The sequence below is a fragment of the Sparus aurata genome, chromosome 16, assembly GCF_900880675.1.
Source record: "Sparus aurata chromosome 16, fSpaAur1.1, whole genome shotgun sequence".
NCBI classification, from domain to species: Eukaryota; Metazoa; Chordata; class Actinopteri; order Spariformes; family Sparidae; genus Sparus; species Sparus aurata.
In genome coordinates, this window is record NC_044202.1 from 5,590,372 (window position 1) to 6,146,761 (window position 556,390).

Below are 556,390 nucleotides of genomic sequence, written 5' to 3' on the forward strand. Positions count from 1 at the left end.
TAAGACAGAGGAGTTGTGCTGTTTTTACACCTCTGCTTCAGTTCTGCTTTTACCTGGGTTGTCCATCCGTTTGTCCCGGTTTTGTGAAGGTCTCAGGATGGAAGTTCTGTCCACGATGACTTAAGGATGAACTGATTCAAATTCAGAAGCCAAAAGTCAAATTCACCGTGACCTCACACCTAAAACACCCCGCAAGGTGACGTATTATTTTTAAAGGCCAAATCTAAACTAAAACAAATGTGTTTTAAAGTGATACACTATGTTTATGAGAAACATTTTACTGGCACTGCTACCAGCCAGGAGAAGTTTATAGCCTTAAATATAAAATGTTATGCTTTCAATGTTGCGTATGTTTTTTTAAGATGATTCCAGCTTCATGAATGTGATTTTTTTTTCTGGTTTCTTTTCTCTAATTTCTTTTACCTCTTTGACAGTAACCTGAATATCTCTGAGTTGTGGACAAAATAAGACATTTAAGTCATCTGACATTTTTCACTTTTTTTCTGGTCTTCTGCAGACCAAACACCTAGTCTATAATTGGGAAAAATAAAAAAAATTTAAAACAGGTTAATTGACAATTAAAATTATTGTCAGTTGTCGACCTAAGATTCCAGTCTGCCCGATCGATCAGTGCATCTATAGTTATGGGGTTTATTTAAACTGTTTGTCCTGTTAGAGCAGGGATAGAAAACTACAGCAGCTTCTGTGTGAAAAACACTCACGTTCTCAAATACAATCATCACTACGTCTTCAGATTTGATGCAGGTGCATGTTTGATACTGGGCCAGCAGGTTTTTGTAAAGGAGCCAGAGGACTTGAAGCACTGTGCTCCTAGCTGCACAGAAGTACTTTGCACTGTCTGTTGAGGTAATGTTGGAGATAACAAGCTGAGCTTGGCGCTGTGCGTGTCCCGTTATTTTGAAGCGGGCTTCAAAGTTCTTCTCCATGGTTGGTTTGTCATATTGAAGCAGTCCGATCAGCTCCATGCTCCCTCGGCCTCCTGCTGCCGACTTGTGCTGGTACCAAAGCATGAAGGGATAGCTGGAGTCTCCATGGTGACAATCGAGACGGGCTTCTGTTTCTTCAGGCTTTATCAGAAGATTTAGAGGTTGTTTGATCAGGAGCGATGATACCACTACATCTAGAAGATAAACAGACTGAAGGTGAACACAGATTTATATCAGTCTCATGACAGATCACACATACAGCATGTAATGACTCTTACCTGTGAGCAGAGACAGAGAAAAAAAACAAATGGCAAACATTTTAAAGCAAAGTTTTCACTGGATATAAAGAAAATCTTCACGCAGGCACAAGGTCATGTTGCTTCAAGTCTGACGTGTGACTGAAACAGACGTGCAGAGTCATTAATATAACTACATTTATAATGAGGTAGGAGGAGCTTACAACAAGTGTTTTCACTGCTCTCTGCTGTTCACTGTTTGTATTCTGATTCAAAGATCTTCTGAGGGATTTTTTTTATTACTATGACTGTAAAATATATAAATGTATATGTGACTTTATAGAGTAGAGAGCTGAGCAGCAGGAGATAACAGAAGATAAGACAGAGGAGTTGTGCTGTTTTTACACCTCTGCTTCAGTTCTGCTTTTACCTGGGCTGTCCATCCATTTGTCCCGGTTTTGTGAAGGTCTCAGGATGGAAGTTCTGTCCACGATGACTTAAGGATGAACTGATTCAAATTCAGAGTTCAGAAGCCAAAAGTCAAATTCCCCGTGACCTCACACCTAAAACACCCAGCAAGTTGACACATTATTTTCAAAGGCCAAATAAATATAAATATAAAAAATTGAAAAACTACTACATTTACAAAATATACTTTGATCAAATTCTCAGGATTTGTTTCCCCCTCTTTCTCAGACTTCTCTGAACACTTTAATCACTTTCTTGATTTTTCACATTAATCTCTTCATTTATTTTACTTTCCAAATGGAGGTCAAAGAAACAAACACTTTCTAATGAACCAACAGCAATAATGCAGAGTCTCAGAGTTTTGTGTCACATGGTGTCAGTGGTTTCCTGGTGGTGTGCTGTTATCTGCTGGGTTATTATGGAGGTTTTTGTACGAGACTGTCGCTGACTTTATTACTGTGCATACTTGCTGCTGCGAAATATTCTCCACTGTCTTCAGGGTGTCTCGCTTTCAGGATGTGAAGATAAGCTGTATTCTGTCCATTTCCACTCACTTTAAAGTGGCTCTGAAATGATGGCTCAAGCAAAGGACTTGTATAACCTATATATCCAATCAGCTTCAGTGCAGTGTCTCCTGGTGAGCGCAGGTACCAGAGAATGGTGTCATATCTCGAGATCTGATGTGAACAGTTCAGCTTGAATTCACCATCTGGATTCATGAACAGTTCAGGTGGAGACTGAAATACTTGTTTTGCTTCATCGAGGTAAACTCCTGTAAAGAGATGAAGACACAATGTTAAGAAGTGCAAAACCAGAAAGTGTCGACTCCAAAAAAGTGTCCTCATGAATGTACAATACCTTTAATCCAGAACAAAGTAAGGATGGAGACGATGAGATGAGACGACTTCATGTTGAATGTGGAGAACCAGTCAGAGTCTCTGCTGTGCTTTGTGGATCAGAAGGAGGGGCAGGAAGTGATGTAGAGAAATCAGAGCACATGTCGACTTTCCATCAATCAGTCTGATTGATAGTCGCAGCGGCTCGACGCGCTCCAGCGAGCATTATCTAATGTGCAATACCTGGAATTCCTCAGCTGCTTGTTTACCTTGTTCATATTTTTCATTCTTGACTTTTTTTATGCTTCTTTGTTTCATACTCGTCTTTTTCTTTAACTCTTGTCACTTTATTTGTTGTGTGAGTGCACCGTCAGGAGGACTGCCGACTCAATTTAGTTGTACTTGTGTGCGATGACAATAAAGGAATTGTTATTGATTATTTTCACCATCAACCATTTAACGATTTCCCAGAGCTCAAAGGGACGTGTTCATCATACTTCTTTTGTCCAACCAACAGTCCAAAACTCAAAGAATCTTCATTTATTGGCATTATTGACAAATAAAAGAGGCAAATCCTCACATTTAGGAGGCTGGAAACAACAAGTGTTTGATATTTTAGCTTGAAAAATGACTGAAATTATTAATTGATCATGAATATACTTGGCGATAAATTTTTTTATCAGCTTATCCATCAATCAACTAATTTATGCAGCTCTTTTTGAAGAAAAGTCTCTTAAACTGAAAAGATGAACTTTTACTGGGTTACGCTCTTCAAGACTAAACTTTAATTTGATGATTATTTGTGGTATTTAAGCTATTTCCACATCAAGTTCTGCAGTTTTCTGTTGTTGATTGTAAAGGGGTTTTTTGTGACAACAAGCTGTTAATATGTTGACACCAAATCAGCCCCAAACACTCTCTAATTCGCTCTCTGACCCACTTTCAGAGGGGAAGAGGTTTCTGTCAGGAGCAGGTGGGTGTTCGACACACTGTGGTCTTCTGGCAGCACAGAAGTACGTCGCCGTGTGTTCAGCTGCTTTCAGATCGATTATGGAAAGTGAGCCGTTTTTTGTTTCCCCCAGGTCTCCAGTTAATCTGAAGTGTTCTCTAAACGGCCCTTCAACGCTGTCATCCTTGAACTCTGAATATCCATATCCGACGAGTTTCATGGCCGTGTCCCCGGGCGACCTCTGGTACCACAGCATCACTCTGAAGTCACTTTGTCCGTGAGTACAGAAAAGCTGCACGTTATCTCCGGCGTTTCTGTAGACGGCAGAGGGATGCTGATGGATCTGAACCCCGAGAGAAATGCCTGCAGTGAGCAGAGATGGACCGATTATTAACTTTAGATGTGATAATAGAGTATGGCTTATGTAAGACTGGAGTTTTACCTGTTAAGAAATAGTAAAAGAGAAGCCGAATCATCATGACACAGAGCACAGAGTTATCTGAAGTCATGGATACAATGCAGAGTTAGTTAAGAGAAGACAGGGTGTCTGCTGCTTGAGCTTCCTCTCTTAACTGAGCCACATTATAGTAGGAAACAGACGTGATGCAGAAAAGGAGGAGTGGCTTCATGTAGCTGCATATCAATCATATCTATATGCACTCCTCCTTCCACCTGATTCACCCACAAATGTGTTTTGCTTTTGGCACATTTCATTATATTTCAGTCTTGGTTTAATTAGAATAAACCAGTGAGATGGAGACATTTACTGATGATGTGACTGCGACAAACCAGAATACAACCACAGCAGCAGGTGTCTGGGATTCTGTCTCATTCAGAAAACATGATAAGATAGTAGAGAGGTTTTTGTACAGTTCAGAAGGGAAGTTAGTCAGCGTGCTTCTCGAGCTGCACAGTAGTAAACTGCACTGTCCTCCTGTCCTACAGGTTTGATTATAAGAGAGCCGTTCTTTGCTGTAGTCCCACTCAGATCTCCAGATATATTAAAATTCCCTTTATATGGATTTTCCATTGTGACAGCTTTGCTGTACAAATATCCAATGAGCTTCATAGCTGTGTCTCCAGGTGGCCGCTGGTACCAGAGCATCACCCTGTAGTCAGTTTTGTCATGGCTGCAGAAAATCTGCACTGTGTCACCAGGTTTTGTGACGAGATCAGAGTGAGACTGACGGACCTCCAGACCCAGACAGACACCTGGACAGGGAGAGAAACAGAGATTCTTTACATTGTAACAGAGGATAGATTGAAATAAAAATATCCCCTCATTCAAAGTTATTACCTGACAGGCAGCAGAAAACTAGGAGGAAGATGATACAGGCTTTGTCACACATTGTAGAACAAATGAAAAAGTCTTCAGATGACACATGAAACTGTTTTGAACAATTCTGTGGACGTCAGTTTCTGGAGTCTCACGTCGCTATCCGTGTGGAGAATCAACTGAAGACACCACTGAGAGGACTGAGGTTGAGGAGGAAAAGGAAGTGATGAAGAAACACCGTCACTGTTCACCAGTCGGTGAAGATGAAAACTTCAACTCGCAGCTTGCTAACAGTGTTTTAATCCACACATATTCAATATGCAATGCAAAATATGTTTATTCAGTAGGCTACAAAACAAACATGTGACAACGACGTTTACCTAATGTTGGTGTTGTTCCTGGAACATTAGAATTAATGTTGCACCAGGAGTCTTTTCATACCCAAACCATGTTTTCCTAAACGTCACCCGACAGCAACAGAAAACTCTAGAAGCCCAAGAATAAATGTTTTGATATGTGAGTTTCAAACTACGAAATTATCATGACACAGAAACAGAGCTACTCTGAAATCATGGATAAAGTGCAGAGTTAGTTAAGAGAAGACAGGGTGTCTGCTGCTTGAGCTTCCTCTCTAAACTGAGCCACATCATAGTAGGAAGCAGACATGATGCAGAAAAGGAGGAGTGGCTTCATGTAGCTGCATATCAATTATATCTATACGCACTCCTCCTTCCACCTGATTCACCCACAAGAATGTTTTGCTTTTGACATATTTCATTATATTTTAGTCTTGTCTGGTTTAATTAGAATAAACCAGTGAGATGGAGACATTTACTGAAGATGTGACTGCAACAAACCATAATACAACCACAGCAGCAGGTGTCTGGGAGCCTTTTTTTCCATCTCATTCAGAAACCACGATAAGATAGTAGAGAGGTTTTTGTACAGTTCAGAGGGGATTTTTTATCAGCGTGCTTCTCTGGCTGCACAGTAGTAAACTGCACTGTCCTCCTGTCCTACAGGTTTGATTATAAGAGAGCCGTTCTTTGCTGTAGTCCCACTCAGATTTCCAGATATATTAAAATTCTCTTTATATGGATCTTCCATGTTCACAATATGGCTGAACAAATGTCCGATGAGCTTCATAGCTGTGTCTCCAGGTGGCCGCTGGTACCAGAGCATCACCAAGTATTCAGTTTTGTCATGGCTGCAGAAAATCTGCACTGTGTCACCAGGTTTTGTGACGAGATCAGAGTGAGACTGACGGACCTCCAGACCCAGACAGACACCTGGACAGAGAGAGAAACAGAGATTCTTTACATTGTAACAGAGGATAGATTGAAATAAAAATATCCCCTCATTCAAAGTTATTACCTGACAGGCAGCAGAAAACTAGGAGGAAGATGATACAGGCTTTGTCACACATTGTAGAACAAATGAAAAAGTCTTCAGATGACACATGAAACTGTTTTGAACAATTCTGTGGACGTCAGTTTCTGGAGTCTCACGTCGCTATCCGTGTGGAGAATCAACTGAAGACACCACTGAGAGGACTGAGGTTGAGGAGGAAAAGGAAGTGATGAAGAAACACCGTCACTGTTCACCAGTCGGTGAAGATGAAAACTTCAACTCGCAGCTTGCTAACAGTGTTTTAATCCACACATATTCAATATGCAATGCAAAATATGTTTATTCAGTAGGCTACAAAACAAACATGTGACAACGACGTTTACCTAATGTTGGTGTTGTTCCTGGAACATTAGAATTAATGTTGCACCAGGAGTCTTTTCATACCCAAACCATGTTTTCCTAAACGTCACCCGACAGCAACAGAAAACTCTAGAAGCCCAAGAATAAATGTTTTGATATGTGAGTTTCAAACTACGAAATTATCATGACACAGAAACAGAGCTACTCTGAAATCATGGATAAAGTGCAGAGTTAGTTAAGAGAAGACAGGGTGTCTGCTGCTTGAGCTTCCTCTCTAAACTGAGCCACATCATAGTAGGAAGCAGACATGATGCAGAAAAGGAGGAGTGGCTTCATGTAGCTGCATATCAATCATATCTATACGCACTCCTCCTTCCACCTGATTCACCCACAAGAATGTTTTGCTTTTGACATATTTCATAATATTTTAGTCTTGTCTGGTTTAATTAGAATAAACCAATGAGATGGAGACATTTACTGAAGATGTGACTGCGACAAACCAGAATACAACCACAGCAGCAGGTGTCTGGGAGCCTTTTTTTCCATCTCATTCAGAAACCAAGATAAGATAGTAGAGAGGTTTTTGTACAGTTCAGAGGGGATTTTTTATCAGCGTGCTTCTCGAGCTGCACAGTAGTAAACTGCACTGTCCTCCTGTCCTACAGGTTTGATTATAAGAGAGCCGTTCTTTGCTGTAGTCCCACTCAGATTTCCAGATATATTAAAATTCTCTTTATATGGATCTTCCATGTTCACAATATGGCTGAACAAATGTCCGATGAGCTTCATGGCTGTGTCTCCAGGTGGCCGCTGGTACCAGAGCATCACCAAGTATTCAGTTTTGTCATGGCTGCAGAAAATCTGCACTGTGTCACCAGGTTTTGTGACGAGATCCGAGTGAGACTGACGGACCTCGACACCCAGACAGACACCTGGACAGGGAGAGAAACAGAGATTCTTTACATTGTGACAGAGGATAGATTAGAATAAAAATATCCCCTCATTCAAAGTTATTACCTGACAGGCAGCAGAAAACTAGAAGGAAGATGATACAGGCTTTGTCACACATTGTAGAACAAATGAAAAAGTCTTCAGATGACACATGAAACTGTTTTGAACAATTCTGCGGACGTCAGTTTCTGGAGTCTCACGTCGCTATCCGTGTGGAGAATCAACTGAAGACACCACTGAGAGGACTGAGGTTGAGGAGGAAAAGGAAGTGATGAAGAAACACCGTCACTGTTCACCAGTCGGTGAAGATGAAAACTTCAACTCGCAGCTTGCTGGGAGGAGTTTCATTTCTGTTTCATGTGTTTATTTGACAGACCACGAAACAAACAGGTGACAGATAAACTGAATATTGGTGTTGTTCCTGGAACATTAGAATTAATGTCGTTCCAGGAGTTTATTCACACCTAAACCATATTTTCCTAAACCTAATGAAGTAAAGTTCTTCCGTAAACGTCACCAAACAGCAACAGAAAACTCTAGAACCCCGAGAATAAATGTTGGATATGTAAAATTCTGCAAACTACTGATATGTTGCAACTTCCCATTTCTTTTAGATTCAGTTTTGAATTTCACGTTGTAACTGTTTTCACGTGAAACACCTGGTTCTGTCATTGCTGACACGGCTGCAATGTCTTGTTAAAACTATCCAGTGGATTCACGCTTACAAATGTTGAAACACTGTTACTTTTTGACGAAACAGTTGCTATGGAAGCGAGAAGTGGCTTCATTCATTTTTTCCCCCAGTTTTTTCCTCGTACTTAAATAACTCTCCTAGTTCAATTTGACTGAAAAAGACAGTCTCATAACATTAGTTATTGCTGATATGATTGCATCAAACCAAAATACAACCACGGCCGCAGGTGTTTGGGAGCTCGTCTCTCGCGATTCAGAGTTTTTGTTCGGATGAGAGGGGTTTTCAGTCAGCGTGCTCTGCTGGCTGCACAGTAGTAAACTGCACTCTGCTTCAGTCCCGCGACTTGGATGACTAGAGAACCATTCTTTGCATCTCCGCTCAGATCTCCGGACATAGTGAAATTATCTTTGTATGTCTCTTCCATGTTGACGGCTTTGTAGTGCAAGTATCCCACGAGGTTCATAGCTGTGTCTCCAGGTGACCGCTGGTACCAGAGCATCACCCTGTGGTCAGTTTTGTCATGGCTGCAGGAAATCTGCGCTGTGTCACCAGGTTTTGTGACGAACTCAGAGGGAGACTGACGGACCTCGACACCCAGACAAACACCTGGACAGAGAATATAACGCACATATTAACATCGCGATAGATGATGAATTGAAACTAGTATAATCTAGAAATTATTACCTGCCAGGCAGCAGAAAAAGAAAAAAAAGATCATTTTGACGGCTTAAAAATAAAACTGTTACTCAAAAGCATTTAGATAACAAACTTTGTATCACAGAGTTTTAGGGTTTTAGGTCACTGACTGTCACTTTGGGTGACGGAGATCCAAATGATGCCTCTCCTGAGCTGAACGAGGTTTGAAAAAGAAGTGAAGATATCACATAGAGCAGCTGTCTGGGAGGGGCCTGTTCAGGCTCTGATTCAAAACCAGAAGTGCTGATAAAGGTTGGTTGAGAGTTTTTGTATTAAGGAGAGGGGATCTGCAGTCACTGTGCATAGCTGGCTGCACAGTAATACACTGCACTGTGCTCAGGGGCCTTCAGGTCGTGTATGAACAGAGAGCCGTTCTTCGCTGTCGTTCCACTCATATCACCAGTGATGTTAAAATGTTCTCTGAAAGACTGCTCGTAGTCTATAGTGGCATAATAAACGTGTCCGATGCGTTTCAGAGCCCGGTCTCCGGGCGATTTCTGGTACCAGTACATTTGCGTGTAGTCTGTATTTTCATGGCTGCAGACGAGCTGGACTTTGTCTCCGGGTCTTCTGAGGAGAGCTGGAGGAGTTTGGTGGACTTCAACGCCCAGACAAACACCTGGAAAGACAGAAAAATGAATGAACTGTGTAAAGAATGTGGATGAAGTGGTGTTCTTGAATGAATAAAGTGATTACCAATGAGCCAGGAAAGAAAGAATAGCGCTGGCATGTTGACCTCCTCTTCTGAATGAACACTGAGAACACACTGCGTTTTCAACCTGCTCCTATCAAATCTATACATGATTCACTTAGTGTCATGTGCTGCATGGGTAGATCCAAACAGCATTTCTGGAGCTCCAGCTCCACCTACTGGAAATATATGGAAGTCAAAACCTCTAAAACGATCATCAAATGTATTGTGGAGCAGTTTTTGTCAAGCTCCTCAGCCTCTCACATCACTGTGCTTGCTGACGGCACAGAAGTACACACCGCTGTCCTCAAGCTTCAAGTCTTTCACAGTAAGAGCCCCGTTATATATGCTGTCTTTGAGGGCTGAATATTTGGTTTTAGAGAGCTCCCCGTAGTCTGGATCTCCATTGTAGACTGTGAACACAATGAGGGTCATGGTCTCCCCTGGACGCTGCCTGTACCAGTACATCTGGCTATGAGCCGCATCTCTGGTGTGGCTGCAGTTCATCTCTGCAGATTGGGACACATGACTCCAGCTGATGACGGGGTGTTGGATCACATGCTGGCAGTGAACTGTGAGAGGAAAATACAACACTTAATCAATAATATCTCTAAAACTACACATCTATTTCATTGTCTAGTTCTTTTACCTTGAAGCCAAAGTGATGAGACTACAAGCGTGATGAGAAATTGAGTCATCATAGAGATCGTCCTGAAGTGAGACGCAGACATACCGAAGCTCTGATGCTGCTTTATATGATGGGAGGAGGGACATTCAAGACAATTCTCCCCATACAGAACCTCCCATTAAGAGTTGCAAATATATACTGGTTTCAAAGTATGAAACTGACTATCATCACACTGTATTTGCTTGTATACGAGTTAAATTTTTTCAATATATTAAGAAAAATATTATTTCAGGTTTATGTTTCAGGTCTGTCAGGACATAATGTTAATTGAAATAATAACAAATAAATTAAATGTTTATTCAACCAAAAAAAGCTTGTTTTTTATTTTATCACATTTCATCAAAAATGGACCCAAAGTTGAACAATCCAAAATGAAAGTCCAAGGAAAAAAAAAGAGAGAAATCACAGGTGCAATTTAAAATCTGTCAAAGTGACTTTACTTTACTTTTACTAACAATATAAGTTGTTAAAACATTTTATCTCGTACAACTTAAATGTAATAGTCTACTTGTTTGTTCTGAGGTCATTGAGGGACGAAAACAGGAAGTCGAAGTAAAACATGACACGTGAGGATAACCTTTCAACATAAAACAGGAAGTCAACCGAACCAGAACCCGAGGCCCATTACACTATCACTGATGATAATAATGATAATTGTGTTGGACCATAAACCCTAATACAATGAACTGTGATCATTTCTGCGATGGTAATCGTACCATCAAAGTCTCATCCGGCTCTAACCGTAACCCTATAATAATATCTGATATCAGTAAAGCCAAACACCAACATGGTTAGAGTGGTTTATTACAGGTGCACGGCTCTGCGCTGTGTGACGAGGAGGTTTTTGTACAGACGAGCAGAGAGATGAAGCACTGTGGAAAGCAGCACAGAAGTAAACTGCACTGCTGCTCGGCGCGAGTCTTTCAGTTGTTAATGTGCAGGTCTGGCCTTTGTCCGCACTTCCCTCCATCTTTATATCCAGTCCTTTCTCTGCGGTTGGAATGCCTGCTAACATGTATCCCAAGAACTCGAATTCTCCGTTTGTCTGCTTGTACCAGAGGATTCGGTTATAGCTGTCAATACTGTGTGAACAGTTGATTTTGGCTCTTTCGTCTGGATTGACGAACATGACACGTGGCTTCTGGTGGACTTTGTCGCTGAGAGAGGCGCCTGTCGAAAAGATCAACAAAGCATCCGACAATTAACAACATAAAGACTTTTAAAGAAATCTAATAAACCAGCTGAAATGTCACAGCAGTGTAGCAACCGGGCCGTACGTTACCTGAAACCAGAACTGTGTTAAAAGCGATGTTTAGGAATAAGATGATCATGTTGTGCTCTGTGAGTGTTTGGTTTTATTGAATACGAGATCATGACCTTGTTGCTCCTCTTTGAGTAAACCCTCCCATAGCCTGCTATAAGTACGTAGGTGGTGCCATAGTGTTTCCTCCTCCTCTTGACATCATATAGTCTGACTCAGCCATTGGGCGCGACTCTCAGGAAGCATTCTCCTCCTTATTCTGCTATGATTTTCAAATCTGTTGCTACAGGAAATGACAACAACCTCTGAGCTAGCAACCTACACCCCCTAAAAATGGCAGGTTACCCTAGAGTTAGAGGTATGTTTGCTTTTAAGAACGTGTTTGTTTGCATGACGGCTGCCTTGTTCATCTTGTGTCCGTTTTTGAGTTCTGGTTGTGCACATCCTCAGAAATTAATGCTACACATGATCTGCAGGGACAGTGTAGGATTTTAAGATTAAATTGTTGTTGCTTTAACATTATTTCCACCATTGCAACTCCCACTACAGAGCTCCGGCTCAGTATAAAGGCTGGATTACAGATATACTAGGTACAGGTGCACGAGGCTGTGAGCTGTTAGTGAAGAGATAACAGTGTGATGAGGAGGTTTTTGTACTGAGGAGCAGTGATGTGTAGCACTGTGGAGTCTAGCAGCACAGAAGTAAACTGCACTGCTGCTCAGTGTGAGTCCTCCGATTGTCAACGTGCAGTTTTGGCCTCTGTCTGCCCCGCCGTCCATCTTCACACCCGCTCCATCCTCTGGATACGCGTCGCTATAATACATCTGTCCCAGGAACTGAAGCCGTGTGTCTGTTTGCTTGTACCAGAGGATTCGGTCGTAGTTTTGAATATCGTGCGAACACGTCACTTTGGCTTCCTCTCGCTCGTTTTGGAAGATTTCAGCTGGAGTCTGGTGGACTTTGGAGGAACCTGTTGAAAAATAGATTGAAAAAAAAGTGACGACATTCAAATGCAAGAGAATCACAGTAGTTTTAGTTGTAGTTTTTTCTCGGTGTACGACACAGAAACAGACTTGCAGCTAGAGACGAGGAAACCAACAAACTTAACAAATAACGTATGATAATGATGATATTGAATGTCCAGAACAATACTGTACAATAGTATGCGGAAAGGAAGATGTGTGTACAGTAGATTGAAAAGACCAAAGCTTGCATGATACAAAATAGCAAATAGAAAACACAAGCTTTGAAGAGATTACCTGACACCAGAATAGAATTTAAAGTCAGGCAAACGACCAAAATGATCATTTTGTTCCTCACTAAATCGATAAAGATCATCACCAGCAGCTTGTCGTTGCAATGAATGAAACAGGCATGTAGAGCATTTCCTCTTTTTTTTGAGTAAACCCTTCAAAGTCATGAGGTGGGCGGTGCCATTAACCATCTCTGACACACTCCTAGTTCAGTACAAAGATCTGACTAATGATATCCTGATGAAGGAGCACAGGTGCGAGGGGCCTCCTCATCGAAAACGTTTTCATCTCCATCGAGAAGCACACAGATGGAGATTAAAAAATGTTTTCGATGAGGAGGTTTTTGTACGGAGGATCAGTGATATGTAGCACTGTGCAATCGAGCAGCGCAGAAGTAAACTGCACTGCTGTTCAGTTTCTCGGTGGTCAGTGTGCAGGTCTGGCCTTTGTTTGCACTTCCTTCCATCTTCACACCAAGTCCGGGCTCCGGGTTGGGAGAGTTTGTAAACACGTATCCCAGAAACTGCAGTTTTCCATCGTCCGCCTGCTTGTACCAGATGATTCGATAGCTGTTAATACTGTGTGAACAGCTTATCGTTGTTGTTTCTCCTCGATTTTTGATGTATATATCAGGTGGAGTCTGGTGGACTTGGTCGCTGAGAGAGGCACCTGTTGGAAATTCATCAAAAACACACAATATACAGTCGTGACGTACGAGGAGTGTGTGACAAGAATTGTTCAAACTTGCATTACCTGAAACCAGCATGATATTAAGCGCCGCACAGAGGACAATGATCATCCTGTCGTGCTTCATGATCACATCCAAGAACATCTTTCTTACTGGTTCTGTGTATTCATCTCTGTATGTGGTCTGTATGCTGGTAACCCTCCTATCAGGAACCTTTTTATCTTACTTGGGTGGTTTCATCGTGAACTCTCCTCCTCGTGAACTGTCAGTACACGCCACAGACGTGCTGCGCTACCACCTTACGTCAGGAGACAAAACGACAAAGACCTGACATGAACCCTCAAAACTGATCCAAAGTGAATGTTTGTCTGAATACAGAATCGGAATACTGCCATGTGGCTTTAATGGCAGACAGCCCAGTCGCCGGCTGACTTTCACATCCACGGCGTGACTACAAACCACAAAAAAGTCTGACGATGTACATATAAAGTTCATAATGCAATAATCATTTTAATAAAAGCTCCTGTCACTCAGTGAATCACAGCATTAAGGGGAGTACTTGTGGTCCTTGAGGTCCCCCTACTGTACACGAGATAAGTAGTTTAGGAGCATCTAGGTTTTTGTTCAGCGCTCTCATGTGTCTGTATCACTGTGTTGGCTCACAGCGCAGAAATACAAGCCTTCATCTCCTGGCTCCAGATTCTTCACTGTGAATGATCCTCAGAAATTAATCCTACACTTGATATGCAGGGACAGTGTAGGATTTTAAGATTAAACTGTTGTTGCTTTAACATTATTTCCACCATTGCAACTCCCGCTACAGAGCTCTGGCTCAGTATAAAGGCTGGATTAGAGAATAGAGTTTAAAGTCAGGCAAATGACTAAAATGATCATTTTGTTCCTCGTTCAATCGATTAAGATCATCACCAGCAGCTTGTCGTTGCAATGAATGAAACAGACATATAGAGTATTTCCTTTTTTCTTTTTAGTAAACCCTCCCAGGTCACGAGGTGAGCGGTGCCATTAACCATCTCTGACACACTCCTGGTTCAGAACAAAGATCTGACTGATGATATCCTGATGAAGGAGCACAGGTGTGACGGCTGTGTGCTGCTGGATGGAGTTCAAAACGTTTTCGATGAGGAGGTTTTTGTACGGAGGATCAGTGATATGTAGCACTGTGCAAACTAGCAGCGCAGAAGAAAACTGCACTGCTGTTCAGTTTCTCGGTGGTCAGTGTGCAGGTCTGGCCTTTGCTTGCACTTCCTTCCATCTTCACACCAAGTCCGGGCTCCGGGTTCGGAGACTTTGCATACATGTATCCCAGAAACTGCAGTTGTCCATCGTCCGCCTGCTTGTACCAGAGGATTCGATCATAGCTGTCAATACTGTGTGAACAGCTTATCGTGGTTGTTTCTCCTCGATTTTTGATGTATATATCAGGTGGAGTCTGGTGGACTTGGTCGCTGAGAGAGGCACCTGTTGGAAATTCATCGAAAACACACAATATACAGTCGTGAAGTACGAGGAGTGTGTGACAAGAATTGTTAAAACTTGAATTACCTGAAACCAGCATGACATTAAGCGCCGCACAGAGGACAATGATCATCCTGTCGTGCTTCATGATCACATCCAAGAACATCTTTCTTACTGGTTCTGTGTATTCATCTCTGTATGTGGTCTGTATGCTGGTAACCCTCCTATCAGGAACCTTTTTATTCTAGTTGGGTGGTTTCATCGTGAACTCTCCTCCTCGTGAACTGTCACTACACGCCACAGACGTGCTGCGCTGCCACCTTACGTCAGGAAACAAAACGACAAAGACCTGACATGAACCCTCAAAACTGATCCAAAGTGAATGTTTGTCTGAATACAGAATCGAAATACTGCCATGTGGCTTTAATGGCAGACAGCCCAGTCGCTGGCTGACTTTCACATCCACGGCGTGACTACAAACCACAAAAAAGTCTGACGATATGCATATATAGTTCATAATGCAATAATCATTTTAATAAAAGCTCCTGTCAGTCAGTGAATCACAGCGTTACTGGGAGTACTTGTGGTCCTTGAGGTCCCCCTACTGTACACGAGATAAGTAGTTTAGGAGCATCTAGGTTTTTGTTCAGCGCTCTCATGTGTCTGTATCACTGTGTTGGCTCACAGCGCAGAAATACAAGCCTTCATCTCCTGGCTCCAGATTCTTCACTGTGAATGATCCGGTGTTGGCGTCAGGTTTGTCGGCCTTGAATTTCTCTTTGCTGAAATTTCCAAAGTCGCTATCTATGCCGAGCGATGTGAACACTATTAGTGTCATTGTTTCTCCCAGCAGCTGTCTGTACCAGTACATCTGGTAATGGTTCTGATCCTTCGTGTGTCTGCAGGTTATTGTTGCATCTCCACCCCTGTTTTTTAACAACGCGGGCGTCTGGGTGACATCGCCTCCATCAGTCAGACCTGTGTGCGTAACGGTAAATGTTGGATCCATTCAGTTACAATGAGAGCGAAAACATGAAACAATAATGCAGAAGTATAACATTTAATTTTATCGTAAATTACCTGTAGTCCACAGCAGGAACGCTGACAGTATGAGGAGGTCTTGTTTGACGATGACAGCCATGTTCTGCCAGAGTCGCAGGTGTGTCGCTGCATGTAAGTTGTTGGTCTAAGGGTGTATGAGTGGTTCTGGAGGTCCGCCTACACTTCAGATCATCACTCTCATGATGCTACCTGTTTATTCAGACGAGTACGAGGTTGACAGATTTCATGACGTGATGCATTTTGTGCTAATCTTTTAAAGAGAATATGGGACAGACAATAGAAATCTGAACTAGAGATGCAACTAATGCAAAAGGTATTGTTGATTAATGTGTCGATTGGTTTCTCAGTTAATTAGCTAATTGTTTGGTCTACGAAATACTAAAAAGTGGTGGAAAATGTTACGATATTATGTTTGTTTGTTCACAGAAGAGTGAAGAAACCAGAAAATACTCACATTCAAGAAGCTGGAATCTGAGAATTTTGACTTTATTTCTTGAAAAATTACCCAAAAATGATTTATTGATTATCAGAAAAGTTCGCAATTAAAGGCGCAGTGTATGAGAATTAGGCTACTTGTTGAATTTATACTCAAAGAAAATACGAGGCAGCTTACGACTGGAGGAATAGCTGCTGTCAGCCGTGGCTGCCATTAGCTAGTTAGCTCAGTTAGCCGCGCAGCTAGCTGGGGTGTGTTGGTGTTTACACTGCTGCCACAGGAGCTTTAGATTAGACCATTAATCCCAAATATTACACTCTGCACATCCAAGTATTACAGGCGCTATGTGTTGCTGAACTGTGGGCCTACAGCTCGACCTCAGACGGGGTCAAAGCTGAGTTGAAACGGTTGATAAAATCTCCAAAGCTGCAGGTGCTCAAGAGTCTGAACGTCTCGTTCGTATGGCTGGCAGATAAAGGAGAGTTTTTGTACTGACGTGAGGGGAGTCTGCAGCACTGTGTCTACTGGCAGCGCAGAAATACACAGCACTGTCGTTCAACGCCAGATCAGAAATGGAGAGGCTCGACTTCTCACTGCCAAGTCCGTCGAAGTTGAATTTCCCTTTCGCGTCATCCTCGAGATTCACAAATTTGACATTCAGAAACCCCAGGAGCTTCAGATTTCTGTGTTCGTCTTGTTTGTACCAGAAGATGCGATCGTAATTCGTTATTTTGTGTGAACATTTGATCCCACTGACAACAGATTCACCGTTTCTTTTAATGATGTCAGGAGGTGTTTGGAGGACACTTTTGGTGTCGGAGGCACCTGTGGAAAAGAACAGATGCTTTTTACATACAAAAAAAAAGAAAACTTTGAGTTGCACATTGTCCCACGCTGTCATAAATACTCACAGTTATTCCCCGGCAGATGAAGGCAACAGAATATAAAGACCAGAAGCATCATTGTAAAGAAGTTTAAACGTTAAAGTCTATCAGCTCCTTTCAGCTCGAGGACATCACTGTTACAGCACAACAAACAGGGGAGGGGTCAGTTATCTTCATCACAGCTTTATAATACCTGTAAATCAAGGAAGTGGAAGGATTCAACTGTTTCATTTGCTGAGGTTTGTCTCCCCCTGCAGGAGTCAGTAGGTGAAGGTTAAGTGAAGTTGGACCTATAAATAATTCCTCTACGTATTATGCATCTAAAACATAAAACAGTGGTTGCTTCCTGCTGAGTAGATAACCACAGTCAACTGATGATAAAACAACAGCTGTCATTTCCGTATGTGCCACAAACACAAATCGGGAACTTAATGAATGAACAAATCGATCAATAATCTTTATTTACAGTGCACTTTTTAAAGCAGAGCCATCTTTTAAGATGCATTGCAAATGCCACACTGAAACAGGCCGTGTTGACAAAGTAACAGACCTGAGTCCTGTTGCAACGTCTAATTTGGTTTTAATGTGGCCCGGTCGATCGACAGAAGTTCATCTGCAGCTATTTCGATAATTAATTAATCATTTTTCAAGCATGAATACCAAACATATCTGTCATTCTTTCATTCAGTCTTTCGGGAATATAACTAGGTTAAGTGATATACAAAATAACTGTAGTTGAAGCCCTATTAATATCACATTGACATAGATCCATACATGCCTCTTTTTCATCAGCAATAGTGTTTTTTCAGTTATAATGGTCCATACATTTTAGTCAAAAGAAGAGATACATATCAAAAATGTAAATGTTAAGATGCTTACAAAAGATGTCAACCATTTCATTTCTAGTTTTCAAACAATCATAATATATTGGCACTGAGAAGTTTTTAAATCAGTAACTATTATAGATATAATACAGTATGTGTAGACGCTTTAGCACGGAGGTTTTGGAGCCGTGTTTAGAGTGAAATGTTCTACTGTGGTTCCTAAAACACGGAACAGAAATACAAGCCTTTATCCTCTGGCACCAGATTCTTGACTGTGAGCGTCAGCTGTGGTAGCCGAGAATTTCTCTTTGCTGAAATCTCCAAAGTTGTGATGTTCGGTCCCGAGTATTGTGAACACTACTAGTGTCATCGTTTCTCCTGGCAGCTGTCTGTACCAGTACATCTCGTAGATGAGCTCGCCCTTCGTGTGGCTGCAGTGTGTTGTTGCATTGTCACCTTTGTGTTTCCACAGTATGGATGTCTGGGTGACATCACTCCCATCAGTCCAACCTGTGTACATGAGACATGCACAGACTCTTATAAAGCTTCTGCTGTCCTTCCTGGAATAATAATAGATTGCGATGAAGAGATGCAGGTGGGAGTGTCAGTATGTTCTGTGACGCTCTCTGACTCTCTCAGCTGCTGTATGAAAACCCTCATGATGAATCAAAGTGTAACCAGGAGTATGTGAGATAGCAGTTTTTGTACAGCTACTGAGTGCATCTGCATCACTGTGTCCTGTGGCAACACAGAAATACAAGCCTTTATCTGCCAGCTCCAGATTCTTCACTGTGAATGTCCCAGTGCTATAGTGAGGTTTGGTGGCCGAGAATTTCTCCTCGCTGAAATTTCCAAAGTCGTGATTTTTTCTGGCAGTTGATGTGAACACTATTAGTTCCATTGTTTTTCCTGGCAGCTGTCTGTACCAGGACATCCGGAATACATTTGCGCCCTTGGTCTGGTTGCAGTATAAAGTTGCATTTTCCCCCTTGTTTTTCCACAGTATGTCAGTCTGGGTCACGTATCCATCCGTTAGACCTGTGTGTAAAGCAGTAAAGGTTACCACAGAACAACCTGAACCCAAACTGAAATATAAACATCATTCCTTTTTTTCCACAGTTGATTTTATTGTAATTACCTGTAGTCAAGAACAAAACGACTGATAATCTGAAGAGGCCTCGTGTTGTGATGAAGACATCCATGTTCTCTCAGTCAGAAACTGCCAGACTCTCGTCAAGTTACAGCGACATGAAGATCTGCAGGTGGGAGTGTCTCTGCATTACGTCACGTGATCTTGCAAACTGCGATGTACAAATACAGGCGGTGCTGGAGGTCCCTCTGCAGTTCATCACTACCCTGTACATTATCTGTACCTTTAAGATCAGTAGACATTTTCTGAGGGGCAGATTTGGAAATTTGTTGACCGGGATGTTTCTTTCTAGGAGCCAGAAGTAAACGTATGTGGAAGAAAAAGGTGGTCCTGGAGTGGATGTCCTAATTCTAATATATATCGTTGACTGCTCTTTACAGAATCCTCATTAATGATGTCATTTTTATTAAAACATTGTCAATTTTACTTCTTGTGGGTGTCCGTGGCTTTCCAAATATAAATAATATAACATCCATTACAACCATGTTCAAACTCAAACACTCCACAATATCATAACAGCATACATTATCTGAGTCTGTGGTTGCAACTTGTCAGTCACCAGGTAGCCGTGCCTGAAAGCATACTTTACTTTATCGTTTATTTTACTCTAAATTGGACTTTTTTTTTCTAAGTGAACATAATGCTTCATTGAAGATAAATCAAAAATAAATATTAGGATGCTAACAGAAGATGTCAACCATTTCATTTTTAGTTTTCAAACAATCATGAGATATTGGCACTCTGAAGTTGTTAAATCAGTTACTATTAGAACTGTTCCACTGTGGTACCAGGAGCACGGAACAGAAATACAAGCCTTTATCCTCTGGCACCAGATTCTTGACTGTGAGCGTCAGCTGTGGTGGCCGAGAATTTCTCTTTGCTGAAATCTCCAAAGTCGTGATGTTCAATCCTGAGTATTGTGAACACTACTAGTGTCATCGTTTCCCCTGGCAGCTGTCTGTACCAGTACATCTCATACTGGAGCTCGCCCTTCGTGTGGCTGCAGTGTGTTGTTGCATTGTCACCTTTGTGTTTCCACAGTATGGATGTCTGGGTGACATCACTCCCATCAGTTGAACCTGTGTACATGAGACATGCACAGACTCTTATAAAGCTTCTGCTGTCCTTCCTGGAATAATAATAGATTGTGATGAAGAGATGCAGGTGGGAGTGTCAGCATCTTCTGTGACGTTCTCTGATTCTCTCAGCTGCTGTATGAAAACCCACATGATGAATCAAAGTGTAACCAGGAGTATGTGAGAGAGCAGTTTTTGTACAGCTACTGAGTACATCTGCATCACTGTGTCCTGTGGCAAGACAGAAATACAAGCCTTTATCTGCCAGCTCCAGATTCTTCACTGTGAATGTCCCAGTGCTATAGTGAGGTTTGGTGGCCGAGAATTTCTCCTCGCTGAAATTTCCAAAGTCGTGATTTTTTCTGATAGTTGATGTGAACACTATTAGTTCCATTGTTTTTCCTGGCAGCTGTCTGTACCAGTACATCCAGATAAATTGAGCACCCCTGGTCTGGTTGCAGTATAAAGTCGCATTTTCCCCCTTGTTTTTCCACAGTATGTCAGTCTGGGTCACGTATCCATCCGTTAGACCTGTGTGTAAAGCAGTCAAGGTTACCGCAGAACAACCTGAACCCAAACTGAAATATAAACATCATTCCTTTTTTTCCACAGTTGATTTTATTGATATTACCTGAAGTCAAGAACAAAACGACTGATAATCTGAAGAGGCCTCGTGTCATGATGAAGACATCCATGTTCTCTCAGTCAGAAACTGCCAGAGTCTCGTCAAGTTACAGCGACATGAAGATCTGCAGGTGGGAGTGTCTCTGCATTATGTGACGTGATCTTGCAAACTGCGATGTCCAAATATAGGCAGTGCTGTAGGTCCCTATACAGTTCATCACTACCCTGTAGATTATCTGTACCATTAAGATCAGTAGACATTTTCTGAGGGGCAGAGTTTGAAATTGTTGACCGGGATGTTTTTGTCGGGTCATTTTCTCATAAGCTTACATACAGCTGGCCATTAGCCACAAGAATGCAGGTTTAAAGCACTTAAGCATTTGCTTTACTTTTTCAGAACTGAAGTGGCTGCAGCTCTCCTCAGTGCAATCAACTCTTGAATTCTATTACCCTGCTGTTAATGAGAAAAACTTCACGACATCATGAGGCGGCAGTTAACCAATCTTTATTTCACACAGCGCCGTGTCAGATGAGGTCAAAACAGTCTTCAAAGGCTCCTTTAGATGGAGTCTGGCTGCAGGTGCTCAGCAGCCTGAACATATAGAGAGTTTTTGTACTGACTTGTGGGGAGTCTGCAGCACTGTGCCTACTAGCAGCACAGAAATACACACCGCTGTCGCTTAATGCCAGATCAGAAATGGAGAAGCTGGATTGTTTGCTGCCTTCTCCATCGAAGCTGATCTTTCCCTTCACGTCCTCCTCGGGGTACGGGGTCTTCACGTTCAGCAGTCCCAGCAGCTTCAGAGCTTTGTGCTCATCTTGCTTGTACCAGAGAATGCCGTCATAGTTTTGTATTTTGTGCGAACAGTTGATCCCACGGACAACAGATTCGCCAGTTCTCTTGATGATGAAAGGAGGATTTTGGGAGACACTTTTGTCGTCGGAGGCACCTGTGGAAGAAGCAGACAGGATTTTAAACACAGGAATCGTTAACATTGAGTTTTACTCTTTCTGGAATATTATGTGTTCTCACCTTTACCCCCTGGAAGATGAAGAATACTAAATATAAAGACGGCGAGGATCATGTTTACAGCATTTAGATTTTCTTCCTGGCGCCTATGTTGCATCGCTACAATGAAGAGGGAGGTGTCAGAGAGCGGTCTTCATCATCACTGCATCTTCATCAGCAGGGAGGGAGGAGTGCTATCTTCATGCTGTAGTCAGTGGATGTGAAGGTCTTCATACTCATTTCATTTGCTGAGTTGAAAAATACTGTACTCACAAACAGAGCTGGACTCTTACAGTAGCTTTTCCATTTTGCCGTTTTGCCATTTTGTGTCTTATAGTTAGTTCAGTGCTGCAGTTTGTGGGAGTGTCACTTTATTCTGCGCACTGATCTCCTCCCGAGTAACATGTCTTTCTCGAGCTTGTGCGGTATTTAATTCATTCTCACAGCCATTTATTTTCACAATTAATCGTTTAATCATCAAAAAAAAAAAACAGTGAAAAGTGCTCATCACAATTTCCCAAAAGCCGCATTTGTTCAACCATCAGTCCGAAACCCGAGGACTCTTCATCTGTGGTCAAACATGACAAAAAAGAGCATCAAAACCTCACATTTAGGAATATGAAACATGTGAATGTTTGGCATTTTAGCTAAAAATTAAATGATTAGATGAGTTCATATGTTCACTCTACTCATGTCGTATAATCTACTCCTGAGCACTGAGGTTTTTGTTCAGCGCTCTCATGTGTCTGTATCACTGTGTCTGCTCACAGCGCAGAAATACAAGCCTTTATCTCCTGGCTCCACATTCTTCACTGTGAATGTCCCAGTGTAAGAGTCAGGTTTGGTCGCTGAGAATTTCTCTTCGCTGAAATTTCCAAAGTCGTGATTTTGATTGCCGAGTAGTGTGAACACTGTGAATTCCATTGTTTCCCCTGGAAGCTGTCTGTACCAGTAAATCTCGAAAAAGTTATAAGCCTTGGTGTGACTGCAGTTCATTGTTGCGCTGCCACCCTTCTCTTTCCACAGTATGTCAGTCTGTTTGACGTCACTTCCATCAGTCAGACCTGTGTGAAAAAACAGTTAACAATACATGATGTGAACCTTTCGATTTGCATGCAGCAGAACATTTACTGTTTTTGTAGTCTTTGCTTATTATATCTCTAAGCGATATAATGCATTGTACAAGTCTTTTTGTACTTCACCATTTGTCCAGAGCAGAAATAACAACAAGCTGGAGAGACCTTGTTTTGTGATGTCCATGTTCAGAAAGTCAGAGTTGAACACATTCCCTTGAGGGAAGTTACAGAGACAAAGGGATGCAGGTGGGAGTGTCAGATAGTGTGATATGTGGCGTTTAATCACAGTAACTGGGTACATTTGTGCTCCTCGGGGTCCCTCTACAGTGCATGAGATGATATGACAGTCATGCCAGCAGTGCACTGAGGTTTTTGTTCAGCGCTCTCATGTGTCTGTATTACTGTGTTCACTCACAGAGCAGAAATACAAGCCTTTATCTCCTGGCTCCACATTCTTCACTGTGAATGACCCAGTGAAAGCGTCAGGTTTGGTGGCTGAGAATTTCTCTTTGCTGAAATTTTCCAAGACAATTTTGCCGATCATTGTGAACACTATGAGTTCCATTGATTCCCCTGGAAGCTGTCTGTACCAGTACATCTGGTAATACTGGACAGTCTTGTTGTGACTGCAGTTCATTGTTGCGCTGTCACCCTTGTCTGTCCACAGTATGTCAGTCTGGTGGACGTCACTTCCATCAGTCAGACCTGTGTGAAAAACAGTTAACAATACCTGAGGTAAACATTTTGATTTGCATGCAGCAGAACTCTAACAGACGTTCTAATCGATGCTGCACAGCACTGCTGATAATTCTGTACTTCACCTTTTATCGGGAGCAGAAACAGTACCAAGCTGCAGAGACCGTGTTTTGTGATGTCCATGTTGAGAAAGTCAGAGTCAAACACATAACTGCCAGTGAAGTTACAGAGACAAAGAGATGCAGGTGGGAGTGTCAGATAGTCTGATATGTGGCGTTTGATCACAGTAACTGGGTACATTTGTGCTCCTCGGGGTCCCCCTACAGTGCCATGAGATGATGTGACAGTCATGCCAGCAGTGCACTGAGGTTTTTGTTCAGCGCTCTCATGTGTCTGTATCACTGTGTTCACTCACAGAGCAGAAATACAAGCCTTTATCTCCTGGCTCCAGATTCTTCACTGTGAATGTCCCAGTGTAAGTGTCAGGTTTGGTGACTGAGAATTTCTCCTCGCTGAACTCTGGTTCAAAGTTAGGTTTTGTGTTTTCCGTAGTGAACACTATCTGTTTCATCGTCTGTCCTGGGAGCTGTCTGTACCAGTACATCTGGAAATAGCTGGCAGTCTTGGTGTGACTGCAGTTCATTGTTGCGCTGTCACCCTTCTCTTTCCACAGTATGTCAATCTGCTTGACATCACTTCCATCAGTCAGACCTGTGTGAAAAACAGTTAACAATACCTGAGGTCAACATTTTAATTTGCATAAAGAAGAACGTTTGTTTTTTGACTTTTTGTTCATTATCCCTTGAATATGCTAGTCAATACTGCAGAGTACTGGTGCATTTGTACTTCACCTTTCATCAAGAGCAGAAGTAGTAGCACACTGCAGAGACCGTGTTTTGTGATGTCCATGTTGAGAAAGTCAGAGTCGAACACATAACTGCCAGTGAAGTTACAGAGACAAAGAGATGCAGGTGGGAGTGTCTTATAGTGTGATATGTGGCGTTTGATCAGAGTAACTTGGTACTTTTGTGCTCCTCGAGGTCCCCCTACAGTGCATGAGATGATGTGACAGTTATGCCAGCAGTGCACTGAGGTTTTTGTGCAGCGCTCTCATGTGTCTGTATCACTGTGTTTGCTCACAGAGCAGAAATACAAGCCTTTATCTCCTGGCTCCAGATTCTTCACTGTGAATGTCCCAGTGTAAGTGTCCGGTTTGGTGGCTGAGAATTTCCCTTCGCCGAAATTTCCAAAGTCGGGATTGTCTTTGCCGAATGCTGTGAACACTATAAGTTCCATTGTTTCCCCTGGAAGCTGTCTGTACCAGTACATCTGGGTAAAGCCCGCACTCTTGGTGTGACTGCAGTTCATTGTTGCGCTGTCACCCTTGTCTTTCCACAGTATGTCAGTCTGGTTGACATCACTTCCATCAGTCAGACCTGTGTGAAAAAACAGTTAACAATACCTGAGTTGAACATTTCAAATTGCATGCAGCAGAACATTTACTGTTTTTGCAGTCTTTGCTTTTTATATCTCTAAGTGCCATTCATGTCAATAATGCAGTGGACAGATCTTCTTGTAACTCACCATTTGTCCAGAGCAGAAATAACAACAAGCTGAAGAGACCGTGTTTTGTGATGTCCATGTTGAGAAAGTCAGAGTCGAACACATAACTGCCAGTGAACTTACAGAGACAAAGAGATGCAGGTGGGAGTGTCTGATAGTGTGATATGTGGCGTTTGATCACAGTAACTCGGTACATTTGTGCTCCTCGAGGTCCCCCTACAGTAGAGCTGCTACACACACTCACTGATAGATATGCCAGCAGTGCACTGAGGTTTTTGTGCAGCGCTCTCATGTGTCTGTATCACTGTGTTTGCTCACAGAGCAGAAATACAAGCCTTCATCTCCTGGCTCCAGATTCTTCACTGTGAATGTCCCAGTGTAAGTGTCCGGTTTGGTGGCTGAGAATTTCTCTTCGCTGAAACTTCCAAAGTCGGGATTTTCTTGGCCGATTGCTGTGAACACTATCAGTTCCATTGTTTCCCCTGGAAGCTGTCTGTACCAGTACATCTGGGAATAGTCGACAGTCTTGGTGTGACTGCAGTTCATTGTTGCGCTGTCACCCTTCTCTTTCCACAGTATGTCAGTCTGGTTGACATCACTTCCATCAGTCAGACCTGTGTGAAAAACAGTTAACCACACCTGAGGTCAACATTTTAATCTGCATGCAGCAGAACATTTACCGTTTTTTGCAGTCTTTGCTTATTCTATCTCTAAGTGCCATTCATGTCAATAATGCAGTGGACAGATCTTCTTGTAACTCACCATTTGTCCATAGCAGAAATAACAACAAGCTGAAGAGACCGTGTTTTGTGATGTCCATGTTCAGAAAGTCAGAGTCGAACACATAACTGCCAGTGAACTTACAGAGACAAAGAGATGCAGGTGGGAGTGTCTTATAGTCTGATATGTGGCATTTGATCAGAGTAACGCGGTACATTTGTGGTCCTCGAGGTCCCCCTACAGTGCATGAGATAACTGTCACAGTCATGCCAGCAGTGCACTGAGGTTTTTGTTCAGCGCTCTCATGTGTCTGTATCACTGTGTTGGCTCACAGAGCAGAAATACAAGCCTTTATCTCCTGGCTCCACTTTCTTCACTGTGAATGATCCAGTTTCAGCGTCAGGTTTGGTGACTGAGAATTTCTCCTCGCTGAAGGTGGGTTCAAAAACAGGATTGGAGTTTGTCATAGTGAACACTATTTGTTCCATTGTTTCTCCTGGCAGCTGTCTGTACCAGTACATCTGGTAATAGCCATTACCCTTCGTGTGGCTGCAGTTCATTGTTGCACTCTCACCCTGGACTTTCCACAGTATGTCAGTCTGGTTGACATCATTCCCATATATTAGACCTGTGTGATTAACAATGAAGTATTAAACAAACAGATCTTTATAATCAACCAATTTTTGGATGTTATTTTCTGACATAACTTCCATTTAACAAGTGAAAAACATGATCAAAAATAAGTGTATCAACAGTTGATTTAATTGCAAATTACCTGTAGTCCACAGCACAATGATTGATAATCTGAGGAGGCCGTAATGAATGGTGATAATATCCATGTTGTGTGAGAAATAAACTGCCAGAGTCTCTAATAGATACACAGATATAAAGAGCTGCAGGTGGGAGTGTCACTGGATTGTATGATGTGAGCTTCTGAATGCAAGTCCTTAAATGGGAGTAAAAGTGGTGCAAGAGGTCCCCCTACAGTCCATCACAGTAGAAAACAGAGAAAAAGGTTGACTGACTGTTCACCACAACTTGAACTTAACCTTACTCCTCTAATCCTTTAGGGGACAAGAGAAGTTCATAATCATGAAAATAACCTAGACTATTAATATTATTACGTGATATATGAAGATGTGAAAGGTTCAGCAGCATATATATATATATATATATATATATATATATATATATATATATATATATATATATATATATATATATATATATATATATATATATATATAATGAATAACTTTACTTTTTACAGAGTGCTATTACAGGATCTGAAAACTTCTCCCACCACTCAGTTTTTGTTATTATTTTTTTTATCTAAAAAACAAACAAAACTACTTGGATTTTCATCAAACTACATGAAATCTAAAGATTCCGTGTAGTACGTGAAGGGATCACTAGTGTCGTCATGCCACTGGCGACACAACGACTGATGATTGGTTGACATTGTTCTTTTAAGAACACATCAACCAATGAGGAGTCGCTTAATGCAACAAGCCCCGCCCTCATGCTAGAGCTTGTTGTGGTTGACTTGGAAACCGTTTCAGCGTCGTTGGTGTGGTTGGAGGATAACATAATCACTGCAGGGATACACACGCAGTTAGCTTACCCGTAGCTTAGCCCTACCCGGGATTATAAACAAATGTATGTAAAATTGTTTTTTTATCGAAGCTCAGACTGTTTGCTGAGGAAGCTAAATATGTCTGGACCAAGTAAACAATGCCGCTTAGGTTAGCTAACGCTAGCAAGCTAACGTAGCTAACACTTATCAGCCTAGCTTCTCACAAAGGTTTGCTTTTCCGCTTGTTTTAGCTTCAACTGAACAGATATCATCTTATATACGACGCAGTTTGTTGCAGTGTTTTAGACTAAATGTGTAACTTATATGAAACACATAGTAGTTTGCTAGACCAACTGTTGACGGCAGAATAAAGCAAAGTATGAGCCAGTAGTAGTAGTTTTATGGTGCAACGTTAACCTAAACAATGTTTGGTATTTTCAGAATGAAAGCCTTCCTCCCTGGATTACTCTCCTTTTGCACTCAGAATAAAAGACATTACGGTGTCTGACAATGCAGGCAGGTGAGTGTCAGAAAGTAGCTAGTGATAACATATTGTTAAAATGACCCAGTGCAAGTAAAAGTCCTACAATAATGAAACTGTACAGGAGTATAATCAGCAAGTGCTGTTTAGTGGTTTAATCTACAAAACAGCCCCTTCTTTTACTTGTCAATCATGTTTTGTATGCATGTAACTAAATGTGGTAGGGTAGAAATCAAATGCAAAAAAAAGTGTCTCAGGATTGTACTCGAGTAAAGCAAATTTAGCCTTCACCACAGCAGCACGGATCGGTTGATCAGTGTTTTGCCCATTAATGACAGTCTAACCTGTTTACAGGTGAGAGTGATGACCGGGCAAAGACCCGGGAAAGATTCAATGAAGTGTTCAAGAAATACACTGAGCCAGAGAAGAAAAAGGTGAAGAAGAAGAAAAAGGCTGAAACTCGGGAGACGATTATAGTATGTGTTCTAATATCTGCAAACAACATATCAAACTTTAATGGTCTTACAGTTTAAGGTTGAATCACCCACACATATTGTATATTGACATTTCTTCGCTTCCCCCTTCCCTCGCTTCATTTAGCTTCAGGATCTAAAGAAAAATCTCGAGAAGGACACAGAAGATGATGAGACCATCCTCCAGAACACATATAACCCCGAAGATGGCAGCCCTCGCTACACCAAAAATAAACGACGAGAGAGGGAAACGGTGGAAAAGGTTAATGCCAACAACAGTAAAAATCAAGAGGAGATTCAGACTTCAAAAAGCAAGAAGAAGAGTAAGAGGGAGCTTCCCTCTCTCCCTGTACCTGAGGACATATCGAGTTACATCCAGGAGGATGTGGATACTTCCAAGTCTAAGATCGCTTTGAAGCCAGATGATGTAGATGGTGGAAAGGAACCAAAGCGAAAAAGTAAGAGGGATTTATTGTTGCACTGTCACCCATCTCTTTTTACAGTGTGTCAGTCTAGCTGTCATGCAAACAGTGTACTGGGGTTTTTGTTCCGCTTTCACATATGTCTGGAAATGTGTTGGTAAAGGCAAAGGAGCTACAGCGGCCAAGGCAGAGCGGCAAGTGGAGGACGCAGAGGACAAGCTGCTGCATGATTACCAGCAGCAGATCGTACAGGAAGAGGAGAGGAACTTAAAGAAGACAAAGGTCAAGGCTGAGGAAGAGAGTATTGTCTCCCAGAAAATTACGCTAAATAATGACGGTGGGAAGAAGAAAAAGAAAAAGCTGAAATCTGTAAACGCAGAGCTGGAAATTGGGTGTGTATAACTGCTAATATGATTTTTAAATTGGTGATAAAGATACAGGCTATAGTTTTGAGCAGCATTTTGACGATTCTATACATTTTGGTCCACTAGGGATCATGATGAAGGTGCTGACCAGGACGCTGATGTGGAAAACGAAACTGAATCCAAGGGAAAGAAGAAAAAGACGAAGAAAAAGCATGGTAACGGGATGTTTGTTGTCAGCAAAGCTCCCTTTCAGAGTCAATATAATGTACGTTGATTGATGTTGATTTCAATTTCCCATTTTTCAGTTGTCGAAGAAAAGAGTGAAACTGACGGAGAAGCTCCACAGAGGCCAACGTTTGACGACAGCCTCGTGCTGGGAGTGTACGTCCACAGATCAGATCGCCTCAAGAACAACCTGCTCATCTCACACCCCATGGTGAAGATCCATGTTGTGGATGATATCACTGGACAGTATGTGAAGAAAGAAGACTGGTGAGAATGGACTCCTTAGCATCTACATTAGTTCACTGTTTAATTACAAATTTATATTATGTTTACACATTGGTATTGGTGTTGTGTTTCAATTTCTGGGTACTTTTCTTTTGATGCTTGATTGTGACATCGGCACCTCAGTTATTCATGTTAGATAAATCAAGGCGTGGTTTACAGTTATTGTAACGTCAGATTTCCAAGGAAGAAGAAGGTAATAACACCTTTGAATGAACACAATACATACTAGTAACCCTACCCTCCAACTGTGTGCATTCAGTTTCAGTATTTTTATACTTTTGCTTAACAAAATGTCTGCCTTTGTTTTTCATAGCCATCGGCATGTCTCCTCGTTTTATGAGAAAGAGAACGTGGACCACATTCTTCCCATCATGACTCAACCTTTCGACTTCAAGAAGAACAAATCGATCATCCCAGAGTGGCAGGAACAGATCATCTTTAATGAACGCTTTGGGTATTTTGTTGAACAAAACGATGAAAGCCCCAGAGTTCTGCTCTTCTTCGAAGTAAGAGACACGTCAGTGAGTCACATTGGGCCAATTTTTATGTAGATGTGAGTAACAGTTTATTTAAATGTTTCTGTAAGATCCTGGACTTCATGACCATGGAAGAAGCAAAAGCCAAAGTTGATGTTGACAAGCACGAGCGAGGATTCAGGAAGATTGCATGGGCATTCCTCAAGGTACTATATTTGGTTTGGCCAATCAGAAAAGAAAGTCTGAATTTGTTTAATTTGCACTTTTTAATACTTATTTCCTTCATCTTTTAGCTTGTTGGCACGAATGGTGTGCTGAACATCGACACGAAAGTTCGCCTCCAGCTCTTCTGCCCTCCACCTCGGGCAAAAAGACAGCCTAAAACGATTGAGGTGGTCGAGTGGTGGAGGAAGTTCCCCCGAAACAAATACGCATCCACCCTTTATGTCACGGTGAAAGGAATTAAACTCCCTGAGCATGTGAGTAAATTGCTGCTTTATAGCTGTAACACTTTATGTATCTTTGCAATGGATACTTCAGTCTAACATTTCCACCAGACTCAGTAATATGTTGAAGGTGAAACGTTTTTGGTTCTGCAGGTGGACCCCAGTATACGGTCCATGATGGCTTTACAGGAGGAGAGGGGAAGCACGTCCTACAGTGAACTGCAGAATGAAGTCGCCAAGAGAAGCCTGACGCAGCCGCTAGACAGCAAGCCGCCAGTGTTGAGATGGAGCAGGCTGCCTGGACAGGTTGGTCGAATTGTATTTCCTCAGTAAAGTTATTCTTCTTCTTCTCTCATCTTTCTGTAAGATTAAACACTTCACTGTGGGTTCACTTCACTTATACATGCCGAAAAATAAAACTCTATTTGGCATCGATGGAGCTAGAAATACCTCAGTAACATTTAAGAAAATGTTGTATGTAACCACAGCTGTTGTCCGTATTTTTGGGACCCGGACTGAAACATGATTGCATGAGCATCACCAGACTCTTTCCGTTAAAGGCCTGTCAGATTCCAAACAAGCCCATGCTGTCATTCCGCGGCGGTCAGATGGGATGCTTCACAGTGCTCTTCTCTCATGCCGGGACAATACTGGCTGCTGCTTGTGCTGACAGAGACACTTTCCCCGTTGTAGGTAAGCAACACCTCATCTGTGTAAAACTGCCCCTCTGCTGATGTCCCTCTGTGACACCTCAGCAGAAATATACAGCTCATTAACTCGCTGTTTATACGATGTAGTCAGTAACGGCTCACAGGATGACATCAGGAGGAGACATCAGGCATATATAAATAAATATATAAATGAATTGCTGAATTGTAAAAAATAATCTATTGTGTTATTGTTTCAGTGTATGAGATTCCCTCTGGCAAAGCTCTGGCTGCCTTTCGTGGCCATCTGAAAATAGTCTACGATCTCTGCTGGTCCAGAGACGATCGGAGACTTTTGTCTGCCTCTTCTGATGGCACTGTCAGGTAACTTTCTGTTCGTCATATTTAAAAAGGATAGCGGGCGAGTGGACGACTGCCTTTTGTCACTGCTGGTGAATGAGCTGCTGTTTTTTGCAGCGCCTCTCGGGGGAGCAAGTCCTCCTCGTAGTAAAAAGGCTCACCATGTCTTTACGTCAGCAGTGACACAGCGTGTTTGGGGCTAAGTGGTGACACACTGACTCAAAGGAATTATTTAAAGAACATTCCTCGAATGCACAAAAGAGTGTTTGCATTATTCAGTTGTTATTGCTCTCGTCCCGCAGAGAGTGGAATGTGGAGAGGCTTCTCGCAACGGCCCAGAAGGTGCTCCCTCATCCGTCCTTTGTGTACTGTGCTCAGTACCACCCCACAGCCCAGAACCTGGTGGTGAGCGGGGGCTATGACTCCGTGATACGAGTGTGGAGGCTTGATGTCGACGACGTGAACGGCCAGCTGCTGCAGGAGTTCGAGGGTCACAGCAGTTTCATCAACACCATTTGTTTTGACTCTGAAGGTAGAAATTATATTCATTATTTATGCCTTTACCATCCGTGATTTAACAAACTGTGGTGCACTGTTTATGAAATGTGAGGCTTGACTTCTTTTGTAACATGATGGAAGAGTGCTGAACTTATCTCGCATTGAAGTTTATGTTCCTCTTGATGTAATTAGGGAGAAGAATGTTCTCCGCCGACTACACAGGCCTCATCATTGTGTGGAAAACTAAAACTAATGACGGCAGGCAGCGTCAGCCGTCTCAGCGCTGGAGCATAGAGAAGGTACAGGAGAAATCATTTTCTAATGTTTGATGTGCATGAACACGTAACGTTGAATTTGAAACATGTTCTCTCTCTGCAGAAAATCGAGGAGAGTGACCTCAGAGGTGTCTCCATCAACATGCTGCAGCTCCATCCGAACGGGCGGTGCCTGCTCATCCATGCCAAAGGCAGCGTCCTGAGGATGATGGACCTGAGAATGTAAATGGGTTCCTTCTCTTTAATACAATACAACTAGATGTTTCTCAGCTCGTGGTGCTCCACATAATAAAACATGTAAATATGTACGCTATATAAAACCATGTAACTCATCTGCTCCTTTCAGTCTAGCTGTGAAGAAGTACAGCGGAGCCATAAACTACAGAGAGCGGATCTACAGCACTTTCACACCATGTGGGAACTTCCTCTTCTCTGGCAGCGAGGACGGGATGGCGTACGTCTGGAACACATACACAGGTGTGAATCATGTTTATTTTTTCTGTAACAAAGAAGCCGGGCGGCTCTTCACAGTACTCTGCGTTGGCTCCAGCTGTCAGTCTTGTTGTCCTCCCAGGTGACCAAGTTGCAGTCTACTCGGAGCTCTGTTACCGCACCGCTCTCCACGGCGTGGCGTTCCACCCTCACGAAAACATGGTAGCTTTCTGCGCCTACGGTCAGACCCAGCCCATCCACGTGTACCTGTACGACCGCAAAGGTTTGTGAAAACATCCGAATCGTCCGTCGATGTGCTCACGACCCTTGCGGTGTTTGCTCAGACTGTGTCATGCTGTATCACGCAGTGTCCCAGCTGGAGATGCACAACGTAAAAGCAATGTCGACTGTCAGCAGAGCAGCTTCTGTGGACGCCAAAACCACCAGAAACACACCTGACCCGCCCGCGTTACAGGACACAGCTAGTGCTTTGGCCCTGGATCAGTTCGCCCAAGCAACAAGACTTTCACTGAAAATGCAGTATGTGAAGGAGCAGCTGGACTCGGCACTTGTAAGTACTCATCCTTTATAGCTTTATCATAATTAAACATAGAAATAAAGAAATCTAATATTCTTTCCTTTCCTTTTTAGGAACCTCATCCAAGGTTTACAACGTCTGGATACATGAATGAGCAGGGTACTGTATATTTTTATCTTTTGTACAGTTAATATAACAAACATAATGTGCTGCCTTACATCTCGACCAACCCACGTTAATCCTACACTGTCTCTTTATTTACACACTGAATAATCTGTCTGTTGTGTGTTTGGTTTGCAGACAAAATGGGCATTACTCACACAGGGAGGAGTCTGACATTAGATTCTGGCCCAGTGAGTGTTTGATCAGTCTTCCTTAAACACACCTTTGCATACTCAAGTCTTTATTCAGGTCATAGATGGTGATGTGACCTGTCGGGCTCCTCATGCCAACATTGATTTTGTTCTCTAATCTCTTAACCAGCTTGTTTTTGAGTTTCCTCGAGTGCTGGGGAAGGGAATGCCACGAAAATAAGTCTGTAGACTGTGTTTCAATACTTAATTGGTCACTACAGCGTTAAAAAAGTGCTATTGGTTTTTCAGATTATCCTTGTCTTGACTTTTAATTGACCACTGCACTGTACTTCATGCACTTACTAGAAAATTGCATCAGGAACCCCTGAAGGTCTTCACCAAACAGAAAGCAGTCATTAATTCACTGCCGTTTTTTAAAATGAACCAAAGTAGTATGCAACTCACGTCCAGCTTTTTTTCGTTTAAGACGGGATTAAACGCTTCGTTACCTCCTCCGTCTTTCCTGTCGCCGCACTCCAAGCTGCAGATGTCTGGTTCCCTGGCGGAGCAGCTTATCCCCCAGGCGGCTCTTAGCACCCAAAACCGTGAGTGGCTTGTTCAGTTAATCACACTGTTACGTGTCTTTGACCAGCGAATGGTTTAACTGCAGCTCCCTGATGCTGTGAGGTCAAATATTTTCTAAGATTATTGCCGCACAACGTATAGCATGTGGTTACCAAATGCTCCCAGCATTTCGGTGTAGAGTCTCTCAGGGCATGTACACCATACACAGAGAGAGAGATGGACCGCTTGTGATGTTCACATGTGTCCGTAAGTGATCTCTGTAAACAAAAGTCGATGTCTCGTGATGAAATATTCATTGTGATCTTCTTCCTGTTTCAGGCGGGTTCAGTCCAGTCGGTCAGCGTCTGAGAGGAGCTTTATCTTACAAGCAATCGGTGAGTCTGTTAAAGGCACAGCTGGAGGATATATGATGTTCTGACCCTGTGCTTTAGGAGTTGTTCTCCAGCTGGATCTCTTGAGCATGAGCATGATACACTGATTAGTCAACTGCTAATAGGGTCTGCAACAAAGCATGCATCCATTCATATTGCTGCTCCAGGATTAAAGGAAAGTTCTTTTTCTCCCTCAGACTCTGCCTGACTCCCTTCCCTCAGGCCTCCGCGTGGAAACAGACTCTCCTCCTGTTCAACAAGTCGTGAGTATCCACTGCGGCCGTGAGCTCCGTCACATGCAGTCTCCCTCCTCCTCTCGTTCAACCCCTCCACCTCTGTGTTCCTCCTCTAGGTCGTCTCGCTCGGTAACTACAAAGCGAATCGAGCGGACGAACTGACCGTACGCCGCGGCGATGTCATCCAAGTGCTGTACAAAGACAACGAGTGGTGGTGGTTCGGCCGTCTGGCCAATGGGCAGCAGGGATACTTCCTCGCTTCTCACGTATCAGATCAGAGTAAGTGGATTATATTTTTCCTTGGATGGTTTTCATTCATGTATACAATGTAATTAATGTATACAACTATTTTTTATTGCAGTAGATTTTAATGAAGAGGCGACTCAGTCAAACACAGCCTTGTCTGAGGGGACTGTGGAGAGGTCAACACCAACCAGGGTAAGAAGGCTGAGTGAAACTGTGGCATCTGTCTTGTGAATCGTAACATCATAACGTTCTCAGTTTCATTACGGGCTAAAAGGAGTCGAAGGGTGTTTTCTGTTCCTGCTTGGTGGAAGTGATTTTACCTTTCTTTTCCCCCTAAAACTCCCTCTGAAGGTCTGAATGGTGGCTTTTAAAGGCTTGATGGTACCAGCTGGAATTAATGTCAGCGACACATTAAATGCCCAAAAAAAGAAATGCCTGCAGACTGCTGTCTTGCTTCCAATTATTTTTTTTATTGTACATAATACACAGCATCTTTTGTGCATGCATGCATTACCTCAAGTCACCCCAGGAAGATCATCTGCGGTTGAGACTTTGTCATGTCCTGAATAAAAGAAGGATTGTGAAGGAGATAGCAGTGTGTCAGTATTTATAGCGCTGTAAGTGCTCAGTATGTTCCAGACTGCTGACATTCTGACGAATGAGACTTCCATCCCCTTATTATTTTCTGGTAAAACGAAGATAAGTCATGAGCCACTACTTAGCCTTCAGTGTGGGAGAATTAATTCATTATTAAAAAATGCATGATGGTTGTGGTCCGTCGTACAATATCTGTAAGGTTCGATTCCTCTCCTGTCTGCTCATAGAGAAGTTCTGTCCTCATTTTTTTCTCCTTCCCGACTTCTACAAGGTGTCTGCTGCCGTCAGTTCTTCGGGGGAGCTTATGTTTCTTTCTGAGCCGAACCTCTCTGACACCGAACCTGAGTTGACTGATGCCAGGTAAAAGTGGAAACGGACAACTTTTCATCTTTCTCTCATCCTTGTGATTTCCTGTGGTATTACTGTTGCAAATATGACAATAGCAACATGACTACAGCAAGTATTCTGGCTAACTGTCCAGTCCAAAAAACAATCCCAATTCGACCTAGAAACCCTGATCTCTGTGCTTTGAAAAGGCAGAATTAAACATCCAGTTGTAATAATAAGTAAGCAGGTTTTATGAATTACTGATCGAGCAGAAGGAATGCTGGTTTTGAACCGTCTCAAGTCCTGCTGGTAAGAAGAAACGGCGAGGGAGCAGGCTTTGACACAACACCAGAGCGCTCGCCATCCAGTGAATTCCCGTCCATTCACTCCTGTTTAACCTCAGTTCCTATCACTCTCGCTCTTCACCTCCTTCGCCTCCTCCATCAGCTGGGTTCTTTTTCTTTTGCAGTTTAGATTTTCAAGTTCCACCCTTACCTGGGGATATGAATAAACCCCTCTGTAAAAAGCTTCAGAATATAGAGAGGAATACAACTGGACAGTTTAGAATCCTCCTTATCACTTCTCGAGGCTCCATGTGTTGTGTTTCATTAATAATAGCAAGATTACACAGGTTTATGACTGACTCTTCTATGGTTTGGGACTAATGAGTACTGACGGTGAACTATGGTTTCCCCCCGCAGATCGAGAAGGAAAAAGAAGGTGAAGAAGTCGGAAGGGGCTTCATTTTCAGATGCGTCAGAGTCGAGCAGGAGGAGAGGCAAGTCAACAGACAGACCTCTCCCGAAGAGACCGACAGGCCGGACTAACGGTGCCTTTGAGCCTGAAACATAAACCCATCCACACATGATTTGTTTCAAGTCGTGTGCTCTTTCTTCTATTTATATAACACACATTTTTCTAACAGCAATAAACTTTTTATATTTAACAGTCGTTATGTTTATATTATGTATTGTATTTAATACAGACTGACTAATGAAATGTTGTAATTTGTAAATGAAAAATTGTCTTCTCTAGTTTATTTTGTATGTTTTTAAATATTTAATATTATGCATATTTTTACAGATGATATAGAAAGCAACATTTCTGTAATATCACAGTTATATTTTATAAGCCTGTGAGAGATTGAAGTTTGTATGTGACACATCTTCACAACTGTTCAAAAATAAAATGTGTTAATTTCTAAATGTTTTTTGTTTTTTTTATCTTTCTATGAATCACATGTAAAGTCTCACTTTCCATATCTAAAAATCTGCTTCATATTTCTGGAACAAAATACACATCTTAATAAAAGTGAACAATATAGTTGTACTAAGAGTGAAGTCAAACATACACAAATCATTAATGATAGAAGTTATTGGTTAATATACAACTACAGTGTAAAGATAATTCACGACATCTCTCATTTTAGGGGAAAAAAGGAAAGAAAGAAAAAAATATTTTACACAAAGTCCCAAACTACTTCAGTTGTTGAGGAGAATGCTGCAACTCTGTTTTGCTGTGAAGCTCCAGAGATCAGCATGAGGGTGAGTAGATAAAGACTTTTTTTTTTGAGTGAACTGTTCCTTTAATCATCATGCCATTTGTGTGCACTGCACATGAATGGCGTTGATAGAGTGAATAAATAGAAAGGTCTGACATTGATATATTTACTGTTTTTATTCAAATCAGTTTAACACATAAATAACACATAAAATCAGTGACCACAGTGAAGATGCACGTGGACCACGAGAGGTTCACTGTCACCTGTCTAACACTTAACATGCTCCCATCTGTCATGTTACTACGACTGTGGTCGGTATTCATCGGCATAAAATCCACCTCATGTGACGTAGAAAAATAAGACCATTAATGCGGCGGAACAAAAGGCACATTTAGTTTGTGATCTGGACTTAAAATGTCCTGTGATTTCCAGTGGTTAACCTCATGTTACAGTCATCATCTATAGTACAACTATACATCAGTGCACATATGAAATAATCTATATAAATCTAAATGTACCAACTTTAAAATCAGTGACACTGTCGTACCGCTGTTACTCGGCAATGAGGTTGTCACAATACCAGAATTGTAAGTTTCAGGCACACGGAACAGGGTAACTTTCTTCTTTTCCTGTGCGGAGTATGCAGCATATCTGTTCATCAGTGGACATCAGTACGTTCAATACTGTTAAACACGACGTATCAAAAAAGTATTTATGCAGAACTGACTACAAACGATTTTTCAGGCACTTGATAAAAAAAAATGTTTTTTACTGTAAAACCTACGTATTGTAAAATCACTATCCTCTCTCCAACACCAACAATGATTTATCAAAAATATTAAAATGGAATTAATAAACTTGAGTAGCTCGGAGGCTAATTCCCACGAGCAGCTGACACTTCTTGTTCTTTACGGCGTCCTCCCACACGCTGCGAGCGCCTCATTCAGCCAGGAGAGGAGTGCTTTCATCTTTTCGCCGACTTTCTTCCCGAGCGCTGGAATTCAAACACAGAGTCAGTGTTAACGAGCAATACAGAATTGAGATAGCACTGCCATGTGTTTTAATCTGAGGGTTAATGATTACCTTTGCCGCCGTGGGCCTTCGTAGAGATAACACAGAGCGAGGAGAAAGGCCTGAGGACAGAGTTGTTCTTTGAGTTTCATGTGTGTGACCGCTCAGAAACCAGAATGACACGCTTCTTTTTCCATCAATTTTCGCAGTTTGTTTAACCTCTGGACGACTTACAGGCCTGGAATCCCTTTTCACCGCTTAAACAAATGGCGTGCGACTAAAGAGAGCAACTTTCGCGACCTTGTGCTGTCTCTGTCACACTGGCATCTGAAAACCACCGTCTAACCACCGTATGGTCTCAAAGTGTGAATGGGATCTTTCAAATCACAAGAAGACAATAAAAATGCTCATGACGTCCGAACAAACCGATACTTACCGCTAGAAACGCCAACCCTCCTTGGACTACAGCTGCCCACTTAAAGCTCAGATGCTGTGTGATAAGGCCTCCCACCACTGGGCCGTAAAACATCCTGAAAAAACACACGTTTCCACTTTAAAACCCAGAAGAAAACATAAAAAAATCAAATCACAGGAAACCAGCGCAACAATTCATTTCATAGTTCGTGTATAATCAACCGGCTCGAACTCACCCTGTGGACCAAACTGCCCCAAATAGCCCAGAGACCATTCCAAGAGTGCTCAGTCCCTCTTCGTATCCGAGGTCACTACAGAGAGGAAAGAATGTGCAGCGTGTGTTTCACCTTATACTCAGGTCATGAATGTAAGGGCGCAACATGTGAAGCCACTCACTATGCACATCCGATGATCTCAGGGAACGTCGGGATTGCAGTCATGCCCAGAGAAAACCCGATTACGCCGAGCATGAGGACCAGCAACCACAGCCGGCTGCACACACGAACAAACAAAAAACAGAAATAAAGCAGATAATAAGTGCAGTTCCAGAAATGTGGTAGTGTTCCTTTAACGTAAAAGGGTCTCGAAAGTTTCACCTCGGGAGGTAAAAGAAGGGAGCGGGGCCGAGGAAACAGAAGCCAGTCGCAGTTGCGACACCTCCGATCACCATGAACCAGCTCCTGGTGGCCTGATGAACACAAACACACACAAGGGATTAACTTTACAGTCTAAATAACAAGCCTGCAACGAAGAGAGAGCTATCCATGGCTGCTTCAGCACTCACAGGATATTTATCGGTGAAATAGCCCATCAGCGGTGACGCCAGACAGTACGGCAGGGACAGACCCAGCATGATCAGTCCCACGTAGCCTGCTGAGAGCCCGAACTAGACACAACAGAGACGAACAATACGCTTTAGATTCGGGAACACATATTAACCAATAACTCCTTGAGGTGTAGCAAATATGTAAAGTGCTTTTACTTCTTCGTAAAACATTTGCTAAAACTGAGTTTTTCAAGTGCATTAAATCCAGCTTTATTTGCATCTAATGTAAAGATCCTAATTCATGTACAGCAACTTCCTTACAGCAGTTATTGGGAGTTTATTGAGGTAAAACGATACTCTGCATACTGATAAGCAACTAGTTAGAGCGTCATTTAATTTCTACATTTTTGTTTCGGCTTAATTTAAAAAACAAAAAAATGTACCGTCTCCATAGCAAACAAGGACAACGTGGCATCCAGGAAGCCCAGACCCGCGCTTAGAGTGAATATGGCGTAGCAGATGAGGACGACTTTCACTTTGGTGAGAAGTCGAAAGAACGAATCCTTCGAGGGATCGGACTCTGAGTGGACAGAAGCACAAGAAGCCGTTCAAAGTCCAAATATTTAGAAATGACTCAAAACAAACAATTAATATGCTGAAATCTCAAACTATTACCAATAGTTGGCAAGACGTATATGTTGAAAGGAACCATAATCAACAGGAAACATCCGAGAAGCAGAAAAGGGACTTCATATCCGAAAGACTGATAGAACCACCCTCCAACTGGAGGCCCCATGATGAGCCCGAGTCCTGTGAAAATCTCCAAACTACCCTGAAGAGAGAGAATAGCAGCAATATAAAGTATGCATTTGTATTAACAGTGCATAGAAGAAGAAGAATCAGATCATTTCCACAGACTGTAAACCAGAGGTTATTTATTATTTTTCATGGCGCTGGGAGAAACGGGGGAAAACAACACGAACTATAATGCTTTTCTTGTCTGCTCCTGATTCTAATGGCCAAACAACATGCCTGTCGCACACAAGACTCGTCTGCACTCACCAGCACAGTCGCCACATTGTTTGGGAATATTTTTGCTGTCATGGCGAAAGTGGAGGTCATCGCAGCGGCAAAGCCCAGCGCGTCGATCGACCTCACGACAAAACACAGAGCAATGAAAGGGGGCCCTGACGGCACCCGATCTAGTAATCTGCAAGAAGAGACAAACAATAAATTCATGTTAAAGGAGGTCTAAAACAAACTCGGACTGACTGTGTGGGCTGTCAATTTGGTCTTAAATAGTCTGACAGATTAAATCACAGCTCCTCACTTATCTACATTCAAATAAAGAATTATAAAAAACACCTTGCCAATAGAATACTGTGCTATATATGGCAGGCTCCGTCATTTTGTTTCCTTGCAGTCTGACGATTAATTAAATTACACGTTTCCACGATTATCTAAATGGTGAGGCTTGTGTGATTGTGTATTTTTTCTTACTGTCAACAAACCCCAGCAAACAATGTCTGCATTAATCCGCCTCTAAATACTTTCCATCTTTCCCACCCTGCCTGCAGCTCTCAGCCTCGGCTCCATTCAGTCCTACTGAATTTGTAAATGTTTAAGTAATGTGTCACATATATATCGTTTCGCATTTTTTTAAAGTTGCAATATTAAAGATGCAAACGTCAGAAAATGCTGAAAAGCGCTAGACGACATCTTCAAATGCTCGTTTTGTCCACAGCCCACAGATATTCAGTTAAACGTCACAGAGAAGCAACAAAACATATAAATAATAACATTTAAAAAGCTGTAATTTGGACCAACGCTTACCCGAATATGATGGTGCAGACTGACGACACAAAAAGCCCGGCCACGAGCATGAATTTTGCACCAATTTGCACGATCTGAAACAACAACAGAGAGGAGAGTAGATCACTGTGCTGCAAATCACTCTTCACATAGCAAGAAACTAATGATTAATCCCATATACTTACATATTTTCCCATTATCAATGAGCCAATTAAATTGCATACGGCGTAGCAGCCAAATATGAGGCCGATGACAGTTTGACTGGCTCCCTTATTCTCCGCCTGTGGAGAAAAATTCATGTAATCCATTACAGACCTTAGGAGAAATAACTGAGACGTCTAGTCAAAACACCACCAAGTAACAGACTCATTAACACCAAGGGTCAAAAAGGTGATAACATATAGAGATAACAGAGCCGGGCCCCTATTTTCATCATCATTTATTTACTGCTGCACTTTGCCCTGACCGTTGTCTGGCAGTGAAGACACATGACGTCTGCTGATGGTACCTGCCACCATCAGTCAGACGAGGTTAACAGAGCCAGTCATTCACTGGCCTCCAGGACGGCTTTCTGATGTCCAGCACATGATCGCTCATTCATTCCACTGAGGAGCCACGACTGGTTGTCTAATCTATGAGCTTCACAGTGACGTTGGTGCACAAACGAGCATTACAAATGACGTGCTTTATCCACAGCTGTTCCCCTCAACTTTAAATGCATGCCCTTTGATTGAAACAGAGGTTTTCACTTCCCTAATTGCAGACAACAGCTGTTGTTTAAGATTTTACCAGTTTCAATGATCTGTCTCTGTAAATATGGAGAAAAATATGTCAGTGTTGCCGTATTTTATACTGTTATTTTTAACTTGATTTGAGTCTCTACAACTTCCCAAAGGTTACATCCTGTGTTTCAGACTAGGTGGCACCTGACAACGAGGGGAAAGGGTACCAATTGTAAATGGGACTGAGCCCAAACATACCCCTTCATAGCAACAGCTCCCTGATGGCAGGACAGTGCGTCCTGTCACACTGCCAAAACTGCTCAAGAGTGACCTGAGTAATGCTCAAACTGATCCCAGTCCCATCAAACAGGTCGTGCCTGTTTGTGTTTGGCACCAGGGTGGCGATGGCGTTTCCTTTGAGTCCTGTTGATGCAAGATGGGGCCTATTTGGATTGGACTTCCAGCGTAACGCATGGATGCTCGGTCGGATTGAGATATGTGGAATTTGGAAACCAGTTTGAATTGTGGCGGTTTGAATCAGATAGAACTACTGCTTGCATCTTGAAAGCTGTTGACCTGAGGTTGATGCGATGGCATAAACTCATACTCGACTGCATAGACAAGTAAAGCCGTTGTGTCCTTCCCCGTGGCCTCGGGCATCAGACTCGTATCTTTTGTACTGTGCAGTTTATCTGAGATGAGCATCTTGATATCCTCTCCCTCTGCTGTCTTTACCTCTCAGCCTCCTCCTCCATTTAGATGCTTCTGCTTGGGTAACACCACATGTCAGGTGGTTTTTATGTTGTGTGCGTACTCTTTAATCAGAGAAAGCACATTATATGTTTTTTACTACTGATTTAAGACACAATGCGTTGCTGTTTTGCTGCTGTACGATGTCTCGACTGTGTGCGGTGTTTGATTTTATCTTGCTTCTTGTTGTTTGATGTCAGACATCACTTCGGTCATTTGCACTTTCTCAGAGCTTCCGCAGACTTGAGTTCACATTTAACAAGACAACAACGAACTACTAATGCCAGTTACCATCGCACAGTTTATGATATTGGGTCAGTATCATATTATTTTAATTATAATAAGCTCACATTTAGAGGTGTCAGTTTATGAGTCAGTTTGAAGCTAGATTATTACCCAATAGAAAAGGTTAAACATCAGCCAGTGGGACAACATTGGGTAAACAATGAGTAAACAACCTGACAATGAAAAATTATTTTATATCGGCACATACCAGGTAACAAAATTGGTATAACAGTATATTGGTCGGGCTTAATTGTTACTTACAGGGTTCGTACACATTTTTCAAGGTCAAATTCAAGCACTTTTCAAGCACTTTTAAGGGTAATTTTTAAGATTTTCCAGCACCTTATTGCTGGGGTAAAATACGTATCTAAAGGAATACATATACTTGTGATTTTTTTCTTCACTTTTTATCACAATTATGTACATTGTATTATGTTGTAAACAGCTAAAATCATATTTTATAAAAGCAAAAACTTCAGAAATTAATTATCCAGTCTGATCCCAATTTTGTGAAAGACACAGAGTTATAATGTCAAGCACTTTCAAGTACTTAAACTAAAATCCAAGCGCTTTTCAGACCTTGAAAACACAACATTGAAATTCAAGCACTTTCAAGGATTTCAAGCACCCGTACGAACCCTGTACTTACCAGACGGTTTTTCTTGTTCTACTGATAATTATTTATCATAAATTTCATTGCGTTCGTATTTTGTGCCAAGAGTTAATCCTTCCAACATTGTTGCATTGATTCAATATTGATGGGTTAGAGCGATATTCATTCTGTCATCCAACTATAAGGAGATTTCAAAATATTGAGATACATATTTTGTATCGCGATATAACTTAGAAATAAAACTTTTATATCTATTAGTAGTAGAAATTTAAATCCGAAATTGTATTAATTACTACATTAATGAGATAGTAACATAAAGCTATCCATACAAGCTGTTCTCAGATGAAAACAAGGTCCCTAGAACACTGTTTGGAGCTAAAAAGGTGGCAGGGTCCGCCACATATAAAAAAAAAAAAGAGAAACAGTAAGAAATTGTGTTCTCCTCTAAGGTCAGTTTGTTTATTCAGTTTAGGCATTAAATATCAGTCAATGTAGAGCTTTTCTCTTCTTCAATGTACATAGTTCACCTTCAAGCTCTTTGTACCAGGTCATGTCATGTGTCCCCTGTGATGTGGACTTCTTTAACTCACCTCATGGGGGAAAAAAGGTCCTAATATTGAGTAGCAGATCATTGAACTGAAGTTGACAGACGCTAATGATATTAAGGTGAGGATCTGGTGTCTTGTCATCCTCGGGGGAGGATCGGTTGACTCAGCAGGAGCAGGGCTGTTATCTGGAAAGAAGAAGAAAAACGGGAAATGAGGGAAAGTGAAGGAACAGAAATGAAGATAATGACGCATGACTGTTAGTCATACATACCTGACAAAAAGTTAAATGTTAATGTGGCTTCTGACGTTGACTCAAATAAGTTAATTCAGCGCCATTAATTGAGGTTATCGGACTTTTATTAAACAACCTATTAAAGTGACCAACCTGCTTGTTGAATTTCAGCGTGCGGGTCCATTTTTAATGCCCAGGCTTTTGTATCCAGTTACCGGAGTTCAGGACGGACATTCACACGGTGACACACACACGGAGGACAGGACGAGTCCCGAAGACACCAGCAGGAGACAGTCGTCCAGCTCCTCAGCGACAACAAACCTCCTCTCTCTTCACACAGACTGGGTCCTCGAGTGTTTCCTCAACGACTTGTCGCGTCTGCCATCAAAACGCTTACTGCTTCCTGAGCGTCTTTCAAAATAAAAGCACATGCACGCGGCTTCCGGTGGGTGCAGCGATTAAACCTCCCCCCCGCGAACACAAAAATACAGAAGCTAGGTACACAAAATGTAAGTTTTTTTTATAGCGTTTATAAATGTGTGTGTGTGTGTTAGAACTTACGTTTTTTATTGTTATATTCTTATTTCAAATATATGGTGGCCCTCAGGGTCAAAACACAACAACTTCTCATAAAAGACAAAACTTTAAACATAAAACAACTTGGCACCATGTTAAAGCAAAGGTGAAGAACACCGACATTAGCAACAACTCAGCAAACTTTTCTGAGCATAAATTGATTTTTATAGGGGTAATTTTGTTGTGTTTTATTGTGTTTTGTGAAGTTATGTCGCGATTCATGACATGTAGTGTTTAGTGACATATTGTTCTGTTTTCTGACACATTTGTGTTTAGTGACATGTCGCGTTTCCTGAAACCATGTCATTTCATAATTATTATATTTTTACATATCAAATATAAAAAGACACAAACTGTAACAAAGTTATTTTCAAAATCTTACCGACACAAACAAATTGTAAGTGCTCATAAAATGATAATGCAGTTGTTCAACTCCACACCTTTAATTACAAAGAAAATGTGGTTTTATTTTGGGCCTTTACCTCCAATGACACTGATGATCCTTAAATTCCTCTTTTCCTTTCATATTTGCAGTCAATAGAAAATGTGGAAACCAAAGCTCACACCACTCTCTCCTTAGGCTATTGCCGGTCCCGCCCATGTGACATTGTACAATGACACACATACATGACATGAAAAATAAACAAGATACAAGATAAACATAACTCCAACACAAACAGACTAAAGAGGAAACTGGTGTGGGCCCCACGGATCACTAGCTTTTGCGTCAGAGCCGAACTGGAAATGAAACAAAACAACAAACGCAGTTGGAACAATGTATTTTTTATTAGATTTTGGCCAGCCTATAGGTCCGTGTAAACCTATGGTCGTATCATATTTGTTTCCTTCACAAAATAAGAGAAAAAAAAAATTATAATCAGGCAACCAACTATTCATTAGGCAGTATTGCTGATAACTGACGTCTCTGAAGCTGCATTAACTGAAAAGCTGTTAAATGAAAAACTCTCTGCACTAAATGTCCTGTATCCTCTCTCAAAATACTTTCCTCATATACTTTGAAATAACCTTCTGTTATGTCCGGACATTTCCACATTTGTTTTCTTTATACATTAGCACCAAATCTACATGAATCTCACTCTTACTAACAGTTAAATCTGAATATGTTGTATTTTATACCTTTGCGACTTTTATTGTTCTCATTCTTTTTTCTTTTTTTTTTCTACAAGTGTAACATCAAAAAACTCTTGGTACCATGTTAAAGCAAAGGTGATGTACAAAACGTACTGAAATTAGCAACAAATAAGCACATTTTTCTAAGCATATAATGATGTTCGGTCATTTTTTACTAATACACAAGCAGCTTTGTATTTTCTTTTTTGCAAGTACAACATCAGTTCTACGTAGGAGCATTATTGCACACAAGCTCTATCTATCTAAAGCAGCACTGATTTCCAACAAGGCAAACTACCGATGTAGTAGCATCATAAATACCCACTGAAACAAACACAGAGCCAACCAAGTTTGAGATTCACTGAGAGGAAAATTTGTCTGTGGGGATCGGACCATTCTCAACCATCTTCCCCCTCTTACTTTGAGCCAAACGCATTTGACTTTAATAGGGGAATTTTTTAACAAAATGGAAAAGAATATGTAAATTTACATGTGAAAAAAAATCAACAATACATCGTGAGATCACAGCGGCTCTGACCGAACAAATGATTTGCAGTATTGTGGCCAAAATAATTCATGTTTACGTTCGTTGCACCACTTCATAGAAGTATCATGAATAGAAAATATACAAACTATGTTAAACTGTACTCAACTCCTCACGTTGCAGTTACAGAATCAATATATTCTTCTATTGCATGTTCAGCAATTTGCACATAACGTAGAGGACATGTTACAAAAGTAAACAGACCAAAAATCAAATCATGGCCGTGAACAAATGAGGTTTGAATGATGAATAAAGATACAAATAAAGCTATTGAAAAAAAAACCTACTCAGAACTTAATTACAACAGTGTTTGTGTCGGTATGGTATGGCTTCGTCAAAATGCATTTTTGCAATTTTGAATGCCACCGCACGCCACAAAGCAGGCAACCCTGACATTACAAACGTTTATGAAATATTTATTCATTTTAAACACATTAAATTAGCCGTCATTTGACTCCACACGTGTTACTAAACTTCCAAACTGTTTTTAAAATCCATTCAAACATGTACTTAATTAACCTTTTGTTTATCCAGGGAAGGTTGACTTTTTTTTTTTTTTCTTTTACTTCACTAAATAACATTTAAATAATAAATAAAATTAGCTTGAGTACATTCAACATGTGAACTAGAAATGATGGAGTTTACTCGTCGAGACTCCGTGACCACCGACCTCGACTGCGTTCACAGGCTGACAGCTAAAGATCTGCACGTCCAAGACCTACTTAATCTCATCTTTCGACAAAAGAACCACCACAACACTGACATTTCCTCAGCTTTAGCCCCACGCTTTGGGGGGGGTAAGACCAGTGTGGCTCCTTTTGAGTTAGTCTACAACAACGCAAAGTAAGCTTTTTCACTTCAGCCTTTGAGTCACGTTGGCCAAGGCGACAGCAAATGCCTGCACTGCTGAGAAAGGATACTGGAAATCCAGGATATAGGCATTCCCATCAATTCGCCCGAACTGCATCACCTATAAAAAAGACAGATATGACGTAGAAATTTCAGAAAGCACGTATTAACCAACATATTAGCAACTTTTTGTGGGCTGTGTAAATTGTGTAAACTGACTGGCTGACTGGATTTTTGGGTCTGATGTCATTGCCAATATTAGGGGGTGAAACAAAAGTCAGATATCTGTGATATATCAGTCGAGCCCTAATAAAAAAACGCTGCATGTGTATTATTGTGAGTTAACTAAATCAGCTCTACATTCTTTAGGATTTCTTCTCACGTTACCTGTCTACCATCCAGCTCAATTTGAAAGTTCTTTGCTGACTCCTGCGTGACTCGTCCTCCAAAGTCCAGCTGGTAGACCTGGGTGGCTTCGTTCCACAGTGGCTGTTTATTGGCCATGACATAGACAAACCCTTGGCTTCCCAAACTACGGTCCTCTCTTTCGTTCGCCTTGCGGCACTTGATCTCCTCCAGTTCACTCGCCATGCGCATGCTGCGCTTGTTCTTCCAGCTCTTTTTACTGCTCTGGTTCTGGTTCATGAGCTCATCACCGCTGATGAACAGCTCCGGCTCGCTCTCTGAGCTGTCCTGGAACTCGTTTGTGGTCCGGCCCATCTTCTTGGTTTTATTGAGCTGCTCTCTCTGGCCCTTGGGCTTCTTCTTCTCTCTGCTGCCGAGCCTTGGGCTGGAAATGAGAGTGTTGAAGTCAGACAGCGCGCGCCCTTCCTTTCTGGACTTGCTCTCAGAGACGTTGGGCATGTTGGCCTCCTCGGCCCTGCTGTCCAGTCTTTTGCGGCTCTTCTTGTTGAAGCGCTCCGACTCCTGTGGCACAGGGCTTTCATTCAGGGAAGATGGCTCTGGAAAGTTGTTGGCAGACTCTGCGAGATCCTCTGTGGCACTTTTGGATGGCGGTAGCTCAGTGGGCGGAGGAGGGGGAGGGAGAGGGGGTGGAGGAGGCGGCCCAGTAGGAGGAGGTGGAGACAGAATTGGCTTCTCTAAAATCTGATGCGTTTTGGTTGGGAGGGGAGGTGCTGGAGGGTCTTGCATGGGAGGTGGGCAGGGGTAAGGGTTCCAGGGGTGAAGGTTGACGGGGTGCAGCTGGAGACCGGCACATGAGCTGGCTCCTGGGTACATTGGAGGCAGAGGGCAGCACGCCAAGTTAGCTAGATTGGGAGGATATCCCGGTGGCAAGACCAAGTTGGGGTCCTGCTGAGCATAAGGGACGGAAGTTACCACGTCATTTGGGGAGCACTGAGGTGGGGGGTTCTGTAAGGTCTGAAGCGAAGGACCACTGTGACCCACACCCGGAGGAAAAGGCGAGAGGGATATCTGGTAACCTGACGGGAAAGTAAGAGTGCTTGTGCTTGGACTGCTTGGAGGTTTAGTCGTGAGGACAAATGGTAGCCGGGTCACATCCAAGTGCTGAGCCTGACTGATGAGGATAGGAGGCGGTTTATGAGGTCCCGGTGGAGGAGCTAACATCGTTTGCTCTGGGGTGAGCCAGAACTCCTCTGTGGTGGAGGTGTCCCACTGATAAGGCGGAGGGCGTTTTACTGTCAAGCTGACATCGCCGAGAGTCAGCTGACGTACAGATTTTTCAAGGTGACACTGCTGATTTAAAGTCTCATCCTCGGTGAAGGCGGAGTTAACGTACACTGTCCTGTCCCTGCTGTTATCAACAGCACCCAGCAGACTGTACGAGGACTGAGAGGCCAGTGGTGACGCACCTTTAGAGTGCACGATGATGGTGCTGTGATGAGCTCCTTTCCCCGGTGGGAAGTCCTGCCTCACCACCGTCCCGCCCGCAATCCCACTACTTGTAGTGCCGCCGCCACTGACACTGACGCTGGTGCTGCTGTTGTTACTGCTGCACTGAGTGCATGTGTACAATGCAGTGGGCACCCTCTGCTGGTAGCTCAGCGCTAGTGCACTGTTTATTTTAGCCTTGGAGGGAAGGGTTCTTGAGCTCTCCATCATCTGTGGCACTTTAAGTCCCACGTCTCTGCGGTCACGACGTAGAGTGGCATGAATCAGGCTGCTATCAATTCTCTGCGGAGGAGGGAGTGTAGCACTCACTTGATTGGCCGGATCTGGGTAAGGAGGAGGGTCACCACTAGGTATTGAGTAGCGAGGGACAGAGAGGCGGCTCAGTGTTGCAGAGCTGTAGGGAAGCTGAATCTTTTTATTCTCCGATGACGTGACTTTGAGTGTGGCCGAGCCGTGGACAGCATATGCATTCTGGTTGCGAACGAGACGCCTGCGTGGCCTACAAACCTCTTCCACGTTGCCACTGCTGTCAAAGGTTGTGATCCTTTCGTATCCCAGAGGTGTTGGGTACTGCAAAGTGACAGGGTGAAGCAAAAATTCATCCTTCTTGAGGCAGGGGTCAGGCGCCAGGACACTTGGGCTGTCACAGTTTGTGACAAGAGTTTGAGGCGTGGTGACGGCTGTAGCAGCCGCTGCAGACGCTACGGTGCCCGGGTATGGAGGAGGGGGATTAGCCTTCCTCATCTGCATCTCCATAGAGCCATCCATGTCAGTGAAGGGGGGTAAAGTCCGTGGCAGACTTGGTTTCAGAGTCAGAGTGTGTCCGTGCTCCCCTCTGTTGATTGTAGGCTCAGTGGTGGGAGGAGGCATCTGAGGCAGAAGATGAATCTGTTGTAAAGTAATGGAAGGATAGCCGGTCGGAGGAGGGGGCAGCGACATCTGCATCTTCAGCTGCTGCTGCATTTGTTGGTGCTGCCTCTGCATCTGCTGATGCTGCTGCTGGATCTGCTGGTGCTGCTGCTGGAGCTGCTGCTGCTGCTGCCTCATCTCCTGGATCTGTTGCCGGATCTGCTGCTGCTGCTGCTGCATCTGCTGCTGCTGCTGCTGCATCTGCTCGTGCTGCAGCTGCATCTGCTGCTGCTGCTGCTGGAGCTGATGCTGCTGCTGAAGTTGTTGGGGTGTCACCGGCTGATTCTGGTGCATCTGTTGGTGTTGCTGGACCTGTTGTTGATGCTGTTGCTGCTGTTGATGTAGCGCCTGCTGGTGGTGCAGTTGCTGAATCTGTTGCTGCTGTAATTGCTGTTGCTGCTGCTGCAATTGCTGCTGTTGCTGCTGCAATTGCTGATGCTGCAGCTGCTGCGATGTGGACTGCAGATGGTGCTGCTGCTGCTGCTGCTGCTGTTGTTGATGATGATGCATTTTCTGCTGCTGCTGCTGCTGTTGCTGCTGCTGCTGCTGTTGGTGCTGCTGCTGCTGCTGCTGCTGCTGCGTTTGCATTTGTTGAGACTGTTTGGACTGCTGCTGGCGGGGCTGCGTTGCATGAGATCGCTGCGGGTGAGGCTGTGGCGGGAGATGGTGAGGTGGTGGTGGAGGAGGAAGAGTACCAGGAAGAAGAGGACCCATTTCCAGCCCATTGAAGATCACCTGACCAGGGTTCGAGTACCTAGTTGGCACTGGGTACGGTGATGCGACTGCATCCTGCCCATGATCGGTCACAGGGACAGAAGCGGCTGCCGCTGCAGCTGCAGCTGCTGCCGTGGCTGTAGGGTTCGTCAGGACGTCGAGCTGAATATTCTGATTGGCCAGAAGTGACTGAACCAAGCCGATGCTCTGAGTTGGAGACATGGCCTGAGCCGGGCTGTGGATGGGAGCGATGGGAATGTTGACAGTACATGGAGGGTTGTCACCTGCCACTCCAGACGGCCCCATCACTTAAAAAAAATAAAAAGATAATTTAGTCAGTGCTTTGAAACTAAATTAACTGAAATACTGTCAAAATATTGTTCTTTAATACCTGGTAAATCATCCTCATCCTCACTGAACACATTGGGGTTAAACACAGGCAGGCTCATGAAGTCATGAGAAATCTTCCGCACTTCTGGAAGGTAGATTGTCATCTGTCTGGGTTGCAGATGAAGCAAACTCGTCTTATAGATGACTGAAACACAGAAGAAAGTCACGGTGACTGTTTCATCTGTCAAATTCGGCAGAATGGTCCTCACGACGCGTATGTGCGACATTTACCTGCACCAAGATTGGCGGGGAGAAAGGAGGCGAGTCCAACAATTTTGAATTTGGTCCCCCAAATGTTGGACGTGACTTGAGCAAGGTAGTTGTGCTGTGAGGCAGGAGATATGGAAATGAAGACGAGAGTTATCAAGGAAATGAATCAGCCGCCTACAGGTGTGATGTATCAGGTAGTGAGAAATAGAAAAATGTTATTAAGATGCTATAATTTGCTTGTTGCTTGACAGAGGAACATGCACTTTACAGGAACAGTTATTCATTAGAACATCTACATTAAAATCAGTTGAATCTATTTGGACATATGTGACAAAGAACCAATTCAGGTACGACAGTATCGCTAGCAGGTTTTTACCTCTGTGATGCCATCCATTGAAAACTCTCGACGAGTCAGACTCGGAGACCGAGCTGGAGGCTTCTTCGTCGGCAACCGCGGCGATCGTTGGCCTTCCTGATTGGCGCGTGAAAGTTTGGGGGATTTTCTCAATTCCATGTTCATCCTTTGACACAAAGATTCAAACATTCAATCATCTTTTTTTTCTCCTTTTGGATACATGGCAATTTTTCCGTTGATGTAGTTCAGGCCTGTTTGAAGTTCATTTATATAACTCCTGACATGCAGAGTTTGGGGTGACCTGTTTCCTCGGGATAACTTCGGTGACTTCTTCCCAACCCACTCATCGCTCAGCTCAATGTCACTGGAGTCAGAGCAGTTGCAGCTGTCAGTGTACGAGATCATGGGATTCACACACACCTCCTCTGGAAACAAATATTCACAAAACAGAAGAGGTGAGTTTGAGCCCGGTCCTCATTATGGCATCAAAGCAGCCCTGCGTAAAGACCATTATTAAAAAGCAAGGTAGTGTTCGGTCGGACCACAGGCTAAAGGCAAACCTAGTGCAGTCAGGACACCGTGCAGGCTATTTCTGTGTCAAGCCTCAGACTGTTACATCAGACAACAGTAGTCATCACCAGAGTCTGTATTCGTTTTTAGTTACTCAAGGTGAATGTGATTATCTGGTTGTTTTAAAAATGGAGCACAAGGGAGCCAGGTGCAGATTTTTATTTGAGACAACAAGAAAAAGAGTGCTTGGTTTTTTTGCTTCTGTATATTCAGCGGGATTTCACTTCACCTCTTTTTGTGTAATAGTCGCTTTTTGGCCAATATTTAGACGAGAAGATCGATACTACTCTCATGTCTGTCCCAGCTAGCAGCCGATAAGCAACACCTAGCAATAAGAGTGGAAGAACAGATGAGCAGCTAGCCTACTGCAGTCTGAAATCAAATACACAGCAAAGCAAAATGACGAGAACAAAGAAGGTACGACATGTTAATTAGTCAGTTTTATGGGTGTTTTTTTTTTTTTATTCAGACCACATCCGCACGGCGGCCATTTTCCTCTGACATCGCACATGTTGGGTTAACGGCTTCCTGCTGCTTTCCAGGATACCAGTTGTGTAAACATAGAGAATCTCACACATTGTTATAATTTCACAACAATTTGTCAGATTCCCAACATTTATACAACATGCAACCGTTTGAGCTTCCTCCCCCTGAGTTGGATGTCAAAGGAAAATGGCTGCCACAGGAGCCTATGTGGTTGATGAAACTACTTTCTACCAAAGAAATAGTTCCTATGAAACGTAAAAGACACTGTACGGTGTAGTCCCACCTGCTTTGCTGTCTGTTTTTGGATCCATTATGACAAACTCGGGCCGCAGTTTACTGATGCGCCTTCCTTTAAGAATCGGCACCAGTCCTCCTAAATATTCTAGGTAGAGAGTGTAGCAGGGTCCGCCCGCTTCGGGGCTGTCCTCCGCACGCTTCATGGTGCAGTGGAGCCTCTCATTCCCAGCTGTGGGATAGCTGACAAAGTCACGGATGTTGTTGGGGTCAGGGATTGGGGGCTGGAACAAAGAGAGGAAAGAGCTGTAGAATTGCTGGATGCTCAAACGAAAACACGCCTCTGTCAGCGGTTTTGCATCACAACAGTGAAAGAAAAGTTGGTGAGCAGCCGCCTGTGGCTGCTGCCGCACGGAGATTGACGGAAGATCAACGCACCTTGATGGTGGGTATGAAAGCGGTGGTGACGTAGGAGCAGAGCAGCGAGGGCATGTTCAGTTTGCCCACGTCTTTCTCCTCTCGCAGGGCGCTGGCGATGCCCTGCTGGCAGAGGAGCTGGAGGCTGGCGACCCTGTGCTCCACGCGCACCACGTACAGCGCCGGCCCGCACGCAAGGAACAGACGAGAGTCTCGGTGACCCCAACAGATGGTGGTGATGGGTCTCTGGAAAACAATCAATCACGATCAAGCGTAGCCTTCACTCACTCATATAACGTCAGCCCATCTCTCTCTCACATAACGAAATCGCTATTGTTGCACAGTCTGATTATACTGCATCCCTCAGGCTGTGCAGCACCAACCTGTGCCGGTGTTTCCAAAGTGTAGATGTGTTCTCCTTGGACATTATAGAACTTAACGAGGGCGTTCCTCATTATGGACGCGCAGGCGGACTCTGCAGGGAGCCCGTGTCTCTCCATGCCGGCCACAGCCAGGAGGTCTCCCTGGGAGCACCACTGGGCCTCAACATCTGTGCAAAGAAGGGAGTACAAGAAATGTGCGTGTTATGGGTCACATGAGCAACACAATTCAAAGGCATACTTGAAAAAAAACATGGGTTTTTTCTACCCTTCAGCCCTGAGCGAATTACGGCAGGAGAGAGGTCGTCGTAGTTGTTCATCAGACTGATGTCTCCTGATAGGAAGGTGACCGTCAGCAGGGGCTTGACTCTGCGCACTTGGAGGAACAACACAAAAGTAAGTACACTAGAAGACAGAAGGTAGCAGGCAGTTTTTTATGAGCAGGGGGACCGCGTTTGTACCTAAAGGCAGAATATTGTCGTCCGAGTCAGTGTCGCTCTCCGTGCTGTCCTCCACCAGGAAATCGGGGCAGTTCCAGGACATGCTCACGATCCCATCAGACTCGTGTAACAGAACGTGGGCAAGCATTCGCCCGTGACAGTCCATCACTATCACCTGACCATCTGCTGTACCAAACAAGACCTGAGGGAGCAGCGCACATTACACTTTAATGATGAAAATGCTCTGGAGCATTAAACACTTGGCATACAGTGCTGCAAAGAAGCCCATTACTTAAGTCGTTTCAGCTTCTACCGAGGGAGGGATTTAAAGCGAGAGGAAATCCCTCACCCCAGATGTAATTTCCCTTTACATTTTACAACATAAAGAATGTTCATCCACACAATGCGTACCTGCTGATCATCGGGCGTCCAGATGCCACAGGTGATTTGACTCTCCAGGTTGATCTCGGAGGACCAGTGTCTTTGCCCGCTGACCGAGCCAACCAGCACAAAGCCGTCCCGGTACGCGATGAGGGCTTGAGTTCCATCGTGTGACCAAGTGAAGTCACTCACCTGCAGGAAAGAAATGTTTCCCCATCAAGATCGTTTGTATATTTACAAAGACTCTTTTCAAGACACAGGGAAAAAAAAAAGTGTCTACCTGGGCTCCTCTGTCGTTCACCAGCTCCACGGACCATCTTCCTTCATACTGGATCCACACAAATATACCTCCTTCCATATCGCAGGTGGCGAGCTTCTGAAAGGGTTCATTCCAACGCACCAAGACAACCTGCAAAAATGTGCAAAAACACTTTTACTGGTTTTTTTTGGTTTTTTTTGCAAACACAGGTGCCTCTCTGCACAGAGGGACATTCATGATTAATACACAGCAGGAGCACAATGCTAAAAAAAAGCTCTTTTTTTTTTTTTTGTCTGAATGTGATTTCAAAGTCCGCTGCAGTTGGAAGGAGAGTCACACGCAGAGAAAATAGAGAGATGACGTTGTTTTATCTGAAACTGCAGTTTGGATTTGATGAGCTAAACAATATGCAAGTGGTACACTCTGATTTTATCCCTCTTCTTTTCACACATCGTCCTAATAAACAGCGTTCACTGCACATATTAAACGACATTTCAATATCAGATTGATTAACCTTTATCTATACTCCGTAGATATTTAAGGAGACCCTCCTTTACAATTAGTTCTGTCAGAGAGGGTTCAGAGAAGGAAGGAGATTACTTTAAAAGGGGAAATGAGATGTATTTTTTTTCAATTAAAAAAATACAGAAAATAGAAAAGAGAGCGACATCGCTAGAGTCAAGACCACACCTCGCTGTTGTGTCCTCGCAGGTTAAAATTGATTCTCTGAGGTGTAGTCCTGTCCCTCCTGCAGTGACTCGATGTGAACGTCACCCCAACAACTCCTCTCCCGTTCCCTGTGGCGAGCCAGCCCTCCTCATAGTACCGTCTCCGGCACACCGGCTTGTCCTTTTCGCTCTTGGGGACCCGGCCTTTCCACGAAAGGCAGAGGATGTTGGAGTCGCTGCAGAGGATGGGACCATGTTCCACGGCAGCCAACATCCCTACTGAGTGACCAGGCTGGAAGGTAAAAGCGAGAGGGAGAGTTCAAGCTACAATATACAACTTTTTTGACCTTTTCATAAAACCAGATTCAATGCATGTTCGTGTCTGTCTGTGAGCCTAAGACATTTTGGGAACTGTGGAAGACTACAGCGAAACAAAACATCCTGTGGTGAGATTTGTTTTTTCACCAAGGCTTAAAAAAAATGTAATTTCACATCTACAGTTCGGTTCTACAGTAAAACTGTGATGTGATCTAAACACCCACTAAATAGACCTTGTGGTGAGAAAATCCTGTCAATAATAACACAGACAGCTTTGCCTGGTTACCAAGACGGGGCTCGTCAAGCTGAATGAGCGGTGTGATCAAGTGAAGAGCACGAGATTGGATTCATAATTAAAAGTACCCAGCAGTTAGTCATAACGTAAAGGCGACACCTCCAGCACACACAGATGCAGATGGACATTCCCTCACTGAGCTAGTTTACAGACATCATTAGAAACCGAAACAAGGGGCTCGTGTGCTCTTTCATGTAAATGAGCTTCCTGAACAGAGCTCAGCGGTGAATCACTAGATGTGCCCTTATAGCAGCAGAATCACCATGGCTGCCGCTCATAGTGTTCTGGCTGTTGTTCTATTATTCACTGTCTATGGCGCCGCTCCAGATGACATCATCACTTCTCAGTCTGTCTTTTATTTGTACTGATTCCCAAAACAAACAAAAAAAACTGAAAGTATTGCTGAAACATCACGTGCGTGCGCTCTATTTCAGGACCTGTAGGCACCGACTTCGTGCACTTTGGTAAGTTATATCTCAGACTGAGTGCATCCATTTCCAACCTTGTCTGAATCTGCTGAGACTTAACTGGGCGGACTCTGCCTGGAAACAAAATGTCCTGCAGGGCTCACATGTATATTTTGAAGTAGAAAAAAAAAAAAAAAAAAAAAAGCTGCATTTATCAGCAAAAATGTCTACTGTAAGCAGTCTGTGACTTTCTAGGGATGGCCCACCCTCTCTCCACACCGCCGACCAACACACACCCACACACACACACACCCATGTACGCCTCCCAGAGGACACCACTGCAGGGCGCCTTACATATTCAGTTGCAGATGTGGCGTATTTTCAGCAGAACAGATGCTACTGAATGTTCATAGGAGTATTAAAGGAACATACTAGGAGTACTACAAGCAGCAGGGCGTCTCTATGACCCTCACACCCCTCCATGACTAAGCGTTCGTACTTTTGATGTTGATAGGAAGATTATGGGAGCACTACAGGCAGTAGAGTGTCTCGATCATCCTCTTGTTCTTCCGCGACTATACGTTGCTACTTTTGACTTTGATCATGAAGACGGCACGACTGTATATGCAATATAGTATGACACAAATAGCTTGGAGAGTGTTATAGATTTGAGATAAAAGACGGAGAAGGGAAGGTACCGAGAGTAAAAGGCCCAATTACGAATCCACGGGCAGCGTTGTGGGTTTATCAATACACAGCACAGTTTTTACTTGCACAAACCTCAGTCAGATAAAGGATCAATGAGTCAGACTTACATATTCACCTCAACAACTCTTCTGCCTCTGCACACTCTCTGCCACGGGAAGGACGAGGGGGATGCATTTGAGTTATTTTTGCTAACATCGGGACTCAAATCCCCTCTTATCCCCTCCTCAAATCTCCGACTGCCTGTCAGGGTTTACCGTGTCTCACATCAAACCTTTAAAACTTTTAACAAGAGCTCGAAGGACACTCAATTTTGGGGGCCGATGCTGATAGCAATATCGATATATCGGCTGATATACACAGATTTTTTGTAATGATCCCTCAAAGACTTTTTGCGGTTTTACAGGAAACTTCACCGTGAACGTACTTATTATAAATTACCCCAAGCATCTTTTTTCTGCATCATCATCTGTAATAAGAAAGTTTTCAAATCGGCATACGACATATAAACCAAAAACGATATATCTGTGATAGGACAATATGTGCGGATTATATATCGGCCAAGCGATATATCTGTCACGCTCTACTTCTGTCAAACAGCTTTGCATTTTCATTCCCCCTTAAGTGGCTTTACGTCGAGGAAATCATCTCATCAGCTGCCTGACAGCACTGCCTGGTCTCCATCCAATCTTCTTCTTCCATCTCCTCTTCGCAGCAGCATTATGTTTATGGGTAAAACAGTAAAAAACCGAAGACTCGGTGTCCTCGGCTGCACAGTGCAAATACACATGTTCTCCATGTCCTGTGCATCATGTTCTGACATGCTCTGTGTCTTTAAAAAGCTCCAGATCTCATCATCAATTTCAAATCTGCGAAATCTGGGTACATTGTTCATGCAGAATTGCTGATATGAAAACAGTCCAGCATACCTCATAGTTCCTGGGCATGTTGAGTTAAAATCCCTCCATTGAAGGTGTCCATATTTCCATTCAGGTGAAGCACTGAAGGGGTGATGGCTGCTCTGCTCTCGGCGCTTACAACAAAACCTAAGGGGAGGTGAAATGCATCATACAGCCAGATGTTGTCCAGGCTCTACATCCACTTAATAAATCAAGCGGCTCTGCACTTCAGAGTTTCGCCTCGAAACGCTGTGAGGCTTCGGTGGCCCACTCCCATGTCTTTTTTCTTGATGTGGCTCTGGAGAGTTGTGTAATCCTGTTCCAATGAAAAAAAAAAAAGAAAGAAAGAAGGAGAAAAAAAAATTAAATCAACAAGTAAGGTAATCTGAGAGACAGGCAGAGAGAGCGAGAGAGGGAGAGAGAGAGAGAGAAAAAAAAGGTGGCTCTTGCTTAAAATAGCCGTGTTGTCATTCAGTGCATCAACCTTGAAATTCAGTTTTTCTCAGTCTCTATGCAACAGCATCACTGCATTGGAGATCAGTGCACTTCACTGTCTCCATGGGTACTGATACTGTCCGTGCTTCCTATTTTACGTCAAACAGCAGAGCGTCCAGGGAAAGGATGTGATGTGAACTCCTCTGTGCAATCTCTACGTGGACAAAAAGAAAAAAAAAAATGACTGTGGATGGGGTTTTTTTTTCTCCTGACGCGTATAACAGGGATACAATTGTCGCATTCTAATCAAACAGAGGGGTTAAAAATCACAATAATCAGCCTCCGAGGGTGAAAACTGAAGAATGCAGATGAACAGCATCCATTAAAACTCCGAGCCCTCCTCTCATCTCCTCTGTGAAGGTCTCTCACTACATCACATCAATTAGATTTCTCATTCAGAGGCGTCTTTGCAGCCCGTCGGACCGCATGCAGCAGTCTGGATGAGGCGATGCTCACCAGACCAGTGAGCCGCCGTCATAAAATACATATGTTGTTCTCATTAAAGAGGATGTACGGACAAACATAATGCAGATGCACGTACCTGACTCCGCTATAGCAACGATGATCCAGAGGCAGGCGGCGCACAGTGCGGTCGTGTTGCCGAGCACTCCTCAGCTGGCGCACTTTGGGGTTGTGGCTTTAAAAACGGGTTGCCATGAGGCAGGTAGCACGGAGAACGGACCCCGAACTTCAAATCCAGTGAATACGAAAGCACCAATACACCTAATGAGCCAGTTAAGGGTCAGTGAAGATAAATATGTACAGTTTTGCCTTAAAATGATAGATTCTCATATGGAGTCTGGTCCACCAGGTGCCACAATCAAAAAGAGATTCATTTCTGCACCTGAAAAGGGGGTTTCTTCTATAATGGCAACCTGACACGGCGCACCCCGTCTTTGTAATGTAAGTTGAAGTGACATTTTTGACACAAGACCTTGATGTGATGAATGTCCTGTAATTATTATTATTAATTAGGTAACTGTCTCACTATAACCTTCCTCCATTTCACATGACACCAGATTCACTCATTTCAGGCCAATAAACTCAGTTTTGTTCTTTTGCACAAAAAAGACTAGAAGCACTGGATAAAATCTTCATTAAATCTTTATTGCTGGTTAGATAATATAACTCTACGACACACAGTGTTTCCCTCATCCTCGTGTGATCGTTCAAATCCACCCTCGAGCTCTCTTCACTGCCAGTGTCTCTACATCGTGGGTCATGAGATGCTCTGCACCTGCAATGATCAGTTGATTAATCATCAGGCAGTCATTCTCTTGCTTGGTACTTCTCGTCCAGTAGAATGATTCGCTGCTTGTCAGTATTTTATATCATTTAAAATGGAATATTTTTGAGTTTTGCGCAAAAACAATCTGAAGGAGTCCCCTTAATTTGTAACACTGTTGTTTTAATGGAAAAACTAACATGCAAATGAATCGATTACTTGCACCGCTGATGCATATCTTGCAATATAACACTGAGCTCAGACTTGATGGCTGTGGAAACATCTTTTTGCTGCAAAGGACACAATGCTTTAGACTGAAAAGCGTAAGAGAAGGTCTGAGAGTCTGTCCCTTATAGAGATTAGAAAAATCCAGTGTAATCCTACAATGTTCTCCCTTCTCAGTTCTTGTTGTATTCAAGATTCAAGTGCAAGTCTCCTCAAAGGCGTGGATGACACTGTCATACGCAGGAGGGGGAGTCTGTGAGGGGAGGAAACCTTTAAGTCCATTACCGCCCAACCAGAATGAGTGCCTCTTGTTTGGCACCAGGGATGCTGAATCCAGTGAGGTTGAAGCTGCCGTGTCCTCAGGCATGTCGACCTGAGTGTCCTCTCCCATGTCCAGGCCGGCCCTGCTCCTCTTTGGCACTGGGCGGAAGGTGGAGGTCTCTAAGCCTGGCTTGCTCCCCAGAGGGCCCACTGGCTCCAGAGAGGGCTGTCTGTACACGCTCAGGAAAGTGCTTCTGTAGAGCCCCATCTGGCTGCTCGCAGGGCCGTTTGTTTGTGAAGTGCCAGATCTCTTTTTGGAGCGCTGGGTGATCCTGGCGGTGGCCCTGCGCCTGGACGCCCAGGTCAACAGCACGTAGACCAGAGCACCCAGCAGCAGGCCAACGAGCACAGATAAACAGAAGGCGAGAATCATATCGCCTGGAAAAAAGGAGGAAATCAATGCAGAGTGTCAGAAAAGGGGAAGTACTCAGGGATTCAAAATAATGGCTGGAAATGTTTGGTGGAACGTGAGGCAGGATGCGTCGCGTTGTTCTAAAAAAGCGGATGATTATTTCCCCAGATGGATGTTTCCCGCTGCCTTTCGGGTTAGAAATGAAAAATCTTATTAGCATAGACGAAGGAGCAGCCGCACCAGCCTAAGAAAGTACATCCCATATGTGCCAGATTTGTTCCGGAAAGTTCTGCTCTGCGTATTGATTTTTTTTATTGCTGCTATACTGGGCTCAACGTTATATAAAATCTTACATCACACCTGCATGTGGGTTCACCGTCTATGTATCATGGCACTGAAGAACAGACTGACCGTAGCATTGGTGTGAGGCATCAAAAAATAACTTTATCGTTCTATTTGTCACGTTGCTCCTGAAACGAGGCCGTACAGGATGCGTGTCGACTACAAAAGTTTACTGAATTCGAACTAAAACTTGGGTAAGGTAGGCTACATGCCAAAAAGGCAATACAAAAAAAAAATGTTGTTAATAAAAATGTTTCATTAACCTCAGTATTTTAAGATTTTTTTTTAAATGTTTAAATAATCATGTGTCAACACTGTTTTCTGAAGTGGCCATCAGGCGTCAGAGCGACCACAGAGTGACAACACGAGCATCCACTTGTGGTGATTGTCTCATCCCACTACGCAAGACTTCTTTAGGCCAGTCTGCTCTCTCTGTAAAGGGGGCCAAACTCTGGAACTCTCTGCCCACTGAGTTAAAACTAGAGACCAATAGTAAAGCTTTTAACAAAGGAATCAAACAGTGGCTAAAATCTAATCAACAGTGCACACATGAATAGTTCTTATCTGGTTTACTGCTTGCTCATATTGCCTCTGCTCTGTTGCCTTTTATGTCCCTTATTTGAAACTTGCTTGTATTTCTTTGATTTCTTTTTTCTCTTGTTTTGTTGCTGTTTTTTTTTTTTTTTTTTCTCCTATCTTTGCCTGTTTTTTTCTTTTTCCATTCTTATTATTTTAATTGCCCTATTTTCTAACTGCTCTATCTTTTCAAAAGCTGCCTATGGACAAGTGTTGTGAATTAGCACTCGTGCTAAAACACTTAAACAATGCATATGGTTTGTCCAATGTAATTGCTATGTCCATTTCAAATAAACATTTAAAAAAAAAGAAAAAGTTTAATACGCAAGATTAAGATAAGGTATTAAAGTAAATTGAAGATTTTAAAAGGATAATATAGAGGTGCAGTATGTAAGAAATGGCCACCTTTTAACTTATTCATTCACATTCTGAGAATAATGTCGGTTTTTCACATTTCAACTAATATTCTGACATGTTTACTAAATATAAGATAAATTGAGTAAAACTGAAAACACAGAGGGGAAAATGTGACAGTGCAGCTGAAAGTGAAAAGACAGATATAAATAGCCTCAAAGTTAACTTAATAAAAGGTAGTGGCAAACAGGAAGGCTTTAAAGAACCGACGATTTGATGCGTGCTTACACGTTTTTTTGACGCTGCAGACAATAATAGTCTTCCAGAGTGTTCTGGGTGGTGTATTTTTACATTTTAATTTAATACATTTTGGCCCTTAACTTATTGAGGGGCTATTCAGAGCTTATTTGTCAATTTTCCCACTGCAGAGACGTCAGTGTGTGTTTCAGCTGCACTTGGAGATGAACAGATTTCTACACTATAAATAATTTTGGGCTGTTGAACTCAAAGGGGCTCCGTGGAAGTCGGTCGTTGGTTTGTGTGAGCAGACTCCATTTCTACACTAACTACTCTGTCAGTGGAGTGGAGAGAGGCACTGAGACGAGGCACTCGAGAACGTGCATAACGTCACAACCAACACGAGTCCTTCGCAAAGACATCCACAGCCCAGCGGCATTTAATACCCTCAAACAAACTTTGTTCACGGGCTTGTGCAGGCAACCAAACGAGATGGGAAGGTTTCATTTGTGACACCGTGTTACAATCTGCTCACATATGATGATTAATACATAAAAATTGTTACATGGAGCCCCTTTTTGTAAGAACTGAGAGTTTTGTTCCCTGATTTGTTTTCCTAAAACATAAAAGCCCACATAAGAAATGAACTAAAAGCAAAGCATTTCAGGTTTGTCATTCTGTCTTATGTTTTAAAATCACACATCTAGTCATTTGATTTATTCACACGTTGGCTCAACATGAAAGAAACGTATAACTTTAACTTAAAAGACTCAAGTCACCGTTTTAGGCTAATTATTTCTAAGTGTAAGCCAGTTACAGAGATTAAACAGACAGTCGTGTGATGATGTCATTTGTTGTATCAGTTCAGCACCCGAATTTCACAATAAAACATGCCACTCTTACATCTTAGTTTTCACAGGAAACAACTAGGGATACACTCACCATGATTAAATGACTTAAGTATCTCCAACATGGGATGTGTTTCATTATGTGCCATTATTCCACCGACTGATTCCACACAGACTCCGAGCAGCCAGACGAACACTGAGCTGACAGGCTTTTTTTTTTTTTCTCCCAGCAGTGTTTGGTGTGGCGGAAACTTTGCTGTCATGCTTCCTTCCCTCTCTGGCTTTAAAATTAGCAATTGCATTGCTTATCTGTGTGGGACATAACACTGGGAAACAGGGTTGTTTCCTTTTGCATCATTTCCTCAGGATCAATACTTTCCAACAATGGCTTTATTGGCTTCGGAAAAGGCATGTAGTTTGTGTTTTTCTCGCAGCTTTGCCACGCTGAGTTCGTGATACACGGTTAAGTAATGTCATTTAATCAGAACCATCAAAAACTCAACCAAACGTCTGACGTAAAAGGTGTTGCCAATGTTTCCGAGTGTCTTGACAAGGTTCTGGAGAATCTAAAGTGAAAATGAAAATCCAATGATCCACTAGAGAGTCTGCAGTCTATCATGCTCACAGTCTCTATGGGGATTTCCTTCAATTGTTGCACTGTTCCCAACTCACTTCTGCCCTCAGAGTCTTCAGGCTGACCTTCCCACAAACCAGCCTCCTGCAGCTCAGCAGCCGATACATACACATGTACAATTATTCCCTCTGAAATATTTATACATCTTAATTAGCAGAAAGACTTTTCCAGGATTGGACTTCCCAAAAAAAAAAACACAGAACAGGCCAAAGATACAGTTTCATGAGAGGAAAAAAGTCCCATGAAGTTGAATTAGGGCAGTCGTTGCTGGACAATGTCCAGCAGATGGCGCCAAAGCACTTTGAATGAAGAGTCTCTTGGGGAGCTGCAGCTTTGAGCACTGTCACTGTGATCTGCATAGTAAAACAGCCTGGAGGTTCCCCAGAAACATCATACAAGAACTGTATTAATCCAGCTGCAGGCTTATAAGGGTTTCATCAAAATGTAGTTATCTAAGTTTTCTAATTGACCATTTAAGTGTGGGGCAGCAGGTTTAACACTGAGAGTTACTCACAAAGAGGTTTTAAAGTGGAGGATTAAGTGCTGGACCAGTGGACTGCTTCTTAAAACCTGGTGCCTACATTACCCACAATGCAACTAAACCAGTACTTCACAATCATTTTCCTTAACAGCTTAAGTATGTGGGTAAAAAAACTAAAATGAGTCCATACAACAACCTAACCCAAGTCTCTGTAAGGTCCAAGATCCAAAATTGATTCGAAAAGATGTTACTGACACCCTTTAAAAGAAACCTTCACTGTCAGGTGCTGATTAGCTCAGTTGGTAGAGCAGGTGTCCCATGTACAGAGGCTTTGTCCTCACGGTAGCGGCCCTGCGTTTAAGTCCTAGCCTGGGGCCCTTTGCTGCGTGTCTCACCCCCTCTCTCTCATCCCATTTCCCGTCATCTCTGAAGCTGTCCGATCAATAAAAGCCATACAAAGGCCACCCAAATAAATCTTCACTGTCGCTGCAGCTGAACTTAAAGCATTACCATGCACTCTGTCTGAATCAGGAGTAGGTGTTGCATCAAGGGTGTAAATAATGCTTTTTCAAATCATTATGGGATCCTGGGGCTTTTCATCACACCTGAAGTCCCCATCTACTTCACTTGTTTAGTAAAATGCTGCATTACTGTTTTGCCGCGAACTTCGCAAGGGTTTCCATCGGCACGGGGGTGAGTAGATAATGACTGAATTTTCATTTCGGGGTGATCTGTTCCTTCATGACTGCAAAATTGGTGGAGTCGCCCTTTCACAAAGGGTCCAGATGGTGGGCAGCCCTTCCTGATTAATTAACGACCAAAGCTAAAAAGACAAAGACTGTTACGCCGGAATAGGTTTCCACACAAACTGACAACCCAAAACCTCCTCTTATTTATGGCTTACACTTGACCAATAAAGTATTTGGAATATTAGCATTCACTGTGAAGGGCCACAAATGAACTTTGGTAATGAGATGAAGGGGTGGGGGGGGATACCCAGAATTCCCCTCTCTTCAGCCAAAGAATGAACCCCATTGTCCCAAAAAGTGAGGAGGACAGGAACTAGACCACACATTTCCCCTTCCTCCTCTAGTTTGTGAGGTTTGCTGCCAGAAGCCCCTATTTATCATCATCACCATTATCATCTTCATTATCTTCTTCTTCTTCTTCTTCTTCTTCTTCTTGTTCCTTTTTCCTATTTCTTCTTCTTTTTTATCTTTATCCTTTTTCTCGTGCTTCTTCTTCTTCTTCTTTTCACCTTATGCTTCTTCTTTTCACCTTATGCTTCTTCTTCTTCTTCTTCTTCTTCTTCTTCTTCTTATCTTTATGCTTCTTCTTCTTCATCATCCTTCTTCTTCTTCTTCTTCTTCTGCTCCTCCACCACCACCGTGCTTCACTCTCACCGTTACCATTGGCAACAGGGGAACACACACAGACACTTCCTGTGTCAACTTCTCAGTCCCCGCTGTCCCGAAAGTGGTAAGACAAAATGTCGCTGTAGATGTCATTGATAGCCTATTGTTTGTCTGTTGGTTGTCAGGCTCATGTTTACTGGAGCGCTAACTGTTTCTGACGCTATTAAGCTAGTTTGTGCAGAGTTTGTGGTGTTTCAGTAACTTCCTCTCGCGTTCAGCTGGCGCTAGTGATAACGGCACACCGCCACCACACCATTCATCTATAAGTTTGATAAGTTCGTTAAGTGTTGAATAACGTGTGTTGATGGTTATGTAATATGTGCACTACATGCGTGAATGAGATGAAACCGTTTGAGGGGGAAATGCTGTGCAAAGCTAGCTAACTAACCTTTACACTTGTTTGGGCTAATTCAGACATTTTCACACTTCCTTTTTGACTGTCATTCAAGTGCAAATATGGTTGTAAGGCAGTGTGCACTCAGAGGAAATGCAGTTTGACTCGCATTTTCATGTAGCTATTTACTGAACATTTCACACTTTATCAGTTTTTGCCAGCAAATGATGACTTTGTGATTATGGTCTCCTATCTTCTGTCATCTTTGTGTAGCTGCATGTCTCTATATTTGTGTCTTCCTGTTCATTTCTTTCTTGGCGCTCATTGACAGATGATGACAGCTAGGGTATTGCAGTTATTTTGACAGGCATTGCAATGGTGGTATGAGTCATGATTAGCTGGAATGATTCTTCTGATTATGCAATATTTGTTGTACCAAACAAATATGTTTTCTTATCTCTGGAGAGTAAGATTTCTCAGGCCAGGGCATCTCTGCAGCACTGCATTACTTCATTATGAGGCTGTTTTGTCACACACGAGTGGATATTGCGCTTGGACATTGTGCAATTTTGATAATGTTGCCATTGATTGTGCAGCCCTAATGACAATCAAATCAGTCAAGTCCCTGTCAGTATACTTGATCAAGCCAGTGAAGCTGATATAAAGTACTTGCCATGTAAGCAATCAATTGATTTATATGGGACATTTGATCATTTGTCGTCTTAAATTCTGTAATTTGCCAGCACTGGTAGTTTTATAGATTTGGATGATGACATTTTGTCAACCTATGGTTATTAAACTTTATTTTTACATAGTAACCTTACTGAAAGCAGACTTACTTTAGCATGATTGCCCAGTCCACAGGGATATGCAAATCATTTTGAGAGTGAGATGTAAAATGAAGATAAAAATTTAAAAACATTACAGTCAAATGCAGATGATTGGCAATCTTTCAACGATTGTCATAAACTGTGAGAAAGTTGTGCGTGCGAAGTCCTTGAATTTGTGAAGGCTGTTCCATCTGCAAGGTACATAGCCACTAAAAGTTGAACAGTTAAACAGTTAAGTAAGTTCTTGACAGGTAGGTGTGGCCTCATTTGAAATCCTCTTGACATACGCTTCTCTTCTGCAGGCAATGAATGGAAGAAGTGCTTCCATTGGACAGTAAACCTGCTTGTCCCTGCAAGAAACCTGAGATTCAATTGGACCTGGTCCTGCAGTGAAACTAGAAAGAGAGAGAGGAGCAGAGAGAGAGAGGGAGGAGCAGAGGGGATGTCCCACTCAGGACAGTTGTGAAGGTTCTTCTGCTCCCAACATCAGTGACACACCTTGTCATTACAGCTGCGGCGAGACAACATGGCCTCTCCAAGGCACTTTGGCCGCACGTCTGTGGACATCGCTAATGTGATGCAAAAACTGCAGGGTAAGTGTCACTCTTTAGCCCAGCTGGCTTACGGGCAAAACATTCTCTCCTCCTGCGCTGCTGCACCGTAACATTGTGCTGATTCAATGCCTGGGCTGCATGCCCATCTGAAGTTTGCCAGCTTTTGCAAGGCAGGAGGCTCACATGCTTACACACACACACGCCCACATGCCCACACGCACACTTACTCACACAGCCGCATTAAGGCACACAATTGGGAAATGTATCATTTAAATTAGGTATTGGCCTCAGTGTGATTACGATCATGGGTGCCTCATTTTATCATCTCTCTGCAGCGTTTGGCAGTTTAAAACTTAATGCACAAAATTAGCAACATAAAGGATGGTTTGTTTTCATAACTGGCTTGTCTTTTACAACATAGTCGAATCAAACATTGTGGTAATTTGATTTAAACATTCACATGGTCTCTTCTGTTTTTTCCAAGAAAGCCCATAATCTCATTCAGAATAATGAATCAAATTCTTATGATATCTTGTGACCAAACCCAAAAAAGATGCACTATATTGTTTGGTGGCCTGGATGGTGTAATTAAGAAGGCATTTAGAGAAAAAGGAATTATTTTTATTGAGTGATATACTGTGTAACTCCTGATCTCAAGACATGGATCAGGGCTCCGGTTTGACTTCATATTTGTAAATCTGATTTTCCTTTCGAAAATAGTAAGCCAAATTTTGTTGTTTTTCTTTAGCCAGTAACTTTATTATTTAATAACTTTGCGCACATATAATTTTTTTCCAAGAAAACAACTCATCTTTGCCCTTTTGTTTAATCACTTCTGAGAAAGAGACGTTTTCACCCGAGTCGTTGGATAAAAGGTAGCTCCCTCATTTCATTACATTTCTAAGGTGGGCCAGGGATCACAAGAAACGTTTAATCTGGTCTTGACACGGGATACTGAGTCAAAACAACCGCGGCTTCATGAATGCACAGACAATGCACTGAACAAGACTAAAACCTGACACCCTGTCTGCCCTTGGTGAAGAGCAGATCGATAGCGGGAGTCTCTTTTTGTTGGTGTCCCCCCCCCTTTGTTGCAAGGGCATTGGGCCACTACCATCACTCACAAGTCTGCTCGATTCTGGCAGCCACTTTGGCTCCATTCACATGTATTTCTGGAGGTACAGTATACCAGGAAATTTAACACGTTACGGCTTGTAACCATAGCGACTGTTATGAAAAATGTTCTGTGGTTGTGCCAACGCTGCCCGGTTCCTGCTCTAGAGAGACCAAGTTTCGTGTGAGCTGCAAAGCTATTTCCATTCACTTCCTATTAATGCATATTATCACCGCAATGAGATTGAAATGTGTCATGGCAAAAGCACCTGCCATGAGCGTGTTATCTTGTTGTTTTAAACACCCCCATACCGGCTCAGACATGCTCCAATACAAAGTAAATGAATGCATGTTTAGGTCTCTCTATGTAGATATTTTGTGTTGTTTTTGACATATAATGTAAGCCATAAACACATACTGAACTTAATAATTCAATAGGGATGGGCGATATGGCATTAAACTCATATCACAATATTCTTATGCTATATCGTGATACACAATGTATATCATGATTTTTTGCTGTAAGTAAAACTTGATGAAAGCTTCATTGCACATATTTATTATCAGTTAACAACAAACTCATTGACATTTAACTCTGCTTTTTGCAGCTAGCGAACGTAAACCGAGAATGACGCCTTATTATAAGCGTAGATGGATGCCTATTGCAAGGACCTTCCTATAAAGCATTAACCAGTCTCAACATTGTGACAATATTGTAGCGACCGTGATTGTTATTTTGATAAATAATCTCTGGTAAGTTGGATATAATGACTAAGTGGGTAAAGGCAAGTATTAAAACGAGTCATGAGTCAGGAAAAGACATCGCTTGCGCCTTATCATGATTAACAATCTCTCAAATTTAGTATGATATACAGTTTCATGTTATGAAAACGATGAGTCACATAAACCCAGAAAAGACTGTTATCTTTATTACTGTCTTGAGGACATTTCCCTGAACGGTGCACAAATGGCATGGTCGGCAATGCAAAGCGCCAGCCTGTTGCGTGTTTCATGTCAGGAAGTGGATTTTGGTGTCAGCTCACATCTGGAAGACATAATAGTACCAGTGGTTATAGGTGCTCTGTAGATGGCTGGCAGCAACGTGGTTTGGGTTTTTTTTTTCCGCTGGTGATCAAACGCCGCTTCCTGTCGTTAAAGGCGTCCTGCAGAGACTCACTTTGACTTGAGCAATGGTCCGTCTGGGTGGATGAAATCGTGACACCAGAAAATATGTAGTCTTGTGAATGCACACTGATTATCTTGCTGGTATTTAGTATCAAAGCTCAACTTGTGGCTGCCGTCATACTCTACTAGTGTTTGCTCTGTTTGATTTCAGTGCCATACAATCGTAGTATACCAACATCTCATGGCCTTAAAATCCCTCAGGGTACCGTAAGCCTTCAAGTTCGTGGGGGAGTGTGCATGACAAGGGTGCCGCTCTGTTTATGCCTAGGCTCGTCTTGTGGGTTTCATGTGGGTTTCGCTCTGGTGGAGACTGTGTGTCAAACAGGATATGATGAAATACAGTTGGTGAAGAGTTTTTTGGTGACGTCTAATAGTGTGACGAGTCCTCCTTCTAGGTGCATACTGACAGATATAATCCTGTTAAAATATCTCTTTTTTTAAATGCACAATTACTATTTCAAGTTTGTCTCAGATTTTTGGTTATTAAATGTAAAAGGTTACATGTTTTTTTTTTCTCTTTGCTTCCTGTTATAAATAGTCAAGTGTCATAATATTTAGGTGGAACTCATTAGAGAGAACGTCTCATTTTCATGTCACATTACAATTTGCTCACATATGGGCAATAAAAAGTGATAAATACATGAATATTGATACAAATTGTATCAATTACAATTGATCCAAAACTGAGACACAGGCAATCCTTATATTCAAGAGTGATGAGGCATTTTTTTCAATAATCATAAAAGTTCAATTAAGGAATTTAGTTGTTAATTTTCAGTCAATAAATCAATTGATTAGGGGTTAATGTTGTACAAAGTAAAATTTCCTGTCTTATCTTTTATTATAAAGCTAGTGTAGATGCTATATAGTTACTGTGAAAGTATCAAAACATGTAAAGCGACACTATATGCACAGAACCATCAATGTTCAGAAAATGCTCCCACAAACAGGACTTCCATTCGGTTGTGATGTCACTAACATACAATCATCGTTCCTCGCCAGAGTGGCCTTGGTTGCAAAAACACTGGCAGAGCTGATAAGTTGGACGATGCCTGCTCAGGCCTGTGAGAGCTTACCAATAAGGTGAGACAGGGCGTTTCGAGAGGGGGGATCCTTAAAGAGACAGAGGGTGAACGAGGGTGGACAGTATGAGAATAATAATGTGTTTTTTGCACATTAAAGCAGGTTTTTCTTGCAAATATCAAAGATAAAATAAAGAATCTAAAAATGAGCGTAATATGGGACCTTTACTCGATTGTTTCAGCTCGTAAGGTCATGCTTTTTAGTGAAAAACGCCTGCCCACTCTGCACATGCAGCCAGTAAAAACTAGATCGCGGCATTGTTATGAAAGGTCACAAACTAGAAACACTGAAAACCACTTTGGCAGAGCTCACTTATCATTAGAAGTCCGTGTTCTCCTAGAGGGGGTGGACTAGTTACATCACTGTTGGAGTAAAAGCAAAGTACAAGAAAGACAAGTGTGCATGTTGTCAGCTGTAAGCGATGCTTCTACTCTACAGTGTCAGTAACAGCTGCCAGGGACACACAGCCATGATCACACTGATGTAATCTCATGAACAGAGGAGGTAATTCCTGCTCTCCACTGAGCCGGGCTGCCTCAGACTGACTGAATAATTGTGATGAAGACAGTCTTATTGTTTGGGGGCATACTGCTTTCATTTGCTATCCCTTCTAATACATTAAATTATAGTACCTGCATGTTGTGAACCATTCAGTTGGTAATAAATCCTCAGTCTCAAGCATCTCTGCATGGACAGAATCCTTTCTTGTCCTGCCTGATTATTGTTTGCCTGGCGGAGCTAAAGTAGGCCTGCTCTTGACTAAGTGGAACAACAGCAGAGTGCGTGGGCTTTTACAGTGCTCCCAGGTGACCAACACGGGCCAATGAAGCCAAGCACCTACAGCACAGTATTGCCAAAGGTATCATCTGTCCTAAGATCACCTTAAGTACTCCATCGCTCATGAGAATTGCAGATGCTTTAGTGGTTGGATGCTGTGCTGTGGTGTTTGTTGCTGGGGATATCCACTTTTAATTGGCACTTAGCTGCTAGTACTGCATCAGGCATAATTAAATCAGTTGACTTGGACGTAATGACTCAATGATGTGGAGCTGTTTCAGGTAAGGATTTCATGCTTGTCAGAGTTAGTATATCCAAACCTGACCTACATACGTACGTCTTATTACACAAAGTGGGCCGTCTAGCTGAGTTCAGGACTCTAGACAGCTCCTTGATAGCTAGCTGGACTTGAGACTGAGCAGCTGGAATATCATAAAAAAAACTTTAATATTTACTCATTTGTGCTGGGTTTTGAAGGTCAGTACTTTTGTGTCTGTATTACAGAGAACAGATCAAAATCTGCCCAAACGTTGGCAGGAAACACTTTGTCGAGATTTGAAGTCTTGTTTCCTTATTTTTCAATCACATAGTTGACATGTTACTTGTTTCTGAGGCTTTCAGTCAGTAGGTGGAGTTGCTCAGCTTTAGAAGCAAAGAAGTTGGACCTTGTGTTGTTGCTGCTAGTTTTTAGACAACATTCAACATTTCAAACTCAAAGCAAGGTGTCACAAATATATTTATTACACCATATTATCTTGTCACCATGACCAAAATGCAGCTATTGTGACCAGTAATGAAAACATTGCAGATAATATCTAGCCCTAGATGCCCTTGGTGGGAGCAAAAACACATGACTTCCTTTGCAGCAGAGGATTTTTCCTGGGTTGGACCCATTTGGCTTCAGAATAGAAAAAGGATAACCTTTAGTTGATATTTTACCGTAACCTTTACCATCCACTGTTTTGCTTGTGTGCAGCACTATTTTTAGGACTTTCATGGACTGATAGAATCCATATATTGGCTGATATGCTTATAAATATTGTATATGTATACGTACTACTGCTGAAACTTAAACTCTCACCCCCAGTTCTTGCTTTAGAATAGAAAACCTGTGTTGACCACATCGCCCCACTCTTCCAGACTTGTTTAGCCTTCTGCTTCTGCTTTTGTACTTTTCTCTCTGCGACGTGTTGCCACAGCAAGTTGTTGCACCGAGCCAATCTCCATTTTGTCTATTACATCTTGTAAAAGGGGTCACATGTGAACCTAGCACCAGCCCAGCAGCACAGGTGTTCGCTTTTTATTAAAAATGTATTAGGCTGAACATGTTGTGTGTCCAAATCACAGACAGACAGACACACAGACAGCTAGAGATCCCTTGTTTGCTAGTTAGATAAACTGCCCCAAGCAATTTGATAGAGTAAAAATGAAAATATTCTCATATCTGTGCATATCAACATACAGTATGTAGATGAATTAAGATCATGTAATATGTGTTATATTAGACAGATTAGACTCTCGTCTTCATTTTCAAAAAAGTATGCAGGCACAGTTAACAGTGTCGTGTACTACTGAAAACCTCAAAATACAGTGGAGGGTTTAAAACATGCTCAGAAAATATTCGAATGATGCGATTACGGTTAATTACAATGCTAATGTTTTTGGTTTTAATTTGTCCTTGTTGACATACAAGCTTGAGTGCCTTGTTTTGTTTGAGACTAGTCATTAATAATTATGAACATTAATTGTAGCATTTCTAAAAGCTCATTGCTTTCTGTGCACGCAGCTGTCAACATCAGTTTAACGGTCCTACTTGTAACCTTTTACTGTTTTGACGTAAAAGGGAAAAAAAAATAAAAAATTCAATTTTCACCCAAATAGCTTTTCTGGGCCAGTTCCACCAGCAGTGTGTGGAGCAGTAATAATAGAATCACAAGCTCAGGACTATTTTTAGTCTATCAGAAAAGCTTTTAGTTTGCCGGTGGTCTTGAAAGAATAAAGGGACTTTTCTGCAGGAGATGATAAGCTATCAAGTACCAGACTCATTCACTACTGTGTGTTATATTGAGAGGAGTGGAGTAGAGGTCCAATAGAAAAACAGAGTGGTCGAAGCTGAAGTGGTTCATGCAGGACACAAACGGGTATGCTTTAGAGCTTTTACATGATACTGTGTGTGCAGCGGGAATCCCTGGGTGGGTGTGTCTGCTTTGTCGTCACAAAAGCACTGACACAGGGAGCGAGAGAGAGCAGGTGGTAGATGTCACCGGCCTCGGCATTAATTATTAAGATTTGTTGCACCATGGTGAGCTTTGTGTGGCAGGCTTTTATTCTGGTCGTGTTTAATGAATGGGCCTGTGGGGACTCCGTTTGATTTCAATGCCAACATTTTTCAGAATTCAAAAACAAAAAAAATGTAAAGGGATTTGTTTCATGATTGTCTTGGACACTGTTCTGTAATCACTTTCATAGAAGATTAGACAAATCTTATTGACAAACGCAGGCCCACAAACACACACACACACACACACACACACATAGGATAATGCAGCCAGAGCTGTGACATCACCGCCCCCCTCGTGCTGATTGGTGGAGCCATGCTTCTAGCTGATCTCTCTCCAGCCTCAGACGGCACGATGATACAGCGAGCGGGCAGTGCAGCGGGGGGCTGTGCACATCCACACAGGCATGGCTCCTCTGGATGGGAAAAACACAGGAAGATGGAAGGACAGGATTGTAAATGACCCTTTCTGCTAGAGTTCTCTCCTCTGCCGCCTGTGTGCGCGTGTGTCTGTGCGTGCGTGTGTGTCAGTGTGTCTGTGTGTGAGAGTGTCAGGGAGGAGGGGACGTTTTCATCACAGCCTCCAGCAGCTTTTGCTTTCACCAGGGAAACCAGGCAGCCAGATCTGTTTTTTTTTTTGCTTCCTGCTGGAAAGAAAAAGGAAAAAGGACGGCTGTGATTTTCTTTTTTCTTTTTTTTTTACCATTTTGTTTTTTCCACTGTGGATGTTATCTTCACACATACATATATGTGCGGTGGAACTCATGACAGGCGAAGGGAGCGAGCAGGAGAGTGGGTTGTAGAATGGCTCACTATAAGGATGTATCTGTCAGGAAGACTTCTTTAAATCTGGTGACAGGATTTTTTCAGTATCTCCGCGGTAAGTAGGGCAGCAGCAGCCTTCAATCCCTCATCTGTGTGCACATACACTGCTAATCTGGGATGTAAATGGAAATATAACATATGCTAATGGTTTGTAGGTGAATCCCTGCTACATGCACTAGTTACAGTGTAATGCTACACGAACAGCTGTAAGTGTACCGCATCTGCGTGTGTGTTTATGTGTGCTATGCTTCAGTGGGCATCCCCTGTGCATCAGTGATGAAGCATTTGCCTGTGGGTCAACACAACGTCTTTGCTCCCTGTATAGTGTTCGCAGTGCTTCCTTCAACACGTGACCGCTGTCTATATCTCTAAGGGTGGATGTTTAAAAATGGCCACTCAGTGCAGTGTGCAGCACTAGCCTACCGGCATGCGTGACAGGGTGTTAGAAATCAGTCCTCGACGCAACAACAGCATCCACTAAGGCAAAGAAATCAGTTGTTTTGTTGTCCGTGCTGCATAATGCATGAGGCAGCGTGGCTGAATATATTAATAGACCACAAAAGAGGCTGGGGGTGACCTAAACAATCATGCATGTCATTACTGAACACAGAGGTGGCATGGGAGTTGTGCTGGCGGTGATTTTTCTATCCACACTCATTCTCTAATCTCCTCATATGACCTCTTTTTGAGAGCTCTTCTCAGGAGTGTCTATCATACTCGCACTAGCTTAGTTCTTCACTTTGCACACATCTACGCAGGAGTCGTACTTTGTAACATGCTTGTTTCAGGGCTGCTGTAATGCTACTTGTGTCCCATTGGAAAAATATGTAGTATAAGGTCGGGTAAAGTAGGATTCTGGCTGTGGCGACGAAGTTATAGCTGAAAGGAAAATTTGGTCATTATATACGATTTGTTCTCGCAGTGGCTGTTCAATGAGACAGATATAGTTATAGCTACCACAGAAACATAAATGGCACAGAAATATTAACGGATGATTTTAGCCAGAAATGAAAATTCAGTCACTGTCTTCTCACCCTCATGCAGATGGAAGGTCAGGTGAAGTTTCACAGTTAACAGAACATATCTTGAACTTCACATTGAAACAATGGTGCATGGTTCTCCTAAATAACTGAGGTAGATTGTAGTATAGGCATGTCTGCATGTCTGCATGCCGCTAAATCAGGCCGGTTAACCTATAGTGACCTCTGCCAGCCCGGTCTTATTCCACACCTTGTCAATTACTGACATGCAAATATTGTGATATATGATAATATCTAATATTTGCCCAAACCTAGTGGATCGGGTCTTGTTTTAAAACATAATAAAGCATACTAAAAACAAGATAAGATGTGTTTAGCTCAGTAAGACTTCAGCTTTGAAAGGGTGTAATCAATGTCTTTTCAAATCAGTTTGATCTTGGAGCCTCTGAAGGCTTGGATTAGCTCAGACGAACAGTTTGGATCCATTTGAATGTGTTTTTGGTTTCAGATGGTTTTTTTACATCTTGGTTAGGGCAATGCTTCAACTTTTTTGCTGCAAGAAATATTTTGTGAACTGTGAAAGTTCAACCGCCTTTCCATCTATGAGTAGATATGACTGAATTTTTCAATTATGGGTGAACATATCCTTTAATATTTTATGCATTTTATGTTTCTTTGGTAGCCATAAATCCGACCATATCCATATCTAGAATCACTTAACAGCCAGCAAATCTTTAATGTTCTCCCCCATTTGGTTTTGTTTCCTCTATGAATATCACCAGCTCCTCGAGCCTCAAGTATGGTTAAGCCATCAGAAGAGCATGTGGCGTCTATCATGTGTTGACATGTGACATGTGTTTGTGCCTTTTCAATTTCAGATGAGCAAGAGGCGGTGCAGAAGAGAACCTTCACAAAATGGATCAATTCTCATTTAGCAAAGGTAAGTGTCCATTTTCATTCATATACCATATTTTCATCCATGCTCTCTGCTGCGTACATGGCTCCCAGAAATGACTTGACAGTGGGCATATTGTTGAATTATGTAAACTCATCACGCTCATGTGAAACATGTCGTCGTGGCATTTAAATCAGTTGGAAGTTGGATGTTAAGCTACGCCGACCTTTATCGCCAGAGACTCGTGATGTGTTATTGCTCGTCATGATTGTTTAGCTTCTCTTCGTTCATTGGTGTTTCAGGCGACTGCCCCGTTGTGCCTGTGGAGGGAACTTGCTGCAACAGTGATGGCCCCTAATAGGGGAAGATAATTTAATTCATCCGGTTAGCTGTGAAAAATGACGTCATTTCTCTTGCATTTAAAAACAAATCATGTTTAATAGGACAGAGTTGGTTTACAATGACAATTACAATCTGCTGGATGTAATAGTGGGGAAGGAACATATGCCCGCTGTACAATAACACTGTAAGTCGTCTGTTTTTCCTGAGAGGCAAACCATTGAAAAAGTCATGCTGCTTGTTGCTTTGCAGGAAAGATGAGAGACATGACAGAGCTCAGAGGCATCTTTGCAGTCGAGAGCGTTTTAAAGACGCTTACTATTTGGATGAGCTTCTGTACCACTAGTGAAGTGTGTTATGTGGGGTTGTCGTGTATGAGGTGTTGTGCTTTCTGTGTGTGTGTGTGCGTGTGTGTGTGTGTGTGTAGGTGTGTAAGTGTGTAGGTGTGCGCGTGGGTGTTTGGTGCTTTATGCTAGTGTGTGTATTTGTGGACAGGATTGGCAGGGACAGTGACGAGGTGTGCAGATGGAGAGCAAGAGGGTGAGGACAGTTCCCTGCAGGCAGTCGTCTGCTTCTAAGGCTCATGCATGTAAATAACAAGGAGGGCACAACAATAACACATGCTGAATTACATCACGCTGTGAGCCTTAAATAACACAATATCTTAGATTATGCGCGCTGAATTAAAATGACCCTGAGACGATGAAATATAAGACGTTTTTGCGTTTGTGTTTGTGAAGTGTTTGGAATTCAGAATAAGTCTGGAAAGGTTTGTGGTTACATGGACAATATTTTTTCTGTCTGATCGAAATCATTCAGATTTGAAATCTCAGCTTTAAGAATCGACTGTTTACATGAGGGTTAGAACTCTTTGGACATACTTGAAGTAGTTCTGCCTGCCGTGAAGCTCCAAATCTGCCAGAATATATCAGAAGTGGAAGAATAAGAAAATCCAACTTATTTATTCACAAAATGTTGATACAGATTTTGAGATTGTCCTACATTTTCTCTTCCGGACGATATTTACGTTTCTGGTTCACTCGACTCCAGCTTTCTTAATCTTTTCCAACACTTGAACAAATCCTTGTTTCGAGCCTTTCAACCATGGAGGTATTAAACAATCCTAAAATCTTTTATGTCACTGTTGCATAGATCAAATGTTTTGGTGGATTAGATGCTTCACAGCAGGTGGAAACACTTTGCACAGGTCAAAAAAAGATTTTTTTCTGATTAAATTCTTTGTTAATGCACAGCTTGTCAAATCATTTTATTTAGTCTGCATGTAAACAGTTAAGGTGGAGTCTCTGATCAGAATAGTTTTAATCAGGTTGAAGAAGTATTGTCGTAATGATGACACGGCATATTCAGATGCTATCAGGTTTAAGTCTGGACGGAGACATTTAGGTCTTTTGTTGAGCCCGATATGCCCACATTCGATCAAATCTTGGTTTCTAAAACTTTAGAAGAATCTCAGTTATGTGGTGGGCCAACGCAGAGACACTCTGTTGTTCCATTCTTCATTATTCATGCACTGCACCCAAGCTCACTCAGTGTGCATACCAATAGGACTAATGTAGCATAAGCCATCATGAAAGAGCTCTCAAACTGTGATATTTACGCTGTGGCCCCGCTGCTGTCTGAGCACGCTTCAGAAGAGTTTTACGGTGACTTCTTTCATCAGTGCACAAACAGTGTCTTTCAGTAATTTGCAACAGTTTGTGTGTGTGAATAAATGATGAGTATCGGCCTGAATGGGATCTGCTTTTTGTGGGTGAAAGTGTGATTATCTGAGTTTGAACTTCCTCCAGTTATCACTCTTTCCCTTCAGCCTTTCCTGTCGGTTTCCTCTGATATTGTGTCACTAAGCAGTTTTCCAGTGATTTTCTCAGTTTCCCACTGTGAGGTCTCATGTGACTCTGTCGGTCAGCAAATTTTCCAGGGTGGGAATGATTTCCAAATTACAGAAGCTGTTTTTGCTTGATTGTACATATCAGTCGTTTTATTGGGAAATTATTTTTTGTTTTAATCTGGACAAGAGGAATAGAATGAAAAATGCTGATCGTGGTAAAGTGCATTTAACTGAAAACTCTCAACACATTCTGTGGCATACAATACTAATGGACCTCTAGCTTCAGTGGTAATTGAGCAGTTTTCTCTCTAGAGTACTTTAATTACAGGAAGAAGAGAGGTGTCCATGTGCAGAATAACAGGACAGACGCTCGCCTCTTCACACTGCTTTGCCCCAAATAGGCAGCCAACTGCATCCTGTCATGGAATATGTTGAGTTGTGAAATGACCTGTATATGGTGCCAAATAAAGAATTCCCATGCTGAGCTTTTCCTTTTAATTAAAGCGTCTCTCGGCCGAATAAATACACATCTGTTTAGTTAACTTGCGCAGTGATGCTTCCGTACACGGAAGGTTACACCACTGTCATTCATCTTGACGATCGCACCGCTCTGTAAATGTGTGGATATGATATCAGGAGACAGAACCCCATTAGGGTTAAATGAGTAGCATCGCCTCAGGACTGGGCACCAAGCCACTGCTGAGAAAAAGGCACCATCTTTTCAGCTGCAGGGAGGCTCTGTGGTTGTTGCTAACAAGCCTGTTTCTCACAACCAGCATTTGGTTTCTCTTCATCCCTGCTAATGGCTGAGAATACCAATACCCTTTCACAGTATGCAAATTAACAAAGTGACATTAATGGTTCCATTAATGTGGTAGTCATTTCTAATTTCAACAGGTTTGATTTGTTGCGGTGTTTCCATGTCGATGAATCTGTGCTTTCTCTGCTTTAGTATAAACCACCACTCGAGGTTAACGACCTTTTTGAGGACATCAAAGATGGGGTGAAGCTGTTGGCTCTGTTGGAGGTGCTGTCTGGACAAAGACTAGTAAGTAGTACATGTGGTTTTGTTTTTTGCACCAAGTGTGGATTTTCTAAAGGGGAAGAGTCTCCTTTTTTTAATATGCACTAGAAATAATGAGTATGTAAATCGAGGCATGCCTTTACACCTTGTGCTTTTATGTGTGGATTCCCTTATGTAACATCATGTGGGTTAATTTATTTCATTATTTAAGTTAAAAATCTGCAATCTGAATCACGCTTGAAATCTTGTTTAACAATTTACACAATTCTGAGCTGTGCTGTTAATCAATTAAATACTTTGCAAAGCCTTTTCTTTTCAGTTAACCAGTAAAGATTTTGCCAGATAGTTAACAGCAGACATGACAATGAATGCAAACAGTTGATGTCACATAAGTATTCAGTCCTAAAGCTACAACATGGAACTTTCTATTTTGTCCTTCTCTGGTGGTGATGAAGATGGTGTAGTGTTGTCAAAGATATCGAATATCAATTCTGATAATCGACGTGAATTCTGTATTTGACTCAGTTTCCAGACTACACAGCAGCTTCTTTCCTTGTTGCTTATGTAGGTCAAATATCAGTTTTTAATTAAGACTGTTTTTTAAAAACAAGTTAAAAGTTTGTTTACCTCGATACCTTTAAATGTTCATGTGTAAGTTGACAAAATATATGTCTACGAAAGTCAAAATCTTATTGGTCTGTATATATCTTGTATGTCCTTCTCCATTTATCTTAAAAATTAAGATAAACTACTTACTCAACTTTGACAACACAAGTGAGTCAGGATGCACACAAACCTAAATAAAGACCGTATATATCTGTTCTGTCTTAAGAAATCCCAAGTTAATATAAAATTATTGTTGTTCGCATTAAGTGTTGGATCACTGCACAGGAATCGCAGCGCCCTAATTTAGATCTGATCCTCCCCACCGCGAGATGCTGCTGGCTCACACACAAGCATATGAACTGGCCCAGACAGCGATAGGGATTTAGTAAACAGACCTGTCTTGAAACAAACTGCCATGTCATCTGTAAAGCTGTTACTTGGCAGATGAGTCCTTTGCACGTCACGATGAGCGCCGCCTGCACAGCTTACTGCTTTCAGGAGTGCTCCCCTGATGCTTTATACCAGCCAAAAGAATTAACATACGCACATCTCATTGAAGTCGGTTCTGTCTCATGTTTACGAGCACAGGATTATACGTATTTCTTAAAGCAGCCTACTTTTAAGGAAAGTATCCTCAGCTTATTGATTCTTTGCAAGCCTGATTTTCAGTTTACGCCCTCTCTGTCTTCAGCCACGTGAGCAAGGCCGCCAGCTGAAGAGGATCCACTGGGTCTCCAACATTGGTACTGCGCTCAAATTCCTCGAAGGCAGAAAGGTAAGCATGCAGTCATAACGGTTTCCCCTTGAATGTTCATGCATTTCCGTGCTAAATATCATACTAGAAACAAAAAGTGGCATGTTTTAAAGGGGAAATTCTCCTGAAAACGAAAATCCATTACCCTCATGCAAATGGAAAGTCGGGTGAAGTAACGCGGTAGCTTCACAGCAGAAAAGTGTTGCAGCATTCTCTTAAACAGTTGAAGTAGATGGGGACCAAGCTCATGGATCCAAACTCGATTAAAAACTGAAATCTTCACTGAAGCCGCTTAGCTGAAAGAGTCGGGAAGCACCCTGTTTGAAGTGCATGCACAAGCTCGACTGCGTCTCGAGGGTGTTAATAATGTCTTTTCAAATCAATTTGGGGTCTCGGGGCCTCTGAAGACTTCAAGAGCAAGAGCTTCAGATGTTTAAGAGAACGCTGCAACTCTGTTTGGCTGTGAAGCTCCAGAAATGGTTTAGGGACTACAAAACCTCACCTGACTTTCCATCGAGGGAGAGTGACTAAATAACGACTGAACTTAATTTTGGGGTGAAGTCATCCTTTAGGAAGTCAAGGCTATGATTAAGAACTGGATAATAAAAAGCTATTGATTTTATATGTTTTAGTGCACATCAGGTGTCCGTGGCCGTACAACATGCACAATTTTCAGATGAGCAGCATATAAAAACTGGACTTCTTGATTACATAACGCATCTCTAAATCCTTGGCTTCATGAAGCCTGCGTTCCACTTTCATCTGGGTTCCCTGAGGACTGAGACTTACATTGTTGTGATCTCTCTCCCATCATGTGTGCCCTCAGTCTGTGTATCGAGGATCTCCGGTCAGTCGCCATTAAACGCCCTGTGTGATCCTATACTGTATGCATTCTTTTCATTTGATGCACGATAAGCAACGCTTGGATACAGTTATTCTGTTTCTATTAATGTAGCCATTACGCTTTTCTACTGACGTGCATTTTGATGCATTTTGACTCAAACACTAGTCAATGAGGTGTTTGGCTCTCTATAGCTACGAGGTGCTCAAATGTAGAGATGTAAACGTGGAAAAATGTGGCAGTTTTCTTATGCAAGTTCTGCAGTGCTGTGATATCGCTGCTTTTCCTTTAAAGCCTAGTTAAACACAATTATCTTCTCTTTTCTTTTATTCCTTCTGGTTCACTGTGGCTGTCTCTGCCTGGTTTGGCTATTTTACAGTTCCTACCTTCATCAAAGTCCTGACTTTGATGACTGAGCAAACAAAAGCTTGCCTTCTTTTGGAGAGAATTAACTTGAGGGGTTATTTGGGTAGTCTCCCCTCCAGACTGTCTGCATGTGACATATTTCTCTGAATAATCCTTTGCCGTGCTTTGTTTCAGATCAAACTTGTCAACATTCATGCCACTGACATCGCAGATGGTCGACCATCAATTGTCCTTGGGTTGATATGGACCGTTATCCTCTATTTCCAGGTAATACTTCATCTGATCCCTGAGCGTTTAATAACTGTGTTCACTCAATGCTCTTATGAATAAATCCATTCTCAAACTGGACCAAATGTTTTTTTGCTTAACATTTTGACCCACTGTTGTCCCCTTTAAAATTTTTCATTAATCTTATAAAAAATGTAATCTATACAAATAAAATCAAGCTGGTACAGGGGCTTTATGCAACATGTCATTTTTTGCAATTCAGCTGCAGTGAAAAAGTTGAATTATTTCATGTGCAAGAAAATAAACATAAACAGAGGGACCTGACAGGTAGCAGCTGCGTAGCAATTTGGCTGCTAATGCACAGTTTTAGCAGCTGCTTCAGTGAAAACAAGAGAATATGGACCCATATAGCCGACAGTACATCATGTTTTTACATGCGACTGATGGACCACAGCCTGCCCTCTCTGCTCTGGCATCTTGCTAGCTGAGTTGCACCTGCCAGTGACACAACACAGTCGCACTAACACATCTGAAGGTGGCTGCATACTGCCCGCCAATAAGCAGGGACAGGAACAGGGAACTACAGTGAAATTCTTACAGTAAAGGCTAACCTTTTTGAAAACATAACTAAATAATGGATTACTTGGATTAAAGCAAATGAGTAAATTTCAAATGAGTCATCCCCAATATTGGTCACAATGCAACCTCTCCTTCTCCTCTCCTTCTTGTTCCTCACGTAGATTGAGGAGTTAACAAGTAACCTGCCAGCCCTCCAGGCTCTGTCCAACAGCAACTCCTCTGTGGAGAGTATAGCCAGCTCTGAAGCAGGAAGCCCCCCCATGAAGAGAAAGGTGGTCAACAAATTTCAGGGCAATGCCAAGAAGGCTCTGCTCAGATGGGTGCAGTGCACAGCTGCCAAGTGAGTCACTTTCAAATACCCTTTTTGGCCAGGTGTTACAGCATGTTTATGGATGCATTTTCCATGCACTGTTTAAGATGCAGTTTATAGTAACATTTGTGCTTTTCAGGTATCATGGAATTGAGGTGAAGGACTTTGGTCCCAGCTGGCGCGATGGTGTCGCCTTCCAGTCGGTGGTGCACGCCATCAGGCCAGACCTGGTGGACATGGAGGCGGTGCGGAGGAGGAGCAACAGGGAGAATTTGGAGGAAGCCTTTGCACTAGCAGAGAATGAGCTGGGTATCCCCCGTCTGCTGGACCCAGAAGGTGCCAATGACCTTTTCCTGCTGCCTTCATTAAATAGTCCAGTGTAGTAGACAATTCAGACCAGCTAGCATTGTGTGACATGGTTAAGTATGTGGAAGTTTTTGCCAGTGTTTAAGACATGAATCAGCAAATATACAGTGTTAGTGTTTGATGGAATTGTGTAATATATCAATATTATATCCTCACAGTGATATAAGAATTTATGCTCCTTAGATTTTGGACACTGTTAAAGATACCATGACATCTGATACTGCCACCCAGTCCCACCATGTATGAATTCCTTTTTATGAGATTTCACAATATATGGATACATTCTCTATTGTGATATAGCCAAAAGATATTGCAATATCATTTCACTTTCAATGGTTTTTTTGGACAAATTGGTGCTGAAAAGATCATTGAAATCCAGCAGAGGATTCAAATTCCGTGTCGCGGCTCTGTAGAAGTGAAGCAGTCCGCAGCAGCTCTGCAGTCCTGTCTTCACTGGCAGAGTCGTGATGCTTTATTGCGAGAAGAGCTGCACTCAAACGTCTCTGCTTTTACAGGAGCTTGACCCTGATTTCTAGAAACATCAGGCCGAGGTTGTAGATGAAAGTAGACATGTATAATTAGCTGTCAAGCCTGAGGAGATTTATCCTTTTGAGGTCGCAAAATGCTTTTTCTTTTTTTTTTTTTATGTCATATTGACTTCCTCCCCATCCCCCCTCAGCACTACAGGAATACAAGAATGAGATCATATTTTAAGTTTAGCAGGGGCATGATTTTGCTATCGCTGTCTTTATTTAGATGTTTCATTTCATCAGAAGTCTGTCAGATAATGTTTGTGTCGCTCTGTAGATGTGGATGTTGACAAGCCGGACGAGAAATCCATCATGACGTATGTGGCTCAGTTTCTCAAGCACTACCCAAACCCCCACCACTCCGAGACTGATGGACAGCAGGATGAGGTACTTTTGTTTTGGAAAAATGTATGATTTTATATATGAAGTGATACATGAAGCCAGAGAAGAAATGTTGCGTCTTGTTTGTTTCATTTTTTTTTATGTTGTATATATTGTGACCATACATACAAATCACCTAGTGTATCATCATACATAGAGAATGAGGACATGCAGAGATCACGACAGAATATGCTTGAAAAAACATGCTTTAAAGGTGCAATTTGTATGATATGGCCAGAATTTTTGTTTAAAACAAATCCGATAGCCCTCGTAATTTCAGCACTCACGTTGTGCAACCCAGTCTGAGGTCCAGCTCCGGCTAACTGAACCTATTAGCTTAGCTTAGCAGCAGTTGTTGGATACTGCCCCTTTCAGTTTTGTAGCTACCTTTGAATACTGGCCGTAGTTGACAGATTACACCGTTAGCTTCTGCTGAGCTTAATCATTTTTAATTGTTAATTCCTTTGCATGCAATTTTTCACATTTGTCATTTTGTCACATGAAGATCTCATGAATCCAAATAATCATCGCATGAACACAGTTATAATGAAATCATCACAGTTCTGTTTTCCATCATCAGACTCATTTAATTCATCCATCTACATATTTTTTTTGTGCACATTAAGCTGCTTCTTGGCTCAATTCCAACTTTTGCACTGTCAGTGCCGGTACTCCAGGTGAGAGATCAGGTCCTGATGCTGCATGCTTTCTGTTTGGAGTACACTCCCATCTCACCCTCGTCCCATTTCCCACCCTCTTTGCTTCTTTTTAATAATGCACCTAATGCATTCTTTGGTGTGTTTGCATCTCTTTCTGTGCCTTGCTGCTTTCCTGGATAGTTTGGTCCCCAAGATATAGAGCAAATGCTTGAGGTATGTTTCTCTAAATTAACAGACTGAATCGGAGGTTTGAACTACTGTCTATACCCCTTTCCTTCTAATATGACTCGCCAAACTTTGTGTGGAATCTTATTAGCTTAAGTCTTTTTTTTCTAGTTTTTAACTCTGTTTTTTTCCTCTTTAAACTGAATTAATGAGGTTTTTCTGGAATGTCAGTTTGGTATGAGTTTCTCAACACATTTGAATGCTGACTACGAACTAAAAGCAAAATTTGAACCGGTTTGTCCCTGTGATTCTGAGCTGAATGTCCTCTGATTGTGACAGAGAGAGGAGCGAAAGATGCTGAGAGAGCTGAAGGTGTTTTTAGATCAGCTGGAGAGAGATGTGCTGCGGGCTCAGGGAGCAGAGGGAAACCTCACTGACAAATATCAGGTGAGTCAGGCCTGGGAAGACAGAGTGCCCTGTTACATAACAGACATTTAACAACTCTCACCACTCGTCTTTCTCATTTTATCCTTTTGTTTCTGCAGGCATTCAAGAGCTTCCGTGTACAGTATGAAATGAAGAAAAAGCAGACAGATCCGCTGCTTCAGCCGGTGAATAGAGACGGAAAGCTGTCAGTGGATCAAGCTCTGGTCAAACAGGCGTGGGACCGTGTGTCTGCCAGGGTGAGTCTACTGCATACTTCTGCACAACATGAATACTTTATAACCGAGCCGACCATAATTAATTATGATAATTAATCATACCCACGTTAAACATAACCTGATAATGAATAATAGATTGTCCGTTTGCTATTTGCTATCATTTTAGCATCAAGTTATCATAATGTGAGAGAAACACAACTGAGGGCTCCTCTCTTCTTTTCTGGCTGCCAGTGAAAGTTCAGCGGGGTGCAAGCACTTGAATCAAGAGTTTGTTCAAAGGGGAGGAGATGAGAACAGAGGGGGTTTTGTTCATTGGCCAGTCGGCTCTTCTGGACGTCCAGCGCTTGTCTAGACTCGCATAAAACTCTTTTTGTAGCCCGAAAGCTTGTGAACATGTGGAGATGTTTCAATCAGCATCGCCTCCTCTATGGTGGGATCTTGCTATAGTCGAGTGGGTTTTTTTAATGGATGTTAATTGCAGCTGCTGGACTGGCACATCCATCTGGACAAGTCCCTGCCTGGTCCTCTGGGTGTGATTGGAGCCTGGCTTCACAGGGCAGAGATGGCTCTGAGAGAGGACATTCCCATCCAGCATGCACATGAGGAGACAGCCAATGTACTGCACAGAAAACTAGAGCAGCATAAGGTAACACAGCGAATCTTTGCCTTTTCGAGTATTTTGATACCTACCCAGCTGTTTTTATATGCTTAATTACATTTGACATTTTGCAGGAGGTATTAAAAAACCTGGAATCGCACAGACAAACCTTCCATCAGATCCACAGAGACAGATCAGTGAATGGGGTACCTGTCCCACCCGAGCAGCTACAAGATATGGCTGAACGGTATGATCTTGGCCCGAATAACTATAGTGATACCAGTGTGTCTTCTTATAGTGTCTTCTATTAATAGACCATTTTCATTTGGCAGCCCCTTTGCCGGGCAGCTCAGATGCTTTTGAATACAACCCTGAATAATTCACCTCTAGCATAAACTTGTGTAAATCTGCGGCATAAAGTAATGTTTGTGATTTTTCCTTTAAAATGTTCTGTTCTGCTTTTAATTGAGTAAAATAAAATTGCGGTCCCTAATTAAATACATATTTGACACTTCGCAGGTTCAATTTTGTGTCCACATCATCATACGCTCACTTGATTAAATTGGAGTTCTGGGAGATGAAGTATCGACTGATGGCATTTCTTATGCTGGCTGAGTCAAAGCTCAAGTCCTGGATCATCAAGTACGGCAGACGGGACTCTGTTGAACTCCTGTTGCAAACCTACCTTGTAAGTTAAAATCCTCCTTGTAGTTGCAGGATTTGAATGTGTCTGTCACGCCGTTTCATTTTATTTTCATGTTTCTATTTCAGACTTTTGTTGAGGGCCACAGGTTCTTTGAGCAGTATGAGATCATCTTCACGGGCCTCAAGCAAGCTGCAGAAGTTTATGTCAAATCGGACAGTTCAAGTAAGACGCCTTTCTGTTTAATTACCAATTTGTTTGCTATTTATACATGTATGTTATATGTATAGTTTTAAAATCCCTCCATTGGCTACCTGCCTGCTTCAGAATTGATTTTAAGATAATTCTATTGGTTTATGAAGCTCTCTGTCTCGTTTATCAGATTTGCTTTTAACCAATAAACTCTCCAGAACCCTCAGGTCTTCTTTTAGCCTTATAATTTAATTAAATTCAGAACAGAAACTCATGGTGAGGCATTGTTTTATTACTATGGACCACATCTCTGGAACATGCTTCTGGAAAAGACTTGAGGGCTGCGGAGAATGTTATATTTTTAAAAGCAAACTCAAGACATTGCAGTTATTCTGGCTTTTTCTTTTTGTCTGTTTATTTATGTATTTTGTTGTTTTTGTGTATTTTGATAATTATGGTTACATGTAAGTATTTGACCTTCCAGTGTTTTATTTATTTATGTATTGTTTGATGGGGTGGGGGGTGTATCGTTCACTCTGTGAAGCATTTTATTTGACTGTTGTGTTCGTCTGGGCTCAAACAGTCTTATTATTGATTTCATGTTACAGGGTCTAAGACCTGTAACAAAGGTAAGTCTAAAAACAGTCCAACAACCTTTAAAACCTTAATTTTGCCTGTCTCCTGAGCTGTTTCTTTCTGTAAACTTGGGGCTGCACTTTTCTTTCCTAACATTCTGTTAACCCACAGGACAATCATGACATTGCATTATGCATGGAAACGTAACAATAACTGCATTACACGGAATGCTATTTTAGCACGATCTCTCTGACCTAACATCATGTTGCTTCCACCAATGAGCCAAATGATCAGCAGACATAATCAACGCTGTTTTTTTTTTTTATAGCTGTGCAGTTGATATCGATATTGGTTTCTGCACTAATTATATATTTTGCTTCCAGTTGATGAAGCAGAGGGGGTAAGTAAATTCCTGAGCGATGCCACAGCTCAGTGGAAGAACCTGGCTTTGGAGGTGCGGAGTGTTCGCAGCATGCTGGAGGAAGTGATCTCTAACTGGGAGAAGTACAGTAGCACCGTGGCAGGTCTGCAGGCCTGGCTCGAGGACGCCGAGCAGATGCTCAATCAGTCAGAGAATGCCAAACGTGTAAGTACAACAGATACAAGTAATGATAAATATGTATTTATTATTTGTCTCATACAGATTGTATTTCTGCTGCTAAGATGTTTGAGGAATAATTTTAGATGTACACAAAGCATTTGAGATTGTGTAACCTCCTTTTTTCTTTCAGGATTTTTTCCGAAACCTCTCTCACTGGATGCAGCAGCACATGGACATGAACGACGCCGGGAACTTCCTCATTGAGACCTGCGATGAAACAGTTTCACGAGATCTGAAGCAGCAGCTCCTCCTTCTGAACGGGAGATGGAGGGAACTGTTTGTCAAAGTCAAACATGTAAATACAATGCAGTGTTCGAAATAATATAATGATACTTTATGACTCGTCAGCTTGAGTTAAAAATGATTAATTTGCTGTCTTCCTCGGTGTCGTTGGCAGTATGCAAGAGCAGACGAGGTAGATAAATTGAGGCAAGACTACCAGGATGGCATTAATACTTTGAAAATGTTCATGGATGCAACAAATGAGAAGATGACTGCTCCTGTCCAAGTATCTTTCCTGAACGTCAGAGCCTTCACACAGGATGTTGAGGTAAACACCTGATATGCTCAACCTGATTTTTTTGTCCCTATTCTGCATAAGGAAAATCACTATACTGTGTATCCTTTACTGTAGGAGATCAAGCACAAAGTGCCAGCGATGGAAGCCGCCTGTAAGGCAGCGAGCCGTACCGCTCAGCTGTTGACCAAAGACACTCCACAGGAGGAGGTCTCACAGATGACAGCTGTGATGGCCTCAATCAAAGAGCAGCTGAGCAAGGTGTGTGTGTGTCATTATACAGTGTGTCATCCACTTGTCCCCAGTGATGTCACATACTAGCATAGTTGCATTGTGGGTAATGTAGGCACCAGGTTTTGAAAAGGGAAGAAAAACGCAGATAATGAAAAAGCTGATATTTCTGGTTCTGTTGTATTAGTATTGATCTTTTTTTTTTATCTTATTAAGATAACACATATCAGTCACCACTGAATCAGTTTAATCAACATGTTTTCCACCATTCAGGTAAGGGAGAGATGTTTGCCTCTGCTGAGGGAGTCCCAGTCTCTTTTACCTCAACTGGAAGAAATGGAGAAAAACATCACAGGCTTCTACCAGGCTCTGGAGAAGGCCAGTCATATCACCAGCACTCCCGACTCTGAGGGACCAGTAGACTTTAAACAGAAATGCCAGGTAACTAATAAACTTTTTATATATTTTGACATTTGCAATTTTTTGAAGAACCACATTTTTGACTGAAATGCATAACCTCAAGATATGAATGAATGACTAATGGCTAACCCTGCTTGTCATTGAATACTGCAGGAACTGGCGACCTTCACACATAGCTGTAAGAAGTGTTTGACAGTGATAGAGAGAAACCACCAGACCATCCAGAAAATAATGAACAGCAGTAAAACCCTGGAGCACATGGACATGAGCCTCCTGCAGAAGAGAGTGGCAGACCTGCAGGCTTCCTCTCAGGTAAAGTAAACCTCAAGGCCTATTTCTGTTCTGTTTGGCTTTTAGATTTGTGTTAGCTTTTATAAAATGTATTTTTGTTTCGTTTGCGTGTATAGGCTATGATTAAGGAGTCTACAGAGTGGCGGAAGCATGTGGAGGCAAACAGCAGCCTCATGAAGAGGTTTGATGAGTCACGGATGGAGCTGGAGAAGGTTCTTAAAATGGCACAGAACTGTCTGACAGAAAGAGGCAACCCAGAGGAGCTGCTCAAAAAACACACAGTAAGAACACTTCTGTACAAGTGCCTCTGAAATTTGTGCAAGACGCAAAACAGTACAGTTTAACGTCGTCATTGTGACCTCGCAGTCTTTTTTTGATTATGCTCAAACATCCTCATTTCTCGGTTGACGAGATGTTGTTGTAAAAATGGGACACATGATGATGAGGCCTTCATTTTTTTTGCAGGAGTTCTTTGGTCAGCTGGACCAGCGGGTTTTGAATTCCTTCCTGAAAGCTTGTGATGAGCTGACGGACATTTTACCGGAGCAGGAGCAGCAGTCGCTACAGGAAACTGTCAGGAAGCTGCACAAACACTGGAAGGTCAGAGGCTGGAATCATAAATAACGGATGTAAACGGTGTAATAATCATGAATTATCGCACCAACATAAACCTTGAAAACAGTGAACAGTGAAATAAATTAACGTACAAACCTCAAGTCATGATTATCAATAATCAACATTGCTTGAAAGAAACTCACAAATTGCTCTGAATCTGGCCTCACGGTTGTCACATTTCTCATTTATCAGGACATACAGACAGATGCCCCCTTTCACCTTCTGCATCTTAAAGTGGAGGTGGAGAGGAGCAAGCTGACGGTGTTGCTGCAGGAGTGCCAGGCGGAGGTGACCAGGGAGAACCGCCACCTGGCTAACATGGGGAGCGAGAGGCTCATCAAGGAGCACAGGGTGAGGACAGAGTGGCTGGCCGGCTGGCTGAGTTTCATGTATTGATTCACACAGTTTGAAATAATTCAATGCAAATTCACTGCTGTGTCGAGGCGTGGGAAGATTAACTCGGTCCAAAAGAACTGAGGCTCTTCCAGTGTCAAGAAACTGTATTTAAAGGACTAGCACAGAAGTAAAACCCCTGCTATCCTTTGTGGATGATGTTGACTTTTCACACAAGTACTTATGTTTTTCTTTACTTTAGGCCTTCTTTAGGGAAAAGGGCCCCCAGTCCATCTGTGAAAAAAGGTTGCAGCTGATGGACGAACTTTGTCAAAAGCTCCCTGAGGGTGACCCCGTCCACCAGACCCTTGAAACAGCAAGAAAAGACTTTGCGGAGGTCCAGGAGGAGATCGATAACACCCATCAGAAGCTAATGCAGCACCCAGATAAATGGAAGGACTACAACACAAGGTGCAGTAACTTCTTATTTTTGAAGGATGTGTTCTTCATTAACCAGGCAGCATCCTGCATTCATTACATACCTAAAGAAATCATGTTTGAATTCTCTCACATGAGTTGAGGTGAGAGAGGATTTGCAAAGTGTATTGTTCCGATAGCTTACAAAATATAAAGTTTATTCCGCGTTACTGAAAAGTCGCAGTTTCTTTATTCTGCTCCGTGCTGTCTTCATTGTCAACAGACACATCCAGAACAGAAATGTTCTCGTACAAGCACTTATTCATAAAATCCTAAAGTTAAAATTAGATTTTCCTTTATTTGTTGTGAAACAGGTATGCTGAGCTCTCCTGCTGGCTTATATCTAAAGAAAGCCAACTGAGGCTGCTGAGGAACCGAGCCAATGACCCCAGAAAATATGGCCAGGTGAAGACTACCATCACGGTGAGTCCAAACACCCCACAGCCTCCTTGCCTTCTCTGGGATGTGTCACTTGCGATGTGCTAATGACTCTTCAGTGTCACTGCTGAGAAGACAAGTCTGTAAAAAATACTTTGTGTCAGGTGACTCTTCTCACCACATGTGCTGTATCACTGTCTTTTGTTGTGTGCAGGAGCTGAGAAATGATGCGGAGCTACAGGAGGGGAATCTCGGCTGGCTGAAAGCCCGAATGGCCGCACTTATCGAGATCTGTGCCGACAGCGATGGCCAAAGGCAAGGAAGTGCATTGAGCAAGCTCTCCACTGATTTTAAAGGTCTTCTTGCTTCTCTCTCAGAGGTAGGTGAAGCTTTCAATGTTTTAGGTGCCAGACACAAATCAGACATCATATCTCTTCTGGGAATCGACAGTGTACTGCTTATAAATGCTGACGTTATCAAAGGGATCTACATTTTCATTTCAAGGTGAGATATAAGATTTATTATTTGTATTTTTCTCTGTTATATCTTTCAGGCTGAGAAGATGGTACTGGCTGTGGGGGACTGTGTGCAGTTCAGAGAAGAGGTACAGACCACGTTGGAGGATCTCGTCCAGGGGCAGAAAGAGGCTCAGGCTGAAGTCACCAAAATACTGGACTGTCCAACTGTTAGAGAAGCCCAGCAACTGCTTCTCATTCACCAGGTACTGTTGGACATTCACAGAAAATGAATATGATAGAGAAACGAATTACTTGACTTTTCAGATTAACTCTCTGAATGTGTCCTGTTTCCCATAGCAACTGCTAAAACGCCTGAAGCTGAAGAGAAAGGATGTCCAGCAGCTGATCACCAGAGGTCAGCAGCTCCAGGCTGAGGAGGGTCTTGGAGAGACTCTGCAGCAGGACCTGCAGAGTTTAGAGAACACAGTCAGCAAAATGGAGCAGAATATGGATTCACAGGAGCAAAGCCTTGAGGTGAGCAGTGGTACTAGCACAGTGAGTCAGGAAACGTTTGGTCGGCAGCGTTGGTGGATAACATATCACAGTCTCTGTCTGAAGAGACTGAAGTGGATAACCGGTTTCTTTTTGCAGCTGCCTTCGCAGATGGAAAAAAAAATGCTTTGATAAAAGACCTTGGCAAAACTTTCTTTTTCACCTGCAAAAACATTGTATTCCTCCACATGTTTCAGGGATGAAAAACAAATTGCGGAATTTAGAAAAATTAATCTTGGCAAAACCTCTTTTTTCACCTGTTATTCGATCATAAATACAGACCAGACGACAATTAAGATCAGACTTAGAAAATGGATCATCAGAATTATTTTCTTGCTTGCCTCTTAGGGCTTTTGTACTTCGAATTGACTGACTGACTTGTTTGTCTTCTCTTTTTCTATCCTCTAAAATCTTCTCTGTGTAATTAGTGTGAAACGAAGATATTGTGTCTGTCAATCACTGTCAGCTACTAAGCTGAATCCTGACAGCATGAAGACTGTCCTCACCCACTTAATATAGAAACAGCGCCTCTGTCCCTTTCTTCTGAAGGCTGATATTATGTCAGTTGAGTGTAATAAATTGATACTGACGATAGACACTATTTCACTTCTGCTATGATATGCATCTGTAGTTGTGGAGTTGTTTGTGATGGTTAGTAATGCATTTTTGTTGTAAAGTTCTGATGCCACGTAAGGTAAATAATAGTTAGTAAGTAAAGTAAACCCTGATGGATGTTCCTAATGTTCTGTGGACGGAAAAGAGTTCCACCAAGGGAAGGAGGAGAGTGATTCCTGTTAATGCAGTAGGCGTTGGAGCTGCAGCATTTGTGGAACATCGTCCTGAATGGAGGGTAGAGAGGTCTGATTGATGTTTTCTGTTGGAAGGACTTTTGCCCTCTGAGGCTTTACTGTTCCTTTTTCGAAGATAGCGAGGCAGCGAGTCAGTCATCACACCCTTGATGGTGCTTTTATAGAACACATGCAGGGATGGAGGAAGGAGCCTTGAAATGGAAACTTTGCTGTGCTGTGCTCTGATGCTCTATGGATCACAGTGAAAGATTCTCAGCGGGGCGCACATCAATAAATCTGATGTTTCTGACGCTGCGGCAGAACCTCTGCTGCAGCACCAGTGGGGCGAGGTGCCTGCAGACTGTACGCTGTGCTACCTCTGTCATTATGCTGACTCATCACAACTGCTGATAGAGCCAAACATGGTGGTGTCGTCTGCATACTTAATGAAGTGGCTGGAGCTGGATTGACAGCACATGTATCATGTGTCAGTGTGTGCTTTTAGGAGCGAACTTGATCCGTGATCAGTAAGTCATTATTTTTGTGACATTTTACTATTTTTGTTTTGCAAAAGCATTCATTGTCACATTTATCACTTTGCATAGTATTGATATTAGTGCAGATTAATTCACATAGCATCGTGCAGACTTAAAACAGTCCATTTTATAATCGGTTTTAAGGTCTGAATCGAATATTACGCTAAGATGTCTGGCCGAGGGCTTTAATTTGGCGGCCAGCGGACCAAGTAGGAGGTTGTTATCAAACTGTGCCATATGAAGTTGATTGGATATCAATGATTTCTTGGCATTGTCATCCTCAGGTCACACTGGCAGCCTGGCAGGAGTTTGACAGCCAGCAGGAGGCAGTGCACGAGTTTGTTAACAAGGCACGCTCATCGATGGAGAGAGACTTGAACTTCAGCAGCCCAGAGAGCCTCGCTGTTGAACTCGACCAGGCCAGAGTGAGTGAAGTATTCTTTGGTTTTATTCTTGACATTTTTACTGTTGGATGTATGTCAGCTAAACGGAGAATTAAACCAATATTGTTTACTTTGTAAATAGGTGTTGCTGAAGCAGTGTGAAGCAGAGGCCTCACACATGAACACTTTGCTGAAGAGAGCAACAGAAATCCAGCTCGGTCCGAAGAACAAGACTCTGCTTTTAAAACAAGCTCGTTCCCTCAGTGAGCAAGTGGACAAAGTCGAGACTGGACTAAAGAAAGAGTAAGAGGATGTACTCAGAATACATAATGATGCCAGATGAGTGAGGTCAATTAAACACACTCTCAATGACCCTGTAGTAAAACCAGTTATCTGGTACTCTGGATCTTACATGATTGTCAAGGATTATTTACTATTCCTGGGCCAATTTATAATTCATGCTCTTGTGTTTCAGTGTTAAGACTTTGGAAGACATGACAAGTCAGTGGGATAAGTTTGGAGCTGGATTCGAAGCCTTTTCCTTGTGGATATCTGACAAGGAAAAGCAGCTAGATGCACTCAAATCCTCTACTTTGCCTCTTGAGCAACAGATCAACACAGTAAAGGTACAGTATGGTGTATGATAAAGCAGCAATCTTAGCAGTCAGCAAAGCTGTCTTAAGATGTTAGAATGCACCAATACAGGCCTCCTTTTCCTGAAGTGCTGACAGACTGTCTCTGTTTTGCCTCCGTCCTCTGTCTTCATCACAAATGGAAAGCAGTAACTGTTCAGGCAGTCTGTGGTTTGTGTTTGACTAAGCGGTTTCAGTACTGACAACCTCAAGCTGTCACGATATGCAAGTGAAACAAAACATATGAAGGACAACAACATTTACAGTGAACAGTAACCAATACAGGCTACGTCTTTGCCACCAGTGGAGAAAGTCCCCAGACTTTCGTAAGAAAATCACAACATTTTGTGAGTTGTTGAACTAAGATAGACTTTAGAATTTATATTTATTCTTTTAAATTCAGCAAATGTTATAAGTATAAAGTTCTTTATTTTTGCAATAAACATTTTGTTAGTTTGTTCCATCCATGTATCTGCATATAGAGAAGGGAAGTAAGATTCAATTTAAGACTAAATTTGTCACTTGAGTTGCTTGTCAAGAGACATGTTAATGGCAAGTGTGAGGTGACAGACTTAAACATTTCCACTTGTGATCGGATCATCAGCCTTGATAAGTGATTATCTCAGTCTTGCTGTTTTGTTTTTTTTATTGTTTTGCATCCAGGTTGTTGGTGCAGAGCTTCAGGAGCGGTCTGAGGTTCCTTCTCAGCTGGAGGCAGATTCCCAGGCGCTGGCCCAGTTCGTATCCTCAGGGGAAGCAGCTCGCATTAAGGCCCGTCTGACCCAAATCGGCAGGTACTGGGAGGAGCTGAAGGAGAGCGTACAGCAGCTTGATGGACAGCTGGAGGAAAGCTCCTCTCACCAGCAGAAGTTCAAAAGTAGCCTCGATGAGGTAAATAGAGTTGTTACTTAAGATATCAGGACAGCTTACAGAGTAGAGAATTCAGTTTTGATCTGTTTTCTCTCCTAGCTACAATCATCTCTTAGTGAGCTGCACACAAAACTGGAGCATCCTATCAAATCCTGCACCTGCTCATCAGAGACCTACAAAGCTCTTCAAAACCACATGGTGTGTTCACTTTTGATGAAAAAAAAAAATACCTGAAAGGAAACAATTGTTTTCATTCACTTTGCATCTCTAATTTAAAAAAAATATATACATGCCAACAGTATTTGAAAATGAGCTACAAAGCTTAACACAGTGACAGCTGTTTGTTACTGTGCGTGTCTTCGAGCTGACAGGTAATGCTGTGTGAGTCACCGTCTTGTGTTGATGTCCCCCAGGATGTCTGTCAGCATCTGGAAAAGCTGAAGGGAACCTTGCTGTCTCTGTCAGCTGGTGCCCGAAGGCTCAGTGACAAAGAGCAAGCTGAGAGGACTGTGACAGCGCTAAACACCAGCTATGAGCAATACACACAGGAGGCAAAGGACAAACAGAGCTCTCTGGAAAACCTGCTTTCTCTTTGGCAAAAGTAAGAGCTATTAAACAGACCATTCATTTCATAATTGAAAGCAAAGTTAATAGGACCTCTGGCTGATACAATGAGAAGTGTTGTTAGTTAATACAATTCTCCATATGCAGCCAACATTGTGAACTGTGTATTATATCCATTTTTTTCTCATTGAGACAAGAGTCTTTCTATCGGTGTGTTTCAGGTACGAGAAACAGCGTTCAAACTTTGTTTCCTGCTTGGAGAGGAGTGAATCTGCCTCCAAACCAGAGAGTCAGTTTCTGTCGGCTGATAAATCCAAGCTCCGCACAGAGATACAAGATTTGCAGGTACAATACATATGCACATAGTTCTCCATAACACATCAAAAATCAAGTTTTACCTCAACAATTGATTTGGAAATATTTAAATAACTCCATGAGTAAATGGAAAAAATGTATTGACCTTGGTGGAGAGCAGACAGCGGACTTTTGCCCCCACAACATGATGAACAAAAGGCAGACACACAAATACATATTTTCACCACTCTGACTTTAAAAGAGAACATATTTTAAGATTGTAAGAAAAGTATGTGTTCCTCGCAGGCCTCACACTCTGAGGTCCATTCCCTGGAGCCTGCTCATGCTGAATTGGCATCTTTGGTGACATCCCTGTGCCCGACTGCACCAGAAGACAGGGTGAGGCAGCTGAAAGACGAGCTGGAGACCCTGCGACAGAGACTGCATGTTCAAAATGAAGCCATTCCTCACAGGTAAGATAATCTCAGTCAAATTTAAACATACAGATGCCATGCTGTGTCTGAGGAAGGAAGATCAGCGTGATTATGCCAGTTTCACAAACCTAAATATTTGCAGGTGTCCCAAAGGTGGTTAGCAGTCATAAGTGTATGCACATGAAAGATATGAATTTATTCATCAGTGTGTAAAGAGCAGGATTTTAAATATAGGATATGAATGTTCATCACAGGTGGAAATGGTTCCGACACCTGCAAAATACTATTAGACTAAAGCAGGTCCCTTCTTTACTGATTTTACTCATCATGCTGCCGTTTTGTCCCCCAGAATCAACGAGCTTCAGAACCACCTCTCGCTGGTGGAGCAGTTTGACCAAGCGCTGCTCAAATTCTCCCAGTGGAGTGAGACCATGCTCTCAAATCTGCACTCGGCCTCTCAAGTCAACATTAGCAACCTGCAGCCTGCCACCGCACAAGTAAAGGTAAGAACCACGCAGCCCACAATGTTACTCCTTTCAGAGCCACTTGGTCAGTTTGCAAACAAATAGAATCATGCTTCAGAGCAACACCTGATCCTCTATCAACTGCTTTTGACAGGAGACCCAGGTGGCCTTACAGAAGCAGTCCAGTGTGAGACAGAGCTTGGAGCAGCAGACTGAGAAGCTCTGTCAGTTCTGTGAGCCCAGTGATGCACATCTCCTCCGCAGCAGAGCAGACGGCTGTTTGCAGCCCCACCTGGAGGCCCAGCACATAGCAGAGCTCCAGTTAGAGTGCCTTGAAAGGCTCGAGGCTTTCCTACAGACCCACAGTGTGGCTGCAGGGGTGTTGCGGGGTCTGAAGCAGACTGTGGAGAGTGCTGGGAGCTGGGACCGCGGAAAAGTAGAGGAGCTGCAGCAGGAACTGGCCACAATTATCCCAGACATCAATCAGCTCGAGACTCTGGCTGTCAATCTAGACAGCAGTCTTTGCAAAAGCCATCTACACATTGGTGCGGATGAGGGTTCCCGTAAGTCATGCCGCATGCTGGCTGATTCGCTGAGTGCTGAGCTGGATGCTGTGAGGAACTTGCTTGGTACCAAGCAGAGTGAAGCAGAAGCCCTGGGGGCTCTCTGGACCTCATTTAGACAGCGTAAAGAGCAGCTGCTCAAAGCTGTGGAGGACATTGAAGAAAAAGCCGACCACCAGAGCTTCAAAGAGCCCAGCCTGCATGCACTACAGCAGAGGTAAATAGTGTAATCAGAGCAATATCTATTTTTAGAGAAATGTTATGATTCAAAACATGAATAAATGGGGCTATTTATACTTTGAGAAACATGTGCAGCAATAACATATGAACTCCTCTGTTTGTCAGGCTTAGGTTCTTTAATCAGATGGAGGATGAGCTACAGTCACACCAGCATGAGGAGCAGTGGCTGAGGGACAAGGGCAACCAGCTGGCCCAGAGAGATGCTGAGCTGGCTGGAGAGGTACTGAGGGAAATCAGTCTGCTGGAGACTACATGGGAGGACACCAAGAAGCTCATTACAGAGAGGTACTAAAGGAGCGGAAAGGTTTTTTCATGCTACTGAGTCAGGGAATGGTGCATGGTAAAAGCTAAAGACAATACTGAAAACAATAGCTGCTCTTCAGTAATGAGATACAGTATAACACTCCACAAAAACAGGGAGAAAGAGCTGATGTGGAGGTGGTATTTTTCTTTTTTTTATAATTTTTGCCTTTGTTGCAGATGTAGATGAGTCAAGGACCAGCTTTCAAAGATTTTAACTCCCTGCTGTCACTTACAATAATTAAAGGATAATGAAACAGTCTTTTTGGCAGAAAAACATTTACACACTGACCTCTTACCAACGACTGTCCACATTAACATATGAAAAAATGTGTATTTACTTGAGTTATTGTGAAGTGTGTTGCACTTGTGACTCCGTGGAAAGAATCGTGTCAATCTGAAATCCCTCAGCACTAAATGGAAGTGACATGTAATCTGCAAATGGCTGAAAAAATGACTTTTCTGCTAGTTCGTATTTTATGTTTCCACCTTTATATCCTCTATTATGGAATTTATATGTTTTTTTTGTGTTATTCTCATTTACATTAATGATCTCTGTTTCTTTGACAGACAGGAGCAGTGCAATGTCCTTGTTGAGCTTATGAGAGAATACCAAACCCTGAAAACGTCCATCAGCAGCATTATTGAGAGCACCGAGCCTCTGGTGGACATCAGCTCTGTTTTGAAGGACCACGAGGAAACAAGGAGGTCACTGACAAAGGTCAGCTAAATCTTTTATGTAATCTTTTTTGGAATTAGATGTTATTAAACTGTTTCACAAATCCATAAAAATGTATCTCAGTTCTGGGTTTTGCTTGTATCCCCGTTCATTGGAATGCTTCACATTTTTGCCGTCTTTACTCCATTTGTAGCACGAGGCAGTGAAGATCGAGATGGCCAGCAAGCAACATGAATTGGACCAGTTTTCCATTAAAGGGAAGCAACTGGTTATTGAGCTGAAGAAGATCCCCGACTGTGATGCTCAACTGCTGAAAAATGACATGGAGTCACTTGTTGATCAGTGGCTGGATGTAAGTTCAACTGAGCTGATGTGTCAGTAATGTACTTTTAACAGTTCTGAAAAACAACGGAGGCAGAGAGTAGTAAGCTGAGTTAGGCTTCTGCAGTTGCCAGATAAAAGTGCCAGAAACACAACAGATACTTAATCTTTCTGTCCGATTTGATCCACTTCCCAGGTGTCTGAGAAGATTGATGACAACATCGATCGCCTGAACCAGAGTTTGACACTGTGGGAAGACGTGCGAAAAATCAACGAGGACATTGAGAGTTGGACAAGCAGCTGTGTGATCGAACTAAATGAGAGCCTGAACAACCTCAATGACAGTCAGAAGGTGTCGGGAAGGCTCTCTAAGCTACAGGTAAGATGCTATGATGATGTCATAGTAAATAGCACTGTAATTGTATCTCAAAACAAAACAAAGCAACTGAGAATGTGTGTACTATATGCGCTTCTCATTTTATACATCCACAGGCAGAAATGGTCGAGAAGGAGCAGAAACTTGAGACTCTGCAGGGCAAAGTATCAGAACTGAAAAAATGCAGTCAAAGTCAAGAGACACCTGCTAAACTACAGGTACAAAAGATGATTATCATCTGTGTGTTGTGTTTTTCTGTTATGATACTGTATTTCACAATGCATTCTACTCTCGTCAGGTGCTGGAGAATGACCTTCGTAAAAAGATCAGCACAGTACAGAAGCTCCAGGAGCAGGCCAGGGGAAACCTCATGGACTTCACTTTCCAGAGGAAACAGCTGGAAGACTACATCTCACAAATGTCTGCATGGCTCAAAAGTATGGAGGATTCCCTTGTTTCCTCTCCTACGGGATCGGATCCCGAGGACATCTGCAGAGTAAAGGTGCAGCCCCAACAACAATAACAGATATACATTTTTTTTGAGTTGTTGAAGTTATAGATGGGGAACCTTACTTTTCTTATAGAAGACAGAGATGAGAATGTTAGCAAGCTGATTAACTAATAACCATTGTTGAACATGTTTTGAAGGACCTCCAGAAAGAGCTGCAAAATCAGCAGGGGAGTATTGACTCCACCAGGGAGAGCCTCAACACCTTGTGTAGAAAATATCCGTCGGAGGAGCTGGCTGGTTTGGGTTCAGCTCTCACTGACCTCATCAAGACTTACGAGTCTGTGAACCAGCTTTCTGCCAAGACGCTGGTGTCACTGCAGAACTGTCTTCAGCAGCAGTTCAATGGTGAGAAATTAGAGAAAAAAAATCAGTTTGAAATGTGTAATTTTGAGTTGTCCCTCAATGTGGTAATTAATTCTCTTTTTTTCTCCTGCCTCCTCAGATCTGGTTCAGGAGTTTCATCGTTGGCTTTCAGAGCAGAGGGAGATAGTGAAAGAATGCTCTGACAGATCTGGAGACACTCAAATTGTGGAACGAAAACTACAGAAACTGAAGGTAAAACTGAATCATTGTCTTTGATCAGGATGAAGGTAGAATTTGGAACATGCTCCTATCTCAAACTGGTGAGATGAAAGAATAAGCAAAACTGTGTGTTTGTCAGGGTGCCATGGATCGTGTGGAGGAGGGTGAGGTACGTCTCACTCAAGTCTGTGAGGAGGGAGAGAAGCTCCTGCTTCATCTTCCCAAAGCCAGCGCTGGGCAAGTCCAGCAGCACCTGTCCTCCATCCAGCAGGACTGGGACAGCTTTGTGGAGCAGTGCAGACAGAACCAACAGATCCTGGAAGACAGTGCATCTCTCATGAAGGGGTAAGAGACACATACAAACAAATTAGATCTGTAAAGGACTTTGTAAGTTGGCAATTTAGTAATTGGTGCATTGTAAATCCCTTGTAGCTTTGAGGGCCGCCTTAAGAAGCTCAGATGGTGGTTGGAACACATGGAAAAGCGGATGACCACAGATCTGCTGGAAGCTAATCAGCGCGGTCCTAAGAAAGCTGTCCTCGAGCAAGTGGAGGAATATCAGCAGGAAGTGCTCAAAGAAAGGTTTGTGTATTTACTATAAGAAAGTAAATGTTTTTTAATCGTCTCCAAATTTCCTCAATGTTCTGATGTTTTTTTTGCAATTTTAAATGTCTTTCTTCCATCCATGCAGAGATTCATTTGAGCGCTTAGGTCAAGAGGGCCAGGCGTTGAATGAAGGTGGACGAGGTGATGGAAGTGAGACGAGAGTGTCAGCTCAGCTGCAGTCGCAGCACCAGGCCTTGCTGAGACGTGTGAGAGAGAGACTGCGCAGCTGCCAGCTCACTTTACAGGAGCAACAGGCCTTTGAAGAGACTCTGCAGACTACCTGGACTTGGCTTAACGGAGTCCAGGAGCGCCTGGCGTCACTCAACAGTACAGTCGGCAATAAAGAGACTCTGGAGAAAAGACTCGGTCTCGTACAGGTCAGGGAATGTTTTATGGACACATTTTAAATCATAGAAATTACCTTATAGTTTTACCAGAGTTCATTCATGCCGTTTTGTATTTATACAGGATATACTGCTCATGAAGGGAGAAGGTGAGGTGAAGCTCAACATGACTGTGGGGAAAGGAGAACAGGTCCTTAAGCACAACAGAATGGAGGGGCAGGAGGTTATTTGTTCACAGCTACAGAGCCTGAAGGATGCCTGGGCAAATATGTTGATGACTTCCATGAGCTGCCACAGGTAAACTTCCCACTGACACCATAGCTCATATCAAGGCTAAATGCACTTCTTCATTTCTTATTGCGTGTTATTGTTGGCCACAGTCGTCTGGAGTGGACAGTGGCCCAGTGGACCAGCTTCCAAGAAACTAAAAGCCAGCTGCAGCAGTGGATGGAGTCCGTGGAGCAGGAGTTGGGGATGACTCTGCCTACGCAGCCAGGCCTCAAAGAGAAGTCCGCTTTGCTGGAGCGCCTCAGGGCCATTCAGGCTGATGTGGACGCTCATGCAGCTGCGCTTTCACGCTTGACGGACAAAGCAGTGGAGATGCACGAAAAAACTGGGGACCAGACCTTTGGACCAGAGTCGAGGGCGGAGCTCAATGCACACTTTGCTGATATCTCAGCTGTTGTCAAGGTGATCTAAACACATGCTAGTTTAAACAGCACTTCCAAATAATTGCTGTATATTAGATGATTCATTACAAAGAAACAGGGTCTGCCACAGAGATTGGTTCAAACAAGTTGATGCATATCTGGTAGTTGGTGTTTACATTGTCTTTTTTTACCTCAAAGGGTAAAGTACAGTCCATGCAAAGCATTGTGTCTGAGCATGAGCAGTACCTCGATGCTCTGAGAGACTTCAATGACTGGCTGATTTCAGCAAAAGAAGAACTCCAGCGCTGGTCGGACCTGTCAGGAGACTCAGTCTCCATTAAAAGAAAGCTCTCCAAGGTCCAGGTGAGTGATAAAATGCTGTTTTTGTGACACCAACTGGCCTAATTTAAGATTTGTCAAAAGAGTTACCTGACAAGTAGTCAATATATATATTTTTTTACTTAAGAGAGGTGACAATTGTGATTTCTTTTGCCTCTTCCAGGAATTGCTTGACTCTAAGCAGCGAGGCAGAGAGAGGCTGAGCCGGGTTCAAAGAAGTGGGGCAGTGGCGAGAGATCACACTGGCTCAGGGGGCTACGAGTCTATGGAGCGAGAGGAGGCAGCCCTCCTGTCATCATGGGAACAGTGGGAACGTGGAGCACTGCAGACTCGGGCTAGTCTTGAGACCACGCTATCCCAGATAGCCAGCTCTGAACAAGAGTTTAGTAGCCGGTCAACACAGCTGGAGCAAGACCTGCGGGACTTCAACCGTCAGCTACAGGACTGGCATCAGCGGTTGTCTCAAGCTGGGGGGAAAAACGATGGAGAGGAGGCTGTCAAAGGCTGGCAGATAGCAAAGGTAGGTCTCAGCTTAGGTTAGCTCCAATCATAAGCCACTGTCAATGGGAAACAAGCAATATGAGATGCCGTTGGTAATGAATTTTGTGGCTGTTTTCCACACAGGACACTTTGGAGGAGCTTGTCAAAGCCGAGCCGATGTCTGATAGTCTGAAGACCCAACTCAACGATCTGTGCCGATTCTCCAGAGACATGGGCACTCAGTCTGAGAGAGTGTCTGCTCTCATTAAAGATTACAATAGGTGAGGAACAAAGTCAAATTCTCTGATTCTAGCATGTTAAATGTGTACATCTTTGGGATTTTGGACAAAAAAAAAATCCACCATTTCCTAGACCGAAGAAAACATTTTAGAAACACTTGACAATTTATTTATTTTTTTTTTTATGTTGTTTGTTTCGGACATGTCAATTCATAAGCATCACATTTCATCATTGTTCAAATAATACAACACACATGGCCGAAAGGGAAAAGCGGGAGAAGCCAAAGCTTATCAAGTCCCGCCCCCATTACCCACAGTATAAAATCTTCATTCTGATCTTTTCTTGTCTTTTGCAAATTACTTTTTTCTTTTCTTCTCTTTTTTTCTATTGTTATGACCTTTGACAAAACATATTACAGCAGTAGCATATAGAGCTGAATTCAAGCTCTAGACAGTACATACAGATTACATGTGTGTCTGCACATGTGTCCATATTAGTCCATCATGAGTGAACAACAGTCTTAATACAATATGATACAGCTTAGTAGAACAAAACATACACATACACAAGATAAAATGCTTCCTTATTGGTCAAACAAACAAGTCAGAGACAAAACAACTTACAAAAGTCTGTGGATATACAAATTGATTAAACTGTTGATTTTGTCTTCCTGACTCGTCTCTAGTCTGAGTCTCCAAGCATCCAGGGAGTGCCAGAGCAAAGAGAAGCTGCTTGAGCAAGGCTTTCGTTCAGCCTTCAGAGAGTTCCAGCAGTGGTTGGTCAACACCAAGATCAACACGGCCAAGTGCTTTGACGCTCCTCAAAATCTCAGTGAGGCCTCGTCTAGCTTGCAGAAGATTCAGGTACAGCGCAGAAAATCAACTATCATGGAACATTCAGGCACGTACACTACAGGCTCGAGTTATCGTCTCATCTCTTCTTCTCTCGCCAGGAGTTTCTTAGTGATAGAGAGCTAGGACAGTCAAAGGTGAGCGGTGTGGTCATGAATGGTGAGCTCATCTCCAGTATCGCAGCTAAAGACAAAGTTGATGCAGTTCGGGTGAAAATGAACACTGCCAGAGAGGACTGGAAGAATATGATGGCCAGCCTGCACAACAGAGAGACAAGTCTACAAGTAAGCACCTGAACATCTGTTGTCACTGATCAGAGCCGGTTTGACACCTTTCAAGTCATGATGCCACAGGAAGGGGCTACTTGACAACTTAATAATTTCCTGTCTAGGGGACATCTAATCAGTGTCCCTATTTCATATATAATAATGTCGTCATATATTGTGTGTTTTAGAACCTTTTGTCCCAGATGAAAGATTTTGAGGCGAGTGCTGAGCCTCTCCAGGAGTGTCTGAATGTCACAGAGCTGGCTGTTCAAGAGAGCAGCACGCGGCTTCATGATCTCACAGCCAAGAAGCAAGAGCTTCACAAGCTGCAGGTACTAACATCCATCCGTGATGTTCAACACAACCCATGCTCAACTGCAACCACCGCTCAGTGCTCAAGGCTATTCTTGTCGTCTGCAGACACTCACCATTGTAGCTATGTTACCGTGTTTTAGCATTGCTATTAATCTTTCTGCTTGTGCTAACTGCCAGTCGCCTACTTTTTGGAATACTGCCATGTTTCTGCTCTTCTTTGCTACTCTCACATGTCCTCATAACTGTGTCTATCATAAAGATTAATACTTGGCTCATTTACAGAGGAAATGCTTTGAGAATCTATTCATTGTTTAAAAGCGTCTATCAGCCATTGTCAGACGCCTTGGTTGCACGTCATGACCACCAAGAGCTTTACCACCAGTAACATCGGCCAAATATCTCATCTGCTTTTCTTTTTGCCATGTTGCCATCTCTAACCGCTCAGCCTGTCTGAATTTAACTGTCTTTTATCCGTGTGTCAGCTTGCATGCCTCTTTGATAACCTGCTTGTGCTCTTCCAGTCTGTGCTTGAAGAATTAGCCTCTCACAAGATTCAGCTGAACAGGCTGAAAGAGAAGGCCCAGCTGCTGTGGGATGAACACGCGGCCGGCAAGGGTTTTGTGCACCGTGTCTCGCAGCTCTCTGCTCAGTACCTAGCTTTAACCAACCTGACCAAGGTACAGTAATGCCTACCAAACTGCCTGTGCACTGGGGCTTTTCTGGGGGTAGAGCTGGAGAGGAGGCAGAGGCACTAGACTGGATCGAGCTCAGACTTAACGTTATTTTACAGATGTTAAACAGTGAAGGTACTAACTCACCATGATTAAACACTAAATTCTTTCTTTTGTTACTGTAAGTCTTATACTTTTGGTATACAAGCTTGTTTACTGTATGTCCCATGTACCAAACTTTTTAAGAATCTGCATGAAATTATCAGTTTAAGCCTACTTTAAATTAACTTCACAAAAACCTTGAATGGTAACATCCCGGTTGGTGGTTCTGCAGGAGAAGGCATCACGGATTGACCGGATAGTCACTGAGCACCAGCTTTTCTCCCAAGGGTTGAAGGAGCTGCAGAACTGGGTGGTTGACACCAGCCACATGCTGCAGACTTACTGCGCCCCAACTGCTGACAAAAACGTTCTTGATAGCAGGATGATCAAGCTGGAGGTATAAAAAGTCGCTGGTGTTTTCCAGAATTAGTTTGAATACCAGTTATCGTAGTCTAATAAATGCACGTGTGATTTCTCCATCAGGCCTTGCTGACAGCTCGTCAGGAGAAGGAGATCCAGCTGAAGATGCTGATCACGAGAGGAGAGTCAGTTCAGAGAAACACCTCAGCTGAGGGAGTGCCTGCAGTCCAGAAACAAATTCAGGACCTAAAAGATTCCTGGGATGCCCTCCTCTCTGCCTCAATCCAATGCAAAAGGTGTGTGGGAAAAAAATGGAAAACACCTAGTCATGTTTTTCAAACAGCATTTTGGTAACTTCCACAAAAAGAGGAAAGTGGACACACTATCTACCTGCCGCTGCGACAGTTTTTGCCATATCATGTGCTGCACTGTCTGACTTTACTGTACTCTTTAAAATCATTAGTCAACTGGAGGGCTCCCTGTCTCAGTGGACCAGTTACCAGGAGGATGTGCGCCAGTTTGTGGCATGGATGGAGCGTGTGGAGGAGAGTCTTGACCCTACTGATAAACAGTGCCCAGAGATGAGAGACAAGACTGCGAATCTGAGCAAAGCCAAGGTTCTGCCATTTTCTCAGTCATACTGCATACTATCATGAATATTCTAATTCTACATATAAAACATTTAATTAAGTTCATATAGACTTAAATTCAGAATACTCAGAAATCAACGCCCCTTCTCTGTTGTTGCAGTTGCTGTATGAGGAAGTGCTCAGCCACAACGCCCTGTTGGACACCATCACTGCAAAGAGTGTCAGTATCTCTGAGAACTTTGTCACTCAGCTGGAGCTCCAGGATCTGCAAGAGCGCTATAACAATATCAAAGACAACGCCATGGTAATAAAAGAAGAATGTGCAGTTTGTCAAAGAGTGAATGTATATAGTTTACATTTGTGTAGCTATTTGAAAAGAGATACAAAAGTGAACTGTAGTTTCACAAATGTTGCCCCTTTTTATGATGATGATCCACTGTACCTGTCATAAGCTTCATTGCCATTTTTTAAATGTTTGAGAGTAAAAAAGTGTGAAATCAAATAGCTCTCACATTAGATTATAACTCAGAATCCATGCCGTCATTGCATCCTTAGAGGGCAGTAGGCAAAGCAGAGGAGCTGGTGAAATCGCACCAGGAGTATCAGAGGGGCCTCCATGCATTTGAGGACTGGCTGGAACAAGAACAAGAGAAGCTCGGCTGCTACACCCAACTGGAGGGAGATGTTGATATGCTGGAGGAAACTCTGCAAAAGTTGCAGGTGTGAAAATTATCAGGGGGAAATTTTAAAAATAAATATAACATGAAATGTTTAATGCTGTTACTACTAGGGGTGTGCCAAAATATCGATACTACGATATATCGCGATATTTTGTCTTGAGGTACATTATCGATACACTGGTGCCAAATATCGATATTTAAAAATGTGGCCCACCACCACCACCCCTTTTCGGAGGACAGCTTTATCTTTATTCAAACATAGGTATACAACCAAATACAATTTTAAAAATGGTTTAAGTAGCTCTGAAACCCACACATATAGATATTTAATGATAGTTGTAGTCAGTGTGTGTGTTAAGAAGAGACACTGTGCAATATACTCTTTGTTTACTTGGCTGTCATTCATGTGAAATTGATTGATAATGTTTCCTGTGAAATGGATTCAGTGCAGTCAATAAATTCTGAATTTCTTCAGTGACAGAGATATCGTGATGTATCGTGGATGAAATTTCTTGCAATATATCGATTATCGCAGAATCGCTGTATCGTGATATTATCGTTATCGTGGGCAAAATATCGTGATAGTATTGTATCGCGAGGTACCTGGTGATACCCAGCCCTAGTTACTACAACTGCTATTGTATTCAGTATTTTTTTGCGCACAACCACATCTGTGTTACTACAGGAACTGCAGCTGCACTGCACAGAGGGTCAGGCTTTGCTCAACACCCTGTTGGTCAGTCGGGAGCTGGTCATTCCCTGGGGCCTGCCTCAGATCGAAGACCGAGCACTGGAGACCATGCAGCAGGAGTGGAGGTTGTACCAGGCCCGGCTTGCCGACACTCGCGCTCAACTGAACAGTGCGCTGGCCAAACTCCGCCAGATGGAGCAGAAGTTTCAGCGTCTTGACAGCTGGCTAAAGGGCATGGAGACCAAAGCACAACTGCGTAGCAACCGGCGGTCTGACCGTGCCACCAAAGATGCTCAACTCCAGCTGATAAAGGTTAGTGTTACATGCCCAGAAGCTCTGCCCAAACATGCATCAGTGCGTGTCGTTTCAATGCTCTGTCAGTTGCTGTATCTGCATTTCAAATCCATGTGGGTCCCTTCAGTTTCATCAAAATCCAAAGAAGAATCTTGCAACAGTTAGTTTCACTATCTGTAATTTTAATACATTTAGAATGTCAGTCTAATGAATATGTTGGAATATAATTAGGTTTATTCAGACATCTCTAATCATCCTTGTATATTTAGAGTTGGCAGGAGGAAGTGCTGGTTTATCAAGAGGAGATGGAGGGCCTCAGTCTCTTGGCTCAGCAGGTTCTGGATGAGACTCACATTAGCAGCCAGATCAGTTCCAGAGCCACCAAGATTACGGCCCGCTACCACGTGCTGCTACTACATTTACTGGTAAGACAAATCTTTTCTGTAAATCTGTATTTTGACAGATATTTGTCAAGGTGTCAAACATTCTAGCGTTCTTCTCCCTCTTCCTTTATGTTGCAGGAGACGATAAAACAGCTCCAGGAGGAGGTGTCTTGTATTGAAGAGGCTCAGTGTGTCTTTGGCACCTTCTCAGACTGGCTTAGCACAGCTCAGAATAATTTCAGCACTGTGGCCATCAGTGTTGATGCAGTGGACCGCTTTGCTATGGAGAGAAAAATGAAAAAACTAGAGGTACACTCTCTAATATTCCCTTTGTAAATGATTGTTTGCTTGTCTATTTGCAATAATAAAATTACCAACATGTTCTGTACCTTCCAGGCTCTTCAGGCAGACATGGAACAAGGTCACACTTATCTGAAGACAATGAGGGAGAAGACAAAGCGAGCCATGGCATTCTTGGAGGAACCTGAAGCCAAGCAGCTGGAGGAGGAAGTGGATGCACGTCTCCTCCAATTAAAGGAGTTGATGGAAGCTCTGCGCACAGAGCACAGCTCCCTTGAGAAATGTATCTCCCTCTCTAAAGACTTCATGGACAAATACAAGGGCCAGGCCCAGTGGCTGACGGAGACCAAGAACCTTTTAGCATCAAGCGTAGAGCCCAAAGCTGAACTCTACCAGAAGAAGGCTCAGCTGGCCAAGTACAAGGTAATTTAACACCAGTTAATCTCTTTTACGAAGCAGTGAAAATAGAGATAGGAAACTAAAAGATTTTATCTGTGATGTTTTCCTCACTTCCCATATGTGCAGACCATCCAGCAGACAGTGCAGTCGCATGAGTCAGCAGTGAAATCTGTCTTTGAGAAAGGAGAGGCCCTGCTCGACATCGTCCACGACGCCACGATAAGTGACAACATGAAAAAGATGCAGGCTGACTACCAAGATCTCTGCTTGGCAGCTAAGGTATGAGCACTTCTCTGCTGTTTTTCTACTGAGGTGTTATATGGGGAGGAAGTGTTTTTTGTACTTAATTGCTTAATCTCCAGTCCAATACAATCAGAAAACACCCTTATCATCTTCTTTACTGATGAAGCATCCATACTCACCCGGACTCAAAGAAGTTCAATGTCCAGAAGTGTAGTTGTGTGCTGATGTTAGTAGAATATATTACAAGGAGACTTTTTCACATTTTATAACATCATTATAGCAGGGTTCGTACGGGTGCTTGAAATCCTTGAAAGTGCTTGAATTTCAATGTTGTGTTTTCAAGGCCTGAAAAGTGCTTGGATTTTAGTTTAAGTGCTTGAAAGTGCTTGACATTATAACTCTGTGTCTTTTACAAAATTGGGATCAGACTGGATAATTAATTTCTGAAGTTTTTGCTATCATAGAATAAAATTTTAGATGTTTACAGCATAATACAATGTACATAATTGTGATAAAAAGTGAAGAAAAAAATCACAAGTATATATATTCCTTTAGATACATATTTTACCCCAGCAGTAAGGTGCTGGAAAATCTTAAAAATGACCCTTAAAAGTGCTTGAAAAGTGCTTGAATTTGACCTTGAAAAATGTGTACGAACCCTGTTATAGACATTCCCACAGAGAGTGAAGAGCGCCTTTCTCATCCAAACCTTAAGAACAAACATCTGGAATATTAGCAAAAAAGTGATAGAGCAACATGTCGCACAGCTACTTGAATCTCTGTGTTTGGCTGTGTGTTGTGCTTCAGATTCAGGTCCAGAACCTTGTGGAGTGGGTGAAGGAGCACGAGAATTACAACAGTGAATTGCAGGAAGCTGAGAAGTGGCTCTTACAGATGTCCAGCAGACTGGTCACCTCAGACTCCATGCAGACCAGCGGGATGGAGATGGCCACTCAGCAACTTGCCAGACACAAGGTGACCTGGACCATTAGACATCTATTACTTAAGAAAATCTCTGAATTCAGGATGAGTTGTCATGGAAGTTCCCATTTTGTATTTTTAACACTTCACCCGTCTTTTGAAGGCAATCATGGAGGAGATAGCCAGTTTTGAGGAGCGTCTCACCAGCTTGAAGCAGAAAGGAGAAGATCTCGTCGCCAGCTGTACGGACCAAGTTCAAGCTAAGATCAGTCAGCAAGTCCAAGCTCACCAACAGGGAACCAGAGACAGTTACTCTGCCATTTGCAGCACTGCCCAGCGTGTGAGTAATACAAGTCTACATCCACAGATCTCTCATCGTCTTATTTTTCTTTAACCACGAGACCCCTACATTTGATCATTTTTGGAAAAAGGCTCCTTATGGTATGATATAAAGTTAATTATGGTCTTACATCACCTTGTTGAACAGGTGTACCAGAGTCTGGACCGGGAGCTGCAGAAACACGTTAACCATCAGGACACTCTTCAGCAGTGCCAAACGTGGCTCACCGCAGTGCAGGAGGAGCTTCAGCTCAACGATCAGGGACCATCTGGTCTGCAGGAAGCACTGAAGCAGGTAACTGACTCTGCTCACAGCTCTTGGAATGCAGTGATGGTGATAAAGTATTTTTCTAACATTTATTTTGCTTCATTACTTTCTCAGGTGAAGCATTACAGGGCCCTTCAGGAGCAGGCCAGCACTTACCTGGACCTGGTGTGTTCTGTATGTGACCTGTCTGATGATGCTGTAAGAGTGGCAGCTGCTCAGGTCCAGCAGATCAAACTCACGGTCAGTAATTGTTACCTCCTTGTCCACTGTACAAAATGTGCCACTGATTTTAATGTGCCAATGTCCTTTGGTTGCCCTTTTGCTTGCTACTGTGAGAATTCTGGTTCTTTTTTTGTTTTATTTCCAACAAAAGTTTCCCCAACTTTGTGAATTCATAGTTGTTCCTTCAGAGATATTTTATCATCAAGTTTTTTTTTGCCAGTTTTGAGTGTTTTTATGTAGTCTGTTGAAGGCCTCCTCATCAAAAACATCCTTAGATACGAATCCCCAATAATCTGTCTGGTGGGTTCTGAAGTGAAGAGAGTTCTTCCTTGCCCACTCTCTTCACCCCCTTTACGTAATATGGCTGCATTTGCAAGAAGAAAATCTTATCTCTCTCGACCATATTTTTATCCTTAGTCATGAATAATATAATCTGATACCATGTCTTGTCTGTGTCTCAAACCTTGAGGCGCTGGTTTCAGATTTGGATCATATGCTTTTTACGTCTTTCTGAATCTTAAACTTTTGCACAAAGTCTGACCATATACATACAAAAAACAAACATATTGTTTCTGTTTCCACCCAGCAAAGACTGACCTGCACAATCTTTACTGATTAGATTTTTTTTTTTTTTTTTTTTAAATATAAAATTCTGCAAATATTGACTGTACGAAGGCGAACATGTGTTTGCAGATAGAGGAAAGGATGTCCAGTGCCCAGGAGCTTTCAGAGGGTTGGAGGGAGATCAAGGACCAGAAGCAAGATCTGAGCAGCCTGTTCCAGGACATGGAGCAGCAGCTCCTCAGCTTCTCCAGACGGCCGGCAGAGCTGGAGACTAAGATAGCTCAAAACATGCTGTCACAAGCCAAGGTGGGGAACAGTATCATAACCATTAATATCTGGACAAGGCACACATCAAAATACACTACATGTTTATCTAGTCTTAACTATCCGTTGCAGTCTCATCATGGTTCTGTTGGTGATTTTGTTATTATTATCTAATCCAACATTTTGGCCCTGGTTTGAGGGATTAAAGAGGGATCTGCTTACTGTTTGTATTTATTTTGGGTGACCATCCAGTATATTGCTTTTCACACAGGAATGCAGCCAGCAACTGCAGTCTAAACAGAGTGTCCTGACCAAGATGACAGAGACTGTGAGCAGATTGACTGGCGGCCAGGACTCTCCGGAACACGCAGAGCTCGACCGTCTGAGCCATTCCTGGCTGGAGCTCTGTCACCAGGCGAACAAGCTGCAGAGCCAGAGAGAGGAGGACCTGCAGAGGGCGAAAGAATACCACGACTGTATCACTGCAGTGGAGGCGCTGTTTGAACAGGTGTCCAAAGAGTGGGACAATCTGGCCAGGTGTGTTTGTACATCAAGTATACATTAAGATTAGTTATCACATACTGCTGTGCTGTGATTCTAATAATCACTTGACAGGAACAAAACCGAAAAGTTTGATTCAGGCTGCGCGACGAGCAGTTGTGATGATATCTTTCAGTTTCTTCTGCAGCTCAGAGTTTCTGATGTCATTACATAAATCTGAGCTTAATGCCATCATTGTAATCAACTTGAGAGCTAATTATTACATCAAAATGGATTCTTTTTATTCTTTATTTCAGGCCTCTAGATTAAAATATATAATCTTCACATGTAATTCCTTTTCTTTTTTCTTTTTGTGTCACAGAACGGATGCTGAAAGTTCATCTCAGCATTTGGAGGCGTTACGGAAGCTTGCCGTAACTCTGGAGGAACAAAAGGGCACTCTTGAAGACCTCAAGGAACAGAAGCAAAAAGTCATCCATCATTTGAACTTGGATGACAAGGAGCTAGTGAAAGAGCAGATCAGCCACTTTGAGCAGCGATGGTCTCAGATGCAAAACCTCATTGAGAAGAAAATCCAGGACTCGGTGGTGACCCTTGAAGACATGGGCCAAGTGGAGGCCCGTCTGAGAGAGGCTCGCGATTGGGCGGAGGAGCAGCAGCCTGCCCTGTCTGAGGCCATGAAGATGAGTCCTCCTCCAGAGCTGGCTCAAAGCTTCCTGTTTGACCACCTTAGCATCTGCAGCGAGTTGGAAGCCAAGCAGCTCTTGTTATCACAGGCCATGGCCGACGCTGACAGGGTGCTGGCCCGGCTGGGCCTCAGTGAACGGCAACGTCTGCAACAGCTTATTACAGACACTCAATGTGAAGTGGAATCTCTGAGTGAGAAGGTTGTGCAGCGCAGGAAACATCTCAGCAAGGCCTTCACAGAGAGGACACAGTTCCTGATGGCCGTGAACCAGTCTATCTCCTGGGTCCAGCAGAATGAGAAGAAGGCTCAGTCAGAGGAGTACATCGCTTTGTTACCTGATGACCTGGCCAAGCAGGTCAGAACATGTCGAAACATCCAAAGCAGTCTGAAAGCCTATCAGAGCGAGCTGACCTCGTTGTGGTCTCAGGGAAGGGACCTGATGAGGGACGCCAGCGAGGAGGAGAGGAACGAGATTCTCACAAAGTTGCAGGAGCTACAAAACATCTTTGACAAAACATTACATAGATGTGGCCAGAAGCTTCAGGAGCTGGAAAAAGTATTTGTCTCTAGAAAGTATTTCAAGACTGATTTGGAGAAAATCTGCCTGTGGTTAAAACAAGCTGACATCGTCACCTTCCCTGAAATCAATCTGATGGTTGGAGATGCTGAATTGGAAGCACAGCTGCTAAAGTATCAACATATAGTCGAGCAGGCAATTGAATACGAGAATCTCCTCCTCATTGTACAAAGAGCTGGCCAAGAAATCTTGCCCAGTTTGAATGAGGTAGACCACTGCTATTTGGATGAGAAACTCAACACCCTCCCCCAGCAGTATAATAGCATATTAGCACTAGCAAAAGAAAAACAGGAGAAAATCCAGCAGGCCATTCTCACGAGGAATGAGTACACCTCCTTCATAGATGTAACTCACAAAGCACTGAAAGAGCTCGAAGAACAGTTCAATAATCTGGGCACACAGCCTGTCGGGCTGCAAACAGAAGAGGTACTCAGGTTGCAGAGTGATTACAAAGCAATCCAAGCAGACCTGAGCAACCTGGGTCTAGCTGTGAGTGAGCTGAACCAGAAGAAAGAGGGATTTCGTAGCACCGGTCAACCATGGCGCCCAGAGGAAATGACCCAGCTTGTGAGCCTGTACAACGGCCTGAAGAGGTTAACTGAACAGAAAGTAGAACATCTGGATGAAACCTTGGAGTCATTCGAAGACCACAAGGCAATGGCTTTGCAGGTTGACTCTCAGTTAAAGGCCACAAAAGAGCAGCTGGTAAAAGTGAATGCGGAGACGCAGTCAGCTGAGGAGAGGCTGAAGAACTACCACGCTCTGGCGGGGAGTCTGCAGAGTGCCAACTCTCACTTGTCAAGGCTCATGGAGCAGATGGACACTCTTGCACCCCGCGTGGACCAAGCAGCCCATGATGCCTCTAAAGAACAAGTGGTTCTGTGGCAGGATGAGCTGCGATCTCTGCAGGCTGCAGTTGGGGAACTGATTGAAGAGTGTGAGGTCAGATTTGTCCAAAGTAAAGACTTTGAGACAGAGATGAAAAGGACACTGGACTGGCTGCAGCAGGTCAGGGACGAACTGGGCTGTGCTGTGATTGTTGATGTGAGGGTGGAGAAAGTGCAGGAGGAGATCAGAAAGCAGCAAATCATGCAGGAGGAAGTACAGTCGCGACTGAGGATAGTGGCTGCTCTGAGCAGCAGGGAAAAACAGGAGCACATCAGCGCGAATGAGCTCGTCCCAGAGCACGTAGATACAAGCTTAGAAGAAATGGCAAAGCTGCAGGCGGATGTTCAGAAAGCACTCAGCTCCAAACAGGTGGGATACTGCTACGTTCAACAATCTAAAAACTTAATAATCATTCATACATTTTAGTGAATTCACAATCTTTAGAATTCAGAAGTTCTTAAAGTTTATTGTCTTTGTTGCTTTTGTGTAAAGATCACTCTGGAGGACGCCCTGGTGTTGTGCCAGAAGTACCACTTCAGGATGCAGTCAGCCTGTGAATGGCTGGAGGATGCCGTGTCCTTCCTGCAGCAGGCAAGCCAGGGTGTGGACGTGGAGAACTACGAGGAGTGTCTCCGGCAGCAGGTGGACATCATGACCACGGAGCAAGAGTTCCTCATCCACTTGGAGGAGCTGCAGGCTCTGTTGCCTCAGCTGGAGAACCTGGTCAACCCCACAGCTAAAGAGCAGCTCCGTGTGAGCATTGAGTCGGCGAAGCAGAGAGGCATGGAGGTCCGAGATCAGCTGCAGTGTCATCAGGATGTCCTTCACAGGTTGTAAAATAACTGAATGAGTAATGGGGCACAGTGACAATATGGACATTTTGTCAATAATGGCATTTCATCCTCTAATGTTTTTTTTTTGTTTGTTTTTCGTAGCTGTGTGGCTCAGTGGAAATCCTATCAGGAGGCGAGGCAGACTGTCATTGAGCTCATGAATGAGGCTGAAAAGAAGCTGACTGAATTCTCAACTGCAAAGGCAGCCACAAGCCAAGAGGCTGAAGATAAGCTCTGCAGTCATCGGGTACGAGGAACCAAAACAAAGTCATTTTCCATACAACAAACAGGTGGTGCCCCTTTGAATGTTATGCACTTAATTTGTTTATTGTCTCTTGATTTGCCAGTCGCTTGTGTCACTGGTGAACGGCTTCCAAGAGAAGCTGAGTGGTTTGGAGGAGCAAGCTGCTCAGCTTGAGCTGGTGGGGAGTGATGCCAGCAAGGCCACCATCAGTCGCTCGATGACCACTGTGTGGCAGCGCTGGACACGCCTGCGAAGCGTAGCGAGAGGACAGGAGAGAGTACTAGAGGACACGGCACAGGAATGGAGGACTTTTAGAGAAAAGGTAAACAGACTGATTTCATAAATGAATAAAGATATAGCTTTTTACCTGCATCTGAACCTTCATAATCATTTCATTACAGATGGTGAAGGTGAGAGCAGTCTGTGATGAGCTCCAGAGTCGTTTCCCTGACAGTGCCGTGGAGAAGGCCTCCAAAGCCACCCTGCAGTCTCTGTTGGACCAACACGACTTGCTGAGCCAAGACTTGGAGAGAGAGCTCTCCTCCCTCATGCTGCTGCGCCAGTATGCTCTCAGCTTGCTGCATGACGTGGAAGTGCCGTCACCAACAAGTGAGCAGGACGAACTGCCCAGTCTGAAGGAGATCAGAGTTGTGCAAGACCACATGGAAAGGTAGAAGACAAACCTACAAAGCTGATGCCATCAGTTGTCTAGTTTAATTGAATTGTTTTTAAATAAACTGAGTAATTTTTCTTTTTGCCTCCAGCCTCCTGACACAGTCCAGGACTAAGCGAGCTCAAGCAGCTCAGGAACTGAGAGACAGAGAGGAAGTGGAGAAGGAACTCAGTGTTGTAAAAGCCTGGATTCAGGAGACCAGGGAGCTTCTTCTCAATCCCACACCAGACATTGATTCTCTGCTGCAAGAGCTTGAGGTATATCTCCCATTAAAGGTCCAGTATGTACAATTTAGGGGGTTTTAGGTGCAAAATTACAATGGAAATTTCATAATTGTTCTGCTCTTGTTACCTCAGAATGAGCCTTTCATATCTGAAGAGGCGTTTAGAAGACATTTCTGCTTAATGCCGCTAAAACCTAAAGAAACATCTTTCCGACTTTACAGGCAACCCCCAAGAGCATCATTATTTCTTAGAAAAGTTACATGTGTCATCCATTTGTTGCGTTTAGGTTGTACATGGAGAAGTGATCACGTATCGTCAGAATGTGGATAAATTAGCAGAGCAGCAACAGAGCAAGTACCTGGACCTCTACACCATACTGCCCTCTGAAATCTCCATGCAGCTGGCTGAGGTCTCACTTGCGTTGGGTGCCATTGAGGATCAGGTACTGTATCATCTAAAATATGTTAAGATCCCGCAAGGGAACACTGTACGGAATGTAGTCATGTGGCATTTGATGTCATTTCCACTTCTGGCGTTTTTGTAGGTTCTTTCGAAAGAGAGAGAAATTCAGAAAACCAGAGAAATTAAAGAGGACTTCAGCTCAAGACTCCATGACATCTCTGAGAAACTCAAAGCAATCTCGGCTAAATTCAAGGAAAAATCTCCAGATGTTGATCACGCCAAAGAGGAGGTCAAGGTGGGTCAACTGTCCTGGTCTCACTGTTAAAGAGATGTTAATACTTTTGGTTTGAAATGCTAAGTTAAAGTACAATTCAGGATGTGAAATTAGACTGGTTTTCATTTCTTTTTCTCAGTGCCTGGCTGAGGACTTGGACAGTTGTGGTCGCACCCTTTCTGAACTGGATGCTGCTGTTCAAGAATTTGGCCGCAGAAACCCCCTGCTGGCCAAACAGCTCGGTGACGCCATCAGCAAGCTATCAGAAATGCATCATCACACAACGCGCCTCGCAGACTGCAGGAACAACTGGCTAAAAAAGGTTTACTTTCAGCTCTACTTTACATAGTACAGCTGTTGTGCTGTTTTTTTTTTTTTTGCTATAACATTCTTATATTGGCTCCTCAGGCTGTCTGCTATTTGGATGAGTATAATGAGATGCTGGACTTCATTGTGAGATGGTCGGAGAAAGCCAGGAGCCTGTTGAGGGCAAACATCATCTGGAACTCCTCCGTTCATCTGCAGGAGCAGATACGGATGTATCAGGTGGGTTTGGGGTCCAGAAGGGTATCCTCAGAGGTTCTATTGTGATATTCAAATACAGATATTTGCTTTGTTTTCAGCTATACATATGCTTATCCATGCACACTTCACAGGCACATCAGGATTTGTCCCCATGCACGCATTTAATTCTGGCACAGGTTGTAGGGAATCATCCAGGAGACCATCCTACACTGCCTTTCATTCACTCTCTCGTTGTCCTGTGTTTAGGCTGTCCTTCGTGAGTCTCGAGAGCTCCATGGAGACCTGGAGTCAATGGCAGAGAAAGTGGAGCTTCTGTCTGAGGTGCTGCAGGTCGAGACTTTGAGCCAGCAGGTTTGTGAACTCAGTCGACACACTGAGGAGCTTCAGCAAAGCATCAAGATTCGGCTGCAGAGCTTGGAGGATGCAAATAAGGTACAATTTGTTTGGGTTGTACCATTCTTGAATTCCCTTTTTCCTGTCTTTATTATATTTGACTTTTAGAATTTGCCTGAAGGGGTAGGAGTACTTGTAGCTCATACCTTGTGCTTTATGTCCTCAGAGTATGGAAGCCCTGGAGTATGAAGTTAAGGCCCTGCATGTTGCTCTGGAGCAGGTCCAAGCCACACTGACCTCACCAGAGTTGGCTCGCCAGAGCCTCAAAGAACAGCTGGCTCAGAGACAAGTAACCACAGCATATATAAAATAATCCATGATATGACTGACTTGTCTTAAAGCACCTTGGCTGCTTACTTTGCCAATTGTAGTTTGTTAATAATTCCACACATTGTGAACTTTCCCTGTTTTTACAGCGGCTGTTGGCAGATATGGAGAGCTTCAAGCAGCAGGTGCAGGCAGTGCAGCTGTGTCAGAGTGCTCTGCAGGTCCCAGAGGAGGTGATGCCGAACCTTGCCATCTGCCGCACAGCGCTGCGTCTGCAGCAAGAGGCCAGTCACTTGCAGCACGTGGCCATCCAGCAATGCAACATCCTGCAGGTACAGTAGGGGGCACTATTTCTGCAACACAGTGAAATCATATTGCTGTCAATTCTTTCAAGTGACATTTATAAGACACCAGTTTCTTTCTAATTAAACCAAATAACTTACATGATTCTCTGCATATTTTAGTAGAGTACTCAACATTTTGGAGAACTATTAATCTAACACTAACAAATCATTTTTATTTATTTTTTTATCCAGGAGGCAGTGGTGCAGTACGAGCAGTATGAACAGGAAGTGAGAGACCTCCAGGGGCTGATAGAGGAAGCACACCGTGTCATTCAGGACCGAGAGATCCCCACAAACAACATCCAGGAGCTGCAGGCCCAGATCCTCCACCATGAAGTACAATACATTCATTTACTTACTTAGCCCACCTTTCCTGTAAAGGAAAGGAAGATATTGAGGGGAAGGAGCACTGGACAAGTCATCAGTGTTTGCATCATTCTCCTAAATAACTGATCTGTACATTTTTAAATGTAAAAAAAAAAACCAACCAAACAAACCCATAAATGGCTCCATAAAGTTTTTGTATTTTAAATCAAGATCCCTTTTGCTCAGTCAGTAGTACAGAAAGCAGATCCACCGCTCTGCAACATGTGTATTTAGTCAACTGATTCAGACATTCTCTGTACTGCAGGGTAGATTTTCCTCACAATCGCATATTAAGTTCCAAATTTATTTATTTTTTTTAATAGGAACTGGCCCAGAAGATCAAAGGTTACCAGGAGCAGATCGCCTCTCTAAACTCAAAATGCAAGATGCTGGCTGTGAAGGCCAAACACGCCACCATGCTGCTGACAGTGAGTGATGTGGAGGGGCTGCCTGAGGGGCTGCAGGAGATGGAGGAGGAGAAATCCAAGAAATCTTCAGCGCAAGCTGTCATGGTGAGACAGAGAACTTCATATAACAAAGCTAACAAAGGACTCTGCATCATCAGTAATTGCTTTGCCTAACTGATAAACCTCTTGACTCATTTTGCTATTTCTGGCTTTGGTTTAAAGTGTGCGCTGTGCCACTTTATCTAACACATCGTCTCTGATTAATCTCTCCCGATCCACCTCGCATGTCTGCTCTTCTGTTAATGTGTCTTGCATGGCGTGTCAGATGACGGCTGGCCGCTGTCACACCCTCCTGTCTCCTGTAACTGAGGAGTCTGGGGAGGAGGGCACTAACAGCGAGGTATCTTCTCCTCCTGTCTGTCGCTCTCCTTCTCCCATCACTCACACTGAAGTCACTATAAGCAAGGTATCTACCTTCTCTCTTCCTCTTGATAACTTTTTTCCCAGTCACTCTGGTTTTTCAGCAAAATAACCTTTCTCTAAATTTTTGTCTTAGTGTATAGTTAAACAAACTCAATCATTAAATACAATCGGTAAATTAAAAAAGGTAAAAACAAATCAAGGGAAGCATTAATCCATAGCGCTGCCTGCACCTGCAATTCATCATGACTAACTTGAATTTGATGAATTTGGGGGCTTTACAGTCTTTCTCTCTGTTTACCATCTGTTCCATAACTAATTTGTCTGATGCTGACGCTGTTCGAATGTGTTTTTTAGATGGGAAGAGGAACACTCACTAGAGCTCCAATCCAAGAGTTATACGACCCGACATTTGAGTCTGTGGCCAACTTAGATGACTTGCAGCGCTCGTGGGAGACATTAAAGAATGTGGTATGTGAATAATACAAGGCGTCAGCTTGGTGGTTTATTGATTCTCAGTGACCGTTATCATGTTTTCAGCCTTGGCACATTTACATCCTCCAATTTGTCTTCCAACAGATCAGCGAGAAGCAGAGGTCTCTCTATGAAGCCCTGGAAAAGCAACAGCATTACCAGAGTTCGCTCCAGTCGATCTCTTCTAAAATGGAGGCTCTGGAGGCCAAATTGAGCGAGCCTCTGGAGGCAGATAAAAGCCCAGATAGCCACTTCAGGGCACATGAGGTGAGTTATTATAACGGAAATAAAGTTTTTGAATAGTTTGATGGAGAGAGAGCTTTCACATTGACAGGAAAGGAAGTTGCCATACTTACAGAATTAAGAATAATAATATTGAATATATAGAATAATATATTGAACAGTATTTAAAGTTATATTTTACCAGTGATTGAGGTCTGTCAAAAATATGTTTTGGGTTTCTCACGCCACCTTGATTTGCATTTATGTTATCGTAATATACAGTAAAACATTATTTTTTAACATCATTGTTTCTATAGCTTCAAGAAAATGTGGGATTGAATTGGGAATGGCTGCTCTATATCTATAAAATCTGAAGTCGGTCAATCTCCAGTATTCAACTTCTCTACAACTGTTTTCCTCCTCAGGGTCTGATAGAAGAGATTCAGAGTGTGCAGGAGGAAATAACCAGGCTGCAGACAAGCTTCACAGAGGATCTGGCCTCCAATGCTGTGGACTCAGATATGGCTGACCAGCTGGCCATGCAGTCCTCCCTCGCTGTGTTAGCTGAGAGGATGGCCACCATCCACATGAAGGCGTCAGGCAAACAGCAACTATTGGAGGTGAAGATTGTAAAAATATATTACTACTAATAGTATAGTAGTCATAGTAATTGTGGACCAAAGGGATCAATATTCCAGCCCACACCAGGGTGCGATTGACACTAATTTACTAACAACAACAACATAAAAGCAAACTTAATGTTTTGCATGTTCTTCATCAGTTCGCTTAGGTGGTTTAATAATCGTTGCTGATGAATCCAGTCACATTACCCAATACAAATTCAATGCACAAAACTATAACTTAAGATAATAAGATATGAAAGTTGTTGTGAATTGTGTTACTGTGTTACTTAACTCATAAATGTGTTCTGTCCCAGGAGCGTGTGAGTGACCGTCTGGAGGGTCAGCGTCAGGAACAGGCCATACAGCTCTATCACAACCAGGCAGATGAACTGGACCAGTGGCTGATCAGAATGCGCAGTGCTGTAACCTTCATCCTTGAACCGAAACCTCTCGAGGAGGCAGATATGGAGGATCAGCTGGCTGAATGTCAGGTAAGAGCTCCCCCTGCTGTCCATTCAGAGCAATGCGTATAAACGTGTTAATTTCAGTTATTACTTAAGACTATGAATGAAGTTATGCACATGAGGTTACAACTAACATATATGTCATAGCAAGTTGTGAGTAATGTGACCTAGGGTAGTGTTTTCTAGTTGTTCAGCCGTTGTCCCTGATGAGGACATTAATGCAAATTCACAGATGGATTATTTACATCCATCTTACACTCCAGTATTTTGTTTCCTTATCACATGTGGATCATCCCAGAGGGGCAGGAACCTTTCAGTTGGTAAACAAGAGCATTAGAGGAGATAGAGGGGCATTCAGGAGGCTGGGCTCCTAAGCGACTGTAGCACTAGTCTTAAGCAGATTATGCAGATGGCTCTGTGTGAGAGGGGCCTGTTAGCAGCGTAGGGCGGAGCAGTCAGGGGTTGTGGCTTTCAGACGATTAATAGATCTCGCTGCTGGGATTGGTGTTGGTGACAAAGCTGCTCGGATATCCAAGTAGGGGAATCCTAGAGCACGGCGAGGGTTAGGCAGGAGGGAGGGACGGAGAGTGACTCTCAGCCTCAGAATAACCTGCCAAAGCTGACCGCAGAGTCGTGGCGATGCCAATGGTGGACAAATGCTTCCTCCAACACGGGAACAGCACTCACTGACCGGCAGCGGTAACCAGTCTGGACTGAGAATGTGGTTCTGCACAGGAGAATTACTTTTGAATTTAAGCGTGAGCACATATGCTGCAGAGCGTGGAGCATGGAGGATTAGTGGTTATATGTTGCACAGGAGGCGAGGCGGGAAAGGTGGGCCAATGATGACAGCAGAGGGAGAGCGCTCCCTGTCCTGTGGCTCGGAAAAGCTGCAGGTGTAGGGGGTTCAGCACGGGCCTGGCCCCCCTGATTGTCTGGAGGATCTGTTGCTGTCACAATGTTTGAGATGGCCTCTCTCCTCCTGGTACTGCAGAACATGCTGCTGGAGATCGAAGAGAAGGTGACGGCCCTGTCAGAGCTGTCCATGCACAGCGAGAACTTGCTGCTGGAGACAGACCGGACAGAAACGAGACAGGAAGCAGAGCAGTTGGCAAGAAAGTTACGCACGTTGAAGGGCAGCCTGCTGGAGCTGCAGAGGATGCTACAAGACAAGCAGACTGACATCCAGGTGAGGGGCTACATGCTTTGAAAGCTGACATATGTAATCATGAGCTTTTTAAATGTTTAAGATAGCACCTGATGTTGGGTTCAGTCCACACTGTGGGTACTTAAATATAGAGAGAAACATTTTTCAACTTCACTTATGCATTTTCTTGCTAATAGCATAATAACAGGACTTGCACCACTCTGTTCAATAGAGCATCATTAGTGTGTTGTTCATTATGTTATCTATTGACAGGCCAAGCATAACAACAAACTGAAAGGTCAGCTAAAGCTATAGTGAATATGTGTCCTGAATCTCCTACCTCTGTGCTTTAGCATTCTTGCTACACTTTGTAAAACATATGAATCAAAATTGGATTACTACCTTTGTCCCACACCCTTGTTTAAGAATGTTTTATTGAATGTTTTCTGATACATTGTCTGCTTTTTTAGGGCTCTCTGCAGGAGCAGGAGGACAGTGAGTCAGACTCAAGCCTCTCTCAGAGTCCCAGTGTGCAGGACTGGCTGGCCCAGGCCCGGACCACGCGATCCCAGCAACACCAGGACAGCCTACAGAGACAAAGGGTATATTTTTTTGTTTCCTCTCTTTAGTACTTTTTTTTTCCTTTGAGATATTGCAGCACATGTGCATTTGGTAGTGATATTTTCACTGTAGTAGAAAAAGTCCACAATAACATACTTTAATAAAATCTGGTGAAGATTTCTGCAACGAAAACGATATCATAAAAAGTTGAGTCCAACTGTTTGGCATGTTTGTTTTTCAGGAACTGGAGGAGCAGCTGGCCGAACAGAAAAAGTTGCTCCAGTCGGTTGCTAGCAGAGGAGAGGAGATCCTCATCCAGCAGGCCTCGCCCAGCAGTGCCAGGTATTTTACATACATACAAATCAAATACTGAAATCTTAAGTTAAGGTTTGCATTGATTGCTGTGGCAGGTTATAAATCATACCTATCGACATTTAGGTTCCAAAATACAGGAGTTTTCGTTGTGTCATGCTCTGACACTTGGTCAACAGCTAAAACCCTTGAACCAGGTTGCGGGTTGCCAGATTGTGGTGACAGATGGGTTAAACATTTTTCTATTGTGTAGTTTGTTATTCAGGGACAATCTGTTGGTGCCGTAATTATAATATAGTTTGAGTGCTATGCGAATTATGGGAGTTTCCCAGCAGAAGAAGAAAAAATAGCAGATTGAAATTGAAATACAGGAGAAACGCAGGAAGGCTGTGAGTGTAAGCAGTTTCATTATAAATGAAACACTAACTGATTCGTGTTTCTGTCACTGCGCAGTACAATGGAGCCATTTTCACCAGCAGCTTTGGTTGAGAGGGAATCTCAGGCTGCTCAAGAGCAGATGAGGCAGAGATGGGAGAGCCTGAGACTGGAGCTCAAAACTAAACTGCAGCTCCTGCAGAAAACCCTGGAGCAGGACCACAAACAGCCGGTACGAACCTTATTATATTGTGAGTAAAGTGCGCTAATAAAATCCGGGACTGTTGTTGACTTTCTGTTTTTTGTCTTTGTTTTTTTGCAGGTATACTCGAGAGCTTCTCGTGTCACTACAGCTGGATCACTGTTCAAAGGAGAAACACAGGCTGACAAATCCTCCCTGAAGACTCTGTATGACAGCTTCAGACAAACAATAGAGGACATGACCACTCAGGTTTTACAATTTCTATAACATCCCTGCACATTTGAGTTCATTACTTTACAACATGTGTCAAAGGAAATTTGCAAATGTCTTGAATAATCCACAGCCCGGCGGTGGTGAAACACAGGTGCCGCAGATGGAACAGCAGCTCTACGCAGCTGTGTCATCCACCTCCTCCTGGCTGGATGGTGTGGAGAACAACGTCTTCTCTGGCTCAGTGTTGCTGGCTGAAAACACAGAGACCCAGCTACAAGAGCAAGAGGTACAGTCAGGCCTTTTTGTACAGTTTCTTTAATCATTGTAGAGGGATTCAGACAGCAAATCATAGGGCTTGGTTCGTCAGCTGAAGTGAATGATAAGATAATACATTCAGGATATAATCTGGTCATTTTTCAGTTGAGAGTTAAATTAATCCATTCAAACTATCCTGAACTTTCCTCCAGACCTTAGAGAACGACGTGAGGCGTGTCACAGAGGACGTGAAGCTCAGCCAGGCTCTGCTTGCCGGGTCTTCAGTGTTGAAACAAGAGGACCGAGCGCTGCTAGAGGACAACCTCGACTGCCTGAAAGAGAGATTAGGTGCTCTGGGTTGTGCTCTGGGGCAACGCTGTGACAACATGAGGACCAGAGCACATGAGCTCACAGCCTACCAGGTTTGCTTGATATTTTGCATTTCAAGTATACTTTATCTTTCTTGATGACTTGCAAGTCTCTTGATGTATAGTCAGATTCAGGAAATGTTTCCTCCTTTTATGTTCAATAATGTTTGTTATTTTTTTTAACCTAATCACAGTTGTACAACACACAATGTGAACATTTCTGTATCCATATATCATAAACCCACATACCTTGATGTAAATGTTCTACGAATTATCTTTTGTCTAATGCAGACTGAGTTGCAACTTCTCCAAACCGCTTTAATCGAGACCAAGTGCCAGATCCTGCAGGCCTTAGCTGGAGCCATGGACAGACCAGCCTCAAAACAACTGGAGGTAATGCACACTTTGGCAAAGGCATTCATGCACGCACACCCATCAAAGCTTATAGAGAACAATAAATGATTGTGAATGTTGTTCATTAGCACTGTCTATTCTCTCAGGTTATTGCCAGCGCAGAAGAGAGCCTGAAAGACTTTGAACAGAGGATTACGGAACTCAAAAGCAGAGGAGCAACACTGCAGGCGGATCAAATATCAACCAACAAAATACTAAAGCTCCAGGTAACATCACTGATTGCTCTTTAACTTAAATTAGTTATCGTTGCCACGTATTGTTCAGTTTAATACTTATTCATTCCTAGAAGTTCGAGTACTCTTAGGCAAATTCCGCCATTGTCAAAAAACAATACACAACATGAAATTGTTGGAGTAAATTAGGCAAACCAAAATGAAAACACAATCTTCTTTGTGTCTGTTTTCAGGATTCCTATGAGGAGCTGGTGATGACGGTGGGCTCCCGGCGCACCGGGCTGAACCAGAACATGGCTCTGAAGGAGCAGTACGAGCGAGCTCTGCAGGACCTGACTGACCTGGTGGACACGGCTAAAGACAAGATGGCTGCCGATCAGAGGATCATTGCCAGCTCTGTGGATGAGGTCCAGAATCACCTGGACAAACACAAGGTTCGGACCTCTTTGAGCTCTGTAAAGCTGGAAAGGCTGAAGCAATGTGAAAAAAATTGGCTCAGCGATTCGATTGTGTGTCTGGTTGTGTTTTCCAGGAGTTCTTCCAGGGTCTGGAGTCCCATATGATCCTAACAGAAACGTACTTCAGAAAAATTAGTGCTCTGATGCTGCCTAAAGAGAGTCAGGCCCTGGAGGAGACGCTGGCTGAGGCTCAGAGCGTCCTCAAACAGGCTCACAGTAAAGGAGTGGAGCTGGAGTGTATTCTGGAGGTGAGAGAGGAAATACTACTTGTGTTAACCATTATTTTTCTAATGAAAGCAGACTGATACATACCTTTTTTCTTTTTCATCAGACTTGGTGCCGCTTGGTGCAGGATTACCAGAGTCTGAACCGGCAATTGGAGGCAGTTGAAGGAAGTATCCCGACTGTCGGCCTGGTGGAGGAGACTGAAGAAAGGCTCATGGACAGAATCTCATTGTATCAGGTACAAAGAGACATCAATGCAGATTTTAGTATGTATAATAAAAGCAAAAAGGAAAGGACATTCAAAGTCCAGCACACATGCCCACTACCTGTCCAACCCTCAGATTTTGTTGTCCATCTGCTCCTCTTCCACTCTGTGTAAAGGGTCTAAAGGGGAGACTGACAGAACACCAGCACAAGTTATACCAGGTGCTGGATGAGGGCAAACACCTCCTGCTGTCAGTGTGCTGTCCTGCTCTGGAGAACCAGCTCGCACTGCTGGGGGAACACTGGCTCAACAACACCAGCAAGGTCAACAAGGAGCTGCAGCGCCTGGAGGCCATCCTGAAACACTGGACCAGGTCAGAAACACATTCAAACACATTCAAAACACATATGCCTAAAAAAACAATTTCCTTTAGTAAAGGTCTATAAGATGGAGAGCTTAGCAATAATTAGTAATTGCACAGATCTCAGTTTAACCAAATGAAGGATTAAGATTCATAAGCAAGTAGATTGTACCTGTGATTTCTGAACTCATGAATGAATCGTGGTTGTCCCTGCAGGTATCAGAGGGAGTGTGTAGAGCTCAGCCAGTGGCTGCAGTCGGCTCTGGAGCGTCTGGAGTTTTGGAATACGCAGGCGGTTCTAGTCCCACAGGAGCTGGAGACTGTCAGAGACCATCTCTCTGCTTTCCTTGTAAGGGCACTGATTATTTATTTTTCTTTTATCTTTTTTTTTTTCTTTTTTCACCTATATATATAGAGAGAGAGAGATAAAGAGATTTAGGCTGTTCGCCAGTAGAATTTAATTTAAAAGTAAGATTTTCTTTTCAGATCTATCTTCACTGAACAATGCAATGTCGATTTAGAAAATCTTTTTTCGTTTGTCTAAATAATCTACATCTGTCATTTCTTTCTTATTCGTTTGTGGACAAAACAAGATATTTGAGGACTTCATCTTGGGCTTTTAGAACACTGACTGACATTTTTCTCAATTAACTGACATTTTGTAGACCAAACCACTAATTAACTAATTTAGACAATAATCGATAGATTGATTAAATTAGAATAATTATTAGTTAGTTGCAGCCCTAATGCACAGTATTCATTTGTTTGGTGAAGAAGATAGTAAATCACTTTTTTGAAAATGATACACATTTTTAATAAAATTCAAATTCTAAAAGTGTAATATGATCATCAAACACAGCTGATGATTCCTGTCACTGTCCGCCTCAGGAGTTTTCAAAGGAAGTCGAAGGAAAGTCCAGCCTGAAGAGCTCAGTGATAACTGAGGGCAACCAGCTGCTGCGTCTAAAGAAAGTGGACACAGTGGTGCTGCGGACCGACTTGGCACGCATAGACAGCCAGTGGACTGAGCTGCTCACACGCATCCCAGTGGTCCAGGAGAAGCTGCATCAGGTATCGTCACATGCAGCCTGACTGAACAGGCTTAGCTGCTCTGGGGCAAATAGGATTACCCCTCTTTCTGCTGCTTCACTCGTATACACAAGTTTTCACACAGGGCTGCCCTCAAACTGGGAGTTTCCTGAATGTATAATAAGCTGATCCGATGGGTGTTATGTGTGTTCAGATCCAAATGGAGAAGTTGGCCTCCCGTCACGCCATTTCTGAGCTGTTTAACTGGATATCATTGATGGAGAATGTCACCGAGGAGGATGAAGAAAACCTGAAGAGTGCAGTGGGGTCAAATGTGATTCAAGACTACCTGCAAAAATACAAGGTAATGGTCTTTCATTGCATGTTTGACTTTGTTTACAAGTGAGTTTTTGGTAGAAGAACAATATTTGTCAGCTACATACAATTTTTTTGCATATTAGCATGTATGCTAAGGATGTCAAAGGTTTGTGGCTGCCATTTTTAATTGTAAGTCTACTGCTGTTTCCTTCTCAGGGCTTCAGAGTAGATTTAAGCTGTAAGCAGCTGACTGTGGACTTTGTCAACCAGTCAGTGCTGCAGATCAGCGGTCAGGATGTGGAGAGCAAGCGCAGCGATAAGACAGACTTTGCTGAGAGACTGGGAGCCATGAATCGACGCTGGCAGATCCTACAAGGCCGCATCAATGAGAGGGTGAGGCCACTGATACTGTCAATGAAACTGTAGCTACTGGAGTCGTTTAAAGGTGCAAAAACAGGATGTCATAGTTTAATTTGTATAAACTCCTGTGCAGATCCAATTCCTGGAGAGCCTTCTGGAGATGTGGTTGGAGTATGAGAGCAGCGTTCAGGCCCTGAAGTCCTGGATGGCGACTCAAGAAGAACGATTAAAGAGGAAAAATCGAATAGAGGATCTGACATCTGTGCAGAATGCTCTCAAAGACTGCCAGGTTTGCTGCTCATACTGTGACAACACTCATTTACCAAAACAAGATTGCTATTCCTGTCACACTTTTCTGGGTCCATGTTTCAATATCATGTCAAAACTTTTAGGAAATGGAAGAGTTGGTGAAGGAAAAAGAGAAAGAACTAGAGAGAGTTGAGGAGCAGGGCTGCGCCCTCGTCCAGAACAAGACCGATGAGGCCTGTGCTATCGTCATGGAGACGCTCCAGGGTGTCAATCACACCTGGGCTAACCTCGACCACTTGGTAAGCTCCCCTATTCTCTTTGCACTCTGTTTTTAATGTGCTTCTTCGGTTACACCTTTACAATTCACAGAATGTCTGAACTGTGAGTTTTTACTCCACCTTGAACAGATTGGGCAACTAAAGATCAGCCTGAAGTCGGTGTTGGATCAGTGGAGTCTATACAAGAAGGCTTCAGAGGAGATCAATGGCTACCTGATGGAGGGAAGGTACTCTGTATCCCGTTTCCGCCTCCTCACCGGCTCCCTGGAGGCTGTTCAGCTGCAGGTGCAAAGTCTGCAGGTATGTCAGGACAAAGAGGCGATTGCATTAACATGTGTCTCTGAAATCTTATTGTGTTGAAGTTGATATTTATATTTTTACCGAGGGGAATAATTCTTAATATGGTCTTTTACACTGTTGATCTTGCTACTGTATTAAGCGCTGTGCTTTTTTTGCCATCTGTGAAGGATTTGCAAGAGGAACTGGAGAAACAGGAGAGCAGTCTGAGGAAGTTTGGAGCCGTGACCCACCAACTGCTGAGGGAGTGTCACCCGTCAGTCTCAGATTCTCTCAACAACGCCCTGAAGGACGTCAATGCAAGGTGATCTTTATTAACTGTAATAGGTATACAATGTATTTAATCTGAAAACTTTAGCTGTCAGGGCACGACACCTGCCTGATGTGCAGCCATTTTCTATGATTAGTTTCAATATCTTTTCATTTATTGCACTCAAGATGGGCTGGCTTACTGGAGGAGATTGCGGAGCGTCTGAGAAGCAGCAAAGCCCTTCTGCAGCTGTGGCAGCGCTACAAAGAGCTGTATGAGCAGGGCTGCAGCAGCATCCAGCGGCAGGAGGAAAAGGCAGACCAGCTCCTCAAACTCGCCTGCAGCAAGGACATCGCTGATGAAGAGGTGTCCGATTGGATCCAAAAATGCAGCGTGAGTGATGCCCCAGCTGTAACTTTTATGTCTAAATGCTGAATATTTCTGTTCAGTAGAGTTCAGCAGATTTTTTTTTTTATGTTATGGTTGCTCTGTCCCAGGAGGTGCTCCGGTCCCAAGCTCCGGTGCAGGCCTCCCTGCAGGTTCTCCATGAACTGGGAGATCAGCTGAAACAGCAGGTGGACACATCAGCAGCTTCTGCCATCCAGTCAGATCACCTCTCTCTCACCCAGCGGCTTTCCGCTGTGGAACAAGCGCTTACTAGACAGCTCACCACTCTGCAGGTAGAGAAGAAGAAATTAATGCTAAATAAGACTCCTAGTTGTCCAGCCTGTTGAAATTTATTTTACACTTATTCACATTTCTTTTCCTCACCAGACCGGAGTTCAAGACTATGAAACCTTTAATGATCAGCTGGATTCACTGGGCTGCTGGATAGTTGAAGCTGAGGAGGCTCTGAAGATGCAAGATCCCAACGGCTCCACAGACCTGCTAGTCATCCAAGACCGCATGGAGGAGCTCAAGGTTTTTATCAGAGAGTTAAAATGATCCATTTTAGTGGTTGTCCTGAAATTGAGATTTGTAAAATGTTTCTCTGGTACTCCTACAGAGGCTCATGCTCAAATTCAGCAGTATGGCTCCTGAGCTGGAGCGACTTAATGAGCTCGGTTACCGGCTCCCTCTCAACGATTCAGAGATCAAGCGCATGCAGAACCTCAACAGGAGCTGGTCAACAGCCTCAGCTCAGACCACAGAGAGATTCAGGTATGACTCATAAGATATATGGTACAGGGTAGAAGTCATTTGCACACCTTTCCCCATCGGGATTAGTGCTGAATATCCATTTCTGAAAATAGAAAAAGAGATTCTGCAGAATCTTTCATCTGAGAACGGATTAATGATGAACAGGCACAAATAGTATCAAAAACTCCACAGATGTTTCTTATTATTTTCAGTTGGCACAGATTTCGTTTGCTCACTGGCTTTTTTGGTTCCCTGCAGCAAACTCCAGTCCTTCCTGCTGCAGCAGCAGACCTTCCTGGAGAAGTGTGAAACGTGGATGGAGTTCTTGGTCCAAACAGAAGAGAACCTGGCAGTGGAAATCTCTGGGAACTACCAGAGTTTGATGGAGCAGCAAAAAGCTCATGAGGTTAGAGTCCCTTTAGAATAAAAGATCCTGCAACAGCGTCCTTTTGTATTTCTTAATCATTAATCATAAATATGTTGTCTTCCAGTTATTCCAGGCTGAGATGTTTAGTCGTCAGCAGATCCTGCACTCCATTATCAGTGATGGACAGAGGATGTTAGAGCAGGGTCAGGTGGACGACAGGTAAACACTGTTTCTAACCTCATAACACCAAGTACATAAACATTACTAGACTGGTAAATCCATTGGTCTTTGTTGAAATAAATGTCTTTCTGAAAATGACATCACCTCTCCCTTCTGCAGAGACGAGTTCAACCTGAAGTTGGCTCTGCTGAGTAACCAGTGGCAGGGCGTAGTGCGGCGTGCTCAGCAGAGGCGGGGCATCATCGACGGTCTGATTCGCCAGTGGCAGCGCTACAGAGAAATGGTGGAGAAGCTGCGCAGGTGGCTGGTGGAGGTCTCCCACCCTGCAGAAGCCCTTCAGACAGGGACTACAGTGCCTCTGCAACAAGCCCGCTCGATGTTGGATGCTGTCCAGGTACATAATGTAAAAGCTTACAGAGTACACAGCTCAGATTTATTAAGATGGTGCTGGACAGAGAGACACACATTTTGTGTTTAGTCGACACACAGATCTCTTCCGAACAGCCATATATTCTCCCAAATTGATTAATGTTTTAGTCCTAATGGATCTCTGGCAGGATGATTAAAATGCATACAGTGGATCAATGAAGACAGAAGAAATTACTTGTAAAACAAAGTAAAACAGTTACAGCAGGGAATGACGCAGAGAAGGTGCAGAAGGATCTTTAAAACAGATACTCAAAATTAGGTGACTGTACATTTACATGTGTTGTTTTGGCAGGAGACTAACAGGTCAGTGGCTTGATAATTAAGACTGATTTTATCTGAGTGATTATGCTTTCTGGCTCAGCTGAAGGAAAAGGTGCTGCAGCGTCAGCAGGGCAGCTACATCCTGACGGTGGAGGCTGGCAGACAACTGCTCCTGTCAGCTGATAGTCGGGCCGAGGTGGCCCTGCAGGCAGAACTTACTGAGATCCAGGAGCGCTGGAAGCATGCCAGCATCTGCCTGGACGAACAGAAGAAGGAGCTTGCCACCTTGTTAAAGGTAAACCAGGCGAATTGCCAGCAGCTTGTAGAGTGCAGGAAACCTCAGGAGACATTAAACGGATACAGTAATGTTTTGGTTTGTAGGTGGAAATTTGAATGCTTTTCTTTTTTCTTTTGTTTTCAAATTTTTCACCAAACGGCACAATCACTTTATACTTGTAGCTAAAATTGTGGAATACTAGAAAAGTCATAATAGAGAAATACAAAAATTACCATTATTTTGTTGTTTATATGAGTGATGCAGCTGCAACCATTGTTTTTGTCATGGACAGGACTGGGAGAGGTGTGAGAGAGGAATCGGTGGATCGCTGGAGAAACTTCGAGCCTTCAAACGGCAGCTCTCCCAGCCTCTTCCTGATCATCACGAGGACCTGCAGGCTGAGCAGATGCGCTGCAAGGTGACAGCCTGGAGGCATTTATTTTATAATATCATTAAGTGGAAATGAACTTAGCACAAAGGAAACTTCACATATAACACAGGTCTGAAATTCAACATTGCTTTGGGGACCCTGACCTAAAAACTATAGAATAAGTGGAGTTTAACTAAATTAACAAATGTATTGACATTGTTGTTCATGTATTAATACATGAATATTTTGACAACATTGCTTTTGTTTCAGGACCTGGAGAATACATTTGATGGCTGGACCGGGGATCTGGCCCATCTGACTGTGCTGCGAGAGTCCCTGTCCTGCTACATCAGTGCTGAGGATCTGTCCGTCCTGCAGGAGCGAATCGAGCTGCTGCATCGACAGTGGGATGAAATCTGCCACCAGGTACAGAGCACTAGTATACAGTGCTTGTGGAAAGCTGCTGACTTACTGAATGTTCTGTATACTGTGAATTTGACCAGTTGCTGTTGCTCTTGGCACTTGAAGGTGTCACAATCTGACGCACTGGTTTTGTCTCTGCAGTTCCTTGAGATACCAAACGGTGGTGCTGGTGTCAAACAAAATTATCAGACTATTACACTTTGGTCTGGATGTGCCAGTTAGCCAGCTTCATGTGCTACGGAATATTTGCATGAAAAATGATTGTTGAATACAACTGAATGTTAAAGAAGGAGAGTGTTGAGACTTTCAATACAAGAAGACAAAACAGTTGTTCAAACAAAAGCATTTCCTCTTTTTTTCTTCTCGTGTTGACTTCAAATACGTGTAACTTATGAACACGCTGTGCACTGTTCCTCAGATTCCTGAAATATAACCCATAATGGCATTTCACTATAGAGTTTAAAAAGGAACTTCTACAGCCGTTGCTTTGGCGTGCAAGTGAAACCTCAAGGTCAATTTTTTTTTCAGCGTTGCATCCTGTTGAGAGCAGATAAAACATGCACACAGGAAACACACAGAGACACACAGTCGCTGCTTGATGCAAATGAGTCAGACGTGGTGCAGTGATCTCTGTGATCTCTGCTTCCTTTACAGACTTTCTGACATAAATCAACAGATGTTAAACATTTGCTTAGGCAGTGTGCACAGTGATGCATTTAACCCAATATAAATATTGTCATTGCTCTGCAGCTGTCACTGCGCAGGCAGCAGGTAAGCGAGAAGCTAAATGAGTGGACCGTCTTCAACGAAAAGTACAAGGAGCTCTGCGAGTGGCTCACCAACATGGAGAGCAAGGTGTCCCAAAACGGAGACATCAGCATCGAAGAGATGATCGAGAAGCTTCGCAAGGTAAACGGAAAAGCAAATTCTGACTTGTTGATTTCTGATTTTCTTTTTGCCATTTTCAAACATTCGGGTGCACAGCAGCCAGTGATGCACCTTTCATTCATTCTCTTTATACATCGCCTCAGTTAAAGTCACACTCTGCTGCTGAGATTGACTGGGTGAGAATTTTGAGGTGGATATGTTGCCGCTGAGGTAGTAGAAGTTGCACATTTTAACAAAAGTATTTTTAGATAACCTGATTGTGCTGTAGCTGTTTAAATTAGCTTTTTATTGTTTTTTTTTTGCCTTTCCATTGGCCACAGAACCAGTCTGACAAATTCATGGTTACTTTGTTTTATTTTCATTATATGCACCAACTAACCATGGCAAAATCAAATGACATTATCATTAACAACAATTTCTCCTTTAAGTACAGCATTTAAACTTTTGATTGCTTTGCATTGTGTCTCAGGACTACCAGGAGGAGATCACTGTGGCTGAGGAAAACAAGCTGCACCTGCACCAGCTGGGAGAGCGCCTGGCCAGAGCCAGCCACAAGAGCAAGGCAGCTGAAATCGAACAAAAGCTCACCAAAGTCAGCGACCGCTGGCAGCACCTCCTCGATCTCATCGGAGCCAGGTGATAAGACATAAAAAAAATCCTGTACTTTGTTCCAACACATGCAAAATAACACACAAAATATTCCTTGCTTTTTCCATTGCTTGTGAGTTTCTTACATCACATTTTACTGACAGAGTATTATGACTTATGTTCATAGAGTGAAGAAGTTGAGAGAGACTCTGGTGGCCGTGCAGCAGCTGGATAAGAACATGAGCAGCCTTCGCTCCTGGTTGGCCCACATCGAGACGGAGCTGTCCAAACCCATCGCCTACGACTCTTGTGACTTCCAGGAGATTCAGAGGAAGCTCGATCTGCAGCAGGTAACATAGTGTACAGTGCTACATTTGACATTTTATTCCCTTCTCTCTTTCTTTCCCTCCCTGTGTATTATCACACAAACTCATACACACCCACTCTCTGTTTCTCTTCTCCCACCACTCAGGAGCTTCAGCGTGACATAGAGAAGCACAGTACAGGAGTGGCGTCTGTACTGAACCTGTGTGAGGTGCTTCTGCACGACTGTGACGCCTGTGCCACCGATGCAGAGTGCGACTCCATCCAGCAGGCAACTCGGAGCCTTGACCGCCGCTGGAGGAGCATCTGTGCCTTGTCTATGGAGAGGAGACTCAAGTAAGTTGTCCGATGAAAACAGAATTGTAAGTATGGAAGCCGGATGGATGGGAAACTACATTTTCACCAACATTTCCCTCTCTAAGGATTGAGGAGACGTGGCGTTTATGGCAGAAATTCCTAGATGATTTTGCACGATTTGAGGAGTGGCTGGCCACTTCGGAAAAGACTGCTGCTCTGCCCAACTCTTCTGGTGTCCTGTACACCGTAGCCAAGGAGGAACTTAAGAAATTTGAGGTATTTCAAAACTACTGCGTCATTTCTCTTGACTCAAAAGGACTGTGCTGTTGATTATCATCATTTTAATGGAATTATGTGTTTCTGTAGGCCTTCCAGAGGCAAGTCCATGAAAGCCTCACCCAGCTGGAGCTAATCAACAAGCAATACCGCCGCCTGGCCCGAGAAAATCGCACTGACTCTTCCTGTCGTCTGAGGGAGATGGCTCATGATGCCAATCAGCGATGGGACAACCTGCAGAAGAGGGTGGCATCAATCCTCCGCAGACTCAAGGTATGTCCATCATTACGTTCACGGTATCTTAATTCATGCAAATCTGCATTATCCTTATGTAAGATGATAGAATCTGTGTGTTCTGCCTGTTTGACTGAATGTTAAATCAGTAAGGTCACAGACATCTTCCTAACAGCAGCAACCCTGTTTCAAATGCGCAGCACTTTATTAGTCAGAGAGAGGAGTTTGAGACGGCCAGAGACGGCATCTTGGTGTGGCTGACAGAGATGGACCTGCAGCTGACCAACATCGAGCACTTCTCTGAGTGCGACATTCAGGCCAAGATCAAACAACTCAGGGTAGGTTTGTTCAAGAGTGGTCCAACCCCGCAGTATCGTCACAATATTTCAGACCCTTTCAATCTCCTTTTTTTTTCACTGGTATTCTTACTATGGCCTATAAAATTAAGTGTTACTCATTTATCTATCTATATCTGGCTCCTGACATGTTCAGAAATCTGTGGAAAGATATATTGCACCTTAATTATCTACACATTTTTGAAGGTTTAACATAGTCGTCTCCTTTATTTGCTCTTGTGAGGAGCAGCCAGACTGACCATGAATAGATAATATTGCGAGATGATTCTCATACAAGTTAACTGATGAAAATTGTTTAATGAAATCAGGAAATGATCATCTTGAAAAGGTCATGCATTTTGACATTGTGAAAGAGGCTTTGTGTTTGGCATTAAAAACATAATGAATGAGGACCTGTTCGTCTGTTCCCACAGTCGTTTCAGCAGGAAATCTCCCTCACCACGGCCAAGATCGAGCACATCTTCCACCAGGGGGAGGCGCTGATAGAGAAGAGCGAGCCTATGGATGCTGCTGTCATCGAGGAGGAGCTGGAGGAGCTGCAGCGCTACTGTCAGGAAGTGTTTGGTCGAGTGGAGCGCTACTACAAAAAGCTCATTCGACTTCCTGTAAGACCTGAGAACCTTTTTTATTCCTCTATAATGTATCTGAAGGCACTAAATTCCGTCATCTTTGTATCACTCACATCCTCAGTATAAACTGTCAATGTCATAAACGTTCTCCTCAGCTCGCAGACGATGACACTGAGGTGTCATTCTCTGACCGGGAGCTGGAGCTGGACGAGCCTGGCGATCTGTCCAGCCTTCCATGGAACGAGCGTTTGGGAGACGGCTTCCTGTCACCTCTGCCCTCCTCCGGACGCTCAGCCTCCCTGGCGGCGCAGCTCAGGACCGAGCGTTCAGGCAGAGACACCCCAGCCAGCGTGGACTCCATCCCACTGGAGTGGGATCACGACTACGACCTGAGCCGCGGGCTGGAGAGCGCCAGCAGGGCCCTGAGAGAGCAGCAGAGTGAGGAGGGAGACTTCCTCCAGCGGCCTGCCTCAGCCTTGTCAGGTACGTTATCAAACACACACCCTTGTGCTTCAAGTATAATTTGAAGAAGAGAATGACAGTGTATCAAGAAATTATGTTATGTTATATTATGGTTTGAGATGTTGCAAACAAAGAAGCAAGAAGGGAGAGCATCATTTAATCGAATGCTTTCCAAACCTTTTCCCTCATTACCCCAGAGGCAGTATCATGTTACCACCCCTTTTCACAGGTTGCACAAGTCTTCAAGTTGTGAGCAGTTTCACTGATTCTCTTTTTACGTTACAATATCTGTTAGAAAAAATGACTGCAAATGTATAGCAGGAAGTATTTTAGGACTTACTTTAAAGACTTACTGTTATGGATATCAGAAAGGGACCCAAGCGAAGACACAGAGGCAGGAAGGTAAAGAACACAAAGAACAAAAGTCCATAAATTCAAAATCCAAAATATAACAAAAGGCTGGCAAAGACTGACGTGAGGACAAAGATTGAGGGAAAGACACAGACATAAATACACAAGGGAGGGAAAACCTTTAAGACACAGGTGAAACTGCAGTGATAGGGCAATAAAAAAAAACTGAAGGACAAGAAAAGACAGTGGAAAGCAAAACAGGAAATCACTAACCAAATACCCAAACCCTGAAACTTAGTAGCTCTAGGTTGGTAAAATGTGTCTCTTTTGACTTTAAATATGAATTATCTCCTGTGCACAATTACATTACCTCGACTCTTGCGTATGGAGCCTTCATGCAAAACAGTCAAATCAGCCAAACCAATCCATCAGTTTGACCTCTGTTGTTAATACAGTGTATTTTATGGGAAAACTCCATCAGCCGCTGCATCAGACAGCAGGCGAATTCCAGCTTAATCAGTTCATGGAGTCAACGAGTGAAATGCCCGCTGCTGAATGTGTCTACTGTACAATGTTTCTTCCAGATGTAGTGATTCCAGAGAGCCCTGAGGCCTTTGTTAAACTTACAGAACAAACACTGAGGTCCTCCACTGGTAGGCAACAGCAGACCCCAGCATGCCACAAGTGTTCGGGGGGCCAGATTAACAGCTGCACTCTTGAGTGATATCACACTTGTAGCCTATTCACCAGCTTTGACTTTGATTTGTGTTGATTTCCTCACCTTGGGCGCACACTGTGACAGACGGCGGCACTTTCTAACACCGGGGGGAATAGGGTCAATTCCATTTTGATTTCTTCAACACTTGGTTCTGCGTCGGTGTCCAATTCACCAGAACCGAAATGGAATTCAGCCTAACCCTTCTTTTTTCTAACTTGGCTTTCTTACTTTTGTTTGCAGTGTGCTGTGTAGCTAACCTCTATGGATTTGTTTTCATGTGCATTTTATGTTCCAGAAAAGCATGTTGTTTTATTGTCACAGTGAACAAGTCTGAACTTCTTGGTGAAGGGATTGCAGATTTGTTTTTAAGTAGACGTTTCACGGGCTCAGTTCAGACAGAGACACGTCATGATTCAAATCTGGATTTCAAATGATAGATGTGACGCCCAAGACGCGCAGGACAGGAGGGCTCTTTGACACGGCTGTTTTTTTTTTAGTGGCTGCGGTGGGAAATATATCGGCGATCTTTTGTCAAACCCCGACAAGCAAATCACTTTTTGCTCTCCACGTCTCTGTCTGAACGGGGCCCTTATTCTTCTGTTATCATTAAGATCGAATATTTGATCATAATCTGCAAACTTGACAAGTTGATGTCATGTCTACAGGGGAGGTTGCCTCGTCAGACTCGCACGCTCACCCTCTGGATGCCAGCCGCTTCCACCTGCAACAACTGGACAGCAGCCGCAGTCGCACGCCCATGAGCACAGAACTGGACACCTCATACATGGGATATGTATGTTACATGATTCTGAATTTAAAAAATCTTTGTTTCATCCTTTCCTGGAATATCTGATATAATCTGAATAAATGTATTCTGTAGATGCGGCTGCTGGGAGAGTGTCGCGGCAGTATTGACACAGTGAAGAGGATGGGCTATGAGCTGAAGGAGGAGGAAGACACCGTGTCTGGACTGGCAGATCCCAGCAGCTCTGAGTCCCAGACGTCAGGTAACGTCACACCACAACCTGTCCTGCATGCATGTAAGGTTGATTTATTGTATATGTAACGGCGTATGCTGCTTGTTCTCTTACTCTCTGCAATCTAGGAGTGATTGAGCGCTGGGAGCTCCTGCAAGCCCAGGACCTCAGCAAAGAGATACGCACAAAGCAGAACCAGCAGCAGTGGCAGCAGCTGAACTCTGACCTGAACAAGGTTTGGACTTGGCTGGGAGAGACGGAGGAGGAGCTGGAGCAGCAGCGGAGGCTGGACCTCAGCACGGACATCCAGACGATTGAGCAGCGCATCAAAAAGCTCAAGGTTTTTATTTTGTCTCGTTTTCTGTTTTAAGTACACACTTTTGTACGTGACAGTTTTCCTTCTTTATATGGTTTAATTTCTTTTTCCTCTTACAACAAAAATATATATAAAAATTCCAAGTAGGTAGTTTTGTGTTAGTGCTAATTGAGAGATCGTTGCACTCAATATGCACTCTGATAATCAGAGATGTTGTGGCCTCTTGCAATAAATGAAAATAAAAAAACTCCCTGGATGATTGCATTAATTAACTGTAAAATGTGAATCTTTGTCCACAGGAGCTGCAGAAGGCGTATGACAAGCGCAAGGCCATCGTGCTGTCCATCAACCTGTGCAGCGCTGAGTTCATGCAGACGGACTCAGAGGAGTCCCGAGAGCTACAGGCCAAACTGAAAGACATGAACAACCACTGGGACAAACTGGGCAGCTCGCTGGAGGAGTGGAGGTCTTCACTACAGGAGGCTCTCATGCAGTGTCAAGTAGGTGCCAGTCAATGTACTGTAATGTAATGTTTTATAGAGCTGTAATTACGCACACACAGTTGAATTTCTACTTTCCTGCTCCACATCTGACCAACAGGACTTCCATGAGATGAGCCACGGTCTGCTGCTCTGGTTGGAAAACATCGACCGCAGGAGGAACGAGGTGGTTCCCATTGACCCCATCCAGGACAGTGACACTCTCCACGAGCATCATAAAACACTCACGGTACAGAGCTGTAAATTATACGTAAATGTTAGTAGGCTTATAATCGGTTCTTAGAATTAACATCTAAAATTCACGATTCCCACAGCAAATCCGTCAGGAGCTGCTTGACTCCCAGCTCAAAGTGGCCTCGCTCCAGGACATGTCCCTGCAGTTGCTGGTCAACTCTCAGGGCAGCGACTGCCTGGAGGCCAAGGAGAAGGTTCATGTTATTGGGAACCGCCTCAAGCTGCTGCTAAAAGAAGTGACCCGAGACCTCAGAGAGCTGGCCAAGATCCTGGACATCACGAGCAGTCAGCAGGTAGATCTTCACTCAGTATAGATCTGTGCTTTGTTACCTGTGCGGCGCCGATATGTGGAACCTTGTAAATGTGGTTTTTAGTTATTTGAGTTGATACAGTAAATGGTTCCCTCATGCCAGAGGTCAGCGTTTGCGTCAAACTAAGAACTTTTTTCCTAGAATTGAAGTTTTACAGGCGCAGAACAACAGAACTGTTCTCACAACACATGTACGGGGCTAACAGAATTACAGCAACTTATTTTTACAATAGTTTTGATGTCAGAATTAATAGCATGCTGCACTACGAGACAAGAGATGTAATTGAATTGACGTCTTGAATGAAAGTACTGTTTGATTGTTCTGTTCGACACAAATGTTAAAGCTCTAATCCTTCAAGGAATTCTTATTTCATTTAAAATTGAGTGGATTCTATTATTTGTCCAGGTTATTCTGCAGAATAGTAGCCACTGCTCCAAGTTTCACTTTGCTTGGAAGCAGTATTAGAAGCTGCAAAGTCTGTTGTTTTTGCGGATTTATATGAGTGTTACCTTGTTTTATAAAGTAGATTCACTGTGGCAATGAGCGCTATTTACCTGTCTCAGTCTCTCACCATCGCTCTCTCTCTCTCTGTAAATGTTTCCTCCGTCAGGATCTTTCATCTTGGTCGTCTGCCGATGAGCTGGACACGTCCGGTTCCCTCAGTCCTGTATCAGGAAGGAGCACACCGAGCCGGCGACGATCGGTAACGTATACACCTCCCCGTACACGCTGCTCTATGAGATGCCTGGTGTTCAGTGACCCCTCTGAACGCATAGAGTAACTTGTGCCCCAAATTGCCCCCCCTGTTGAAGGCCATACTCACCCCTGTCATCCCAAGATCTCTCCTCACAGTCACACCTTTCTACACCTCCACAACCTGCTTTACACTCCCTCCCTCTGGACTCTGAACACTCTGAACTGTTTTCCCTCCTTTTTTTCTCTTCTCGCATGTTATTCCCAGAGCGAGCCCTGCCAGAAACTAGGGAATCCTTTTCTTTTTCTAACTTTATATCCCCTCCTCCTTTTTTCTCGGATGAATTTTTCAGTTCTCTTCCAGCATTTCCACTCTAAAAAAAAAACTTCTGTCCTACAAAACTTTTCTCCCTCTAGACTTCCCTCTAATATCTTCTCACTCTAGTTTGACCCCAATAGTGTTATTCTAAGCAATACTGGCTATTATAACCTGCTAAAAGAAGTGTAGAAAATGTGATTTTATGACTTCGAAAGCATGACGTCGTATTTGTTTTATATTGTGGGCTTTTAGAATGAGAACAAAGTATTTTTTTGATTGATTATTAATCTGAATATCAGTCCAAATAAGCATGTCGCTGCTTATATTATGTGTTTATGTTATTAAATGTGGGATTCATGCATCACATTGTGGCTTCCTATTTGCAGTCACAAGCCGAAGCACTTCAAAGTAGTCGTCTGAAAAACTTTGAAAAGCCAGAATCCTTGTTACCAGGGGTTACAAAATCTATCGCCTCCACGTATGATTTTGTCGCTGCTCTTCTTTCATTTTTGGGGATTTTCTTTTTCATCGGTAGCTTTGTCTTGATTTGCCTGGACTTAAACACAACTTTCTTTCTTTTACCCCCCCCCCTCCCCCCCTGTTCATTGCAAACAGCAACGGGGCAAATGTAGTCTGTCACAGCCTGGAGCCTCTGTGAGCAGTCCACACCGCAGGTACCTTTCTGTTGGTTTCTAGCACACCCAGAAGATAATGGAACTCATCAGCCCATGATGCACTTCTTGGAGGCCCATTCATGCTTTCTAATCCCCTTTTAACAACAGCTGTGTTTGAAGGAATGAACAAAAAAATCCCAGTTTTTAACCCTAGTGGCAGATTAGCAGCTCATGATAGTGAATTCCATCATCTTCTGTACGTCTAGACGCTCTGTGTAGGCTAGGCGATGAGGTGAGATGCAGCCCCACACAATCCTTGATAAAAGAGTTTCACAAGGAATGGTGCAAGGCCTCTTCTTCCGCCGGCGCCCTCGGCCGCTTAATATCGCTAACCAGAGGGCCTTTTCCTCCGTTTCAACGCAAACACTTCTCTTTATCTAACACCGAGCACTACACACCCTTTTTCTCTCAAAGCGCCGAGCCAGTAATTGTCTGCAATGAACAATGCAAAGGCTGCAGTTTCTCTTTTCTCTCTCTCGCTCTCGCTGTCTTTCTCTACCTCGTGTCACATTTTTCTTCTTCTGCTGCTGCTATCTCACCGACTATCCACCATCTCCTCCCCCCCCCCTCAGTCTGTCATCTGTGAGTCTTGCCTCTCAGGTCTCCATTTCTTTAAGGGGTAAGGGGGCACATTTGGTGACAGCACAGGGCAACCAGAGTGTAGATAAACTGTACATCACTAACGTTCATTCCTGGAGTCATTTTAATGATCACAGCTAGAGAGTACGGTAAACCTTTTTGCTCCTAATTCAAAGACTTCACAGTAGCTTCTTTGTAGTAACATCGTCTAGCATTTGAGGCCAAAGAAGACAGTTACTACTGAGGATGATGGTGACTAAACTATGCAGTTACATTAATAGTGTTAGATTTTAGGAAACATTTGTTTTCTTCCTGAGAGCTTTATTTTTTAAAGCCCTTGTTGAACTAGGCTAACTGCTTCATATTTAACACTCAGGCTGTCAGAGTGGTATCCGATCTCATCTAACTCTCAGAAAGAAAGCAAACTAAAGGGACAATTCATCCTCAAATCAAAAATACATATTTTCCCTTCTACCTTTAGTGCTTTTTATCCATCCAAATATTTTTCTCGCCGAGTTTTGGAGATGTCTTCCGTAGAGAGATGTCTGTAAGTGTTATCTTTAACACCCACTCCATCTTGTTATTTTCTATTTGAGAGAAGACAGACGTCTCCAAAACTCGGCAACTCACACCAAAACATCCCAGATGGATAAACAGCACTACAGATAAGAGGACAAATATGTATTTTTCATTTTGGATTGAACTGACTTAACGTATTTCACAGAATATTCCCTTAACTTAGCTTAACGAAAGTCAAAGAGGCTGTTCCTAATTGCTACGCTCTTCTTGCCTCGGCATGCTTTGCATTTTTCAACAGGACACAACCTTTCCGAGAGTCCTTTTTAAAAAAAAAACCTGACTATTCAGCTGACACTTGCAGCATGCCTTTTGTCTTTTATCCTAACATCCTCTGCAAAGAATGCAAGCTTACGTCTTAAATGTATTTGTCGGTGCAGGATTGTACGTATGCCTTGAAAACTGTTTTGTGACTGTCTTTGTAACTGTGTCGATCCACCCAGTCTCAGTCAGCATGTAGATCACGATGTGAAACGCCGTCCCAACATTGCTTTGTGTTGGCGATTGTCCCTCAGCATGGTGCTTCAAGTCAAGCACAGTCATGCAGTTCCCCCGTCACTGAACTGAGATCTTATTTGGATTGAAAACTGGTCGTCAAGATCAAAGTGTCAAGAGATAACCATCAGAGTTCAAAACAGTTCAAGTGAAGTTTGTTTACCGAGTTAGACTAATTTGATTTGTCGGTTATTCTTGCAGAGTTTATTTTTGTGAACGGCAAAGAAATGAAACGATGCACGTATACAGCCGCAGTTTTAATCCAATTAGGGATTCAGATGATAGAACAGAGAGCAGGATTGTGTATGTTGGCAGCGATCGCTGTGAGTGACTAAACGTCAGCCTGTGCTGCGTTGTGAATGTGTGTGTGAGCAGGTCTCGCGGCGCTGGATCCGCTTCCTCCCCTTCTGATGCAGAAACGACGTCAGGTCAAAGGTCGTCTTCGTTCCTGCGGCGCGTCCTCTGGGTCGCGCTGCCTCTCCAGTTCTTCCTGCTCCTGTTAGTGATCCTCGCCTTCCTGCTGCCAATGTCTGAGGAGGACTACTGCTCCCAGTCCAACAACTTCGCTCATTCCTTCTACCCGATGCTCAGCTACATGAACGGACCGCCTCCCGTGTAGGGCCGACTGTCGGAGCATTTCAGCGTTCTCGCACCACAGAAACTGATCTTCATCCATCTGTACTGCAGAAAAAAAAAAAAACAGCTGCCATCTACAGTTAATATCTTTGTGTGTAGCACATAGGAAACAAGCATTTCACTATGTTACTCTGTGTGATGCTGTGTCGATTACGGAGCGCCTTTGGTGCGACAAAACTGAAGGAGCGGTTTCTGCCCACTGTGGACTTGAGATGAACTGGAGATCAACTCAGCGGCTCAGTATACACGTTGTATTTCCCTGAGGAGATCTGTCAGTGGATAGCACCAAAGTTAAATGCTGAAATTTAGCCTGTGAAATTGCTCGTAACAAAAAAAAGAATTTGTAAGCAAAGGAAACATTAATATATCTGACATTGCATTTATTTTTTTACCCGTATTTTGGCATGCCGTTCTGATCATTGCTTTTATTTACCGACGTCCTTCATTGTGTCTGTGAGAAACTTTTCTTTTTTTTTAACTTTGAATTACATCGATTCGTGTGAGACTCATTTAAGCCAAGTCGTATTATTTTAATATCGGAGTCGGACACAGTTCAAGAGTTTAACCTTTAACATGACACATCCATGGTCTTTGTACATTTTGCTGTTTTATTTTTTAAACAAAACACGAGATACGACTTTATGATGGAGGCGTACGACATATAGAACTATTGTATATTTTGTATGACCGTCAGTTCAGTATCAAATGTATAACAGTCCGAGATTATGTAACATGTGTATATAATGGTAAAGAAATTAAGTTGAAAAATGTATGTATATGCGACTATCAAAAACAATGAATGCCAAATCCTAATTTCTATATTTGTCTTTTTATTTCCTTTTTCACGTGACTTTACATTTGTGATCACTTCATACTGTGTAAGATCTGTTCTCATATACCTTAAGACAACAGTATTACCATCACATTTTAAGTGCACTTTGGCGTTTGTATAATGTTTAAATTATTTAGGCTTCTTTAAAGGAAACTGCATCATCTGGGTAAGCGGATCTGGAGGTGGAGAGGCGGAACGAGGAGCTGTCAGGGAGGTCCTGGATTTGGTGGGGATGAGGCCTCTGGTGAGACGGGCAGTGCCAGGCTGCATCAGCATGATGAAGGTGGTGGTGATGGTGATGGTGATTGTGAAGAAGGTTCTCCAGTAATTTGATGATCTCATAATTAGGTAGAGCCAAAGCTGTGGCGTCCAGCCCCAACATCTGGGAGACAACCATCCGGAAATCCAGCAACTGAACAAGAGAGAAAAAAAGAAATAATTAAATATGATTGACAGTCTTGTTTTTATCACTAATTGTTGCATCAGTAGCTAAATTACCATTTTTAGGTCTATCAAATCCAGTCAAACAGTTACGTGGCAAACTTGTTAACATATTTTGAAGTAATGTTTCTGGCCACGTGATGAATATAAGTCCAGTATTCACTATCTCTATTATGCCGGTTGAACCACAAGCCAAAAGACCCAAATGCAAGACACCCAGCGAGCTTCATTAACGTAAAGCTGAAGCCCAGACGTCAACACATTCAAAGCAAGCTGAGGAAAATCCAAAAATGCTGAAGATAAATACAAAAACACAGGGAGGGGGAGACACAGACTGACTAAATCAGAGTGACTAAATAACTCGGGAAAAGCAGGTGAGCACAGAAAACAGGCAGGAGAAGATAAAGACAGGAAGTGTAAGGCACCCTCTGGTTAGACACGAGGACAGATAAGCCAATCGAAGGCAGAGTAGGGCGGGTCTTGGCAGGTGTGATCCATACGGAGCCCTCCCTCACCTCTCTCTCCCTGTCAGACAGCTGATCCAGGCTCTGTCTGAGGGCGCCGAGTTGTTGTTGGTCCTCTCTGCTCTTCGTCTCTTGGCTCTGGAGGTCTGAGCTCACTGTGTTCAGCTTCTTCTCCACCTTTGCCTTCACCTCCAGCAGCTGATCCAGCCTCTTTTTCTGCTCCTGCACGGTCTGACTCTGTTCCATCACTTTCAACTTGGCACGTCAGACAGACAATGGCTTATTCAAGTGTGCTTATTGCTCTCAAATACTCAGATTTTTAAAAATGTATACATTTATTTTCAGAACTAAGGTTCTTTACATACTTGGTGCACAATTCATCCACTCATACACAGATTTAAACATACATGCATGATAGATTAAGCAGAGAAAATGCCTCTGGAATGACCTCTGGACTGAATCCCTCTCCCCTCTACCTTGAGCTCATTGGTGTGGGACAGCTGGGCCTTGAGCTCAGTGTTTGACAGCTTGGTGGCCTTCAGCTCGCCTTGGAGACGCTCCAGCTTCTTGTGCAGCTTCCTGACCTCCAGATGAGCATCATCTCGCTCAACAGCCAGCGCCGATCGGCTCCTCCTCTCCTCCTCCAGCTCGGACACCTTCTTCCTGAGCAGCTGGATGTGGAGTCCTTTGCTCTCGAGTTGGTCTTTCTGTGACTTTAACTGGTGTGAACAGAAAAGGCACACTGTTTTGCATTTTCACATTCAGAAGACGTAATATCTAAAGATTGTAAATCTGAGAAGCACTCCGCTCCAAATGTCCCTAGTATGACTACTTTTTATTCATGTTGCCCACCTTTCTCTGTAGACTGTAGGTCAGACTTTTGCTCTCCACCAAAGCAGTTGCCTCTTGTTTCACCAGCTGCTCCACGCGTGACAGGATGAGTTTCAGCCTCATGTCGAAGCCGAGATCCACGGCAATACTGTCGACTCTCATCGTCTCCGACAGCTGCTCCAGGAACTCTTCATACTGTTTAAAACAGATACAGAGTAACATCATTTCTGCCAGTTAAAGGCAAAAAAATAAGATATTCCCATGGTTATTTATCAAAAAGTTGAAATGCTGCGATAAAAAGTAATTTATCAAGTTTAAAAAGTCAAAATCGCGAAATAAAAAGTAAAAGTTCCAAGATAAAAAGTGGGATTTTCAAAATAAAAGTGAATAATGGGATAGAGAAGAAAACTTTATGAGATAATAACTCGATTAAATTATGACTTTTTCTATCCATTATTTATGTCATGTTACAGACACGTGTTCCTGGACTCACATGCTGTTTGTTGTGTCTCAGCCCGTCTCGATGCATGTCTGCTGTTAACAGCTCAGTCTCCAGACCCTGCAGTCTCTCCCTCAGGTCCTGGACCTGCTGCTCTGCGAGCTGAGCCCTCTGCAGAGCACTGAGCTGCAGCTCCGTCTGCTCGCTCAGCTCCTCAGAGACGTGACACAACTGCAATAAGGATGTTTATTTAGGGGAAGGAGTGCCTCTTCAACTTTTATTGTAAAAGTGAAAGTGGATAGAAGTGTTGGAAGCTACATACATCATCTTTCTCTATACATTATTGCAAACAACACAAGAGGTCAAAGGTCAAGGATCTCATTCCTCACCTTACTACAGAGATCATCCACTTGGTGTAAAATATCTTCCTGTGTGGGCAGGACGACGTTCACAGACTTCCCCTGCAGCAGGCCGGCCATCTTTTTCAGGAACACCTGTAGTCTCTGCTCAGCTGCCTCCGTCTCCCTTTGGCTGGACCGTAAGTTCCTCTCGAGCTCCTCCACCTGTTTCTCCAAACAGCTCGACTCCCTCCGAGCTGCCTCGATGACTCTCTTGCCGGCCTCAAGCCTCTCTGTCAGAGTGTCTTTCTCAATCTCAACACTCCTTCTTCCCACCACCAGGCCGTCTAACTCCTGACAGAGATTAAGAAAACAAAATGAAAATCAAAGTAAAACAACGTTGCAGCATCCTCCTAAAAGAATGATGGAGATGGGGAGCAAATTGATTTTTGAAAAATGTATTTACACCCTTTTTTAAGATGAAACCTTCACTGTAACTGCTAAAAGTGTTAGCATGCACCCCGTCTGAAGTGGGAACATTAACTTGAAGCAAGGGTTTGTTTTCAAATCAGTTTGGGATCTCAGGGATTACAGACATGTGGATTACCTCAGACAAGATGTATTGAGCCCTTATTTCCGCCCAGTTACTTCATATGTTGAGGAGAATACTGCAATGCTGTTTTGCTATGAAGCTCCAGAAAAGTTTTGTCGACTAGGAAACTTTGCCTGAATTTTCATCGGCATGAGGGTAGATAATGACCGAATTTTCATTTTTTGGTGAATTTATCATTTATTACAATACCAGATCTTGGAGAAAACCTTGGAGAACTCCAACCTGGGCCATTAATTGGTGATCAAAACAGATTATTGATACACGTCTTAAATGTAAATAGATTATTAAAAATTCAGTTCTGTATATTTGCTTTTTTAATACAGTCTGGCCACAGAGGCCTTGTTGTCTGCACTTGGGGGGGATTTCATTGGAACAGGAAATAATACATGGAAAATCCAACGTTTTATGGTTGTACTGTCAACTATAGATTGTGTTTTTAAGTACCACTTTGACTGAATCGAGAGCTGCCGCACTGCTGGCTGCCTTCCTCCTCTCTCGGTCCAGCTCTGCCACCAGCCTGAGCACCGTCTCTCTGCTGGCTTTACACTCCAGCTCGCAGGACTTCACACTCTCCTCCAACACAACAATCCTCATCTTCAGCCTCTCCTTCTCATGAGACTGGTCCACCTGATCATCAAACACAGCAGTAAAGATCTTATTATGGATCCTATTGTAGAACATTTTTACTTTTTTGTCTGGCTGACAACATTTAGTTTATGTCCAATAGCAAAGATGTATCATACAGAGAGGTAAAATTGATATCATACCTCATCAGAGTTTTCCATGACTTCCATAATGAAAAGTGTTGCAGGGGGACTTGTTTCTGTTTTAGGAAGTGTCCTGGCAACACCAAACACAGGCAATACCAAGCTCCACCAGAGGGGGGACTGAAGGGACATCTGTCGTCTAGAGACTTTATCAGTTACAAAAAATAAATCCTTGAAATGAAGTGTAATTTTTAATTTACAATTAATTTAATTAGGTTCGAAATATGTGAAATTACAGAAAAGATCAATAGAAAGAAGCTGGTGAAGATGAATGTGAAGGTCAAATCAGGTATACGCCTTTAAATGTGTGCCCCTGAGTTCAGACTTTCAGGTTGCGATCGTTCCAAGGCACCAATGTGATGAAAAATTCAGGGATTTCATGTACACTTTATAGCATGTTACGGTCAGTCTTCCTTCAGATCGTGGTTTGTCGTCACTTAATCATCATTACTTTTTGCACTACGTTGCAGAATAATGTAATTAGACCATACAGGAAACGATCAATCTTGCTTTATCACTGAGGAAACACACAGACAAAGTTAATAGTGGAGTATGATCAGGAGCCCTAGTGATTTTGATTGGCACCTGGACCTCCTTGAAATGAGGCTCCTGCTTTTGGCCCCTATCACAGATTATTCTTGTGTCAGTGTGGACTCTCATTTGAGGGTTTTATAAAGTTTGTGGAGGTGAAAATGTCCATAACACCTGAAAAAAATAAAAAAAATAAAAATAAAACACTTCCAAAAAGGATCCCCTTGGCCACAGGGAATCATGAAATTTGACATGTACCAAGGTGCTGAAAATCTGTGTCGCAGCATTTTTTAATTATTTTTAAAATATATATATATATTGGGGGGGGGGGGGGGGGGGGGGGGGGGGGCCTTGAAAAATGACTATTCTTAAACTCTTTAAAAACAGTACTGATTAGATCCCCTTCAATTTTTTGTTAGTGTGTGTCTACTTGTTCAAAGTATGCTGTTTAGGATTGTCATTAAGTGCATTTAACAGTGATAACAGGATTGTTATTTAAAGATTAAAGATAAAAAAATAACTTAAATGACAGTCTTACTTTAAGGACACACAACTGGAGATGACTTAGCCCCACAAAAAGCCTGGCAGAATTATTTTATTTCATGTTTTTAGAGCAGAATTCCTGTCTGCGGCCCCCTTCAATGTTTTTCAAGCCCGGCAGTCAAAGATCGGGGCAACAACAAACCACGTAAATCGTCATTACGTCACCTCAAACCGGAAATAAGCGGCGAGAAAACTTTATTAACAAAAACAAACACGCCTCCCAGCGCTGTCATTCAAGCTGCCGTGTAGCTACGTGTGTTCACTTCACTATTATATTTCAACACAACACTTGTTGAAACTTCATTTTCCTGTCGCGCTGAAGAAGATTTAAAATAGACTCGTTTTGAATGACTTCTCTTTCATTTAGTGGTAAGCTAACCACTGGCTAGCCACCAAACATTAGCTAACAGACACACTGACGCACAGTAGCATGTTACCACTTCTATGGACTTGTGCTGTACTGTAGGTAGAGAACTGTTTTTTATTTTTCATGTATTTATCACACTGTTTATTGATTATTTGCAAGTCCTAACCACACTCTCAGTGAGGATATCGAAAGCTAATGTAGTCAAGGTCAGACTTGCTCGTTTCTGGCACCTACTTTTGTGTTTACATTGAGTTTAAGATGCTATGAATGGAAGTTTTAAGTGGATATCCACCTGATAATAGCCCAAGCTGGATTTAAAGAGTGCTGTGATGATTGAAATGGTAAATCAGAGCGTGACATATCATATAGTTACACCATCAGCTGTTTCCTGTCTTGTAGCTCACCTGTGCAGCTGTCCAAGGAAAGATGCTTCTCCGGACCTTGTGGTCCAGACTGGGCGCTCAGCGGCCTGTGGAGAGGAACCCAGTCTTCATGTGTGCCTCAGCCAGTTTCTCCCAGTCTGTCCAACCACACAAGTATGAATCCAAACCCAGGGCTCACTCAAGCTGCTCTGGCTCAGGGATCTTCTCAAGGACCTGTTATTTAAACACTTTTCGCCAACAGCAGAAGCATGTGAGACATGCTCTTCCTGCTTTAGGTCTCAGCAGCGCTTTGTTAACTGACCCTGGGATGTTGTCTAAATGTAGAAGCGAACAGAAGCGTCTTTACTCGCCCGACATTGTGAAGACGATCTTAAAGCCAAGTGTAAAACCTGCAGCAGTGCCTGGAAAAAGGGTTCCCAAAGGGCCGAGAACAAAACAGCCTTCGAGAGCCAATCAGCCTGCCCTGAATGAGGACAAGGTGATTCATCAGATGAGTGACTGATCTCATTTTATGCGCTCCACGTTTTTGTTTTGGTGATCATTTAAATTAAACCCTGTGTCCCTCTGTAGGATATGATGCAGTGTATTGCCTTCGCAACAGCAGATCAGTATCATTTACCGACACTTTGCCACGACTTGATGCGCCACGGATTCCAGGAGATGGATTTACCAAGAGGTACGACTTTAACGTCTTCATATATTACAACTCCCCAGGGACTTGCATGTGTTGGGAACATGTTTTGTGACATTCATATTTTAATTTCAGATGCATCAAATGCGCTGGTGATAAGCACAGACAAGGCTGCGAAACCAGATGATGATGCTGTTATGTTCTTCTTCAGGTACAAATAAAGTACATGTTTTTAAAGTACTTTGTTTATGCTTTCTCTTAGATATATATTCATAGATGCTCCATTTAAGGTTGCACAATATAGATCTTGTTGTTACCTGCTTCTCACATTTTGGTATTTTGATAAGAAGGTCATAATCTGTAGGGTGTTTTTGCGCACATTTTGGAAACTAAGACGTCTGTCTTGGTGCAGCAGTATTAACTTCATGAGCATGACAACAGCGTGCTGCGCTTGTTATTCTCCTCCTGAAATGATGGAATAACTTTCCTAATCTGATATTTCAGGGAAGGCTCAGTAGTTTTCTGGAACGTTGAGGAGAAAACGGTAAATAGAATTATATTTAACAATGTTTTAATGTACAATATTAGATTCATTCTTGTTTACTTCTCTCATGTTTAATCCATCTTCAATCATTTAATTTTTATAGTTGAAAAGAGTGATGAGAATACTGGAGCATCATGAGATCCAGCCCTATGAAGTCGCTTTAGTCCACTGGGAAAATGAAGAGATTAGCTACACAGTCGGCGAGTATGTCGATCTTCACACTCGTGCTGTTTTTGTTTAATTGTATGTTCAGACTCTCTTTTTTTAAGTAAAATCTTTTTTATTCTTCAGGGGAAATACAAAGCTCGAGCGTGGCAACTTTATTCTTAACGACCAGATGAATCAAGATGAGGCAGTTCTGGAGAAATTCGCGTTTTCGAACGCACTGTGTTTGTCAGGTGAGAACCCGTTAATCAAGAAGAAGTGTCTTGTTGTGTAGTAACCCTGTGTAGCCTCTCATTACAGTCTTACCTCTTGCTTTCTTTTCCAGTGAAGCTGGCGATATGGGAGGTGTCGTTAGATAACTTTGTAGAGTCAATTCAATCAATTCCAGAGGTACAGTGGACACTTAACAGCAGGCAGCAAGAAAGTCTGAATAATTGATTATCTGTAATGGTTGTTTGCTTGTCTGTCTGTAAGGCAGGTTAAGCCTCGGTGCTCCCCTTCAGCCTAATGTCTTAATCTGTTTTTTTTCTCCTCAGACGCTGAAGTCTGGTAAAAGAGTTAAGTTGTCCTCTGCAGAGGTTATGAAGAAGATAGGCGAGCTTTTCACTCTGAGGTAAATTCAGTTTTCTCTAAATAGAAGTTCATTCAGGGGCAATTGTGACCCTTCTATTTGTGTCTTCAAGTGTCACAGGAAAGGCCAAACTTTCTTGTTGTTTCAGACGGCATGGAATTTCTGATTTCAGCTCGTGTTACCATGTTATCGGTAACCAAGATCAACTGATATCATATCCACGTTTTTTTGCTTTCTTGACTGCCATTATTGTTAGTTTGTTCGCTCAATTTTTCTATATCTAACAGCCCAGTCTTAAAGTAATTCTACTGGGCAGTTGCAACAACTCTTGCAGATCTGCTGTTGTGTCATTAAACTCTGGGATAACACAATCTGTTTAAAACCTTTGTTTTTATATGTTTGTCCGATAGACACTGTATAAACCTGAGGTCTGACCTCCTCATCACACCAGATTTCTACTGGGACCGAGAAAACCTGGAAAAGCTCTATGATAAGACCTGCCAGTTCCTCAGCATCAACCGCAGAGTCAACGTAAATAAAGTGTTTTTGTTTTAGTTTTTTTCAAAAAGGTATGTGACATCTTAGGTCACTGCTTTGTTTTTGATCTGAGCTACAAACATTGTGTATGTTTTCTAGGTTGTGAACGAGAAGCTGGAACATTGCACACAGCTAACAGATCTGATGAGAAGCCACCTGAGTGAGAAGCACAGCTTGAGGTTGGAGTGGATGATAGTCATCCTCATTACGATCGAGGTAAGGATTTAAAAGAGAATCTGTAGAGAGACGCTACGTTTTTGTGTTCTCTGGTGGGGCGCCTTTTTAAAATCAAGATGCTATGATGATGAAGGGCTCAGTAGTGGATAACTGTCAGTCATCAACATCATCCGGCAGCCTAAACTAATGCCTGGTGGCAGGCCAGATTGCATAGTGTAAGCATAGTGAAAAGGGAACTAATGTAAACACTGATAGGGTCATTATTATTATTATTATTAACATTCACTTCATAACGACAGGATTAAAGCAAAACACGTGTCTCTAAATTACATCTATCGCTTGTTTCTCTTGTAGGTTTTGTTTGAACTTGCAAAAATGATCTTCTAACCTGCTGCTCAAACGATGCACAAATCAAAAAATGGTACTAGAAGCTCCAAAGGAGGAATGCTGCTCTACACAAAGGTACTTCGTATGTGAAGACGTTTTCTGGAAGCGACTAAAATCATAAAGTGGACCTAAATATGTTTGAATGTTTTACTGTCCCTCTCATACAGTATCTACATTTCAACAACACACAATAAATCTGTCTTTTTTTTTTTTTGTTACCATTTATTTACTGTTTTGCTGAATATACTGACTCGGGGGTGGTGGAGGTCTTTTATATACATTTGAGTTTTGTTTTCTGAATTTATGCTTTACAATGTAATACAATTGTACCTTTCTATCATTTTTACATGGTGTGTAAAAGTCTGAATCCTTTTCAGTGTGAAGAATGCAGGTTTTAAACCTCGTGTCACCTCGACATGTGACATTATTCCTGTGACTGAAACACGACCGCAGTAAACAAGATGGGGGAAAATATAAATAATGGTATTTAATTTACTCCAGCTGTGAGTGCTAATTATAGAAGATGCAATAAAATACATGTTTTAAATGTTTGTCAGTTATGTTTCAGTGTTTGCATGTAAAATATCAACGTATTGATTGATTATTGGTTCAGTAGAGTGTCTAAAGATGGCATATGATCACCAGAAGTGTCAATACAAAAGATTCAGCAAAACAAGATGTACATACAAGTATGAATTTATTCAAATAAAATTATATTTTATCAATAAAACATTGGTAAATATATATATATATATATATGTAAATATATAAACACAGGTAACTCAGGTTTATATTATGCATGTTGTCATCAGTGGACATAGACACAGATCCAGAAGAATTCTTCATAAAATTCAGTATATGTGAAAATAATTCGAAGAGGACAAACAGCAGCACAGCAGCCTGTCATAACCTTATTTTTTCCTCTCACCCTACACACACACTTGCTTACTGAGTCTATTGTATCAGTGATAGTGCCAGCTCATTGAGGCTTAAGGCTTGGAAATAAATGCACGAGTAAAGCTGCCATGATTGCTGAAGTTTAAGGCTTTGCTGATTATAATTATATATGTAAAGATTAATTTAACACAAAATAAGTGAATTCTTACTTTAAAAACAAAAAAACAAAGACGTGCCATGCGATCGTCATGCACTTATTTGAAAACCTGTCCGAGTAGAAATGATTGTTGGCTCAAAATGAGAACTTTTTCTTGCCTGTATAAGCATTAAAACTGTCATTATGTACAAGATAATATACAGTAATAATAGCATGCTTAATTCTGCCTATTATTTTTATCTGCATAGATCCCGTGAGAGCATGTATGTAAGTGAAATGATAAAACAAGTACAGGATGACAGAAGAGTTTATGAACACAGATGATGCATTGTAACGGCTGTTAAATATCTACATAAACTGATATACTAGAAACATCCTCGTGGGCCAAGACGAATGAATGTTGCTTCTGAAAAAGCAAGAGAAGTCATCCAGAAATGTGTTTTAAGGATAATACTTAACAAAACTGCCATCTTCCTCTCTCAGAAATCTGCAGTCTTTTAAAACAGATCGGGTTAGATCTTTGCAAAAAACATCACTTATGATACACAAGACCTGGCAGGATTACTAATAAAAATTGCACAATATAGCAAAACACTCAGATGTATGAAAAGTAGTCATTGCCTAATGGATGTAGTTCACTCGTAGTTCAAACACGGCGTTCCCCTGAGAAGATTATCACTTTTCCAGTTGATGCTTCTCTTGCCAGATCACTCTCAATAATCACACACACACACTAATGGCTTTGCTTCGGAAAAACTTGAGTGACTTCCGTTTTGATTGTCCAAACCTTGAAAGAAAGAAAGAAAGAAAGAAAGAAAGAAAGCGAAAATGTAGCATGACATTAGTTACTTTTTGGATATTGCAATGAATGTGATGCATGATTTAACCGAAAGAACAAATTGACAAGCGGTCAAAAAAAAAAAAAGATTTATCTGATATCTCCATGTTGGTGTCGTCCCTGCCACATCATAGTAAATGTTTCTAGAGTATCATCATTGCAGGTCACAAAAAAGCAAACAAAACCCACCGAGGGAGCAGGTCGTCTTGTATGAATAGGTAGCTTTCATAGTGGAAGGTGGAGAAGAGTGTCAGTGGCGTTACAGGCAAGAAGGCTGCCAAGCCAATGACCCCAGTTCGAGACTGTGTTTCAACATTTGTAAGTGTGGCATCACTGGATATTTGCACCAATTTGCCGTCTTGTTTTGGGCGACAAAAAAACATGGTTTGTAAAAAGACCTTGCGACACCCAAAGCCATATTTGTGGTGACCAATTTATTTACTATTTACTCTGGTGATTGGGTTGGAAATGATCATGATTCGGGTTGAAATGGATCCATTCACAACGATCATCACATGTTAGACGGCCATGATTGTTCAGTTGCAATGATGGGTCGTATTATGTTGTAGGAACGACACCAACACAGCAATATCAGTTCATGCTAAGAATGACAAGAGTGAAGAGAAAGGCTTACCAGTTAGTGACACTGAAGTTGAGATTGAAATTAATCAAAGTCCATCGTAGTGACGCTCACAGCCGCAGGTTCCAGGTCTTCAAGTGCAACAGCAAAATCCTCACCTTCGCTCTCGATTTCACAATTTCCTTCTGTTTTGTGCATTTCCTGTACACTCTCTTCCTCTGCAGTTTTGGAATCAGGACTCATTTCAGCTTCACGTCCACGTCCTGTCTCTTCCTCTTGGTCACTTCCCGTTTGAGGTTCTAGAGGTTCGTTCACTTCAAGGGACACCTCTGTTTTCTCTTGAGTGTAGATGACTTCCTCAGCGTCCATCCACACATCCTGGTCATTTTCCTCCTCTATTTTTTTGACTGGCTCTTCTTCCTCTGTTTCTTGGTCATGATCTTTACAGAGTATTTCCTGACTGACAAAAACTTCTCTTTGCTCTGTTGGTCTTATTGGATGAATTGTTTCTGTGGCCCGAACACTGCAGGTTACTGTCTCTGTTGACACAATTTGTTCTACTGGTTGTACTGTTTCCATCACTTGGATGCCGACATCCTGCAGTACGGGTTGAGGCGTAATCACGCCATTTTCTCTTGAATCTAACTTTGCCGTTGCTTCTGTGATTTCTACTGCCTGAACACCAACGCTTGATAACTCGGTCTGTGTCTGGCTCTCCGGTCTTTGTGTTGGATTTATTGGTTTTACGGGTTCTTCTGCATTAACTGCCTGAACGCCGACCTCAGGCACGGCTGTCTGTTTCACAGGTGCAATTATCTCTGTTGCAGGTGGTGGGGAAAATGGTGGCCTTGGTTGCCCGAACTGTATGTTAAGTTTGAATTCTAAAGAAAGACTTGACGGGGACTCCACATTACCTACTGAGGAGATGATTCCTGTGTTTTGGGGGATGACCAATCCAGTGTTGCTAGGCGTAACAATCGTACTTTGAGTAATTTGTGTAATCTGTGTTTCCTCTGTTGATGATTTGGCCTCTTCGGCTGTGATACCTACTTGCAATTTTTCCTGTTCAGCTTTAGTTTGCTCCAAATCCTCTCTGTGATCATGGATAGAAGCATCTAAACTCTCTGGAAGATCAGAGGTTTGCATGAGATCCTCGGACACTTGCGGCTCCGTTGCAGACTCGTCACTGATTACAGCAGTTGCTTCATCCTGTTTTTCCCTGGATGATTCTGAACTTTCCTCCACTGCCATTTGATCCTCCACGTCATTTGATTCACTTTCAACCATCTCACTTATTTTCGTCACAGCAACCGGCTGTTCAATCACTTCTTGTTCAAAGTTTACAACCACTGATTCAGGTTCTGTCTCTGGTAAATCCTCTTCAGCATGTTGAGTAACTTCTTGACTTATTTCCTCTTCAATCTCTGGAGTTGCGGAGAGATTGTCTACACTTTTACCCATTTCATTACAAACATCTGTGACTTCTTTGGTGTCAGTTACCACTCCCTCTGGCACCGAGTCCATTGTCTCTGCCGATTTTGTATCAGCATCGACCACCTGAACTTGACTTCTGTGATCCTCCTCAAGCGTTACTGACGGCACATGCATCATTTCAATCTCCCCTGTTGTCTCGGCCATATCTTCTTTCCCCAATGGTACGGCAGCCTCAACTTCCTCCTTAAGCACTACCTCACTTGCAGCTGTCTCTTTCAAGGGTTCAGTCACTTCTGAAGTTTTCTCTATCAAAACATCAGGTACTGCAACCGAGACACCTTTTTGATCACATATAACTACTGGAGCCACTAAGGCATTTTCAACCTCTGCTGTCTTTATCTCCCCGTCTGGGATTTTACTTTCTTTTTCTTGCTCAACACTGTCTTGCACTTCACTAAGCTGCATTTCATGTTTTGGGTCCTCTGTAACACAGAGTGCTGCGGTTTCTCCAGAAAATACTGTCTTTCCTAGGTCTTGAACATTACTTGCCTCCTCATTGACAGAGGATACGCGAACTGCTGTATGTGTTTGTAATTCATCTACAGCCTCAGGGATGCTGTCCTCCTGCTCCACCTGAACATCTTTCAAAATACTTTCCTGATCCTCTTTTTTCTCTAAAGCCTGACCCAGTTGTGGCGAAACCTTGCTCTCGATTTCATCTGCTACAGAAGCAATTAAATTGTCAGTGTCTGGTTTGGGAATGTCCTCTAACAACGTTTCTTTCTCTGTGACTGTATGCGACTGTAATACCACTTTCTTAGTTTTGGTCTCAGTGACAATATCTTTTACATTAGATGGTAATACTTCTTGTTCTTCCTCTTCAGTTTTGGCAGCTTCCAATGTTAGTTTTTCTTCTGGCTCAACTTTGACTTTAGCTTCCTGTTTCGGTTCATCCGTAACCGTTTCCTCTGGCTCTGTGAGAGGTATTTTTTCTTCTTTGGGTTCATCTGTTACTGTTTCAGCTTCTGGAACATCCGCTGATATTACCTCTGTTTCAAGCGATTTAACACTGCTATCATCTGCATCTAATGTGGAGGCCTGGACAGCTTCTAATGCTTGTGGTTCCTGAATATGTTCAGATTTGGCAACTTCCACTGGTAGGTTTTCTTCTGGCTCAACCTCGACTTTGGATTCCAGTTTCGGTTCATCTGTAACTGTTTCCTCTGCTGGAATATCCTCCAATGTTTCTTCCTTTTCAAGTGATAGAAGGCTACCAGCGTCAGATGTGGGTGTTTGTACAGCTTGTAATACTTCTGGTTCTTGAACATCTTCAGTTTTGGAAACATCCTCTGGCTCTGTGAGAGGTATTTTTTCTTCTTTGGGTTCATCTGTTACTGTTTCAGCCTCTGGAACTTCCGCTGATATTACCTCTTTTTCATGTGACTCAACACTGCTATCCTCTGAATCTAATGTGGTGGCTTGGACAGCTTCTAATACTTGTGGTTCCTGAATAGGTTCAGATTTGGCAACTTCTACTGGTAGGTTTTCTTCTGGCTCAACCTCGACTTTGGCTTCCAGTTTCGGTTCATCTGTAACTGTTTCCTCTGCTGGAATATCCTCCAATGTTTCTTCCTTTTCAAGTGATAGAAGGCTACCAGCGTCAGATGTGGGTGTTTGTACAGCTTGTAATACTTCTGGTTCTTGAACATCTTCAGTTTTGGAAACATCCTCTGGCTCTGTGAGAGGTATTTTTTCTTCTTTGGGTTCATCTGTTACTGTTTCAGCTTCTGGAACATCAGCTGATATTGCCTCTGTTTCAAGCGATTTAACACTGCTATCCTCTGAATCTAATGTGGAGGCTTGGACAGCTTCTAATACTTGTTGTTCTTGAACATGTTCAGATTGGGCAACTTCCACTGGTAGTTTTTCTTCTGGCTCAACCTCCACATCAGTTTCCTGTTTGGATTCATCTGCAAGTGTTTCCTCTCCTGGAATCTCCTCTGATGTTACTTCCTTTCCAAGTGATACACGGCTACCCGCCTCTGATATTGGGGCTTGTACAGCTTGTAATACTTCCGTTTCTTGAACATCATCAGTTTTGGAAGCATCCACTGGCTCATTGAGAGGTATTGTTTTGTGTTTGGGTTCACATGTCACTGTTTCTGCATCGGGAAGGTCCACTATTGCTTCTTTTTCATGTGACTCAACACTGCCATCCACTGAATCTACTATGGGTTCTTCAGCAGCTTCTAATACTTGTGGTTCTTCAACATGTTCAGTTCTGACAGCTTCCACTGGTAGTTCTTGGTTTTCTGGCTCGACACTGACCTCAGTTAGATGCTCTGCTGTCTGTTTGGGTTCATCTGTGACTGTTTCTGCAGGTGGACTGTCCTCTGATTTTACTTCCTCCTCTGGTGATTGAACAGTAGTCTCCTCTGAATCTAATGTGGAGGCTTGCACAGCTTCCAATTCTTCGGGTACTTGAACTTGTTCCATTTTGGCAGCGTCCTGTACTTGTTCATCTTCCTTTCCTGGCTCTGTTTCCTCTTTGAGTTCATCGGTAACGGTTTCTGCTGCCAGTATACTCTCTGAGATTACTTCTTGTGATGGAGCAATACCCTCCTCTGAATCTAATATGTCACCTTGTACAGCTGATGACTCATTTAATTTCATTAATTTATCTGTAGGTACAGCAGCATCTATCTCAGATAGGCCTTCCACTCGATGATGGCTCTCATCAATCTGTTCAAATTCTTTCACGCTTTCTTCTGGATGTGCAACACTGACCCCTTGTTTTTCATCTACAGGAATTTCGGCAGTGTTAAACTCCTCAGTAGTAACTTCAGACACAACTTCAGATGTGCTCTCTGTTCGGGAGGTAGCTGCAAGTTCATTAATTGCATCCAGTTCCTCAACATTTAGACGTGCGTCTGTTGCATCTAACCTCCTGTGTATTTCCAGAATTGCTGGCTCTCCTATTTCAAATTTTTCCAGTATTTGATTTGAGGCAGAACCAACCATTCGTTCAGAGCTTGGCTCATCTGAATATACTGGGACTGACTTTGGGCTTATTGAGATGGTTTCAACAACCTGATACAGGAGTGTATCGGTTTCCTCAACCTCATATTCTGCCGGGACTGGTGTTGTGTTTCCAGATGTTTTTGAAGACTCTGAAGATAACTGGGAAACGGCAGAGATCATTTCAGTTTCATCTGCCTGAGTAGTGCCCGAGGCAGGTTCTGGTGCAGTAATGGCCTCGGATGTGATCTCTATCAGGTCCTCTGCTAAAGTGTCATCCCTAGCTGCCTCCTCAGCGACTGAAGCTGGAGTGACCATGGTTTCTGTAATTATGCCCTCCTCTGGAATGTCACTGAGTTGTTGATGACTACTGGTTGATTCTGTTTCATCATCTAGTGCTGCGTTTGCAGCAGGGGTTGTAGGTACCTGTTTTTCTAAAGCAGCATAATTGTCTGGGACTGCGTTTGCTTCAGTTTTCAGACTTTCACAAGGTACGACTGGTTCTGCCATCTGATCAGGAAGGTCTTTCTGGGGTTCATAGTTTGCTTCCTCAGGTATGTGACTTTCTACGTCTGCCTGTGTTTGTATTTTAACCTCTGTCTCAACGATATCAAACTCAGACAGTGGAACAACAGCTGGTGTCTCAGAGTCCTCATCACCTGAAGCTACATCCCTATCCGCCTCATCTGAAGATGCTCGGTCTTGCTTTTCGGCAGACTTCCTCTTTTTTCGTCCTGGTAGAAGTTTCTTTAACGAAAACGAGGACTCGTCCTGAGTAACTTCACTATCAGACTGTATGATTTCTTTGCTTTCATCCTCATCCTTGGCTTTCCTCTTCGGGGTGACAAGTCTTTTCAAAGAGTTCCATGTTGACCCTCCATCACTCTCTGAAGGACTTCCCGCTTGTTTGGGTGAAGAGGCAACAATATCATGCTCATTTGAACCTTCTAGGGGAGATTCTGCACCGTGTTTAGATCCACCGCCTTGTTTCTGATCAGTGTTATCAATTTGAGGTGTTTCATCCTCGGAGTCAGATGTTTTACGGCTTCTTCTTCTTCCGGATCCACACAAAACAGCTTCCCATGAAACTGACGAGTCCTTCCTTTTTTTGCCTTCCTCTGTGCTGTGATCTGATATTTGCTCTCCTTCACTTGGTTTAGGTTCCACTGGAACTGAGATTTGTGGCTCTTCATTGGTCAAGGAGGATCTCTTCACGCGTTTTTTTGGCGTCATAAGTTTTTTGAAGGAAGCCCATGCACTATCCTCCTCCCCTGCCTCTGCAGAGGGTTGTTCAGGACCTTCTTGCTTCCGATTGTCAGCCGACTCAGTAGATGACAGGAGCTGATCTGAAACATGTCCTTCAGAGTCGGACAGCTTTGTATCACTTGACCTCCTGCTTCTTTGCTTTTTGGGGAGTTTCTTGAAACTAGACCCTGACAGGAGCCTTTTTAGAGGACTTGATTGAACTTTTTCCTTCTCTTGAGGACTCATTTCTGATAGATCCCTGGAAGGTGATTTTCCTGCCACCTGGGCTGATGCGATCTCCTCTTTAAGTTCATTTTCTTCAGGCTCTGCCTCAACTCCAGCTGCCTCAACTCCTACAGTAAACTCCTCTTTATCCTGTTGTTGGTCTTCTACAGTTTGTTCTGTTGTCTCTATGACTTCCTTTTTTCCCATGTCTACGAGTTCTTTCTCAGTTGCCTCATCTTCTGCGGGTCTCTTTTTCTTTTTTCCCAGTCCGGAAAATATTCCAGTCGTAAAAAATCTCTTAATTGGAGATACCGCATCTACATCAGCACCAGACGGAGATGTTTCATGTGGCTCTTCTTCAGGTGTGGCTTCCTGGTGTGCGTCTTCACCTACAGTTGACGTTGCTGCATCTGCATCATGAGATTCAACTTCTTCTTTGGTTTCCGTTGTTTTCTCCTCTGCATTTTCCACAACGTCTTCCGATGTGGCGTCTGTCATAGTAGGACATGTTGTTGAATCATTGTCGTAAGTCTCCTGCGCTATGTTCACATCAGTATTCTGTTCAGCATTCTCACTTTTGGACTCCTTTGCAGCATCCTCGACCTCTTCTGGTATGCTTGGTTCTTCCTTGTTTGTCTTATCGGGCACGTCTGTTCCTGGATCAACGGAGCCCCTCTTTACCGTTAATTTCAAACCAATGTTACTGAAAAATTTTCTAAAACCATCGTTGATGTCATTCTGCTTTGCATCCATTTCAGTCATTTCCAGGGGCACGTCTTCATTAGCATCAGCTTCATCAGGTGATGCCTTTTCATTAATTTCATCATTTTCTAATGGTTTTACTTCTTCTTGGAGAGGCTTTTCTGTTTCTGAAACATCTTCGCCTGGCGTAAGGATTGCTAAACCAGGAAAGAAATTAAATATTAAAACACTTCGATTGCAACAACTGTACAAGACTGATGAAAGATGACACTATATCAGCTGAAGTCCAACAGGTTCTGCGGCTGTTCAATTATGCTGACATTGTCTGCCCATGAGCAGTAAAACAAATGTTGAGTACCTACCCTCAGCAGCAATCTCATCCTTACAGTGACCATTAACTTCTGCTATAGAGCCGTCTGCTTTCCCATTGATCTCAGGGATCTGCCCAGTGTTTTTGAGAGGCTGAAACAAAACAAAACACATAGAATGTACAAAAACATAATATGTACAATAAAGGCAAGGCAAGTCAATCAAACTAGTTCCCATCTTTAAACATTTCCAACACATTTTTCAGCTAAAAGAAATGCACAGCAACCATTTCCTTATATGCTCATATCATCGGAAGGTGTACTTCCATTAAAGCCAGCAAAGAATTTCAATCTTTGATCAACTGGAGATCAAAAGTCCCATTTTGTTTGCAAACCACACAGTCCATCCACTGTTGGGCAGGAGCGATGGCAGTCTTACAGTTAAACAACTCTAATTGTCCCAATCTCAAATCCGTGAGTCAGATTAGCCGGGGAAATATCTGAGAAGTGGAATCAGAACAAGAAACTCATGTCCTTAAACCAGAGCGGAGTAACACATTTAATAATCAACTATACAAATAGCTCAAAGGGTCATATTCCATCTGCTTATTGCGACTAAGACATTCTTAGATTAATTTACAGGCAGCGCTGCCGTTTCTTCATACACACAGAGCAGTGTTGCACACTTTTTACATATTACATATTACATATTATTGAAGTAAACTTTTTTTTTAATGTGTTATTTATTAAGTAGAATAACTTGATGACTTATTAAAAGTTGATATGATAATGAGTGACCCAAGAACCAGCTTTCACTCCCCTGGATGTTGAGATAAAAGCAACATAGACGGTGAATTGAAAGGAGAGTGTATGCCTGCAAGATCAGAGGGTGTAATGTGATTATGGATGGGTGTGAGCTGAATTTCCCCAGTCGCAAAGGTTATTCATTTCACATGCAACACACCTATGAACAGGCATCGCTTTGTTTTCAGTCATCCTGAACTAAAATGCTTGATTCTGTTTTACAAAGTCTGCTGGATCCCATGCAGTAAAATCTTTCCTACAATCATATGTTTCACAGGGAAACCTCGCCCCATCCTTGCTCGTGAACAGCTGAGCCTTTCATGGATGCCCCCTTTCATACCAGAACATGACACTGTCACCTGTTAGAAATTAACCTGTTTACTTGTAGACTGTGCCGGGTGTTTCATTAGCATTCAACAGCTTTCCCTGTCGCTGGAGTCAAATTTAGAGTAAGGACATATTTACAAAAAATCGATAAAGCTGGCGATGTTTCTAGAAATGAAGGCCTTTTAAATATATTAAAGCACCTTTAGTGCTCGGAGCTGGATCATTTCTGCCATTTTTTTCTTCTGGTCTCTCTTTTTTCTCCCCCTTCAATGAGCACTGGTGGCTTGCGTGACACCAGTAGCGCTCCTGCTACCTCTTTCTCTCTATTAAATATATCGTCTTTGTACTGTTTTCGACTGAGTGCATGTCAGAAAGGATTAACAAAACATTACATCCTGTTTTAAATTTCATCAAGGAGGTTACTTTTTCAACCATGGCTGGTGGTTTGTCAGCAGGATGTATTATTGTATTATTGATTATTGGACTGATTTCCTCGAGACTTAAATTGAGGATGAGTCTCGGCCCAGAATAGACCCTGTAAAGTTTTGGTGTGGATCCAGATACAGGGACAAATCCTGGAATTCTCTCTCACTTTCTTTAACACTGTGAGCTGCATCTTGGTACAAAAGAGTGATTCCAAAAGAGGACTGCACGTTACTCTCAGCCATTCTTGTGATTTATGATTTAAACAGCGTTCCAACTTTGTTTAGAATTGGGTTTGCAAAAAAACTGTTACTTAGTGCGATGCAGAATGTAGTTCGCCAATTATATTTGCTACTTAATTGGAAAAGAAAAGATTATTCTACTTATTTAGATTGAAAGAAACACATATTTTTTGCTTTTACCTTGAAAATCTCAGACATTAGACTCAAAATGGAGAATACTTTGGCCCTTATCGCATCCAAATCACGCACTGACCCGAGCCACAAAGTTCAACGGTGCCAATAAATCAACATCATGAGATAATTATCACTTACAAGACATTAATCACTATTTTTATACCTCACGTCTAATGGACTTCCTGCTCTGCGTGAACCAGTGATGATGTTGTACACAAATAATCGATGTTGCCTGCTGCTGAGTGCAGCAAAGGGGAAATTCCATCCCTCCCCTGGGCTTCACTTAGGTTCCTCCAAGAATGAAAGGTCATTATTCCTCCATGCAGTTTACTTTTCATCTACAGTAAATGCAGACCATCGCAACAGAGAAAACAAGGTCCTCAGAAGGGCAAAACAGCTTCTATTACTGGGCGTCTACACCTCCTAATATTCAGTCAGGATTAAAACACATTTTCAACCATTTCAACAAGGAAGGAAGCTTAATTCTGCACTTGGATGGAGTGATCATGATGAGCTGATGCGGCTCTAAATGAGACGGGGGCTGTTTTTAATCTGGATGCATGTGTTGGCAAGCAAACGAGGAAATCCAGCATCAGCACTTTCTCCCCTCACACACAACAAACACCGACAGGGTTTCATATCACAGAATGTGTGTGTAAAGATCCTTAATGCAGAATTGGCGTGGATAAGTTTGCCTGCACACGGGACAGGAGTTATCTGCAGTATGTCGACCATGTGGATGTGCGGAGGGGAAACGAGACGGTACCTTGTCTTCAACAGCCTGCTCGGTCAGAGCATCATCCACTTTTCCGCTCTCCTCCTCAGCTGCTGCATCCTTCTTCACCTCCCTCTGCGCAGACTGAGCGTCTCCCATCGTTCCGATCTGCAGCGCGTCACTGTCCGGAATGAGCCGCACAAGTGATGTTTAAAATCCCAAATGTGCAGCGAGAGAAGAGAAGAGAAGAAGCGAGGCTTCGTGAGAGGCGCTCAGCTCTGGGAATGCTGCAGCCCGGTGTTGGGAAAAAGTCCTTTTAGCCAAACACCTCCCTGCAGGATCACATGAAGCCTATGAGTCGTTCCTGGTCCGGCCCGGCCCGACCCGGCTCGGCACGCCTCTCGCTGCATCAAAAAAAAAAAAAAAAAAAAAAAAAGACCTGCAGAGAAAAACACAGCCTGTCCTCAGATGACTGAAATCTGAGCAACAAGCGCAGATACACAAGTCACCACTGGTAAATATTAAGTAGATTAAATGCAAATTACATAATAAACAAACACTAAAGAAAGAATCTTCGTTTCAGATTAAATGAAGTTGTTCTCTCTCTGGTCTAAAATGAAAAAAAAAAAGGGTTTTAAACAAGATCTTGTGTAAAAATATCACTTTAGTAAAGTGGAAATAGCATCAGTAAGCATTAAGTATTAAAAGTACAAGTAAAAGTATATTCTGCATATTAACATGAATGTACACAATGTTTATAAATGGGTCGACAGATATATACGTCAATTATCTGATCTGATATTCAGCATTATTGTCATTTTTGGAATCAGTGTTTGTTAATCTCATGTAATGAATTCAGGAATGTGCTGCTTTGGCTCTGCATAGAAATGAAAGAGCGTTTCCACCAGTTAAAGGAAAAAAAGATGAATACTAAGCTCGGTGAAAACAATACTACGAAGGTAAAGCATGAATATGTGAATAAAAGGTCTTAGTTATGATTTTAAAAAGTCAGAATTATGAATAAAGACGAAATCAGGAGATAAAAGTTCTTTATTATGAGATCAGGAGTCAAAATTAAGATAAAAGTTGAACATATGATATAAGAAGTCACGAATATTATATAAGAAGTCGTAAATATGATATAAGAAGTCACGAATATTATATAAGAAGTCGTAAATATGATATAAGAAGTTGAAATTGAGTTAAGTCAAATTTGCTCTAATTATATTGATTTTTAAAAATGGGAATATTAAATTTTTCTTAAAAAAACCTCCATGTTCAGGTCATATCGTGTGGTTTGAACTTTCCTTCTTACAGGGAGGCTGGAGCTGCACATTTAGTCCGACTAATGAGTGAGTAAATGTCATTATACGGTCTGCCGTGTCTGCTCATGACAGTGAAAACTGGATGTTGATGATGCTGCTGGATCCTGGTCCATCAGTCTCATGGGAAGAAGTCACCACCCTCATGGACTAATGTGTGTTATGCAACTGCTGCCTGGACATCCGATGTCCCCTCTGTGAACAAGGTGCACATGTTGTCCAGTTTGTGGACTGTGCTGTGGTCCGGATGTGCAACATTACAGCGGGAAGAACAGTTTGATTTCTGTTTTGTAAAAATAACGGCACCTGGATGTGAGCGAATAAGAGACAACTGAGCATCTTTTAGCTGATATTTCACTGCAATTTTCGATTAAGACACCTTTCATAAAGGGATAACACGGTGAAACTATTAGCTTTATTCATGCTTAATACATCATTTACTAAATGCACTTCTAAAAGGAACAGGTCACTTAAAATTTCATAATCCAGCAAACATTACTGGCGCTTCACAGCAAAAAACTGTTGCAGCATCGTCCTGAACACCTGAAGCAGATGGGGACTTGTTTTAAAACGTTAAAAATGCAGCTCGTCCAGCGTGATCACAGTTTTTTGAACCTCAAATTGATTTGAACACTTTTTACACACTTTTTAAGCTGCAATCCTCACAGCATACTTGTGTGGAGGGTGTAAATCTTTTTAAAGTAATGTTGGAGCTTTAGTTATAGAGCCATTTTATGTTTTTTGTTAAGTCCCCATCTAAAATGCCTTGATGCTGTTGCGCTGCACCTGATTTTCCATCGGCATGAGGGTGTGTAAATAATGACCGAATTTCTGTTTTTGGGGTTAAATGATCCTTTAACACTTAAAGCTGTAGACCTGATGGATGAAACCTTTAATTGTCCCCTTATTGATATTTAAAACAACAGACTTGGTGCCTCATTTGAAGCACATGAGCATTTAATAATGGATTACAAAGCAATATGATGGCAGTATTACCAAATATTTTTAAAAAACGACAGAAAACATCTCCCTGTGGATAACCAGCTAAACTAAAAAAAATTCTAATTAATGGTTCATAAAGCGCTTTGATTTTTGACATTCAAAGGCACATTTGCATAATTGAATCATCTTCAGATGGAATGAAATGGTGGAAATGGTGTCTCAGAAGAGAGAAACATCAGGACGGGACACTTGAGCGCGATCCGGCTGTAAATCATACCGACATTTCTGGCTCTTCGTCCGTGAACTTGACAGATCTGCTGAGCAATGTAACTGAAGCAGAATTATATCATAACAGTATGAAAGCTTATGGAAATTCTCAAAGACGAGAAATAAATAAAATGTCTTTTCAAATGGAAATCAGCTGATTTAATGGCAGTCTGGAGCGAAACGCATTTAATGTGATTTGTAGATTAAATTGAGACATGTGGACGGCGGCATTTGAAACCGTCCGACTTGAGGTGGACGTTGAGGCAGCAGGAGAAGCCTGATCTTTGAATAAAGTTAGGTTGTGTTTCGTTGACAGATTAACTATTCTTCTTCTAACTATTAATCTGATCTGTGGTTCTTAGAAAACTTCCACCGATTCTAATTCCGGGTACTCAAGTGAAGAAAGACATTTTGAGAATCCCACGTATTTGCTTTCTTGCAAAGAGTTCGACAAGATGACGGAAAGCACGCTCATATCTGTAAAGCTGAATGCAATGCTACAGCCAGTTAGCTTAGCTTAGCTTAGCTTAGCTTAGCTTAGCATAGAGACAGTAAGTCTTGGTCTGTCAAAAATCCTTCAGCCAGCAACTCTAAAGCTCATTAAGAGTTTGTATATGTGTTTCTTTAATCTAAATGATAACCAAAGTATAATAACGACAGGTTGTAGTTTTGCGGGGGGTTATGTTTTGGACTATTTCTCGGCCGGGTGCAGTGACTTCCTGTCGTCTTGAGTTTCCAGGTTTTGGTCAAGAAATAGTCTGATGTTCGCTGGGTTTTTGTTACCTCAGACAGAACCAGCTGTTTCCGCTTCGTTTCAGTTTGTATGCTAAGCTAAGCTACATGCTTGTGGCAGCTTTGTATGTATGACTATAGATCTACTCAACTAACTCTCAAAAAGAAAGCTCATTCCCAAAAATATCAAACCGTTAAACTGAGATCGTCATTTTCAAACTCTGTCATGTTTTCACAACTCATTGTGTGGTGATGACCAGCACAGGTTCTCAGTGCTGATGATTCCCAGAAACCTAAAACTGTTCCACCTCATCTCCACAGATGTAGACGGGGGTTTGTTTCTTCTCCTCCTTGTTTCTAAACTCGACAATCAGCTCCTTGTTTTTGCTGATGTTGGGCACTAGATTGTTCTCTGATTTCCTCAAACTATCGATTAAGACTTTCGAAAACAAGTCTGGCGTCTTCTGGATGCAGTCTGATGAGGTATATGATCTGCCGCTTTCTACTGCGGCAAACTGGTCCACTGGCGATGCGAGGAGAGATAATTCAGCTCCTTAAAATCTGCTCCAATTTTTGTGTCTTTTCCACATTCTCCATTTTACTGGCAACAAGGCAAAAAAACAAAACGCTGTTAGTGGTGCAAAACCTCATCACAGCGACACCTACGTAGCCTGCTCCGCTTTTTAAAATCTGCATTGCCTGAGATAAACTCTGTGAAGAATTTCGACACGTGATGTTTTTCTAATTACGTCCACCAGTTGAGTTTTTGGCTCCCGGACAGCCTCAGAGCAAAGGCAATTAAATGAAACCTGCTGTTTCCAACTCATCTTAAAATAAATTATGGCATTTGACGGGGGCTGCTTGCTAATAAAAAGTTAGCTCGTAGATTTGAACAATACTCCATCATCTCTTCGTCTTCATGTCACTGATTAATAATAACAGCAGATGACAAACACAGTGTTTCTGTCTGACTTTATACCTGGATACACACAGATATCCTGTGTCCAGTCCAGAATAAGAAGCCTATGTGTTGCAGTCTACATGCCGTGTCTACCTTATTACCTCACTGCTGAGCCGAGCACAGTCTTGCATAAAACCAGACTGATGTGTCACCAAAGCTGAACAAAGTCGGAACCTTGGGAAATCTCAGAGCAGGGAGAAACCTCCAAACCCATGACAGACATTCATGTTAATTTGATCAGATGCTCGCGGACACTGGCGCTGTTATGCGAAACTCAGTTTGAAGCCAATAAGTTGAATCAATTAGAGTCACAACTTTGGGTAACTGGAAACAGCTGATGTTTTCCACACTGATTACAGCAAACCTACCTTCCTGAGACCTGATGCACCATAATGTTTCAAGGTGCAGGGGGTCTCATGTGTGGGCATGTTCGGTTATTTTCGTGCCCGGTGGTTTCAGGGTATCAAATATCGGGGCTGCAGCTGAAATTCAGTCCCTTTTTTAATGCTTCGCCGCGGGGTCTTGCTTTGCTTTTCACGGCGGCAGAGAAAACACAAAGGTCAGCAGAGTGTTGATATCTTCTTTCTGTTTCTCTTTGTGTGTTTCTGCAGCTTTGTGCCACTGTTGGGGAAAAAAAATCGTAAGAGTTGTCGAACAGTTCCCATAAAATCACAGTAAAATACATCATTTAACAATAAATGACTGTTAAATTACAGTCTTTTCGTGTATGTCTTGTCTGTACACATTTTCTCTACATACAAACATTTAAAATCCACAATCCGAAGGTTTCTATCTTTAAAGTCGCAGCGTAATTATGTTGTTTTAAAGAATTATTCAATCAGTCTACTAAACGACTGCCCAAATTGCGGCCTGTGCGCCGAAAGCTGGCCCGCCATAAGGTTAAATTTGGCTTGCCAGATGTTTCTCATAAAAAAACACAATTTAAAATATTGAAAATGATTATAATTGAATTGCTGTTAGTGGTTCAAATTTTGGTTAAAAATGCAGAATCCCACAATCATCAATTATCTTTTATAATCCGAGAGATGTCAGTGAAAAATCATAATAAAATATCAAGAGTTACTTCTGAAAAATGATCCGTGCAAAAAAATGTTTCTCACGTCATAAACACGAGAGAGAGAACAATTTTAAAAAAAAATGGATCACCAGATATTTGTTTACTTATTTTACTCTATAACAAACCACTCAGCACATTGCATGATGGGAAAAGAAGGGCCCACTTTGTCTACAGTATCTTTGATCTGTGTTTATGTAGCGATAACCAGGTTTGTGCAGGAGACACTGTTTGTGTACTGATAACTGTGTTTGTACAGTGGTAGTCATGTTTTCATAGTGATAACCAGGTTTGTGCAGTGGACGCTGTGTTCTTATTCTGACTACTGCTAAACAAACTCTTGAAACCATGAAAAATTTGATAAGCTGTAGTTAAAAATAACTAGAAAATAAAGTCTTATTTAAAGTTACATACTTGGAGCGTACTTTCACAGCAGCGTTATTTGAAAAAAAACATTTTCTTAAGATTTATTCACAGTAAATGTCTGTAAAGTATATTTGTTTACAGTGTATAGTAATGTAGAACAATTTTACATTTACCCAAAATTGTACATCATAATAATGTGACTGTTCCAGCTTCAATCAGAGGGTTCTGGAGACATTAAGTCACTTTAAAACTGACGTTGAGATAAAAAAAACTTTATTTCAAATTTCTCCAACAACAAGTAATGCTTCATGTTTTCAGACAGTCTGAATAAGAGAATCAGTTGACTTTTGATGAGAATAAACGTGTAAACCTTCAAATTTCCTCCAAAAGATGAGGAGCTGTAAACAATCTTTCTCGGTGACAAGGTGGAGGGATGTCAAATGTGCTACTTTAGATTTCTCCGAGGGCACAAATTAGACCTTTGTCCTCAAATTTAGCAGATTTTTTTCTATAATCCTTAATCAAGAAAACCTTCTTGGCACATTCACAATGATTTGTTTCTGTACTTCGGCCTCGCTCCGAGTCTCAGATAATCACTGGGGAGAGAAAAACAAGGCCAAGTTAGATTTCACCTGATCACATGCTCAGTCTCCGACCGGTGAACTGGCAGTCGCACATGTGAAACTCATGTTTCATGGTTTATTAATAAAAAACAAACATGCAGCTCAAATCAGAGCCAGCTGACTGCAGAGATAATTTGATTTCAAGTACAACCTGTAACATGGAGTGTTTTTTGGGGTTGTGCTTGTTGATTTCTTTAAATAAAAGAAGGAGGCGTTTTATTGCAAAAGCAGATACGTTCGTCTTCTTTTATACTCAGAATGTGTCAAACTGACTTGAGAAGTTAAGAGACCTGTAAAGTAACGTATGTAAGTACATCAGTGTCTTTACATCAACACCAGTGAAAGAAACACAACCAGAGTTTTGTGTCTTGGTTGCATGTTGACAAGACATTTCCTCCTTAATAAGCTTGTAACCTTGTTCATGGTTTGTTAAGGGAAACTAATGCATAGGACAGAAGCTGTCTAGAAGATGATCATCCTTAGAAAAGTTCATGAACTGCGTGTTAGACGGGTCCTGTTGTACCACTGACATCTGCTGGGCAAAGTGAATACTCCACCAATTCATATGGATCTCAGTTTTAAAGGGGGACTTCACCAATTTTACACATTAATGTCCAAAAAAGTAGTGTAAAGCCTTTTTGTGGCTCTAGAGGAAGCTGCAGATCATCTGATAAGGTTCCTGCAACGATGTCACTCAGTGTCAGTGGCTGAGTTGCATTATGGGTAATGTAGGCAACAGGGTTGGGAAAGGAAAAAGAATGTGTGGAATAAAAAAGGTGATATCTCTGATTCTGCTGTGATGATTTTGACCGTCTACAATGAGTCCAACAGTGTTAAAGACTACATTACCCATAATGCAACTAATGACTGATCAGACTTGGTATTTTTTTATATTTGTGTCCTCTTGTCAGTTCACATCTGGCTAGAGTGATCATTTGACTTCCCCACAGGATTAAACACACAAGACGTTTTTCTAAACGCAGAAAGTTTAACACTTGCAGAATTCAGAAGAAATTTTTCATTGACGGCATTTCACAAAGTTCTTAAGTTCAGTAAGTGTCTCCTTACTCAACAACTCTCAAAATTGCGTCATTTGTTGAGGGAGTCTTGGGATGTTGTAACAGACAGAGTCTTCACTGTCATCTGCTGCTAACACTGGCAGGATTAGAGAGGCCAGACACTGAATTTGCTTTACAGTGAACCAAATCAGACAGCGTGAAATCCATTCTGCCTGCTGTTGTGGCCTTGTGGCCCTTGTTGTGGAGTATGTGGTCCTTGTGGCGTGTGTGTGTGTGTGTGTGTGTGTGTGTGCGTGTGTGCGTGTTAACTCAAAATTAACAGGAATTCTTTGTTTTTTTAATTTTAATTAGCTTTACTGGATTGTTTGCTGCTTACTGTATATTGTGTTTTTTTTTTTGTTGTTGGGGATTTTTCAGCCTCAGTCACGCTGCTGTCTTTTTCTCCAGAATCGGCTGTCCGTCCCACACTGGAGGAGGGTTCATCTACAGCTCAGTCACACATCAGCTTTCCAAATAAGAAGAAAAACACTTGTGACTCAAACTCATGGAGGCTGGTGGAAATTACTTATCAAATACAAAACCCACCGCTGGCTGTGGAAATGACTGTGAGTGTTGCACATCTTCCCACGCTGAAACATCCATTTTCCTGGTTCAAATGTGCTCGAGCTTCTCTTCCTCTCAGCGTGACGGATCATCACCTGACAGCTGGTGGCCTCGCTGCACGCCGCCGTGAAATACAGTAAAGTACAGTTAAAGGTGCATACTTGAAATACACCTTTAACTGTACTTTGAGTAGAGAATCCACATTTGAGTGTAAGTTTGTCAGGTTTCTCTCCGATAAGTACATAAAAAGTCAACTGAAAGCTGTTATTTTTAGCTTTAAAGAAACACGCCAAGTTATTTTTCATAAAGCTTCTGCAAGACTTATCATATGAAGACTTCAGTCCCGCCCCTTTGACAGATAACATATCTGAAATACTTCCTCGTTATTTTTGACTTGCTCTTGCTCTACACTGACTCTCTGTCCTTGATATTATCATACATGTTTTCTTATATGTTCTCTACTGAAGTCCCAGCTCAGCACAAATCTGTCCCCACAACCTTTCATCACATTATGTGTTGCTAAACGTGAAAAAGACTTAAATATATATATGAACATTTAAGAAACACTTAGATGGGAGCTGAGCAAATAGTACAGAAACATGTAGACAGATGCATCAGTTGTCATTTTACGATGAGGCCTGGCGTCATCTTACTGCGCGTCACGCCGCGCCTCCATGTGACACAACAGGAATGTTGACAGTTTTGTTTCTGTAAACCTTTTCCTCCTCAGCAGATGTGATGATGGGCAACGTTTTCCAAAAAGCCTTCACTCTTTCACGCTGCCTGTTGGACTGAACCACCAACTCTATGATCGGCCTGTGCTTCAGAGGGAGACGAGACTTCAAACCTTCTGCTGATTACAGACTGACAGACAAGTAAGGAACATTTATATCCTCATTATAGGTTTAATTTCACATATGTTTTGTCAGAGATTTTACAAATTCTGAGATGAAAACCCAGCAGGTAAGAAAACCTGGAATCGAGGCCTCTTTTCTTTGCTCTCTTGTTGAAAAGTGTGACGAAAATCATGAGAAATGTATATTTTGTAAAAGTAAATTGTTTTCTGTCAGGCTGTTTGGGGATTATTGATTCTGTCCTATACTGCTTTTGTTGAGCTCCACTTAAAAAACCTCAAGTAAAACAAATGACATACATGCTGCAGCACTTTTATACTATAGTTTTTCAGCTTTAAAACTAGTTTGGCAGGTCCTGAAGGGAGATTATATGTCCTGGCAGATCGAGAGCATTCATCTTAGATTATAAGATACTGAAGAGGTAGACAATCCTCACACCTGTTCCACATCTCGATGACAAATGTGTCTGATTGTTCTGTGCTTGCTGAGCTCTGGCATGTGTGAGGTCCTTTGTCGTGTTCAGGAAGTATTTCACACAAGCACAAGCTTGTTTGTTGCAGCCGATCATTATTTTTTGTTGGTGTCTTTCTTCATCTGGGTTGTTTAAGGCCTCAGAAAGTGGTGTGTATATGACCAAAATGCTAGCTGGTGAATGTATTGGAGCATTAAGCAGCTAAAGAGGCAGATATTTGCCTCAGGAGGCCTTGCAAAGGTGAGGTGTGTTATGGGAAATGTTCGGTTTCCTGGTTTTGATTACCTCAAAAACAGGATGGAAACGTCCCCAGGTGCATGTGATATGCCACGTTTGCTTATATAATATATCTTTGAAGCTGCAGTTTGCACCGCTGCAGCCTAAACACACTGTAATAATGATGATGTTGTGTGGCCAGTATTGTGCTCACATCTTGTTTGCTCTGGCCCCTAAGTGGATCAGCTAATAAGGTTTAATCATCTTGTGATCTATCAAATTGAACTTGTGACCTCAAGGTCCTGGATTGCTCTGTTTTATAAGCATGACGGATAGATTCTCACGCATGGATGAATGAATGTTTTCTTTACTTTCTCTCTTCCAGACATGAGAGACAGGCTGACACACCTCCACCAGGTGGAGACGGACCCTGAGGGTCTCAGCCCGGTGGAGCTGGACAACCTCTCAGAGGCAGAGGCAGAGGCAGCGGCAGCGTCACATCCCGACCTGGATGGAGTCCTGCAGGAGGCCCAAAAGATCCGTCTGGAGATCCAGCAGATCCAGAACGACATCAGTGAGCTGAAAGATGTGAACTACCAGACGTTGAACAAAACCTCGGACCCCGTTGCCACGAAACGGGACTCGAATGCAATCGGGGCGGATATTAAACGGAGAGCTGAAGCTGTGCTGCAGCAGCTGCACATGATGAACAACCTCAGAGGGGAGCTGGAGGCCGAGCGTGGCAGCTCTGACCCCACAGCTCGCATTGCTCGAACGCAGTACCAGTGTCTCACCGGCGCTCTGCGGGAGGTGATGTTCAGCTACAACGACGCGGAGCTGAGCCACAGGGAGGCTTGCAAACGGCAGATCCAGAGGCAGATGGAGGTGGTGGGCAGGGAGGTCAGCACGGAGGAGCTGGAGGAGGTGATGGAGGGCGGGAGGTTCAATGTGTTCTGCCCTCAGGTGGAGGGGAAAACCGCTCGCTCAGCGTTAGTGCAGATCGAAAGCCGGCACAGGGAGCTGGTGGAGCTGGAGAAGAGGATCGAGGGGATCCAGGAGCTGTTTCTGGATGTGGCGGTGCTCACGGGGGAGCAGGGGGCAGCCATCAATAACATCCAGAAAAACGTCCAGAACACTGAGGTGATCACTCAGGAGGCCATAGCCCAGCTGGAGAGAGCCAAGACATCAGATAAAAACAACCCCTTCAAGAAGATGTTCTGTGGCTGCTTCCCATGTTTCTACAATTAGATCCGATGAGGTTTTGGTCCCCGATAAAAACTGCACTACAGAGTAAATGAACAAGTCTGAAGGAGGAGCTTGAAAATGATAAATGAAGATGAATATTCAGTCATTATTAACCCATCATGTCGATTAAAAGTCGGAAGACGTTTCGTAATCTATAATGGAGCTTCACAACAAAACAGTAAAACAACCAAAGAGTAACTATGAATTGGCCCCAACCACAGGGGGCGCTAACGCTTTTAGCTTGGCAGCTTCAGTGAAGATTTCAGCTTTGAAAAGGATATAAATAAAGTCTCTTCTGACCAGTTTGGGATCTAGGGGCTTCTAAAGACTTGGACGAGCTGTATGGAGCTATTTTCTTTTTTTTTTCTGGTGTTTCTTTAAACAAGTCCCCATCTACTAAAGTAGTTTAGGAGAATGCTGCAATGCCGTTTTGCTGTGAGGCTCCACAAATGTTTAGTGGACTACGAAACTTTACCCGACTTTCCATCGTGGAGGGAGTGAGTAGCTGGATAAGGACAGAATTTTCATTTTTGGGTGAAGTGTTCCTTTAAAGAGATCGCCGTCTCTTCACTAGAACTGTTTTGATTTTGACAAAACGATCTTACCACAAGGTTCATTTATCAGCTTTCAGTCGTCGTTAAATAGGGAAGCTTTAACTTAACTGCCCCCGACCTGACCCCCAACCTTAACCGTGCAATTTAAATATAATGTGAGGTTGATAATGTCTAATGTTTTATGTTTTGTCAAATGTTTTCAATGTTTTGTATCCGCTTTAAGTTGTTTGGTGATTCTAAACAAGTATTAATAACTTTGTGTCTCTCGTACTTCGTGCTGACAATAAAGGGCTTGACCCCACACAAATCTGAACAACGTCTGATCTCTTTATTAAACACTTTTGTGTGCAAATAAAAAAAAAAAGGCGTGCTTGCTGTGATATTCACCGTACAGCCCTCGGATGAGTGTGACGGGCCCCCTCCTTCCTGAAGCGGTGAAGTGTGGGGGGGGGGGAGAAGAAGAAGGCGTGATCTTCCGTGTTGCTACCTGCAGCTGTGTGAGTGTGTGTCAGTGTGATGTAGAGTGCGTGTGTGTGTGTGTGTATGTGTGACTGCAGCGAGACCTCCTTCATGACACTCAGCCATACTTCTGTGCATGTTGAAATTTGGTGATACAACGGAGAGAAAAAGAGGAAATGAGTGTGCTCGAGGTTGCTTCCTCTGCTTCAGCGACTTTGACGGTGTAGAAGCTGCGGAGGAGAGCGCGGTGAGGTATGTGCACTCTGTGTTTTAACATGCGTTTCAGACGGATGGGATCAAATACAGGCTCACTTCTGTACCAGCGTGTTGTCGTTGCCAGCATCTCTTTCCTCCTGATTTTTTCATCTGTGAGCGAAATGATGCTTTGAGGTCTGTTAATGTGACTTATTTCCTTCTACAAACATCATTTGTTTAACGTACCATCTCCAGGTTAAAGCTGTGTTACAGCTTTTTCTCGATAGGAAATAACTGAATCTTAAGTCGACGCCCTGTGATTAATGACCTTCTGCGCTGGAAACGTCACAGCTGAGGAAATAGCCCAGCAGTTTCCTCTCGAGGAGTTCAAACATGTACTGATCTATCTGTTCTCAAAGTTGACAAACTACTAATGAAGTTTAATGAGAATAGACAGTTTGCTAAAGTATTAAAAGTGGAGGAAGTGTTCAGATCTTTTGCTGTCGTACATGTAGCTGATAATACTTCTGTGCTTCTGCTTTGGTTTCAAATTCAGGATATTTACTTGTAATGGAGTATTTTTTTTGTGTTGCTGCTCTCATGAGGTTCTCTCGTGTGTGTCTGATATGTTTCTCTGAAGGGAACAAAAGTGTAGTTTTCCCATTAAAGTCCTTAAAATAGCACATCTTTCTTCTCTTTTATTGAAAAATACCTTAGGAGATCATTTCGTCCCTCCAACAGGTCACAAAATAAATCTAAGGTTCCGAGAGATGATGTAGGAAAAGAAGATCACGCTCTGCTATACTAGTTTTTTTCGGAACTTTTTGGACAATTGGGACCATTTCCTGGTGTCTCCACTGGTTGTCTAGAAATTGCTCCGAGCCGAGAAATATGTCAGCTCAGTCGCTAATAAAATGTTGGCAGCTAACTTTTCTGCAAACCACTGATAAATTCGACTGCATGATATTTCAATCAAAACGTGTCGGATCATGTTTGGGGGATGGTGGTGAAGTTAAGCTAAGTGACACCGCTGAATATATTTAAGGAGACCTCGGGACAATTCCCAACCCTGTTTGTGGCAGCAATAAACTGATATCTTTGAAGTGCAGACAACTCCAGTCGTAAAAAACAGGTATTTTAAACCAAAACATGAATTCTCCTAACCCTAACCAAGTGGTTTGTCCACCTCAGCCTAACCAGACCGTAAGTACAGCGTCGTCACAACATAAAATGCTAAATTTAACCCCAAAAAGTTGAATCATGAAGAAATGTTAAAGGTTTCAAAATATTTTTGCAGAAATGCACCAAGTGCGATGTTTGTAAAAGCTCCTGACTCTCCTCTTGCAGGTGAGATGAAGGACCGACTGTTTGAGCTGCAAACCTCCAAACCTGCAGGGGAAGAGCGCAGGCCTGCGGAGAACCACGACCAAATCAGTGAGGATGGTGAGGACCCTCTGGAGCAACAAGCCATCGTGTTTGAGGGCGAGGACGTGATGGACGGCCTCTACAGAGAGGCGCAGGCGTTGAGGAAGGAGATGCTGCTGCTCAGAATGGACGTGAAGCGCCTCGGGAAGCAGAACACCAGGTTCCTCACGTCCGTCAGGAGGATCAGCAGCATCAAGCGGGACTCCAACGCGCTCGGGCGAGACATCAAGGCCAGAGGGGAGGCCGTTTACGCCCGGCTGGAGAAGCTGGCGAAGCTGAGCAAAGAGCTGGAGGAGGAGCACGGGCCGACATCGGCTGTGGCTCGCATGGTGCGTTCACAGTACGTTTCTCTGACCGCCACCTTCCACGACGCCATGTCTGAGTACAACGAGGCCGAGATGGTCCAGAGGGAGAACTGCAAGACCCGCATCCAGAGGCAGGCCGAGATCATGGGCAAGGAGGTGACCAGGGAGCAGATCGACGAGATGATCGAGACGGGCCGGTGGAACGTGTTCTCGGATAATCTCCTCCTGGAGGGGAGGACTGCCAAGATGGCTCTCAACGAGATCGAGAACCGGCACAAGGAGCTTCTGGAGCTGGAGAGCCGCATCAGGGACATCCACGAGCTTTTCTTCCAGATGGCTCATCTGGTGGAGGAGCAGGGCTGCATGGTGGATAACATAGAGGCGCATGTGTGTGCGAGTCAGGACTATGTTGCCAAGGCCACACTTCAGATCAAGAAAGCTGTGAAATACAAGAAGAACAATCCGTGCAAGAAACTGTTCTGCTGCTGCTTCCCTTGCTGCAACTGAGGCGGCATAAGTGTTAATTTTTTTGCTCAATGTCACGATTACATTGAGATAAGCTTCCTGTGCGAGGACGCCTGTAACATGTCTGCTTTAGTTTGAGTATTTATTTAGATCGTATTAAGAGCTGCTCCATTTCTAAAGGAACAGATTCACCAAATTATGAAAATTCAGTCACCCTCTGAGCCGATGAAAAGTCGGGTGAAGTTTCGATGTCCTCGAAACACTTCTGGAGCCCGCACAGCAAAACAGAGTTGCAGCATTCTCCTGAACTCCTGAAACAGATGTAAAAAAACACAACTGAAAAAAAACTCTGGGAACCCTGAAATCCAGAAATAGGTGGAAAAGATAATATTCACACCATTTTTTTAAACCTGGAATCATCACTTTAGATGCTAAGCTAAAAGTGTTAGCATGTACCCTGTCTGAAATTAGTTCAGGGGCTCCACCGCGCGTCGAGATTGTGAAGAAACAATCTTTCCCGGTGATCCATCCTCTGATCTAAATTGTTTCCTATCCTGTGTTTGGCGAGTTGAGAACTGGCTGGGGGAAGAACGTTTTGCCAGGATAATCCATCTGTGAAAACGTTTTCCATATTTCTATATTTCCGGAAAAACATGTTTTTGCAGGGACACAGACAACGTCATGTGGTGATCGGGCACCTTGGCCTCTTGAGGTCAAAATGCGCTAAAACAAAAAATCCTGATAAAACGTATTTTTTCACTTGGTTTTGCAGATGGAAAAACTAAACAATGACAAATGATCATCCTGGCAAAGTTTCCCACCCCCCTCCAGTTCTCAAGTCATAAATACAGGACGGAAAAAAAACTTAGATCAGACTCCCCTCGGGGTTTTTCTGTCGTGTGGAGCCATTTTATTTTTCACTTCAGTTGTTTTTTCACGTCTTAAAACAAGTCCCCATCCATCTTCTTCAGTTATTTAGGAGAATGCTGCTACGCTGTTTTGCCGGGAAGCTGTGAAATGTTTTTTGCAGGCTACAAAACTTCCCCCTTTGAATCTGTGATTGTAGTGAGTACATGACTTCTTTTTTATTTCAGGGCGAGCTGTAACTTTGAGCAGCAGTCGTGTCCACATTTCACACTCTTCACTTAGCCGGCCTGAGAAGAGGCCAACATATGAAACCACACATCCATATGCAAATGTGTAAATTCAGATATGGGTGTTGCGCTTCCTGATTGCGACTGAGAACTGTGTTTTGCATGATAACTGTGAAGACGGCTGGGCTGTAATTTAATGCCCTACGCTCGGCTTTGTCCTTCATATTTCAGCTTTAAATGTTATAGTGTTGTTTGAGATATTTAAGTAATGTAAATACATGCAAATGAGAGTGGCTTTATAATATATACAGACTAACTTTCGCAGCCTGAACGTAGGCGTCTTTCTGATTGCAGCCATTTTCTTAAGAAGTGCTACGAAACACACTGAGCCCAGCGCAGTCAGATTGTGGTCGGCTGGGGAAACAGATAGATTAGAGTGGATTGTGCAACTATACCTCAGCCTCCCCCGTGTTTAGCCAGGGATTAATTAAGACTCCACTTTTCAGAGACGAATCAGTGTCTTCACAGTCCCAATGTTTCACTGGGTCACTGGCACACAGCCAGAGTCGATCAGATTTGAATCGTAGGGCAGGTTGACTCAGATTGCTCCATACAGAACAGCCCACAAATCAGTGTACACATGGCTGCTCGCTCGGGCAGCGTGACAACAATAGTGAATGAGAAGCTAATCAGGTCAGAGTGCGTTGTGTTTGCACAGCCGGCCCTGTCTGCTTGTCCTTTAAGTGCACTGATAGTTAAGTTAAACAGAGCTGCATTTCCCTGTGAGTGTGTCAGTCCATCACCTACTGGGGGATTCCCAGTGATCACCAGATCATCCGCAGCTGACACAATCGTGGCTGCTCTCACAGTCCGCGAGAGAAACCAGTGGGTGTTCACAGCAGAGCTGCTGTGTTGAAAGTATGCAGGGCTCTGATGATGGCACTTCCTCAGCAGCGCCGTGTGGTCTGTGGTGGGCATTTACTGGAAGCCTGACTTAGCGCGGTGACGTCATGAGGGCGCGCAGGTAGACCCACCTGGAGTCCTGACATTGTTGTGCGGGTCCTGCTTTTGTTTGATCGAAAGGATGACGTATTCTCCACTGGATACACACCAGGATGGCCGAGTGGTTAAGGCGTTGGACTTAAGATCCAATGGACGTATGTCCACGTGGGTTCGAACCCCACTCCTGGTAGACCGGATATTTTAATTGGACACGTGTTATGATAAATTAATAACAACATCACGGTGATGAGTATATTCGGGTAATCAATATAGGCATACACGCCCTTATGCAACGTTCCCCCTCTACTTGAGTGGTGTCAACTACACTGATCGTAAACTGGAATAAATACATTTACCCAGATATTAATATGTTTTCTTGTCGTTTCTTGTGACTGAAAACGAAATCTGTCTACTCCAGTTGACGTGACGCGTAAAATGAGAATTTACCCTTTTTACGCGTCACGTCCACTGGAGTAGAGAACATGTAAAATATGTCAACATGACCCAAAACTGATCATTTAACCTTCCTTTGACTGTAGTTAAGCTGTCGATCACTCTTGTCTTCCTCTGTTAAGAATATCCACACAACATTCAGGTTCCTAAAATACTACTTTTTGTTCCTTATTGATTCCATGACAAATCCAGGAGGCTGATTCTGGAGTAACTGTCAAATCCTCATATTCTCCAAAAAAAACAAAACAATACTCTTTTCGACTTGATAAGGTATAATTAAAACGTCTTTCCACATTTTAATAACATTCTTTTATTTTCTGTGAATGAGAACACATCAGTCCACTCGTTACGCGTAAAAGGAGGATTTACTGTTTTACGCGTAACGTCCAGAGGCGTGAACAGATGTTTTTTCTGTTTTAATTCCGACTTTTTCATTATTATTCTTTTATTATTTAAAATCCAAGTGAGGTTACATATGAACAGTTTTATTAGCCACCATTATAAAGTAGTCTTTAGATTATAACGACACATATTTGTATCTAAATTTACACAATATAGCCACTGTTTGGCGCATATCGTCCCTGGTGAGGAGGGGACAGATGTTTCACTCACCAAAGAAGTCGCAGCCAGGCTTATCTGACTCTAAAACTTGCGCAGTAATTGCTATATGCTCAGTTCAAAGCCAAATAGAACCACAAACCGAGATGGGGAAACGCTGTGACTCAGCTGATGAGCTGCAGGCGGTGACTGTATGTTTCCCCTTTTGTCACGGGGATTTTGGGGTAAATATAGACAGCACGCTGCAAAAATCAAGATGTGAATACACAATCTGGTCCAAAACGGTAGTCGAACCACAGACATTCAACCATCATCCAACTGATAAAAAAAGTTACCAGACATTTAGTACAAACTATTTAGTATCAAAAACTGCCTTAGAAATACAATATATTAATATTATTTTCAACTTTTACTGGGTTACATTTTTTAACCAACATCAGTCCTGATAGTAACTCCAAAATATTCATTCATTTTCAGGATTTGAACCATTTAAATACCAGTTTGTTTACATTATGCCACTGTTTATTTAATTATGTTACAAATATTTTAACATTTACTTGATAAATAGTATTTTTGTGGCAGTTTTTGACATTTTCTTTTCTAAATGTGGTCTTTTATTGGTTGCATGACGGCGTTGTGACGTTTCCTTATGAGGCAAAGCTTCTATAGGACGCGAGGGAAATAGCATGTATTTGGATTCCAGCTGTCTGTCTTTACTATACACAGTGTTTCACAGACACATTATATGAGCTGAGGTTGAAATCTAATAGAGACAAAAAAAAAACAACAAACACTTTTGCAAAAATGTATGCAGTATGTATTACCACAGCCAAAATGACCCACAAATGAAAGATAATATAACATAAAATGTATCAACAGTTGCATGAGGGTGCACACATTCATCAGGAGACAAAACTAGGTCACACTGTTGTGAAGAGCAGGTCTGGGGGAGGAGCAGGACTTGATTAGGGCCTGTATTTAAAGGATCGGGTTCAGGTGTGGGCCCTTTCACCACCTGCAGCAGATCCCGGGCCTCCCTGCTCACAGCAACCGTTTGTCTGAGTGAAAATGTGAGTTGTGTGTTCCTTGTTCATTTGTGTGATGTTTGAAATATTTAACTTGAAGCAGAATAGTTTGTTCAACAAGCAGAGCAGCCTGATGTTTGCTGCCTATGTATTTAGTTTGTCGCACGGTGATGTTGAATGTTTCCATGGTACCTGTTTAGATTAAACCAGCTTCAACACATCACCTGGAAATCAGCCCAACCTCCCATATGATCCTTCAAGTATTTCACACAGATACTGATTCATCACACTAGAGGAAACTTCTGTGACTTCTGATAAATTGAATTGTGTGGATCTGGCGCCATCTAGCAGTAAAATGTCACAAAACATGTCACAAAAATGACCTTTCAACTTTTCTGGTTGTTGTCTTCCCCTGTTAAGAGTACCACATCACATTTAAGTTCCTAAAACTCTTGTAAGCCTGGGGAAAAAAAATGAGCATGTGTACTTTTTGCTCCTTTTTAGATTAGCCTGTTGAAGACCCAGAAGGATTAAATGGTTGCATTTTTTTCTGGGAACTCTATTCCAGTATGCAGATAATACCACTTTTCCTTTGAATGTATTATCCTGTATCTGAACTAAATACAGATGTGACAGTGCACACAACTAGAAAGTCAACTTTTTTTTTTTTCTTGAACAGGAAGCACTGCTTACTATCTCAAGCATCTCCAAAAAGAAAACCAAACATGCTGATTATATCAAGATTTCTGACTTTTAGTCACATCGAGAACGGTTGCAATAATAGGACAAATGATCCACATTTAAAAACTGAGCCTCTTTATTAAAATGCTTCAAAAGTCAAACAAATGAAGCTGGCATATTGTGGTGAAAAATACACTTCAGCACGAGTGAAAACAAAACTTAAAATGCTGATGAAAGTGTTTACACACTCCAGGTGCCTGCAAAGACCGCATTACTAAAAAAAAAAAAAAAAAGGTGTGCTGAAAATAAAATGTCTCACTTTTATATGAAGACCGATTTTAATGCTCGGGTCATCCTTTAAACCTGAAGAATGACGGCATGTGATCAGAGTAAAAAAAAAATTGTAACAGTTGATATGAAAATGCTCCGTGCCTGAGAGATAAACCGAGTACATGAGTTTGGAAAACAGACTGACACTTTTTTTTTTTTTCTTTTTCAAATACATCAAACTCACATGCAAAACATGAGGGAGGAAAAGATTCCCGCTACGTGAGCAAAGACGATCCCTCAGCACAATGATTACAAATTTTACAGTACATGCCTTCATGTGCAAATCAATTCAAATACAAATCTAGACATTAGAGGCAGATTCTTCTTTCCAAATAAAAGTACCAGTACAAAAAAAAACCAAATAAACCAAACATAAATTGGGATTTATACGTTTAAAAATACAGCTTAGTTCTGAAATCGCTGGGGCTTTACATCAAACTCAAATATAAAAAAAATCAACAAAATCACACTTTTCTCAAAGGAATACCCATTTTGTACTTTTCTGCGACATTTTCAACCAATTTCCTTTCCGCGTCATAAAAAAAAAATCATACGCCTTTTTCTCAAAAGGGATCAGAAAATCTGTTTCTGTGTTAGACCTCTTAATCCAAACTAAAACAGTCTGATCAGTCCATTAAAACAGCTTTTTTTTTTTTTTTTGTTATAAACACGACCCTGACAGGTGACAAACTCAAACATTTCATTAGTCCAGCACTGCAACACACACACCGTTATGTTATAATACTGAGTGGTACACCAGTCAGTTCTAATACCCCAAAATAATCAAGTAGCTGACAAGTCGCCGCGTCGTTACGTGCTATTCTGCCGTCTACGCACGAGCAACAAATCTTCGAGCTACAACCCTGAGGCGCCAACCACATTTGAACACAGTGTACACGCAACCGTGATAAATAATGACGATGAACATAATTAGTGACGCTCGTTACTGGAGGGGAAGCGTGTGTCCGCTGTATTTCTTAACACCTGGCCTGCAGGGTCACATGAGGTCTGGCGCTGACTCTTCTGCTCACTGATGGAGTCTAATAATAACTGAGTACATTCATCGTTTTAATTGCTACATGTTTTTTTTTATTTTTTTATATAAAAAAACAGCCCACAAACAATTGCTGGTTACCTGTAAAAACAGCTGGTAGAACAGTCAAACCACAAGTCAACCAACAGCTAAAAATGTGAATAGTGTTTTTCATCTCCCACCTGACTAACGCGCCAGCCCATTAGTCTGAAGTGAGGTTAAGAATAGAGGATGGACCACCTTTTGTGACGCATGTAACCTGCCAAACCACAAAACACACTATCATTTAAAAACACCACAGATGACGATGATGATGACGGTGAAACTTCTTGTGCTGGTGAACAAAAACACCCACAGTGAATTCAGTATGACCATCCTGTAAAGATGGCAAACATTGTGCACAGCTACCACAGATGTTTGGTCAGTCTTAGGCCCAGTCCGCACGTACACGGGTATTTTTGGAAACCGGTCTTTAAAAGCTGAAACAATCTCTGTCCAGACGAGTGTTTAGGCATTGTTGCATTGTCTGTCCATTCACGTACAACAGGAGGCAGATTGTCTATCCCTATTACAGCCTATATGTTACAGGTATTGGGGGGGTGATTTGCGGTACTTTTCGAAATGTTGAGCATCTAGCAGCTGTTACAGGATTTTATTTTGGCGCGGGTTACAACAGGGTACTTGGCCCGATTTAGAGGCATGCTCACGGCGCATTAACATACAGACACGGATGCTTTGCTTTCTGAGAAGAATGCCATTCCTGCTGAAATGCTTCGGGTCCGGCGAGTCAAGGGATTCGAATGAGGCTATGTGTCGACTTTGCTGTAAAAAGATAATGCCGTCTATCCCTTTATTTGGGCGGGACAATAAAACAGTAAAAAACACTGTCAGCAGCTATTTTTGTCCCCCTCTTCCTTGACTGTATTTTAGTGTTTTCTTCTCGTTGAATATAGATACTAAGCCCGTGGCATCCATTCCTTCCAATGTACAAACTCAAATACTCCACAATATCGTAACACAATGATGCTACACACCAACAACACCCAATTAGGAAGCAAAAGTGTCCGTCCGTGTCACCGTTTCCAAAAATCTCTGCTTTAGCCCCGAGTTTCTAAATATCTTCATCCTGGAAGGAGTGTACAAAAGGCTAAAACACATAGAAAAGGCTATGTTTAAACAAATACCTGTGTACGTGTGGACAGGAACTTAACAAGTAGAATTAAAGCCTTGAAATCTACGAGCTCTAAGTGGTGGTCACTCTAGGTATCAGGAGAAGATAGACAACCGTGCACGATACCAGTAAGCTGTTCCGGCTAGAAGCAGCAGAGAAATCTCACTCAACAGTCTGTTTTAGAACAACCTTATGACTAGAAAATCAAGTTTCATAAGTTAAGGCTCTACTCTTCTTACCTCCAATGTAGCACAGTACTGACTTCTGATATAAAAATAAAAAAGATTCTACATCAAAACATCCGATTATTTACACAACGTCAGAGTAGATGAGGGAACAGCTTCAGTACACTGGTATTAATAAACCCGTCAGAGGGGAAGATACGAGGCTACAGAGCACGTCATTCTCCACGCAATAATAAATCGGCCATGTTTTACTGATGGGTGAGGATTTCTTTCCCGCTGTGAAGCGAAGAGCGTTCAACCAGGAGTTTTCTATCGTTTTGAGGCTGGAAGAGACTCGTGTCTGTAAACACTGGAGGACGATGCACGTGTATTAGAGTTCTAATGGTCTCGGAGATGTCCAGAAGATGATTTCATCTTTGAAAAAAAAAACAAAACACTTATGCTACTGGTTTGAGAACTGAACGTAAACACCTTCCCTCTTTTGTGAGCTCTCTGGTGAAACACATGCACGGCAGAGGGATCGCCTCTTCCCGACGGGTGATCGTATTGAACTTGCACTTCTTGAGGTGGTCGGCCATGCTGGCGATGTTGGCAAACTTCCACTCGTTCACCGTACCGAAAGCTGTGCTGAATCTCCACACCTGATTGACAAACGAAAGAGAATCGATTTGCTATTATTAATAATCATATAATTCAATAAGTGGCTGCAACTTGCAAAAGTGTTACACTTGCTTGGGAAACGACTGAAACAATAAAACACTTAACAGAAATGGTTGGCGTCTACATCTATCTCTATCCAACAAGCACCTCTAAGGAACTTAATCAGAGACCAGGAAATTCTCTTACACTTACATTTTTTAAGTTAAACTGATGTTTTAAATAGGAAAAAATGACTTACCTTGTCGGTGATCTGCCATGAAGGAGTGCCGTCAGCACGCGGTTTCTTCTCCCACAGCAAGACGACCATGCCACGCATCTGCAGCAGGCTGGCACACACATCCCTCATTGTGCGGGACACTCTGGATAGTTGGCACAAGCTAAAGCTGTCCAGGAAGCTTGCTACATGTTGCAACACCTCGAATGGAAGATTGCTAAATAGATCGTACTGAGAGCCAAAGCGGCGGGGCTTTCTGTGAAGGTTGTCCCCAGTTCTTAAGGGCAAACCAGGCTGGACCCCGAACGAGCCGAGGTGCCTGTCGTGGATGATTCTGAAGCCCTGCACAGACGGGCAGAATCGTCTTTGGGAGTAGGTGCAGCCGTAGTAGGCCAAGGGGCAGCGTTGCTCCATCCAGCCGTTGAGTCCGGCATGAATATCCCCGTGAACGTTTTTAAAATGAGACGAGAACTCGTCCCGCCGAAACAGCTGCCCACACACGAATGTGAACATGGAGCGCTGCTTTGTTTGGTATCGGGCCACACATTCGAGCACCAGGTCCAGCCGGAGTGTGTGGAAGGGGCTTGGATTGGAGAGCTGTGGGCTGGCGTGATCGCAGGCTGAGGCTGAAGCGATATCTCCAACCATGGTGTTGGTTGCAAGAATGGCTGAGGGGAAGGAGAAAGTCTGAGTACCAAAGTCAATGTGGTAGCCGTCGACAAACCGGCTGTCTGAGATCCCTCTGCCTCCCGGAGAGTCGCCGAGGCAAAAGAGCAAAGCTGCAGTGATGAGATCGATGCCATGGAGGCCCATGGGGTCGTCCGTTACCTCCAGGTCAGACGTGTCAACTGCCTTGTCCTCCATCTTTGCTCGAAACAAGTAGGGGTCTGACAGCAGAGCTCGACGCCCATTAAATGTAAACATACTTATTCCTCTGAGCACTTCTACATTCTGTAGTTTACGCTCCAAACACCTATACCTGAGTTCAGTAGGTAAGTGTTGTAAGAAGTTATTTCTCATGTGATCAGACAGCAGGAATGGCATTGGAGGTGAAAGTTGTGCTTGTTGAGGCACAGGGCGTTCCAGTGCTATAACAGGCATGTAATCCTGAGGCATCTCTGGCCACACTGGGTTGGAATCATTTATTGGCTCCTCGATAACATCTTCCTTCTCCTCGAAAAACAACTCTACAAAATCATTTTCTTCTACCCAGCCAATACCATCCTCTTCTCCATCTGTCCCCACTGCACAATCCACTCCACCTACTGCTCCAAGCTCACATTCTGAATCAGAGTCACTACCTTGCATATCTACATTCTTTCCGCCATCAGCAACATAAACATTATGACTATCACCATTTTCTCCATTGTGGAGGGCTCCGTTCTTGTCAGCCTTTTCCCCGTTTAAATTACCAACAATTGCACCAATATCCTTGGAATTAGAGAGGATGTCCAAGGCCACTGCTAAACTTCTGCTCGTCTCCACCGAGGCTCTATACAACTCATTGTAGGGCTCATCTTCCATTTCCATTGTCCCATTGCCTAACACTGTCTCTGGCAGACTTGATGCTGTGGCCATTTTGTCACTTTCATCTGGCTCCTTGACTCCATTCTTTGACACAGTGGTCGTAACCCTCAGCGACTCTAACAACATCCTCTGATCCTGCAGGGCCAAGGCCATGTCTAACTGCTCCACCTCATCAAAGTCTTTGCTCAAGTTTTCATAGGACTTGCGATCAGAGTAGCTCACAGGCCAGCGATTCCACTCCATAGTACAACATACTATACTGGCCGGGCACGTCTCAAGGTGCTGCGCCATCTTGATTCTTGGAATAGTGAACGGGCAGCCAAATCCACTGTTAAGGCACGGCAGCCGTTCATATGGACACAGCAGGCGGTGTTCGTCTAGTTTGCACGAGTGAAAAACCGCCCCACATACAAGAGGACAGCCGATGAGGTCGCAGGAAACACCCGTCTCTGGTCTAACCATGCATCTTCTGTTGATGCACTTAAGGCAGTGGGAGTGGAGGGTCTCCATTTTTAGTGTGTTGATCCTTGCCCAAGTGGGTCTGGCGGGGAACAGGGGTGACGGGTTCAACCCTGGAACAAAGTCAGAGGGGAAGAAATGTATTTCGCAAGTCTTAGGTAGCCACAGTAACAACATTGTTTTTAAGGAAGCACATGGAGCAGTCGGCTGGAACAGAACATGCTGGTGTAACATTATCCAACAGACATTAATGCAACCCTCCAACATAACACATTCCTTCAGCCTATTCCTTAAGTTAGTCTCACAGGTGTTTACTAATCTTTAGGCTGTTCAGTAACATTTCACAACCCCCATCTTAGGTTTCGTGGTGACACTGGTTCCTCCAGGATTTCTGGGCAAACCTGACCTCTCACCTTTCAGCTCTGCATACTGACCTTAATGGAGCTTGGGGACAAGTTGGAGTCTCAATATATTATGCAAACTGCTTGCTCATAAGCAGGAAAGGTGGCCCAAGGAAAATGCATCTGAATAATTAGCCTGGGGATTATTTGGTTGTGTTAGTTTTGCAAAGGGACTTATAGGATAATGAGTGCTTGCTAAAGTGACACAACCGGCATTTTAAAAAGACTCACATCAATGCCAAGCTACACAGAAGAGCTATTGTTTGAGTCTTTACAGCAATGACCAGCAACAGTTAGCTAAATTACGCAAGCATAGCTGGCAGGATGGCAAAGAGCTAAAAACAAACAGCCGGATCAAATAGTTTTAACAATTATGCTTAAAAGTTGCAGTTTCGTCGCCGATAATGTCGCCATCGTCTATTTGCCTACAATAAGCTATTTCCACGAAAACATCTCAACATAAAAGTGTGAACTGACAAGTGACAAAACTTTTAAGTAAAACAAAAGAACAACAACAACAACAACAACATGGCCAGCCTGTTAGCATTAGCAGCTACACTTCGTTAGCCTAGCTTAGCCTGAGTAGCTTCTAGAAACTGCTTACCCGAGTTTCGGGGCTCTCCGGGGGTTTGGTGTCACTACTTATTAAATTAAATCGGCTCCGTCGACATCAAGCAACGCGGAAACTACAGCGACATGATCACAGTGTTAAATGTCTAAGTCTTCTTATGATATGAACTGGCTGCAGCTGGTTCTCCGGCTATGAGTCCTTCGTTGGTCTGAGTCGGTCGGCATTTGTGTTGATCCTGGAGTGGGACGCCGCAGCACTGCGTCCTCACGTCACCTCAGACGTCATCACGTCATCCCGGTCATATTTAGGTTTATGGACGCAGGCCTATGAGAGCACTGAAATAGACAAGAGGGGGAATACCCTGAGCTGAGGGCACTGGAGTTTAACTTTTAACCACTCCTGAGGTGTCTGTGCTGTTAAGTTTTATTAACTACAGGAAACTCAAATTATTGACAAACACATACTGGATAAAATAATAGTGGTTTAAGTAGCAAGACTGTTGATGATATATCGTTTTCTCCATATTAATCCCATTTAAAAGTGCAAAACTCACACTGACTATACCCGTCAAAGCATGAAACAGCATATTTCTCTGCGCCACAGTCTAAAAGTATTAATAACACACCAGTGAGTCACACTGTTGACTCAGTGACATGCTCCTTCATTAACACAAACACGGGGAGTGTGGTTCCTTTTGTGTGAATCCGCAAGTAAAATGGTCCCCAGCAACTTTATTATTTACTATAAACTATCCACCATGACCTTTAATAAATTAAAGTGAACGGGTTTGGGACTAAGTGCAGACACACACTGTTCTTATTTATAATAACCATCGCTAATAAATGGTAATTGTAGAGCTAATCAACCTTCCCTGTTAACAAACAATGAAATACTTTACAAACCATTTATCAAGCAACTGTAAAGGCTGGAAAACAGTTTTCCATCATTCAGAAAAAAATCAGTGACAACACTAAAGAGACTTTTATTATTTAAGTTGATTTCCTACAATTTTAGAAAGGAAGCAATTCTATGAAAAGAAACAAGACTTTCATATTTATTATAAATGTTTAAATCATGTACATGTTATGTATTTGTGTGGTCATTTCTTTGCCCAAGAAGGTCCCAGATTCCCTGATTCATGAGGCCACCTCTGAGATGTGGTGAATGTTGGACAGGGTGAGCTGTGCCTCTCGCGCCGGGTAGAAACGCCTGGAGCGAAGCCACAGCCTCCCGAACACTCCTGTGATCAGCAGCAAGACGACCAGCAGCCCCCCGAGGACAAAGGTCGCCACGGGAGGGACTCCGCCTGCATCTGAGGACAAAGGTTTACACGATTTACATATGAACCAAGTATGCTTATCTAGAATCTTTAAGCTTTGAAGATTTAAAAGCTAAAGCTTGAATATCCAGCTGAGTTACAGAGGCTACACAAAAGGTGAAAACATACTCAGATTAGGCTTTTCACTGTTGTGTAATAGCCGTCTTATTGGTCCATAAGACACTGTATGGGACAGAGGGACATCTCTCCGTGTCCTCATCAATCCATCTTCACTGGAGCAGTTCTGTTTGGCGAAGAGATGAGTAAAGCATTAAAGAGAGAGGGGTCAGGCAGTTCACATTCGAAATGAGGACCCCGCTAACTACAAGCTCATGTGGCTGTAAAACATTTCCAGACTCATGGGGGTCTATATTAAGGACATAAGCTGCACATATAGTAGGCCACTTGTCTGGACTAGCCTCTGACTGCCAGTTGGAGGAATGAGCTCACTCACAGGCTGGCACAGCCCAACGCCGTTGTGGCAGATCTGGACGTTGCAGTGGAGGAAGACGTTGGTGTAAGAGCCGCCGACAAACTTGAACATTTGTATCCTGAACGTGGCCTCCGGACCCTCGCCGTTCTTCAGCACGCTCAGGGTCTGTTTGTTTGACAACACCGGGCAGCTACGGGGGGGGGGAGACAAAGAAGCAGTCAGGGCGGCCTGGTGGTGGTAGTGAGATTTAAATCTATAATGAAATACTGTACTCTACGGGAGCAGATGTCAGCTCATGTGATGAAGTGCAAAGCTAAGAAATAATGTCAACACTCCCCGAGCGAGAGACAGATTTGTTTGAGTATTTTCTTTTCCCCCCGGCATTTCATTGCCCTGCTGTTGCTAACAGTACCAAATACTGCCTGGTTGTCAAGGACATGCGCAGCTGTTGAACTGAAACGCATATGGCCTCTCAGACAGCGGTCACATGACCTGCCTCTGAGAGCTGTTGTCTGGCCCTCGCTCTCTAAGCAACAAATTCTCTTATTTCAGATTTCAACAGAGCTCCCTTAAGAGGACTTAGAGCTGTTTGCAAGTGTGGTGAAACAACAGGGCCTGACAGCTTTCCACAAGCAGGTTTCAACACGCCATCTATCAAATATCTTGTGCAAGATGGGAGTCTTGACCTATATGTATTCTTACTTTGTATAAGTTTTAGGCTTCCCCAGCGTAAACCTCAATTTTTTTCCTTTTGCTCTTATTATAAAATAAACTCAAACTGCTCTGACCTGTCACTGATGAAGGTGTACTGGATGTTGCTGTAAGGATCGCTGGTCGGTGTCGCCCAGCATCTCTCTATCCGCAGCATCAGGTGAGCAGGTATCTACGAAAACAGACGGACAGGGTTGGTTAGGAGTCGAGTCACACAATTAATGCACTTCCACACTATGACAAAAAATGATGATTCACAGTATGTAAACAACAGCCGGACACAGAGGGTTGTGACAACACTCAAATTACTGTCTGGTCATGGGTGGAGTGTTGTTGGATTTCCAACATCTCTTGGAACATCCTGCCAAAACAACATCTTGCTCAAGATCATGTAACACGCATAAGCGTATCCCAAAATAACTGTCAATAGTGAGTACACAGAATACAACGTCTTAGATTAATACTGATATCAAAACATTTGGTCACAAATATTGTAATATTTGATTTTTGTCATCCAGTCCTTGCATTTATGACGTGCTTTTGAGGAGATTTCCAAATATCAAGATTTAACTCTGTATCACGATGCAGCTTTAAAATACAGCAATATAATTTTAAGGCCATGTCACCGAGCTCTAGCTCAGCATACACAATGATCAGGTCAGTGTGAGGTGTAGGCATGAAGTTTAAATAAACACAGTAATGTTCCTTGTCTGTGACGATCATTTACCATGAAAACTTTCACAAAGATGTCGTCCTCCAGCGTCAGCGACGGCACGGTGGTCCATCGGTCCTCAAAGGCTTCGTCCTTGTACAGCAACATTGACACTGAAAAGTTCCCGTCCTCTGTGTTCAGAGTGATGGGTCTGTAGAGAGAACACGATTAAAGAGGGAATTACATTTCCTCATCAGTTCAGCAGTAAATCTGCTTTATTTTATAAAGGAACACTTACTTAACATCAACTCTGATCATGTTTTCTCCGTTTGGCTGTTGGACCATGTAGTTGATGGGGTAGCGGCACACAAATGTTATGTTGATGTAGTTTCTTGTTATGACGTCTGAATCGTTGTTGTGTATAGTGTTTATGAACATGATGTGCGTGTCATCTGATGCCTGAGGAGGGAAAGAAAAATGGAAAAGTCAGTGGAAAAACAATCAAGTATGAGATGATTTTCTTTTTCTGTATTTTGTCCCCCAATTAAGACATAATAAATATGTGAACATTTGATTTTGACAGTTTCACAGAAAATTTGGTTTCTACCTCTGATAGAAAAAAAATCTTCCTGGCCTTCCTTAACATAATAAAAATATAATTATACATTATTGGGTTAACTGTATTTCTGGTTTGTAAAGCACCTTATTCTTAAGGTAAGTATTTGACATTAGTGCTGCAAGTAAAAAATTATTTCATTATCAATTTATCTGATTAACTGAATCTTTACTCTGTATGTTTTAGTTTACTTCAATGTATGACAGAGAAAAGCAACAAATTGTCACATTTATGAACCTGAAACAATCAAATGTTAGTGAAAAATGTGATAAATGATTAATTGATTGATCAAAATACCTGCAGATTTAATTTCTTACGATCGATTATGCAGTTAATTGACTAATTGTTGCACCTCTACTTGAATTACAGCACAAAAGTCCAGGATAAATGACAGTAAGTCCCCTGTACACTGTATGTGTGAATGTGGGCAACATGACGCATACGAATGACGTGACGTAAGATGGACTGAGAGCGCCGCCGTAATTTCCAGTTGTGAGACTCACATTAAAACGCAACAGGAGCCATTGAGGTTCCTTTACGTAACCTCTCCCTCCCTGTGCTGTAGCCTCTACAGTCATCATCCTCTCACACTGTAAATGTGAGCGACGCTGCTCAATATTCATCCGTTGGCAGCTGACGTAGGAGAAACCATAAAATGTGGACGGGTGAAAAGGTTGCGTTCAAAGTTTGTCTGGGCTCCCGCTGAGCACAGATGGCGGCTTCTGTAGCCACTGAGCAGGATGAATTGCCACTCGAGACATCTTTTACTGCCTCTGTGTAAACACACCACCCACCCCTCCACCATGAGCACCACTGAGGTCTCCGGAGGAGGAGCAGGTCTTCATGACTGGCAGTTGCACTTATCACTGTCTCACAAACCATCACCGAAACACGAGCAAGGACGGCTTCATGTTTCAATAAAAATGTCTGACCTTAAAACCCAACAATTCATTCACCCTTTTCTCTGACGGCTGGTTTAAAAACGTTGGAAGTTCAAGGTGAAAGCAAGATTGACAGCTCTGGCATTCTTCTTCTTTGGCAACAGTCACCTAATCCGGAGCAGGCTTACTTTCCTCAGCCGCTGCGAGCAAAAACCTTGTAAAAACTGCTGAGGTGGAGAAGTGGGAGATTTCCTCCCAGCAGAAAGCTCTTTTAACCTTTCGCTTGCTTTACAAGGAAAAAAAAAAAATGCATTCCAAGCAAACAATTCAAGGACACTTGTGGAGCTGAAGTAGGGATTTAAACCTCGCCGAAGCTTAAATCCTTGAGAGTGGCTGGATTAAAATAACGAGGGAGCTGGTTGGCCAATGATTTAGGGCCTTCCTATTCATTGAACATCAACAAATAATCATCATTTCCATGTAAATCCTGATAATTTAGAACTGCAAGGCCATTCAGGGTCCCCTTCCTGCCCTGAATAAGGTCCCGCGCTGTTGTAGGCAAAAGGAACAACGCCGTCCTTCTCTTTTGACATACACGCCACACCCCCCCACCCCTTTCCTTTCTCTTCACTCCTTGTATGTATGTGCCTTTCTCTGTTCATCTTATTATTCTTTGCTATGAGCTAATTCCATGTGAACACAGAGCCTCACAGTCCACATTTACGTCACAGATTGGGGGGGAAACAGTGGCATGAGAGTCTGGTTTAATTCAAGCTATTCTTACTGCTATTTAAATGTAATTCCAGTGATTGATTTACTAAATAAGGCTGATGTTTAATGCTTAAAAAGATCTTTGTGACTGTATTGTTGACCTTCTTTAAAAAATCAATTAATGCAGGGTTAAAATGGGTGCAGGATTATTCTTTAATTGAGGATTTGGCTCCCTGCGTTACAAAAAAGGATCCTGATTGGGCGACCAGTTCCCACAACAACCGCAGACATCGTAAAATAGCTGATTTATTATGATGGGGATCGTATTAGTTCAAAATTGGTAGTTTGTCTTCATATCTTTTGTTCTGAGTTCTTCTCAATGTCTGGGTTCACGTGCAACGTTTGATTAGTTCGACTCCCGCAGACACGTCCCGACTAACAAGTCCTCACTGACTTTAATGCAAATGTCGAGCCAAAGATCAGAGGTGATACCATTATGGTGCCGCAGTCGGAGAGGTTCGTCTTTATGCTGAAAACGTAGTCGTCTCCGACCTCGACGCCGCGGCACTCCGGGTCATTCAAATGCAAATCCCAAACCTAAACATGAAACGGACAATACAGGAAAAATCAGTTGCGGGGAAAAATCGCACTGCAAACAATTTAGGATATCGGTGTGTGGGAATGTCAAAGCTTTTGAGTTTTGCTGCCGCTCACTTACTCGAACTGGAGGCACTTTGTTGAGGAAAAAAGCGCTGGGGATAACAACCTCCATATGGTCGTTTGTACAGATGACAGTTTCATTGAGCTCTAATAGAACGAAGATGAGAACAGATTATTTTAACTACTAGCACAAAAATAATTGTTTCAGAGAGTCAACATTTGTCCTACTACACTCCAAACACAAATATTTCCATTAATTTGTGTATGATTTCACAATTTTATGTTAATTCTTGGATGAATCCATATATTTAACATGCAAAATCTAAAAGTCAGTGGTGGAAAGAAACATTCATTAAAGTACTGTAGTATCTCTACCTTTTCTGCTCCTTTATGCTTCTGCTCAGCTACATTTCCGTATAATTTTTACTCTACATCTTTTATCTGACTGCCGAAGTTCGTTTGCAAAATGAGATTTTACACACAAAATACCAGATAGTACATCAAGTAGTTGAAATCAGCTTATTAAATTAAAATGAATGATTACGATGTAATGTGTAACTGAAGTCTGACGGGTCATTCTGCTGCATGAGTATGAATACTCTTGATACTTCTGACCTTGCATTTAGTAAGATTTTGAATAATGTGCAATTGTATTTTGTATCTATTTCAAATGCATAATATCATATGTGACTGCAGCTGATGTGACAGAAACTGGCAACACCTGGAATGGTTTACTCTAAGTATTTGGAGAACACTACCAAGCCCCTGCAAACAAGCTAAACAAATAATTGTCAATATGAAAAATCTCTCTCTAATGACTCCTTTTAAAAATCAGTTAGTTTGACACTTGACCTTTGGTTCCTGCTCGTGTGATGTGAGGTGTGAGCTCACCCTCCTCCTCGGGCTCCAGATACACTGCCGAGGTGACCATCCTCGTGGTGAACAGTAACCAGGCAAAAACCACACTGGCAGGTGCCATCTTCCAAGGATTGTCCCTCCGGTTGCTTTTAGCTCAGCCACTCCACTACCTCTACCTCTTGGCCCTTTTTTCCCCCTGAAACTCTGTGAATCTCCCGGGGAACTCGCTGTCACCACAAGACGTAGTACCCCTCTCTCGCTCCAACCCTCGAAACACGGCTCTAATGAACTGGGAGCCTCCCTCTGGCCTTAAAACACCAGCCTGAATGATGTTCCCACCAACAATGAGATTCCGCACATGAATAGGGGGAACTGAGGGGAGTCCAAGGTAACACGTATGTTACCGCCTACTGCGGTGATGTCCTCTTAGTAAACATCTTACAACTGTTTCTTACTACAGGGAGCAACAAGACGGCTGGTAACCATGTAAAGAGGAACAACAGAGCTGAGGCTGGCCCTCTTTGTTGTCTACGTCTTTTGTCCGGACATTTTAAAATCTTTACTGGTGCGGGAATCCCAGTCAGTCAGGCGAATAGAAAAGTCATTACCAGTCAAGGGCAATTCAGTCACCGTGCCAAAGACCTGTGAGTGTACATGTGTGGTGGAACAGACCATAAAATACTTCAGCACGCAAACACAAGGAAGGAAAGATTGTTCTGATCACATTTAAATGAGCTTTGAAACAGAAGAAATGGAATAAAACAGCCACATGTCCTCTGAGATTGTCGGGACAATCCGCGAGTCGCAATATAAGAGAAAGATTAGACCATTTCCACTCTTTTATGGGTTTAATTTACAAGATTAGTTTCCAAGACACTGAATCTTGCGCTGTTTTTGTCTTGCAAATAAGACAGGCGTAAGTGTCGGGCTGAACTGTCTGGCATTGTTTTAGCAGACAAATAGCTTAAAGAAGATCGTCTGCTGGGCGAAAATCTCTCACTCTTCTGTTGTAAAGGTCAATGGCCTCCTTCCTGCTTCCAATCTTTACTACACAGAAATAAACCACAAGGAAAGCACCGGACAAAAAGAGCAGGTCATAACGGGCCGACAACCTCTGGCCATCGACTGTCTTTTATTTTCCCGACTGCTGTGAGAATCCTTCAATCGCTATCTGAAGTCCTCCACTTTCATCCGTCTTAACTTACATTGAAGTCGTATACAAATGCATGTACTTCTTATCAGATCAACACAAGCAACATTACTGTACAGTCTGGTCAAATGTGATCATCAAACATTTACTCAGTAGTTACTGAATCGGTTACATCCATGACAACAAGTGATCCGATTACACAAATATTTAAAAGAGGTTAAAAATGAAACACAGTTAAGAAACGTGTCGCAGTCTGTCGTCAGCGATCTGCTAAAATGTCTTTTTGGGAATGCGTTTGACAACTTTAATGTATAAAAAGTTAAATGTGCAAAATCAGAGTGTGTCTCTAGAACCGCTGTGTAAAGAGTGCGCTCTCTTTGCCTGTGGGTCTTCAGCAGGTGTGTCCAGGTGTTACTCCAGATGTTCCGTGTCTTCAGTAAACAGATCAGCCAGGTCGGCTACTGTCAGCACGGCGGCCTCCGAGTGCTTCATGGCCGTGGTGGTGTGACTAGAATGAAAACAAACAGATTTCATTCGTCCTTTCCGTCACCCGAATTACTTGGTTTTATTAAACGCTCAGTATTTTGTGAGTCTCACCTTTTCTCTGCCGTCTTCAGCATTGCCTGCATCCTCTCTTCAATAGTGGATCTGATTAGGAATCTGTGAACAAATGTCGGCCTGGTGGACGGAGAAAAACACGCAAATTACACCCAACGTACAAATCTTCTCATCTAGGGTAGGATTTTTCTGATAAAAGGAAATATTTAACACATTGCAACACTCATTATGCAGGGTTCGTACACATTTTTCAAGGTCAAATTCAAGCAGTTTTCAAGCACTTTTAAGGGTCGTTTACAACATTTTCCAGCACCTTATCGCTGGGGTAAAATACATATCTACAGGAATATATATACTCATGATTATTTTTTTTCACTTTTTATCACAATTATGTACATTGTATTATGCTGTAAACATCTAAAATGATGTTTCATGACAGCAAAAACTTTAGAAATTAAAGGAGAACACAAAGTTTTATCCAAAAAAAGGGAAGCCACTTGGCGTTCTTCAGGTACACTTGCACCAGGACAAAGAGAGACCTGAGAGCACCCTGTAATTTTCTTTTTTGACATAAACTTTTATTAGCTTTTCGCTTATTCATCAAATTTTATTAATATTGAAAGTGTCATCAGTCCAAATTGCATCAAATTCACCTTCTCCTCAGCCATCCTTCTCTATTGCTACCAGGCTGTATGTGTGATGATACACACAGACTGATTTTATTTATCCTTGTAATAAGCAAACTATCTAGTCTGATCCCAATGTTGCCAAGACACAGAGTTATAACGTCAAGCACTTTCAAGCACTTAAACTAAAATCCAAGCACTTTTCAGACCTTGAAAACACAACATTGAAATGCAAGCACTTTCAAGGATTTCAAGCACCCGTACGAACCCTGATTATGGCTCATATGAAGAATAGCAACAATTAATACTGTAATTACATATAGATCAAAACATCTACATAGGTATATTTGCAGATCTAAAATACTGTTGTCTTCTGACAGACTTAACTCCCTGTTTCTTACTTGGTTTGGCCGATCCGGTGCACTCTGCCGATGGCCTGGAGCTCGTGAGCAGGGTTGAGGATCGGCTCCACCAGCAGCACGTGAGTCGCTTCGATAATGTTCAGACCGTTGGACCCGGTGTGGAGAGGAAGGAGGAGGATGTTGATCTTTTCTTCGTATTTGAAGGAACACAAGTTCTCCTGGAAAATTCAAGTCGATGGCTCTAGTTAAAACCACACGAAGTCAAAGAATATCTGCATTTCTGGTTCTTGCTTGATTCGTTTGAGTACAACATGTGTGGGATTACTTTTAGGTTTCACTACAGCAATACAAAATGTCGGAGTTCAAACCTGGAATTTGTGAATCCCGTTGATTTGAGAGAACTCCATGTTGTTGTCAAACAAGGCCTTCGCAATGATGTCCAGGACGCTCAGCCACTGTGCAAGAAAACAAACTGGGTCAGATCCAAACTCGATATCATCGATATAAATCTCGCAGAGCGGGGGGTGGTTTACAGTTACCGTGGAGAAGACCAGACACTTGGCCCCGGGGTCGGTCACTTGAATCTTCTTCAGCGTTCTCACTACTGCTTCCACTTTGGTAGAGTGGCTTCCCTGACAACCACGGGAGGAGGAAAATTAGTCTTGGGTGTTTAAATGAATGAAAATGTGCCAAATAAAGCTGTATTGAATTACAATTAAGTACATTATAAGACATGAATCAAAAGTATAACCCCCCAGATCTGTGGCAGAGTGTTGCTGACTGACCTTGACGGGTATGTCCTGGTCCTGGCTGGACGACTGGGTGGTGAACACGTAGGAGATCTCAGTGTGCGACGTGGTCTGCCTACAAATGGCGCATTTGATGGCTCGCCGCCTCGAGCCCACGCTGTACTGCTCCACAATGATGGCGATGCACTCGTTGCAGAAACAGTGGCCGCAGGTCAGCACTGCCCACTGGAGAAGAGAGTTAGACGAGGCGATCAGAACAGAAGAAGACACTACCTTTGACGGAAAACACATTTTGTGACAAAGCGACAAAACGCTTAAAGAGAAAGAGACGATAAATCATCAGTTAAAGGTCAGTTTAAAAAGCTCAAGACAGTCACATATGAATACTATATCTGAGACATTTAAAATCTACCACCACACTCACCTCCTGTCCGAGGGACCGGGCGCAGATGGGACATGGCTCTGGGTTCAGCCCCCCGGTTGACTTGTCCTGCGACTGGAACAAAAGGATTTAATTTATTTGGATTGAGATCAAAACACACAATTTGAGATAAAGTCTCTGAAGGAAGTGGGAAACAATTCGTGCTTTGAAGATAAACTACCTTCTCCAGATTCGTGAGGTACAGAAACTGGCCGAGCTTCTTCTGGAGTTGAGACTTGGCCACCGCCTGGTCGTTCAGAAGCTTCACTCTGTTCTGCTCCACCTGCGGGCGAAGCAACCGGGGGCAGAGGTCAGGAATGCAATAAAAATAGTTAAGGCAGAATATTACATCCTTGGAAACTTTCACCGACAAAAAAACAAAGCAATTGTGCAAAACGCTGGGTGAGAGTCAGGCTCTCTCGGTTTTGGGGCCTTATGTTATTAAAAAGCAGAAAAGAAAGTTCGGGTCCTCATTATTACTGGATTTTGATCTCTGACTCTCTCTCTGCTTTTCGGCTAAGCACGTCTGTGATTCTCAGTAGATCGGAGGCTCAGAGTGAGGGGAGACTGTCCACTATCTAATCGATCAGGGATGCTGTTGTTTCACTCTCTGTATTTCACCTCATGAGGCTCGATGATGTGCAGCAGTTTGGGCTTCGGTTCATCTGGCAGACGCACACGTAGTCTCTCAGTGGCCATGCCCAGCTCGTCGATGGCCGACACGTGATTCCTAAGGACCATCCAGTACTCATGCAGCACCTGAGAAGGGACAGGGGAAGCTTTCACTACAGCGAAATATGTCTTGGATATCGGCACTTCAAACAGTTACACAATACAAAGGAGGATGTACAGCTTTTTTAATTGTTTGAAAGGAATATGTTGTTTCCCAAACTCTTCATCTTCAAGCGCAACCCATTTAAAAAGCCACAGATGTGTGTACAGACCTTGTACTCTTTCTTCCAGTTCTCAAACAGCTCCATGAAAGTGTTGCCCTCCTCCACCAGCTCCGGGTCCATGCGCTTCCATTTGGCGAAGGACAGGATGGCTTTCAGAGTGCGCTCGGTCTCGCTGGCCGCCCACAGACCTCGGCTGGTGGTGGGGAGACGGTCGTCCACCAGCCCGTCTTCATCCTCGATCATTTCTTCAAAGATGGCCGTCTGACCCTTCACACTGTCGGGGAAATTTCCTCATCAGTCGGTGACTTAAGTTTTCATGCAATTTGAGTGAACGTCGGGTACGAAAACGCTGCTCGACTTACGTGTGAGAAAACAGCTTGGACTCGTAATCTGTGAAAAGTTCATCCGCTTTGCAAAAAACGCAACTAGAATATGACATGAGAGGGTTATTAGTTACAATAAAAAGTAAGTTAAACTGTCACATGACTGAGGTTACGGTTTGTTGATTTCAAGAGAAAATTTGGTCACAATTCCTGAAATCAAGCCTGGCGTCTTACTTATTGAGCGGCAGTCTCACAGGCCTGAGGTGACAGACGGTGGCCTCATCGATCACTTTCTGTGAAGCCGGGCCTTCGAGACTCTTCACCGCGTCTTGGACCGTCTTTTGGCTTTTCATCAGATCTTGCATTTGGGATGTGAGTATGAATTGCAGACCACAGGCATCACGAAACCTGCAGGAAGTCCGATTTGCATTTAATACGTTTGTGTTGCGATTAACTATTATCCTATTTTTATTATAAAATAGATTGTTTACTTGTCGGCCATGGAGAGCTTGTGTGCTTGCTGTTTGTAGCTGGATGTCAGCTCGTTCTTGACGCGGGACACCAGATCGTCGTCGTTGGAGCACCGGATCGCCTTCTGGATGACATCCAGCCACCAGGGAGATTTCAGCTTGACCTGGAGAAAAAATTTAATTGTGTTAAGTTTCCTTTCTGACTTAATCTATTTATGATCTCACAATTTATTCTTTAAGATGTGATATGAAAGAAAGTATGCTTTTGGTTCTGTCTTGACAGATATATTAGTATCATCTTAATAAAAAGGATTTGAACTTTTAATATTAACAGTGGTTCAAATAAAGAAATTCCATTCATATGTAGCAAAATTAGAGCAATGAAACCGCTAATTACTGCAGTGTGACAAAAATCTAAATGGTTGTCTGTGGACACAACTTGATATTCTGATCTTGGATGCCAATTCCTCAAGTTTAAAAATCAGGTTTATGCTTTATATCATTTTTATTATATAAAAGCTAATCATCTGCCAATATATATGCAGACAAATGATGCTACACAGCAACGCAGTATACCTTCTACTGTATATCAATGTAGATGTAAGAGGACTTCTCACTTTGTTTTTCAGCTCCTTGATGTTCTGCAGCACCGGCTGCAGACTCTGGTGAGCGTCTGCTACCTCAGAGTCGTACTTGGTCATGTAGTGTTGTCGAAGCTGCTCCGCCTGCACAGACACAAAGACGAGTGAAAGGAAAAGCTGCACTTTTTCTCACATCTTCGTCAACATCAAATTCAAGAACTTTTCGACGACTGTCCGGCCTCAGTTACCTCCTCACTTAGTCGGTCGTCTCTCAGCGTGGGAGGTATCCCAGGATGCTTTGCACTCAGCAGTTCCATCAAATTGTGGGTAGCGTGAAGCCTCTGTTTTAACGCAACAGTAAAAAAGACAGAGTAATGAGAAATGTTTATATAAACTCATAGTATCAAATCGTGGTTAGAGAAAAAAAAAGGAATTCTGACGTCCATCATGACTCAATAAAAAGTAAAAAAAAAAAAAGCAACTGTACTTGAACCTAATTCAATTTAAACCTAATGCTGTCGGCTGTCTCTTGAGAGACCGAGGCTGTCTGAGAAATGAGACCCTTCATATGTTAATTATGTTAAAGACATGAATAGGATGAGGCTTTATACCTGTAATGAATCAGTTTTCAGTCTGCCTTTGTGCTCCTCTGATGAACGAAGCACTTCTCTATACAGCTCCACTGCCTCTGCGAACTCATCTGCAGGTGTCGAAAGAACCGGTGATGATTAGTGACACTCAATATGTTCGCCACATATGGAGCTAATGAGGCGTGCTATACAAACCGACCCCAGCACACTCAAGACACATATACACATATATCTCCTTTACTGAAACAAAACATCTCGGTACAAAAAAAGTGTTGGGGGACACAAAGATGAGATCAGGGCCTGTGTTTTGTTTCAACTGATTCCCATGGGAAACTGGGCGCAGATGAAGCACGGGGACAGAAGTGGGGATTTATACCTCTGATGATGTGGATTCCAGCCAGGCCATTGAGTGCGCACACCAATTGTCTGTGAGCTTCTTCACACTCCACTCGACATTTCTTCTGCAGGGACTTCAGGAGCTCTTCCATCGTCATGGTGCTGGGGAGGGGGAGGGGGGAGGCACGGCAGATAAAACCACTCAACAAAACCCTCCAATGCAAATGACACAGAATGGGTCAACTTTAAATAAACACAAATACACGCTATAATTGACAAAAAGGTTGCTGCGGTCTATTACCGCTACTATTTAGTCGAGAAAGATTGCTAATTAACCGCTGCAGCTTGCAGCTGCCTTCAGATAAAGACCTCTCCTCTTGTCTACGAGCAGCTTGAGAACATGAAGGGTCATCTACCTTTTCTGCAGAGGCAGGAACTCCCCCCTCACGGCCTGCGGATGGCAGCAAGCTTGGCGCAGCCTCAGCAGCGGGCACAGGATGGTGTGGACGGTGCGGCGGTCGAGGCTGCCGAGTTTGAGGCTCCAGTCAGAGATCTTCCTGAGTTTGACCAGAGCGTCCTGGGAGCAGACCTCGTGCTGACGGTGGTAGAAGTGACCCTCGACGGGGGAGAAGTCCAGCCAGTGCACCTCCTCTGTCTGAGGGGGGATCTGGATCTGGAGAGCAAAGACAAGACACCTCAACTACAACATCACGTCAATTTAATTGTCCATAAGAGATTCTTCACAAAAGTTGTGTTCAAAGTTTTGTAATTTGAATCAAACAGTCACAGATTTACCTGATCAATGACATCTTTCTTCGCCGATCGCCACAATAATTGAGCAATAACGTAGTAAAGAGGCTCTGTGTTTCCGCGTCGATACGGGCGATAGAGCAGCTGGTACCACCAGTGTTTCACCCAGTACGGGTCAACTCCCAGGAAAAGTACAAGGCCGTACAGATCTGTACACGAAACAATATCAATTCAGAGCAACGTAAACATTTGTGTTTTTCAAGTGTTGCTGCTGATGCAAAAACAACCAACAACAACTAATCCTTTTTCGTTGCATTACCTTCTAAGCCTCTCTGGACAGGAGTGCCACTGACGCACCAGCGGTTTACAGATGCAAGACGTAGTGCCATCTCTGCAGCCTGACAAGGAAAAAAAGGAGCATAAATAACTTTGAACAGGATCAATAAAGTACCACTTTAGAGATGAGGGTATACACACAGTAACTACCCATCCAATAAAACACACAGGTACTTATTTGGGACCGACCTTCGCAGTGGGACACTCGACCATCTGAGCCTCGTCCAGACAGATCCGCCACCACTCCACAGCCACCAGAGGACTGGGTATGGCCATGTAGCGCTTCTGGTTGCGGAAGCGGCGTCCGTCCTTGCTGTTGCTGTGGGGAATGTCGACGTAGTTGAGCTCTGAACGCAGCACGTCGTAGGTGGTGATGACCACGTCCTGCTCAGCGAGCATGTGAGGCTGAATGAACCCGTGCTTCTTCACACCCTGATAAACCTGAGAGAGGAGAGGTCAGATTAATTAGCCACATTTGAGCTTTACACTTATAGGAAGAGCTAGAGAATACTAATTAAAATGTGAGAGACCCATAATTTATAAGAGAACTGTGTCGCAGCATTCATGAAGAACAAAAGTCAAGTGTTCTTCAGAGGTCTCTTGGACATTTATAATTTTTAATCTCTCTTGAAATTGACTGTTGCTGCAGCAGATGGAGTGTAAACACAGCATCAGCTACAGAGAACTTGAGAACACTTGAAACAAAAGGCTGCATGAAAGTTATGTTATTTAGACTATATATTACCACCAAATGAAGACACTTTCCAAATATGGTGCTAGAGGTTCTGATTGGTGTGTCAGAATCTGACCTATTCGGTACCACCATCCATGACAGATACATGTAGTACTTAATGATCCCACTTATTTGGGAAACCAAGAGACAAAAAACATCCCAACATTTGGCTCTAATTTCTGTTGATTTACCCTAAGGGTGTTCACATTTCTACCCTGCGGATAAAATCCATCTACTTTCTCACCAGCACTCGCAGTGAGGAGGACCTGATGTGCCGGTTGATCTCCTCCACCCACTGGTGGCAGATGGAGCTCGGGGAGATGATGAGGGTGGCGCCGGTGGAGACGGGCTTCATGGCGACCAGGCAGTGAGGGCAGTAGAAAGGAGTCGTCTCAAGGCTTTCTTCTTTGTAGTTCACACAGTCTGCGTGCTGCCACAGCTGGCAGTTCATACACTGGACGCGAGCCTTGTAGTCAACAATACCCAGTTCACCGCAGATACACTCAAAGCGGTAATCCGGCGTGTTGAAAGGGAAAACAGACGCTCTGGTGGGTGTTTCTGTCTCCTCGAGTGAATCAAGCTGAGGAGCTTCTTCGGGTAGATCAACCAGTCTGGAAATGTCCCGCGTGTCTGACTTCTCCTGAGACGTCTGTGAGGCTGTCGTGGACGTATCCAGCGTGTCGTCTGACTGATCTGCTCTCTCGTTCATACTTTCATCCCACTCTTTCTTTCTTTCGGCTCCCTTCGGTGCCAGACACTCAGATGTAGGAGAGTAAAGATCCATTTGATCCTCCGTGAGAGAGTTTTGCAGAGCCGCTTCCGCCTTCTCTTTTGCTCGTCTCTGAAACATCTTCCTGGGCGTGCTCTCCGCGCTTTTATAAGTCTGACAACAAAAGAAATCAGACACAATTAAATAATATAACCGAGAAATATCTGTCACACAAAGCTTTTATACTTGAAGCTCTTTATTCTTACAGTCTTGGATGCTCCTGCTAACATCTTCTTTGTCTCCTTGTATTTCTTCCCCAGCTTAAACGACCCTGCCAAGCCTCGACCTTTGACCCGATCAACCAGCCCCTCGTCTATCAGCTTCACCAGGGTCTTCTTGATGTGGTTACGGTTCTTTAAGAGGTCATAGCCATACGTGGCACGGATGTAGGTGAAGATGGCGTTGAAGGAGGCCCCTTTGCCAGTTCTCATCTCCTTGATTGCAGTGAGGAGCATGACTCGCACAGCTGCACAGAAAAAATCTCAATCAAACTGCGGCGGCGATAAAAGCTGTGACGCGTGGAAGGATTGTGAGTGACATACTTGGGTATGATGCTTTTATTTTCGGCTGAACTTCGGTCTTGCAGCGGTTAATTTTCTTTCTTTCAAGGGGAGGAGGAGGTACGAAATAATTCACGGATTTTCCCTGCAAGGACAAAAGAGATTTTCCATTTTCACAGGTTGGTTGAAGCCTCGTTAAATCAAATAAAACAGTAGAAAAATGTCCAATATCATACAAATATTTCTATAGCTGTTGCTTAGTTCTGGTGATATACAGATGTCTGCCTCATCTTGAATATAATGGAACTAGGTGCCACTCAAAGTGTCAAAGAGATACAGAAGTGGTACAGAAAATGGTGATATTCTTGTCTTTTAAACTGCTGCTGCTTGCTGATCCTCACCACAGGCAGCGTGAGGGCCTCCTGCTCCAGGCCCTGTCGAGTGTGAAACAGGATAAGAGCCAGAACTTCCACCGTCTTTCCCAGGCCCATTTCATCAGCCAGGATCCCACCGGGCCACTCCACACCCGCCAGGGGAAATTCTCGGATTAAGCTAAAAAAAAAAAAACCACACACACAAAAACACTTTCATGTTAGTTCAGTTTGGTGTGTTGAGTTTTTAAGATAAAAGTTTATGACATCTCTGCTGTTGACCCACGAGAATGGAGGTGAATGTTGCACTGCTCAAATTTTCGCAAACATGTGAAAATCGTTCACGACAAGGTCAGCAGATTATTTTGACAAATAAAAATATTGTTTCTGGAAAAACAGGTTGCTCTTAAGCTTTTCTAATCTTTTCATTTATGTTTTGAGCACCTTAAGTAAATTCATGCACCACTTTTGCTCAGCGATGGCAACAGATTTTAGATCTGTCTAGGTAGCTAGAACTGTAAAAAAGAAATATGTTTTTGTGATTGAAGTGAATTGACCTGTTACTGTGAGTGGATACAATTTCTTACCAGCCAGTAAAAGGGTTGTAGAACAACTTCTTTCCGCACAAGGTGATCAACTCCCTCCAGAGGAAATGCAGCATTTGTTCTGCTGAGAGATGGAAAATATTGACAGTCTTAACAGTCCGCATAGTTCTAACGAGGGCCTTTTCCACAACAGAAGCTCAATAAACTGTAATATAGAGGTTGCTTTTACATCTAATAGCCCGCTTTAACTAGAATAATAATTATAACCACCAGTCAAGAGTGCAGCAAAGAATCAGGGTGGCAATGTTCAGGTGCACCAGAGCAAAAGTGATTACCTTTTGGTGAAGTGTTCCTGAATTTCTCCCTCCTGAGCATCCAGTTGACAGCCTGGCTCTGATAGGGTCTGAGAACAGGAATAAGAGCTTTGTGCTGGACGTCGTAAGTCACCTCCTGGTTCTCTCTCTGGTGCAGGTGTCTGACGTAGTCGTAGAGTTCCTCGACATTCTGCCTCTCCAGGTCGGTGTCACATTCCTCCTGATCATTCTCTACAACTTCTACATGAAAAACACAGCAGAGAAATCGTATCTTTCCAGACAGAATGTTGTGTTTTATAATCACTGTTAAGGATTATACTCGCTTCAGGCCTCACACTGCTTTACACTGAACTTAATGGTGAGGCAGTCGTTGTATTTGACAACTTGGATCACAGCATGCATTAAACCAGACACTCACCGGGGATAATAAAATCGTAGAAATACTCCATTAAAATCTGCATTAGTTGATTTGCTTTCTTCAGCCGAGCATTTCCCTCACTGAGGAACTCGGGCTTCCCGAGCCCTGTTTCCAGCAAATAGATCCCCACCTGCCAGACACAAAAAAGATAACAGCTACGGGAGGGAAAATTTAAGGTAGGTAGGAGGTAATTTAAGATAATAGAGTTTAGTGTTAAATTTTAAATATCCTGCTACTGTCACATACTTTTGTAACAAGTGTTTGATAACTACATATATACAGATCTTGTGGGTATATCGGCAAATACTGTAAATATACTACATATATATATTATATATATATATAGTATACATATATATATATGCTTTGCATCGAGGTCCGGTTCGTCCTGTCTGGACTTATTTTCCTGATAATGACATCCGTTCTATACATTATCCCCCACATACATTTTTAAATATATAAAAAAATATATGTAAAAAAAAAAGCAGTGGAAAAACAATATAAACAATATATACATATATCAAAAAATGCTGTTCTTCCTAATATGAGCATTGACCCATTTATACAGAGTATGAGCTAGGCTCTAATCTCATTCTCTCCTTTTTAAATATCCTACATCTCATACCTTGACTGACTCTCCTTTCATCTGGTGGCAGAGTTGCACCACCCTCCTCTTCTGCATCCAGTCGAGGTCCTCCAGTGGGATCACACTGAGGCTGCACTCCGCTGTGCAAGTGTCCTCATCAGGTCGCCACTGCAGCCCTGAAGTCTCATCGCAGCTGCTGTAACTGATGCAGAGCTGCTCACCCATCCTGTGGAGGATGAAAGCTCTCTGTTCGCAGTCAGATGGGATCCAAGCCGGCCGGATGCTGAACTCCCCAATGAGCGCCTTCCAGATGTGGCCCAGCTTCAAAGCTGGCTCCACGGTGAGGGCCAGGGAGGCTGAGGCAGAGATGCCATCTGACGATGTGCCAGGGAGTTCCTCTATAAAGCGGACAGTGCGGTTACAGGCCGTCCCTGCAACGTCCTCGGTAGTCGAGGGCAAGGAGCAGCTGGGAGTCGGGTCAACAGGAAGAACGGTGCAGGTTGGTATTTGGTCCTCTTCCTGGATCGTCTCATTCTTGCGGTCCTCCAGCATGTTCCAATTCAACCTCTTCTTGTCTTCCTCGTCCACCCTCACAGGAGGGGCCTTCTTTCTTCGGCTACTCATGGTTAAACTCTACACAGAAAGCACATTACTTGTTTATTACAAAATAAATTCTAGTTTCCTTCCAAGGGCTAAGTCATATGGACAATATATGACTCATAATTTAAAAAGATCCTCAAATTTTGGGGGGCATAACAGCAAACAAACACTGGCCCTTTCTACATATAGATTATATATTGATGATATAGATTATTTAACATTATCTAACCTTAAACCTTTCCACCAATCACTCGTTGGTTTAATTTTGGTGTATTTGATGGTTCAGGATTACATTTTTCCTACATGTACTTAAATATGTAAATCATACTTATTTCTACATGAATATACTGTATACTATGGTCCACACCTGCTTGATTTGGAAAGTGTCATGAGATTACTTTCTTTGTGAATTGGCACTATACAAATAAAGATTGATTGTTTGATCGATTGATACTTTGGGTTGGCTGTTTACGTGCCTGGCTCTTGATGTCTTTCTACTTGATTTTAATGTATTTTAAATAAAAAAAAATTTTATTTTATGCCCCTGTAATGCACTTTGAGTTGCCTTGTGTCTGAATTGTGCTACACAAATCAACTTGCCTTGCCTCATGAAAATGTGCTAACTTGGCTTTGTTGCTGCATGCAATGTGTAAAGCAACTGCTAACTAAAATCACAAATCATAATCAAATAAATTGGAGTAAGAAGTTCAATAAGTGCCTCCAAAATAAAGCTGGAAGAATAAAGTAAAGTATTAAAATACTTAAGTAAAGAACACGTTTACTTGTGTGTATATAGCTGATAAACTAACTACTTATCCACTTGCTTGTGCACTTATTGTGTATTTTATGTACACAAGGTGGAGCAGCAAACTTCTTTCACTTCTAATCTCATCTTCTGTATTAATCAGGTACCAAATCTCTTACTAAACCGACTGCTAGCTAGCTAACGAGCGTGTTAGTTCATTTTGTATTACATAACACCATTTATAAATACACCAATTCCGTTCGTTTAAAGTTTTAATCCAAGAAAAATGGCAGCAGGTCTTCAGTGAATGAACCCTGTTACAAAATGAGGACACTTTGAGGCTGTGCGGTTACGTATTTTATCGTCTGACTGTAAACAAGCGAATAAAAACAAGCACATTTACTCTTCGAGCCTCCCACAAAGCGCTCCGGTTTCTATCGCTGCACCAGAAGTCGTTTCACGTCCCCGCAGCTCCACATAATCCGCCTGTCATGCACCAAAACACTCATTTACCGCCTCCAAATAATACATTCATGCCCCAATGTTGCTGTTCGCCATTTTTAAATGCCGGAAGTGACGTTGGAGCAGGGGACCGCTGACGTCACGCCGTTTTCCGGTTTTCTCACACGGGAACTTTGTACTGTAGTGGATGGAGACAGAAGAATATTTTCTTTATCCTGTTTGAATTGTGTAATAAGTTTCACATGTGATGTTTGTTAATTTAAAAGATAATTTTTCAACTTCGCAACATTTTTCTGAAATAAGATCCCGTGGGGTCCACCGGAAGTGACTGGTAATACTACTGCCACTAAAATAACAATTACATTATATTATATCAATACAAGGTATAATTATCATTATTTTACAATATTTAGTAATATTGTAGCATAAAAGTAATTATAATAATATTTTTAGTTATCGTATTTACATTATCCCTTCCTGATAAGCTATAGAAAGATTTTCATACATTTTAACAAAAAAAAAAATGGTTAAAAATACTTTTTGTAATATTTTTGTCATTGCAACATTTTAAAAATGCATTTATTTATTTAACCTTAAGATACAAAACCATGGTAATTACAGTGCGTTCCCAGAGAACAGAGCACAGATAAAGTGATACAACAACCACAAAATCAATGAATTACGAATACTTCAATGGGTAAATATATTAAAATAGAATAAGTTCGCACTTAAAGAGTCAATAGATCAAGTTTAGATTATAAAATTAAATAACTAAAATGAATGATTGTGTCGTGCATCATTAATAAAATGGGAACCAATCAACAGTTAGATGATCATTGGCTGATGTGTATCAGCTTGTGTAAACAAGAAAAATCCGTCTTAAAATCATTAAAAAACCAAGTTAAGGAGAGTTGTGTATTAAGTTGTATTTAAAAATCATGGTGCGGATGCAGTACCGCAAATCAGCAGCACGGTGGCAGCAGAGTTTGATCTTCTCAAGGCTGCAGCGGTGCATTTCAGGTGCATCACATCTGTCTGACGGACACGACGAAGCTGGACTGATAATGTGAAGTTTGACCAGTCCCTTCACAGTTCTCGTCAGCAGAATAAACGACCTCCTTCTTCACATAGATTTTATATTTTCATCTTGTATTTTAGGCTACATATTTCTTGAATTGTCTGCCTTTTTTTTCTCCTTCATGTGCACTTGGATACACTCTGTAAAAGAAAAAAGAAAAGAAAAGAAATGCCATGAACTGATTGTCTGAAACAGCCCTCTGACGTGTGAGGAAGGATTTTGGCTTCGAAACAGGGGCACTGCAGTGAGTGTGACCCGCTTACAAGATGCAGTGAGGAAGAGGAGAAGAAGGGGGCACTTCATGATCAGTGCAGAGAGAGAGAGAGACACATACAGACAGAGAGAGAGAGAGAGGGGGGAGAGAAGGAGAGAGAGAGAGAGTGAGTGAGTCAGTTGCTCAGTGTTTTCTCAGCAGAAGAGCCTGAGTCCAGTCTGGCTGCTTCACCAGAGACACAGACCAGATATGTCTCGAATCGCCTGCTGCAGGTAGGTGAAGTCATCCCAGTTACTAGACTCGGTGCTTCGCAGACACACACTGCCTCTTTAATATGGAGCGTCTGCTTAACATGCTTGAATATTCAGTCTGCTCTGTTAGGCTGTAAAGCTTCACCCTCTAATTGGGATGCATGTGGATGTAGGTGACGATGTTGGAAATGTTGTCCTGTAAATGACACCGGCTGCGGAGCTGAGACCAAGCAGCTTCAGTCAGCTGTCTGACAGTTTTTTATATACAAAAAAAAAGAAGAGGATTCAACTGATCCCAGTGTCTGTATGTGATGCTTTCAGGGGTAAAAGTTGAAGACACAGTCGCAGGTTGAAATAGATCAGCTTGAATGAATGAGATCCTCCACGGAGGCAGCTGTCCGTGGTGCTGAAACTCTGAAGGATTCCAGTTAAAGAGACTTTTTATCCCTCAAATGGAGCATTTAGTGTCCTTAAATATTACCATGTTGCCTCCTGTAGGTCATTTCATACTTTATTGCGACAAGAGTCCAATAAATGTGCCTGTTTGTGTGAACTTTGATGCCTGTTTTCACTCTGTTTTGCATGATTTCTGATAGAAAATGAAGGAGGGAGATTATGATAAATTGTGATGTGAGTGACCCATTGAAACGACCATTAGAGAAGTCAAATGAGCGTCACACGTAAGGCTGCAGATACAGTAACACATATATTAAATACTGATTCATCTGCTGATTATTCTCTCTATTGTTTGATTACTTAAATTCACATTAAAAATCAAAAATCACTATTTCTCAGAGCCTAACGTGACAGTTTGAATGAATTCTCCAGACAAAGAGGAGCATTAAAGGTGCAGTATGTCAGCTTTCTAGTTGAAAACATTTAAGAAATGATCTAAAACTATTAACAGAATATGAGAAATTGTGAAGTTATGACGTTTATGTATTGTGTTGCAGGGTTATCTACTGACGTTAGAACGCTAACCAGCTAGAGGTGTAAACACCGACACTCCCCGGCGTTCTGAGCTCTAAATGCACGGCTAACTGAGCTAACTAGCTAATAGCAGCTGCAGTTAGCCACAGTTACATTAGCTGGGTTAGCAGTTACTCTGGTAAAGTGCTGCCGTCTGTTTGTTTGGAATATGAATTAGACAGCTGGCTGTTTCTGACATATTGCGCCTTTAAATCTTCACATATTCAGAAGCTGGAACCAGAGAGTGCTAGATATATTATCATATGAAAACAACACAAAGAAAGATTACAGTGCATTAAAAGCAATATATCAAATTTGCAATCATTCTAAAACAATAGAAGTGACATCACTTCAATTGAAACAGCAACATTGTTGTTCTAAATGTACAGTGTATAATGTTTTAGAGCCATTTTCCTAAGTCTTATTCCGAGTCTTGAGATCCGGTGCAGTGTGTGTGAAAAGCGGGATTTAATGCTCCATGTCTCACATACAGGGCGACACCACTGAAGAAGAAGCAGCCGATTTAATCCCCACTTCATTCCCAAGTGGATTGATGGACCTCCATTATGGCCAAGTGGACATGATTCAACACTCAGCACCTGTGGCACAATGTCGAATATGATTTACCTGACTGCCATCAGCATTCTGTACTTGCCCGTTTTGCTGTTCGAGGCCTTTGTGCTGTCTAAAGGCAAGTATGAGAGGTCGGTGGTGCCCAGTTCTGCCTCTCGCCTGGTGGCCAGGATGGACGGGGATGTTATAATCGGGGCCCTCTTCTCTGTGCACCACCAACCCTCGGCTGAGAAGGTGGCGGAGAGGAAATGCGGGGAGGTTCGCGAGCAGTACGGCATCCAGAGAGTGGAGGCCATGTTCCACACGTTGGATCGGATTAACTCGGACCCCAACCTGTTGCCCAACATCACCCTGGGCTGTGAGATCAGGGACTCCTGCTGGCACTCCTCCGTTGCTCTGGAGCAGAGCATCGAGTTCATACGAGACTCTCTCATCTCCATCAGGGACGAGAGGGACGGCTCCAGGTGGTGCATCGAGGGGGTACCTTCCAGTCAGCCGCCGCCTACCAAGAAGCCCATCGCGGGGGTCATCGGGCCCGGCTCGAGCTCCGTCGCCATTCAAGTTCAAAACCTCCTGCAGCTGTTCAACATCCCGCAGATCGCCTATTCTGCCACCAGTATCGACCTCAGTGATAAGACCTTATTCAAGTACTTCCTCAGGGTCGTGCCCTCAGACACCCTTCAGGCCAGGGCCCTCCTGGACATCGTCAAACGATACAACTGGACCTATGTGTCTGCAGTGCACACAGAGGGTAAGCCACATCGCTCTCGCTTCAGTGATTTATTGCACTCATGTTAAGTTGGGAGACTCACAAGAGACACATTAAAAGAGACAGTCAGCAGGTGGAGCAGGAAAAGAAGCCGTATCCTAACTCTTAATCCCTCATATCAACATGCCTGAAACCTAAACGACTGCATACACGTCACAGTGGCCTACAAAACGACATAGTTTACCGTTGATAGGACTAGATACACAAGGCTGATGATGTCCGGGCCGTCCGTAAGTGACTGTGGCTCTAGTTTTTGTGATGTTTCCTGGCTCGTTGGCCTCTCGAGTCTGTCACCTTGGTGTCATGATTTTACCCATTGGTTTACATTTATCCTTATTTTACGCCTCCATCTCTTCAGTGAAATTGGCATTATAGACAATATTCAATTAGAAATGTCTATGTTTGCAAGAGTGGTGTAAAAAAACTGCTGCTTTATCGTAACAACAGTTTGTGCATCTGCAGTCCTGAGTCTTCCGGTTCTCCTTTATGATTGTTAAATTCTGACCACCGCTACCTGGTGGTAAGGAGAGTTATTTCCTCTCACGCAGGTGAGGAACATTCATGTCGAGGAGCAGACCGCCGTCATCACAGGGTTAACATTGGGTGTTGTTAGGTTTAGGCAGCCAAAGTACTTGGTTAGGTTAAGGAAAAGTTGAAAAGTTGTGTCACCAAAGTGGCGTAAGTTAATAACTTTTGGGTTGAAATGGGGCAAGACCAGCGGGTCAGTGACTGGCAAATCAGACCTGCATTTTAGTGGAACTTTGTCATCGCATGGTTGTTTTTCTGTTAGGTTTAGGCACTGAAAGAATTGGGTCAGGTTTAGAAAAAGATCACAGTTTGGTCTGAAATAACTGTGTTGCGTTATTTTACTCAGTGATGTGGGTTAAGTGCTTTCGGTTTGAAATGAGACACGAACAGCAGCGTCTTCGGTGAAAGTCTAGGTGTGCGACAAAACTCCTGTTGATACACCAGAGAGGCAAATTGAAGACAAGACTACACAAGAAAGAAGGTTCATCAGAAACTCATCTAAGCACAGAGGCAGGAGATTTTACCCGTCCCCACCAGCTGTGCACTGCTGTGTTTTGCTGCAACATTACACAGTGTTTTATCCTGTGAATGACGTATTTAGACTGCTGTTCTAACAGCAGATGGCTGCAGATGGTTTTGATCTCATCTGTGAGGCTCATCTACAGGATATCAGTATAAATAGAGGGCAGTTTCAGAGGAGGAGAGAAAAAATGGTGTCCCGGGCGCTTTTTTGTGAGGTCCAGCTTTGTGGAGAATGTAGGGCCCGTCTTTATGCATCAAAGCCCGTGAAGACCAGTTGCACATTACCGAGACTTTCTTCTTTTCTTTTCTTTTCTTTTCTTTTCTTTTCTTTTCTTTCCTTGAGTAGTTGCTTCTGCAGGTGTCAGCTGCTGTTGTAAGTAGAGCTCAATTAGTTGATTAATCAGCTAGTCCATTGACAAGTGCAGATGCCAAATGCAAATTCCAAACTCGTTTTTTCAGCCGTTCGTTGGTGAGGATTTGCCGCTTTTCTCTGTTTTATATGACAAAGCAAACAATTTAAAGATGTTCTTTTGAGTTTTTAGGGTGATTGTAAAGGACATCCATCACTCTTTTCTTACACTGCACGGACAGACTGAATCATCAGTTAATCAAGAACCAGTTTTGACTAATATGCTGTTTGTCACAACAAAATCAAGAGCTTGAAGGAAAGAAAAACCTCAGGCGAGATAAAGAAACATCAAAGAACAAGAAACGAAAGAAACACTTTCCATCTCGGTTATCCGAAAGCGTCTTTTTGTTTTCTTTGAGTTAACAGTCTCAAAATCACACTTTGTCCACTTGAGAATGGAAGTATGAAAAATGACAATTTTACTTGTTAATTGTTTGTTCACTTGTTGTGTCATTTCTCACCTTTAAAGGTTGGACAAAGCAACCATACATAACTAATAATACAATTTACAGCTAAAATGTATCGGGCTCTTTCCTCATTGGTCATATTTCACTGGCTTTAAATGCTACTAATGCATCTACAAACACAGATATGTTGGAACTATACCTTTCTTTATGTTGCAACTTGTGGTTTTCAGTTTGTCCTTTGGCTGTGCTGATGATCTGGTTAGGTTCCGACACAAGAAACATGTGGTTTAGGGATCATTGTTTGGCTTAAATGACCAGTATTGCTCACCACAAACACAGCTTCCTGTTTTTTGTCGGCACAAACAAGGCTGGAAATCTACCCAAAGGTCTCCTGCAAATGTTGAAACTCAGTCTTGAACTGCTGTCACTGGCTTGGCAGCCTTCTTGCCAGTAACACCACCTCCACCCTCCTCCACCTCCTGAGATAAAAGTCAGGTCACAAACATGTAGTGTGAACGTGATGTGACTCGATTTGCAGAAAAGTCGATATGGTACGCAGGAATGTGAGCGTGCCCGTGGTTTGCAGAAAGGTTAACTGCCATTGTATCCAGACGACTGGGCTGGGGAGGAATATTTATATATATATATAATATTGAATTAATGCACGTGTGTCTGATGTAAAGTTGTGTCTTTTGGGCGTTTTCTTCTAAACCCAGGTGCTTTTTACTCTTGATTCTCTTTTGAAATCTCACTTTAGCATTACATTTCCGCAAATCCTTCTTAAGAATAACAGCTAATATGAAGAATACAGTCTCTAGAATATATAAATTGGGATACAGATCATAATAATTAAGATTCCACCCACAGTGCTGAGCAAAGGCAAAATGTGACACGCATACGTGAAATACACATAAAGCAGCTGCTGGAATCTCATCTGTATTTGTGATGAGCTGATAAAAGAAGCCAGTCAGAACAGAACCTGGCAAGACATCTGTGTTTACTGAGACGAAGATGTCACTTTGGCAATGAAATGAATAAGCAGGCACATTTCTGCATAAATGCTGGAGCTTCTTAGAAAAACTCTCAGGTTTATCAGGGATGGTGTAACCTAAAAGTGCTCCCCGCGTCCTCAGATACAGCTGTCGAGGTCACCCTGTTTGCTCTAGTTGTTCTGCTCTTGATTCCATAAAAGGAAATCGTAACGGGCCACTTAAAACACCAAAGGGGGCGATGTGTTCTCGCCCTGACGAAAGACCACGTTCAGATGTTTAAACGACGCGTTTCTTGAATGAAACTCAGCAGCCCCTCTTGTCTTTTCTCAGGTAACTACGGCGAGAGCGGGATGGAAGTGTTCAAAGAGCTGGCTTCACAGGACGGCCTCTGCATCGCCCACTCAGACAAGATCTACAGTAACGCCGGGGAGAAGCACTTTGACAGGCTGCTGAGGAAGCTGCGCGAGCGTCTGCCGAAAGCCAGAGTCGTCGTCTGCTTCTGTGAAGGCATGACAGTCCGCGGGCTGCTCATGGCCATGAGACGGCTCGGAGTTGCTGGAGAGTTCCTCCTAATTGGCAGGTTTGTTGGAGTTTGCTCTCCCACGGGAGATGTTGTTTTCTCCATCAGGGTTTTTTTTTTTGGAGGAGAAGGGGAGGGGAGAAAGGATGAAAAGAATTCTTTCTCTTAGTGCTTTATAGATGAAGATTATATACAAAACAATTCTTTATAACTTCAGCTATCTGTGCCACGTGGATTCACGACATTTGTGGCGATAATGAAGACAATCTCCACATTTTGAAGCTGATCAAGAGCTTTGATTGAAAGGAACGATTCACCCAAACGTGAAACACATTTCTGTTTTTTTCACAGCAAAACAGAGTTGCAGCCTTCTTATAAACAACTGCGGTACATGCTGTACAAAACATTAAAAAACAAATGCGTTAAAGCATTGATTGGCTCCAAATAGCTCCTCCAGCATAATCCAAGTGTCTGGAAGCCTTGCGATCATAAAGTGATTAGAAAAAGATGTTGCTCACACCAAATCAATTTGGCATCTCTGGGCTTCCCAGGATTATTCTTACACCTCTCATCTTTGAGGAACTCATATCCTTCTGGGTGTTATTTTTGCTAATAATTGCTGTAAAATGTCATCAGTAACCATTTTTCCTATGCAGCTGACACATCCGGAGAGCTCAGTGTGTGTTTGGTGCCACCGTTTACAGAACATGCATTAGTGTGGAGACCACCGAAACCAAGACCGAGTCATGAAGAAGACCAGAGCGCGTTGAGACTAAAGGCAGGTCTTGCCTTGCGCGAAACTGCCGGAACATGCAAACCAAAGTCGGTCTTCCGATTTATCTGAAATATCCACATTTCCATAAAAAACAATCAAACAAATGAATATTGCATGTAAGGGAAAACAATAAGGAGCTGAAATCAATTTTAATCAACACTCCTTTTCCAATTTTAAGCATCCACCGTACACTGAACAAGTTTTTGTGCAAGTATCAAGCTGTCATTAGTGCAGAATGTATTCAAAATATGAAACATCCCTGCAGCTGTGTTCTTACTGCTCTTGACATAAAATCCTATTCCTAATAATCCTACCAAAATCCTACTAATAATAACTGATAATCACTAAATCGTCAATCCTTCATGCCAATGACTCCACAAATCTGTGTGGACAACACATTTGAATTACAGCACCGCGTTACAATACTCAGTCACACTCAGGACGGATGTTACAAGTTCATATGGAATCGAAATCTTCTTCTTTTTTTTTTTCTTTCCTCTTCCTACTGGGACTTGAGTTCCTCTGAAAGCTGAAGATGCTTTGAGTCAGGCTGGGTGATGAATAATGCATCCACGCAGCGAGCTCTCCCTCTCCCTGTCAGATCACAGGCAGGATGGGCTAATATGGGACAGCACCTCCAGCGTAAGCCGGGGAGTGTGGAGCCGCGGAACATCAAAGCTCGTATCGGCACCTCGCAGCAGACACTCCCTCTGTGTGGAGTCTCGGCTCACCTCGAGTCCTGTTAGGGAGCCGCTCAGCAGCACCTTGAAAACGAGGCTGCCATAAAAGCTCGCCGTGGTTAATTCACGGGCAGCGGTTCATTAACGTGAGGCCGGAAGAGAAGGAGTCAGATCCAGAGTCGACCCAGATGATGTGGAGAAAAAAAAAGAAACTGGGTGTTATGAAGCCTAAACTTGCTCTCACCCCTTCCACTTGAATTTGCACTGAGCTACAGTCTCCAAGGAAAGATAAGGAGGGCGTGAGTTTGGGAGAGCGTTGCATGTGTGTGTGTGTGTTTTCTGGGTCAAGGAGACTACTGAAAAAGGAAAATGTTTTTTTTTTTTTTAGAGCAATGCAGTAAGTGAACACATGCAGGCAATGTGCAGCGGGCCAATGGAGAACGCCCGAGGTGCTGGTCATCCGCCATCCGTCTTCTGCTGTGTGGAGGATGAAAGAAATGGCTTGTCCTCACACCACAGATCCCACACACACACACACACACACAAAAACACACACACACACCACAGACAACTTCCCATCACATTAAAGAACACATCAGTCTTTATGATCCCAAACATTTGACTTCCTAATCTGTCCGGCTTCTTCCCTCCAGGATTAATCTCTCAAAAACATAATTCAGATTTGCATAAAAACACTCCCGGCTTCGCTCTCCCATTAATGCCTCCGCTGCTTGAATCACATGATTCACGAGTGTGTGATACCAGCTTGGCGGTGTGAGTCCGTCCAGTGTTGTCCGTGCGTTGACGTCAGTGCTGCAGGTTTCTGGCACTCTCGACGTGTTGGACTGGAGGGAGTGTGATGCTGAGAAGCAGATGGCCAGGTACTGTTGATCCTGTCACACTGGACAGCCATTGTCAGCTCATTCTTGAAGTGCCAGCCAGGCCAAACGGGCTTTTGGCTTCGGATACGACAAATGTGGGTTTTTGTACCAGGCTGGTGTATTTTTGTACCGCGGATGAACTGTATTTTGTGCCATATTCAGTGTCTTAAAATGACTCTCGTTGGAATACAGAGATTTATCCTGTCGCCCCAGATCCATTTGTCTCTGCAGGGTGGAGAAAAGCCTGTGAAGCAGCATTAGAACGGCTAACTGTTTCAGGAAAATCTCAGTAGCTTCCTAATGTAGTGTTGCTCACAGAAACATTTAAAATTCAGTTCCCCCATGCTGACGGAGAGTCAGGTGAAGTTTAGTAGCACACCAAATATTTCTGGAGTTTCCCAGCAACACAAGCGTTTGAAAAAGCAGAAAATTGTTCCATATTGCTCTGTCCAGCATTAACCAGGGCTCCATAAGCCAAAGAATCCTAAATTGATTGATTATTTACACCTTATTTTAAGCCAAACTCGTCACTGTAGCTGCCGAGATAAAAGCTTTAGTGAGAAACTCATCTATATACCTCAGTGCTCACCTCCTCGCTGAAAGCTTGCGTCTTACAAGCCTTTGTTGGATCTCACATGAAATATTTAGTCGATCATCTATCATTTAACCGTTGTAGCTTCTTTCAATAGCCTAGATTCACAAAAAGATGGTTTAAGCATGTTCTTTGCATGTTTTTGGACCAGAGCTGTCAACCGAACACGTCAGTATTTGAATAAAAATCAACAGTTTTTCTCCAGAAAGTTACGAATTGTAGCTGTAAATCATAAAATGATTGAAAGGATTGGTCCGTGCTTTATTATACCTGACTAGCTGACTTGTTGTCGGGGTTAAAGCTCTAAACATGGACACAACTAACTGATACAACCTAAAACCATATTACAAATTACACGTGAGCAAAAAAAATGTAATATCTACTTTTCTCTGTACGTTAGGTCAAAGTTGGGAAGTCGCGTAGCAAGATTTTGGTCTCCAAGTTGTTGTTCTGACTTCACGTGAATTTCCCGTTCACATTCAAGACACTTTACACAAAAACCTAAGGATGCCGTTAATGTCTGCCCCAAATCTTTGTGAAATTCATCAAATAATTATTAAGATATGTAATTCTGGACCAAATTGGATGGATAAACTGACTTTACCATCAGCAGGGAGCCGAGCTGCTTTGTTACAACCAGATGTAAGTAAATGAGTAAATGTGTTAATTTGTAAAGTAAAGAGAATCTCAATGTCACCTTTTTTAATGTGATTAATTTATTCATGTTGTCAGGCTTTTATCACACGTTTGCTCAGGTCGTTAGAGGTTTGTTTTTGGCTCATCAAGGTATTCGAGTGTTGCCGTTCTGCGCATGAAGATCTGAGTTTGGAGCCAAAAATATATATGCATATCCTTGGGAAGATGCTATTTTTCTGTACTCCTTATTCCCTTCCTTCATTTTTCATGCGGAGTCACACATATGCATCACAGATTTCATCCCACTCTGCCCAAAGCTGCTCTGAAAATCCTCAAGCAGCATTTGCAACTCAAATATTTTTTTTAAATCTGAAGTGTCAAACAGAAGCACTTGTCTCGCCATCATCGTCCTTTTTGTGCGAGATTCAATGCAGAATGGATTAATCAAAACGCAGCCGAGGATGTAAACTATAAATACAAACTGGGGCCGGCTGAGAAACAGAATCACACTTAAGAGTCTGAGTCTGTGTGGAAGGTGGGAGCTCGTTTCTCTCCAGGCAGATTGTACTGATACAGAACTCATCTGTGAATTCTCGCCGGACTTGTGATTGTGTTGTGTTGACTTCCTTCTCTTTTTTTTCTTCTTCTGCTTTCGGCAAGTACAGTGAGCACTCCACGCCCCTCAGCAGGGAGGCTGAAGGAGAAATAAAGCCCGGGCAACAAAAAGGGAGATGGTTTTTCTGCAGGATTCAGTCTGAGGCCCTTGCATAGTGACAGAGTCACAACTTTCCTTCTGCCTGAAACTGACAACTGTTTGTTATCTGTCATACAATTATAAGAGTTGCAGGAAATAAATGTTATAAGGGGGAGGTGTACGGGATGGGGTTAGGCTGAAAATCCGATCCGAACACATGGCTGGAAATTGACCTATCATCTTATTCAAAATAACAGATTGTCCAGAAATGTCGCTGAAATATATCCAGTTTTGTTGCAACAGATATGGCCGTCTGCATATATGTCCCGACGTCTCTTTAAAAGATATCCAGTTGATTCACGCTAACACCGTGGTGGGAGATAAAACATGACAGAGTGCCCTCTAGGATCAAACCAATGTAGAAAGATACATCATTATATATATGAGAGAATTATGTTTTTTAAACGTGAAAAATGACTCGACCTTTGTTATAAATATTGTTGAGTTGGGCGCTTACATTACCCTAAATGTTTCCAACAGTGTTCAAACATGGAAAAAGCCAAAGTCTGTTCGCCTGTCGCTAAAACCTCCGAGAGACTCGGAGAGCGAGAAGGGAAGCCGGCGTGCAGGACTAAAAATAATGCAAATAAAACTTTAAAACATTTCTTCATCCGTGAACAACTCTGCCGGAGTCACTTCAGATGGATCCTCATTAGAGATGGTGGTTGTTAAAAATGAAAACAACTCCCATGATGCCACGCTGCTAACGCTTGTTTTGATAGAGAGACTCCTGGTGATAGAAATTAAACTGAGCCGGGAGACGTTTTCAGCTACCGTCATTTGACGAACATCTGTTTTCCACACAAATTGCAGCCAGTACTGATGAACACTGTGTTGAACCCACAAGAACATGTGGGGAAAAAACACATAAACTCTAACTGGATGGCACTCCAGATCGCCTCCGAAGAGCTGGCACACTAAAAAGTGATCATTTGACTTTACATGGAGTTGTTTTACATGTTCTCCAGTGTTGCAGTTAAATTGTCTTTGCTGTTAGGAAGTCGTTGCAGTTTCCTCAGCAGACATAGAGTCTCTGATGTGCCAGAAATGATCCTCTGGTTGCGTTGCAGTAACAACACCCTTGAAAATGTCCTCCCAGTAGTGAGCCCTGAGCCTCCCAGCTTAAACAAGACGAAAAGCTTTGCATTAAAGCGACATGGTTTGGCTCAGAATAGATATTTTGGTCGCCACAAAAACCACAAGAAATTTCTCCTCGTATCCTTCCTGTCAGCCTTTGCAGAAACGTTAACTATTAGAATTATATACTGGCGACTGGGTTGTGATTTACCCCTGGAGTGCACAATAAAAACATGATTTAGGAATATAAATCAAAAGACAAATAACAGTTTTGCAAGCTAACCCTTCTTGTTTCACATTGTGGTTTCACTTTGATATAAAATAATCTGTGTGGCACCTTCAATTCACCAACTCCGGCAACATTTTTTGTTTGAATGAGGAATTAAAAGCCACATTTTAAAACTGAGTCTTTTTTTTCATGATGCAGACAGAATATTTGTTAATCACAGTGGCGTGCACAGACTTTTTGAAGGGCAGGGGCGAAAAGCAGGGCATTTTAGCACACGTTTTGGCTCCTAAGAGGGCACTTTAGCGCACGTTTTTGCCACCCAAGAGGGCACTTTAGCGCATGTTTTGGCACTCATGAGGGCATTTTAGCGTGCGTTTTTGCCACCCAAGAGGGCAGTTTATCGTGTTTTAACCAGCCATGGGGGCAGTTTTTTGAAGGGCAGGGGCGAAAAGAAGGGCATTTTAGCACACATTTTGGCTCCTAAGAGGGCACTTTAGCGCGCGTTTTTGCCACCCAAGAGGGCACTTTAGCGCATGTTTTGGCACTCACGAGGGCACTTAAGCATGCGTTTTGGCTCCCAAGAGGGCACTTTAACACGCGTTTTTCAACAATTGGGCAACGAGGGGGGCCACCCCCTGCCCCCCCCTTGTGCACACCACTGGTTAATCAGATGTCTAAAAAAAAAAAACCTTTGAGGATCCTGGAAGTGTTGAAAATGACCTCCAGGGTTTTCAGAGGTCACCTGGTGTTTATTTTCTCAGACAAACAGATGCTCAGCTCTGTAACTCATTTTGTAAAGTTAAAGCATGAGAGACACGATCCGGTTCTGGTGGTAATATCTGCATTGTGTTTCTCTGCAGTGACGGCTGGGCAGACCGGGTGGAGGTGGTGGAGGGGTACGAACAGGAGGCCGTGGGCGGCCTCACCGTGAAGCTGCAGTCCGAAGAGGTCTCCTCCTTCGACAACTACTTCCTGAAGCTCAAACTCAGCACCAACACCCGCAACCCGTGGTTCCCCGAGTTCTGGCAGTACCGGTTTCAGTGCCGCCTTCCCGGACACCCGCTGGAGAACCTGAATTATGCACGAAACTGCTCAGGTAGCTAAACAATTTCGACAGGCAATTACGCTGTTTCTCCTGCAGTTTTTCTGGTTGACATTTTTTTTACGCCAGCGTGCACATCAGCTTGTCTTCTCTAACTGTTCTGATGTGTGCAATGCCCAGAGGACGATGCCAAAAGGCCCCGTAAACTGGAACACGCTCTTTAATTATGAATTGGACTGCCAGCGGGTAGAATTCTCTCTGAGTCAATCCAATAACGTTTGTTTCATATTGTTCATTTTCTGTGACACTCGGCCGTACAGAGGATGATGATCTAGGTAAATTAAATCCTTTTCTTTTACAAAGGAACAAAGTCAATGCATTAGCTTAACGTCTTGGTTTCCTGAAATGGTGCTCAACAAGCACGTTTCCAGAATATACTTTTTACATACCGCTCATACATATTTCTGTGGAAGATACATTTACAGAATATATATTTACGTTTTCAATATTAAAGGGTAACGCCACCAATTTTACACATTGAAGTGGTGTCTCGGGGAGTACGACTGCATATGTGAAAAATGTAGTGTTAAGACTTTTGTGGCTCCAGAGGAAGCTGCATCTAGTGTTGCATTGTGGGTAATGTAGGCGCCATGTTTTGAAGAGGAATGTGGAATGAAAAAAATAATAATTCTCTGGTTCTTCTGTATCGATTTTGATTACTTGTTTTTTAATTGTCCACAATGAGTCCAACAGTCAAAACCTGGTGCCTACACTACCCACAATGCATCTCCACTTGCACACTGTACAGGTAGTGTGATGTCTTTCTGTTTCTGGCGCCAACTCTACAGTATAAAGTCTAGAGTTATCTCAGTTTTTATCTGTAACTTAATTCAAATACTTGTTTGAAGACAGTATCTTTAACATTTTTGATTATCTAGATGATCCGTAGGTGTTTTTAACTAGCGAAATTAGCCTGACAGCTAGCCTGGATTTGAATCCCTTATCCAGCAATGAGGTAAACTTTTCACAATATATAGAAAGTGAACTGTGAAAAGTGAAGTGTTTCAATTAAGTTGCCGATGAAAAGCACTGAGATAACTATAGAAGTACACTGCAGAGTTGGCTGCGCGGTTTGCAAGGCAGATATATGTCACACGACATCGTGTAAGTGGAGAGTTTGTCAGATTACACGCAGCGCAGTAGTAACCCCAAGACCTGGCAACACCCTTTTGTGTGTAAAATTGGTGGAATTACCCTTTAACTAAACCTCAAAATTATCTCAAATTAGTCATATTGTGGAACGTAAATATAAAATGATGCATGCAGCACAAAACAAAACCATTACTTTTTACATTTCAGTTGAAAGCGCTCAAGATTCCTCAAGTAAATTTGTATTTTTTTTCCAGAGCCCTTCACTTTCCTTTTTCTTTATTTCTTCGCAGCATCTGCAAATTATTCAAAAGAACAGAGCCTCTCTTCTTTCTTACGCACATACCTCAAGCTTTTTTATTCATTCCTACAAAGCATCGCATTTTAAAAGCTCTCATTAGAGTAAATTTTTACTTTTGGCTCGTAGAAGCTCTGGAGATAGAGGTTATTGTCTGCTGTCCTGTCACTTCTGTTGTTTTTTATTTTATTATTTTGTACTTATTTTTTTGGTGTAGAACTCCAAGACGGTGAGTGAATCCCTCTGAATGGAACCATAACGCTCCTCACTGTAGGAATATACATAGAGGTTGACTGATATTAAGGATTTTCTCTCATCATCTGCGACTCTTGCTATTAATCTCAGTTAACCTCTAATATATGAAGCTATTGGGATGTTTGTATTTGTTCTCCTCACACTGCAGCGAGAGCCTCTCAATTGACTCTTGATCTGCTCTCACTTTGTGCTCTCACACCCGTAAGACAGTCGTACGAAACAGCCCAATAACATTTGAGTGAGATGGTAACTGGCTGATCCGGCTTTAACCTGCATGTGGCCCCCAGGAAGTAGCGAAAGCCGCGTTGCAACCAGATATTTCCAGAAGCATCGCACACTGCAGTCTTACTCATGTTTGGACAGAGAGTGGTTGAGTTGTCATGCAGCCGACTAATCCCGACGTGCAGCAGTAGGTCCTCTTGCTTGCATGCTGACATCACGGCATCATTTCATCATGACTGAAGCTCGCACAGCTCGGCGAGCGTCAAAGCCAAGGAGCTGTTAAACTAGGTCATCACCAGCAGCTCCCATCGGACGCTCAGCCAGCTGCTACCCAACTGAATTGACTGTTTATGTGTTTGTTTGCGCAGGCAGTCAGTTTCCCAGCAGTCCTCTTTACCGATCATTACTTGATTTAACACAAGCGTGAGAGGAAAATACACGATGGAGCGATGGAGGGTGATGCTCAGGAAGCCCATCATGTATCGCACGGATAAATGTTGTTGTGTGAAGCCGGTGAATTTTACACAGTTGTAGCAACTGACAGTGTAAATTACAGGTTAGGCAAGTGAGATCTCTGTCAAACATTTTAGATTTTAGATTAATATTGAGATTTTGCATCAACTAAAACATTTTGACAGACAATCCTATGATGGAATACAATACAGCTTTAATGTCGTGCATGCTGTAGCTGGAAAGTTGACTGCGGTCCATGTGGCAGTTTAAACATTAATTAAAACATTAATATATTAATATCTTGTTCTGCACAAACATATTCTATTCTACTAGGTCATTAAGTTTTCCCTCAATTACCTCAAAGCATAAACATAAAAGTTGTTGTTCGTGAACTACTATCTTAAAATGCTTTGCTCAGTGTGGTACACTAATTGTCATTCTCCCTCAATAACATGTAAAAAATATGCTAGATTCTTATGTAATAAAACAAAACTACAAGTGTTAATAACTCTTACTGGCGTCTATCTACCTCAGAATATGTTCCCCACTTCTAAAGCGAGGTTTGTCTCATAATTAATTCACTAGACCGCCCTGTGGGGGTTAATAAGAGTTAAACGACTGGTGAATAATTAATGAGCAAGACCTCACTGGAAGTGGTGAGCATCTTCTGTGTTGAAAAATAATGAATTCATAGCTGGAGCTGCTTTTTTGTGTTCTGTTACGTAAGACTAGACGTGTTATTAAAGGAGAATGAGTATTTTTGTGGTACTACCAACTTATAAGGCATCGAAGCTCTTTATAGCCTGGAAGTTGTAGACTGATAACAACTGATGTAGAGCCAATATGTCTCTAATATTTATTCTGATAAGCAACTAGTTAATAATTAATGTGTGTTTACTAATTTAAAGTCTTACCAAAGTATGTATAAAATAAAAAAAACTATAACTTCCTGCACTGCAATGTTAAGAAATGGTTTAAAAAAACTATTATAATCAAGTTTTTAGATATTCTGCAAAACAAACCACAAACAAACAATCCGACAATATGTTGAAGATTATTATTGTACACATCTAGAAATACTAATAAAGGGTAATTAGACCTTTTATTTACTTACTTTTAGCTGACGGTTTAACAATAAGCTTGCTTAAACACGTAAAGTTAAGCTACTTTCACAGTATTATTGCGTCATGAATAAACTAGGCAACACTTTATAATAACTATCATCAAAAACATTTATTTTTATAGTTGATTAAACTTGAGTTAACAGTTATTTAACCGTTAACACACAATGAAACGCCGTATAAACTATTTGTAAACTTGAGAGACCATTCAGTTAATGTTTATAGATTAACACATTAACACAGTATTCATTAACCATTTACAACGTTTTATAGAAGGTCTCAGTAAGTATCCTCTGAATGTACATGTGTGGATCATAGTGAAAGCTGCTGTACTTGATGACTGAAAGGACCCACAGTTATCTGGTAGAGAGGAAGATTTCGTTTTGCCTCGTTACCTGAGTGCTGACATCAAAAGAGGTGTCTGCGCTGTAGGAAAAGACGCTTTTCACCCCCAAAAAACAGCCAAAACATCCGCACCTGCCCCGTGTTTGACCTGAATATACCGAATGCATGACGAAGCTCTCTGCAACGACACTAACTCGTCATCTTACTCTGACACAAAGCAACTAAACAACCTGCTCCCTCTGCTTCTAGCTTGCATTACACTGAACTGATAGGGTGTGTTTGAACGTCACACGCTGTTTGCTTCCAAATATGAATCGCTGCTGTCTCACATCGTGTTTGTCTGAGGGAAAGAAAAAAAAAAAAGCAACGACGAAGTGGAATCCGTAAGAACGGTTGCTTAATTCGTCTGCTTGAGGAGACACAATCTCGCAGTGCTTCAGACCACCTCTTAATTTAATCCTGACTCGTGAATGCTGAAACGGAGAGTCTTGCCATGGTAACAAAAGGTTTTCTCTGAAGCCATTTTCTGAGGCTTCCAGTTCTTTTAAAGCAGCCTCCCGCTGAGGCGAGGAGGCGTGTAGCATGCTGCCTGAATTCTGAGAATAACAATCCAACAATGCATCCGTGAGCACCCTATCACTCCTTTGTAATATGTTACATCATGCTGGACACACCTGTGCAGTGACCTGACGCTGAGGAATGAATTCTTAATGCATAACATGCAACCGCTTGCAGCAATGAAGCCCCCCCCTCCTGTAAGGCTTTCCATAATAATCAAAAGCTGTCCCTGGAGACGAGTCCTCACCCTTTCTCTCACGTGTGGGCAGGTTATGAAAGTCTGGAGGACAACTACGTTCAAGACAGCAAGATGGGCTTCGTCATCAACGCCATCTACGCCATGGCCCACGGGCTGCACGACATGCACACTCACCTGTGCCCCGGCCACGTGGGGCTCTGCGACAACATGAAGCCCATCGACGGCAGCCACCTGCTGGACTTCCTTCTCAAGACGACCTTCACGGGGGTTTCAGGGGAGGACATCTGGTTTGATGAGAACGGCGACTCACCTGGGAGGTAAAACACAAACACTCTTTCACGTTCGTCTAGAAATATTGCAGTATTTCTTCAAACGTTCTTAGGGGGGGGGATTTCATTCTAAATGCTGTGATTAAAGCAGCGTTCAGGTTCGTCTGCACACCCCGCAATAAAAAAATAAATCCCTGAGTCACTGATGAACAAGCTGACAGCCCCCCCCCCCCCCCCCCGCTGATAAAACATGCAGATTTGTGCTTAGTGGCAGCACATTTCTTTACTCACTATTCCTCCTGCTGAAACCTTGTTGAGTCACGTCCTCCCCTAAGCCACGACCTTCTGTCCACTCTCAGGTATGAGATCATGAACTTCCAGCACGTCGAGCCCGGTGTTTTCGACTACATCAACATCGGATCCTGGCACGAGGGCATTCTGAGCCTGGATGAAGAGCTGATTCAGATGAACCGCAGCGACATGGTCCGCTCTGTCTGCAGCGAGCCCTGCTCCAAAGGAGAGATCAAGGTGAGGGACGAATCCTTGAGATGATATTCTGCTAAGGACGTATTGTGACGACATGTTACCTCTGAAGCGTTATAGTTCAGTCTTTGCATCGGATTCCCTGCTCTCAAAACATTAGTGCTGCAATTCTCAAGGTCGTCACCCTGCAGTTCGGTTTGCTACGTGTTGATGCAGTGTTTTTGTCGCGTTCCGTTGACCAGGTGATCAGGAAGGGAGAGGTGAGCTGCTGCTGGATCTGCACCGCCTGTAAGGACAACGAGTTCGTCCAGGACGAGTTCACATGCAAGGCCTGCGAGCTGGGCTGGTGGCCTGACGAAGAACTGGAGGGTAGGTGTACTCTCCACTCACCTGTGCATTTCTGTATGGATTAAAGAAAACGTACACATAAAGTTAATCTGTGAACTTTAGAGGTGCTCTAAGGCAGATTTAATCAGGCTCGGTTTCAAATCCTCTCATCTAATGCTCGTCAGGACAGTGAATACACTTATTTCCCCAAATGTTGCTTCAATTCACCTAATTCTCCCTGTAAAATTAGGACAATAAAGCCCCATCTGATCTGATTAGAACAGGAAATTCTGCTGTTCTGCAATTTTTCCATCTAAATTTAGATGAATTTAGGTTACTCGCGTGGCCACAGGCTGAGATCCTGTTGCATGATTGATGCTTTCAGAGATAAGAGCCGATTCTTATCAGAGTCTTATTAGAGGCTCCGGCAAAAAAAAAAAAGTTCCTCTCCCCTCCTCCCCCCCCGGCATGTACTCTGTAAAGTTTGTCCTGTGAAGATTTCTGCAGCGCTATCTCGCAAACCTGCTCTGTCCTATTTTCATTGCTTTCCCATGACACCTGAGAGCCATTCATCATCTTCACCATTTTATCCGACAGCAGCCCTACTTCACTTACCGCTCTTCTGGCCCACTTTCAAAAGGCCTTCTGTGCTGTTCAAAGACAAGACACTTTCTTAATAGGATCATCCTGCCTCCATGCTGTTTAATTTTTTTTTTTTTTAAACCACAGGACCTTTGGGTATAAAGAGATGTGGCGTTCAGGGGACGACATAGAAATTACGGTGCACTTTTCTAACCCGAGCTCTCCATCAGCTGTTACACAGTGAATAAATAAACAACATAAATTAGATATTTTTAAAGCGTGCTCTCGACATGAAGCGACAGAGGAGGTTCTTATTTGGATCCGTGAAAAACGCAGTGATTTACTTTGTCCTGGTGCATTGCCCCCCTCCTCTGCTGGCTGCAGCCCAGCCTGGCCATGGCTGAGGAGAAAGGGGTTTATTTATAGTTGAGCTAAAAACCTACTTTGGGACTTACTGTATTTTCTCAGGCTAAAATGCATTTGCTTAATTTTGAATACGTCAAAAAAACAAAATAAAGCCTTGAAAACATACAACTTTTCATTCAATTCTTCTTAAAATTACTTTATTTATGCAATTTTTCTTTACATTCTTTCTTTCAGAAATATAACCACCAAGCTGACGCTGAAGGGCTGAAAATTTCATGAGCTGCTTTTAGTGTACTGTGGCTTCTGTGTTTATGTTGCTGTGTTTTTATCCCTTTCAGGCTGTGAGCCAATCCCTCTCCGTTACCTGGAGTGGAGCAATCCAGAGTCCATCATCCAGGTGGTTTTCTCCTGCCTGGGCATCCTGGTCACGTCATTCGTCGCCTTCATCTTCGTCTTATATCGGGACACACCTGTGGTCAAATCCTCCAGCCGGGAGCTCTGCTACATCATCCTTGCGGGGATCTTCCTGGGCTACCTGTGTCCCTTCACCCTCATCGCCCGCCCCACGGTGGCCTCCTGCTACCTCCAGAGGCTGCTTGTCGGGCTCTCGGCTGCCATGTGCTACTCCGCCCTGGTGACCAAAACCAACCGCATCGCCCGCATTCTGGCCGGCAGCAAGAAGAAGATCTGCACCAGGAAACCGAGGTTCATGAGTGCTTGGGCTCAAGTGGTCATTGCCTCCATCCTGATCAGCGTCCAGCTCACCTTGGAGGTTACCCTCATCATCATGGAGCCTCCCGAACCGATCAAATCCTACCCCAGCATCAGAGAGGTCTTCCTCATCTGCAACACCAGCAACGTGGGCGTGGTGGCCCCTCTGGGCTACAACGGCCTGCTCATCATGAGCTGCACTTATTATGCCTTCAAGACCCGCAACGTTCCTGCCAATTTCAACGAGGCCAAATACATCGCCTTCACCATGTACACCACGTGTATAATCTGGCTGGCGTTTGTGCCCATCTACTTCGGCAGCAACTACAAGATCATCACCACGTCGTTCTCCGTGAGCCTGAGCGTGACTGTGGCCCTGGGCTGTATGTTCACCCCAAAGATGTACATCATCCTCGCCAAACCAGAGCGAAACGTGCGCAGCGCCTTCACCACCTCCGATGCAGTGCGCATGCACGTGGGAGACGGGAAAATTGCCTGCCGGAGCAACAGCCTGCTCAACATGTTCAAGAGGAAGAAGAACACTGGGAATGGCAGGTAGGTTCATTAATTGAATCTGTGAGTCCTGCTCCTGAGGCACCTCGGGGATGCTGGTTTTACTGTAATTCCCTCTCAAAGGGAACCTGATGTCTTACTGTATTCCCTCTCATAGGGACACCTGTTGTAAAGTGTGACGGATGTAGGTCAGTGCTCGATTCACACAGTCATTTTAACCTTTGAACTCACGGTTAAATTAAAACAAGCATCTCTGTGTGCTAAGGGATGACAAGTGGGATCATAAATACAGAACACAGGGTTTCTGCAGGATTCACCAGCTTGCATTTGAAGTGTATTCAATTTAATGCCTGCATTATGTTCCTGTCTTTATTAGCACTTTCCAACAGGATAAAAATGTTGATTCCCGATGATAAAACTAACTTAGACTTATTATGTCTTCATCAGTTTTTTCCTTCCCTTCAGTGTGTCGTATAGGTTCTCGTGCACGCAAAAGATCTTGAAAGTTAAGAATCCGAAAGTCCGCCCCAGCGGGAGCTCCTCTCTCCCACAGAGAACACTGCTCCTGAAACGCCTCGCCCACATTTGCAAAATGTACGCCTCTATCGAAGCTAACTGGAAGCTGAAAGAATGACAGAGCAGAGCTGAGTCAGACTGATGTATCAGGGCAGACTGGGTGTTCAGGAGCAGGGCCGCAGAGAGGCAGGAGCTGAAACAGAGCAGTTCAGTCAGAGGGGGAATACAGCGCTGCAGATACAGACAGTCTGAGGAAACTGATGTGGTTTTTGAGCACAGGAGCATGTAAACCTATTCTAGTAGTAACCCAAAATAAAATGTGTCTAATATGTCCCCTTTAATAGATGTGACCTTGTCCCAAGGACAAATAGATGGAGACATTAACCAATGAAACGTCAGCACCTGCCCGTTATGGGTGGATGAACTTTTAGATACCTAACTGATAGTTCCAACACCACAAAGATGGATCAAACATCATCCTGTGTGCACATCCACTGTCGAAACAATCCCACTTTTAATGTACGTTCAAACACCAAAACATTGTATGATTAACATTATTATCTATGGCAGGCAGAAGGACATTTTTAACACATATGTGAATTTTAGACTTCACATACCTTCTCTGGCTCTTTTTAATGTGGAAACTAAAGACAAGGTTTTTTTAAAGCTTTTGCAAGACCTGCAGATACCCTGGAACATTACATACAATATACATATTTTTCAGATATTTTTTCTTTCTTACATGAACCAGAGATGCTGTTATGTTTCTCCACTTTTCCTGGGTTCCTAAAGTAACAGCCATCTTTATTTTGTTCATAGTTCTAATGGAAAGTCTGTGTCATGGTCTGAACCAGGTGCAAGACATCCTCCAAAAGGGGATCACATGTGGCACAGACTGTCAGTGCATGTGAAGAGACAGGAAGCAGGTTCCAATCAGATGGCTGTCATCAAACCCTTAACTAATACGTACCAAAACAGGGCGCTGGAATTCTCGGACCTCAGCACTAAGACTTTGTACAATGTGGCTGAGGAGGACGAGAGCGACCCCGTCAGATACAATCCCCCCGTCACTCCCCCCATGATGGCCCACGGGCAGATTCCCGCCTGTGGGCATATGAAAGACGTGGAGGAGGTGGTGGAGCTCTACACCCCCGAGCATCTGCAGCCAAACAGTGTCATCCCCCAGCATGTCAACATGGACCACCTCCAGGGGGAGATGGTGGTAAATCGTAAATTCGCCAGTGACATCCCTGAGCTTAATAATATGATCAGCATGCCTGAGGCAGTGAGCGGCGGCATGCCTGTATACCACCAGGCGCACCTCATCCAGCAGGACCCGGTCCTGCCTTTGCATCTTGACCCTTTTGACGAGGAGCCCGGCTCCCCTTTAGAGGAGGAGGAGGAGATGGAGAATGAGCAGTTTGGCCTGCTTCACGGCTACATGTACAACAACGCCAAGATCCACGAGGAGGAGGACTTGGTTGAGGACAAATTAGCCATGGAGGACTCTCTGGCTCTGATGCCTCCTTCTCCTTTCCGAGATTGCGCCGGCGCTCCGGTGAGCCCCTTCCCCAATTCGCCGGTGTCCGAGTCGATTTTGTGCAGCCCTCCGAATATGACGTACGCCTCTGTCATCCTCAGTGACTTCAAGCAAAGCTCCTCGACTCTGTGAGGGAGCAGACCCAGTGTTGCCAGTTGTACCATATTTTAAAGTTCATAATGACTTGTGCTGTATATGATGATGATGTTATATAAGGAAAAAGTCATTCTGTGGTCATTTTTCACTCTATAATTATTAGGTTTTACATGATAAGGGTGAATAACAAAGAGCCACATTTTCAAACTCTTTTAGATGTTGTCTACGATAGTGAAAGAATTTGACTTGAATATTTATAAACTAACATAATCTTCTAGGATTAATATGAGACAAACAGCTAAGACAGTCTATGTATGTACATTTATTATATAAATAGATTTATTTGATAATTATAGGACAAATAAAAAAGCGGATTAGTTTGCAGATTTTAAACAGGGCGATCCGATGGTGAATATAGTTTGTCTGTATCGCAAAAACAATTCGTCGCCAAGATCTTTTCGAGAAAATCTGCTTTTATGTACACATGTTGTGTTTTGTGCTCTATCGTGAACGAAAGAAAGGTTTACAGAGTAGTTTGACATTCTGGAAAATAAACCTGTTTGCTTTGTTTGGCGAGAGTTTGAGGACAAGATGGAGGCCACGCCTACTAAATACGATGCTACAGCTAGCAGCCGTTAGCTTAGTTTAGCATGAACATTCGAAACAGGAAATGGAGCACAGCTAGCCCGACTCTGTCCAAAGGTGACAATTAATGCATAAATTGACATTTTTACACTCTCATTGTCTTAATTAGTTAGGCTTAGAGGTGCTGGTGTGTTGGTGGGAATTTATGATCTTTAGACGCCTTTATGCTAAGCTATGCTAACCATCTACCGGCAGTCGTGTCATATTTAGTATCAACTGGTGACATCTTGTTCTCCACCTTTTGGCAGGGAAGCGAATGAGTATATTTTCCATAATTAACTTCTGCTTCGAGCGAGGAGAGCAGAAATGAAATGTTCCTTGATGAAATTAAAAAGGTGACGTGTCAACTCGAGTTCTCATCGGAGCAATTACCTGTGAAATTTTGATTGATGCAGTACTGCCAGGCAAATGCACTGACTGTGTCACGAATGTAGCAGAGGACAAGTGCCATATTTTCATTTTCAAGTTGTTTTTTTAATTTATTTGTACATCAATCTTATTTCTATGATCCTGAAATGCAAGTTAACCTAGCTCAACAATGTGTATCTTTTATAATTAGACATCTACTTTCATGGATTTATGTATAAGATAAACGACATACATATGTTTTGTGAATGTATGGATTGTGTAACATATTTTGGTATTCAGATGATATCTATATGCATTACAGTATTTAGAAAGGACTTATTACCTGTGTATGCTAACGTGTGATTGGTTGTGTACACCAGTCAGTTTCTTTTAGAGTTTAAGAGCCTATCGGAACCATATAATGTGATGAAGACGTGCTACTGTTACCGTCATACGTAATATTCTGAATAAGCTACCTGCAGTCTGATACACAGTATGAAATAAAAGTCTGCCATTTTAAACAAATATTTACTGTAGAGCATTGAAAAGGACACTTTGATTGGAGTAAATTTAGTATTTTCTACGCTGTTGTCTCCTGTGTTTCATGGACTCGATAACTGTTTCAAATCAAGTCAAAAGGTCAAAGATTCATGGCTTTTGTGTAAAGGAAGACGTTCGAGATAGTAAAAAAACACAAGGGGTAAAGGCATGTAATTGTCATTTTACAGCAGGAGCCATGAAGGGAACATGTAGGTTTGAGACATCTGAATGCAGATTACCTAAAAAACTGTGAACAACTTGTTTGTTTCTGAGCTGATATTTGTAAAACCGGACGAGAGGCAGACCCAGTTTTGCGGTGGTTTAGTGAGAAGACAGAGAATCAGTGTGATCATCATCATTGATGTGGGCATGAAAGCATTATCAAAGCATCTTTTGGAGCGGACGTTGCTTTAAAAACAGCTGACTGGGACGCCTAACAGCGTTGAGATCGCAGCTTTGGGATATTGCAGGTGAGTGTAAAAATGAGGAAGCTTCTGTGGCGATTGTCTTCAAAGCCAAAACGCAATAATAGTGTAGAGATCTGGTATCTGAAAATAAAACTAATAACCACAAGCTTCCCAGGCTCCTAAGTTGCCCAGTTCAATTATCTGTCTGCACACATTAACCCTCTGATGATCATTAATCATTCTGTAATTGACTCAGTGTATTTATAGTGCCTTGAGCTCCTGAAATCAAGTGAAACTTTTTTTTCCAAAGTTTTCTCAGGTGATCTAGTTTTAATCTCATGGAAACGTACAGTTTTAGCTCATAGACCCACTGTTATCAGTCAGTAGCATTACTGACTGTGTGTCCATAAACTGGAGTCCTTTAGACAAGTAATAGCGGCCTATCCATCAAAAATGAATTCAGCTGTGTTGAAGCTTTAACTACACAGATTTGTCTTCTCTTCCCCTCAAGGCCAGTAGAGGTATAAGAAGATGTCCAGAGTGTATTATAAAGCAGCGATGGGAGCAGAAGTGGTCTCTGACGTTACAGACAGCTCACAGTGGAAGCAGGATCTGGATAGCAAAGTGTCTCTGGACAGCGGACGTCCAGTCCCTGCTGTCGTGCTGGCCAACAAATGTGACGTGACAGGAGGGGACAGAGGTTCGGTGTCCTTTCTGGCAGCTTCTGTAAAGACACCAGCTTCATGGGCTGGTTTGAGACCTCTGCTAAGGTTTCTGTTATATTTTTATGATAGCAGAAAAAAAGATGTTTTTTCCCAGTGCTCCACTGTCTTTTGACATGATGACTTCAATAAAAATATTTCAAGAAAGAGTCTAAATTCTGAAAAGCAAAGAAGCTGCTCCATGACCCCGAATCCATACAGGCTTGGAGTTTAAATATGTTAAAACAATGCACGTTGTGTTTTTCTTTCTTAGTTTTTCATGATTGAACATTCAAAAAAAACAGGGGGGGAAAAAAACAATGCACTTTTTAAATCTTAAGTAGGAAATAAGAGTATTTCTCTGCATAGCAACAGACAATTAGCTTAATTAGCCCACTAACAAACTGATCAAAGCACAAACTGTCAAAGATGCATTGAAGCACTTCATGAATGAACATCTATACTACAACACTCCCCCCTACTGGCCACAGCTGGCCATGACGAGCCATCACAACCAAAGCACTCATAAACTATTACCTGTCTTAATGTTGTTAATTTAAGACTACATAGTGTCCCTTTAATAAAGCAACTTCAAGAAGGATTATTGGATTAAAGATTTACTAACAATCCATATTTTTACATCTGATTTCACACATTTCATTCTGAATATTTCACAGTCACACAGTTAAACATTCACATCTGAGGTTAAGTGCCTCGGTGCTGGTTAATGAGGGAGGGGCAGGCGGTGCCTTTCACTTTGGTGACCCCTCATCTATCCTGCTGATCCAGATGATTGAACTTTAGGCTACCACTGACTCCGGAAACTGTATTTACTTCATATATCACATTTAACATACATCAGTCACTGATTTGATTCAGCACATTGTCTTGTAGATATCTGGTGAAACCTTGAACGTTCACTGACGTGTGAGGTTATTTTTGCGCACCAATCTGTCCTTTGCTGTCCTGTAGTTTTACTTTTTTTCGGTGTCCTTGCTGTGCATCTAGGGAACTGTTCCACATCCTGCCGCTGAGTACCTATACACAGTTGCTTTTGTCCAAATTCATACTCTATACAACGTGTTTATTCTAAACTTGAAATAGTCTGTGTGTAAAAACCTCACACTGTTTTATTGCACCAGCAAATGTTCACTTTGCTGATCAAGTGAGTCAGGAAGGTAGTTTACCTCAAGTTGCAGTTGTGCCTGAGGGAAACCGAGGGGAGAAGTAAAGCACAGCTGCTAATTATGGATGTATGTCCCAGATACCAGAGGCCTTAACTCAGGAGTCAGACAGGGATGCTGGCCCCAATAACTTCGCCACATCGGACACAAAAGCTCAGCCTCTTCTATCTTGTTGTTGTTTTCAAATACGACATTCGAAATGGGAAGAGCACTCTCTGCAACAGATCCCCATTTACACGTGCATTATTGATATTGCCCTATTTTATCTGCCCTCCAGTGTGCATTTTCCACTGGTGGCTTCGTTCATATATTCATGATCGCATGAAAATTTCAATGTTAGTCAAACTCGCAAAGAGGCTGATGAAGAGCGAAGCGGTGTGCATGTCTCTGCTGTCACTCTGCGCCTCCAGTGACCCATTTTGTGATGGCCTGTGTTAATTAAGCATTCACTGTCTGTGGAAAGCTGACGTAAATAAGCTGTATGGTAGACCGACTATTTGAAGAAAGCAAATTCTGAGCGGGTGCCAAAATGCCAGAATGTGAATCAACCTAATCATCAAAAAAAAACAGATCATATCCTGAACCATCAAGGCAACCAATCAGACGTAGGAATCCATATGTTGCTGTCCAGGGAGATGAATCATGGCTATAAGAAAAGCCTTCCACCACTACAAAGTGGAGTTAGAGTGCATGAAGCTTTAATATAAGTAGACTTCGCCATCTAGTGTACAAAACGTGCATGTGCAAAGATAGTTAAAGTGAGGTAAGCCTTCTGCTGCAAATCTGTTAGTGACATTTTGTCTAGAAATCAGTTATGATATGTTCTCTTTCTGTTCCTGCGTGATGATACATCCTATATCCTCATCTCTGCTTGTTAGCAGTGTAGTAATGTGAGAATACCCGGTGACAAGCATTCAACCTTACAAAGAGAATGGTGGGCATTATGCAGAATGGCGTTATTGTGCAGTGATGTGCACAAGGGGGGGGCAGGGGGGGCAGTCGCCCCCCCCTCGTGGCCCAATTGTTGAAAAACGTGCGCTAAAGTGCCCTCCTGAGAGCCAAAACGCGCGCTAAAGTGCCCTCCTGAGAGCCAAAATGCACGCTAAAGTGCCCTCCTGAGAGCCAAAAAAGCGTGCCAAAGTGCCCTCTTGGTTGGCAAAACACACTAAACTGCCCCCTTGGCTGGTTAGAACATGATAAACTGCCCTCTTGGGAGCCAAAACACGCGCTAAAGTGCCCTCTTGGGAGCCAAAACGCGTGCTAAAGTGCCCTTCTTTCCACCCCTGCCCTTCAAAAAGTCTGCGCACGCCACTGTTATTGTGTTTCCTTATCGTGCTTTTGTCTAAAGAGCTCAATGTAGATGTAACTGCCAAACTCGACTGAGGGTTGGCTTTGGATATGTTTTGCATGCCCACGATAAAGACAAAAAGTGAGGGGAAACCGGAAAAAGGGCAACAAATGCACCATCTGTCTATATTAAAATCCATTTTTGGAAGTCATTAAGAATTGATCATCTCAGTGGAAAAAAAACATTGGGATTAATTGTAGCCTACTATCTTACATCTCTTCTATAAAAACTTTTCAGATGTATTATTTAAGGAGTGCTGCTTAATTCCTGATATAAAAAATCATGAGAGAAGCGCCAGCCAATGAAAGTCTTACCCTCCGTAAATGACTCATCAATAAGGTGATCATTGAACCTGGTTTTCTGGTTTTAAATCAAACCAGATTTTCTAGTTTTCTAATTCTCCGTGGAGGTAACATAGCCTCGTTTTTCCCTCCTTGGGAAACAAGAGGAAGGAGGAAACGCAGGCTATTTTCATGCACACACAATAGATTGAATCCTGAACTGGGAACTGAACAATTGACAAAAGGACAACCCTCCTATCAAATGTCTGAGTGTGGCAAAGACCTTTAGTGAAGAGAGGATGATGCGCAACAAGATTTAACTGCACAATTGTGGTGAATCTCTGGATTAATCAAATGTTTTTCTCACTGTATTATTTTCCGATAAACTTTATGGCTTTGATAGCTGTCACAAATGCAGCTCTTCTTTTCTTTTCCAGCCACAAAGAGTCACGGCTGCTCCTCAGCCAGCAGGGGGCCACAAAACATCAGATTCCTCTGTTCATTTTTACCCTATCAGAATGTTTTAAACAGATTTTGTTACAGTTTTTCATTTGCAACCATTTTTGTATGTTGAAGTTCAAACATATCATGGTATTGGACCCTCCATAAGTATCACGCTGTAGACATTAGCTTATTAGATTTATTAGGTTTGACCATTTTGGGGGGATTGTGACAAATGTAGTGTTGGGAACTGTAAATTGTGTGTATTTTTAAGTAAAACATCAATCATCAAGATATACTTTAAGTATCAAAAGTAAAAGTACTAATCATGCAGAATGAAATGATGTATATTATTAGATTTTAACTAGGCCTTAGTATAAATGAAGGCTGAGGCTGGTAAATTTGGTTTAACTACTTAGTATAGTTTAGTACCTTCTGGGATCAATAAAGCTTTACACGGGTTATTTTATCACGGGGACAGGTAAAGATGTAAAGTAAAAATTACTTCCCATCGTTGTTAAATTCATTTTTATATCTCATTTTATTTTTTTGTTCACAACTATCTGGCAACACCTGGAAATTAACCTGTGACCTCTTGGGGGGTCCTGACCGACAGGTTGAGAACCAGTGAAAGAAGATATATTTTGTATATTAGAACCAAATCTAAAAATTAAGTAAAGTTGTCAAGTAAATGTAGTGAAAGTGCAATATAGAGCACAATATTTGCCTCTGCAACTTGTACCTAATTATAATAGTAAATAATAAACTGTATGTATATAGCACCATACTGTTTACAAAGGAAACTCAGGAAGATAGTATCACAGAATAAACACTCAACAGTGGCGGCAAACACAAGGAAAGTCTCATCTGAGGTGAGTAAAAACAGGAAGGCAGAACAGTGATGTGAAAACACAAAAAGTCAGTATGAGTCTTAAAAAGAATAAAAGTGATAAAACGGGCAAAATCATATTTCAGGAGAGAGAGAAGAAAAGCAAGGGGTGCAAAAATAGAAATAAAAATCCTTAAAGGACAATAAGAACATGACGTCACAGCACAGGAATAAAGATCAGAGAGGAAATATTGTGTGCCGTAGAAGGAATGAAAGATGGAAAGATGTTTTGGTTTGGTCTGTGTTCAAATACTAATGTGTTTTAATGTGCTTGTGGCTTTTATCAGTGCCTATATGCTACATGATATATATATGTTTTATGCCATCATTAACCTGCCAGGTACCTCAGTTGAAAAATAGCCCGTCACACTGACATGATGGTTATTAATGTGCAATAAAATATACAGATATAAACATGAAAATTCCGTTCAAAAAGGTGCCTTCACATAAAAACAATACTATAAAAGTGGCTTTAAAAGAAGTCACTGATCTCCTCAGCACAGAAATAAAGTAAACGTATCTTCCACTACAAGTAACAGTTATTAAAATGTGTGTCCTGTGAAGATTTATCGTAAAAAAGCTACATTTGTTAGCTAAAATCCCTGTCGAGGTCACAGAATGAGCCGGGTCACAGAATGTGCCGTAACACCGTCCCAGCATCCGGGGGACCGCAGTGCGCAGACGCAATCCCCGCTGCAGTTCACTGCGTTTCCGTAGCCAGTCTGCTACCCGCTGAGCCCTGGCCGGGGAAGCAGCTCACGGAAACGATTGATCCCGATCGAATAACGCCAAAGCTGGCCACATAAATGGCGGATTAACACCCACATCGGCAAGGACTCGCTCGATCAATGTTCGTGACTCGGGTGCTTTGGGAGAGTGCGCTGGCAACACCCTCCGTAACATGTGAGATGTATACAGACAGATATTAACTGTGCGTTATTTCGGCTAACTAGCTAGCAGCTACCCCCCCTCTATCCAATTTATGGTAGCTCGCTTGATCTGTTTTTCAATCCGTCGCGACTGTACCGGAGGAAAATGAAGAAGTTTAACATTAGGAAGGTGCTGGACGGCTTGACAGCGGCTTCCTCCTCCTCCTCCTCCTCCGCAACTGCTCAGCCGGGTACTCCCAGGGAGAACGATGTGGTCCAGGAGACTCTCCAGTCGGAGCATTTCCAGCTTTGCAAGGTGGGTTTCGCGTTCTAACGGCAGCGGCTCGCATTAACGGCTGTTTGTGCCCACTGACAGTCAGATGACAGCGGCGTGACCAGACGGCTGCTCGTTGTTTTCATCCACCAGCACCAGGAAATCAAACGAGTGTTCGCATATAGGATTTAAATTAACCCTCAGAAATGTAGTCCAGGGATTAAAGTACAAGTTTTAAATGTAAGAGGGGTGATTATTTTAATTATTCACTGGCTGCCTGGCTGGCTGGCTGGCTGGCTGTGTCCCGTGGTTGTATCCGGGGCTGTCACAGCACCAGGCTTGTTTGCATTGCACTGAATCCTCGCCTCAAGTCACTGTTTCTTTACCTAATCACAGACCATCTTGATTTAAACTGTGTTCACGTTTCATCAGGTGTGTCCTACTATAGCTATCACATGCCTCTGATATACATACAGACTGCTGTGATAGCTGCTGCTGTCTCAGCAGATAAGATATTTAGGGATGAGGGCAAAATCTAAAGTCCAACATCTGTGTAGAAAAGGCATTTAATTCAGTTTGAGTTGCTGTGACTTGAGTCTGAGTCTGATGAATCAAGCAAATATATTAAAATGTGGTAGAATATCGTGCTAAAAAGGCCGTTACTTTGGTACCTGCTGTCCAACCCACTGTCCAATTAATCGATTAGTTGTGGACGCTTCAATTAATCGGCGACTGGTTTGATAATCGCTGTTATGAAAAAGTCCAAAATCTTTTATTCCGGCTTCTCATATGTTGTCACTGTTTTCTAGCATTTATAGACCTGACAACTAGTTGATTAACTGAAAATCTAATAGACAGATTAATCTACAAATTAATCGTCACTTTAGAGGCGTTTTTTTCCTCTGAACAGGACTGTGGGTTTGTCCCCTCATTAAAACAGCGTCTCTTTTTGTGCACATACAAGCATTTCTTGATAATCGATTAATTCGTACGAGGAACCGTTAAAGTCCAAAGTCATCTTGGATTCCAGCTCTTAAATATGAATGTTTTTGTTTTGTGCACCTCGCTGTGAAGATGTAAACTGAATGTCTTTGGCTTGTGGGCAAAACACGACACTTGAGGACGTCATCTTGGGCTTTGGGAAACACTTCTCCAACATTTTCTGACAGTTTAGGAACCAAACAGCTCTCTGATAGTCAGGAAAATCATAGACACGTTGCCGTTGGGTGCATTTTTACACTGAACAGCACCGTGAACCCGTCTCCTCTCACTGTCTCATTAAATTTAGCGTCTGTTGTGGTACAGTGTCGAGAGGAGCAATGATTGAAGCCGCCCACTCGGTAATCAATTAATCCTTCTGAGTCATTTTACAAAAGAAAAAATTGAGAAAAATGGTCTGATTCCAGCTTCAGATGTGAACAATTTGTTTTTCTTTAGTCCTCAGTGACAGTAAACTGAATATCTTTGGGTTGTGGTCACAACAAAACACTTGAGGAACATCACCAAGACCTTTTTTTTGTCATTAAATAAACCAAACAATCAAAAAATGAATTGATAATGAAGACCGTCACCTTAGTTAGAAATATGTGAGCCTGTCCTTTTAAGTCCCAGCCTCGTTCGGTCGGCGTAAATGATTTCCCAAACTAATTTTTAATCACGCGTGGTTTAATAATCCACCTCATTAGCTCCGGAGAGGTTTGGTCCCGTGTGAAATGTGTCGATCATCTCCGAGGGCCGGCCCACCGGCCTCGGCCCCCAGCTGGGAGCGAACAGGTCAGCTCCCCAGGTCACGGGGGGCCCGCGGCGTTAACCTGTGACATAATGCCGCTGCGAGCTGCACAGCCGCTCGTAGATGGCTGGGCAAGGTCTCCAAACCCGAAACAATTGAGTTACAGATGCCTGACGATGATAACATTTTGGTGGCTCGGGGGAACGGCCGAGATCCTGGCAATGAAGTGCACTCGGAGGCTGAAAATGTGAGCGTCAGGACGGAGGAAACGAATTTATTACTGATGTTTTACAGGATTGAGCCTGGCACACATGTCAGATTCGCATGAGAAAAATATTCCAGTCCCCTTTCTTAGCTAATGTTTCTGCTTGATCCAATTTATTTTGATAATAAGACTCATTTTCCACATTGATGGATTGCATTTCTGGGAGATTATGGTAATGTTTTTTTTTTTTTCTCTTCCACTGATGCCAGCTTGACTGGAGCGCATGATTGATTAGCTGACTGGAGGTCTAATATAAATTCTGCTCTTTCCTGCAGACTGTGCGTCATGGCTTCCCATATCAACCATCCTCAATGGCTTTTGACCCCGTGCAGAAAATCTTGGCCGTCGGGACTCAGAACGGAGCTTTGAGGCTGTATCCTTTTTTTTTTTTTATTTTCTCCACGGGAAAAATGAAAACGAAGGGAGCCTCGCAAGGAAAGTAAAGCTTGGATGATTCCACTGATTCTTCCTCCACACACGCACGCACACAAGCACACACAAACATAACCCAACACACATGAGGCTCATGTCTAACTTCTTGACATCCTTTTTCTGCAAACGTCTAAGTCGCCCTCTGGCGTTGCACACACTCTGGGGGGGGGGATTGATCCAGTAAGTGACCCGTCTTCGCCTCCTGTCATCCAAACCGGCTCAGAGGTAGACGCTAGCTGGGATGTGTTTGTGTGCAGCCGGCAGCCTCCTTCTCCTGGAGCGCCAGGCTCATTAGTGGTATCTCTGCAGTAGCATGAACAGCTCCTCCGCCATATGCCGAGGAGCCAACCTCATCAACTGCGCTGCCCGGCTTGTGCCAGGATGCCACTTCACATGTGCTGTAAACATCACTGGACGCACACGCGCACACACGCACACGCACACAATCAAGCTGCCGCAGTGCCGCGTGGCCCCTCGGGCGGTCGTGAGTCAGTTTTGTGTTTGTTTGTGTACACAGATAAAAATGAGTTTTTTTACAGCTAACCAGGCAACTTCCTCGTGAGTCACAACAGTTAAACCCTGCATGCGACGGCGCCGTCGCGTCCGGGGTTACGCTGTTCGCGTCATGTCTTCGGGGCTGGACTGTGAATGTGTAAACACAGGGTTTCCCTTTGTGTTGATATCCTGCACGGGAGGCCCATCTGCTTTATTTAGATTTTCATCACGAGTGGCTCCGTCCTCGTCTTTATCCACTCTCCAGATTAAGAGAGCATTGTGTTTGCACGGGCGACTCCCGGAGAACACACACCGCTTCCATGTTGTCCTAATGCGCGACTTGGAGCTGATGGGATTACTGTCATTCAGGCAATAGGTCCATTTATCAAAAGACAGGCTGTATTGATCCACCTCATTGCCCCCGGAGTTTGGAAACGCTGCCACAGCTCAGTAGACATAAGCTCAATGAGGTGTCTACAAGCAATAAATGTCTGCTTTTACAAGATCTGTCTCTACTACAGTGTTTTAATCAGTGTGTTACTGTAGACCGTCGCCCGCTCCGGCTAATGCCACGCAGGAATGGAGGCCAGCCGTGGCAGGCAGAAGTGTTTTGAACCTTTTTTTTTTTAGAGAGAAAGTTGTGCAAAATGGATTAAAACGTTACACAACATTGTAGCTTGCATATCCTCTTGCAAGCCTACCGGTCACGCTGAAAGTCAGAAGAAAGCTGTTCACACGGTCAGCGGGCCGGCCTGCCGCTTCCTCTTCTTTAGGCGTCGACAGTGCTTTAACTTTTAAGAAACTCTGCACAGAGCCTTCATCAGTTTTTTCATTCGTCAGCGAGCTTGATAGGACGACTTCCTGTCGAGATGTGTATCAGTTGACTAAACAAGAAAACCCGCTGATGTTGAAATACTGCGGTGAACCACAATGGTTTACCAAATGCGGAAGTGTTGTTGTGTTAAACTCTCGGGAGCAAAGCGGAGATCCTCACAGAGCTCCAGAGAGCAACACGTTGAAGATCTGTTGAAGATGTGACATCAAGTTGAACGCATCTTGTCTCCAGTACGGCAAGCAGGGATATAAATAGATAATATATATATATAGATATTATTGCATCTGACACGTTGAAAGTAAGGCCGGAGCTTACGGGTTACTTCAGCAGTTTGTTGGTTTGCCGGTTTGTCAGCAGGACTACACAAAAACTACTGAGCAGGTTTGGGTGAAACTTTGATGGCGGTCGGGTCTCAGCCCGGAATAGAATATTAACATTTGGTGTGTTTTCCGGATGAGGGGACTGATCCAGGAATTTCTTCTCACCTCACTTTGTTTTGCGAGAGAGAGATCGCGTTTGACACTTTTGTTAATTTCTCAAAGAATAATGTGAGGATCCTAATATTATTCATCCACTACACTGTTTGTTGCCCTTCTGGTTTGGCTTTCACAGATCTGGCGCGTTTAAACGATGGTTATGCAGTTATTGGTGGTTTAAATATTTTGGAGTGATACAGCGCTTTTGAGTTTAATATTTAATTAGGCTTGATTGAATTAATGAGGACTGTTGGCCCTTGGCGAACGTTTGCACTCGAGTGCCATTTGCTGACTATTTTGCTGAAAAAAAATGTAAAAACGGCCGATCGAATTTCTCACAATTTCTGCAAGTTGACGTCTTAATGTTGCTTGTTTTTAGGGTGAACATGCAGTGGTACCTCTTGTTTTTAGAGAATATAATGCAGGAAAGGATGCTTCCGATTACATTATTGTAGAAGTTTAGACAGTAGAAGACAGTAAAGTTTACTGTTAAACTGTAAAATTCTGCAAATATTATGTATCTTTGTCACAACTCATCCAAGGGGTCATTGCAAAAATGTAAAATTTATCTATGTATGTATATCGCTTCAAATCTTCCCCACAATATCAATTCCGCCATCGACCCCAAAAAGTACCGGCGGGGCTCTAATTTTGATATACAAAATGTATTTCAATATGATGAAAATTCTCAGCTCAGAAAATAACATCACTTCATAGAAACGCAGCCTTTAAAACCAGGACAGGGGCGGTTCTAGGGGGGGGGGGGGGGGCCTACAGGGGCCAGTGCCCCCGTAACTCTGAGTCTGGACCCCCCTGTGGCCCCCCTGACAGGGAGTCTGCATTGATAATACAATGACAGATGTCTTGCAATGATTTTGTTCTGAAGGGAAAGGCAGAAATAAAGTGTCTCAGCAGTTTACTACCCAATCACAATTGCTGAAATTGTAAACACTGCTTTGTCTGAATGAGGGATTTATCCTTTTTTTCCGTGTTGTATGTGCCCCCTAACAAAAAAGCCAGCCCCAACCTGGCCCCCCTATTAAAACTGGTCTAGAACCGCCACTGAACCAGGACAACTTCTTTCAAATCATGGGGAGACAAAGGCCAAAATTTAAGAAGATCTATAGCCTCATCATGTCACAAAAACATCATGATATCGTTGTATATCGTTCAGCTGTTGCGCAAAGTTGACTAGCGTGACTCGACTTCCTGTGCTGACACAATCCTCGATGCATGCGTTCTACTAATGAGATGAAGGCGTTGTAGTCTAAAACCGTCTCAGTTGACAAACTCGACACTTCGCTGCAGTTTTGTACCTGTGGCTTTTTGATCGCGCAGCGTTGAAGGAAACACCGGCAGAACGCTCACGTCGGCGATAACAATCTGGTGTTGAGTTTCATCTTTTCATCAATTTCCTGCTGGCCTAGAAAGTGGCTTTGCTCAGCAGCACCATTAACCTACATTACATCAGACTCGCAGCCCAGACACCTGTTTGTGCTCTGATTGGTTAACAAAGGGCAGCGGCGGTAGCTCGAATTAACCGTTACAAGGCTTTAGAGGTGATGCTACTTGATGTTAGCGACATGAATGCACATCACTGTTGCATATTAACATTCTTGCCCTTTAGACCACAGCTCTGTTCTTATTTATGCACAGCCAGGGGCCGCGAAACACGCTTAATGACTCTTCCTCCTCCATTGTGCAGCTGCGGAGACATGATATCCATTAATACTTCTGACGAGTGTCGTACAGAACTTGCGGGGGCCAGGAGCTAAAAACTGGACAGAAAGGTCGCGGGTGAATGTGAGTTCAGTTGCCGGCGGGCTTTCGACTGGCGCCGGCTCCCAGTCTGGAAGTCTGCGCTCGCCTCCGTCCTTGTGCAGAAGTGCAGGGGCGGTTCTGGGGGGGGGGGGGGCCAACAGGGGCCAGTGCCCCCGTAACTCTGAGTCTGGACCCCCCTGTGGCCCCCCTGACAGTGAGTCTGCATTAATAACACAATGACAGATTTCTTGCTATGATTTTGTTCTGAAGGGAAAGGCAGAAATAAAGTGTCTCAGCAGTTTACTACCCAATCAAAATTGCTGAAATTGTAAACACTGCTTTGTCTGAATGAGGGATTTATCCTTTTTTTCCGGGTTGTATGTGCCCCCTAACAAAAAAGCCGGCCCAAACCTGGCCCCCCCTATTAAAACTGGTCTAGAACCGCCACTGCAGAAGTGATGCCCACTGTTGAGCCTGTCCTGAAACGCACTCCCGCAAACCCCACCTTAGTTTGTTTTAGGCACCGAGGGTTTGTTTGATCACAGCTTAGTTAATCCTGTTCGGTGCTTGTAATGCTGTGTCAGCTCAAAGCGGGCTCAGATAGCGAACATAGCCGTCTGCCCTTTTAGAGCCTTCCTTCAGCGATATGGCATCGAGAAGAAGCACCTTTTTTTTTCTGTTGTCTGCATAGAGATTCGCTCCCTGATTAGATCTCACGCTGCTTCCTCCTCCTTCTCTTTGTGCTGGCGCGCACGAGTCGGCGCGCGTGCTACCCGTCTGTAAAAGTGATTAAAGGCTGGTTGAAGAAGACAAGCTTTTCCTCCCTCCCCCCCCCCCCCCGCTTCTCGTTTCTGTGCCGTCTGTGGAAATATTTGGAGGTTTTTTTTTTCGTTGGCCACATCACAGCCCCGGTGCCAGCGTGGCAGTGCTCCGCCACGGCCAGGTCCCTGTGCCACACATGCATTCATTTTGGCTCCTGTCATAGTTCACACACAGTTCAAACCGGAGGGATGTGCTGTGGGCAGAATGGGTGCGCCGGCTGTTTTTTTGAACGGACAGTTTAAGCAGGCAGTAACTACCTTAATAGTCCAATAGAGAGAGAGCCGAGAGAAAGTTGAGTGTTTTTGCCCTCGTGCTGGCTGACGCATGTGAAAAAAGAAGGCAGGAAGGGCTCGCCAGTTTTATTTCTAACTGAAACTAGTTGTGGTTTCGTGTTCTCGCCAGCGCCTGTCGGTGAATGCAAACTGAAAACATCAATATCGTTTAACGAAAGCAATCAAGACACAAACACAAGATTTCTGTGTATCCGCATTGTGTTTTTCATACATCTGTCCAGTTTTCTTTGACCGATCTGACTGTTAGCTTTGGCCGTGCGGGCGTGGAGTGCTACTGTCAGCATGAGAGCGGCGCTGCTGTCATCCAGCTCCAGTTCCTGATCAACGAGGTTTGTTGTCTCAACTTGCTCCCTGTTTGGTTTTCTCCCCTCGCTCTCCCTTAACTCTTGAGTTCGACCACTGTCCCCTGTGTCCTTTCTATGCATGTTCCTGCCAGCAGATAGGATGCACACTGGTACTTATTCAGGCCATGAATCAGCTTTATTCATCAATTGATTTAACAGTTACGCTGCTGTTGTGACCCACATGCTTCTATAATGCCCTCATAGTTATGTGCTGATGAGACAACCATATAAAACGGGCCACAAGGTCTTTTGTGGATTCTGATAACACCCCCCCTCTCCCTGTTTCTGACCCTCCCCCCCAGGGGGCGCTGGTGAGTGCCTTAGCTGATGACAGCATCCACCTGTGGAACCTGAGGCAAAAAATCCCCGCTATCCTGCATTCTCTCAAGTTCAACAGGGAGAGGTAAAGTAGCGTGTCCTTCTTTCTGCCGTTGTTCCCTCAGTGATTTTTCCTCTGGCAAAGGCAAAGACAAGTAAGAAGGTCAAAGTAGCCCTCGAGCTGATGATATTCCATTTGTGGTATTTTTTTTTTTTTTTTTCATTTGTGGCCGTGAAAGTTTTCTACACATCTATCCAACAACCCCCCACCAATATTTTTTGCCGAGGCCTTGCTCGGACCGAAATCAAGAGAGAAAAACTGGGAGAGTGTCATCATTTGGTCCGAGAACTCTGCCTGGATAACGTCCCGTCCGCAACAACCTGCTTCAAGAGATGCTTTCTACAAACCATGCAGCATAATATTTCTCCTTCCTCGCTGATGCAGTCTCCTCACAGCGATGTTGTCGACGGCACCAAGCAAAATAGCTAAATTTGAGCAATCTGGCGAGCCTCTAAATGTTAATCCATGTCTATTTTTGGCCTACCTGACATTATCTGTTTTACCCCGACACTGAACCTGTCATGTCAACAAACATCCATCGCGAGTATTACAGCACAGTAGCAGACTATATCATAGTGTCATTTCATCCACAAGTCACTGGGGAGATGATTACGGGTGATACTTGCAGTGCTAGGCAGAACTTGTGTAAGGATCAAAGTATCATAACGAATGACACCCTGCCAGCACTTTCAAGTAGGCTATTTATTTACCAGATAAAGTTGCTAACCTAGATCTTCGTGAATGAATGCCTTACTGTACCAAATCGCTCTAAGAGACAGGAGCAGCGCCTTGTTACTGCGGGACATGCAGGTTCCGGTGAGGTGACGGGACGCGCCGGAAGATGTCTGGGGATGTAGGAATGAGGTCAATAAATTAAGTGTAAATCACTTGAGCAACAACGGTGTCGACCAGCCAGTCTGATTTCCAGCCTAAGTGGTAAGACAACACGGTGTGATGTCGGGTTGCGCTTCTCCCCAAGTTGAAGAACTACTGTTTTGCTGAAACGCCCAATTTTGTCTGAATGAGGCCTGAAATCTAATTACCGATCACTCGGCGGATCAAGTTTTAGCTTTTAGCTCGTCGTTTTTGTTTTCCAACCCCGCAAATTCTCCTCTCACCACTCCCATTTTCAGGAGTAGCCGGCAGCTATTGTCAGCTAATAATGTTGTTTCTGCATCTCTATTTATGCAATAAGGGCTTAACAAAAAAAGGAAATAATAACACATTGAACATCTTAAGTCAATGAAAAACCAATGAGCCAAAAGAGTAAATGCATGCTTTGTTCCTGGCGTTGATCAAAACAAGTTTTTCAGATGACGACCGTCAGAGGTTACGTTTGTCCCACAAATTCATTCGATACAACTTTGATGGATAACGATTTTTTTTTGTATGTTTGTTCTCCAGGGTTATTCAAAATGACCAGGGTTCAATCAAAACCACAAAAACTTGCTGGAGACGTCCCGTACGACGCGCGGACAGTCGGACAGTTAACATCCGCCCTGTCCGTTTGACATCGTTAATATGTTCTTCCCAGCAGTTGAGAAAAGACAGCGGTGTTTACTCCGTTATTCCTCCCCGCTGATCTATATATAGTCCGGCTTCATTAGTGTGACACAGAGCAAGGCCTTTGTAATTAAATCTTAGTCACTCGCTACTCCTTCCAGTTGGAGCAGCCTGATTAGGGACACGGGTGACTCTTTTGATGGGACTGAGTCATGAGGTAATGAAAAGCCGGGCTCTGATGGATCCTGATCTCCCTTCTTGCAGAATCACATACTGCCACCTGCCCTTCCAGAGCAAATGGCTTTACATCGGCACAGAAAGGGGAAACATCCACATTGTCAACGTGGAGTCCTTCACTCTCTCAGGCTACGTCATCATGTGGAACAAAGCCATCGAACTGTGAGTCTGTATTTCACAACTCTCTCTGTTTTTTGTTTTCCTCCTTCTACTTTCTTCCCATTTGCATATCTTCTTTGTGCACTCGCGCGAGTTGACACTCAACCAGCAAACTCGGAAAACGCAAAGGAATGTGTTAGCAGATACTGTGTGTCCTGCGCGCTGAGAATCCTGTAGCTCCGATCAGTGTGTGCGGGCGGCACGGAGGTGGTGATTGTGCCATGCCAGAACTTGCTGTCGAGACTTCCGGAGGTGTTTGCTGCCCGATTTAACGGAACATCTGTGATAGGAAGAGCCCACCAGATAACCCCCCCCCCCCCCCCCCGGTGACTTATCCTGTGTCACCCACTCCCTCGTGTAAACACCCACTGCGAGGATCACAAGGAATAGCACATCACATCCTGTGCATAGGTGAGCGATGCGCTGCCTTTCCTGCAGGTTTCAGATATATCTTGGCAGGCGCCACGCGCAGGTAAAATTAGATTTCGCTGGGTAAAACCGGTGTCACCGACTGAAACTCCTAGATATGATATGTAACGTTTCCACATCAAACTCACAATATGTAATCCCTGTTGCTTGGAGTCTCTCAGTCAAAGCAAAACAAGAGATGTTGGATGAGTGTTACGTAGAGAGAGCTGAGCCGAGCTGCAAACTGCTGGCCGGTTGAAGAGGCAGACCACCTGGAGGAAGAACTACCTCTCTCTCCCAGACGATTGCAGCCAAAACCAAAACTACCTTGAGTAAACTTTGAGATGATACAAGTACACTTCAATGCAGAAATGTGAAGTTATACCTCTAAAATGTCTAAAAACGGATATATCTGTTATGTATTTTTTATTGAGCTGTGTAATTGAAATTTCCCGAATGTTTCCGACAATGTTAAAACCCAAACAAGATCAGAAGCTAACAGCGAGTTTCGTCTGGTCGCTACAACTTCTGGGAGAGAGTCAGAGAGGGAGGGAGGAAGGAAGTCAGCGGAGGAGACTAAAAGTAACATGAAAAAGACCAAAGCGCCTTGAACACCTCTTCCTGAGTCACGTACTTTTCATTTGAAGTTGTGATTGTTTCTTAATGAAGACAACAAGATCCCAACCTACTTAGTGTGTGCGTTTTAAGTGTGTTGGTTATAATAACGCCTGAATCTGTGCATGAAATAGCAACAGAAACTAATAGCGTGACAAACGTTTTGAGGGAACAGGAAGAACTTTAGCTCATCAGAGTTACACTTTCTAGGTAATTCTTCTAGGGCGCCCACCAGCAGGCTAAAAAAAAAAAAAAAAAAATGATAATAATTCCAGACGGTGACTGGCAGCTAAAATTGGCAGTAGAGTATAAAGGTGTGCGGGTATGTATGTGTGTGAATGCCGCCGGTGAAATCTGATAAATTGCCGTTTCAGATCTGGGAGTTGAAAGTGTCAGAGCACCAAAGTATGCCATCAGCTCAGATAAATGTCTCCGACGCAGACAGAGGAGACGGGGAATGATTTTGGCTGTCTTGACTGCGAAAAAATGATTAAAGAAAGGAGCTCTCGGCTGTAGTGTGAGTTTTTCCAACGCGATATTCACTTTCGTTCCTTGGTGGACTGAAGTGTCCGGCCTCTGATAGAGAAATCTTTTCATCGCACTTTCCGCTTCGGAGTTTGTTGTCTCTGCAAACTCGCGAAATTCACAGTCGAGGTTTTTTTTCCTGCGGAGGACAGAAACAGCCTGCGGTCTTAATGATCGTATTTAGCGTTGCGGTTGAAGCCCGGGACGCAGCTTCGACTCATTGTTTTTTATTTTGCGAAATCTACATTTTCATACATTCAAACGAGTCTGTAAAACAATGTATAATGATTGTGTGTATATATACGCGAGTTTGTGTTGATGGCGTACCATGTGGCGATTGCCGGCTGGAGTCCGTATTCCAGTCCGCCCCTGCCTTTTTACTCGCTGCTACATATCTGACTGCATCGACTCATCAGCGGCAATGAGATCATTAGCCGCTGGAGCCAGACCACATTCAGAGGCAGCAACACTTTCTTTAGGCCAGACCTTCACTTCCTCCATGCCCCTTGCTCTGTTGCCACGGTGATGCTGTCTCCACACACTATAATCTCTCATAGACCCTCATGTGACCCGGCTCTCTCTTCCTTCTCGCTCCTCTCTCTCTCTCTCTCATATGTCCTGACTCTCTTTCTCTCTCTCTCTCTCTCTCTCTCTCTCTCTCTCTCTCTCTCTCTGGTGCACTGATGCACATTTTCATCTTATATTCTTGCTCTTTTTTTTTCTTTTTTTCTTTCTTTTTGGACGTCTTCCCTAATTGCTTCGCTGTATTCTCCTCTTCCTGTAAAAGCTAGACTGTTTGTTTTAGAAAAACACTCGGGATGCATTTTATTTATCGGGTTTTGCATCGTGTCAGTCGGGCAGTAACACGCACTCCGTCTTCTTGTGTCCCTCCAACTTGCACAGATCCACCAAGACACACCCAGGGCCTGTCGTGCACATCAGCGATAACCCCATGGATGAGGGAAAGGTAACTGATAGTCGACCACGACGTGTGCTGCGGAACAAACATACATTTCTACATTTCTTTTCTGTAAAAACAAACTGTACAGTTCTGTCAATGTGCTCTCCTCTTCTCTGTGGATAACCGCTCCTGTGCAGATGGCACAATGTCAATACGGCTTGTGCAGCTACAGTGGAGACTGATAGCGGAACATCTTCAGCTAATTGAAATATCAATGATAAACATCAGAATTTGGCGTGAAAATCAAAGAGAAAATGTTTCTTCCACAGTGTTACACAGACAGTGTCACGGCAGAGGAGATGGAGACACTGATTGTCTTGTAGCAACAGTGGCATCATTAGATCAGAATGCATTGGATGTGAATGCAGAATACATACTTGCCACTACATGGACCTAGTAACAAACTATTCTTTACAAATATTTATGCCCATACATCAATCTTTGATTGAATGCAACAGGTTAATCCAGAGATTATCCAGATTTCATTTCACATCACTGAACATTGAGAATACAGTCTTGACGCTTGTCTCCAGGTCTGCTGTGCACTAGAAACATTTTACCTTTGTCTCGCCTCAACGTTGCACGTGGTGCACGACTGTTGACCTTTCGGCTTTTGTGAAGAACATCAGGGAATTTCCTTGTGCAGTCTTAGACAGACATTTTTGTTTGGACATGCGAGACACTCACGTGATGTCTGTAAATTCACAGCCAGAAACAAGGAAGTGAATTTGAGAATGTGCATATCTGACTTAACTCAACTCACTGCTCTGACTGACTGACTATCAAATTCACAAAAAGTTGCAATGATTGGACAAAATTGCAAAGTGTTCTAGTGAAAACATAGCAAGTCATTAAATTAGTTGGTACTTACTATGATAGAAGTTATTTTAGTTTTTCTTTATTGTGATGTTATAAACATACATTTTATTTTAGTCAGTCAAAGTCAAATATAATTTTAGTTTTATTTCAGTCAACTAAAATGTTGATTGTAGGTTTTTAGTTTAGTTTTTAGTAAACGTTGTTTTGTTGTCAAAGTCCCTGTGAACATGACGGGCGGCGATGATGAAGTCGCGTTAACTCCAGGCTGAGTTACACGCGTCAAATGTGATTTCACAGCCGTGCTCTGAGCTTCGCTCGTGTTTTTCTCTCTTGTTTTTGCAGCTTCTGATTGGATTTGAGTGCGGGGTGGTGGTGTTGTGGGACTTGAAGTGCAAAAAAGCCGACTACCGCTACAATCATGATGAGGTAAGGCATCATTTCCTTTCTGCTCGCCGCTTATGAGAGTATTCGTTAGTTTGTCGACGCTTTTCTTTTCCCGCTGGCTGTTGCGGCAACGTGTTTCGCTCGTGATTGATTTCGTATAATTTGCCACCTCCGTCACACGTGACTCGAACCTGAAACATCTGCTCGCTGGGACCCTTTAAGATTTTGTCTCGTGAGCTTTCATTTTCAGATCGCTCTTGTTGTTGTTTAGCAGACAGCGGAGCTCCTGTTGGTTTTAGTCTTGTCGTAGGGATTTGTCGACAGTAAGAGCAACATAATAGAATAATCCGGCATTATCCCTTTTAAACAGGTTGCGCGCGGAGCTGCTGCAAATCGTCTTATTTATCGTCGCGCAGCTGTAAAAAATGTGCATGTGCTTTGCTCACCGCACGCTAATGACGTGCTGCTGTTTGTGTTCCAGGCGATCCACTCAGTCGACTGGCACCATGAGGGTAAACAGTTTGTTTGCAGCCACTCCGATGGCACTCTGACCACATGGAATGTAAGAGCTCCAGCCAAGCCTGCACAGATCATCACACCACATGGTAGGAACTGTTGAACACACACACACACACACACACACACACTGTAGTATTGTTTATATACACACACGCACCGGCAGGCACGCTGGAGAGACGCCAAATATGTCTTTAAAAGCACACATTGTGGCTCAAAGTCCCTCCGATCTTAAGAGGTGTGACTCGTGTATAAAACAGATGGGTGGCGGCGGCGGCGGCGGGTCCACGCCTGTACAGGAGCATCCACCATATGTGCGGCGCTCCCGCAAATCAAGGGTGCGTCTGTAAATCCTGGCTGATGCTCTAACACTAAAACGAGAGCGTGGCTGTTCAAAGCAATAGAGTCTGCATCTTTCCGTATGAATCAATAAACGGCCCAACTGTCTGAAGATGGCTGAAAGAACAACTTTCCTATCGATGTGTTCTATTAGACAGACTGTAGCGCCTCTGGTGCAAGAGCTGGTCGTCGACGGCGAGGAGGACGATAAGACTTACTTGTTTAAAAAAAAAATCAGCTTTCCGTTTCGAGCGTTGAAATCAAAAGCGTGATGAGTGAAACTTAATCGCGCGCGTCTGAAGAAACAAAAAGAAAAGAAGAGAAACGACCACAACGCTAACTGACAGCGGCGTTAACTCATCTCAGATCCCGGGTTTTTTTCTTTTTCAGAGACCCTTTATTGATTTGTTTGGGGAGATGGTTTACTCGGGAGGGAAAAAATGAGCTGAACAGACCTGACAACACTGCCAGAGATCCTTTATTGACATGTTCGGGGAAATGGTTCACTTGGGGCGTGTTTGAGAAACAAAACTCGGTATCAAACTGAATTTCTGTCTTTTAGTTTTATAATAATTGAATCCCAGAAGAGTGGTATTTTTTTTTTTTATTTTGGCGTCTGACATTTGAACTTGCCGGGTTAATCTGCAGATATCCATCAGGACAAAATCGAGCTGACCCCTGTTTTTTTTTTTTTTTCCCATTTGACCTCCATTAGGAAAGCAGCCTAAGGATGGAAAAAAGCCAGAACCATGCAAGCCTATCCTGAAGGTGGAATACAAAACAACAAGGGCTGGGTACGTGTGATGGTAACAAGTCCCCACCCATCCTGTGTCTTAATGACTCTGGTTTAAAATCCATATCCTGCACTGAAAGTAGCCTTTCCTGTTTTTCTGTCACGACAGCAGCGTACGTCTAACAGGCCGGTCCTGTGGACCGTGTCCTGCTGCTGATGGAAATTAGGTGGAAAGCTGTCTAATAATTATTTCCATGCTCCCGCGGGCTTTGTTTTGTTGTGATCATTAGTTAATGATCATGACAGATGATTTGTTGTTCCATTAATCACATTGCGATGATCACTTTTAACACAGTTATCATTGTCTGAGGAGAACAAGCTTGTTACGTCAAGGTCACAAAGGATAAGACAGAACTTTCCTATAAAAATGTGACATAAAAAAAAAAATAAACTGTTTCACCGAAGCTGATCTAATTATCCCTCACATTTTTTCAGGTATTAGAGGACAGGGATTAATATAGTTGTCATTATAATTAAAAAAAAGTAGGCTCCTCCCTTCATAGATGCTTTCGAAATGGGGGCGAAGAATCTCCAGAGAATGCAGTAAAATTTTGGTGTCCCTCTTCAGCCATTCACCGCTGAATGGACCCGGTAGCTTTTCACAACAAGCTGAAATGTATTGAATAAGCAATTAAAATGCGTGTGTGTGTGTGTGTGTGTGTTTCCTGAACCCAGGGACCCATTCCATGTCCTGTCTGGAGGTCTGTCTTACGACACAGTGGGGAGGAGAGCCTGTCTGACCGTGATGCATGGGAAGAGCACTGCCGTCCTGGAGATGGACTACCCCATCGTAGACTTCCTAACGCTGTGTGAAACTCCATATCCAAACGGTGAGCTGCAACACCCGCCCCGGACAGGTTCAGTCTCAGTGTTCGCTAGATTGAAATGACATCCTTGTTAATTTCATGCTGTTTTTTTTGTTTTCCGCGCCAGACTTTCAGGAGCCGTACGCTGTGGTGGTCCTCCTCGAGAAGGATTTAGTTGTAATAGACCTCGGACAGATTGGGTAATTATTCTGCTTTCTAAATATAGAGCGTTGTTGGTGTGCATCAAGGAATATGGGTGTTGGAGATCAAGCACGCTATAAATAGGCAGCATTCAAGAGATACCGCTAGTTGTTAATGGTAATTATCAGAAATCAGAAATGTGTGATTTAGACGTTTCATACAAAACGGACAAAATCAGATTTCCTCTTTGTAGTTGTGATAGTACATATTATACAAGTATAATAGTAGTATTACATTTTTAGGACACACAGGAGCTGTCACAGTCTGTATTTCTCACCTATTCTTCACTGGTCTCGTAGAAAAATAACATAATTTATCAACCCATCAAGCAGACTATCACAGGCAGCAGTGACACAAGTTGAATTGTACTCTATATGTGGGTGTCAGAGTGCAGTGGCTGAAAATTATTCACTTTTTTAGACAATGATTCCTCACAGTTTTTGTTTTAACATTACATTTGGTTTGTTCAACACATGTGAAATTACAATAAAATCTTTTATAAAGAGAAATCAGAACATTAGATGGGACATTTAAACGGATCCATCAGTCGGCCAGAATATTCAAAGGGCATCGACTGGCAGCACGCAAGTTGTCATTTTCACCTCCAGTTGACGGACAAGTGCAGCCGCTTTGAAGATGCAGCGCGTTTTCAGATCTGACGTATTGCGCGTTGTCTTGACAGGTACCCGATATTTGAGAATCCATATCCTCTGACTATCCATGAGTCACCGGTGACCTGCTGTGAGTACTTTGCCGACTGCCCCGCTGAACTCATCCCTGCACTTTACTCTGTCGGCAGCCGGCAAAAGAGACAAGGTTACAGCAAGAAGGTAAACGACCTGTACATGCACTGTTTATGCTACTAAACTGGTAACACAGCTGTAGGACGGCTGCAAAACAAACAAACAACTTCATATAAATCCATTTCTAAACTGAGGGTATTTTTCTTCCTTTTCTCAGGAGTGGCCCATTAGTGGAGGAAACTGGGGTCAAGGCACTCAGAGTTATCCAGAGATCATAATCACTGGGTTAGTGTCTAATTATCAACGAATGAATGAATCAGTCAGTTTATTTTAATTCACGACCGTTATTCAAGTACGAACGCGGCGTTGTCACGATGTTCGAATGATCTCATATTCTGTTGTTCTCTTAATAGACATGCTGATGGGTCGATCAAGTTTTGGGATGCTTCTGCATGTGAGTATTTTTGTTTGCCTCATTAATAATATTTATGGAGGTATGTACAATATTTTCTGACGTTGGATGTGTGCCTTCAAAAGTCATACTGCAGGGAACGGTTATGAGCCTATATTTACATGGCCATCAGATTTTGGGTAGCGGACTATGGTGTTGAAGCATGTGTGTACAAACCAGTATCATCCGCATAAATATCTCCACTCTCTGATACTGTTGTGCACGTAATGCTGCCTGGAACTACAGTACGTGATTGACCTAAACACACAAGGCGGCTTATCTTTTTTTTTCCCTCTTCTCAAAGTGATGCTCCAAGTGCTGTACAAGCTGAAGACTGCCAAGGTGTTCGAGAGGGCTCGCGGTAAGGAGGACAAGCCGAGCGCGGATATAGTCGAGGAGGACCCGTTCGCCATCCAGACCTTGTCCTGGTGCCCCGAGAGCAGGATGCTCTGTGTGGCCGGGGTGTCCGCTCACGTTATCGCCTACAGGTTCAGCAAACAGGAAGTCACTACTGAAGAAGTGCAGGTGGGTCAAACTCTTGTCTTTTTGTATTTTCTTTCATTTGTCTGAGTCACTGTAACGCTCAGGGAGTAGACGGTCCTGACGGAATTTCCTCCAAGGCTAGAAGAGATGCAAGTATTTTGAGTGGCGATTGTCAACACGTCCAAAAAAACTACAACTCTACCTCTTGTGTTTAGCTTTTGGAGGTGCGCATGCAGGGCGAGTTCACCGACGGGGACTCCCCCGACCCGGGAGGGGATCAGACCCCCACCCAGCTCACCCCGGGAGCTTCCTCCAGCCCCCAGGAGAGCGAGCCTCTCGCCCAACCCCCCACGGGCAGCAACTCCTCCGACGGACCGCGGGACAATATACCATGCCTGCAGTAAGGAGAGTTTCTTTTTTCTCTCGCTAGAATCGGGATCACTTATTTAGGTCACTGTGAAGCAGGCTGTCACTGAACAGATAAAAAACTGATGGCAGAAAGATCATTAAACTCGGTAATGTAGTCATCTATTCTCTCCTCTCAGTCAGCCTGCTCCATCTCTCATCAGCACACCAGGGGAACGTAATCCTCCTTATAAGAAATATTAAAAATGATGAGAGTGTTTTGACGGTAAAATTGGTGGAAAGGGGAATAACAATAATAAAAAGTGATGATATTGTCAGTGGGGCTGATAACTCATTCCGGCGTGTCTCATCCTGCTGTGTGTTCAATGCAGGGTGCGGAGCTCCCCGCTGAAGCAGTCTCCGGGCTACCAGGTGGAGCTGGTGATCCAGCTGGTGTGGGTGAGCGGGGAGCCACCTCAGCCAATCACCAGCCTGGCTATCAACTCCTCCTACGGCCTGTAAGTCTCTACGCCACATGTGCAGTCGATCACATCACTTTATGCCCACACTCGTCTTGATAGCGGTGGTTATCCCCGTCCAGCAGCTGTTTTTTTTTTGTGCTAAATTTGTGTGCCTCAAGGTTCTTAAATTGCATCCTGTCTCGCAGACGGCAGCAACCATTTATATCTCGCAACTGTAAATAAAGCCTGCCTGTAATAAAGCTCTGAAAACTGACCTCCTACTGGCCGCAGGAGGCATCGTCTGCATGATCCTGATTAATTCAATCTAAGATGAAAACCATAATCGAGAGCATTCATTCTTTTGAGAGCGGAAAGCTACGTCCTCACGTTGTACGCTCGCGATGTTGTCGTTTTGTTACAGGCAGTTGTGCCGTGGAGAAGAAAAGCTTGATTTTTTTTTTTTTTTACACGGTTTCAATAATTTTACCAGTCATTACACTAGTCAGTGGTTAAGTTGCATTGTGGGTTATGTAGGCATCAGATCAAAATTGATACAGAATAACCAGATATATCACCTTTTTCTTTCCATGCATTCTTCTTGCTTTTCACAACCTGGTGCCTACATTACCCACAATGCAACTTAGCCATCGAGTGACGTCAGTGCACTGCAAATTTATCAGATTACATGCAGCTTCCTCTTGAGCCAAAAAAAGCTTGACACCACCTTTGTCACATGTGCAGTATTTTTCCTCATGACCTGTAAACACATTTAAATGTGTGAAATTAGTGGAGTTTAAAAAATATATAGTTTATGATTCTACATTCAGAATGGATTTGGATCAATATGTTTTTTGTGTTAATTTGGTAGAAATTGATAAAAAAAAAAAAACATGTAATTTTTTAAAGATGTACGGCACAGTTTAATACTGTTATGGTTTAATGACTTCCTTCACCTTTTAGTTTAGGCTGTACAGATATTTTAAGGGTATGAAGCATTTGAAAATAGTCCAAGAAATGAAATCATCATAAGCTTTAGGCAGACCTTCTCCATTGCAGAGTTCGAAGGGTTAAAAGTAAAAATAGCATCCAAATCCTGACTCCACTGTGTTCCTCTTCCCTCCTGTGTTTCAGTGTGGTGTTTGGGAACAGTAGCGGTCTGGCTGTGGTGGACTACCTCCAGAAAACTCTGCTCCTCAACATGGGCACGACGGAGCTTTACAGCCCGTCCGACCCCTACCAGAGGCAGCCGCGCTCCCCACGCAAACAGAGACAGCCCTCTGGAGGTGAGCCGCGCTCTGTAGCTCGGCACCAGCCCCGACTCACATTTTCAACCTTGAAATAAGTGCTTGATACGTTCAGTACAATGAGCAGTTAGCTGTCTCCGGTTCTGGCTGTTGAGCGGCGGGGTTGGGGAGGCAGGCCCGACACTTGGCAACCGCCTCGACTTTCACACCATGAGCACCGCCCCCTGCAGTAGCTCCTGTCCCTCAACAGGGGGCATCGCTGACAGCTTCTCCATCTGTTCAGTTGGACAGAGCGGAGACGGCGGAGCATGCGTGTTCATGATCCGTGCAGTCAGAGCGGCTACTGCGATAAAGCAACACATAATTCTTGTGATCCGCTTGCTGTTTCTGACTTGTCTTTTGTTTTTGTCTCTGTCTTATCATCCTGTCGTTCTCTGTTTCTGCTCATTCTTTTCAGTCTCAGTGGCCTGATGTTGGATTCAAGACTATCAACCGAATCCTCTGTCATTAAAAGCAATCTCAATGTCTGATAGATGAATTTTTACTAATTATGTAGTAAGAATATATTTTACTCCTCAGAAAGACGACATGTTATGAAAGCAAAATGTCCAAATTGACCGAGTGTGAATAAAAAGATGTTTTCACCGGTGGCGTTTCGCCTGGCAGACAATTAGAAATCCAGCATCAAGCCTCTGAGACTCTTCATCTTCTTCTTTTGCACCTCTGATTCATTATTTTTTTTTCTGATTCACTGTCTTCACTGTCGGCCTCTCTCTCTGTGATGAAGACATTCCACCTAAGGCGTCTTGCATGTCCAGACTTTCTAAATTGTATATTGAGTCTCTGAAAAAACTTCGCCCATCTCTTGTCAGTAAGTTATGTTGTGTCACAATTTCTTCCTCCCCCCCCACAGTACCATTCCTCTCCTCTAAGCCTTCCCCTTTTCTCAATCCCTGATTTTGATGAATTCGCGTCCCCGAAGCCCCGAAGCTCACTATTGGCTTTTTAAAAAAAACATCAGCAGTGAACTGGTGGGGGGGGGGGGGGGGGGGTATTTTGAGACTTTGGCGCGCTTGATCAAAATCAGGTAGTTTATCTTTAAACCCTGCTTCCTATTTTGCTAGATTAAATCTGCTGACAGCTTGAGTCAACAGATTTGTTCTAGATCTGTGAACTGAGCTCAGATGTGGCTTATTTACTCCACTGCATGGGTTAGCTGTCCCTGCCTGCTTTCAGATAGGTGACCCTTGATTATTTCCACGTCGGTGTTGGCATAGCTTTTAGTAAAACCTGCTAAGAGTAGTCCACGCTTAGGACTAATTCTGCCACCTTTAATCACAACCTTTGTGGCTCCCACAGCTCTCGGTGATTCCAACGACGGCTCCAACACCTCAGAGGATCGCTGCAAATCTCCCACGTCAGGTAAGCCTCCCTACAGGTACAAACAGATACGTCAAATTTTGAATAACATCTTGTTCAAATGCTGCCATCTGTCGTGTAGGATCTGCCTCACCTTGCAATTCAGACGATGAAAGGAAACAGAGGTTCATAGAGAAGGGTACTGTACAGTCGAGAGCTGCATGTCCACTCACATTTGAGCGTTTTTTAAAAAATGGCTGCAGTTGTCTGATTTGTCCTTTTTTGAACCTCATTTCCAGTGAAGTCTAAAAGCAGACGCTTTTCCAAGACGGTTGCCAATGACTTTGGTAGTGTATTCATCCAGACGTTATTTCCCTCTGATTACACTCGCTCTCTCTCTGTCTCTCTGTTGAATGACAGCGTTCTAACCACACTGTGCCTTAATCCACCGTCAAATCTGTGCATCTTGTGCCAATGAAAGACAGACGTGAACTCAAGAAAATGGATTCTTACTAATCATGCGGTTCTTTGGGGGGGGGGGGGGGGGGGGGCTTGATTTCGTGAAATGAATCAGGATTCTTTTACCGAATGCATGACAGGAGATCTTTTTTTCGAATTTCGGGCCGCAGATTTTCTATGCAGATTTCTGTCAGAAAGCCTCAGGCTGCTGCTGAAACATTACGCTAAATTGGCAAGTGTTGCTTCTCCTACTAATTTCGAAAAGCATAGAAAATCTGCGTTGTGCCTTATTCTTTACCGTACTAATGTCTAACCGTGTCACTTAAATGTCTAAGTGCATTATTTCCCTCCGACTGTAGACACTTGCTGTGTGTGTTTTTTCTGATTCCAGGGATTCAGTGTTAACTGTTTAGCTACCCACTGATTTTTTTTTTTTTTTCCTCCTCCCACTCTCTTGGCATAACTATGTTCACTGAATTGCAATTACCTTTTTTTTTTCCTTGTCTGCCTCTTGCTTTGTTTGACATTACAGGCCCTCTGGTTGTCTGTGATGCCTCTTAGCCTCATTTGTATTCTCAGGGTTTCTCTAAGGGTGGTAATGGACTGCAGGCAACTTTTGAGGTTTTATATTTTTAGGATTGGCAACAAGCCCCCGGTAGCGAGCGAGCAGCGTTCAAAGCAACAGCTAAAAATCAAGTAAATTGTTTTTGGAACCAGAATATTCTTCTTATAAAGCTAAGTCATCTGAGCATAATGTACATAATGCATGAATATCCTCCACAGTTGTCCTTCAGTGTGCATCACCACCCTTAAGAATGACTCGGTTCAAACAATGTCACAGATTACTGAAATGATGATTATGGAATCTTTTGATTGCAATTTCTTAAAAAGTACATATTTTTCACTTTTAGCCGTCGTTTTATAAAATAAAATGGTAGTATCTGTTTCTGTTTACAGCCAAGATGTCACGGAAAATTAGCTCGTCTAGTGAAAAGCCAGACATGGGTAAGCCAAAAAAAAAAAAAAAAAAAAAAATTGCTGAATTCTAGCTTCCAAGAATCTTTACATTTTTTTTTCTACAGGTTTTCCTTTTTGGCAGCTGCTTTTGTTTTCAGTGCTCAGCAGAATATGATCTCTGAGAGCGTGCTCGGACCGGTCGCCAGAATAAAAAATGTTGGCGTCGTGCATTTCCGCAAACCATGGGTACGTTAAGTTTCATGCATACGTTTCGTGTAAACGAGCTGTTTTTTCTTGGCGGGAGACGGAGGGAACGATGGGTTCATTTGCGCTTGGCGAGACGGCTGCGGGGCGACAAAACCGGGTCATGTTACAAACTGTTGGGACATGTGGCAGCCGTCTGTACAACAAGGAAACTGAGTATTTTTTTAAGCGATCGTTGTAACAGCAGGAAATCGAAACATAAAGACACTTAAAAGTTCCACCACATCCAAGGTTTGCAGCAGTGCACGATGCCAACACTTATTCTGCCGACCGGTTTGGAGAACTGCTTATTGTCTAAGCATGTTGTGTGTAAATATGAGACTCCTTCTATCTCGTGATGTTTTAATGTACGTTGAGAGGAACTTTGTTTGCACTGTGAGCAGAGGACAGGTCCAAGCGACGGCGCTCTCTCATGTGTAAGAAGCAAAATTGTTGCGTGAAGGAAGGCAAGGCCGCAGCCAGGATGAGCCTGAAAGCGGGCGTCTGTAGAACTAAGTCAGCCCCCAACTCCTGTGAGTGGACCAGCCGCGGTCTGACATGGTCTGAAGTGGGATAACTGGTACTAACCCCCACCACCGCTGGGGCTTTTTATTCTGAATGGGTTGACATGCGACACTAATCTTCTCACAGTGATGGTTTCACTCTTGTCTGAGGACGCTGCACTGTCCTGACTGCACTGGGTGTTAAAAAAAAAAAAAAATCCTGCTTTTCTTGTTTGCAGTTTTTTTTTCCTTGTGAAGGACACACACGACGGGCTGCTTGTTTTGGCCTCCATCTCTGTGTCGCAGATCTTTTTTTTTCGCGTTTCTGTCGGGATCCCTCGTTAGCTTTTTAAAGAGGGTGAAAGCTTGTGTTTCAGCTGCCGTCAGCGCGGTAATGAGGCATGAATAATTCTCGCTCCTTAAATACCAGCTCTTCCTTTTGGAGTCCCTGTAGTACTACAAGCACATCTTAAGCATTTTTTTAAAACATTTTTTTTTCACATTGAGAATGTTGTTGTTAAATTTAGCTGCAAAAAAAGGTGCATTCCGCAAACAGTTTAAAGAAAAGAAACTGTGCAAGAGCTTCTCAATGTAAAAAAAGCGTTTTGGTGCAACTTAACGGCAGCAGGACGTCGCTCTAACATGTTACCTGAGCTTTGAGCTGGTGGGTTTGATTGCCGGGGGAACATCTCTAACTCTGCTTTTTGCCTGGGCAGAAGTCCTCTTATAAACGTTTTCTTTGCGCACAAGCTGTTTCCTCATTCTCTCATTTTGTGCTCCCGTCCTGCTGTCCAGACGCCAAGGATAACTCGTTCACGCGCTCGCGTAGTTCAAGTGTAACCAGCATCGACAGAGAATCTCGAGAGGCCATCTCCGCCTTTCACTTCTGTGAGAGTTACCCCAGGAAGAACGACAGCCAGATCGGCCCCTGTGTGCTGGTGGGGACCACGCAGGGCTCTGTGATGATGGTGGCCCTCAGCCTGCCGCCCGGCGGGGACCAGAGGCTGCAGCAACCCGTTGGCATCTCCTCCTGCGGTAAGACACCGAACTGAACTTTTAAGTTAAGAAACAATGGTGCTGGGCTTATCTCCTACACCTGTCTACAGCACATTGACCACTCTAAGCCTCTGTCCTTACAAACTGGAGAATACCAGCTGTTTGCAGCAGAGGTTCAGACATCAGAATGACACTTGTGGCCTAAAGTGTCTTAATGGCTCTTTCTTGTACTGTGAAGAGCCGTTAGAATTAAGGAAGGAAGCGTTGGTGGGGCGGGGCAGAGGGAAATTGTGTTCATCTCTTGAAATGTCTGCGCAGTGAGAAGTTGTTATTGAGTCACTTACTGTGTATTCATGTTACTTTTTTAAGGAGAAGGAGCCTATACTACCTTAACATCGATAGAGTAAGATTTCCATGTCTATTTTCCACATACAAGCTGTAAGAACAGTCAGCGATTTGAGTTCCCAGCTGGTGAAGTCAGGAGAAATCTTTACAATCAGAAAAGCTTTATAGGTTTATATCCTGTCGTAGTTTGAAGGCCGTCTCTCATCCGAATGAAAAAAACAATCCCTCCGTGATACTCACTCCTCAGGCACTCTGGTCAGTCTCAAAGGAGGCATTTTGACTATGGCCCTGTTGGATTCTACTGGAGCTCTGCTGCCCCCTTCCTACGAGCCGTGGTATGACCCAAACGCCTCAGACGAGGAGAAGGAGAAGACGAGGAGGCGCAGGCCGGCCTCCCCTCCGTCATCACAGGAGGGTCCAGAATCCCAGTTTGCAGTGCTGTGCTCAGAGAAGCAGGCCAAGGTGGTGGCCATGCCCTCCCACACCCGCATCTACAAACACAACATCACAGAGTCCTCCTTCGTGCTGAGGGCGGACGTGGTGCAGATGGCCGGAGCTAACTGCATCGCCTGTTTCTGTGCTAATGGGCACATCATGACTCTGAGGTATCGTCTATGATGGCTTCTACTTTCAAAATATCTCACGAAATAACGTCCGCAGCATTTGTGTCGCACGGTTCTTGGTGTGAAACGATGCCTCTGCTTCGTGTGATCCCAGTTTACCCAGTCTAAGGCCTCTGCTGGACGTGAACTACCTGCCGCTGACAGACATGCGCATAGCCAGAACGTTCTCCTTCTCCAACCTGGGTCAGGCCCTGTATCTCACCTCCGCCACCGAGATCCAGAGGATCACCTACAGCCAGGAGACCTGCGATAACCTGCAGGTCAGTGAATGACTTGTGGGAAATGTTTAATTAGCGTTTTAATTTTCAGAGCCAATATTTCAAAGTGTGGAGAAACAGACTTTCCACGTAGGCTGCGAGGAAACAGACTTCACTAGAAGTGTGTGGGCGTTTTTGTACTTCCTGCGCTGTGGACTGTGTGGAATGTCATTTTTAATATTATGCATCGTGCTTGTAAATGAATCTTTTGGGCTTCTTAACAACAACAACGACACACGAAGCGTCTTCTGTGGGCAAGAAGAGATCCTCTATCGTTTTTGTCAGATTTAACGTCGACAAAAGCAGGCATGCAGATATACATACATGAATACGTTAAATATAATAAATAAACTGAACGCAACTAGAGACTGTCTCACGATGGGATCACATGAGCTGCAGTGCACAACAATTGTGGTTATTACACATTATTACATGAGTGCACATGGGTCAGGACACGCCCATCTCAGAGCTCTGTCTTCATGTCGATGTCAACTCCACGGCTGTTAAGTTTTTGTTTTCTGGCATCAAATTCGGAATATGCATTTATTTAAAAAAAAAAAAAAAAAAAAAAGATGGTGATGATGTAACACATAAAATTATAATTTACACAGTGTTCCAACTTTTTTAGAATCTGGGTTGTAGAGAATGAGATTTTCACAGTACAGTAGCCATCTCAGATCATTTAAAGGTTTCCAGGAATCATCAACATATGATATTACACGATCATTATAATTATTATCAGTCATGATGACTCTTAAAGGAGAACTTCGGCTGTTTTTAACCCATATCCCTGTTGATCGAGGTTACCGAGTGCTGTCATTAGGAAAAATGACGAGAACATTTGGCACAGTATTTGCCTAGTATCAGAACGGCAGCTAAAGCGAACCTATGGTGGTGGACATAACCGAAAAGTGAAACTTAAGGATGTCTGCCCCCATAGGTTCGCTTTAGCTGCCGTCCTGACATCTGGTCAATATTGTGCAAAATAATTCACGTTATTTTTCCTACTGACAGCACTCGGGAACCTCGATCAACAGGGATATGAGTTCAAAACGGCCGGAGTTCTCCTTTAAAGGATTGAAAACAGAAGATTTTATTTGACTGAGATAAAACTTGAAGACATAAAACTAGATATAAACTGAAAATATTACATTTTTAAAGACACTAAAACAGTAATGTTCAGTACTATAGAGAAGCAAATGTATAAAGATAACCAACAATTCTATAACTTAAAACTTATAAATACTACCTTATTTGGTTAGTGGTTAACCTATATTGTAAACGTATTCAAACGTGCTGCTGTCTCTGTCGTCCTCAGGAGATGCTCAGTGAGTTATTCACCCCTGTGGAGACGCCAGAGGCTCCTAACAGAGGTTTCTTCAAAGGCCTTTTCGGTGGAGGAGCTCAGTCTCTGGACAGAGAGGACCTCTGTGAGTACTGAAGGGCCGAGTGTCGGATCACATCAGATTTTGTCATAAGAAGGTGCAAATCGACAGCTGTGATTTACGAACACATGAAACTGATCACTCTCTTTTCCTATCTTTGGCAGTTGGTGAAACGGCTTCAGGCAAGGCCTCTCGTAGCTTGGCGCAGCACATCCCGGGCCCAGGGGGCATGGAGGGCATGAAGGGTGCAGCGTCTGGGGTTGTGGGAGACCTGGCCCGCGCCCGGATAGCTCTGGACGAGAGGGGGCAGAAACTGGGCGAGCTGGAGGAGAGAACGGCAGCCATGATGGCCAGCGCAGACTCGTTTTCCAAACACGCCCACGATGTACGCGCTCGACTTTACCTTCAGCAGCTAAAACATTGTTTTCATGTTAAACTCCTTATGTCTGACTTTCATCTCCCCGTCTTTCCTCCCTTCAGATGATGCTGAAGTACAAAGATAAGAAGTGGTACCAGCTCTGATGGCAGCGTGTGGAGCATCGGACTCTGTTATCGCGCAAACACCAGTGTCTCCGAGGAGCCGCGGGTCCCTCTTCTTCTCTTCTCTATTTCTTCTCCACGGGGGGGGGGTTCTGCTCGACAGACTCATGCTTTTACTCTCAGCACAATATCATACACTCTGCATTACCTCAGTCACCGGAGGACTGCCGCGGAGTAGACACACTGGCCCGACCCGACGTAATGAGAATGGAAAGAAATGGAAGAAGAGGAGCCCCTCTGGAATCTCTCTTTCCATTTCAGTCGAGAGCGTCGGTGTTGACGACGAGTCCGCAGAACGGGAGAGAGAGGGGACCTTTCATATCCATCAGTCATGCACTCATATATATCTCATATATATATCTACACACCCTGCTGTTTTGTTCTGGAAGAGGAAAAGACAATTCTGCAAAACACGTACTTGTGGAGGCCTGATTGCATATTTCTTTTTTCCGTTCTCTGCCCTTTATGGTGTCTGCCAAACACAGTGGACTTAAAACGAGGAGAAAAGTCTGACGACCCCTCCCTCCCCTCCCCCCCTTTTTCCTTCAAATCTAATCAAGTAAACGAAGATGTAAGTTTCTACATGAATGATTGAATCAGTGAAGGACTCGTATATGTTTGTTTTTCTGGTCTAAATTATTTTATTTTTTTTAGAGCGCGATCTCTAAGCTTTCGTCGAGTCTGGTCAGTCTCTATGTTGTTTTTTTTTTGTCCAGAAAGGGCCTTTCAAGCACTTAGAACCGTAGAGGATAGACGGGGAGATGATGAATCTGTTGCCTCTCACTGAATAAGGGCTGGTAGTACACTAGTTCATCACCGACCATTCCTTATACAGCATTTTGTCTCCAACCAGGTTGTTTTAAGGTGAGAACGGCAAACGCTTTGTGAGTCACTTTGGTTTGACTTTTAAATTCGATTATTTATTGGAAGAGATAGGACGTAAAATGTTGGGCATTTAATTTAATTTTTATCTTTCCTTTGCGCTTAAAAAAGTGCTGAAAATGTTTACCCCCCTGCTGAAGAGTTTACAGAATAATGAAGAGTTGATACACTGGAAAAAAAAAAAAAAACCCTGAAGGTCTTTTCTTCCTAGAGCTTTCACGGGGCTGTAGCGAAAAAGTCACGTATGAGAAGGACGACGAAGTCGAAGGGCGAGACGAAGATTGTCCGAAAATATGATTCGCATAAATGTATATTTTGGTTACAAGTTTTTTGTGATAAAGATTCTATCTGTACACACGATTCTTCGGATTGTTATTTTTGATTTCTTTTTTCGGCGTTCTGTCACTGCTGACTCTCGTCTCGTTTCTCGGATGTGTAGGGGGAAAAAAAAGCATGTGTCTCTTACAGCACAAAGGAAATGGTCATGCTGTCTTTGTATTCGTAGCCGCCGGTAGAAGCGACCAAGCACCACAGAGTGTTTCCACGCAGTGCCATTCGGTCATCTCGCTCTGAACCATTCACTTTAAAAAGAAAAAAAAACAAAAACAAAAAAAACAGTTTCTCTTCTGCCTTTGCCTCATGACGCATATATGCTAACCTCTACCTATGTGTATGTCTGTGTGTTCGTGAACATACATATATTCAGGAATATGTGTATGGGCGCCAATATTTATAATACTACATAGATACAGTGTATTACAATAGGTCTTTTTGAGGTTTTTGTTTTTGCTTGACAGTGTTTTTTCAATGTGATTAACTAGAATTCTATTGTAATTAGATTTCTTTCTCATGAGGTGCGAGGATCTGCTGCTATTCGTGTCAATGTAGGAGCATTACCTGTCGGGTCTTTTATTTTGAAAAGGAGAGAGAGACGAAGACTTTGTCGGTTTCCAGATCGCTGCCAAATGTTGTAAATAACGGGGACGGCTGGACACAAATCTGACAGTGCAGGCTCAGGCAACGTGACATAACTGTGCGCTCGCGGCCATGTTCTTTTCCGACACCAAAGAGTTGCTTAATTTCACAGAGTTGTCTTGATTTCGTTCCTTTTCCCCCCCCGAATGGTTAAGAGTCAGTCTGGAGATCTTCGACGGGACTCTTTAGTCGAGAAGTCGTCTGCGTTTAAAAGGGGAGGTAGTAGATTCGATTGAGCTCCTTCTGACGGGAATACCACCCTCGTTACTGCTGTACATGTGTTCAGAGGGTTTTTTTTTTGGTTTTTTTTTTGAAGAGTTTAATTCCAAAATGAGATGTCCACCAAAGAAAATCACGCAGCTCATGGAAATATGGTTGTAGACATGACGGTAAAAAACTGTGAGAAGTTCTGATTGATTTCGCTTAGATTTTTAGAGCGCCGAGTCCCGCGCGCGGAGGAGGCGTTGAGCTTATAAATGACCCCAAAAATGTTTCTATTCAAGTTGGATAAAACATTTTGGAATCGAACCCTTCACTTTTTAAGCCGGCTGATTTTAATCTACTGTGTACTACTGAGACGAACCCATTTTCAAAGAGCAGTTCTGTGGGTTTTGCACTATTTTTTGTACTTAGTACTATATATAATAATTTTGTTGGTATAATTTTTTTTTTTTGTGCTTTATTTTTCTTGTCCCATTTTCTTATTTTATTTTGAAAGGACCAAAACGTGACAGAACCTATGCTTATCTATGTCGTTTGCCAATTCTTGCTGATTGCTTCACTCTCAGATTTGTTTTCAGCGTCAGGTTAACGATACTATGATATATTTATATATTTGAAAACAAATATATATATACTTTTAATTTCAATAATCTATCAAAATTAATACCTTTAATGTAATTTTGCGGGGGGGGGGGGAGGGGATAGGATTACGTCACATTTAATGTCCAGAACAACGGTTGTGCATAATTATCCACCATCCAGACGCGACAGTGAACATTTTCTGGTTATATATTGAACATGCTCATCTCAGATTCAAGCTTCGCTACTTGCAGGAGGGCTCGCCTCCTCTCGGCGGGCCGCTGAGTCTTTCTACGAAGTGTGGCCTCGACTTTAAAGTGCTTCAGTTTGCAACATATATGTCCTAAATGGTCTCTTATTGCACATTGAAGGATGCATGATATTAAGTGTTTACAAACTTGAAAAACAACCATGTATTATCCCTCTTAGAGATTGTCTGTTCTGGCATTTGTATCTACCACCACGTTGAACAAAACACTGAAGTTCTCGTCACACATCGGAGCGCGCGTGTCCCCATTTTCGTTCCATCATGCCGGTCGTGTAAGTGTGAGAGCATATATATTTATTTTATTGGTACATCCGTTTCTGTTACTGTTTGCTCCATGAAGAACTCTTGCTTTTCCCCCGCGCCGTAGTGAAATGCCGTAGAAAGCGAAAAAAAAGCCGCAGGCCTCGCAGCGCCGTGCAGGAGAGCTCAAGGGTTTCCTCACCCGCCATACTTCCGTCCATCTGTCTGTCTTCTGGGATGAATATCTGTGGAGTTGCAGTATTTTCTCATAGTAGGCAATTTTTGTACAGTTTTATTAAAATAAATTTCACATGGATGTCTGACTTAATCTGCTGCCACAAACAATTTAGACTGTAGATACAGTATATATATATTATTGTGCAATGGAAAATAAATGTAAAACCAATCATAACATGTTTTGTCTCGTGTTTTCTGTCTCATCGCTGACTTGTGAAGTTTTGATTCTTCATATGTGAGAAGTGTTTATGGACATTTCCCTCCTCCTCAGGGCTGAGGCGGTGTTGAGTGCAGACTTAAGTGTCTTACTTAAAGGACGAGTACACAGGAAAAATGAAAATACAGTTTATATCTACTCACTCATCCTCATGTCGATGAAAAGTTTGGTGAAGTTTTTGTAATCGACTAAACATTTCTGGAGCTTGAGACCCCAAATTGATTTGAAAATATGTTATTTTACATCCTTTTAAAAGCTGAAATCTTCTCTGTATATCTTAACATTAGCACAAACCCCGTCTGAGGAACAACAATTAGTCGATTAAAAGAATTTAAGGTGGCAATTATTTCGATAATCATGTAAGTCTTTTTTACAGCATAAGTTCTAAACTTCAGCTGTTTCAGCTGCTGGAATATTTTGATTTGCTTTGCTTTTCTTTGTCATGTATGAAAGAAAATGAAGAATCTTTGGTTTTTGACTGGTGGTTGGACAAAAGAAGCCGCAATCATGAGTGATTGATGAGGAAAATAGCTGGAAGATGAACTCATAATGAAGATAATTGTTAGTTAGAGCCTTGGTAGGTTTGTTCTTTCCTTTCTTTTTTGTCTGTCTTTTCTCCCTTTCTTTCTTTCTTTCTTTCTTTCTTTCTTTTTTCTGTATTTCTTTCTGTCTTTCTTTTTTCTGTCTTTCTTCCTTCTTTCCTCCCTTCCTTCCTTTCCTTACTTCCCTCCTTTCTTTCTTTCTTTGTTCTGTCTTTTCTTCTTTCCTTCCTTCCTTCCTTCCTTACTTTCTCTCTTTTTTTTATTTGTTCTGTCTTTCTTTCTTTTTTGTCTGTCTTTCCTTCATTCCTTCCTTCCGTCCTTCCTTCCTCCCTCCCTCCCTCCCTTCCTTCCTTCCTTCCTTCCTTTCTTCCTTCCTTTCTTTCTTTCTTCTTTCTTTCTTTCTTTCTTTTTGTCTGTCTTTCCTTCCTTCCATCCTTCTTTTCTTTCTTTCCTTCCTTCCTCCTTCCTTTCCTTCCTTCCTTCCCTCCTCCCTCCCTTCCATTTTTCCCTCCATCCTTCCTTACTTTCTCTCTCTTTCTTTCTTACTTTATTTCTTTTTTTCTTACGATGAAAATTGCTTCCTACAAAATTCATAGCGCACATTTAAATATGCAATTTTAAAAAATCATCCTCATGAACGTTTTATGACATGTTCCATCTCCTCTTATATCTTATCCTACATTACCCAGAATCCCCTGCAGGTGGCGCAGGTGCTCGCCGGACTCCCGTCGTCCAGCTGGGCTCAGACTGCAGCTGAAGCCGCTCTGAGCAGCATCCTCACACCGCCTGAACCGGCGGACGCAGCGGAGGGAGCGCAAAGTTGAACGCGGGGAAAGCTGCACACAAACTCGGCCACAACAAGTGCACCGTGAGCGGGTACGGACACAATTACATGTTTGGTCCTCTACGAGTTTTTTCTGAGTGGAGTTTCACATCGAGAAGCGTTTACATTTTTGGCGCTGCGTGAATGTTTGACGCACCGGAACGTCTCGTCTGTGATCCGAGACAAAGAGGATGGACGCGGCCGGAGAAGACCTCCTCTAATGTCTGACTGAGAGGTAAACTTCACGGGGGATGTGAACAACTCGGTTAAAGGTTTTTTTCTCACGAGTTAACGTCGACTCAAAGTCGCTCCAGAGGTTTCATTCAAAGCTCCTCCGAGAGATGTGTGAGGTCAGGGGGCCACAGAAACCAGGGCTGATACTTCTCTAGAGACTTCCTGACAGGTAAATGTGTGAATGCTGTCTCCAAATACATATCTTCACTTTTTTTCTTTTTTTTCACAGATGTGTCTGATGTGGAGATGCACGGACCAGACTGCTGCACAAGCTGGATATATGATGGTGTTCACTTGAAGGAGGCTCCTGGTATCAAGTTCTGAAGATGAGCCAAGGGCCAAACCTCGTCCTGGAGTGGCTCTCCAAGCTCCACCTGGCTCAGTACGTGGAGGCGTTCATCGACAACGGCTACGATGACCTGGAGGTTTGTAAGCAGATCGGGGAGCCGGACCTGGATGCCATCGGGGTCCACATCGAGTACCACAGACACCGGCTGCTCGCCGCGGTGCAGAAGCTCATAGATGAGGACAAGAGGAAAGCACTGAGCTACTACTTCACCTTAGAGCCTCTGAGTCCTTCCACCGCCAAGAGAGAAGATGACCTCAGGACTTTGGGGTCACACCTGAGGGCCACAGGAGTCCATCAGGCCTCCTGTCCCGGGAACCACAACCCCAGACTGACCGATTGTAACGACTTTGTGACTTACCCCAAGCTGAAGCTCAAGGTGCTGATCAGGGACAAGCTGGCGAAAGACGGGATCAACCTGGGAGAAGCGCCTTACACGTACAAGGTAGACGACAATAATCACTTCCTCCTCTTTCGCACAGTGTTGACGCCGGTTCTTGAAGCTGTCTCGTTGGATTTGACACGCTCGCGTTGTTGAGTTTGTGTTGACAAGTGTGACAAATTTCTTTGATGGTGCTGACGTCCACTGATTTTTTCTCTATGGCTTCAGGGACGCTCTGGCTTCTCCTGCGAGGATCTGCTGACAGTCAGTGTGGTGCTGTTAGATGTGATCAGGAGATGTTTTAACTGTCAGACCAGAGTCGATCTGAACACTGAATGTTTCTTGTAAGCAGACGTTTGATCAGTTCTGATGGCAAATGTCTTTCTTTCTTTCTTTCTTTTTTTTCCGTCTTACTTCCTTTTCTGTGTCTCTGTATTTCTGTGTTTCTTTCTGTCTCTCTGTCTTACTTTCTTTCTGCGTCTGTCTTTCCATCAGTGTTTCTGTCTTTCTGTGTCTCTGGCTGTCGTACGTTCTTTCTTTCTTTCTTTCTTTCTTTTTTTCTTTCTTTCTTTCTTTCTTTCTTTCTTTCTTTCTGTCTCTGTGTGTTTCTGTTCGTTCTTTCTTTCTTTCTTTCTTTCTTTCTTTCTGTGTCTCTGTCTTTCTCTCTGTCTTTCTTTCTTTCTTTCTGTGTTTCTGTCTTTCTTTCTTTCTTTTTTCTTTTTGTCTCTCTTTCTTTCTTTCTTTTTGTCTCTATGTCTTTGTCTTTCTGTCTTTCTTTCTTTCTGTCTCTCTGTGTTTCTGGCTGTCGTTCTTTCTTTCTTTCTTTCTGTGTATCTGTCTTTCTTTCTTTTTTTCTATCGTTCTTTCTTTCTGTCTTTCTTTCTTTCTTTCTCTCTGTCTTTCCGTCTTTCTTTCTTTCTCTCTGTCTTTCCATCTTTCTTTCTTTCTTTTTGTCTCTATGTCTTTCTCTCTGTCTTTCCGTCTTTCTTTCTTTCTCTCTGTCTTTCTTTCTTTCTTTCTCTCTGTCTTTCCATCTTTCTTTCTTTCTTTTTGTCTCTATGTCTTTCTTTCTGTCTCTCTGTCTCTCTTGCATTGCTGTATAGATAAGTCATCAAACATGATCAGCAATCCTTCAGCGACTGCACTAAACTGGACTGAAATGAACACACTGATCTAACATCAGCACAGTATCTGACTATATAAAAAACACAAATAACTGGTTTCATTCTAAGAGGTCCGACATACTAAAAACTCACATACTCTTGTATGTCGGTGAGGTGTTTTGGCCAACACCTCTAAGAATGCTAAGATAACGTCAACCAATCTCGGTTACGTCCAACAGCAACTTCCTCCGATGTTGATGATGATGTTGAATCATGTTGTTCATCTCTCTGTAGAGCAGCGCAGCGCTGGCTGCAGGCTGGTTACAGTCGGCTGGGGATGCTGCAGGGGAGCTGGCCTTCAGGCTGTCTCACACAGCTCAGTGTTCAGCCTTCGGATGTATTCGATGTTTGACCAGACTTCACATTAGATGCTTCGTGTTATTGCGTTACAAATATTGCAGCGAGTGTTGGCGTTATTGACCGTGAGCTGTTGCAGGGGTTATGTGTCTTTTCTGTTTTTCCTCAGTTACTGAACTTTGACACAAATCGTTTCTACTTGAATTTGCGCTCTGAAGTACTGATGTAATTCGATGGGTACCAAGGTCGGTACCCGAGCCTGAATGTCATGCTTGTAGGGCGGACGTTGCTCACATGATAGAAGAGGTTGTCCTCTGGTCCCGAGGTTGTCTGTTCGATCTGCACGGCCAAGTCTTCTTGAGCCAGAAACGAATCATCAGTTGCTACCAGTGGCCATGAATGTACTCAATTAACAAATGACCCTCCATGTTTATCCATCTGTAAAATACACCGCAAAACAAAATGCTGTTGATCCAGAAAGGCGATGAACTGCAGGTAGATATCTGCTTAAATGCACAGAGGTTTCAAAATGTGTTGGTTGGGTAGGTCAGCTGGTAACAGTGACATAAGCCCTATGGTTTACAGTCAACACATAATCAATGAACAAGCATTAACAAGCCGCTGACCTCTTGTATGCGGAGGTCAGCTGGACAATGGATCAGTCTGTTTCTCGATGACGGATGTTTATTCCCATGGAGGAAACATTTACTAGAAGCGGGCCATTTTTATTTCTGGGGGTCGTCTCTGTTCTGTCAGCCGTCCGGTCTGTGTTGACTGCAGAGACTGTTAGTTAATGTAATTGCAGAGGATTGTTATTCTGCTTTTGGCTTTGACCAAAATCCGTTCAGTCCTTTTTAATACACTCAGTGAATTGTCTTGCAGGCCTGCCGGATGAAAAGCTGAGTGTCACATTTGGGCTCATTGTCAACAATCTGTCGCTGTCAGTGGAGCGCGTGATTGACGGATTCCTGGATTTATCGCAGAACAAAAACCGATCGTCGGACAAAACGCGGAACGCTGGTGACATAAATCTGTTTCATCTGTAACAGACTGTCAGAATGAATCTGCTCAGCAACACTGCTGGACGCCGCCCCAGAATATCTTTACACTTCCAGACCTAGGGCGCAGTTTGTGTTCTCGGCAGTGGCACTTAGAGCCCAGAGCGGGACGTGCTCCCTTTAATTCACATTCTTGCCTGTCGTGGTTTTGTCGTTCCTCAGCAGATACGAGCCTGAAACGCTGCTCATCAACAATGAATGAATGCGGTCTGAGAGACAGGCGAGTAAAGATGCAGGTCTCCAGTGTGACTCGACTGATCTTAGTGTCTAAACAAATCATAGAAGATACTAGGTTTCCTTTGCACAAGCTGTTCCGTCGCATGTGCACTCTGATGCATCTAAAGGGAAATCCTGCAGGGTTTTGGCGCATTTTCATTTATTCTAATAATGACAATTTAATTAGAGAAGTTAACGTTGCACCTCTGTAGTGCCATTACCTTTTAATATAGCTGCGATGTACCAATAGTAGCGTATGGTTCTGGCCAGTTTCACAGCTACACACATGCGCTGTTCATGAAACATTCAGAGGCTATAAACTACTAAGTGCAAAGGCACTTTGTGATTCACTTTCAGCCTTTTAGTAGGTTACAGCCAATAGCGGCACAGTTACATTCACACAGAAAAGTTTCTCTAATTCTGCAGACTTCACCGGCCGTGGAGTCAGCACAACCTCGGGTCACTCGCAGGGCAGAGCCCATTCAAAGCAGCACAACACTGTCATTACGGATGATTCATGTTTAACTGTTAGCTGTTCTCCAGCATTACAGCCAGTGTGGTTAACATTCGGCGTGCCATGTCGCCCTGTTAAATAGGCCGATCTTTTTCCGACTAATTTAACTCCTCGGTACTTATGTACGTTATGAGGACACGCGCAATCGTTTCATTTATTTTCCGCGTGAATATTAGCTACCACTTTTGCTGTGGAGCAGCTCCTCAGAGGAGAGGTGATTTAAAACAATCAGCGGAGACGGGTCAGCGCTGTGTGATAACAGCAGGTTCATCGGATTAATCTGAGTCTGTTAAATAGTTGCAGGATGCAGGTATGTGGGCCACCGCGGCCCATTTTCTCACCAGGAATAGCATACAGCAGCTTCAGGCTAAGTCAAGCTCTGTAAGCAATACTCCTTTAGTAACTCTGTACAGAACACGACACAGAATATCAGCATTGTTCTTTGCAATTAAATATGGTCAGATATTGATGGCACCACAGTGGAATTTCAAACTTTTATGTAATATCTTGAAAAATATGGATATTCGATTCCATTTTCGATTACAAAGGGAAAAATTGGGGGCATAAATGTTTAGATTTTTATTAAAAGATAAATATAAAAAGTTCTGTTCTGTTCCTGGTTTGTTGCAGAGAGCAGCAGAAAGATTAGGAAGCCATAGATATCACACTCTTTTGAAAATGTGTGTTTAAAAATGATGTGCATGTAGATATTCTCACTGTCGGAGAGAAGAGAGCGAGAACGTGCAGCTGCTGCAGCTCTGTCAATACTGCAGAAATTTAGTAAACTGTTTTCTTGCAATATTCATCAATATGTATCGATGTTGAGGTATTGGCACACACGAATACTGCAGCATATAAACTGAGAACATTTAGAAGTCTGAAACGGCACACCGTGCTCTCGTTATATTACTGTATGAGCCGGTTGCTGTAGTTAATGAATCGTATGTGAGAAAGGTTATGAAGGCCACTTCATCCCATCACTGCTATTCACACTTGTTTAACCCACATTGGCTTGTTTGAGTTGAATCCATGTGAGATCAAACGACAGTATGGCGTGCCCTCGGGCCCTCTTCTGTCTGCAGTTCAGGAATTACAGTAGTTTGCATCTTTAATCCCACGATTTCCTCTGCCTGTCTGGGTTTCGGTAATGCAATTAATTCCCAACGCGCTCCTCTGACTGTTCTGCACGCATGACTTCCTGTTCGCCCGGGCCCAGAGGACCTATTAGTGACTTTGAGTGAGAGAGAAAAAGTGACGCGATGAAAGCTGGTTGAGCTGTAAATGGCCTAAACACCGCTGCCGTGAAGCGCTTCATCGAAAGAGATTTGCATAGACAAGAAGTCACGGCGTGGAAAAGCACAATCTAAATATAAACTGTTTATAGATGTATACAGATGTGGTTCCATTGTGCCTGAGATGTACGTGGTGTTTTGCTATTTTCACACAAACCTCATGCTGTCAGAACGACAAATTAAAATTAAAATTCATACCAGAAGTTGTCGTGCGGTGCAGCGGGTCACTGACTTGTTTGCAGCTTCAAAATGTTAATGCACACCTCAATAATGTAAAACTATAAATTGCATGTCAGATACTCATGTTTACTAAGCTGAGTCATGCTCTATACCAAATTAATTGCAACAGCAGTTTAGCAATGGCGTATATTTGTAGGCTAACCCTGAAGTTAGCATTGTCCCGGTTCCCTCGACAAAGAGCTAGAAATCGGATTGTGGAAAATCACACAAATTACAAGTTTATGATAGTTTGTTCGGCAAGAAAACCAATGCCGAAAACAGAAATAGACTCAAATAGACTTTGAGATGAGGGAACTGGACGTGCAGAAATGCTAACTGATTTCTAGGTAGTAGGAACTATAGACTATGCCACTCTGTCGGGCACTTCCTGTTTGCAGGAAAGTAGTCCATACTCGAAGTTTCACTTGTTGTTGTGAATGAGAAGCTCTTCTAAGCTGCTGCATCGTCTCTATAGAGTCTAAAACATGAAAATAAAAATCTTTCCTTGCCGAAATTTAAAATGTAGTTGTCAAGCTCAACGGTTCCCATCAAGATGATCAACAAGCTTTTTAAAGTTGTGCTTCAAAATGACTTGGCTTTGTCGCTAGACAGCAAAGCATGAAGTATAGTGTTCATCACACAGAGCCTGCTGGGAAGGACTCCCTTTATAGCTGTCCTAACAAAAGGGCCCTAAATCCCTCGAAGGCCTCCTCGCATCGCCCGGCCTTGAAAAACATCCTCAGAATGGGAACAAATCTTAGTTGTTCAGAAGATTTCCCTGTGTTGCTCTGCCAGAGGATCGGAGGACAAGCAAAACCAGCAGGCCGCTTTTGACGGAAGAAAAGCCAGTCTGAATAGAGCCTGGCAAAATACAAGCTCTGCAGCAGCTGACAGCTGTCGCCGCCTTTGTCAATATGAAAAGGACACTGAATAGGACTGGTTGTGTCAAACAAAGTTGGTTTCAAAACACCAGCACTGATTTTTTACCATCGGGACCGGTGCGGCATTATGTTTCGTCGGAGGAGCTGTGGTTTTTCTAGTTTAAAGGTCGATAACATGAATCAGTTTTGCTTCTGTTTACTCCAGGGCTTCGTCCCCATCACCTCTGAAACAAAGCAACTTGTTACTTGTCCTGGGTGAGCGCTGTCGCCTCACAGCAACAAGTTCCTGGGTTTGGGTTCAGCTCAGTGCATTGCCCATAGGTTTATGTGTGGACCCTTGTGGAATATATACTGTATGAGTAAGGCCTGTAAAAGCTTCCTGCCTAATATAGACTGATTGGCTCAGGCTACTCTGTTAAGGCTAAGCTAGTGCAGATGAGATGACTGAAGGATAATTATGTAATCTAACTGACGCACCCTGACAACTACGAATCTGTAGAACATTAAAATGCAAAAAAAATGTGCTCAACTTTAAAGTCCTTATTGGCATCATCCAGGTCAGAGTTCCACTGGATCGGTATCAGTGCTTTTTTTTTTATATCATCTGTATTAAGCAGATTAAGTATCGGCCAGATGTGACTGATCCACATTAAATAAAGATTCTTCTTCGGTGTTACAATTCTGTGTTTATACTATCATTCATTCTGACTCGGTCGCAATTTCTTTTAATACCCCAGCTTTATGTTGCCCTCCACAACAAATCCAATGCAGTGACATATATACAGATTACTGGGGGGGGGGGGGTGTTGGATTGGTAATCCGTGTCGGCGGATACCTTTAGATGAGGTGCTGGAATCTGTATCGAGGCGGAAAGTATAGATTGGATTGTTGCATCTGTAATTATCACTCGTAATGCTTTGAATAACTGCTGGATAAAGGTGGGAATGTTCTAGATTTAGATTTTTATTAGTGGTTGCTCTGGAATAGAACCTGGTGAATTTAGGCTACGTGACGCTGTCATGATTGAACAGTCTGGTAAGCAAAACCAGGAACCATTGTTACATTACCCAACCGACGTATGTGGTGCTTTATGTTTTAGATTGTCACACAGGTTCCTCGATTGTTATTTCCACTCTATTCAGAAATGTTGCTCCATATCTTAGTGGTGTCGTCTGAAGTATCCCGTCCTGGTTGAATACAAACACCCTGAAGGTGTCTGGTAAATCTCCGTCCACCTCGTTAGTCACGCAGTGGTGCACAAATCATATATTTACATTTTGAGTGTGTCGCGCTGTGATCCTTCTGGTGTCTCCCTCTTCTCGCTCATCATGTAGTGTGACGTAGAGAAGGCCTACTTATGGCCTTTACTCATGATATGTCAGTATAGATTAAGTCAAACCACGAGGCCATTGCAGAAATATTGCTGGATTATTGGACTGATGGTGCCGGGGGGGGGTTGGGACTTGAGCAGTATTGCACAGAGCACTCAAAAGCTTAACATGCCATGAACATGCGCGTCACTTATAGTTTGGAGATCCTGTAAAGTCCTGTCCGGCTTTTTGCTCATGCAGAAGCTTGTTCGTCTCCCCCGGCTGAACAGGACTTGTACGAGGACAGCTGTCACTGTACCGGCTCACGTTCAGCCGCTGCACATTACAGCCCCGCTCAGCGATAACAGAGATGTATACCGCGCTATGTATAATGTAAACCAAAGTGTGAAGCGGCACATAAATCACTGACCTATATTTGTGCATATAAGATGAGAACAGTGAGATGGTCAGCGGACTGGAGGTTAAGTACTGATGTTGCTCTCAGCTCAGTGTTCTGCGTTCTCCTCTCCAGTAATGTTCATGTCCAACTAGCCGTCACGTCTCCTTCAAGTAGAAATTATTCAGAAGGGCATCTGGAGAGGCGATGCCCAGAGAAACCAAGAGCACCGCATCACGCTGCCAGTGTACGCCCGGCAACACACCAGCAGCAGCAGCACACGAAGGGGGGGCTTCATCTTTCTCCTCTCTTTGAATGAGAAGCATTTCGTGAAATCATTTCCCCTAAGAACCCCCCATCCCACACACACACACACACACACACACACACCGCTATTGAAACACTCCTCAGTCTCCAGCCTTTACCTCTGTTGCTTCAGCGATTGTATAACAATGCTAAGTAGGCCTTTGAAAGTATGAGGCGCCCTCTGAATTTAAATCACCGAAGAGAGAAGTGACAGAGAAAGCCTCTCGCGCTTTGTAGCAGACACACGCGAGAGGCGTTTGAATCGAGAGGGGGAGCTCGACTGAAGTGTCAAAGCGAGCGCTGAATGTCTTCACGACTCTTTCTGATGCTTGAGAGTACAACCTTTCGGGGACATGTGACAAGGCTTCACTAAGCAGAGAACGTTGGTGTCTGCGTCATCCTTTCCAAAAGTCTCTGGCCGTCCAGATGTGAACTCTGGAAACTGAGTTTCTGAATATCTGCAGACTGGAAGGAACTTCTCAGAATGTCCATTTTCAGGGACATAAATTATGTTTTTTTTGTAAAGAAAAGGCCAAAAGGCAGAGAAAAAGATTTGATTTAGGGGTTCGTGTGAACCGTGCCGGAAGTCAGTTCTGGTATTATATTATATTTGACATTTCCGTGCTCTAAGTGCCTTACCTTATTTTTTTTCCACCACATGACAACAGCCAAATGGCTTTCTTATGTTTGATTATTCATTTCTTTGAGGCAGCTGATCAAAAAACATCCATCATCTGACTACAGCTGTGCCTCTGCCCCGGCTCGTGTTTGTTTTTGAGCGTCTCTCCGTGACCCCTCACCCTTCTTCCTCTCTGCGCGTTGCGTCACCACCCGGCACTTGGAGGTCTTTGAGCCGCTCTACGTTGACCTTGATCACGTTCCATTACAAAGGTCTAACCGTGCTCTCCTCTGGGCTATTTTTACTGCATGTTGGGCCATTTCAGCTGTGTTAGCAAGTATTTTCAGTCAGTCAAGCAGAGGAACCTCCTTTCTGGAGGTAGATTAGAGAGCTTTCTTCTCAAAGGGAGGCACCATTACTCTAATGCAGTTATACGTTTCTTTTGTGATTTATTTATGCATCAGGTTTTTTTGCGTTTTGCATGGTTGGGTGCAAAGTCTTGGTGTATTGCAAAGGTTTTAATATCATTTAGAGTTTCGTTGGAATTAAAACATTTGACAGATATAAGGATATATTTATCATGTCAGTAAATGTGGAGGACGTCCTCTAGTTTCTCTGTCTGACAACGACTCGGCTTACATCTGCTTCTAGTTACTAAATGTTTTGTGAAGATTCATCAACGCCGTGGTCGAACTGACCTGTCTAGACGCCCTCAGGCCGACTGCACTAATCCATCACCCACAAACACATTTCTGCTGTTCGTGACAACAGGAGGGACTCTGCTTTCATCGCTCATCATTAGAGATATTCAAATCCACTTGTCTCGCGTTTTCTTTAGAAATATAGGTCACAAGTGGATTGCAGCTTATAGATTGTTTACATGCTCGGACTCTCTCCGGACGTTGGTGCTAATTCCACATGACACATGTTAATAATGTGCCTCGCTGTGGTTCAGTGCATCATGGAGAGGATGTGGTGCCGGTCCAATCTATAGGGTCTTCTCATCGGAATACAGTGACAGAAATGTAATGTGAAATGTTGATTTTAATATTGTATGTCTCTACTACAGCTGTATAGCTGTTCATTTGAATTAACTCTACACCACCACTTGACTGCCTGAGGTTATCTGAAAATAGAGCAACTGTTTTGTTGAACAAAGTATTGATTTTTGCAGAATAACTGAGAGCTTTACATTCAGACGATTTGTGTAGTAACAGAATACTAGATTGTGATCTTTAAAGTATGTTGAGATGCATAATGTCCCCGAGTTGTTAAAGTCCAATCAGAGGAATAAAAAGGAAAGACATTACAAATGCAGCTGCAACGTCAAGTCTCTTGTTTCAAGTTTTAAAAGTCAGAACAAAAGTGGCGACGCATCGCAAACTCATTTAAAAAATTGATTAGCACGCTGATTCGCCGCTCTCGTTGTTTGGTCATCTGCTGAATTTCCGTTTCTTTGTCTTTTGTCTTTTGTCTGCTCTTTCTCTCCCCCATTCAACACACTGAAAAGTTGCCCCACAGCTCATACAAAATGCAGAAGCCGGCAAAGAGAACAAGAAAGACTCGACACATTACCAGACAGGTCAAATCTCTGCAGATTTCGGCGGCCGGCTTTAGAATTCACTTCGAGCTTTTTTCTTTTTCCGCGGGTCAGCTCAGCACTTAACATCCCGTCAAACACCAAAATACTTTTTTTTTCTGAATCGTGCCCGTCGGGCAGCCGTACGCCCACTGCATCGCTCAGGTTGTCTGGCGCCGAAGCTTCAACTGTTCTCAGGTCCACAGTCGACAGCAGGATCAGCTTTTAGCATCCAGTCAGATCACCTGCGCGAAACAAAATCTTTAATTGGCGACCAAACAGCGTAAAGATTTTGTCTCTCTGCTCTGTTAGCATCTCCACAATCTCAGTTGTATCTAACAAGGCTCTAAACCAGACCGGCCTGCAGGTTTCTCTCTGAAGATGATCAAGCAGAAGCAATTAACCGAAGTTGAACACGAGAGGAAGCTGAAACTCTTCCCCTCAGAGCTCACAGCTCTCTGCTTTCCATTCAGTTTTAATGTTAGCGTCTGCGCGGCGTTTCTCTTCGAGGCCTTCATAAATCAAACAGGATGTTTTTGCCGTCAGACTTGTTTGGGGAATATTTAACCTTCTGAACTTGTTTTGAGTGTGGAAACACCCACCGAGCTGTGTGAGTCTGGCAGTCACAGTGGGGACCGAACCAGCCCGGGAAAGTGTGGGAAGCGTTTTATGTGACGATGACAACAAGAGGCTCCGTAATTTAGATCCGAATTAAGCCCTTACATCTGGTCGTCTGGGTGCTGGCTGGTTAAAGGCAAAGGCAAACACGAGTAAAAGAATTTCCCACTGACGATGCTGTGTAAGTAAACAGTAATAAGAAAAAATTACCAAGTGTTGCAAGCTGAGAACAGATTTTGTCATCTGTTTACAAAAGCCCAGAGCATCCCCTCACTGAATTCCTGTGTAGGATTGTAATGAACCCTTTTCAGGCCAACACGGTTCTGAGGGTCAAACCCACGTCTGCGATCGAGCTCATCGGGTCAGCGAACGTTATCTAACCTCAGGAGCGGACCGGGATAACGATCCAGGGTGGGAATCTAACGTCAGCCCGGGACAGCCTCCACACTCACTCTATTCACAACAGACCGCCTATATGTTCAACTATTTTCTATATTGAGTGTCGTGATTGATATTGATTTCTGTGTTGTTTGTGCACTTTTGGAGGAACAGTTCTGCAGCTGGCAGCTCAGAGCTCCGACTGGACTGAAAAGCTTTTGTTTTCCTACATGATTCACTTTTTCAAAACGCAAAATCAAGTCAGGAAGTGTAGCTTGTGATGTGACGTGTTGAGTGGCGTCCCTGCCACCGTGACACCATGTTTTTATCCTCCTTGTCTATTCTTTTGATGAGATTCCTCTCAGCTCTACCTTTTCTCTTCCTCTCGTTGTCTCTCCTGTATCATCTGTTTCTCACTGTCTAAGTTCTGTGTTGACGTGTATGTGCAGTGACTAACCGCATTGGGGGGATTGACAGTCTACAGTTCTGAGTATCCGGACCTGCCATGTGTTGTTTTCTCTGTCTATCTTTCTTTCGTTACACATTTCATTTAGCATTTTGGCCTCAGCCTGACACTCCAGGCCGCTCGGCCTGCCAGGTCACTGGGATTTCTCCCGGTGCTCCTGATGGCCTCTCCAGGCCTGTCTGACCTGCTTTCACCCTCTTCCTTAACCCGTTTGAATCTAGGTCAGACACAATGAGGCACTGGTGCATCATTTAAACCTTTTTTTGATTTAAACAGCATTATTAACACTGACTACGTGACCGGCCTGAAAATAGACACATGAAAAGAGACAGAATGAGAGAAGCTTCATGTGGGTGAGGGAGAGACAAACTGAAATAACTATTTCATTTAACATGCAGGAACTCATTGACGCATTGACGTGGATGAAACACAAACGTGTCACACTCATGAATGTACCCACGTGCTCGTAGGATGGTTTTTTATTTGATGCATTAGGTTTATGCAGCACGGTGGCGCACTGGTTAGCGCTGTTGCCCCACAGGAAGAAGGACCTGGGTTTGAGACCGGCCTTTCTCATGTTCTGCCTGTGCCGACATGGGTTTTCTCGAGTTACTCCAGTTTCCTCCCATAATCCAAAGACACGTTAGGTTGATCTGTTACTCGAAGAAACTGTCCGTAGGTGTGATTCTACCCGGCTGTCGCCCAATGTCAGCTAGGATTGGCTCCAGCCCCACCCATGACACTTCAAAGGATCCGCAGTATTAGATAGATGGATGGATTAAGTATTTACAGTGTTGTGTTTCTCCTGTTTATGTAAATAAAATGTTTCAATGTTCAATCCGTCCGTGTGGCGCTCTGATCCATTAGTGATGGATTACAGCTCGTACAGTGTGCCGTGATGACATGTGTCCACAGAGGTCAGTCTGCGTCGATCTTTTTGCTGTTCTCTGCTTATGTGCAGCGATAAATGATCGATATGAAAACCTAAAATAAATGGAACTGAATGTGATTGGATGTCTTCTGTTGGTGCCTATGCTGCTGTGGCCTGAAGAGCTTAAGGAGACTCAGTCAGTTCTTTCTTTAAACATTTTTTACAGACAAAAGCATCGTTTTATAATGCTTGCACAGAAGTGATATTTCACTCATGTAAATCCTACTGTGCAGACGACAGTGGCAATACACCTTATATAGGATGTAAAGAGCAGTCTCAGCTTCAGTTTGCCCGTTCATCCAGTGACAGTCCAGCTCCCCACAGAGTCTGCTGCTGCTTCTTCTGTCCACTGGAAGTCTGTAATACAGTCGTTCGCGGCTTGGTCTCCATCCAGCTGTGTTGTATTGGTCGGATGATTGCAAGATCTGCCCATACGAGTGAGCTTTCATACTGTAAAAATAGCCTTCAATCTGACCTTTCAAGGAGGCTATTGGTGTTTATATGTTAAAGAAAGTCAAGGGTCACAAGCCTGTAGTAGAGTGAGCACTGTATCTTCAGATGGTGACCCACTTTTCACTCCTCTTCCTCCTCCTCCTCCTCCTCCTCTCCATAGCAGCTACGACCCTCCTCCCTTATGAATTTCATATGACAAGTCAACTGACACTATTGCGCAGATTTAGCCACAACAAGCTGTTCGCTGAGATGCTTCCCGCGGTGCACCGTTTGCATAAGATATGGCATTTCCCATCTTTGATGCCATGTGAAATTAAGAGGACGTGATTCTTACATTCCTCCGCATTGTCCTGCAGTTGGTTCCCCGGGAATATTTGATGTTCTTAATGCCACTCTGTCAGCACACATAATGTATTCACTCCAAGAAATCGAAGTTGTATGGAGCAGCTGCGGCCCGTTTGTTTGCCTTAGGTTCACCCATTAGCCTCTTTTTTGCAGTCGCAGCGGATTATTATGTGTTTTATGAACTGTTTTTTACTCCGCATGTGAAGGTATACAGGAAACATTGTGGCTGTGAGATTATTGTCGATTAATTTTTAAAGATCATTCATACTGCATAGGATTTTTCAATGTAGTTTAAAGTAAGAATGCAGAAGACATCTCTACTATTATTACAAAGAGGGTTCATTTACATTATTGGATGTTTTTGCAGCCAATATTGTACGTACGACACATCTTCTATTAGGGATGGGTAAAAATATCGATACGGCAATATATCACGATACTTTGCCGCCCAATACAATATCGATTTTTCAACTTCAAAGATCGATTTAAAAAAAAAAAAAGATTCACGTTTAGACGCGTTGTGAATGCAGTACAATTTCTGTACCTCAACTCCGGTAGGTGGCGCCGAAGAGCGAATCTGCCGTGCGGCGGGTGTATTTCTGTAGTAGAGAGAGTGGCTGAGGTCTTTGCAAAATGGATGGCAAGTTAACAACGCCTCCGCAATTTAAAACTGACGTTTGGAAGCACTTTGGCTTCAAAGTTAAAGCGAAAACTCTCGCCAAAAAGCAACCAAGGCTTTATTTGGGATTGAATATGAGTCAAACCTTAGTGTGAAAGCATAAATACGACGAAAGAGGCACTTTTAAGATTTACCGTAATTTCGGTTTTGGGCACGTTCATTTTGAAGGGGAGAGCATGGGGCAAGACATGCTAGCATCAAAATCGCTATTTTTAGAACACTAAGAAGGCTCGACACAACATGAAACTTTGCTCGTAGCATCACCAGGGTCTCTACTCACGAACAAGAGTATTGAGAACATTGTTTGTGTACACAGAGTTTATGAAAAAGAAGGTTTTTGAACTACTCACGTTAGCTGCTGCACCTCCTGCACGTTGCCGTCATGGCAGGCAAAAAGTGTCGATCCCCGAGTGCGACCTGACAGGCACTCTTGAGGAGCGGTTCACCATTACTCTTAAAAGTGCCTCTTTCGTCGTAATTATGCTTTCACACGAAGGTTTGACTCATATTCAATCCCTAATAAAGCCTCGGTTGCTTTTTGGCGAGAGTTTCGCTTTAAGAGAGATAGCAAGAACAACGAGCTGGACAAAGAGAATATTACTGCCCGGAAATTTCATGGGAATTAATAAAATGGAGAGGCTATTTTGAATGAAATTTTGACTCAATTTGTCCCCTGATCAATATCATCTGATGTACATATACAGGTTCTTGTGTTTTCATCTTTATTTATATCGCGATATCGTGATACGTATCGTATCGTGACAAAAGTATCGTGACACGTATCGTATCGTGAGGTTCTTGCCAATACCCACCCCTACCTTCTATCGTACCTTCCTCTCTGTATAGAGCGAGGCAGGTAACGCGAACCTGCAGAAAACACTAACGACTCTCAAAGTAGAAATTGCATGAAGTCTTATTGCGTTAATGCGTCGCAGACTTCCTCAGTCGCACCTTCCAGACAATATCTGACCCACTGCCTTCTGGTTGCAGGATCACTCAAGCATCACGTTACGCAAACAGACCACTGATCTTTCAGCTTTAGTGTAGTCAACATTTAAAACCTGAGGAACGAACACATCCTCTACAGTAGTCATTTGCTGCAAGAGTCTTCCACCCCGTTATCGATTACAGTAAATGTTATGCTTTATTTAACTGCGGCAGAGGTGGCTGGAAGCATCTGCCTCGGTTAGATAACGATTTCAAAAATGTCAAATTGAGGTTTATGCTCGGATGAACATGAAGAAAAGTGCTGTTGTGGCACACAGGTTCGGACAGCGTCGATGTGTTGGGTTTCACCTCCGCTACACCTCATCAAAAATGCATCGCTTCTCTAAAAAAGGGGAAACATTAAGATCCGCTAGACTGAAGAAGAAGCTTTTTCTCAGTTAGCATCTGCAGCTAGTCTAAAACAGTCTTAAACAAACCGTCCGTCAAACATCGCTGGTATTTATTCAGTCGTGGAACCAGAGGCGTGAATCTTTACCAGCCTCTGGATCGATTCCATCATGATTCACCTGTCAATTCCTCTATGCAGCCTCTGTTATTCATATTTCTATAGAACTGCACAAAGCTACTTTTACATCAATTTATACAAGAAATAAGATCAATCTGAATTTGTAACATTACTCGGCTACTGGATTGTCCAGCCGAGGACAGAATATGAGAACAGTGAGAAAGAAACTTTCCTCAGTCGTATATAAAAGTTTATTTAATTGTGTCCGAAAATGTATCAATAAAACGTTATCATTATATATCGATTCTGAACATTTGAAGCGGTTTCAGCACTTTTCCACACTGCTGCTCGCTGTGCTTTCTTGCTCTCGTCTTCTTGACGGATCGTCTCATTTGCTCAGGGTTTATTACAGTTGTTAAGGCCCACTGATGAAAGCAGGTCCACAGCCTCTGCCAGCTGTTTTGGTTGTGGCCAGAAGTAAATTAACTTTGATGCTGTTGGGCTTAACACACAATACACGAGCCTTGTAAAAAACCTCTCTCTGCTGCGACGAACAAAGTAAGTAGTTTCCAAAAGTACATCTAGGTAAAATAGGGCGTATGAATATATAACTCTCGCTGACCGTAATGGACCTCAAGTCAGGCTTTGAATTGTTTTGTATCCTGCTTCTCATCAGCCTCATCAGGCGCTTCCATGCTGCATATCTTTTACATCTTCTCTGAATACATGTGACAACTCTCTGAATAATAGATAGCAATGTTTTTCCTGCCTCAGTGACTGTGAAGAAGGGCCCTCCTCTAAAAAAGCTTCTGAGGAGCGGGCGGTGCCTCCTGGGAAAGTAGATGGCAGCGAGCGGAGATGTTTGGGCGTAATAGTTCACGTGTAGCGCACGACTACGACGTATCCCTGAGGTGAACGCTGGGAAGCTGAAGGAAAGTGATAGTGCTGCTAGAGTACGTCTCTGAAACCATTAGGGCGGGTGTTGTGTTATCAACTGAAAGAATCAGGGCAAATAAAAAATGTTTAGCACTCTGTGAGTCTATGCATATCCGCGCAAGAAGTAGTGCCCGTTGTGAAATATTGATCGTCACTTTTTATATCTGCACGAGACGCTGCTGCAGCTCGTGGTCAGCTTCCTCTCTGCTTTTTGCGGTGCCTGTTCTGCTGGCGTGGTCGCGGCGGTGCTGCGAGGTTTCATGGCGCTGCTCTCGTTTGCTTACATTCTTGCGTCTCACTGTTTATCGCAGAGTCTTTGTTTGGAGGGCTTAGTGAAAGGGTTGCTGCCGCGGCTATGCTTAGTCTTTAATCTTACTGTAGAGTGGGGCTCTGTACAGTGAGGTGGGGGTTACCGACTGTCAATGCCATCCAGAAAGATTAAAAGGTTGAAGGCTGAAAAGGTCACTTGCACGGTTCAGTCGTCGTCATGAGATGAGCCGACCCACGGTTCAGATGTCTGATTTAAGAGTGACTATGAGGTTCGTCTACGTAAAAGAAAGTCAACAGCGGTGATGTTCGACGCGAACGTGAGCAGACAGCAGTGACTTTGAGTCTGATGTGATGAGATCGCCGCGGCAATTAGATGTTTTTGTTGCTCCTTCTGATAGGACGGATCCGTCAGCCCTACAGGTACGACAGCATGGAACTACGGACCTGCTACAGACGTGACCTTTCAGACTGAGCATGAGCACAAAATCTGAACTTTTGACATTAAAGTTCTTTCCCAGGGTTTATTACAGTAAGGTCGCCCAATCCTAAACACTAGAGAGGATTGGCCCTATTAGTTTAGATGTTTCCTGTCGATACGACTGATTAAACACGTATTTGTTCATTGTGCAAAGGCAAGAGAGAAGACAGAGTCGTAGTCACGTTCGCTCTCGTTGATTTGTCAATGTGATTGTGTTGGCGTTGAGTCCAAAATAGTTCTCAGACCAAGCCAAGACAAACCAAAGCATATCATGTGTAAAGTGGACAATAAACAGCGCACTTGTACTTCCAAATGTAAAACCTATGATTAAGTGTTTTTCAAAAAGAGCGGTGTACTTTAAAAGGCTTGGAAAAGAAAGACGTCTGTACACCAGCAGCTCTTCTTTGACGGTCCTTCAACAGAGGCCTTTTCAGTGCTACGATGTCTCTCTTTTTTTTTTTGAACTCTGCCAGGTATTTGTGATCACACAACCATCCCATTATGTACTGGAAAACACCAGACCAATTACTGAGTCCAAGTCTGAATACATGCATACGAAATGATGCCAAGAAATCACAGAAGATGTCAAGAAAGTGTTACAAACCCGAGGCCGTGTCTGTTTAAAACTGTTCTCAGCTAACACGACTAAGATAAACGGCCGAACACTGAAACATCGTCCTCATTATTCAGCACATTTGTCGATTTTCAGCCAACTTTGTGTAGTTTATCTCTGCAACCAGAGCCCCCCACTCTTTTGCTCAAATCCTCCAAATCATTTGTCAGGTTTTAGTGGCTGTTGATTCAACTACAGATGAACTACCGCATCATATTTCAGCATACTGTCTCGCTGAAACCGGAATTGATCACCATATTCGTTCATGTATTGTAAAGACAGAAGCTGAAAAAAACAAGGCAGTGCTGACTGAATATTAACCCCGATCCTGTTCATCATCTATTTCACCAACTATCAGGTTTTTTAAAAACACATTTTATGGCATTCTGGTCATGGTTGCTCTTGGCTTTTTTGGTCATGTAGCAACAGTTTTATGTAAAAAGTTGCATCTTCCTGCCACATTGACAGCCCAGTTTAAGGCGAGGGCCATCATTCCAGCACTGAAATCCTTTTTCAAGTCTCCAGGCTCCAGTCATCTGCGTCCTCTCAGCTCCGTGTTTGGGTCGTGTCCAGATATTCACTTAGTCTGACATTGTGTGCTGATTCCCTAAATTCCACAGAGAGAGAGAGAGAGAGAGAGAGAGAGAGTTGTGTTTTAGTGAAGGAAGGAACTGAACAGTAGCCAGGCAGCAAGCCGAAGAAAAAAAAAGCCAGACAGGCTACGAATGTTACAAACATCCTCTGGCGTTTTCTTTGCCAACTGGCTCAGTTAAATGTTAAGTGAGATGTTTTATGGTGGAACTGACCTATACCGCTCGGCACTCAGGTCGGCCCAACGCGATAGCTCGGGTTAATCCCTTCACCAGCGCTGCCAACAGGGTGATATTACACGGATTTACTTGTAGATCCATTCTTTACCCATACCAGAGGAATTCATGACTTCCAGAAGTCTTTGTGTCTGCTTCGGTTGATGAGAGTCGCCTTGTTTTTGTATAACTTAGCATGTATTTAAATTTTGTCATAGATGTAGACAGCTTTTAGGGAAGACACTACAGGCTTTGATTAAACCGCTACGTGTTATCCCTTCTGGAACCGCAGCGATGCTTAACGAGGGTGGAATTAATTGGCTCAATTCCATCAATTACCATTGATTAGGGAATTCCCTCCGGCGCAGCTTTATTGATCCCGCTTGGTTTGTCTAATTGTAGCTCAGATTTTCTGCTCATGTGTTGAAAGTCTTTTGTTTGCCCTCTTCAAAGTCTTTCACACGGAAAAAAAAGCACGACAGAAATGGAAATCTATAATTTCATCCTTAAAAAGATGAAGAGCTACTTGAATTATTCATGCTGTAATCAGTGCGATTCAAGACATGTCTGAACCCGTGTGTTGAGACACATTTACATGTATATGATTTTGGTAATTCCAGATTATTGACATCATTGGGAAAATAAGTGCTGCGCATGAGCTGCATCACAAGTGTTTTCATGTTAATGCGTCATTTACAAAGTGAATTTCACTGGATTTACTCATCAAAACCAGAGGTATCAAATGGAACTGCTTACTTTGATGGAGGTAAACACATTATTCACGCTAAATTTGGCAATAACATGTGGCAGTGAGACGTGTATATACGTGTCAATTTCAACTGTTAACCACCAAGAATATTTTGACCAGGTGCACATGTCGGGAATCACGCTCAAGTTGAATGGAAGTTAAAATGTTGGATAATATTCTCTCGGTTAGTTGTAGTACTGGTACTGAGCTGCACCACGTTAAGAACAGGCGTCCTGCTGCCATGTCTGAGGATGGCTCGTCCAAGCCAGAGTAAATGTCGAGCAACAAGAGCTACTGTGACTAAACACATTGAAAAGATCCCTGCGGAGCACCAGAGCTCATCAAAGGAAATGCCTCTTGTATTTCACGTCATTTTGTCTCTTATTTCCTTACGCCAGGAAATCACAGTCCACACATCAGCCCATCCTGTTGCCTGTCATGAAGGATTTACACATAAACATCCTTTAGGCTTAACATGTCATTCCTTATGGCTATTTCTTGATAATGAAACAAGATGCTGTCGTTAAATAACTCTATTCTCATTCTACAATTGTTTTATTTGAACCGAAATAACATTGTTGTATTGTGTTAAAGTCCTGGAGTGCAGTTGTGCAGCGTGCTTGATATTTGTATATTCATGCACTCGCTCACATTATAATTTAATTCTGTGCCTATTTTGGTCAGAAAAGCTTCGCTCTGAGAACTGCGGAGCATTTCCTCTCTGCAGCTCGATCTGATCTCGTGTCCATTAGGAGCCGTGTGTGAGGTCGTATGTCACAGAGAATACGTGATGGAGGAGCCGCGCTGCGATGCCTGAGTCCGACCTTGATGTGTGATCTGATAACGTCATGTAGAACCAGGGGCCCAGGAAGTGAAGTTTTCCTATCCATGTACAGTATCTGGGGGGTTTTTTTTAGACCTAAGTGGCTAATGGGTAAGGTGCAGGAGCAAGTTGATGACAGGTCACTTCAAGTCACTGCGTAAAATCATGATAATTATTTATTTATTTTTTTCTTAGAATACAGCAGTATCTAGTCATGCGGATGGATTCTGTTTTACTTGCCAACGATATTGGATCTCTAGTTAAAGAATTCCTGCAGCTCACTGTCGTGTAAAACTGTATATATGTTGCGTAAAGTGTGAAAAATGTTTTAAAAAAACGTGCAGCATTGTGTCTTTCCAACCACATTGTGCCGGTTACTCGGGATAATCCACACATCACCTGGCTGTGAACCACCTTCCTCACAAAAAACTAATAATAATATCAAAGCACTTTAAATCCTTCCTATCCTCCGCCTCACCTTTTGTTTACGGAAAGCTACAGAGGGATTTGAATAAGTCCTGTGAGAGGCAATCTACGATCATACAGCTATTTTGGATCAGTAACGCTGGATTCAGTCTGAACGTGTTCCTGTGCCGACAATGTGTGCACGTCTCAATCAAGAATATTGCTTTTTGTTTCTAAACTGTTCTTTTGTTTTCTTTTTTCACAGCTGCTTCTGTCCAACTGCTGTTTGAACAGTGCATTTTGGGTAGTCATTAGCTCAATGACAGCCTCTGGGTGCAGTGGGTGAGTGTTGGTTAGGTACCTTATGGAGTCTGATCTGGCAGACTGACAGGAGGCCCATTAGCTATTGCATTCATGACTAACCCTGGCCCGTCTTGCTGCCCACTCTCCTGCAGGCTCCCACAGTCATCCCACCCAAACATGACAGCTGTGGTAGATATTGAAGCCGGGGGTTCACCTTTGCACTAGCAGGTTTCAGAAGTTGGCATGTCCGCTGGCGTGCGCTCGGATTTCACTGGGATTAGTGCAGACGAGCAAAAAAAAAAATTCCATATGGCACAATGAGGCCAACGTACCGCCGCACCAGGGCCTTTGGCCCCGTATCTGGTGGGTTCTAGTCAGGATGATTCACTAGTTAGAGTGTTAGTGCTTCCAGTCATGCATCTAATGAATATTAAAATCATGTACTTGGCAAAAGAGAGATATGACTCATTAAGGTCCTGATTTTTGGCCTCCTGCTTACCTCTTCTTGACTATTATCCAAGTAGACAGTTCGCATCTTGCAGAAAGTTTCTTAAATGTCACATGGTTATTATGTCACTGTCAGGGAACCATGCCAAGCTATTGTTGGCATTTAGATTTAAGTTCAGTGAAAAGGTTGTGGACGGTGCCGGTTTGGAGGTTAACGTGTTGTCCTCCCCGTGTTTTTAAAATGTCACTTTGATTTGGAGACCAGAACAACATCGGGCAGTAGCTGAGTGACGATCTCGGCAGGACGGAGAGAAATGAATGTGACAAATTTAATACAAAACAATGCGGGAAAAACATCAGCTCAGTGCACTTGGACCTGCGTCAAGTCTTGCTGGCAAATAAAAAGAGTTTGTTTTAATCTCCTTTGTGTAGCAGATGGATGGGTTTCGTTCACAGGATCAGGACGGGGGGCATGCCTTTGGAGGAAAGTGTCAACAGTGCTGGAGGCGGTTACATCAGTCACATTAGTCAAAACAGACTCGAAATACTTGTCTGAATGTCCGATGTGTCATTGTAATCTTAAAACAATTTTATTCCACTGATATAATGATAAGATAATAGCATAACAATCCAAAAACCCCATTTCTTTAATATTTTTTGTATACTTTTTTATGCACCAAACAAAGCCCCTCGAATCCTTTGAGTATCAAAAAATGTCTCATCATTCCATCCTAATTTTCAATACCTAAGGAGTTAATCTGATCAGGGTGAGCCAATAAGCATGCAGCATGCTTGTTCTGCCAAGATCTAACAGCGCTGGTGATTGGGCGTAACTCACAATTTTCCTGCGTGCCTCAAGACAGCCAGAGACGAGCTCACGACGTCTATCTGTGACGTAATCTTACGTGAAATTGGATTTCATAGAATTTGTCTCGAAAAAAGTATTGTTTTGGATCAGGTATCAAAGCCAGTGTATTGGTACCAGAATAATTTTTTTTTTAACATCTCTCACATTGTGACATTGTTTTTTATTCCTCAAAATGCATCGCATGACCTGAGTTTGCAGTGATTCCTAGAAGAAGTCTCGTTTGTCCCTGATGAACTCGCGTCTCCCTGCAGGCGGGATGCATCCATTTGTGGCTAAAATCCACCGTGCTGAAGATTTGTGGTTCCAGCGTGCTTTTAGGTTTCATTCTCATGAGCTTAAGTGTCTGAACGTATTACCCAGCTGACTGTGGATCTTTTTATCACTCGATCATTTGTTAAAACCTGGTCGACTTGAAGAAAAAAAAAAAAGGAGTCTTAATGAAACGGTGAAGTAAACAAGGGAGAGGTCAGAGCCGCTGACATTTAGCTCTCAGCTCGCTGAAGTTCCTCTCTGGGGTCATCGTGGCAGAAACATTGATTCAAAGTGCAATAGATTTTGCATGGATGACATGAGACAGCCACAGACGGGTTCAACCATGGATGTAAAGAAACATTTCTGGAGTAAAAGATAACTTGGCGGCTCGAATCCACATTCCCTGTTTTGTTTTTGTCGTAGGAAGATGCCATTTCTAGCAGATAGTAGAAGGAGTTCTTACTTCATGCGTTTCCTGGTCAGGGGTTTGGAAGTTGATCTGTTTGAAAGATATTTCTTTATTGGGTGTTTGTGACCATGATCGCTATTTAAAGGCTCTGTTGTCCAAAAACAATAATTTTCTGTGAGTAACTGCAGATTGATCAGTCTTTTCCGTATAGATTCGTGTCTGTCTTGATGTATAAAATGTGAAAAATACAGATCTCTTTTTCCGTCTGCTCTTTATATCATTGTCAAGGTTAGGTCCACATCTGAAGCACTGCATCCATAATTCACTCAGTTTTCTCTAAACGCCTATTAGACATCATCATGTAATTGCCTCGCTGGTGGCCATTAAAGTCAGTATGAGAAACGTGACTGTGTTCATCTATTATCTCATTAGCTCTGCAAAGTGACATATTTATGGCCCGTCCCCCGTATAAGTTTTACATACTGGATATCACGCACCGCGGTGAGTTTTTATTACGCTGTAGAACTTGTTTTGTTCTTTAATGTGCTGTCTTTGTTCCGCTGAGACGGCGGAGTAACCTACAGCACTTAAAGTTAACCTCATGCATGATTTACAGTATGTAGATGCTCTCCCGCAGCGGCTCGCTGTAGATAACTCTATTACTCAGTGTGCCCATGGAAAAGTTTAATCAGATCATGTACACAGCTCAGTGTTATGATGACAAATCAAATCAATATCCACATTTAAGGTGAAGTGCTGCTTTCTATCTGTGAAAGACAAACGTCCTTTGCCGGCGGGTGTAGATATTTTCTTTTACAACCGTCAGACTGAAGCTGCTCGTCCTCTTTGTCCTTTTGGAAGTTGGAGCTGTCTCTTCTCTTGTTCTCTTCTCCGTGTGATTGCACCTGGAGGCCGTGATGGATGGGATTTTATTTGCTTCCCCCTCAAAAGAAAAAAAAAACATGCACGACGCTCGTGTAGTTTCTGCATGTCTCATCGTTAAAATCTTTGATGTACCAAAATAAAAGGAGTCTTGAGAGCTTTTTTTTTTAAAAGTGATCTGCGCTGTGTTGACAGTAACAATGCTTTAAAAACATCTGGATAACAAGCCATCTGTACAAATGCATGAAGATGGATTAATTTTAGGGGTTGATTCCCTACAGACAGCTAGAATACCTTGATCTACATTAGTTGTAAGATTTTTCTGAACGTGTGTTCAGTTTAGCTCAGACTGAATGCAGCACTGTATCAGAGAGTCCTGATCTTTCTGTTATCCTGTTATCTTTTCTTCTTCCTCTCCTCTCCTCTGTATGTTTATGAAGTAAAGTACATTTCCCTTCCATACAGCATTCAAATAAAGGATGATTAAAATAGATTACGTGTCTCGTTGAGAGGGTAAATCCACTTTTTTAACATTATTTCACCTGGAAGACTTGAGTAGATCTGTGCCGACCACAAAAATCACACAGAAAGGAGTAAATACAGCTTTTAATGACTTCAGGAATCGACTCAGTTACCAGTTTATTATGTACACCTACTGTAGCTAAAACTAATGCAGTGTAATACAGAAATCCTGCAACAATGCTTAATGAAAGATGGACCCCACTGATAACAATTGGATGGAAAAAATATAAGAAATTCCTGTCAAGGTAAGACAATTTAATAATTGGCACTTCCAAAATGACAGTTATACATACAACACAATGTGCAACTGAATAAACACTGGGATGACATGAGATGTAATAATGAACCAGTAACTGAATGTATTTTGTGGATATTTCCGGTGCTGAGTTTATGCCAACATTTTCCTTTTTTACCCACTAGAATGACTCCTAAGTAGAAATAATATACAAATCTTATATATTTCCTAATATTTTCCATTTCACGATCATCAGACCGTAACCTCAATTTGACCTGTTTACCCAGATTGAAACACCGCTGCTGAAGGAGGGTTTGGACCATAATGATAACTGTTCCATTAGACATACTCATACAGTTTGGTGACTGTGATGAGGATTGACTTTTATTGTGTCCATCGACGTCTGTAATTACATTCAAACCGCTGTTCTAACAACGATAACTTGGTTGTCCTAAATCACCTTGTATGTCGAGGAGTCACTGAGACACTGAGCTCCTTATTTGACATCATTACTGCCGGTTCAACTGATAGAATCACTCACACGCTACACAACCTTGATGTTAACAGCCAGAAATGTTGCTCACCTTCAGTGGAGCTAATGAGGTTATTTTCAGCTTCACTGCAGATCTGGCATCTGTGTCAGTATCGTACCTGGTTGCCAGTTTTGCAAGCAGTCGTGGAATTTCACTCGGAGCTTCATAGCGTTTGACAGTTTGCCATATCTTTGATGCGCCTTTCTGTGTATCCTCTCTCTGAAAACAGCAGAAGACACTATATCGTATTTTTTAAAACAAGTGGCAGTTTGAGTGCTCGTTTTAAGCTCGCCTTTAAAATCTGTCCTCTGTCCGATACTTAGCTTCATATCTTGTGCGAGGATGCGAGAGATTCAGCCCCGCCTGTTTGACTTTGATCAGAGAACATAATTTAAGCCTGTTCTGCTGCAGCCACAACAGTGTGCCAGATAAACAGCTGCCCACTCGTACCTGTAAAAGCTCCAGTCAGTCGTGTCAGTCTGAGCTGGAGCCACTTGGAGTCAGTTTTTTTGGCCCTTTGTTTTGTTTTGTTTCGTTTTTTGGCTCCTCATCCAGCTTTGGCTCAAGTGAAATCAATGACTAGCCAGCCCCCTTCCACACAGCCTCAGCTGCTGAAGTAAAATTAAATGGATGAATGACTGGAAGGAAATAAAAATGTGCTCAGCTGAGCCCCGTGTTCATAAAATCAAGACTGCAGTAGTAACTTTTTTAATTTTTTAGATTACAACGAAGGGAGGGAGGGGAGACGTGGGGGTGACTTTCTGATCAGGGTGTTGTTGCAACATTTCCTCTAACTCTCTGTCACAACATGCAGCTGAACAGGTGTAGAGGAACTTCAGTCAGGTAACTCTTGTAAAGTACCAACAGACGACATGGCCGTTGTGTTTTCACCACAAAGTCCTTCAGCATGGAAAGTGTTTCACGTCGGATGAAACACACTCTGCATACAACCGTCTACCTGTTTGTACAAAGGGAACATAAAAAAGAGGATGTGAGTGTGGTGGTGATAGCTGTGATAGGGAAGCTGCAGAGAAAGTGCACAATGTGCATTTCTGTGAGGAATGACGGGAAGCAGTGTGACAGTTATTGTAACCGCTCAGGCTGCAGGATGGAAAGAGCCAATGAAAAAGTCCCCTGTGACCTCTCTGAAGTCAAAGTCGGCAGGTGACCTTCCTGTAGGGTTTGATTAGTTATACGGTTACACAGTAAGGCAAATAAACACATGATAACAACATGATGCAGCTGTTTCTTATGCACGGATTTATTGATACTCACACAGCACTTGCGTTAGTTTAAAGGGATATTCCGGTGTAAGTTTAATCCATGGTCTAAATCACCGTGAAACTGTGTTAGACTCCCTCTCCAGAGATCAAGTTAGCAGACCGCTAATTTACGGAGTTTTATCAACCTCAGAAACGACCGCACGACAACAATACACTGCAGTAAATGGGTCCAAATATAAACCGCCACCAAAAAGCCACAAATAATGCTCAGAACAGCACCAAACTTCAGCAACAGTACAAATAGGGTCTCAGCACATAGTCCGGGGCATCTAACCTCCGCTAGCTTAGCTGGATTTCTATTGGGAAGCTAAACACAGATTTCAACTTTCCTCCATCAGCTTCCAGGTCGGGGAAGTCCCAACGCGACGATTACCGAGTGCGGTTAGAAATGCTCAATTCTGTTCTTTTCCCTGTCCGCTCTCGATAATAACTGTTATAAACTGGCAGGTAAGACACATATGAACTTTGATTGCTTTTCCATGGAGTCATAATCATACATTTTCATCCATGAGCCGCGGAACTCTACTGCACTCGGTAATCGACTCGTCGGGACTTCCCGTCAACAGGAAGCTGCTGCAGAAGAGTGGTAATTTAGTCAGCTTTTCAGTAGAAATCCAGCTAAGCTAGCGGAGGTTAGATGCCCCGGACTATGTGCTGAGACCCTATTTGTACTGTTGCTGAAGTTTGGTGCTGTTCTGAGCATTATTTGTGGCTTTTTGGTGGCGGTTTATATTTGGACCCATTTACTGCAGTGTATTGTTGTCGTGCGGTCGTTTCTGAGGTTGATAAAACTCCGTAAATTAGCGGTCTGCTAACTTGATCTCTGGAGAGGGAGTGTAACACAGTTTCACTGTGATTTAGACCATGGATTAAATTTACACCGGAATATCCCTTTAATGCCATCAATATAAATATGAAAATTATGGTGCTGCCTTCAATCTAATCAATGACTGTAAGTAATGTCATGTAAACTAATTGTATTTCTGTCTGTTGTATGACAGTATAAGCTTGTATGAGCAGGATCATGCAGTCAGATGTAAACAGTGTGACTGCACCACCCGGGTCATTTGGATCTCCACACGCATAATTACGCTGCCAAATGCAGAACACAGCTGAGTCTGCGTTCAGTCACGCCTACAAGCTGAGCGTAAAGTTTACACGCATCGAAATGTGTGCCTGTTTGAGGATATTTGTCCTGGCAAGAAAACTTTCTTTTTGACAAAGTAAGTTCTGTTATCTAGTTTCAGATGATAAAATTAGAAACGGGTTCTTTTCACTACTCGTTAGGCGCTGTGAGTAAATTCTTCATTTGGCTGCAAAGGTTTATCGATCAGTCGACCGACAGAGAGTTACTCTGCATCTGTTCTGAAATGCTTCAATCAATTTTGAAACATTTGCTGAACATCAATATTTTCTTTGTCAAATAGTTTGACAGTAAACTGAATATATTTGGGTTTTGTTTGCACATTTTTCTGACATTTAAAAGACAAATAGATCGCTCGATAATGAAAATAACTGTTTTCCAGCTCTTGTATCTCAGACAGACTCACTCTGCAACATTCTCTTTAAGCTTTTGTGCAGCGCTGTTAGATTATTTACATTATTTCATGCTATTTTCAACTCGTCCATCCATGCAGCGGCCACTACCGAGGATATGGACTCCCTTCATCACCACTTAGCATTTCTCTTCAGCGCACTCTTGACCCATCTCCTCCTCACCCTCTCACCTTTATTTCACCCCTCAGAAAGTGCTTTTATTAGGCCACATTGTATGAGTCATCTATTTTTATTATCCGCATACAACGTCCAAATGCGCAGTCGTAATTTAGAACCTCTAAGAACAGGATTTATGACATAATGCAGAATAATGCCTGTTTTCACGCATCATCAAGCAAACGGAGTCATCCGGCAGACGGGGGCGACGACACTAAAGAAATAATGGCGAGAAGACGTTAGGCCTGAGGGGAGAGAGATAAAGACAAGTAAAGGAAAGAAAGTGGGACAGAAGAGATGAGAAAAAGTAAAGAGTTATGAATAAGCAGAGCCAAATTCAGAGCTAGTGAGGAGGGAAGAGGGAGCGTGTGATGACGATAAGCGAGGCCGAGGTCGAGATTTTCAATCAAGAAACAGATCTGAGAGCCATCGAAGCCTGACGTTCCTCTGAGGTGGAGAGGGGCCGGATTTGGACGAGTCTTGATGATGAGACGATGAAACCCAACAGGAAACGGATCCAACAGAATCACAGAAATCCTCACGGTTTAAATTCGTGTCGATTGATTTGATTTGTGTTTGTAGCCACGGTGTGTTTGTGTGAATTGCAAGTCCCGCTGTAGAAAGAACGTGTATGATGCATGAATTTAATTATTGAATTTTTTTTACTACTGAGTGCTTATGCTTGACTCCACACGGTTTAAGCACTCTGCATTATTAAGGTTTGTGTGATATTTTTTACTATGTGGTTCCCTCCGATCAGCTGAATGCACTTCAGGAAAAAGGGTTGTTGCAGCATTTCTAGTAGTTCACCAGTATATATGGATTACAGGGAGGAATATCTGAGACTTAAGAGATCAAGGTTTAACAGCTACACCAACATAAACGGATCATCCGTCTGTCATCCGTCACGGAATGGATGTCAGACGCTGAAAGCGAGACCTCTCTTGGATGCTGAGCTGAAAACAGGTCTTCAGGTTCATTATAGATCCTCATGCAATTCTTATGAAGTCAGAACATGCTTGGCTAGCTGCGGTTAGCATCCATTAATGGGTGCGGTGGCTGTAAGGTGGATGTCCTTGGAATGGCGGAGGAGGTGGAGACGGAACAACTGAGAGTTCAGACGAGGAGGCAAATCGAGTCGGGCAGGAGAACATTGTCATCAGGTCTGCTGGGATGTCTGCGGTTGTCAAAAGGGGCGTGTGCGAACAGCGAGCACCGTCTCCCGAACGCTCGAAGTACATCGTCTCGGTGTTAAGATGCAGCTCTCTGAGAGACGGATCTCCCAGAGGGGAGAGCTAAATGGCAAGTCTGGCAAGAGACTAGACGACGGAGCGAAGCGTTGTCAGACACATCTCGGCAAGATCTCACTAATTCCCAGAGAAGGACGACAGGTTCTTGTTGTGCCCTCAGAAAGTGTAGTTCAAGCATCTGTCAGTTTCTGCAGAACAACATGTGTTCCTGTTGGCCTGAGATCCAGTCGTCTGCTGTCTGGTGTGCAGTTCAGATACTGACATCAGTTAAAACCCACTGTGCTTGAAAGCCGTTCATGTGAGACCATTGTTAACCGGAGCTGCATCCAGGGATGTTGATTTCACTTAATTTTCAATTCAACCACCCTTTTTTATTTCCAACACCTATAAAAATTAACTAGCAGTGACGCGATCTTTGTCTGCGAGACATCCTCCGACATGGCAGCAGGGTGCGTGTTCCTGATGTACTGCAGCATCGTTCCAGTAGTGATACAACACCGAAGAGTGGCAACACACATTTAACATTTGGCGTCATTGCCGTTGAGCTTTCTTTAGCGCTCTTGTCAACAAGATCTTTGGTGGTAAACCGTTAAATGGTTGACATCCCTTGCTGCAAAATACACTTGCCACTCTGAAAATTACTTTCCAGCTAATTTTACGGGTTCATTTTATTGGATTTTGGACAGGAACAATACCTGTAGTCTTTGTTACATCTAAGCAAAATGGTGCAAGGTGTATGACTCCTAGCTGTAGCTAATTTGAAACTAAGTAAAGCTAATTGTTGTGCTCTGTTTTTAAAGTCAAGTCAGAGCCTCCGCTGCATGTTTTTCCCATGGACTGTTTCAAAAGTGAAAATGTCCGGAGGGTATGTTTTTTTCCTCCCTCATTGGACCAATTCACTTGTTGTTCACACCGTGTACAATGACCTCATTCTAGGGGCCCCGTGGTCTTACACCGCATGATGGACAGCTGCCCTTGAGTCCTGCGTTGTGTCTGGCTGGAGGATACCGGTGGATGTTGTGGTCTTGTGAGGGCAAGCTGCCGCGCTGATAATACAGCCGGAGACGGCGTGAGCCGGCAGTCGTGCCTCGGAGGATCGCGGCGCAGTCACACAAGGGTAATTACTCGAACACAGGGGCGAGGATGAAGTGATTTCAGCACCTCTGAATTACACATGGTCCACGGAGTACAAACAATGCACAGGCTGCTTCACCATTAACCCAGAACCATTCACGAGAGCCTTTTACAACCACGCACGGCCTCTCTAGGTGTGAATAGTGTTGAATTTGAAAGCGAGGTCTCCGTATTTGTTTTCAGCATCTCTGAATTAAACATGCTCCAAGGAATGGGAATGATCTACCGGCCAGCCCCCCCCCCCCCCCCCCCGCACACTCTACAAAAAACACACTCTGCCATCCAGAGGGGATGAATTTCCATGCATGTAATTTAAATGAAATTTAAAGGGGATGAGTCTCTATTTGATCTCCGCGCCGCTGAATTAAACATGTTCCAAGGAACAGGGAGCGTCCGAAAGCCGCTTTAAAACAAGCGGGGATCCCGATCAATCCACAGGGTGCTTTTTTACAACAGCAGTAATAATAGATATCTCCAAATGAGGATTGTCCATCATTTTATAGCTGAGGGCTTTTCAGAGAGTGCATTGTGTGTCTAAATCTGGACTCTGTGTTGTTTAGCTAATGTTTAAAATCCTGATTAGATTGACCATATTTACGGTTTTGCTCTCTGCCTCCCTCCTGCCCTTTTAATCTTCTTTGGAGTTTCCCCCCGCATCCTCTTTTTTAAATCTGGACCGCGGGCTGTTTTCCTCTTGGTGTCATGAATCTGTAATGCCGCATGAAAGAAGACAACAAACAGTGTGGTCGTTAATTTGCCTTTTTGGAAACCGCCTCCTTTTCTGTTTCATGGCACGATCCACTCTCTCATTCTGGTGATCAGCGCGCTTTATTTTCGGACCTGTTTTGTGTCCATTTCTGAGAGCCTTGAGGAATCTCTGTCAGCAGCGGAGATGCTCTTTTGTCTCTGTCGGCAGTGAGATATTTGCTCAGTGACTGACGGATGACGGGTGGCAGCAGGGCCGTGCATCGCGGACCTTACTAATGCGGTTCAAACAAGGCCAGGTATTCTATATGCAGTGTGCGTATCTGTGACTGACAGCCTGCATGTCACAGTGTGACCCCTCTCATCAGACCCTCGCTCGAGACATGTCACAATCCACTTACCACTCTGACATGAATGGTTGAGCTCCACCACTGATCCCTCTTCTTCACCGCAGGGGGCCCCGGGGCTGTCGGTCTGGACCGGGACCTCGGGTCTCTCTGGAACAGAAGAAATTCACACACGCTCACATTTCACAGATCTATCACATGTCACTGCTGTCACTGGAAGCTCTTTTTTTTGCTTACAGTTCTCAGACTTGCATGAGTTTTTAGACATTTCTGTAACACTTTGAGCTGAGGGAAACATTTCAGAAGCCAGTGGAGGATCTAAAGAAGATGTTATCGCGGAGCTTCTAAGACGGCGGTTTCTTTTTATTATCGAAAATATTAAATATACAGCAGTCCGACACGCTGGCTTTACTTTCTTTAACACAAAACCCACGATAAGTAAGTGTATTTTAGAAACAGGCTGGTATCAGTTAAGACAAATAAGGCAAATTAAGTAAAACATGTCTTGCCACAGCTTCTTTGCTGCTTGATTTAAAAAAAAAAAGAAAAAACAGCAAAGTTCTCATTTCCCACAACTAATCTACAAGAGAAGTCTGTCTGATATAACATAATTAAATCCAATTTAAGGGCTTGGGAGTGATGTGTAATCATTTCCTCTACTTATCAAACGAAGCAGGATTGACTTTGCAGTTTAAATCACAATCTTACAGGGTGAGTTTTTCCAATATCACACAGCTCCAGTCTCAGTATGTAGGTTTGTTCACACACTGGAGGAAAAATAACAGATTAAAAAAAAATAAATATCGATTAGTTAGAAAAGTGTAAAGCAGTACGTGTATATGTAATATTCAAGGTAGTGTTTTAATATGAATCAGCGCTGTAGTAACTCTAATTATACACATTCTCACTGTTGTATTCACTTTTTCCAGATTGAGTGCAGCCTGGTTTGATTCTGCTCCAGTCGGAGGAGCGGAGCATGTGAAAGCCTTGTGATTCCAGTTTCTGTGTTCTAAATGTTTAAACTTCAGCTGAATGAGTTCATGGCTTTCTGTGGTTTTTGAGAGAATCACCTCAAATAACCCATCCATCCCTCAGCAGAGACTTGTGCCGTGACAGATTTCTGCCCCAGACCTGGACTTTAAATTCAGGGTTTGTGTTATTGCTATTACGGATTTTTCCAGGCGCTGCGATGCTGCGAGGCCACAGTTCTGATCAAACGGGTTGGTATCTCCACACACACACACACGAGCTGCGTCTCTCCCACGCAGAGTGATCTCCGCTGGGATCAAAGCTCAGATGAGCTCCAGGTCGGCACAGGCAAAATCAGAAGCCTTGACGGTGATAGGAGTGGAGCTGGCTGACAGGGAGGACTGGCGTCTATCTCCGTCCCCCCCCCCCACCCCTCTCTGCGCTCCGAGGTGACGAGCAGCTCGCCGCTGTGTAGCCAGGCGGAAAACTGCCCTTTCTGGCGCTGGGCTGCCTCGGCCCCTTGGCACAGAGCGCAGAACGCAGCCGTCCACCGTCTCCTCCATCCATCTGCAGCTCAGCGTTATCTGCGGCCTCCCGCTGTAGATCTAACACTGCTATTGTTACCCCCCCGCTGCTGCTGCTCACCGCTCTGGAGTCAGTAGTCAGGTACTGATGAGACGAAGATTAGATGGAAGAGAGGTCACGATGAACAAAGATGCTGAGGGTTATTTCTCCACGCTTAATCTCACTGACTAATGCTAAGAAACAAACGAGGTCACCAACCCTTGATCCTTAATGCCTAGAGGATATGTGAAGATGCCTTTTTCTGTACATGTGGACACGAAGCAGCGGTGAGCGGAGGAGGAACCGCACATCTCTGCTGATTGTGGATCTGCTGATACTTCCCCCCTTTTGTAGTTTATTAGCACACAGAGAATTCTTTGACATCACTTCACTTTGTTTATGTTGATTTCCACTTCAGTGTGTCCACCTCACTGAGCTTTTGGTTTCACCACAGTTGCCTTCATCACTCTGGGGCACATCAGTTAGTGAGAGACGTGGAGTTACTATCTGCTGCCACCTGCTGGTGCTCAGACTGCTTCACCTCCAGACTGACGAGCACTTACACCTTTTGTTTGGATTACTTTTATGAAAGTTTACAACAAGAGAGATGGGAGCGAGTAAACCTTGTAATTTTCACTTTTGATGTGATGTCATTTTTACTTTAGACTTCTTCTAGGAGGTTCTCCTGCATCTAGAGTCTTTTAATCTGTATTAGCGCTAAGGGCTGGCCAGTATTTAGATTTGTATTGTTATCTTATCTATAAGTGTTGACTTTTCCTGACTTTAAAGGCTGAAGTGATGTAACTGTTCTACTTGCTCTAGTGCCTTTACCCACTTAGTCATAATGTCCATATTACCGGTGATTATTAATCAGAAATCAAAATCAAAGCCAACAATATGTCGCAGTCTGAACATTGAGATATTTGATCAAAGATATTGTGAGATTTTGCCGCCCAGTTCTATAAAACATTTATAAAATGCTTTTTAGGAGTTCTCAATATATGGAGATAAAGATTAATTGTCGTCATGGAGCTAAAAAATATATATGTTGTAGGGGTGTGCCAAAATATCGATATTACGATATATCGCGATATTTCGTCTTGAGTTCCGTTATCGATACACTGGTGCCAAATATCGATATTTAAAAATGTAAAAAAAAAATAATAATTTTTTTTTTTTTTGGCCCACCACCACCACCCCTCTTCAGAGGACAGCTTTATCTTTATTCAAACATAGGTATTCAACCAAATCAAATTAAAAAAATGGTTTAAGTAGCTCTGAAACCCACACATATAGATATTTAATGATAGCTGTAGTCAGTGTGTGTGTTAAGAAGAGACACTGTGCAATATACTCTTTGTTTACTTGGCTGTCATTCATGTGAAATTGATTGACAATGTTTTGTAATTCCTTTGAAATGGATTCAGTGCAGTCAATAAATTCTGAATTTCTTCAGTGACACAGATATCGTGATGTATCGTGGATGAAATTTCTTGCAATATATTGATTATCGCAGAATCGCCGTATCGTGATATTATCGTTATCGTGAGCAAAATATCATGATAGTATCGTATCGCGAGGTACCTGGTGATACCCAGCCCTAATATGTTGTGCTTTTTCTTTCATTCAGTCAATCAGTCGTCGGTAAAAGTGCGTTTGTGACAAAGTAAAACAGTTAAAAACCTTTCCAGCCGAGTGACCCGACACAAATATTCAATGATGGCTACACACTTTAAAGTTTTTCACCAGCTTTAGCAGTTTGATCAGTGTTTTATGTACAGGTGTGTTTTGATAAGGTCAATATATTTCTGTTTTCCTTATTGAAGAAGAAGAAAGTCAGCAAACATGACTTTATTAAAGCAATTACAAATCTTTGCTGCACTTTTTTAACGAGTTTGCAAGTCATGCTATGTTGTGAGACATGTAAACAAGAAAACTTCACAGTGGTGTCTGAACATTTGAAACACTTTCAGTACTCATCTTCTGCAGTATCGATACACCAGTAGTTCACCTCGTTTCTCTCCGATAGCGAGTCGACACACACACACTGCTGTAGTACCCACAGAGGCCCGTCTCCTCCCACTGTTCTGCTCAGAAGTAAATCACATTAGAAGCTGTTCTGATGACACACAGAAAACAAGCCTTCTTATATTTATCTTTTAATTAAAATCTGAAATTCCAACGCCCTTATTGTTGCCTCTATTTTTTTCCCCCCCTGTGGCATCAAACACGGCGTCAAGTATAGATATTATTCAAGTCAAGTCAGCGCTACTTTACAGGGTTGGTTCAAAGTATTTCAAAGTAAATTCACAAGGAAACTATAGAATAAAAAGTGCCAAGACTGCGGTCAGAAGGCAGAGGGAGACAGATCTGACCTGCAGTCAACCTTTTCCTACAGAGCTCGACACATCGCTGTAGCTCCGATGCAGACATAAACATGCAGGGCACACTCTCGCACACTAAGAGGTGGTGGTTTATTTGAACATGTGAGTCAGCCGGTCCCTGCGGGCCGCAGCTGGAGAGAGTCGAGCGGCCCCACCCTGCAGCACCAGCGTCACATGTGGTTGCAACTCCCCCAGCCAGCCTCCCCTTCACCAAAAAACTCCCTCTGATTTACGCCTGCCGGACACCCCTCCCCTTCTCCTCAGGATGCATTGTCCTCCAGCCGCTGCGCTGAGTTGAAGTTTCAGAAACTGTGTCGAGCGACTAGTGCTGGGTAGCTCCTGTTGGCAGCCAGATGCCTGCTTGTGGTGAGTGTATTTTTATGTCTGCGCCGGAATGTAGTCCGCTGGTTAGAGCGGATAGTTTCCCGTAGATTAACAGGGCAGAATTTAATTCCATTTGGCTTTTAAAAGACGTGTGATTGTGTGCATCTGAGAAACAAAGCCTTAACATGTCAGTGCTTGTTCATGTGATCTTCTGAAACATCGATTGTATACGCTGTTTTTTACAAAGGTCGTTCAGTCTGGGAGGGTTTAACATGTTATTCTCTGCTGACATCTGATTTAAACAGTTTATTTGATTGACAGATGAATGACAAGACCCTCACTGGTACGTGTGTTTGATAAAGTTAAAGTAGGATATGCTGTTTTTGAAAGGAAATCTTCAAATGGGACATAAGCAAAACACACTTTTCAGTCAATGCAGCATCAGTTTCTTACAAGCCCACAGTCGGTTTTAAAAGGAGTCGATTTAAATGTAACCCTCAAAGAAATGTGTTATCACAGAAGCTGTCGGAGGAGTCACCTGAATCCCCGTGTGCTCTTTGTAAACTGTCTTCTGACTTCGAGCAAAATAGTAAAGTGATACAAATTGTGTGCTGGTACTTTGTGACCCGGGTCCGGTTGCCTGAAAGGTTGAGACAAGACAGAGGAACTGTAAAAACACTCATTAGACACTCCGGGGCCCTCGGGGCACGTGAATCTTTTGTCCGCCTACGAGATGCTCAGAGCCCTCAGAAATGCGACACCACTCTCTCCTTTTCAAGCCTCTGTGGTTGATGTCTCATGCTGCAATTTTGGCTTTGGAGGCCATTAATTTGGAGACAGAGGGAAATATAAAGCACGCCGGAATATTTTTTCCCAAACTCCCATTTTTGTTTGAATTTTGCAGCACGAGCGTTCGGACTCATCGTTTATTTGATTTAAAGGTTCAGGTGGGTTTGTTTCCATCCGTGCTCGGGCTTGTGTTTACCTCCGTCTGAATCGAGGATGTCCACGCGTTGCGTGTCTAATAAGCGCCCCGGGGCCGTGCAATATCATGCGCCCGTGTCACAATGAGCCGTTTATGTGGATCAGCGACAGAAGAGAGGCTGCAGCCAGGCACAGCGCAGAGCCTCTCGGTCGGGCCCTCAGCCTTCGTTCCTCCACTGTATGAAAAGCAGCCAGATTTTCAGGCCGCTTTCCACCCGGGGGCATGTCATTTACCAAATGAATGGCCCTCTTTTCTGGACAGTCGAGCCACTCACAGTCCATCATGCCACGAGACAAGTGAGCCCACAGTATTGCTTTTCACTGCCGAGGACTGTTTTCAGTTGGCGCATTTGCATACCTCCGGGGGTACGGCGTGAGCGAGGCACAATAACAATAATAACAATGCGTGAAACAGTTTATGGACGCACTGGATGGCTGTTACTGATGAAGAGACACAGCTTTTGTTGGTCTTGACCGGGCATGATGGGGAAGTCTCTCACATGTCGTCGTACCCACAATATAATCTGTTTATATCTCATTTGTCTTATTATCTAGTTATTTGTGCGGGACAGGAATGACTCAGGCTGCCTCATTAACTTGCATGATGGAAGGAAATGGTGATAAAACAGACAATATGTATGTTTTTTTTTTCAGAATCTGACACGACTCACAGCACAATGAGGAAAAAATTCACATATTTGTGGTTGAATGAATATTCTACCACCACTTTCACTGAGCCTGAAACTGCACAGATAGGACTCAATTAAAAAAAAAAAAGGGGGTTATGTCTTAGAAATGGCTGTAATGAAAATGTAGATTTTAACCACGTATCACCTGACTACATGTATGTGAAACGGGTCGCTTGTGGTGACAAACCCACAGATAATTATCCCCTGAAGTCTGCAGTTTACGTGAGCTCTACCCTCGCTGCTGTCGCAGTGTCACTTCTAAATGCAGCGAGCGGCCGTTTACATAAAGGAGCATTTCGTAGAAGGGGTTGGCGGAGAACAAAACAAAGCTGAAAGAGGACTGAACGCTCATGACCTCAGGTGGAAAGAAGTACATCGCCGAATGAATTCTAAAGTTGCTCCATGTCTGCAACTGATTCTAACATGTTAGCTGCAACAACTTCATAAAGTGATGATATGACGACAAATTCTCCCCCAAGTAGCCAAAAAACTTTAATCATAACAGGTACTGTAGGAGCATAACAGCAGGTTTTAATGCCTCTCCAATGGTGGACAGACGTTGTTTGCTGTGTGAGCGAGGTGAAAGTGACATTTATTCAGATTTATTTTTCAAAGCTTCAAAATAACCTGCAATTCCATAATGAAATGAAATGTTTAACGGCTGCAACTGCGCTCTTGGTGTCTCCTAAACCAGTGTTGGGCACTTTGTGTGAATGAAAAGAAATTACCATCATAGCCGAGGTCGCTAATAGGCGGATGTGATCCAGGCGAAGACCTAGACGAGGAAACTCGCAGGGCGATTGAATACGTTGTATATCATCTTACGCGATGCTGCTCGGCTAATCGAATCCGTGAAGTCTGATAAGCACGAAGAGACGAGACAATCGGATCAAGACAGTCAGACAAATAAGTGAGTCAGAGACGGGTCATTTCTCACGCCCTGCTCTCTCTCTGACTCTTAATTGAAAACTTCTGCTTTATACTGTAATAAAGAGGAAGTATTGAGATTGAACATACAGTACAACCTGAAAATCGAAATGTTTTGGATATGAATCAGAACACTTTGTCTGCTTTGCTGACGTCAAGAAAACCCAGGCAGCATTACGTTCCCTCGAAAATGTCTTTTACTTGCGCCTGTGTGAGTCTGCAGGTTTCTGTGCTTTATGTAGACAATCACCGCGGTTTAAATGCCTTCTTTTTGGATTTACTGTGACTCCGCTGAGAAGGAAACCAGCCCTGTGTGGTCCCAAAGGTCACTTCAGGTCATAAAACTCAGCGGAAAAAATCTCTGAAATGATTTATCTCTCATTCGTTCCTTTCGTCCCACATGGCGAAAAGAGGCGCATAACTTCAGGTAGCACAATTGTAGGAAACTGAAAGAGGGTTACGTCCAGGAGGTTTCGCTCCGTGTCAGGACTCATCTGACTGACTGCTTCTGCTGCTTGTGATTTACGGTAGGCTGAACCGTGGCCTCTTGAGTCGACTCCTGACGAGGGTACGAGAGCTGAGCGAGAGTCGCGGCTTGCGTCACACGGCGCTTCCTCCGGTCAGGGGGTCGGGTCTGAAGAGGGGGCTGAAGAGGTGGGAGGGGGTCACGGGGCAGGAAGACAAGGAGCTGGTGAAGACAGAGGCAATCTCACAGCTGGACGATCTGCGATGCTTTCACACTCCTGGTGCTTTATCTCCGCGTTTCCTGAGCCGTTTGTTTTGCCGGTGACCGTACTAAACCTTCAAACAATGGCCGTAATCATGACAGTGGTCGGTGTTTACAGTGTTCGCCTGCTGTTTGGCTTCTCGCTCGACCTCTGCGGGGTGTCGTTTTCCTCCTCTGGTCCGTGGCTTGAGTGTTTGAATGGCTCTTTATCTCTTTCAGGATGGCTCCGTGGGGAACCTTGATGACCTGGCTCAGGAGTACTCGCAGTATTACGGCACCTCCCTCAGCGACGTGTGTGAAAGGATGGAGGAGCTACGGAAACGCAAAGTAGTGCAAGATGCCGAGCTGGTAAACAGACCTATCAGTCTTTTTCTTGTCAGTAAAAAAAAGCATGGCTCATCAAAAAAATCCATTATCTCCGCATTCAATCATTGAAGCTCTCTCTGCTGCCGTCTTATTAATGTACCACAATGTCTTTTAAAGCAACACTATCTAACTTTTACAGCTATTCTAGAGAATTGTAGTTTTGAGTCTCATCCGTAGGTTGTCAAATACTGAGGCTTTGGGTTGCCGTCGTGTCTGAGCCACCAACCAAAAGCATCAATATCTGATGTCGTGGAGACGAGACTCAGCAATCAACTATCTTACTCTGAAAGGAAACATATTATTACTTTCAAGAAATATGCTTACTCAATTCTTGCTTCTTGGGAAAGATTAAAAGGCAAGGCAAGGCAAGTTTATTTGTATAGCACAATTCAGACACAAGGCAACTCAAAGTGCTTTACAGGCACACACAAATTACATTAAAAGACATACAAATTTCATTTAAAAGACATAAAAAATTGCATTAAAAAAATAAAAAATAAAAATAGCAAAGATCGACATCAGTGAGCCTCAGCCGATTCATCCCTGGATTAGACGACTGATTGAAAAAACAATTAACCAACAATTTTTTACAAGCAAAAATGTCAAATACCTGCTGGTTCTAGCTTCCTCAATGTTAGTATTTGCTGTGTTTCTCTCTCATTTATGACAGTAAATGAAGAGGCATTGTATTTTGGACTTTGTTTCCTTTTTCTTGTGACATTTTCTAACCCTAACCAAAGATGAATCGATTGTTTGTTGCAGCCTTAAACACCAGCTGAGCATGAAGACTGGAAACAGGAGGAAACAGCTAGCGTAGCTCTAAAACTCACAAATGCACATTTTATATCCTCGCTAACCGTTTCCAGTCTTTATGCTAAGCTAAGCTAACCAGCTGGCAGCTGTGGGTACACATTAAACGTCGGACATGAGTGTGTCCGATGAGATTTTCTCTTCTAACTCTCCGCAAGGAAGTGAATAAGACTGTTCCTGAAATGTTGAACTGGTCCTTTAACGTCCAGGTCTATATTAGCTTCATGCTGTGTTACAGTAGTTTATGACTATTTGCTTTTAACCCGAGGCTTCCTATAACCCGCCTCTGGAGAACAGATGAAAACACGCCCGAACATTTATTGGCGTCGTTAAATCGTGTCAAATAAAAACACATAAAAGTTGAATATTTTCCTGTCAGTGGTGAAGTCGCCGCAGAGGTGACACATAGCCGGTAACTGGTGTTATTCCACTACAGGCGCTGGCCGATTGAGCAAGCCGAATATTATTTCTATTTCTGCGTTAAGATGACACTGTAATTTACTCCTCCGCTTCCCCTGCCTGTGTGTTTCAGGGAAAGGTTGACTCAGCGGCCACATCACTGCAGCTCCGCTCGCAGATCCAGGTGAGTGTCCGGCTCCGAGTGTGTCAGACCCCAAGAGGAGGCAACTTCCTGCCGTGTGCGTCAGCAGACAGGCTTGATAAGGGGGTCTGCGAATTGCCCTGTCATGATTATCCTGACAAAAAAACACCAAGAAGAAGATTTAAAAGCATCATGTGACTGCCTGCGATGCCGAGCGCTGGCCTTCACACTGTCCTGGAATGCGAGGGAATAGATCCTAAAAATGCAACTAGTGGCATGTGTGGGTTTTGTGGCCGCCACATAACAAGATTTTAAATAGGCAACAAATTACAAATAAGGGAATATCCCAAATTCCTCTTTCGCTACCCTTTAATCACAGTCGATACTGTCTGTAGAATATACTCTGTCTGCTTTCCTCTGAAGGAAAATGCCATATTTTCAAAATGTTGTTGCTTAACAAATACTCGGTTATCTGAATTGGTAACAAGACAAGTTTCTCGTCTCCTCCAGGAATCCCTCGGGCTCAGCAGCAACACCTCCACTCCAGAGACCGAGAGAAGGTAAGAAGAAAAAATCCCAATAACGACTAATTTTTTTTTTAAAAGGACGTTGAAAATCCACAATTTGAGAGGCCCAGAATTCTTGACTCAGGATGTGCCAGAGGGAACAATAACTAGGACACAGAGACACGTGTTGTAATAAGGTCAATGATAAGTACACGGAAATACTTTAATAGATAGAAGTCATGAAAGTAGCTGCGACTGTTATCATTTATTAGTTAGATCTCTTTTGGAAGCTGACCTGTGATTCCTCCTCCTGTATTATCTCTTCTCGCCTCTCGTGCTTTTCCTCTGCTTCCTGCTGCCGTCCAGTCGCGTTTATGAGGCATTTCTGTGTCACCTCTAAACTTCCTTCCTTCCTTCCTTCCTTCTGTTGCTTCCTTTGAGAGATTTAAGACATTAGTCATATTCGCTCTGTCATGTGATGAAGGAAGTTGGGTGGATGACTAATGATAACGCGGCATATTGATTGGATTAAGCCTGATGGACAGTCATAACAAGTCTGAAAAAAATGAGCAATATCCTAATTTTTAAGGATTTTAATATAATAACAAACAGGCCTGTATTATTCAGACAAATATCCTTCAATAAGATGAGATTCACAGGAAACTTACACTGCCCCCTAGTGGGATTTACACATGAGTTTGATGAGTAACAGCATTTATTGTCAATTGACATCTTATAAGTGTTAATTAATGTCTTTCCTCCTTTTCTGTATAGTTTCCAATCATCAGTGTCTTTTTTTAGGACAGTTTTCTTGCTCTTATCACAGTTCATGTGACTTTGGCCTTCGAGGTTGTTTCTCTTAACAATCTACGCAAACTTCATTGTTATTATTTTCATGCCAAAATATTCCAAATATTTATTGTCTCCCACATTCTTCAACCAAAAAGGGGAAAACATAGCTGATGTCTCACTCCTGAGTGGAGTCCGAACATCAGGGTGTAGTCGCGGCCTCGCGAACTATGTGAAGTGGTAGTCAAAATTAATCGTTCTTTCATAAGAACCAATATAAACATTTGCTACACTCATGCAGATGATATTTAAGGAAGTGTTCGAGATTGTGCTACGGACTGAGTGTATTCAGTGCGTCCTTTTGGAGCAGGGCTGCAGGCAAAAGCTGGTCAGCATATGGTTCAAATTTGTTTCTACATGGCATTAAAATTAATTTAAAGTGCTCTCTCACATCAGTTGTATTTGTATATCCCAAAATTACAGTCACATTACATGAAATATTGAGGAAAACAAAAGATAGGAGGGATCGTTCTTCCAGGACAGACATGAGTAGGATTCCTAATTATTCATTATTTCTCAAAATCTGAGCACATTTGGCAGAGAGACGCTTTGCACAGGCAGACAGTCAATTAAGGGAATGTGGGGTCCTTGTCCCACTTTGCATTTTAACACCACAGTTCAGTGGGTGCCTGCTTTTGGCCCATAGCCTACATTAATGTTCAGTTTTTGCCCCTCTAAGTGAAAAGGTTCGGTCACTCCTGCTCTAGAGACACTGAGACACTTTCTTTGTGGATTAATGTAGAAAAAATCTAAACATGAACAAAAATTTTAGATATTTGATTGCAGGTAGCAGTTTCTGTTACTTCTATCACTTCAGCAGTGGACGATATGACAACTAATATCTCATTTAGAGAACACAAAGAAAAGTTTTCATCTGTTTGCTAACTCGTGCAGCGCACCGACCCAACAGCAGCAACAAGTGTCAGCTGAGGAGAGAGAGACTGTTATAGACAACAAACAGACCAGAGAGATGAAGAGTGAGAGACAGACGGACAGAGAGAGAGAGAGCGAGAGAAAGAAAGAAAGAGAGGGAGGGTGAAAGTGTGCAGGGAATGCAGAGGCCACGTTTGCGCTGCTGCTGCTGCAAAACCCTGACTGGACATGAAAAAGACTCTATTGTTCCTGCGATGGCCGTAGAGCACTGACCTCTGTTCATCAGCCAAGAGCAGCCAGTCTTTTTCATCTGTTTTGACTACTTTGATTTCCTCTTCACTATGATGCTAGTGTCATGAGGGACAGAGCGCTTCTGTGATTCTCCTTCTTTCTTTTTTTTTTTTCCTTTTTTTTGAATCTGACGCAAGCCGAGAGGATAGAAAAGATATGTTCAGGGAGATGGTGGGATAGGAGGGAAAATGAAGAAAATAACTTTGGACAACAGGTACCGGTCTGTTCTGCACCGCCTTGATTCCTCCGTTGCAACTCTTCAGATGAAGTTAATGTTTTGTTCTGGTTTTTTTAGGTTTCCTGTGCACAAATCCAGTTCTGATGATGGATCAGGAGGTGAGTTGAGATTTTGAATGACTCTTATTTTTATTTATGCATCATATGCTTGAGGCTTAATTGTAAAGTAGAATCAGATTGATATCAAAATGTCTGTTATTATAGCTACTTTAAAAATGTTTGTGTGTGTTGATAGACGAAGGTTATATTTCTTCTTTGACAATTATAAAAACAACCTTTCTGTTTGTATTATGAAAATATCTTAATCAGAGTACTTCATTTAGTGTTTTGGGGGCGTCTTTTGCTTAAAAATTGGTTATATTTAATTTTGTGGCGATGCTGTTTTCACTAAATCAAACTTAATCGTCGCGCCATGAAGGAAAATGGGACGGAAGGAGAAAAAGCAAGTCTTTTTGGCAGAGTTTTCGAAAGTCGCAGAAAGGAGTGATGCGTCAGATTTCAAAAGGTACGTTCAGAGAACAGCACAAACACAACTAATGAAAGTAATAATGCGTCTTGATAGAATTACAGCGCTCTGTTTTGTTCGGTCCGATCAGCTGACGTCTCTAATTTCTACCTGACAGGTGATGATGTCGGTTTTGTGGCCAGTGAAATCACCATGAGTGATGAAGAGCGTATCCAGCTGATGATGATGGTGAAGGAGAATATGATCTCTATAGAGGAAGCTCTGGCGCGGGTATGATGACATTAAAAAAAACACATTATTCTTTAATATTATATGGATGGTTTCTCCAAACAAGAAGCTCTTTAAGCTCTTTGATATGCTGGTCAACCGTTCAACTATTCAGAATTCAATCTATTGTGAGCTGAATCATGTTCTGATAATATTCTGATGTGGGCTCGTATTCGGAGCATGTTGTCGTCTCAATAATGCGGCTTTCAATGATTCCCTGTGTGCGTGCCAGCAGTTCCAGGATCCATAACAGCTCGGTTGGTGGGTTAAATATACTAACAGGCGCTTCTTTTGTCGCAGCTGAAAGAATTCGAGGTACAAAACAGACAGACGTGCAGGTCCGATCCCACCGAGTGGACCGACCCCTCCAGCCCCGGCCCGAATGAGTTGTTCAACTGCAACGTAAGTGTCTGCCCGCCCCGTCTTAGTTGCTTTTTAATGCTGAATCACAACTCCAGGCGGCGTGCTGTGCATGGAGGCCTCCGATCCACCAGTGCCAAGGCTGCTGAGCTGTTGACAGCGCCCCTCTCTTTCCCTCTGTCCTGTCCCAGCGATGAACCGGGGCCCCTCTAAAGCCCTGCAGCTCAGGGCCTTCTCCCAACTGCAGGCCACTGGGCGGACTTCTATTCATCGCTGTCAAAGCGCTAACCCCCTATTGTGCTGTAGTGAGCGGGTGGATTCAGCACAGGGCCCTGTTATGCAGGCCACAGCTCTTTTATGCATGGGTGGGGTGATTAGGGGGCTCAGGTTCAGGCCACATTTTTCAGATTCGTCTGGATGGCCTGACTGTTTCTCTCTGCTGTGTGTGTTTGTGTGTTGTTCTCCTCTCACTTTCTCTTTCAGTGTGGGTGTGTGATGTTTGCAGGTCCGCCGCCCCCCCCCCGGTGTCTCTTTTTTAAGTCTTTATTCATTATAAACCACCTCCATCTTGCTGCATTCTGTCGCGTATTTAAAACTGCTAATGGGCTTTCATTTTGTCTTCTGATGCTTATTCTGGGGTGTTCATCTGCTCATGTTTTGTCCACCAAACTGTGACCCGACTCTTCACATGTACCACCCACTTCTTTCGCTAACCATATTTCATGTGATGGTTTAGGTGATTTCCAAGAAGCTCAGCTTTGTGTTTTCCCACGTGTAAAAAAACTAGTCTAGTCTGCCGTGACGCAGGCGAGTGTGTGGGACAGCTGTGTGCACCGGCCCCGGCCCCATCACGGTGGTTTCCTACCACATATTTTATATTAAGCTACAAGTCGTTTCTACAGAAGGCTCAGAGCTGTAGCATGAACACAGACCACATACATTTTATTTCCAGCTTCAACTTACAAGAAGTGGAAGACAATTGTATGAACTCTTGTGCTTGCATCTGAGTATAAAGACATCAAAATAGGCAGCAAAATGTAATATATCCTTTCATATCTCAACTTAATTATAATCTATTCCCAACTGACTCAAAGTGTTAGTTCACTATAACTGCAAAGCTCCTGTGATGGAGATAAAACTCTCTCTGGTCTCTCCCATCAGGCCTGCGACCTGTCCGACACCGAACAAGAGGAATCCGTGACGTTCAGGAGACTCCATAAACTTGTCAGCTCGACCCGGAAGGTGAAGAAGAAGCTGATCAGGATCGACGAGTCTAAGAGGCCCGGAGCCGACGGTACTAAACCCCTACATCAGACTGTATCTTCCAATTCGGCAGCCGTCGTGGTTTGTGTAGAAACTGCTGCTTGATTTAGAAAAAAAGAAAGTGTGAAAGAAGTTTCAGAAGAAGTCTATTATTATGTCGCTCTACATGCAGCCAGGATGTGCTAACCAGCAGGTGTTTACAGTCAGGACGTGCTGCGTGTTAAGAGGAAACGGTGCACCTGGGACAGCACACACATTCAGCTTGTGTGTGACGCAGAGTCTAGACAAAATATCAGTAGTTGTGCGAGACGTAATTACTGTGTGACTAAGTGTTTTTACCTCAATAACAGTATTTACCTCGTGATTTCACTAGTTGTGTAGTCTGCGTGAATATATGTTCTGAAGAATACTGTGTTCCCAACGTGTTTTTCTGTTTGACAGTTTGAAAGGCAAAACATGAAAGTTATCAGCGATGGGGACAGAAGTTCATCCTCTGAAACAGAACTGGTGCACTTGAAAGTATTCCGTTTCCCTGTTTTTTCCTGCAGAGAACCTGAACACAGATGGCCTCCCCTGCGGAGACGCCAGCAGCTCCCTGTACTCCGGCGTGCAGAAGAAGCCTGCCGTTTGCCCCGTGGACTCCCTGACTTCAGCTCTGCGGGAGCAGCTCACCTACGACCGGGACTCTGACAGCCTGACCACCTCCCCCTCCTCCAGCAGCCTGGACACCTGCAGCAGCCAGAAGATCTTCCAGGCCTTCAGCAAGTCCGGCGGGAGCCCCGCTCATCAAGAGACAAGTGTAGCAGGGGAGGCCGGGGAGGCTGGGGAAGGCAGCGGCTCCTCCTTTTCTGAAATGGACGGTTGCAACGAGGAGCCCAAGATCGCTCGCTCGGTGACCGACGGAGAGCTCCGACACCGGATCCTCAACCCGCTCAGCCACCACGGGGTGAGTGTGGGCAGCTAGATGTCGTTTCCATCAAATAAAACAAATAATTTCAAGAGCGTTCTGCAGCTCGACACCCACAATCCAGCTCACTGATGGCCACGCACTCAGGAAGTTGTGTATGCCAGTGATGTCCAGTCTCGGACTGACACGCTGGTCATACAACGTGCTCTTCCATTCTTATTTTAATGAGGTCCTTCCCAATCTGAGGATGCTTAATTACACAGAAGGATAAAAACTGTGTTTGGACAGGCACTTTCAAAAAATACCTCAAAGGTGATTGGATAAACAATCTGCCCATCGCCATCTATCACATCTAACTGCACCCAATCAGATCCACAGTAGGAGAGCGCTTCAACCAGCAGAGCCTGTTTGTTAATCAAACTCTTGCCAAAGTCAGTCGAGAAGAGCTTAAACATATCTTCCATGGAGAAAACCCTAAAGTGTCGGTGTTTTAATTTGTTCTTCTTTCAATTGAATAAACTCTTCACCAGGACACTGGTTGGTTCAACTGTGTTTGGCCTCATGCACAGTTTGAAAACCTGGTAAAATGAGTTTGCAACATCACACGAACATATAACAGGATGTGATCTTTGCAACTAGGGTCCTTCCAGCACAAACTCTAAAAAAGATGTCCTAATTTTGTCACATGGACACCAAACCAGACTGACATGACGTGCTGCGTGCTCTGTTCCAGCACAGATGCCTGTTTTCGATTCAGTAACAAGTTAGTTTTGTATTCTAGTCTCAGTCATTTTCTTCGTGATTGTTCAGTTCCGCAAATCCTTTGGTGGTTCTTAGGAATTTTTGGTGTGTTTGTGTGGTGACCTGACACACTCCAGGAACTCGCTGTATATGTTTCAGCCTAAACACGATCACAAACAAAACCAGCAGCTGTAGCAGGTGCTCAAGGCACCGTTCCTCCAGTGGTGGCTGGGTGCTCTAAAAACTCACTGTTTTCAGTTCACCCTCTTCTCTACATCTCCACTTATGAAGGTTTTTTTATTTTCATTTTTTGTTTTTTTCTGCAGAGAGCTTGTAGCTTTGGAGGATTTGACCTGACCAACCGCTCTCTGCACCCGCTCATCTCTGACAATGATAACACTGTATGTAACAGTCATTCCTCCATAAATTCCACTGACTGAATCAGAAGTTTGTTTATTTATCTGCCTCTGTTCTGCTTCTTGCGTGTGTGAATCAGAATAAAGACGGCGACGGCCTGCAAGATCCCGTCAAGTCTCCGGCGACTTCTCGTATTTCCCTCGGCAAAAAGGTCAAGTCTGTGAGAGAAACGATGAGGAAGCACATATCCAAGAGATACCACTGTTCTCTCTCTGAACAGGTATGCGCCACAGACTGTCTGTAAAAGTAATGTTGGAAGGCTGTGAAGAAAACGCTTAGATTTACTGTCATCTCTGCGTCCTAGTCGAGCCCAGACCGCATGTCCAGCTGCCCTCACTCTCCTCAGATGGACTCTGACTCTTTGGAGAAGCCCAAACTGAAGCCCGGCGGGTCTGTGGAAAGCCTGAGGAGCTCCCTCAGCGGACAAAGTTCCATGAGTAAGTCTGCGTGTTTACAGCGTGCCAGGTCTGGGTGTACTTGCAAATAGCTCTCTGTGTTTGTTTTAACTCGCCCTTGAACTCCAGATGTGTGCTGTTTATCAGAAAGGTGTTTCAAGGACGCCCTCTGAGATAGTCTAAACGTTCCGGCCTCTGTGTATTTGTCCGTGCTCGGACCCCAGTTGGACTCAAAGACGTGTTAAAGATATTTTGCAGACGCGAACACACCCGTCGCAGTCTTGTGCTGCGGAAGTGGCTCACGTGTCTGTCTGTGGTTTGTGAAGGTGGTCAGACGGTGGGAACCACTGACTCCTCCAACAGCAACAGAGAGAGCGTGAAGTCTGAGGACGGGGAAGAGGATGAGCTGCCTTACCGCGGACCCTTCTGCGGGCGCGCTCTAGTTCATACCGACTTCACCCCCAGTCCCTACGACACGGACTCCCTCAAACTGAAGGTACGAACGTGTTGTCAATCCAGTAAATGGCGCAAGACGTCGAGACGATATCTCTTTGAGCTCCTGTCGTCCTGTGTTGCAGAGCGGAGACGTCATCGACATCATCAGCAAGCCTCCGATGGGGACGTGGATGGGGATGCTTAACGGCAAAGTCGGCACCTTCAAGTTCATTTACGTGGACGTCCTGAACGAGGAGCAGGTGAAGCCCAAGAAGACGCGCCGGAGGAGGAAGGCCCGGCAACCCAAACCCACGTCTGTAGAGGAGCTGCTCGATCGCATCAACCTCAAAGTAATAACCTCAAACCAATCATCACCGCCTGTCCTGCAAACAGAACAGGCTCTGGGATTTTCACTGTGTGGCAGATATTGGAATTCTCAAATGTTTGAGCTTTAGATAAAATGAAAGTAAATTTTAGTCCCTTAATTAGTTAAATGTTTAGGTTTATTTGTACTAAACTTGAGTATTTCTATTTTCTGCTACTTTATACTTGACATTGACATTTTGACATTTTAAAGTGCACAGTCAGGTTAAACGCCTTGTTCCCTCCGACCTCACCTGTCCACAGGAGCATCTCCCCACCTTCCTTTTTAACGGCTACGAGGATCTGGACACGTTCAAGTTGTTGGAGGAGGAGGACCTGGACGAGCTGAACATCAGAGACTCCCAGCACAGAGCCGTGCTGCTCACTGCTGTGGAGCTGCTGCAGGAGTATGACGGTGGGTCAGGTAACCAACAGGGTGTTTCATCTCACCTGAGCACAGGATATCTGTTATAACATCCTATATGTTTTAAAGCTTTAATAATAGCTGTGATGAGGCTTATTCCAGCCCTTTATCATGTTAAATAATCTGTCTCCAAAGCAACACATGCTAAGCAGCCCAGCACTTTCCTCTTGAGATCATAAGATGTGACGGTCTGCCCCCTGCTGGTGGCGTTGTGCCTTGCAGGAAGCAGCGACCCAGAGCGAAGCAGTCAGTCCGGAGGCTCCCAGGAGAAGCTGCTCCTGGACCGGCGCGGCCTCGCGGGAGACTCCCCGCGGGACTCCGGCTGCTACGAGAGTAACGAGAACCTGGAGAACGGTAATGACAGCCTGAGTCGCCTGTGAACACTGTCCTGCTCCTCTGCCTCATCCTTCACTAGAAAAAAGACTCGTGTGGTCTTCAGTCCTTTCTCGATGCTCGAGCATTCCAAGCCGCCAAAACTTCAGTTTTCCATGCTCTCCTGGACAGACTCTGCTATCGTCACATTTACTCCCTGGTGCTCTGTTTTTATTTTCCCCCCCGAGCATCTTCTTCTTCAAGTCATTCTCTCATCTGTTTCTGCATCATCGAACCAAACTGTCACTTTTTTGTCCGCTCAGTGCTTTTGAGAGCATCGCTTGCCTTTCTTCACAAGCAAACTGGGATAACACACACACGGTTATCTGTTATCATGGGACTAGAAAGCTCACTCGCCTCGTGTTAAACTGAGCGGTGACCTCTAAAGACTTTTATTCTCACACCCTTTCGCAAACTATATGTGGAGCCGCTTGTAGGTCTACTCACAAATAGAGCTGCAGTTGTGAGTTGTGTGGTGGGTTGTTTTTTTTGTTTTTTTGCGTTTGCTGATAATGGTGACTGTTGAATAAGCGTGTGATAAGATTAAAATAGTTAAAAAAAATAATAATAATAATTGCAGTATATATCTACTGTGAGCGCTTGCTTTATTCATAGCTATATCATTCTAATTGTGGTTATTTGGTCTAAAAAAATGTCTAAATGCAAAAGAGTTCTTGTGAATGTCAAAAGGTCATGTGGTTAGAGAACTTCTGTCAGATCAGCCACGCTTGTACAGTGTATTTCTCTCAAGATGTTGCTGTTTGTGTGTATATTTTTTTAGTCCAGTAAAATATGACGTTGCACAATATTTTATCATGTGCCTGAAAAGCTGCGTCGTGCAGAAGAATTAAAATATTTACTAAATACTATAATTGTTAAAAAAAATATGGCATTTTGTATAACTGTAAATGCACTAAAATGCAGACTAAGGACAACCTTAAAAAAAAAAAAAAAAAAAAAAAACTGTTTTAAAAAGTTAAACTCATTCTAACACTTCTGACAGAAGTGTGGCCGGTTGAGGGTCTGAAGTCTCATTTTCTGAGGTGTGCTTCTGTCATGGTTGAGCGTGAGGAATAAATTGCTCCATGCTTCACCAGACTTGACTTGCTTCCTTCTTCTCTTTCGTTTCATCATTCATGTCGATTTTTGTTTTGAACTTTTTCTTCGGCATTCCTTTTCACCGCAGCTCCTCTTTTTCCAACACCGAGCGCTCTGCTGCTGTTCTGTTACCTAAAGGTTCATCCGAGAAAAAAAAATGGAAATTCAGTCGTTATCTACTCAAAGTCAGATGCATTTCTGGAGCGTCACAGCAAAACAGCGTTGTTGCATTCTCCAGAACAACTGAAATAGAACAAAAATGATCTGAAAAAGACATGGCCGAGCCTCTGCACCAATTGGACATTAAGGCAGATGAGCACTATGGAGCCATTTCATAGTTTTATTTCCAGCTACATCAGTCGTTCAGGAGAATGCTGCAACACTGTTTTGCTCTGAAGCTCAAGAAATGTTTTGTGGACTATGAAACTTCCCCCATCGACATGAGGGTGAGTGGATAACGCCTGCATTAGTATTTTCGGGTGAACTGTTCCTTTAAGTCAAATACATGTCAGAGGCACCTGCATGATCTGCACGCACTTCACTTGTTTATTTCAGGAAGGGACAAAAAGACATCTTCATCCATGAGCAGGTCCTCCTCCGGGTTTGAGTCGAGCCACCTCCCATCTCCAGATCTCCCTGCCCACCCCCTCACCCTGACCTCCACCAGCTCTAGTAAGACTCCACCAGCATGCCTGCCCTGCATCTCACCATCACTAAGGCCCCCTAAGAGCAGCTTAACCCTCCCAAGCCCGGCGAAAGGTCGTGATCCCGGTGGAGCCATTGTCAGGAGCCAGAGCTGCACAGAGCTGAGGAGAAACCGAGGAGCGGTGCTGCTGAGGAGGAGCTTCTCCCTCACCGTCCTCCACAAGGAGCAGAAGAGACGACTCATCCACCCTCAGAACTGGAATCTGACCCCTCACATGAAGACTGAGGAGAGCACACAGGACACAGTAATCCTCAGAAACCCTGCAAGGTCATGTCTACGCCCTCCCAGTGCGTGTGCAGCACTTTCAACAGAGACACGGTTAAAGTGTTTACCCCTAAACAAGCAGAAACGACACAAAGCACACACCTCCAGCTGCCTCCCACAGTCCCGGCAGAAAGGCCCGATCACACTTTAACTACACCGTCCGTTACAAACCCATGGCCGGAGCCCGTAATGCCGCAGACCGCCTGCGTGTACGACTACACACAACACGTGCTGCCAGAGGAGACGAGCCGTCGTTCAATCACAGCCAGCGTTGAAGCCCGCAGGCTGAAAATGAAGAGAAGTAAGAAGACATCAGTGAACTCAGTACCTCTGAGTTCCCTGATAGAAGAAAGACTGTAGCTGATCTCAGAACAGAGGCACCTTCTGACATCAGGACTGCAGTGAACTGTCGCTTTACAGATGTTAATAGCTGCTGTTGAATGATTACCATCTTAAAACGATTTTTCTTTAAGAATGTTTGAATTATTTTTCTTCCAGATAACTAATGATTATTGAAAACATGAGCATGGATTGATAGTGTGCCGTGAAAATTCATCTGACATGTAGATGCAACTGAATTTACTGTTTGTGTGCCCTCTCTTTATTCAGCCGACTGCCGGACAGCAGAAAGTTCAATATAATGCGTATAAATAAAGAATTGTCACTTTTGGTAGCTTCAGGGCAATTACATCCTTAAGTTTAGACATAGCTAATTTCTATTATTAACTTTTTACAGTTTGATTGATTGGTAATATCTGTTGTAGATGTTCTCCAAGTCTTAAGAAGTCAGAGTCAGACAGTTAGACAAGTAGCTAGAGAGCAAGAATCCAATATCAAACTCAGTAGCCCTGTATCAATCATAAATCATAAATTTTAAACCACCGAGAAGTGCTTTACCACCAAAATGTCGAATAATGTGACATCTTACAATCTTACAATCTGAAAAAAAGACAAAAAATTCCTGGATCGGCACCAAAAGTTAACAGGCTCTATTCTGGACCCAGACCCGTCCTCCATCAAAGTTTCGAGGAAATCCTTTCCTTTAGTTTTTGTGTTTATCCTGATGACAAACCAACCAAAAAACAGACACAGGTGAAAAAATAACCTCCTTGTGGCCTTTTTTCCCCCAATAAAAAAAGATTTCATTTGTCAATTATTTGTATATAGTATATATGTGTATAATTTATCTCCATTTCCATATTTTTTTGATTGTTGACCTGCAAGAAAAAAACAGGTGTCATTAAGTCGTAATAGTAATGAATGATCAGTTTAATGTGGAGCGTTTCCAGGAAGTTTAGCAATTTAGCAGCTGAACAAAAATCCACCCAGGAGGCATTCGTCTCACAAATTGTTTATTTCATATCAGTGCGTTGTGTACAGTATTCTCCTGTTTATTAATTTAATTAATACAGCTTTCTTTTCTATATACATTGTAAAATACGCTCACATGGCTTTTAATCACCGTTGACAAAAATAAACTGAGGTCTGTTTGAACTGAGTTGATCGTCTCTGTAGTTACAGGCAGCTGTTACTGGCACAAAGCAGAAATTAAAGAGCAGCGTTCTCTCATCACGAGTGCCAATGAATCATCACTGTTATCTCTGCATTCTTCATATTAATCATTACTTCACACAAACTGTGTTAAATGTAAAATCTGGTGCAACTCCTTCAGATTTTCACTGAGGTTTTGATTTGTTGTCTGTCAGTAGTTTAACCCTCTGCCTGTCTGTGTTATGATTCAGTGTTATCTCTAAGTATATTACTCATAGTTTAGCCTGTAGCCGCATGTCATCAAGGCACTGCCTGACCAGCCCCAGTGCGTCCAGGGCCGTGCCCCAGGCGAGGGTGACTCCCCACCCTCCGTGACCGTAGTTGTGGACCACGGCCACCCTGCGACCCTGCAGCTTCACCATCTCCCTCTCCACCCTCGGGTTCCTCCTGCTCGGCCTCAAGCCGACCCACTTGCTGAGAACTCTGGCTTTGCTGAGCGACGGCTCCAGGCTGCCGCAGCGCTCCAGGATGCTCCTGGTGTCCCCGTCGTCCACTTGTAGTCTCCAGTCCTGCTCCTGCCTCGTGCCGCCCACGGTGACGCCGTGGATGCCGGGGTAGATGTAGGTCTTACCGTCTCCATCCCTGATGAAGTGCTGCAGCCAGGGGGCCTCCACCTTGAGGACCTGGCCTCTGACCGGGTACACCTGGTTGTCATGCACCAGCGTTTTGGAGCCCAGGCCGGAGCAGTTGACGATGATGTCGTAGCTGCTGCTCAGCTCCTGAAGACTGTCGATCTTCCTCTGCTCCACGCTGCCTCCAGCTGCTCTGAACCTAAACACAACAGGTATGACAAGAGTTTATGTCAGCAAGGATGAAGTCAAGTAATCGCCTCTTTCTTATTATTATCATCAATATTGTATATGTAACAAGAGACTTCCATAAAGAAGACAAACCTCTTCTCGAGCCACGGCAGGTAGCTGGAACATTCACATTTTATGGTGGTGAACGCCTGGCCGAAGTTGTGATCCGGAAACCTCTTCAGTTCCCCCTCCGTCATGAATCGAAAGCCGATCACAGAATCTGCCCAGAAGGGCTTCTTATCGGCTGGAACCTCCTTGAAGATTTGCCAGCTGGAAGACAAATCAAATCAAAGAAAAATAAGTCGTTAGAGTTACCTGGCGGAGCGTTCGGCCCTTTTTTATAGCACTACAGAACAACTGTTACCCAGAGCTCAGCATGACTCCAGCTTCAGGTGAGTGTTGGGATTGAGCAATGTCCAACAGGTGATCAAAGCTGTCCTTGAACCAGCGTTTTTGTCTTTCCAAAGGAATATCTGACAGAGAAATTGTACTTTTTAACATGCAAAGCCAATGTTACGTGTGTTAAAATGTAAGAATGTCCGAGAGATTGTTGCACACCTGGAAACTTTGCAGCAAACAGGATCCCAGCAGCTCCATCGCTGGTGGTGTCCGGACTGAACTTGTCGGCCAGCAGCGTGACGGAGCAGAAGGGAAGAGCCTCGGCGACGCAGACGGCGGTGGAGAAGCCGATCACGCCTGCTCCCACCACGCAAACCCTGACGCGTCTCATCCTGGACAGGCCGGAGACTCAACCTGGAGGACAGAACCGTGTCGGACGCTGCTCGACAACCTTTGTAATGAAAAAGTTAATCCACAACTACGAGCCTCAACATCTGAAATAACCGCACGGTCCAAAGATCAGTGAGACAAAGCCTGATTCAATAATTAATTACATAACACGCTGTAAACTGGGACACAGCCAGTCACTCATTGGAGGTTTAATTCGATGTCATAATGTTGCAGACAGTGACTGAATGTAATTAGGTATTTTACCTGCGTATTTCCATTTTCTGCGACTTCATACTTCCACTCTGCTACAAATATGGGAAGAAAAAATTGAACTTTTACTCTAAAAAATGTATTTGACAACTTATAGTTTAATTGCTGACTACATGCTGCATCAGAGCCAAAGCAGCGTATTTTTAATTTAATTTAATTGGAAATCCGATTCAAATAAAAAAAAATGTATTACTTTTGACACATATCAGATACTCTCTTAATATTACTCAAGTACTATTGTTCTGATTGACTCTCACCAAAGTAATATTTTAACACAACATTGTTATTTTTTCTCATGTATTTTTGCAACACTGTGTGACAAGTGTGACAAGACAAGAAGGAGACAGAATTATAGAAATTCAAATGACATAAAAGTAAAAGTAGCTATACAACAATGTAAAAGCAACTTTTATCAGTGAGTTATTAATTAAATTGAAAGTATCAAGAGTAGAAATAGTCATTCTGCAGCAGAACGTTTTTTTAGTTCACTCTAACTTCCCTTAGCAAAAAGTAGTATACTTGAAATTCATTTTATGAAGTATGCTTGAGTATAAGTACAAGTATAGGAAGTATACTATGGACCATGTACTTGTAGCATACTAGAAAGTATACTAATTTAATACTTCTTCGGACTAAATTGGAACATTTTAAGTTTATAAAAGTATACTTTAAGTATACTTTATAAGGTCATTTTAAGTTTACAGAAGTACACTTTCAAGTATACAAGTACACTCCTCTATATACTACTAGTGTACTAATAGTATATACTTCTAGTCCACATTTTAGTTTATTAACATGTAAGTTTATAACAGGGGTAATACCTCAAGGCAAATGTGTGTAGTAAAAAACACTTTTATTCTGCTAAATTAAATGTAAGCACAACTCAATAAGTCAACCTTTTTCTGTACTTACATCAAGATATTGAAAGTATTACCACTTGCAATGTGACAAGCTTTAGCAAGAGATCCACCATTTATTACCATACATACCCACAGCTGAACAGACGGGAAGTTTCTCCTGGAAAACACCCCTTCACTCACGGTGCCAACATTTTTATCATCTTTGTTAATTCGACACAATTTAACCACAGAACAAGGATGTGAATTAACCCGCAACCATCTTACACATCATCTTATTCACAAACACATTCACAAACCATAATTACACCAACAACAACAGAATACCCAAGAGTCTTTGCGCCACAGTCCACAGTATACTAAAGTACAAGTATAAGCTTTAGTATTAAAGTATAAGTCTAAGTATTAATGTACTTAGTCTTAGACTATTCTTTATACTTTTCAGTATAAGCCAAGTATACTTCACTATACTTTTCTTAAGTATATAAAATGTAGTATATAAAAAGTACACTTCAAGTATACTGCCTCAGTTTTAGTATAAAATAAGTATACTTGAATAAACTACGTTTTGCTAAGGGAATTGTCTTACTTCTATTGTAAAAATAGAACTCTATTATACAAGTTTTATAATATTTATGACTTTTTATTGTCTTAAACTGAACCCACTGGTTGTTAGTTTTTCCATTGTACTGTGAATGCTTGTAGCAGTCTCTGACACAATAATGTCCTTCAGGATGAATCAAGCTCTATATCTTATTTTATCTTAAATAAATATAGTGGAATGAAAAGTACCATATTTCCTTCTGTATGTCTGCTCCTTATTTAAAGCAGCATAAAAATAGAATTACTCAAGTGAAGTGCATCAAAATTGTCCAAAACAATGTGTTTAACGTAAGTCACCTGTCATTATTGATCTCAGGTTCATATTATGGTGTGATAAACCACATTTTACAATACAGTACAAGCATTTCAGGTTTGCAAAAACAGGTAGTGAGAACAAGATTTATTTCACTACAGTCAAAGTAAAACTCACTCACCTCACTTCACCTGCCGGTAATGCTGAACACTTTGTCCTGTTTCCTCTGCACAGAGCTAAATAAATGTCTGCTCTGTCCGTCTTTACACAGCGTTCAGGTCCTAAACGAAGTCTCCTCTGCAGTGACAACTGTTATTTACTATAAATAAACAAAAGGCAATAATATCATCTTTGAGCTGACGCTTTCTTCTGACTGTGCTGACATTTAAATTAACATCCGCAGAGAAAATAGCTCATTAAATGTATATTCCGTGCAGTAAACGCTTGTGTTTGTCCTGTAAAACGTGAAGGTATGCGCTCTGTGTACATGCAGGGATACATGGAGATGTATGGGGGGGCTGCTGCACCTCGGCGGTGCGTGAATCTCGTCAGCTCTCGCGATAAGTCACGTTCACGTCCTCCGTGCCGCGGTGGTAAAAGGTAAGGTCCTAAAAGCTCACTATATTAAATTACACCGCGGTTCTGAGCGCTTCCACCCATCGGGTCCTGTCACAAACATACATATTACTCTACTGTGGTTCGTTTAAGTCGTTATTTAGCTGTTTGTGCCAGTTGTGGCCCGTTTCTGGCGAGCTGCGAGCGCACTGTGTGAGAGGGTGTTGAGTTAGCTTGTTTGCTAACATCCCTGCAGAAGGTTTATGTAGTTCAGAGACCAAACATCAGCCAGGAAACTTTGTCTGGATGTGATTAACAGTACAGAATACGTACACTGCACACAATATTTGTGGAAAATATAGTATGTTGTAGCACGTGCAAGTGTTGTAATAAATTTAAGAAATGGTGAAAATGGGTCATTTATTAGGAAAAAAAAAAAGCCAAACACAGTCTTATCTCTAGCTTTTCAAAGTGTGAAGATTAATTGATAACTTTCTTACTTAACTTATAACATGAGGTTGGTTTTTGACAGTTCAGATAAGCATTTTAAAGGCATCTCCTTGTTTTACTTTATCTATTTTTACAGGAGCGTTGCCATTGAGACTCAAAATGTCTTTCACAAGAGAGTCCTGACCAGGAACACACAACTAACTTACACAACAACAACAAAAACATTCACATAAAGAAACAAGCCGGCAGAACAAATTACAACAAGACAGTTAATGTATCAGTGTTTGGTAACAGAACATGCACCATCCCAATTTTAAGATCACAACAACAAACATGACATGAGATGTATTTCACATCTTACGCCCCCCGTCAAGCCAGGAAATATTACATTTGATTAAACTTTTGCAAAGACAGGAATAAATACTGTAAGTACCAACAAATGAAATGGGTTGAAACTGATCTGAGAGGTATTTGTAAGTCCTCTGAACTGTAACCTTGTTTTGATGGAGAGTTTCTTTTTTCCATCCGACAGGAACAGAAGTGATCGTTGTGAGATGTCACAGAAAGCAACAGCCAGGACTTCCTCACTCATGGCCGTCCGCTCAGATTCACATCAGCAGAGCATCCTGAGCAAATTCGACAAGCTCAGGAAAAGAGACCTGCTGTGCGACATCACTCTCGTTGTGGAGGACGTGCACTTCAAGGCCCACAAGGCCCTGCTGGCAGCGAGCAGCGAGTATTTCTCCCTCATGTTCACGGCAGAGGATCGCATCAGCCAGCCGACCTACAGGCTGGAGGGTATGGCAGCGAGGATGTTTGCAGCAGTGCTGGAGTTCATCTACAGTGCCCAGGTGCGTGTGGAGGAGAGCACCACAGAGCAGCTACTGGCCACGGCTCGTCTTATGGAGGTCAACGACCTGGTGAAGGTGCTAACTGAACTCAAACGCTCTGCTGCAGAGGTCAGAGGTGACGAGGGGAAAGCAGCTGTAGCCGAGGCGCCAGATCTGTTGAAACGCAAAAGAGGACGACCAAAGAAAAACGTGTATCTGCCTCTGACGGAGCCGGAAGACAGATGTGCACCGTATGAGAGTTCAGAAGAGGCCCAAGCTGGTGATATAAACTGTGATGATGTGGTGACACCTAAAGATGCAGATTATAACCCAGCAGCCCACCGGCAGAGCAAACGCAAAATCCGTCCTCCAGTAAAATACGAGGGCTACAAGGTGGGCAGCGACACAGCGGGAGGCAAAGAGCCTGTGAAGAGCGGCAGGAGGAGGAAATACCCCGACACTGAGGCCCGATGTGACGAATGTGACAAAGTGTTCAAAAATCACCTGTTTCTCAAGATTCACCAGAGGACTCACACAGGTAATCTGCTCTGTTTGGTTCAAGATTCAAGATCACACCTTCCCCTCCACAAAAGGATGATCACAGTTTATTACACATTTGTTCTTATTTTCATAGCTCTGACTTAATTATTCTTAATAAACCAGAATTATCCTTTAATAAGGAAGAGGTGCGCATGTAAAACAGTGAGACAGTGGACAGTGAGAGATAGCTGATGTTGTGCTGGCAGCTCTCAGGTGAAGAGTAAATATCTACCTGTGTGTTACAGAGGTAGGTTGCTGACTGGGGTTTATCTTACATGTGTACCATTCATTGCAGATGTTGAAGCACCTGTCTCTCAACATTGTCTACGTTTACATGCACAAATATTTCCGTTTTTGCCTTTGTTCTGAAAAAGACGGCGTTCCTGCTCGGCTGTTTCCAAGTCAGAGAGGAATGTTAGTGTGCATGTAATCGTAGTCACCGATTTATATCACGTTCTCTTCGGTGATGCCGTTCCTAAACTGTCTTCATTTTCTCTTTTAGGAGAGAAGCCTTTTCGCTGCCTGGATTGTGGGAACAGTTTCACCCAGAAGCACGCTCTGCTGTCTCACCAGCGCATACACACCGGAGAAAAGCCGTACGTGTGTTCCGTCTGCTCCAAAGCGCTCTCCTCCAAACACACCCTGATGGAGCACATGAACCTCCACGAAGGTTAGAATCTGGCCGGAGTTCGTCGTTTCGGCTCTTTTGTTTTCTGTGCTTGGACTTAAATGGTCTCTCTTAACCTGCATTTCTGTAGGAAAGAAGTCGTTCAGCTGTGAGAAATGCGGAAAGACGTTCAGTCAGAAGAGGCAGCTAAAAAGCCACTTCAGAGTTCACACAGGTGAGAATCACGTCACTTCAACAGCAGCAGGTTAATTGTGATGCAGTCGCTCTTAAAGGCTGAATAACGTCTCCTTTATTGGATTTAATTGAAGGCAAATCGTTACCGGAGTGCGCTCAGTGCCATCACAAGTTTTTGGACACGGCTCAGCTGAAAAAGCACCTGAGAACTCACACAGGTAAAATCAGACGAGGCTGAAACAGCTCTGTAAATCATTTCTGAGCCACTTCAACAGATAATGACTGACTGCCAGCTGATGACTTTAATAATGTCCTTACAGGTGAGAAGCCTTTCACCTGTGAGATCTGCGGGAAGTGTTTTACGACCAAGAGCACTCTGCAGACTCATATAAGAATTCACAGGTAAGAAATAAATATATTTGGGAGGGGGAGGGGGAGGGGGATTGTATCATTTTCATGACGGTGTTTGTCGGTCTGTGTGCTTGACAATCCCATTCTGCATCAGTGAAAATGATCAAAATGAAAATATAGTTAATTATAGATCAAATTTGGGGAATGTTATTGTAACATGGTGCTAATAAGTTATTACACAAACTACTTTTAATCTGTCGACCTGCAATAATATATCACGGTGTGCATGATGGCAGCAACAAAAGAGCAAGAATGTCAAAGTACAGAAAACCTTCATGGATCAAACATTTATTATCTTATCTACTGACAAGACATCACAATAAAACACTAAACTACAGACAAGACAATGAACAAAGACCTGGAGTGTGAATTGCATATTGCAGCTTATTGTTACTGCTTGCAGGTATATTCAGTGGTTTGCAATCTGCAGCCTCACAGTTAGGTGCCAGAAAAATCCTACACACAAATCTTAAGAAAACATTGACTCTCGCCATTTCCAATTCAAAACGCACTTAAAGTCAAAATGTCTTTTTTTTTTGCAGAGGCGAGAAGCCGTATCACTGCAACATCTGCAACAAATCGTTCTCAGACCCGAGCGCAAGACGACGACACGTCACCTCTCACTCGGGAAAGAAACCCTTCACCTGCTCCTTCTGCAGCCTTTCATTCACCCGCGCAGACAATCTGAGAACGCACATGAAGTCTCACAACAAGGAAAGAGCTGCATCGACAGAATCCTCATCAGATGCCGGGGACGCCGCGGCAGCGCCGGAGGAGGTGCGTAACATCCTGCAGCTGCAGCCGTACCAGCTGCCCACCAGCTCTGAGCAGGAGATCCAGCTGGTGGTGACGGCAGACGTGGACAACATCAACTTTGTGCCAGCTCAGGACCAGGAGATCAGCATCATCACCACAGAGGGTGGGACGACAGAGTCGGCCCACTCCAGACTCGCCCTCCTCACCCAGTCGTCAGGAAGCGTGCAGAACGTGGCTCTGGTCGCTCAGGGCGGCGTGGTGGAGCAGAGCCCTCAGATTCAGACTATCAGCATGCTGGAGGGCCAGATGACGCACCAGCCTGAGCAGATGCACGTCATCACCCTGAGTAAAGAAGCGATGGAGCAGCTACAGGCCCATCACGCCCCCCCGCAGCCCCTTCAGATAGGACAGCGACCCGTCCAGCACCTGCGGTTGACGCACCACCAGATCCAGCCGCTGGCCGTCGCTCCGGAGAGCTCACAGACGAGCAGGGAGCAGCACAGCCAGGCCATTCACATCAGCAGCCAGAGCAGCCAGCCCATCTCCATCAGCCAGACCAGCGAGCAGATCTCCAGCCACCACATCCAGGGACAGACGTTCCAGATCCAGGCAGGGACCGTGTCCTACCTGTACACCACCGGGCTGCCGCAGGACAGCTGAGCGTGGGCTGGATTCAGACTGACAATGCTGCTACAGTTCACATTGATAATGGAGGAACTAAGGTATCGTAGTAAGGATCAAGTTTCCCTGCCAATTCTATTTTTACATTTTCTGTCAACCACCTTCCAACGCATCCCATAATAACAGTCAAAGCAGGACCTTTTTTCTACAAGTTAATGTGTCGCTTTGTCTCCAAGGAAAATCTGAGAGTAGCGACACATTTGGCAAACATGCTCTGAGGAAAATAGAGTGCTAGAATACAATCAAGAGAGACTACAACATTTTATTTTCGATTGGTAGAAATGATCTCATAATTACTGAATGATACGTGAACATGTGGGACTGACATATGGTAACGGTGCTGCACGGTGCTTTTGAAGAGAAGACACGTGCGGTTTATGGCTGGTGGATAAAAATACTAGATAATAAAAAGGTGTTCATGAATGAAAACGAGTCAAACCCCGTCCGAGGTTTGTGTTTTAGCTTTTAAAGTAACATAACTGAGACCTGGTGTAATCAGCAAGTCGGCCCAGACACCACAGAGCGCTCTGCGTGTCAAACGGCACCTGAACTTGTTAAACAAGTCGGTGCTGCTTTACAGAACAGCCCTGCGGTAACGCTCACAGGTCTGGTAGGGTCGCCTCAGCAGTCGGGGCACGCAGGCGAGCCGGACCCTGAAACAACAACAACAAAGGCTGATTTGAATGTTGATGGTGGACACTAACAGCAGCCTCACTGACATGACAACTTCATAACACTGTTAAACCTGTTTTTTTTTTAAAGAATACAATCATAATATTACAAAAAATAGAAGTCTCACAAAGTCTCATCACTGTATTTCACTAGAACTCCCAACTTAACATGCAAAAATAATAAATAAATACTTATTGTGGGTCTTTTTGTACTTTGGGCTTACGCTGCAGTCTTGTCTTTAAATTTAACTTCAGCACTTTTCAAGGTTTAAACTTTAGCTGAACTTGTTAAAACACGGTCCTCTGTGCTGCTCTGGCTCACTCACTGCTTTCGGCCGGTCTATTCTCGTGATAGAGCGGCTCCTGGCTGTTTCGGCTCTCTGGTGTCTTGGCTCCGCGGCAAGGTCCTGAAGTGTGGCGTGGTTTGTGAGGCTGCCAAGCTGCGGGGCGGACCGCTGGCGACCGGCCCGCTGTAGACCTGAGACGCAAATAGAACAGACGCCGAGCTCCGAAATACAATCTGTGATGGAATTTGAAATGTCATCGCGAAGAGTTAGGAGTTACATGATGGCTTTAATTCGACTCCTGAGCCGGCGCGAGCAGATAGAAATCGAGGTTTAACTCGCAAGATGTGATTTCTTTGTGGATTATCACTTCACCGCTCTGAGATGAAGGTGAGATTAAAGTGGGTGCAGTACCTGCTGAGGGACCTCTGGTGCTCAATCTGCTGACTGACAGCGTGTAATAAGTCCTGCTTTGCCCTGTGATGGAACAGACGCAGAGAGAATTAGGAGTTAAATGTCAAGTCAGATCATTTGAAACGGAGAAACGGGCACAAGGAGTCTCCCATCAGACCGCTCCTCTGTTCTGGTCCGTACCTGCCGTCGAGTTGCTCCTGGAGAGAGCCGCCTCCATGTCGTTCACCTGGCTCTGCAGTTTCTCCACCTGCTCGAAGGCTTTGTGTTTGAGGCCGAGCTCGTGTTGCAGCTGCCCCCTCGCCTACGGCCACGCAGCAGAAAACATGAAGTCACAAGAGTCCTTTCATCAGTTGAACTTAAAGTTTTTTTTGTTTTCTTTTCAGTGGTATGTCTCTGGCTTCAGTTGGTTCGTCCACCACCAAAACTTTCATCAACTCTCTGACGCATTGCCATGAAACTTTCCACAGGCATTCATGGATTCCAGAGGAGGAACAATCCAGACTCTTTTACTTTTTCTCTAGCGCCACCATGAGGTTGACACCTGCGGTCTTGAGTGAGATTTCGAGTGACGCACAAAATCCACCGTTTTACAGACATTCCTTTCACAACGCAATAGTTTATTTTCCTCTAAATGGGATCACAATTTACAAAATGAATAATAAGTAATAAATCAAGTGTGAAGTGGGGTCATTTTCTCATAAGCTCACATAGAGTAGGACTCTCTTTTTGAAACCAGTGGAGTTATTTATTGTAAAGTTGCAACTAAAGTTTATAAACCGTAACGATTGTTTAATAAATGGTTTATAAAGCCTTATAGTGTTGTCGAAGAGTGAAATAACCGTCAACTAAAGTTCAATTATCTATAAATTTACCTTAAACGAATGATGGTTAATATAGGTGTTACCTAACTCACTAATACAAAGCTGGCATTTTTCAGTATCTCACGACAGAAAAAAAGATTTGCCGATGTCATGATTTGTCTGACAGCAGAGTTCAAATCTCCCGGGCAGTAAATTTGCTCACACTCACGAGTCATGAGGATCATTTACAGACCTGTCGGATCTCTTTGGCGCTGCGTTGTCGCTGTAGCTGGTTCATCCTGCTGCCTCTGTCCAGCTGCTGGCTGAGCTCCCTGAGCTGCCTCTCTCTGTCCTCCACGTCGGCTCTCATTTGTTCCAGCCGCTGCACTCGATAGCCGTCCAGCTCCTGCCTGCTGCGGGCCTCCTGAGCCGACTGATGCCTGGACACCTGGAGCTCCTCTGTCTGTGGATCAGTGGGTGTTAGTTGAAAAACACCCACGGCTTTATAATCCTCCCAGCGTTTGATATCAGGGTCATTCAAAACTTTATTGTAAAGGTTTCCACGAATGTAGAGCTATAGAAGCGAGATCTAAAACGTAAGTGTGAGTAAAGATGTGGAAGGTGGTTCAAAATAAAGACTTCAGCCACATGAATTCAGTCTGCAGCCTTCTCTACTTCACATTTTGTCGCTTAGGTTGAATTGAGCTGTTAAAAAAGAAAATGTATGTACAACAGTTTTGATCATGCTTCTTTTCTTGGACTGTTTCCTGGTCATCTCACTCTTCTCTGACAGTAAACTGAATGTCTAAGTTTTCAACTGTGTGAAGACATGACTGTTGGATTTGGGATATTGTGATGGATGTTTTTTTCACAATTTGCTGACATTTACAGAACAAGAATGAACTATAAGTACTTGTGCAACTAAACCCATTAAGCTGAGTTGTAAGAAACACTGTGTAAATCAAGTTCATGTCAAATTTACATCAACAGTTTGGTGAATTTACACAATATTTTTTAAGAACCTAAATTAGAAATGTGAGTATGGTCTGTGTTTGGGCCTCTGCAGTGTGGAGGAGACTCTGTGTACCTTCCTGCTGAGCTGCCTCTTGGTGCTGCTGCACTCGGCCTGACAGCGAGCCAGCGCCTTCCTGGCAGCCTCCAGCTCCTCCTGCAGGAGCACCACCTCCTCCTCTGAGGTCATCTTTACTCTGAGAGCCTCGGTGCGGCTGATAATCTCCCTCTGGACACCAGGAGAAATGTTATTATCGTTACTCACTGAGATAATGTGTCCGCGTTCCCAAACAGCATTTCTATCACTGGCTATTTTAAACTTTCACCTCGAGATTTTCAGTTACAAATATCAGTTATTGGCCATCTTGATTGGTAAGGATTGGTGTCAAGTCAATCTAAAGCACTTTGCTGTCGTCGTCCTCCTGCTGAGGATGAATCTGAGTTGTGAGCGTTGGTGATTGTGCGGCTGACCTGCTGAGTCTGAAGCAGCTGTCGGTGAAGTTTCTCCTGGTCGACCAGCCGCCTCCAGCTGCTCAGAGCCTTCAGCTTACACAGCACAGCAGCCAGCCGCCTGCTCTCCAGCTGCAACTCATGGACTTCTTCTTTCTAATAAAACACGTAGAACAAACTGATGTTATCAAAATGAACACAGGGGGGTTTGATTGTCAGTCCAAACTCTCGCTCTGTCTGCCTTACCGTACCTTTACTTGTGTGAGGGTGAGTCCGTCGTCGTCTCTGGTGCAGCCGTACGTCTTCTTGAGTTTTATAATTCTGTCCACGCCTTCGCCTCTGACTCTGTTCACCCTCTCGCTCACATCCTGCTCCATCTGTCGGCGGTACTCGTCGAGCCTGGCCTGAGGTGCAAACATGCACGGAGGACGAATGTTAGACTTTGACGGCTCGAAGAGTACAGAAGAGGTAGAAGACGTAGAAATTGGTAAAGGATCTTATTTCCCACCTTGAGCTGGATGCAGGTGGAGAACAGGTGTCGGACCAGAGGGTCGTAGCGCTCTTTGAATGTGAGACCGAGCTTCTCCGCCAGAGAACTCTTCTCCTGCTCCAGGTGAGCGACCCGAGCCCGCAGCGCCGAGACCTCCAGCATCAGCCCGCGACAAACAGCAGCCACCTGTCGGACGGCAACACAACAGAAGATATAGCTGCATATTTTTTATTTATCACGATTCTAGTTCATTTTTAGGATATGACTTTTGCAGGCATAGATAATCTGGGCGCACATGTTGAGGGCCTTATTGCCACAAGGGGACCCAGACGGAGGAGAAAAGAAATGTCTACTTGAAATAATGATTAAAAAATAAAAAATATATTCAAGAACTTCTAATATTAACTTTATTTTAATGTTTTCTAAACACACAGCATTAATTATACGTTTCTTATAAGGGAAAATAATACTAAATTAATGAATATTTTGATTATCAAACATTTCAGTAATTTTGTTTGTTCACCAAGTATCAAACCGTGCCTGCAGTAATCTATCCATTTAACCCGGCTTTGATTACATGACACACATCATGACATCAACTTCATTTGTAATTTAAAGAGTCATAACCTCGTTGTGAGCGCTGCTCGTCTCGGGGTCGGTGCAATTCTTCAGATCCTGAGGTTGAAAATGGAAAAGAAAATCATACGACACGTTAAAGAGTGATGCAGTGAGGATTCTGTGAGCCACAGATCTACGCGACAGGTCACACGTGCTACTGAAAACACCCGGTGACACCTACAGGAGGTTTAAAACTTGCTTCAGTTAAACACTGTGCTGTGTGTGTGGTGCACCTGTTCCCTCTGACGCAGCAGCTGAGTCTCCTGCTGCAGGATCTGCTCATAAAACTGGGAGTAAAGCAGGAAGCTGCGACGCTCTCGCTCCATCAGGGAGCAGCCGAGCTGAGTGAGACACCGCTGGAGGCGATCCTGAGGGACCCTCACCTGGAAGAGGAGACGCTCAGGAGGGTTATTGCTCGTGAGTACTTCAAAAAGTACAGTTACAGTGTGTTATTAGTAGGTTTTTACAGGAAGATAATGTAGTAACTGTGTGTCAGAGCACCTGTCCCTCCGCCTCCTCAGCTTTCTCCATCAGCTGCTGGATGAACGTCTCGACTATCTGCGGCCTCTCAGGAGACAGACTGTACTTCAGGGGTGCTTTCCTCCACAGATCTGAACACGCAGAATACTTCTATCATGCCTGCAATTCCATAATCGGACTATAAAAAGGAATATTTTGTGTGTTATCCGATTACCTGTTGGGAGGCCCGAGTCCTGTCGAGTCCTCTCTGACACCACCAGCGTCAGCTCTCTGTTGATCCTCCTCTGCGTCGCTCTGATCATGTCGCACTCGCAGCTCTCCAGCAGTTTGTGGAGCTGAGAGTGAAGACGAAGTATTTACGAGGTGTAAACACACAAGACGGTAACGCAGTCGGTAGCCGTACTGTACCTGCCAGGTTTTCACATCGACCTCCGAGGCTCCGGGGGGCGACAGGAGAGACTGGCTGCCAGAGAGCAAGAGCTCGTAGTCGCGCTCTGTGCCCAGGTGTTGAGCCAGAGCCCTCATACTGGGGTGAAAGATCTCAGCTCTGTGGAGTACAGACAGTTAAAACATGGGGTTTGATAATGTGTTCAAAACTATTACTGTTTGAGCCCACAAATATAAAAAAAAAAAGAAAAAAAAGTTGTGTAATATTTGAGATTTAAGGCTCAAACTTAGCATTAAGTAAACTAATTAGTTTTCTGTATTAAGTTTTCTGATATCTTATGTGTAAATATGCGACTGAAAGCATAAATCTGAACTAAAATCCTCACTGTATCTTAAAGGTGCACTATGTAGTTTTTGGGGAGGAAATTTTATTTCTTTATCTTCATTGACTGATTGTGTAATGCCTAAACAAACTAAATAAACAAAGCCCCTCTTTGTTTTCATGACTGAATAAACTGAATAAACAAATTGACCTTGAAGGACAACACAGTTTCATGCCGTTTATATTTGGCGGACCCTGCCACCTTTTCTAGCTTCAAACAGCGTTCTGGGGACCTGATTTCCGCTGAGAGCAGCTTGTTTATTCAGATATTCCAACCAAAAAAAAATCAATATTTCTGAGTTTGTATTTATTACCTCAATAATATCGTCAATATTAAAATTCAGATTTTAGTTTGAATTTTCCTCTCCAAAACTACATAGTGCCCCTTTAACACGGTACCTGTAGAGTTTCACGAACTGCTGGTACAAACTGGACGTCCTGAACGTCTGGACACCCAAACGTCTGCGTGCCCAGCTCTCCTTGAACACCTGGAGCTGCTTCATCAGCAGGAGGAAACCTTTCAGCGCCGACTGGACTCTGATCGGGTCCCGGTGAGGAGACGTGGAGTCCGACACTCGTGTATCTTCTGCCTCAGCTTCCGAACAGAGTTCATCCCGCTGAAGCAAAGTGTGACAGACAATGACAGAACTGTGTTTTTGGATGCGGTCAGTTATTTAAAAGATGATCCGAGCTGTCGCCAGCTCGACAACTTATAAACAGTCTTTTTACTTCGTTAGGTTTTCCGTCATGCAGAAGGTGGTCTCTGTTGCCATGGAGACGGACGGGCTCTGCCTCTCCTCCGCCGTTCAGGACGTCCTCCATGAGCAGCGACACGCCGAGCATGGCGGCGTTGGCCTGCAGTCTGCCGCGACCACTCAGACCGCTCAGACACAGCTGCAGACACACAAACACAACTCTGAATTATCTGGAGGAGATTGTGGAGGAGGTGATTTTATCCTCTTTAATTCACTTTTCAGCAGCTGCAGCTCAGTGTTTCGGGTAACACGAGCAGTAATCTGAAGTTAAATCAATTTGAGAACTGAGCAAAAAACAGGTAAATGGTGAAAAAGTCACACTAGCGCAGCCCTGCAGTCTTTAATCCTTCCTGATGTCCCAAAAACAAAAGTACGACTCCTCAGTTCACTTCGCTGTAACTTCTGCAGTCATTTAAAATGTACATTTTGTGCTGAATGGGATGTAAGAAAGGAAGGAAAAGGGCAGGAAGTGAATGTGCTTAGTGAGTTCTTTTCTTCCTTCAGATAATTAGATATCTTTGTGTGCAACATTCGCAAATTTGAGCTTTCATGTGTCGTCAGAATAATCAGACAAAAAGGGAGAAATCATGTGCGGAATCAAATCGTCGGGGTAACATTTAAGGCCACACGTTCACAGGTAAAATGTGAGATGTTGAACCTGCATGCAGTCCTCGATGGGAGGGACGTCCCAAACAGACAGGGGGAACAATCCCTGACAGGCCATGAAGCTCCTCCACGGATACATCCTCTGCGCCTGCGGAGGAAGACAACACCAGATAAATAAAACAACCTGACATGTGGAGTTCAACTTTAAGCTGATGTGGTGTGATGTAGCTGAGCCAACCTGACGGCCTCGAGCCTCGAGAGGTGGAGGAACGGGCAGCGTGAGACTGAACGCGTCAGGCTGGATGCTGTCGCTCAGCAGAGGGAGGGCGGCGACCATGTTGTCGCTCACGCTCTGGTAAGAGGCGACATCACCGGAGGAGAGGAACGCCTCCCTGAACGCCACAGAGACGCGTGACAGAGAGGGAGAAGTCTGACCAGTGACAGAGAATATCACAGAGGCACTCCAACTGTGTGAAACTCATGCAATGTCAGGTGCTTAAAGGGACAGTTCACCCCCAAAATCCTCACCTGTAGTGCGTTTTATCCATCTAGATTGTTCTGGTGTGAGTTTTGGAGATGTCAGCCGTAAAGATGTCTGCCTGCTATCTTATATATCTACAGGCTGAGTGCAAGCTAGTTCCAATATATATATATATATCTGAGAGCAGGCAGACATCTCTATGGCTGATATCTCATAAACTCTACAGCTCACACCAAAACAATCTCCTTTTTAAATTTGGACAAGACTTTTGTTTTTTGGTCTGCCACAAAGAAAAATTGTCTTGTAAAGGATAAGAGGAGATAATTTACAAACCAATGTAAGTAGCCAAAGTGAGACGTTGGACATAACAAAGGGAACCAACATAACCAAAACTGTAGCAGGATATGATGACGACTGACCTGATGAGGTGTCTGACTGCAGCATCAAACTGCAGCAGGAGGACCTTCCTGCGCAGCTGCAGCAGACGGCCGACACACTCGGGGCTGCTGGGAGCAGACAGACGGTCGACCTGACGCTGGATCTCCAGCAGCTCTGCTCCTGGAGAGAGGAGGGTCAACATTCTGGTTTCTACTGTGGTCAGCTCAGATCCAAAAGATGATCTGGAAGGTGTTCAGTGAGGTATTTGTAATCGTTAACAACATCCACCTACCGATGCCTTCAGTGCCTCCCCAGTCAGCTGCCAGTGAGCCCGGTACGTCCTCACCTGTGTTCCCCAGTCTGGAGAAACCAACCAGGTAGTAAGTGATGTCATGGAGAGCTGACACTATCTGCAGAGTGTGATGGAGAGCTGCGGTACAGGCCTGATGAATCAGATCAACAGAGCGAGGGCAAATTACTGACAAAGAGAAAGAAAACTGAATGATTTGAAGTGAACGCAGCGACGTGTACTCACTGAAACACTCAGTGTTTTAAACATGTGGAGCACTTGAGAGAAGTGTGGGATGAACCACAGGTTGAGGAGAGTCTTTCCGTCTGCAGACAGCAGCTGCTGCGGCCGACGCTGAAACGTCCTGTTGGGGAGGAAGGTTTGATTAACGCTTCAAGTTTTTCTCTTCTTCTGCATGTTGGTGACACCTGAACGCTGCCCCTAAAACACAATGTCTGAAGATGCTTTCATGCCAACTTAAATCCTCCTTCTCACCAGTGATGTGCACAACGGGGGGCAGGGGGGTCAGTCGCCCCCCCTCGTGGCCCAATTGTTGAAAAACGCGCGCTAAAGTGCCCTCCTGGGAGCCAAAACGTGCACTTCTTGGGAGCCAAAAAAGCATGCCAAAGTGCCTTCTTGGTTGGCAAAACACACTAAACTGCCCCCTTGGCTGGTTAAAACATGATAAACTGCCCTCTTGGGAACAAAAACACGCGCTAAAGTGCCCTCTTGGGAGCCAAAACGCGTGCTAAAGTGCCCTCTTGGGAGCCAAAACGCGCGCTAAAGTGCCCTCTTGGGAGCCAAAACGCGCGCTAAAGTGCCGTTCTTTTCGCCCCTGCCCTTGAAAAAGTCTGTGCACGCCACTGCTTCTCAACCTTGAAAATCTGAGACAAAGAGGTCTGAAACAAATATTCTGATGTGTGACGTGCAGCTAAATATTCTTCTATTCTGCAGGTTAATGATGGATGACACTCCAGCTGCTTGTACCTGGGGTCGGGGCAAAGGTCAGCGCCCGAGTCCAGAGAGACTTTCGGCTCGCCGGCTCTCCCGATCATGAAGTGGGACTGGCGGATGGAGGGGACGTCGTCCAAAAGGGAGGTCAGACTGAAGTAATACGCAACAATCTGCGCTCTCACACAGTACTGAGATATCTGAGTGCTGAATCTGTTAAAGGAAAACAGGCAGACACAGTTTCTACAGCGTGGATATCTCGGATTGTCTCTTAACAAAAGGAAGGCAGATGTTTTAACAGGCATACGTCTTGAGAAAGTCGACGACGAGCCCCCTTTTGATCGCCGCAGCTTCCTCCTGCAGTGCGAGAGAAATTAGATTTACTTCACGGGGCAGCCAATCACATTCATCATCCACCCCTGTGTGCAACTCACTGGGGTTCTCATCAGACCCCCCACGGCCCGCTTCTTCTTCTCCATAAATGAATTCAGCATCTCGTCACGCAGGCCCACTTTTTCCAGCTGGATGGACACAAAAGCCTCCATCAGCCTGCAGTAACGAAACAAGATTCTGTTTTATTAAAGAGGCAGAACAAAAGGCGCTGTTAATCATCGCCGGTGTGATTTGTTCTCTGGAGTGGGGGGGGGGAAATTACCTCTCCTTGGTCGTGGTGGGAGTTCTCGCCGAGCCTTCGGAGGGCGACGAGTCGGATTTCTCCCGCTGTTTGTCTCCGCCGCTTTCACATTCGTAGTCGATTTTTAAATCTTTATCGGGATGAAGGGCCGCGTCACGCTGGGAGGAAATTGGGAAAAACAAACTGAAATAACCAGACGTATCTGTGTATCTAAGTGCAGAGTGTATTTGTGTTCAAGTATTAACAAAAGCAGCAGTGGAGGCAGTGTGCTGAATATCAAAACACTGAAGTGAAAATGCTCCATTACAAGTAAAAGTCCTGCATTCAAAATCTGTAAATCTGTATATGATAATGTACTTAAAGCATTAAAAGTATCAAAAGTACAACATATAAGATAATCAGATTGTTGAGGTACACAACTCAATTAAATATATAACAAAGATCAAGTTGTTTTAGATGTTTTAATGCAGAAATCTTAAATATTATTAGTGTAAATAGGGCCTTGAAACATAACTAGTATCCTGAAGCTGTCAGTGGATTAAAAGAACAATATTTGCTTTTTTCAAAAAATTTTAGTGGAGTATAAAATGCTTGTACTTGAGTAAATATACTTAGTTACTTCCCATCATGAGCACCACCCACCTCGGCTGAAGGCGTCGCGCTCTCCGCCCGGCGACAAAGACAAACCAGCTTCACCGCGCTGAATAAAGCGTTCTTCTGCGCGACCTGACAGGCCAGAGTCACCTGGAGGTTCTCCACGCTGTGTTTGTTCAGGAGCTGTGAGGAGAAAATTCAGTACATAGCGGAAACATCATGAGAGAACGTGCCCCAGGATTTAAACTCACATGAACCGCCGCCTCCTCTGAGCTGAAGCTGAACCTCCCGATCTGGTTCTCGTCCAGCTCCTGGATGCTCAGGGGCAGGTGGGACGGGCTGAACCTGCAGCAGGAGAGACAACTTTAAATCTCTCTCCATCTCACTTCAGTGCTCGTGTGCGCCTCTTCATGATCATCCAGGACTAAATATACCGTCTAATTATCAGAGGCAGGTTTTAAAAGTGGGAATGGGAGATGTTCTGCTGTTACCTACCTGTCCACACAGCTGTCGTCCTCCAGTATCGCTGTGATGAAAACCGGCCTCTGCTCTACTTTCTCTTTCTGTTCGGCGACCTCGAACTGCACCGGCCTCAGGTGAAGGTGGAAGTCGTCGAAGCCGAGCTCCGACGCCGCGCTTCTGTACAACCTGTGAAGAATCGCTCAGTGTCACAGTCCGTCACGGCCTCACAGTGATTCGAGCGAACCTCTGCAAATCATTTCTGACACCCTGCTCCCTGTGTGTTAATGGGAGTGTTATCTTAACTGAGCCAGGTGCGCCGTCTCCGAGGCCGACTCCAGCAGGCGATGGCGGACGGTGACGAGCTCCAGCAGCTTGGAGAAAGTCTCCACGGCGTACAGCTGCTTCTCTCTTCCCTGCATCGTGTCTCTCTCCTCTGCAGACCTCACCAACGACAGCCCCACGTTCTGGACCGAAACCGGGTCCTCAAAAAACACATCTGAGAACAGCTGACAGGAGGCAAACAGAGGTTAGGCTGGCTTTGTCGTGTTAAGATAATTTTAACAGACTCTCAACACAGACAAAAACCTACATCCTTCTGTATCTGAGAGCTGTAGGAGGCTCCAGGTGAGGCCAGGTGGGTCCAGCTCTGCAGGGCCCGCTGCAGGAGCCTCTGTCGCAGGGCGAGCTTGTCGGCGATGCTGCCGGCTCGGTGCAGCTGACAGATTTCTGTGTGAGCCCGAACTAAGCTGTGATAGACCGCAGAGGCCATGCAGAGGGACGGATGGACCTCCAGGAGGAAGACGTTCATCAGTGCAGGGCTGCAGACGGGACACAAGAGGGTAAACACACTTTTGGAGGACACCAAACCGACAAAGACTTCTGCATGTACTCGCCTGCTGCCTCCGAGTGAGACCGGGTGTTTGGGAACGTAGTTCGGTGGACGGCCGAAATCCTGAACAGAGCCTCTGTGGCCGTCTCTCCAGATGCGCTCGAGGTACTGCCGCTGTTTGTCGATCTGATGGGACCCACAACACAATCTGTCACCACACGCAACATCCAGAATGGTTCAAAAATATATATTTTAGCACAAAACAGCAGTTAGTACATTCAGACTAACATTTAATTCCATTTTCAAATTAATCTGGTGATTAGTTTCCAGATTTATTGTCAAAAAATGGGTGAAAACTGCCAATCACAATGTCCATGAGCCCACAGAGAAGTCCGTAGATTGTTTTGAGTTCAAAACCAGTAGATAATTGATTTTTTTTTTTATCATATATGACAAAGAAACAAAGCAAAACTGCAAAATTTGAGAAGCTGAAACCAGCAAATATTTGGCATTTTGCTTAAAAAGGACAATGACTTCAATTCAGTCGTCTAATAATCAAACGAACAATCATATTGTTGCAGCTCTGAGTCAAAATGTGACATTCACACATGAATAAAATCATTTGCAATCATTTTGTTGTCACCTGATTGTCCAAAACGTCTCTGATCAGCTGCCGGTGGCTTCTCAGGCAGTCTATCTCGGCCCTGTAGGCCTGAAGGAAGTAATCCTGGTTCAGGTCCAGTTGTGGCCGACTGTGCATGATGTCGGTAACAACTCGAGCCAACTCAAACCTCTCCTCCGTCCCTGCTGCGTGCTGGTACGCCTCGTAGTAACAGTTCAAGAGCTGGAGAACAGAAGAGAACCATGAACCAGACCAGCTTTGGAAAAATGGGAGATTAAACGGGTTTAATACGTGTTTGACCAAGACATTTCTGTCCCTGTACCTGTACTTTGCTCTCCAAAAACTCAGTCTCACATGTCCACAGGTCGAGGAGCACTGCGACACGGTCCACCTCTGACCCGGCCCAGGACCGGACGTCTGCCGTCTCCGTGCCTCTCATCTTTTTAACGCTGTTCCTCTGGATGAAACGTGAGCCGACCAGAAGAATCTGCTTCTCCAGCTCCTCCAGGTCCTGCAGAGCGGCGTCGTACACGATGTAGAAACCTCTCTGGTCCTGCGTGTGGACGAACCGGCCTTCCACACTGTAGAAATCATGGAGGTTCTCCACCTCTGCAAACTGCATGAACTCTGAGCAATGGACCTGGATGAAGAGGACGTCATGGACTGTAATCTTTACGTAGTCTTTGTTAAAGTAAGAGGAGAGCGATGGAGAAGGGATGACTGGTTGCTCTACATAAAATAAACCTCGATCAATCCAGGAACTCAATAATGTAACAAACAAGGGAGGAAGTATTGAAGCCATATAATAGTTTTTTAAAGCCCTGATAAAGAACTACCGTGGTTCTTTTTTCAACCATTTACCCACTAAAATAAAGGCTTTTTACATTTTCTTCCTTGTTGTTACATTCTGTTTATATTTTAAAGAAAAAAAGCAAAATTCTCAGATTTTAGTCTATTAAATTGACTTTACTTTCCTCTGCAGTGAAAGTAACCTGAATGTGTTTGGGGTTCTGGACATTTGAGGACGTCATCTTTTGGGAAACACTGATTTTCAGAATGAGAAAATACTTCAAACATATCTTTAAAAAAACAAAAAAAAAGTATCCTCATCTGGATCAGCACCTGGATCTATATCTCCACCAAAACTGCTTTCTTCCCTGATTGTGTTTTTGCTAAATATATTACTGTATTAGTCGGATAATGACTCATTTTTTACTTTTGATCTTGTAAAACTGTACTTCATCCAAAAAAGACATATTTAGTGACTCTTCGTGAAATGAATGGAGAATAAGAAGTAGTGTTCTTGTTTCCAGCAGACAGACCGACCAATCAGAATCTCCGTTCTCACCTTGCAGTCGACAGGAGTGTTGTGGCTGAACTGGAGCGAGCCGAGACCTCCCGCCTCTCCTCCTCCTCCTCTGGCTGCGTTCATCCAGCCTGTTTCCTCCGCCGTGCTGCACAGCTCTCCTTCCTCCAGCTGCAGACCCGCCAGGTCAAAGGTCAAAGTCCTCTCCAGAGAGCGCAGGTAGTTCAGCAGCCCGAGAGAAACGCGCTGTGGACGGGGGAACAGAGAAGGCACAGAACGTTGATGTCCAGAATCACCCAGAGCACATCTGGCTTTGTCGTGACGCGCTGTTCGCCTCACCTGTAGCTGTCTGAGTTTGAGATGACGCAGGTAGACCAGAGACAGGTAGGCACCTCTGGTTACGATGGGATCCGAGCATCCGCCTTCTAAACTTTCATCCAGACCCAGCAGCTGCAGGCTGTCCTCGAAAGAGTAGCTGTGGTTTTACAGAGGAAGTAAAGGCAGAGAAAATAGAAGTGTTTTGGAGTATTTCTATGTTTTATGGATTTAAGGTGAGTAAAAAGTGGCTGACGGTGATGATTTGGTCAAGAGGTCACCAAAAACAGAAACAGGAAGCCAAAAGAGACGGCAAAGTTTCTCATTTATCTTTTGATTTGCACAAACTGTCCACGGCTCATACTGCAGCCAAGCAACACACACCTCTCTTTAGTTTGACCCTTCAAGCTCTCCTTCTCGTGACCTCCTCTGCCTCCGGATCCGGTTGACCTCTCGTGTGTTTCCTAACAAGACAAATGTCACTTTTTGATATAACATCGTTTCCCAAGCAGGCAGCCTCGGGGGGAGAGCAGACAAACTGGACGATACCTGCCTGAGTGAGAGAGACGGCGCTATAAATACTCGTCCAGATCTCGGAGGTCTTGTGGCGTCTCGTCTCGCTGCCTCGGGAGGGCGAGGAGAAAGTCGGCGCAGGCTGGACATCAGCGACGTGAGCAGCGTGCGCTTTCAGAGCTGAGGCCACGCGGAGCAGATCAGGGACCTGATGACACCCAGACCAGACAACACCTGATACACAAACTGAAGCTTTGTTTGACTTTTGGGTCCTTTTTGATAATAATATAGATTATATAGATGATAGTTGTGTGTAATGATACTGAGACGTCATGTAAGAGCAGACGTCACTGATACCTGAAGGAACCTGCTGTGCATCTTCAGCAGCTCATCCACAGATTTCTTTTCCTTCAGCTCCATGAGGAGTTTCTGCTGCCATGGGTCTAGTTTGGGCTTCACCTGCAGGACCGAATCCAAACCAACAGAATCCACCGAGTATAAAACACCCCCATAAAATGTTTAAATGCATAAAAATAAATGCTTAAAGGTTTATAAGCTTCCTCCCATCCCAATAACGTCTATAGATGCTGAACTACAACGAACACATTTACAAAGTTGAATGAACTGTAAGATCAGCATTTATTAAGGTGTAACTCAGTAGGGCTGGGTATCACCAGGTACCTCGCGATACGACACTATCACGATATTTTGCTCACGATAACGATAATATCACGATGCAGCGATTCTGCGATAATCGACATATTGCAAGAAATTTCCTCCACGATACATCACGATATCTGTGTCACTGAAGAAATTCAGAATTTATTGACTGCACTGAATCCATTTCACAGGAATTACAAAACATTGTCAATCAATTTCACATGAATGACAGCCAAGTAAACAAAGAGTGTATTGCACAGTGTCTCTTCTTAACACACACACTGACTACAACTATCATTAAATATCGATATGTGTGGGTTTCGGAGCTGCTTAAACCATTTTTTTAATTTTATTTGGTTGTATACCTATGTTTGAATAAAGGTAAAGTTGTCCTCCGAAGAGGGGTGGTGGTGGTGGGCCAAAAAAAATATATATATATATATATTATTATTTTTTTTTTTTTTACATTTTTAAATAACGATATTTGGCACCAGTATATCGATAACTTACCTCAATATCGCGATGTATCGTAGTATCGATATTTTGGCACACCCCTATAACCCAGTTTGTTTACTCCAACCTGAATGAAGGGGATCCAGTCGGCCTCCTTCCTCAGAGCCAGGCCGGCGCTCTTCCTCCCCCACTGGCTCCGTTTGACCTCCGTGCTGTCGTACTGAGGAAACGTCTTCATCTGCTCCTGTCGTCTGAACACCGTCCTGAACTCCCTCCACACCTGAGGAGACAAATTCAGACTGACTGACGCCATTAAAACAAGTGCACACAACAAGCCTACATGTTGCAGGTTGTGTGAGTGGCTGGCTGGACAGTGTTACCGTGCTGAACAGCTCCATCTCGTCCGCAGTGGTCCTGAGGTTGTGAGGGTCGTGGGGCAGGCTGAAGTGGGCGATCAAAGCCTGCAGCTCAGGTAGAAACTCCTCCAGGTGAACAGTGTGCAGGGGAACACGATCAGCCGGTCCTGGAACACCTGTATTCATAAATGTCTAGGGGTGGGTATTGGCAAGAACCTCACGATACGATACGTATCACAATACTTTGGTCACGATACGATACATATCACAATATCACGAATTGCGATATAAATAAAGATGAAAACACAAGTACCTGTATATGTACATCAGATGATATTGATCAGAGGACAAATTGAGTCAAAACTATTTCATTCAAAACAGCCTCTCCATTTTATTAATTCCCATGAAATTTCCGGGCAGTAATATTCTCTTTGTCCAGCTCGTTGTTCTTGCTATTTCTCTTAACTTTGAAACCAAAGTGCTTCCAAACGTCAACTTTAAATTGCGGAGGCGTTGTTAACTTGCCATCCATTTTGCAAAGACCTCAGCTACTCTCTCTACTACAGAAATACACCCGCTGCACAGCAGAGTCGCTCTTCGGCGCCACCTACCAGAGTGGAGGTACAGAAGTCGTACTGCATTCACAACGTGTCTAAACATGAATCTTTTTTTTTTTTTTTTATCGATCTTTGGAGTTGAAAAATCGATATTGTATTGGGCAGCAAAGTATCGCGACACATTGCCGTATCGATATTTTTACCCACCCCTATAAATGTCTGATCCATTAGACTACAGAACAACAGAATTAAAGGAACACAGCTGGTTTGATTTCTCACCAGCAGCATGTGAAGTTCCCTCATGAACCTTTGACTGTGGCTCTTCTTCCCTTTCACATGCTGGTATGTAGTGCAGCACCTGTCCAAGTTTGATTACAAGAAGGAAATCAACATCTTAAAAATACAACTAAAAGTCAAAAGCCTCTATGGATTCTATTTTTTATTTTTTTTTTACCCTGAGGAAGTTGTGAACAGTCTGAACAGAGTGCAGATGGCAGACGAGCCACCGCAGGTAAATGACCACATCATCCTGAGCGAGCAGGCTGGTCGCGTCTCCTCGGCCGGTCAGGATCTTATCTCTGCTCGCCGACAGCCTGCGAGCTCTCTGAACGGCGTCCTCGTACTCACGCGTCAAATACGACACCTGATCCTGAGGGGGGGAGCGAGTGTGATGTGACAAATCAGCCGGAAAATTGTGTGCAGGCGATAAAAACATCATCAATTTATTTAGACTCATGAAACCACCAGTGCTCCTTTGTTTTATTGTGATTGTTAAGAGAAGGCAATATCCTGCAAATAATTATAAAAATCTCTGTTTCTCTTTGTGTAAGTTTTCTTGTTCTATCATTAATCTGATAGTTAAGCTCTTTTTGCGGTGTGTGTCAAGAATTACCTGGATTTTCCTCCAGTGGTAAGATTATCAAGGTTTTCTTTGCATATTCATGGAGCCAAATGTTTTTGTTTGTCTGCATGGCCTCTTTGTTTAGTTTCCATGCAGAGTAAATATACCAAAAAGGAGTCATATAGTTAATCTGTTTCGTAAAGCTGGAACAATTAAGTGATAAGTTGCCAAAAAAGCCTCCCAGAAAGTATTTTAAAGATCATTTAATCATCACATTTTAATTTTTTTCACTTGAGTTTTTGCTGCTTTGATATTAAACTGTATTTTTCTGTGGTTCTGGTTTGTCCAGCAGAAAAATGCAACTCGGAAACGTCACAGAACAACTGAGAGAATAGTCTTAAATAACCACAGAAGCCTCCTCTTCTCTTGTCCCAAATCATCAATACAGAGAACGATTATCTGCCTTCCCACTCCAAAACACAAATCACCCATGAGCCCTCAGAAGAAACCCGTCCTGTCAGAAGTTGTCCTGATGGGTCACTTCTGCAGTTCTGTCAGAAACACCTCAGTTTGTCACCTTGTAATGAGGATAAAGCGTCTCAATGACGCCACTGTGGCGGCAGAATCTCCTCCATCTGAGCATGAGCAGATATTTGATCTGAGCCAAGTGATACGATCTGTCGGTGAAGAACTGCAGACGCGCAAGAGGAAATTGGTTTTAATGATCTTTATCTCGTTTCCATTGTATTCCACTCAGTGTTTTATAGTCTCCTGTTCACCGGAGTGTGTTGGTGCCGTCCTCACCTGGTGCAGTAGTGGAGGCAGACTGTCAGGAGTGTACTCCAAACTCAGGCAACTGTCCAGCTCTCTCTGCATGATGTCGGCCTGAGACTGAACCGGCAGAGCTTCAGACACCTGCAGCCAGGAGGAGAGAGGAGCCCAGAGAAGTTACCTTAATACACCCTATCCACAAATTACTTTTCTGCAACCCTCAGTCTTTCCTCAAGGATGCAATGGTTTACATTCAATATTTCAGAAAGAAGCCATTACCTGAAGCCCTCTCCTCAGTGCATGTTCCCTCTCCACGCGGAAGAAGGAAACATCCTTTGGAGGTGAAACGGAGCTGAAAGTAAACTGGGATTTAATTTAAAAAGCTTTAAACAGCTTTTAAAGAGAGACTATTGAAAGAAGAACTGAAGAAGAAGAAAAAGAAAAGGAACATGGACCATGATCGTCTTCCAAAGTGTAACACTATCACAAAATCATCTTGAACATACACTTCAACTTCAAGCAAATATACAAATGAAGCTAAATCATCCAGCCGAAGTGACGCCAAGCAGAAGATTCTCTACCGACTTGGCAAACTTCACATCTTGCATCAGTCACTCGCAGCTGCTATCTGACACAGGACACGAAATAATCATCTGCCGAGCTTCCACACCTGTAACATCTGGAGGGCACTTCTCTGTGGGGAGATCCATGTTCTTCTATTTCTGCCCTGAGTGCTGAGAGTTGCTGTGACAGCTCTGCCTCCATCTGCTCCACTCTGCCAGAGGAGGACACTCTGTACACGTCACACATGGCAGACCTTTTCCTCTTCACGGGGGGGGTTAGAAGCTGGCAAATCCAACAAAAAAAACCTAAATAAATCAAAGAAAGACACCTCTTTAAGTCCTGCCAAATCTCTGCCTCCACATGCTGACTTGTTGCGGTGTCTCCATGGAGACTAGCGTCCATGCAGCTGGACTTCCTCTCCCATTTCCTGTCCTCATGTAGACTCAGTGACTGCAGTTGATCTGTAGAGGGCTCTAATGTCACACCGGAGAGCTCCTTCTGTTACAATAACGTGATGTCAGTGCTGTTTGCCTTTTTCTACATTCTCACCATTTAAGCTGTGATTCTGTAACATGCAGCAAAGCGTGTAAAGATGACACAGTGCAGGGTGCTCCAGTTGTCGAGCTGCACACACCTTCAGCACCTTCACGCGTTCAAAAACACAAACCTTCATTTAATCTCAGCAGGTCCGGTCCTCTTGGATACAGTGTGTGATTGGTTCTTAGCTCATGATGCGATTATCCAATAGGAAATCACCTCTGCGGCGACTGCAGAGCGTGCAGCTGTGCAATTCCTCCAGAGACAGACGTGAGAAGGGGAAAAAAAGAAGGAATATCAAACAAAACTCTGGGTTTCAGTGGTTCTTGAAGCTTTATTTACATGCACCATCTCTGATACAACCAAGATAGGAGTTGGAATTACAACTGGCAATGTCAACATGATGTCTCTTTCTCTCTCTCTCTCGCTTTCTGTAGGAGCAATAGGAAGAAATGGTGTTTGAATATTGGCAGTGAGTGTTTCAAAAAAAAAACACACAAAAAAACAAACAAGAAATGAAGCTTCAAGTCAGCGTTGTGTATTTTTAGGACTCAAATTGTCCTCGTGAAGCTCAGGAAAAAAAAAAGAAGAGATATTTGGAAGCACATCTGTGCTGAATTTATTATTTGTGGAATCAGAAAAATGAAGCAAACTGCGACTCAGTCAACGTCAGTCAGACTCACCTCTAATGGAGGACACTATTTCAGGCACCATTTGCCGTCTGTTTGTCAAGTCCCGATCGATACCCGATGGAAGGTGAACGGACGATGAGAACGAAAGTGCTTTAACGCAGCTCTCCCTCGCGTCGCGTGCGTGGAAGAGCGTTCACATAAGTACATGTGGAAAAAGGGAAATAAATAAAAAACAAAGACGAATGGACAAGTCGATAAAAATGTAAACTAAAAAATAATCATCCTGCTGTTCCTACAAAAAAAAAAAAAACTGTGCTGATGACAATTAAATTTCCTTGCCCTTATAGCACTGGTTCCTTACATTTATACACTGTATATCCTCTTATTTCCACTTGTTTAAATGCAGAAATATTTTGGCAATATTTAAAATACTGTGGTTGATTTTTCTTCTTTTTTTTTTTTCTTCCCTTTCCTCAAATGGCATAAATGGCTCTACACACACACACACACACACATACACATACACACACTACATGACCTCCTCTCACAGGGTTTGTAACACTATTCTGCCCAGCACCTGCTGTAGTGCTGATAACAAAGAGGGAGGCTGCTAATGCTGCTCCATCTGCAGCCGCTCCCTGCCATCTTCTTATTTATAGCACCAAGAACTCCTTCAAATTAACAAACACCAAGATATTGTAGTTGAGCGCCGTGGAGTCTTCTAAAGGGTGGTTATTTTTAATCCGGATAGTTCTAAGTGTTCGCTAATGTAGAAATGGTGTCGACTAGAGCTAAACGCGGTCCTTACGTCTGTCCTAAACTCTGTATACCGAGCAGTACTTTCCAATATTGCAGTAAGTGGGAGAGGAGGAAGAGGAGGATGAGGAGGGGAGATGGTGAAAAAGAAGGAGGGGGGGGGGTCTGCAGCAGAAACACCATATCATCAAGACTTCAGTTAATGCACCTCTTCAGAAGGAACGGAATTCACAGTAATGTCACTAAAATCACAGGGTAAAATTCGCTAAATTAAAAAAAAAAAAACATTACATACAAAAAAAAACAAAAAAAAACAACCACACAATGTAGATCAGTTCACATCTTGATAACATATTAACCTCTACAGATTGATATTTGGTGCGTGACTCTGTGCATCGATAGGACAAAAACAAAACAAAAAAAAAAGCTTTTCAGTAACACCTGTATTTTTTTTATTTTTTTTTGTAATCTTTTAGTCCCGTTTAGGCTACGTCTCTCAAAGAAACTTTAAGAAAAGAAAAAAAAAAAAAGAAAAAAAAGAAGCTTGTCAAGTATCCTCCACTGGAACGTAATAATGTAACATTCTCTGCAGCTTTTTATTTTTAATTTTTTTCTGTAAACAGGCCGTCAACTCGCAACAGGCTGACAGCTGGTTTGGCAAAAATGTGTTTGTTTTTTTTTTCCTTTCCTTTTTTTTTTTTTTTTAAGGTATGAAAGGGTGTGAAAGAGGAGAGAAAGCAGGGTGAAAACATATTTTATCTTCAGTTTCGTGTACCACTTTGTGATACTGCACGAGTGATTCCCTGAGACTAACACGAGTTGATGCTTTTCATATAAGTTTTAACAAAATGTCCCGTACTTCCAGTCGACGCCGCTGTTCACACCGCCGCAGGCATTGATCTTTTTAAAGACGTTTTTTTTTGTTTTTTCTCTTCTCCGTTGCGCAGACACCTTTGTGTGTCTCAGACACTTAGAATACAGTACCGAACTTAATGCCTCACGTTGAAATTATAGAAAAAAAGAAATACTACATGAATACACTTTTACATACTTTCTTCCCTCTAGTTGCACAATGAGCCCCATTTTTACATTTCCCCCCCCCCCCCCCCCACTTGTCTCCTTTTCTTTGACTCCTGAGCTCCGGCAGAGCTTCTCAGCTTGGCACCCAGCTGTGAGGGGAGGTCTGTTTCGAACTCGAGAAGCTTCCTGAATTCCTGTTGGCGTTCTGGGCGGAGGTGAGGCGAGAGTCGAAGCTCAGGTCCAGGCAGTCTGCGTCCATCAGTTCATTGCGGATGATGGAGTCCATGTCGCACTCCAGACTGCCGTTGAACACGTCGAGGTCCAGGTCGGCGGGAAAGCGGTCCTGGCCGGGCAAGCCAGAGCCGAGCTGCATAGAGGCGTTCTTGCTGGGAGACTTCAGGTGCGGCTGCTTGGCGTCGTTGGGGCCGGCGTCGCTGTCAGAGGTCGACAAGCCAGCTTGCCAACCAGGCACTGAAGAGCTTTGGGCCTGACCTGCGCTGGTGTGGTTCACCAGCAGGTGGTCTTTGCGGAGCAGCATGGCGTTCCGGCGCGAGTTCTGCAGGGCGATGGCGGTGCTGGCCTGTGACATCAGCGGGTCGGACTGCGTGAGCATGACGTTGCTGGGGCTGTGGGAGTCCAGGCTGAGCAGGTCCTGCAGGGTCTGGTGGTCGCCGAAGTGCGAGATGCAGGAGAAGGTGGTCTGCTTGTTCTCCTGGATGGTCTGCATGGGCGACTGGCGCAGGCTTGTGATGGACGGAGGGCTGAAAAGAGGGTTTGGCCCGTAGCTGCCGGAGGGGCTCCCCAGACTGCTTCCTGAGCAGCTGAAAGTAAACACTGACCCCTGACCGTTGGCTCCGTTGTCTTCCTCTCCAGGAGGAGGCTGCTGGGATGCTGTCAGGCTGATATTGTCTAAAAGGTCGTCCATCAGGTTGTCGGAGAGCCCGTCGTTTAGGTTCATGGTACCTGCCAGGTCGGAGAGCCCGGTGGGCCCGGTGGACGGGGACATGCTGCTGGGGCTGGAGTACAGCATCGGGGACAGGGGCGAGTCGTCGTCGGGCACCTCGTCCAGCTCCAGGTTGGCCAGGATCGGGGACAGACGACCGCTGAGTGTGCTGGCGTTAGAATTGGTCCGGGAGCGGAAGTCTGTCCAGGCGTCCAGCTCGTCACTGCTGCGGGAGGTGGGACTTCCTGTCCACTTGGAGAGGCTGGAGGAGCTCTCCGAGCTGCCGTCTTGAGCTGCCTGCAGCGAGGCTTTCTTCTTGGTGGCGCGTCCTCGGGCACCCTTGATGTACTTGCTGTTGTCCATGGACACGGCCCGTCGCCGGGGAGCTTTGCCTCCTTTACCACCTTCAGGGTTGACCATCCACCAGGAGCTCTTCCCTGTCCCCTCATTCTGGACCTTCACAAAACGACTATGGAGGGACAGATTGTGTCGGATGGAATTCTGAAATATAAACAAATGACAACAATTAAATACATGTTTAATTTGTCTTCTTCCTAAAACATACTCGGCCACTAAGGCAGATTCTTGGGTCTCGTTAAATTCCTCTCGTTCTAACAATATTGTTCTTACCAAAGACAGCCGAGATTGAAACTTCATTTCTTGACCTTGGAAACTACGTCAGGAAATTAGTGGCCGAGCTGAAGCTTTCCATGGAACCACATAATCTTCCTCAGCAGATGGCGACTTCAATTTTGAAGTTCCTATGAATTTTGAACCGTTAATTTAACCATCAGTTTAGGCTTTTAAGGCAACGTGGACCCAAACATCTTTAAATTCATCAGAACAATCGGACAAATTCAAATCTACAACTCCCTGACAACTGTGCATCTGCTGTGGAAGCTCATGCGACTGCATGGACCTTGAGCTGTTTGATGAATACTTTAAACTTTCACCTCTGTTTTCTTTACCAATTAAGTCCTGATGGTTATCCGATTTTCTGATCACCTCCGTTTTACCAGAGTCGTGGCGATCCAATCTGGGGTCACCAGACATTTGACGCACAAAATCACTTAGTTTCAAGGAAGCTAAGTGCTAAGCTAAGAGGAAGCTGCTTTTCTCTCCTCATCTAACAGTCTTTCACAATAAAAGTCCTAGGCGGTACAAGCTGCATAACTGCTTATGGGTGTGTATTCTTGTTCTCTTAAATTCACTCTGACCATTTCATTAACAGACCACTCAATAAAATTATATATAATATCAAAATATATTATAACTTTAGCAGTTAATCCCCATTAGTTCTGCTTAAGTGTAAAATACCAAGCACATGTCTAGATTTTCAAATAGTTTTGTTTGACTAAGGCAACTTTTGTTTTCATTAATTCATTAAGCAGACGTAAAAACACAGCCCACTTTATCATTTAGGGTGTTATTGTCATTTCTTTCCCTCACAGTTGGTAAAATGTGCTAACTTTTTTAGCATTTCAATTATCTTTGATCAGCCTTTTGTCCCTCTGGGCCACCGTAGTGTAGTGTTCAGGTGGGCATGTTTTTGGAACCGTTTGTGGCTCTTGCCATAATCAAACAGGCTGTGATACTTTTTGCACATAACGCCGAACCCCAGTCAGAAGTGGACCTATTTTAAGGGGTCACAAACCAAAGGAGGATAATAAAAACTGCTCTGGAGTGAAAAAAAAGGACATTTAACAGCCGATATTTAACACTGCAGGCCTCCAAAAACAGAAGATTCAGGGTTTTCTGATACTAAACTATAACAACTACATACTGAACCGTACCAACACTGCAGTGTCTTCTCAGAGACACATCTCCTGTGCACCTCACACTGCGTGACCTATTTCTGGCTGCTCGGAAAAAAAGGTCTACAGGATTTCCCTGGAGATGTTCCCAACCATGTACAAAATTAAACAGCTGGAGTCGGCGTGACCGGCCCACACGAAGTCGCACTGCAGCGACAGAAGGAGAAAAAAGTCAGCGGCGATCTCTGCAGCCCAGAGGCCGACTTCACTGGGAGAAGGTCCAGCGTAATTCTCTTAAGCTTGAATTAACTCGAGTAAACTGAGGTCATATCTAAATCCATCCTCAGAAGATTAAACCAATCAAACGCCAAACAAGCTCAACAAACATCCAAACTACAGCTGCCCGTGGCCTTGACAATATGGATCCCGTAATGGCGGCGGCGGCGAAGGGGGAATTGCTCTCCAGCTTTTGTGATGACTGAGAGATCACAGACGAGCGTCGCCCACGGTTTTCCTCTGAATGCAGCGAGCCGACGCGGTGACCCGCTGACACCAAACTTCCCGCAAAGCCCTCGCAACAAGCCAATTAAAGGATTAGGCCAACAAGCAAACACTTCCATCACTTACAGCAACAAAGAACATGTGGCTCGCAGCAGCAACACCTCAAGTGCCTCCCTGCTCTTATTTCTCATTTCTCCGAGCGTGCAGCTGGAAAAGTTCACCGCTTTTGCTTGTTACTCAGAATTGAACGATGATCTCCTAATGTGGCCGCCGACTATGAAGTGACTCGCCGGCTTTTGGCACGTTTTCCTTTATTTGGAGCGTCTGGATGGCCCTCTGACTTCTGAGATAAGGGTGGTGTGTTTCTTTAGTTTACATCCTACAAACTAGAACAGACAGCGCGCTTGTCTTTTCACTTAATACTCCCCTAAGGTATTATGGATGATTGTGGATGAGTCGGACCAAACAATGGAAGCGGAGGGAATTGTAAAACAGGGGAAGCCAGCGTGACAAACACTGGAAACAAGGGCAACAGCTAGCACGGCTCTGGTGCAAAATCAACCCACGGCGCCTTCTTAAATCTCCTCGTCAGCGTCTCGTTTCTTAAATCAGTTGGGAAAAAATGCGGAGCAATTCAAATAAATTTCCTACAACAGCTCCGCACTGTAGTTATTTTTTTTTTTTTCCGCAAATGAATTTTTTGGGGACTATTTTTATCCAGAAAAGAGGCTAACAGGCGCCTGTGAGCGGGGCCTATTAACAGCAGCAGGATGGTGTCCTTATCAACAAACATGTCACCCAGTGCACCCACGTGACTCACTGATGTGTTTTTAATAGCTTCTGGACAACAATGGAGCTCTATGGCACTCAGGAATGAGATACATCAGGCTTTTGTCTGCACAGAAAGCACTTGGTAGTCGGATCAATCCGTCGTTCGTTCGGGCCCCTTTAGGGGATTATTCAATAATACGAAAAAAGTAATATACCCGCAGATTAATGGTTCATTATGCAGAGATCTTTCCCCTTTCCTGTATTATCTTTTGTTGTTTTGTTTTGCTGTGTTCGGGATGTTTCTGGACATCGAAGGACGATTGTTGAGTCTCATTTTCAGGTTGTCAAACACAAGATACTTCAGGTCCGACGCGCTGCTATCTGACGACCTGTGAATTGGACTCATCAAGCATCTTTCCTCAGAATCGCTCCCTGCAAACACCGACCAACAAATCCTACGCCTCTGACCTTTAACCTGATCTTTGACTCATCTCGCTTCAGCGTGGCTTAAACCGAAACCCTCCAGTCTCCACAGTTCCTCACCAGCTGGACTGAGTCCATTTCCTTTAGCTGGGTTTATAACCGGAGGACTGGACTGATAATTAAAAAAAGGGGGATAAATCTCTGATTATTTGATGAAGAGTGCCAAGGAGACGAAGCGGAGGGCAGCGCAGGTGTTGATAAAGCACGCGGGTTTCTCATTTCTGCTCCGAATATGAATATTTACGATTGATTTCGTCCCTATTTTTCAGCAGGATTTGAGCACTTGAGCTCTCATCTGGCTGATCAAAATGAAAGGATATGTTTGCAGGTGTGCTTTCCTCGAGAAATGCAACAAACCGTACCCGTCTGTGGATGCCAAAATGGACAGATAAAAAAACAAAAAAAAAAAACAAACATTAGCCAAGGGAGCCATTAATCACTCACTTCATGACCTACAGGGAGCAGACACACTAAAAGCATGAAATCCAATACAACAGCCCTGCCACACGATAAACCGTTGTGACAGTTCAGTTCTGGTCGAGCCTGTCGGAGAGGTTTGGATTCGACTCTCTGGACATTTACGAGGCCGTAAATCGTAAAAGCTGCTGGATCAGAATGTATTGTGTTACGGCAGGTGGGCACAACAGCGGTCCGGCAGAACAATACAACATAATCTATTCAAATGCCTCCTCGTAAACACCACAGTCCTGCTACATTCTGGGTCTGGGTGACGTGCAGCAGCTGAAACCGTCCGGCCTGCGTCTTAAATCAAAGATCTCGAGGACATTATCGTATCGTTGGGGCTTCGGGGACGCGTTAAATCTTCCGAACGCTGCACAGGTACGTACAGTAGGAGCCATGCATACGTTTTTTTAAAAAGATAAATCACAAAGAGCAACTCCTGCCTGCCCCTCCCCCACGCAGCCATAGCAGCTCTGCAGCAGCAGCAGCAGCAGCAGCAGCCTTTGAGCAAAGCCTCGTTCTGAGCGGGGACTGGAGCAATGCCAGTTTAGCCAGAGCCAGATCCGAAGAGAAAACACTGAGCTTCTCTCACCCTGCTACACATTGACCTACATAATTTATAGTCAGCTGATTGATTCTTGCGCCCGGGCCACATGAAAAAAAGACAGTGTGGCACACAAGCGGAGGTCGAGCCGCTGTGCCTGCCTGCCTGCCTGCCTGCGTGGTCATCACTTATACAGGAGCAGAGTGTTTTGTTTGGATTCACATCAGAGAGGGAAATCTGAGCGTTTAACCCCCGCGCTGGAGCGACAACACAGGGTTTGTCAGCGAATGCGGTGCGAAGATCCCGGTGTGGAGCAGAGGGACGGCGTCCGGATCTACAACCCGAACATGCCCGAGGACATTTTTCTCCACTCACAGTTCCTCCTCATGCAGATGAGCCAACCTTTAGGCCGAATGCTGAATGTCACACAAGCCACAAAGCATCTCCCAGGAAATGCTGATGTCAGCACTTTCTGAAAGCCTCACCGTTTAACCCTTTCCTCTGCCTCCGACAAGCCTGCATCCGCCTGCAGCGTCCCAAGCAAGAATGAAAAGCCGAGCGCCACTAATCTGATGCATGAACTAACCAGCTGACTCTGTGCAGATTAATCAGCTATTAGGATCAATTTGTCTCCCAAACACACTCGTACTTTAAAATCATCCCTGGCGAGGGTCACAGCATCGACCCCTTTGTGAAGAAACCTCCTGGAATCAGGCTGCAGCCCACAGCCACACAGTTGTGCAGGATTACAAACCTATTTCCAGAGTTTTTTTTTCTATCCCCCCCCCCCACCACAACATCTAAATCCTGCAAAGCTCAAAGCTTTCATCAGACTTGATTCCATGACAGATGAATTGGTTTTCCAGGCCTGAACTAATCCTTAAAATCAAACAGAAGCGGGGCTTGTGAGGAGCCCCTCTGCTGCACTGTGAGCAGTTGGTCTGAAAGTGAAAATCAACTTTGCATCGCCTGTTTCTGAGTATCGACTCTCGAACCGCGACCTGCTGCCTTGTTGTTGCTGGATTGGTGCGACTGCACTCTTGCAGCTGAAACCTTATATTGTGACAGCTTATCATGTGTCAAACATCCCCAGATCCCCCTGCTCATCATCCACATGTTCCTAAAGATCCCCCTGTTCGTGTTGGTGTGTGTGTGTGTGTGTGTGTGTGCACCCTCCTCCTCCAGCTGTGTGTGCATGCCTTGTGTGTCTTTACATGACCACAGTGTGGTCTTTGTTATGATGACAGCAGCACCAGCATGCCACCGCTCACCTTCCAGCCAGCAGAGCTGTTGCTGTCGCCTTTGTCCTTGAAATATGGCACAGACCTCACCATCCAGTCATAGATTTGGGACAAGGTCAGCCTTTTCTCGGGGGAGCTCTCGATGGCTTGGGTAATGAGGTCTGCATAGGAGTAGTTGCCCCAGGCGTTCCTGCGGGCGGAGGACTTCCTCAGCTGCTGGGAGGCAGAGCCGCCCAGAGCCGCGGAGGGGGTCTGCGCCGAGGAGGGCGAGCCGTCGGCGGCCTCCTCCCTGCAGGGGCCGCGCTGGACCTCCACGGGCTGGGAGACGGAGCTGCTGCTCGGCTCCCTGGGCTGAACACTGCCGTCTTTCTGCGCATCTCCGCTGCCCGTGCTGCCGCCCTCATCATCCTCCTCTTCGGGGATTACGTCAGCGTCATTCGTCCCGGGCTTGCCCGCACCAGACTCCGGACGGGGAAGGGGCCAAGTGCAGGAGCGCGGCCGCTTCTGGGGCTCGAAATCCGGATCGATCTCGACGTTGGAGGGAGGCTCGTTGCTGCTGCGCGGCGCCTCAGCCATTTTAATCGCGATATCTCGGTCGGTGCACAAAGGGTTATAAAATCACTCAGGTCGCATTCCATCAATGTTGCGTGCGGGCTGAGGAGGCGGTTTATTTACTATGCACGGTATGCAAAAATGTCCAGCCTGCAGCCCAGACCCAAACACGTGTCCCTCAGTCCGTCCGTCCGTCCGTCCTCCTGCACGGCGTCCAGTCCGCGGCATTAACAACACATCGGCTCCCTCCGTGCACAGCCCACACCCCGGCCGACATGCATGGCAATGCGGTTTGAAATGTGGGAGCTAAAGACAGGACGGGTGAGCGCAGAGTGTCCAGACGCGTTCCTTCACAGGCGTCCTGCACCGCGGTCCTGCGACGTGCATGCCACAGAAACTGAGAAGGAAGAGAGAGAAAAAAAAAAAAAACCCCACCACTCCACCTTAATGCCTCCACATCAGCTCTATCACTCCGCACACAGCTGCCATCTTGACCATTTCCTTTTCTCTCCCAAGTTCTTTATCATCCGCGCAGAGAGCTGCCAGCCGCCTGAGCGCTGCGCCGCTGTCCAGATACCATCAAGGCGGAGATTTTGCCTTTTTCTCAAGGCCCCGCAGCGTTTTTTTTTTTCCTTTCTTTCTTCCTCTTCTTAAAGGGGGGCTGGTGGAGAAACGTGGCGAGGCTCAAATCCGCGGAAAAAACACTGGTGCATCCTGGCTGTACGTGTGTGGAGCCCGCAGCAGCAGCAGCAGCAGCAGCAGCGCGGTGGTGTCCTCTCCTCTGCGCGTCCAGCAGCCCGCAAACACTTCATTCAATCTGCTGCTGCTGTGCTTTGCGCAAACGCTCCGAGTCCAAGAGGAGGGGAAAAAAAAGAAAGAAAAAAAAAAAAAACCTCGATCCAGCCCCCTGGACTGCACTGAAATTAAAGTGACAGTGTGGAGATGTCTGCAGGCCGGTGACATCACTGTTTGGGTCTCTTAATTCTGCACAACACAGCTGACTTCACATGCGAGGGTGAAATAATGTCACAGTATCTGAGGCGGCCGGATCCCGATCGATACTCGATTATTTGGGGGATGTCGATGTCGATGTTAGGGAGTAACGGATCTGATGCAGCAGCGTGTTTTATAGTGAGACAATAAACTCCACCAGGAAATAGAATCATTAGAAATTAAGTCAAGCATCTTTTTTGTTATTTTGTTCTGTAAAACATCCACGTCGGCACATATCAGACATGATATATTCACATATTCCATCCAGAATTCCCTCTATGGGGAATAATGATATAATAATAATACTATTTTTTATATGTATTACTCACACAATGTAGATTAATATTTTCTTAAATGTCTATAAAAGCACCTCATGAATGTTCACGATCAAATGTCATCGTATTTTGGGACCAAATACCTTGATATCGACTACGTCACTTTACTGTTATGAAGCCTTTAAAACCAGGAAAAGAACACACACGTCACATCGCGATATAACAATATAGGCAGATATACAGGTATTTAGCGTGTACTGCCAAGTCTTGACTTAAAAACTGAGTTACTGACAGAGAATTTCAGTACTTACCTTATTATTTTTTCTGCAGAACCTTTGCTTTAAGGCTGATTTTGCAAGATTAAAGCTGTGACCACAGACCACATATATCAACATATACATCAACCACATTGTCCTAAGTGAGACTAGAAGCTACAGTATTGCTGTAATATCACACCAGATATCTGAAGGTTTAAGAAAAAATGATGTGGTCAAGATTTGCCTGATAAAATGACTAAAACTGACCAAGCAGAGTGACTTTACGGTGCTGCTTCTCTTTTCACCCGAGCATTAAACCTTCACACTTTACAAGGAAGGAAGGACGTTGCATCATCTCAGCAAAGCAATTATATATCCCACTAAATAAAAGGCCCCCAACTGTCTCCGTACCAATAACACTTTTTCTGCCTGTATAGGAGTTAAACTTTAAAGTGCTTTTCTCACTTTCACTGCCCACGCTTCTTTGTTTTTTGAAAGGCGGTGTGTATTACTCAGTGTTTACATGAAGAAAAAGATTCAGGTACGTGGCCAAAAGAAGTTAAAGCAAACTCCCGACGCTTGATCGAAGACGGATACATAAACATAAAGCATCTGGAGGAAACATGCCATCTGAAACACTTACTTACAACCCTTCCAAATCCAGTCTGACAAACATCCACAAATCAGAAATGAACCACACGACTTTAAACCTCCCGACCGCTCGGCCGCCACTGTATTTAGGCTCGTTTTAGAATCATACACAACTCGTCACGATGCATTATATTTTCATAAAACATTACGTAGCACAAAAGTGAGTGAAATGTCCCTTAAATCTTCATAAAAACTCCTCTGGGAGTCCATTTCCAGAGGTCGTCTAGCTGAGGTTTATAAAAGTAAATACAGTTGGACCCGGATATGATACAGCGTTAAAAGCAGTATGACAGCCTAGTGTTCCTCTTAAAACTGTTCTGTAAAGTGCAACGTCACAATAAAGGCCTTAAGATTTTCAATAAATATTCTCTGTGCAACACTTGCACACATACTGTCGAGCAGTCCCACTGGGTTTGTGCTGGATGAGATGAGTAGGAGGAACAGTGTTCAGTCTGGACTGTTATTTTTTTTTTTGGCAGAGTGCAGGTTTTATGGAGTATGTTGGTTGTGTAACATGGCCGACTTTTTCCCAAATGTTACGCCTGTGGCTTTAAGCTTCTGTCCCCTTCCAGCCAGTATTCTTCAGTCTGCATCTCTGTGAGTCGAGACACCGTCCTCTGGAAGGCGAACCTCTCCTCCTCTCCGCTGAAGATGGCCAGACTGCTCGCTTCATCCTGTCGAAAACACACACTAAAAGCTGAATATGCTGAAACTTGCATCAATCGATTTAATACACTCATCTTTACATTAGGGCCGCAACTAACTATTACTTTCACCATCGCTGCGGATTGTTGTCATGATTAATCGATTATGTTTTGGCGTATAAAATGTGAACAATTCTCATCACAATTTCCAAGAACCCAAAGTGACGTCTTCAGATTGATTCTTCTGTCCAACCAACAGTTGAAACTCTTTATTTACTCTCATAAATGACAAAGAAAAGCAGCAAATGTTTGACATTTCTACTTGAAAAATGACAAAGCTCATTAATGCATTATTAAAATAGTTGGTGATTAATGTTGTAGTTGTGTAGCTTTACGTTAGATTACATCAGATTATCTTAAACCTTTAGTATTCACATGTTTCACAGATCTTTTTCACTCTCCAGTATTCAGAATTTGATCCATATAATTTCTACGTTTCATGTTTTTCTCTTGAGGATTTTTGGTCAAATAGTTCCTGAGAAACATTCCCTTTTTTTTAGGGCATTTTATCAGACGGTGCTAGTCGAGAGGTAACAGGAAATGAAGCTGACAGAGACACAACAAAGGCCCCCAGATGAGCTTGAACTGGAGATGTTGGGAGTAGCTGAAGCTAAACGTGTTGTTGAAGTTGGTGCAGAAGCTTGAAGGTGTAAATAATATGACGGACCAGGTGTACGGAGCCAGTTCACTTACTGCAGCAACACTGTTTTACTGTGAATCTCCTGAAATGTTTTGTGGACTATGAAACTTATCACACCTGAGTTTCCATCAACATGGGGGTGAGTATATCGCGACGGTACTCTCATTTTTTAGTGAACTTATCCTTTAACACTGAGAGACTAAAGCGCTCACTATAAATACAATGCAACTCATGTATCCACACAACTATTTATTCAGTCCAAAATGAGATCTAATGGATTTATAACCGTACTTCAGTCGGTAATATACTGACGCACATGTAAAGACGAACAAAAGTGTAACACACTGTCAGATGTGTGTTTTAAACTCGAGTCACCAACAGCCGACAGCCTCAGCCAGCTTAATAATCAACGTTTTACGACCTGGAGGACACACCCAACGTGAAAAACTGGTTTAGCTGGGAAAACAGTCGGCGCTCTCACCCTTTTCAGCCCCAGATCGTCCATCAGGATGTGACTCTCGTCGTGACCGTGATCACCGTCGAGTATGAAAACATCCTCCAGCGGACGGTCTGCAAGAATCACCACCCGCACCTGCAACACGATTAAAATAATCATTTAAATCCCGAACAAAAAGCTGAAGTTCGGTGTTTGAGTGTAGGTCGAGTAAGCGTGCAGATAACAGCCGTGTACCTTGTGGTCGTAGAGAGCGTCCACCAGTGTTATGAGCCGCCTGGCTTGAGTTTTCTTGTTCAGCGTCAGCTGAGGAATGTGTCGGATAAAGATGGTGTCAAACAGTCGTGACATCTCCAGGTAGTCACTGGCCCCTAAAGGCTGAATTCAAACACAATAAATGGTGTGTATTAACTTCTTTGTTGTATGTGCCGCATATTTGATATTCCCAGAGACTGAATTAAACCACACTTTGTCTGTAAATGCTTGTTTATTAGAAACCTGCAGCTTTATGAGTTTCTCCTGACTTCTGTTTCTTTGGGTTGCTTCAGCCACCTGTGAGCGAATCATTTCAACAACACAGCCCAAACTGTTCAAACCTGTTTCACTTTGCTTTAGCGTCTGGTTGAGATCCAAACTCTTTCAACAGACACCAAAACAGACCGAGGCTGAATTACAGGAACAGGTGTGTGAAATGATCGCGATCAAGGTAAAAGTAGCCGTGAAAATTCCATTGAACAATATCAGCTTCGGTGTCTTAAAGAGATCATGTTGATGTTTGTCTATGAAGCTTACTGTATAAGGAAATGTTAAGGCAACAGGTAGTGTAGCCGGATCATGTGAGCAGTGTGTAGATATCACAATACATTCAAAACTCAGGGTTCGTACACTTTTTTCAAGGTCAAATTCAAGCACTTTTCAAGCACTTTTAAGGGTCATTTTTAAGATTTTCCAGCACCTTATTGCTGGGGTGAAATACGTATCTAAGGGAATATATATACTTGTGATTTTTTTTCTTCACTTTTTATCACAGCTACGTACATTGTATCATGCAGTAAACATCTAAAATTATATTTTATAATAGCAAAAACTTCAGAAATTAATTATCCAGTCTGATCCCAATTTTGTGAAAGACACAGAGTTATAATGTCAAGCACTTTCAAGCACTTAAACTAAAATCCAAGCACTTTTCAGACCTTGAAAACATAACATTGAAATTCAAGCACTTTCAAGGATTTCAAGAACCCTTTACGAACCCTGAAAACTACTTGCAGGTTTGTATGTTCAATAAGTAAAATCTGAAATCCCTGGGACAAACCAAGCATGTCCAGACTGCTGCAGTGTACGCAGTTATCCTGAACTTGGAGGTTAACTTAGTTTTAAAATTGGATGTTCAGTACAAAGACACGATTATGTCATCGTATCGACCGTAAAGTCCTGGAGAAGCAGAGTGGGAGTTTCTGGCAGAACTTCACCTACACCCAGGGTTTAAGATGAAGAGAAAGTCTAAAAAAGTATGTGTTTCACGATGACCCAGACGAAGGTCACATGCCAAAACACTTTGGTTTAACAACAAAGTCGTTCTGTAAGTGTTGCTAGAGTTTTGACCTCACCATATCCATAAATTATTTAGCCGTGCAACTAACAACACAGGCTTGGAAGCTCGGAGCATAAAAGAACCAGATCCAGATGAGCGGGTTAACGGAACTGGGCTCAGCTGCCTCTCAGTGAACATGGCTGAACCATGTTTTACGTATTGCACTTTTAACGAGGGAACAGTCTGAGAGACTCACTCTGTCACACAGCTCCTCAAACGTACAGTCGGCGATGGTCCCGCATGCTTTGTTCAGACGCACTTTCCTGTTGAGAACATTCAGAACTCTTGGTCGTGTTACTGCGGAGAAAGACAGGACAGTAAGGGCAGCACATGATGATACAATTATTACATCATGGAGGTTAAACCTAATTACATGCCAGCTACATAATAACATTAAAAGTCCACTTACTGTCATTTTGTTTAAAAGCCAGCTCATCAAACATCTTGTCTAGTGTTGCTTCCACGTCGGGCTCACTGGAGCTGCAGGTCATGAAACATGGAAACATTGAAAACACACAACATGAAAACAACAGATCAAAATCTGGCATACGATGAGTGTGACTGGATTACTTACAGGAAGAAGAGTTTTCCTGCGGACGGTCTGTTCCTCCTGCGGTAATCGATCCCAGAATCCAGGCGAAGAGTGTGGCAATATTTCTGCACGTGAGACACAAATGATTACAATAAAAAGACATTTTAATATCGTTGTCTCTTAACATACTGTACATCTCCTTTCTTTCTCTTCTTCCCTCTTTCTTCTTCTTTCAAGCTAAAGAATACAGTGAGCATAATGAATGAATGAAAACATCTTTCTTACCTGCAACACAGCGATAAAGGGCACAAAGTTCACTCTCTGCAGCCCGTTTTTATACAAGTCTGAAGGGACAAAGGGCCGTAAGTTAAAATCACTTTTGCTTCAATGTCCTCTGTTGATTTAATAACCTTTCTATTGACTCTCTGAAACTTTTGTGGACACAAAAACGGAAACTTAATGTTCTCTTGAATCAAATGATGTATGGCGCTTGATGCCGGCTGCTAGAATAGAGTAGGCGAAACAAAACAAGTACAGGAGAGTCAGCTGCCCCCAAAAACTGTCCGAGGCCTTTGAGGTTTGAATGTATGCATTGAAAATCATCATCGTTGACACTTCATAGAGACACACTGTTCATGACCACAATTCATAAAGGATAAACTGAATCCAATCAACGCTGACATACTGAGGATGTCTAAACTATCTTGACGCACACTAACTCAATCTGAGGGACCACGGGAAAGGTACCACTTCAGTAAATTCTACCACCAGGCGATACAGGATGTAGATCAAAGAAATAACATGTTGAGATCAGTTCTGAATAAAACAACAGCGTGATTCACAAGGCACTGAGGCAGACAGAAATATTGAGGGTATGTTATGACACTTACGTACCTTCGGGGGGACGATTAGAAGTGGCCACAACGACGACACCTTTCATAAACAGATTCTCAAAAAGCTGCTTGAGGATCATGGCATCAGCGATATCAGTCACCTGAAATGTATGTTACAAATAAATAAAAAAGAACAACACTACCTAGGTTAAATGATAAGATTCCACTACGGGTACTGTCATCAAAATGTCTTTACCTGAAACTCATCAAAGCACAGAAGACACGCCTCCTCGCTGATCTCTTCAGCAACAGGAGCGATGGGGTCGTAGGCTTTGGCCATTTTGCCTGCTTTCCTCTTTGGCATACTCTGTTTCAACCGATGAATCCCTGAAGAACAAAACAAAAGCATACATTTAGACTTCTTGGCCCTGCAGAATAAGAGCAAAAATATTAAACCCGAATACTAGAACTACTGCATGAACTGTGAAGCAGAAACCTCCACATATAATAAATGTCTATAATTTTAGTTTGGGGTAAAACTGTTTGCAAAATTTGAAGTTGGACTGAATAAATATTGCTGTATGTCTATATAAAGTTTTATTTGACCTTAGAAAAGAATAATATTGAAGACTTGGAAAAGAAAGACTGTAGATCTACTGGGCACTGAGTTACATTTGAGACTTTATGTAAATACCAGACACATATGAACTGCTTTGTCAGCAGTAAGCATATACAGCAACATGTCGGCAGTGCCTTAAATAAAGGACTAAAACAGGAAGTATAAGCTCAGTTAAACAACCACAGCACTGCCTTGTTCTATAAATGTTAAATATAGATTGTTCTGAAGTTTTGGTTTCACACCAGAACTGACATGACGCCGTTATCTTCCAGTACAATGAAATATAAGTTCCCCTTTACTGAAACATATTTAAATCCTTTCAGAATAAAATACTGACATGTATAGGAGAGTATGGAGGCTTGATTTTCTTTGTTATAAATGTAGGTCATGTGTTAAATGTAATGGAAAATGCACTGAGCTGTTGATATGCAAATATTAACCATGATGCACGGCGTCGCGGATGCCAAAGCACCGTGCATGGAGCTGCTGTTTCAGTCTGTAACCATTGACAGGTGGTTGCATGAGAAGTTAATGATTAATAAATGAATGAGTGAACAGAACTCAGCCAAGAGACAGCGTTGCACTTTGCTGGCGACAATTCTGCCTGCAAAGAAAATGCCGTACTCTTCAAGTTGACTAGATGTCAAGAAGTAAATTAATCACAACATTTCAAAATTCTCTCACTCTAGCTTCTCATATGTGAATAGTTTGTAGTTTGTTTCCTCCTCCCTGACAGCGAACTGAATATCTTCCAGTTGTGAACAAAACAAGACATTTGAAGATGTCATCTCGGGCTTTGAGAAACGCTGATCAATATTTTATAGACCAAACAACTGATCGATTAAGGTACAAACACGGATCAGAACTCACTTTTGTGCACGTCCAACATAAAGCCGTGGAAATGAACCCTCTTCTTCTTTTCAGTCTCAACATATGAATAGAACATGTCCATCACCATCGTTTTTCCTGTGCCTGAAACAATAAATAAACACGCGAGTTCAGAGAAAAAAGTACGACAGAGAAATTAGATGCATGTTAGAAACTCTGAGGCAGATATCTCTTACCAACATCACCGAAGATGTAGTAACCTTTTGGAGGCTTCGGTTTAGTGAAGAACTGAAACACAGAAAGGCAGAAATGTTTTTTCCAAAATGAATTCTGCATATAAGAACTTTTTTTTTTATCTTCAGTTAGTAAAATAATAATACTTACTGTTTACAGATACGCTGACATTTCTACTGTGCCTATTTTATGTACTGTGTAGCTTTGCTAGCGTCTTTGATATCTCCCCCACTAAACATTTCCGTTTAACTGATAGTTTTGGAGGAACTCAAGCTGTCAGTTTCTTTAACAGATAAATTCGGTCTCCAACGTAACTTTAGTGAAAGTTTTGTTATCAATAAGATATGACCGCAGCAAACATATATGAATTGGACGTACACAACGTCAAATAACATGTCGTTCTGATGTTTGATGTCGGGGTTTTCTACCTGAAAGATTTGTAAACAGACATTGTGATCTACGCTGGTGAATTTTTTGATTTTGGGCGATTTCGCTTCCAGAAAATGTTGTCAATCAGACTGAAAACCAATGTATGCATTAAGATTTTTATTTAGCTTCAGATTTCTCGACATTTAAATGAGTGCATATTAAATTACATAGCTCAATTTACATACCTTAATATAAAATATCGATACATTTCAACTTAAACTGTATGAAATACTGTAAAACATATCTTTTAAAGTACTTTTTTTTTCTACCAAAATTAGTTGGTTTTTTTTCAGACTCTGGACTTGAAATCTCCACTTCAGTAGCACTTTCATACACCAAACTTCAAAGTTGTATTCCTGTCTACATTCCGGATGTTTTTACAGAAGGGTTTGATTATATATCTTTCACAGCCTGATTTATTCCTGTTTCATTGTAATATCCATCAGTTACCCATTTTCACCTGTAGTGTTTCCCCCTATGTAAAAGGATGTAAACAACAGTAATGATGGGGTGTTTTTCCTCTACCTTAGAGAAGATGGATGTGGGTGTGTTGCTGTATCCTCTCAGTGTTTTGCGGAGCTGGTCCAGGGTCTGCAGCACCGCTTTCTGGTGCTCATCCTCCCGCAGTGACCCGTCTCTGATCAGCCCGTTGTAGTGATCCAGAGGGCCGCTGAACCCGGCGGCGCTCACACCGCTCTCCTCCGCCGCCTGCTGGGCTTTCACCGAGTAACCTTTGGTAGGATGACAACAAAGACAGAAACGGCACGTTAACTCTTTTATTTACATTTGGACTTGCATTTAAAGGAGTTTACTGATGTGTAAAGTTGTGGTAATGTTGTTGTTGTGGCCAGAAACCAAAGGTTAGCAAGTGAGAGCTAGTTTGACAGCTGTCGGAGCTGGACACAATCAGCGAATATATAAAAAAGGTAAGTTTCCACACAGGCTTTAATATCTGTCGTAAACTAGGTTAACTTTAAAAGAGAATAAGCTAAAGTAAAAACGGATTTAAAGTAAGGTTAGAGCTAGCTACATCGACTTTACAGTAACGTTGCAAAATACGCATTTTAACACTTTCACCATCAACACGACTCACCAAAAACTCTTCTCACCTCGTCTGCAGAGCTCTGTCAAAGATTTTAGCAGCCTTTTAGAGGAATATTGCTCTGTTAAAAGGCACCGAAAGCCCAGAGAAGCTGAGGGTGACATCTTTACCGACAGCGGTATGCACGCCGCCATCTTGGTTTCAAATGTCATCAACATAACTTTATTGATAAATACAAAACATACAGATTCGCGTGCCGGTTTTAGCCAGCAGGGGGCGGGGTTTCGTTCAGTTTCACGATCCTGGATTTTATTCTAATGTTTATTCTAAGGATTATCATAATATCAGGCATATACTGTATTATTGTAATGGTAAAATGAAGAATGGTTATATTAAAGTATGTTGTTATTGTGCTGATAGATTCAAAGCAAGACTGTCAACAACAACATCAAAGTGCTTTATATAGGACAGAAAAGGTATTCAATGATAACAGCGATATCTTCAAATATGGCAGGTTTTGCTGCCCCCTCCTGCACTGGATATTATTTGTTATCCTTATTATTTTGTGTGTTTTTTTAAATCGTGCAAAAATAAATAATTAAAAAATAGAATAACTATAAGGTAAAATAGATTATAAAACACAAGATAGAATTTAATAAAAGAGATTAAACAGGAGAATGATTTACAGTTCAGTTGAGGATGCGAATGAAAATTAAGATTGTATTAATTATTTTTATTTATTTGAAGTCAAAGGCATGTAGAGTCATAAAAGCATGTATGTGTAGGCGTGTCTTTATTTTATTTATTTCTTTTTAACCTTATTTTCCTTCTTTGTATTTTATCCCAAGTAGAGCTTATTAAATTAGCTGACGTGCAAAAGAAACTGCCCATTTTTGATAATCGCATAATTGTTTAATTCAAAGCAAATATGCAAACTATTTTCTGGTTCCAGGTTCTTAAACGGAAGGATTTGCCGCTTGATTCAATATAATATGATTGCAAACTGAACAGTATTTAGACAATTGAAGACCTTTATTGTTGGCAATTTTTAAAGCCTTTTGGTCTTCTTAATATTTTATTACTCTAAACAGTCAATAATAGATGGTTAAATCAATAAAACGAATACAGTTGAAGTCTTAATCTGAACCTTGCACAATACACACACTACACCTGATTTGGCATGATGTAGATTAATGACTGCACCCACTGGTGTCTCTGTATAAAGAACAAAATGAATGCCCCATGCTGTTAATTTAGGCTAAATTTAGAACGTATACGCCGTGTCCAAGTTATGAGATACTGCGATGGAAACACTACAATGACATGTTGTGTTTCATGTGGCAGATATAAAGGGTGGCAGAGAAACTAAACGTATGCAAATCACTGAAATGAAAACACAAAAACGGTTAAACCTTCCCATGCACAACACAGGGATAACACAAATTATATTAAAATGGCTGTGATGAAATTAATTTACATATAATATAGTGCATTTGTGATATATATTCACATTTTGTCTATATTAGTATGTCATAAGACTGTTCTTTTTAATGATTGTGGCTATCTTTAAATGAAAAATGAATAAAAAGAGAGAGATTTTCAATCCAAACTCAAATATATTCAGCTTACTATCATATCTGATAAAAAAAAAAGAAACATCAGCTCCTCATATTTTAGAAGATTTAACCTGGATTTGTTTGGTATTTTTCTTTAAAAAAAAATGATTAAAATGATCATCAAATTACAAAAATCGCTGCTTATTATTTTTTTGTCGATCGTCTCCTTAATTGACCGCCTCTAAATACATCATTTCTTAATTATGGATCAAAATCCATACAGTATACGCAACATTTGCACACGCTGGAGAGCTGCTGCAGAAACCCAGAAAAATAACATTCATATTTTGAGACTTCCCGATGAATATTCTCATCATAATGAACAGCAGAAACTCTGTCCCCCGCTCTAATTATACCTCCACAGCTCTGAGCAGACCAAACATGGCAGACGACCGAAAGGGTGTTACAGGGCTTACGGGCTTGTTGCCATGACAACAGAGGAGCCATCCACCCCCTCCCCTCCCAGCCTCTCTTTAATGCACACACACACACACTGTCACTCTCTCTCTGTCTGTCTGCCTCTGTTGTACACACACACACACACACACACACACATATACAGTATTACAGTGGAATCCGCCTTGCTTTGAGATCCGTGCTCTGCTACAGGAAGCAGGAAAAAAATATAGGAAGCGCAGCCAGGAGCGTAGGGGGACACTCCACATCTGTTTTGGATGGTGAGTGCCTGCTGACCGGTTATTGTTTGTTTACATGCTGCATCCTTTGACAAATCTGCTTATAAATGAGATCCACCATGGCGGTTTTAAATCGCTGCTTCTCGCCGTCGGCTCTGCTGCAGGATGGGAGAAGTGCCACATGGTTTGTTTTCCCTCGAGCTGCCTCTATTTTATCATTTCTTTTAAAGATTAGGGTGGAAGCTGTCACCGTAATGGTAATTCATAGCTGGGTAGCCATGGTGAAGTCAATTTCCCCCCCCCCCCCCCCCCCTCCCCCCCCTCCTCCCTCCCTCTGCCACTGCTGAATGCATTAGTCTAATGAGATGTCTGCAGCCTGTGTGCCGAGCAGCAGCAGCAGCGGCAGCGGCAGCAGTGGCAGCAGTAGCAGCAGTAGCAGTGGTGTGTTAACCAAAAAGGGACGAGGAAAAAGCCACACACAGCGAGAGCAAGATGGCTTTCCCTGCATTGTTAGGAATTTAGCTTCGTGGTCACCTTTAGGCTCCTGGGATTTAAGACAAAAGGGGCTCGGCTCTCGGGCTTTCACAATAGAAGACAGCAGGTAATAGACACCCCCATCCTCCTCCTCTCTCCCTCTCTCAGGTTTATTGGTGTGTTATCAGTGCAGGATGGAGGTGCTGTTTCCCCCCACGGCTCATGCATGGCTGCCTTTTGTGTTGTTTGATTATTATGGTGCTCTCCTCTCCTCTCCTCTCCTCTCCTCACCGCATAGCTCAGCTGTGAATTTCTGCAGCCCCTCTCTGTGTTTGGATGTTGCTGTCTCTGCCAAGAGCCATTCTGCTTCCTCTAAAATTGATGGCTGCTCCTAAATGTGTAGCTGCTGACGAGGAGGATTCGTGTGCGGGGCGAAAAAAAAGTGCAAAGTTGCCTTGCATCTCCGTAGCCCGAGCTCAACGGTTTTGTTTCCTTTGTCTCCAGCTCCAAATGAGTGTACCTGCAGCGACGGCACAGAAATCAGACGGCAACAACAACAACAGTGAGATGCAATCAGCTGCAGTGGCTCCCTCCTCCTTCCTCCCCAGCCAGTCGGGGAAGATACCGGGCAGGAAGAGAGGGAGACCCCCGCTCCGCAATGTCGCCAAGATGGATTTTCCGAACCGTTACCCCGAGTCGCTCCCTCCGCTCAAAGTGCCGAAGAAGAGGGGGAGAAAGCCGGGCTTCAAGGTCAGCCTCTAGAGGGGGGAAGGCGAGGGGATGTTGTCTGGGAGTGCAGTGTGTTTAAAAATGCATGTGTACACAGAAAGGCACAGACACGCAGGCTCCATGCCCTTCAGAATTTGTGGGACCCCAGTGTAACAGAGAGAGACTTAACATCTGTGATCTGCTGTAGTTGAACATCAGGAAAAGGGGGATGTCATTATTGTAAACATGTCACACAAAGTAACAGAAAAACTACAGATTTGGGGGGTCTGGATTATTCCACCATTCCCCTCCCGACACGATTCGGTAAATAAATGACATGCCTGAATGTTAAAACTTCTTCCTCTGCAGCTCAAACCGAGGATGGTGATGACACCGTTGGCCATCTCTCCGCCCAGCAGCACCCCTGAGCCCGACATGAGCTCCATTCCTCAGGATGCCGCCACCATCCCCCACTCTGCCACGCCCCAGGTGCTCACAGGTAGGACACAAAACACTCTAAACCCCAGCGCGAGACGCGTCAACGGCCGCTTTTTTTAAAGACACTTTCCCTCCGTCCGTGTTTTCAGTCTGTATCTACATCAACAAGCAGGCCAACACGGGCCCCAACCTGGACAGGAAGAAGATCCAGCAGCTCCCCGATCACTTCGGACCCGACCGGCCCTCCGTGGTGCTGCAGCAGGCCGTCCAAGGCTGCATCGACAGCGCCTTCCAGCAGAAAACAGTGTTCACCCTCCTCACACAAGGCTACGGGGGAGAAAAAATATCAGGTGTTGTACAAAGACCTCCCTCAGGTGTTGCTTTCTATTTGTTCAGTAGCTTTTTTTCGTAACCACTTCACCCGAGGTGGTGCTGAGTAGAAAATCTCGTATGCATGCTTAAAGAATCGCCTCTAAACGGCGGCGTTGTCCCCTGTTCTGCTCCTCCAGCCACGTTTGACGGGAAGCAGCACCTTCTCAGCCTCCCCGTGGTGAACAGCATCGACTATGTGCTTCGTTTTCTGAAGAAGCTCTGCCGCAGCTTGCACTGTGAAAACCTCTTCAGTGATCAGCCCATCACCCAGCACAGTGGTGGCTCCTACCAATCAGATGGTACTTGTCTAATAGAAGCTGCTATGCTGATACCAACCGATTCCTTGAGCTAATTTTGACTCTTGAATCTTGTCTTTAGCTGAGACGTCTATGGCCGAGGACTACCATTTAGACCAGTCAGACGGCAAACGCTACTCCGTGGATCCTGGCGATTCTGCTTTCGGCTCCATAAGCTCGTCCTACTCGCCAAAGAACTCCTACGGGTTTCGTTCGTCGCAGCAGTTCTCCAACGGCTCGGCCTCCATGAGCATGTGCCGGCAGTCGTCCACGAGCCCGAACACGTTCCCAGAGAGCAACAGGACAGGTAGGTATTCACGGAAAGACAAATCCAAGACCGCCTCTGTGTTGGTTTGAGCTCGTGTTTTAAAAAATGTGTTCTTCCAGGAGGATATAACGCATCGTCAGAGTCCCAGGAGTCCAAGGCTCCACCCAATAAGGATCCATCCACCTGGTCCGTGGAAGACGTCGTCTGGTTCATCAGGGACGCGGATCCCCAGGCTCTCGGGCCCCATGCAGACGTCTTTAGGAAACATGTAAGTTCGCTTCTATTGTCTTTGTCAGCTGTTTCTTGCCGGTTCGTCACCAACGTCTTCCTCTCGCCTCCCTCAGGAGATCGACGGAAACGCGCTGTTGCTCCTAAAGAGCGACATGATCATGAAGTACCTCGGACTGAAGCTGGGGCCGGCCTTGAAGCTTTGCTACCACATCGACAAACTAAAGCAGACTAAGTTCTGAAAACCTTCTACCATAATTATCTTCTGCCCCCTTGAATCCAAGATCACATTTGAATCGTCAAGGTCTCTGAGCCAATGGGAAGACGGTAGGGTCGACAGGCACGTGGTGCGTCACTTCCTTTAAGATCCACAGAATTAAGATGCCACAAACGTTAATCAGCAAATAGGAAAGTACTTTCACAGAGTGTGGAATAGAAATCTAAGAGACACACAAGGGATCAAACTTGTGGGGTTAAAGGAGAATTCTGGCATCTTAATTTAATTTAAATGTGTAAATGATTCATACTCACCTAAATTTTTGGAATTGGTGAAGTAGATCACCTCATCCGGCAGCCGTGACACAGCTGCAATGTAATCCTTTGGGGCAACTACGACAGTCAAAGTCACGTTCACTAAAAATGATGTATTACCGCCTTTTAAGTGAACAATATGATGTCATAACATTATCATTCATTTGGAGTCGTGATTCTGGCCACCTGGTGAATTTAATCCCAATATTCACTCTCTTTTAGCTCAGTTTTTGGTCTCTACCTTTAGTACATTTAATGGCATATTCATTTATTTATTGACTTGTTTATTTATTTACGTATTTATTTCTGATTTTTGCAGAGAAATAGAGAGAAATATCTGTGTCTTTAGCTTCGGAACGCTGCACAAAGTTCATTAGCTAGCCGCTAACTGTGTCTGTCTGCTGTTTCTGGTGCTGAGCAGATTGTGCACAGTTGGCTTTCTCTGCTGCAGTGGAAAACAACACAGTTACAACAGCGAGAATTAATCAAAACGGTAGCTCTGAAATCTGAATGTTCAAATCTGGTTAAAAAAAAGAAAAAGAAAACACTGACGGAAGTGAAGCACCTCGTAGCCGGACTCCCCGTTGGCTCACAGGTCCACAGTCTGACGCTCTGACATCACATTTTGCTGAAGATTTCCATGATGTCATGTAGTGATAGTCACAAATTCACCCCTCTTCTTCTTCTTCTTCTTCTTCTTCTTCTCCCTCTCTCTCTTCTCTTACGTACTTCTTCTATTTTTGGCACAGATTTTGAACTAAAAACCTTCAGATTGTGGAATGCATCTGTCACACACACTCTTTAACATGACGTGATTAGAAAAAGAAGAAGGCCAGTGCAGTCTCCATCACATGTAAACTAATATATTCATCATCTGACGAGAAATGTACACCAGAAAACACTTTATACCTTACGAAAACTCTCACTTTGTCAAATCTTACTATAAAGGATCTTGTTTACTCGCTGAAAACATATCTATAACTGTACTTCAGAATGGTGCGTTGAATACTACATTGCTTTTTTGATTGAGAGATTTACTGTAGAAAAATCATTTTGATACTATTTTTTCACATTACTGTGTAACGACAAGAAAAGTAATGTTCCCATTGGATTTGTGTCATTCTTTTTTATTATAATTTATTATTTAAAAACAAAACAAAACAAGTATAACCTAAACAATACATACATAGAAAGACAGTAGCCCTCTTGTTAGTATATATAAAGAAAAACGAGAGCATTGTGGACGTGATATATTTATGTTTCGATATGCAAGATTGCTCGATGCCAATTATCTCCATAGGCTCTTCACGTGTGCGCATACAGACGTTTTTTTAACTTCATATGTTTCTATGTTTTTATCAGAGCATCAGTGTTGATACGAAAGCTTTCAAAACACACTAAACTCGTAAATGTTACACGGAGAAAAACCTGAACGGCCATGTAAATGGGTATATAATATAGTATTGCTTTTGTACGCCACTTTTGGTGTGCAGTATGCATCCTTTTTTAATCAATTAACCTTTGTAAGTGAATGCTGCTGTAAAGATATTACATGTAAGCCATGCCTAGTGAGATCAAGCTGAGGTGTTTTATTTTGAAAATCACTATGAATAAGAGTTTTAGAGACAGCTGAGCTGATCAGTACTCTATGCCGGTGCTAAAAAGTTATCTATGTATTTAACTGTTTGCCTTTGTGTTCGTGAGATGTAAAGGAAATCTTATGTGTATACTGTACTGTATGTGAGTATTAAATTAAGAAATCAAGTAATCAGAGGCTGTGCGTGTGAGTCGAACTTTTTATTTCCCTAACTTTTTGTTTTTGTGCTTAAATTCAAGCGGATCCAGATTTGGATGTGGGTCCACACGTCTGAGACTTACTTTAGCTGGGGGCCTCATCTGTGCTTCAAAACGAATGATTTAACAAAGGTGACCCACATCCACGGCGCCCAAACTGGTTCCCTCCAAGGGGTCCGTATCAGGGATCTCGTGGGGTTCTCCATAAATCAGGAACAGATTCACGTCTTTACTGTAAGATTTCACAGGTTTCAGTCCAATAACCCCGCATGTATCATAAACTCTGGGAAAACTGACACCTTACAGCCAACTTTTGGAGGCGTGCGAACAAATGCAGATCTATTTAGAGGTCCTTGGCATGAAAATATTTATCGGATCTCTCCCTTACATCATCGCCAGGATTGAGTCGCGGTGGAATATGTTGTGATTTAATCATGTCTGGATCAATATGCTCAAAAGCAACGGTGCAGAATTGAGCGGATGGGTCTTTCCTAGAATTTTACCTCAGCCCAGATTTGCTGTGTCACATGAATTAGTTTGATTATAAAGTACATAAAGCTGACCACGATATCAGCTGTGACAATAAAGGCGTTAAAGGAGTCGTTTAACGTTTTTGGACACATGCTGTCTTGCTGCGAGTGAGAGGAGAAGATTAAGACCACCCTCGCAACTGTACACCAAATATGACGCTAGAGCCAACAGCAGGTTAGCTTAGCTTAGCTTAGCATAAAGACTGGGAACAGGGGGGAACAGCTAGCCTCACTCTCAAATCAAATCAAATCAATTTTATTTATATAGCCCAAAATCTCAATCACATTGCCTCAGTGGGCTTTACAATCTGTACAGTGAACAACATCCTCTGTCCTTAGACCCTCGATTCGAGTGAGGAAAAACTTCACATGTTGATGGAAAAAAAACCTTTTAACAGGGTAAAAAAAACAATGGAAGAAACCTCAGGAAGAGCCACAGAGGAGGGATCCCTCTTCCAGGACGGACAGACATGCAATAGATGTTGCGTGTACAGAAAAGAGCAGCAATTCACAGTTTACAAGTTACATCAACAGAAGGTCGAAAGCCAACACAATCCTCTATCCTTGGTTTAAAATGCGCAAAAACTGAAGTGTAAATATCAAGCCACAGCCAGTTAGCTTAGATTAGCATAAAGACTGCAAACAGGGGGGAACAGCTAGCCTGGCTCTGTCGAAAGCCAACACAATCTTCCTATCTGAACCTCTTAAAGCACACATTATATATTTATTGGTTTAAAATCTAAAGTGTAAATATGGAGCCACAGCCAACAGCCAGTAAGCTTAGCTTAGCTTAGTTTAGCATAAAGACTAGGAACAGGGTGAAATAGCTAGCCTGGCTCTGTCCAAAGCTAACACAATCTTCCTATCTGAACCTCTTGAAGCTCACATTATATATATTTTTTGGTTTAAAAACTGAAGTGTAAATATGCAGCCGCAGCCATTTAGCTTAGCTTAGCATAAAGACTGCAAACAGGGGGAAACAGCTAGCCTGGCTCTGTCCAAAGCTAACACAATCTTCCTATCCGAACCTCTTAAAGCTCACATTATATATATATTGTGGTTTAAAAATTGAAGTGTAAATATGCAGCCGCAGCCATTTAGCTTAGCTTAGCACAAAGACTGCAAACAGGGGGGAACAGCTAGCCTGGCTCTGTCCAAAGCTAACACAATCTTCCTATCCGAACCTCTTAAAGCTCACATTATATATATTTTTTGGTTTAAAAACTGATGTGTAAATATGGAGCCACAGCCGTTTAGCTTAGCTTAGCATAAAGACTGCAAACAGGGGGAAACAGCTAGCCTGGCTCTGTCCAAAGCTAACACAATCTTCCTATCCGAACCTCTTAAAGCTCACATTATATATATATATTTTGGTTTAAAAATTTAAGTGTAAATATGCAGCCGCAGCCATTTAGCTTAGCTTAGCATAAAGACTGCAAACAGGGGGGAACAGCTAGCCTGGCTCTGTCCAAAGCTAACACAATCTTCCTATCCAAACCTCTTAAAGCTCACATTATATATATTTTTTGGTTTAAAAACTGAAGTGTAAATATGGAGCCACAGCCGTTTAGCTTAGCTTAGCATAAAGACTGCAAACAGGGGGAAACAGCTAGCATGGCTCTCTTTCTTCAGAGCCAGTATGAACAGCTGCAGAGATCATTTCTCCTTCACTCTACAAATGGACATTATTATATATTGTTAGAAGGAAGTCTAAAATGGTGTTCGCCGACCCTAATACGCAATTTCAATATTTATGATATATTCAAACCTGACCAAAAATGAATGAAGGACTCAGCATTTTCCCACATGAATGTTTTGTCCTCACAGTGTGAAGAAAGAGCACGGGATTAACTCTTGACCTTGAGGACGCACATGAAAACGGCCCCAAGGGAAACGGCTGAAAGCTCAGTGAATAGTCAGTAATTAGCATAAATACTAAAGCATTGAAGCATTCATGCAGGGAGATGAAACATACAGATCATAGGAAACTTAGGACGGCTGAATTCCATTTATTAATTTATTTTTAACAGAGGAGCGATAGAAAAGCATCCTGACTGGAAACAACACAAACCGGCCTGGTTGGATCACCTCAATACCAAACGTATGCAAATAAAGATGAGAAGAGAAATATCAACAATGTGACTTTTATTTAATTTTGTGTATTTCATTTCACTCGATACTACAGTGATGATGTGTGAGACTTGTACAGACTTGTATATATTTGATTTATATAAAAATTGATATCCTGTCAGTAATCCCCTCTTCTGCTGGATGCATGTGTAATCTAAATACATCTTTTTTTCTGGAACTTTACCAGAACACAGTCATATCCTGATTATGTAATGTATTTCATGTATTACTCTCCAAGCCTGCCTACTGAGCATCACACTCTGTTCACCCTGCTGTCATCTGACAAGAGATGCAGAAGTATCTGCTGCTGTACCACCAGACTACAGAGTCTCCTGAAGTCTTCCTCCACACTCTGACGTGAACAGTTTACTATTCACGAGTCGATATTGTTCCCCAGACCTGGTTTTACCAATTTAACACCACAATTCTTCTTAATGCCGCATTTAATGACCATGTGCCTCAAATATTCCCCTCCGATTGATTCTGATTCCTGATTAGTTCCAGTGGCTGATCAGGAATCACACATTTCCCAGCACGATATTGCTATCCGTCAGTAACCCCCTTTTTGACGGGATGCATTAGTAATCTAATTACATCGTTTGTCTGTAACTTTACCAGAATACAGTCGTATCCTGATGATGTCATCCTGTTACATGTGTCCCGTCACTCCCCAAGCCTGTCCGCCGATCAGTGAAGTGAGATGTTTGCACAGAGCACAAGAGGAAAAGATGCAACCCGACCCGGACCGCAATCTGTCCATCTGGCAAGAGATACAGAAGTGTCTGCTGCCGTAGCACCAGACTACAGAGTCTCCTCAAGTCATCCTCAACACTCCAGTTTATCTAGGAGTCCATATTGATTTCATATTGTAAACAGATATTTCTGAATCTTCCTGACCTTTGTTGTTTTCTCAAAATCTCCTGAGGGGACTCAAGACTTCTTAAATGAGGCTTCCAGGGGCCCCTGGTTGGTTCCTCAGCCTCTATTTTACCAATTTCCCTCCACATTCCTCTAAAAGCCACGTTTAATGACCATGTGACTCAAATATTCCCCCCCTCCCTAATTGAATCTGATGCCTGATTAGTTCCAGTGGCTGATCAGGAATCACACATTTCCCAGTATAATATTGCAATCTGTCAGTAACCCCCTTTTTTGACTGGATGCATTAGTAATCTAATTACATCGTTTGTCTGTAACTTTACCAGAATACAGTCGTATCCTGATGATGTCATCCTGTTACATGTGTCCCGTCACTCCCCAAGCCTGTCCACCGATCAGTGAAATGAGATGTTTGCACAGAGCACAAGAGGAAAAGAGGCAACCCGACCCGGACCGCGATCTGTCCATCTGGCACGAGATACAGAAGCATCCGCTGCGGCACCAGACTACAGGGTCTCCTCAAGTCATCCTCAACACTCCAGTTTATATACAAGTCAATACTGATTTTTTTGCAGTTTTTTCCGGGGAGTGTGAACAGATATTTCTGACTTTCGGGTGTGTATTCTCAAAATCTCCTTCTTCTTATATCCTGGAGGCACACATGGGGCTCCCAGGGGCCCCTGGTTGGTTCCTCAGCCTCTATTTTACCGATTTCCCTCCACTATTCCTCTAAAAGCCACGTTTAATGACCATGTGACTCAAATATTCCCCCCCCTCCCTGATTGAATCTGATGCCTGATTAGTTCCAGTGACTGATCAGGAATCACACATTTTCCCGAGCCACAATATTTGCGCACCTCAAAACAAAAAAACAAAAAAAAACAACAACAAAGTGTCCCGCTGATGTAAAATCCCGACTTGACCATCCTCATCACGATGAAGGACGCGGTTATAACGTGACAGCATCCAGCTGAACGCCGAGGCAGAGCAGCAGTGAACTTATGATCAGGCTGTGATGCACACGGGTGACGCCGCGCTCCTGTAGTCGCATAACCAAAGACTGGCGTGGGATCGGTCCCTGCTGCGCCTCAGCTGGAATAACGTCGGGAAAATCCAGAAATTTCATTAGCGGGGTGTTTTTTTTTCTCTAAAAAAAAAAAAAAAAGAAAAAAGGAGGCGAGCTGTGTCGAGAATAATCCCTTTTGGGCAAACGTTTCCAATCGGAAGAGGGTTTTTTTTTTCTGTACTTTGCAGGGAAGCCAGAGCAGATTTATCCCGATAGAGAATCACCACAGAGAGCTTGTAACAAGGTAAGAAGTGATCGGCTGCAAGATGTCATGTGTTACATTTATTTAGATTACGGGTGCAGCGGGCGGTGGGTGATTTATGTGAACGTGTCACGCAGTAGCCTATTTTTCCTCATGTTTTTTTTCCTCCTGTTTTTGAATGAATGGGATCGAGCGGAGGGAAAAAAGAAGAAGAAGAAGAAGAGGAAGAAGAAGAGGGGGGGTTGGCACAACGGGCACCTGCGCATCCCTTAAAATAAAACATCCAATGCGTTTTGGTGAAAATGAAAGAGATGATTTGACGAATTGACAGCGAGGTTTTGCGCATTTAATTGGCTTTCATTGGGGCCTGTGGTGCGGCTCTGCGGTGGCACCGAGGGAGCGAGAACATAAATAAAAAAAAAAATAGGTCTTGGTTATGAAATTGTTGGTGTTTTGTTTTTGGGGTGTTTTTTTTTTTTTTTGGACACGTTTTACGCCCCGATGCGCATGCAGAGATGTCATTATGTGCGGGATTGTTGCAGATCTGATCTGGAAACAGTCTCACTGCGTCGTTTCCATCGGAATGCAGCAGCAGCAGCAGCAGCAGCTCCCTCTCTCTGCTCTCACAGGAGGCGGTTAGCTTTAATAGCATTAACTCGGATGTCATTGCACCTAAAGCGTGAAATAAAGCAGCATCTGTCGGCCTCCGCTCGGGCCGAACCAGCCCCCCCCCCTCCTCCCTCCCCCCGTCGCTTCATACCTGCGGCCCGGGCGAACATGAAGCGGGTGTTCCGCAGTTTGCGTGATGTCGAGGCGTTTTTCTGAGCGCAAGAGCTGCTTCCCGTTTATGACATCTTCCCCAGCAAAATGTTTGTCCTTCAAGGTCATTCACTGCAGCCCGTTTTAGACATTAAACCCACAGTCGCCTCCTGTAATTACCAATCATGCTCGGCGGGATCGCTTATGTGCCGTGCAGCCTGTGCACATTGAAGGCAGAGGTTTGCACTGATTTGGGCTGCAGCACACATTTGTGCTGTTTGTTGTGAAAAGGCCTTAGCCAATGCAGTGCTGCTGCTGCTGCTGTCTGTGTGTGTGTGTGTGTGTGGTGGAGCTGTGCAGCCTGATGGTGCTGCTGCTGCTGCTGCTGCAGAGAAGTGGACCATATGTTAGTCTCATGGAGGTGGAGGTTCCCACAGTGTGCAGCTCCTGGATGTGCAAAATACCATTCTGCTGTCTCATTTTGTTAAATTATGGATTGTGGATTGACGCATTCCTGGCCACTTTATGTCGTTTGCCACGCCGCGAGTCAATAATTCATGAATCCGGGGCTCCTGACAGGCTGAACCAAGTTGTCAGGACTGTTACCGAGGCCCCTCAGCGTGGATGGCAAACTAATCCAGGCTGATTTGGTCTTTGGATCGGCCCACAACTGGCTTAAACGCTATATTATATACACACAGCGCGCGGTTATAAACTACATTCCCCTCTGATCCAGATTACGGCAGCAGGCCTCCCTGTGGGCTCCTGCGTCCTCCCACTCTGGATTGAGCGCTCGTACGAGGCTTTGTTGTCATTGTCAGGTTAAAGGACGGTGTTCGCAGTGGAAACTTGATAGCGGCTCGATCGAAACATTTGATGAACTGGATCTGCCGTGACAGTGATGATCCAGGTCAGAGCAACACGGGGGCCACAGGCTGGCACAGGCAGGGCTGAGGTGGACAGAAATAGAACAGGAGCACCAGGGAAATATTTGCTGCCTGCTCCCTCCCTCCCCCCCCCCTACCAAAAACACACACATTTACCCTCTGTAGTCATTGAAGGGGACGTAAAAAGGAAAAAAAAAAGAGAGGCAGCGCTGGAGATTCTCACACTGCCATCGCTCAAGCATAGATAAATGCGTTATTCACGTGTTCTTGCACCACAGGAACCATGGGAAAGCAGAACAGCAAGCTGACTCCCGAGGTGATGGAGGATCTGGTGAAGAGCACAGAGTTTAATGAACACGAGCTGAAGCAGTGGTACAAAGGCTTCCTGAAAGACTGCCCCACCGGCAGGCTGAACCTGGACGAGTTCCAGCAGCTGTATGTCAAGGTTTGTGTGAACCCCCATCCTCTCCTCCCCACATCTGTCGGAGCCTTTTCTTGTCTGCATCGCCTCGGCTGTTAAAACTAGTGCCATCACCGCAAAGTCTTTCATAAGCCCCCTCCTCCCCCGGCTGAATTATTGAACACATCTCTCCCACATTTTGCAGTTCTTCCCGTACGGCGATGCATCGAAATTCGCACAACACGCCTTCAGAACCTTTGACAAGAACGGGGACGGGACCATCGATTTCCGAGAGTTCATCTGCGCCCTGTCCATCACATCCCGCGGCAGCTTTGAGCAGAAACTCAACTGGGCCTTCAACATGTATGACCTGGATGGTGACGGCAAAATCACCAGAGTGGAGATGCTGGAGATAATCGAGGTAAGGGGTGGGAGGGTGGGGATTATCGAGTCATTAAGCAGCCGCTCATCAGGGGACTGGCTCCAGCTTTTTTTTATTTATTTTTTTTAATGGTCGCTGTTATCAGCCCTCCTGCACACCTGCAACGCCTTCAGCACGGCCCGTTTCATAACGACAGAACTGCAGTCGTATTGAATTACACCGTGCCATTTCTGGAAACACAATCAGTATAGTAAATCTGATACGTCTTCGTGATGTCGGAGCATATCGACAATTCCTGTCCTCATAAATATGGTGTGTATTGTTATGAATCAACATCAGTGGTTCCTGACCCTTTTTGTGTACCCTTTTCCTGGCATCATCTGACAGGTTCCTAATACGTTCTAACGCATGTTATTTAATCCTATCCATTATTTAAAAGCTTAAAAGTTAAGTTCACATTCATAACATAACATTCATTGCCTTTATTGTTATCTTTTTCATCTGTTTAGGCATCATTCTTAGCTAACAATCTCACCCGTTTATCCTTTAGGACACTTTTATCTAACAACAACCGTTTGTTTGTTACTTTTAGCTCACAATTTCAGTTTATCCACTACTTTAAACTACCAAATTTAAACATTTACAGTATAAATGACTTTTAGCAAGATGTGTCAACTGGCTGTTTGTTAACCTTTAAATAAAATTTTAACTGTTTAGCCAACAGTTCCAACTTCCAAATAACATTTTTACTGTTTCCCTGCTAACAATATCAAATATGTATCTATTCTATATCTATCTAGCATGTTAGCTAACAGATTCAAATCCATTACTTCAAGCTAACAGTTTCAAATGTTTACCTCGCCTGTAAGCCAGCTGTTTGTAGTAGTAGTTGTGTATATTTCAACTGTGTAGCCATCAGGTCACTTTTAACTAACATTTGTAAATGTTAACTTTAACCTAACAACGTCAAATGTTAATCTGTTACCTTTAAATACTGAACCGCATTTACAAATGTCAACTGTTACTTACTTTTAGTAGTGAAATGTTTCTTCTAACAATTTCGACTGTTGTAACATCCAGATAACAGTTTCAAATGTATTATTTTTAACTACCACTTTAAAACATTGCGTTACTTTATCCGCTTACCATCTCAATTGTGTACTCTTCACTGTTTAAGCTAACATATACATACTTTTACAAACAATTTAAAACATTTATCCATAACTTTCCAGCTTGCTTGCTCAATTTCATGCACTCTTTGTTACAACATGTGGTATTAAACGGTTAAAGTAACTCAATTTATAGGCAGCTTATGTTGTAAATTCACCATCAGCATCACACCAATCTGTAATCCTATTTTACTTAACACAGTACCTATTTTTGTATTAGTTTAGAGTTCCATGTGCTCCTCAATAACAGCAAAAGTACCCCCGTGTAACAAGCACCTGTCGGGAATCTACATCTACTCACAAATGAACACATGTGGGCTCTTCACAGGATTACATAACAATCAATCCTCGGACTAATTTCTCACTGCGCCTCACCCACAGGCTATCTACAAAATGGTGGGCACCGTGATCATGATGAAGATGAACGAGGACGGTTTGACACCAGAGCAGCGGGTGGACAAGATCTTCAGCAAAATGGATAAGAACAACGACGACCAGATCTCGTTGGAGGAGTTCAAGGAGGCGGCGAAGAGCGACCCGTCCATCGTGCTCCTGTTGCAGTGTGACATGCAGAAGTGAGCCCGGTCCTCCTGCTCGCTCCTCCAAACCCCGTCTGTGATCCGCACACTCTGGACAGCAGCACATGTTTTAATGTCTCATTAGGTTCTCTGCCATTTCCACAGGAAAACAAAAAAAAAAAAAACAATGCTTGGACTATTTTTCAATGGACTCGCTTCTTGTGGTTGTATGCATGAGAATGTCAAATGCTGAATAATTTTGAATATAGCTATAAGATATCATACATTTCTATTTCAGAACATGCCAATGTGATTTGTGCACAGTGACCCCTACACATTCTCATCCAACCCCCCCACCCCCCTAGCTTGTATATCAGTGGAGCACTGCATTAAATTATGTTCCTGCAGTATTTAGGATCCCCAGTGTTGACTGCTGCAACTACTGTACGCTTTACATAATAGTAACAAAACAATAATTCCTATGATAATTGTAACTGTCTCTACTATCCAGACCTGTTGAGCTCTTGGAGAATAGAGAGGCTCCTGTCTGTTCCAGATGTTTTCACACGATGGAACCAAGAAGAGTAGGTTCTTTGCATGCATATATTATGTGTCGGAAAAAAAAAAAAAATAATATGATATAATCTCTTACCTTTTGCATCTTTAGGTGGTTATAAAAGAGAAAAAAAAAAAAAACCCTCCGGAAAAATTCATTTAGTATTGTTGCATGGGATGTACAGTGTGTGACTCATCAGACTCTCATTAGTTCACCTCCAGTAATGTGGGAGCATGCTTCCCTCCATTCGATACACGTGTATGTGTGACACTTCGAGTGCTTTTTCGAAAAGCTATATTCGGGCTGCCGTTTGCGGGCTAATTTCCGAGGAAGAGCTTTTTTTTTTTCTCACGTAAACATCGTATTGTGTTTCACTTCAGTGACTTCTGGGATGAGCAGGAATATATTGACGGAGCAACATTTCCTTTGATTAATTTTATTCTACTGCTGCCGCTTAATCTAGAGGGGAAAAAAAGGGCCCAAATTACCGCTGCCATTTATTAGGCACAGTACTCACTCATTATCCCCCCCCCCCCACCCCCCCACGGGGATCCACAATTGGCTTCTCTTTCAGGCTGCTTATTTGATTTAGACCTAAATAACTGAACTCAGTACATATCAACATGTTTACAGAAGGAAGAGCACTGCAAAAATGACGACAGTCTTGGCTTTTGACCTTGTTGCTGGGAGCTCACTCTCCAGGCCGGGGACCTTTCGAGAGGGGCTCCACTTCCAATGCAGCAATGAAAAAAAAGGAAAAAAAAAAAAAAGGAGAAAGGGAAAAAGCCTCTTATATGTTTACTGGACACACTGCATTCCTAACGTATTAAACTTTTTTGTAAGGAGAAACTTTTTATTGAAAGGTCTCATCTTCTAATCTAGTCCGTTCGCAACAATCATTATAAGACGCAGGAACCCTCGAGAGAGGTGCTCGACAAAGCTTTTGAAAGAGGGTTTTTTTTTTTATCCCGGTGTGAGACAGCAGCTGGCTGATGATGAGAATGATGAGGATGATGATGATGAGGATGATGAGGATGAGTTGTTGCGGAAATTCTCTTTCAACAGTTTTGCTTCCCCATTTCTAGGCTATGCAAGCACGGACTGAGTGTCTGCTTGTAGTCCACTTACAGTAGTGGAGGTTGCAGAAGCTTTTCACTGTTCTGTCTATAAACTTAACCCCAAAAAACCGCCCCGCCCCCCACATTATTATAAACGTCTCTCTAATTTATACATTTCAGTCCAGTCACTAATGTCAGATTCTTTGTCTAGTAAATGTTTATATCAAATATGAAAAATCATAATACAAGTGACTGTATTCTTTTATACATGTGGCATGTCTTGCACCCAAAAATAATTCTGTAGTGATTAAACTGAATAAACCATCACCAGGCTTTTTCAAAAGACTCGGTCTGCCAGTGTAATTAATGGAAGTGAAGGGGAATTCTGGTGTTTTTTTTTTAACTCGACCAAGACCTTTTGTTAAAGTCTAAGATCGTTTTTGTCTCATTCGAGAAAAAATCGCACTCTGAAATGCCTCATCTAGATTGTCAGAATCAATTAAATATTTAGCCGTGACTTTGAAATTAAATTCTCTCTCCAACTCTCACTCACATTCCCACCGTCTTGACCCTGCAACTACTCAATCTTTGCGAGATTTCAGAGCGAGACTTCTCATTCAGCGAGACAAAAAGGATCTTTTGATTCAACAAAAAAAAAAGGTCCATCACCATAAGAATCCTTTCCGTAATTTTGTCAGACGCTCCGAATCCCAGCCACCAAAAAACATTGGTGAGTCTGTATAATTTTCACACCAAGACATGTAAATATAGGGTCTAGGTTTTAAAAAAAAAACACCAGAATTCCCCTGTAAGACTGCGTTGAGTGAATTTTTGGATAAGGCTGAAGGGACGTGAATGGAAATCCCTGCATGTATGAAAAAAATACGACAGATACAAAAGTGTTGATTGTAACAAAGGTCATGTAACTCTTCACAGTATTTACAGGACACAACTGCAAGATGAGCGTTTTTGGTTTTTTTTTACAAGCGAGAGAACTGGAGGGTGCTGGTGTACATGTTCGTATCACAGCCGAGTCAGTCGCCAGAATAAGAGCGTTTCTGCAGAACCACAGATAGGTGATACGTTTATATCTGTTTAGGTTCAATTTTCAATGTCTCTTTCCTGTAACAATGCTGTGTTAATGCTCTTGTTGGGTTTAGGCACGTCGTCCTGTGAAAAATAGACGGTTTTGGTTGCGGTCGTCACACCAGGCAGCTGTAGTGGCTTTTAAAAATAACGCCCTTTCATTCCCCTGATGTGAAAGTCTGCTAATAAGCCACGTTTGGTACAAATGTCAAGCTTGGACGTATCTGTGGTTTGCAGAAGTGTTAACCGCTAACATCATATCCTGGTGACTGTTGCAGCGCACACATATGATCACCTTTAGTCAGTGATTGCAGCGAAGCAAACTTAGTATTAACACTGACAGACTGTTCACATAGTCAACCGTAATAACAGTTCAAATTTGAAAGATGCTGTCAATTAAAACGAAACCTGTTTAGTAAACTCAAATGACAAAAAAAAAATCCAATTACTGCATAAGAGTGTAAAAAATGTGCATCGCTAGAGACAAAACAGACAACAACGCCAATAATTCAAACAAAGCATTCATATGAGTTTTCAGAATATTTCCAGAAAAACACACATAAAAATTCAGTCAGTGCATATAGATCAGAAGAAAATAAAAACTATAACAAGACAAAGGTGGTGCAGTGCACGCGCCGCCTAACACGCAAACTGTAACCGAGAGCTGAACACCAGTACCAACGAGACAAACACAATCTGGTCCATGTGTGAGCGGACCGTAACATTACGATTTGTTGAAGTTGTTTAATGAAGCTGGACTGTGGATTTTCTTTGTGAAGGACTCAGGTTGGATTTTCCGCAACAGTCCAAAGGATTTGCCTTTATGCACGTTCTCAAGTGCCTCATCTCAGTGCCTCTCCTCGCGCCGCTAACAGAGAGCGTAGCTAACATTTAGAAATGGAGTCTGCTAACATAAACTAAAGACCAGCTTCCAGCACAACACACAAGCTCAGCAGAGCCCCTTTAAAGAGAAGAGTTTAAAGTCTGACCACAGAAGCAGTTTACAACAGGTTGAACGAGATTTTTACAGGACAATAACTATAAAATATCACTGTGTCGTGGTAAACACAATCATTCGAATCTTTAATTGTCAGTTACAACGACCCCACAACGACAGAGCGAAAACAGGAGGGATCTGAGTTTGAACAAACGCTTGATAACAATTTTAAAAATATAATATCCTGACAAACTTTATCAAGCGTCCTCAGTCTTCCCTCGTCCAGAAACATGATATTTAAAAGCACATCTAGTAATACTGAAGTTACACCACAGTGACCGGTCTCAAGCATTCCAGATGTTTGTGTCACTGCAGCTCAGCTCAGACGTCTTCGTCCCTGGCTTCACTCCGGACTCTCTCTGGATCCTGAAGGTGGTGGATCTTGATGAGGCGAGTTTTTGGCAGATTACTGAAAGAGACGAAGCACGATTAACAACTGATCAGTGAATAATGACGTGGTGAAGGAAGTCTTGATAGAAGCAAACAGAGTCACCAGGAGTTTTAAGTGCTGAGAAACATGTGTACAGTACAGTTTTACTTTGTTTATATGTGGCGGACCCTGCCACCTGTCTAGCTTCAAACAGTGAAAACAGCTTGTTTATTCACTTATGGCAAAGATGTTTCTTATATAGTTTGTATTGTTACCTCATTAATATCATAAATGTAAAAATTCTGAGTTTGAATTTTCTAGAACTGCATTTTACCCCCTTTAACAATGAAGACTACAACTCCCATGATCCCACACTACCCCTCGACTTCAAACTACGCCTTGAGTTTTTATTGTTTTGATTCAGAAAAATGACGTATTGTGCATTTAAATGAGTATTGTAATTAATATGCATTTAAATGCAGAAATACAAGCAAATGACGTTAAATTATAAACTAATATAATCATAATTATTAGATTTTTTTTCAGTTTTTATATAAATGTTATTAAGGCTGCATACGTTGGTATTAGTTGTGTAATGGATTAAAATGTAACCACTTTTACACTGTAACCGAAACAATGGCAGACTTGAGCTTCCATATGTAAAACAAAGATGTAAAAGCACATAAACAGGGATAAACATTCATTAGAGCGTCACCTGGTGGTGAGAGGAGTGATGAAGACAAACTGCCGGAGATGCTGCCGCTCCGACAGCTCCAGGAGGAGATCCAGACAGATCCTGCGATTATGCATATCCTGCAACATCAGAACGGAGGTGTGAAATCAGAGTGAGTCAGAGCTCACAAAATCAGCCACACTTACACAACTTCATACAAATTGTGTAAGCCTCATACAAATTGTGTAAGTTTGATACAAATTGTGTAAGTTTGATACAAATTGTGTAAGCGTGCGAGATCACATTGTGTTTCTGATATTTCTGCTCACCATGTAGACGTCGAACTCATCGAGGCATCTGAAGGGCGACTCCGTGATCTCCCACAGCGAGAGCATGAAGCACACGGTGGAGAAGGAGCGCTCGCCGCCGGACAGCGACCGCATGTCGCTCACCCCGTCCTCCTCCCGGCCCGGAGGCTTCACCTTTACCAGAAGAGGCGTTTCATTGTTTTATTTCTATGTAGTGTTTTTCCCATGAATAAGAAAGAAAAGGTGGCACCTGTAGCAGGTTACGGGTCTTGAAACCGTCACGTTGCTTCAATATGATGTGAATATTGCAACCAAATATCTCACAAAGTCGCAGATAAACAGACGTACCGAGATCGAGAGCGTCTCATTGTTGTGATCAAAAACCATCGAGCCGCAGCAGTTCATCTTGATCAGAAAGTTATTGAAGTATAACTTGCATCTGACGGAGAGGGACCTTTAAGGAGAAGAAGAAGAAATGCAGGACGTTCTACTATAATTACATATTTCTGACTTCTTTATCAAACTAAGCAGACTGTTTGTTTCTTTTTTTTTTACCTGCGCATCACTTTGTATCTGTTCTGCCTGTCTGACATGATGTTGTCGAGTCGATCGATGAACCTGCGCAGATCTCTCACTTGGTTGGTTTTCTGTCTGTACAGAGAGAGGGCCTCGGCGTACTCCCTAATGAGGACAGAGGACAGAAAACGGCATAGCCTCAATTTTTCTTCTTCCAGAATAAGGCCAGAAGACGATTTAGTGATGGCCGACGGGCAGATTGGATTGACTCTGACAGGAGTGACAAACTGTCAGTGCGGAGGAGAAATCCGATCGGATGAGCTGAACCTCAGAAGAGGCAGAGACGCGTTTTTGTCTGACTTCAGAAAAATCACAGTCACGCAGTCACGTAACGCCGAGTCGCAGACGACTTCTCACCTGACCACCTGCTCGTGCTGGCCGTGGCTGCTCTCGTACACCTTGATTCTCTTCTTCAGCCGAGTGATCTCCGTGTCGATGCTCTTGGTGCTGCCGGTCACCTGCTGCCGCTCGGGACTGATCTCCGAGGCTTTGGCCACGTATTCCTGTCATCACATGTGAGAGTCTGGTGACATTTGGCTGAAGACACCACGGTGCTCTGGAGGAGGTAAATCCTCTCCTATGTGTGCGTTTACTAACTGCTAGCTTAGCATAGCTCACGTGAAACAACTGGGTGTGATGTATGACACATAATGTGGCTAGAAAAGCATCGAATGCATGAGATTAATTAACAGACACATTTAGTACAGCTGTTGTTACCTGTAACTCGTCTTCTCTTTGGGCGAGGTCACTCTTCATAGCCTGGATGTTCTCTTCGTGACTCTTCAGCTTGTTTTCTAAAATCTTCAGGTTTCGCTCGTGTTTCATGCACTCATTCTCCAGCTTCAGCTGCTCATCCTGAGGGTGAGCAAACAGCAACAATCAATCTCGCCATCACTGCTTCTTGAGGACAATATAAAAGCTAGCACCCTTGGATCAGCTGCTGTTGTGAACTGAGAAATGCCTTTACGTTCAAACAACTCATAGAAAACTATGGCGGCCCTGTGGGGTTCAAAACACAAGAATCCACAACACAGACTATAACCAGGGTTCATACACTTTTTTCAAGGTCAAATTCAAGCACTTTTCAAGCACTTTTAAGGGTCATTTTTAAGATTTTCCAGCACCTTATTGCTGGGGTGAAATACGTATCTAAGGGAATATATATACTTGTGATTTTTTTTCTTCACTTTTTATCACAGTTATGTACATTGTATCATGCTGTAAACATCTAAAATTATATTTTATAATAGCAAAACTTCAGAAATTAATTATCCAGTCTGATCCCAATTTTGTGAAAGACACAGAGTTATAATGTCAAGCACTTTCAAGCACTTAAACTAAAATCCAAGCACTTTTCAGACCTTGAAAACACAACATTGAAATTCAAGCACTTTCAAGGATTTCAAGCACCCGTACGAACCCTGTATAACCAACGTGGTACAACGAGGCTGTACTGTACCCTCAGTGGCTCCATGTGATCAGGGAGCTGATCAACCCGCTCTCGAACAGAGGCGTACTCCGACTCCACGTCCTCTGCCATTTTCTGATGCTTGTCGAGCTCCACCTTTGCCTCGTGAACGGCCTGCTTCTCTGCCTCTATCTTCTGTCGGTACTCTTGGGCAACTTCCTCCTGCAAGGAGTATTAAAAGATATCAGACTTCCATAATCCGTCGTAAGAGTTATGTGCTGTTTAGAGGGTGTGCAAATAATAATAATAATTTAAAAAAAAAAGATCACCAAGGAGCTGATGTCATCGATTTGGTCCTCACCAGCGGTCTCCAGCTCGGATATCGACGCCTTGATTTGATTCACGGAGGCCTGCGTTAAAAAAAATGAAAGAAAATCATCAAATAATTCCCAAATTTACCTGAAAATGTACATGTAGGAAGAGAATGCAAGAACAGGAGGGATAGAAAAGAAGAAAAAGAAGAAGAAATGTAAAGTAAGCAGTATTGTTGTTAGGCTAAACCGAGCTTCACTGACCAGTGTCTTCTTCAGGGTCATGACGGTGCTGTTCAGCTGGCTCTCCATGCTCACGATCTGCTCAGACACCGAGGTCACGTGGAGCTGAAACCTGGACAGCTGAGCCTGGTGATTCTCCAGGTCGGACTCCAACATACTGCGACAGACACGATCGATTTTTATCTCAACCCTGAACTGTACACGGGTGAAAATCTACCACAAGTGCAGCGCGTTGTGTATAAAATGTGGATAACAACATTTTTTTAAAAGGAATATTTCCTGACGATGGGTGATGGGTAAAGTCACCTTAATTCAGTCTCGATGTCCCCGCCGAGATATTTGGCCATGCTGAACTCGGAGGTGTAATACCGGTTTGGAAACACCTGATCTCCCTCCACGGTGAAGGCCTCCCGGCAGTTTTTAGGCGGTCGTCCGTGCTGCATTACCTTCCTCGCTTTGTCTTTTTCCTTTTCGATAAACAAACGCAGATCAGACGGTGACGAAAACAAAAACGTACGACATCAATCCCTAAAACGACTCCAACATTCAACAACGACACCAACTTTGATGATCAGAATCGACTCTATGCCCCTCATGTCGATCAGGCAGTTGATGATGACCGGGTTTGCCGCCGCGATCATGTCCAGCACCGACGGGTATTCTGGATGGTACGCTTTCCTGCAAGAAAGGAAAAAAAACAACAGGAAACTTTTAACACGTGCGTTGTGAGACACAAAAACAACGAATGTTGAGAACGCTGCAGCTGCTCACCTTCCGTGAATATTGTAAACTTTGTCGGAGAAAGGGCTGACGATGATCTGCGGCCTGCTGCCCTTTGGGTAGTAGCGAGACATCAGCTCCTGGAGGACCGCCTCGTCCTTGTAGTTGTCACAGCAGAAAGCCTTCATGAAGCTCCGCAGGCAGCACTCGATGGCTACAGCCAACGCCGGATCCTTCAGACTGATACACACCCCTGAGAGCAAACACAGACGGTCGGCTACATGTACAATTCCAGTGAATCTACTGCACATGTGTAAACTGACTGCATGAGAGGGAAACCTTATGGTCTCTGTGAGGACAGTCGGTCATTTTATACCTCTTTAACAGTTTAACAGTTAAAAATAGACGATGATTAAAAGGTCCAGTGTGTCGGATTTGGCGGCATCGAGCTGTAAACAACCGCTGATAACTCTCAAAAAGTGAACGGCCCCTTTCTGGAGCCCATTTTGGCTTTCGGATCAATATGTTTCAGGAGCAGATTAGCGTTAGCTTAGCATAAGGAGTAGAGACAGGGAGAATCAGCAGGCCTTGCTCTGTCCAGCTAACGGATCCAGACATAGTCCGGCTCATAATCCGCTCTAGGTCCACAAGGCGTGGCTTGAGCGCACACACAAAAAAGACATAACATATTCATGAGTGAGCTTTGGAGGCGTCAGTAGGTGGATTTTGTTATTTTTGCACAAAGCCGAGCCAGCTGTCCACCTTGTTTACAGTCTTGATGCCAGCCATCGGCTGGCTCCAGCGTCCGTGTTGATGCCTACCTATCGGCCCAACAGGTTTCTTGAGGAAGCGTTTTTTGGCATACGCCTCGGCGATCGAATCCAGCAGGTCGGGCACGTGCTCTCCAAACCGCTTCAGCTTGTTTGAGCGACTGGCGAGGAGCTGGTTCTTCCTCTTCACCTTTGCCGCGCACAAGACGTGGATGTTTCTCTCCTCCAGCCTAGTGAACGACAGGTTGATCAGGAATTGTCAGGTGGAATGCAGATCCGTTTTAATGAAAGCAAACATGGCTTCTTGTACCTCAGCTTGTCCCGCTCCTCCTTCCCTTTGAGCAGCGCCTGATGCTTGTTCTTGATCTCCTCGTTCAGCTGCGAGCACGTTTTCTCGAGCTCCGCGAGCTGCTCCTTCAGGTCGGATATTTTCTTCTGCTGTTTTGCATATTCTGTCTGCACGTCGCTGTTAAGACTCACACTAAAATGTGGAGGAAAAACATAAATGAACGCATGTACTTGTATGCAGGTCAAGAGGCTTTTTTTTATTTTTTTACCTTTCTGCTCCCCTACCTCGTCTTCGCCTTGTTAATTTTCTCCTGGAGAAGGTCTTGTTCCTGCTCTGATTGCTTGAGCTTGTTCAGAGCCCGGAAATAAACGAGCTACGGGGGAAGAGATTATGTCACTCTCACTGATATAAATGATGTATATTCAGAGTGCAGAATAAAAAGGGGTTTACACAGAACCAGGTCATCATAACTCCCGATCAGTACCTCCTGTTCCTTGTGAGCTTTGCTAATGGTCTTCATTTGCTCTTTCAACTTGTGATTGTCCCTCGATAGAGACTCCTGTTCGTCTCGCAGACTGTCAAATCTGCTTTTGACATCCTGAAGTTTGTTCTCTACTTGTGTGACCCTGGTCTGCGTGAAAGACGAGAGAAAGTACCTTTAGAGACAACATCTAGATGAGAGAAGAGGTTGTTTTTCCCCAACCGAGGACATCTATTGTAAATATTAAAATACAGCGAGCGAATTAACGACAGTCGGTTTATGTGGCGGTGATAGTTTGAAGGGCTCCGACATTTATAAATAGACTTGTATATGTTTAACAGAATAAGGACACTTGTGACTCACCTGACCCAGCTGAAGGTTGTCCTGAGGTTTGTAATTATTCTCTTCCTTTTCAATGTCCTCCTTCAGCTGCTGCACAAACTGCTCCTTCTCACGGACCTGACAGTCATATGAAAATAACCGTGATTTATAGTCTTGGAAATTACGGCCCCAAAGGAAACGCTTGTCAACGCATTCCTTCATGTTTTCCTTTTGGTTTTGTTGCTTCCTTTTCTTCTTCACTTTCATTTATTCTCAAGGAAAGCAGATAAAACTCGATAAGCAATAAAATAAATGTACACTTTGTGCTCTGTTTCATACAATGCCGACAGACGAAACTCTTACCAAACACCATGCCATCGCTTTCTTCAGATTCTCCAGCACCGCCTTCATCTCGCTGAAGGACGACAGATTGTCGTACCTCTCCTTCTTCTGCAGAAACTCGTGTTTCAGGTCCTTGAGGCACTGAACACAAAAGAGAGCTTTAAATGATTCGTTTCGCTCTCGGCAAAAGGAATCACTGCACATGCGACGCTATGCATACGAACGGTGGGCAAACAAGCGTCCACATTACCTCCTCTTGTCTCTCCACCTGCTGCCTCGTTACTGTTTTAGTGTGCTTGATGTGGATGTAATCTCTCTTCATCTGCTCCAGCAGAGTCGCTTTCATGAAGAACTACGAGGGAGGCCAAAAACATTCATTTAAACCCATGTGGAAATGATATTATAGAGCAAAAGGTTCATGAAGAATCGGGCGGTGTTGCACCTTATACTTGTCTGATTCGTTTTTTGAATGTAGGAACTGTTTACTCATTTCTTGGTTGAGGATGGACACCGGGTTATCCAACTGCGACACGAGAAACAAATTCAGGTATAATTGTGTTGAGGTAAGGAGGATGCGTTCACAACAAGCGAAAATACTCACACATTGAAACGCAGAAATAGAAAGAGGATAGAAATGGTGCATTCAATGTGAGTTAAAGAGTTGCAGGACAGAAGAAATGAGAGTACCTGGACGTTGAAGTGGTCCAAAATGGCCGTCAGCTCCTCCTTCTTGTTGGAGATGAGGAGGCCTGAAACACAAGACAGGTGACAGCTGATGTGGTTAAAGGCTCTGCTGCTCTGTTGCAGCAAAGAAACAACCATTTTCATAATTTAAAGTTTTTTTAATTAAAATGAAACCTTCTCTGGTATCAGTGTCTTAAAATAAGAATATCATCTTGCGATCTTGTGTTTTTTGGAGACAGAAGTGACAATATTTGTACTACAGGGTGGAGCTGGGGAGGATTCACATCGCTACGCCTCCCGTTACCTTTAGTGAACTTGTGGATTTCTCTTTAAAACAGTGTTGGAAACATTTGTGATGATGTAAGTACACAACTCATTAACGTACATACGTAAGTCTTGTCGTTTTTAGGACATTTTAAATCAGGATTCTTAGACACTTCATCTTTAAACGCACGTCACAGTTTGAGAACGAGTCCTACAGCCTGTCGGCAGAGGTAAACTTTCTCTGAGCTCAATCAGCAACTGGCACGCTGGCGTATCCAGTTTCAACATCCTTTTTTTAAAATGACTCAGTGGCATTTACAGCTTGTGAAAAACATCAGTCCACATGTGAACGTAAATATGTCCATTTTTTATGTTCACACTTGGCAGATGGTACAAAACAGTGAAACAGTGCCGTGCGTATAAAACACACGCGTGTAAGTTTATAGAGGAAAATTCTTGTCCGAAAGCGAAGAATGTAAACAGCTCGGGTCCGATTGAGGCGCTTTGTCTTCACTCCCAAGTGTGTCTGGTTTACTGGACATCAAGTGAAGGTTTAACGAAGACTCGGAAAACATCCGTTACTCAGGAAACGTACCTGCTTTGTTCCTCAGTCTGCAGTTTCGACTTCCATCACAAAAGATCCGCTGCTCGATTGAGATGCTGTCACCGTAGACGTCCCGCTTGTAAGCGTCTGGTCCTCTGTTCCTCAGCTTAACAGTTATATCTGCAGAACTACAGAGCAGACGGTGCTGTGATGACATTCCTGGACCAGAGAATTTACGGAATAAAACATTATGTGCACCGACTTACTTTTCACCGGTCTTCACAAAATCCTTCAGCGACGCTCCTCTGTTTGTGAACGTGGCCTTTCCACCGAGGCCGACGATCAAAGCAGTCAGGATCGCGCTTTTTCCGCCTGAGAATGAAATCGGGAAACGGCAAAGACGAGGGATTTACTCGCTGCACGGAGAGGATACAACAGAAAGGTGCTGGCTCGCAGGCAGAACTAAAGATTGTATGCAAATAAACACAAGTCAGCCATCCGCAGAAATCAGGAGGGTCATCTTTGAATAAACAAATACTTCGTTTAATCAAGATTCTGCAGATGAATCAGAAATAGAAACAGTTGTTGATCATATAGTTGATATTAAAGGTAATACGTTAAAAGGTATACGTATAATAAGTGAGTTTAAAGTACTAAGATTAATAAAGTACTCTATCTATCTTGTCATTTTGCTGTGATTTATAGGGAAGACACAACAGTGACAGTGAACGTCTGTATAATAAAATAAAATACAGTCCTGTTTCTTTAAAAGTTGTCTTGCTTAATGAGACAATACAGAGTGGATCTGTCACCAAGGCTGGATCGAGACGTGTAAAAACACACAAGCCAGAGTCAACAGCAGCTCTCCTGACATTCAGAGATCCGGTTCTTACTTCCATTGTTCCCGACGATGAAATTCACATTGGGCCCGAACTGGAACGGACCGAGCAAATGATGACACATGAAGTTCTTTAGAGTGACGCTTTCGATGAGGCCGATATCTCCCTGGAAAATACACGCAGAGGACAATATTCCTGCTGTTAATGAGCTGGTGGGAAGTAAAGACAAACAATTAGTGCTTCATTGGGGAGTGGGGGGGTGACTCACTGTAGCAGAGAGCGAGAAGCTGCTGGAGGAGGGTCTCTGATGGTTTGTATCATCTGGGGCGTCGTCGATACCCACAGCTGTCACTCTGCGGCTCTTGACAGCTGTCGCATCACCGATCGCTTTGCCTTTCCTCTTACTCATCTTGAAACAAGTCACTGGAAATAGAATTAACAGGAAGACTCAGAACTAACGTCTGTACTTTCAATATATCATTTGATTCTATGAGACAGACAGAGAGGTCACGTTATCAGATAGAAGTCAAGTTTTCACAGTTGACAGTTCAGTTTGTAGGGCTGTAACTGACAACAGAGTTTGTCAGTGATGAACAAAAACTCTGAGGTTTTCAGGGCTTGGTCGATATGTTCAGCTCCCGATCGTTACCACAATGCTTGAGTGTCGGTTCGAGATGTATTGTGATTTGATATAACGATTTACACTTCACTTTTTTCAACACTAGACTTTTGGAAAACACTGCTACAGACTGTGCTCGAGTCATATTTACGAGACAATGCACATCACGTGCTAGTCATTCACAATACAGAAGTAGTTAATTATTTTTGAGGTGAATTGCTACATTTAGCTGTTCCTGCTCATCAAGCTAATGCTGTTAGGAAATAATGACGACAATAAAATAAGTTATGCCCCTGAAAACACAAACGTGAGTCTTTAAACGAGCATCCTTCACACTTAAAAGTGAACTTGAAAGCTGCTTCTTTCATAGCCTAGTATTAATATTCCCCTGTGTGGGAGTGTCCATACAGAGTCGTTAAAGAAACGTGTGTGTTGTATGAAACTGTCCTTACAGAGTAGTTAAAGAAACGTGTGAGCTCTGTGTGGGAGTGTCCTTACAGAGTAGTTAAAGAAACATGTGAGCAATGTGTGGGAGTGTCCTTACAGACTAGTTAAAGAAACGTGTGAGCACTGTGTGGGAGTGTCCTTACATAGTTGTTAAAGAAACGTGTGAGCTCTGTGTTGGAGTGTCCTTACAGCGTCGCTAAGAAACTAAGAAACTTGTGAGTGCTGTGTGGGAGTGTCCTTACAGAGTCGTTAAGAAACATGGGAGTGATGTGTGGGAGTGTCCTTACAGAGTCGTTAAGAAACTTGTGAGTGCTGTGTGGGAGTGTACTTACAGAGTCGTTAAGAAACTTGTGAGTGCTGTGTGGGAGTGTCCTTACAGAGTAGTTAAGAAACGTGTGAGTGCTGTGTGGGAGTGTTCTTGCAGAGTTGTTAAAGAAACGTGTGAGCGCTGTGTGGGAGTGTCCTTACAGAGTCATTATGGACACGTGTGAGCTTTGAGTTTCAGAGTCAGAGTTGAGTTGGTTGCTAAGGATAGGTGAGCCCAAGTGTGAATGGTTGTTAAGCTGTCTGGGGAGGGAACTCAGTACAGCTTTGTAGGTGGGTGATAAGTAATGTCTTAGGCCAAGGACGGTGGTTTCAGTTTGTCATAGATGGATTCCTTTACTCCTATTTCAAACAATCTGTCTTCTCAGGCCAAGATGTTTACACTGTTGTTCACAAAGGAATGATTTCTGTCCTTCAGATGGAAGTGGACAGCAGAGTTGTGTATTGTGCCATTTGTTGAAAGCAAACTGAAGGAGCCTCTTGGATGAGAGGTGAGCCGCCGTCAAGAAACTGAAACAAGTCCAGTTGCCTACGATACAGCACTTACGCTGACCATGACCTGGATGACTGAGAACCATCAACATAAAGGTTATTAGTTACTGGAAAAATTGCTGCCATTCATCGTGTGGAGGATCTTTAGCCTTGAAGGCTCATCTGTACCTCTAAGAGGAAAGCCTGAATGCACTTTCATTGTAATTGTGCTGTTATGGTTTCTATGCAAGAACTCATAGTTTACGGGTTCATCGGTTGCATTTTTAAACATCACAACTCGGCTATAAGAGCCTGTGTTGTACTGTTCTCATTGAAACAGCTGTGCCTAGTACTGTAGGCCTCTGCCCAGTTCACTGTCAGCCTGTTAGCAAAATACAAAGCTGTAAATGTTATACTGCATCCGTCATTCCTGTTATTAGGCCACAGTTACAGATTGTGGGTCATAAAGAAGGCTACAAAATGGCGATAGGGTCTGTTCATTCAAAGGTACAGTAAGCAGCAGATAACGCAGCGGCGCAACAAGTTACTTCTCACGCCAGTAATCTTGTAACGTAATGAGTTACGCGACAGTGCCCACAGGGGGCAGCAAATCACACTATATGGGCCAGGGGTGCGAAAAAAAGGTTGACAGGTCGACAATAAACTTGACGTTTCAAGATTAAAAAACAGCATGTATGACTGCCTCAACAAAACGCCTTGTGTAGATTAATCGGTGAATCTGTTCTTCAGAATCGGCTTTAGTAACGAAGAGCTCATACATTATTAAGACTTTGAAGAGGGTGTTACACCACACACAGAATGTTACACTCCAAGGATTCATTAATGTCAGAGACTGTAGACTCGCTGTAGAGTCCCCTGACTGGACCTGATGGACCAGAATGGACTTGCATTTCTATCGCGTGTTTCCAGTCTGCTGACAGCTCACAACGCTTTACAACACTTGCCACATTCACCTTATCACACACACATCATTCATGTGCTGCCATGCATGGTGCCAACTGCACATCGGGACCAATTCCGGGTTCAGTATCTTGCTCAAGGATACTTCTGTTGGGAACTGAACCAGCAACCTTCCAAACACTAGATAACCCGCTCAATTTCTTGAGCGACAGCCACCTCTGGCCCTAGCGCTCCTCTGTAGTGCCCCTTCTGGTATCTGCTGCACAAAAAAGTGGTGAATAAAAATGTTCAAGAGGATTCATTCAAAGAAAAACACACTTTTGAACCACAGTGCAACAAATAGCAGACACATATTGAGTCAGGAAGTGATACTTGAGTCTATTTATTCCCCCACTGACTTCAACCACGCAGACTTGAAATAGTTTTCCTTTCACAAAAACACATTTTAAATTAAGTCACACCAGCTACTAATTGCGTCCGTCACAGTGTCAAGAGCAAATTCCTCCATTTCAGAGGAGTTAAAATATGAGATCAGAGCCGCTGCAGGGAAACATTCGAAGGCACTGAACGACGGCTCTGAGCAAATGCAATCACAAAAAAAAACAAAACTGTTTTTAAAAGTGAGCGAGTGAGCGCAGAGACAGAAATGTGAGCCTGTTGTCTTGAAGCCAGGAAGCCAAGGGCCTGAAACCAGCAGTTACACAGCCCGGCAGCAGGTGTTGTTGTGTAATAACAACAGCAGACACACACTTTACTGCAGCTCTTCTGTGTGCCCTAAATGTTTCCAACTCATTCATACAGACATTAAGATCCACCGGGCTCTTAATGAACATACCTCAAAAGCTTTTACTCATTGGATTTAAATTAGATTAATCTCCAAATCAGCAGATATACAAGTTATTCAAACTCAGCTGAGCATGCTGGTTTTTTCCCACCACTCTGCAGCACTGTTGAAGACAACACACACACACACACATACACACCAAAAGGCAGAGAGCAGCAGGTGGATCCAAAAACAACCCTCAAACTTTTTTCTTTAGCTTTATTTATCGCGAACAAAATCACAACAAGCTCGTCGGAAACTTCTCCTACCAGTGTGCAGCCTGCGGGAATAACATGGCCATGAGCAGACGGAGGCGTTCTGACACTTCCTGGTCGGAGAGGGTGTAGTGAGCGCTGACAGTTGCGGGTTGTCGCGTCACTCCACCCCCCCCACAAACACGGAACCGAGAGCGTGCCGCGCTGCGTGACTGGTTCGACCCGCCCACCTGCCTGCGCGCATGTGCGCGCGCGTGCCTCCACAAGTAAAAAAGCCCACGTTTTGTTTGTTTTGAATGGAAAAAAAACGTGTCGAGGTGAACTTAAGTCACCATTCAAAGCCTGCAGCGTTTGAATCTGACTCCAGATCAGCTGTTTGAATGAGTGTGAACAGCCTGCGGGAGATTTTGCGTCAGGTGTTTATTTAGTTATTTTTTTGTTGAGGAACGTGCTGCGTGCAATCAACGCCTTTAAAACTGCGTGTGAGCGCCCGCCCCGCACCTGAAGGCCGATGATGGTGATGATGATGATGATGATGAGACGTCTGCAGCAAACGCGGTGAGAAAACATGTTATAATTTGTTTGTAGGTTTTTTAGATTAAATTGTAAACTTGTGACTCTACAAGAAGTCTTTGACTCCCTCTGCAGTCACCTCCCCGAGCAACACACCACAGAGACTGCACTTCAAATGTTTGTTCCAGTTGTTGTGTTGACTGTCCCCCTTTGTGTGTTTCACATGTGTTTTAAAGGTGAATCGTGTCTGTTGTGGAGCCTTGTTAAAGTATCTATCTATCTATCTATCTGCCTTCCTTCCTTTCTTTCTTTATTTCTGTCGCCCTTCCTTCCTTTTATCTGTCTTTCCCTCCTTTTCTATTTGTCCTCCCTCCGACATTCATTCCTTCCTTCCTATCTATCGGTCCTATTTCCTTCTATTAGTCCTCCTTCCTTCCTAATTCTTTTGTCTTCCTTCCTTCTATTTGTCCTCCTTTCCTTCCTTTCTATCTGTCTTCTTTCCTTCCTTTCTATCTGTTTTCTTTCCTTCCTTTCTGTCTGTCTTTCCTTCGATTTGTCCTCCATCCTTCCTTTATTTCTGTCATCCTTCCTTCCTTTCAATTTGTCTGCCTTCTTTCCATTTGTCCTCCTTTCCTTCCCATCTACCTGTCTATCTACCTTTCTGCCTGCCTGCCTTCCTTTCTTTCTTTATTTCTGTTGCCCTTCCTTCCTTTTATCTGTCTTTCCCTCCTTTTCTATTTGTCCTCCCTCTGACATTCATTCCTTCCTCCTGTCTATTTGTTCTCCTTTCCTTCCTTTCTATCTGTCCTATTTCCTTCTATTAGTCCTCCTTCCTTCCTTCCTTCCTTCTTTTGTCTTCCTTCCTTCTACTGTCCTCATTTCCTTCCTTTCTATCCATTTGTCCTCCTTCTTTCTATTTGTCCTCCTTTCCTTCCCATCTACCTGTTGATCTATCTATCTAAAGGCTGAGTGTTTATATTCATCACCAGGCTTTTGCACAAGGAGCAGGATTTCCAATTATTTTTTGAACTGATCAATTCTTGTCTCATTTTATCATTAGCAAAATTGCAGAGACTTTTTTTTTTTTTTTTTTTAAATAAACACAGCAAATCCTTCCTTCATTCAGTTGCAGTGATTTTAATCAATAAGTCCAGTTTTGACTAAAAACTTTTACACATTTAAAGGGGCACTACGTAGTTTTGTAGAAGATTGAAACTACAGAAATGTGAAGATCTTTCTCTTCTGAAGCACAAAAGTTTGTATTAACTATATGTAAAGATCTTGAATCAGTGCAACATGTGTCAACCAGTGAGCATTAGTTCCTTAATTTATCATACTGAGCACCAAGGCAGGTTTATTTATATACCACCATTCAGACACAAGGCAATTAAAAGTGTTTTACGTAGAAATGCATTTAAAAAACAAAGTTAAATGACGCTTTGGGACAACCCGTCCTACAATCCCAGAGCATCGGTTTTTGGCAAATTGGGATTGAGACTCAAAAATCAACTTTTCTTACAAATACGACCTTTAAGAAAATGCTAAAATTTTGTTTAAAAGGCAAAAGCAAACAATACATAGAAAAGAACAACTTATTAATCTAATTTATTGGACAGCCACCGTAAACATAATTGTTGTAAGCTTATATATAAATGAGGTGACAGTTTAAGAAGGCATCAGGCAGACATGGACATGATTGTGAATTACGTCAACAGAATGTCTTCATTTACTTTCCCAACTAATTCGATGCCGAGGTCGTTAAATGAGACATGTTACTGCTTGAAAGTTAAAATTCCAGTTAATATGTTTAAAACGTTGGCATGTTCAACAGATGGACAGTGGATGGCAGTAAATGCCAATTTAATGAAGCTCATAATGTTTGGTTTAAAGCCGACAGAAGCTGTTGAATCATCTCTCTCCTGAGCCTTAGCTTGTGGGCAAATGATGACCAATCTAAATATGTTATTGATTGGTGAGTGTGTACGTGTTTCCTGTGTTTGACGTGTCATTATCAGCTCACCCTCGTGCTGATGGAAAGTCAGGTGAGGTTTTGTAGTCCACAAAACATTTCTGGAGCGTCACGGCGAAACAGTGTTGCAGAATCAACAACTAAAGTAATAATCAATTCATTTTGTTGGTTGTCAGGAGTTGTTGGTTGATTTTAAACACACCCCTCAAAAGTGCAGTAAGCAATTCTGAGGAAAGATACTGATGCTTTGAGTTGGCGATCAACCAACACAAACATTCAAGTATTTTTCTCCAGAATCGCAGAAACGTCTGAACAGCGCACAGTAACAGGAAACATGGAAAGAACAGACAGAGTCTCTGCAGAAACCACTACACACACACACACGATGGTGATTGAGAAGGATTATGTTTAAATATTCTTCACCCTTAATTTCTTGATAATAATGAACTATTCTATGTATTTCTTTCTTTGCAGGGATATCTAACCGCTGAGCTTCAAAATGTGTTCAATTCCTGGGTTTCCATCTCCGGGATCAGAGGTATCTGTTCTCATCACGAGGGTCAACCTAAACCCCAGATGTGGTCTTGTGGAATTGTGGGTTAACATGAATGACGGAAGGAAGCATATTTACGAGCAGATGAGAGAGGAAATTCAGATTCCTAAGAGGAAGTTTGACGATTCAGAAGGAAAACCAGGAGACCACTGCCTGGTTTGCATCAGGGACAGCTGGCACAGAGCTCGGATTGTATCGATTCAAAGTGAAACATACAATGTTTTTCTGATTGACCAGGGACAGCCCCATACCACCACATGTGAAGCCTTAGCATATGGCCAGAGCGACAGTTTTCTCCTTCCTCCTGAAATTGAATCATGCATACTTGCAAATCTCCTCTCCCATGAGAGTAACTGGCCTGAAAGAGCCACCAAGTTTTTGAAGTCTCTGCCTGGCAAGAAGTTGAAGGGACTAGTTCAGGATGTGCTGATGCCAGACAGGATAATTCTCCTCAACATACCAATTGTTTCCAAGCACATATGTAAGGGTGGAGTTTTAAAGAAGATACCGGCAGACGAGTTTAAAGGCCTTGTACTGAAATGTCTTCACTTACCCAAAGGAGAGGATTCTGAGGACTGCCTCATAACGCAGGAGCAGAGTATGAATGTTAGTTGCCAACTTGAGAAGCATGACCAATACTTTTACCCCGAACTGTTGACTGACACTTTTGAAAGTCTTTACGTGACAGAGGTAATTAATCCACAGAACATTTTTTGCAAACTAATAATTTTTTCCAAGGCAGTGAAGATACTGTCAGAACAGATCCACCAGCACTATGAGGAAAGCTCAGGTTTGGGAGAGGCGCAACCGCTGACCTGTGGCGATGTATGCGCTGCTAGAGGCTTAAATGGCAGATGGCACCGCTCATTGCTAAAGCAAAACATGACTGGCAATGATGCTGTTGAAGTCTTGCATGTGGATGAAGGAATAACGGAATTGGTCCCAGCTGGAGACATCAAACCACTGCATGGAAAGTTCCTGAGAATGCCAGTTGTCACATATCGCTGTTCTCTCGAAGGTGTAAAAGATCAAGGCACAGGTTGGACTACAGACCAGACTGATTACCTAAAATCACTGCTCCTGCACCGCACTGTCATCGCAAAGTTTGACCACCACAATATATCTCAAGATGTCTATTCTGTCACTATCCATGTAGCTAACGCTGCATGCATAAACACTTGTTTTATAAAGAAGGCAGGACTTTTTAGACCCTCTACAATGGACGTTAACAACGAGAGTGAACCCATTTCCTCATCCAATCTCATTGCACTTGAAGACGAGCGATGCTTGGATGTACTAAACAATGTAAATGCTGATGGTTTACTAGAAGAAACTTCGCCGGACGCCAAGAACCTGGCAGTCAATGGTTGGACAGATGATGTACCTTCTTCTGGTGCTGTTGATATTCATATCAAAGATGGTCCAGAACACCCAGACCTTCTAGTTCAGAGCAATGGGCATCCTTCATCAGGTTTCCACTCTGAGGTGCAAAATGATCTTGATAATGGTGAGTTTACTGTTGGAAGTAGTGTCAATGTCAACGTATCTTGCATTGAAAGTCTCCAGAAGTTCTGGTGTCAGAAAACAGAGAATATGTATTTTCTTAGACTCCTCATGCAAGACCTACAAGAGCACTATGCATCTGTCCACCCTCAGCCACTTATTGAGTCCATCTTTGTCGCCCGTAATCCAATCAATGACATGTGGCACAGAGCGAGGATCATTGAAAGTCACCAGTCCCCTGTTGTCGACGTGAGATTTATAGACAATGGCCAAACTCAAAAGGTTCATCTGCGAGATGTGCACCCCATTGACCCAACTTTCTTACGACTGAATGCCCAAGCTTTTCAGTGTTGCTTATTCAATCCAAACAATCCCGCCAATCCGACTGCTGTCACTTGGTCCGATCCTGCATTAACAGAGTTTCAGAAGTTTGTGGATTCAGGCGCCTCCTCAGACTTTGGGTTGAAATGCATCGTTAAAGCTGTAATGTCTGATGAAGAAGGTCTGCTGCTTAACGTGGTAGATATTGAAACACCATCTGACAGTGCATGCAAGAGATGTGCACAAGCTGAAGCTCAATCATACAGTTACTCCACATACAATATTGAGGTGGGTGGACAAGAAAAGGTCTGGGTAACCTCTTTAGACAGTGTCAATCACTTCTACTGCCAACTGGACAAGAATTCACAGATGTTTGAAAAAGTGATGGACAGTGTCAAACAACTTGTTGGCCAGACACGGCGCACAGATCACCCCCCTGGACTTCGAAGCATTTGCCTTGCAAGATACACTGATAATCAGTGGTACAGAGGTCAAGTAGTAGAAATAACTCCAAAACTTATGGTGCACTTTGTGGACTATGGCCAAACCCTTGTTGTGAGAGAATCCGATATTTTCCCATTTCCCACTGAAACAAGTTTTGCCAGGTCTGCTCCTGTGCAGGCTGTTCCACTTGGCCTGCTCGGTGTTCCTGAAGAAGTGCCACAGGAAGTCAACCAGTGGTTTGCAGATTGTGCGATTAATCATAGTTTGACCATTTCAGTGGTCGCCAAAGGAGCTAAAGGGAAGCTAATTGTTGAACTCTTGGATGGATCTGTAAATGTAAATGCAGAAGTCAGAAAGTTGATATCACAGGTGACACAACAAAAAAAGCCTTGTCCTATTCAGGAAGCTGACCAGCAGCTCTATAAAAATGCAAAACATGCTACTGAGGGCTGTTTTACAGAAGAGCTCATGAACAGATCAGGATTAAAGAAGGTGGAACAAAATGATGTCCACAGCGACAATGGTATATGTGCTGGAGGTGAGCTAAATATGAGTTTGATAACCATCAGCAGTGTCTCTGCAGCAGAGACTGAACATGATCAGACTACTCACAAAGGGAGAAACCAAGATTTGGATGTCATTCTGGAGGAAAAAGAAACTGTGTTGGCAGAGACTTTCATACAAGTTGGCGGCAGTGACTCGGAAGCGTCACAACTTAATTCTTGCCCCGAGGAAGGCATAAAAATCTGCACGTACAAGAGGCCAAACATTTCTCTAAACAAGACAGAGGAGGTATATGCCTCCTGCATTGTTGGACCAGATTACTTCTGGTGTACGTACACAAACACTGACAACCTGAACATAGTGTCAAGTCTTGCTTTGGAGGCAGGACAGGCACAACAGGACATCGCTTTCCTCAAGACTTTGGGTCAAGGTAGTCCATGCCTTGCCCTTTTCTCCAGTGACGACCAGTGGTATAGAGCTCAGGTAATTCGGAGAACTGACGATACACTCCATGTTCTGTTTATTGACTATGGAAATGAGTGTGACGTCAACATCAAGAATGTGAGACCACTGCCTCAGAGTCTGCTGGAGAAGGATCCTCAAGCATTCCTGTGCTCTTTGAATGGATTTGACGAGTCCAAGGGCTCCTGGGATGACGATGTGTATGATGACTTCTACACTCTCTTGGTTGATAAACCGCTCAAAGTGACAGCGTTTCATATCGGAGACCACTCGGAGACTGCGGTTCTTCAATATGCAGTGCAAATACAGTGTGAAAATATGATTGTGAATGATGCAATGCTGAAATACTGGAAACCAGTCGCCACAGAACATGTTACGACAGAAAACGGTCTAACAGAGAACTTACTCCAGGGTAGCCAAACTGTGTCCGAGACGAATCTTGATGTTTCTATGGGAAATGCTAACATTTGCATGTGCAAGAACCCAAACATTTCCAAAAACAATAGAGAGCAGGTATATGCTTCTTGTATCGTGGAACCCCATTTCTTCTGGTGTCAATATGCCAACACAGAGGAGCTCAATGAAGTATCAAGGCTTGCTCAAAAGGCAGGACAGGCACCGCAGGATGTAATGTTCCCCACGACTCTTGACACCAACAGTCCATGCCTTGCTCTGTTTGCCAGTGATAAACAGTGGTATCGAGCCCAGGTACTACACGGAGTTGACGATGCATTCCATGTTGTTTTTATCGACTATGGAAATGAGTGTGATGTAGACAGCAAGGACTTGAGACCACTGCCCCAGATTCTGCTGGATATGGCTCCTCAGGCCTTTTTGTGCTCTTTGAATGGATTTGTTAAGTCCAAGGGCTGCTGGTGTGACGAAGCTTACGATGACTTCTACAATCTTCTGGTTGATAAACCACTCGAACTAACAGTCCTCAACGTGGAAGATCATTCAGAGATCGCAGTTCCCAAGTATGCGGTGGAAATTGAGTGTGAGGGAGTAGACGTATATGCAGCAATGCAGAAATACTGGAGACCAGTTGCCAAGGAACGTGTTTTGATTGGAAACCCTCAAACAGAAACTCTTCTCCAAGATGGTCAAGCATCCAACATGACACACCTCAGTGTTTCCAAAGGACATATGAATACAGACATGTACAAGGAGCCAAACATTTCCAAACACAAGACAGAAATTGTATACGCTTCTTGTATTGCAGAACCTCATTTCTTTTGGTGTCAGTACACCAACACGGAGGAGTTCAACAAAGTGTCGAGGCTTGCTCAGGAGGCGGGACAGGCACCGCAGGATGTAATGTTCCTCAAGACTGTCGGCCCTGGCAGTCCATGCCTTGCTCTGTTTTCCAGTGATGAACAGTGGTATCGAGCTCAAGTAATCCACAGAGTTGACGATGCATTCCATGTAGTTTTTATCGACTATGGAAATGAGTGTGATGTAGACATCAACGATGTGAGACCAGTCCCTCAGAGTTTGCTAGATTTGGCTCCTCAGGCCTTTTTATGCACTTTGAATGGATTTATTAAGTCCAAGGGCTCTTGGTGCGACGAAGCCTACGATGACTTCTACAATCTTCTGATTAATAAACAACTCGAATTGACAGTGTTCGACATGGAAGACCATTCAGAGATTGCAGTACCTCAGTATGCAGTGGCAATAGAGTGCGAGGGAGTCGTCGTGAATACAAAGATGGCAAAACACTGGAAAGGACTGGACACGAGCCATACCTCGGCAGAGGTGTGGGATGAGGTAAGTAGACTCTACTTTACTCACATCTTAAAACCTTATACACCTGGTAACTGTTTTTTAATGAATGTCATGTTACTTATTTTTGCAATTTAATGCCATTTGATCTCTCATCTTTAGTGGTCCAGGAGGATGAAGAATGTTGAGAATTGAGGCCATCAAGAAGTTGGGAATGAATGGTATGACTTTATTTCTTTTTTTTTTTATTTATTATTAAATGTTTCCTTTACAAGGACAATAAGAACTGTATCAAATGTCATGAGTGTTCTCATATGAAATTGTCTAATCTGTGTTTGTTTCAGCTCTAAACAGAGATAAACCCCCATGTGGAAATCCAATTGTGACAGTTGGAGGCTTGACCTTTGTAAAATAAATTGCATGTTTGTCCTGTTAGAAATGTTTACCAACTCTTACAAACTTAATGAAATGAAGTATGTCATGTTGTTAATTTGTGTCAATAAACGAACACACTGTCCTTACATGGCTGAAGGGTTTTTAAATGATTGCACACATACAGATGAAAAGTTTGTCTTGCAGGCTTTGTCGACTGTACACATTTTTTTGGAACCGATTGCTTAATCTTCAGCTCTATGGTGAGATAAACGGTCAACAATCAGGTTTATTTATGTGGAAAGTTGTCTAGTTCAGGTATTTGTTTAATCTCAGATTTAACTGGCGTTAACCACAAAATCCTTGCAGTAACAAGCATCCAACAGTTCAAACAAAACAAGAAATTCGACGCACCGTTCCAGTTCCAAAAAGTGTAGCTTGACTTGCATTTAATTCTTCTATATTCACCCTTGGGCAATCTTTCAAAGGGGGGCACTTACTGGCAGCCTATAGAGCTGTTTTAAAAAAAAAAAACCTTGCAGAGACATGCCACTGAATAAACAAAGTTCTAGGTCCAAAAAGGGATTGTGTTCTGTCAGTGTGTTGCCAGAAAGTGCAGGTTTGCGCTTGGCTCAATCTTGTGTTGACATGCTGTTGCTAGGCAACCTTTGGCGCGACATGACGGAGTTGCACCAGGCAGCAGCTGCGGGGGATTTCGATCAAGTTGAGGAGATTCTAGTGCAAAACAAATGCAATCCCAATCAGAGGGACGTCGACTGGAGCTACAAGACGCCTCTCCACTGGGCAGCAGCTAAAGGTATCGAGTGGAAGCAGTGGAAATGTGTTGCATCGTGTTTTTTTTTTTTTCCTGATGACACCTACAGGTCTCAAATATCTGTTTTACACCTGAGGCCATGCAAATACTGCCAGGGGAATGAAAGTCGAGAGTATCATATTGCATGTTTTCCTGTTTCCTGCTATGGGGACTTTTTTTTTTTTTTTTTACATTTACTGTAGTTGTGTTCAAATATTTTCATGGTGCTGTTAATCTCAAGTTCCCAGGGTTCAGTGGGTCAACTTCAGATGTTTTCTGTCTGAACAGCGGGGCTCATACTAAAGGTATTCAGTTTGCATTGATGTAAAACAAGAAAACAAGCAGCTACTGGTCACACTGGAGAAGCTGGGAATGTTTGAGGTTTTTTTGCTTCACAGCCTCTATCAGTTATCGCATTTCTTGCCAAGAATTTTCTATCGATCAATAACAGGTAAATTGTTCAACCTCCAATGCTCTGTTGTTTACATGTGTTTAACGGATTGTGCTTTTAAAGGTCCAGTGTGTAAGATTTAGTAGCATCTAGCAGGTGACTCACTGAACATCCATCGTCTCACCCTGTAAATACCTTGGGCGCTAAAAAGGCACTCTGGAGTCAGTGAAAGTAGATTTAAGAAAAAAAAAAGGTTCATTGTATGGGAACAAAAACATGATTGTACATTTCAGGTGATTATACACTTATCAAGAGATAATTATGAATAATATATCCGGTTTCCCTCTTGAATTCCCTCATATCCTAAACATTCACCGTCAATTAGTAGCAGCCTTTTTAAGGAAATACTGAATTTATTGCTTTTTGTGATGTGTCCTCCATGCATCCTCTTGTTGCTGGTTCTTGTCGGTGCAAGATTTTCTTTTAGTTCACCAGATGGCAATGCATTCTTTAACCATCACCAGTTTCCCAAAGGATAAAATGATCATTCATTCATTATCTACCCACCTTCATGACGTTGGAAGGTCAGGTGATGTTTCGTAGTTCACAAAACAACCTGGACAACTCGTACATAACTGATGTAGATGGGGACTTGCTTTAAAAGGTAAAGAAATACAGCTCACGCGGCGTAGTCCAAGTTTCTGGAAGCCCTGAGAGGTCAAGCTCATTCACCCACTCCTGACGGGGCTCGCGCTAATGCTTGTAGCTTTGCAGCTGTGGTGAAGATTTTGGTTTAAAAAGGCTGCTAACAAGGTCTTATCTAATCGTTTAAGGAACTCCAGGCTTCAGGAGTTGTGGATTACTAAGGAAAACCTGTACGGAGCCATTTTATGCTTTTTTTTCCCCCCAGTTTGTTCACATTTTAAATGTCACCATCTACTTAAGTTGTTTAGGAGAATGCTGCAACTGCTCCAGAAATGTTTTGTGGACTACAAAACCTCACCTGATTTACCATCGACACGAGGGTGAGTAGAGAACGAGCTAATTTTAATCTGTGGGTGAATTTTATCCTTTAAAATGGGTGATTAAAATCACCCTTTTTTCTACAGGACACACGGAGACGGTCAGGATCCTCATTGAGCATGGAGCCAGGCCGAGCCTGAGGACGGAGCACGGATGGACGCCCGCACACTTTGCTGCAGAGTCGGGCCGGCTGGCTGTGCTGCGGCTGCTGCACTCCCTCCACGCGCCTATAGACAAGGAGGACTGCTGTGGAGACAAGCCAGCGCGCATAGCTGAAATATATGGACACCTGGACTGTGTTCGATTCCTGAAGAAGTATGAAATGAAGCCCAGATTTTCAATTCTTCAAACACTGGTTTTATTTTTATTCCATGAATCACACCAGCTAGATTATCACACTTCAATCGAACTATGCTTTTTATTACTATGATTATGATAAATGTTATTATTCAGCAGTTAAACAAATCAGTCGCTCTGGTTTTGTGTGTTGCAGAGCAGAAATTGAGTGCCAGGCCTATCGCAAGATGGCAGCCCAAAAAGGGATGTCAATGGACGACACCGACGAGGAGTGGCCGGAACAGGGCAAAGAAAATGAAAAAAACCAGGATCTCTGAAAAGCAACTTGCAGACAGGTGTGACATCCTTGTTACCCTTCTGTTGACTGTGCTTCTGTTGCATTTCAGTGCTTCAGTACTAATGAAAAACATCGAATACACAGCCTTGCTTGACATTAATATGAAGCTAATTTAAAGTTACAAAGCTCCCCAATTATGCCTTGTAAGAAACACAGACATCTACAAAACATTTCAACATTGTACAGTGGATTTGAACTGGTATCACAAATGATGAAGCAAAATAAACAACAAAGAAACAATCAAACCAGAATAAATGTAGCGTATTATATACACTGTTACAGGAGTGCACACGTTTGAGATGAGTTTCACTTCTTCAGAGCTGAGTCTAACTTCGTGGAGCTGTCTGCGATCGATGCTGGAGCCTGGAAGAGGAGAGGAGATGGATGCGTTACACTAATCAGCCCATGTGGTATTTTACATCTGAGTGGACCCAGTTTACTGCACTTACTCTGGAATTCAGACGGCTCACCAGTGCGTCACGGGTCTGTCAAAGTTGAATCAAAAACAATTTTAATGATATAATGTGGTTTATAACATTTTCAATCACGCAGTTGTTTAAAAAAATTCTAACACTCCCTGATTTTGGTGTGAAGTGACGACAGTGACCCCAAACATGTTTAGCTGGACTGTTGGAACAAGAGTTGGATAAGAAATCTGTAGCACTTCAACATCTGTTCATGATGTTTGACGTTAGCGGCTTAGCTTAGCATAAAGACTCGAAATGGACCACCACCTTTTAGGATCAGAAAATAAACATTTTTTTTTTTTTTTTTAATTTGAACATTAATGAGAGTATAATAAACAACGATTTGTGGTTTTGAAGAAGAAGTTATTTTCCAAACAATCTCTTGAGCAATGACTTCCTGTTAACCCACACATTTTTTGTGTCTAGACTGCAGTCTTCCTTCATGCAGTAATTAAGATTGGCCGCTGGTAGCTTCATATTAAATGGACAGGTATGAGAGTGTTACTGATCTTTTTGTTTTTACTTAATATTGCTCACCTAAACCCATCTATAAACGTGGCTGCAGTAACTTCTGATCTTCAGTATGGTTGATATCATTGCAGAACAGCGTTTTAAGGTCCAGTATGTAGGATTAAGGGATATTTGAGCATAGAAATGGAATTTAATAATCATTGTTGTGTTTTCATTAGCGTACCATCACCTGAAACTAAGAACTATGGGAGGGAGCAGGTCGTCTACATCAGAGTCAGCCATGTTGCTTGCTTCTACAGTAGCCCAGAGCGGACAAACTAAACACTGACTCTAGAGAGGTCCTTTTGCATGTCAGCCTCCAACGTAAAGGAGGGATATTGCATTCTGCAATCTCACCGCTAACTGCCACTAAATCCTAAACACTGGACCTTTAAGTATTCAGAATACTTTCTGCTGGCCTGTCACCAAATTGAAACGGTACTAAACAACATACTTCATCCAGCAATGCAAGATACATCGTGATCTAGGTTGGCATTATGTTTAACATATAAAACCACCTTACCAGTTTGTCCCCCAAGCACGTTGTCAACAAAATGAACAAACCCTGCAAATGAAATGGCAAAGGTCACTGAGCAAAAAATACTTTAACTGCTCCAGATGTTTAGTGGAAGGATATATTGACTATACCTGTAATCCGTTCAGCAGGGTAAAGATATAGTTGACCACGTAGGCTATGGGGCCAGCTGTGAGGTCAAGAAGCATCACAGCGAAGCCAAAGATCCAAGTCACACCGAAGACTGGGGTCAGGAAAATGACCGACCTCAGGACAGTCATGGAGGCCGTTTTTTCCTTGTCACGAGATGCCTCTACGACCTTAATGCGATCCACAAGCTTCAAGATTACCACCATCATGGAGAAAATGTTGATGAAAACAATTACACCAACTGGTAGGACAAATGTGTGGATGGACCCTACCCAGAGCCGAGTATAAACCAGCCAGCAGGTCTCTCTGGAGTAGTAATAGCCTTCAGCACCGCCCTGGTTGGCAAGAAACGTGATCGTAACAATAAGCAAAGGACACACGTAGCCCACGACTAATGCGAATTTCAGGTAGTTTTTCTTGCTCACGCTATGGAACGGGAAAACTGCTTGATGGAGAAGCGTGGCGCTCAGACAAAACATCCAGAAGAACATGGCCAGATAACAGAAATGCTTCAACACCACAACGGTCTTGCACCAGAGTGGTGAAATATCCTTTGGCCTGGAAGATGCTAAGAAACAGAGATCCGCAACTAGCAAACAGAGAGAAATGTTTACGTGGGCAGTGTGGCGTAAATACAAAGTGCTCGTCTTAACCACGGCGACCCAGACGGTCAGTTCTATGGCGAGGCTTAAAACGAGCGAGACGACTGATATAGCCAGTACGGCGTAGGTAACCTTGTCTATCCCAGGTATGTCCAAGGGAAACTTTGACATTAGAATGGCAAACGAGGACAAATGACGGCAAACACACACTCCCTCACCTTTCCATTCACATCCTGTTTCTGACCATCCTCTAGAGTTATTGTCCCATGCCACGCACTTTATCTCAACGTTGGGAGGCCTAGGCCTGTGCAATACGAAGTTAAGTGTAACCTCAACTTCATCTGATGGTTCCCTTTCAGTAGTTGTTGACACAATAATGCTGTTCGGCTCGAACTCCTTATCACTGTTTGGCAAGTACTTCTCCAGCTCTTTAAACCCGGCTGTTTTTACACTGCCTGGTTCTCGATCTTTGAGATCAACGGTGACACCAAACACCTTGTTGGTGCAATTTGTCCACTCTGAGCAGTTGTATGAGTCTACCTCTATGTTTTTCTTTTTCTTTTTCTGTTGAGGGATGTCTTGTATATCTGCCACCTGGATTATTCTCTCAACAGAGGAAAGATATCTCTCAGCCAATGATGAATTGTCTCCGTCATTGTGTGTTGAGTTTGCCCATGATTCACTTAGACTCCTGTCCAGCAAATTGCTCGATGAATTCAGGAAGGCCTGTAGAGAAGGAAGCTTGTTTCAATGACAGTTGATTGATGATGAAAAAGATTCATGGACACATAAAAAAATGTGTCTATTCGACAGTTGAGAATGAATATTAACTCCAAGTAATCATAATTGACATGTTGGAAGAACAAATTCAGTCATTGTCCATTCAGCCTCATGAGAAGTTTTGTTGTTCACAAAACAAAATTGAACAACGAAATTTCACCCGATTTTCCATCGGCATGAGGCTGAGTGGATAATGACTGAACTTTCTGAATGACTGAACATCCGATAAATCCTGGTTGATTTGACACCTGTGGTTGGTCACATATCTGCCTTCTTCTATCAGGGCTCGCTGAGAAGCTAAAATCACAGTGAAATAAGCATCGATAAGCATCCTGTTACGAATTACAAATACTTGCTTATCACATATATTGAAGTAAAATACAAAATGCTGCTATGAGAGTATTTAATTGAAATATGAGTAATTTGTAATTATAAAAATACAATTTGTATTTGTTGTATTTGTTTATACACAATCAGAATGAAATCAATATTTTGGTTTTATTAATGGAGAAACATCCAAATTAACTAATATATTTTTAATGATTATCTGGCCATCAACTGGCAAGGCCGCCGACTAACAAATTAAAGAAATTGCTTGGGAATGGCGAACTCCGCCACTTACAATGACAACTACTTTATAAGGAGGACATTGCTGAATTTAAATACAATTAATGGCTCGTGAAGAAAAAAAACGACCATATGGTTTGATTTCATAAAAATCTTAAGGGTTATAACATTAAATTATTGCATTTTTTTTGCCTCCATATTGACTGAAACCCATTAATAACATTCAGTAAACGTAGATAAACACTTACCTCTGCTGATGTTTTATTGGGCCTTAGTTGTTGCTTTTCACTCAAGGTTAAGAGCACTTGAACAGATGCATTCACATTGTAGAAAGTGTTGATAGTCTTTGATTTGTCAGTGACTTTTTCAAGATCCAAAAATACACGTGCAGCATTTTCATCAAGTGAGCCGAGTCCGATGTCAACAATCTGAAACAACAGTGATGGTGTATGGGTGATGATTAACTGTCAAAGTGTGATCCGGCTGCTATCGCTTCAGGATTTCATCTCCAAAAAGCTGAGGCACTGTGTAAAAACTAGAGAATTCCTGCTGTAAAATATTATTTTGAATATAAGCTTTAATGTGGTGCTTCATATTATGCTGCTATGAGTTGATTTGGTCTGAGTGACTTTTAAGTTATCATCCAAATTATGACCTTTTATTTTGAAGGCTTACCACTGCTTTTTCCAACACATCGTTCACTTTCCGGTTCACACACGATTCGACCGGATCCTTCCATTTCCCCTTGTCAGTGCTGAAACAGTTGGTCAGTTAACTGATTAGTGGGTCAACAGAGAGTTAGTCATCAACAAATACGATTACCAATAGAACTTTTCAGTCTTTTTTAAAGCAAAACCACCTAATAAACCAATAACAAATGCCTTTTTTAAGGCAATATATGGACCAAATGATTAATGAATTGATTGGAACAGTAATGAAGATCATTAATATTAATTAATTAATAGCAACTGTACCCTTTAATGCATTTTCTTTCTCTTATTCCAGCCGCATCCTTGCATTTTAACACTGCAGTGAATCCAGCTTTGGTGACTTCCCAATCACCTTCAGCCTTACAGAATTGATCTTTTTCTGTTTTAAAGAAAGAGGGAAGTAAGATATTATTTATCAGTTATTACATTTATTAACTAAAATAACTGTACAAAGTTAACTTTGGTGGAACAAGACTGTATTTTGAAATTCTAACTGCTGGATACCAAACGGTGTAAAGGTAGCACGGGGCAAAATCTCAATCTCATCGATTTATTCATGAATTTCGCAACCTAACCTGGTAGATATTCAGCCCAGTAGCCAGGATTAAATGTTGGAGGCTGACGTTTCTGAAAACCCCTGTTACATTCATATCACATCTGTTTGACCTCGCAGCAAGCCAGCGACGGCAGCTCGAGATGGTGTTTCCCCATTTGTAAGAGGGATACCAGCGAATATTTTTAAGGACGACATTTAGACGATGTCAAGCCGCATTTGTGGAGACAATAAAAGAGATGTTTGATGGGAAGTCAAGGTAGCAGTGACCAAAAGAGGTATTTTAAACTAAAACATAGTTTATTTCCTGAACCCCGACCCAAACCACAGGCACAGTGTTATCACGAGATGAAATAAAAAAAAAGTTACCTTAAGAAGTAAACTTGCGACATAAAGAAATGTAGAGATTCAGCACAGCCGTGGTTTGCAGCAGCATACATTTTTAATTTTTATTCTGGCGACTGGGACTGAATCATCATCATTGTGCACCTTCTGACATGAATTTTCAGCTTAAAGGAATACACATTCTAAGGACACTGTATTTTATACGATTGTCCATTTGAGGGAAATTGAGGAATGTTGGACGAAAGCTATAAACATACCGTTTATAATGTTGATATCAATTGAAGAATTTCTCGTTTGATTGCACCGGTTCACAAAGGTGCATCTTACTTGAGGCTTCTTCTCGGCTGACTTACAGTTAATAAATGTCTCAACTGCATAAATGTTTCCCTCTGCAAAGATCACACATGCACGTTATGTATTTTCACAACAAGTTTGCAAGAGGATTCACTGAATGAATGGAGAAAGAAAATGTTCTTACCAGTTTTTTCTCTCAGATCTGCTGAAATGCCTTGTTTGGTCCAGGTCACGTTGTATGTTTCATTGCTGCTCTTTATCTGACATTCGACTCGTAAATTCAATAGATCTTTGTCCTTTTCGCAGTGTGGAAAACTTGGAATCGATGTGATTTTAATGTTTGGCAGGAGGCAAACGTCCATTACAGCGCTGGCTTTGTGAATTATCCTGGATTCATTTGATTTCTGTTGGTAGAAACATGTGTACTCCCCTAAGAAATAGGAAAACAGAGTTAAAGCCACTACATGTATGTTAATGTGGGATTTTATCTGTACTTTGGTAAAAGTTTCGATGCACTTCTTGAGTATTTTCATTTTATGATGACTTAATTCAAGTGAGGCATTAAGCAGCTTTTAATGTTACAGCTGCTCCAGTTTGAGCTAATATTACCAATTTCATATTCTATCGGATAGTTTAATGTATAGCGATGCGTCGTGTTTTATTTTTTTGATCATATGTTTTGTATCTGAAGCCCTGAAGATATCATCAAAACATTCATGCAGCCAGCTTGGTGGCAGATTTTGGATGTGTTACCACATAATGATGTGTAAAATCAGCTCACAATTTAAAGCTACCAAGTAACTTGTAACTAAAGCTCTCAGATAAATGTAGTGGAGTAAAAAATATAACATTTACTAGCGGAGTTGAAGTGTAAAGCGAGACAAAACAAGTACCTCAAAATTAGGTTAATGTTCTGAAATGTAAATAGAGAGGCTGAAACAGATGTACCTGCCCAGAGTTCTGATATTTTCTTAAGTTCAGCAACAGTCTCATCTGGTGACAAAGTCGCATCTGAGCCAGTCGATATGGTAAACAGTTCCTTGTCTCTGAGCAGCTGCCACACTGGTTTGCCTCCCAGCGCCTCATTTACTGAGCATGTGAGGGTGTGCTTGCTTTCGTAAAGCACAGGGTTGGTTGGCATCGTTAAACGTACAACACCTGCAAAAGAATATGTGTTGAATTAGTAAAGAAAAACAAGGAGAAAACAACATCCAGGTTGGTCAATTTGTGTGTCGCTGTGAGCGTGACACTGCTAATATGTGGATGCAATCTTCACCACCTTAGTTGTTGGAGAACAAGTAAGAATTTTGACCCAATCGTTACCATTCAGAGTTACCGCTACCTTCTGCTAACCGTAGCTGCTCTTAGTTAGCTCAGTTAGCAGTGCAGCTAGCGGTTCAGACTGGTCAGCTTTGGATCAGGACGGGCCTGGGTTCACCCAGTAGCATGCTAACTTTTCATTTGAAATACTAACATGCTGCCTCTTTGAAGAACAGAACAAATGTCCTTAATAGGCTGCATCCCAAATTCCTTTTTATTTACACAGCAACGCCAGATGTCATCACTCAGCGGAATTTAGCGAGTTCACCCGCGTCTTACGTTTTTACATCAGAGCCGAGCCGAGCTGCTAAAGACCAGCATCTACTTGCAGAATCAATAGAGCCGGGTGTAAATGCACACTCCCATTGCACACAAAAGCCCGATCTTAGCGGGTTTAAGTGGGAATATTGACCCGTGGAAAAGGGGTTAATAGATTTGTTTACCTGATGTCTCCAAAATAAGACACCCTTGCAATTTAGCGGCCAGTTCATTGGATTTTTCAACCAGAACCTTGGGACTGAGATCGTAAGCAACGGTCATTTCAAAAGTTGCGATGACGCTTCCAAGCCTTCCGGTGAAGAGGAAAAACACAGATATCAGTCATATTTTGAAAAGAAGAGAAAAGAATAGCAAATATTTTTAGTTATTATACAAAGTACCTGTAACTGCTGATTGTCAAGCTGACAAATCCACTTATAGTGCTGTACACTTTTTTCATCTGAAAGGTAACAACTCTTCATGAATGTACACGCAGCAGTATATTAATGGCAAATACACTATTCCTGATCTGATAAAGGTACTTGAGGAATGTGCTGCTTATTCGTTGTTTTTACCTCTTCTAACAGTTTGTTATTACAGGCCTTAAACTCTGGAGTGGTCTTTTCATTCAGACAGTTAGAATATGTTGATGGCACAGAAATGGTCCCGGTGACAGTAGCTGCGAAGAAAAAATGTTGTCAGCTCTTCGAACACTCGCATGCACACAGTGAATATGCCGATGCAAACACAGTCCACAACGCATCCAAATACCTGTAGTGTTTGCAACACACATGAGAGGAGAGGTTTTTGTGAAGGTACATTTCCCGTCGCCACAACATTTCTGTTTAGATTCACAAAGTGTATCGCTCCATCGGTACCGAGGCTCGCAGGAACACTCGTTGCTGTCCGAGATGTTCTCACAAGCTGATCAGAAACAAAAGCAGAACAATTTGACTTCATGAGGATCATTTTTGCTAATCAGAATCAGCCAGGACATTCAGTTTTTGACATTTTAAATGAGTTTACCTGTTGTCTTTTGAAGGTCGTCAACATGCACGTTGGTGTCATTCACAAAAGGTCTCAGTAAGTCAGTGATGTTCCCGATTGCACTTTCCTCTATTAGTAGTTTGACATAATACATTTGCGTTGAGTTCTCTGAAACATTGAAAACAGACAGACAGGTGTTAGATGACGAGCGTCACGCTGAACTTGCTCAATTTGAAACTCAAAATACAAATCATTTTACCGACTCCAGCAGCCTGTGAAAGAGGAGAAAATAACTTGATCAAAAATCAAAAGCAATTCAATGCTGTGGTTTTCAATTTCATGATCTAATAATGGGTGATCTTATCTTACTGACATACCTGAGAAATGTTAAGCCCCAAGATGTAAATCAGTATGAAGAGCCACATCCTGCTCCTGGAAATAACATAAGAAGTCATTTGCTTTGGTTTGTGCTCAACATAAGCTTGTTCACTGAATGGTAACGATATGTGAGCATCGCTTCATGTAGGCCTGTTGGCTGAATGTGGCCCTTTAACAACCTCCTTTTATCAGTTGTTAGAAGGTAGACTGGCCAGGCGTCCCCCGTTATGTTTCCCCGTGTCCCGCATATTGAGACGATGTTCACATTTTGACTGGCTGCTACAGTTTCAAAAATCAAACCACTGAATGCAGGACAGACGTTTTTTCGACACGCGGTCCCTCACTAAACTCTGGTTTTAATCCAGTGGTGACCCCACCCACTCTGAATGGCTCCAAGCTCTTTCAAAGACTTCTTCTCTTGAGAGATTAATATACCAAATGAACAGGAAAATAGACTCCTTGGTGGAAATTTAAGCCCCTCTTTTAACGGAGATGAGGGAAAGTTACATTATTACATCCATATAATCTAAATCAGGCCCGCAGTGCTCCATGTTCGACTGGCGGGGCGGCTTTAGGACGAGGGAATGGGAGAAAATAGTCTCCATTTAGGCATCTTCTGTGTATTCAGAGGTGTATTTGTATACGCTTACAGGATATTTGTGTTGGTGTATCGACATGTATAACTCTATCTGCTGTATGGACATCAGTAGTATTGTTATGGTTTTGTTGTTATCTTAATCTAACTTTGTAAAATGTTATTTTTCTAAAGTTATTTTCTCTTATTCTCATTATTATTCAATTCATCGATTGTCTTTATTTATCTTTATCGTTTATGTCGTTGGTTTTGGTCTCATGTGTCCGTCAACATCCTCCGGTGAGCTGTACAGTATAACTCAGTTTACTGTAACAATAAAATTCGTAATACCTTTTTTTTTTTTTTTTAAATTAGCATACATCTCAGTTTCTCACAAAAACATATTATCTGTCACAGCAGTTGGAATAAATCGGATGGAACAATTGAGCTGAAAAAATGTAAAATGTATTAAATTTCTATTTAAAGGGTTTTGCCATTTGTCTTTCTGTTGATTCTTCACCTTTACATATTGCGCTGCTCAGATTCCCCTGCCGTGTTTTCAATTTCATCAACAACAGAAGTTCAGTTGAACGATTAAATTATTAAAACATACATTTCAAATGGTGGATTTGCCACTTTATGAGCAGTTTGACCCAAAAAATTAACCAACAAGTTCACCAAAATTTTTTAAATTCAGTTAATATCTTCTCACCATCATACCAACAGAAGTGCTTGGTTGATTTTTATGTTGTCTACTTCCGCTGTTTAGGAGAATGCTGCAACACTGTTTTGCGAGCTACGCAACTTCACCTGGCTTTCCATCGGCATTGGCGGTCAGAGCATTATGACTGAATTTTAATATTTGTATGAAATAATCCTTTAAGCCCTATTCAGATCAGGCTAAATGGCCTTTCGGATGAGGCTTATGATTGGTCTGAATTCCTGAAAATAAAAATAAATAAATAAAAAAGGAATATAATGCTCGGAGAAATTTAGAAGTGTATCATATATTGTGACAGCTTGTGTGTATAAAACATAAAATATGTGTTTAGTTGGAAAATATGACATGTGTATTAATGAAATATAATCAAAAAAAAAAGATCAGCTCACCTGTTTTGCTCAGTCTGTATCAGTGAACCATCACAGCAGTGACTCTGTTGTAAGAAGAACCTCTCTGTGCCTGTGAAACGACGGCCGCTCACTGATGCAGCTCTTCCTGCAGCAGCAGCTTAGAAAGCAGCAATAAACAGCACACAGCAGTTTATCAGCAGTAGCTGCAAAGGTTTTCTGAGGACATGCAAAGCTTAAGGAAACAGTGATGTTAGGTTCATTTGACTGTCAAATACGGAGACGACACGTCGTTTGTGTCAAGGTGTATAACATTTCTGGTGTCACATAATCAAATCAGGCTTGTTTGATCAAAAATGTGCAACATGTTGATTCCTCAGTGATCTCTACATACAGTCGCTATACTGTATGGTGAAGACCTTATCTCATTATCTCATTTTCATAAAGTTGGGAGATTTGTGAGTGACTAAAGAGTCAAAAGGAAAAAACTGCTGTGGCTGAAGAGTCATGACTTTAGGTCCTCTAGTGTTGGAAGAATTCAGATGTTTGACTTAAGGAGAGACACGACAGATTCATGGGGTTAAAAAAAACAAACTATTTGTTGCAATTAAATGCATTAATTGCACTTTTATACATCAGTGGATCTCTCTCCTGCACCTACAGACAGCAACAGTACCCTCTTCAAATATGTAAATGAGACAATCCAATTAAATATGCACTAAAACAAAGACCTGAATATGTATCTGGATGTTTTCTTTCCGTTAGCGTAAAACGTGACATGTAATGGATACACAGAGGTGTTAAATATCAAAACTGAGCGATGCGTGAAAACAGTTTGCATCTGTCGCGTCTCTACTGAGTCACGGCCCAGCCAGTGGACCATCACTTTGTCAGATAACAAAATATAATTTGAATTGCGCCGTAAATCACACACATGATGTTTGAAACCTTGTGTATATCTGTTTATCAGCTTGTCCTCAAAACTGACCAACTCTTGTTTTAGCTAAAAAAAAAATTTCTTTTCTTCTGTGCCGAGGTGAAGCTTATGTTGGTGTCGCTAAACAGTACTTTACTTCCTTTATAATCATCTTTTAACCTGACACACGTTATGTGTAATTCATGGCACAATTAAGACTAGATCATAAAATATATTTCTCTTGACTCTGACACCAATACATTTCTGTTCCTGAAATATGTAATTATTATGAAATAATGTCCCCTGGGGCACATCAGATCAGGTCAGGACGTCGCTTCGTTGCACAGAAATACCTCCTCAGTCTAAGTATGTTAGCATTTTTAGCCAAAGTGTTAAAACAAAAGCACTGTCTCTACCCGTGTGATGTTATTTACATCATCCCTGCCAGACATAATCCTGGGACTTATCATGGGTTTGGTGACCTGCGTGTTTGTGTTGCCTACACTTCCTGTAATGCAACTCCACAGCAAATCTCATTAAACGCTCCCCATCTGGTCAACTCCAACATTTCTCATTAAACTCCAGACCTTGAGTGTCAGATGACCAAGTGTGAAAATGATTCAGCTGAATTATTATTAGTAGAGTAAATCCTTTACAATGCAAATGTTTATCTACAAAATCTTTAATCCTTCTTATAAAAAGAGTTTCTTTCTGCGTTTCAGCTGCAGTACAGACAAAATGTACTCATACATTCTCCAAAAGTCGTCTCGCACACAGCAGCAGTTAACCGTACCCAAATACACATTTTCACATGCATTTACATAACTGTAAATGTAAATTCATTTAAAGTTGTTGTAAACGGCATCCAGTAATTCTCATAAAACAATGTAGTGCAGTTTTCTTTACATGATTCTGTGATCACGCACCTGAAGTTGACATGAATATATTGAACTGAAACAGGCTCAGCTGCACTCAAGTCTCTGAAAACTGTAGTAAAACGTTGTTTGCTGCAGCGTTCGGCAGTGCAAATTCAAACTACCTTCACAATGCAAAGGCAACAACCCCAGAAACTAAAATGCATTCAGTGGAGGTGCCTCGCGTGAAGACTCTTTAACCGTTCGTCCGGCCAGACGCGCGACAGCGACGTCACACGGCCGTCTCGCACTCCAAAAAACGAGGAAGAAAAGCGTCTGTCTCTTCCTGTGACTGTCCGTCCTCTTGTGACAAACCCAGTCCGTTGCTTTCTTTGTGGTGAGGAGGTTGCCTTTGTTGTGCTGACAGCTGTAAGAATGAGTGAAAGATCATTAAAAAAAGGTAAATATATATATATAAGCTAGCTTGTGAGATAGCCTTCATATATCCCCGGTTTTTTTTAATCTTTGAATGAAAAATATCATATTTTTACGGACTAACAATTTGGTCATTCAGTTTGTTCACAAAATGCAAATGAAGTTATGAAGAAAAGTTATGATTAAAATAACTAAATCTTAATATTAAATGTTAAAAAAGTTATTTAAAACGGTTACAAGTAAGGAAGGTTGGGCGGTTTAAGATCACGCAGGTTTTCAGAATCAGAATACTTTATTAATCCCAGCGAGGAAATTGTTTTTGTTCCAGATGCTCCATGCAAAGTGGAAATAGAAATACAGCATGAATGGAAACAAGAGATAAAGATAAGAGGATATAAATAAAAAAAGTAAAGTAGACAATGAAATAAAATAATAAAGTAGACAATAAAGTAAGAGTTTTTAAAGATATTTCAGTGGAAACTCAAAACTCGCATGGTGCACAAAGAAATGTCGGGGAATCCCAAAAGTTATTAGGAAAAACAAGCAGCTTTACAATCCGTGGAGCCGCTCTGCTACGTACCGTCTGTACCTGAGGAGTCACACCGCAGAGCTTCTTTTTGTGACGCTCAGGTAGAAAACAGAGCAGTTTCCCCAACAGGGGATAGACAGTTCCTGGCGTCACATCTTCCGCTTTCATAGGGCCTAAAATATACAGAGTTTAAAAGAATGTATAGATAAACAAAGAAACGTTCTGCACTACGTGTCTGAGAGCTCGCCCACCTGTGAGGAAGCTGATGATCAGGCCGATTAGAATGACTGTGGAGCAGTTGAATGCACTGTACCACATGTAGGACAATGAATAGAACCTCTTCAGTCCAGAAGGTCGACTAGAGAGGAAGAAAGACATCAAAACTCAGAAAATGACCACAGTAGGAAAACACGCCACGCCGTGTTGTGCGCGTCTGATACCTCAGAGTGACGTTGCCGAGTGCAGTCTGGATGGCCGTGGTCGTGTTGTCCGACAGCAGGACGACTCCACAGGCGGGCAGCAGCGATTTCGTGCCGGAGCTTCGAGTGACGATGCTCCCGATGCCGACCCAGAAAGCCACAGCCAGGCCGGCCCCGAGACCTGCTAACGCTCCCTGGAGACAACAGGACGACAAAAAACTTAACAGATACAGGTGAAGTCATATCGCAAGTTTTCTTTATTGTTACATGTCTCATGACTAACTCTGGGACAGATCTCGCTGACGAGGTTTAACTTACAGTGGAGTTGGCCCAAGGGAAGAATATCCCGAGACAAAAAAGACCGAGAATCGGACCGCCGACCATCCCGAAGATTTTCAAAGCCACCTGGAGTTCAAACATATGAACAGTTAGCGCAGCTTCGGTGAGGAATGTTGGTTATTATCTGATCATTAAAGCTGGGAGCTTAACCTGCAGAACCGAATCGCCCATTAGATGGGTGAGATAGGCCATGGCCAGACACAGCAGCCCGTAGGACATCGCTTAAAGAAGAAAACACAAAAAGTTACAGAACAACCGCGTCGTTATCGCGCAGCTTTGTATCGTGCATTGCCGGGTTTGAACCTCAGGGAGCTTACCTAATGCTTTGGACAGCAGGGTCGCTCTCGCCTCCGTCATGGCGGGGAAGTGTGGCTTGATGAGGTCTTCCATCGTCACGGTGGCCAAAGAGTTGAAAGCAGAAGAGATGGTGCTGTGCAAGATAAAGGCAAAAAAAAACAAAAAAACATTAACAACGTCTTCAAAACTCAGCATACTACCAAACATGACGGCATTCTATCCATAACTTCAACTTTTATCCAACAATGATGGTGTTTTATGTCATAATTTTCTCCTTCGCTCTGGACTGGAAGGGTTTTAAAGACAAAAAAAAACAAATCAAGGGGTCGCTGGGGAATGTTCTGTACCTGAGCGCTGCGCTGAATAAACACGCAATGAACAGTCCGGGTAGTCCAGGTAGACCTTGCAGCATGTCCATCACAAAGGAAATCACCATCTGCGGAAAACACCGGCGAGTTTGTTTTGCATGAACGATAACATACAAATCTGACAATGTACTGTCGGGGCAGCAGCACATTTACATAATGAGCCCAATGTGCCAGAAGGTCTGACAGAAAAATATGTAAATGTTCTAATAGCGCCTCTGCTTCCTGTTATGTGCGTGTGCTCGGAGGCTTCTTTTCAGGAACTTAACTTTCATCACTCCTACGCGTCTCTTTGAGATCAAGGAAGCAGTGAAAGCTAGAAAAGAGGAAACGCCGTTTCCCAAAACATGGTGCAGACGTTTCGGCCGATGGCACACTGAAACTCACAGCGTCCCTTGAAGCGGTGCCCAGTTTGCTGGAGTGATCTTCTCCGCAGTAGCACGCGAACATGACCAGTCCCATCACACAGCTCAGAGCCAGAGCCAGCTGCAGGGAAGGAAACACCATGTAGCAAGACCTGCGGAGAGGTGGGAGTGGAGCGAAAGTGTCACTTATTACTGTGGTGACGGCCAAAACCACGCGCACATTAATAGATGAGGTGTAAAAATTTGAAAATAAAAGCGATATATATCTGTCAGTATCGAGCTTTTAATGCTTTCTGTGTACCTGACGGCGTCTTTCTCTGTGCGCGCGCTGAGATATCTTTGGACCTGAGCCTGGTTCACGCCATACAGGGACAGCATGAGGAAGACCCCGCCGACCCCCAGAGTCCAGAAGGTGTGTCTCTCTGTAGGGTCCGGGTTCAGGCTGAACCCAAAGAGAGAGAATACAGATGATACTTCAGAACAAACCTCCACGACAGCAGATTTATAATCACTGTTATCTGAGGTGTAACAAACAAAAAACCTGCGCTTTAAAGCATCTGAAGCAAAGAAACCCGCAGGATTCTAGTCACAACACAAAATATAGAATCTGCTTTAAGTGGCTTATTCCTCCTTGCTTGAAATGCTAAAACAAAGAGAAATTAGCCGTTGCGTCTTTAATGATTGCAAAATAAAGCCACATGCTTCTTGATGCTGATGCTGGTGAAAGGTTGAACAGTGAACTTAGAGTAGGAATGTCGAGCGCTGCGTGAGGAGAAATTTAGCGAAAATGCGTGAAACCAATTATGTAAAAACACTACAATTCACCACTTTTAGGAGAAGACGGGAAACGGTACACGTGCGTGTTCAGAGCAGAAGCATACATCAATCATTGTATTCCTCTGGCGGGAAGTTGACTCAAGGACTAAAATCCTCATGAAAGCGGGAGAAAATCTGCTTTTTTCTGCGAGTTGCTATTTACACAGCCAATCCCCGCCGAGAACTGGTTAAACAACGACGCGTTTGCGCGCACACTTCCCCGCCGACGGACTCACTCGAGAGCAGAGATGCGGTTTCCCTCCCACACTTTCCTCCAGACCTCAGACACTCCTCCAGTCTTCTGCACTCCCACCACGATGACAGCCAGCTGCCCTGCAAACATCACGAGGGTCTGAAACACGTCCGTCCAGATGACGGCCTTCAGACCCCCCTGTCGAGAACAGCAAAGACACGTGGGAATCACTGCGATGCACGCCGATATATTCTGTTTCTCCAATATCTGTCTCATTGAACACTCAACCGTCACACTTACACTTTAACTTAATGCATGTTTAATCCTCTAAAATCATCGATTCATTCACAAGACATTTTGTCTGAGAGGAAACATACCGTATTTCAGTTTTGACTAAGTAAAGTGTAATTCTATAGTGTTTCGGGGGAAACCTGTTCCAAGTTCAAAGACAAACTGCCGTATGATTTATAATAACTCACTATTGTTGTGTATAAGGTGCACACGAGTCCAGTGGCCAGCACTGTTCCCCATAACTCAAATCCGGTAACTGAAAGAAAACACAGACACACACACTGAACCGCAGATCTCACATTTTTGAAAATGACGCAGTCAGAGGAAAACATGTGAACTTATCTTACCTGCGTTAAGAGCAAAGGCTGGAGTGTACACGCAAACGCCCATATAGATCACCTGGAGCAGAGAAACAGACAAAGACAAAGATTACAATTATTTTAGCGTGACAAAGGCAGCAACTCCTGTCTGCGAATGATGAATTAATACATTATTCTGACAAATATCCTGCAGTTTTTTGTGTCTCTGATCAATCAAACACGATATAATCAAATAGCGAGCTTTAGAGGAGATGGTGGGCAGATTTAGTCATGAAGCTGTGCAGTCGACTTCACGCACGGGTGAGGTTTCCGTGTTGCACCCACCATCTGAAAGATGAAGGTCAAAGTTCCACAGATGCGCACTGGTTTGCTGAAGCGCAGCTCAAGATACTGTGAAACCAAACGACAACAGAGCTGCGGGTCAGGCAGGATAAACAACATAAATATCAAATCCAGGTTAACCGCGACAATAAAACTGCTTCCTCGTACCTGATAAGCGCTGGAGAGCCGCAGCCTGTACAATATTGGAATGAAAACATGGGCGGGAATGAGGAGGCCCAGAATGTAGGCGCAGCCGATGAACCAGTACTGAGTGCCGTGAGTGTAGATTTCTGCCGGCACCCCGATGATCGCCACGGCGGACTGGAATGAGGCGATGAGCGACAGCGAAACGGGGAGACATTTCATGCTCCTGTCTGCCATCAAGAACTCCTGTGTGGTGCGCTGACGGCCCCCTGAGAGCGCGTGGTACAGCCCGATGCCCAAAGAGGCGGCGAGCAGGACCCCAAATATCACAAAGTCTACAACAGTGAAGAGCTTCTGGTCGGACGGGTCCATCCTGATTGTCTTTAAGCCTCGGCTGCAGTCGGAGAAGATTTGGTTCTCCTGCAGTCGCACAGTCAGACGGGTGGGAAGCGTCTTTGTCCACACCCATCAGTCAGAGGAGTCCAACGGCCTTGAAGTGGAATACACTGATTAAATGTCTGTGTGCGTGTGTGTGAGAAAGCGCACTTTGCTGACATTCAGCTGCAATAATCTGGAGCTTGCACTCTTTTTATCACCAAGAAATCAGTTTGTTGACAGGTAGCGTGGTATGCACACTCCTCATTCCCCAGATTCCCCTCACAGCTTTTTTTGTTCCTCCTCAAACAGACAGACGGGAGCAGAAACGACTGCCGTGACCTAAACTGAAGTGTTTGCCGCAGCCTGTGGAAACAAACCGAGGTCAAACAACCCCTGTGTCAACTTTCCCCTGGTTGTGCTGTTCCAAAAATACTGACTGCTGGTTTGGTGAGGGGAGGAGCTGCTCTGCTACTCTGCCACCTGCTGACTTCATGTGTATTACAACACGCAGCCACAACACTCTCTGAGGGCTTTGAAGGTCAAAAGCAGAAAAGATAGAAATAACTAAGAGAGGAAACATTACTTTGAAATCCATGTTACTGTTGTTTGTCTTTGCCCACATACTGTTATTTACAATTATTTTATTTAACCTATATCTAACCAGAAAGTCAGATTCTGGTTAAATTGTTAGATGATTAGAGGCTAGTTCAATCACTTCGAGAGATTAGAATCTATTTTCAGAGCTGAAACAAGTAGTTTATCAAGGAATTGACAAAAACTTTGCTTGCAACTATTTTGACAACCACATAATTTAAGTTTCTTGTCATTTTTCACGCATAGATGTCAAACTTTTTCTGGTTTCAGTCGCTCAGATGCGAGGATTGTCCGGTTTTCTTTGTCTTGCCCGATAATAAGCACATAATCTTTGTGTTTTGAACTGACGCATCACGTTCAACTCAAACAACTTCTGATCAGATGTCTTAATTTGTTTTCTTATATATCAAATACACAGGGTTTAATTAAGAAAATACTCTGCAAAGTAACCAATAATGATGATAATCCTGATAACAATAATGTATTATAACATTCCCTCAAACTAGGGCTGCAAATCATGATAATTCTCACTATTGTTTATTATGACCATTATTTTCTCAATTAACCCAACAACTGTGGTCCTCAAACTGGTCTTTTAAATGTCAGAAAATAGTGTAAATCCCTTTGCCATTTCTTGAGTCCAATTTGACACATTTAAATGCATTGTTTTGTCTGAATAACAGCCCAAAACGTCAATGTAATCAGTTTAAAGTGATAGAAAACAAAGAAAACAAGCAATTCCTCATATTTGAGAAGCCAGAGAATGATCTGCATTTCTACTTGAAAAACAACTCAAATTAATCTCCTGTCAACATACTTGTTTATCAATTATTAACCCAGACATAATCATAGGAGACAGCACACAATAATGTCCCTTTAAACTCACAGTTAGGTACCACAGGAAGGAATAATGCAGGAGGTGACTTACCTCACTTGCAGACACTGCTGTTGTAACTTCTTTTTTTATCTTTGATAGCCATAAATAACTAATAGTGCTACTCCTCAGCTGATTCAAATGTGGAATGTGTGGGAAATAAAGCCACACTACACTTAGTGACCCTTAAATCTCGACCTGGAGCTGCTTAACCTCATTGAATGTGAGGAAATATGAACAGAGATAAAAACAAACCACATGTGTAAGAATGCAGTGCAGTGGCAACGACATAAACAAACGGAGACATACTCACCTTTACGCGCATGCACCGTGGATATCCGGGTGAGGCTCACTGTCAGTAGTACCATGCTGCTTACTGAGACATTCAAGAGTGCCACGTTAGTTAAAACTACCTGTTTGAATGTCTTTATGGCTAAAAACAAGAACAGAATATGTTAAAATAGGCTCATTGTGTGGACAGTACAATATTTATATTTTTGGTTCCCTTGCTGTGTTCAGAAAGCATTAAGTTTACCCACCACTTACCTAATCTCACGCCTCACGCTCCATGAGATCACAGATTGTTTTGAATTCGCTTCCGGGTTTGACGCATGGGCGGGGCACAACGTGATGACGCAAGAGCCGCCGAATTCAAAACATCCGCAGCTTGTAGCGGGTGTTTTCACCGGAGAAGCTTCATCATTTCACACACCATAAAGAAGAAAAAGACGTGCTAAACATGGCAGGGGCGTCTGCGACAGGTAACTCGGACTGTTGAAAGCTAGCGTGCTAATGCTCCTTAGCTTACTTCGATTGTATTCACTGCTCGCTAGCTAGCTTGTTAAGGAGTTTTATTGTGGTGCTCGTTAGCTAAAGCTAGCTAGCGCTAACGGTTTTTGAGCGTCATTTTCACAACTTCCACTTCTGTCTTCGGAGCGTTAAGGCGAGTATTTGCTCATCTGCAGGTGTTTTGAGTCAGCTGAGTCTGCTGGAAGTTAAAGCGAGAAGCCGCAAAACTCAACCTCAGCAGCAGAGTCGTGTGAAGGAGCTGAAGGCTAAAGTTGAAGCGCTGAGGGCCCAGAGAGACCAGCTGAAGGCAGAGATCGAGACACACAAGGTGGGATGACTTGATGATCACAGCAGGGTTTGAATGAATGTGAGCTGACACTGTTCAGTTATAAATGTGATGACATTTCGTTGTGACCAAGGAGGACATGTCTCCTTTTGTTGGTGACAGGATGTGATGACAAACAATCTTTGTTTACTTTAAGAAAACAGCTGCTGATATCCTCTTTGTTGTCAGATTATCAGGTAATTACACTTAGCTTAAACTAATGCATTTTGTACAGCTGCTTTACCTTTATCTTCTGGTGGAATGCAACTAAGTTACATTTACCCCAAGTAATTTACTTAAGTACAATTTTGAGGTACTTTTACTTCACTTGAGTGTTTCCATTTTCTGCTACTTTATACTCCAGTTCCCCAAATTGTGGAGGCAAACATTGTCATTTTTATTCCACTACTTTTATTTAATAATCTTAGTCACTAGTTATTTGAGCCAAAGTGATACATTTTTGGATTACTTTATTTTAACTGCAATACATATAAGAGGTAAACCAATTGTCTGTGCCTGTAATCAGCATTTCTCCATTTATCATAATCTTTGATTTTTGTTTCTGATTGGAGATAAAAATAGATTCATTTTTAAATGCACTGCAGTACTCTGGCTCTGACGCAGCATTCCTTTTCTCTGTAAGTGTTCACCCCGCTGTGTTCTTGGTGTCCACGACACTATCTGATGTCACGAGTAACAGCCAGTAAGCACTGAATAATCTGAATTTGCAAAGTAGCTTAAGTTGTCAAATATATGGAGTGAAAGTGTTAATTTGCAGAAACTGGAAATAGTCAAGCACAGAACCCCAAAAGTATGAATAAGTTCCATCACAAGTCATTCTCAACTCTTTTATTACAGTTATTACATTAGAAATGTGTTATATTACTCTGTGGCTGATTACACCATCCTGCCGCAGCATCTCCAGAAACTGAGAGCATCTTTGGACAAACAGTCGACAAATGAAGAAGAAGAGGAGGAAGAAATGGAGCAAGACTCGGAGCACTCACAACTACTGCAACTGATGGCCAGGCATACACAACTGGAAGACCTTCTGTATGCTCATCACACCATTGGTACTCACTACAAGTTGCTTAATTACTTTGTCTTTGTTTGTGTCATTCACACAGTTGCAGTTTTGACAGTGAGATGTTGTCATTAATCCAGTTTTATAATATGTCTCGCTATTTTTTCTTCACTGATGTCACCAGGCGGGTACGACGTCATAAAGACTCGTCAAGGTAAAGGAGTGTGCGTGTCTCTGGCGACCGCCTACGACGGTGTCTTCTTAGAAACCTACAACCTGGAGATAGACCTAAAGCCGACGCTGAGGATCAGTCGCCACAACGTTCCCCCGTTTATTCCCTTGAACAGCCTGGCTGAGCAGAACAACCTGCAGACAAACATAAGAACTTTTCTGGACACGCTCAGCCGACATCTCAACGCCTTTGCAGCCCGAAAGCAGCAACTGGAGCTTGTGAAGGTGCCAGTTTGTTATTTTTGCTTTTATTTTTCAGTTAATAATTATATTATGTCAACTCAGATATGTCAACTTTGGCTCTGAGAAATTATTATGGCCATTACCTTACTTTGTCTAACCTTTTATAGACTAAAAAAATGATAGCTTCGTCCTTTAAGCACACCAAAATTGTTGTCCTGTTTATTTGGAAAGTGATTTTTGCACCTTTCTGAAAAACTAATCTGTGAACAAAGAAAGGAAAACGTCATTTGTCTAAGCAAAATATTGTAGAATAACACGCCGACCCTCTCCTCCTGCTTGTTTACAGGAACTCCATAAGTCTGTGCAAGTGATGGAGAGTAACGTGTTGTGTTCAATACTGGTGTTGATGTTCAACGTGCCCAAACAGAAGACGGCTGTTCTCTGCACGCTGGACTACTCTGACCACACCAGAAGTCTTCCCACACGAGTCCACTTTGAATCTGAAGGTAGGAATTTTTTTATACCTCAGGAGTTTCCTGACTCTAATTGACGGCTATATAAAGATGGACAACCCAGCTCCATTTCCTCCCACTGTACAAAAATGTTTCCAAAATATCCCCGATGTGTGTGCTGCAATCTTGTGTTTGTGACGTCATGACCCATACATCTGCCACAGTTGCACTTGAAACCTGCTTTTAATAGACTAAACACATCATCTATGAAAACAAGAAATTGAATAGAATAAATGCAGGATGAAAATAATCACTGCAGCCCTGTTAAATAAGTTTGTTCTCAATAATAAAATAATAGACAAATATATGGAGACATACAGGAAAGTTATGCATGGAAAGATTTAAAAAAAGCAAGTCTGAACAGGAAATCACCAACTTTACATTTTCAAATGTGCCTTAACTTTGAATATGAACTTGTTTGCAGACGAGAAGCTTCCTGATTCTCCAGAGTGGAAGAAAAACTGCAGCCTGCTAAAGGAGACTCCTGTGCACAAAGCTTTGATCACCATGAAGAAGATGGGGAATATTGTGTAATTCATTCAGAAATAATGACATTTTGTACATATATTTTCATTAAAATGTCATTCTAAATGTTTTTTTATTAACACTGTTAAATGTTTCCTCTTGGTGTTACAACTGTTGAGTTATTAAACTGAGTTAAAAGCAAACTTTTGAGTTTCTCTATGGAGGTTCCACGTGTAGCTGCATGTTGCTTTTGTCCCTTAGCTTCTCTATAAACGCCGTCACCCTCTTGTGTAAAGCTTCCCTCTGCAGCTGTCTCAGCCTCTCCAGTTCCTCTCGGGCTTTCTGCTGTTGCCTGGCCAGCTCTTTTTCTGAGATTGAGTCAATTGTTGCAATGTTTTTCATCTGCATGAGGGACAGTCTGCTCTGGATGTTGCCCGTGTGTCTCACTGAACTGGCGGGTTTGGTTGAAAGCGGTGGTGCTGATATCGACCGGCTCTGCTCCACCAGTTCAGATTCCTGGATGGGGTACTGGGATTTGCTGGAGTATGATCTTCTGCCTTCAAATGTTTGAATGCCTCTTAGGTGCATCTCTGCATCATTGTGTTCTCCGATCTCTTTCATAGCGATGCCGACTGTTGCTTTAGGCTCACAGACTTTCACAATGGTGACTTGTCTCTGTTGTTTCAGCAGTGAGTCTGTTCTCTGACGAAGTATTTTGCGAGTGTGCCTGTACTGTTTGTCCAACATGTTTAGCTTCTGCTGCAGATCCCTCTCCTCCTTTTGGTTTAACACTCTCAGGTTTCTCTGCAGCACGTCATATCTTCTGAAACTTTGGTCCATTGTGCAAAGTCTAGATGGAGAGAATGTGATTTTAGTCCATTTTTTCAACCTTTTTCTTTAAATTCAAGCAAAGGATATGGTTTTCTTACTTGATTTGTGTGCAGCGTCCCCCCCCAGAAAGCTCTGTTATACAGTGTTGTTTGCTGCTAAGGGTGTCTCAGTGTGTGTAATATAATAGCCTATTATAGTTGAAATAGTGAATGGGATCGTTGGGCATTGTGTGCTGTCACATTCCATAGAGATTCAATTGCAAGGTGCCTCACGAGGGAAGTCACAGGGTGCAGAAAGGATAAGTGTGTCTTGCACAGGATTACAAACTTTAGGCTAAAAAGGAGGCTGAGAAGAGGGAAAATTAAAAGCTTAAAAGCAAGAAGACTATCAGAATACAGGACTACAGTATCAACCTGGCAGCTGAAAACCTGCATGCTTCTGAGCCCTCCTCCTCCTCCTCATGCAGAGAACAAAGCAATCTTCACACAATTACTGCAGATGGTTTATAGGCAAAAACACCAGCCTCCTCTGCCAGGTCATTCGGTTTTCCCCATGATGATATCCCCCCCTCCCAAATAAGAGGATTTTTATATGCAGGTTCCCTAGGAGGGAATTGAACCCCATGTAAAGTCCCATTTTGGACGCTTTATCATAGATCACACTTGGTGGTTGAATAAGGATGAATGACCCCTAAGGAACAGCAGAAGACCCTCTCCTAAGACACCACGAAGGCTCAGAGGTCCTCTTGTGTAGGTTTACTCCAGGTGCTCTGGTTTCCGCCTGTGAAGATATCCCCAAAAGAATATGACCAGGAATGTAACCAATGAAGCCGACCAATCAGAGGCGGAGTTGGGGGGGGGGGGGGGGGGGGGGGGACACTTTATCATTGGATCCCACTCATCTTCTCGCAAGATGGTGGGTACTAAATGAAACATAATTCATCAGTATGTTGAATAAATGTTCCACCATGGATCTTTGTGCAGTCAATTTCTACACTCATACACATATGTTAAAAAAAGGCTATAATGCTCCTTGTGGTGCTCTAAACAAGTTAAAACTAATGCAGAAAAATATAGAATTGAATGTGACTGCGGTTCTGTGTGGCAGCCTCCTCCGCTCTAGCAGCCTTCAGGTGAGAATTCAAACAGAAATCACACCCCAGCTGCGTTTGTTCGTCTCTGCATGTGAACATGCTGCCTCATGTCAAGTGACAATCCAGCACTGCCACCCTCCAAAATCGATGAATATTAGTTTTGACACATCTCCTGTATTTGCATCTTTGTAACCAAGTCGGATTATTGCTTTGCATTTTCCATTCACAGTACAAAGCAGACCTGTTGAAGGCTTTCTCACTAGTGTTTTTAAGACCAGACAGTCTCACTGAGGACATTCAACCTGGAGGAGATTGCAGTGGCTCCTTGGCACATGCAGGCCAAAAAAAAAAAAAATGGAGAAGGGGAAGATCATCATCAATGTGATTCAACAGAATCAGAAAACTAAGTCTAAAAGAGCTGCAGTAAAAGGTAATTGCTCTGAAGTGTATGTGATTTATGTCAAGCAATCTGACAACACACTGTTTTTGGAAAAGTATTTGTCTTGCACAAATGTTGATCATTATTTTAGATATGCCTTATTCACCAACAGTCCAACGATGATTTTTGTCAATAGTGAACACATTTTCTTTTCTAGTTATTTTTTCATTACTGCAATTATAGTTCTTTATTGCAAATTAGCCTTTTAGTATAGCCTCAAGCCTTTTCTGCAGTTTTATACTACCACTCCACCACATGTTGGAGGTAAACACTATACCTTTTATTAACTAAATTCATTTGCAAATACTAGTTATAAGTTACTGCCTTAGTGCCCATATTTTATCCTATTTATCTGTACTTATCCCCTATACAGTTTTCTACAGTTACATTTATTTATCTTATTTGATTTTGTTTTCTTATATATATAGCAAAGAGTTTACTGTTTACTGTTCATTCTAAGAGTTTATTGTTTACTTTTTATTCTAAGAGTTTTATTGTTTATCTTATACTGTCTAAGAGTTTATTGTCTATTTATACTGTATTTTTATACCTCTCCTTTTTTCTACGTGTAAGCTGCTGGAAATTCAATTTCCTTGCGGGAGTCATCCCAAAAGGATCAATAAAGCTAAGTCTAAGTCTAAGTCTAAGTCTTTGCAGATTGCATAATACAAGAAGAGAAATTAGAATTAAAAGTAAGAAGTGCATTTTATTATTCATCTATTTGATCAGCAATCAGATTTAAAAAATCAAACGGATTCTGATAATCAGATACGATAATTGACAAAAGTAGATAGTAGGTAAAAATATGTTTAATTTACTTTTACCTATATTTTCATACTAAAATACATTTATTTCCAGAAAATGATTTTGATATTTAAGTGCGCTCTATATATAACTTTTAGTGCTGAACATAAAAAATGTGTCTGGAAACAGAGAAAAACACTTAATAGTGATTATTTTAATACAAATAAACCTGCTCCTTTAATGTTTACATCCTGGGTATTTGAATAGCCGTCGCGCACTGATGACGTAACAACATTACTTCCTGTTTCAAACTTCCCTCTCCCCGCTGCGGCTGCTGTGAAGTTGCCTCCGGTTTACGAGCAGAGAAGTTTCAACAGAGGAGACGGTGTGCCAGCTTCAATTTTAGTGGCAGACTTTAAGACAGTCAACATACATATTCCGGACTCTATGATTCAACCAAAAGCTACGATATTTATTTGTCTGGTACGTACGTTTTTCCGTATAACTTCGTCCTCTTGCGGTCCCGCTAAAGTTAGCTAGCAGTCCGTTAGCAGTTTGTCGTGACTTGGCCCCTCAGGGTTTAACATGTTGTGACTAACTTAGTTAAACATCTGAGTCATTCTGTGTATTTCCTTCCTGTGAGCAATATTGATAACAATCAGATATATCAGTTGTCTGAACCGTCAGCATAGTTAACACACGATTATTGGGGTTTATTTACTGTCAAGCCCAACGCATGACTCGTTAAAGTACCCCGTGTCAGGACATGTTAGAAAGTGTTTTTGTCCTTTTCATTTCACAACAGTCACAGCCCGAATCATGGAGGACCCAAACAGAGCTCAGCGTAAAATGTCAACAGCAGGGGACAGCTTGTACAAAGTCCTGGGTCTGGAGAAAGGAGCAACTCCAGAAGACATCAAAAAGGCATACAGGTGTGTTCATAAGAAAACATGATTCTGTGCATTCACCGTTGAGTCGACACTAAAAGGGATGTGTTAAATCATACATGTTTTTTCTTAACTTGTTATTTGTTTAGTAACCGCAGCTACAGTTGGCAACTGATATCCCCTTTTGTTTTGAGTGTGAATTTGACTTTTTATTTCCAGTCTTTGCAAGGATACAAATGGCAAATTCCATTAAAACATGTTTAGCAGGTTTACTAAAATAAGCCCTATACATGTTGTTAGTCTTAGTCTTACTTTAAAAAAAAAAATGTTTTATTGATTCACAGTTGCAGTAAACAATACATCCAAAGAGAGTCACATTTTCATATTCCTGTATACATTTTCTCCAGTTTCAGTAGAAATAATAACTCATGTAGCCAGGATTTAAAGGAGGGTGGCTGGGAGGATTTCCATAAGAGAAGGATTTTTCTGTGTGCAATCAAGGATGAAAAAAGCTATAAGATTTTCCTGCAAAGATATGGTTACAAGTTCATCAAGATGCACTCCAAAAGTAGCTATCTGTGGCAAAGGACTTGCAGATATACCTAGGATGTCAGAAATGGATTTAAAGGATGATTACCAGCAGTTGGACAATTTGGAGCATGTCCAGAACATGTGTGTCAGATTGCAGGGCATCTGAGGGCATCTGTCACAAGCTTCAGTAGTCCTGTCTGGATAAAGTTTGAAGAGTTTGTCTCTGCTATAGTGCAGTCTGAAGAGTGCTTTAAATTGGATAACAAAGTCTGGCACAACGGATAACTGCAATTCTTTACCAACCAGTGCAAAACACAACTGCATAATTTCTAACACACTTGTTTCCAGGAAACTGGCGTTGAGGCATCACCCTGACAAGAACCCCGACAACCCAGAAGCTGCTGAGAAATTCAAGGAGATCAATAACGCCAACTCCATCCTCAGTGATGAAAACAAACGGAAGATCTACGACGAGTATGGATCCATGGGCCTCTACGCTGCCGAGCAGTTTGGGGAGGAGGGCGCCAAATACTACTTCCTCATGTCGAGGTGTTGGTTCAAGGTAGGAAGAGTGGGATTTGGATTTAAATAGCCTACAAGTGAGAACTAAATGAAAATGCTGTTTTCATTTGCCACTTGTTGTAGCTGTGTTTCAGCATGGACTTGAATTTGGAAGTTATGTTAAATCCTGTCTACAACGAGAACATGTATCTGACAGTAGTTTCTTCGTTTTCAGGCCCTCTTCGTGTGCTGCAGTATCTTCACCTGCTGCTGCTGCTGCTGCTGCTGTTGTTTCTGCTGTGGGAAGTGTAAAACTTCAGAAGAGGAAGACAATTTTGTCTATATTGACCCTGAGGACCTCGAGGACCAGGATGCAGGTGAGAGACTTTGTTCTTTGGGCTTTTTTGCACAGAAATTAAAAGGATATCCTCCGGGGCTGTTTCACTTCTGAGAAAACCCTGTGTTACATTATCCAGTTGATCTCTTTCATCAGATGTTAAATAGAAACTAAAAGCTGCTTAATCAGCTGATAATCAGTAGATTTCAAAAGCTTGCAGTTTGCATTTTTCAAATACATTCTGATCTGTTGCTTTCTGAGGTAAGAGTAATTAAATCTGCCGTCTCTGGCCAGTGGTAATGATGGCCAAATATGCCCCCAAGTACTAACGGCTGCAGCTGTAATGTGTTCAGAGAGACACTTCCTTTTTTGTGGTCAAGACACAGTCGGCACATAATCTCTTACTAAACAAACATGATGTAACATGTTAAATAGTGGGACTTAGAGGTGGATTTTGTTTCAATTCCAAATTATGAATCGATCAAGAAACACTTTAGCTATAAAGGTGGCAGGGTCCGCCAAATGTGGGGGGAAAAAATTAAACCGTATGAAATTGTGTTGCCTTTTAAGGTCAGTTTGATTATCATGAAAACAAATACAGTTTGATGTTATTGTGTGTGCGTTTGCTCAATGTAAAATTTTGTTCCACAGCAGGTGACCATGTAATAGTTATTCAGCCAAGCCCCAGTGACACTGCAGGTAAAGTTTACCTGTCCTCAGCTGACTGCCGCTTTGTGCTGCATTGCTTATCTGGCAGAACCTGAAGCAGTTTCACTGTGGAAGAGTTCATGTTAACAGCTTCTAACAGGCTGGCTCACGTGGTCTGTGTATCTAAAAGGGTCACACACTAATACTTTCACTTGACTTTCACTTCATTGTATTAACATCTTTCCTATAAGTGCTGCATAAGGCAGAAAGCAATAGATACAGGTGCTGACTTTTTTTTTTGGACTCATATTTCTTATAACTTACTAATAACTTTGCTTGCTTACAGTTATTGCTGTTGCTAATGTTATCAATAGTGAGCTCAGCAGAAAGAATAGTGTTTCAAAATGAAAATATCAAGAGCAGTGGTTTTCAATCTGAGTACTGGGATCCCAAATTAATTTGGGAGTTGACTTCAGAGAAGATTTTATAAGGAAAAAGCACATTATTATGTGTTATCAGCTTTACCCATTACATTGTGTTTGAGAGCAGGTGAACCACTGATCTTGATCAACTGCACTTAAAACAACCTGTGCTACCTGAAGTTGCGACTGATACTGATTTGAACACTTCTTGTGATGCTTATTTGCTCAAGCTGTTGTTTTTGTCTTGCTCCTCAATGCTGTGTACCACATAATCTATGATAAGGTATCTCTAGAATTTTTATATGTACTTACCCTGTTTTGACAAGGTCTTAAAACTGTTACACTGTTTTGTTTTATGAGCTTGTTTGCTACCTTAAAATGTAACTCCATCAATTTTACACATGGGTGTTTACAAGTCTTGAGCAGGACTAATAAAAAAGGTAGTACAAAGTCTTTTGTGGCTCCAGAGGAAGCAGCTGGTTATCTGATAAATTACTGCCAGTGATGTCACTCAGTGGTCACAGTTGCATTGTGGGTAATGTAGTGCTAGGTTTGGTAAAGAAAGAAGAAAGTGTGGAATAAAAAAAGGCGATATATTTCTTGTTCTGCAGTAACGATTTTGAGCTGGCATTTTTAAATATGTTATATGAATGCTATGCCGACCAGTGGACATAAATTACCCACAATGCACCTTAGCCACCGAGGGACATCAGCTTTCTCTGGAGCCACAAAACACAATTTCCAGCAAGCTCAAGTTGCACTTTTGGTCCAACCAACAAATTTAAAAGCCAAAGATATTCATCTGATCATTTGAATTTAGAGAAAGAAGCAAGCTGAAGAAGCTGTCTGTCCATCATTCCAGATTAATTAGAATGTTTCGCAGCTTTTACTGAGAAATAAATCAAAGTATAAAAAGTACAGAAACTGTAGGTTTAATCTAAAAAACTGTTTTTCACACTTCCAGGTGAGAATGCACCAATTGTGATTCAGCCTCACGCGACCAACGGCACCTCGAGCCCCTGATCCATCCATAAATGAGTGAGTTGGGTCCTTCACAGTCTGGACTTGATGAAACCATGTCGTCATCAGCGTTTGTATTTTCAAAGTGAATGATGATGTGTATAAACTATGGTTTTTGAATGTGGTTGTTTTCCTCAGAGACTTTGTCTGACTTGCAGAAAACATATTTATCTCAGAGGCATTTTTGTTTGAATGAATCAAACAGCGACTTGATTGTGCCATAGTTAGTTTTTTTAAGTGCCAATGGGTTTGTCTTTGATCAAATCTCATATTTATTGTTTTTTTAACTTTATATTCTTTGAATCTGGACTGCAGTTAGAAACGACAACGCCATGCATCAAGGCTCTGACTATTTTTCACATGCACTTTAATATCCCACATTCATGTTTAAAATCCTGAAGTTGCCACAATGGTCTGAGAACACTCCAGCTCAAGATAACTCTTGGGTCTGAAATGTTTTAGATATATTTTAAAATGCAACATTAAAGGCTGGTTCAGGTTTTTCAGGTCACTAAAGGTCAACCACTCGGAGACTTCAGAAATGTTCTAAATTGTAGAAACAAAACAAAACAAAACAAAACAAAGGGCTAAACGAAATGATTCAGCCATATTCCTCAGATGTAAAATGTATTACTACACAAGGTTTATTTTAAATGTTTGGATGTCAGCTGTGTCCACTGCCTGTAAATAGCCTGGTGAGAATTATTCAAATAATGCTGATCGAAATGACAGGAATGATTAAACACTGAGGGGAAACATGTTCACTTTCTTTCTGGAGGATGGATGAGATTCAGATTTTTGACTCTTTACATCATTGTGCAACTCAAGATAGTTGCATGATTGTGAGTCTTAAAACTATTGTGTTTTGTCATTATTTTGTACTTCTGATTGAATCTGACCTTAACAGTATTTACCAGTTTGAAACTGGGTCACATGTCCCCTCCACTGATCTTAAAGAGGATATGTGGATGCAGCTTCGGAGACGGAGCCCCCATCATTCCTATGAAAGCTGCTCAATGATCATGAAGCCAGAAACATTTGACTTGACGGGTATAAAATTATCCGATCTTCTGCACTGTGGGCCAATAAAGCATGCGCACAATGAAGGAGCAGCTAACTTCTGCTCATGAAGTATTGTGATAAAGTGCACCCTGGAGACGGAGCGTTATTAGCTTAGCTCAGGGGCTAACAGCCAGCCTGACTGTAAGACAACACACCCACCAACACCTCTAAAACTCACCTCCTGGATTTGTCAAGACATCTCCATTATGACATGAATGTGGCAAAGTGTGCGGAGCTGAAACCAGGAGGTGATTAGCCTAGCTTAGCATAATGACCGAAAGCAAGGGAGGGGAAGCTAGCCTTGTTCAAAAATATACCCGTAATGCTAACATTCTGGAGTCGTGAGAGAAAATCTGGTCATCCAACTCTTGTAAAGAAAGTGAATAAATGTATTTCCCAACATAGTGAACCAGTTCAGACTAGTTGTGCTGCTGTTTCGTTGGCTGTACCTGCCATTAAGGTGACCTCAAGTTAAAATCAAAACATTTTTAGGTACTGACAAACCTCCCGCACCACTGTCAACAGCAATTTCCCACACTTGTCACTCAAACCAGTACTTCTAATTGCTTCACTTGACAACAAGTCAGCGTACTCACTTGATTTATAGCCAATTTTCCTATTTTCCCTGATCCAGATGTGTCAAAACCTCCGTTTATATATCCACTGTATGTATCGTGATGTTATGCTCAATGCAAGAATTGTGTTTTTATGTAAATTTAGAGATATATTTTTGATCTGAGGTTTTATGACAAATTAAGTGTATATTAAGATAACGCCTTAAATTATGTCATCTTTCATCATGTTTACATTTTTACTTCTGTCTGTGCTGGGTGGAGGAGCGTGATGCTTTGTGGTTCATCGGGTTACAGTTTGTACAAATCTGATGTGTGTGTGCGTGTGTGTGAGAGCATCATTTTTATCATTTGATCTGTTTTGTTCTTGGACTACAAAGTAAAGTTTAAACAATCCCCACACTCTTATTTAAAAGTCAGTTTTGTATATGTTGAGTTACAGAAATCATTCGTGACAAAACTTCACAAAAGTGCCTGAACACATTTTTGGGGGGATTTTACATTTTTTTTTCTTCGTCTTCAGGTTTGAATGTTTCTTCAAAGATTTATCATGTTTTAGCTCAAACATTCCTGGGTATTTTTTCCTTTCTTTCAATCTTTACATGTTTTTCCAAACTATTATGCTCTGTAGAACGTGTCAGATCAAATAAACATGGGTGATACTGAATGCCATAAAGTTGTCTCGTATTTTTTTTTGAACTGTTTGCTGTTAGTGACCTGCCATTGGCTCCTGTTGTGCTCCACCCTTGTCAGATAACACATGTGAGAGCAGGTGGCGAGATTCACTTAAAAACTAGTTCAACTTAAAGGGAGTCAATGAGGCGAAGTCTCCTGAGGATATGGAGTTATCGACAGATTCAGAGAAACAACAACTGATTGAGGCTCATTTGGAGCCTCTTGAATGGTACGTATTCATTCTTTTTATCCTCCCAGTCATTCAGTGATTTGTTGGGAAACCAGTCACAGCTCTGTCTTCTCTCAGGACAAGCGCTCCAGGTGACAAATATTCCGACTCTGCATCAGAGTTCAGTGACGATGCCTCCAGCGTGGACGGCCTGTGGCAGCCGGATTGGCGGCTCTGCCGGGAGACGGACTCGATGTCGGGGGCTGAGAGCGACACCAGACGTTTGGCCAGAAGGAAGCTTTACGTCGCCTGCGCCGTCAGCCTCGTCTTCATGACCGGAGAGGTGATTGGTGAGATGAAAAAAGCATCTGTGTCATAAATGATGATGATACTTAATGCTGGGTTAGTGAAAAAGTATTAAAATGCTTAATATCATCTGTTATGTTCAAGGTTGTTGTATACTTGATTAGCTTTGCAAATCTGGAAATTGTTGGTACCTTGAAAGTGCTTGAGTTTCACTCTTAACCCTTGTGTTGTCCTCGGGTCTTTTTGACCCGACTTCAAAAGTTAATTTATCATAACTTTGGTTTTCTTCCGTATAATTTCCTGAAAATTACATGGATGATTCCCCACTATGCTCTTTGCAAGTAAAATTAATTATGACTTTTTTCTTTAATTTATGTGTGTTTTATCAAAATTTATAGCACCTGTGGTCTTCCTGGGTCAGTTTGACCCGGCCACATTTAGTGGTGCAATGGGTCACACTATTACGCTTTCCAGCACAATGAAAATAAACACACACACCCCCACACACACACAATGACCTCTAATACTCACTGACACTCACTGACACTCATTGATACTCACACACACTCACCAACACACACACACAAATCTTCAAAACTATAGATATTTGAACCTGATTTCATCTTGTCTTCTGATCAACCTACATGGCGCTACACACATATACATAAACACGTGCACATACACAGACACACAACCACACATGTGGACACACACACACACACAACTTCAAAGCGACAGATGTGTAAACTTGATTTCATCGCAATGTCTGATCTGCCTACATGTGGCTACACACACACGCACAAACACGCACGCACACACACGCACACCATGACCACTAACTCTCACTCACTTACACTTTCTCACACACACACACACACACACACTTACACACACACAAAACTACAAAGCTACAGACCCACACACAGTTTCTCTGTTTGTTTTTCTCTAAAGAAGCTCGGCGAGGTTTTGAAACAAATGTGCTTTGCGATTCATATTTATTTGTCATCTCTTGTTAATAAATTATATTACATCAGTTAATTTTGACCTGGGGACATCCTGGCTAATGGTTGACATATACCAGTCCTTGGTTATCCAAAATGATTAGTTAATTCTGCTTATTTTATTAAAAAATATGGTATAATTTCATGTAAATGAGGATTTATTGTTCATAAATTAAGCATAATAAAAAGAATAAGAGATGCAAAAGAAGTTTAAAATATGTGTTATTGAGTTGAATCAAGTTGGTTAAAAATATGTAACACAGAATGTTTCGATAATTTTACACTATAGTCAAAATAATTCATAATTCTTGATTTTTTACTCAAATAGGTATAATTTCATGGAAATGAGGCATAATATACCATACAATGAAAAAATGAATGTATAATGTGTGGTAAAGTGTTGGAAACTAGTTGACTAAAAGGTGTAACAGAATTGTGTTATCATTTTATAGTTCATGCTTTATAAAACAGTCAAACAAAGACCGGGTCAAACTGACCCGGTAGGGCAACAGGTGTGACTATTTGCCCCCATTCAAAAAAATGAAATGTTTTTAAAAAAAAAAAAACCTGACTAAACTTTGACATATACCAGTCTGTGATATTCCATCGACTTTTGTGCCGGTGATCATAACCATAGTGAAAATAATTCAGAATTTCTGCTTATTTTTACTCAAAAATTAGGTGTAACTTTATGTAAATTAGGTCTATCGTACCATAAATTATAAAAAATAAGTGTAAAATATATGTTAGATATGTAAGATATATGTTCACCAAAAAGGGGAAACAAAAACATTTGGTTATGCGTTATAAGCAGTCAAAAAAGACCGGGTCAATTTGACCCGGAGGATAAAAGGTGCGTAGTAAATGGGGGGACAATACGAGGGTCAAACAGCCGTATGAACCCTGTTAATGAGTTTATTTGAAACACAGTTGTAATCTGACTTGACCATGATCTTTTATTCAGGCAGCTGGACAGTGAAAACAGATCCTGGTTAGTGTTTGTAATGGGGTTTAGGAGAAAGTCACAGTAGAAAGTACATAAACCCTCCCCTCTGAGCTCTCGCACACATACGTCCTTCTGTTGACAGTCTGCAGTCGCCATCTCTCGTCTCTGCAGGTGGATACGCCGCTGGCAGTCTGGCCATCATGACGGATGCAGCACATCTGCTGACTGACTTCGGCAGCATCATGATCAGCATCTTCTCTCTGTGGATCTCCTCCAGGCCGCAGACGCACAGCATGACATTCGGGTGGCATCGAGCAGGTGAGATCAGAATGGCGTGGAATCTGTCTTTTTAGATAAATGGAAAGTGAGATGAGGTTGACGTCAATCTCTCGGCTGTGTGGTGACCTCGCTCAGAGCCCGACCTCCTGGAGGAATAAACACCCCGTCGCGCTGGATTTGGAGGCGTTGACCAGCGAGAGGAGAGCTCAGAGATTCCTTTTAACATTTGGGATTTAAAAGGGGATTTCTCTAACATGTTGGATAAAACGCAACTCAAGAAAATATGTAGCAAAGGTCTAGTCGACATGCTGCGTCTCGTATAACTTGTCAGTTGTTGTGTTGAACAGAGATTCTGGGCATGTTGCTGTCAGTTGTGTCCATCTGGGCTGTGACGGCAGTGTTGGTCCTCTCAGCCGTACAGAGGATCAGCGACGGAGACTACGACATCGACAGTCAGATCATGCTCATAACCTCAGGCTGTGCTGTGGGAGTCAACGTCCTGTGAGTACGACGAGCTCACGCGACACTATTATTCTTGTTTGGTCTATCAGATGTTCTTCTGAAGCAGTTTGGACTCGTTCAGGATGGTCCTGATCCTCCATCAGTCCGGAGCCTCACACGGCCACAGTCACGGCTTTCCCTCCGGCCGGCTGCAGGGGGACGAACAGCGCCAGGGGCACGGACACCATCACGGCAACGCCAGCGTGAGGGCGGCGTTCATTCACGTGGTGGGAGACCTGGTGCAAAGTGTCGGAGTCCTGCTGGCTGCCACCGTCATCCACTTCTGGGTCAGTGACAGCCAAAACACTAGAGCTAGTAAACCTTTATCCCCTACTCTTGTTTCTATTATTTGTAATAACAGTGTTTCTGTTTTCCTCACAGCCGGAATATAAAATAGCAGATCCGATTTGCACGTTCCTGTTCTCGGTGCTCGTCGTTGGAACGACACTTCCCATCACAAAGGACGTCTTCAGAATACTGATGGAAGGTAAACACCGGGTGTTTGTTATGAAAATATCCTTTTCGCTGACTGCAGGTTGTGCGTTCGTGACACCGAGCGTCGGCTTTGTTTTTTTTCCCCGCAGGCACTCCTCGGGACGTCCACATCAACACTGTGAGAGAGCTGCTGCTGTCTGTGAGAGGAGTCACCGCCGTCCACAGCCTGCACATGTGGAGCCTCAACATGACTCGCTCTTTACTCTCGGTCCATGTGGCCGCAGGTAGAGACTCAACCAGCACTGCTTATCTCCTCAACACAGATGATAAAAATGGCCATCAGTGTTTCCCAGAGCTGGAGATAACGGCCCTCAAACGTCTTGTTTCAACCACAACTCTAAAAGATACTCGGTTCACTGTCAAAGAATATACTCACACTAAGAAGCTGAAATCTGAGAATTGTCTTTTTGTTCTTGGATAATTTAGTGCTGATGCAGTGTAAGATGATTGTAAACTACGACTTTGAGTAAAATCTCTCTCTCGTTTGTGTGTCCACAGAAGAAGAAGCTGACACACAGATCGTCCTCATGAAGGCCACAAAGCTCCTGCGCTCCGAGTTCAGTTTCTCCTCCATCACGATCCAAGTGGAGCGTTGAAAAGGGACCGCAGAGCCAGCTGCTCTAAATATTTAGTCACGCTGTTACAATGCTTATTAATTTATTTGGTTTTCGTATTTATAAAAGCAGCAGATACGTGTCAGTCGAAACCCCAGACTCCCTTAGAAAACGTTGCAATTTGAAGAGTTGTTGAGTGAGGAGAAACTTTTTGAAACCGCTATCGGAAATTCAAATTCTTTTGGCCCTTTTTGTAAATTCGGCATTAAATGCGACCCATTAAGCTGCGTCTTTCTTGGTAAAATAGCGCCAGTTTGTCGCGGGATTGCTCTGCCAAACTGTCAGCTACTGTTGTCTCATAAGACAGATGTTATTACCTGGTGTAAACAGCTTCTTCCGGACAGCTGAGGTCCATTTTTTCGGGGCTTTAAAATAATAAACTGCATTCTCAGGAATGTACAAATCAGTTGCAACAACAGTTTATTTCAACTGACAGATCCTGGTCAGACGGAAAACAGTTCCTCGAACCATAGAGACACGTAATTATTATTATTATTGATATTATTATTGTTATTATTATTAGGTTGTACAATCCGCACAACTAATTCATCGAAACAATACATACAAATAATCTTCACACATCAACTTTGTTCATGTTCGTCTGGATGGAGTCCTGATTGAGATGGAACAGGAAGCACACAGATATGACACTGTTCACAGTTATGTAACATGTGGGCACTATCTGACCCGGGCTGCACAGAAACATCTTCATCGGTAAGAATGTGAGAGTTACATCGTTCAACATACCACAAAACAAGGCGAGAAAACCCTGATTTTTAACCGGAAAAAAAACTTGAGCTTCAGTGTGTCGATTCAGGCCGTCCGTCCCTCCAGTAGTTGCTGTAGGCGTCCTGGAACATGTTCGTACAGGCTACTTTAGCTTTGAGTTTGGAGCAGATGAGGAAGGAGCCGCCCATCTTGCGGTGGAGGGAGTACGTCTCCTCGGGAGGCGGCGTGAGTCGCTCTCTCAGCATCACGGGGATGAGGCTGTGGATCCGCTCCGTGGTGCTCTGGGTGCCGAAGTCAAACGGCTCGGAGGAGGAGAAGGCCTCCCCGAGGATCATCACCGCGTCCACGTGGGCGTTCTCCATCGCCTTGTCACAGGAACACAGAAGTTAGTCGACAAGTATTACTGTTGGTGATTTTATTTGTACAAAGCGTCATATCTTGTGTGCTTACTACATGTTTTGTTTGTTGCATTTTAACCATGTGAAAGTAGCCGAGTAAAAAGGACAATGTCTCTTTGTCTCAATGTCTTCTTCACAGGCGCTCTGTACCGACCAGCTCTTTCTACATTTTCTGGTTTCTGATTAAATTTTTGTGTAACCGACTCCTTGAACAAAAATACAGCACCTCATTTAAATCAATATACTTTTACCTTTTTAGTAATTTAAGAAATTTACACTCAAACCTCCCAACATCTACTTGTTATTTTCAGCTAACATTCTCCTTGTATTTCTTTGCCGAGTTCATGGTTTGTAACGCAGGATGACAGAAAGGGAGGAACAGTTGATGTAATTCCTCCTGGTCACCAGCAGAGGTCGATGTCTGCGAAGGAGTTTCATTAATTGTTCAAATCAGTTCATCCTTTGTGTAATTTAAGGCCCACTGTTGAGCTTTGGAGGAGAAATTTAAACTCAGCATTTTAATAATTACAGTATTAATGAGATAATAATACAAACTCAAGTTTTTAAAGTAACGGTGCGATTACACTCTGTTGTGGTTCGAAGTGAAGATGTTCTCACCTTTGACTCGTAGCCTGTGAGGAACTTCATGTCTCTGGATCTCTGCAGGACGCCTTCTCTGTCCTGATTGGCAGCCGCATTAATTATCTGATGAAATTAATAAAAAAACAAAAAACAAATCAATTCTAATCTAATGAAATGTTTGCCGGCATGAAAGCAAAGCACATTATAGGTCTTTATCAAGGATTTGAGTCATTTTAAGCCACCGACGTCCAAAACAATTGCCTGAATCTGTATAAAAGTGTTTGAGTGCGCTTGTTTTGTCATATAAAAAGATTAAAAAAAAATGTTAATTAAAGGGAAATGTTCTTGTAAAACTGGAATCATTTGTGTATCTTGTGTCATAATACCACAATAAAGTGTAAAATGATTGTAACTGACAGTGTTTCGCTTTATGTTTCTGCTGCAGTGTTTCTCACCTCGATGTAGGTGTCGGTGAAACTCTTATCGAATCCTCGCGTAGCTCCGAAATCCAACAGCGCCACCTGAAGACGTGAAACACAGAAACAGACTGTAGAGAAAAAAAAAAGGGGGGCGCACAAAATAATCACGCACCGACAGTGTGACGGGGACGAAACTGACCTTGTGAGCTTGCGGGTCGAAGAAGAAGTTGGACCAGTTTGGATCCGTCTGCATGTATCTGAACTCAAAAAGCTCCCTCAAGCACAACCTCAAGATCTGCTCGCAGATCTGTCGGCAAGAACAAGAGCCAAGTTTGTGGAAAAATCTCCTTGAATTACAATGAAGGGGAATATGACTCAGGGGTTTTTTAAAAAGGTGGCATAAACCTGCATTAGGCCTCTGAAGTCTTGGCAGTGCGCAGGTGTAAATTGTACTGTAAGCTGTGTTGGAGTTCACGGCGGTCGTACCTCATTCCTGAGCTCCTGGGAGAGGTCGGTGGCCTGGTCCAGAGGGAAACCGGGCACCAGCGCTGTGGTGAGGACGTGCTGGCTGCTCAGCTCGTCGATCACATCGGGCACATAGAAGAACGGGTGATCCTTCAGCAGCACTCTGACGCGCAGAAACGATGAAAAACGTTAAAGACGGTAGTCAGAATGTCGGCTGACTCATCGTGCGTCACGTTAAAGGATAAGTAGACGCTAAAATGCAAATTCAGTCGTTAACGACCCTTACTCACTCTTGTCATGATGGAAAGAGTTTCATCGTCCAAAAACATTTCTGGAGCTTTACAGCAAAAAAAAGTGTTGCAGGATTCTCCTAAAAACAACTGAAGTAGATGGAGACTTGTTTCAAAATGGAAAAAACAACTGAAATAAAATATAAAAATAATTCGCTCGTCTCTGTAGCTGCTAAGCTAAACGCGTTAGCACACACCCTCTGTGTGATGTGGGTGCGAGAGCTCGACCACCTATAAAGGGTGTAAATAACATCATGTCAATTTTGGATCTCAAGGCTGCACGGCTCTTCACTCGGAGCCATTTTAACGTTGTTTTCTGTTGTTTTGTAACATTTTAAAACAAGTCCTCATCTACTTCAGTTGTTTAGAAAAATTCTGTTTTGCTGTGAGGCGAACTACAAAACTTCACCGACTTTCCATCAGAGAGTGAGTGGAAAATTACTGCGTTTGCATTTTTGGGTGAATTCATCCTTTAATTCACATCTCCTGGTTTACCATCTGGCACGTTGCACAGTTTCATTATAAGTCACACTGTTAAGTTTTGCACATTTTGTGCAGCTTTTTCTTTTTTCTTTCTTTTTTCTGCTTGATCTTCAACTTTTCATTCTTATTTTATTTCACTATGTTACACAACAAAACACCAATATAAATTCCTTGTATGTGAAAAACTACGACTAAAACTTCTGGCTCTCTTCAGTCTGCGTGGCATCAGTACGTCAGAACACTTACTGGAACTTTTTGGCACATCTGGCCTCTCGTATGTAATCACACTCCAGCGCCAGCTCGCGGCTCATGACCTCGATGAGGTGTTCAGGAAACAGACCTGCAGAAGACAAGAAATGTTAAAACAGCTGAAAATTACGACATTCAGGCCGCTTGCGTCGGTCCGTCTGTTGACTGTAGCAGAGTCACAGACGTCACACAACGGCTGCTGTTATCATGAAGAAGATAAAGACTCAACAGTGTTACCTTCAGGCAGCGCGTTGCTTAAACTCAGAGCGGTCATGATGTTATTCACGTCACTGTCGATACTCTTGGCCACTCCGGGGTACTGAAGGAACAGATGTGATGGTGAGATCTCTGTATTCCATCACAGTTCACTCCTGTGTTTTAACTGCTGGCCTCACCTGAATCTTCATGGCGACCTCTCTGCCGTCCTTCAGTCGGGCTAAATGCACCTGACCGATGGACGCCGCTGCAAACGGCTTCTCCTCAAAGTACTCCAGCTGGTCTCTCCAGTTCGGGCCGAGGTCGCTGCTGATGGCTTTCTGCGGAGAGAGGAGAGGAAGTGTCTCGCCTGTGACGTCAGTCTACAGAGTTTGTGTTGTTTACTGCAGCTCTCTCTCTATAAATACTGTACCATCATCTGCTTAGAGGGCATGAAGTCTGCACTCTGACGAACACGCTCGAAGATTTTGGCCAACTGAGGGTTGATGAAGGCGTCGTCTGAGAGGAGAGGAGACACAACGGAGACAAGAGGAGTGAAAATGATCAACTGGGATGAAAACACTGAGGACGATCAGTTTGTGCCTAATAGTAATTAAATCTCAGTCAGAGGTCCGCAGCTGTTCTTCTGAAAAATGCATCTTGCTGGGTGCTAATTTGCTAATTTTGTGGATGGAGCTGCAAAAAATATGGTCAACTTTCAATTACATCAACGATCATCAGTGCAAGGACAAACTTTTGAAGTTAATAGTTTGGACGATAAAAAAAAAAACTATGAAAATGTCTAATTTAGCCCAAAAATATTCAGTTCATTACTTTACTCGCATTAAAACAGCTGACAGGAATTTTGTTTTGGTGAGCTCACATAAAACAAAAACGACACCGCGACGTTAAACAAGTGATGAAAACAAACACGGATCATAGTCCACGACAAAGGTAATAAAATAATAAATAAATATAACAAGACGAGTTCAGTTCCTCTGAAGGTCTCAAACAATTGTTCCAGGTCTCAGAGGGACAACAGAGATAAAGGTAACAATCTGTAACCGGGTTGCAACGTTTAATTAACTTAACGTCGTTTAATCTGTTGATTAAGGGATCAGCTGATCAAAAATAGCCCAAAACGATGATCTCTCTTGTTTTGTCCACAACCCAAAGACACTTACTGTCAGAGAGGAGGAAAGAAACTGGAAAATATTCACATTGAAGGCGCATAAATCTGATAATTTTGACTTTTTCCTCTTTAAAAATGACTCAAACCAATTAATCGTTTTGTAAAATAGCTAAATCACGCAGCTCTAATTCGAAATCCCTGAACAACCTTACAGGTTTTTTGAAAGATCTCCAGCGTTTTTATCCTCCAGAGAAACAAACTCTGTGACTCGACAGTCATGATAATTCGCGAGAGGACAAACCGGGGCCGTGGACACCTCAGAGCATAACAACACGTTACAGTAAGTGTGTCTTTAAAGTCAACAACACCACAGTGTCAGTTTAGCCTCGGCCGCCTACAATGGCTCCGCTGGAATGGCACTTATTGTGTTCAGCTGGCCCGGCGGTTTATTTCAGGAGATGACATTTCTGTTTGCCAGAAACAGGATGAAGTCTTGTTGTGAGGCAGCGGGCGGCGGTCGAACGGTCTGTGAATGTGGATTTACTGTCGGTGACATGTCTGAGCCGTGCGCGTGAGGTCCTCGTGTCCTCGTGCGATAACTGCGATGCATCCGAGGACGCGTTCTGATGATACTTCACCTTGGATACTGAGCATCTGCCCCAGCTTGAGAGCGGCGCCTCGGACTTTGCAGAGAGTCCGGACGATTCTCTCAGCGTTGGCTTCGGAGAGGAAGGCACTCGAGTCCAGGATGGACTTCTTATCGCCTGAGAAACACACACACACACACAGTATTCAGTACAGGTGACACTGAATTAAAACTCCCCCAGGCGGCCCATCACTAAAAACACTGATGCTCCTGTCGTCACCTTGTTGTTGAGGTTTCAAACTCTTCTTTGCCACCTCGGCGATCGCCCCGAGGCCGAGGCCGACGGCCAGACCTGCAGAGACCGACGAATACAAACACGATTCATAAACTTCCTTTCAATTCACAGGCATGTTTTGTCTATGAGTGTCGACAGTGTTTACCCTCGCAGTGCCCTTCTGTGCATTTGATAACAGCAGCGACACAAAAAAAAAAAGGACGTGATAACAGTAATCAGTAACTGAAGGCGGGTCTAATGGGAGCCGCTGAGAGTTCAGGGGTAAATTAAGGCCAAGAAGGAAACTGTGCGTGTGCTGCCCTTTGGTGAGGAGAAGGCTGATAGTCGACGACAGGTTTGATATCCGCTGGACTGTCAGGCACGACTCTGCGTGTCCCTGAAACATTTTCTCAGCCACTGATACTCCGTCATTCCAGCGCTGGGAAGGAGCACGTCAGCAGTTCCCACAGGCTGACCTGAGGTCTGCAGACTGCTGACCGAGGTCGCCAACCCAGAACCACTTGACTAAATCCAAGATTACACTTCAATGATCAAAAGCAAATAAATAAACAGCAATTCTATTTTTAAAAGCTGGAAACACAAAATCCTGCAGAGCGACTCGTTAGTCTCCCATGAGCCTTTGCAGCTCCGGAGGAAGAGCCAGCAGCATGTTTGCACAAGTGCTCCAAATTCAGTTTCTGGCTCATTTCATGTGTACAGTTATAAATAAATAAATAAATAAGTAGCAAAGATAAGTAAAGTAAGGATTTCACTTTATATTTCTTAATTAATAATTTATTTAATTGTATTTGTTTTTTAAATAATCACACGACTACTTTTTTTGCTTAAGAAATAACTTAAAGTATAAATCATTTAAATTTAAACACTTTCAATCTACTGACCAATCCACTGATCGCTTCAACGCTTCACACACAGAAATGTGTTGTTTAATATAAAATTATGATTTTTCCAAATGGAGGCTGGTGTCTTTAGTGAGACAGTCTGTTTCTGTTTCTCAAAACAATCTGCTCTGCCAGTGTTTTATGTTATTTATGTTAGAAGATGATAAATCTGTGAGTGCCGTGTGTGTTTTGAATCATCCTTCATCAGAGGAGAATTACGGTGTTTAAGATTTCTAACTTTGCACGTTGATACTAAAGCAGCACTGGATATAAACACAACTTTTGTTTGTTGATAAGATCAATCCACAGGAAAGCTTTGAGATTTAAGAAAAAACTTGAAGTTGAATTCTAAAAATAATATATAACCATTAAACATCCTTCACGTCGAGCGGTTCATGAAAATCAACATGTCGAATGTTTCTTCTCATTTTTACACTTTTGCCTCCACCAAGTTTTAAACATAAACCTTTTTTCTGCTCTGAGGATTCTAACTGGGATCTTTATGGTCCTGAGGATGTTAAAAACTCTCGTCACTTTTCTTTGGCTTTTCTCTCACACGACCAAATACACCCACCTCCAAAGTTCACCAGCCTTCCTATCCGGGTGACGGGCACCTTCCTCTCTCTGGCTCTTTCACTGAGCTGGAAAACAGGACGAGAACTCGACGTTGAGGACAAATCAAACTGAAATACTGATCTCTTAATAAATGAAAACGGTGTTGTAGTGTTTACCACTTGTTTGTGTTTCTTCACGTCTGTTTTCTTGCCGTTTTCTGCTTTATCCACGTCCGGCGACGTCAGCCGCCCCACTGTGGACGAGTTGTCCTGGTTGAACAACCTGGTGTGTCCGGAGAACAGCTGGCTCGTCCAGTCCCCGTGGACCTTCCTGGAGCCGGTTCTTCCGCTGCAGGTTCCCTGTCCGCCGTTCACACTTCCAAAGAAGCAGCCGCTGAAACAAGCTCCCATCGTCGAGTACCTGTGAACCTGAGCCGCTGTGACTCGGTGGACTTGTTGCCATTTGCTGAACGTCTCCTGGAAGACAAGACGTGATTAATGAGTGGGTGTTAAAGGAGTAGTTCAACACTACAAGAAACATGTTTATTGGTGCTCTAGCACAGAGGTAGATGAGTCGATTAATACCACTTTCATGTCTGTCGGTTAGCTTAGCTTAACAACACACTGGAAATAAAAGAAACAGCTTGCACGCTCTGATAAGAGGCAACAAAATCCACCTACAGGCACCTTCAGAGATCACTGATTAACATGTTGTATCAGCTTTGTTTGATCAAAAACTAAAACGCTGCTGGTAGAAGGATTCTGTGACTCTTGCACACATCCAGGCCAGTTGTTTCCGGTCTTTATGCTAAGATAAGCTGCTGGCTGCAGCTCGTTTCAAGCTGTGAGAGAGTTATCGATCGCCTCGTCAGAGTCTTGGCAGGGAAGCAATAGAATAGCTTTTGTTTTAAAGACTTTGTGGTTCTAGTTGGAGAAGAGGGGATTATCTCACCTCGAGAAGGTGACTGGAAAATAATTACTCTGCTCCACAATCTTTAATCCGTTTTGCTTTAAAGGTCCGGCGTGTGGGACTTGGATGCAGCTAGTGGTTCCTTTAGTCGCCTGAAAGTACATTTCCCCTCCATCTCCGGTCGGCGGTCAACATACACACCCAACAAAAGAGGTCATCTCCACAAACTGCTGCTACGGTTTAGGTTAAAACATATTCTCTGGGCTCCCCTCCTGCCTGTAAACAGTTCTGGACTCTGGGTGTTTATTCCTCCAGAAGGTCTGGCTCCATCCTTCTCCTCAGAAATGACATATTGTGCATTTAAGTCTGAGCTTTTCAGAAGTGAACAAGGTGGAGAACCGCTGACCTAAAGGTTGTTTTAGAAGACTAACTTCCCGTCAGTGTATAAAGTGTAGTTTTAAAAAGAAATAAAAGATCGAGGCGTTTCTTGCCACTTGTTAAGTCGTCAGTAGTTCTATCCCCTCCCCTGTGTCCCTGCACCCCGGTCACTATTGTTGTGGTGATGGTGGCAGAAACAGACACAGAAAGTATTTGGGTTGCATGTTTGTGAAACTCTATCCGGCTCAAACCACAGCCGGCTTGCTCACCCTGGCTGATCCTGCAGCGTGATGGAAGTTGACCAGCCTGTGGTTCCCGGTGCACTGCAGGGCACCCGGCGGAGCTCTGCTGGCCGCCTGCTTCACCCAGGTCAGACCCCTCCACACCACCGTGTCACCTGTCATGGTTGTTGATGTTCAAAAGACCTGCAGGAGCAGAGACAACAGGCCGCTTTAAGGCTGCGAGCTGTGATGGAGGAGGTGAAGCTGATCTAGGATTATGCTGCCATGCTTGTGGGATAAAGAGTCCATGTGCACAGCAACACAACCTAAACAAATAGGCCTACTGATAAAAAAAAAAAAAAAAAATGCATAATTAACTTGTCTGTCTGTGTGAGAGGAGAGCAGAATGAGCACTGAGCAGATTTGAAACTGAACAATGACTCAGTGGCTGATGTGACTCTCAATTAAAACATGAATTAAAGTGACAAAACATGAATAAAAGTGACAAACATTGAACTTCCACTCACCGACTGTACTGCAGACGTCCTCTCAGCTCCTCCGACTCACACTGCGCATCGTGCACGGCAGCACGCGCCTCCGTTCACCTTGATTTGACTTGACACACTTTCTTGTGAAGAGCTCGACTCCAGCAGGCAGCGCGGCGCCGGCGAGGCGGGCGACCCGGGGGAGGTGTCACAAACACGGGCCAATGAGGCGAAGATCGACCGCCTGCTCCGGGTGTCAACAAACCTCCACACTGGCCGGACACGCTGTCAGTCCGCCGCTCCGCTGTGAGGCTGTGGCGGCTGACGTGTCCGCGCAGGGCGGTCCGTGAACTCCACACGTGCTGCGTTCACGTTGTATCAGACTTCACAGATCTCGACTTTTTAAGGAACGAGTATCTATGGAAGACTATTCCAAGAATAAAACAATATGAAGACGTAGCTTGAAAAGCTTGAATAATTACCATACGAAGTCATAATTATGATAAAAAAAGTTATAATTACAAGATAAAGAGTTTAAATTGTGAGATGCAAGGTTATAATAACGAGGTAAAAAGTTGAAATTATCAAATAAAGTTATAATAATTAGTTCAAAAGTCAGAATTATGAGATAAAAAGTGTCAATTACGAAAAAAATGTCAAAAATATAAGATAAAAAGTTAAAATTAAAGTCATAATTATTAGATCAAAAGTAAATCATAAGATTTAAAAAGTTGACATAGAGAGAAAAAAACAGTTGAAATCCAGGGATTTGACATTATAACATAAAATTCACAATTATTGGATTAAAAGCTTAAAATTATCAGATAAAAAAAATATATAAATATGAGAATAAAAAGTCAAATTTATCTCATAATACTGACTTTCTATCCCATGATTATCACTAACCTTATGATTTTTTTTTCTATATCAAGTCTACTTCAGTTCACTTTAGTTGTAATCAAAACTCACAGTAAGGTTAAATAAAGATGTTAAGAGGGTCTTTTATGGTGGGAAACACCAAGGAAGTTAACTATGATCAGGTTGGAAAAGGCTGTAAATCAGCATTTAGATCATTAAATGACATTAAACCTTTTAAAACAAATGTACAGTCTGTCAGAAGTGATATAAATGTGGCGTACTCTACAGCAGGATGAAAAGTCAAATCCTAAACCTCAGAGCTCAAAGGTGGGATCTCATGAAGAGCACTTGAAGGCAGCAATACAACATACAGCTGTGAACTGTGAACTGATCCAGGGCCATTAAAGTTTCGCTGTGGCAGCTAATGACCAGAGAATGAATCACCTTTTTAATGATGAGCAGCAACAGTGAAACAAATAGTTTGAGGGATGAACTGAGTAAATGATATCACTGCTATGTTTAAATCCACTGATGGGAAATATGAGAATGAAACATTCACTTCACGATGACACAAGTGCTTAAAGGTGTGACCGTGATGGATGTCAGCTGTTGTTTTTGTTACATGACGAGGCGTTTAGGTAATGTAGGATGTTTCGGATGCGTCAGCCTCCTGAAAGATATACAACGTGTGTGTGATACCGTTAAGTCATCTTTCTTTATTTAAGAATAAACGGAGATAAATAAATGAGCTTTCAGCACTCAAGTCCAGTTACACCTCCTCATCTTACTTATTCACACTTCAGGGGCGTCTTGGTTCAATCAGACGTCCACATGAAGTTACACGGACGTATAATTCAAGATATTCTAGACCGATGAAGTAAACATTGAGGGCTTTGTCAGGGTCTGATGGCAGATTTTAGCTTCGGGAAGAGTCGGAGAGCGTTCTGCGTCGTCACCTCCATCACCGTCTGCAGCGACACTCCCTTGATTTTACTGATGTACTCGGCAGAAATACAGATGTTTTTGGGCTCATTTCTCACCTGCAAGAAGAATCTTACATGAGTGGCTGAACAAGATGTTATTTCATTGTTATGTGAGAAATATAAGATGTGATTTTAACCGTGTGTCACAAAAAGGAAACGCCATCAAGATAATATAAATATTCTACAAAAATATACAAAAACAACTCAAATTACTGCTTCAAATCAAAAAACGAATAAATGGTTATCACAGCCATAAACTGACTCCTGGGAAAAATCCTCAACACCTCTATGTTTTTCTTCGGGAACAAAATACTTTACCTGCTTTTCTGGCCCGAGAGCAGGTGAATCTGTTTCCAGACAGATGTTCTCTAACGGCAGCTGTTTCACAAGCTTTTGCTTCTTGGTGGAAAATACACAAAGAGAAGCATCATTAATCATTAACATTCAATGTGATAAAGTCAACCAATAAAAACAAAGTAAACATGTCAGTGATATCTGTAGAGCATGTGTCAGTAGTATAGCGTGTGAACTGTACATACTCACATAGAAAGGGCAAAGATATTCTAACTATTTGCAAGTATGTCTGTAAAGTCCACGTTTTTGTCACAAATAAGAACCTGTATGTGTCTTAGTGTTGCTGAGGGTGGGTTGGGTTGTGATACAGTGTGAATTTAACACGATCAGGTGTTCTGCTGCACCTGTTCGCTCCGTATTATAGATGGCGGGATGGAAAAGAAATATCCAGCCTTCACTCCCTCCATGGCAACGGACGGTTTCCCATCGAAAGCATGAAGCAGGGCCTTCTCGACACCTAGTGACGATACAGAGGTACTGCAGCTAAGTATTCAAGTTACCAGTTGTGAACAGGCACATTGATAAATTAAGCTGAGCTGTTACCTTGCTCTTTCAGGAGGTGGATGGTGGGTCTTCCTGCAGAACGTGAATGAACATTTCTAGAAAATAAAAAAAAGTATTCTGGAAGTCATTTGTTGGAACATAAATATACATTTCCACTCGATGTTTCTGCAGATCAATTCAACTTGATTTGTAAGGCAGTGATACCAAACACACTCAGATTACAAATCATATTATCTTAAATAAAGGTTTAATATCATCTACATTACTTAAGTGTGACTCACAGAGGGAGATCCAGTTCTTTGGCTATCTGGGCCTGACGAATGAGGACCTGCCTTTGGCTGTCTTTGTCGGCGTCACAGTGGACATATCTGGGCGTGAAATCCAAACCAACCTAGAACAACAAGCATAGAAAAAAAAAAAGTGTAATTGTTTGATAAATGGTTTATAAAGCACTTCATTGTTTGTTAAACGTGAAAAAATAATCAACTATTAAATAACTTTAAATGTACTATTTATGTGACTCAGTTAACAAGAAAGTCAAGTTAATCCAGGATGTCACAGCGCTATTCAGGTAAGTCACATCAGAGATATTGGATCATTACCTCCCCAATGGCCACAAGCTGGTCTTTGTATTTCTCTATTATAGGCAGAGCAGCTTCTAGATCCTGCATCGAAGACAGAAGGAGGTTTTCACTCATTATAACGTGACCGCTGCAGCAATTCATCCAAACTACTATAACAAAACATTTTCTTATTATGCCTAGAAAACGTCCAGGTGATGAGACATCTGTCTGTAAGATTTCTGCCACCATTTAACATGAATGCTGAGATAAGATTAGTGTTTGAAAAAAAAAAAAAAAATTGGTAGCAGTGTGTCCGGAAACAATGTCCCTGTTACTCTGACACCACTGGGAACAGTTTCTACTGCGACTTCCTGAGTTCTCACAGAAAATACTGACAGTAAATTACTTGTCTTTAAATCTGTAAACATGTTAGGTCCCCGATACTTATTAGATCTCCTGACCTGCTGGTCCTTTATTTCTGGCTACACACACAGAATAAGCTAGACTGGTGAATCTGCCTTTAGCTTCCATGCTTCTCAAATTGGACCAAAAGCACTAATAGATTAATGACTTGAGACAGAGCTACATTCTTTTATATTCAAGCTAAGGCATCAACCAAAGTCCCCAGTTCATATACAGTATATATACACAGTGTGTAGACACAGTAGAGACTGAAATAACAACATTAAAATGACCAAATTGAGAAAGACTACGTTTTTTTTATGAGTTAATGTTGACACCACTGCTGTAAACACAGTAAGAAAGGACTCCACCTGGACAGAAGCCCCCCTCTGCTGCTCTGGGGAGACCTCCTGGACAGGGTGGACTCCAAGGCAGGGAAAAATAAAACCTGGAAATCTGTGGGAAAGTGAAAACGTTAGACAAACAGACGTGTAAAATTAAAGTTAGGTCACTCAAATATAATATTTACCTCCGTGACAGCTCAATAATCTTGTCAAATTCTCCAGCATGCTCGGCCACAGCTAACAGCGCCAACAACCCAGCCTTGGGAAAAAAAATAATAAAGCAGAGAAATTAATTAAATACAGACTTCAGTAAACAAAATCTGGACACTTAGCTGAGGTGGCTCACCTTCTTCGAACTCTCAATCACCTCCTCTATGTCCTGACAACGGAAAAAAGGAAACGTTAACGCCTGAAAAGACATTTAAAAGATAAAAACATTCACTTTTATTCTTTAAATCGTGACCATACCTTGTCAAAATCCCCTGAAGAGATGTGACAATGACAGTCAACGTAGCCATGCATGTGTACGGCGCTCGGAACCAAAACATTGGCTTCTTCCGGGTTGGAAGGCGGAGTGCGCATGCGTGGTTGTGAGGAACGCCAGATGTAGAACGCGGCGTTGCCCGGGAAAGCGGGGTTCCGCTAAACTGGTCGGTTTAACGTCACCTGCGGCTTGACGGTAAACAAATCAAATACCCGCAGTGTTTGTAACGACGCTTCAAGGTGCCACACTACAGTTTAGTTCTCTTCCTCGTTCCTGTTGTTGTGGCTTTGTCTCTCCCTCTATCATGTGATAGACACCCCGTGCTCCGGATCCGTGTATCACTTCGACTGGTTGTTCGACTTGAAATGGGTTTGTTAACCGTGTATGTCGTGTTATCGATGCTGTTGATCGGCGTCAGCAGGTGCAAATACGAGCCAAACTGGGAATCCATCGACTCCAGACCGCTGCCAGAGTGGTACGATCAGGCCAAGTTTGGCATCTTCATACACTGGGGCATCTTCTCTGTTCCCAGCTTCGGCAGCGAGTGGTTCTGGTGAGTTCTGTTTCCATTTGTAACAACTAAGTAACGCATAATAACAACCTGATTTAAACTTTAAAAGACCAAAGTTGGGGCAGGGAGGAGGATAACACCTGCTGCTGGTATTCAGGAAACAACAGGCATAGAGAAAGATACAGTGTTGATTTATTTCCTTCATTATTGTTCATGTTTCGTAGAGTTTTCCCAGGTGTCTTGTTATTTTACAGGCTTAAATGTTCATCTTGATCACCTGCTGATGGAAGATCATGTGGCATCCTCTGAGGATACTAAATGACTGAACTTTAAAACTATAACTTGTGGGTTATTACAGGGTTATATTATAAAATTCAGTGTTGTCAACTCAAACTACAGTCATGCAGTTTCTGCAGGATCTGCAGTGTGAATGCTGGACGTTGAAATCCCGACGCCTTGCTGCATTTCTGGCTGTAAAAGTTGGATAAAACTCATCAATGGAGTTTCTGGTCAGACCTGTTCTACTGGAACCTCATCGACCGGATTCTGGGGGGTTCCTGTCCTGCGCTTTTGCACAAGGATCCTGTTTCAGTTGGCAGAAGTAGTTTTTGAATGTTGTTTTATAGGTTAGAGGAGTTAAACGACTGGTCCCCTTGGCACTTTACATTTTTCAACCCTTCTAAAAAAATAAAAAAAAAGGCCTGGAGTAGATAAAAATGTAAAAGAGCATGAATAGTTGGAGAGGGCAGAAAGGGATGCAAAGTGGCAAGAAGTATGCAAAACATAGTGTATGCTGGGAGATCAACGGCATGGCTGCACCACGCTGCTGTGTTGAGCTAAAGGCAGGGAAATTCTGTCTATTCATTTTAATGAGGAAGTATTATAGCATGTTTTGGATATTATAACATGTGACTGACTACTGACTAATCAAAAAACATGCCTATCTATCTATCTATCTATCTATCTATCTATCTATCTATCTATCTATCTATCTATCTGTCTTCTGTTCCAGGTGGTACTGGCAGAAACAAAAACAGAAGCCGTACGTCGACTTCATGCAGAAGAATTATCCTCCGGGCTTCACCTATCAAGACTTCGCCCCGCAGTTCACTGCCGAGTTCTTCGATGCCAAAGAGTGGACGGACATCTTCGCCGCGTCAGGAGCGAAGTACATCGTCCTCACCACCAAACACCATGAAGGTACAGAGCAGGGTCAACCCGTCTCTCGGTCATTTACAGTAGAGCTTGATACTTTTTTCAAACATAATTGGAGTTGAAGTGCAACACATCTGTGCAGGAGACAGGGGTGGTTCTAGGAGGGGCCAACAGGGGCCAGTGCCCCCGTAACTCTGAGTCTGGACCCCCCTGTGGCCCCCCTGGCAGGGAGTCTGCATTAATAATACAATGACAGATTTCTTTCAATGATTTTGTTCTGAAGGGAAAGGCAGAAATAAAATGTCTCAGCAGTTTACTACCCAATCAAAATTGTTGAAATTGTAAACACTGCTTTGTCTGAATGAGGGATTTATCCTTTTTTTCCGGGTCGTATGTGCCCCCTAACAAAAAAGCCGGCCCCAACCTGGCCCCCCTATGAAAACTGGTCTAGAACCGCCACTGGCAGGAGATGAACAGTTGTATCACTCTGTCTTTCAGGTTTCACAATGTGGGGCTCCAAAAACTCCTGGAACTGGAACGCGGTGGACGTTGGGCCGAGAAGAGATCTGGTGGAAGAGGTGGTGACTGCCCTCCGTGGTAACAGCGACCTGCGTTTAGGGCTGTACCACTCTCTCTTCGAGTGGTTCAACCCGCTCTTTGAACAGGACGCTGCCAACGTCTTCACCACAAACTACTTCCCCACCACCAAAACTCTGCCCGAGCTGTACGAGCTCATCCTCAAGTACGAACCAGAGCTGCTGTGGTCCGACGGGGACGGAGACGCTCCTGACAAGTACTGGAACAGCACGGGTTTCTTGGCCTGGCTCTATAACGACAGGTGATACTGTGAAACTGCACCCAGCAAGTGTTTGATTAGATCAGTCACAGCCAGCGTGGCGTTAACCTGTTTCTCCTTCACAGTCCCGTACGAGACACGGTGGTGACCAACGATCGCTGGGGCTACGGCTCCATCTGCACCCACGGTGGATACTACACCTGTGCCGATCGCTACCAGCCGGGACACCTGCTCAAACGCAAGTGGGAAAGCTGCATTTCCATCGACAAAAGGTCCTGGGGCTACAGACGAAACGCTCCTCTCAGCGACTACCTCACCACCGAGCAGCTTGTGGCGGTGAGAGATGAACGTCCATGAATCTTACCATCAAAACAAAAGCATTATGCATCATTAAATGGCTTACATGCATCGAGGACTTAGATTAAAAACTGTGGTAATGTGTGAATTTATGGTAATTGTCAAACATCAACAATAACCTCTGAAGAGATTTCTACCATCCCGGGTTTAGGGTGTAGAAAAATGTGAAAAGGCAAACTGTGCATGAGAGAAAACGCAGCATACAGCGTGGTATTTTATATGTAGTCGTAGAACGAGACTAATTAAAGGTCCACTTACTCAGTTGTCCTGGAGCTGTCCTCATCACACGGTCTTCATCATCAAACTGAGCTTGCTAACTTGCCATGTGAAAATCTTCTATAATTCAGACCAACTTTAAGGGCTCGATTAAACATTTAGCTTCACAGTTCAGTCTTTACTTTAGAAACGTGCAGCAGCTGATGAAGACTGTGAGAAGCGGTCGAAAGCTCCAGAGCGAGTGAAAAAGCCATCGTTTTGCAAAAAAATGTGCTGCAAGTTTATCTCCTTTTTTCATCAGAGTATCAAAAAATAATGGAAAAATGCACACTTAAATCTTTCCGGAGCTCAAGTCACCATTTTTAGATTGTTTCATTTGTTTGAACATCTGTCCTCCACCCAAAGATATTCAGTTTACTACAGACAACAACAACAAAAAAACAGCAACAATCACATTTGAGAGGCTTGAACTTGTCAATTTTTTGGTTAAGAACTGACTGAATGATTCATTTGCTGTGAATATTATTGCCCATTTATTGTTCTGTCTGTCGACTAATGAATTGATCAAATAGTAGTTTAAATCTCGACAAGTTTTTCTGTCTTCCTCTGAAGGAACAGCGCCCTCCAGCTGTGAAGTCTTTCCTGTCAAATCCAGCCCAGGGTCACTTCACATACAGCAGGAAATCAACTTGTAATGATGTATTGATTACACACTTTAACGATTACACACTCCAACATGTGTGTGTGTGTGTGTGTGTGTTTCAGACCCTGGTGGAGACCGTGTCCTGCGGAGGAAACATGCTGATGAACATCGGTCCGACACACGACGGCAGGATCTCTCCCATCTTCGAGGAGCGTCTGAGGCAGATGGGTCAGTGGCTGAAGGTGAACGGGGACGCCATCTACAACACGACGGCGTGGAGGGCGCAGAACGACTCCGTCACTCCCGACGTCTGGTGGGTTCTCGTTTGGGCTTCGTACGTTTGGTTCGCAGTGACCGACACGTTTGAATCAGCTGGTAGATCATGTTTTTGATATTTAAATGCAGAAATCCCTGAATCCTTGTACGGAACGTGAAGGGATGGTGGTTTGTCTTGAAGGTGTCTGACCGTGTCTGATCGTCAACAGGTACACTTTCAGACCGCAGGAGAAGAGCATCTTCGCCATGTTACTGACGTGGCCCAATAATGGATCTGTGATTCTACACGAACCGGTGGTCACACCCAAACAGACTCAGGTAAAACTAGACTGCTGACGTTTAGGGACGTTTCTCTGCCAAACTTATTTTTCAACTGCAAATTTCTCGCTTTGTGCGTCACTTGGTCTCACACACAGATTTACAGAATCCATATAAGAAATATTTATTTATGTGTTCAAAAACTAGTGACAAATTCATCCTGTCTGGATTTTTTAAATCTCTGAAACATGATTTCGTTGAACTCTAAGACTTTACGTCATTTAACAAAGGCAAACAGTGTCTTCATGCATTTATTTTAAGTAACTGTTCCAAAGTGAATGTGGTCGTATAATATCTTTTAGCTGTGACAGTGTCATGTCATATGAGACGGTTTAAGGGCCATAAACTCTTTAACCGTCCTTACAATAATTATATTTCCATGCTGGGTTAGCAGCTTCTTAATGCTGAGTAACTCACTGTACCTGTTGGTGCATGCAGGGATTTAACTAACACTTATTTTCAGTATCCATTTATATAATATTTTATCTCAGTTAAGGTGAAGTTGAGTAAATTGAATGTCAGAAAATAGTCAAAACTGTTTTATTCCGAGGTTAAAATGAACACTTTTGTTTTTTTTAACCCCGGTAATACCGAAAACAAAACGACCCTCACTCCCACCCGTCACTGAATCCTGGGAAACAAGTTCGACGGAGCAGCCTTCTCTCTGCAACATGTCAGACCTCCTCACGTGTTGCTTTTGTTCTAAAAAAGGTGGAGCTCCTCGGTCACGGGTCCGTGCAGTGGGAGCCTGCTAAGCCCAGCGGACTGCGGGTTCTCCTGCCCCAGCTGTCCTTCAGCCAGATGCCATGCCAGTGGGCCTGGACGCTGAAGCTGACAGGTGCCACTTAAAGAGAAGCCGGATCACATGGAGAGGAACGGAGCGAGCGGCGGACCGAAGAGAGAGACGCCGTCCATGAAATGTTACTGTACTGTCTTTGACTTGCACTGTTGAAATACAAAAATGTGTGTTTTGATATTCTTCTACAGGGACTAATGTGAATGTGTATATCAGTTTTTTCTGCACTTTTATAAACATTTTTGTTGGGGGGGCCTACATACTCTGATGTGATTTCCATGCAGTTTGTAGCACCGAACAATGTGGTGCCTTCCGCTTAAAATGTGAAGGGACGTTGAAATAAAATGAATGAAGCCTTCAAGTGACAAATCTTCATTTATATGTAAAAAAAGGGAGAATATCCTCAAAAAGTTTCATGTTTTCTTAGAATTCTCGTGTCAAATTGTGCTGAAAAGTTTTGGGGATCAGATGTTACTTGAAAATAATCCCAACATGATTTAATAACATTAAATGTTCTGATATTTTCCAGTAAGCAGTTGCTGCTCATTTCTTTAATACATTTCCAGGAAACTTACATTTGGTTTTCTAATTTTCTAACGGATTTCTGTCCAACATCTGCAGCCAACAAATATCAAGAATAAAGTGACCAATCTACCACTTTAAAAGTTTCTTTTTATATTAAGAGGCAACAACAGATTGACAAATAAAAAAAAACAGGAAGGAATTTAATATTTACAATCATTTAAGTATCCGTGTGTGACAAAGAAAAAGTCGTGTACTTCCATTTTCTGACCAGCAGAAGTTAGACAGAAACCAGTTGAAATAAAATGAGAAGTTGGACATTTTCTGCTACTGTGATAATAGAATACGAGTCATTTATAAACTGCTTTTTGGAAAACAGAATATTAGTATTAAATATAAGTACTTCTTTCTTTTTTCAGTGTTCATAGAGAGCAATATTTTCATTTAGATGTATAGATAGATAACTTTATTAATCCCCAAAGGGAAACTGAGTTATCATAGCAACTGGTACACTCAGATACAAATACAATCAAAAATACAAGGATAAATATAGAAACAATAAAATACTAAAAAAAAGGTAAGAAGAACATCAGGTGTGAGAGGATAAGATGCAGTATTTACAGTTTATTACTTCTCAGTATCATCTTTTCTTTTCTTTTTTTTATTATTATCTTATTGATGTCAGGATTTAATCCTCTTGCACGTTCATGTTATTGGTCTGTTGTGTTTTTGTATTGTTTCCGGTTTCTGTACTTTTGAGTGTCCTCTGGGATTAATAATGCTCAATTTCGTCTCATTTTAAATACAATTGGGGGTCATTTTCAATAGATTCTGATGTAATTTTTAAAATAAATTTAAAATATGTTGCCTGATAATAACCCACGACTTTCCCTGGCATGTAAAATGAGGTGTTATTGATTTCCGATAACGTCCCTTTGACTCCTGCGCTCCTGGATTATCTCAGGTGTGTCGGCACGTTGGCGCCCCCTGCTGGACACACCTGGAACAACATCCCCTCAGCTGTACTGGACATTTTAAAAAAAGCACGCTGACGGCGCAAAACTGATCTGTACGGCGTCTTGCTGTGCACAGCGGAGCGGGGACAGCGACACTTCTCCTTCGTGCACCGGAGAGATGAGCACGTGTCCAGGTGTCACGCTGACAGGTGAGCCCGCTTCATGTGTGTGTGTGTGTGTTTGTGTTCCTCCACCACGGCGAGCCGCGCGCCTGTCACCTAAGATGGTGAGCCCGGTGCAGGGCAGATCTCTGTGTTGTGTCTGCTCTCTGCTGCACGCCTTTAAGGTGGGAGGTCCCTGCTCTGCAAATGTTCCATGACGTGCAGATGGGGGGTTCACAGGGGGTTCTTCTCACGTCCGGGCACTTCGACAGGCTATCCCCGCAGCCTGGACCCGCACATGACAGCTGATCCCCCCCCCCCCCCCCCGAATAACAACAACAGAGAGGTGTGAGGGGGGAGGCTGGGCATATCATCACATAGGTTCAAGAAGCTGGTGCTGTCCTTAAGGAAACACTGAGTCAAGACAGAACAGGCAACTGGATCAGTACATTTTCTACTGAGTGGCTGCAGTTAATTATCATACTCTCGATCAATCGATTAACATTTTCACTATAACATTTTTTAAAAATGGTCAAATTGCTTGACTAAGAGGCCTAAATTCAAAGACACTTAGCTATTTGTCGCTTTGTATGAAGATTTCTGCGATAAACTTTACATAGGAGGTATAAAGTCCTGACAAGAAGCTTATTATCATAAATTAAAGTTAATGATGTTTATTTGTTTTTTGTGTATTTGACAGGAATAGCTTCTTAGATGTACATAGACAGCATCTATGTTGTTAAAATTAAGCCTGTAGGATAACAAAACAGTCACAAACAAACAAACAAACATTCACATTTCAGTCGCTAGAACTAATGTTAATTTGTGGCATTTTTAACTTAAAGGGTAATTCCACCAATTCAAGAGTTGTGGAGTTCTGCTGTAACCGTGAAAAAAGTAGTATGAAGCCTTTTGTGGCTCCGTAGGAAGCTGCATGTAATCTCATAAACTGCCTCTAGTGATGTCACTCAGTGGCTAAGTTGCATTGTGGGTAATGTAGGCACCACTTTTTTTTTACAAAAGCAGTCCACTGGTTCTCATTGCACTCCTATAACACTGATCGACGATCACAATCAATACAGCGGAACCAGCGATGTCGCGCTTATCACGCAACTCGTGCTTCTTCCTTTTCAAAACCTGACGCCTACATTACCCACAATGCAGCTTAGCCACCGAGTGACATCACTGGAGCGAGTTGTAAGATTACATGCAGCTTCCTCAAAAGTGGAGGAGTTACCCTTTAAACTATTGATCAGTTATCAAGCTTTATTGATTGTTCCTTTCAGTTTTTTCCTCAGCTGTAATACATATTGTAGTTTTATTTCTGATCGTCTGTTTATTCTCTCTGTATTGATCTCCACTCTGACGTCTGATCACATATGGATGCGCTCGTTCCCCCCCCCGACTCCCCTCGTCTCTCCTGCGCTCATATCTGCAGTCTCGCTCGCTGTAATCTTTTTGGTGGTAATTATATATGTAGACAGGAAACTGGGAGAAAAAAAAAAAAAAAAAAAAAAGAAAGAAAGAAAGAAAGAAAAAAAAACTGCTACAGACGTTGGCGCGGTTGCCATGGAAACACACAATCATGTCAGATTATTTTCAGGTACTGCCGCTGTGATAATGGCATCAAGGCACGACCGGTTCGAGGCGCTGATGGATGAATGAGGGTGGTGTTTTTTATTTTTTTATTTTTTAATTGATCGATAGGTGAAGCAGCTTTGATGAATTATGGGATTTGGGGGGATTTTATTGGTGTTTGTATCAGCTGGATCAAGTGGATACCTCAGTCAGCCATATGACCGGCCACTACATCCAGCATGGAGCAAAACCTCATTCCTTCCATTCATAAACATTCCTCCCCGACCTCCATCCACCACCACCACCTCCCTCTCTCTCTGTTGCCCCCACCCCTCTAATATCAGTAAGAGGCCTGCTCACAGTCGGGTGTGGTATTCAATCACATGCAATTTTGTGGCAGATTTGAGCCGGTCAGCAGAGAGCAGCGGTGAACAGAGTGTAGCTTTTAGATAGTGGAAATGCCAAGCAGTGTGTGGAACATCCTGGGGGACAGACCATTATATTTATAGAGATGGGCGACTTGACCTTCACTGCACATTGAGTATCAGCCATTTTAGTGCCGCTCCTCTAGATACTGAATACAGCATAATGGATCTCAGCTGCAGTGCAGTTAGTTAGCTTCAACTTCATCTTCGGCTTGTTAGGGGCGATATCTAATAATAGCTCCCTGCAATTCCATACTGTGGAGGGGCTCTGTCAATACACAGCCTCTGCATTCACTGCTCCTCCGGCACACGGCGAGTCCGAGCCCTCCGAGGGGGGAATGCTCTGTGAAATTACCAGTTTTGCAACGCAAGGGAAATAAAGGCTTTCCGCCGTTCGCTCCGTTCGGAATCCGTGCGCCCGGGAGGTGAAGTTCAGCTATAAGTCGTTACATAAGTGTAAAGCCTTTGTTTCTGGCCGTGTGAGCTTTATGTTTGGAGTGAGATATGCCTCCGCTATAGCCCAAAGCCAAGGACTCCTATTCATAGAGGCGCCCAGTTGTTCTCACCCAATGGCACAGCGTGAAACTGAGCAGGATGGTCAAAGCGGGTGAAGTATTTATAGGTGTGTGAATTATATTGTGCTGAAAGGCCAGAGTTTCACACAAATGGCCCCGAGGGGCTGGAGATCAGATGTGCATTCGAATCAGGGGGGGAGACCCAGTTCGTTGTGCTCAGCCTCCAAACTAAATATGATGGAAATGGATTTTGATTAAGATAGACCGGCACGTAATCAACCATCACTTCATATTAAAACTCAATTCAGCGGTTCGTCGTGTGTTCTACCTGTGGCTGGTGCAGGTGGAGCTCTGACTGTTAAGGTAGTCTGGTTTAGAGCTGCATTCAGGAGTTTAAAGTTGAGTAAAAACTTCGACCCTGCCGTCTGAAATGCTTCTTAGATGGAGTCAAAACAAAATACAAACGGAAACGCTCAGATGTGATTGTCACGACTAGACCAACTGTTGAGAGGGGAAGTAACACTTTCTTCCTCTTACGGATGGAGCGTTGGATTCATAAACGAGAAAACACATCTTTGCTCGATGAAACGCGCTCGTTTGTGTCACGCTTCGTGTCAAACTTTTGATTAAAACGACTCCCTGTTGCATTACCGTTGGCGCCGTAGTCGCATAGACGGTTTTACTTGCGCTACATTTTAGTATTTACTATTATTCTGTGTGTTTAGCTTGCGGCGACAGTCGCTCGTCTTTGGAAAACGTTACACAGTCTTGCTTTATCATGTAAAAAGCAATTTAAACCTGTGGATGGTCAAAGTGGAGCTTGATACAGCACATCAGGCCTGTTCAGCTGCTTTTTTAGAAGGGCCAGATTTGAAATAAAGTCCCATGGGGCTGGAGTTTACATTCCCGATTCACAGTCTGTTTGTTTCTCCACTGCGTTCATAAGATTTTACTGTTGAAAGAGAAATATTATACAAAAAAAAAAATAATGCACAACATTTGTAACTCCGTGATTTGGACATAAATAATTCGAGATCTCAAGAAATAATACAGTATGCTTGACCCATGACCGCATAGGGCTCCCATATTAAATACATATACAACTAATGAATGGGCTTATCATTCATATTTAGATTCAGACAACTTAATTGATCCCGAAGAGGGCAAGAGAGAGAGCGAGAGAGCTGAGGTTCAGTAAATAACTTATTACAATAATCAAGCTGTTGACAAAATAAACAAGGGGCTGTAACAAAAAGAGATAACAATTTTAGGAGAGTTACACAATTTTTATCACTCAAAAATGTCTGAAAAGCGAAGTAAATGAAGTACAAACACCTCAAAATGGCACTTACACCCCAAATCTATGTGTTGCTTGTCGAGGTGAAGTTTCCTCTGATATAACTTGTTGATCGGGAATCACCACAGGCGGCTGACCTCATGATCCCACTGACACTGTGACAGGCCGTTACACGTAAAGGCGACGAGAAAAAAAAAGGCAAAACTGAGACTACACCAGCGCCAGACGTCTTATTCCTTCCTCAATGAGGTAATTAGTCTCAGCTTCAAATATAACACATCTGCATTTGCCTGAGGAGAGTTAAACAATACAGTCTGTGGCTTTTACAAAACACGTCTCATTAAACGGGTCTTCATGGAATCACGCAACAAAGAAAAGTGTTCATCGGGAAGATCTCCAGAAGTTGACGTGGGAGCCGTAATGGCATCGTGTCACACTGAACTCGTACATCTGATTCACAGGATGAGCTCTGCAGCTGCACATAATCTGCAGCATTGTCCTAGTTTTTTTCTCCCGTGTTAATGACACCCCTCATCACGACTCTCTCCATTCACAAAGCAAAATCCTGTCGTGACGGGAAGAAAACTGGCTCTGAGCAGGCTGTGGGTGTCTCAGAATTCGGCGAACATGTCTAATTTCTGCAGCCTCCTCGCAGCACCGCCACATGCCGCCTTTTCATTGAGCTCCTCTCGATGTATAAAACTGAATAGGATCACTCCGTAGGAAATGTATATTCAGAGCGGCTGCACCGTGTGATTAGCGTCTTTCAAGGCGCTTGTCACTTTGCTTATGCTCACATTCTCTGTCCGGCCGGTTTATATATATCATTATAGTTCTCGAAACGTGTCTACCTGAATGAACCGCGCGCAGAATCGGGCTGGAATGGATAAACGAGCGAATCTTTGGGGGATGAATGAAGCTTTTCTGGAAAAGGTGATGTTTAGCTCCCTGCATCATGATATCTGACTCCCCCACTCTCTCTCTCTGTGTGTGTGTGTGTGTGTGTAGTGTGTGAGGCAGCTGCTGCTGTGCTTTGAAACACAGCGAGAGAGAGGAAAAGCGTCCTTAAATGTGGGCTGTTGTGTAATCCCTCCCAGGGCCCCTTTGCTATTTTTGTGCCTGGGTCCGCACGTCACGGTTGGGTATTTTCTCTGGTGACTAGCTCGCATCAATAGATCTTCTAATGTACACCCAGTCAGGCAGCAGCTTCATGACTGATGGGACTTTACCTTGCTAATTTATTTCATTATTGTTGCCCAGACATGAGGAGAATGGGGAAACGGACTATGCAGCGTGAGGAATGTCACATGTGACTGTGGATATGGGACAGGGGACTATTCAAATGTCAGGTTTGTATGAGGATTATATTTGATATGTGAATGTCAGCCGAGGCTTTTTTTTTTTTTTTTTGCCCCCCTTCCCATCAGACCTTGTGCTTTATGTCATTCTGATCACAGAGAGAGCTGTTGATTCATCCTGCATGCTATGTGAGACCGCCACAGAGGATTTTCACCATCCAGCCCCTCCGAAGCCGGTCATGATATTTATGGATTTGTTGTCAGGCGTGCGGCTTCATGCCTGTTCTGTTCCCTTTAATGGCCAACTTAGCCTCTAATGATGTAATGCAGCGGCATAACGATGCTCTCCACAGCCAAGCATTCGTTTGCCCATTGTCCTCTCTCGAAAAAAAAGGTATGTGTTGCTTTTTCACACGGATCTCTCCGTCGGATATATTTCTCCATCCATCCATGCGGACATACTGTAACATCATCAGCCCACAGTCGTCCTGACACACACCTACTGCCGCCCACCTGCCTCCTGTTGTTGCACGTCATTGCTTGCTGTGTCATATATTTTCGTAAAGGTTACAGCTTGTTGCCGGGAGCGAGAGAAATGTGCGGTGTAGAAAAAGGGGGGGTCTCGCCGCTACGAGAAAGTCTGCCGAGAGACTTGTCAGGGAGCCTCTGAATGTGTCCCTCGCTCTCTTGTCGGGCTCCGTTCAAAGGTATGCATTGTTTCTGAGGGTCTTATCTGGCTGTCACTCTGCACCCATATTCCCCGTCCCTCCTCTCGCAGCTCACAGAGGATGGAAACTAAGCAATGAGGTCAGATCGACCTTGAAAGGGAGCTCCCTCCCAGGCCTCTGAATTTTTGTTACCCCCCCGAGGCACCCAACTTAGTTTACCTCCGTAAGCCTCCCCTCTGAATCATGGATCATTCCGGTTTGAGGCAGCCCTTCATATGCCTTCATTATATCTCCTCTAAGAAGGAGCCTTCAGTGAGCATTTTCAAGAAAACACACACACACACACACACAAATGGGAGATTATCATCCGCACAGCTGCTTTCAAGCATCTCCTGGCATCTCGAGTCACCTTGGCTCCGTATCCTCTGGTTTGTGCCTGAGGAGTGTGCGGTGTGCTAACAAAGAAAGAGAGGGAGTGAGAGGAAGAGAGTCGGAGGATGTCCTAATTAAGGGGAACTCAGAGGGTTTGAACCAGATAATCTTACATAACCTCGTTAGGGAGGACACAGCATTTGATACTGAGAAGATGGAAATGACGTGCCCTCAGAGACATGTCCCCATGGCCCCGAGCAATTCACTTTAACCATGATGATGATGGTGATGGTGATGGTGATGGGTCCGGCATGTGTATGTGCGGGACGGTATGTGGTTCCCCCTGCAGCTCGGCGTGGAGACCACGACAGTAGTGTGACACAGGGAGGCTAATCCCGCGTGAAAAGAGGGAACTTCAGGATGTGTCGATGTGAGCCGAGCAGAATATGTTGTTGTTGTTCGCCGCAGGTAGACTCATCGCACTTCATCACCCATCATCTGACACCTGTGTGTGCTGGCATGCATCAACACACACACGCACACACACCATACTTTGTCTTTGTCTTCCCTGACATTATCTTCTGCGGGGCTCTGAGTATTAGCATCCACTGACATGTATATATATTTTTTGATGGGCTACAATGTTGGCAAAAGCGGTGTAATATTGATATGTTAATTCTGGGATGTACGATGGAGGAAGGCTCTGGGTGGTTTTATTGTGGACAGTGTTGATATCGTGTCAAAATATTAGAAAGTCAGCTGAACGAAGCACATTCAAAACATTTTCTGGCCACAAATGTATTGAAGTGTCAGAAGCACAAGTAGATGTAAATCACACGTGTTGACAGATCACCCGAATGTTTTTATTGGACGGCTATAAAATAAACTAACCTAAAAGTACACAACTCGTTTTATTTGTTTTGTTGTTTTCTTCTATTTAGATTCATCATATTTGATTTATTCATTCACTTTTTTCTTTTTAATGCGACTTAGTTTGAGGTTAGTCAATATAACTGTCTAACACAACTTGTACACATTTCATATCATTGGCTTGCTTGGGAAAAATGTAACAATGCGGTTTTTTTCCATTTACTGACATTCTTCTTCAAAATAAGACACACTGTTCATGCTCCTGTTCTTATTAAGGCGAAGCCCAAGGGGGGATTTGTACTCCTGTAGTCTTCTCTCACGTCTGTATCCCTAACAGAGGAGATACTCTGGCTGTGATGTTAGGATTCAAACTGCAAGTTCGCCAGCAAAATAAGTTGTCAAATAAATGTAGTGAGTGACAAGTACAATATTTCCCTCCAAATTGTAGTGAGAGGAACTATAAAGTAACGAAACATGTAAATACTCATTTCCCTTTTCTTTTTACCTCTTACATCTCATCACTGATTGAGGATATTTCACAGCTAAGCCAACAGTTTTAACAGTGTTAATAAAAAGTTGTCAGCCCCACGGTTCAACTCATATACACGTATTTGTGCATATATTCAAACTATATTCAAATTAAAGTGACCTGGCTCTGTGATGAACGTAAATGTCTACGACCCTTCACGACACACGCGCTACGGTAAAAAAGCTTGTGCCCTAAATACCTGCACACGTCTACGTACGTTCACACGGCTTCAGCAGAATTTGGGGCACCTGCCAGGCTTGACTTGACGCACCTTTGGGTGTGTTTTTAGTGGCTGGTAAAGAGAAAATATATTTTCCATTCCTGCTGCGATGGAGCTCATTATGACTTTTATGCACCGATTTTATTAGGAGGACTTCTAGGAAACACTTGACGAGCTCTCCCACTCTCAATGAGTCAGTTTAAAAAATGAAATCTATTCACTTTTTTCACATTTTTTTCCACTCGGTGAACCTCCCGTGCGTCTGAATGCTGTCCTGTTTTATTCATATCCCAGTTGTCTAACTGTCCGTTCTGTCTGATTTCTTTCAGGTGACCCTTCCCTGCAATCACTTCACACGTATGTTAACATCACTACAGTTACATAACAGATAGTGTCCTTGAAAATCGATCCCAAAGAGAGTGACATTGGATTCATGGAGTCACTTGAAACTACTGCAGGGGTGAAAAGCTCCGCTGAGGGTCAGGACAGAAATGTTGCCCAGAAAAAATGCACCTCGGAGGCAGCGCAGACTAAAAGGAGTCCGTCGGTCGAACTGGAAGGAAAGGGGTGGCAGCAACAACTGCAAGACAGTCAGAGCAGAGACACGGGTGGTTTCACAGAAATGTCTGACTCAGGGAAATCACTGCAATTAGAAGATCAGCACTCCCAAATCCAGTCAACAAGCCATCAAGACTACGAGGTGTCTTCGCATTCACTACAGCCCACGAAACAGATTCCCACTGGCAGACAGAAAGCCGTCGGTCACTTGGTCTCGGCGCAGTCCCCGGGACCCGCGTCTCACAGGAAGTCCACCGCTTCACCTGAAGTCCAACAACAGTGCTCCCATTCAGGGATGGATCCGCTGTCAGAGACTGTGTGCAAGGTGGAGCAGAAACCACAAAAGCCTGGCAAGTATGTTTGTGATTATTGTGGCAGGGCATGTGCCAAACCGAGCGTGCTGAAGAAACACATTCGCTCACACACCGGGGAGCGGCCCTACCCGTGCGTCCCCTGCGGATTCTCCTTTAAAACCAAGAGTAATTTATACAAACACAGAAAGTCTCATGCTCACTCCGTCAAAGCTGGAACGGTGCCACTCTCAGAACTTGGTTCTTACAATGCCAATGCAGACCAGGGGTCTTTTGAAGGGGAAGGAGAGCTATTCTCTGATGCTGAGCAAAGCACGGACACGGACGAGGACACTCTTAACGACCCGCTGCTGCTGCTGGACTCTCCAGTGGAGGGATCAGATAACACTGCTGTAAAAGTACTAAATCTCATTGCTCAGAAAAAGGGAGCCACGTCGATGTCAGCTCAGGATGGTTCATCCCAGCCCCAGGAAATCAATGCACCTCCCGCTGCTGCTGCCGAGGCTAGCCGTGCAATCCAATCTTGCACGATCAAACAGAGGCTTGCACTTCGGCTGTCTGAAAAAAGGAGCAGCGACTCCGACCACAATCTGTCCCTCCCGAGTCAGTCGAGCAAGGGCAGCACGGACTCTGGCTACTTCTCGCGCTCCGAGAGCACCGAGCACCAGACCGGCCCTCCGAACACCAACGCCAAGTCCTATCAAGAAATTATGTTTGGGAAGTGTTACAGGCCGAGTCCGAAGCAGACAGCCGCTTTCGTGGCTTGCAGCGCGGACGCGACTGAGTACACTGGGAGGCGCTCGGAGAAAGGTGTCTCTCGGGTGTTTACCCAGGAAAAAGACACGGTGGAGTCAATCAGAATAAACACAAAGTCATTCACGAGGGAGGAGGTAAAGGAACCCATGTTAGACGCTGGCTCTGATTTGGGGCCTCTGATCCGAAGCAACTCAATGCCGACGTCCTCGGCAGCGTGTCTGACTATGCCTCAGGCCCTCAGAGGCAGCCACTCGTTCGATGAGAGAACAAGCACCGGGGGCATGAGGAGGCTCAGGCGGCAAGCTGCTTTCGAACTCTCGGCACATGACGGCCACGCAGACACCGACAGCCATGGAAAGATGAGCGAGAGTGGCACATCACCCTCAGGATTGGAAATGGAAAATTACCCCTCCGCGGCGGCTAACATGAGCCATCAGAGACACGCGATGGAACTGGCGACGCGGAAGCGTCGGAAAGAGAAGAGGGAAGAGGAGGATTTGCAAGGTCAATACGAGGTCCATCATGAACAGTGCGAGGAAATGTTTGATTCAAATAAGGACTTTGATGCAAAACAGGCCGCGGCCGGAATCATGGCGTTGGGAAAAGGACATCCTTCGGGTGTGCTGGCGCAGATGGACAGGTGCGACATGGACATATCAGTGAGCCTTGAAATGTCCGGCCGAAAAACTCTGGGGAATGTAATTTCTGTCATCCAGCACACAAACTCGTTAAACAGGCCTCACTCGGAACAGTCAGATTCATACAAGTATCACGGGCAGAGACAGGAAAGCGTTTCTTCATTTCAAGCTATGGAGGCAAGCGATTCATACGAGATGGAACGGAATGACAGCAGGCTGAGGCAGTCGTTTCAAATGGGCCCCAAACTTGTGCGGCAGCCCAACATACAGGTCCCAGAAATCAGGGTGACGGTGGAGCCCGACAGTCCGGAAAAAGCTCCGGAGGTGCAGGCGAAGGAGCCAGAGAAGCACGTGGAGGAGTTTCAGTGGCCTCAGAGGAGCGAAACTTTAGCACAATTCCCTCCAGAAAAGCTCCCTCCAAAGAAGAAAAGGCTACGCTTAGCTGATATCGAGCACTCCTCTGGCGAATCTAGTTTCGAGTCGGCCTGCACCAGCCTCTCCCGCAGCCCGAGCCAAGACAGCAACTTATCTTACAGCTCCACCTTCTCTTTTGACAGAGAGGAGAGCTTGAAGTCAGTCTCTCCGGCGAGGCAGGATGAGTTTGGCAAACCGCTCGAGCTCCTCGCCGTGCCAGGCAGCGGGCACTCCCTCTCTGTGCTCAACCAGCGTCAACAACATGAAATGAGACGCTCCTCCTCGGAGCAGGCGCCGTGCAACTTGCGCAAGGAGTTCCCAGAGGTACGCAGCATATCATTTGACTATGGCAGTCTTTCTCCCACGTCCAAAGTTAGACACGTGGACATCAGCGCAGGCCACTCGGCTGCGAGGGAGAGAAGGAGGGGAAACTTGGTGCGACAGGAGTCACTGAATATGGACGCCGAGGTAACACAAGTCCCGTCGCAAGTGTTTCCGCAGTACCTCAGCAGCGCCTCCCCTCCATTCACAGCAGTTGCCGCTCTGCCGCAGACTTTGCCAATATTCTCCGCCGGGAATACATTTCCACAGCTGTCACACCCGAGCCTGTTAGTCCCTGTAAGAATACAGACTCACGTGCCATCCTACGGCAGTATCACGTACACTTCAGTATCGCAGATTTTCGACAATCAGTACGACAGTATTGGCTCCAACTCAGCCACCTCTCAGAATCAAACCTCACGTCTGTCTGGAAATGTTGACGCGTATGCCCGGCCGCCTTCGATGCAGACCATCAGCGTCGAAGCCCTTGACCTGTCATCGGCTAAGCTCAAGACAGGCATCCCTCTCTCCCTGACCTCCAGAACCATCTCGACCACAAACGCGTCGAGCGGCGGCACTAACAAACGGATGCTCTCCCCGGCCAGCAGCCTGGACCTTTTCATGGAGGTCAAGCAGCAAAAACGTGTGAAAGAGGAGAGAATGTTTGGGCAGATCGTAGAGGAGCTGAGCGCTGTGGAGCTGGGAAAAAGTCATTTGAGTGAGGAGAAGGGGCACGGGTCAGAGATGCAGGGCGCATCCACACCTCACGCTCAGGATGACTCACGCAGGAGTACATTTATCACACTTCAGCAGAAAGCGTCCGAGGCCTCCGACCACGGATTTGAGTCGGCTATGGATAGCAGCTCCCTGGAAAGCAGCTCTCCTCCCTACTCCGTGATATCAGCCAGCGAAGTGAAAGAAGTTGGCACGGAGAAACGGGCGCAGATGGATATGGTGGCACAGCTGGTTAACAGTCAAGACATCCTGATCTCAGACGCCGAGCATTCAAAGCTGTTATCTCAGTTTCCAAGTCTTCGCACGACGACAGGTGTGAGCTGGTGTTATCTCAACTACACCAAGCCGAGCTGCTCCCACAGCAACGCCCCTTTCTTCTCCGTGTACGCCACCTGGTGTGTGAGTTCCCACAACCCGAACCCGCTCGAGCTGAGCACCAGCTCCGCTCTGGCTCTGCTGCGGTCCAAACAGAGGGGAGACAAGGTCATGTACACCGTGGCCGCCATGTGTCAGCCTGGCACCGGGAAGCTGGTTTCATCCCTGATCCTGTGGAGGCAGACCATGGAGCAGGTGAGAAAACGAGCACTGCACTGTTTAAAAAGCATACTCCTAAAGTTAAGTTCACCGAAAAAAAACCTCTCGCTCCCATGTCGGTGGAAAAATCGGTAGATGTTTTCTTGTCCATGAAAACGTTGTCAGGAGCTTCGCAGCAAAACAGTGTTGCAGAATTCTCCTCATCTACTGAAGGGTCTAGTTTCAAAACCTTAAAAAAAGAAGAAAAAAAAAGTAGAAAACCAACATTTACAGGCTCCATACAGCTCGCCAAAGGTCCAAATGTATTTAAGAAGACATGATTTACACCCTTGACGTCGACCCACTTTAAACAGGGTGCGTGTTAATGCAGCTGCAGTGAAACATTTGGCTGACAAAAGGGTGTAAATAACGTATATTCAACTTAATTTGGGATCTAGTGGCCTCTGGAAACTTGGATTACGCCAAACGAGCTGTGATGGAGCCATTTTAACATTGTTTTTGCTTGCTCACTTTTTCACACTTGTTCACTTCAGGTGTTTTTAGCAGAATGCTGCAACACTGTTTTTGTTGCGAAGCCCCAGAAAATGTTTTGTGGACTTCAAAATGTTCCATCTGCGAGGGGATCAGCGGATAATGACGGCACATTTTTCATTTTTGGCTTAACCTTAAGTTTGAACCCTCATAAGAACATTTTGTCATTTATGACATATTGAGCAGGTCTCACAAATATCACCATTACATATAAAGAAACTACAGTTGTTAAGTAAAAACACACTATGAAGTACTCTGCGTATGTCACTAAGAGATAACAGTTCTGAAATGCAGAAAGTTTAAACGACCTCAGTGACCAGAAAATGGCAAACGACACACTTCAGATCTTTTGGCAGAGGCGGCAGCAACTATTGGCAAGTATCTGGAAATATTTTTTTTTCCTGCTTCTAGCTGTGATTTTCTGAGCTTTGATCCCTCACTTGCTCGGTTGGCAGCGAAAAACACCAGACACCCAAGTTCAATTCAAGTGACTGTCATGTACCTTGGCACTGGAGGGCTGTTAAAATGTACATATTATGACATTATTCATTCCCAAGTAAGATTTTCTAAAGTAAAAACAAGAAATCATTAAAATCTGAGTTATCTGTCCTTAATTTTTCCTCAGCAGCAGCATCAGCAGCATAATTCATGTTTGCCAAACATGCTGTGTAACGCCACGTGTGACACACAATACTGGGAGCGTCGCGTTACCTCGTCGATAAGGTGTCCACTTAAAATGGATGTTAACAAAATGTTTGATCATCTAATTCAGCTGCAGAGGAAACCGGAGCCCAAAGAGTTGGACATCAGCTACGGGAAGAAGGCGAAAGACGTCGGCTGCCGGGTGAAAACGGCCAAGGAGGAGTGGAAAGAGAGGGAGGCCCCCACAACCCAGACAGTGCCAACGCGTATTAAGATATTCGAGGGCGGGTCAGTCAAAGATATTAGCTATCATAACACTTGTCATTTCTGCTGACAGCAAGCACAGCGGCTATATTAGGATGTCAAGCGCAGCCGCTATCCATCTGCATGTGCTCTTTTTACCGTTACTCATTGGAATGCCGCGTCTGTCTCTCAGGTACAAGTCCAACGAAGACTACGTGTACGTCAGAGGTCGAGGACGGGGGAAGTACATCTGTGAGGAGTGCGGTATTCGCTGCAAGAAGCCGAGCATGCTGAAGAAACACATCAGGACCCACACGGACGTGAGACCCTACATCTGCAGAGTCTGCAACTTCGCTTTCAAGACCAAAGGCGAGCGCGCTGCTCACAGTTTATATTTAAAAACACGCGCAAGATTCATATCAGTGTTTCCTGTAATCTGTTAGTGTGTGTCAGGTTTTAAAAATACCACTTTGCAGCGCAAGCAAACGCTAGTTTTTGATGCTATTTAGAGGTACTATGGTGCAATATCAGCAGCTTTGTCTCCTCATTTTTCTCCTCGCTGTCTTTATTTCTCAGTTTCCTCTCGTAGTAGAAAAAAGTGGGTGTGGGGGTATGCAATTTGGGTTAGGAGAGATGCTGATCGTGATCTATGTTGTGTAGTGGGCCAAAGTTTTGTTTTGCGAGCTCACAGCTTCCCCGATCTCTGACCGCCAATATCTAATCAGTTTATCCTCGAGTCCAAGTGGGCATTAGTGCCAAATTTGAAGAAATCAAGGTGTTCTTGAGTAAACAAGAACGGGACGGAGGGGCGGACGGACAACCTGAAAACATGATGCTTCCTCGGCGGTTGTCACAGGCGCAGGAGCATAAAAACGGTGACGTATTTCTTTGTTTTGCAGGAAACCTGACTAAACATATGAAGTCAAAGGCACACATGAAGAAATGTCTTGAGCTGGGAGTGTCAGTGTCGATGGACGAGGCGGAGATGCACGAACATGGTAAGACGCTGATGTATATGTAATGTTCTTGAACACAAAGCAGAAGAAAATCCAACTAAACTGATGTGTTTGTTTTTATTAAAGTGGACGACACTCAACAAGAGTCCAAGACAGAGGTGGTGGTCCCGACCAAACACCAGTTCTCGGACGCAGATGACTCTGACGGCATGGACGAAGATGTCGACGAAATTGACGAGGACGACGAGGAGGACGACGAATACGAGGGCGACTCCACTCCAAAGTTGCGCTCGAGAAGCACGAGTCCTCAGCCGGTTGGGATTACATCTCTGTCCGTCACAGCCACCGCAGCGATCCACGGCTATTCGCTCACCTCTCTGCCCGACACCGACGTCCGCCCGCAGTCGTCTGTCAGGCGGACGGGCTCGGATCATCGTCCCGTCCTTGCAACAGACCAGCGAGAGAAGTCCGTGGATGAAGACTCTTTGACTATGTTGTCTCCAGAACAGACCAGCTTCCTGTTTGATCCCTACTCTTCTTGTCTGCTCTCTCCTGGTTGGGAGTCTCCCATCAGGGAGCCCTCCCCGTCACGGTTGCGTTACCCATCCCCGAGGCGAGAACTCTCCCCTCGAGGTCGGTCCTCTCCCAGATGGGATACCTCCCCGCTGAGGCCCGGCTCGCCCGGCTTCACGCCCATTCAGCACCTCTCCCCGGCCTCGATCGAACGACCCATGTCTCCTGGAACGGAGCTGGCCGGGAAGCGGGAGTCTTCGGTCCGAGGCCGGCAGAGGGTCGTGCTGAGGGCAGTCTCACCACGCAGAGGCTCTCACCAACACAAAGGCAGCGGTGATAAAACCAGACACCAGGCGAAGATGGAGATGGCTCAACAACAAGCAGCCTTTGAAATGGAAATGGTATGTATCACCCAGGTCAACTGTACCGCTGCCAAACTGGGATTTAGTAACAAAGACTTGCTAACAGATTTGGATGATGTTTGGTGGAAAGTTAGACCGCTGGCAAAGGAACAAGTGATTTGGAGTTTTGGAACAGATTCGGAAATTTTAACACATCAAGACAGATTAGTTTGGAACATTTTTACTATTTTCTCATGAACTGATGACCGAAAAAAAAATAAAGTATCCTGTTTGTCTGTCACCGTCTATTTTTGATGTGGATCCAGAATAAAACATACTCAGCATTTTTATTTATTCAAATAAAAAAAACTAAAAGATGAGTCTGGTAATACAACAAGGACGGATTTGTCTACCACAGTTCCCAGGTGTTTCAGGAGGTTATTTAGCCTCTTCTTAAATATTTTGTATTTTGGCCTATTCTCTGAGAGTTCAGTCTTCAGTGGGAACAAAGCTGTGAGGTAACAAACTCATTGTTGGTTCTCGGTGTGGGAAAACACACCGATATGACAGAGTATCAATACACTGGCGCTGTCACTTCTTCATGCATCGTTGTGGTGTAAACTTCTGTGAGACTTAGTCGTATCCTTCCTTAAACTTTTTAAGTTCTCTGCTTTGTGGCAGTTCAGCCTTTCACCAGCTTATGCGGCTTTTATACATCGTTTCATCTCAGTTCATGTCAAATTTTGTAAAAGTGACACCGCAGTGGGGTGAATAAATATGTAATTCCGGCACGTTGATTTTTAGTTTCTTTAGTTAGATATTGGGACACATTGCAACTGAGTATTGCAGTGTCCTGATACTGTTGTTATCGTGAGAAACGTATCGTGAATCGTATCATATAGTGAATCTTTCATTTCATCTGTAGACGAAGATGTTGATTGGATTGTGCAGCCGTTGCGTGGACATATCTGTTCTCCGAATGCAGCCTTAAGTTTTTTTTTTTACTAAATAATGTTGTTTTCCTCACATTGCTGCAACTGTAATATATTTTCACATGAGAACTTATCCTGGCAGTGTTGAAGCTCCAGCTAACGCTGCCAATATGTCGTTTCAGGATCAAAGAAGCAGCTTGGCTTCCACTCTGCCTGGTGCTGCCAGTTCTCATCACCAGAACATCCTCAGCCACCTCCCTCTTCACTCCCAGCAGCAGGCCCACAGTTTGCTCCCCGTCGTTCCTGTCGGAGGGCTCCAGATGTTGCACTCCCCGCCTTCCTCCAGCGCTGATGTCACCCCCTCCTCGGCGCCAAGCCCCCAGAGCAGCGAGGGCCAGCGCTGCAGCAGCAGGGAGGGATCTGTCCACGGGCTGGAGACCGGAGGAGACGACATCAGAGGCCAGAGCCAGCCGTCCGCTCAGGAGAAAAGCCTCGACCCCGGCGTCAGGGACAGCAGACAGGAGGAGAGCGTCCAGACCTGCCTGAAAGCCATCGCCTCGTTGAAGATCACCACGGAGGACCCTCACTGAAACCCCCCCTTTTTTTTTTCTGTCTCCTTGATTTGCTCCAGGAACAGATGCCCCCTGCTCCGACCTTGTGGTCCCTCAGCCCTTTAGGCACATAACCTCATCTTTATCCCATTAGAGGCAATATACTAACACTTCCTCTGGTCTTGCACATGCTCCAGACAGCTCCTTTCTAAATCTGAGTGGAGATCAAACCTTCACAGTGAAGAAGAAAAAAACCCACCCTGTCTGATGTGCTCGTCTCTCCGGAGACTCTTCGAAATGATTGGATGAGCAGCGGGACGTCTCGCGAGGTGGAGAATCATTATTGGGTGCAGGTGCAATATGGAAAGATATTATGCTAATATGCCTTTTGTCTGACATAGTAGTTTGCGTACAATTGCACATAAATTATATTTATGGATTCTGTACAAATGTCCTTAACCTATACTCCTTCTTAGATGCATACAAACAGTGTATTTTACTGTATGTGTAATTTGAAAAATAGACTGTTGTTTAATGTAATCATATCAAGGTGTGATGCAGTAGTGCAGTAAATAAAGACTATTTATAAGGGGAAAAGTATGTGTATTATGAAACAGTCTGACCAAATTTTAAGTAGACGCTTCTTGTGCAGTTTGGTGCTTCGAATCAAGCGGCAAGGGTCTGTGCCTTTATTTTGCTTTTCATCATTTTCTGTTATCAGAAGGTTGTCGTTGAATAAGGATTGAAAAGAAAAAAAAATTGTCAAGGTACTCTGGAGTGAGGCGCGCGGCGGGAGATTTTTTAAACAAAAAGATTTTAAAAAGAAGCTTTTTTTTTTCTTTCTTTGCTCCGTCAGTTCTGCGCTGACGGACGGACGCAGCTTGATTTCACGCGAAACAATCTTAAAGAAAATGTTTCTTATGTTGCATTTTTTTCTTAATGTTGTGGTTTTTATCTTGGTAAAAATGCATGGGATTTGCTATTGCACAAAAATAGAGGAAGTTAATATGTAATTATGAATACTGTAAGATGTATTTATATATTAGAACGTGAGCACTTATTGATACTGGTAAATATTTGACTACTATTTATATGGTATATCTGTACTTATGCAGCAGTGATGCAGTTATGCAGTGAGCCACGCTGGCATTGCTTTTGATCTCATGTATTTGCTTTGATTAAACAGCTTTTTATTTCTTTTTTTCTCTCTCTTCTACAGATGACCATAAGCATTTTATGAGTTTTTACGATGCACTTTCATCCTTTTTCATCTTCTGATGTTTCACTGACTCGGTCAGAGGAAAAAACAGTGGGGGGGGGGGGGGAGTAAAAAACGTGTTATGTTCTCTTGTGGTTTTTGAAACATTCCAGTCGTTCTTTTTTCTTGATTTTTTTCACGTGTTTTCATTTTTTCGTGAAACATGTTGCACACAAATTCAAGGGGCTACGATGATCAGTCGATGGTGTGTTTTCTTGCATTTAAACTGGATAAATCAATATCACTTACTGTAAGTTATCCTAAAAGTAATGATGTTAACGGCGTGAGTTGGTTGACTATTACTGTGCTTCAGCTCAAAGTGTACAAGTAATCATTCGACCGATGCATTACTTCTTCTTCTCTGTACATATACGTGTATTTTTATGATTTAAACTATTTTTGCAGTGTTTGAATTCTGAAAAACTTTTTACGCAGACTGTTTATTGTCTCTTCGAGAGGTGAAATGTCTGCAGTTTGACGTAACAGAGGTTTAAACGAGGGCGGAGAAACGGCGCGGTGTTAATCGCTAACATCGCCGCGTCTCATCTTTTAAAAAAAAAGAAAAAAAAAAAGAGGAAAAGTGCATTCACATCTTCGAGTGGTTCTGTTGCCAGTTTGAGAACGGATTTCAACGTCAGAAGAAAAAAACACTTTGTTCACTCATGTTTACATAAAGAAATTTTTAAAGGTGCACTGCTTTAATTTTTGTGTTTTGGTTTTTTTTTCCCCCCCTATTTTTTTTTCTGGAGATGTATGTAGCTTTTGATTTATGTAATTTTTATTTGTCGTGGTTAAACGGTGCAGAACGCTCGTAAAAATGTGAAGGGAAACGTGAAGAAGCCTTTCGATTTTGCTTTTTGCATACAGTATGTATTCAGATTGTGTTTTGTTTCTATTGTGTATTCATATTTACTGAACTGCATTGTGCCTCTCATGTCTATGAAATTCCCTGTAAAACACACAGAGGACGAATCATTTTACCTCTCAGCTAAGATCTTTTTTTTTTTTTTTTTTTGAGGGGGGGGGGGGGAGAGAAACCTCAGTAGCCAATCGGTTTGTTCAGCTATTTGCATCAGATCTGGTTAGTCAGGACGGAGTGCCTCTTTTATGCTATTGGGGACTTTATTGTTTTGGTGCTCTACTTTTTCAGATTAAAATTCAAAAAATTGTTTTAAAAGAATATACTTCTAACCCAAGGATGTGTGTGTGTGTCGCAGACTTATTTCATGTTTTTGATGATTCAAAATGGCATCCGTGCCTTTTTAAAAAAAATGTTTTCCTTCCACCTGCGTAATTCACGGCTGTTTAAATCAAGAGCGCGCGAGGGAAGGTTTTCAGGTGAGATCATTCACCTTTTGTCTGGAGGGGGAACAAAAAAAAAACAAAAAAAAAAACAACCTTCCAGAGTGAAAAATTGGAGAGACTCCTACCAGTGACATCCTCTGGTGAAAAATTATCACTGCAGTCACAACATGGAACAAGAAAAAAAAAATAAATGAATGCTTCCAAAAATAGTTCTCACCTTGTGGATAATGTATTCAAACGTCTCCAGGTTGCATCGAATTCAGCAGAAACTCAGCTGCACACGTAACCGTGCAGCCGCTTGCTCTGCGCTGTGAGTAAATACTGCATGTGTTAAGCATATGTATTAAGCCGGGGAAATGACTGTGATCTTACAGCATATTATCTTCTCTGGGTCGGGGAGGAAGGTCTGCTCTAATTCTGGCCAATCAGAAAGACAGTTCTTTTTTTTTTTTCCCTCTCCCGCTCGGCGACTCGGCCTGTCAGGCCCATTTGTTAGAATAATTATACGGCTGTTAACAGCATCTCAGCTTAAAATAAAATTAGTGCTGCACTGGTGTAAAAGCAGCAGAGGTATCAGATAAAATGGCCGCTGGAGACAAACCTTTTTTAAACGGTGAGGCGCGCTCACGCACTCCGAGGTAAAAATTCCCTCTTCGATTACAATCAGAGGAGGTTGTTTTTTGCGAGCGTGGTGTCGTGGACGGACAGAGACACACAGTCCCCCTCTTGTCCTCCCTCTCTCTGCTCAGAGTGAGCTGTGCTCCTCTGGTTTATTTTGAGGTGGTCTTATCACAGCTGTTGTATCTGTGGTGGCAGCCTGTCCAAGCCCCTCGACACTCTTCCCTTTCCCACTCTGGCCCTTGGTCCTGGTAAGACCCTGTTTTTGCTCGTCGCCCTGCTTCTTCAGGGACATTAACACCTAAATAACGTAAATATACTCTTGTGTTTGAGAGGGTTTCCACACCTCTTCTTACCATTTAACTGTTTGTTTGAATGTGAATGCTTTGTGTTGGAAATGAGGAGTTAAATCAGTCGAGGTTTGCCTGTGTCACTTGTTAACAGAACCAGAAGAGATTCGTCTTGTTTTTGGACGACTCTTCTTTTTAATCCATCTCTCTGATTGCGCACAACCACTGTTTGTGTGAAGAGATCAATAATGCATTTTTCCCACACTACATTTGTTTATCAGTAGAGTTTCCGTTCCGCCTAACTGCCTCCTTTAAAACATATTGAATATAGATGCGGTCGCTTATGTAACACAGATATTTATAATGGTTGGGAATGCAGCGTTTTCGTACGCACAGCCACTGACATTGACATCAATGAGAATGGATTAGAAATAAATAAATATCTTGCCCATATTAAGAAGTTCCTAAAATAGCCTGTGGGGTCTGGAACAGGTGCCACGCGCTCCGCTTGTGAAAGCTCAGGCAGTGTGAAGGCTGCACTAATTTTATGCACGTAAACAGGCTCTCTGGCTGTGAGCCTCCAGAACAGCCACTGAGGCAGCATGGTGCTTCATTTCAGTCACCGTGGTGCGCTAATATGCTTTGTTACCACTTTAATTAACTGGGGTTGAATCATGTTAAATCGAAAAAGGTCACGTTTTCCTGAATGTTTCATGAGATTGCAGCATAATCTGCCGTCAAAGAGCAAGAAAATACTGTATGTCTGTGTGCAATGTATCTCACCGAGCTCCATCTGTATAGAAAAGAGAGCGGTTTTTAAGTGCCTTGCTTATTTGCTTTGAAAAAGATCAGAAAACAGTGAGAAATACAGTTATAAACGTCTTTCAATGGCTTATATTTTAGTTCTTCACCTGAGTATATTTAGTTTACTGTCATATATCATGAAGGCAAGATTTAATCCTCACACGAGAAACCGGAACCGGCAATTTCTCCGCCTCAAAAATGACTAAAATCTTTAATTGACTGGTTAAAAGACAGGAAACAACGCCAACTAATGTGATAATTGATTGATGCCGCTATTCTCCGTCTGGTGGTATCTTGCAGCCACGTTGAACTAAATTCAAACTGTCACGGTGCGATAATAAGAGGAGGTGAAAATGCAGAGCAGGAGGAGAATATTTCAAACACCCTGCGGTTGACGACAGAGCTGAGTGCTGATGTTAGCAACAAACGGTGCTAAACAGTAACCCGAACGGAGTCGATCAGTCATAATGGCGGCACGAAGAGAGCCTCATATTTTCCGAGGTGGTACGCGGTGTAAAAAGTTTCAATAACACTGGATTAATCGACTATTCGGCCGATATATGAGCCACGCCGATTCGTCAGTCCAACTGTGTAGGTCTTCCTAATGTTCACAGCCGTAAAAGTACAAGTGTAAATACTGATATTAATAATGGCCGCATTCTATTTAGCTGTTTCAGTTTCAGGGTCGCGCTGTTGTGCACACTGGGAGACCTGAGTGGAACACAGCCATTGTGAACGTTATGAGTTACACCTGTACTCTGCCTAAAAATATCTGCAGTGAAAAGGCCTGTTGAGAAGCTCTTTCATATAACCAGAGATTATGAATCAGACAAACAGCATCAGAGCGACCGGAAAACAAAACAAAAAAAACAACAAAAAAGCAGAACGTGGCTCAGGTTCTGACCCGAGTCTCCGGAAGCCCTGAGGTCCCGAATCGAGTTGATTTAGGAGAACGCTCCAGAAATGTTTCCCCTGACCTTCAACCAGCATGAAGGTGAGTAGATAATGACTAAATTGTCTTATCTGGGTGAATTTATCCTCATCTTGAAAAAAGTAAGACACATTACACAGATTTGATAAATACAAATAACCAGTCGAAATGATTCACGGCGTAGAAAAGTGTCAGGCGCGGCTGCTCATAAAAAACGCAGGGAACGTGAGGTCAGCGGGTCAGAGTAGATCACGAGAGACTAACCGTTTGGACGACAATGCCAGGAGGAGGTGAACATCACTTGTCTTCCTCCGCTTCGTCACAGAAAACCAGCTGTTTCCCTCTCAGTACCAGCTCAGAATAATGGAGGCCTGTCAGATGAGCAGCCCTGCACCCGTGGGTCCGGAGGCGCCGCCAGCCGAGGGTCAGCACATTGACCTGACAGAGGACCTGGCCAAGCAGCTGGAGGACATCATTAGCACCTACCAGGCCGAGAATCCCGCTGAGCCAGAGGACGCCGAGGAGGTCACAGCCGTCAAGGAGGCAGACACCCGCAAGGACCAGAAACTGGAGAAGAAGATGCTCAAAAATCTAGGTGTTCTGCTTTTTTTTTTTCCCTTTCTTTCTCAGAATGTTTTATTGATTTTAGCAGAGGTGGGTTTTCATTCAGCTCGGTCAGCAGAAGTCCGAGTTGTACTGAAACCGATAGGTGTGTAAGCGGAGCTGTTATGCGCGTAAGCGCATCCATCCGCAACAGACGAGCAGGTAAAATAGTATTTCCTCGTGCTGTTTATAGTCGGCTTCAGTTGACTCACACGGGGAGACAGACTTCTTGTAAACATGGACAGTTAACTGCTCTAAAACGAAGCTCAAACCCGACCTGACTGTCGTTCTCTGTGGCTGTTCAGGGAAGGAGGCCATGCTGCTGATGCAGAGTCTGAACAAACTCAACACTCCAGAACAGAAACTGGAAGCCATCATCAAGAAGCACGCCGAGCTGGTGAGTTGAGCCTTACAGAGAAGGAGGAGAAGAAGAAGAGGTGGGATGTGTCTTTACTCTTTAGGGGCGTGTGGTGGATTTTGTCTTGCGTGTCCTTTGCAGCTGGAGGAGCACCGGAGCGATCAGAAGCAGCTGAAGGTTCTGCAGAAGAAGCTGCTCCAGGTGATGAAGGAGAAGGACCAGCTGCAGAGCGAGCACAGCCGGGCCGTGCTGGCTCGCAGCAAACTGGAGGGACTCTGCCGAGAGCTGCAGCGGCACAACAAGACCTTAAAGGTACCTCGAGCTCCCGCCGTGCTCTCTTCTCTGTGCCGCAGAGGAAGTGCGTAATCGAGTCTGAGCCACTGAAAAAGGCCATTTGCTGTTGTTTGCTCGTCGGTGCCGGGTGTTGTAACCATATGTTGCGGCTGTCAGCTGGCACCAGAGATCAGACGATATGTCAAAGCTCCTGATCTGACCTGAAACCACCACACACACACACACACACACACACACACACACACACACACACAAGTCATGGTGTGAAGCCAAGAGAGCCGAAAGTCTTAAAGTGCAGCTCATCAGCATGATTATTGGGAAAATGTCAATAAAAATGAATATATAGCATAATTTGATCATAGAGCAGTTTTGGTTTGAATGTTTTACTTTAAGACTTACATATGATTTAACTTTAAAGGTCATGTTTCTACTCAAGAGGGGTTCGGGGTCTTTTGAAATGAAGTAATTCAAGGACACTTCAAACACTTTTCAATGCAAATTATTCTAGTGGATGTTCGGATTAACCAGTCTAAACCCGCACTGCACTCAAGGGCGTCGCTGTTGAAAAGTGACGGGGACATGAGGACTCTAGATATATGCGATTTCAGGCAACATATTGAGGGGATTGTATGATATCGTATGATTAACATATTGTTAAAAAGCAGGGGCAGTTTAAGGGGGGGCCAACAGGGGCCAGTGCCCCCCTGACAGGGAGTCTGCATTAATAACACAATGACAGATTTCTTGCAATGATTTTGTTCTGAAGGGAAAGGCAGAAATAAAGTGTCTCAGCAGTTTACCACCCAATCAAAATTGCTGAAATTGTAAACACTGCTTTGTCTGAATAAGGGATTTGTCATTTTTTCCAGGTTGTATGTGCCCCCTTACAAAAAAGCCAGCCTAAACCTGACCCCGCCTATTAAAACTGGTCTAGAGCCACCACTGTTAAAAAGAAAGGGGGGGCATTTCAAAAAATGGTGGGGGAAATGTCTCAACATCGCAGTGTACCCGCTGTGCATGACACCTGTGGTCTGAGGTGTGAAGTCACAACAGGCTCGGAAATTTCTTCACAATTTAAACTCGAGTGTATTTTACTTTTGGAAGACATCACCCGATTATAGCTTCTCAGCTGTTCCTGTTCACATCTTTTAGTTTTAGACGGTTAAAGAAACCACCTTTGCTTTTTTATCATATTCTAAAAGACATTTTTTCAAGATTTTCAAGACATTTTAAAAGACAAAACGAATCCCTCGAGAAAACAATCTGCACCGAAACAATCATTCATGTATGCCCTCAGAACATCACACACAGCGGTGGTTAATCAGTTGTCAGGCCGGTGTTGTGAAACCACACAAACAGGCTCTTCAGTCGCTGTCAGTCAGCTGAATCCATTGATTGTATAAAATGCTGACGTGCCTTAACATAGAAACTGCATTCTTTCTTAAGACCAGCAGGGCCAGAAATAGGTCAGGTTGTATGTAAGCTTGTTACATAACTGACCCTACGTCTTTCATCCGCAGCAGTTTGTTAACGGGTTCAAGGTTTCAGTCACTTGTTTCAAGTCTGATACAGCGTGGTGATCGTTTAGTAAATGATGGCTAATTAAGAGTAAAATGGACAGCAAACCAGCGTATGCAGCTACCTTGGCTTTGACATTTCACTACTGCAACGGATCCTCAGGTTCTCAGTCAGATACACTTTGTACAATATGCTCACCTCTGGCTGCAAAAGGAAAAAAAGAGATGGCGTCAGCTGTAATGGCTTCAAAACGGTCGTCTACAAAGCGATTGGTGACGTCAGAGCGGGTATTATACTTCAAAGGATAAGCTAAATGTGCCCCTGGCTCTATGTCACTGTGCTAATTGCAAATGTGTCACATGCAAGGTGGGTTTTTTTTTTTAAGCCCTCACGTCCGTCCCTGACATTGCAGGAAGAGACCCTGCAGAGGTGCAGAGAGGACGACCTGAAGAGGAAAGAGATCACCACCCACTTCCAGGGGACGCTGAGCGACATCCAGGCCCAAATCGAGGAGCACAGCACCCGCAACACCAAGCTGTGCCAGGAGAACAGCGCCCTGGCAGAGAAGCTGAAGGGGCTCATATCGCAGTACGACCAGCGAGAGAAGGTACTGATCCTGACACGCACGCACGGGTTCGAAACAAAGGTTAAAAAGTGGATCTATAAACCCAAACCTACACGCAAACCCGCCTGACATAACCTGAGCCGTACCTCACACATTTGGGCGTCTGCGCCAGTCTCAAACCTGTGAATTATTATCACATTTCACCCACGTCTTCCATTTATTAGCTGCACTATTTCAGTTTTATGCAGCCAAAAAGCTCCCCGAGCAAGAAATGAAACAGTCTGTCCGTGTGAGGACGACTCATAAATCCTCCTGATTGTCTTCCAGAACCTGGAGAAGGTCTTCAAACACAGAGACCTGAAAGAAAAGCTGCTGGAGACCAAACTCGCGCAGGCCAACGTGCTGCTGCAGGAGGCCGAGCAGAAGCACAAGCTGGAGAGAGAGCTCGTACGTTCCGTGTATCAGATTTGTCGAGCCAACACATTTGCAATTCTAATCCCCTAGCGCTCATTTTCATGGGACATTTTAATATTCCGCAGATGCTAAAACAGGCGACGGAGTACAAACTGAAAGTGAAGGTCATGAAGGAGCAGGAAATCGATATGAGGACCCAGGTAGTGTAACACGGCATCATGGGAAGTATTGGCTTGTTGTTCCCCTCTCTCTGGACGCTGGTATAATGTTTTTCTCTCCGCTTCCCCTCAGCTCGATATGTACTCCAAGAAGTTTGATGAATTCCAGGGCACGGTATCAAAGAGTAACAGCGTCTACAGCGGCTTCAAACAGGACATGGACAAAGTGAGAGCGCTTCATCATATCGGTTATATTGTTTGAACAAATGATACGATAGAAACTGGGATGAGAGCAAAAAGATCCCATGAGGTTTACACTAACACTCAAACTGTATAATCCTATTTTTAGAAGTGGCTTTGAGCGTGTCGCGTGTAACGTGCTTCTTGTTGTCGTCGTGTAGATGGCCAAGAAAATTAGGAAGCTGGAGAAAGAGTGCCAGTCGTGGAAGTCTCGCTTCGACGGCTGCAACAAGAGCCTCCTCGACATGGTGTCAGACGTAAGGGACATTTTCTTCAGCTCCAAACGGAGCATTTGTTTGTTTGGCATCGACGTAAAATCCGCCAGAAACTCACCACCATGTTTCCGTGCATTTCCGTCCTTTACAGAAAGCCATCAAGGAGAAGGAGTTTGAGCTCGTCACCATCAAGAACCAGAAGCTTGAGAATCTGTGCAGGGCTTTGCAAGAGGAGAGGAAGAGCCTTTACGACAAGGTGCAGGGAGCCGGAGAGAAACCAGACGGTAAGACCGGCGAACCGACGGAGAAGGAGGAGCCTGAGGCGCCGGAGACCCCTGCAGTGCCCAAAGACGACCACCCCGTCCAGAGTACCGCGGCCCCCGCTGCCACACCAACGATCGAAACTCCACTGGCCAAGGAACTGGCCAAACTGAAGTCTGAGCAGGCCCGTCTGCAGGAGATCGCCAGCTCTTTCACAATCTCCCACGTTATACCCACGGAAACAGACGTTAGCCAATCACAAGAACTCTCTGAGGGCGTCCAGGAGCCAGAGGGGAACCACATACAGGCGAGCAACGGCGAACACCTCCAGGAGGCCCAGGAGGCCCAGGAGGACGGAGGCCAAGAACAGAGAGATCTGGAAATGCAGTCTGTTGATTAACGTAGCAGCTACTGTGAAGAATTGTACCTGGTTCATGTGAGATTCATAGCAATAAAAAGAAAAAATGCTGGTTTTATCTTCAGTGTCTGACCCTGATGTGTCGATTTTTAAGAGATCAGCTGATCAGAGAGATGCAATTTAGAAAACGCGACAGTTTAAGGGCTTTAAAGATCATCTGGACATATTCCCAGTCCTCACCCGTCCACTTGTTTCCTGCGGAGGTTACTGGGGAAACCATCGTGAGTGATACTTGAGTTATCTGAGTAACTAAGTGACCGAATAACTGATGCACTGGCGGCACTTTCAAGGATTTAGAAGTGTTAGCTAAGTGGCCTGAGCATAATAACAGAGTCAGAAGTAGTCTTTCAGTAGAAAAGATCCAAACGAATGAATGATACGGCGTACGCATCGCTCTGAGAAAGGATGACGGTTCCGTTACCATGGAAAACACGTAGAAGGAGGTTGTGCTCATGATTCACACAAGGTATCTTGGGTGGTTCAGAAATAGGGCTGATAGCATTGCAAGCTGTTGAATGTTTACTGAAGGAATGAAGCATTTTGAAATTTGTGAATCTGTTCTCCATAGAAACAGGCCGCTGAGGCTCGTGGATAATTGCCATATTTAGAATGACCCCCAATTACATAAATCAATGGATTAAACAGAAATATCACTGATAATATAATCTAAACAGTCTAAATGCAATACTGATCCTTGTCTATGGTCTACATAAGCATAATAAACCATCAACGAGAAGAAGACACAGGGCTGATTTCAAGTTAAGTTGGATAAGTAATAAAAGAAAACATTTTCTATGCTGAGGATGAACTGAGGAGGATTTCCTCACACCTTACAAATTGTACAACCTCTCTCACAAACCCAGTAGCACTCCTGATGACTAGTTAACTGATCTTCATGTGTAAAATCAGCGTGGTGCACCTTTAAACTGAGATTCACCCCGGTGCAACTGATAAGAAGTTGCACAACTCATGCAACGATCACACACGTCCGCATCCAAACATAAAATGGCAGCTGGAGCCGACCCGGCTGCAGCCTCCTGTGTGAAAGCTCTCGCGGCTTTCGTCGAAAGAGGAAAAGCTTTACTGGAGCGAGCCGAGACGGAGAGCCGGGAAGGTAGGCAGCACTTTGTGCAGCATGTAAAAATAGACGCTGTGACCTGCAGCTGGTGGGCGATTTATGGACATAGCGCGAGTGTGGACAGCAGGAGGCCTGTCAATCATTGGACGTAAAGAATGAACGCAGGGAGACTGTTACACACTAACTTCATTTACTTTTGCTTGTGCAGACTCTCCCCACGACTTCATCAGGCAGAAAATCCGCATCGAGCAGAAACAGTCGCTGCTGGGTCTGATTGAAGCTGCTGCAGATCTGTACAGAAGGTCACGAGCACTAACCACATTATACAAACAGCCTCTGCAACTGCAAAACACTGACTTCACTTTAATTTCTAAAAATATATATGAGTTAATGTAGTTTTATGAGCGCCACAGATTCAGCTTTTCGCTGTTTGACATGCAGATATGAGTTTGTTTACTTCTATTTATTCTGATTTCAGTCTGTCAGTTAAGAAGAAAGCGGACGCAGAGCACCTGTGGAGAATAAACAATCAGTAAGAGCTTCTTATTGTTTAAGACCTGACATGACATGCCCTCGTTCCAGCGTCTCAAGAGTAATCATTTGCAAAGGGAGGTTATGTTTTCATAACTCGTGTCTGTATGTTGGTTGGTTTGTGAGCATGATTACGCAAGGACTGCTTATCTGATTTCCATGAAAGTTGGACGGAGGAATACGCCCGGTTAACTATTGGTGTAGCTCTAGGAACAAAAAAAAAAAAAAAAAAAAAAAAAAAAAAAGGGCCTATCCAGGAACTTTTTTCTCCTTTTCAGCAACATTTTTGTTAATTTCTTGAGAAAACAATGCAGGAATGTGAAAAAAAACAAAAAACACTGAGGTGTATTTTCAGGGGCTGATATCTATGAGGGTGATTACGTTTTGATGCAGATGCTGTTGAACTTTAATGTGTTATATTGGATTAGGCATGATTGAATTAAAGGGGCTGTCGGGCCTTGGCGGAGGTATATGCTCTACTGAGTGCCATGATGGTTTTGATCGGGTTTTGGACTATTTAGAGACGTCAACTTGAGCTTTAGGACATTTCTCATGATTGGACAATTAATCGAATATGGAAAAAACAATAAGTAGATGAATCAATAATGAAATTATTTGCTGATTGCAGCCTTCGTTGGAGCAAAGATATAATATCTAAAGTTTACAAAGTTAAACAAATGATTTTTCTTTGAACTAAAACTACTTTTCTGTATGACTTCTCCAGCTGCGCTGCATTACGGGCCGTGCTGATGGACTTTAACCAACTAGAAGTGAGTCACAGACGTAACAGATATGTTCACAAACATTCTTGTGCGGGCGCCTTGTTGTTTGGTTTTTTTACCGACTGTGCTCGATGTAACGCAGGTGCAGTGGGATTCCTTTCTGCAGCGTTTGGATGATGAGTTACAACTGAGTGCTAAAACCCTGGACAGAGACCATCCGTCAAAATGCGTTTCACCAGATACATCACTCGTCAGTGCCAGAACAGGAGAGTGGGTTTGATTTATTTCTGTGTGAGCAGCTGTACTTGATAAGAAACTGAGCTAGAAAACAAATTGTGCTCTTTATTTCATCGTCTGATTACAACTTTCCGATGTATTGCCCGTCTCTCACGTCATCAGCTTGCTCGTTTCTGTGTGTTGTGCAGACAAGTGAGCTTAGAGAAATATCTCGGGAGAGGTAAAAAGATCCTGCTGGTGTTAATCCGCCAGTTCTCCTGTCTGCTCTGCCGTCTCCATCTTAAAGATCTGGAGAAGAACCAGGTAAAGACACCAAAGGGGAGAAATCATGTTAACTGCAGTTTCATCAGGTTGGACAAAACAACAGCCAGCCGCAATCAACTATAAACTAAACTATTTGGCAAAGCTACCGTTGGATGTAATAATCCTGCATGTTCTCACCCACACATGACTATTATTGCCCTCATTATCATCCTCTGTATGTGACATTATTGCTCAGAGGTCCCTGGACGCACATTCAATAGAAGTGGTGGTCGTTTCCTTCGGCTGTCAGGAGGGAGCTCTACACTGGCTGCAGGAGACTGGCTGTCAATATGACATGCTGCTGGACCCTGAGAGGAAGGTCGGAGGTCAACTTTTTACACAACAATAACACAGAAAACACACTTCATATTCCTTCTGATGGTAAGTCGGCCGCTAACTCTGTTGGGGTGTTGCAGGTGTACGCAGCATTCGGCCTGGGAGCATCTCTAAAGAAAGTGTTGAAGTTCAGTAACATGCTGCTGTACGCCGAGTACGTGGCCGACAACATGGAGTTCCCACGAGACCTTCCATCGATTCAGGACGACATGTTTCAGGTAGAACGATGCCTGAAGCTCAGCGTTACGAAAGCAAATGAAATTATTCACAGTAAAATGAATAATTCTTGACTTGTATTCATAAATGTTTAAGATCACATACGGGATTTTTACACGGAAGGTTTATTAGTGTTCATTTATGGTTTAGATTTTTTTTTTCCTTCTCTATTTTTTAGCTGGGAGGCGACTTTGTTTTGGGCGAACATGGGAGGGTGCTGTTCTCTCACTGCTGTCAGAGCCCCATAGACAGACCCTCAGTCGACGTCATCTTAGCAGCACTGGGAAGATGAAACTGTAAAGTGATATATATACATAATGTGACAATCAGCTTTAAGAGACAAATGAAAAGGTTACTGCACCATTAACTCGCTTTTATCTTACTTTCACAATACAACTGATTGAACTCTGTAAATGAAATTGCATTAAAGACATTAATGCCTTCAGAGAAACTGTATAATATGCAACATTTCCACAATAAAATGCTAAAAAAGAAAAAAATGACTTGTCGAGTTGTGTACACATAACATTATCCTAAATGCTTCCCACAATGTTGGAACACCGAGAAATTGGCGCACATATTTCTGCCTTAATCGCGACAGATTTTCATCAGAATAAATTAAAGCAGCCGAAACACATAGTTTATGATATACTGTATGTCACGCTGCTCAACTGAAGAAACTGAATAAACACGCTTGCCTGATCAGTTAACACAGACAGAGAGTTTTGTAAGAGTGTCACTGATCTCTTTATGCTCCACTTTTGGTTAATATTTACAATAAGCTAAATTCTGTCTACTCACTGTGTGCACAGCTGTGTCTTCTGTGTTTCTCGAGCTACTCTGTTTTGTTTGTGCTCCTAAATCAATCTGAAGAGACAGTTAATCTCATACGCAGAACAAATTAAGATCTTGTTTTTTGGATTGCTGGTGGATTGAGGTTTTAAGGATTAAATTGAATCAAAGGAACACATATTTTGAAAGATTTTACAGGTTAAAAAGGAAGTTTAACATAAAAATTCACTGATCTGAAATACATAATTCAAAGACTAATGTCTGTAAAGACTCTTATGTGAACTTAAACTTGAGTAATATTTTGTGAGGGCAGGTTAAATCACTGTGGCTCTTTGTATGATGAGATCCTGGACCCAGATGTTTGAGAACGATCTTACTGATGAAACAAAGATGTCTTGATGTCGGTGTACATTAACACAGAAAACGTCACGCTGCTTAAGCTCAACCAAAGAGCCGAGACAAAATTCTCAGAAAACCATGTGACACTCTTGATGTATGATGTTCTTATAGGCAAAGGTAATTCAGTAACCTGCAATACAGTATGTCCCATTTCTCTACCAAAATACTCCATTTTGGTAAAACTTTACATTCAATTGTATGCAGAAAAGTGTGTACAGGCAAAGGTGATAGTGGAAGACAAACCAAGACTACTTTTGTGAATTTTATTTCGTTTATTTTATGTGTTTTGCGATGATCCAATAAGGCAAATAAACTCGTCTTAGGTCCGTAGAAGAGAGAAACTTGAATTCAGACGGTGTACAGTTGTATCTTTCTATCCAGTAAGGAAATAAGTGTAAAAACATCTCCTGTCTTTACATTTTATGACTTTACTGCTTCTACATGTCCTAGCTGAAACTGCTGGAGCTATCACTTCTTGCAGCACCACTGTAACTAGTGACCAGCAAGCTGTTTAGCATGCTAACCTCAATAGCATAGACGACTTTGACATGTCAACACTTGTTTCATCACATTTTAAATTAAAATTCCGGCAATATCATACAAATTGACCCTTTAAAAGAGAAGAAGAAGAAGAAGTGACAATTGGAATTTCGGGGAGGTACATTTGTTTAAACAAACCTTTGTGCAGATGAAGTGCTACGTAGCTAATGTATTAATTAACATCATTGATGAAAATATGCTATAAAATCCAAAACATGCTGAAGACAAAGTTTCCGTCCTTCCCTGGGGCCCCTGGAGTCACGTTTACAGGCCAACTAATCATAGATTGCAGAATTCCTGGAAAAGATGACCATTAAACTGAAGAGTGAGAGAGGAGGGAGGACTTTGATCAACACCTGTCCCCCTCTCGTCTCTTTAAAGACACATCCCCGCTGAGACATTCTCAGACAGGAGTGTTCTGGCAGACACAGCATCGTATGCAAGATACCAGATAACCAGCAGATATGGCAAATGTAGACAAACTCATGGAGCTCATAGGAGATTTTGGGCCTTTCCAGAAGAAGGTTGTTTTGCTCTGTTCATCACCGTTGATGCTCTTTGCTTTCGTACTTGTCGGGGTGGTTTTTTTAGGGCACGCTCCGGATCACTGGTGCTGGACACCTGAATCTGAGCGCCTCCAGGAGGAATGTGGTTGGACGGACCTCGAGATGCGGCAAGTCACCGTTCCCCGCTCCGAACAGTCCGGATCATTCAGCCGCTGTGAGAGGTTTGGCGTAGACTGGAGCAAAAGCAATGACAAATGCAACAAGCTTGACTGGCTGCTGTCTTCTAATGAGACCCAGTTGGCGCCCTGTGATGGCAGATGGGTGTTTGATAAAAGCCACAGCACTATTGTTTCTGAGGTAGGTGCATCTTCTTCCTGCCTCTTCTGCCAACATGAACAGTGTTGAGGCTGCACCTTCCATCTTACAATGTCACAGCAGAATTGATCTGTAAATACACTTAGCTTTCGTTGTCGGTGAAACATCATGTTGTATTTTTCCTCCTAGTTCTCGTTGGTCTGTGAGAGATCCTGGCTTGCTGATCTCAATCAAGTTTTCCTGGCATGTGGGTTTTTTGTTGGAGCTTTCATCACTGGCTACATTGCTGACAGGTCTGTTATGCACTGTTTAGTCTCAGCTGACCCCCACCCCCATCACAATAGGTTTTCTAATTACTCTAAATAATATTAATACTTGATATTTTTACAGGTTTGGGAGAAAGCCATGTTTCATTGGATCGATGGTTGGCCTTGGTATCTCAGGTGTCGGGGTCATGCTGTCGCCTTGGTACCCGCTGCTGCTTACTTTTCGATTCCTGCAAGGGTTTTGCGGAAAGGGTGCTTGGACAGCCAGCTACGTCCTCTGTATGTTCATACACTGGAGCTCATCTAAAAGGACTAGTATAACCTAGAAACCACAAACTATTGTGGAGGAGTTGTGCTCTTAATCCCTTATGAATCTGCCATGTTAGTAATTTAGTAAATGTGAGTTAAGGACATAAATCTAATTCTGTTTCTTGATGTTAGACACACAACAAGTGTCTTTGCTTTGACGAATAAATACATGTGTAAAAGGATAAATCTCATCTCATCTCATCTCTTTTTGTTGTAGTGATTGAGTTCTTCGGATCAGACAACAGGAAACTTGTGTCCATGGTGAGTCGGACTTTCTACTCCACTGGCATGGTCATCCTTCCGGGCCTGGCTTACTTCCTGTCCTCCTGGAGGACCCTGCAGCTGGTCATGAGTCTGCCCTGCATCCTGTTTATCTCGTACCACTGGTATGCAAACATGGTTCGCTTCTTTTATGCGGTGTAGCTCTGATATTAACATTGAATCCAATGCAGACGTGTGTTTGTTTCCAAAGGATTGTACCTGAATCTCCACGCTGGCTATTCTCACAAAAAAGGACTACAGACGCCTTGAGGGTTGCTGCGGATATTGCAAAATGCAACGGGAGATCTTTGCCACATAATCTTCAAGAGGTGTGACAACATAAAAAAAAAACCTACTTCTTCTTACTGTGCTGAATAAAATGATAATCTAGAAATCTGATTAACCAAATCTGATTAATTTCTTCTATGTAATATTTTCCAGATTAAACTTTTGGAGGAAAAGAAAGAAGTGGCTCCTGTTTCAGTCATGGATTTGTTTCGGACAGCAAATATAAGAAAAAACACACTCATTTTAATTTATGCTTGGTAAGTCAGGTGTTTCTTTGTTATTTTTTCCTACTACACGATACAATAAAATACTTGATCCCATCCCTGAAGGATGTGCAAATAATATATTATCTGATGTTCCTTTTATCCAGGTTTACAAGTACTGTCGTGTTTCAAGGCCTGGTGCTGCGGCTGGGGATCACAGGCAATAACCTCTACTTGGACTTCTTTCTCTCTGCTGTGGTGGAGCTTCCCACCGGCCTCATCTTCTACCTGCTGGTCGACAGATTGGGCCGACGCTCGGTCATGGTCTTTGCCAACTTCACCGGTGGCGTTGCCTGCCTCACAGTCCCGTTCATCCCCATGGGTAAGCACAGCTGACCGAGGCACCAGAAGTTGGTGGTTACATCCAAGTACTTGCTTGGTAAAGTGGAGATGCCTCCACCTGCATCCCATACCTTTCACAAAACCACCTCCTTGACCATAATCAGTCAGGCGCCAGGACTGTTAACCCCACCGAGACGGCCCTCCTCACCAGAGCCTCGTCCCGCTCATCAGTCCTCATTCCCCTCGACTTAACCTCTGCATTTGACACAGTCAACCACCAAATCCTCCTCTCCACTCTGGCTAAACTTGGCATTGTTGACTTTGCCCTTACCTGGCTCACATCATACCTGACAAATCTCACCTTTTAGGTCACATGGACTCCTTGTCTCCTTGTCCAAACCCTTTTTTTTCTGGAAACTGGTGTCCCTTATTAGGACCGCTTCCGTTTTCACTATACACTAGATCAATAGGCTCTGCAATCACATTGCATGGATTCTCTTACCACTGCAGACGACACCCAACTGTTCCTCTCTTTTCCCCCATCCATCGATACCCATGTTGCAATCGTATCTAGGAATGTCTGACAGACATCGCCGCTTGGACAGCTGCGCATCACCTCAAGCTCAACCTCAGTAAAATTTAACTCAAAGACTGCCATCGCATGGACCTGTCAGTCAAATCAAATCAAATCAATTTTATTTATATAGCCCAAAATCACAATCACATTGCCTCAGTGGGCTTTACAATCTGTACAGTGAACAACATCCTCTGTCCTTAGACCCTCGATTCGAGTGAGGAAAAACTTCACATGTTGATGGAAAAAAAACCTTTTAACAGGGTAAAAAAAACAATGGAAGAAACCTCAGGAAGAGCCACAGAGGAGGGATCCCTCTTCCAGGACGGACAGACATGCAATAGATGTTGTGTGTACAGAAAAGAGCAACAATTCACAGTTTACAGGTACATCGACAGAAGATCTGATACAAGTTATGCAATCACTGTCGAGGACGTCACAGTATCACTTTAGTTGACTGCGAGGAACTTCGGCTTAATCCTCGACGACGGACTGTCCTGCGCCCCCAACATCACTGCTGTGTCCCAATCCTGCAGATTTATCTCCACTGGCTTCCTGTTGTGGCCCGCATCCGATTCATGACGATGGTGCTTGCCTTTAAGGCTGTCAATGGAACTGCAATCGTCTACCTCCAAACACACGTCAGACCACACGTCCCAACACGAGCACTTCTTTCTACTACATCAGCTGGTCGGCTGGTACCACCATCGCCGAAAGCAAACAGCTCGCTCAGCGTGACTAATGTCAGGACAGCAGAATCACTCACCATCTTCAACAAAAGACTCAGGACTCATTTTGTTCAGACATCACCTCGACCCTGCATAGCATGACGGTGATATGTTGTGGCTTCTTATTTGTGACAAATGTACTTTTTGTGAGTCGCTTGGTCAAAAGCGTCTGCTAAATGCCCTAAATGTAAATGTATATATATCAATCCTTTTGTTCTATCTGTCTTTTCAACAGATTATGTCTGGCTGAAGAAGGCAATTGTGATTATTGGGAGGCTTGCTGTCGCCATTGGAATTGAGACCTTGAACTTTGCCAACACAGAGATGTACCCAACAACTCTAAGGTTTGAATCCAATGTTAGTTGGTCGACAAAGATCAGCTTTTGGTAAATTGTGATTGTCTTACTTTTTTGTGGTTGGATTTGCTGTTTCTCTCTCAGAAATCTAGGTGTGTCGGTGTGTTCATCTGCCGCTGACTTCGGAGCAATTGTAGCGCCATTTCTGCTCTACAGACTGGCCAGCATTTGGCAGGAGCTGCCTCTCTTGCTTTATGGTATGTTTTTAATCTTTCTGCCACAATATTCTTCAAATACTCTCTGAAATGGCACATAAGGGAAATTCAAACTCACCAACTTAAGATAACATTTGTTTCAGGTGTGATGTCGGTGCTGTACAGTGCACTGGTGACAATGTTGCCTGAGATGAGCGGAGTTGTGCTGCCAGAGACAATCGAGGATGTGGAGCATCTTGGACGGTGAATAGATTTTATTGAAAACACATCATTATATATATTTATGTCCATCTGTCAATGTTTGAGTATAATAGAAAAGACAAAGGTGAAGAAATTTAGCATTTATGGCAGAACAGAAAAGTGTTGAGACCGGAAGATGGTGAGTAGTGCGAGAAAAGGGGACAACTTGATGTCTGAGAGGCAAAAATACATTTACTGTTCATGCTTTAGTCCTTAACGTGCCTTTCTTGTGTTTCTTGTGCTTGCTGCGCTTTCTGACAGCGGGAAAAACAAGTCCAAGGATGCAGAGGGGAACAGCTTCATCGTATGACTGATGCCATGAAGACCTGGAACATTGTTGGTGTATTTCCTACACATGTGCCGAGTTTACAATACGCTTGATGTCCTGTAGTCTCGTTATTAGATGTACAGCCAGCGTAAAGTACTGTGAAATGGTGGCTGTTATTGCAGTCTTGTGTTACATTGGATATTCTGAAGCTTTAAAATGTGTTAACGATATATTCTTTCATTATGATGGGATGAAACACAGGAGGTGTCAGGAAATCAAATGATGAGAGAATCCATATCTTTGCAGCCTCACACCTCCACAGTGCTAATTTTCCACAGTGAAATGATGTTTATTTATACCCAGATTTTAATCTTACGTCACCTTGAGCTAATGGTTATTAAGGTAATGAAACTTACCATCGCAATAAGATAGTGATTTTTTTTATTGAAAAGCAGCAGAACTGTTGATTTTGGTTGCTTGTCTTTGTTTGTATTATGTTTGTCTGTAACCTGTCGGGATAAACTTGTGAACTGATTTGATTGAATTTGAAAGAATGCTCTCTATGATGGGTGATGATAAAGTTATAATGGCCATAGTGTTTCCAGAGAGAATTAAATCATGACCCCTGAATTTAGATACTGTGTAAAAATGTCTAAGATGAGTGTTTATTTTATTAAAGAAAAGACAGATTATGTAACCTGGACAGATTCATGCTCTTTTTTCCACTTTCTACTTTTCAACTTCCTTTACCCATTTATCGAATTGATCATTGTTTCATCTTCTCCACATTTTCTAACATCCAGACAACAATACCCTTGATTGTTAAGTTGTTGTGTGTGTGTGTTTTTTAAATGCTATACTGTATATCTAATTGAGGGTTGGTTTTGTTGAGGCTTTTGTTCCATTGTGGGCTTCAGGGCAGCCAACAAAAGCTGCCCTACATACACATAGGGCTAACTGAATGGGGAAGACCATAAATTGTGTTGTAAATCACTGGTATGCATGAGAAGTGGGATCCCCTCAAGCGTAAATATCCGTGTCGCTGAGAAAAGGAGGATGGACTTCTCTCATGGCTCTGAGAGTCCTGCACACTGTCAGCGTCACATGATGACTTCTGCAGCGAGGTTATAAAGTATGTGCAAAGAGGTGCACCAGCAAACTCTGGTGAGAAATCAAGATGTGCACCGTGGAAATGATGCGGTAAAGATTCAAGAGAAAGTGACAGATTACATTTGGTGGTGGACTGTAAAGAGGTGAATGGTTTGCCTGTGACAGATATATGATTAGGAAACTGTTCGCCTCACATAACAAAGATCCGCTGACCCGTTAAATGAGGGCAGGGGGATGTGGGGGCTTTGAGAGGGGACGTGGATGTGGGGATGAAGTAGGCAATTATGTTTAAAAACTCACCGCTACAGCACAATGAGGTTGTAACTAATGGGGAATAGATTGAAGAAGGGGTGGGGTCCGAACAGAAGAAACAACACCCGGGGACAGTTTAGAGCCACAGGATATTTCCTCTCTGGAGAAGAATCTGCAGCAGCCACTCGAGTTAAAAGTTAAACTTTTGAGTTTAATCAGGGGGGAAAAATGCCGGAAGAGGAAGAAAGAGAGAGATTAGCCAAAGTCATCAGACAGTGGAACAACAACAGACTGGACTTGTTTGAAATAAGCCAACCTGATGAGGTGAGTCATCTGACAGGGCTCATAAACCGTATGATTTCTCTGTTTGTGTTTGGTTTATTCTCTGAACAACTGCCAACACCACAGTTCTAGATGTGTCTTTAGACATAAACACTTCACCTACCAAAGTATATTTAACGGTTGAAGTCATGGGATGCCACTTTAGTGTTTTCCACCTTGTGAGATTTCAGATTTTTACTCTAACACGATCTCTTGTGCTGGTCTGCAACTTATTTGATTCTATTCAGTTACTCATGTTTTATCTGAACATCTTTAATATATTTCACATTTCAATGCTAAAGTATCTACTGGATCCATATACTATAATATTTATCATATCGTGGAGATTACTGACACATGAACTGCCTGTTTCAAAGTTGATTTAAAGTCTGGTATCAGTTTCTTTAGGGGGAAAACACTGAACTGGTTAAGTACATATTGTGAGAGCACTGTGTGCTTGTTGTATCCTAAAGTCTGACTGAAATCACATTTAGTCATCAAAATTATATAAAAAGATAGTATCAGAAATGCTTCTTGAAGGGGCGTGTCTCTGTGTTTGATTGACAGCTGCTGGCATCAAATTTTAGGGAATGACAGACCAAGTAAACAAACCTGCATGACAGTCTATGTGTCATCAGCAGACAGCTTATTTGTCCGTTGTTAGTCGCAGTAAACTGAATGTTTTTAGGGTTTTGAACTGTTGACTGGAACAAACAAGCAATCTGAAGACGTCACCTTGAGATGTCAGAAATAAACGAGAACTTTTTCACTTTTCATAAACATGTTTTGGACTTGAATGTCAGCAGTTCGGTGCAATCTACCATTCTCTGCCACTCTAATCTGTTTGAATCAGTTCTTTTTGTTGTGGCCCTATAGTTTTACATGTGTTGGTTTTGTATGTGTTGGGAGTTGCAGTGATAATAGTGAAGATGGCTCTGGAGATAAATACATCAGCTTTGCCTGATTCCATCCTTCCACGTTTACCTCTTTTGTCCGTTCCCACATACAGCAAACTAGAAACACTGCAATCAAAGACTTCCTTTTTAAAAGCCAGATTCCAACAGTTTTCTGTTTTGACGAACAGAACCTGGAGTTTCACGGCGTGATGCGCTTCTACTTTGAGGATCACGTCGGAGGGAACGTGGCCACAAAGTGCCTGCGCGTTTGCAGCAGCTCTCCGACTCACGAGCTGATCGAAACCCTCTCAGAGAAGTTCAGGCCTGACATGAAGATGCTGACCACGAGTTACTCCCTGTATGAGATCCACGGCAATAAAGGTACTCAGGAGACTCCAGGTGAAAAGGGTCATGTAGATTCTGAACCTGGTTTCTTCTTCTTCCAAACAATCAAGTGATTAATCAACAAAGTAGCGTTACAGTAGGTGGGTTTGTCACTGATTTATGAATATGCTCTGACCATTTTCCTGTGTTTTCACTGTGGAATAAGAACGCAGAGTGGATCTGGACGAGAGGCCTCTGGTTGTGCAATTAAACTGGACGAAAGACAACAGAGAAGGACGTTTTGTGCTCAAGAGAGACAAGAAGAGCTCGGAGGTAACGCTCTGAGCATTTAACTGCAGTCGAGCCGCTTCATTCTCTCCTCGCTCATGTACAGTCTCACATCTACGTTCTCTTCATGTGCCCGACAATAAAGGAAAACTGTCACGAGAAGGAAAAAGGAGGCGTGATCGAAAACTTCAAGAGGACGCTGTCGAGGAAAGACAAGAAGAAAGAGAAGAACAAAGCGGCTGACAAGGTTTCAGAGGATGAGAATGGGTAAAAATGTTTCATTGTTCACTATGAATGTTTGTTTTTTTCCCCAGACTGCTGGCTTCAGGCCTGTACAACCGTCAGAATAACATTCGCCCCTTTGAACAAACATCCAGGTCAACTGAGAAGCCACTGAACAACAACAGCATTTGTGTGTCTAACCGTGAGGCAAAGAAGCAACAGAGGCAGGCTGCCCCGGGTGAGTCATGTGCAAACTGTGGAAAAGAGAAATAATCAAGAACAGCACAGTCTACTGTATTAAATCACATACATATACAGGGCTGCAATTGACGATTATTAATTGACCGTTTAGTTGTTTAGTCTATAAAATTTAAAAAAATGTGAATAATGCTACACATTTCTCCCAAACGGCTCTTCAAACTGCTTTTTTTCACCCCTAAATCCTAAAAACATTACCGTTAGGGACGTTGATGACTGATGATTGATCATGTAATCGCTTTTAAAAATTTTAAAGATTCAAGTGTATTAAACAACAATCAGAGATGAGCAGAAATACTACAGAAAGTATCAAGCTACAATTAGAAATATATGATCAAATATATAAAATACAAAATACTGATAATAGAAAAAATATTTAACTAAAATAAATGTAAAAAAAAAAAAGATATTCTATACAAACTGATATGATTACATTGGTTCAAATGTCTTAATTTGTTCATTATTCAAGTAACTTGGTGTTATAACTCCTGATGAAGCATATTCAATCACAGATCAAGTCATACTTCATGATGTTTAATATATTATTGATAATTAACCAATTACCGATTGTTAAGGCAGACAACTATCAATAAAATAACTTGCTTTAAACTAACAGGCATGTCTACTCTCATAAACGAGAAAGAAAATAAGCAAATCTTCACATTTAGGAGGGAAGAAATAGAATATAATAGCAATTTTCTTGACTAATGAACTGATCTAGCTCTATTAAATGTTGTAAACATGTCGGCTGCCGGTCATTGTTTTTCTATTCCACACATGACTTCCAACACAGGAGTGAGGCCTACAGGAAGTCTTCCTCCTGACTTCTCTGATCAACCCGGATTACCAATTGGAATTAAATTCTGTGATCACTGTGAGTATGAGACTCTTATTTTCTCGCTTCAGTTGAAAGCCGCCTGCCTGCCCTCCGTCTCATAACGTCCTCCTGCCCCCTGCTGGTGTTCTTTAACTTTCAGCTGAGGAGGCCTTCCTGTCTGCAGTCATAAATTACACCAACAGCTCCACAGTTCATTTCAAGCTCTCACCCGCGTACATCCTCTACGCTGCGGGACGCTTTGCTCTGCAACGCCATTACAGGCGAGGCTCTCCGCCCTCGGGGCAGACGCACGGTGTCACCTCCATCGCAAACAAAATGGTGGCCGTGACAGAAAAGGTCATGCAGGCAAGTGCGAGGAAACTCTTTTTTGTTTCAAGTGCACACACTGAATGGATGACGGCTCAAACTGCAAAAGCAAACTGCGAGACCAAAGTCACATCTGCCAGGTGTTGTGTGAGTTTATGTGACGCCGCTGCTATATTTGCCTTGCAGAGGCAGCAGGCCATCGCCGGCGCTCTCGCCTTCTGGATGGCCAACTCCTCTGAGCTGCTGAACTTCCTCAAGCATGACAAACACCTCAGCCCGCTCACCCAGCAATGTCAGCTGGATCTGTCCCACCTGGTGCACAAGGCTTACAGGTAACAGACAACTGAAACTGCAGGACACACTCCACATCGCCTTTCCACCACCCATCAAATGAGTCCCTGTGCTAAAAACATGTCATCAAAAAGTATCCATCCAAGCCTCTGCCCTCCTGGAGGCACCACAAGTCTCCTGACACCAAAACAAACCGCTTTAAAAACAGGTTTCCAGCTGCAGCAGCAGCTCTGAGCTCCCAAATACAAAAAGTATGTATACACAAGCACTTCAGAGCCGACTCTCTGACTGCAACATGCAATCTTTCCGTCCTCTCTGTCTGTAAAATCAATGACTTATGGGCTGACGTGTTTATACATCGGCCAACGTTTTACCTACAGCAGACACAACACTGATTTCCGGGAAGTTGTGACAGCGTGTAAAACCTAAATAAAACTGATTTAGATCATTCTTGAATCCTTTTCTTCACATATACTCAATTGCAAAAGGCTTAAAGACAACACATGTAGCGCGTTTTTGAACACATAATGTGAATGTGCGGCGTAAACTTTTGATTTTAACATGTGTCTCTCACTCCCTCCAAGCTGCCTGCTGCACTGTCTACAGAGTGAGTTAAGGAAGCACCTGCCAACTTTTTTGATTGATCCGGAGCAACACGGCCCACTGCCGGCTGGTATAGGTAAATGTTTTGTTTATTTGTACATCACAGCAGTGATTAATTTACTCAGCGCACATCAATTAAGACTCTTAAGAGGAGCTGTGACGCTGCCAGCTGTGATGTGGAAAGTACCAGGAAGTCCTACGTGAGTAAGAATGAAGATACTGTGTTAAAATATTACTGTAAGTCTTAAAGTCTCTGATTTTTAAATGTATTCAAGTATCAAAAGTACAAGTAAAAGTAGATTATACATATATTTACATGTATGTTTATACTGTGTACAGTTTTTGTTCTGTTTTTGTGATGAATTAAATCAGTGTTTTATCCATTTGCAGATAAAATACATTAATTCAAAATGTGTTACTGGCTCTGATGCTGCATGCAATCTGCAAAATATTGAGTCACCTGAGTTTTAAAATAAATGTAGTATAATATTTGCCTCCAAAATGTAGTGTAATGGAAATATGGAGCAGCAAATAAGTACTTAGAAAATGTACTTGAATAAATGCACTTTGCTTCACAGCTCCGTCACCGGCTGCCAGATGTTTTGTATGCCTTAAACTTCTGTCTTGCCCGTTTGCAGAGATGGTGCTGAACACCTTGATGAACACGATGTCTCTTTTACGCCGCTGTCGGGTCAACCCCGCCCTCACCATCCAGCTCTTCTCCCAGCTCTTCCACTTCATCAGCGCCTGGCTCTTCAACCAGCTGACGAGCCCCGGGGCCGACACTCCCGGCCTGCGCTCCCACTACTGGGGCGCCGCTCTCCGCCAGAGGCTCATGGCCATCGAAGGCTGGGCGGAGAGGCAGGGCCTGGAGCTGGCTGCCGACTGCCACCTCGGGCACATTGTTCAGGTCGGTCCCTGCCTGCGATACATGGATGAAACACTGGTAGAAACAAGGCTCACGCCGCGTCTTCTGTCCATCAATCTGAGCTCTCTTTGTGAGGCGACACATGTCCGAAGTTGTTTATGCTTTGCAGGTTTTAATTACGTGTCAGAGCACATATTTCAGATGGTACAAGCTGTTAAAATAGCATTGCCTGGGCTGTTTCTAGGCAACCATGCTCCTGACCATGAATAAGTACTCAATGAAAGACGCGAAGGACATCCAGAATACCTGCTTCAAGTTGAACTCGCTGCAGCTGCAGACGCTGCTGGCTGGTTATCTCTACGCAACCAATGAGCCTCACATCCCCTCTGTGAGTACTTCAGCTACTCTTCCTCTCCTCTTACGCTTGTGTTGCCTCCCCTGTTTCACTCCGCAGTCTAATGATGCTTTCTGGGACAAATCCCTCCAAGACGTTTGTGATATCAAGAGGAACAGCCTGCAGAAATGAAAGTACTGCTACTAATAAGATCTGAGCAGAGAAAATGCACTGTAGAGTCGATATTTTGGGGGATTTAGCATGTCCTCGACCACAGAACAGGAGCTCAGCCGTATAGATTGAGTCATATGAATTATTTAAAATAATGAATACGACCATGAATTATATATGAAGAAAAGTGGGACGCTTTTGAGTGATTTCTCTAGTATTTTGCTGAATATTCGGGGTTTGTGAATGTGCGACAAAGACATGTCAAGTTCCCCATGAAATCGATGTAACAGGAAGTGAATTCAGTGGATCCGCTGCGTGCAAGACTACGGTCAAATACAATATCGCCCGCTCGACGAGGCTGGAATTACAATCCAAAACAAACATATCAGTCTATTGACACAAACTCAATTCAACCACCAGCTGTTAGACATCAGATTATCACAGCAAATTGCAAAATTAGCCACAGTTTTTGCCTCTCATGTACATTCAAGCCACTGATTTTCTTTCTTTCCTGCACAACAAGATGCATTTGGATTTTTCTAAAGGAGCACAAACCACAAAAGGAAATAACTGCTTCATTACCACCTCCTAAGTTTAGGTTAAAAAACATGAAAACTATTTTAATACAAAGAGTCTTTTGATTAATATCTTGAAAACAGAGGCTAAGCTGCAACGATTTGCACTCGAGTCCAGTACAAGTACCTCGGAACTGTACTGTGTTCTTCACACTGTTCGGCAGTTTCTAGTGAGTATACATTACTTTATTTTTGGACTTTTCTACCTCTCTAAGGAGGTCAGCAGTCAGAGTCGTCTGCAGGAAAGTCTCCAGTATTCCTCTCAGGGTCACTGCAGACAGATTGGATGTCCCCTCCCTGAAGCCTTGTCACACAATGACAAATGTCAATCCACATACGAGAACGACCTTTTCCTGAAATGTTTCCGCTGTCCGATCCACATGTCATCCTCGCTGCAGGATTTGATCGATGCTGTGGTGACGGCTGCGGCGGCCTCTGCAGATAACCTGATTTTGAGCGAAGGACGGGACGTCCAGCTGGAGGAGAGCCTCGACCTCCACCTGCCCTTCCTGCTGCCGGAGGGAGGATACTCCTGTGACTCTGTGCGAGGAATCCCTCCAGGGTTTAGGGAGTTTTTGGAGCCGATATGCCGGAAGGGTACGTCAAAATGTTAATATAAACCAGCAGGAAAGTGTCGCATGGAAGATAAACACACTTAAAACGGGCGTGACGTCATTCTCCTCAGGTCTCTGCTCCTTAACATCCCAGCCGACCTCTAAAGGTGACTGGACCGTGTACTTCAATGAACCAACTTCCTCTGCAGAGAGCTCGTACTTGGTAAGCATAAACACAGATTTGTTGAAATATAATTCAAACAAATACAGCACTTTTGGAGTTTTTTTTTCCGATTTCCTTCAACAGGCAGCGCAAAGAGAGCCAGAGGTCGTGACCGTCACTCTGAACAAGCCTCTGAACAGTGGCATGGGGGTCAGCATCGTGGCTGCCAAGGTGACTGCCTCAGTGTTTGTCCCCGATTCTGATGTGTTCACTAACTGGAACTGCTCAAACATGAAATGTATCTGCTGAACGTCTCAGCTAATTAACGTCCTCGCTCTTGTTTTGCCACAGGGAGCGGGGCAAGGTTACCTTGGGATTTATATCAAATCCATCGTCAGGGGAGGCCCGGCTGAAATGGTGAGAGCTGACACATTATCGATCGAGCTGAGCTGCTCAATGTAAAGAATACTTTCATGGGAATTAAGCAAGAAAAGATTGGAATAACTAACAAATTGTCTCGTGTCTCCTCTGTGTAAAGAACGGCAGGTTAACAGCTGGGGATCAGCTGCTGAGTGTGGACGGTCACAGCCTGGTCGGCCTCAGCCAGGAGAGGTAGATACATGACAGTCTGTTATATATACACAACCAGTTGCAACCTTGTGAGAGTTGAATGTTCACTGACTTTCCATGTTGATATCGATGAAAGACGAATTGAGGCCCGCTTATTGCCAAGTCACAAACATCTGTGTTTGGTCAGACAGTATTATTAAGATGTTTTGGGGTTTTTTTTTAGCAGCGCAACCTTCACTTTCCAAACTACAAATTTAATACGCCAATAAAACGGAGAATTGACCTTCGACCTGTTCTCACAATGATTCAGGGCGGCAGCGATCATGATGCAAACCGGCCCCGTTGTGACCTTACAGGTTGCCAAGTTTGGAGCGAGCTACCACGGCCTGGGAGCTCTGCTGAGCGAACCGACCTCAGAGCAGAAACCAGGTACACTATTCCACCTGTCAAACCATCGTTGTTTTAAACGTCTGCTATTCAGGCCACGAATTAAGACTTTTTTTTTCTTGCGTCACAAGGTGATGAAAGTCTGGCTAATTCGAACGGTAAGTCTGTGGAGCTGTACAGTGTGGCGGACGCCGCTCCGTCAGAACATCACGGAGGCGGCAGGAGGAAGAAGGAGCAGATAATGCAGAGAAACCGACAACTGTACCGCTCCAACCCCAACATGACCCGTGGGTGCACTTCTATTTTCATCACTTAAATGCATTATTGCGAAATGCGATGAATGTCTGAGTCATAAGAACGACTCCAATGTATTTATTTTCAGCAGATTTCAGCCCCGAGGATGCAGATGAACCTGCTCACGCCGTTGTGAGAGGAAACAACATGGCTGCCGTCTCCAGTATCAACCTTTGTGCCGACGTGAGTTTTCCAGATTTCTCCGTCTAATTTGCAAAACATACAGTTGCTGTAAAACGGTGTTGAGGAAGGAAAACCAAAATGTCACTGTCAACTGAATGCATTTCTTTCCGGTTACTCTCCATGTTCCGTATTCAGTCATTTCACAGGGAATACTTGACTCTTCCGACTCCTAAGTCCCAGGAGAAGCACCTGTCTGATTCCAGCCGACCACAGCAAACACTGAAAGTCTCTCTGAGGCCTTTAGACGGACAGCGCTCAAGTAAAAGGACTTTAATGGTAAGTCTTTAATAAGTAAAGAGTATTAATGTCCCTCTGGGAGCAAAAAGGTTTCATCACATGTATTATTTAATCAGCAGTAAATAGAGGAAAGTCAACATATTGTTCACAGTGCAGGAATGAAACCACACAATTACTCAAGGAGTGAATTCAGTTACAGTTTAGAGGTTCTTTTTACGGCGCTTTATCATTCTACTCCACTTTATTTCAAATGGAAATATTGTACTTTTTACTTTGCTACGTTCATCTGAAACATATACTTGAGTTACTATAAGTTTTCAGACAAAAATGTTTACATAAAAATACATTCAAGATGATAAAATCCAATGTATTTTTAAAGATCAATACAGTTGCTCCTGATCTTTTGGGTTGGAGACCTTTCACAATAAAACTGTGTCCCTTCTCATGTTGGTGGCACTTCCAACAAGGAAACACTCCAATAACTGTTCATATGAACTAATATTGTGGGGGTTGGTTCTTTTGATTTTCTTTTCTTGATTTTCTTTGCTGCTTTATTCTCTGTTGTTATTTTTAATCTCTGTGATGCACTCTGCACTACTTTTTGTATGAAAAGCGCCATGCAAATAAAGATTGATTTGAATATTTCATAAAAAATAAGATGGATACAGAAAGCTAGGATGTTTAAATGGCCGGAAACCAAACTAAATAAACATAAAACATTGTGTCACAGGCACATTAATTGAGCAACTGGAATTAGTTCTATTCCCTCACTGCATAAAATGATCATTAATAGTTGTTACATGCTAAAACAATCTCTGCATTTCCTCTTCTAGCGTCAGGCCCTGTCACAGGAGAACCTGTGCGTGGACAGTGGAGGCCCCCTGCTGGACAAAAGGCAGAATTTATGGGAGCAGAAGGAGCAGCGTGCAAAGCAAATCATGAGCCACTACTCATCTTTCCCCATCCGCTCCAGTGTTTCAAGTCATGACATCCTCTCAGATGACTGTCCTCCCACAAAGCGGCAGCAGGGCAGCCGCACAAGTGGCGCCGGTGTCTGGAGAACTCCTTTTTCACAGCATCCAACACCGACGCCTTCGATCCAGCCCATACGCATAGACATCCCTGTGACCAGGGCGATGAACACGCACACAAATCCTCCACTCACCACCTTCCAGAGTTCATCTCTGCTGGCAGCGACGCTGAGCCGAACCCTCAAAGTGAACGGAAACAAACAGAGTCCTCAAAACCAGGCTAACCATATTTACGCATGTCCCATTACTGCAACCAAGAAGCTACCTCAGCCCTCACATCCATCACACAGATCCTCCACACACAGGGATCCGGCAGCAAAACCGCAAGTCAGCATCACTCCAACAAAACACGTCTCCTTCCAAGAACCTCCGACTCAGGGCCCGACAAAGCAAAAAGACCCGCAGGAGCTGTCTGGCCCGTGGAGGAGGGAGGCCCAGGAGAAGCTGGAGAAGCAGCACAGGCTTCAGGCGGTGGAGCTCCTGGAGCAGGAGGTGCAGGAGCTCCAGGCCAAAGCCAAGCGCACGGCGGAGGAGAGCAACCGGCTCAGGAGGCTCAGCCTGGAGTGGCAGTTTCAGAAGAGGCTGCAGGAGGTTCAGCAGAGAGGAGAGGACGAGGACGAGGAGGAAGACGAGGGTTTGGACATGATGCTGACGATACAGCAGCTGGAGAGAAGAACACAGGTGAGGCGCCACACAGGGTCCAATTAAAGGGAAGATCCACCATAAAATACTTCTACTACTTTAGCAGATTAAGTGGGTTTAAGCAAGACAGAGCATCACATATTAATGATAAATAATAGATTAGAAGTACACAGGATGGGATGTTTTGGACCACTGTAATATCAAATACTAACGATTACACTTTCACGGAAGATTATAATCCTTCTGAAAACACATTAAACATAAATTTAAACATTATTTCTCCATGTTGTAGTGTATAATGATGTTTTACGACTAGTACAGAAGTATCTGCCTGAAACAGTTGCATAAGTAAGTCACTATGTCTACAAATGTTACATTAAAAGTGCCTTAATAACTTTAATGAATAAAGAAATGCTTCTGCGTTGAGTAGAGAGACGAGAACTTACATCAAATTACGTCTTTTCCTTGTTTAGAACAGGAGAAGCTCTGCCGGGAACATCACCGCTGAACCGAAAGAGTTGGAAAAGCGAAAGGACGACGAGGCAAAACCAGGTAATTGAACATGAACATTGAAAACTGCTGATACAAGAGTCTGTGTTCATCAGACGTATGGTTTTTATTGCACATTACAACATGTCCGTGTCTCTGGCAGATCAGAGACCAAGTGGACCGGGTCAAGATATCATCAACACTGAGTGAGTTTAACATTTGTTTTTTTTGGCAAAACTGCTTTTTATGCAGCATTTTTTCAACTCTTTATGACTTAATGACAGAAATCTCCATGCACAGTTGTTCACGACCACACAAAGCTTCTCTAGTTTAACTGTTTTAAAGGAACAGTTCACCCCAAAATGAAAAATTCAGTTATTATATGTGATTTAGGTTTCGAAGTAAGTGTTACCAAGGCTGCAGTACAGCACAGTCTAGCGTCCATGCCCGTCCTTCACCTCATAGATTTCATTCTGCCAAGTTGTTTTTTATGAAATGGCGTAATTCAGCGAGAGTGCAGCTTCCCTGAAGTCTGCATATCGCCAGTCTTCTTTAATCTTTATCTGCCGGAGTGTGTTCACGCACTGAAGCAAGCGTCCAGTCACACACGGCTGCCATGACAGCAGCCAAACGTGACGTGATTCTGAGAGGAGGATGTGGTGGAGCGATCACTGTCCTACTGATTGTTGAAACGACATGCGGGCATTTCCATTTTTTTGGGTGAACGTACATTTTTAAAGTGGCACATGATTGCGATTTAAATCTCCCAAAAACCTTTAAAGCATTTGAGAGAGATCCCTGAGTAACATAAATCAGCAGACGACACTCTATAAGTACATTTTAAAACTGCACATGCTACCATTTGTGCCCCCTTAAGTGATTCCCCGTTAATAAAATTCAAGTATTCTGGCTAATATCATCGTTTAATTACAGAAACCAGGAGGAGAAGATGAAGAGAGCGTCGGCTCCTGAAAAGCTCACGTTCAAGGAGCGCCAGCGTCTCTTCTCCCTGGCGTCCAGTGCTTAAATGAAGGTTACAGCCCTGTGAACGGAGGGCGAACAAGTCTACATAAACTATATAAACAAAAGTAAAGATGTGGGAGCAGGACAGAATACAGTACCATGTGAAATGAGGGTGTGTGCCTGTATGTACAGTAGAGATGTTTGTCTTAGTGAAATGTCCCAGGGCCAACATGTTCACTACTGTTTGTATTTCCCGTTCCAAGATAGTAAAGTTCATTTAGCAGTATAATCAAGGCACTTCCTTCCACTTATTTTATACTTATTAACTGTAAAAACTGTACGACATTTGCTTCCCAACAGAAGCAGAACTGTTTTTTTTACTGCTACTTTGTGCGCTGATAAAATTGTACCACAGCTTTTTCTTGTTCGTGAGTCTCGATCGAGCCGCTTCTCAGCCTGCGGATCTCGTTGATGGCATCGATCCCCGAGAGCTTCCTCGTCTTCACCAGGTAGCAGGCCAGCATGGTGCCCGTCCTCCCGTGTCCGTGCATGCAGTGAACTCCCACGCCCTGAAGAGGAATCAACATAATATTTACTCTGTTCAACAGTCTGTATCAACGCACACACATCCTGCAGTAGTTGTTTTTATTAGACAGGATTTTTACGTTCTGTCCTCGCAAAATTAAATGCCATTTATTTAGAGTATTGGAGTCATTTTATTTCTCTAAAACAATGCTTTTCTTTGACGTATGTGATATTAAACTGAATATGTTTAAATTATAGAGTGTTCATCTGACGTAAGAAGCGATTTGAAGACATCCTGTCATTTGGTTTTAAGAGGTTTAGTCAGTATTTTTCCACTGTTTTCTGACAATTTATAAAACTAATGAGTCATTTGGTTGATATTTGAAAAATTGTCATTAGTTCTAACTAGGAATAAGTACCAAAACCTGGTATTAAACAGGTCCTGGAGCTGAATAATTAAAAGACGGTAGGATATGAACTTTTTTGAAACTACTTTACTAAACACAACCAGGAATACTGACCCTGTCCGACTGTTAAAAGAAAGCTGACACGAAAAAAAACAAACAGGCTAACCTATAAAAACCTGCTGATTTGTAATCTTTTGTGAGGCAGGAATAAATATAATACATAGTATGGAATTCAACACACTGACAAAAGCTTTTTATCCCTGTTGCTTTTTGATTCATGCACTTTGGAGGAGCTGCAAGGTTGTGAAAGACAGTTTTTCCTTCCTACTGTTCCAGGATTTTTTTTTTTTGCCAGAATCAAGTAAATTTGCTGCCAGATGTATTCGGTTACAATGCCTGTGGTTTGTAAGCTTGTGCACAATGAAAGACTCAACCTCAGAGTACTGAAAGCACTTTATAAGCAGGACAATTCGTCAGCCACAGTCTATCAAGCATCTGAGCTCTTACCTCCCCCTTGGAGTTGGCTTCCTCCACGATAGAGAGGAATCTATCAATCTGACTCGGTGAGGGAGGAGTGAAGTCGGCGATCTTGATGTGGTGCAGCTGCAGCTCTGGGCACGAGTCGTGGTAGGGTGGTTTTCTCTCGCACAGGCAGACCAGATGTTTGATGCCGTTGTCCAGCAGGTACTGGTATTCACACGTCATCCTGGGCAGCGCCAGTCCGGCCAGTTTTCCCGGTTCAACCCAGGAGAAGTTGTTTGGAGACATGGAGGCCATGCTGGAGACAAAGATTACGAGATTTATTAAGCTCACGGGAACATTTAAAATCCTAAAGTTGTGCTCCAGGTGAAATCAATACCCTTCAGACATTTCAGATATTTTATTACCATTCATTTTAGTTTAATTGTAACCACTTTATATGACCTTGTTTTTGTTTTGCTTCCAATTTTAGTATAAATCTATTGAATTATTCTGGCATGGCTGAAAGGTTTTAGTATTTTTACGTCACTGGATGTTATTTCACACTATTTTCATTTGATCACATCATCCAACATTTTGTGGCTTTGGCTTTTTATTATTAGTGACTGCATTTATTTTGTCAGTATTTTCTCCCTGTTGTGAGTCACCTCTCAATGATCTATTGAGTATAAATAAAGGTTTATTGATTGAAATGTTGTTGTAGTCTTTACTTTTTGAAGTTTGGCCCTCTGAGCTAGCTTTAATCCCGTCTGTGTTTGAATGAATGTGTATTCAAGTATCGCCAATTGCTTATTTTTTTCACTTGATTGGGTTGAAACTTGCCCAAGAGACCCTGAAGCTTATTTGAATGAACAGAATATAAAACACATACACAGAAATATAAGTGATCCGATTTTAAACTTTCATAATTCCTAACTAAAAAAGTAATTGGAGTGTATCTCTAGGAGTTTATTTACACCAAGTGTTTCAAGAAAAAACATTTAGCTACCCAAACAACACTTTATAACTTTTGCTACTATGAATGAAGCAGTGAAATCCCTGCAGTGATCACTTATCTCTCTCTGGCTAGTAAAAAACACTCGTAACCACACATTGATATATATTAAAAAAAGGACTTTGGCATTTTGTAGCAAGCTTTATAGTGCTACCTTTCCAGCAAGTTGGTTTAAGAGACCGTGAGAAAGTGCAGAACGTGAGAAAAACACTCAGACAGTGTTTGACAGCCTCAAGATATTTGTCTAGCCAACATTAGCATACTGGCTCTGCTGAATAGTTCAGTGTCTGACTGGAGGATTAGTTTAACTACAGCACATATTTCAATATAATAAGATACAGACCTGATGGGAAAATACACTCTGCAGGTCACACAGCGTGTTATGTTTTCAGAGAGATTAGAAGAAAAGGAAAAGAGTGTAGCTTCTAGTTTAGCTAAGTTAGCAAATGTATCACCAAGTTAGTAGCTAGCTTACCTAACTCGCTGCTAATGCTAGCCACTCAACCGTTAGTCATTAGCTTACGTGAAGTAATTAATTGTCTGGCTACTACTCAACACAACCGTGTCAGCGCTGTGTCCCTCTAAAAAACTACCTTTAAGATTACGTAGAGCTTTCTGTTGAGATGAATGGACGTCCTCGCTGTTTGTCAAGCTTGTGCTACCCGGCTAGCAGTCAAGCTAACGGCTCCGTTCACTGCTAGGAGTTGTTTTAGTGTGTTAGCTCGTCAACTTGCGACACAATAAAGTTCAGGGGCGGTGCAGCGGTCATAAACCCATCGTTTAAAATCACCTCTACTCTGTGGCTGTTTTGTTTAGATATGTATTTGATGAATTAATTCAACCTGAACACAAATAGGAACCTTCTGGTGTTTTTGAATTATTTGGACACTGACTGGACTCGAACCTGCGAGCTGTGCTGCGTGACGTACATTGCCTTATTTGGACATCCCTCCCTGCTTAGGGGGTGTTCCCCAGTTAAACAGCTGGGGCTACACTCCACCCCCTTTTCCCCCCCCAAAAGTTTATCTTGTAAATAATTAGACAATAAATTATAAATGCAGATATATAATATTAGTTTATACATTTAAAGGATCGGGTAGAAATATTCTGCTTCATACTCAAAACTTTGTCATCGAAACGCTGTCATTTATAACCAACCTAAAACCTTCTGTACTAAAAGTGATGTCATATAAAGCACTATGGTAAATGTCTTAACACTCATCATGTCGCTTGAGTAGATTTAAACTTGTTAACTTTGATAGCGTTCGTTATATCCTATTTACTATTTGATGAACGCCCCCCTCTGGAGAGAAAACACATGTTCCCCGCTCCAACATTTCTCCATCCTGATTGGTCACGTGTTGGAAGTTTGGAGAATTCACCAAGATGATTGGTTGCAGTATGTTGTTGTCGCCGACATTTTTAACGCGTTCAGGTCGCAGTCTCCCCTGGAGGCCTGGTGGGTTCGAATCCCACTTCTGACAGTACGCCTGGCATTAACATGTGTGTGTTGAGTGATCAGCTGTAATTACAAATGTGAACGATCACTTTGATGTGTTGTGTTTGTACAATCCTGTGCCGTCTGTACATCGTCAGGCTCGGGGAACCAACCAAGAGTGTTCTCTCTATACGTTTCTCCCTTATTTATATTGAAAATATATAATTTCTACTTTATCTTGAGACATTTTTGTATCAGTTTGTTTATACACACACATCTTTCTAAGAACAAAACCCACATTTCTTCTGTTCATGTATATTGTACTTCAGTTACTTTGCAGATTATTTGCTGCATCAGAGCCAAAAGAAACATAATTTCAGCAATCACATAAAAAAACCTGAATCTGATAATCGTTTAACATGTAAATATAGATATAATTTACTTTTACTTGTACTTTTGACACTTAAGTATGTTTAATATCAGATACTACGACATTTACTCAAGTATCATTCGTATGAGCTGCTTTCACTTTCACCAAATTCATATTTTAACACAAAATATTACTCAAGTATGACTTTTGGTTACTTTTTAAAACACCGCTTACAGAATATTTATGACACAGTACATTTTGTTAAATCATAAAGTTTTTAGACGGATGAATATATTATCTGTGTGATCCATTTAATCACCAAATCAGTCCAAAAGATTCCGATGTCTCCTGCGGTTAATTATCTCATTAGCGATATAAGAAAGTTATGTTCTCAGTCTGCAATGCTTCATGTTTCGTCACCATTATTATTTATTTATATGCGAGAGACGTCCTCGTTGAGTCCGTGATGAATCACTCTTGTTTTTTAATATGTTCCGGCACTTCCAGACGGAGGCCGCCCCCCCCCCTTGTTCCATACAAATTCCACATTAAAGGAAATAGAGAAGAACTTGCTTGTTCCATTTCATGCAATAGTTAATGATACAAACACAAAAACATCCAGAACTCACAGCACAGCACAGTTTACTTGCTAGTCATTTTGTACAAATAGTAGAAAGAGGGGTTTGTATCTGAAGGAGACAAACTGCATCACATTTGCCAGATAGGTTGTCGATACACAGAGACTGATTCTTTTTCAGACAGGTATTTTTTTTTTTTCGTAAAGAGAGTCACAGAGTCGAATGTTTCAAACATCCCGTTTAAAAAAGCTTTCACTAACCTGTTGTAAGAAAAGAGTGAACAGAACTGTTTCAGTAAGCACGTACAGGTATAGAAAGATATCTAGGTGGTAGGTAGAGTTGAAATAAACGTAAAATAAACAACAACTTAAAAAAAAAAACATTCCAATAATCAGGTGGCGTATTTTTGTTTGCTGTCCTACGATTGCTCGACCGACCCACGAACCATTTAACAGAACATCTGGAAGTCCCAACAGAACCACAAAATATTTTTTTAATTCTCATTTTATCTTATTTTTTTTGTTTTTTTGTTTTGTACACATCACAACCTGAAGACTTGGTGGGTTGACTGGGTGTCCATCATGTCTCTGGGTTATCCTCCTCCTCCTCCTCCTCCTCCTCATTATCATCATCATCATCATCATCATCATCATCCCTTTTTGTGTCATCTAAAAAGCACAGATCCCTTCAACATGCTGCAACACCCTTCAACAAAAAAGCAATCACAACCCCTTTTCACGGTTACATGTAAACTCTGTGGGTTTTTAATTTTTCGCACTCGTAAGGTGCCGTTCAAGAAAGGGGGCAATAATCGCCGTGCCCTCCGACTAGAAGATTTCTACGTATTTTGAACGTCCGCGTTCAAAGTCCCACACTGAGCAGACTGCTGAAGGGCCATGCCGAGTTTACAGGATGGCACAGAAGAACTTCTTCTCCCTGAACGGGTTCTCTGAGGCCGGCACCGGCGATAACAGAGGGTCCTCTTTGGCATGAGCTTCGCAGTATGACATTAAGTCTGCTGCTGCTTTTGACACCTGGAATCAAACAGACAAATAAATACAATTACTTGCTTTCTTGTCGAGAGTAAGATAAGAAGACTGAAGCTATTCTCACGTCTGTATGTTTGAGATCTAGCAGCTGGTTGGCTAAGCTTCGCTTAGCTTTGCTTAGCTTAGCATAGCTTAAAAACTGCAAAACGGGAAACAGAGCCAAAAACCCAACATGAAAATATTTGGTTTTACACTTCTGATTCCTTACGGATTAAACAATCAAGAGATATTAGTGAGCTTTAAATGTGTAAGTAGGTCAGGCTAGCAGTTTCCCTCTGTTTCCAGTCTTTGTGCTAAGCTAAGCTAAGCTAAGCTAAACACCTTCTGGGTCCAGCTACACATTTATTGGACAGACATAAGAAGGTATAAGTCAATATTTTTCAATACATCAAACTATTTCTTCAGTACAGGGCCAGAGCAAGGGTTGTGGTTGGTTATTAGCCTAGCTTAGCATAAAGACAGAGTATTTAAAGCATGTGTTTTCCACTGAAAAGAACCCTCCTGTTTTCAAATTTAAATTTTTTTAAACTAACTATATACAAAATATTTTTATGAGCTAAGCTAATCTAAGCTAACCAGCTGCATATTTAACAGACAGATATGAGAAGGGTATCAATCTAAAGAGAAAAACACCTGTAGAATTCATAAAGTAAATTCTCTGTCATTGTGTTCATGTGTCTGCTCACCTTTATCCTGTCAATGTTGGCCTCCATCTTCAGCTGCTCCACCAGCTTCCTGGCTTGTGCGATGCTGGCCGTGTTATTGCTCGCCATGGGCGCCGTCAGTCAGGTCTCGTGTGCTGTGCCTGCGTGGAAGAGAAACACACTCAAACATCCACAACGTCACAGTTCACCCACGGCGTGACACTGACGAGGACGAGCACGATGATACAGCAGGCATCTTAAGAGCGGCACTAGTAGCAGATGCCCTGTTTACTGTCACATGCCTGTGAAGACACACACACATACCAAAGACACGGGCATATTATTTATGGTGTCAGTTGCTAGGCAGCCTGTGACAGTGAGGGGGCGGCAGGGACGGTGGGAGGAGAGTGAGGGGGCAGTGCTTTGTCCAACTCTATATTTAAAAAAAAGATAAAGGGATAACAAACATTACCGGCTTCATATTGAAAACCCTCTGATTTTAAACTGATAGTGACAGTTTCCTTCGTGCCTTCTCACGCGTATCGACACTTTTCAGTAACTGTGTCACACAAAGGCGCAGTGTCAAGTCGACCGTCTGCACCGTGTGAAGGATGTAGAATCAATACATTGATTAAGTTTGTCTTGATCCAAGGTAAGACGGGTCACCTCGCAGGCAGCGTACTGTTGTATCTGTAGTGTCCACACACAGTCAATGGGTTCCATCACAAAGCTTTATTTATAACTTTGTCTGAAATAAAGTTCATTTTACCATAAAATTTCAGCCTCTACAATTTAGATAGTGCTGTAGCATAGGCAACTGGTCGTGTTTCAGTGTCTTGAAGACGTTTCACCTCTCATCCAAGAGGCTTCTTCAGTTCTAACTAACTGGAGGGGAGTTGCGGGCTTTTAAGTCCTGTGTGGGAGTGTCCTTACAGAGTCATGTGAATGGTTTTCAAGCTGTCTGGGGAGGGAACTCAGAACTGCATCGTAGGTGGCTGATAGGAAGTGTCGTAGGCCACCTCCTCTGCTTGAAGACAGTTGTTCCAGTTTGACATATTTCAAACTCCTATTTCAAACTCGGAGCTCACACGTGTCCTCAACTTCTCAGTAAGGACACTCCCACACGGGGTTTAAAAGCCTGAAGCTCCCCTCCAGTTAGCTAGAACAGAACAAGCCTCTTGGATGAGAGCTGAAACGTCTTCAAAAAACTTAAACAGGTCCAGTTGCCAACTATAAAAAACTTGGTCATCTTGCAATTTTGACTACATTTCGATTAATTGTGCAGCCCTAATACTAACCATGCAAACTGTATGCTGTACAGAGTAGATCACAGTGTTTGTGTCATAGCGATTTATGAATAATGAATGAAACTACAACTTAAACAAGTCTCGGTAAGATGTTCCTTTAATTAGGAAGTGTCGTAGGCCACCTCCTCTGCTCGAAGGCGGCTGTTCCAGTTTGACATAGATGGATTCTTTTCCTCCTCTTTCAAACTCTGAAACTCAAAACTCACACGAGTCCTCAGCGACTCAGTAAGGACACTCCCACACGGGGTATAAAAGCCTGCAACTCCCCTCCAGTTAGCTAGAACAGAAGAAGCATCTTGGATGAGAGCTGAAACGTCTTTAGGGAAGTCCAGTTGCCACCAATATTACACTTAGAAAAACTTGGTTATATTGCAGTTTTGACTACATTTTGATTAACTGTGCAGCCCTAATATTAACCATGCAAACTGTATGCTGTACAGAGTAGATCACAATGTTTGTATCATAGCGATTTATGAATAATGAATGAAACTACAACTTAAACAAGTCTCGGTAAGATGTTCCTTTAATTTGTCCGCACCGGTGCACAGTTTTAGTTCCCCGTCCTCAGATGCTCCTCTGGCTTTTATAACCTCTTTGATTAGATGGATCAAGCTGCGAGCGCTCTAAACCAGCGTGTGAAATCAATCTTCCCCGCGCCGCTCCCCCTCCGTCGTCCCTCTGCGTGCACTGTGGTCTGACTCAGTGTGTGGTTAAGACTGATCTCAGCGAGGTGCAGGGAGCTGAGCCTGAATATTGATAACCCCACGGTGGCACACCTGCTCATCAGGACGCTGAACTGCCGCAGGAACCTCCACGCTGTTACAGCACACTGACACGAAAACCCAGATGAACTGATCATCAGTTAAAACCGGTTCCAGTTTGTCTGGAAGGCATTCACACATTTTTTTTTTTTTTTTTAGGCCTCAAACATTTCCTCCGAACTGGGCTGGAAAAAAATCTTGAATCACTGTCGGCGCAAACCAAACGACAATGTGACGAGGATTAATGGGTGAACCTGCGGCAGACGGCACGGTGTTAACAGCGCAACATAAACATTATGTTTTATAGTCACTGCGGCAGAGGGAACCTGGATGTTCTCACGCAGACAAGTGCGTCACCTTTTAGGGTCATGGAGCTGTAATTCAAACCCAGGTGGGTGTCGAAAAACTAAAACCCATAGCTTTTCTTTACACTTAAGTACAGAAGACAGAGACATCGTAGACTAACTGTGTTACGTTGGGTTAAAGTAGTAAGTAGTTATTTAGTTTTATATGTCAGGGTCATAATTAATTACATACTTTTAAAAAGACTTTAAGAGAGTTACGCACAAATATCTTGGGACTTACACACAAACCCCACTTTTGTCCCTCATCAAAATAAAAATAGGCCACAGTCTTACTACAAAAGGTGTGATTGACAAGGAGAAATTAGTCTTCGGCGCCTTTCCTATCGAGGCCATAATATTGTTTCAACACTCGGGGGAGGCGTCGAAGCAGGGCAGCATATCATCAGACTATTGATAGGGAGCAATGTCACACTTTAAGGTTTCTGGGATGTCGGTGGCAAAAGTGGAGCTCCGTTCTTTACAGGAGATAATCAGACGCTGTGACACAATAGCCTGGTTTGAGTTGGAATTGACAGGAGATGATGAGAAATTATGTTTTAAATAAATACCGTAAATGGAAAATGGGAAATTGTGTCTTTAGGGGCTGGAAGACGCAGGGAGAAACACCCAGTTTTGATTGCGTTCCAGCTCAAGAGTTTGTCAAGTTCCTAGGAACATAAGACAGCTTGCCACAGGAAATTAAAGTGATCAAGAGACACTTGATTTCTACAAATTGCTTAAAGTCAAACCACCTCCCTGACAAATCATAAGTTTTTAAGAGCTGCGTGAGGAGAAACTTTTTTCTTTCCTCGTAAAAAGGGTCGATTTGTTGAGGCATCACTGTAGCAGCTCTGTCTGTGTTCGTGTTGTCAGTGCTTCCTTCCTCCCAACAGCTGTTTTCAATCAGATTTGGCCATTTATACACTAACACTAACATTCTATTGACAGTAAACATGTCAGATTTTACAAAAACCATGAAAGCAAACTAACACAGGCTTCTTCTCGGCCCGCCTGTGGAGAACGCTCCCAGACTCCATTTAAAAGACACACATTTTTAAGAGTTGTTGCGCAAGAAGAAACTTTATAACCTTTGTGAAGATCTGTTTCCAGCGTGCTCTTCACTATTTGGGCCCTCTTGTTAATTCGGCAAAGTTATACATCAAGATATGTTGTGTAAAAACGCTGTACGCATTGATTGTTGCATGTATATAGAGAAGGGACGTGAGATCCCAACACAGGTGGTCACTCGAGACACGTGTTTATTCCAGGTGTGAGCTGACGGGCTTAACGCTGTCCACTTGTGATGGCATCACACAGGACGGATGTTAATAACATGTCTGATTTCCCCTCCTAGATTCGACTTTAGACTTAAGACTTAAGACTTTTATTTTATCCCACATCAGGGAAATTTCCCCTCCTAGATTAATTTTGTGCTTTTGCTCGCTTTCATGCAAACTCGGCTGCGCTTAACACGCAAGAAAGCAGAACATAAAACACGTTGGAGGCTATTTAGCCGAGCTGTCGCCGTGTCTACAGAGTCAATTCCTTGCTCATTGTCGTCGGAGCGTGCGAAAATGCCACGCTGACATTTTCATATCTGCACAGGGAGGGCGAGGAGATGGATGCTCATGCATGTGTCGACTCTAGGACGGAGAGCTGGTACCTTGAAGGCAACTGAGAGGGTTTAATGAAGAATGAACAGAGTAGATTGTTCCCTCTCTTGTTTCATTCTGCCTCTTCTTCTCGTCGTGGGTTCTTGGTTTTGTGTAGTTTCACCTCTTTGTCTTGTGTATCACGAAGCCTCTTGTGCTTCTTTTCCTCCCTATCTGTCAGCTGCCCAAAATACCTTCCTGAGATGGTGCACATGGTGTCAACACGCTGATAACTGTGACATCGCAACAGGCGCCGATAAACAATTACTTTCGGATGGACGCGGGCCTCGTGGAAAGCTGCGATGCCGAAACTCTTTCCCAAGCACAGGCCGAGGGCTGTGGTAGGAAACCGATTTTAACCGATATCAACACTCTGCAGCTCCTCTTGTCTTGACTTACCTTGTCTGCTTACTCCTCCGCACTCTGCCCTGGTGTCTGCCAGCAGTTCACGTCCGCCCAGCTCTTCTCTGCGAATAGAGAAACACAGATAAAGAGCATGAGAATCAACAAGGGCAGAAGAGCGCCGCACATGCCAGATAAATAACGCAGAGGCTCGCGCGTGTCGACGCTGACTTCTGATCACTGTGTGTCAGAATGTCACACTCCAGCGAGGAAACACCGACAAGTTAATTGAGGGGATCAATTACTTTGTGATTTTTAAAGGAACAGTTCAGGATATTGGAAGATGTGCTGAGAGTCAGAGGAGAAGGTTGATACCACTCTCATATCTGCCAGCCAGGAAACGGTTATCTTAATTTTGCGTAAAAAGAATGGATTACGGGCCGGACTTCTTCAGAAAGTCTGTCCTCTAGCGTTTATGCTAAGCTAAGCTAACAGGCTCCTGGCACCCCCCTTCCTGTAGTTTTTAATCTTCTCATCAAACTCAAAAAGAGCAGTGAACAGTTCCTTTAAGCTGAGGCCTCTGCTGGTGCCGACCCAATCACCTCTCCTCCTCTTCCTCCTCTCTCTCTCTGGGCCAACAGATCCATTCTTGCTCCTGATAAATGGGCCAATTACCCTGCACGAGCAGATCTGCAGAGGACGCAGGAATCCACCCATCGTAAATCACGGCAGCTCGCAACACTAGCGACGCTACAGTGAGGCGACCGCTAACGGCAGCTCGACAACAGCAGGCCGAAACCCCCCGAGCCAAAGAATTCTAACGACGTGGAAACTGCTCAGAGTTTAAAAAACAAACAGAAAGGAGAGCGGGATTTGTTACTGTACTGTGTTTTTTCAACATTATGTCTCCAGATATTAAATGTTGTCTAACCTTGCAAGACCTTTTTCTGCACAAACAGTCTATAATAAGCATCATTTGTATTTAAATCTGAAGCAGTCAATCAAAAATAAGTTAAGAAGATTATGAGTTTGATGCAGTTTTGAATAAGTAATGCTCAGGACACATTTTGGTCATGAATAAAAATGCCTCAGTCTCTATTTTGATAGAGAAACTATACAAATACAGAAGCAATCATGTTGTGAGAGATGTTCATGAACATCTGATCAGAAAGACGCCGTTAGTGTTTCAGGACGGTTAATATGTAAAGCACAGCGTGACCCAGTAACGACATAACCACCGTTATTGACTTTACCTCTCCGGCTGACAGAAGAGCTCAAGACGACAAACAGAACTCAGAGTCACATGACTGTAACTTGTGACACGACGGGTTTTATTTGCTCGCAGCACGTGTTCGCTCTCACAGACATCCGGCTCGTCGCTCGTCAGGACTCACAGTCACATCTGGGAAGTTCCCAGAAAGGGAGCACGACACAAACAATCATCCGTTGTTCGTTTTGGAGGTTGTTGAGATGACAGTAGGGTTTTATAACGGTGGAGTGTCTTCTGTTCATGATTCGAGTGGTTTTGTCCATCGTTCCTGACAACCGCTGCTTTTCTAATCGTTGACTACATATATATGAATGGTTTCACCCGTTATCATCCTACCCTGCAGTTCCCTTTCAGCTCTGCGGGGTGTTTTAGCATCTTCCAGCTGCTAAAACAACAGGTAGCGGCTAGCTGGCGGACGCAGTGAGTTATTAAGCCGCGAAAAAATACGATATTTTTGCTGGCAGTCGGTAGAAACCAAAACCTGAGCTAAAACACAGAGACTTTTGGTCTTATATTCATCAGGTGACCAGAAATATAACTCTAAATTAAAGGATAAGTTCACCTATAAATCAAAATTGGGTCATTATCCAGTCGCCCTCCTGCTGATGGGAAGTCGGGTAAAGTTTTGTCGTCCTCAAATCATTTCTGGACCTCTACGGCAAAACTGTGTTGCAGCATCCGCCTTAACAACTGACATCATCTTTTTTGGGGTGAACTAATCCTTTAATGTAATGACTGTTGATCTGTGATCAGATTCACGTCCTGACTGCCTGTACATGTCTACCTGCAGTGAGATCACTTTTTTTTTTTTATCTTCATGCTTTGGCAACATTGTTCTCTAAAGTATCTTGAACTTAAGTAAACAGAAAGATCGCTCGACGGGACGCGACTGGTGATCCATTTCTCTCCTGTGTTCCAGCCTTCTGCTTCCCATCCCCCCCCCCCCCGGTGGCGGACAGGTGTTCGGTGATGGGACTAAAACACCCCTGGCGCGCTCCGCCCCGCTGCTAACACCGCCGAATCAATCTGACCCCCTCCGCCATCCTTCCCCTGCCATTTGGAGCCGTTTTGAACCCCTTCCTCGGGGTGTTCGGGGGGTCTGTGTTCACGACGAGGGCCTCCACAGATGTGATTATAGCTGCTGCTCCAACTCTGGGTGTCGCTGACTTAGAGGGCGATTAAGCCCGGCAGGAAACATCCTGGTGAGGAAAATATAATTCCTGGCCTGTCGAGAATGATGATCTCTCGCGCACTCTGACACACGCTGACTGTCCCTCCCTCCTTTTTCACCCTCTTTGTCTTTCTGTTATTATTATTTTCACTTTTTCATTTTTACGGCGTCCAAAGAGAGAATTTAAGGCAGCCAGACAGGGAGTGCTCCGTCCTTTGTGAAGCCCAGGGTGTGAAATCAGAGCGTGGTAATTAAAAATTTGTCCTGAGCTCAGCCATCTGGACCCTGGAGAGCCGGTGATTAACCTGCGAGGGCCTGCAGGGAGCCGAGGAGGCAGGATGGGACCCCCGCTCAGAGATAAGCGAGGCTAAGTTACGAGGGCTGCTGAGCCGACTGTTGCCGTGAATGTCAAGATTTGTTTTTCTCACACTACACTGCAACGGTGGAAGATTTACAACTCGGAGATCTTTGTGAAACGACGCGTCACTCGCTTCAGGTGAAGGTAGCGTAAAAAAAAAAGCTGTGGTGAGGTAGCTAATTGAGCTAACATTAGCTCCAGAAGTCGGCATAAAATACTGTCAAGGAAAAAAACCGGGATGCTTCTTTGTTCATCTCCTGACTCCAACTTTGTTTCTGTAAAAGCTGACTCGATCCTTTTCCTGTGCTGACTGAGTCGTTTTTCTTTTATGTGTTTTACTACAAAAACCCACAGAAGTCATTCGAAACCCCGTTGCAGATCCTCAAAAATGCAAGCTTGTTTTATCTCAGCGGCGGTTCTCGAGCGTGCAGAAACACTGGAGCACTTGCGGAAAGTTCAGCCATCAAGTCACCCTCAGATGTCCCCAATATGAGGTACAGAGCACGATGTCACCATGAAGGGCACAATCAGCTAAAACGGAAAAAAAAAACAAAGTCATGAATTGATCGGGGAGGTTACGTAGAACGAGGATCAATTAATAAATAAAAAGGAAACAAAAGTTTATCAGATAAAAGAGGCCGAGATGTGACTCTAATATCTTCGCTTTCACAGCAAGGTGAGGTAACACAAAACTGACCTCCGGAGTTATTAATGAACACGATCAAGAGGATATTGACTATTGGATGTAATACAGCACGGACTGCTGCCCTTGAACAGGAGAGAGGACGCCCCTCCCTGAGCACACAGAGAGACAGGACACGGAGAGCGGCGCTGTCAGGCAATGATTGTCTGGGGAGATGACGCTGAGTGTGACAGCTGAGCATCCTTCTCCATCACTATTTCTGTCTCTGAGGGCGGACTCAGACCAGGACCTCAAGCCGACCTCCGGGATCGCATCGCAGCAGCCTCCTGCACCCCCTGATACACAGGGAACATTCAGCTCAACAATGGTATACACGAGAGGTTTGAATACGAAGGCATCTGTTGCTTAATTTGCTCCACCGCTGGTCTTTCTAATTTAAAATGTGCATAAGTAACAAGAGGGATGCTTAGAAAACCGCCTATGCCGGGTTTTTCTTAAACTCAGCATCTTTTATAAAAACAGATGTAAGCTTTTTTTTTTTCATGAATGAGGCCCCTGATGTTGAGCTCATTGATGTTTTTGAAACAATCACACTTTTATAGGTAGAAATTAAGAATGGGTACATTATTTTCCTGCACTGTTAGCTGGATACAAACGGTCACACAAAGGTTTCAGGCGCGGGTGAGCTCGGTGCAGCTGCACGAGTTACAACTTACAGAAATAAAAGCTTTGATTCTCATTAAAAATGTTGCGCCGTCTGAACTGAAAATGACGCCCAACGAGACAGACAGAGACGAAAACATCCGACAAGAAATGAGCATCTCTTGTGTGTGAATTACTCAGTATCTTTCTCATTTTGGATGATAATAGTTGGTTTTTGTATGCGAACACGACGATATGTGTGTGTGTGTGTGTGTGTGTGCTTCTTATTCCTCTTTCCTTCCTTGTGACGCTGCCTCTCGGTCAGACCACCACCACCCGTGAATATTCGATTAGCCCGGACATCTGTGCCACCCCCAGCATGCCCTGCCCACCCTGCCATCTTAGAGATAGTGGAGTGTGTGTGTGTGTATGTGTGTGTATGTGTGTGTGTTTGTGGGGGGGGGGTTAATCTAGGTCCCAGAAGGGGGGAGGGGAGAAGGCAGTGGCCCAGGAAATGATGCCTCTCCTGGGAGTCAAGGAGGCAGCAGGGAGGAGGTTTATTGCTCCAGGGAGCGCAAATGTGGTCTATTATGTTTATTAAATCAAACAATGAAGGCCTGGCATGTTTCTTCTTTGTGACATTCAAAGCAGTGACCAAGTGTTTTTTTTTTTTTTCTTTTCCCTCAAACGATTAAAGACTCGCGTTTAAAACCTTTTGTGTGCGTTACGTAACAGCAGTGTCGTAGTTAGTGGGGTAGAAACAATGCATGTCGCTGCTGTCATGGGGAAAGCGACAGAGTTTAGATTGAATAAACGCGAGTGTTTGAGTGCGACCAGGGTGGAAATATTAACACCAGCCGGCGGTCAGATAATACTGGTGAGTTCTGGCTGTGAGTGAGAGGGTTGTTTGAAATTCCCCCTGACAAGTTTGGCAGGAAACCGGCCATCATGCGAAGCTTCTTTTTTTCCGTAATCTCGACTACGGTCGCCAAGTTTAAAAGGTTGACTTCCTGTCACAGATGATAGTTTCACCAGCTTCTGTGTACGTTAAGCTCTATTCTCCGTGCATTAACTGTGAGGACTCGGTATTTGTGCATTTGCCTTGAGTGAGGAGGCATAAACATACTTTTCCTCTGGAATCAATCAGCATGCCAAGAATAACACGGCCAGGCTCCTGGGCTGTTAACAATATTACAAACATCCGGGCTTGTTTAGATTCTGCTGAGAGCGTGAGCGAACCGCTCGGACCGTTTCAGACCGTGACTTGCTCCAACTGTGGTAAAGTAATAAAAGTGTATCTGGTGTGGGGAGAATTTAACACGTCACACATTTCATCCAGGTTGTCAGAAACATTTTATAGCTGATTCTTCCAAAGGTGAAGACTTGAGAGACTTGGAATCAAATCAGACAAAAGTCACAAATATGCTGACTTAGACTTGACTGTTCAGAGACTTGACTCCCTAGAGACAGAAGATACTTGAGATTTAAGAGCTGCGCTTGAGTCATAGTTGAGTTTCAAACAAGGACTTGAGTGCTTTGAGAACAAAAACATTCCAGAGTCACGTTTGTTGTAAGGCTTTGAGACTCTATGTATGACTTCATAGGACATGACTTGAGACTTGCCATGATCCTCTGAGACTTGGACTTGGGTCAAACTTAAGTCACAAGAACAGGACTTGGAACTAAACTTTGACTTGACAACTGTGAGACTTGATTTATAAAAAAGATTCATAACTTGTGTTTTGAGGTCACAGACCTGAGGCGTGGCTAAAGACTTATTTGAACAAGACTTGAGACAAGAACTTCCTACATACTTGACTTGACTTGAGCAACAACAAGAAAGTCGCATGCTTTATTCTCAAGGACTCGAGACTTGTTTCGACAAGACTTGTGACAAAAGGTTAAAGTAAAGTTCTGGTAGACTTGAGGCATTCATTCAAGTCAGACTGTAGTCGCAAAAATTGGAACTTGTGACTGTGAGTATCAGGATGAACCAGATGGTTGGTTACACAGAACCATCTGTGAAGATGGTTCACCGGTCTGTCACCATCTATCATGAGCTGGCTTCAACCAGTCGGATCAAATGTTGGAGAGCGCTACCAGCAGCAGAACCAGCTGGTAAATCAAACTTTTTCTGAAGTCAGTTGAAAAAGAGCAACAACATATTTTCCGTTGGGAAAAGCTTTCAGTCCTGTTTTTTCTCTTCTTTCAATGAGGAATACTCTCCAGTTCTGAAATGACTGATGCTCTGGCAGCATCTACGCAAACCTCTCAAATCACTTCTCTTTCTGGTCGCCATTAGCTGCCAGTAGTTCAGCAATGGACACTAATTGGTTCAACCACTGTGGTTTGGTCACAGGTCTGGCAAGTTGGATTTGCCAGATCGTATGATCACTTGTTCTCATAAATTCTTCAAATCTAAATCCTTTCAATCGTAAACCTAAAACCTGACTCCAGACATGTTTGGACAAGACTTGAAACTTGATTCGAACTTGAGTCCAAAAAATGAGGACTTGGAACGTCAGTGAGACTCTCTACATGCTTGACTTAACTGATGCATTAAAGACAAAAACAAGAACTTCCACAAAGTCTCATGTTTTACCCTCAAGGACGTGTTTGGAAAAGGGCACTTTCAAACCATACTTGGCAGGTAACTGGACAAACCACATGACTATCACCATCTATCACGGCTAACACCGACCAATAAGATCAACAGCAGTAGAGCACTGCCAATCATAATCAAACAGTTGTTTCCCTCGCGGAGTGTCACACCTAAACTACGCCTGTAGCCGCCAGCTGCTCCTCAAAGTCGGCTGATTGATTAATACGTTGTGGTTCGGTCACAAGTGCATAGCTTGAGGTCTGGTGAGATGGATTTGTGAGATCACATGATCACATGATCTTGCAGATACAGCTGCCTTGCACAGTGTGCAACTGTGTCGCTTCCCAAAAATCTTCACTTGACTTGTGACTTGAAAGCAAAACAGTCAGATCTCATTTTTTATTTCTTTCATGGACTTACAACCTGAATTAAGGTTTGGTTGGACACGACTTGAGACACTATGAAGAGTTGGATTTGAGTCAGATTTAAACAAACTCACACAAATGAAGATTTGGAACTTCACTTGGACTTGACTCTGTAAAGAGTTTGCTCAAGTTAAGTCAGGTTTCACATTTTGCCTTCAAGGACTTGAGACTTTAGTCGAGACCTCGTTGGATAAGACTTGAGTCAAGACTGGACTTTAACCAACTAGAGTCTTCAAATCCAAAATATTCAAGTCTCCTGTTTAGACTGTGACAGAGGACTTGTGACTAGACCTGTTCTTTCCCCAAAAGACTTAAAAACAGCTCCGGATGCTCTCATCCAACCACTTCACGGCTGAATAAGCATGAAACCAATAATCAACACTGTCAGAAGCAAACAGGTGCAGCGAGTACAAAGGTCGAAGCCTTCAGTGGGACCTTATCCTTCCCACCTCGTGTTACCTTCCCTCTGAACACGCCAACATCTCTGAGAAACAACTTTGTCTGTTCGAAAGTACAATGTCTGTTCACACGGACGAGGCTTCAGCAGGCGAGAACTGCTCACACTTTGGCCCGACTTGGATTTTCTTGGACGAAGGCAGTGATGGGAGTGTTGAGGTCAGAGTGGTCAACGAGGCGTGGATGGCTGCTCATTCTTCCTCACTGTCCTCCATCATTCCTCCCTCACTCCCTCATACACTTTCTGGAAAAAAAAACACTCTCAAGGTTTTTTGATGCTACTTGTTTATCCCGCGATACTTTGTTCCGAGCGGCTCTTCTAGTCTCAACATTGCTGTGTGTGAAACCATCTGTGGCCTTGGAGCAGCTTGCCTTTTTGGAGATACAGTACAGACGCGAGCGCTTGCGTAATTCTGACTCGCCGTGTTGCGTTTGTAACACGCCTGTGCATGTAACACGCGAGCACATGATAGGACGGTTTAATGAGTTGTACGTGACGATGCCTTTCGCGTGACGAGCTCACAGCGCGTCTTTCTCAGTTTTCCTGCGAATGCGTTCCCCCCTGTCAGCGACTGTATCTGTCTATGAGCAACATAAAAACACCAACCCCTCCTCCTCCTCCTCCTCCTCCTCCTCCTCCTCCACCACAACCACCACCTCCTCCTCTCTCAGCCATCTGCCTGATACAACCACTACATGGACCTTGTGTGTGGTCGACTGTTTCCTCCTTTGCGTTGTTGAGGGCAGGAATGGCAGAAAAGAGAAAACCACACAGGAGGCTGCCGGGATCCTCTCTGTTCTGTTCTCGACTCTGCCACATCTCTCCCCCTTTTCATCCTTCCCCTTCGCTCTCTTTTTTTTCATCCCCTCCGCTCGTGCAAATATCCCCTGAAACAGATGCCCTTAATTCCTCTGGCTCCACATTATAAGATCTGCCCAATCCTGGGGGGAAAGGAAGAAGGAGGGAGGAGGAAGAGAAGGGAGAAGAGAGTGCTTTCTCTTATTCCCCCCCTTTCACATATGCACATGTATGAAAGGATGATGGGGGGGAAATAAAGCAGCGGTTCACCTGCCTGACAGCCAGGAGGGTTTGATTTTTTATTTGTTTTTTTCAGATTTGAGATGGGAGGAGGGGATTCCATGATGTAAACCAGCCAGTGGCATCAATCTCGCCCCTCGAGCGCTGACAAAATGACAGCGTGGAAATGAAACCCCCCCCCCCCTCCTCCTCCTCCTCCTCCTCCTCCTCTGGAACACACCCTGTTTATAGGATGCGATTAACCCAGATGCCACCAAAAGAGAAGAATTCAATTAACACACACCAATCCTTAATAAAACGTCCCAAAAAATCCTACCTTTTTGTTTGTGTCTGTGAGGCCAAACACATCCAGTCCTGTGGAGTAGTATCCACGCGTTCGCCTCGCTTTCTGTCTGTCACACACAAACAACACACACACACACACACACACAGCCAGTCAGCCAGCACAGTCAGTCAGTCAGTCAGTCAGTCAGAGAGGCAGGCGAGCACATCCACACAGCACACACTCCTCTCTGTATGCCTCTCCCTCTCTGCTCCAGCTGAGATCCTCCCTGCCTCCCTCCTTCTCGCTGCTGCTCTGAGTCTCCACCCTTCAGCCAAACGCTCAGGCTGCAAGAAAAAAATCTACCCTCCTCCTCCTCCTCCTCCCCTCCTCTCTCTTTCTGTCTCTCTCTCTGCTATCTGGACACCCTCCCTCCATCTCCCAAAGGTCCACAGGAAAAGCCTTGACTGTCTCTCTAAACACCTTCAGTAAACAAATGCATGGCAGGAAAGCTGACAGTCTGGACCAGCTGGATTTCCATCTTGATAAATATTCAGGCGGGCGCTTGCGGCTCACTTGTTTCTGCCTTCTTGACTCACGTTAACGTCACGTTTTCCTTTGTATGATTTCAGGCGTTGCATGAGAAGAAAAAAAATCATTCCAACCTCAACAACAACAACAACAACAACAACAACAACATCCTGCGCTGCACACACGACATGCGCTCTGGCAGAGCCCGGGCTTTAATCTTTAGACCGCTTGTGTATTACAGTGAAGGCATCAAAGGCTGAAGCAAAAAGAGAGCGACGCTCCCAGCGACTGTGCAGCAAAGTTGGAACAACACGCATAAACAAACAGCGCGCTGCACACATGGCTCTTTCTCGTACACAGTTTCTGCATGTACAGGATGCACTCAATTAAGACGAGATCAACAAGATCAGGTGTGTGAGTGTGTGCATGCAGCTGGTGGGTACATGAGGAGAGTTGTTACCTTCACCAAGTTTTTAGTCTCATACATACGTGATATATTCCTGTTAGAAGTGAATCGCAAGAAGATTGTAAGAGCTGTGTCATCTTGGGATCCATTATAAAACACACAAACTCAATTTTGTAAGATACAAGAATTTAGTTTTATGGATTTCTTGGTTTAAGATGAATCCATTAATATAAGCCACTGTGGAAATAATGCAGCTTCAAAACTAAGTGAAAAGTGTCCTAAATCTAACTGAAAAGCTATGTTTCAGTTGGTCGTGTCAGATATTAAAGCAGCTACAAAGAATCATTTCTTAATTGATTCTGGCGCCCCCTGTGGACATAATGAGTAGTGTCTCCACTGCCTCCTGTCCAAAGATCTTGATGTGGCCATGCATTTTTATTCATTTTTTAACTTTTTTGAAACACTGCTATTCACAGGATGCATGACGATGAGCTGATGCATCCATTTCCCATATCCGCCATTTTGATTGTTTTTAGCCATGCTAGCATGTTAGCTGACGTTACCATCATCCTCACCTGTATATTTTGCTCAGCTTTAATTCACAATTGTTGGCGTGCAAACAAAATGAAATTGTCAACATTGTAAAAACATCCTACCTTGCGACTATCAGCACATTAGCATTGTTAGTAAGACTATGTTAGCATGCTGAAATTAGCCGTTAGCTGAGCTCAATCCACTGTTATGCCTTAAAACAGCTTGTTTAAATCTTCCTCCAAGTTTCATCCAATCTTACCCCAAACCTGGAACCTTAAGTCATTCAATTAGCCTGTGTGATGGTTTCATTTGCCACATCTACACAAAGAAATCCTTTTGAAGCAGTGCCACAGCAATTAAGTTCATTTAAAAGGCCATAACTAAGCACTCATGAGTCTGACTCTCTTTTGTGTGTTTCTCAACATTTCATATGATTTGTACGTTGTTTGAAAGCTTCCTAGTTTGGGATGTTTGTCTTGTACACTGCTGACATATCCGTCCATCTGTGTTTGCACGAGCATACTGTACATCTGCTCTCATGCATGTTCGGTCTCTGCCTGCAGGGAGACTCAGCTCGACGTTACTCATCCTCTCGCCCTACTGTCTGAACCCAACGCCATGTTTTCTATGAATCACATTTTCCTCCGCTCCATTCATGCAGCTGTTATTCTCCGCGAAACTTACAACAGCAACAGCGCACGTCCAAGGAAAGACTCAGAGAAGAGAGGAGGAGGAGGAGGAGGAGGAGGAGGAGGAGGAGGAGGAAGATGGAGAATTAATGAGTCATGGTTCCTTTGGAGGAGAATACAGGAAATGTCTTTGTCACCAGGATACAACATTGATCTGTGATAGCCTTTCCCTGAGTCCCATGAGTCAGTGATTACCAACCGTTTGAGCCTGATGCCTTCAAACCGTCGGGTCAGCTCAGGCCGGCTCCTTCCGTCATGTCCCTAATTTAATTTTATGAATTGATTATTAACTGGATGTTGTTTGACGCCATCAATTATAGACTACTGAATATTTTAGAGAGCTGTGTTCAAGTTTGCATTCAAACTACTCGACTTGCTGTTTCAAATCTTTAACATTCAGCTTATTGATATTTATCATAACTCTATATTTATTGATTAATACTTTGGGCTAAGTATTCTAATCATTTAACCATTGAACTACTTTTATTTGCTATGTCAACAATTTAATTACAGTTACAGTTTATCCAATATTTTGAGTGTTTATCTATCAATTTGATGTCCACAGGTAATTCCGTACTTCTAGCTCACTAGATTTTTCATTAATCTGAGCTAACGATACCAAGCGATTTCTTTCAATCAACTATTTCGACAGTGTTTTTCCAGTACTTTGACGACAACAGGCGATGGATTATTTTAGCTATCCGGTTGAACAGTTCACCTAATTTCAGTTGAAGTGACCACGAGGAGTTTTGTGTTTCGTTTGCTGTTATCGGTGATTTATAATCATCAGAGGAATCGTGTGACTCTTTCATAAACGCTTAGAACTCCACTTTAATCATGTCCATTACTTTTTTCTTACAATGTCGAGCGTGTCTCCGATGTTTATCCATTAGCCTACGCTAAGCTAACTATTTCACTGGTATTCATCGCCCTGAACCAGAGCATGGAACGGCCCTGTTGAGCAGAGACGGTCAGAGCGAGACCCCTCCCTCCCTCCATCGCTCCCTCCATCACTGGAAAAGAGATAAACCCAGAGATTTGTTTATTAGTAATCTGATTACTATGTTTTATTATCGGCTCTGGGGATCATCTCTGAAGCCTGTGGTGTCCGTGCAGCTGTTTTGGTTAATAGGCTGGTTTATTAAGAGCTGCTAATCCACCTCTGAGAGGAGAAGGGGGGGCAGATGTGGTGACTCGCAGTGTTGATATCACTTGGAAATCGCCCTTTCTACCGCGTTAAAAGGTGCCGTTTCGTACCAAGGGTGGAGCTGAGACGACAAGTCAGCTTTTCAGGAATGAGGAGAAGCTACCTTGGATCCAGACTGACAATTTTAGAGGGTTGTAAAACTGCGTGCTCCGTCAGTTTAGGTTAAACGTGGTCATGTTTAATATTCACAAAGCAAAAGGTGATTTTAGGTGAGGTGGAGGAGGGTGAAGGATGCTCAGATGATCCTCTGTGTGTGTGTGTGTGTGTGTGTGTGCACGAGGGGTGGGGTTATCACGACCGGCGGTGGAGGAGGGGCCTGGATTTTCATTTCAGATTTTTTTTTCGACCATCTGGCTCCTCCAGGCAGCTGCCGGCCTGAGCTGAGCAGAGCCGCCCCGCCTGTTCTGCCCCAATGCTCCATGGGATTTACGGAGAGGTCACCACCGCTGCTGGAGACGCACTGTCACCTAATACTCTCAAACAATCGGCTCAAATGATCTCACACACACACACACACACACAGGCGCTCACAGATGAGGAGATAAGACGTATGGAAGTATCAGAACAGAATGAAAAAAATGAGAGGAAAACCTCCCGAAAATTAATCAAACATGAGGGTTTTTTTTTTTTCTTTTAAAGGTCAGCAAACAACGACAGCAACAGCACAAAAAAAAACAACACCACGGTCTGAATAGAGCTACACCTAAATCAGCAAGACAAAAGAAAAAAGGAGAGGGAGAAAGGGAGGAGGTGGGGAGGGGGGGGTTGGTTGTTGGTGACAGAGAGACGGAGAATGGATTTCCCCCTCTGTGTTGCCATGGCGACAGCAGTGGATGGTGGATGACTGATTTCCTGTACAGCTGTGGAGCTCGGAGGGGAGAGAGAGGGAGAGAGAGAGAGGGAGAGAGAGGGAGAGAGAGGGAGAGACGTTATCTGTGGTGGAGGAAGGAGGAAGTGGAGCTCACTGAGGAGAGCATCCATGTTTTCTCTTTAATGGTCCCCCTCTCTCTCTCTCTCTGCCTGTATGTGCCACGCGTAGCTCTTCTTTTCGATTATTATTTACATTTTCTTTTAACTCTTTATTCAAACAAAACACAAAGCGTTAAGTCATCACGATGCCACACGTCCTTTATTATCTCTAGATATTCACAGGACGGTACGATCGCCTCTAGCATGTTATAGACGGCCCGTTACTCCTGTTCTCTGAGGAGGATTGTTCCTCTACAACTCAGACAGAAAGTCATCATCTCCATTACAAAGATTCTCCTCCATCAGGTCCGTCCACTGCCTGAGGCCTGCAGGCTCAGGGTCGTTCTAATTGTTTGTAATCGCTTTCCCACTGGCAGTAAACATTGTTTTACACAAATACCAAGATACAGGAGCGTAGCATCAACAGGAATCATAAATCTGTTTAACGCTGAATATAAAAAAATATTCTAAATCTTGGATACTGCCAAAAGATGTGGGACAATTTTGGATTTATGCTGAAAAAACCCGAGTTTAAATCAACATTATTCCATATTGAAATGTTGCTGCTGCATCTTTTCCTTATTGCAAAATAACAAAGCCACATATCCATGCAGTGTTCCCACCCAGGTCCATTAACAGTCACCCAATTAAACTGACATTGACAATGCAGCATTTTAGCATTTTTTACCTGTGTGAGAGAACGAAGGCATCTGATGGATTAACTATCCCTCAAGGAAATGCGCTGATTGTGATGCACCCTCTCCTATTTAATGTCGTCACAGACCTCACACCAGTGTTTTCTTGGAGTTTCAACAGTGTGTTTATCTCTGTGGGACAGTCTGCGTGGACACACACGTG

The 556,390-nt window shown here is 43.2% G+C and overlaps 41 protein-coding genes, 1 long non-coding RNA gene, 1 other non-coding gene and 5 gene segments (V, D, J or C); 24 read left to right on the forward strand and 24 right to left on the reverse strand.

Annotated features, from left to right (window-relative positions):
• Positions 1 to 8,353: 8,353 nt before the first annotated feature.
• LOC115566060 (T cell receptor beta variable 10-3-like) lies at positions 8,354 to 8,867 on the reverse strand. The segment is given in 2 exon segments: positions 8,354 to 8,673; positions 8,752 to 8,867. Coding segments are annotated over 2 exon segments (354 nt in total).
• Positions 8,868 to 9,056: 189 nt separating this feature from the next.
• Positions 9,057 to 9,511, reverse strand: LOC115566061 (T cell receptor beta variable 6-6-like). The segment is given in 2 exon segments: positions 9,057 to 9,382; positions 9,460 to 9,511. Coding segments are annotated over 2 exon segments (360 nt in total).
• Positions 9,512 to 9,706: 195 nt separating this feature from the next.
• On the reverse strand, positions 9,707 to 10,185 carry LOC115566062 (T cell receptor beta variable 6-1-like). The segment is given in 2 exon segments: positions 9,707 to 10,026; positions 10,104 to 10,185. Coding segments are annotated over 2 exon segments (402 nt in total).
• Positions 10,186 to 15,475: 5,290 nt separating this feature from the next.
• On the reverse strand, positions 15,476 to 16,024 carry LOC115566063 (T cell receptor beta variable 29-1-like). The segment is given in 2 exon segments: positions 15,476 to 15,798; positions 15,901 to 16,024. Coding segments are annotated over 2 exon segments (384 nt in total).
• A 6,428-nt stretch (positions 16,025 to 22,452) lies between these two features.
• LOC115566343 (T cell receptor beta variable 18-like) lies at positions 22,453 to 24,741 on the reverse strand. The segment is given in 2 exon segments: positions 22,453 to 22,949; positions 24,509 to 24,741. Coding segments are annotated over 2 exon segments (384 nt in total).
• Positions 24,742 to 27,476: 2,735 nt separating this feature from the next.
• Positions 27,477 to 37,044, forward strand: ahi1 (Abelson helper integration site 1). Of its 3 annotated transcripts, none has more exons than XM_030443031.1 (28): positions 27,477 to 27,599; positions 27,958 to 28,036; positions 28,352 to 28,473; positions 28,598 to 28,928; positions 29,056 to 29,284; positions 29,384 to 29,472; positions 29,563 to 29,749; positions 30,081 to 30,273; positions 30,354 to 30,449; positions 30,537 to 30,722; positions 30,843 to 30,995; positions 31,250 to 31,382; positions 31,597 to 31,720; positions 31,999 to 32,228; positions 32,387 to 32,493; positions 32,573 to 32,691; positions 32,816 to 32,946; positions 33,044 to 33,184; positions 33,270 to 33,472; positions 33,553 to 33,598; positions 33,740 to 33,792; positions 34,220 to 34,337; positions 34,636 to 34,691; positions 34,886 to 34,951; positions 35,041 to 35,203; positions 35,286 to 35,362; positions 36,039 to 36,127; positions 36,796 to 37,044. In XM_030443031.1, the coding sequence occupies exons 2-28, from the start codon at positions 28,027 to 28,029 to the stop codon at positions 36,944 to 36,946; spliced, it is 3,603 nt and encodes a 1,200-aa protein (XP_030298891.1). In that variant the 5' UTR covers positions 27,477 to 27,599; positions 27,958 to 28,026; the 3' UTR covers positions 36,947 to 37,044. The 3 variants fall into 3 exon arrangements, with proteins under 3 accessions (XP_030298891.1, XP_030298894.1, XP_030298893.1); XM_030443034.1 differs by having other exon boundaries at positions 35,289 to 35,362; XM_030443033.1 differs by having other exon boundaries at positions 27,483 to 27,744.
• Positions 37,045 to 37,752: 708 nt separating this feature from the next.
• slc18b1 (solute carrier family 18 member B1) lies at positions 37,753 to 45,150 on the reverse strand. Its single transcript, XM_030443215.1, has 14 exons — positions 44,902 to 45,150; positions 44,559 to 44,701; positions 41,784 to 41,879; positions 41,620 to 41,693; positions 40,849 to 40,996; positions 40,462 to 40,618; positions 40,230 to 40,366; positions 39,805 to 39,906; positions 39,617 to 39,708; positions 39,417 to 39,512; positions 39,257 to 39,331; positions 39,043 to 39,136; positions 38,679 to 38,728; positions 37,753 to 38,589 (listed from the first exon to the last, which is right to left on the reverse strand). Exons 1-14 carry the CDS (start codon positions 44,930 to 44,932, stop codon positions 38,535 to 38,537), a joined length of 1,350 nt encoding a protein of 449 aa, XP_030299075.1. The 5' UTR covers positions 44,933 to 45,150; the 3' UTR covers positions 37,753 to 38,534.
• Positions 45,151 to 46,091: 941 nt separating this feature from the next.
• On the reverse strand, positions 46,092 to 60,050 carry tulp4b (TUB like protein 4b). Of its 2 annotated transcripts, XM_030391427.1 has the most exons (17): positions 59,794 to 60,050; positions 58,788 to 59,073; positions 56,156 to 56,425; positions 55,487 to 55,615; positions 55,237 to 55,398; positions 54,847 to 55,027; positions 54,654 to 54,761; positions 54,389 to 54,555; positions 54,027 to 54,251; positions 53,638 to 53,872; positions 53,098 to 53,193; positions 52,600 to 52,723; positions 52,320 to 52,464; positions 51,965 to 52,058; positions 51,735 to 51,878; positions 48,236 to 51,651; positions 46,092 to 47,969 (listed from the first exon to the last, which is right to left on the reverse strand). In XM_030391427.1, the coding sequence occupies exons 2-17, from the start codon at positions 58,803 to 58,805 to the stop codon at positions 47,853 to 47,855; spliced, it is 5,631 nt and encodes a 1,876-aa protein (XP_030247287.1). In that variant the 5' UTR covers positions 58,806 to 59,073; positions 59,794 to 60,050; the 3' UTR covers positions 46,092 to 47,852. The 2 variants fall into 2 exon arrangements, with proteins under 2 accessions (XP_030247287.1, XP_030247289.1); XM_030391429.1 differs by lacking the exon at positions 53,098 to 53,193 and having other exon boundaries at positions 59,794 to 60,047.
• Positions 60,051 to 60,338: 288 nt separating this feature from the next.
• On the reverse strand, positions 60,339 to 63,934 carry myct1b (myc target 1b). Its single transcript, XM_030391430.1, has 2 exons — positions 63,827 to 63,934; positions 60,339 to 61,401 (listed from the first exon to the last, which is right to left on the reverse strand). Exons 1-2 carry the CDS (start codon positions 63,879 to 63,881, stop codon positions 60,899 to 60,901), a joined length of 558 nt encoding a protein of 185 aa, XP_030247290.1. The 5' UTR covers positions 63,882 to 63,934; the 3' UTR covers positions 60,339 to 60,898.
• Positions 63,935 to 66,212: 2,278 nt separating this feature from the next.
• syne1b (spectrin repeat containing, nuclear envelope 1b) lies at positions 66,213 to 147,008 on the forward strand. Of its 11 annotated transcripts, XM_030391914.1 has the most exons (147): positions 66,213 to 66,326; positions 67,729 to 68,019; positions 77,100 to 77,161; positions 80,257 to 80,352; positions 81,626 to 81,709; positions 83,070 to 83,162; positions 83,864 to 84,042; positions 84,152 to 84,348; positions 85,186 to 85,295; positions 86,129 to 86,161; positions 86,453 to 86,560; positions 86,659 to 86,796; positions 87,257 to 87,421; positions 87,508 to 87,620; positions 87,893 to 88,061; positions 88,145 to 88,241; positions 88,817 to 88,837; positions 89,168 to 89,370; positions 89,516 to 89,680; positions 89,783 to 89,935; positions 90,020 to 90,163; positions 90,407 to 90,574; positions 90,707 to 90,865; positions 90,961 to 91,125; positions 91,310 to 91,444; positions 91,652 to 91,810; positions 92,055 to 92,263; positions 92,584 to 92,692; positions 92,862 to 93,026; positions 93,201 to 93,368; positions 93,463 to 93,639; positions 95,266 to 95,406; positions 95,507 to 95,667; positions 95,840 to 95,990; positions 96,660 to 96,887; positions 96,966 to 97,064; positions 97,280 to 97,467; positions 97,652 to 97,775; positions 98,031 to 98,197; positions 98,508 to 98,661; positions 98,777 to 99,402; positions 99,531 to 99,710; positions 100,296 to 100,446; positions 100,598 to 100,756; positions 100,922 to 101,104; positions 101,218 to 101,319; positions 101,400 to 101,603; positions 101,750 to 101,957; positions 102,055 to 102,167; positions 102,274 to 102,479; positions 102,567 to 102,716; positions 102,826 to 103,117; positions 103,209 to 103,381; positions 103,465 to 103,774; positions 103,933 to 104,097; positions 104,237 to 104,593; positions 104,698 to 104,834; positions 105,479 to 105,656; positions 105,746 to 105,928; positions 106,099 to 106,242; positions 106,747 to 106,902; positions 107,231 to 107,395; positions 107,482 to 107,654; positions 107,822 to 107,975; positions 108,109 to 108,252; positions 108,504 to 108,668; positions 109,314 to 109,631; positions 109,883 to 110,038; positions 110,135 to 110,305; positions 110,393 to 110,719; positions 110,822 to 110,974; positions 111,746 to 111,913; positions 112,023 to 112,199; positions 112,347 to 112,493; positions 112,581 to 112,706; positions 113,382 to 113,558; positions 113,788 to 114,053; positions 114,379 to 116,539; positions 116,663 to 117,000; positions 117,106 to 117,250; positions 117,351 to 117,569; positions 117,649 to 117,917; positions 118,012 to 118,177; positions 118,431 to 118,586; positions 118,689 to 118,841; positions 118,960 to 119,142; positions 119,229 to 119,366; positions 119,592 to 119,777; positions 119,905 to 120,027; positions 120,155 to 120,337; positions 120,542 to 120,685; positions 121,039 to 121,227; positions 121,448 to 121,588; positions 121,900 to 122,013; positions 122,122 to 122,283; positions 122,664 to 122,858; positions 123,176 to 123,352; positions 124,320 to 124,514; positions 124,943 to 125,074; positions 125,275 to 125,375; positions 125,799 to 125,952; positions 126,043 to 126,171; positions 126,266 to 126,421; positions 126,603 to 126,812; positions 127,050 to 127,151; positions 127,259 to 127,378; positions 127,579 to 127,779; positions 127,878 to 128,051; positions 128,135 to 128,266; positions 128,410 to 128,606; positions 128,811 to 128,943; positions 129,483 to 129,665; positions 129,838 to 129,987; positions 130,158 to 130,334; positions 130,435 to 130,590; positions 130,694 to 130,849; positions 130,958 to 131,128; positions 131,296 to 131,429; positions 131,564 to 131,768; positions 131,873 to 132,055; positions 132,150 to 132,296; positions 132,382 to 132,536; positions 132,774 to 132,921; positions 133,007 to 133,101; positions 133,222 to 133,456; positions 133,853 to 134,047; positions 134,322 to 134,447; positions 134,670 to 134,825; positions 135,573 to 135,731; positions 136,180 to 136,346; positions 136,486 to 136,648; positions 136,771 to 136,958; positions 137,045 to 137,195; positions 137,286 to 137,468; positions 137,630 to 137,767; positions 138,199 to 138,390; positions 138,510 to 138,837; positions 139,752 to 139,820; positions 140,551 to 140,678; positions 140,766 to 140,892; positions 140,991 to 141,202; positions 141,478 to 141,678; positions 141,779 to 141,907; positions 141,993 to 142,205; positions 142,834 to 142,926; positions 143,851 to 143,909; positions 145,935 to 147,008. In XM_030391914.1, exons 2-147 carry the CDS (start codon positions 67,953 to 67,955, stop codon positions 146,176 to 146,178), a joined length of 26,382 nt encoding a protein of 8,793 aa, XP_030247774.1. In that variant the 5' UTR covers positions 66,213 to 66,326; positions 67,729 to 67,952; the 3' UTR covers positions 146,179 to 147,008. The 11 variants fall into 11 exon arrangements, with proteins under 11 accessions (XP_030247774.1, XP_030247784.1, XP_030247783.1 ...); XM_030391924.1 differs by lacking the exon at positions 88,817 to 88,837; XM_030391913.1 differs by lacking the exons at positions 66,213 to 66,326; positions 67,729 to 68,019 and adding an exon at positions 74,746 to 75,296.
• On the reverse strand, positions 146,673 to 151,238 carry ccdc170 (coiled-coil domain containing 170). The gene is made up of 8 exons (XM_030391925.1): positions 150,921 to 151,238; positions 150,598 to 150,780; positions 149,592 to 149,894; positions 149,257 to 149,433; positions 148,785 to 148,958; positions 148,409 to 148,651; positions 147,984 to 148,187; positions 146,673 to 147,439 (listed from the first exon to the last, which is right to left on the reverse strand). The coding sequence occupies exons 1-8, from the start codon at positions 151,050 to 151,052 to the stop codon at positions 147,161 to 147,163; spliced, it is 1,695 nt and encodes a 564-aa protein (XP_030247785.1). The 5' UTR covers positions 151,053 to 151,238; the 3' UTR covers positions 146,673 to 147,160.
• Positions 151,239 to 152,171: 933 nt separating this feature from the next.
• rmnd1 (required for meiotic nuclear division 1 homolog) lies at positions 152,172 to 156,307 on the forward strand. Of its 3 annotated transcripts, none has more exons than XM_030391948.1 (12): positions 152,172 to 152,460; positions 152,761 to 153,222; positions 153,315 to 153,420; positions 153,511 to 153,586; positions 153,880 to 153,919; positions 154,023 to 154,123; positions 154,211 to 154,317; positions 154,410 to 154,474; positions 154,621 to 154,697; positions 155,066 to 155,186; positions 155,292 to 155,408; positions 155,724 to 156,307. In XM_030391948.1, the coding sequence occupies exons 2-12, from the start codon at positions 152,788 to 152,790 to the stop codon at positions 155,754 to 155,756; spliced, it is 1,278 nt and encodes a 425-aa protein (XP_030247808.1). In that variant the 5' UTR covers positions 152,172 to 152,460; positions 152,761 to 152,787; the 3' UTR covers positions 155,757 to 156,307. The 3 variants fall into 3 exon arrangements, with proteins under 3 accessions (XP_030247808.1, XP_030247807.1, XP_030247806.1); XM_030391947.1 differs by having other exon boundaries at positions 152,172 to 152,363; XM_030391946.1 differs by having other exon boundaries at positions 152,390 to 152,456.
• A 129-nt stretch (positions 156,308 to 156,436) lies between these two features.
• On the reverse strand, positions 156,437 to 168,239 carry akap12a (A kinase (PRKA) anchor protein 12a). The gene is made up of 4 exons (XM_030391945.1): positions 167,897 to 168,239; positions 165,215 to 165,314; positions 158,283 to 165,049; positions 156,437 to 157,597 (listed from the first exon to the last, which is right to left on the reverse strand). Exons 1-3 carry the CDS (start codon positions 168,002 to 168,004, stop codon positions 158,313 to 158,315), a joined length of 6,945 nt encoding a protein of 2,314 aa, XP_030247805.1. The 5' UTR covers positions 168,005 to 168,239; the 3' UTR covers positions 156,437 to 157,597; positions 158,283 to 158,312.
• A 7,414-nt stretch (positions 168,240 to 175,653) lies between these two features.
• Positions 175,654 to 179,409, forward strand: LOC115597427 (syntaxin-11-like). Of its 4 annotated transcripts, none has more exons than XM_030443307.1 (3): positions 175,654 to 175,757; positions 176,489 to 176,630; positions 177,683 to 179,409. In XM_030443307.1, exon 3 carries the CDS (start codon positions 177,685 to 177,687, stop codon positions 178,543 to 178,545), a length of 861 nt encoding a protein of 286 aa, XP_030299167.1. In that variant the 5' UTR covers positions 175,654 to 175,757; positions 176,489 to 176,630; positions 177,683 to 177,684; the 3' UTR covers positions 178,546 to 179,409. The 4 variants fall into 4 exon arrangements, with proteins under 4 accessions (XP_030299167.1, XP_030299168.1, XP_030299170.1 ...); XM_030443308.1 differs by lacking the exon at positions 175,654 to 175,757 and adding an exon at positions 175,809 to 175,965; XM_030443310.1 differs by lacking the exons at positions 175,654 to 175,757; positions 176,489 to 176,630 and adding an exon at positions 177,114 to 177,230.
• A 190-nt stretch (positions 179,410 to 179,599) lies between these two features.
• Positions 179,600 to 184,794, forward strand: stx11a (syntaxin 11a). The gene is made up of 2 exons (XM_030391713.1): positions 179,600 to 179,807; positions 181,098 to 184,794. The coding sequence occupies exon 2, from the start codon at positions 181,103 to 181,105 to the stop codon at positions 181,985 to 181,987; it is 885 nt and encodes a 294-aa protein (XP_030247573.1). The 5' UTR covers positions 179,600 to 179,807; positions 181,098 to 181,102; the 3' UTR covers positions 181,988 to 184,794.
• trnal-uaa (transfer RNA leucine (anticodon UAA)) lies at positions 184,149 to 184,231 on the forward strand. The gene has a single exon. It is a non-coding gene; the product is annotated as a tRNA-Leu (tRNA).
• Positions 184,795 to 186,872: 2,078 nt separating the features above from the next.
• fbxo30a (F-box protein 30a) lies at positions 186,873 to 193,566 on the reverse strand. Its single transcript, XM_030391712.1, has 3 exons — positions 193,343 to 193,566; positions 190,376 to 192,450; positions 186,873 to 190,118 (listed from the first exon to the last, which is right to left on the reverse strand). The coding sequence occupies exons 2-3, from the start codon at positions 192,386 to 192,388 to the stop codon at positions 189,915 to 189,917; spliced, it is 2,217 nt and encodes a 738-aa protein (XP_030247572.1). The 5' UTR covers positions 192,389 to 192,450; positions 193,343 to 193,566; the 3' UTR covers positions 186,873 to 189,914.
• A 723-nt stretch (positions 193,567 to 194,289) lies between these two features.
• On the reverse strand, positions 194,290 to 200,844 carry LOC115566206 (alpha-tectorin). The gene is made up of 9 exons (XM_030391973.1): positions 200,183 to 200,844; positions 199,350 to 199,438; positions 199,124 to 199,228; positions 196,722 to 196,882; positions 196,499 to 196,634; positions 195,849 to 195,943; positions 195,082 to 195,250; positions 194,757 to 194,871; positions 194,290 to 194,621 (listed from the first exon to the last, which is right to left on the reverse strand). The coding sequence occupies exons 1-9, from the start codon at positions 200,268 to 200,270 to the stop codon at positions 194,446 to 194,448; spliced, it is 1,134 nt and encodes a 377-aa protein (XP_030247833.1). The 5' UTR covers positions 200,271 to 200,844; the 3' UTR covers positions 194,290 to 194,445.
• Positions 200,845 to 201,238: 394 nt separating this feature from the next.
• On the reverse strand, positions 201,239 to 214,451 carry shprh (SNF2 histone linker PHD RING helicase). 3 transcript variants are annotated; one of them, XM_030391972.1, is made up of 30 exons: positions 214,282 to 214,451; positions 212,573 to 213,166; positions 211,948 to 212,077; positions 211,551 to 211,769; positions 211,258 to 211,336; positions 210,701 to 210,851; positions 210,342 to 210,444; positions 210,006 to 210,265; positions 209,275 to 209,913; positions 208,487 to 208,738; positions 208,281 to 208,359; positions 208,007 to 208,170; positions 207,628 to 207,884; positions 207,252 to 207,373; positions 206,897 to 206,985; positions 206,534 to 206,626; positions 206,322 to 206,429; positions 205,726 to 205,868; positions 205,469 to 205,642; positions 205,274 to 205,336; positions 204,960 to 205,185; positions 204,637 to 204,774; positions 204,197 to 204,298; positions 204,019 to 204,090; positions 203,631 to 203,819; positions 203,385 to 203,477; positions 203,214 to 203,300; positions 202,885 to 203,063; positions 201,897 to 201,977; positions 201,239 to 201,807 (listed from the first exon to the last, which is right to left on the reverse strand). In XM_030391972.1, exons 2-30 carry the CDS (start codon positions 213,155 to 213,157, stop codon positions 201,711 to 201,713), a joined length of 4,974 nt encoding a protein of 1,657 aa, XP_030247832.1. In that variant the 5' UTR covers positions 213,158 to 213,166; positions 214,282 to 214,451; the 3' UTR covers positions 201,239 to 201,710. The 3 variants fall into 3 exon arrangements, with proteins under 3 accessions (XP_030247832.1, XP_030247829.1, XP_030247830.1); XM_030391969.1 differs by having other exon boundaries at positions 211,258 to 211,339; XM_030391970.1 differs by having other exon boundaries at positions 211,258 to 211,339; positions 214,276 to 214,451.
• Positions 210,409 to 211,070, forward strand: LOC115566207 (uncharacterized). The gene is made up of 2 exons (XR_003980959.1): positions 210,409 to 210,478; positions 210,706 to 211,070. It is a non-coding gene; the product is annotated as an uncharacterized LOC115566207 (long non-coding RNA).
• A 1,142-nt stretch (positions 214,452 to 215,593) lies between the features above and the next one.
• Positions 215,594 to 239,817, forward strand: grm1b (glutamate receptor, metabotropic 1b). Of its 3 annotated transcripts, none has more exons than XM_030391724.1 (11): positions 215,594 to 215,904; positions 217,346 to 218,176; positions 221,383 to 221,632; positions 228,057 to 228,292; positions 228,559 to 228,573; positions 229,903 to 229,914; positions 232,909 to 233,155; positions 233,467 to 233,635; positions 233,833 to 233,959; positions 235,204 to 236,131; positions 237,425 to 239,817. In XM_030391724.1, the coding sequence occupies exons 2-11, from the start codon at positions 217,462 to 217,464 to the stop codon at positions 238,275 to 238,277; spliced, it is 3,552 nt and encodes a 1,183-aa protein (XP_030247584.1). In that variant the 5' UTR covers positions 215,594 to 215,904; positions 217,346 to 217,461; the 3' UTR covers positions 238,278 to 239,817. The 3 variants fall into 3 exon arrangements, with proteins under 3 accessions (XP_030247584.1, XP_030247585.1, XP_030247586.1); XM_030391726.1 differs by having other exon boundaries at positions 215,602 to 215,904; positions 237,460 to 237,789; XM_030391725.1 differs by lacking the exons at positions 228,559 to 228,573; positions 229,903 to 229,914 and having other exon boundaries at positions 215,601 to 215,904.
• Positions 239,818 to 245,705: 5,888 nt separating this feature from the next.
• Positions 245,706 to 277,237, forward strand: stxbp5b (syntaxin binding protein 5b (tomosyn)). 7 transcript variants are annotated; one of them, XM_030443560.1, is made up of 29 exons: positions 245,706 to 246,210; positions 248,438 to 248,535; positions 253,524 to 253,605; positions 253,923 to 254,023; positions 255,767 to 255,901; positions 258,350 to 258,413; positions 259,569 to 259,652; positions 260,092 to 260,215; positions 261,181 to 261,259; positions 261,934 to 262,088; positions 262,192 to 262,264; positions 262,948 to 263,095; positions 263,226 to 263,293; positions 263,422 to 263,462; positions 263,764 to 263,984; positions 264,158 to 264,342; positions 264,680 to 264,805; positions 265,880 to 266,031; positions 266,780 to 266,863; positions 267,352 to 267,414; positions 267,494 to 267,550; positions 267,651 to 267,698; positions 268,768 to 268,815; positions 270,309 to 270,548; positions 271,102 to 271,459; positions 271,572 to 271,737; positions 273,053 to 273,164; positions 273,284 to 273,504; positions 273,600 to 277,237. In XM_030443560.1, exons 1-29 carry the CDS (start codon positions 246,061 to 246,063, stop codon positions 273,639 to 273,641), a joined length of 3,525 nt encoding a protein of 1,174 aa, XP_030299420.1. In that variant the 5' UTR covers positions 245,706 to 246,060; the 3' UTR covers positions 273,642 to 277,237. The 7 variants fall into 7 exon arrangements, with proteins under 7 accessions (XP_030299420.1, XP_030299415.1, XP_030299417.1 ...); XM_030443555.1 differs by lacking the exon at positions 266,780 to 266,863 and adding an exon at positions 269,415 to 269,543 and having other exon boundaries at positions 245,707 to 246,210; XM_030443557.1 differs by lacking the exon at positions 266,780 to 266,863 and having other exon boundaries at positions 245,707 to 246,210.
• A 1,316-nt stretch (positions 277,238 to 278,553) lies between these two features.
• On the forward strand, positions 278,554 to 332,194 carry sash1b (SAM and SH3 domain containing 1b). 5 transcript variants are annotated; one of them, XM_030443918.1, is made up of 19 exons: positions 278,554 to 278,879; positions 279,108 to 279,669; positions 318,530 to 318,658; positions 320,019 to 320,069; positions 320,538 to 320,587; positions 322,842 to 322,882; positions 323,202 to 323,288; positions 323,407 to 323,519; positions 323,817 to 323,918; positions 325,038 to 325,170; positions 325,688 to 326,085; positions 327,114 to 327,188; positions 327,284 to 327,424; positions 327,509 to 327,641; positions 327,926 to 328,095; positions 328,178 to 328,384; positions 328,662 to 328,821; positions 329,044 to 329,175; positions 330,847 to 332,194. In XM_030443918.1, exons 2-19 carry the CDS (start codon positions 279,205 to 279,207, stop codon positions 331,410 to 331,412), a joined length of 3,153 nt encoding a protein of 1,050 aa, XP_030299778.1. In that variant the 5' UTR covers positions 278,554 to 278,879; positions 279,108 to 279,204; the 3' UTR covers positions 331,413 to 332,194. The 5 variants fall into 5 exon arrangements, with proteins under 5 accessions (XP_030299778.1, XP_030299781.1, XP_030299780.1 ...); XM_030443920.1 differs by having other exon boundaries at positions 278,555 to 278,879; positions 328,662 to 328,812; XM_030443919.1 differs by having other exon boundaries at positions 278,557 to 278,697.
• A 405-nt stretch (positions 332,195 to 332,599) lies between these two features.
• ddo (D-aspartate oxidase) lies at positions 332,600 to 336,890 on the reverse strand. 3 transcript variants are annotated; one of them, XM_030443925.1, is made up of 5 exons: positions 336,506 to 336,890; positions 334,171 to 334,365; positions 333,977 to 334,085; positions 333,706 to 333,882; positions 332,600 to 333,583 (listed from the first exon to the last, which is right to left on the reverse strand). In XM_030443925.1, the coding sequence occupies exons 2-5, from the start codon at positions 334,340 to 334,342 to the stop codon at positions 333,025 to 333,027; spliced, it is 1,017 nt and encodes a 338-aa protein (XP_030299785.1). In that variant the 5' UTR covers positions 334,343 to 334,365; positions 336,506 to 336,890; the 3' UTR covers positions 332,600 to 333,024. The 3 variants fall into 3 exon arrangements, with proteins under 3 accessions (XP_030299785.1, XP_030299784.1, XP_030299786.1); XM_030443924.1 differs by having other exon boundaries at positions 334,171 to 334,402; positions 336,506 to 336,888; XM_030443926.1 differs by lacking the exons at positions 333,977 to 334,085; positions 336,506 to 336,890 and having other exon boundaries at positions 334,171 to 334,297.
• Positions 336,779 to 344,332, forward strand: zbtb24 (zinc finger and BTB domain containing 24). The gene is made up of 8 exons (XM_030443923.1): positions 336,779 to 336,924; positions 337,862 to 338,697; positions 339,202 to 339,369; positions 339,458 to 339,541; positions 339,636 to 339,719; positions 339,822 to 339,903; positions 340,455 to 342,694; positions 343,102 to 344,332. Exons 1-7 carry the CDS (start codon positions 336,797 to 336,799, stop codon positions 341,326 to 341,328), a joined length of 2,256 nt encoding a protein of 751 aa, XP_030299783.1. The 5' UTR covers positions 336,779 to 336,796; the 3' UTR covers positions 341,329 to 342,694; positions 343,102 to 344,332.
• LOC115597715 (uncharacterized) lies at positions 341,592 to 360,800 on the reverse strand. Its single transcript, XM_030443917.1, has 46 exons — positions 360,380 to 360,800; positions 359,989 to 360,061; positions 359,743 to 359,853; positions 359,516 to 359,629; positions 358,552 to 358,746; positions 358,377 to 358,455; positions 357,565 to 357,716; positions 357,312 to 357,464; positions 356,429 to 356,530; positions 356,112 to 356,279; positions 355,943 to 356,022; positions 355,583 to 355,718; positions 355,286 to 355,489; positions 354,260 to 354,577; positions 353,959 to 354,159; positions 353,380 to 353,501; positions 353,076 to 353,304; positions 352,790 to 352,992; positions 352,520 to 352,672; positions 352,276 to 352,369; positions 352,073 to 352,207; positions 351,452 to 351,588; positions 351,231 to 351,345; positions 351,104 to 351,153; positions 350,833 to 351,009; positions 350,092 to 350,209; positions 349,849 to 349,999; positions 349,598 to 349,736; positions 348,936 to 349,089; positions 348,750 to 348,845; positions 348,066 to 348,230; positions 347,736 to 347,953; positions 346,976 to 347,114; positions 346,782 to 346,902; positions 346,589 to 346,698; positions 346,321 to 346,470; positions 346,097 to 346,144; positions 345,488 to 345,655; positions 345,231 to 345,383; positions 345,001 to 345,135; positions 344,606 to 344,758; positions 343,772 to 343,981; positions 342,899 to 343,019; positions 342,719 to 342,781; positions 342,347 to 342,498; positions 341,592 to 342,002 (listed from the first exon to the last, which is right to left on the reverse strand). Exons 1-46 carry the CDS (start codon positions 360,673 to 360,675, stop codon positions 341,949 to 341,951), a joined length of 6,615 nt encoding a protein of 2,204 aa, XP_030299777.1. The 5' UTR covers positions 360,676 to 360,800; the 3' UTR covers positions 341,592 to 341,948.
• Positions 360,801 to 361,124: 324 nt separating this feature from the next.
• foxo3a (forkhead box O3A) lies at positions 361,125 to 372,553 on the reverse strand. Its single transcript, XM_030443700.1, has 2 exons — positions 369,948 to 372,553; positions 361,125 to 364,662 (listed from the first exon to the last, which is right to left on the reverse strand). Exons 1-2 carry the CDS (start codon positions 370,491 to 370,493, stop codon positions 363,352 to 363,354), a joined length of 1,857 nt encoding a protein of 618 aa, XP_030299560.1. The 5' UTR covers positions 370,494 to 372,553; the 3' UTR covers positions 361,125 to 363,351.
• Positions 372,554 to 372,697: 144 nt separating this feature from the next.
• Positions 372,698 to 380,766, reverse strand: afg1la (AFG1 like ATPase a). The gene is made up of 13 exons (XM_030443701.1): positions 380,622 to 380,766; positions 380,038 to 380,243; positions 379,086 to 379,137; positions 378,892 to 378,993; positions 377,659 to 377,789; positions 377,464 to 377,563; positions 376,855 to 376,913; positions 376,612 to 376,694; positions 376,447 to 376,517; positions 376,234 to 376,334; positions 374,681 to 374,821; positions 374,471 to 374,581; positions 372,698 to 373,319 (listed from the first exon to the last, which is right to left on the reverse strand). The coding sequence occupies exons 1-13, from the start codon at positions 380,764 to 380,766 to the stop codon at positions 373,182 to 373,184; spliced, it is 1,440 nt and encodes a 479-aa protein (XP_030299561.1). The 3' UTR covers positions 372,698 to 373,181.
• Positions 380,176 to 387,894, forward strand: LOC115597613 (sex comb on midleg-like protein 4). 5 transcript variants are annotated; one of them, XM_030443702.1, is made up of 8 exons: positions 380,176 to 380,274; positions 383,784 to 384,029; positions 384,357 to 384,486; positions 384,575 to 384,799; positions 384,935 to 385,096; positions 385,176 to 385,400; positions 385,481 to 385,629; positions 385,706 to 387,894. In XM_030443702.1, the coding sequence occupies exons 1-8, from the start codon at positions 380,254 to 380,256 to the stop codon at positions 385,829 to 385,831; spliced, it is 1,284 nt and encodes a 427-aa protein (XP_030299562.1). In that variant the 5' UTR covers positions 380,176 to 380,253; the 3' UTR covers positions 385,832 to 387,894. The 5 variants fall into 5 exon arrangements, with proteins under 5 accessions (XP_030299562.1, XP_030299564.1, XP_030299567.1 ...); XM_030443704.1 differs by having other exon boundaries at positions 384,575 to 384,775; XM_030443707.1 differs by lacking the exon at positions 380,176 to 380,274 and adding an exon at positions 380,297 to 380,438.
• A 4,487-nt stretch (positions 387,895 to 392,381) lies between these two features.
• On the forward strand, positions 392,382 to 398,793 carry vsnl1b (visinin-like 1b). Its single transcript, XM_030443298.1, has 4 exons — positions 392,382 to 392,763; positions 394,646 to 394,812; positions 394,973 to 395,188; positions 396,700 to 398,793. Exons 2-4 carry the CDS (start codon positions 394,651 to 394,653, stop codon positions 396,895 to 396,897), a joined length of 576 nt encoding a protein of 191 aa, XP_030299158.1. The 5' UTR covers positions 392,382 to 392,763; positions 394,646 to 394,650; the 3' UTR covers positions 396,898 to 398,793.
• smc6 (structural maintenance of chromosomes 6) lies at positions 398,238 to 413,678 on the reverse strand. 3 transcript variants are annotated; one of them, XM_030443296.1, is made up of 27 exons: positions 413,551 to 413,678; positions 409,945 to 410,099; positions 409,731 to 409,842; positions 409,104 to 409,209; positions 408,889 to 409,025; positions 408,033 to 408,094; positions 407,788 to 407,868; positions 407,596 to 407,697; positions 407,367 to 407,486; positions 407,046 to 407,141; positions 406,686 to 406,832; positions 406,486 to 406,574; positions 406,223 to 406,393; positions 405,964 to 406,142; positions 405,194 to 405,395; positions 404,986 to 405,100; positions 404,729 to 404,889; positions 404,444 to 404,579; positions 404,198 to 404,278; positions 403,920 to 404,090; positions 403,178 to 403,315; positions 402,818 to 402,963; positions 402,440 to 402,565; positions 402,233 to 402,338; positions 401,906 to 402,058; positions 401,619 to 401,716; positions 398,238 to 400,942 (listed from the first exon to the last, which is right to left on the reverse strand). In XM_030443296.1, exons 2-27 carry the CDS (start codon positions 410,083 to 410,085, stop codon positions 400,855 to 400,857), a joined length of 3,264 nt encoding a protein of 1,087 aa, XP_030299156.1. In that variant the 5' UTR covers positions 410,086 to 410,099; positions 413,551 to 413,678; the 3' UTR covers positions 398,238 to 400,854. The 3 variants fall into 3 exon arrangements, 2 of the variants coding, with proteins under 2 accessions (XP_030299156.1, XP_030299157.1); XR_003987101.1 differs by lacking the exon at positions 398,238 to 400,942 and having other exon boundaries at positions 402,818 to 402,967; XM_030443297.1 differs by lacking the exons at positions 398,238 to 400,942; positions 401,619 to 401,716 and having other exon boundaries at positions 401,955 to 402,091.
• Positions 413,679 to 413,775: 97 nt separating this feature from the next.
• Positions 413,776 to 422,011, forward strand: tdrd6b (tudor domain containing 6b). The gene is made up of 4 exons (XM_030443295.1): positions 413,776 to 414,054; positions 416,453 to 421,535; positions 421,653 to 421,711; positions 421,835 to 422,011. The coding sequence occupies exons 2-3, from the start codon at positions 416,478 to 416,480 to the stop codon at positions 421,683 to 421,685; spliced, it is 5,091 nt and encodes a 1,696-aa protein (XP_030299155.1). The 5' UTR covers positions 413,776 to 414,054; positions 416,453 to 416,477; the 3' UTR covers positions 421,686 to 421,711; positions 421,835 to 422,011.
• Positions 422,012 to 422,494: 483 nt separating this feature from the next.
• On the forward strand, positions 422,495 to 425,695 carry ankrd66 (ankyrin repeat domain 66). 2 transcript variants are annotated; one of them, XM_030443301.1, is made up of 4 exons: positions 422,495 to 422,679; positions 424,177 to 424,405; positions 424,584 to 424,722; positions 425,007 to 425,695. In XM_030443301.1, exons 1-3 carry the CDS (start codon positions 422,511 to 422,513, stop codon positions 424,702 to 424,704), a joined length of 519 nt encoding a protein of 172 aa, XP_030299161.1. In that variant the 5' UTR covers positions 422,495 to 422,510; the 3' UTR covers positions 424,705 to 424,722; positions 425,007 to 425,695. The 2 variants fall into 2 exon arrangements, with proteins under 2 accessions (XP_030299161.1, XP_030299162.1); XM_030443302.1 differs by having other exon boundaries at positions 425,043 to 425,695.
• On the reverse strand, positions 424,425 to 435,562 carry adgrf3a (adhesion G protein-coupled receptor F3a). Its single transcript, XM_030443300.1, has 18 exons — positions 434,844 to 435,562; positions 433,159 to 433,213; positions 433,041 to 433,053; positions 432,821 to 432,949; positions 432,566 to 432,718; positions 432,370 to 432,473; positions 432,196 to 432,254; positions 431,980 to 432,104; positions 431,165 to 431,374; positions 430,401 to 430,646; positions 430,180 to 430,311; positions 429,289 to 429,403; positions 428,990 to 429,068; positions 428,563 to 428,742; positions 426,350 to 427,693; positions 426,225 to 426,266; positions 425,174 to 425,209; positions 424,425 to 425,087 (listed from the first exon to the last, which is right to left on the reverse strand). Exons 2-18 carry the CDS (start codon positions 433,204 to 433,206, stop codon positions 425,031 to 425,033), a joined length of 3,072 nt encoding a protein of 1,023 aa, XP_030299160.1. The 5' UTR covers positions 433,207 to 433,213; positions 434,844 to 435,562; the 3' UTR covers positions 424,425 to 425,030.
• Positions 435,563 to 436,381: 819 nt separating this feature from the next.
• On the reverse strand, positions 436,382 to 443,863 carry slc5a6b (solute carrier family 5 member 6). 6 transcript variants are annotated; one of them, XM_030391432.1, is made up of 17 exons: positions 443,791 to 443,863; positions 443,565 to 443,684; positions 441,430 to 441,895; positions 441,265 to 441,330; positions 440,968 to 441,019; positions 440,809 to 440,876; positions 440,373 to 440,527; positions 439,622 to 439,762; positions 439,343 to 439,472; positions 438,938 to 439,026; positions 438,611 to 438,723; positions 438,444 to 438,514; positions 438,273 to 438,359; positions 437,976 to 438,148; positions 437,787 to 437,893; positions 437,587 to 437,708; positions 436,382 to 436,998 (listed from the first exon to the last, which is right to left on the reverse strand). In XM_030391432.1, the coding sequence occupies exons 3-17, from the start codon at positions 441,775 to 441,777 to the stop codon at positions 436,864 to 436,866; spliced, it is 1,857 nt and encodes a 618-aa protein (XP_030247292.1). In that variant the 5' UTR covers positions 441,778 to 441,895; positions 443,565 to 443,684; positions 443,791 to 443,863; the 3' UTR covers positions 436,382 to 436,863. The 6 variants fall into 6 exon arrangements, with proteins under 6 accessions (XP_030247292.1, XP_030247293.1, XP_030247294.1 ...); XM_030391433.1 differs by having other exon boundaries at positions 443,565 to 443,627; positions 443,798 to 443,846; XM_030391434.1 differs by having other exon boundaries at positions 443,565 to 443,627; positions 443,791 to 443,818.
• Positions 443,857 to 446,983, forward strand: cenpo (centromere protein O). 2 transcript variants are annotated; one of them, XM_030391439.1, is made up of 6 exons: positions 443,857 to 444,012; positions 444,217 to 444,368; positions 445,282 to 445,438; positions 445,574 to 445,845; positions 446,150 to 446,309; positions 446,740 to 446,983. In XM_030391439.1, the coding sequence occupies exons 1-6, from the start codon at positions 443,991 to 443,993 to the stop codon at positions 446,847 to 446,849; spliced, it is 873 nt and encodes a 290-aa protein (XP_030247299.1). In that variant the 5' UTR covers positions 443,857 to 443,990; the 3' UTR covers positions 446,850 to 446,983. The 2 variants fall into 2 exon arrangements, with proteins under 2 accessions (XP_030247299.1, XP_030247297.1); XM_030391437.1 differs by having other exon boundaries at positions 443,878 to 444,015; positions 444,211 to 444,368.
• Positions 446,984 to 450,185: 3,202 nt separating this feature from the next.
• Positions 450,186 to 456,539, forward strand: dnajc5gb (DnaJ (Hsp40) homolog, subfamily C, member 5 gamma b). 3 transcript variants are annotated; one of them, XM_030391440.1, is made up of 6 exons: positions 450,186 to 450,370; positions 450,693 to 450,819; positions 451,654 to 451,867; positions 452,042 to 452,183; positions 452,795 to 452,842; positions 454,178 to 456,539. In XM_030391440.1, exons 2-6 carry the CDS (start codon positions 450,707 to 450,709, stop codon positions 454,234 to 454,236), a joined length of 576 nt encoding a protein of 191 aa, XP_030247300.1. In that variant the 5' UTR covers positions 450,186 to 450,370; positions 450,693 to 450,706; the 3' UTR covers positions 454,237 to 456,539. The 3 variants fall into 3 exon arrangements, with proteins under 3 accessions (XP_030247300.1, XP_030247301.1, XP_030247302.1); XM_030391441.1 differs by having other exon boundaries at positions 452,798 to 452,842; XM_030391442.1 differs by lacking the exon at positions 452,795 to 452,842.
• A 236-nt stretch (positions 456,540 to 456,775) lies between these two features.
• Positions 456,776 to 461,047, forward strand: LOC115566421 (zinc transporter 2-like). The gene is made up of 7 exons (XM_030392285.1): positions 456,776 to 457,061; positions 459,136 to 459,282; positions 459,591 to 459,744; positions 459,827 to 460,031; positions 460,126 to 460,231; positions 460,329 to 460,463; positions 460,738 to 461,047. The coding sequence occupies exons 1-7, from the start codon at positions 456,965 to 456,967 to the stop codon at positions 460,833 to 460,835; spliced, it is 942 nt and encodes a 313-aa protein (XP_030248145.1). The 5' UTR covers positions 456,776 to 456,964; the 3' UTR covers positions 460,836 to 461,047.
• Positions 461,048 to 461,256: 209 nt separating this feature from the next.
• Positions 461,257 to 470,427, reverse strand: coq8ab (coenzyme Q8A, genome duplicate b). Its single transcript, XM_030392283.1, has 15 exons — positions 470,148 to 470,427; positions 469,669 to 469,824; positions 468,289 to 468,588; positions 468,132 to 468,198; positions 466,662 to 466,733; positions 466,434 to 466,559; positions 465,097 to 465,182; positions 464,864 to 465,004; positions 464,706 to 464,787; positions 464,466 to 464,559; positions 463,468 to 463,609; positions 463,181 to 463,288; positions 463,018 to 463,083; positions 462,599 to 462,685; positions 461,257 to 461,947 (listed from the first exon to the last, which is right to left on the reverse strand). Exons 2-15 carry the CDS (start codon positions 469,801 to 469,803, stop codon positions 461,654 to 461,656), a joined length of 1,800 nt encoding a protein of 599 aa, XP_030248143.1. The 5' UTR covers positions 469,804 to 469,824; positions 470,148 to 470,427; the 3' UTR covers positions 461,257 to 461,653.
• A 1,227-nt stretch (positions 470,428 to 471,654) lies between these two features.
• On the reverse strand, positions 471,655 to 474,733 carry LOC115566329 (putative deoxyribonuclease TATDN3). 2 transcript variants are annotated; one of them, XM_030392165.1, is made up of 10 exons: positions 474,582 to 474,733; positions 474,460 to 474,492; positions 474,299 to 474,372; positions 474,141 to 474,225; positions 473,407 to 473,469; positions 473,086 to 473,195; positions 472,844 to 472,899; positions 472,645 to 472,757; positions 472,265 to 472,342; positions 471,655 to 472,003 (listed from the first exon to the last, which is right to left on the reverse strand). In XM_030392165.1, the coding sequence occupies exons 1-10, from the start codon at positions 474,693 to 474,695 to the stop codon at positions 471,860 to 471,862; spliced, it is 870 nt and encodes a 289-aa protein (XP_030248025.1). In that variant the 5' UTR covers positions 474,696 to 474,733; the 3' UTR covers positions 471,655 to 471,859. The 2 variants fall into 2 exon arrangements, with proteins under 2 accessions (XP_030248025.1, XP_030248024.1); XM_030392164.1 differs by having other exon boundaries at positions 472,265 to 472,345.
• Positions 474,734 to 474,796: 63 nt separating this feature from the next.
• Positions 474,797 to 480,197, forward strand: fuca2 (alpha-L-fucosidase 2). Its single transcript, XM_030392163.1, has 7 exons — positions 474,797 to 475,150; positions 476,121 to 476,308; positions 476,762 to 477,101; positions 477,185 to 477,395; positions 478,398 to 478,588; positions 478,761 to 478,869; positions 479,581 to 480,197. The coding sequence occupies exons 1-7, from the start codon at positions 474,963 to 474,965 to the stop codon at positions 479,716 to 479,718; spliced, it is 1,365 nt and encodes a 454-aa protein (XP_030248023.1). The 5' UTR covers positions 474,797 to 474,962; the 3' UTR covers positions 479,719 to 480,197.
• A 1,022-nt stretch (positions 480,198 to 481,219) lies between these two features.
• hivep2b (HIVEP zinc finger 2b) lies at positions 481,220 to 500,506 on the forward strand. 4 transcript variants are annotated; one of them, XM_030391882.1, is made up of 8 exons: positions 486,091 to 486,468; positions 486,577 to 486,811; positions 489,406 to 493,379; positions 494,647 to 494,804; positions 494,953 to 495,128; positions 495,659 to 495,757; positions 495,842 to 496,629; positions 497,684 to 498,091. In XM_030391882.1, exons 3-8 carry the CDS (start codon positions 489,510 to 489,512, stop codon positions 498,089 to 498,091), a joined length of 5,499 nt encoding a protein of 1,832 aa, XP_030247742.1. In that variant the 5' UTR covers positions 486,091 to 486,468; positions 486,577 to 486,811; positions 489,406 to 489,509. The 4 variants fall into 4 exon arrangements, with proteins under 4 accessions (XP_030247743.1, XP_030247742.1, XP_030247741.1 ...); XM_030391883.1 differs by lacking the exons at positions 486,091 to 486,468; positions 486,577 to 486,811 and adding an exon at positions 481,220 to 481,352; XM_030391881.1 differs by lacking the exon at positions 486,577 to 486,811 and having other exon boundaries at positions 486,095 to 486,468.
• Positions 500,507 to 501,345: 839 nt separating this feature from the next.
• On the forward strand, positions 501,346 to 508,360 carry txlnbb (taxilin beta b). 3 transcript variants are annotated; one of them, XM_030391888.1, is made up of 10 exons: positions 501,346 to 501,484; positions 503,584 to 503,853; positions 504,167 to 504,258; positions 504,361 to 504,531; positions 506,444 to 506,638; positions 506,924 to 507,043; positions 507,136 to 507,210; positions 507,302 to 507,394; positions 507,570 to 507,665; positions 507,775 to 508,360. In XM_030391888.1, the coding sequence occupies exons 2-10, from the start codon at positions 503,622 to 503,624 to the stop codon at positions 508,282 to 508,284; spliced, it is 1,584 nt and encodes a 527-aa protein (XP_030247748.1). In that variant the 5' UTR covers positions 501,346 to 501,484; positions 503,584 to 503,621; the 3' UTR covers positions 508,285 to 508,360. The 3 variants fall into 3 exon arrangements, with proteins under 3 accessions (XP_030247748.1, XP_030247750.1, XP_030247749.1); XM_030391890.1 differs by having other exon boundaries at positions 501,376 to 501,484; positions 503,607 to 503,853; XM_030391889.1 differs by lacking the exon at positions 501,346 to 501,484 and adding an exon at positions 501,521 to 501,543.
• A 903-nt stretch (positions 508,361 to 509,263) lies between these two features.
• On the forward strand, positions 509,264 to 512,225 carry LOC115566158 (uncharacterized). Its single transcript, XM_030391891.1, has 9 exons — positions 509,264 to 509,416; positions 509,589 to 509,682; positions 509,859 to 509,912; positions 510,636 to 510,681; positions 510,776 to 510,903; positions 511,059 to 511,173; positions 511,370 to 511,492; positions 511,590 to 511,727; positions 511,904 to 512,225. Exons 1-9 carry the CDS (start codon positions 509,272 to 509,274, stop codon positions 512,015 to 512,017), a joined length of 957 nt encoding a protein of 318 aa, XP_030247751.1. The 5' UTR covers positions 509,264 to 509,271; the 3' UTR covers positions 512,018 to 512,225.
• Positions 512,226 to 513,882: 1,657 nt separating this feature from the next.
• Positions 513,883 to 518,964, forward strand: slc22a3 (solute carrier family 22 member 3). The gene is made up of 11 exons (XM_030391887.1): positions 513,883 to 514,319; positions 514,467 to 514,570; positions 514,668 to 514,822; positions 515,070 to 515,238; positions 515,325 to 515,442; positions 515,555 to 515,658; positions 515,772 to 515,986; positions 517,484 to 517,592; positions 517,689 to 517,801; positions 517,903 to 518,002; positions 518,261 to 518,964. The coding sequence occupies exons 1-11, from the start codon at positions 513,921 to 513,923 to the stop codon at positions 518,307 to 518,309; spliced, it is 1,635 nt and encodes a 544-aa protein (XP_030247747.1). The 5' UTR covers positions 513,883 to 513,920; the 3' UTR covers positions 518,310 to 518,964.
• A 675-nt stretch (positions 518,965 to 519,639) lies between these two features.
• afdnb (afadin, adherens junction formation factor b) lies at positions 519,640 to 532,142 on the forward strand. Of its 2 annotated transcripts, none has more exons than XM_030391885.1 (24): positions 519,640 to 519,953; positions 521,035 to 521,227; positions 521,397 to 521,503; positions 521,604 to 521,725; positions 521,836 to 521,918; positions 522,732 to 522,812; positions 522,916 to 523,121; positions 523,269 to 523,414; positions 523,958 to 524,052; positions 524,615 to 524,886; positions 525,089 to 525,232; positions 526,323 to 526,521; positions 526,610 to 526,701; positions 526,786 to 526,872; positions 526,993 to 527,058; positions 527,180 to 527,253; positions 527,522 to 527,640; positions 527,730 to 527,885; positions 527,981 to 528,075; positions 528,211 to 528,351; positions 529,146 to 530,024; positions 530,459 to 530,537; positions 530,638 to 530,680; positions 531,408 to 532,142. In XM_030391885.1, exons 1-24 carry the CDS (start codon positions 519,858 to 519,860, stop codon positions 531,499 to 531,501), a joined length of 3,669 nt encoding a protein of 1,222 aa, XP_030247745.1. In that variant the 5' UTR covers positions 519,640 to 519,857; the 3' UTR covers positions 531,502 to 532,142. The 2 variants fall into 2 exon arrangements, with proteins under 2 accessions (XP_030247745.1, XP_030247746.1); XM_030391886.1 differs by having other exon boundaries at positions 519,641 to 519,953; positions 527,984 to 528,075.
• On the reverse strand, positions 530,577 to 535,753 carry dusp23b (dual specificity phosphatase 23b). The gene is made up of 3 exons (XM_030391893.1): positions 534,437 to 535,753; positions 532,877 to 533,147; positions 530,577 to 532,006 (listed from the first exon to the last, which is right to left on the reverse strand). The coding sequence occupies exons 2-3, from the start codon at positions 533,144 to 533,146 to the stop codon at positions 531,821 to 531,823; spliced, it is 456 nt and encodes a 151-aa protein (XP_030247753.1). The 5' UTR covers position 533,147; positions 534,437 to 535,753; the 3' UTR covers positions 530,577 to 531,820.
• A 309-nt stretch (positions 535,754 to 536,062) lies between these two features.
• Positions 536,063 to 551,549, reverse strand: gng2 (guanine nucleotide binding protein (G protein), gamma 2). The gene is made up of 4 exons (XM_030391894.1): positions 551,251 to 551,549; positions 542,386 to 542,453; positions 537,965 to 538,083; positions 536,063 to 537,263 (listed from the first exon to the last, which is right to left on the reverse strand). Exons 3-4 carry the CDS (start codon positions 538,049 to 538,051, stop codon positions 537,135 to 537,137), a joined length of 216 nt encoding a protein of 71 aa, XP_030247754.1. The 5' UTR covers positions 538,052 to 538,083; positions 542,386 to 542,453; positions 551,251 to 551,549; the 3' UTR covers positions 536,063 to 537,134.
• Positions 551,550 to 556,390: the final 4,841 nt, after the last annotated feature.

Bases quoted from the DNA above. Each gene is read 5' to 3' on its own strand.
- ahi1 (XM_030443031.1), top strand. The intron at 33,185-33,269 runs GTTTGTGAAAAC...TGTATCACGCAG, and splicing joins GTACCTGTACGACCGCAAAG to TGTCCCAGCTGGAGATGCAC. The intron at 33,793-34,219 runs GTGAGTGTTTGA...TTTTCGTTTAAG, and splicing joins TGACATTAGATTCTGGCCCA to ACGGGATTAAACGCTTCGTT.
- slc18b1 (XM_030443215.1), bottom strand. From the start codon at position 44,932: ATGGACCCGCACGCTGAAATTCAACAAGCAG. The intron at 39,332-39,416 runs GTGAGTGGCTTC...TCCTCTCTGTAG, and splicing joins GAGATCATCGGATGTGCATA to TGACCTCGGATACGAAGAGG. The intron at 38,590-38,678 runs GTAATCATTAAC...TTTGAATTCCAG, and splicing joins GAAGGCCCACGGCGGCAAAG to CGCTCGGGAAGAAAGTCGGC.
- tulp4b (XM_030391427.1), bottom strand. The intron at 55,399-55,486 runs GTAGACACTTTT...TCTTTCCTGCAG, and splicing joins TGAACGACAGAGGAGCCCAG to GTGAGTGACTTCACTTGGTC. The intron at 52,724-53,097 runs GTGAAGTGAAAT...ATTTGTTTCCAG, and splicing joins CGACTATTACACAAAAAGAG to AGGAGGTGTGTGTGAATCCC.
- myct1b (XM_030391430.1), bottom strand. From the start codon at position 63,881: ATGGCACATAATGAAACACATCCCATGTTGGAGATACTTAAGTCATTT. The intron at 61,402-63,826 runs GTGAGTGTATCC...CCTTTTTTCCAG, and splicing joins ACTTAAGTCATTTAATCATG to GCGATATGATTCTCGCCTTC.
- syne1b (XM_030391913.1), top strand. From the start codon at position 75,221: ATGGCTCACTATAAGGATGTATCTGTCAGGAAGACTTCTTTAAATCTG. The intron at 99,403-99,530 runs GTAAATAGTGTA...TCTGTTTGTCAG, and splicing joins CTGCATGCACTACAGCAGAG to GCTTAGGTTCTTTAATCAGA. The intron at 113,559-113,787 runs GTGGGGAACAGT...CTTTTCACACAG, and splicing joins ACATGCTGTCACAAGCCAAG to GAATGCAGCCAGCAACTGCA.
- ccdc170 (XM_030391925.1), bottom strand. From the start codon at position 151,052: ATGTCCCTTCAGTCCCCCCTCTGGTGGAGCTTGGTATTGCCTGTGTTT. The intron at 149,895-150,597 runs GTACTTAAAAAC...AATCTCTGTCAG, and splicing joins CTCTCGATTCAGTCAAAGTG to GAGTTAGACGGCCTGGTGGT. The intron at 148,959-149,256 runs GTGAGTCCAGGA...TGTTTTAAACAG, and splicing joins TGAGACACAACAAACAGCAT to TATGAAGAGTTCCTGGAGCA.
- rmnd1 (XM_030391946.1), top strand. The intron at 153,421-153,510 runs GTACGACTTTAA...TTTTAATTTCAG, and splicing joins GGAGATGGATTTACCAAGAG to ATGCATCAAATGCGCTGGTG. The intron at 154,475-154,620 runs GTACAGTGGACA...TTTTCTCCTCAG, and splicing joins CAATTCAATCAATTCCAGAG to ACGCTGAAGTCTGGTAAAAG.
- akap12a (XM_030391945.1), bottom strand. From the start codon at position 168,004: ATGGGAGACGCTCAGTCTGCGCAGAGGGAGGTGAAGAAGGATGCAGCA. The intron at 165,315-167,896 runs GTACCGTCTCGT...GTTTTGTTTCAG, and splicing joins AGCAGGCTGTTGAAGACAAG to CCTCTCAAAAACACTGGGCA. The intron at 165,050-165,214 runs GTAGGTACTCAA...TTCCTGGTTTAG, and splicing joins GGATGAGATTGCTGCTGAGG to CAATCCTTACGCCAGGCGAA.
- LOC115597427 (XM_030443307.1), top strand. From the start codon at position 177,685: ATGAGAGACAGGCTGACACACCTCCACCAGGTGGAGACGGACCCTGAG.
- stx11a (XM_030391713.1), top strand. From the start codon at position 181,103: ATGAAGGACCGACTGTTTGAGCTGCAAACCTCCAAACCTGCAGGGGAA.
- fbxo30a (XM_030391712.1), bottom strand. From the start codon at position 192,388: ATGGAGACCCTCCACTCCCACTGCCTTAAGTGCATCAACAGAAGATGC. The intron at 190,119-190,375 runs GTAAGTCATTTT...TTTGTCAATCAG, and splicing joins CATGGCAGATCACCGACAAG to GTGTGGAGATTCAGCACAGC.
- LOC115566206 (XM_030391973.1), bottom strand. From the start codon at position 200,270: ATGGCACCTGCCAGTGTGGTTTTTGCCTGGTTACTGTTCACCACGAGG. The intron at 199,229-199,349 runs GTAAGTGAGCGG...TTTCATGTTTAG, and splicing joins ACAAAGTGCCTCCAGTTCGA to GTTTGGGATTTGCATTTGAA. The intron at 194,622-194,756 runs GTATGTTTTCAC...CTTTGTCCTCAG, and splicing joins CAGTGAAAAGCCTAATCTGA to ATGCAGGCGGAGTCCCTCCC.
- shprh (XM_030391969.1), bottom strand. From the start codon at position 213,157: ATGAGTAGCCGAAGAAAGAAGGCCCCTCCTGTGAGGGTGGACGAGGAA. The intron at 206,627-206,896 runs GTATAAAGCCTC...GCGTTAAAACAG, and splicing joins TGAAAACTGATTCATTACAG to AGGCTTCACGCTACCCACAA. The intron at 201,978-202,884 runs GTAAGAAACAGG...TCCGTCCACCAG, and splicing joins CACCGGATCGGCCAAACCAA to GCCGACATTTGTTCACAGAT.
- grm1b (XM_030391724.1), top strand. From the start codon at position 217,462: ATGTCGAATATGATTTACCTGACTGCCATCAGCATTCTGTACTTGCCC. The intron at 221,633-228,056 runs GTTTGTTGGAGT...GTTTCTCTGCAG, and splicing joins GAGTTCCTCCTAATTGGCAG to TGACGGCTGGGCAGACCGGG. The intron at 233,960-235,203 runs GTAGGTGTACTC...TATCCCTTTCAG, and splicing joins GCCTGACGAAGAACTGGAGG to GCTGTGAGCCAATCCCTCTC.
- stxbp5b (XM_030443555.1), top strand. From the start codon at position 246,061: ATGAAGAAGTTTAACATTAGGAAGGTGCTGGACGGCTTGACAGCGGCT. The intron at 259,653-260,091 runs GTAAGGCATCAT...TTTGTGTTCCAG, and splicing joins ACCGCTACAATCATGATGAG to GCGATCCACTCAGTCGACTG. The intron at 269,544-270,308 runs GTGAGTGGACCA...CCTGCTGTCCAG, and splicing joins TAAGTCAGCCCCCAACTCCT to ACGCCAAGGATAACTCGTTC.
- sash1b (XM_030443918.1), top strand. From the start codon at position 279,205: ATGAGCCAAGGGCCAAACCTCGTCCTGGAGTGGCTCTCCAAGCTCCAC. The intron at 325,171-325,687 runs GTACTAAACCCC...TTTTTCCTGCAG, and splicing joins TAAGAGGCCCGGAGCCGACG to AGAACCTGAACACAGATGGC. The intron at 328,822-329,043 runs GTAACCAACAGG...TGTGCCTTGCAG, and splicing joins GGAGTATGACGGTGGGTCAG to GAAGCAGCGACCCAGAGCGA.
- ddo (XM_030443925.1), bottom strand. From the start codon at position 334,342: ATGAGACGCGTCAGGGTTTGCGTGGTGGGAGCAGGCGTGATCGGCTTC. The intron at 334,086-334,170 runs GTGTGCAACAAT...TTTCTCTGTCAG, and splicing joins GTTTGCTGCAAAGTTTCCAG to ATATTCCTTTGGAAAGACAA. The intron at 333,883-333,976 runs GTAACAGTTGTT...TTTGTCTTCCAG, and splicing joins GGAGTCATGCTGAGCTCTGG to CTGGCAAATCTTCAAGGAGG.
- zbtb24 (XM_030443923.1), top strand. From the start codon at position 336,797: ATGCGCTCTGTGTACATGCAGGGATACATGGAGATGTATGGGGGGGCT. The intron at 336,925-337,861 runs GTAAGGTCCTAA...TCCATCCGACAG, and splicing joins CCGTGCCGCGGTGGTAAAAG to GAACAGAAGTGATCGTTGTG. The intron at 339,904-340,454 runs GTAAGAAATAAA...TTTTTTTTGCAG, and splicing joins ACTCATATAAGAATTCACAG to AGGCGAGAAGCCGTATCACT.
- LOC115597715 (XM_030443917.1), bottom strand. From the start codon at position 360,675: ATGGACGCTAGTCTCCATGGAGACACCGCAACAAGTCAGCATGTGGAG. The intron at 351,010-351,103 runs GTATGCCTGTTA...TTCCTTTAACAG, and splicing joins GTCGTCGACTTTCTCAAGAC to ATTCAGCACTCAGATATCTC. The intron at 345,656-346,096 runs GTTATGACTCTT...GCCGTCCGACAG, and splicing joins CGAGCAGCGCTCACAACGAG to GTGGCTGCTGTTTGTCGCGG.
- foxo3a (XM_030443700.1), bottom strand. From the start codon at position 370,493: ATGGCTGAGGCGCCGCGCAGCAGCAACGAGCCTCCCTCCAACGTCGAG. The intron at 364,663-369,947 runs GTGAGCGGTGGC...TTTATATTTCAG, and splicing joins ACAGCTCTGCTGGCTGGAAG to AATTCCATCCGACACAATCT.
- LOC115597613 (XM_030443702.1), top strand. From the start codon at position 380,254: ATGACAACAAAGACAGAAACG. The intron at 385,097-385,175 runs GTACTTGTCTAA...TCTTGTCTTTAG, and splicing joins TGGCTCCTACCAATCAGATG to CTGAGACGTCTATGGCCGAG. The intron at 385,401-385,480 runs GTAGGTATTCAC...GTGTTCTTCCAG, and splicing joins CCCAGAGAGCAACAGGACAG to GAGGATATAACGCATCGTCA.
- afg1la (XM_030443701.1), bottom strand. From the start codon at position 380,766: ATGACATTTGAAACCAAGATGGCGGCGTGCATACCGCTGTCGGTAAAG. The intron at 377,790-378,891 runs GTGAGTTCTGAT...TTTGTTCTTCAG, and splicing joins TATGTTGGACGTGCACAAAA to GGATTCATCGGTTGAAACAG. The intron at 376,518-376,611 runs GTAAGTAATCCA...CATGACCTGCAG, and splicing joins GCAGGAAAACTCTTCTTCCT to CTCCAGTGAGCCCGACGTGG.
- vsnl1b (XM_030443298.1), top strand. From the start codon at position 394,651: ATGGGAAAGCAGAACAGCAAGCTGACTCCCGAGGTGATGGAGGATCTG. The intron at 394,813-394,972 runs GTTTGTGTGAAC...CACATTTTGCAG, and splicing joins TCCAGCAGCTGTATGTCAAG to TTCTTCCCGTACGGCGATGC. The intron at 395,189-396,699 runs GTAAGGGGTGGG...CCTCACCCACAG, and splicing joins AGATGCTGGAGATAATCGAG to GCTATCTACAAAATGGTGGG.
- smc6 (XM_030443296.1), bottom strand. From the start codon at position 410,085: ATGAGTAAGAGGAAAGGCAAAGCGATCGGTGATGCGACAGCTGTCAAG. The intron at 409,210-409,730 runs GTAAGAACCGGA...TTTCATTCTCAG, and splicing joins CATCGTCGGGAACAATGGAA to GCGGAAAAAGCGCGATCCTG. The intron at 407,142-407,366 runs GTAAGAGTTTCG...TATGACTGTCAG, and splicing joins AAGCGATGGCATGGTGTTTG to GTCCGTGAGAAGGAGCAGTT.
- tdrd6b (XM_030443295.1), top strand. From the start codon at position 416,478: ATGTGTTCAATTCCTGGGTTTCCATCTCCGGGATCAGAGGTATCTGTT. The intron at 421,536-421,652 runs GTAAGTAGACTC...TCTCATCTTTAG, and splicing joins CGGCAGAGGTGTGGGATGAG to TGGTCCAGGAGGATGAAGAA.
- ankrd66 (XM_030443301.1), top strand. From the start codon at position 422,511: ATGCTGTTGCTAGGCAACCTTTGGCGCGACATGACGGAGTTGCACCAG. The intron at 422,680-424,176 runs GTATCGAGTGGA...TTTTTTCTACAG, and splicing joins CCACTGGGCAGCAGCTAAAG to GACACACGGAGACGGTCAGG. The intron at 424,406-424,583 runs GTATGAAATGAA...TGTGTGTTGCAG, and splicing joins TGTGTTCGATTCCTGAAGAA to AGCAGAAATTGAGTGCCAGG.
- adgrf3a (XM_030443300.1), bottom strand. From the start codon at position 433,206: ATGTGGCTCTTCATACTGATTTACATCTTGGGGCTTAACATTTCTCAG. The intron at 430,647-431,164 runs GTACATCTGTTT...CCTATTTCTTAG, and splicing joins AATATCAGAACTCTGGGCAG to GGGAGTACACATGTTTCTAC. The intron at 428,743-428,989 runs GTAAGCCTTCAA...CTGTTGTTTCAG, and splicing joins ATGTGTTGGAAAAAGCAGTG to ATTGTTGACATCGGACTCGG.
- slc5a6b (XM_030391432.1), bottom strand. From the start codon at position 441,777: ATGGACCCGTCCGACCAGAAGCTCTTCACTGTTGTAGACTTTGTGATA. The intron at 438,724-438,937 runs GTACAGAACATT...TATCTTGCACAG, and splicing joins TTATTCAGCGCAGCGCTCAG to CACCATCTCTTCTGCTTTCA. The intron at 438,360-438,443 runs GTTAAGCTCCCA...TTTGAACTCCAG, and splicing joins TGGGCGATTCGGTTCTGCAG to GTGGCTTTGAAAATCTTCGG.
- cenpo (XM_030391437.1), top strand. From the start codon at position 443,991: ATGGCAGGGGCGTCTGCGACAGGTA. The intron at 444,369-445,281 runs GTGGGATGACTT...ATCCTGCCGCAG, and splicing joins CAGAGATCGAGACACACAAG to CATCTCCAGAAACTGAGAGC. The intron at 445,846-446,149 runs GTGCCAGTTTGT...GCTTGTTTACAG, and splicing joins AGCAACTGGAGCTTGTGAAG to GAACTCCATAAGTCTGTGCA.
- dnajc5gb (XM_030391440.1), top strand. From the start codon at position 450,707: ATGGAGGACCCAAACAGAGCTCAGCGTAAAATGTCAACAGCAGGGGAC. The intron at 451,868-452,041 runs GTAGGAAGAGTG...CTTCGTTTTCAG, and splicing joins TGTCGAGGTGTTGGTTCAAG to GCCCTCTTCGTGTGCTGCAG. The intron at 452,184-452,794 runs GTGAGAGACTTT...TTTGTTCCACAG, and splicing joins CCTCGAGGACCAGGATGCAG to CAGGTGACCATGTAATAGTT.
- LOC115566421 (XM_030392285.1), top strand. From the start codon at position 456,965: ATGTCGGGGGCTGAGAGCGACACCAGACGTTTGGCCAGAAGGAAGCTT. The intron at 460,032-460,125 runs GTCAGTGACAGC...TTTTCCTCACAG, and splicing joins CCACCGTCATCCACTTCTGG to CCGGAATATAAAATAGCAGA. The intron at 460,464-460,737 runs GTAGAGACTCAA...GTGTGTCCACAG, and splicing joins CTCGGTCCATGTGGCCGCAG to AAGAAGAAGCTGACACACAG.
- coq8ab (XM_030392283.1), bottom strand. From the start codon at position 469,803: ATGACAGGTGACACGGTGGTGTGGAGGGGTCTGACCTGGGTGAAGCAG. The intron at 466,560-466,661 runs GTGACGACAGGA...TGTGTTTCTCAG, and splicing joins TTTGAAACCTCAACAACAAG to GCGATAAGAAGTCCATCCTG. The intron at 463,610-464,465 runs GTAAGTGTTCTG...TCTGCGCGTCAG, and splicing joins AGATGTGCCAAAAAGTTCCA to AGTGCTGCTGAAGGATCACC.
- LOC115566329 (XM_030392164.1), bottom strand. From the start codon at position 474,695: ATGCGCACTCCGCCTTCCAACCCGGAAGAAGCCAATGTTTTGGTTCCG. The intron at 473,196-473,406 runs GTAATGATCCAA...TTGTTGTTCTAG, and splicing joins AGCTTGTGGCCATTGGGGAG to GTTGGTTTGGATTTCACGCC. The intron at 472,346-472,644 runs GTGCAGCAGAAC...TTTTCCACCAAG, and splicing joins CTATAATACGGAGCGAACAG to AAGCAAAAGCTTGTGAAACA.
- fuca2 (XM_030392163.1), top strand. From the start codon at position 474,963: ATGGGTTTGTTAACCGTGTATGTCGTGTTATCGATGCTGTTGATCGGC. The intron at 476,309-476,761 runs GTACAGAGCAGG...TCTGTCTTTCAG, and splicing joins CACCACCAAACACCATGAAG to GTTTCACAATGTGGGGCTCC. The intron at 478,589-478,760 runs GTGGGTTCTCGT...GATCGTCAACAG, and splicing joins TCCGTCACTCCCGACGTCTG to GTACACTTTCAGACCGCAGG.
- hivep2b (XM_030391883.1), top strand. From the start codon at position 489,510: ATGGAGTCACTTGAAACTACTGCAGGGGTGAAAAGCTCCGCTGAGGGT. The intron at 493,380-494,646 runs GTGAGAAAACGA...CATCTAATTCAG, and splicing joins GGAGGCAGACCATGGAGCAG to CTGCAGAGGAAACCGGAGCC. The intron at 495,758-495,841 runs GTAAGACGCTGA...TTTTTATTAAAG, and splicing joins GGCGGAGATGCACGAACATG to TGGACGACACTCAACAAGAG.
- txlnbb (XM_030391888.1), top strand. From the start codon at position 503,622: ATGGAGGCCTGTCAGATGAGCAGCCCTGCACCCGTGGGTCCGGAGGCG. The intron at 504,532-506,443 runs GTACCTCGAGCT...CTGACATTGCAG, and splicing joins GGCACAACAAGACCTTAAAG to GAAGAGACCCTGCAGAGGTG. The intron at 506,639-506,923 runs GTACTGATCCTG...ATTGTCTTCCAG, and splicing joins AGTACGACCAGCGAGAGAAG to AACCTGGAGAAGGTCTTCAA.
- LOC115566158 (XM_030391891.1), top strand. From the start codon at position 509,272: ATGCAACGATCACACACGTCCGCATCCAAACATAAAATGGCAGCTGGA. The intron at 510,682-510,775 runs GTGAGTCACAGA...GATGTAACGCAG, and splicing joins TGGACTTTAACCAACTAGAA to GTGCAGTGGGATTCCTTTCT. The intron at 511,728-511,903 runs GTAGAACGATGC...TCTATTTTTTAG, and splicing joins TTCAGGACGACATGTTTCAG to CTGGGAGGCGACTTTGTTTT.
- slc22a3 (XM_030391887.1), top strand. From the start codon at position 513,921: ATGGCAAATGTAGACAAACTCATGGAGCTCATAGGAGATTTTGGGCCT. The intron at 514,571-514,667 runs GTCTGTTATGCA...ATATTTTTACAG, and splicing joins ACTGGCTACATTGCTGACAG to GTTTGGGAGAAAGCCATGTT. The intron at 515,987-517,483 runs GTAAGCACAGCT...TCTTTTCAACAG, and splicing joins AGTCCCGTTCATCCCCATGG to ATTATGTCTGGCTGAAGAAG.
- afdnb (XM_030391885.1), top strand. From the start codon at position 519,858: ATGCCGGAAGAGGAAGAAAGAGAGAGATTAGCCAAAGTCATCAGACAG. The intron at 526,522-526,609 runs GTACGTCAAAAT...CATTCTCCTCAG, and splicing joins GGAGCCGATATGCCGGAAGG to GTCTCTGCTCCTTAACATCC. The intron at 527,254-527,521 runs GTAGATACATGA...ACAATGATTCAG, and splicing joins GTCGGCCTCAGCCAGGAGAG to GGCGGCAGCGATCATGATGC.
- dusp23b (XM_030391893.1), bottom strand. From the start codon at position 533,146: ATGGCCTCCATGTCTCCAAACAACTTCTCCTGGGTTGAACCGGGAAAA. The intron at 532,007-532,876 runs GTAAGAGCTCAG...ATTCCTCTTCAG, and splicing joins AAGCCAACTCCAAGGGGGAG to GGCGTGGGAGTTCACTGCAT.
- gng2 (XM_030391894.1), bottom strand. From the start codon at position 538,051: ATGGCGAGCAATAACACGGCCAGCATCGCACAAGCCAGGAAGCTGGTG. The intron at 537,264-537,964 runs GTGAGCAGACAC...GTTTGATTCCAG, and splicing joins CCAACATTGACAGGATAAAG to GTGTCAAAAGCAGCAGCAGA.